The sequence below is a fragment of the Battus philenor genome, unplaced genomic scaffold (assembly GCF_028537555.1).
Source record: "Battus philenor isolate CCGP_79_NKW_IND1 unplaced genomic scaffold, ilBatPhil1.0.hap1 SCAF_4, whole genome shotgun sequence".
In the NCBI taxonomy this organism is placed as follows: Eukaryota; Metazoa; Arthropoda; class Insecta; order Lepidoptera; family Papilionidae; genus Battus; species Battus philenor.
Genome location: NW_027181704.1, coordinates 15,538,834 through 16,115,549, shown reverse-complemented (window position 1 = coordinate 16,115,549; position 576,716 = coordinate 15,538,834). Strand labels below are relative to the sequence as shown.

At 34.4% G+C, this 576,716-nt stretch overlaps 3 protein-coding genes across 4 annotated transcripts; 2 read left to right on the top strand and 1 right to left on the bottom strand.

The window, feature by feature from the left end:
* The first annotated feature begins 132,250 nt into the window (after positions 1-132,250).
* Positions 132,251-523,748, top strand: Ten-m (teneurin transmembrane protein Ten-m). The gene is made up of 19 exons (XM_068772043.1): positions 132,251-132,450; positions 208,324-208,368; positions 247,598-247,798; positions 404,705-404,743; positions 505,568-505,729; positions 506,539-506,835; positions 507,101-508,783; positions 509,107-509,384; positions 509,454-509,670; positions 509,865-510,269; positions 510,349-510,684; positions 510,897-511,104; positions 512,192-512,408; positions 514,938-515,114; positions 516,177-516,585; positions 516,846-517,098; positions 517,796-521,582; positions 522,343-522,714; positions 523,364-523,748. Exons 1-19 carry the CDS (start codon positions 132,417-132,419, stop codon positions 523,718-523,720), a joined length of 9,477 nt encoding a protein of 3,158 aa, XP_068628144.1. The 5' UTR covers positions 132,251-132,416; the 3' UTR covers positions 523,721-523,748.
* Positions 523,749-531,311: 7,563 nt separating this feature from the next.
* LOC137928733 (N-acetylgalactosaminyltransferase 6-like) lies at positions 531,312-548,793 on the bottom strand. The gene is made up of 13 exons (XM_068771685.1): positions 548,668-548,793; positions 547,600-547,798; positions 544,816-544,867; positions 544,393-544,704; positions 541,314-541,502; positions 541,030-541,207; positions 539,872-539,989; positions 538,067-538,177; positions 535,297-535,455; positions 534,365-534,427; positions 533,518-533,654; positions 531,994-532,105; positions 531,312-531,590 (listed from the first exon to the last, which is right to left on the bottom strand). Exons 2-13 carry the CDS (start codon positions 547,792-547,794, stop codon positions 531,399-531,401), a joined length of 1,818 nt encoding a protein of 605 aa, XP_068627786.1. The 5' UTR covers positions 547,795-547,798; positions 548,668-548,793; the 3' UTR covers positions 531,312-531,398.
* A 960-nt stretch (positions 548,794-549,753) lies between these two features.
* Positions 549,754-569,163, top strand: Cnx99A (Calnexin 99A). Of its 2 annotated transcripts, none has more exons than XM_068771694.1 (13): positions 549,754-549,883; positions 550,075-550,176; positions 553,717-553,884; positions 554,976-555,125; positions 558,733-558,941; positions 559,520-559,727; positions 560,140-560,260; positions 560,749-560,891; positions 562,002-562,118; positions 562,762-562,902; positions 565,316-565,438; positions 566,226-566,410; positions 567,634-569,163. In XM_068771694.1, the coding sequence occupies exons 1-13, from the start codon at positions 549,881-549,883 to the stop codon at positions 567,698-567,700; spliced, it is 1,737 nt and encodes a 578-aa protein (XP_068627795.1). In that variant the 5' UTR covers positions 549,754-549,880; the 3' UTR covers positions 567,701-569,163. The 2 variants fall into 2 exon arrangements, with proteins under 2 accessions (XP_068627795.1, XP_068627796.1); XM_068771695.1 differs by lacking the exon at positions 549,754-549,883 and adding an exon at positions 549,899-549,975.
* Positions 569,164-576,716: the final 7,553 nt, after the last annotated feature.

The following is a 576,716-nucleotide window of genomic DNA, read 5'->3' as shown; positions in this document are numbered from 1 at the left end:
ACAAATATATAGCCACTTCCGCACATGCAATCGTAGTCGAGCAATAAAGTGCACCGCCCGCCAGCCCGCTGATAAATGCGCGTGCGGCAAACTATGCGAATTACACAACTACCACCGTTAAATCACTCAACACGTGTTTCACCCCTCCACGGGGCATCCTCAGGAGTTATGTTACACCAATTAGTGCCAAACACAGAGTGAGCTCAGTCCTATTGTCTCATGTGAAGTTTTTGCTTTTAGTCGTTAAATACAGTTCCAATACCCCAATACGGTTAAAAAAAAAGACACGGGGGTATTATTATATTGGTCCTTTTCATACTTAGGATGGACTTCCGCAAAATAACGCCTGATTCCATGAAAGCGATAATGATTTACTGAATGTAGCACGACCCTTTTTATAGACCCGCTCTATAGACCCGTCCATATTTTCATGGTGCATCAACCGAGATGATAAAAAACCTCGGCGGCCTCCCAATCCGGTGAAATCGAGCCTAGGCTACTCCAGGATCACTCGAGCTTTCCTACCTTAAAAGCTGTTTTACAGTATGCACTTTTTGCGTCATACCAACTTAAACATGCGGAATCTGAAAATGTCATTTGGACAGTCATAAAATATACATACTACCAATTCGTATTTATACAAGTCAATGGTTTACATAACTGGTCTATTGTACCATGCCCCTCATCACCGAGCTCATCATAGGTCCACTTGCACATAGAGCAGGGTTGTCGCCACAACAGCCGAAGCGTTCAGACCTGACAAAACGAAAGTAAGAAATTTTTCCGAAACCGTATTATATTGAAATTTTCTTTTAATCTTTAAACCTATTATTAATGACATTGCTCTTTTAAAAACTAAGTCTGTCATATTTTATTATATTTTATATTATTTTGTTGGACTATATGCCGAATAAACATTCTTAACAAAACAATACATTCCATATAACTGATATCATCTTTAATAACAATATACAACCTAAATAGTTGGATCGTGGAAGTCACAGAGTAAATAAAATAAAATGCTTGTCTGATTCATTTATACTTAAGTTTGTAAGCCTGGATTTCTAGTAAGTAATATCATAAAGTTTGAATATATAGCTCGCAGAAATAACCTATAAAGTTAAAAGGAGGGTTCATTCTTTACGTTTTTCTCAATTGACGCCGCAGTATCTAGACCACGTGATAAGTCGTTTTTGATAGGTTCATACCTGTGTTGCCGCAACTATCAGCAGATCATTATCAAAGATTAATTATTACAACAGATGGGTAAAAAGGTATAGAGTAATAATATCGCAAATATTTATATCGATTTTGACAATTCAATTTATCTTGAATTTAATTAAATTAAGAAAAATTAAGTCAAAAATTTTAAAAGAAGAAAAAGTTAAAATAAAATGAATTAAAATTTGTGTTAAAGGAATATATCAGGAATAATAATTTATTATTAAAATAAACTAGATTATTAGTGTTAAATAAAAATGAAAAGAACAATAAAAAAAAACATAACATAAATAAACATAATAGTTAAAGTTCAATAAACAAATAGTCTGGTAAATTTCATGTAATAAAAGAACAAATATAGGGAATGGTTAAAAAATATTATTCAAAATAAATGGTTTAGTGAAAAATTATCCAAACTAAATATATATCACATAAAATTAAATAAGTAGAAAAAACAAAAATGTTAAAGTTAATAAGAAATAAAAAGATTTAAAAAAATATTTGTGGTAAAAAAACGACTCGAGTAAAAACATTTTAGCATTCATAAAAACGTGTTAAAATAAAAGTAATAAAATTGAAAGTAAATTATTATAAAAAAATGTTAAAATTCTTATCTAGTACAGTATTTTCCAATCTTTGTGCCATGTGCCTTTATAAAATCTTACGCTCCCCTATGTAACATACGTAATTTTATATTAAAGCGAAAGTTTAAATTATACTCATTTTTTATTATTTACTTTCGATTTTTCCCTGTATCAATTAAACTGCCCCCATATGAGGCGTGGGCCCACGTTGGGATACGCTGGTCTAGTGTATGGTGATTTCAATTAAAATTTTTCCAAATGTCATATCTGTCAAGGTCACATAATCTTTGACGTTCGCAACCCATTAACATGTTCAGCGGAAACGGTGAAGCTATATTAAATAGCGAGAGGCGATAGGCTCGAATATCGCTTACATGAATAAAGGCTAACTTAATAATAAACTTAATATTTTTACGAGACGGGTCGGCAGTAAAATGGCCAACGGCTTGACGTCTGTTGAACGATTTCGCTGAATTTCGCATTATGTTATAAGCAACATTTTTGTAGAATGATCTCGAACAAAAGAATTTACGATCCAATTTATAAAACTTAAGTGGAAAAAAGAGCTTTTATTTCTAAGAAAGTCTCTGTTTCATTAAAAATAGCAACTGTTAATTGATAATATTCATTGTTTAATAGACAAAGTGAATTGGCAGGAAAGAAGTCACATAGCACGTAAATCACGAACCGGCAAGCCCTGCCAACCTTGTTAAGATCGTTAGAAAAGGATGGATGCAGACCGCTTCCATCTGGTCTCATTGGAAAACTATTTGGCATACCTATGCCCAGCATTGGACATCTCATTGTTGAAATGTAACGTAAGCTTATCTTAAATAATTTGGTCCAAACATCTCGTACATACATCATCAGAACTGTCACTACACAACGAGCAACATGGTGATGTTTAGCCAGAAAAGCAGCACCAGAACCTACCGGGGCATGAGCACAACTACTTTAGTAGGAGCGCACTGGGTGAAAGATGACAGAAAAAAAAAGGAATGAATAAAATAAATATAACGTAACAATATAAATGTAAAAGAATGAAAGAAAATAAAAAAGATTGTAAATTAAAAAATAAAACTATATAGTGAAATAAATTATATAAACAAAGAAATTAAAACATAGTTTAACGTATTTATTAAGACAATTAATAAAGTGTTGCAAACACAAACAACTATTCCCCGTCGAAATGCCAATAACAGAGAAGGTCGACCGTCACAAAATGCGCACAGAACGGAGACAATAGAAAACATCGTCTCCCCAGCTAGACTGGAGCGTAAGACAATAAACATTCAGAATACAAAAATAAACTATGGAGCAGTCAGTTGACTAATAACACTATACTGAAGGGCCATTGATTCTTAAGTGGGGTCTAAAATGGAGGGGAGACAGTATGGGGTAGTTAAAACAAAGGCGGGCCTATATTGGAATAAATTATAGCTTGCATAGGGGCACTGCCTTTTTATAGTTCCATTTCGCTGTTATTTTAAAGGGGTTAAAAGGCATTATTTTGATCCAGTTTGTTTTAAAATTTGTTGCGTCAACATCCTAGTTTATTTGTTCTGGCACATTAATGTTCTTTTGTTTGTTATGATATTTAATTATTCCTGAATAATATTTAAAGTAAAGTAAATAATTCTTTTGATTTAAATTTGTAATATTTCAACGTATTTCAATTCGTTTTTAAGTCTTTATGAGATATAAATTTAATTTTAGTATTAACTATAAGCCAATTGATAAACAAATTTAATTTTTATCTGCGAATATATATTTTAAAAATAAGAAATAATATTATACTATTCTTATTGTATTTATACGTAACAATTTTTATGTCAAAATGATAATACTATATATATTTATAATGTGTTATGTGCACATTGATTTTAATAGAATAGCAACATTGCCGCACTATCTAATGACAACATGTATTACACAATAATATATTTAGAGAAAAAAAAAACAAAACTAAAATCGACTTTTTAAATATTAAGGTAAAAATAAAAATTGACGTGTAATCGATTGAAATATATTTCTATAAACTGATTCTTTGATACATAATATTTGATAATATATGTAATATTTTTTGTCATCATTACATCGATCAGATGTGTATTCTAATAATCGATATTTTGGTCATATAATACATACGAAATTTTTCTTTCACGATAAAATATTCCCAAATGAATGTCTACTTAAAATTTCAAATTAAAACTGCAATTCGAAATTAAAAAGGAATGGTCCAACGAGATTGCTCGTCCAGATGCAATACGACTAATATACGATGCATTATGCAGAACATCGCTGTCTCGGACGGCTTCCATTGTGACGCTTTGACCCGATTCCGTCGGACAGCATTTGTATCGTACGCTTTTCGGCCGAGTCTCAGTTTGAAACGAATCTGGACTGCTCGCAACTTTTACTTTGTTTCTACTGTTACATTAATGTTGATGCTTGGTATAGGTATCATCTAAAAATCATCACGACAACCAGTCATATGTAAGAAAAGGACCAATATTTAGCCACTTCCGCACATGTAGTGGTAGTCTTGCAATGAAATGCACCGCCTGCCAGCCCGCTGATAAATGCGTATACGGTAAACAATGCGAATCACACAACCGTCACCACCAAATTACTCAACACGTGTTTCACCCCTCCACGGGGCATCTTCAGGAGTTATGTTACACCGATTAGTGCCAAACACAGAGTCAAATTAAAATCAAAGTAAAAGAGCATTTCATTGCACGACCACCACTGCATTTGCGGAAGTGGCTAAATATTGGTCCTTTTCTTACTTAGGATGGACTTCCGCGAGGTAACGCCTGATTCCATTAAAACACACATTCATCAACTTCCCGCAAACTTACCTATGTCGATCCACCTAGTGAGGTGCCGTTACACTGCGTCTACTGATTTACTATCACGCCCACTGCCACTTCGACCACTACTTCGCAGACCTTGATTCTTCTACATATCTCTTCATTTCTGATTTGATTTTGCAGCTAAACTACGAGTATAGCTCTTTACGTTGCACCCAAGGTGACATCTTTTTTCTTTTCGGCCTATGGACGCCCACTGCAAGGCGTGGCCTCCCCCAAATCGCCTTGGTGACTGATCTTGCGCTGCCCACATTTAGCGACTTCTAGCGACCTTAACTATGTCGTCAGTTCCTCTAGTGGGAGAACTACCCACGCCTCGTCTACCTCCTCGTGGTCGCCACTCGAGAACCTTTCGGCCCCATCAGCCATCGATTAAATGACCACGGGCGAATAGTGATGAAAATTGTATCAACTTCAATAGTTATTAATTAGATTAAGTATGAAAAAGTTAGTTCAAGGAGAATAAGGAAACTACATAGCATGCAGAACAGATGGTAGCTGGATCCCTTAGACAGTGGAGACCAGAGGCCGACAAGCGCTGCGTAAGATATCATCCAATAAGGTAGACATGAGTTTGTCAAGGTAGTCGGAAGGCAGTCCTTTTTCTAATCTTCTTTCTGTGGCACTACAATCCTTTACAGATCTTGGTCTCCTCCGAGGTCCTCTTCTCTCTCTATCTCACTTTATTCTCCGTTGTTTTCCAAGATGTTTTATTTCTGATACTTCTGAGATCTTTCTCTATACATTCCAGCCAACTTTTCTTGGATCTTCTGCATTTTTTCAGCCTGCATTTTAACAGCCTGCCCATCTGAGCCTCTGTGACTTCAAGAACCTGATAATCGTTTTATTTTGTATCAAATCATTAATTCGTCTTTACAGGATTGACATCGCTATCTTCTCGTACTAGTCTGAAATTTGTTTAAAAGATTATTTTTCCAGGCGTTCTGGAGATATATGAAAGAGGCCTATGTCCAGTATTGCACGTCTTACGGCTGAATTTGATGTTGAAGATGATATTTCTATTGTGACAATACCATATATCATTCTTATAAATGAAACGTATCACATAAACGACAAGGTACTAACACCGGCCAGTCTCAACCATTGTGCGAAAGTAGATAACAAATACGTTGAGATATTATCTGTGCTTTACCAATGGCGGAACTTGCTCTAGATTTTAGCTAATTACTTCCCTATAGCAAACAAATGAAACTTTGTTTTGTGTAACTTCAATATTGTTGAATTCAAATTTTGCTACAGTTTCGATCGCTTTATTATATTCCTTTGATGCCTTAAAATATATATATATACAACTATATAATGTTGAAATCCGACCCGTATTTACTACTTTTGTATCAGCAGCGATAACATTATTACGCTTGCAAGTAAATATATAATTATCATAAATTTTCTTCTTCCAACAAGTTTCCTTAGGTTTTTCTTTAAACATTAATTGGTTTATTGACTCTCTACTGCCGAGAGGAAGTACATACCAAAGCAGAACGCTTGTGATGAATAATGTGATGAATGAAGTCAGATTAGTGCAAAGAACAAAAGCAGAAAAAGATTAATTGACGACCGTAGATTTCTTTTATAGTATAAGTCATGGAATTAAACACATGGAGTTAGGAAGTCGAAATGTTAAACATAAGTTAGTAATAGAGTAAAAATATCTATTTGTTAAAGTGTTTTAGATATAATCGGATATTACTAGGACATAATTATGGCGTCGTTAAAAATAAACAAGACAGTAATAATTTAAAAAAAGTAATCATAATGATTAGATAACTTGAATTTAGTTTTAAATAGTTTATAATTATATTATTGCTTAAGTTAGTAAATTGTTTAGGAGACTTAAAAACTGTAACTTGCATAAACGTGAGTAAAATAATTGTTTCGGATACATTAAACGTAAATATAAAAAGAAAGTTATCGATGCTAATATCTTTGGAATATAGATCCTAATAATAATAATAAAATAAAGTGAATATTACTCATGAAATAAAACTGAAACAATAGAAAATAAATTTTACTTCATGATCGTCAGTGTATGTTATGTCGTTTAAATCTGGAACACTCTTTAATGTAGGTAGTACAACTTATTTAATAGAACCCAAGCGATGTCGAGGCCGTCGTTTCACGTTCAACAATCTCATATGACTTAAACTTATGACGTTATCAACTAAAATTATACCACGAAATTACAGTATTTAACGTGAGAGCGATGTTTTCACTGGGTTTATTATTCTCATGTATATATCGCTTATAATGTAAATATAGGTCTACATGTTAAATCAAACTCTTATGAATATTCAAATTTAAGGTTTGATAACACTACGCAAATTTTGCTTAATGTTAGAGAAGCACCTTTTCTAATGGAACTCATATGAAAATGATTTCATACTTTACAATTAAAAGGATATTTTATTTATTTATAGATACATGTTACTAAATAGAATACAGATAAGCAATTCTATATTACTTAAGTAATATTACGATAAATATGAACGAGTTTGAATGTAATAAATAATTACCTATTTTATTAAATAACAAAAGTATAAAAATTATAATACAATTAGGTTACTTGACATTAGCGGCAATAATTAAACTTAACATTTGTATTTTTTTTACACTTTATAGGCGAAGCAATTAACTTCTGTTTCGCCTGATGTTAAGTGCTGATGAAGTCTAAGATGCCACAAGCTTGCCTAGAAGAAACCTTTTCACTCTTGTCTTGAATAAAATCAAGTTATAGTTGGCTGAAAAAGATGACGCCAGTATGTATGTATATGTAGTATGTTGTTCCACTCCTTGGCTTTTTGCACTATAAAAGTATCATCAAAACGCTTAGTTCTGGTGAAAAGAGTTTTAACCGTGTATGGATGTCGTGAATGCATATACGTATTGTCTGATGGAAGAAAGGAGATGGTGGAATTATTTTGGTTTATTTCCACTGCACACTGTCCAAAATGTAATGTGTAGAATACATATAAACTGTTTTATGGAATCAGGCGTTACCTTGCGGAAGTCCATCCTAAGTAAGAAAAGGACCATTATTTAGTTACCACTCTGTGTTTGGCACTAATCAGTGTAACATAACTCCTGAAGATGCCCCGTGGAGGGATGAAACACGTGGTGAGTGGTTTAACGGTGGCAGTTGTGTAATTCGCATTGTTTGCCGCATACGCATTTATCAACGGGCTGGCGGGCGGTGCACTTTGTTGCACGACTACCACTGCATGTGCGGAAGTGGCTAAATATTGGTCCTTTTCTTACATATAAACTGGTAACTTTCCGCCGATATTCAAAGTTTTGAATTTAGTCCAAAGCCTCTTTTTTTAGAAGAAGAACTGTCTTATGAGTTTTATCATAAAATCTAAATTATTTTAAGCAATTTTGAACGTAGTTAGATGGTGTAATTAACTGTATCAGATATTGCCAATCGTCTATTAATTAAACTATAAATCATACTTAGAACGTCAATCTGACAGACTAGCGCTTTTGCTTGATCGGATCGAGCCTCTCCGCTGAATCAGTACTAGCTGAAACTTCGTCCAACTTGCACATTGTGTACAACGATGTAATGTATCATGTTTCAAAGTTTGCTTTCAGAAATAGGACCCTATATTAAGATACTAAGGTGGTATCCGTATGTCGTTCCCGAGGGTGTACGCTTGGACCACAAGAGTAAAGTGTTTGCAACTGAAGCGTGATCCTCAAATGATTTATGATACCTCGTAGTCTTGACATTTACGAGTCGGCAGTAACACCGACTGGGCCTTTTAATTAACTGTGCAAACATATATGTATATGTATATGTAAAGATTGTAAATAGAGTCTGGCGCTTTAATATATTAATAGAAAAACTTTATATTTTAACTGTAATTATGTAGTATATAAGGAAAAATTTTTGAAGATCGAATAGTTTAATTAAATAAATAAGTTACTTTATAAACAAACCATGAAATGTTTACAAGTACAATTATTATATATGTGTGTATATATATATATGTATATATATTAGTTTAGGATACATTTAAATAGTTTCACAATAATATACAAAAGTACAATGGGCGGTCTTATCACACGAGACAATCTCTTATAGACAACCATATTATGAAAAAGGTATAAGTGCTAATAATGGGTATTTGACATGTAAAAAACATACATATTTTCAAAAAACGTACAAAAACATACATAAACGTACACACATAGACATACATATATATGTATATAAAATATATATTTATAGTGAATAAGGTATAATGCATATTATAAATATAATACAATAATAAATAAAACCTTCAAACTGATTTCGAAATTAATTAAATTTGACGATCAATAAGAGTTCTATTAAAAGTTCCTATGTTGAATATTTTATCATGTTATTTATTTCGAAAGTTAAAATAAAAAAAAAAGGTTACGTAACAAGTGTACTATATAATACTGGCTTTGGTCAACCAGGTACATTCGATTTTTAAATCCCGCAGTAATTTCAGATATGCCTCCCTGAAGAATCTCACGTAGGATCTACATTACGTTTTCGGGATGCCAAAAGGGAGGCCGAAAACTTTAAGGGTGATAAGAAAAATGTAAAATCACCTGAAATTTGTGGTCACGTCTTGTGAGAGGTATTTAATGATGATTGCATCGTATTTCGAAAGCCTATTTAGATTTACGGAGATGGTTTTCTCGTCATTATCGGCTTTTACTGAATCTATACTTTTCAGATAATTCTTACGATCGTTTAAAGAAATCTCGTTAGCGGTTTTAATCATATGACTATGAGATATTCAATTTTATTTTTCTTTTTTGTAAAAATTGAACAAGGGTCAACATCGAACATACAACCAACAAGCGGACGGTGGGAAGACGAAGGTTCTATTGGAAATTTATAGTGGAGGAATATGTCTATCAGTGGACATCCTTTTTGACGAAGAATTATTAACTATCAATTTGTGTTTAGATCAAATAAAAATAATAATAATATATTTCTATTTATTTGTACATTTGTAGATTTTGGGTCAGCGCTTATTTTACAGATATATTATGTTTTATTTCAATTATTTCAAAAATCTGATTACATCGGTATTTAAATTTTAACGGCTTTATTTTTATTGTACCGTGTTTTTTTTTGGGATAACAACTTTCTTATAAAATCTCATACGGCTTAAAATTCTTAAAGAGGTGAATATATATTACAACCTACAATAAAAAGCCTTTACACCTATTACCAATCGTATAAAGTTGATGCTCTGAAATATGTGAAATTAAAAAATTTCAGTGAAGATTCGAAAGTAAAAAAAAAGTTGGTGAGGAAAAAATAAAGAAATTTAGCATTCGTTTTGTAATTTGTACATTTTGACGGAACTGTCGCACGGTCAGTGTGCGCTCAATGGGGCGTACTAATAGACGTGCCCTATTAATTACGTCGGAAGAGAAAATTTCAAGGCAAGAAATCCTAGCTATCAGCGCTAATGCCAAATGAAATGGGTCCACTCGCTGGACCCGTGAATTAATTGTTGTATGTTGTTTGGCACAAGCTCTTTTATATTTATTACGTTGTATTTTATTAAATAATTATCTTTCTCAAAATTAAACTGTTTTATACGTGTGTTATCATTTTAGTCGTTGAAAGTCCATTGCAAACTGAAAGAACATAATCCAACTCGAATTGAAAGGCTTCGAGAAAATTCGAAATCTATTTTCGTCCAAAAAACAGCAATGTTTAAAGACGAAGGTTTTTGACTCATGTGTGTTGCCGGTGATGAAATACGGATCTGTAACGTGGTCGCTATGACGTACCTCGACCGTGTAACTGATGGCCATGGGGTCAGAAAGGTTCTCGAGCTGGATGGAGGCAGCGCAGAAACGGTCTTTGTCGCGATCTTTCGAGGAGGCTTTGCCTTGTAGTGGACGTCCATTGACTGAAAAGAAGTCCATTGCTGGGCATTGACCTCTCTAATTGATTTCCAAAAACACCAATTAAAAGTTACTTAGATCTCAATTAAGAAAAGGATCAATATAACTACTTCCGAAACACAGAGATTGACTCTGTGTTTGGCACTAATCGGTATAACATAACTCCTGAAGATGCCCCGAAGAGGGATGGTTTGCCGCATACGCATTTATCAGCGGGCTGGCGGGCGGTGCACTTTGTTGCACGACTACCACTGCATGTGCGGAAGTGGCTAAATATTGGTCCTTTTTTTACTTAGGATGGACTTCCGCAAGGTAACGCCTGATTCCATTAAATATTTAAAATATTAATTATATAAGATTGTGTTTCGGGAATTGAACTTTTGACCTAGGATCGCAAGTCTCAGTCCTCTAAATATTAAATAGTATTAAATAAATTTCCATGTAAATAATTATCTTATATTTCGTGGTAGATATTGTTTTAATAATATTAATCGCTTCGCTTATAGCTTGGACCACACGTCAAAAGTCGTCAGCAACATTTCGTACCAATCATAACTCTAACCTGTCTTATATTGCCAGGGCGTGTCGCTTTTATTTTGCACCACTGTAAATGCCCCTTTTGTGCGACAATAATAGTTTTCGAGCAAAACGGAGGAAATTTTACTGAGCGGTAACCAATTTTCTTTTATTAAATTTTAAATGTATTTATAACTTTGCTTATTATTTCTATTAAATAATTACTATACTATAATTGTATAAGTCCATTTTCGTTTGAAATTTTATCTGAACTATAATTACTTTGAATAGATATTTAATTAATCAAAAGAACTCTGTAACCTTTCAGTTTGTGTCACATTAAGTTATTTTCTACTTTTACTAACCTTTTTTCAACTTTACCGTGTTTCCTTTGTTGGGATACCGCCCTTCTTATACAGGATGATGATCTCATTTGCCTAAAATTGGAAATAATTCCAATCACCCGGTAGCACTGTGAAATATGTTACATGTTTGGACGAACAGATAGTAAACAATTATTAATTTTATTACGTAATAATCCGAATTTTGTACGTTTTTTCTTGGTATATTATCATGTTTTTACTTATTATTTTGGAAAGGGTGTACCATATTTACATACGAATTTACCCTTTTACAACTTTTAAATCTAATACCAATCACCCTGTGATAATATAATTATGTATTTTCATCTTTAACGTTACGAAACATTTTATTAATTTTAAGTGCTTTTTACCGCAATTTACAAAAAGACCTTATTCTTATTTTATCATGTTCGAATACTCACATAAATAAAAAATTATCCAGGGCAACTATTTTTTATAAAGTTATAATGAAATAGGCGTTGGTTTTCCATCTCACCTGATGGAAAGTGTAGATGAAGACGAAAGTGGTACACGCCCATCCAAAAGAAACCTATTCACACTACTCATAAAGCCTCCAGAGTTCAATTTATCAGGAAAAATAGACCCAGGCAGGTCGTTGCAAATCTTGGCTACTATCACCAAAAACAAGCTGTCAAACCGTTTAGTTCAACTTTTGGATATGTCAACAACGTATGGATGAAATTTTTGATTGCACCTAGTAGTCCTATAAAGAAATGGAGATGGCTAAATCTGTTCGAAGAGAGCCTTCGAGCACTATCCAAAGTGTATCCTATAAAAAACAGATAAGCGTGCAATTCGAAGAAGATTTATCAACTAAATTCCAGTGGTCATATAAATATTGTTAGTAATTAAATGATTTGTCACATCGGTAATTGAAGACGATTTCGCATACCGCGGTAATAGACACTTATATATTTAATGGCGTTACCTTGCGGAAGTCCATCGTAAGTAAGAAAAGGACCAATATTTAGCCACTTCCGCACATGCAGTGGTAGTCATGCAACAAATGTACCGCCCGCCGGCCCGCTGATAAATGCTGCATTTTAGGTGCATCTGCGGAAGTGGCTAAATATTGGTCCTTTTCTTACAATAGACACTTAAGTTGACCACAAATCGATTATCGTACTTACGCTATATGTCTAATATATAAAATTCTCGTGTCACGGTGTTCGAACTTGAACTCCTCCGAAACGGCTTGACCGATTTTTACCAAATTTTACATGCGTATTCAGTATGCCTGAGATTCGGTTACTATCTATTTTCCATACCCCTAAGTGATAAGGGTGGTCCACCCCTAAATTTTATTTTTATTTTTTAGACAATTTTTTTTGGTTTTTATTTTATTATGATACAGCATACAAAAATACATACAAACCTAAATTTCTCTACGATCAACCCTTATCTTACATTTGTTAATTAAAAACTTTATTTTTTTTTGCAAAACAACGTTTGCGGGATCAGCTAGTAAATATATAAAAACAACCTTCATATTAATATTTACCTTGAAACCGTAAATTCACTGCGTAACAAAACATAAACATTAAAATTCCAAGTAATGTACGCAGTTATTAAGTTTATAGTTGCGAAACATTAAATTAAACTCTTACATAAATGAAGCATACGCGGCTTTATCTGCGGTGGAACATATGATGTCATTCGTCACACTAGGCAAGTTTGGTGTCCATTGCGTGGTTTTGTTCAATTTATAATCTGAAACGTAAATTGTCTTTAGGAGAAAATTTTAAAGGCATTAATGTATTGACTATTGCCTCTAAATATATGTACGAAAATGTGAGTAAAATGGCATTACCAATTTTCTCAGAAAGTTTGAAATATGCAATAATAGTAACACAAGCAAAATCAAATTATATATCAACAGATATAGTTAATAGTATTTTGAATAAAGAACAGAAGAAAGATAAAATCATTAAACCGGTAGAAATAAGACAATTTAGACACAAAAGGAAAGGAAAATTTGTACTCTTATAAATGAAAATAAAGTATAGACAAATCTAACAAATATTGATACTATATAACAGTGTATATAAAAACTCCAAAGCTAGTTGATACTTGTTCAAGAAGCAACTTTGTGTAAAGGCGTTCTAAAATTAAAATCACTAAGGAGCCAATGTCACAGTATCTTAATGAAAAATGATTTTCTGAATCCACAAGATCTAAAAGTCAAAACCTATTGACTTAAAACTGATAAGTAAGTGCAAGAAATATTACATGTTATAAATTGTTATGAGAATTTCTCAATAAGCGAAATCCCTTTACAGCGTAAAGAATTATTTAAGTGATAATAAACCAAGTAGCAGCACAACACTGGTCATTGCTTCAATTTTTGAGGGAGTCCTGTGTTTTTCAATGAATACCTATAGACTGGAAGGAAAAAAAAGACGAAAGTTTAAGAAGTAATTTCCCTTTCTGCTGTGTTAAGATTATTGTAAAAGTGACCGCAAGTGAATAGTTGTAGCCCAGAGATAATGTAAAGTTCCCCATTCGATTCACAATACAATCACATATAATTTAAACTTTATGCCTTAATTATATATGATTCCCACTGCTTACTAACAAGTTTTCAGATGATGAACAGCTGCGTACCATAATACCACACTGCGATAGTCAACCCGTGTACATATCCTTGGAATAGGCCTATGTTTGACATTGAGCATCTATGGGTTCAAACGTGGATTGTAAAAAAGGCAAATGTAATAAAGTAAAATATTGTTTTAAAACGTGTTTTTGTAGATATAGATATGAAACAATGAAACAATGATGTCAACAATGCGATACAATGTCGTATAGATGATAAAACAACGTGTACACTATAAGCAACGCAGAACAATGTAATAGACAAAAAGAAAAATTGAAACGGAAAAACTGCGCTCGAAGATGTAACGGTAAATAGGCGATCTACTGTCCGATGACCTATTTGCGAACAATTGAACGTTGCTGAAAGATTTATAACCGCGCCGAGAAATGTTTGCGCGAACTGTACAATGCTTGTCTTTATTTGTTATTATCAAAGGACAGGTTTTTTTCTCTTCTCGAGTTAATAGAAACATTATATTTATACTAGAGCGATTTTGTAATCTTTAGAGTACGAGTTATTTTAATACCTCACTGCAATCTCTAATTATCCTGCCAAGCATGGCGATTTATTCAATAATTATTATTGCTTTTAGGTTTTAATGAAAAATCAAATGGGTATTGTAAAAGAAAATATAAAGATGGATATAAAATAAATATATATAAAAATATGTTGTAAAAATGTGGTGAATGATGTAAAGCGATGCATAGAAGATATATAAAAGGAATAAGAATAAAAGAAAATTTAAAGGAAGGTAGAAAATAGAATGCCGGAATTGTGACTCAGTGAAATCGAAGTCCATGTCCAAAACAGATAAGAGAACGAAAAGGTCCACAAAAACGAAAGCCATATAAAGAAAGCATGGTGATTATGGTATATCCCATAGACATGTTTGAGGGAGTCCTTTGTCTTACAGTGGGCGTCTATGGAGATGCTATTAGATATTTAAACATTAATTTATATTTTAATTTCAATTATTTGTAACGATTTATTTTGATGATGAGATGATGAAATTCATTACGTTGATGATGTACGGATCCGAGACTTGGTCACTTATGACACCTCATAAGATGGCTCAAGATCACCAGCAATGGTGATAGCTATGCTCGGAACTTCGCTGCGAGATCGAATCAAAAATGAGATCCGCAGAAGAACTGAGATCCCTAGCGTAGCTCGAAGAATTTCTTGTTTGAGGTGGCAGAGGGGGGAGCACATCGCTCGTGAAACCGATGGCCGTTGGGACTGAAACGTCCTCGTGACCATAAGTGGGTAGACGCGACGTGGGATGTCCCTACTAGGTAGACCTACGAGATAGTTAAAGTCGCTGAAGCCGCTGAATGTAGGCAGCGCAGAATCGATCATCGTGGCAATTTTTGAGGGAGGCCTTTCTGTGGGCATCTATGGGTTGAAAAAATGAATTACTGTGTAATTTTTACATAATTTTCATATTGAAACTTAGTAATATTTGAATAAAAAATTAACATAAACAAGTTATAAAGACATTTTAAAAAAGGTTTTTAATTCAATTTAAATATTACTATTCTTACTAAAGTCTTAACCCTCTCCACTCCAATGTCGAGTGTCACTCGACACTGATTTTGTTCCACAAGCTCCACTGTCGAGTGATACTCGACATGGTGTAATACTTCTTTTTGCAGAAAATTTTAAAACAGGAAAGATTTTTGTTACTAAAATGTTTGAATCACGAATTAATGAAACATATTCACATATTCTAGAATCGCAAGATATTATAATTCAATTAAATTTTATCGATGCTACATAACAGCCTTGGAGTGGAAAGGGTTAACAGAGATAGCGTTGCATCAGACGATCGTGCGTTTGATTTGCTCTTATTGAACACTTCCTCTGTAACATCTGGTCACCTACTTACAAATACCTCAACACTATATATATATGTATATAGTACATAATTTGGTTTACCTTATTTTTTGGTAATGTAAAATTATAGTTCGCCTTGGCATGTATATTTATTAACAGACTTCCATATATCAAAAAAATGTTGACTAATTTTTGAAAGACAGACACATCGCTGTCAAGACACTTTGGGTACGGCCAAACTGCCTTTATCGATGATAATTTAAAAGTAATTTAATCTTATTCACTGAAACGTAAACCAAGGTCACAGATGTAACCTGAAGGATTTGTTATTTGCGTCTCAATCTATAGGCAAGGCTTATGGCTTGCAGTAGCCGTCTGGCCGCTAGTGTTTTGTGTTTCTAGAGTGAAAACCACCGACAAGCGTAAGTACGACGTCCACTCCAAAAGTGGGAAGAATATGTCCAGCTGTGGGCATTCTTCGCCTGAAATGATAATAATCCGATTATTACAGATGTTAACATTTATTTCTACCATCAATAACTTCAACGTTACAAAGATATTTACAATTATTTCATTTATAATGATGCCTTTTAATAATCGGATGTTTCTTATAATTTACAACTCGGACACGCTGAAATATAAATGAATAAAATTTAAACATATATATATATATATAGTATAATATAAGCACATAATAATATGTATATATAAAGGTAATATGTAAATAAATATATGTAAAAAGCTTAAAGTGTAAAATAACAAATTAAAAACAAAAAAAAATCATTTCGATCAAATGTGTAATTAAATAATAAACTATTACTTAAAACATACAAGTAGTTAGATATCAACATAACACATCTAGTAATTCGTTCATATAAATTAGAAACGCTCACTTGACAAGTAATTTAAGATAAGAAGGCATTTTAACGTAAGGCAAAGATAAAATGTTATTTCAAGGATTACCATAAAAAAAAGGGAAAAGAAAGCATTTCGGTCGCGTCTGTACTACGCCGCTTAAGCTCTCGAATTCCACAAAACTGCCTTAAAAATACACCGGGCACGTCACGTGAGTGTTGTGGCTCCACTTGTCTCATGACATTAAACTTCTTTCACATAAATCAGGGCTACTTAATACACGATCCGTCAAATCTGAATCCATTTACACATGACGACATTTTAAAATAATATAACGTATTATTTTTATTATTTATATTTATGAAATAAATTTCTAGCCTTTACCAACTTAAAACATGAAATAAAGCATTATATTCGACTTTTTGATTTGCTTAGTCATTTTATAGACAAAGCATTTGAACTCGAAGCGATGACGAGGTTATATGCTTGCCTAGAAGAAACCTATTCTTATAGTTGGCTGGAAACAACGAGGCCTATTGTTCCGCTCCTAGGCTGTTCGCACTATAAAAATATATGCGAAACGCTTAATCCTGGTAGAATATATTTCAACCGTGTACGGAAGTGGTGAATCATTGCGTCATGTTGTCCCATGGAAGAAAGGTGATTTATTTGATGTAAGTCCGACGCAATTCTCCAAAATTTTTTAATAACTTTTAGCGATAATAAAGCATTAGAATAAATGACAACAACTATAAAACTAAAGAAATTTTTGAAACTGGTTAAAAAAAATAAGTCTACAAAATTTGTTATGGGTTTATTCTGTAATCAGAGCATATCGGAAAACATAGTAAATTTATTATAATGATGCCATTATAGAAAAGTTCAATGTAATTCAAGTTACTATCAAATTGGTATAATAAAACTTGAGAATAAATTACTTATTTTCATATAAGCGCGTATTAGGTAAGTTCTTAGCTTTATTATAAGTTTTACAATGATAATTATAAGAAATCTCACTATGATTGTATTTCAAATTTTGAATTAATTTTTTTTTTTGGAAATTGGATTTAATTACTCTGTGATTAGGCTCACAGATATTTGTGAATCATTAAAAAAACTCTGTTTTAGTTTATTGAGGGTTTATTTTTAAGTTAGAGCGCTTTTAGATCATTCCTAGACTTATTTTAAATTGAATAACGCTATTATGGGAGTTGAATTTGATTCAAGATTCAATCAAAATAAACTCTTTTTGCATTCTTCTTTTGAATAATGTTTATCGGCAGGAGTTAAAGAATAGAATTATTTTTATTTCAGTAGAAAATAAAAATGGAGATAATATAAGTTTTTTACTAAATTAATTATTGATTAAAATTAAAATAACTTACCCGTATCGTAGAGTGTAAAAGTCACAAGTAATCTGCGAACACATGTTTAAAGGAGAAATTGTTAAAAAAAAGGTAGAATGCAGGGATTTAGAATAAACCAAGGTGGTCCGTCAAAACACGTGTGACATACACTTGTAAATTTTATAGTTAGAGATTACATGAGAACATGTTAAACTTTATGACATATGTTTAATATTATTACAAGTGCTTACATTTGTACCTTTCTATACTGCCTTATTTACTTAATAGTAATGTTATTTAATCCATGTATTCAATTATAAAAAATTTAACTTATTCACGCAATATATTACGTATTAATATGTACACAGGGTGATAAGTTACGTCTATGTCTAATTTGCTTTCAATGGTTGTATGATTAACCCTATCTAAAATTCAATGATAACTGAAATAATAAATAATGTTATTATAATATAGTAAGAAAAAGTATTTTAAAACTTCGAATAATCACATTTTAAAAATAATCATTGTTTATCTGTACATGCAGGCTATGTGCAAGTATTTCAGTAGAAAAAAAAATAATGTAACACGTTACAGAGCGATTACTTTATACATGGTGATATTAAATTGGTGTGAAAGCTTTCAAGCTTTTCCCTTACAAACGAAACATACGTTTACCTCTTATTATTAAACCTATATCCAATCACCCTGTATAGACACAAAGGTGGAATTAAAAGTTTTCAAATTTATCTAAAATTAATTCAGATTCGATTCAGTGAAAGCCCTAAAAGGTTCAACGAACGCCTTTAAATTTAATTTTTCCTCTTAAAGAGAGCAATAACATTAACTTGAAGAAAATCCACAAAAGTTTTCCCTATAAAATTTTACAACACTTCCCTTAATGTTTTGTTTAGGCCTCGACTGTATCGCGACCCTCTTGAATTAGCGATGGTCACTTTCAGCTTATAAATGCGGAAAATTATCAATTATATATACAATCAAATAAATTTATACCTTATCACGTATAAATTAAAGTTCAAATATGTAAAACTTTATAAATACTCGTTTATAAATGATGCAAACGAAATTATTCTTTTCGTGTATTGAAATAAAACAGAGATTCTATTAAAGTAAGAAATGACAGCGTGTCCAAAGGATTGCAGGCGTTGTCCAAATTACGTCTGAAGTGACAGGCATTTGGCTTAGCGATTTCGTAAGGGAAACCCGAGTCCGGTTTAGGGAGCTTTTGTTTATTATTGTGAAAGCTCGGGTTTTGCACGAAGCGATTCCGCTTGGGGCTATAATTTTACATTGACTAACACTTCGCTCGAGGTATATTATTTCTATAAACTTCGCAGCTTTTTAATATCAGTTTTAAGATACAAGTAATTTTGAGTTAAAAATTAAAGTAGTATTTTTATAATATATACTTGATGTGTCACAATCAGGTTTACAGAGGATCGGCAGCAGCGTCTACTTCGTACCACAATACCACATTGTGATCACCAACCAGCATGCCAATTCTCCATATATATCTTTGAGGGAGGCTTATGCCATGTAGTGAGCATCAATGTGTTGAAGCGACACGTGAAAGAAATGGACGTAGGATTGGAGATTCGATTTCTTGAATGAAATAAAAAAAACACTAAGCACAGAGTTTCCCATAAATCAACGTCAAGCGAAAACTTTTAAAAAAATAAATGTCACGTATTTTTATATTTTTTATACTAAGTATATTTTATTGTTATGCTGGTTTATATAAAACACATGGAAGTTTAACTAAAATATAATAAACGTTTAAAGTAGTTAGAAATTTATGTCCTCTGAAATAAAAAAAGTAGTTCGACTCCACGGTTTTTTGTACAAAGTATTAATGGAACAAACGACTAATTTTTTTTTTTTGCCATGTAAACCGAGAAGGGTAGTTAATGACGAGAAAACAACAAAAAAACGTGGACATTTTTAGAAACCACTTATTATACTATATTTAGGTCTTAATCGGTACGTCATTTTTTATGACATTGTTTTTTCTTTTGCCGAGAATCTCTTGAGTAGTTGTGTATTTTGAACAAAAGGTTATTATTAGTTGTACCATTAACTACTGTTATAGTTCCAAAATTTATCGGCCATCGGTCGGACACCTTCCAATCAAAAAAATCAACCCTCAAAAGGTTCACTGCTGGAATCTCACATAGATTCCAATTCCAAAGATGTGCTGATTTCTTCTATATATTCTAAATTCTCATAAATATTATGGGGAAAGCCTATGCCCAGAAATGGGCGTCTATCGGCTGAATCGACTTGAAAGACACGGATTTAGGATTGGAGGTCCAATTTCTAGAATAAAATCACTCCACTCTAAGCACAGATATTCCCATAAATCAACGTGAACCGAAACATCTGGCAACAGAGCATGCAATGTCTAACACAAAAAAAATATAAAAAAAAATAAATGTTGAACTTTTTTTTAACAAGAAAGTCTAAATTTTCTTACAAAACAAAACTGTTTCAGAACGAAATTACGTTTATCGTTTTAAGAAAGGTTACATGGTGCCGTGAAAATTAAAAAAAAAGAAAAGTATTCTCTTGTAATTTAGAGTAACAATTAAAAAGAAAATTTCGTCTTGACGTTGATTTATGGGACACCTATATTTGAAAGGTTGTGGTGGAAAGTTCTCTCTCCAAGTGAAAGCGTATACCTATGATGTTAGTATATTATGGCTACATTAGCATCAGTTTCTATAGCTTAAAAACTAATGCTGCAAGCTTAACTGTGTTCCAGCTTAAAGAGCTCAGCATGTTAAGGTAATTAGGCTAAATTACAGGATTAGTGTAACGTACTAACTTGTATTTTAACTTAAATAAAAACACAGCTCGGTTGTATTTTGAACTAAATAATATTTTTGGTTTGTACCGTATTAGAATGAGACAGAATTTTATTTATCTAAACCTGTGATTCCCAAAGTGGTCTGCATGGACCCCTAAGGGTCTATGACAACCTGCAAGGGGTCTACGTCAGCGAAAAAAAAATTGGGGGTCCATGAAATCAAAATGGGGGTCCACGATAGTGGATCACAACACATACACTGATAGTACCTATTTACTTACATCATACTATCTTATAATATCAAAACATTTACATTATTTATAAAAGTACCTATGAAGTAAAAAAAATATTACATATGGTTATAAAATTGTGTAAGTTGTAGGATGTTGGTATTCCCTTTGTGGTCGCAATACATTTTAGACATACACTAAACTTGATACAGTTAGAAATTTACAGGAAATCAATATCAGGTAAGTAGGGGTTCTACCCAACACGGAAAAACATGGCAGGGTGTCTACGACACAAAAAAGTTTGGGGAACTCTGATCTAAACCAAATGTATCTCTCTCTGTCTCTCTATGGTCTACTTCTCCTATCATCGTGTCTTCTGGACGTTCAGATGCATTATTGATAAAGGATTGTCACTGCTCACTTACAAGTTTCCAGAGCTACGATACATCTTCTCAAAGATATCTTTGTGAGAAACCTATAACTTGCAGTGGGCGTTTATAAGTTGAAACTATTACTCAATGACAGTTCTAGAATTATAAATTCGAAATCTATAGATTACTATGTCCAGCAGTGGACGTTTTATGGCTATAATGATGATAATATTTAATAAATAACTAGAAAAAGTAATTGGTCAAAGTTAGCTGAAATTCCAAGGTGGATTGTATCGATGTTACAGTTTACACGAAAATTTAATAACATCAACGGAATGCTAAATACATCAATAGATAAGGTCGTCGACCAATTAACTCCAAGATATTCAAACTATAAATTGGTACAACCAATTTGCTAGTTATAAATTCAAAATGCATCCACCCGGAAAATTGTATTGGGTCCCCGTATCCAACCGTACATATCGGATAGGGGGTCGGGTACAAGGGCGGGCTTAGTTGGCTATCGCATTTGGTCGTTTTATGAAGGCCAGTTTAGGCTTTTGTCCGGTCCAGTGGCGCGCGATGGGTAATGCAGAATCCGCGCACTCTCATCTCGTCGGATCTCTCTCCGGTTGTGTAATGGACGGCGAATTAGTGCCGACTTTGCCAGTTCCGCGCGGCTCCTGTGACGTCACAGCTTAAACTGACAGCTTAGACGTCAACTTTGTAAAGTCAAAACATATCAGGCTACATAGCAAAAGCGAGCAGTGTATCTATACTTAAAAAGGTATGAAAGCGCTAAATATATCTTTGTAAAATCGTTTCTTTATTTCATATTTGTAATAAAATGCGGCGGACCAATAACTTCTCTCATTACAAAGTATGTAGGGATAGACAGTAAACAATAATTTCAATATATATCCGAAATGTGAAAAAGTTTTTTCTCAAAATAAAATTATTGGTCATTTCTGAAACCATTGATATTTTGATAGTGTGTATCATCATTGACAGCAAAAGAGTTTTTATAGCGATATCAAATCATTGAAAAATATATGGCAGAAAGGAGAAGAACTTTCTGACGGAAAAAATGTATGTAAATTGAGAGGTAATTTGAAAAATAATATATTTACACAAACCACAGTATACGTATATGATATTAATAGTTAATAAAAACCAAAAAAAGATAAATAAGGGTGTAATCAAACAAAAATTTCGTGTACCTTAAAGCAACATAATAAACGAGCTAATAATATTATTAAATCGATAAACAAATTGACCACCATGAAACATATTTCATTTATTTTTTATTTTTATAACAGGCCAGTAAATTATACTACGAAGTCTGTAATGGCAGCATGTATTATTATAATTTTCAATAACAATATAATACGGTACAATATAATAGTCGCGCACTATTGCTTCACAACAGACATCAACTTTGGAGTAGTACCGAACATAAGCAGCAATGAAAACAAAATTGTAATTGATTTTCATAGTCAACTTAACATTTGGAAACTTCAAACATAGGCATGTATGTCAGGTTTTTTATTCCACAATTAATGCGATTAAACTATAGTAACATTACTAAGTTACGTTCGTTGTATACTGTAGTATACAACCTGTTTTTATGCAGTGGATAGAATAAATATAAAGATAGATAATAATAGTTTTACGTTAAGAATTTACTAATATATATATATTTATATTAGTAAATTATATAATACTAAAAAGTATAATACTAAAAAGATTCAAAATCGCTTTCATCCCTTGAAGAAGTTATCTCGCATATACAGATGTATGATGATAATGTATTAATTTTCTGTCCTATTATCTTCGTAAACTATGTTCCAATTGGTTGAAATTTTACTCACTCCGCACAAATAATTGCACAAAAAATCGCACAAAAATTAACGCACTAAAAAGATTACATAATTCACAATTGAGTACAGTGATACGTACACAACACCTAGACAGCTGCAGATATAGTACCTCAGGTAATAAATACAACACTTAAGTAACTTCCCCTCCATACAAGTACAAAGTCTAAAAGAAACATTAAAGTAAAAATAAGTCGAACTAACCGCTGAAGCTTTCAACGCACTAATTATCATTTGCGGTGTTTTCACATTACTGTTATTGGGCTTTGTTCAAAATTAGAATCCGCTATTGCTAGCATGTGTTTAATGCTAGGGTTGGCGATTATTAAAAAAATATTTTTTCTTCTACTACTTATTACTTTGCTATCTGTTTTCTATTTCGTATTTAAGAAGATATTAAGTTTTTAATTTTCATCATATTCATATCTGCCGATAGAAACTGTATGTAGCAGCCCGATGTGATGTCAAGAAGCCTTCCAGCTTACGCATCTTTAAAAAGTTTTAGTTGACCACCGTCTGCGCACTGTCTTCTCAAAACTGCGGTATATATATAATATAAAAAGTGACTTCGTAAACTGGATAATAAATAATATAGCACGTACAAACAACGAAGATTTGGGCCCGAAAAGGTTTTTGAGTGACCACGAGGTAGACGCGGGTAGAGTCAATGACGGTAGCCGAAGGAAGTCACTGGATCCGGGTAAAGCAAGACTGGTCATTGCGACGATATTTGTGAGAGGCCTTTGACTTGCAGTGGAGGGTCTATGAGCTGAAATGACCTCCGTCTCAAGGGTACTCAAGAAGGTCAGGTCTCAACTTGGGCGGATATTATCCGGCTAAGATTATTAGTGCACAGAGGGAGTGGAGAGAGTTCATACATGCACTCACCTCGGAAATACAGCCTTTGCACAGCTCCGCTCTGTATGGCAATCACGAAAACTGACTAGGAGAGTTAAGTTCAAAATAATCCGGTCTAATGTGAAAACCGTATTGCTATATTGATGTGAGACGTGAAAGGTTACCAAAGATATCTCGCGTCGGCTCCAAGTCTTCGTTAACAACTGTCTTCGAAGCATTCTCGGTATACACCGGCCTGAGAAAGTCTCCAACGTAGATCTCTGGAAACGCTGCAGTGATATGCCGATCGACCAGCAGATCAAACGTCGCAAGTGGAAATGGATATGCTACACGCTCCGAAGGGATCCTGATCACACACCAAGGCAAGCTCTGGAATGGAATCCTCAAGGGGAGCATAGACGTGGCCGGCCAAAGCAAACCTGGCGATGGATGATCACTGCAGAAGTGAAGGCAGTTGGAATGACGCGGATCGAAATAAAGAGCGAGGCTCAAGACCGCTCGAGATGACGACATACTGTGAACGATCTCTGCCCCATCTTGGGGACATAGGAATAAATGATGATTTTGATGAACATTATTGTCACTTCAGCAAGCGTTAGCTCTGGTATGAAGTTAAATGAAACTTCATATACTCTTCTATCTAGAATGTGTTCGCTTTGAAATCACAATCTTATATAAAAAGACCACTTTTCTTCAATTTTTGGAATAAAGTTCGTATCAAGTAAAATTCTTTTAATAGCACGATATCTTAATTAAACTATTCATAGAAATTTTAGGCATGAGAGTCATTATGTAATTTTTGATTTTCGTTATAGTTTTAAATAAAATATTGAAATAAAAATGCTTTATTAAAATAAAGAACGTTTTAAGGGCATGTAATGAAATTAAAATTTTAATTAAAACTTTAATTAAAATCAATTTTTGTTGGTAAATATAATTTTTAATATACCATAACTATGGACCTGCTAAAAAATTAATTGAACGTTTAAGTTGAACAATTTCAAGATTGTAAATTAAAAAGCAAATTGTTTTAGGTTTTAATTTTTTAAGGCTTTACAATCGACCTTGTAGGTTCATTGGAAGGCCACTTCTATACAGTCCTTTTGAAAATCTTTGGAGAAGGCCTATGCCCAACAGTGGATCTCATACAACTGAAATTATGAAAATAATATAACACATTTTTTGAAATATAAAACACAGTGGCAATCAATATTCGTAGACAATGACGTACAGTACCCGGCGATTAATATTGCACATCGTCCTTTGGAAAGAGACAATCGGTTAATTTTATCGGTCAAAATTAGCCGATTGTCTCTTTCCAAAGGTCGATGTGCAATATCGATTGCCGGGTACTGTAACACCATTTTCGTGGGGTTTCGTCTTGCTTCTGTTCCTTAACTATTATACCTTGAAAAGCTGAGTAGAGTCAAAAAGAAATATAATATTACTTATTTACGTTAGCGACCAATAAGAGGTCTGTTAAAAGTTTCAATGTTGTATAAATGAATTTCACTTTTTAATTTTATTTTCCCCGTTCTTCATAAAATTAGTAATTATTAAGCAGGCAATTGCGTACACTTTTACTATAAACTTCTCTTGAAATGATTTTTAGTTATCATAAAATGAATGCTATTTGCATTTAAAAAATGTTTACTAGAATGATTCTTATAGCCACTTATTTTTATATATATATAAATATATATAAATATATATATATGAGATGAGATGCAACCGATCTTTGCGATTCTCCCTCTTGAAGCAAAAAAACTGCCCTTGTCGAAGTTTCCACATTCATATGACGACGAGAACCTGGCATTGTAATGGGGAATAATGCCGAAACGAAAAAAACACAGCTAAACAAAGTGTGATCAAAGTATAGCGCTCAAAGCAAGACTGAGAACACAAACGATTGAAAATTTAGGAAATGGATAAATTTAAGCACTTTACTTTTTTGTCTACCCACTTGAAATCAACAAAAAAGTTAACTTTTAAACCATCATTATGAACTAATAAACATGTGTGCTAGAAGTGGTAGTGCTTCATTTTGTCAATGATTAGTAAATGAGTTATTTATAAACACGATTAGAGACAAAGTGGCGGTGGGCCCTATTTTGTTTTGAGTAGTTTATATATATATATATAAATATATATATATATATATATATATATATATATATATATATATATATATATATATATATATATATATATATCCATTCACATCATTATTTTTTAAATTGTGGCAGTCATCAAATTTCACGTCAGGTTTTAATTTAAAATTTGAAAATTTTACTTATTTCACATAACCTATATTGATATGTCAACAACTATATATTACCAATTCATTAAAACAGCCTATAAAATCGCTTTAAATATCCCGGCATTGTTTAGAAGCGGGTACGTACGGGTTTTGTTAGATAAATAAACAAAATTCTACGCTAATTTATACAACTGTCACAGCTGTGATGTTTTAATAAAAACATACATATTTAGTTAACATTAAAATTTAGATATCATGAAAATATAGTTGCTTTAAAATACTGAATGTATAGCTTATTTGTGTAAATTGGTATCTTGTACACCCTCTCGAGAACTAAATTAGTTTCAGAAATAACATATAACGTAATGTCAATATAAGGCTTTATAAAGAGTTATTTTAAGGCTTTGTAAAGTCAGAAGTTATTGGCCTGTCGCTTTAAAATAGAGTTGAAAAATTCACGTAATAAAATATAAAATAACCTAAAAACTTTAAAGCCTTTTGCTAATAAATAATATATACACCGATTAGTGCCGAACTAGCACTCTGTGTTATCAGCGGGCTGGCGGGCGGTGCACTTTGTTGCACGACTACCACTGCATGTGGGGAAGTGGCTAAATATTGGTCCTTTTCTTACTTAGGATGGACTTCCGCAAAATAACACCTGATTCTATTAAATACATAACAAGACATTAAGGTCACAGGGAAGTCGCTGGATGTGGACACCGCAGAAGCAGTGATCGTGGCTCCTTGATGGAAGCCTATGTCTTGCAATGGGCTTTTAAATTCTTAAAATAAAAACTACAAGTACAATAAACAATCTTGTTAGGATTTTCGATAGATGCTATTTATTTGAAACTGAATAGAAATCTATGGAGTAAGCCAATGTGTTGCAATGAAAATCCTACAATATTTATACAGATGAAATACGAAATAATATTTCTATAAGTTTTCTTCGTTCATCTAACTGAAAATAATAATAACAAAAAGAAGACACTGAGCAAAATCTTAACATAATGATATATATATTGTCCATAAAAAGATATATATCAGATACATTAGTACGTGAGTACTAAGAATGTCGCATCCTAAACCGTTAGAGACTCCGAAATGTTTAATTTACTCCCCCTACCTTTTCGACATTACCCAAACGTACGTAGGTATTCTTGGCTACACCAATACCTCTCCACCTGTACCACTTACCACGTAACGTATGATGGGCATTGTGCATAATCACTTATTTAATTGCAACATTTATTTTGTTGATTAAAATACTTGTTAAGCTTTGTACAGTCAGCAGAAAAAGTTACAATTAATCCTTGATCTTGAAATTGTGTTAATATTAAAAAAAATCCGATTATTATTTAATTTGAATGAAAATCAAATATAAATGGACTTATATTAATAACTGGAATAATAACTAATAATAATTGATCGTTCGATTCTAGATCAAGTCAGCCAGACTTCAGCCATATCTGGAAGGAAACCAGAAAGTAAATGAGCTGGTTGTCGTAGAAAAAGTAGAAGGAAAGAAACTAATAGTGATATCACTAACACTGTAGGCGGACTCTATACAGGTAAAGATGTCACATCAAAAGCAGGTCAAATAGAACTCGATCAAGGCTTTCCAAGAAGAGCAATGAAAATAAATAAACAAAATGAATAATAATGATAGTTAACTGTAAAAAAAACATTTTTTTAAATCGTATTAAAAATTATATTTGTATTGAAATCTTTACAAAAGAGATTTAAACTTCGGATTGGAATATAGTACATATTAAATATGTTAACTGCGGACTCTAAAATACACCGTAATGCTATAAAATTATACACTACATAAAAGTTCATAAAACAAAACAAAATGTCTGTCTAAATGTTTGTTTCAATCGCTAACTACACATTAGCAATAAATTCTTTTAAATGGTACATTAAAAATACCGAACTTGTTTTCTAGCTTATATTTAAAGTTAATATATTACTTAATTTCAATCTACAACGTTGTACGGTTTCACAATACATTCCAGTATATCTATGAATTATCACGTATCAAATTTAAAAAAAGTTTATTATGCTAAAACTTATAAAATGTTTATGGATTTTGAAATGATAGTAAAATTAGGCAATCAATGTACTTTGCTAGCTATAACTTAGGTGTCTTCAAGTCAATAGCGAATAGGCTTCTTTAAGGCAAGCATGTAACTCTATAGACCTCAATCGCTTATCGCTTGGTCCTATTTTAAAGCTATGGAGAAGGCCTGTATCCTGGTGGAGAAGGTCCAGCAGAAGACATCAGTCGCTGAAATGTTGATGATGATCATTTATATATAAAAAATATGTATCACATTCACTTTTGTCTTCATTTATATAAAAAAAAAACATCTGTTAATATCATAGGTCAAATGCTTTAACTACTTGATTATTGAAATTGCAAAAGTGATCACAGAAAACCATTTTAATGCGTTTTAATTTCTCTCTCTTTTTCTCCCTCTCTCTCTCTCCATCTCTCTGGCTTTTTAAATTAAAATATGTAATTATAAGGCTACACAGTTTGATTTCAACTTCTATCGAAATAGACACATCTTGACGTACGCGAGCAACTAAAAATTATTTGAATAAATTACGTATTTAATGACACAATTTCAATGAATTTTCTTGTAATTGAACCACTTTTTTTATAAAGAACGTTGTTATATAATCAATCCGTTTAATAAAGGATTTTTTACTAAAAGTTGCCATAAATAGAGTACATTAATACAATATATAATTAAGTTACAATGAATTTATTTAGTATGCTGACGGTACACAGCTAAAGAAGAATGTACGGTTAGCAGAAAGCGTCGACAATTTAAGCGGTGCGCTCTACGCGAGACGCAAAGTTTATCGTCGCTCGTAACCATGAACCCCCTGGATCTAGCGACCAGTCTGCATGACCCGCCTCATCCCTCTCTTAATGCGAGGAATAAGGTTGCACCCGTAGGTTGACACGCAAACAAGGTGTCACGGTAACTGGTCGGATGATCGAGGAATTCGAGATATTAAGCTCTGGTAAGGCCGTTTGCATGACACCGTTAGTTGTAATGGCGGAGCAAAAGAAAATTTGTTTGACCTTGTTAACTTAAACGATTTAATTATTAAAACGAATGTTAAACACTTTAATATAAATTAAGAAATTTTAATACACGATTCATTATGAAGTCTATTTGTTAATTAACACTATATTAATATGTCATCATATTATTTTGATTCTTTTTCGTAAATTCTACACTCACTTACCTAATATTTATGGTAATTGAAAGGAATTTTTACGAGAGTATTTAAGATATTATGAACATCAGCCTTTAATATATGACTGTAAACATATTTAAGGGTCTCTCTTCAGCCATCGGACGCCTATTGCATGGCATAGGCTTCTCCCGAACATCGCCACGATGACAGGTCCTGCGCTTACCGCATCTAGCGACTTCCGGCAAACATAACTATGTCTTTGATTCACCTAATGAAAGGCCTGCCCACACCGCGGACACTACCACTACCATTTGAGACAAGCAATTCTTCGAGATAATCTAAGTCCTTCTGCGGATTTTATTTCCAATGCGATCTCGCAGCAAAACCCTCTCCATTGCTCTCTGGGTGACATCGATCCTTTTTATAAGTCCTGTCGTAAGTTACCACGTCTCAAATTTTAAGGCTCTTAAAAATAAAAGACATCTAAAAAACCTTTAAGTTTAACGGTTTTTTGATACCCATATTGTGGTGGTTGTGGAAAAATATGTACCTAGTCCGCCATATTGGAACGGCGTCGATCTTTAATTTTAAATTTTGACATAATCATCGTGTTTTACTAGTGTAGCCCTTTCATTTGATTCCCATATTAAGGGGGTTAAGGCCGCCATTTTGTATTGGCGGCCATCTTAGATTTATAATGTTATTGATTTTATTATATCGTATTGTCATCTAAATTAAATGTGTGTACCAAATTTCAGGTCAATCTGACAACGGGGAGGTGCTTAAATTTCAATTTCTAATTTTGATCCAAATAAATACCGTACGGGTCGAACTAAATAAAACCGTTTAAAAAGATTATGATGTATTTAGATACTTTCGACGTTTCAGTCATATTGCAGAGCAGATACCTCCTCCAAAGATATCTTAGGAGGCTATATACCATAATCGCCACGCTTGGCAGACGAGTTAGCGATCACAGTGTGGTATTATTGTACGCAGAGAACGCTGCTGTCCATCTTCTGGAAACTTATTTGTGTGCAGTGGCAATGGTATATATTTAATGCACAAAGTGTGATTTATAAGAATTTAACTCATAAATCCAACCGTCCACCAATATTTTAAATAAATAAAAAGATAGGACGTCAAAATCATTGAAAATATAACAGAAACACTGTTTGATATTGTTTTAATCTAATATATAAAATTCTCGTGTCACGGTGTTCGAACTTGAACTCCTCTGAAACGGCTTGACCGATTTTTACCAAATTTTATATTCGTATTTAGTAGGTCTGAGAATCGGCTACTATCTATTTTTCATACCCCTAAGTGATAAGGGTTGTTCACCCTTAAATTTTTTTTTTTATTTTTTTGACGAAATTTTTTGTTTTTTTTTATGATACAAAAATACATACAACCCTAAATTTTCACCCCTCTACGATCAACACTTATTTTTAAATTGAAAATTAAAAATTTTTTTTTGCATAACAACGTTTGCGGGATCAGCTAGTCGTATTATAAAAATGCAAGAAAGTCTAGCGGCTTTATTTTTCTTCCAAAAGAGAAGCGACGCTGTCGCAAGTATGGATCTGACTCATTTCCATTTCAAAAGCCAATAAACCCTCTACACACGGGACAGTAAGTGATAACTAACATATTTAATCAGTTATTAAAATATCCGTAGTGTCTTGTACAGCTATCGAGCGAGGGACGAGGTCTCTGTACAATTAGCAAGGAGTCCATAGACGCACGCCAAGGAACGGCCGCCCACGCGTCGACCGCCATAAATCAAAGTCATACGAGACCTTTTCAATTAATTCTCGCCCGCGGCACCAGAGATATTTGCATCTGAATATGTAATCGGCATAACCGCCCAATGTCACAGTGTAACATAATCAGCATCACAACTCTACGTTAAATCAAACCTATAATTTTTTTCTTTGCATCATAATTTTTTTTTTTGAAATTATGATACAAAGTCTATCTAGACGCCCACTGCATGGCAGTTTTTTGACTCCCATTTATGGGCCTGTCGTACATTCTCCCGTCTTGAGCTCACAGGAATAGTTTTGGCTTAATAATTTTCCACGTTCTTTATTTGCTCATAGCCGTCTCAATATCATTCACTCATTCCTCTTTTTTGTCATATCATCTCTCATTCCTAATCATTCCTTTAGCTTTCGTACATTGCCTCTTTACCATCACCATTCTTTCCAGACTGCTTCTTTTTTGACTGTTTTCTTTATTTATTTAACACTTTGCAATTCTCTTATTTCTTTTTTTTAACATATTTCTTCTTTTCGTGCAACTGAGATTGGTATTCAACTTGTAACTCGCCATTGCATGCACTGACACTCGCGATCTTACCGCGTTTACCTCGAAGTCTACTTTGTCTACTCTATCATAATTCCGAACGTCATAGAGTTCGTGTACGTGTACATTCAGAACTTCAGCATGGGATTTAAAATTAAATTATAAGGTAAATTAATTTAGTAAATGGAACAGCTGTCCAAATCTGTGGCACGAACCATTGTCGGTTCTTGGCTCGTAAAAAGGGTCAAGAATTGTTCGGTCGGCCTATTGTGCTATACCAGGCCCTGTTTGTCTTTACCGCGAATGTTCATATTTGATTTCAGGCAATGGTCGGAGTTTTAGGTACATAAATGACTTCTAAACGAAGATTTTCGCTTCTAATTTAGCCATTGTTGCCGTCCGTTTTTCTTTCCTTGTTTGTTTGTTTGCCTCTCTGTTTGTCCCTGTTGGTTTCTGTATTGCGTGGTTGACTTCGTTCCCGTATTGAGCAGTAAAACGACTAAATAAACTACTAAAAATTTTATAAGTCTCTTGTTTATTTTTGTTATTTTCGTATTATTAAACTAATAATATATTTTTTTTTTATTTCTTGATAAATGTTTATGTTAATACATAAAACATTTCTATGTAAAATCTAGGTAGAAATTTAATTAAATAAAGTCCGAATAGGCTATAGTATAAACATAATAAGAGTTTATTAAACACACCATTTGTATGACTTCACATTTTATTTAAAAAACATGCAGAATTATGAGCAATTTTCTTGTCTTCTGTATTCCATATCTGTGTGAGTATTTGTCTTTAATAATTTTGTGCTTTAGTAAAATCGTACACAGTTGCACACAATTGTTAATAAATTCCAAGGAATCCAGAGAAAGATATGCCACGAAAAAGGTATTATTTATCTTTATTAAACAATAATGGTTTCAATATACAAAATCCGTTGCTTTATTTAACAATAATTTGATTAAATTTGAGTTAACTTTTACAGTGAATTCATGCTTTTAAAGTCTGTAAGACCAATCTACCTCTAGTCTCCTCCCTTGTGATCCTGACCACGTCCGAAAGGTAGATCTTAAAATTCAAAAACATCTCCGGGAGCCTCTACTAGTTTCGGTAGATCAGGCTACATGTGACTAAGTCATGGATGGCATTACCAGTAAGGTAGCCAAGCACCTTCCAACTGATATCATCCAAGTTTAAGTCATCATATACAGCCATGACCAACGGATACTTTACCAAATAGTGGATGAGTGCTGAGGTGATAAGTTTCTTAAAGCATTTAATGGAATCAGGCGTAACCTCGCGGAAGTCCATCCTAAGTAAGAAAAGGACCAATATTTAGCCACTTCCGCACATGCAGTGGTAGTCGTGCAATGAAATGCACCGCCCGCCAGCCCGCTGATAAATGCGTATGCGGCAAACAATGCGAATCACACAACCGCCACCGCCAAATTACTTAACACGTGTTTCACCCCTCCACGGGGCATCTTCAGGAGTTATGTTACACCGATTAGTGCCAAACACAGAGTCTCTGTGGAAGGTAGAAGTAGCTAAATATTGGTCCTTTTCTTACTTTCTTAAAGCACCTTAAACCCGCAAATAAAAAAGACTTGGAAAAAACATGAAATCTGAGCTATTAATCGAACTAATTTACTTTTGATATGTCCAGTTATGGTAAACATATTTAATGTCCTGTATTATCGTGGTCCAAACAAACAACACATGCGTACAATTACCTTATTTGTATTATAAATATATTATTCAAATAGTTATTACGTGATCATTTCTGAATAGTGATAAGAATTCTCTACACGCGTACGGTTTAGATTCTGCGGTTAACTTTAACAAGCGCTGCGTAATATATTGCGATACTATGGTACCGTCGAATGGTTAATCTTTTAAAAGTTATAACTGTACAATCGCGTACAGTACAATAATAATATAAACTTTATAGAAAAAAAAACTAAATTATTACAGAGTAATCAATGATTTAATGTAATTAAAATTACAAAAGAGCTTTTGGAGCCAACACTTTTCACCAGTAAAGGTAATAAAGGTTGAACGTCTATTCGTAATGTGAACAGATGATTTGTTAAGGCTTGTGTAGGGCTGGACGCAAGGAGTGAACATCACACAACTTAAAATATGATGATGATGGATTAAAAATGATTTATGCACTATTGAACACTGAAAAAGTATCTTAATAGGCAGTGAGACCATATCTTTTTGGGAGACTTTTCCAAAGTGTTTTCGTACGCATACATTGCAATATAAAACTGTTTTAACGATCAATTACTTTTGTTTTAGGATACAAGCAGTAATCTTTAATTTTTATAGTTTTTTTTTTAAATTTCCGGAATTCTAATTCAAATTCCGAAATCGTGATGAATTTCCAGTATTTCGTTCCATTTTTCGCGATCGATGGTTGTTACGGGACGACTTGTTTTTTCTTTAAAATTTAATGCAAAATATTTTCTCCGGTTATCCATACTCGATGCCTTTATTGCGTTGCATATCTCTGCTGAGAGGGAGGCTGCATTGTTAAGCCTGTGATCCACCGGGCTCTATTCAATACCTCTCGTTATCTCTTGAAAATTGTTCAATAAAAACTATAAATACCTTCAAATACCTCTCCAATCCCCGTTACACAGTCGTTCGCTTGTAAATCGCCTGATCATGCAATTCTAGGGGCCGGTCTTACCTTTTCTTTAGGCCTCAGGCGGGAATTTACTACCTTACCTAGAACAAAGGAATCCATGGAGATGGCATATTTTACAATTGTTTCAATCATATTGATACGATCTTTCATTGGATCAATAATGTCATCTTTTCAATATAATAGCTGTGATTTGAAATCATACGTCATCGTTCTTCCTTGTAGCGATTTATTCTCATTAAACTTGTGACATCCTTAATTACGCACGGTTTTCATCAGTTTTTATAATAATGGAACATTTAATATAAATTCAACATTACATTTCTTATAACAGATCTATGAAAAAGCGTTAAAATTACAATATAATGATAATGTGACAATAAAATATTATTAAAAATGCATGAAATTTCTTTGATGTCAAGTGAGTGTGTGTATCTACCATTCATTCTACCTCCATAAAGGTGTCAGGCTTCAGAGGAACAGGAGGATTCTGCTGCACCGTAAACATTTTTTTATTATCAAAAATATAATTACATATTTGATAAACGCGAATATCATCTTTAGAAATTTTAGCATCTCTAACAAAAACCTGTAACATTTTTTACGAATAATTTACTAAATAATTAATTAATTAATTTATATAACACACTCATACTCTCTATCTCTTTTTTTCTCTCTGTGTGTGTCGCACACACATACACACTAAGACAGACATATAGCAAGCCTGTCAGCCATCAAGGCGGACAGACAGACAGCAGCCAGACAAATAGATACACGAACAAGCGCCCACGCACACACGCTAACGCACAGACACAGATACAACCATACACATAAACATGTGCGCTCCCTATACGCACACGCACGCGCTCACCAGAGGCACGCCGAACAGTGTGGGCGAACTGTGGTTGGATCCGGATCCCTCCTTGGCTCGCCTGTGGTCCACGCTGCCGTCCCAAGCCGCATACACATTACATCAACACAAACAATACACAGCCATACACGAGTAGAGCGCTTTGCTACGTGCGAAGGTTTTCATGCAACTGGTACAAACCCTGCCAGCTTTTTTAGTTTCTAAGTTTTTAAGTTCACGGACTCTTCCGCTCCGTGAACTTAGCTCTGATGAATCTGTGAAAGCCTTCGGGCTAACAGCAATAATATCAATAGAGAATAAATGACGCACGCGCGTGCATACACACACAAACACACTCAGAGAGAGAAAGGGACGGATGCCATTCAAAAGTACACATCTGTATGTATTGTGTACAATAAATACATTATTATTATTATAAATTCGTATTTAAATTTTTAACATTATTTCATTAATCAATAAATTTAACATGATAATTATTATTGTTATCTTAATTTGTCTTCATGTTACTAACGAACAATATCTAAGGCTTCCTAATCTGTCTAGACGCGTCAAGTTTCTTAAACTTCTACGTGTGAACTCAGTATATCGGGCTTAAAATTGATTTTTACTTTTTCTAATTACACATCAAACAACACTAAATTTTCGTTATGGAAACATAAGTAATTATTTAAAATCATAGCTACTGGCTACGTAAATATCTAAAACAAATATATACACACATATTGATATAAACATAAATAATATAACATCTAAACAGCTTGCTTGGCTACCTTATAATTTGTGTTTTAAAAATTTCGGACGTTAGTATCAAAATATTGCAATAGATGGCGTAAGTAACGGAGTAATAAATGTTCTAACACACAATGTTGAAATTTCAGCACACAATGCAACGAACATAGATTTTTTTATACATAATACTTCGCGGATTCAAAATCAGGATACTAATAATTACATGCAAAGGATTTACCATCATCGGATGCGATGATTTATCGGCAATGTATTCAGAATATTTGACAAAAACAACTCGTCTAATTGTAATCATTATTTGTATTTAATATACCACATCCATAATTCGTACATCCGTACCATCTCACAAGCGGACTGTTTCCCCGTGAGAAATACGCGAGCGGTAATGGCCGTCCGTGATTTCGGTATAGAGCGTCGGATAATTGCGAATTTCGCCCCCTCCATCCGCGCTCTTCTTGCGGGGCACGGAGGTTCCCCTCGCATGGTCTCTCGGACGAGACCGCAGTTTAACCGCGGATTAAATACGAGCTCTCTTTGTGACGTCTCAGAGGTCATTAAGCCAGATCTAATTCCAAGACATTCATTCGTATCTATTTAAAGTAATAAGGACTTATCTCTTCAGTGTGTAAGAATTCTGACTTTGTTTTATTATTGGATTGTAGGTGATTCTCAATATGATTATATGGCTTTTTCTTTGGATGTCTATCTATATCAATCTATCCTTGTTTATCAAAGTCATATCTGTTGTCATGCTACAATTGAACAAAACGATTTATACTCTGTAAAGACATTTTTAAATTTGAAGGATTGGCCACCGCTAATTTCATACATTTCTAAGTACATCTTACGTACGTTCTTCTAAATAAGAAAAGGACCAATATTTAGCTACTTCCGCACATGCAGTGGTAGTCATGTAACAAAGTGCACCGCCCGCTGATAAATGCGTATGCGGCAAACAATGCGAATTACACAACTGCCACCGTCAAATCACTAAACACGTGTTTCACCCCTCCACGGGGCATCTTCAGGAGTTGTGTTACACCGACTAGTGCCGAACACAGAGTGATCTCTCTTTTCTTACTTAGGATGGACTTCCGCAAGGTAATACTTGATTCCATCAAATACGTTCTTCTACTTCTGTTCAGTATTAACTTCTACTGCAGCCTTTACTATGCCTTCGGTCCACTTAATGGAGGGGGGAAGCAACTCAGGCCGCCTTTACCAACTCGTTGTCGCTATTGATGAAGCTTTTGCCACCGACTTTTAAAATTTTACCCTATTCTTATCGACAGACAAAACTATGTTAGATTTAGATTCCCAATTCATTAGGCGAGTCATTCTTAAATTTCAAACGTTGGTTAACTTTACAAACGAGTTCTTATAAAAGCAGTAGTATTTAATGGAATCAGGCGTTACCTTACGGAAGTCCATCCTAAGTAAGAAAAGGACCAATATTTAGCCACTTCCGCACGTGCAGTGGTAGTCATGCAATAAAGTGCACCGCCCGCCAGCCCACTGATGAAAAGCAGTAGTGTTTGAGTAGAAATACCTTCTTCCACAAGTGTTTATTAAATTCAGATGGTTTGTGTTAAATTTTCTGAAATAATTTAAACTTCTAGAAAGTTCTCTCTGTTGTTCAAAAGCAGATTACAATTGTTATTGTTTATTCTTCTTTAGATTCTAGATCTTAAATCTAAAATTGTTTTCGATAATACTAATTTAGATATTCTCATAACGTATCATTCTTATACACATTAATTACAACAAAATGGCAAGAATTAATAGAGAAATTGTCTTCAAGTTATGAAATGATTGATGATGTCGTCACGCTAATTTGAAAGAAAAATAGCTAAAATTAGCATCATATTGTGTGGAAATGAAATAGCTTTTTATTATTTTGTTTATTATCTTTTATACAAAGAGATAGCTTATATTGTTTTACTCATAAGTTAACCTTTACTCGTATCTTATATTGCATATAAAATGCGAGTAAATCTTTTGTAAATCCCTCATCATTAAAATTAGGGAGAAAGTAAAGTCGCTTTCTTAAGTTAAATTCACACTACATTTTTAACAAGTTTATATTTATAATCAACAATATATTTACCTTCGTTATCAACAACCTTTTGCTGTCTAATACACAAATTGTAATGCCGGAGCGGTAAAAACCAATCGGTTTTTCTGTAAAATATGTTGAAAGAAACTTCATTACTTTTCAAACCCCCTAATGCAATGATTTAGGTAAGTATTTTCAAGTGTAAATTCAAAGTCAGATGTGATTTTTAAAATCCGTTCTAGACTTTAATGATGGTCATTATTAATAAAAACTTAGTCGTCGAAATCGACTAAGTCGTGATCGATATGAATTATTTAAACCTGTTCTACCGTTTTAATGGTGACCATAATTCAATATCAACTACCAACTGCACTGTCAGTCGCAACAGAATTACGTCATGAACGCGCCTAATAAATCACATGTTTCACGTCAGCTGTTTATTTTCAATTACTGGACTCCAGTCGAAAACAATACCAGAACAGCTGTACGGTTGGCAGATTAGTGAATTATTGTCCTTATGCTGACTTTTGTTATTAAAAAAAAAACATGTTAAAATTCAATCTGCAAAATGAATAATGTGATTAATGGTCCAGGAACATTCATTTGTAAAGCGAATATTCGTTTTTTTTTTTAAATATAGTATTAGTTTTTAAATGTTCCCAAGTTGAGATGCTAGTTTTTCTAATAAAAGTTTTTGACTTATCTTCAACGTTGATGATAATTTGTGGAGTATAAACACCCTTTCCTACAAGCTATCTATATAGAAGGAGTCCCTAAACCTTACGTCATCCCACAAGACGCACAGACGAGCTTGTTGATGTCATCAGACAAGGTTTTTGTTGCTTCCAGAGGTTGATTGGAAATTTATTACGGAAATTCATGTCCAACAAGAGGGCTATCGATGAAGATTATAAGAAACTGCTAACGTAAAAAAATTTTAACCTATATAATTGATATTTTGTCTGATTGTTGTTTTGATTGAAAAGCCAACTTTTGTCAACAAAATATTATGGGAAACATATTGAATAAACTAAAAAATCTAATATATTCAGGCGTTAGTTTGCGGAAGTTCATCCTAAGTAAGAAAAGGTCTAATATATAGCTACTTCCACTATGCAGCAGTATTCGTGCAATAAAGTGCACCGCCCGCCAGCCCGCTGATAAATGCGCATGCGGCAAACAATGCGAAATACACAACTACCACCGTTAAATCACTCAATACGTGTTTCACCCCTCCACGGGGCATCCTCAGGAGTAATGTTACACCGATTAGTGCCTAACACCGAGTGCTGTTTGCCGCATGCGCATTTATCAACAGGCTGGCGGGCGATGCACTTTATTGTACGACTACTGCTACATAGCAGAAGAAATCTAAAAAATACCAATTAAATATATATATATATAGAAACGAAAAAAACCACTAAGTCAAGTTGTTTTATTATAATAATCTCAGTCCATCGTATTCGTAATTATTAATTGCCTTAGTGTAATAAAACTTTTAAATGTGGAGATTATAGAATCAACTGCGGTCCTTATAAATTGACTTAAGTAGACCCTCCGAGTCCTCTTTGGAGGCTTAGTGCGGCTTTTCTCATTTGCGTCCTAAGGCAATGCATTATGCAGTAGGTATGCCATGCCACCCACAAAATTAACATTTACCTGTTCGAGCCTCAATTATTGTGCCCATAATCGGAGTAACCCTTCAATGGGTATATCGTAAGAGTGTTCTTAAAATCTTACACACTGTCATTAATTTTTTTTTAAATATATCTAAAAGATATTAATTCTCTAGCTGTTTAGTAATAATTTAATATATACTCTTATCAGTTATATTGCATCTGTATAACCTGTATCAAAGATAGGCACAGGCGTCTCCCAAAGATATCTATTGAAGGGTATATCATAATCACCATGCTTGGCAGCCGGGTTGGCTATAAAGTGTTGTATTAGAGCAGCGGCAATCCTATATAATTATTGCAAAAAATGCGGATTATAATATTGCAAACCGGGAATCGAATTCGCGACCTACGATCGCGTCTTAGTACTCTACCACTGCCCCATTGTTTTTTTTTTTTTAAACTAAGAAAACTATATGCCTTACTTTTTCTATCTTATCTATTTTCTAGCTATCCACCTTTTCTATCATAATTTTAAAATGGCTCTTTATTTTGACGTACATTAGTACTTTGAATAATTGAATGAACCTTTAAAGACATTTAATCATTATATTTTAATTTTGAATATAGTGTAGATTTTAAATGTTATGGTCCTGGTATATAATCATCACCATAATTTCAGCTGTTGGACGACCACTGCTGGAGATAGAATTCCCCCAATAATTTCCATTGAGAACAGTAAGAAGCGATTTGCATCCAGTTCCTTCCGAAGACCTTGACAAGGTGATCAGTCTACCCTGTGGATGAAACGGTAGGGTCAGTTGTATATTCGTGATATCCAATCCAAAACCTTAAAGACCTAGCAGTCATCTGTATTATAAGCTTCCTATTGCCACTTCAACTTGTCCATCCACTGGGCTATTGAAGTTACTTTCGTTCATGTACAGATCTCATTCTTCCTTAAATAAAAGTTTATGAAATAAATGATAACCTTCAAACGGTTCTGCAAATGTACGCCCACTGCAAGTTATAGGCCTCCAAAAAACACCTTGATGTAAAGTCCGGACGTGACCTTTAATATGTCATTGGCTCACCTAATAGGCCTCCAATTAGGTGAACTACGTCGAGGCTAGCGGCTTGTGGTCGCCACTCCAGAACCTTTCGGCCCCAACGGCCACAGACTAAGCAATTCTTCGTACCACGTCGGTGATCTTGTTTCTTCTGTGGATCTCATCACTTCTGATGTGATCTCGTAGCTGAGCCCCGAATGAAGCTCTGTCTATTGCTCTCTTGCTGATCTTGACCCTTCTTGTAAGGCCTATATATAATTAAATCATATTAAGGATATTTTAGTTATATTCATTAAAAAGTGATCGTTACTCGTCATCCGCGGTGACCGTATGTCGCGGTAGAACGGCAGCGCTCCTGGACTTAAACCAAGTGGAGCGCACTTACAAATCAACGCAACTATTATAATAATATACCGCGTATCTCATTACGTGGCCTCTCGTCTTGGATAAACATATTATTTATCGACTTCTAGTAGCGGCTCAAACCTTTTACGATCCATTAAAAATGTACTCCCGTGTACTCTGATCGCTTGGCAGCTTACTATTATTTTAGCGCTAGTAAAGGCTATATTTATTTTAAAGGAAGTATATATTTTTTAATAAAATACATAATATGGTATGAGGAGATACATAGATGGACAAAAGAAACAGAGATAGCCCAGCAAATTTGCAAGTTGGATGAAGTCAACTAGTAATGTGCAGAACAGATGACCCCTGAGGCCAGGTCAGTAAAGCTGAATTCACGTCATTACGGAACAATCTTGGAAGTCATTGGAGGAGATCTATGTCCATCAGTAGACATTTTATGCGTAAGTGATGATGATGGTGCAGTCTCTGAGTAAAAGTCCTTACTCTTGGGAAGAATATCCCGAAAAAGAGAAACATCCCATCTGACTCACACCCAAGGTAAACAAGAAGTTACTAGTCTACGGTACAGAAGCAGGTTCAAGGACGCTCACCACCCATGAGGCTCAGGGTGTAAAGAGCGAGGCGGTCATCGCTATCCGAACAACAGACATCCTCGGACTGGATAAAAGTATCCATCATGCGGTGGTAGCGATATCACGTCACGCAAACTCTTACTTGTATTACACGGACGAGAATTAAGATGCGATCGCGAGATTAATCGATGACGCGAATACAGCAACCACCACACGAAATGAAATCTTAGAAACTAGACATTAAAATATAATAAGATAGATAGATACTTTTTTTAAATGCAAAATAAATGCAAATATAAGGCGTAAATATAATACAGAGGCACGAACGATAATGTATGTGGAACATAAATTTTAATTAAAAGTGATAATAATAATAGTTTGACATGTACTGAGTCAAAAAGCTTATATTCCTAAGAAGAAATTCTGATTGTAAGTGCTACAATAGCTAAAAAACGTAAAGAGAAGAATAAAGAAGATATTAAGGAAGGAGAGAAATTAGAGGCTGGGGTAATGCGTTGATAAATAGTTTTCTTTCTTCATCACCTATATTTATATGTCATAGCCTAGATGGTTTAGAACATAGTTCCCGCGAACTTTCTGATAGTAGATTAACAGCATAACACTATCTTCAGAGATCCCAACGCTCCAGAAGATCAAGCGTAAACACTTTTCTCTCTGCCTGAAGTACACTACGACTCTTGTAAAGTGACATTTTTAGTTACCTTAAAACCTCTTTTAACTACTTTCTCATCTAATAATAATTTGCCTACCTACTGACATGCCGGATACTTTCTTTCGTCTACGGATATCCTAGTCTCTTATTTCATAGAAATAACCTTACCACGCCTTTGTTTGACATCAAATGTCACATAGGTCAAGGATTGTAGATGTAAAAGTTTTAAATTGCTGAATATATGGTTCGTTTGCTATTAATTAATATGTGATACATATATATATAATCTCAGATAACATAAATAACGTAATATGCCAAAAGCGTTTTCAAAATTCGGAATACTATATATTAAATTTAATTATTGTTTACTATCTGTCCTTCAGACTTTGTACAGTAGTAATTAGCCAATGGAAATGCAATAGAAATAAAAAAAAATGATTTAACATATTTCAAATTAATCACTTTATACATGGCGATTTGAAATAGGTGCGCATCTGTTGCCAAACATCCTGTGTAACATATATATAGTTACAGTTTCGCTAAAGCATTATCTTATACTTTCGGATTTGATGTATAAATAAACTTAGCCAGAAAATCTTACTTGATTTACATCACCTCGTGGTATCGATGCTCGCGGTAAAATTGTGGATTATCTTTATTTATAGGTATCGTTGTATCGAGGATTTAGGTCGGAATTCGTACAATAGTTGTTTGAACACATTCAATCATTCGTTCCGTGACGTTTAGTACGAAGATTAACATAAACTTGACTGGATTATACTTCGTGTATGAATTTTTATAGTTCAGTATACTTATTGTTATGCTGTTACTATAAATAATTATACTTATTACACTCTTACTTAAGGTTCTGATCACGGACCAACACAGGGTGTAACTTATCTGTTGTCCACCCACAATAGGGTAGACAGTTGATGATGTGACTATAACACGATAGATACAAGCCTCTTTCGACCTGTCAGTAAATATATTATGCACCTATATATCTGGATAATATGAGAGCAAGCGGGGACGGGATACCTGGTGGCCAGAGCGAAGAATAATTTTTTCTTGCGTTCTTTATTACGTATGTAAAGTGAGTTGGTCATACAACTTCATCACTTGCTTTAACTTACTTACCTTATATATGCTGTGAGACGGTGTAGGCAGGACATATTGCAAATAGATCTCTACCCCAGGCTATACTGTCCTTATTGGTACAAGCTAACGGTTAGGAAATCATAATTAACAAAATAAATTTATATAAAATATAAACGTAAAATTGTAGCACTCTGGTAGGCGAAGGAATTGAGGCAATGTATTGAAAGAAAAAATAGATATTGTATAGCAAATTAGAAAAAAGATTAAAATAGTAGTCTAACAAGAGGTCCTAAAAACGGAACATAAAATGTCAACAATATAATAGGCAAAGAAAACGTCTCGTAAATCTAAGGCGGAGGCCTATGCCGTGCACGTTCTACAGTTGAAATGATAAAGATACATTAGGCAGATTTTCCCCCTTACAGCAGACGGGCAGAAGTGTTAATAGAGTTTCTTCCACTACTTTTTCTCCCGGTGCTACCATGTGTTGGGTTATTTTTTTTATATTACGATAATGGCAACCTAGGAACTGAGACGGAGATAGAGCCAAAAGAGAATAGAGTTTAAAAAGTTAGTTCTGTAAAAAGATTATAAAAGCAACTATAAAGGGTAATAAATTATAAGTACAAATAAAAGTAATAAAAAATTCAACCGGTGATAAAATTTAAAAATCATATAAAGTTAATCTGTGATATATCCAGTAAGAACTACAATAAGAAATAAATAATATTTAAGGTGAATGTAAAAAAAGGAGAAATAAAATATTAAAATGAATAAATGTAGATATAGAATCCAGAAGAAAAGATGATGAAAGTGAAGCTATGCATATAAAGAAAAGAATGAGAATGAATGAACGATAATATGAAGTAAAGAAAGGAGAACGAATGGTAGACATTAAGAAGTATGTAAGATGAGAATAAATATATAAACTTACCTGAAAAAATTATTATTGTAAAAATATACCTGCTCACACATGGTAAGGGACTACGAGAGACCTCAAAAACGGAGCCTTATCTGGTTGTCAAATTTCTAGTGACAGCCTAAGAAAAGGACTTTTTTTCCATGATATTCCATAAACAATTCGTCTAAGCGTTTAAAGATCTTGACGGCTTCCCATAGCTGGAGATAGGCCTTTCCCATAGATTTCTAATAGAACCAGTGGGTCTACCGACGATTTTCTTTTATAATTATGTATTTTTAAATCGAACACAGTTGTCTATAAAAGAGTTTATAATCTTGTAGACCATAGATAAAAATCTACCAACCTTATGTCAGAGGTTTATGTCCAACGATGGAAACGATGATAATGCTGATAGATCTAAGATCTCTATCGTACGAAATAAATGATCTATTGTTACTATTTTAAAGCCACACTTGGCTTGGTTTCTGTTGAAGTTGATACTGTTAGCCCTAAGGCTTTTACAGCTTCATCAGAATTGAGTTCACGGAGCGGAAGGATCGGTGAACTTCAAAATGAAACTGAAGCTGGACAGATTCAAGTTGTACGATGACGTTTACGGTGTCTTGATATTGTTAGCGCTACAGCCTTTAAATCATTTACTGAAAATATAGAAATAGAAGCATAAAAGAAAGCCGTTGTCACTCTTATATTAGAAGTGTTTCTTTCTATTTCAAAAAACTAATGTTAACTGACAACATGTATAACTCAAAGTACGGGCCGAGATTATGATTCTCTGTCGCATTGTATTAAAAACGCCATAACTGCTGCACGGGTGTTCAAAAGTCGACTCTATTTCAACGTAACAAAGTGAGATTTTGAATGTTTCACGTCGCTTTTTTATACCTTTCACGATTAATAACGTCTGTTGCTAGTGGCTACACATTTTTCTCATCTCCGATGCATATATTATAGGCCAAGAACACATTACCTGCTCATTGTAAATTTACAAATGTGTTATGGTTAAACAATATTAAAAGTATTATAAGTATTATTTATTTCTCCTTTGCACGTTGTTTTAATAATAAAGGATATACAGCGTGATTTTTTAAAGGTATAAATGTCTCAAAATCGTATGTCATTACTAGAAAAACACATTGAACATAGATATTCCTCTACGGCTTACTATATTCCAATGCTTTATGTTTTTAATTACATCGTTTTACTGTTATAAATTCAATCTCTTTGGATATTTGATATATTGCTATCGCTCACTCCATGAAGTCAACTGTCACTAAAATTACACATGGGAACACTTCTATTACCGTATCTGTGCTAATAATATAGCATTTAAACTTTTTCTAATTCATAATTTTTCCACTTTTGGAAACAGGAATCATTTTTTGGAAAATATTGAAGTATTTTGTGGAAAATAGTATGGTATAATTTCTGCTATTAGTTATTATTTCCGGTTAATGGAAATCTATAACTAACAAAGGACGTCAACCCACAATGTTAACAAATGCGTTTAGCAGATTTATTATGAAATCTACGAGGGAAGTCTATGTCCAAACGTGTCCTATCGCTGATAAATAACAATCAGGAAAACGTAAAATAAACTGAAATAAAAAAACAGTGTGTCAAATCAAAACAAGCAAGGAAAGCTAATAAAGAAACTTAAATAGCGTACAATTACATGGGTCAGAGTATTGAAAAATAAAGTTATCATTAAAACCCGCGTACTTATACGGCTTGCGAGATAACGTCCGACAATGGTTGCGGACCCCGCACGCGGTCGTGGGTCCACGCGTGGGCCGCTATCCCGCTCCGGGTTTTATCTATTGTATAATCACTTTGAACGGCCCAACGGCCCGTGATAACGATCTCAAATCCCCCGTAACTCCGCTAGCACATTATAATGAAATAACCTCAAGTTTTAAGGGTAAAAAATATACACGAATAATTTCATCACAGACCCTCCCTGCTGATTGCGAAATTTCAATCAAGATCGTAAATGGTACACAGGCAGCGACGACACCCCAAACGGCTTTTTTGGGAGTTGCAACAATCACCAACACAATCGATATTCGACACTAAAACCAACAACACCTAAGTTCAAAATCGAATGAAATTTTATAAATGTATCCCGCTGCATAGCTCTCGCTGTGTGCGTATGAACACAACTAAATGACGTAGATTTATTCGTTCGATACGAATTACAAGCGAGCGCTGGATTTATACGAGGAAGCGTTTTGCCGCCTAATTATATGGGGACAATAGCTCGTACAATTTCAATAATTACACGTTAATACTATAAAAACAGTACATGCTGTTTCACTGAAAACACACTGCTGATAAAAGAACAGGTGACAAACACAGTGTCCAGGTGTGTTTCACGGGCAAGACTCAAGATGCGATCGCAAGATTCGTCGATACGATACTGACGCACAACCTGAGGATACCAATATGGAATAGAGATTAGGGAGTGGTCGCACGATATGTCAAACAAACAGACAAGACACCAATGATTTATGAACCTAAGATTAATTTAGAAATAGTTTATGATACTATACATAGAAATATATGAAAAGTGTTTAAGTAAAAAAAAAATATTAGAGTGTAATTGTAAAAATGATCACATAAAACCCGTCTAAGTTTATTATGAGCAATTTTCAGATGAGAACACATTGGAGGCCTTGTAACATTAAGTTCAACGATGTAATTATAACAATTCCTACCTTTTTGGACTGTACTACCTTTTTGTACCTTACCCCACCTAAGGCTTTTATAAAGATTATGTAAGGTATATATTTTTTTATTAAAACAAAAGTGTTTAACTCGTATCTAGTCCATTTTCGAATTGCGTCCTTTAAAAATCAAACTACCCCCCAGTGGAGCGTAGGCCCAACGCTGGGAAACACTGCGTTATAGTGTAGCTCGATTAAAGACAAGTTTTATCAAATCGGACTTTTGTGGAAATGTTTTTTTTTTCACTATAAATATTCCAAAATATGATAAAAAATGAAATAGCAGTGATTTTTCTTTGTTTAAACACAGTGCACATAACTTTAGATGAATGAAGAACAAAATGTCAATTCAGTGCACAATTATAGGTAAGTTAAATTTATCTATCATTTCTATAAAATTTATTTTGAAATCACACTTTGTGCATTAATTGTTTAGGATTTTCACTACTCGCTAACAATTTTTCAGAAGATATGCAGCAGCGTTCTATGTATGCTAAAATACCGTACTGTTTTATGATACATCTCTCTATTAGATATCTTAAGATATATGGCTTAATGATGGCATTCAAGAGTTTTTAGCTGATCCAAACATATTTAACTTGGTTTGTTAACTTACATGATTAATATTATAATGTACAGGTGGAAATTGTTTAAATTCTAGATATATTTCTGGTAGGCTCCAATCATTAGATATTTAATGGAATCAGGCGTTACCTTGCGAAAGTACATCCTAAGTAAGAAAAGGACCAATATTTAGCCACTTCCGCACATGCAGTGGTAGTCGTGCAATAAAGTGAGAGTCCACATCACAGTCACAGAGACTCTGAGTTTGTTAATAATCGGTGTAACATAACTCCTGAAGATGCCCCGTGGAGGGGTGAAACACGTGTTAAGTAATTTGGCGGTGACGGTTCTGTGATTCGCATTGTTTGCCGCATACGCATTTATCAGCGGGCTGGCGGGCGGTGCACTTTATTGCACGACTACCACTGCATGTGTGGAAGTGGCTAAATATTAGTCCTTTTCTTACTTTCCATCATTAGATTAGCGTTTATAAGGAATGATAAAAACTTGAAATGTAGTCATTTGAGAATCAAATCTACTATGATTCTTTTATCGAAGGCTTAGACAACAAATTGTAAATTATAAATTTATTAATAAAAGAAAATGTATGGTGGTTACATATTAAATGACGTCTGTATGAGAACTAAAGGGGTCATACAACAACGAAACTTTAATACTTCTTGCAACTGTCTCCCCTGCGAATATATTTATTAAAATTATTATACGAAGGGTCAAAGAACACGTTTGCTGTACCAATTTTAACATACATTTCGGCACGTTATCATCATCTCTCCATTGCCAATTGACGAAACATCGAATACAGTCGAAATATATTCTTTCTACTTTTGAATTAATATTCAAAATCGCTGAATTATCAAATGTTACTCCTACAATTTCTGTCTCTGTTTCATCTGTATTAGATTTTGTATCATAAAAGTTTGAATATAAAGTTGCTAATTGCTTGTGATGAGAATAGAGTCATAAGCCATTTTGAATTAAAGTGATAAGAGGCACGCGTAAGCACGTGCCGCTTGCTCCCCGCTGATACGCAGTCCTCGTTACAAGGAGAACTGTACGATGCTGTAATTACACACAAATTAGAGAAGATTTATAGAGGGGTGGGAACACCTTGGCAACTGTGGAAGGTACTAATAACGCTTGGCCAGTTACGATATTGAGATTAATTTGTCGGTTTAATATAGTTGCGATGTAACAGGCTGGAGAGAGAGGGAGATTTTGTTATAAAAAAAAACTTACCACTGTTCGAATTTTAAATTTAAATTGAGCTTACGAAAATTTATGGCTTTATAAATAGATGAAATAATTCATGTAGCCTTTAAACTTAGCATTGGTACTCAAATCCTTTTTTTATAATTATCAGGATATTTATTCCACATACATTAGCGTCAATAATACCTTTGTTAAAACATTTACAATTAATATTTCTGAATATATTTTTGCTAAGTCTCTTGATCTATTTTAAAAACGCCTTCTATGTCCAGTTTTTTAAAATAACGTATCGTGCGATGCCTTCTTCATCCATACATATATTGCTATCCTCAGTTTTGGCACTTTATTATATCAGGTGAAGTTATAAATACCAACAGTCAGGTATTTGTCAGTGACAAAAACGAAAATACATCTACAGGATGTTTCGTTATAGATGTAAAATCTTTAAACACCTGATATAGATTATTTGATGTTAATTAATGTATCATAAACCCTATCCAAAATGGTATCAGTAATAAACAAAGTAATGATAAATTAAAAATTACGATTACAATTATACATATTAAATATGTTTCACTATCTATCCTTGCAAAATTTGTACTGCCAGAAGCTAATAACCAATCGCATTCCAGTTGCAAAAAAATGATTAATGTAACATATAGCCGTGTTATTTTTTACATAAACTTTTAAACAGTTGTTTTATTAATTTTTATTTAATCCAAAAAAAATAAAAAAAATATATCGCTTAACAATTACAATTGCGATCGTTATATTCTAAACAAGGATTTAATTAGTTCTAAACAATATAATTAAAGTTCTTTGTTATAAAATTTCCTATTGCCCACATTGTCTTAGGATAAGAAATCTGTAAAAATGTTGACGCATACAATTGTCGCCCGCGCCCGCTGTCGGCCCCCCAAGGAAATAAAAACTTATCAACGAACTTTTGCTCCCCGTTATCTTGGTTGCGAGTAAACACTTTTTTACGACCACCCACAGTTTTACCGCCGACTACCCTGTCTTATGCGGTTTGGAAACTATCAAACACTGAGTACAGTTGATACATTGCTTTCTCTTTGTCGAAAGTCATTTCGAAATTTTTATTTGATTCGAGGATAACTTGATTTGGTTTAAATTGTAAATTTAGATTTTACTTCATTTCATTTTGAAAAATCTAATATATAAAATTCTCGTGTCACGGTGTTCGAACTTGAACTCCTCTGAAACGGCTTGACTGATTTTTACCAAATTTAATATACGTATTCAGTAGGTCTGAGAATCGGCTACTATCTATTTTCTATACCCCTAAGTGATAAAGGTTGTTCACACTTAAAAATTTTTTTTTTATTTTTTAACGAAATTTTTTGTTTTTATTTTTTTATGATACAGCATACAAGAATACATACAACCATAAATTTTGACCCCTCTACGATCAACCCTTATTTTTTATTTGTAAATTAAAATATCAATTTTTTTTTTTGCAAAACAACGTTTGCGGTATCAGCTAGTAATGTTATAAATATCATTAAAACATCAAGTACTTTTGAACTTTAGCAAATCTCGAAGGCTTAGTCATCAGAAGTGACAGTAGGTACATCGCTAGTGCAACCAATAGGGTCGGAAGGTTGGTAGGTCACTCCACTAGACGTATCGCCGACGACAAAGTCAAGATCGCGGGAAGTCGCCTGATGCTGGCAGCGCAGAAACGGTCATTGTGCCAATCTTAGAGGAAAACCTATGCCTTGCAGTAGACGTCTTTAATTCGTTCATTTAATTCGTTCGACGTGGTCTGGAACCATCGTGATAGTACCACGAGGGTTTCGGGGGTAGCGTATCCACGCATACCCCGGGACGGGCTATCGAAAAATAGCACGGCGCGAGGGAAGACCGTGTGGCGATCCCTGACCGGGAGATATCGCAGTCCCCGTTTAGCATAGAGGGCGACCACCGGGGGGGATTTTAGTGGGTAGGATTCCCACACACCCCTGTCCTTCCCCCAGAGGCATCTTGAATACCGGAAGATTATCCCCACCGAAAAGAAAAAAAAAGAGACGTCTTTAAAAATTCAGAGAACTAGAAAATGTTATAAAACATGGAGATAATCATAGACTAAATATTGAAAAGTGGTAGCAAAATTCCCTGAATACAATCTTATATGATTCATACTTAATGAAATAGATATATATAATTCCTGCAGTTCATATATAAGTTTCCAGAATATGGGCAGTTGAATCCTCTGTGTACCATAAACAACACAGCGATCGCCAACTCGCCAGTCAAGCGTATCCATTATGGGTTATCAGCCATAGATATCTTTGGAAGAGGCCAGTGATTTACTTTAGGTGTTTATGGACTTAAAATGACTAATCATTGACTATATAAAAACAAATGTCATTGTAGCAGACAAGCTAAAAATTGTAGATAGAAATATTGTGCGGCAGATTAAAGAATCTAATTTTAAATCTGACTGGACATCGTTTATAAAGTCTTTAGTTTTGATATAAACCATTTCAATGTATATTAGGAACTGAACTTGCTGTGTTAATATGATGTCAATCTGAGATTATTTCTTGTCTCTATCTTTCCGATAGAATACTGTTTTTCTTGTGTAGGCTAGAGTTTTTAAGAATACCTAGAATATATTTACAAAGCCCCCACAACTTCATTAATTAAATCACGACAACGCTATTGATCAAGCAATGATTCAAACCAACCCGTTCCAGTTGCATGTTGAAAACACATTTACTTGAAATTATCCTGCAATGTGCTCCCAATCGAATTCCGATAAAAGCATTCACTCTTCCTGTAATACCATCTTATCATTTTTATATCCTTCGGCCACGTGATTCGAAAGTGATATTGGGGGGAAAGTCCTTACCTATACCAGAAACAAATAAATCTTTGAGGACATTGGTGCGACGCGCCTAGATTTACGGCCTCTTAGCGGAGTCAATTTGTTTTGGATTGCCTCTATAGGCGCAACAATCTTGAGTATTGAAGATAAATAAATATCTCTTGATGGCAAATTTTATCCAGCTATTTCTTCTATAAGATAAACAATATTTGAAGGTATTTCAACACCAACCTTCTCTATTCCTACGTTTCTTCAATTGTAGATGTTCTTCGAGTTTTCTTTTGGCCACTATCACTGCAACTTGCTAAGTCACTAAGCTTTGTTGATTTCTTTCTTTCATTATGGATCTACTTTTGTCTCTTTGTCGATTTTTGTTTCAATTTGGGGCGTTAAGGTACTGAGGTAAAGACCATAAAACAGCGAGTGCTGTAGACAGGCGACCTTGTTAAAGTCGCTTTTAACTGGTCCTGTTGGAAATATAAGGTCTGGGTCAAAAAGTGGACGTCTCACGGCTGAAATGATGTTTGTTGTTAAAGAAAATGAAATAACACTTGTAGAAATAATTTCTACATCACTCTTTCTTCTCATTAGTACTGTCAATATATTCAAAATGATTTCATAGCTTGGATGTTATTCAAAGCATTCAAATAAACCTTAATTTTTTCACTAAGAACTTTAATACAATTATAAATCCTCTCCACAAACCATCGTATCTAGTTTAAGAAGATTCTGTGATAATATTTTTACGTATTAAATTCTTTACATTCTCTTTAGTATTTTGTTAACCCTTACTTCGTCTAACCATAAATATAGATTTCTTTTCTTACATGCCTCATATGACAAGTTGCATAGATCATCGGAGATCTCGAACTTGACTATGTCTGCTCATTCTACTATATTTATGGAGTAATCTTTCACTTTGGTCGCCATCAGGTTATTGAATGAATTACCAGAACCAATAAGATGCGCTAAATCGCTGTCAGCATTAAAAAATATGATAAAAGAACACATCCTTGGCTTAAAATAGAATATTGTGTAGCATTTGCCAATTATTCGTATTTATGTAATACCTTATCTACGTGTATGTGTGTGTGTATGTGTGTATAATAATATATATTTTGGTATGTATGTACACCTTAAACTGCCCTCTCCTTCATGTCTATCATCTCCATCCAAAGGTTGTTTGGTAAAGATCGCCTCAAGCGATAAGGCCGCCCCATGAACCTCTAAAAAAATTCTTTCTATTTTTAAGGTATTATCTATGGTATACAATAAAGTGTAAAAGAAATAAAATGAATAGATTTTACATATTTTTTAATTGTTTTTAGAAAGGTTAGTGTCAATCTTCAAGCAGCTGGAAGCGAATAATCACAGATTACACTATTTACACCATGACTATGTGCAAACTTGCCATATCTACTTTGTACATTTTTTAAATGCTATTACCGTTATAAAGTATATAATTTCAGTGTCCGTAGAATTCGCCATTAGATGATTAGAGAAAATCTACGGGTCAAACACCACTCACAGACGCAACCGGTTACTTTTGTCTTTTTTCGTCACTCCATTTAAACTGTATATGTTTACATTGAGAGTGTAACTAATAAACTGTTCTTCTTTCTTTGTTTATTTCTATATTAAATAGATTGATAATTGTTAATAGTGATTTAAACTCTTATAATTGTCATCACCGTGGTAATATTTTCACTATTGACACTTCCTCATGTGCAGAATAATTTGTATGATATATTTACAATTCTGTCGGGATCTTTATTTAGTCAGGATTATGTATACATACATCATATGTCTTTTTGATTATTGATCCAAATTCGTGATGGTTTCTGACCTCGGAATGTATCTAGAAATTTTCTCACCTTTTATCAGCAATGGAATTGTGATGTTTTATCTGTATGGAATCCTTGGTCTATAATCAAATCAAATTTAATTTAATAATTTTCAAGTAGACAATTCAATTTAGTAAAATCCGATTCTCTATACCTTTATAACAAAAAAAGATTAATCCTCCCATCAATTAATTAACGAAACAGGGTGTCAAATCAATTCATTAGCGAAACCAGTGGTTTAATACTATCTAACAATCGATACGGGGGGCCGCTCTGTCTAGGTGTTCATTTAAGTCAAGATTGAACTGGAGATTAAACAGTGGATGGTTAGTCCCCTTTATAACGTGGACCAAGTGAACACAGTAGGCGATTGAAAATTCACAATTTCTTAAAATATCTTTTAAGTTGATTCTGTTAACCTTAGAGCTTTTACAGCTTTATCGGAACTGAGTTAACGAAAGGTTCCGTGAACATATCGAAGAATATAGGCCTGGGCAATCATACTCTAGTTTCAGAATGACGTTTGCCCGTAGCATCAGCTCTAGGTCTAGAGGTGAGTAGTGTCGTTATTGTGTTCGCGGCTTGCGGCAGCAGCGTGGGCTACTCGGCTAACCAAGGAGGGATCCGGAACCTCCCCCGGTTCGCCCACGCTGGTGCTTCTTGTGGTGTGGTGTGTAGCGTCTTGTCTTATTGTGTAGAACATCGTAAGACACGAGTGTGGAGTGCCGCGTGTGCAGTGGCTGCTATATTTTCTAGACAGTTTTTAATAGACAGTTTTTAGTACTTTTAAATAAAAAGTGACTTTGCAGTGATTCGATTTGTATCATATCTTTTTACATAAACTTATCTAATGATTTACAAATATGAAGAACTGTTATTTCCTTCTCACTTCACCACTGTTCACTTTACCAGAAGATTATATTTTTTTACGTTAGTAAAATAATTTACATTTCCTTACTCAACCCCCATTTCAGTCGGATAAGATAAAATAAATTCTCTATTGTTATTCTCTATCGTTAGGTAAAAATCTTTTCAACTATAACAAAATCTGAATGTACTGATATATATTATAGTTACAATAGATATCTTGAATCGTTTTGTTTCTCATATTTAAATCAAAAATTAAAAGTATATTGTTAAATAAATCTTATTATAGCATTCAATGGTTTTTAGTTGATGAAAATATATGGGACTTAGTTTGTTGACTCATATAACAAATTGTAGATCAACGTTCAGAGTCGGTGGTAGGTTACTGCTAATATCGTTATGCGTATTTGAATAAATATATTTAGAAATGAGATTTTTTATTGAAGCCTAGAGAGATGCATAGCCAATGTACATCATTATTATTCTTGTATTTAATTTTATTTTCATGAAAGTTGATCAGATTTTCATATATCGACTATATACCGTCGAGATATATTCTTTACCAAATTTTGATATAAGAGAGTTTATTGGTAAAACGCTGTCGCTTGTGACTTGGACCGATGATAGTATTGAGGGGAATTATTCCTCCTTATCGTCACTCGTTACTCGCCCCTAATAAAACCTTTCCCCTTCTAATCTTAAGGGTTGTTGCGATTCTCTAAAATTTAATAAGAGCATATTTAAAAAACGAAAACAATAAGACGGCAGTGACGTCACCCCGGCGCTGCTCGCTATTGTTTGTTTGCTTCTGAACTTGCTCGGTGCTCGCTAACTTGATTATGAGTTATTTTTAGTCTCACAATGAAAACTCGCTCGCTATTTCAAGTTTTCTTGTTTCGAAAAACACGACTATGTATACAGTGCGCTTTGTGGGGCGAAATGATATTTTTGTAACGTTTCCCGCTGAACTATTTTCTTATAAATACGTGACTTTGTCGCATACCGATGGCCAGATCGATGCTTTTGGAATTCACTATAAATTATTTTGCGAATTTAATAGCGAGAATATATTTGGTATCACATCACACACATCAGGTTTATTTCTAGTTAGTTTTCATTTATCACTAAGCATTATTTTTTCCTTATTACATTTATTATTATAGCCTTATTGTAAAAAAAAACTTTCGACCAAGTTTATAGTAGTTTGTAATTTTTCTCATATTTTTGTAAATTGATATAAGAACTCATTGTTATAAAAAAAATAATACATAGCAAGTGATTATTTGCCAGAATAAAGTCCAATGGGTTGTTCACGCTAATAGTATTTATCTACTGATGATTATATAACAATTTAAGCTATTAGTTCTCCTTCAATTAGAAAAGGCAGTTCGTACGTAACAGCATAATAGCTAAGTCATAGTTCAGTAACTTACACCTTAGTGTTCTTTCTTTGTAAGTAATATTATATTTATTTTGACGCTATGTGGATTTTTTTTTTCAAAAATCTTTTTTGAACTCCGAACATTACAGAATAAGAAAAGAAGGACAAAATGAGAAGACAAAAATGCCTGTGATTAATTCTGATAAAGGATATATGATGCGAATGTCATCATCAAATGTATCATCATCTGCTGCAGTTGTTAATGATGACAAAATATGTTGAATTTTACTCATTTTACTTCCTTTATAATTTTACGACAATACCTTTATAAGATGGGGCGACACTCTTTGTGTTTAGGAGAGACGTCCACTGTTAGATATAGGCCTTGTCCATAGATTCCTATAAGATAGTTTGGAAGGTTGCTTTATTGTGTTTGGAGAAGGTAATCTTTCTACATTGTTAGTGGACGTATGAGGTATGTTCACTATCACTTTAACTTACGAATCCGCTAGGCTGTATTAGTTACTTACCATATTGCAGTGGAACTTGCAAAGAGCTTTACTCACTTTACTGTATAAAAAGTTAGGATCAATTTGAACTTAAAAGTAACATTCATAACCTGTACTACTATCATATGAATGTGCTAGCATTAAGTTTATATACTTTAAGAGGGTCATACGAAAAATCTCTCACCATAAAAGTCTTCATACTCAATTCACGATTGGAAACCTATCCGTGCACAATGTGCCAACTTCGGTGCGCCGTATACTATCTCCGTCGTCGAATGTAATATATGACGTCATCGTTCACCATAAACCGACAAGTTAGAGCTAAGTTGAGGCAAGTTAATGAATAAATCAATAGATTCTGTTGCGGTGCCCCGGCGCGGTGCCGGAAAATTTTGCATCGCTCTCTACCCACATTAGGTGTTCCGTTTTCCGCCGAATCGGCGAATGGAAAAGTTTATTTATTACGCATTACCAATAAACGGATAATGTGAATTGTGCTATTAAATGTACGAGGTAATAAAGTTGTTTTATTTGCAGACTCAATATAGGTAAGCTTTTTTTTATTTTTCAACTAAAACTGACTAATCAAGTCATCACGTCATGCTTTTATAACGTTTTAAATGACTTTTTGTAAACTGATGCCGCGTTAGTGCAATGATAACTTTTTGAAAACAAATAAAGCTTCGAATGGTGTTCAGTATTTTGAAATACAAAATCATGTAAGTCATCTTTCTTATTTGAATATTTGTTTGCCATTTTAAATTAAAGTGCCTCATTAAGAAAGGAAGACGTAGTCAATTCGATAGAAATTGAACAATTCTATAACGCCATTATTCAACCAAAAGCAAAAGCTATAAGGTATCCACACGATTTAAAGAGCCCGCAACAAAGGCAGTCAAGATATATTTTTTGTGATCATTTTTACAAACATCCTTAGCGTAGTGATTAGTACAATTGATTCTCATGTTTCTTCTTATTACTTCAAAAATATTTACAATGATAGAGGTCTTATATATATGTGTGTGTTTGTTAAGCAACTCAAAGGTGCCAAGGGCCGAACCTCAATGCGATCAGTTGCTACATTACATTTACATAAAAAAGCTTTACCACTGGTAGGAAAATTCTAGTAACACTGATACTCTCAAAAGAAACCAAGTCAAAGAATGATCATGACTTGCATAATAATTATTGCTTAAATAATACTATCACTATAATTACATTATCAATTCTAGAACTTCCATTACTGACATTGTACCGGTTATTTAATGGAATCAGGCGTTACATTGCGGAAGTCCATCTTAAATAAGGTGTTTGGCACTAATCGGTGTAGCGGCTCCTGGGGGTGCCCCGTGGAGGGGTGGGGCACGTGTTGGGTGAGTTTGCGGTGGCGGTTGTGTGGTTGGCATTGTCTGTCGCATGCGCGTTTACGGGCGGGCTGGCGGGCGGTGCACTTTCATGCACGACAGCCGCTGCATGTGCGGAAGTGGCTGGATATTGGTCCTTTCTTATTGTACCGGTTGGCTGGCCAATGTGTGGTAAAACAGCAAATTCAGCAACCATATATAAATATATTTAAAACTAAATGAGTAGAGTCGTCTAATTTTGCACCGCAGAACGGTACTCCTCTGATGGTGATGGTAGGTAGCCGCAGGTCAGTATGGGGAGCTCCGATTGTGGACAGGATACGTTCGTAGTGAAGCTGCTGATTCTTCCTCAAAGACCGAAGGTTTCTATCTCTTGCTCTACTTCAGTATTATAAGCCAGATTCTATGACTAATCCTAAAACACCATAATTAAGTTTTCTAATGTTGTTACTTGTTCGCAAATGAGTCACCGCACGGCCAGTCACGACTGTCTGTCATAACGCATACGTAAGACAATACCAACCACACACGTACGATGTACAGTCATGAACAACAATGTTAAACGTGACATAGAAACGAATTCTTTTTTTTTTAAATTACCTATAGGATATAGTAAATCAATTCGTATGAACAACGGTATACATCTAGCCGGATGTGAATAAAATAAATAGAGAAAGTATTTACCATAAAAATATTATTACAAATCTATTTTGTCGTTATATCAGCTCATAGTATATATGGGAGGATATACCATTGAATGCAGTGTGGTATTATGGTACGCAAAGGTCTCTGCTGCCCATCCTCTGGAAACTTGTTTGTGAGCAGTGGCAATTGTATAAAATTAATAAACAAAGAGTAAATCTAATAAATAAAATTTTCATGTCACAATGTTAGTTACCGTACCGTACCGAACTCCTCCGAAACGGCTTGACCGATTTTTATCAAATTTTATATGCGTATTCAGTAGGTCTGAGAATCGGCTACTATCTATTTTTCATACCCCTAAGTGATAAGGGTGGTCCACCCCTAATTTTTTTTTATTTTTTAGACAATTTTTTTGTGTTTTTATTTTATTATGATGCAGCATACAAAAATACATACAACTCTGAATTTTCATACCTCTACAATCAACCCTTGTAGTTATTTGCTAATTAAAAACTTTAATTTTTTTTGCGAAACAACGTTTGCGGGATCAGGTAGTTATATATAAAACTATATCTCTAAATCGAACTAGGGGCCTATGATCACAATTCTCAAGTCTCTGCCGCTAGGCTACCTCTAAATAAAACAACAAATCTTTATAGTAAGTTTTTTGTAAATAATTTCGACTATAAAAAAATGTACAGTAAACATATGATTTTTACACTAAACACGTCAAGATCAGGGTGGTTACAATTATGTTAGGTTAACATTTATAATTAAGGGAAGTCGCTAGATTAGATATCCGCAATACCTGATCACTATGGCGATCTTTAATGAAAGCCTTCGCCTTGCAGTGGGCGTCTGAGGCCAGATATGAATAAAATCATTTGAAAAGACAATATTTATCGATCGCCAAAGTAATTCATTTAAAAAATTTAAATAATTTGATCACTCTGAAATGTCTTACATAATTTTTTTTCTGTTGGAATACGACAGTCCAATTACTTCTTGCAATAGTTTGTCGTGACTGTCAGTACGGCAAAAAAATATTTACTTAGAAATAAATGTTTTCGTAGTACGCTAGGGGAAGCTAATACAACAATTCTGTAACATCTCCTCACATTTAGCAAATGGGTGTGTGTTATTACTTTAGAAAAATAATAGCCTGGAATAAAACTCGAACGCAATGGCAGCAATAACATCACTGATAGGTCCAAAATTTACTAGGTAATTTTTGTAAAAATAAAAAGCAGTAATGTAAATAAAAATGAGTAAATACAGTGACACTAAAATTTACTTGTATAGTGCGTAGAACCAAGATGAGGGAAGGAAGGTGATATATAAACGATGGAAAGATATATATTACAAAGGACGAAAGGAAAACAGGATATAATTTGGAAATATGTAACGTCACTTTCACACGTGGCTAGAGAACGAGAGATCCTATAAATAGAAGCCTTAAAAAATACATAGTCAAGGTTGCAAGAAGCAAAGCAATTCTATATTTCAACCCATCCTGTATATATCCACAATAAGAATTCTACAACATCCTATATTTAATGGAATCAGGCGTTACCTCGCGGAAGTCCATCCTAAGTAAGAAAAGGACCAATATTTAGCCACTTCCGAACATGCAGTGGTAGTCGTGCAATGATTTCATTGAACGAGTGGCTAAATATTGGTCTTTTTCTTACTTAAAATCTTATATCTCAAAGCGTATATTACGTATCGAAATGTTCGCTTCTCAGAGACGATGACGTTTATACTGGAGACTCGATCGCGGGATCAAATGTTATCGTCCAATACCACTTGCCGACCTGTTGCTATTCCTGGCAATGAATCACGAAGACCAGACAATGCACTGTTTGGTACACGCGGCCATTGTCTTTGGATTTCATATTTACCTACACTTCAATGTATATCCTTTATTACAAAGAGGTTACATATCGATGCATACTAGTCAACTCTCTTTAGTTTTTTACTTCTGCCTATCTCTACATATCTACAGGGTGATTGGTTATTGTAATACATTTAAAGGAGTTAATATATTGCTCATTTATCATCTTATTCAATTTAATTTGTTTATATATTGCCTTTAATTTCTGGCAGTAAATAGTAAAGAATAATTAATTTTAATACAAGTAGTTACAGGAATTTCGTAAATACTTTTTTCGATTATTTTATCATCACGCTATTTATTACACCGATATTTATATTATTTTATTATTATTGATATCGGAAGTCGGTAATTAAATCATTTCATCTTGTTTTCCGACAAAAGCCTCCTTAATAGCTTTCCATTCCGTTCTTATACATGTTGGACCCGTAATTTTCTTATGTTATCCTTCAACTTTTTTATTTATCTATATCTAATTCATTTGCATTCCTGTCAATACCACCATGGTAACATTCTCGTGTAAATTAACGGAAAAGGCTTATAGTAAAAGAATCTATAGGAGTAATGTCGCTTATTTTGATTTCGTTTAGACTTATATATGATAAAGTGTATATGTATAAATTTGTATTAAACTTTATTAAAGGACATGTTGTTGTGGTGTTTCTTCCTGTTTCTTCTCCATAATAAAAAAATGAGAAGCAGAGTTGACGATCAATAAGAGTTCTGTTAAAAGTTCCAATGTTGAATAAATTGATTTTATATTTTTATGTAAGTATTGGTTTTATAAGAATAATTTGGTCTACTTGATTTAGACCTTTATTTTTGACTTCTTTTATCTCACTCGATTTCACACTAACATTCGTAGATTCCCATTGATTTACTATTTTTACAATTTTAGTTTACTAGCACTTTTTTGAATTTTTGTTGGTTAGCTTTCAAATTATGCAAATTATTCTGGTATATATTTTGAACTGCTATGTATTTGTATAAGAGGCCTTAAGAAACCACGGTTAGTCAGATAACCTTATTAAAGTCCCAACAGTGGTCTACAGCTGAAATGATGTTATAAATGATTTCTTTACAACCTTTCATCAATAAACCACCATTGTGTGATTCTTGTACAGTTTTAACTTGCATCTTCTGTTACAGGTAATCATTGTTCCATGTATTATTAGTAAGTATAAAAAAATATTTTATCTTTATATATATAGTTATCACCTAAACACGTTTACAGAATTTTAGCAAAATAAACTAAGACGAAATTTTTCTAACACTTTCTCAGCATTATTTGCACTTAAATAACCTTTCACATTGTAATAAGATTTTTTCAAAGAGTTTTAATATCGGGAAAACTGACATGAAGCTTTTAAAAATACTACTTATCCCATTTCTATTATATATGTATGTAATATTGTAACTGATTTTCAGTTCACAAGATTCATAACTTAAACGAAAAGTTGTAGGCTATATATTTGTCCAAGGAGGTGGTGTACTCCCTGAATAGGCATACTTACTTTGGAACGAATATCACGAAACAGAGAAACACCCTGTACCTAACTCACACCAAAGCTGATAAGCAAGTCCTCATTATCCAAGGCTACGGTACAGAGGCAGGTTCAAGGACGCTCACCATCCACGAGGCTCAGGGGGTAAGGAGCAAGGCGGTCATCGTTGTTCGTCAAATAACATACACCCACGGGTTGAATAACAGTGTATGCGGTAGCAATATGACGTCACACGAACTCGTGCGTGTATTGCACGGACGAGACTCAAGATTCGATCGCTAGATTCATCGATGTGGCGAATACGGCAACCGCACAGATACTGGCGCACAACCTGAGGATCGCCATATAGAGCAGACGAGGAAGTGATCACACGAATTGTAATTTTTAAAACTGAACATCAGAAGGCCGACGTTAACAATAAATAAGACATCAATGATTTAAAAAAATGTTCTAATAATTTGATTTCAATTTAATAGTTTAGGAGACATAATAAACACTGTAACATACAAAAATGTGAGAAAAGGACCAATATTTTGCCACTTCCGCACATGCAGTGGTAGTCGTGCAATGAAATGCACCGCCCGCCAGCCCGCTGATAAATGCGTATGCGGCAAATAATGCGAATCACACAACCGCCACCACCAAATTACTCAACACGTGTTTCACCCCTCCACGGGGCATCTTCAGGAGTTATGTTACACCGATTAGTGTCAAACACAGAGTCACTTGACTCTGCACTGACCACTGCATGTGCGGAAGTGGCAAAATATTGGTCCTTTTCTTACTTAGGATGGATTTCCGCGAGGTAACGCCTGATTCCATTAAATATACAAAAATGTGAGCGAATTCGGAACTCCTTAATGTAGTTGTAAAAACAAAGGTACAGACCCTAATGTCTGTGGTATATAAATTCAGAAAAAAAAAAGAAAAACACCTTACGTCGTCAATTGAGAAACTCCAACTAGATATACCAACAAGAAAAGAATTAATTCAGTAGCGATGGCGCAAGAAAGCATAGTTTTTTTGTTAAGCTAAACATAATTTCACAGACATTGTACATAAATCGGTTCATTGTCTTTTACGGCAGGACGTGCTCCGAACAAACGCGCGGACAAACAAAAACAATTTAAATGTTCGACACCGGACACCTCTGTGCCCCACGCGATGCATTAGATACGTCAAGCCGCATACAAAATGAAACAATATGGCATTTCTCAAAGTTACCACAAATTACTTTATTCATTATTTCGTCTCTGTATATCCGCAATCCGTTAATTGTTTAAAAAAAATTTAAGCTATACTACGTACAATTCAAAAGATTCAAATATACCAGTTAAACGTTTTAACTATTCCCAAATTAATATAAATATTTAAGGGTTAAATAAATACTATTTTTAACGTGAGGTTATATAAAAGATTACATTATTGTCATCGGTATAAAAAAAGTTTTGATTAATTTGATTCTAGAACGCGAATTTAATTTAAATTGCAATTGGTCACCCTATCGGAACAACATGAAGAAAAAGTTGGCATGAAAAATGTCATGAAGATGAAAATTTCGTAATTAGTATGAATTTGTAAAGTGACTGCAGCATAACAAAAAACATTATCCTATTGTCCACGCGTCCCACGTAAACACACATTGCGAGCTATCTCGACGCATTCTGTTACAGATCTCGGCACTCTCTTGTAACAACTTCATAGTTCATTTTGTCTTCAATACAAACTGGACAACGCCGGCGATAAGCACCCTTATTTCTTATGTAATTAGTTCGTAAATCACTTATCAAGATGTTTAAGTACGAATTGTTTGTAGTAATAAGGTCATTGATCACGGCTGACAGGTTGTTTAGTCCGACATCGACACAGTTTTTCATAATTGAAAATACCCCGCGACGCCATTACTGTCTTGTGTTTATGAATAGTGCATCTAAATTTAACATTAGTGTAAAATTATTTTCAAAACTATTATTAATACCATAATTATTTTTTTAATTAAATTATTTATACTTAACACACAGTTCTAATGCGATAGGCATTACATATCAGCTATTGAAGTATACTTCTAAGATAGGATACGAATACGGTAGGAATTTTCTTTTAATTCCCACGTTGAGATTAAGTAAAAGTAGCGGCCCAAGCCAAGGCTCCTTCTACTATAAAAGAGGCCTTATATTTAGGCGCCCTCTTCGCCCTGCCACCTCATACCTGCGCAATCTGAAAATGCCACTGGGCAGCAGTAAGAGTTTAAAAAAAAACTGGGATTCACATGCGTCTTGTGCTATTTAACAACACAGCCGAGAGAGACTTCTGGGTATAGTGTTTATTCGAATTATGGAAACACCTTTTCTTAACATATTATCATTACTTTATTTATTATTTCTATGACCATTGATTTTTGGATAAAGAATACTGTACGATCTAGAGCAAATGAGCTATAAATTAACCTTTTTAAACCTTTTACACCTATAACCAATCATTCTGTATACATAGATTTATGCAAATAATAAGGCACAATTGGATTGATTTCATATTCGACAACTCTAAACTGATCTAATATCACGATATCAAAAATATTAAGTTTCCTATTTGACTTTTTATATCCATTTTTGTGCAAATATACGTGTAAACTGTCTCGACTTGTTGACAGTGCATCCGTCCCTTCCTCTGATCTTATCACACCTATCTCCTATGTCATCGGATGGGGAAGAATTTGTTAGTTTTTCTCCTCAATGATATTTTTATATGAGCGAACAAGATAATCGCGTTATTCAAACTTGTATTGAAACGTCTTAAAACGTAGTCAAATCATTTCTAAGTAAAACACAACATCAAAAATCTATCTTTACTTCATATCTATCATGTCTATCTTTCTTCTTCTTCATATCTTATCATATCTTCATATCTATATTTTACTTCATCTTAATCCTTTTTATCATCATTCAAGGATGTCACAGATTTGTTTTAAATATCACACAACCTTAGATATTATCTCACAATGTTTCTTTGCACCATTCAAGAGCAGACACTATATACGGTGATCGCTTATAAGTGTAAAATCTTTAAAAGGGTGAATGTATAGCTAATTCGCTAAGTAAAGTAGACCATATTCAAAAATCAACGGTTTTAGAAATACTTGTTGTAATAATAATAAAGTAAGATAAACTTTTTCAAAATTTGCATTACTACCTATTTATAGAAACGTGCAGACTTTATATTGCCAGATATTTTGGCATGTCGTATTACAATAGAAAAAAATAAATTAATGTCACATATTTTAAAGTGATAACTTAAAACAGGGTAATCGTATACTTGGTATCGTAAAAATCTATTTCTAATCATCCTGTATAATTCACACGAAGTATGCATTAATCAGGGACTGAAATCGCTATTCTACACAAATGACCCAAGCAATTGTTTATTAAAACCTCATGACTAATTATTATTTATTGCAATGAACTTTGTTTATTTATGTAATAAATATTACAAGGTATTTTAATTAAATGACCCATCAAACCATTTCTTTAGTATTTATTTAACTAATTAGAACAAACCATAATTAGTCAAACACATTAGAATTTATAAGGCTATGCAATATAAACAGAATAAGACAAAACAACACAAGTCACAACATGTTTTTTATAGCTCCATTAACTATTTTCAAAACATTATTATCCGTACAAAATGATAAACCCTGTGAAGATTGACATAAGTCAAAAACAATTGAACGATGATCCCATGGAATACAATCTCTTTCATCAAAAGATAACAAATTATAGACCATATGTTTATAGATATAAAGTAACAAATCGTTTACTCATAAGTATAGAACCATTAATATAATTATCGAGATGCAAGATCGAGTAAAAATCGATAAAAAAATCGATAATGTTGTCGTGTATATCGATAGCGACGAGATATAAGAATACGAGACGCGATTTCGATGCGTCATCCGACAGACGAATTTGCATTCAATGGAACAATCTCAATTTCGTTGTACATGTTATACGTGGAAATGCGCACGTCTTTAATATTAATTATAAGTGATTTGTATATTAAGATTCAGTTATTACAATTGATGAGCGACAAAGGAAGAAGACTGTCTGGATATACATCCACATAATATACACATAGAATATTGTATAGTAAAAAGTTGTGTACATCATCACTTTAATATGAAACGATCAAATTTAAAAAGAATAATCATCAGATTGAGGTTCCATATATCTTCATCATCATATCAGCTGGTAAAGGTCCATTGCATACCCAAGCAGCATAAAGAAAGCCTTACCATGTTGTACCGGCACATATAATAAAGCCTCGTTCTTAGATGTACCATTGGGTTTACCAAAATCGCCACGTTGTCTGGCGGGTTGGCGATGGCAGAGTGGTAGTACAGTATGCAGAACACGCAGATGTTCATCCCCTGGAACACTGATCTCTCAGTAACCTCGTACGATACCGACGTAGCTCGGAGTATTGCCCGTCTGTAGTGGCAATGGGCAAAGTATATATGTATACTAGCTGATCCCGCAAACGTTGTTTTGCAAAAAAAATATTTTTAATTTTCAATTTAAAAATAAGGGTTGATCGTAGAGGGGTGAAAATTTAGGTTTGTATGTATTTTTGTATGCTGTATCATAATAAAATAAAAACAAAAAAAATTGTCTAAAAAATTAAAAATAAAATTTAGGGGTGGACCACCCTTATCACTTAGGGGTATGGAAAATAGATAGTGGCCGATTCTCAGACATTCTGAATACGCATGTAAAATTTGGTAAAAATCGGTCAAGCTGTTTCGGAGGAGTTCAAGTTCGAACACCGTGACTCGAGAATTTTATATATTAGATATATATATATATAATAAATGTAATGAAAGAAAGTTATTTAATTATAGCGCAATAACATTGTTAGATGTTCAACAACACATTTACGTAAAACAAATATGTATAAACTGTTATATTGATTTAGGATTTCCTAGACCCTTACTTAATTGCAAAGCCCTTGATATATCAAAACATTGGGTCAGGTGTGGATGTATGTCTTGGGTGGGTCTGTTTCCTTAGATAAGGGAGACAACTCTCACGTAGGTCCATTGTTATTTGATAAAAAATTATCAGTACTCGATGGCGCGAGAAAATTAATGTGGTGAACTATACATCTTTTGTTCTAATAGCTAGGGAGATGTTAGTAATATATCACAGAGTATTGGCTATGAATATAAACCTTAATAAATAAAAATTAATCTTTGTTTGTGTGTGACTCTGTGTTTTGCACTAATCGGTGTAACATAACTCCTGAAGATGCCCCGTGGAGGGTTGAAACACGTGTTGAGTGATTTGACGGTGATAGTTGTGTAGTTCGCATTGTTTGCCGCATACGCATTTATCAGCGGGCTGGCGGGCGGTGCACTTTGTTGCACGACTACCACTGCATGTGCGAAAGTGGCTAAATATTGGTCCTTTTCTTACTTTGGATGGACTTCCGCAAGGTAACGCCTGATTCCATTAAATATTTTACAATTTAATTAGATATTTTTTATTATTCCTTAAGAGAGGTTTCTATGAAGAGAAAAAAGTATCCGGTGAATATCTTAACAGTATCGGACGCAAACCCACGACGCAATGCCACGACTCTCGCGGAGATCGCGATTCTTCGCCGAACACGCTCATCAAAAGTTCTTCTTGGGAGTCCGAGCGAAGGATCCTGGTCCAAGAAATCGAGCTAAATCTTTGCCAATAGCAGTAACACCAGCAAACTAAAGTGTCGACAATTTAGACAGTAAATATGTAAAAAATATTGTATATTAATCACTTAGAAAAAAAACTGCAATAAAAAATGGAATAATCTTGAAATAATTATTAGTGATTTTTCTTCCATTCAAACCTAGATAGAGTTAGTTATATCACCTAATCCATAACTATAAAATATTTGACTGCAATCAAAATCAAAAAAAGGCTTGATATAATAGCATTATGTCAGCGAATAGGCACCTAAATTCTAAAATCTATTAAATTCATTCAGAGTGAGAAATATAATATTAATTATTTAAATCTTTATTCTTTATTTACATTAATTTAATAATAAAGTGATCACTCTGAAATATTTTTTATTTGTTTATTTCCGTAACTACAAGCCTATACGAATTTTATTTTGTTGTGGCGATTTTGTAATTTTTTTTTAATTCATACATGTGTAACTTATGTTACAATTCATTTCTTACTATCTATTGTGTGTTTATTATTCTTTTGCATGAATCTATATTTTTGGAATAATATAAACCATTAGGAATTTTCCGATATTCCAGTATGTTTAATGAAATATCTTCCACAAATTAAATGTCACATATGGTGCATTTAAAGTTCTGAATTATTTAGTGAACATACCGGAAATATAATCCTAACTGGTAACTTCGTGACTAGAACATTCTGTAGGTTTTAGTATCACCAAAAATATACAATGAATGTGAATTAAATGTAAAACTAGATATATTGTAACGTCAAAAATAAGTTGTAACTATAAATGTAACAACTCGATGCGTATTATTAAAGCTATCGCATATCGTTACAGATTCCAGTAAAACTGCGCAATGCGGTAGTGATTTAAACTATTGACAATTCAGTCTCTATTTCTTTGTATTTTAAAATTCAAAACATAAACCCTAATGAGATGAAAAGTGACTTTTCAAAGTTACTACAAATTCAAAGGTATTGTAAAATTAAACGCACGATACAGGTGGTTTAATCTTTAAAAGATTTAAATTTGAAAACATAGTTTTTTTTTATCTTTTGCGTTTGTTTACTCCATAACAACCTATCTTGTTTCTAAATATAAAATAAAAATAAAATGTTTTCTCTAGTTTTGTGCTTAATTCAGATTGAAATGATAATGATTACTTGATATGTGTTTCAACTTATTAGAATTAAACGCTACACGAACAGATATGTAATTCAGAAATAAGTTATAATTAGACATCTGCCGACCCCATATTATTTAACGGTATTAAAGTTTAGTTCAAATCAATTGAAATTCCACTGGCGTCCCGTCCCACGCGGTGGATATAAAAGTTTGACGTCTAAATTAACGGCCAGCACGCACGGAGCCGGGATTGTACGGACAAATCGATTATCGAATTACAAAAACAATACTCGAATCATTCGATCTTTCATATGAATTCATTTTATTAACATTGGATTACGTTTGTCTAGATGTGACATTAATGATTTAAAAATTAATTTTTTTACTGTAGAAATTCCTTTTCTTTTCAGACGCTAGACGATAGACGCCCACTGCTGGGCATAGCTCTCTCCCAAAGATCGTTTCGATGACCGGTTTTGCGCTGCCTACAACCTTAACTATATCGTATGTTCACCTAGTGGGAACCCACACCGCGTCCCCTGGTTCGTGGTCCCCACTCGGGGTCCTTTCGGCTCCAACGACCATCGGTTTCATGAGCGATGTGCTCCGCCCGTTCGCCACTTGAGACAATCTATGAGGATTTAAATTCTGATTCGATATCGCATAAAAACTGAAATAAAATATTCCGACATATTTCATAGTGATCATTTCATAGAAACTTTTTGCTAATATATAAACTATGTATTTACCTTTTTGTGGCTTATACATATATAACAAATAACCTTATAGTATATCAAAAAACTTTTCGGGCGTAATGGTTTATTAAAATGATGAAATATTTTTTCTTTCTTCATGTTCACAAAATAATATCATATAACATATTTGTTAATTTATTCATTTTATTATGTGCATATGATCCCAAGCTACCATTCCTAGCTTGAATAGCGGACCACCTACAATAGTTGCCACGATGACCAATCCTGCTCTGTCCACATTCAACGATTTCACGCAAACTTAAATATGTCTTCGATCACCTAATGCGTGGCGTTCCCATGCTGCATCTTCCGGCTCGTACCGAATCAGATTTATCTCCTCTATCTAAATACTCAAACTTAAAGCTATGAAGATTATGCGTTTGGAATCCTCTTAGTCCAAAGTGATCACTGTGAAATTCCGATGGTTTTTAGTGTGATCACTTTTATTATATAAGTACTTATATCAGTATCCTTATTTCAGCAACTGCGTAACAAAGGCTTTTACCAAGTCTACCAAGTACCTTAACAATTACCTTCCTTGTAGGTTGACATCCTGTGTTGTGCTTCCGTGGTGTCCATACCAGAACCAGAAGGCTTCACGTTATATAGTCACTTTCTACTTCACTGATATCGAATTTTTAATTCTTATCATAAAGAAGTTTGAACAAATTTATATTTCAATGACCAAAATGTAAAACTTCTTTGTATGAAAATCGTCTAAATATACCAACAGTCGTAAATCATTATCGTAAGCAAAGTAACAAATTAATAATTTCGTATTCTTAAAAATAGATGCCACATCCAGTGTATGGTGTTCCGAGAGGTAAACATTAGTGATCCGTGTTCCGTCAAATCTTATTAATATGCAGAGAGCATTTGGATTGATACTCCAAGCGTTTCAATGCTCGAAGTCTGTGAGTCGATATATCTGTCTTTGTTTTTTTATTTTATTTTTAAACACAATTAGTTGATATGTTAGTAGTCAATTAGTAGTGATAGTTCAGCGGTAGAGGACTAAAACTTGCAATCGTACGTCGCGACTTTGATTCCCGGGATACAATTCTGTATAATTCAAAATGTGCTTTAATTATAAAGGATTACCAATGTTCATAAGATTATGAAATAAATATTATATCTAATCTCTAATCTATATGTTTGATTGAACAGAAAACTTTTGTCAACAAAATATTATAGAAAACATAGTGGATAAACTAAAAAATCTAATAGATTCAGGCGTTACTTTCCGGAAATCCATCCTAAGTAAGAAAAGGACCAATATATAACTACTTCCGCTATGTAGCAGTAGTCGTGCAATAAAGTGCACCGATCGCCAGCCTGCTGATAAATGCGCGTGCGGCAAACAATGCGAATTACGCAACTACCACCGTTAATTCACTCCAGATTGAACAACTAAGACTAAATTTTTAATCGAAATATTTTAATTCTTTTATGTAAAAAAATTAACTGCTTTTTAAGCTGCACTAGTTCATATGTTACATTTGAAATAATGTAAAATATATCGATGTTTTGTAACAAAGAGAACAAATAAAGTATTAAATCCGAAAGTCATTAATGCATCTATAATGCTCGAAACGGGACGGTAACACATTAACCCACTTGATATGATAGAGGACGCTCATCGCGCAATCTATGACAAGTACACTCGAGTACATAAAAGCTTTATAGATAAAATATAAATTTTGTTGGAAAAAAAAATCGAACATTTTTATTGGACGAATTTTAAAATGTTTTCCAAAACTTTTTAGTTGTTTATTGCTTGGCTCAAGTTGATGCTGTTATCCCGGAGGCTTTTACAGCTTCATATGAGCTGAGTTACGGAACGTAACGTGAACTTAAAAAGGAAACAGAATCTGGACAGACGTATTCCAGTTGTATGATGATGTTCCCACGTAGTAAACCGCTCTACCAGAGTAGAGCTGTGTTGTGTTGATGTTGTGTATGCGGCTTGGGATAGCAGCGTGGACCACAGGAGTACCAAGGATCCAACCTCGGTTTGCCTATGCTGTTCGCGGTTAGGGAGCGAGCGGCCGCCCCCTTAGAACGAGTGTTATGGTGTAGTAGTGTTTTGTTATATTGTGAATGACACGATGTCCTGTGCGAAGTGTCGCAGGTGAAGTGGTCGCTGGAGCTATATGGATAGCGCTTGCAGTGTTGCAAGTATAAGCAGCTGGCGTGGTATGGTGCGTGTTCGGTGGAAATCCTGTGATAGTTTTTAGTTGAATGATTCAATATTGTTGACTTAATTTGTAGGCGATATCGGGATTCGCTTTCGAAGCGTTTAGACAAATATTATGTCGTCACTTATTTAACTGTGTTCACTCCGTATGTATTTAATATGGCCGTCTGATCTGCGCCTTAACCACCAGAAAACGTTGTACATAAATACATGTATATATAAGATGATTGATTATCAGAATCAAAATTTTAAAATCGTTTTATATTCAGCTCGTTTGTTAGCTTTTTCAGAGTTATTATGTCTATTTCTAAATACACCAATACCTCGCTTTGCGTTGTTTCATTTTGCTTTTTTTTTTCGAAGTTGCGTCGCTGCTTAATGAGTTCTAATTTTTACTGTGCGTCGTTAGATTTTCGAGGTTGCGTTGTTTTGGGTTCGAGTCTTTAATATTTTTTTATTATTTTCTTTTTTTTCTTAAAGATGGCAACACTTTTGTTTCTAATAGCGCCATGCCATCAAAACTCGGGGATACCCTTTCTAACTAAAATCAACCCAATTTTAATACAGTTTTATTTACACATTGTTTTGCTAAATAAGAATTTAGTTTCAATTAGTGTGTTGTGCTTTTTTAAAAGAGAATAATAAATTTATATAAATTTTTACGTGTTGTTTCTGGATACAAAAAAGGTAAATATTATTCCAATTTATTTATTGGCATTATTATATTATTTTTGTTTTTTAAATGTTTACTTTATTCATTTTTCTTTTTTAAAGAAAATACTAATTTTCGTGATTCAGGAACCCATTTTCGATCTTTACATGGTTTGCTATAGAAAATCTTAATTCACTTTGCGGTGTTTCAATTTGCGTTGTGTTTTTTTGGAATGTAACCACGACGCAAAATGAGGTATTGGTGTACTCTATAAAGTGATCACACTAAAATATGTTTGTTTTTAAAATTAGAATCTATATTCCACAGATATTAGCGTCCGTTACTTTGGATTTACAATAACATTTAATATTTTCGATTTTTTTATCACGTTTTTGCATGTAACGGCGTTTTCTAAGTCTCTTAAATTATTTAGTAACTTGAACCGGCAACTATTTAAAACTAAGTTGAAATCAACTAAGTTTAAATCCACTTATTATTTTAAAACACTACTACCTTCTTTGTTTTTAACGACGCCCTGACAATGACTAGTTTTTAAAATTACGTTTCGTGTGACCAGTTCCTTTTCCGTATTCCACTCTGAAATATGTTACTTTGTTTTAATTTTTATTGGAATGCCGCAGTCCAATAACTTCTGACTGTACAAATACTGTAGAGAAAGATAGTAAATAATAATTGATTTTAGTATGATGTATGTTATTTGTGAAAACATTAATTTTAAGCTGCACCATATATTAATTGACAGGAAATGAAGTATGAATAGGTTTACCCTTAAAAAAATTTATATCGAAAATAAATCACACTGTTTATTTTTTCTACCATTTATTGATATTTATAATAAGTATATACAGTGCATTATCGAAAAAAAGTAGTCAAAAAAATATTTACATAATGTACGAAATATCATACGAACACGACTGTACTTACTGTTGACCATCTATTATTATATCGATTCGTCCTACCATTATTCCCAGCAATTTAGCCGTACAAGTTTTGCGTAAGACTCGCGAGGTGATTGTAGCACGGACAATCGCGTACAGTGTTGCCAAACGTAAGACAAATCGCAAGATAGGTCCGACGACGACGCCACTTTTATATTAGAAAATAAATAAAGAAAAGAAAGTTTATAAATATTATTAATAAGTAAAAGTTTGAAACAAGTTACTCGTTACAAAGGACTTATTTATTTATTATTTACATTTTATATTTCCATTGGTTACTGCACGCAATCTCGATAACTTGGATAAAATTAGAATATAAATATAAAATTACAAACTAAAATACAAACGTACATATAAATTTTTGCCACAAGTTTTTAAATTCAAGTTAAACTTTATTAGCTTAGGTTAGGTTAGCATATGTTATACAGGATGTTTAATTATATATTTAAAGGCTATAAAAGGTGAATGTATAGCTCAATTGTTTTCAATTGATCGATATACCCTTTCTAAATATCGAAGATTTCGTAAATTTTAAATAACGTACTTTAGATGTACACTAGCGTGCATGCTACCCACTCTATGCGCGTATTTAGAGGCGCTGCATTTGAAAACACGATACAACACAGATATATTTTTCTAGCAAAATTGTTTAAAAAAAAATAAAAAAAATTGCGCGCAGTTCAACTTATTGGAAGATGAGTTCGTTTCTAACAAACTTCTGTCTTGAACACCAACGGCGAGTAGCGAGTACTTTTGGGGAATGCTACGGAAATTCACCACCTTATCCCATGATCCCCAATTCTCTATAGGACAAGTAGCACTTTGAAGTTCACTTGGGGAGCGTACTTAGTGTTTCCATTCAACGTTTCTGACCCGGGTAATACGGAAATGTAACATTCTGCCGGCTTGCCTATTTCCTTAGAAATATAAACCAGGTATCTTCAGGGTCAGAGTGACAGGTACTTCTGAGTCTGCGTGCTACATCTCTGACCACATCGTCGTCTTATAACAGTCGAGATAAAGATAAAGGCGGACTACTAAAAAATCTATTTAGAAGCTGTGGAACTTAGTAAAAATGTCAGAATGTTTTAAATTTTTGATCTATGGAATTTTCATCGGTATAGCACAAAAGCAATACTTACTATAATTATCGACTGGGTTTGTTGTTGAGCGTTGTCTTTATCTCTCAGTACTCTGTTTATGGTCAAAGACACAAAATTGTCATTTGTCAAACGAAACGACGAAGAATAGAAGTCACGATCGTAAATAGTTTCTTTTGGTTTCTCAACCCCATCGTTCCCAAGAGCAACGTTCATACATTACATGAAAACAATCCAAAACACGCAAGCAATAAATTATTCTGCTTCACTTCAGAATTTTATTCGTTCCTCTTATCAAAGGCCGTTGTACTGATCTACGTTTTTGTTTATCTAAAAACCAATAAATTTCACAATAACGACTCACATTCAACCCTCAAAACACCGCACGTATTTCCGTTTGCAAGCGACCCTTAATAGCTCTTTTCTACCCTCCACCACAAGCCGACTTTAAGACACTGTGCACAAAGACAAACTTTACAGTCAGTCATTGTTTCAGTATTTTCCTTAATTGTTTTTCCATGTACCCTTAACCGAGGGTCTGTTTAATCTGACTCCGGGTTAATTCAATCTTCATAAGTACTGCGACACATCCAGCTCGATAACAGACCTCGGAGGGTTAGACAATGCTAGGTTGACACTTGTCTGCGCCATCGGAGATATATGGACGTAATTAGGCGTTAAATCCGGTCTTGGAAGTTTCATGTTAATTGGATATGATGGCGCTTTATTTCAATCTTAAGTGAAATTTACTCACCATAAGAGTATCTGTTCTTTATAAATGATTATTTATATTTAGAATACAACGATTTATCTGAATATTTAATTAAATCAAGCGTTACCTCGCGGAAGTCCATCCTAAGTAAGAAAAGGACCAATATTTAGCCACTTCCAAGTGAGAGACCAGAGTCTCTGTGTTTGGCACTAATCTGTGTAGCATAACTCCTGAAGATGCCCCGTGGAGGGGTGAAACACGTGTTGAGTGATTTGACGGTGGCAGTTGTGTGATTCGCATTGTTTGCCGCATACGCATTTGTCAGCGGGCGGTGCATTTCATTGCACGAATACCACTGCATGTGCGGAAGTGGCTAAATATTGGTCCTTTTCTTACTGATTTATCTGAAATTACATTTCAGTAATCAACATCAATATTTGATCTACTGATGTCTACATCTACACGGCGCCTTCATAGATTTACAATAGTATCAGATGGAAGCGACCTTTTTAAATCGTTTATAGGCGAAGCATTTAACCCTTAATAACCTAGAGTTTCAATTAAGATACCAATCTTTTAAACCGAATGTTCACATTACTATTAGTTTTTTTTATAGGTTGGCTGTACGTATTTTACTGTTGTATAATATTCTTTGCAACGAAATTAAAAAAAAAATCTATTTTTCCCTTCATCTAAACCCTCAAGCAAACACAGTTTTATTAAAAAAATCACTTTCGTAAATCAGGCTACTAAGGGTTAAGCCTCTGTCACACCTGATATATCCCAGCCTAGTAGGAACCTATTCATTCATATCTTGAACACTACTAAGGTAGTAAAAGTAATGAAGTCTGTAAGGTGTTTCCACTTCTTGGCTTTTCGCACTATAAAATTAATAACGGAACACTTAGTGCGGATGTATGGGATTTCGACCTTGTATGTACAAGGTCGCTTTTCCACCTGATGAACGGAAGTCCTGCGGTTACTTGTTCAGTGTACTGTATGGCCCCTCTACTGCAATTTCAACTTGCCAATCCGCTTTCTACGCTAATTACTTTCGTTTATCTTCATTTAAATAATACTTACCAGGAATAAATACTTCTGCTAGAAAAATAAAGTTAACTAAAATTTCTTTACATAATTTTAACCAACTGTATAAATTGATCACTTTAAAATATATATCATTTTTTTCTATAACAATGTAATAATAGGACGATAATTTCAGGCCCTACAAAATCTACAGGAATAAACAGTAAGCAATAAATATTTAAAAATTTCGTCATCTGAATTTTGATTGATGCTTCTCTTTTCTCTTATATATCATAACGGTATTTATTATTTCTGAAACCATTTATTTTAACATTCTAGATCTATGCATTGACCTCTTTTACAGCTATAACAATCAGTGTGTATATATGGTTCAAAGACATGATTTTCTGCGCACGATTTATGATCCTTCTAATTATCCAACTTTCTTTAATATGGCCCAAATACCTTCAATCTCTTTATCTTAAATCGATGAGAAGGACTTTTGTTTGAAACAAATTTTCAACACATTTTTTTTAGCTTTTTCTTCTATCATCCTTTACAAGTTCTTTTACTACATCTTCTTTCATATTATACATTTTCTTGTATACTATTTTCTTTCATTCACTCTTTATTATTCAATCACCTATACTGTAAAGGATTCAAAGAAAAATGAATAAATTAGAGAAAGTCGCGAGGGTTAAAATAATTTCACAAAACATTAACACAAAAACAATTCGCATGAGTCATGCGGCCATTTATTCAATAGCTCACTTCGCTTATTTTACGACAAATGCAAACCGCCAAGATGTTATCGAAGCCCACCTAACTGGACAAACATGGCGGATCGATTTTGATATAATCACGGCCATTTCCCGTTAGTGCATGTTTACGATGGCATTGCACCAAAACTAAAGTTTTAAAAGACGTTGTAGCATCTGATTTATTTTTATTGTGGTAGAGTAATTATATCAATTTATTAGCAAATTAAACAAAGTTACTTTTGCTTCTGTAGTTCGCATGAAAATTTATTATCCTTTATAAGAAACTAGTTGATCCCGCAAACGTTGTTTTGCAAAAAAAATTAATATTTTAATTTACAAATAAAAAATAAGGGTTGATCGTAGAGGGGTGAAAATTTATGGTTGTATGTATTCTTGTATGCTGTATCATAAAAAAATAAAAACAAAAAATTTCGTTAAAAAAATAAAAAATTTTTTTTAAGTGTGAACAACCTTTATCACTTAGGGGTATAGAAAATAGATAGTAGCCGATTCTCAGACTTACTGAATACGCATATTAAATTTGGTAAAAATCAGTCAAGCCGTTTCAGAGGAGTTCAAGTTCGAACACCGTGACACGAGAATTTTATATATTAGATATTGCAGTAAATGTCTCATTTTTATATCGATGCGTGTGACTTTTGTATGACGGTTCGATTTTGAACACCGAGGAAATTTTCCACCGGGTACTTTGGTTATTTTTCTCGCGGTTCACGTTGTCCGTGGAATGAAATAAATTATTTGTACCCCCAACACCTTGTCGGAGGGAGGGCTCGGTAGATAGCGTCATTTTTATAAAAGTGTAATGCGGTTTACTTGTTGTGATTGCATTTCCTTCCAGACGGAGTTCGCGGTAACATTTCATTCCTGCTCTTCTGACAAGTGAGCCCGTTGGTCACAAGTTATTTATTTTACTTATACAACTTATTACGGCTTGTGAAATTTGTTTTCTTGAATAAAAAGAATTGCCTTGTACTTCGCTGTGATGATAAAGGAGTGTTATGAGCTGTGTATTCTTACGTGTGTTTTAAATGAAGACACATTACTATCATTGTAATATAACATTGCGATGGTTGCATTATATCTTTTACCTTTTACTGTTTATTCCAATTTTTCTTTTTGAGACTTGCCTTAGTACATAACCAGTAAATGTTGGTACATGCAGCATTATTTCTAGCGTGCCAATTATTTTCCGTATTTCAAGCTGTTATAAAACATGTGTATAAAATACTAAATGATCATCTGATTAAGCAGGTTGAAATAATGGATGCAACCTCGGCAGGACGCAAGGCGTCTACAAGGACCTGGTTGGAAAAGGCATGAATCTCTTCGGATGACCTTTCTTATAGATCTCCTTTTTGGGGACCTCCTGTTCTCCCCTACCATGCGTACATACATGTATGCCCCACACGTTACAATTCGTGTTAATATTTTTTGGCATATTATATTTTCCTTTCACTTTTACCTATAATCCTTCACAATCTCTTACATTCCAATTTCCTCTTGTCCTTCACAATCTCTATCTTTCTTCTCATTCAAATCCTCTCCCATGCCTTACCTTCCTCCCCTCGTCTTCGTTCCTTGAACACAGATTGCTACATTATTCATTTTTATTTCTTGTTTAATTGTATACCATTATAGCTATTTTATTATTTTTTTTATTTACCAAACCTGTTTTGACTTTACTCACGACTAGCTTGGAATCTTGCTCGACCCTTTTTGGCTTACTTCTCGGTCTTGTTCTTTTCATATATATATTGTACTACTTTTTTGGAGTATTCTAGAAATATAGGAGGGCATCTTTCACTGCCTATTAGGGGAGAGATGCTGTCTTCCTTAATCTTCTGCTCCATCTTGACCATGGGTTCGGAGCAGAGTTCTCCGAAGACAGGACAGCCAATGATGACAATGATGTTCCAGTAACCTTAAAATTCTGCGTGTCCACCTTCTTAGTGAATGTCTTTCTTTTCGCTTACCGTACCGTGGTATTTACTCCAGAACCTCAGGCCAGAAAGACCTAGCCACTATTTATTCATCGTATGCCTATGTGGACTAGCTCCAGCACTTCAACTTAACGATCCGATACACTATACCGGTTACTTAGAAGAGATCTATTAAATTCTGAACCTAAACTTTATGTTATAAACAATTTTCGAACGTAAATAAATTTTGTCAAATAATGTTTGGAATCACGATTTTTGGTAATTTGACCCTTCTGTTTTAAGCTAACCTAATTGTGTGAAAGCTAAACCGTTTGAAAATTCTAACCGAGGCTATATTAACTCTAGACCATCCGAACAACGCACTGCATGCGGTAATTAGGACTCGATTACGTAATGCTTTCGCAGGCCCGCGCTATAGGCCGCTGATTTTAGTGTTTAGGTTTCATTTAGAATCTAGTGTTTAGTGCAAATATTTTACGTTTCTTGTGGTTTACTTAGTTGTATGTCTTGAATAAAGTAATATAGGTTTAGTTAATAAAAAAAATATTACAATAGCTATAATTGTTTAAAAATAAAAATTACAATTAATAGTTAAACGGAAATAAAATTGAAAAAATTTGTAAAAAGTGTAATAAAATAGCAAACTGTGGTCTAGAAACGAAGATGAGGGAAGAAAGGTGATGCACGGAAGAAGATTTGAATGTGAAGAAAGAGATTGTGAAAGACAGAAAATAATAGTAACGCAAGAGATTACGAAGGATGAAAGGAGAAATTGAAATAAAAAAATAAAATTTAAAAATAACACATTGCAGGGTGGAACGAGAGATCCCCAAAATGCCCACCTTCCCCTCTATTAAAAAAACTATAGATAGACTTAAAATTATCATACAAGGTTCAATTTTTGCTTACCTATTTTATCTATTTTAAAAATACTCCTATACCCTATACCACTGTATGCACACACATAGATATTATATTTTGTTTTTATAAAGAAATGCTGTCTGTAACAAGCATATCACATACTTAAAATGACACTTTAAACACAGTTTTAAATGTTTAACTATCAGTTAATGTAATAAACATATGTATATTATCACTCCAATTTTTATAATGTTTTAATCATTAAAATTTAAAATTAAATAGATTGTACATAAAACATGTACAATCTATTTAATTTTAAACTAATATGTAAATTGTAATCATTTATTCGTATATTTTTATACACACAAACACTCACACACATGTGCACAACAAAGCTGCATATCACAGCGGCGCATTCCGCTGCATCTCATTATCATAGTCAAAACACCGCTGTTTAAATATTAACATGTGTGGTTTAATTCCATTACTGGAGGTACAGTCAGCGCCGAGCGTTTCGAGCTCTTTTCAATTTTAAATAATATCGAATGGTTATTTAAAACAACTATGTTAGTGATTGTATTGAAATTAGGTACGAAATTTCTTTATTTTATTATGATATTTAAAACAAAAGTATAGCGCATAGTTTTTAATAATAGTACGCAAAATAGATCGGTGCAGTATCATTAAGATTCTGAAGTGAAATCCACGGATCAATACGCACAGCGAAGGGCCTTCTTATTCACAATGTGGACACACGACCCTGTTAAAATCGTTGCTAGAAATGAGCCGTTTCCTGTAGGGAAAGCAGTACTAAAATAATGTCGAATCAAACGATTTTACAACGGGATCATCCCAATTAATCACTTGATTATTAAAAATATATTTGTCGAGCTTTGGATGGACTTTTAAGTATTGTTGGTGTAACACGACGAGCCAATGGCACAAAAGAGACAGAGCTGTCGCTTGATTCTATTTGATTGGAAGAAATGTTCATCTTCGATACGATGGAACAATTACTTGAGGTATCTATCCCGTCATCAAAAGTATCACCACCAGACATTAAAACACATCTACTTTTTAGATGCCTACTGCAAAGAACGCCACTCTCAAAGATCGTCATGATGATCGCTTTTGCGTCACAGCCTTAACTATGTCATCAGTTCACCTAAACGGAGGCTTGCCTTACTGAGTCTACAAGCTCGTGTTTGCTACTCTAGAACCTTCCAGCTCCAACAGCCAAGGGTTGCATAAACGATGTGCCTCACAACTTCAGATGAGCAATTCTTCGAGCGACGTGGCTAATCTTGGATCTTTTGCAAATCTTCTCGTTTCTGTTTCGATCTCGCAACAAAACTCCGATCAGCGCCCTCTCCATTTATCTCTGGATGACCTTGAGCCTTTTTATGAGGTCCAAACACATCTACTCATCACAAAAATAATTTATTGATATCAGAGATTAAAATTAGTTTCAATTTATTTTTTTATTTTTTTGTTTATCATGCAAAGCTCGATTTTCTCGGCGCGGACTGTACTAATTCGGGCCTTTGCCCCGTGACTCGGAACAATGTAGAGCAGTGTTTCGTAAATTTCGAATCGAAATTTGTCGACGGAGATGCTGTTTGCGTTCGCTTCGATCGTTTGGTTATTGCTAGCTTGTGTCGGAGCGAGATCTGACGACAAACAAGGATGGGTCTGCGTTCTAACACACAGTTACATTTTCCTTTTTTTTATCCTATTTTTTTTGAGTTCTATGTATATTAGATATATCGATATACCAAAATATAACTAGATAATCTATACAGGATGATCCTTTATAGTTAAAAAGTTACAAAAATATGAATATGTTATACATTCATCGTTTGCTGTAAATTAATATACGGTACACCCAATGCAAGAACCAAAGATTTCAGAAATAATAAATAACATTTTTATAATTAAAAATAGCGTTTTCAAATTTCGAATTACAACATATTAAAACTAATCATTATTTACTATTAATACCTGTAGACTTTGTATTGTCATAAGTTATTGGCCTATCGCATTTGAATACAAAAAATAAATTACTGTGACATATTTCATGGTAATCATTATATATAGGGTAGTTGAAAATAGGTGCAAAATCTTCTTAGCTTTTTGCTGACAAATGAACTACTTTCTCTTGTGTAAAGCTTCTTGTACATAATACTAGTTTCACCTTTTCAGCAGATAGATCCCACTGCAAGTAGAGTAGAAAGTAACAGATCATCAAAACAGTCAAAAAGATTTCTTTCAGATGTATTATATAAAAGAGAAACCTTTCAGCGTTCGCCAAAACACCTGGCTTTAATTCTTGGCATTTCATTACGAAAACCGATCAAATATAAAACAAACATACAAATATAATTTATAATATGTTTTATTATAGTTTTTTTATATTGAATTTACATATCTTTTTGTCATTCATAATATTACATAAAAATACATACATAGATTTTATATATCTATCCATAATAAATTTATTTTTTAATGTGACATACACAACTGGCGTACAAGACAAATGAATATATTAAACTTTATAAAAAGATGTGTTATTGTGGAATTACTTTCTGCTTCATCTCTACAAGTAACATATAATGTAACACCTTGCGAAGCAGAGTAGAGTCAAAAATAAAATAGATTAAAAAAATTATAAGTTGATGATCAATAAGAGTTCTGTTAAATGTTCTAATGTTGAATAAACAAACTTCACCTTGACAATGACGTCGTAAACGACATACCTACTACGTACTAGACATAGGCCGCTTTCAAACGACCTTATAGGAAATCAATGGAGTAGTCCCATGTCTTTATTAAAACCTCTATCGATTGAAACATAAATAAGTGTATATACATTAAACATTTCAATAAAATAAATTAGAATCAGTTTAATTTTGTTTTAAAGCATTAAGATTGGAACTTAAATATTACTACTGTGATCAAAAAGTAAAGTAAAATTGTCATTTAAAACTTGCTGGCATTGGAAGGCAGGTATTTTTTTCCTAATTTAGCAAGGATTGTCTACAACATTTGCAAAATTTTGGAATATGATTTGGATCAACCCAAACCATTTTAAAAGATGTTTTGTGTCTCAAATGGGTCAAGTCTATATTGGTCGATGTCATACTGCATTGGTTCTGCTCGACTTTTTTTGACAAAAACTCAACTCTATGTCATTCCGCAACCACTGTATTCCCCAAATTTGACTCCATGCGACTTCTAGATAACTAAAAAGGCTAATGAGGGGACACCGTTTTGACACTATTGAGAAGATAAAAACCGCATCGAAAATATTGAAGGTTCTTTTATTGACTCTGTGTTTGGCACTTATCGGTGTAACATAACTCCTGAAGATGCCCCGTGGAGGGGTGAAACACGAGTTGAGTGATTTGAAGGTGGCAGTTGTGTAGTTCGCATTGTTTGCCGCATGCGCATTTGTCAGCGGGCTGGCGGGCACTTTGTTGCACGACTACCACTGCATGTGCGGAAGTGGCTAAATATTGGTCCTTTTCTTACTTAGGATGGACTTTCGCAAGGTAACGCCTGATTCCATTAAATATCTTGAAGGCTGTACAGGAAAAATACTATTCCGATTGTATCAAGGGATGGAAAAAGTTTCAGTAAGAGTGCGTTATATCAGACGGGGATTACTTAGAAGGAGATGAAATTGATTTGAAAGAATGAATAAGCAATTTACATTTCATAAACAAATTCACTTTACCTTTTGTGCACAGTAATATATTGTTGTTATAGAATAATTTATTTGATGTAGACGTCTGGAAGTAATGAAGATCATTGTAATGTAATCATTGGATGACTATATCTTGCTCTGGACTCATATCGGCTTACATGATGATCAGATGCACGTAGATGATTTTCATCAATTGTTAAACAGCCGTATCTCTGCCTATACTATATTTGAAACTTAAATCCGTCATTAGCTGTAAATGTTTTTATGTTCTTGATTAATTTTAACGACACTCTTTCAATTTTGAGTCCTATAGGAATGTCTTTATTTTTGTGTTACATGAATGATGTTTGATATTACTTTGAAGGGGATAAAATTTATTTGGAAGAATAAAAATGAATTTATATTTTCTTAACGAATTCGCCATAATTTTATCACAGTATAATAATATATTAGTTTTGATCCACGAAAATAAAAACGACAAAAAATTCAAATTTAGCTTTCCTAAAATGTTATTCTTTAATTTTAAATACAAGGCTACTTTGAAAATACATGATCTTAATATAGCCTTTAATTTTGTCATAAACGACCGATCAAAACCATTGAACAATACAAAGTAATTTTTTAGATAGCATTATTAACATTATTAATCCAGTTGCCTCATATTACGTCCTTAAGTCGAAGAACAAGCCGTTCTACAGAAAGAGATTCAAGTTGATGTTTATATCACTATATATCCAATATAATGTGAATAAATGAATACATAGTAACCAAAATATATTGTGGACAAATACTTGGATGGACATAGTTCGAAAGAAGAAAGTTCATTTCTATCAAATTCAAATATCTGATTACCATTTTGCACATCGCGATATGTTTTTATATCTACAAATGTCAAACATTTATGGTGCCGATGTACCTTAAAGGTAACTTATTTTAATGTAAGTAATATTTCTCTGACAATAACACAACAAGTACCGTTACAAAACGATTACTGCGGTCTTTAAAAAGCGGTGTCCACACGTTCCGACACGATAATTACACACCCAACGTACCCGACAACGGACAACGGGCCTTAATAGGGTCAATTATATCACAATTTACACTCACACGGACCGTCTCACCTAATTCGATTTGATTGTCACCCCATTCTGACGTTTAAACAACGAATCCCGCAAACCGCGTTTTTAATGTAGCAACAAAGTTGAATTAATAAACGGATTGTACCGTTCTTTGTCATTAATGAACCGGCTCCATGCATTAATGAAGGCAATTATAATGACAGCGAAATCGATGTGCAGGGAGATGAATAATTAATTCACTTTACAGATGTCCTCATGACCGGCTCCGGCGGTGGCGACCTCTTTCCGCTTGTGTCATTACTTATTTAAATTGAAAACAAAGTAAGCAGATCCGAACTAAAAAAAGTCACTCTACCCACTATATTACGCGTATATCTTCTTAAAAAAGTAACTCCACCTAATTTTCTTATTTTGCTTTTATATTGAGTACAGTATAAATTATTAATGCGTACAATTATCGTCCTACTAGCTACAACATCACCGAACACTGCAACATATCAGAGTTTGTTACCTAGAGGCAAGAATCGCGTAATAATATTCATTTCTAGGGCTATCGTTACTTTTATTATTCACACACAAATCTCACTACCACACTTCTGATACCACTACTAATAGCATTACTAATTAAACTAAAAGCAATACTAATTAGCATCATTGCTACCATTACTATAATCACTGCTACTGTTACTATCATGTCAACTACCACTGCTATGAACAATCGTGCCATTTAAACTATTTCTCCTACTACCATGACTTTCGCCACCATGCCAAATACTTATCTACGATTGCTGCAAGTTTCATTGCTACTGCTATGTTAGTACCAAAATTGTCACTGCTATCTTCTACACTCCTGATATCATTACCGCTCTCGCTAGCCCTACCTACTATCACAACTATTACATCTGACCCCATTGTAACTATCAATATCACTAGTAACGCTACTGCTGCTACTACTACAACCATCGTCACTACTGTCATTTTAACCACTAATACTATCACCACCATTCCTATCACTGCCACTGCCACAACTAGTACTACTGCCATGACCACTTCCGTAATCATTAGCACTATCGCCACCCCTACCTACTACCATCACTGCTACATCTTATACCATTGTAACTATCAATACCACTAGTTTTGTTACAGTTGCTACTACAACCTTCGTCACCACTCTCACTTTAACTATCAATACCACCACCACTACTTTTATCAGTACCACTGCCACGGCTACTACAACTGCCAAGGCTAGTATTAACGCCACTGCTACTATCACCGTTATACTTGCTATTACTATGTATTAGGAGCAGTGGTAATCTAGTGGTAGGGGCTGAGATTTGCGATCTTACGTCGCGAGTTTGATTATTTAGGGTTACCACTACTCATAAAGAAGTTTCCAGAAAATGGGCAGCAGCGTCCTCTCATAACACAACATTCTGATCACCAACCCGCTGGCCAAGCTTGGCTTTTATAGTATATCTCCCTGTAGAAACCTTGGGGAAGGCCTATGCCTTCCAGTAAACATCTATGGGCTGAAATGAATATAAATAGTACGATTTTAAACCTTTTGTCGTCGAACCATAAGCTGAATTTAATCTAATATATAAAATTCTCGTGTCACGGTGTTCGAACTTGAACTCCTCCGAAACGGCTAGACCGATTTTTTCCAAATTTTACATGCGTATTTAGTATGTCTGAGAATCGGCTACTATCTATTTTCTATACCCCTAAGTGATAAGGGTGGTCCACCCCTAAATTTTATTTTTAATTTTTTAGACAATTTTTTTGGTTTTTATTTTATTATGATACAGCATATAAAAATACATACAAACCTAAATTTTCATCCCTCTATGATCAACCCTTATCTTACATTTGTTAATTAAAAACTAATTTTTTTTGAAAAACAACGTTTGCGGGATCAGCTAGTTATTTATAAATTTAAGTAAATGTGCGCATCGAGTTTTAAAAGGCAAAGAGCGTATGAGATAATACGTGAACTGATACGAATGAACGCTTGAGATGTTTTCGTTCGGGGATTTGAAAAATCACTTCCCATCATGTGTAACTACGACATTGAACCGTATTACATGCGTCATTACGCTCTGTTTCGATACGCTCGTCTAAATTGAGAGTTAAATCAATATTGACTTGCGTCAGTTTAAATTAACCTTTAACGTTAGGGAAATAGAGTTTAAATTTAATTGACTATTCATAGTATATTACTTGATGGACAAAATCAGGCTTAGTGTAAGTATTGAAAAATAATTTATCTTTAATTATATTGTTTATAATGACAGAATTGCTTTGTTATCAAGACTGCAATGATATGAAAATTATCTCTAACTATTGGCTAAGATAGAACGACGACGTGGTTAAAGTTTTTTTTTAAAAGACCCCCGCTATCATGGACCTCTTGTACCCCTAATTGATTTATGGGTCAGGAACTTTAATTTTCTTTTTATTAAGTTTTTCACAAATTATTTTATTTTTGCGCTCTTCTTCCATGCATCTCAAGATCTCTCATTGTTTTCTTCGCTTTCTACATTTCGTCTGTCTTACTCTTCCATTACATTTACCTTCTTTTCCAATACCTTTCATCCATAACCTCGTTACTTTGTTTTTACAATTTAGATTTTTATTTTATTTTATTTTCAGTCCTTACATTTTTTTCTTTTAACATTTGTTCCTGTTTATTATATGTGCAGCAATTTTCTTACAAAACGTCAGAAATTCAGGACGTGTCTCTTCTTCCCTGATAAGCGAGGCCATTAAGTCCTCGCTAATCTTAATACCTAACCGGCATTCGGAGTCCACACGGAGTCCTCCGAACACGGGACAGTGGGCTACAAGGTGGACCACGGTCTGGTCCATGCCCGAGGTTGTTAAGGTTGTCATAAGAATGCAGACCGCTGTCAATCTGGTCCTATATAAAATGGGGGTACTCGATGGGGCAGTCTTATGTCCAGTAGTGGTTAATTTCGGGTGAAATAATAGTCATGATGACGACAATTATATCTATAGAAAATTGTCCTATATCCAAGTTGTCAATGGAACTGATCCTTTTATCTAAAAAAAGGCTTTAGTGATATTGAATTTACGTAATTTTACTGACAGTATTAAGTGTACATATATGTAGATTCGGTAGGCCCCATTAGAAAGCTCAAGGTCACCCAGCGAAAAACGGAGAAGGTTATGCTTGGAGTATTGATGTGAGATCGAATAAAAAATCATGATATCCGCAGAAGAACCAAGATCACAGAGTTATCTTGAAGAATTGCTCAACAAAGGTAGCAGTGGGCTGGGCACATCGCTTGTGCGACCACGAGTCGGTAGACGCGGCGTGGATAGGCCCACCACTAGGTAGACCGACAGCAAAGTAGAAGTCGCTGGAAGTCGCTGGCTGGTCATTATGGCGTTGTCTGAGGGAGGAACGAAGAGAAAAAAAAAAGAAGATTAAGTGTATATTAGTGTTATGAAAACAGTCGTTCATATAAGTCTTGAATACGAATGTTCAAATGATAAGAATCCTTGGCAGTGATATCGACAGATTATTTTGATTTCATTCAGGCTTTATCTGATAAAGTATGTATGTATATAAATCTGTGTTAAAATTTATTAAATGAAACGTTATTGCAAAGCGAAGTAGAATCAAAAATAAAATAAATAAATATTGCCTATCAATAAGAGTTCTGTTAAAAATTCCAATAAACACATACATATATACAAAAATATTAATATATATAATTAGATATTACAAGGTAGTGTTTAATATCATACATAGATACCCAAAGAAAGGTGTATCTTATTTTTTTATAGATAAACCTTACGTTTATAACCATTTAAAATATATTATTATTATAGCATACGATGGTAAACAGTAGAAGATGTCGGAAGATGCTTATTTGTTTAACCAACGCAAGACAAGCTTATTTCAACGAACTGAAGGAGTTTACACATGCTTTTTTTGTATATATCGATGTCAGTGTTTTTCTTAACCGTCTGTGAATGACGCTCGACTTTTAATGATGTAATTGACAAATCAAATCAATTAATCCCAGAATAGATAATGCATGAGATTAATCTGAAAGTAGAAATTATCCACGCTCGGTACATTCGCGGGAATCGATTCCGGTATTCTGATTGAATAATAAATTCGGCTCGGAAGCGAATGCAAATTTTTATTCGCCGACATTTTTAAATATTTTCACCTGCGAAGCGCTACAGCGCCGTTATTTATCGCAGGTTAAGCGCTTAAATTAGATATATATCCTTTCGCTGTGTAATAATACGAAATATATTACTCGGCGGCCAGTTACTCTTTTGTATGCTAGGACTTCGTCGGAAATTTATTTTTAATTAACGCACTACGTTATTTCGTTCGCCCTTTACCTGTTTTAAAGAACGCTATACTAACGCGCTATTTCGCTTAAGCTATTTTTAATTCGTTTTGTTTTAACATCTTTTTTTATTTCGTTTTAGCATTCTCATTCCGATGTATTCGATGTTCTAGTGACTCAAATTGTCGATTATACTTCTCGCCTTTTCTTGTTAATGCATTAAACAATTATCTTTTTATCTATGTATACAAAGATTGATTATAAATATGACAGCATTAAACAAATGGTTACACTTATTTCCAATCACCCTGTTTTATACAGGGCATTCGAAATATTAGTAATCGCTTTGATATATGTTACAACTTTTTATATGAATGCGATTGGCCAATAACATATGTCAATACAAAGTCTACAAGGATGGATAGTAAACAATATTTATTTTAATATACAAACAATTGATTTTTTAATAGGGTGTACCACACATTATTTGAGCTTTAAGTTAAAACCTTTAAAGCTGTCACACCTACAACTAACCACCTTGTATAACTTTGCTCTTTTTTGTCTAAACAAAGATGACATTATAATAATAAAACTAATACATGATCTGGATCACGATGTGATACGAAAGCAAAATAAGCCGCGGACTCTTTGTTTGGCACTAATCGGTGTAACATTACCTGGAGATGCCCCGTGGAGGGGTGATACACGTGTTGAGTGATTTAACGGTGGTAGTTGTGTAATTCGCATTGTTTTCCGCATGCGCATTTATCAGCGGGCTGGCGGGCGGTGCACTTTATCGCACGACTACTTCTGCATGGCGGAAGTAGCTATATATTGGTCCTTTTCTTACCCCGTGGACATTCTTCTATCTTAAAATTAAAACCATACTCTACTATCTGCTATGCCAAGTTCTAGAGTTTATTTCTAACATCGTCAGAAGAGATGAACATAATCATTATCAAGTCAACTGAGAGATCCCCTACAAGGCATGAGCTCCCCCAAATACCACCATGATGATCAATCTTGCGTTACCCGCGTAGATCTATGTGCAGTTAAACTCTACATCTAGGAATACGAGTCAGCATCTAGAATAGAAAATAGAATGTTAATATGATTTAATAAGCTAGAATAAAAATCATAATTGATAAGACTAAGTATTTAATGGAAAGAAAAGGACCAATATATAGCTACTTCCGCCTTGCAGCAGTAGTCGTGCAATAAAGTGCACGGCCCGCCAGCCCGCTGATAAATGCGCATGCGGAAAACAATGCGAATCACACAACCGCCACCACCAAATCACTCACTGCTTTGAGCTAAATATTGGTCCTTTTCTTACTTGATAAGACTAAGTTAGATAAAGTTCAAAAACTGTAAGTAAAAATTATTGCTGAAAAAATTATTACACTAAGATTAAAAGGCTCTACATAAGAGATACGAAGTCGTCATTTAATTAAAAAGGTTTCAACAGGTTCGAGCATAACGAACGAGTTGTTATATATATATAATGCTGGCTATATTAACGCTGTTCACACAAACCTCTCGTATAATACAAGGCCGTTTTAGACTTGTAATAAGTCAATACAGAAGAATTTAAAATATTTTACAATAGCCGAACATTAAAATATCATTAAATAAATGAACTGTAAATTGCAATGAAATTGAAATATGTGCATAAAATTAATGTTTATATTATAACAATATATGAGTTGATTTAAATATATACAGATTAGGGCAATCAGAATTTAAAGGTATATGGAAATACATTATGACATGTTTCAATGAAAATAGTTATTTATATTCGTCATATCTCAACCATGCACAACCGATCGAATAATATTTAATTGAATACTTGGCTAATATCATATAAATGTGAACATTTTCGGCACAGGGGCATGACTTAAATATTTCACTTCTGGCGTTAAAATCAGAGAGGAGACAATAGCCTCCCTAATAGGCGAAAAAGAAACTAGGAAAGAATTCCTCGCTTGTTGCAAGAAAATAGTTAAAAACTTTATACCAAAAAATAAAAATCCAAATACACAATAAGAAATGTGATAAAATGTGATAAAATAAAACTCAAATGTGATAAAATGTAATAAAAAATGTAAATAAGAGAAATAAAGATAAATGTAACAAGTAATGAGGGAAGAATGAAAGGACACAGAGCAAAAGGGAAAGAAAGCAGAATTGTGGCATAAAAGAATAGAATGAAAGATTATGTGAAGAATGGAAGCAGAGAATGAAAATATAAAATTAAGTGAAAAATTAAATTGCCAAAAAAAGACTCTGTCCCACCTAAGATAGGGGTACGAGAGGGCCCCAATAGCGAGGGCCATAAAAAAAATGTTTCACTGAGTATTTGGTAAACTTTTTTATGTGGTTAAAGAAATTCACTCTTTATCACCGTAAAGTGTAAAGAGGTATCAAAGTTTAATTAATATCTATATATATATATATATGACATAAACATGAATGTAAAATATATTTAAAGGCTTCGAACCCAAAATATCCTTTTAATTAAAAATAATAACACACCAAAGGAATACGCGACATGGAGAAGAATTATTTTATATCGTCTACAGTGCTTAATTACATGAGAAACCTTTAAGTGGAGGCCGCGAACGCAGCCACTGAACCGCGAAGTGGAACTCAAATGGATTTAGCAAATACACGAGAATAACCTGCCTTGTATCAGTTGATCTTCAACGTATGTTACTTACGACCATTTTGAATGAAAACGCCCGCCCATAACAGATTTTAATTTATAAATCTCTTATATAATGAAGAGATATCTAAATAAATATCATCATTGACATTAGCCTTTTAAACCTAGAACATGCATTGGAACGAATTCAGGTGTTCTGAATACAGCGTCTTGCGAAGATCTTAACAAGTTCGTCTGTGTACCTCCTGAAGAACCTTGTGCTCTTAACGACTATAATATATTTTGGGGAATGCGCTTAAGAAGTTGTGAACTCCTTATTCCATCTCTTTCTTATAGTCTCTTGCTTATTACACGAGAATTGTGAGATATATAATCTTATATATTTCACATACACACTTTGTGCATTAATGACATAGGGTTGTCACTACTCACGAACAGGTTTCCAGGGAACACACATTTATGTATTTATATATATATATATATATATATATATATATATATATATATATATATATATATAAGTTATAATAAATAAACATAGTTTCTGTAAAGGGTTCTGTGTTAAGCGACTTGCCTTCGCCTCAATTGCCTTCTTTATCAGGTTTCTGCCACTCGCCGAACAAAAATGCCAACAGCTTTTGTAAGCGGTTAAAATAAAAAATACTTTATATTCTAATATTACACCTTACGTATTAGTAAATAAGACGTATTGATAATCAATTTCACTTTATTCAACATATAACTATTATATCTGTTTTAAACTATTGTCGGTCTACCTTCTTCAAACTATCATCATCATCTTGGTGAAGGTTATCTTGTGCGGATTTCATTATAATTTTATCTCACATCGAAATTGATAGCCCTTTCCATTGCTCCATGTGTGACCATGCACCTGCTTATAAAGCCCAAGTGACCACGTCTCGGATCCGTATGTCATCACTGGAAACACACTGCTCTAAGACCTTCATTTTAAGGCATTGTAGTATTTTGGAAATGTACTATTACTGAATTATTGATTTTAGGAAGCATTCCTTACTCCATTTATCTCACAGCAACCTTACGCCTTCTATATTTAATGGAATCAGGCGTTACCTCGCGGAAGTCCATCCTAAGCAAGAAAAGAACAATATTTAGCCACTTCCGCACATACAGTGGTAGTCGTGCAATGAAATGCACCGCCCGCCAGCCCGCTGATAAATGCGCCACCACGAAACCACTCAACACGTGTTTCACCTCCCACGGGGCATCTTCAGGAGTTATGTTACACCGATTAGTGCCAAACACAGAGTCAGTGTTTGACTAAATATTGTTCCTTTCTTGCTTACGCCTTCTAATAAAAAATAAATAAATAAATAAATTCGATAAATTTCTTCGCCTTAAGTTCCGATGCATCCCTGTGGGTCGAGCCCACGCCCACTCTTGTTCTAAAAACACAGCTTTTAATTAACGCGTTCCTAACTTCGGGACATTATTTTTGTATAACGCGCCCATCACAGTCAGTCAATACAGTTCACGCAACTTTATCCCTAACAGCTGTTGCAATAACGGTGTTAATAGCGAAGCAATTCACCAAAATAACACTTTAAACTTGTGCCGAATACTGTACGACACTTAATAAGTGTTGTTATGGGAAATTATTTTATACAATCGTGTTTTTGACTTTTGTCGTTTTCTTGTTTTTCAATTTCGTTTTGTTTCTTTACATTTTTAATCGACGTATTGCTATGTAGGTACGTACACGAATGTTTAATTTGTAAATATACACAATTTTTTTTTATTTTATTTCAATTTTCATTTTGTGTTTTAGAAAAAGGTTAACAATTCTGTTTTCAAATTATATGATATATGTGTGAGTAATGTTTTATATTACATAATAAATTATTCCAACTCATTACGAAAAAGGTTAGGTTAGGTTAGGTTAGAAAAATACGTACGTAAAAGATATACTTGCTTTTAATTCCTGTGTACAAGTTATATAGATAGAAATATATACAAACCCGAATGAATATAATGACTATCATCATCTAGTCATAGATCCCCTCTCCCTTTTGACGAAAGATCAACTACTTTTAAAGAATATAATTTAGGTCATTAAGTTTGTTTTAACATAAATACTTGTGCGCAAGGTTTAAATTAACAAAAAAAAATCATATTTTACACCTAATTTTAATAAAAATGTTTTTTTCACTTCTGATATTAATATGCTGTTGACTGTATTAGTTTTAAAATCGATAAGAATTTCCTTATAAGGTTGTGCTAACATTACAGATGTGGATCGACTTGTTAAACAAATATAGTTTTTATTACTACTGGTTTTAGTGTAAATATAGCCTACTCGTTAATGACTTCTATAGTTTTTATTAGGTTATTTATATATCGGAGCAGTGGTAATCCTGCGGTGGAATACTGAGATTGTAGGTCGCGGGTTCGGTTCCAAGGATAGAATCTTAAATAGTTCACAATTTATGGAAGTTTTTTTTTATTCGCGTTCCTCTATGGGAAGGACAAGGTCGTTTTTTGTCTTACTAATATTTTTTTTTTACTGTCCTTTTCATTTTCGTTCTCTACTATCATTCTTCAAATAATCTATCGTTCCATTCTTTCTTTCCATAATCTTTCTCTTACGTTCTAATTCTCATTCATACATTGCTTTTTTATTTCTCTATTTTAAAATTTTGTTTTCATTATTTCACATTTTTATTAATAGTATTATGCTTACTCTATTACACTGGTTTACTCGTTTATTTTAGTAATATGTTTAACTATTACATCTATGGAAGTTACTTTAAAGAATTCTGATCACATTTTAGTTAAACAATCTCTATAACACTCTAGATTCGAGCCACACGTTTAGTATTATCGGCGGAATGCGACCTACAACGAAACGTTTTACATTGAATGGACATTTTGCATCATCGAACAAAGGGAACGATGGTTGCGCGTGCGCAGGGCTCTTAATCAAAGTCGATTCTTTAAATCGATTTGTTTAAAAATCGAACGGCTACTGGAAACGAATACAAATGGTAATAGTTACCATCGTTATGCATTTTACAATATTTTATTTACTATTTACAATCTTTATAATTTGATTTTTTTTTCGATGGACATGAGACATGATGGAAGAAGGAGAAATAGACAAGCGTAATAACAGACAGAATAAGAAATGAAAGGATGAGATATGGAAGATAGCGGGTCCAACGTGCATAGGCATAGCATAAGTCAGATTTAAATGGAAAGCTTAGATAGATAGGGATAGATAGATAGACGCCCACTGCAAGACATAGTTCTCCCCCAAAGATATCTATTAGGGGATATAGTATAATCGCCACGATTAGCGGATAAATTGGCGATCGTAGTGTGGCATTATGGTAAGCAGAGAACGCTGCTGCCCATCCTCCAGACTGTATCTCGGGAATCAAACCCGCGACCTATGATCACAAGTCTCAGTCCTTTACCTGAGCCTGAGCCTGCGCTATCTTTGCTCGACCTTTACCAATAGGAATATCTCTTTCTCTGAATTAACGGTAAAAGTTTTCTATTATTATATGTGTAAAAAGACGAGTTATTTTAAAATTAAAAGAACTATGTTTTGTTGTTAAGAGAGAATTGGAAAATACTAAACAGTCATAGTTATTGAATTAACTAGGCTTGGAAAGTAGACTATAAAACTCTAGATATGAATGAAATTTTATCATAAATCATATTATTCATAGTTTTAATTTCTTTAATAATTTCACAAATAGTTGAAGTTTAAAGAAATGTATTGACAACAAACCAATATTTACAATAACAGTTATAAAGCAACAAAATTCCTTCATCGGTAAGACAGTAGTACAAACTACAACCTTTACTTATCTCAACTCTTTCTTTTTCAGGTAAGACTGAACGAGTAACTTTTACGGCTTTGCATGTACACGTAAGTGAAATTAACTTTACGATATCATTATAATTAAGTACAATTTAATTTGAATTTCTATTATATTCTTTTATACGAATTATATAACTAACTTGATTAGTTAAGAGAAATATTTAAATGAATTCAAAATACTATTGCTTTTAAATCGGCTAAAAAATCTATATAGTTTGACGGACGTAGAAATAAGACATATTGTCAAAGTTTATTTACATTTAACTAAAGGATATAGGTTGATCAGTGGTAGTCTAGAAGGACTAACGTAATTCACACTCTGTGCATGAATTATATAGGCTTGCTACTGTTCAAACAAGTTTCAAGAGGATAGGCTGCGTTCTCTGCGTAACATCATGCCACTCTGCGATCACTAACCGCCTGGTAAGTGTGACGATCATGATGTCTCCTCGCATACATTTCTTTGTGGAAGGCTGTACCTTGCACTTCTATCTACATATCTATCTATGTATCTCTATTTGTCTTCTATTTCTATACTATTTCTGGGGCCAAAATCTTCACGATAATACGTCTTACTCTGCCTACAGTCATCGATTTTCCAAGATTTTAATAATGTTGCTGGACTATTGGATGGAGGGCAAACCCTTGCGGCATCAACCAGGTCGTGGTGGACACTCGAGAACTTTCTACTTTCATTGCCGCGCGTATATGAGCAAAAAATTTTATATGTAAATAAAGGTTAAATAAGAAAATGACCAATATTTAGCCACTTCCGCACATGCAGTGGTAGTCGTGCAATAAAGTGCATCGCCCGCCAGCCCGCTGATAAATGCGTATGCGACAAACAATGCGAATCACACAATCGCCACCGCCAAATTACTCATGGCTAAATATTGGTCCTTTTTTTACTTAGGATTGACTTCCGCGAGGGAACACCTGATTCTATTAAATATAAGTTTAAAACAAAAAGTAAATAATGGATAAATAAATCCGTTTAAACATTTTTGGTTTTCGGTTGTCGAAATACATTTTCACAGGAGCGTCCGACCCGATCGATGTCTGGAAGTTTCCGCGCGAAGCATTCTTGTTGAGGAAACACAAACTAATTGCATTGGAAACTCATTAGGGAGCCGTGAATTGCTGATTCAAAATTCTATTTAGTTTCTTTCACATTTAAAACGAGGCCGGCATTAGTGGGGCCACGCTAAACGATCGCTGCCCGCCAGTTCACGGGAAATGGGAGTGTCTAATTTGCTGTTAGGCAAGACAGTGATTCCGCTTATATTTATTGTGGTAGCGTGCTAAAATACGTTGCCATTTTTTTTTCAATGATATACATTGCAATTGATTACAGATGTAAAAGCTTTAAAGAGCTAAATATTTTTTTTAAATAGCTTATTTGTTATCAGTACACCTTATCTAAAAAATAATTGTTTTATGAAATAATAAATAACATATAAATGGTACCGGAAAATCATGTAATTTTTGTCGATATATATAGAAAAACCGATTGATTTTTACCGCTCCGGCATTAATTTTGTATACTAGATGGAAAAAGGTTGATGACGAAGGTGAATATATTGTTGATTAGAAATAAAAACTTGTTAAAAATGTAGTCGTGTGAATGTAACTTAAAAAAGCGACATTGCTTTGCGGTCCCTCTGATATTAAGAAAAAGCAATTTCAAAATTCGAATCAACACATATTAAAACTAATAATTGTTTACTATCAGTTCCTGCACACTTTCCTGTCAGTATTTATTGACTTGTTGCATTTTTTACGAGATTTGTTTCATCGACCTAGATGCAGTATTCGAACTCCGATATAGTCTAAGTGAATGGTCTATACTTATAAACAAACACATGCTTATAAAACAAAAGCTGAAATCCAAGATAATCAGAAATTAAAAGAACTAAAGACGCTGAAAAAAATATTGCTTTTTATAGATTGTTTTAATAATTTAACAAATAATTAAATTAATTCAATTGGAGTGTCTGTTTGTAATATTGATATATCCGCTTTTTACTACACAAACATACACACACTCATATATATATATATATATATATATATATATATATATATATATATGAGTGTGTATATATATATATATATATATATATATATATATATATATATATACATAATAATTACAAAGACCACATTCACATTTTTAAATTTTTTTATCCGTCCGTCTGTCTGTTTGTTCCTGCTAATCTCTGAAATGGCTACACCAATTTTGAAGGTACTTATACTGGAAGGTAGCTAATGTAATAATGAGTAATTTAGGCTACATTTACAGTGGAAAAATTGTTGAACGAATAAATAAACTAAAACCATTTTAGTTTTGGTTTAATTCTACGTGAAATCGTGACCACAGATTGGCTAATAAAATCGACAAGTTTAATCTATTACGTTCTAATTATGAACTAATCAAATATATCATTATAAATACTCGTCGAACAATATGAAACGTTCCAGATAATGAAGTGTCGGCGTCGAACAAGGCGGTGTGATTAATTTCAAAACGTCTGATTTGTACTGCGTATAAATCAAGGGACCAATTTCTTAGAAAACGATACATTTAAACAATACATTATTAATGAAACTATTTGTTAGAAGTTTGAAATTTAATGAAGCTATAAAATTTGGAATTTATGTACTTGAATATTACTTAAAATATATATTTATCGATTTCTATACAATACAAATTTCTCTTTTATCTATCGAACGAAATTCCAGAAGTTGCTTAATAGACCAAAACATACCAATATATATTCCATAGAACCCTGTTCCCACTTTAAAGGTAAGGTTTATTAAATTAAAAAAAAAATAGAAAAATCACTTAAATGTACCAATTTATTTTTAATGCAGTGTTGTGAAAATGGTTTTAAGTATCTCTCTTGGCATGGAGACAACAGCACATTGTACCTTAGCAAAATACTAAGTTGAAATATAAACATTTGCTTTCAAAAATGGATCAGTTACTCAAAAATAATATTGGCAAAGGTCCAATATAATCAGAATTGATCTATATGTATATATTTATACAAATACAGGATTGATTGGTTATACGTGTAAATGCGATAAAGTGAAAATATAGCTTCGTTGGTTTAGCTCATAGACAATTGCAAGATAGAAGCCTCCCCAAAATATATATGGGGGGATATATCATAATCGCCACGATTTGCAGGCGATTTGGCGATTACTGTGTGGTATTATGGTACGCAAAGGATGCTGCTTCCCATTCTCTGGAAACTTGTTTGTGGGTAGAGAAAATTCTTAAAAATAGAATGACTAGTGTGAATTATATAAAATAATATCCCAGGAATAGAACACGCGACCAACAATTGCAGATATAATTCCTCTACCGAATAACTACATAATAAAGTTAATAAAAGCTATTAGAAGTTATTTATTTATTTATACTTTATTGTACACTATAGATAATAACTTTAAAAAAGATACAATAGACATAAAGGTTCAAAAGGCGGTCTAATAGCTCAAGGCGATCTCTATCAATCAAGTTATTTGTCAGTTGCATTTTCAAAATATAATATAACATATTTCAGAAAGATCACTTTATATAGAATGATTGTAAATTGACAAAAACTATTAATTGACATTTTAAAGTTTTTTTTTTAATCTGTAATCAATTACAGATAAATGAAAAAGATTTATAAAATTGTTTAATGTTGAGTTATATGATACAACATCGTGTTTAAAGGACCAAAAGACACGCGTCATAATAAACAGTTAGACCAAATTACAACTAAATCTTTTAAAAGATAAAAGCAACAATTGTCGAAGCAAGGGCGGCCATAAATCAAAATGAGAGATAGCTTGGTACAAGAATAGGTGCATTCATTTATTGTCTATCGGCGTCGAGCGTGTGGGTAGATCACGTCCAAACAGAAGTAATGGTTCGGAGATTCTTTTCCTTATTAAATGCAACGATAACTTTTCGTTCGACCGCAACACCGGCTACTTCATTATCGTCTCTAACATCTAGTACTTAACCTTTAAAACCTTTCATTTCAACTTCAAACATACGTAAAATTATTTTTGCATCCACAACATGTAAGATATTAATATTTCTAATATGAATTACATTTATCCCTATACTGTCCTTTGTTCTATAGTTATATATTCTTTTATAAAGACCAACGTTCGATTTTAAAATTTAAATCGACCAATGAAATGTTAATAACTTGAAATAATTGAGCTGTGATGTGTATGTGAAGGGTTAAAGTTAAAGAAAGTTATATAAACCATATATACAGTGTAATTAGTTATAAGAATAAAATATTTGAAGTGTTGAATCTAAACAGTGCAATACAGAAAATGTATATAGGAATTAATAATAATATAAATAAATTAAATATGTAAATACTAATATTGAAAATAAGAGAAATAACAGAACTGTTATATATAGTAGTTGGATGTAAAATTAACTAGAAAAAAAAAAGTAAATTAAAAAGCTCTCAAATATATAAATTGTATAAATAAACTAAACTGCAGTAACTGAGGATGGATCAAAGGATATTAGAGCGAAAGAGAATGAAGAACAGAATAATAGAGATTGTGAAGAATTGAAGAAGAGGATGAAAGTAATGAAAAGGAAGTGAAAAATTTAATACAGAAAGTAAATTCTTTTTCTCAACAAAATATAAAAATGGGCTGACATTTAAAATAACTATTCGAATTATAAATATTTATTATAACAGTTTAAAAATAATAGGATCTTAAATTAAATAGAGTTTTCTTTGTTAGTGTTCTTTCATTGTATCGATGAACTTAGAAGTATTAAAGGAATTTTATTGTTTATTATTATACACTCCGCAGTTGGATAATAAACGAAATGACGGACTAAAGTTAACACTTGCATGTTAATAAGGGTTGGGCGAAATACAGTTAGACGTTTCACAATCACAAGAATAACTAAACAATGTAGTAAGCCAACATTGATGTGGAGAGAAGATGCAGCATGCAGCTGAAAATATGATCGAAGCCTAGAATTATTTATTAAAAGTATTAGGGGGAGTGGAAAGTAATGTCACATCCTTAAGTTTAATTCACACGACTACATTTTTAACAAGTTTTTATTTCTTATCAACAATATATTCAACTTCGATATTAACCTTTTGTTATCTAGTATACAACGTCTCCCAATCGACCTGCGCAGAAACGTCATTACTTTCGAAACCTCCTAATACAACCTTAGATCCTAATAAAATCCTCGGAGGAAGCTGAATGAAAGTCACTTCCAACAGTTCCTATTTCTTTTTTGTTTCTTTACGGTCCTCGTTTTTGGGAACCTGAGAGGTTGCTTCCTTGCCATGGGAAAATTCTGTCATCATAGATTTACTTTTCACATTTTTTTTGTTATTTCCACTCTCTTCCTTTTTCCTTTTTGAGATCTTTCGTTCATTCCTTAGTTGTCTTTCTCATTCTCTTTCATCTATTACCATGCCTTGTTGTCTATCGAATATCGCATCTCTTCCTTCGCCTTCCCGACAAAATACTGTATCGATTCTTAACTTTATTTTTAATTTTCATTTTGACTTTTTTATATTTATTTATGTCTTCTTTTATATCCACTATTTTATTTTTCTTTACTATTACATTTCTTTATCTTTAATATTTATCTCTCTTCTGTTGACTACCGCCTTACTCCTTTTTATTGATGCTTCGATTATCCTCCTTCAGTACTCCAGAAAGTTCTTGTTATCTCTCTTGGTTAACTAGCAAGGCAAAGTTACTTTCCTCTATTCTTTTTTTAGCCGAAAACGGTCCTATTAAAAATATAGTGGGAGGTCCATGTCCTGCCCCGGAGTTCCTATGACTGAAATGATCAATAACATACAACTATACAGGGTGATTGGTTATAGGTAATAAAGATTTGAAAAGGCGAATATATATATGATTTCTTCTAAATTAATGAACAATTCAAAAACAAATTATTTACAAGATAATCAATAACGTATTTATAATAGAACGCAAAAAAGCGTTTTCAAAATTCTGATTACTACATATTAAAATAATTTTGCTACTGCCAGAATTTATTTGCATGTCGCATTTTAATTAAAAATATAATTCAATATCACTTACATCAGAGTGATCACTTTATACGCCGTGATTGCAAATAAATATGAGTACTTAAAAGCTTTATGCTGGCAAATGAGCTAATTATTATGTTTATATAAATGACATCGGTTTTAAAGTCGAAATACTGTCATATACCAAAACAAGAGATCATACCATCATTTTTAATTTTGTCATTCTTACAAAATGGATCATTTCGAAGACAGTGTGGAACGGTTAGAACTTGATTAATGTTCAAAGAACCACGGATGAGTAATATATCTCGATGCGTGGATCTATATAAAAAATTATGGTTTTAAAAAATGCGGTAGGCTTACATAGATGATTGATTGTAACGTAGTGTTAAATTGTACAAAATGTTAAAGTAAAAATTTATAAAAAATGATTTATCTCTTTAGTTTGCATGAACACGGTGAAACAGGCTGGAAACATTGATAAAGGATCTAAAACTAACAATTCAAAATTTTATTATCATTTGTAATTCAAAATCTTAAACTTTGATTGTAGCAAATAATTATGCTAATGAACCTAGTAAAAGAAAAAGTACAAACTTTAAGCAGAACTGATCGTCTTATGGTATATAGATTCTACTTCGCAATATAATCCTACACGTGCTGCAGACACTCACAACACTACAAGCGCTAACCACACAGCAACAGCGACCACTTCACCTGCGACACTCTGCACAGGACATCGCGTCATTCAGAATAGAATAAAACATTACTCACCACACCACAACAGGTGCTTTGTCGGCGGCCGCCCGCTGCGTAACCGCGAACAGCCTGGGCGAACCAAAGTTGGATCCGGATCCATCCTTGGCTCACATGTGTTCCTCGCTGCCATCCCAAGCCGCATACACAACATCAACACTACACAGCTCTACTCGAGTAGAGCGGTATACTACTAGCGAACGTCATCGTGCAACTGGAATACGTATGTCCAGATTCTGTTTTATTTTTAAGTTCACGGACCCTTCCGTTCCGTGAACTAAATTCCGATAAAGCTGTAAAAGTCCCCGGGCCAATAGCATTAACTTCAACCGAAACCTATCAATACAATCCATTCTTCTCTGCAACACGCTCTCCCTTGACATTAGGACGATCAGGAATAGTTGCGTCTTCAAAGTGGTTCCAAAGCTGTTACTTGACTAGCTGAATCATCAAGATATTTGGATTTTATTATTTATTATATTTATATAGTATATATAGACATTTTAAATATAATTATAGTAAGTTGTAGCCATTAATATATTTTTATATAGTGTTTTGTTATCTTAGTGATTATTTAACTCCTTCAATGATTTTTTTTTTACTTTATTTTTTATAATACTGTCTTGTTTCACCTTTCTTTATTAATTTATCTCTGTACTGTCTAAACGGTTAACTGGTAAAGAATGCCTTCGGCATTTAGTTCGCCACTATACATCAATTGTATAAGAAGTATTTTAAATAAATAAATAAAACGGTACGCATCTTCGAGGTCTTTTGTTTATCAACAATATCAACAAGTGTTGATATGTTACTTAATGTATAGAGCATTTGTCAGCAAAAATCTTAAAAGCTTTTATATAAAGTGATCATCCTGTAATATGATATATTTTTTTTTTTTCTGTAAGCACTATTTCTGAAACCATTGATTTTTGAATTCAGTTCTTTAAATCTTTTACACTTATTTTAAATCATCCTGTATAAAATGATCACTGTGAATTCTATTCTAATGCGATAAGTCAATAACTTTAGATAGTACAAATTCTGCAGGGACATAAAGAAAACAATTATTAATTTTATTTCGCAAATATTCGTATTTTGAAAATTATCTTTCTTTCTTTATTGATGTTTTACATTGATGTTTAGATAGAATGACAACAAATAATTGTTTAAAGCTTTTAAACCAATAATCAATCACCCTGTGAACGGTTTTTACTAGTACAGGTGTTAGAATTATGTTTTCCTATATCCTTGTTCATAAAGCGTGTCATACATTAAACCACCAGTATAAATCCTATATATTTATAACCAATCACCCTGTATAATCATTACATTAGTAGGTCTATACCTAGGCCCAGTCTCTAGTACAACCAATAAAGACTGTCTTCATTTTCCAATATCCAATTCCGTTGGAATACGGAACGCGAGAATGAAATTAAAATATAAAACAAAGTTCCCGTTGAGAAAATTGAAAAAAATCCCGTCTAGAAATGCTAATTTGCAAACTTACTACCCAAGTACCTACCATTAACAATACAAAAACAAGGAGCGAGCCCGGCTCCTCTATAAAAGTTGGAAACTAAAATTGGTCCTGGTGGAAAAATCGAGTGTTGATTTTAAATTTTTTTTTTGCCTTTAATCAAATAAATTGTTGAATGAAATTGTTTCGAACATTTTTACCGACACATAAATCAATGTACTTCAATTCGTAAATATGTACATTAAAGCACATAAAGATATACAGAATGCAAATAATATATCCATACTAAGATATATTGTGGATCGTGCTATTGTATATCTGAAATGATAAAATCCGCAGAAACCAAGCTCTGTCTGACGTAGAAGAGAATGAAGTATATCGCTGGTGCAACCGAAGGCTTTTATATATATTGACGTTAATAACACATAGGAGGTTTTTACAGCTTCGGAACTGAAGTTTCTACGAACGAAGGTAGATTACCAGCTTGTGAATGAACAGAGAGATGAAATCGATGAGTATTCGGCGGAGGAAGAAAGGAAACGTAATCTTCTTTCGATCGCCATAAAGGTAGGCTAACTGTATGCTGCGTGACTTTTTTTATGAGGCCTCCGCTATTGGGACCTCTCCTTCCACCCCCTTTTGTTGGGAACAGGGTTTTTATTTCTTAACAATTTTTCACATGAATTTTTTATTTTCGTTCTCGCCTTCCATAGTTCACAATATCTTTTTTTCTTCCTTCTATCATTCCATAATTCCATCTTGCTTTCTCAATCATTCCATTCCTTTCATCCATCCTCAAACACTTCAGTTGTATTTTCTATTGCAGTATCACAGCTTCATTTAGTTTATTTATTTTTCTCATGTTCATCAATTTTACATTTTTTATTTTAATTTCAATAAATCTATCTGATTAATATTATGCGTTACTTTTAGAGCATCGTACTCGTGTTTGAGTTGCAGTCATTGTGAGGTCTGCGTTTGCAGTGCAGAGTGACTAAAACCCTTGAATGGGATTAGTAACGGACGGAGGTTGAAAAGCTCTCGTGGTGGCCAAGAAACGGTAGACGCAGCATGAGTTGATCCTCACAAGGTAGACCGATGATATAGTCAAGGTGGCGAGAAATCACTAGATGCAGACAACGGAAGAACTGTCATCGTAGCGATCTTTGAAGTAAACCAATGCCTTGCAGTGGATGTCTCTCAGCTGACATGGTATCTGAACAAAAATATTCATTACTCAGAATAACTAACTTTTCGAAATTACAGAATCATAGAGCCGGTGATCATCTTATGAATAGACAACGGATTTTCCACCTGATTTTTTCTGTATCATCATCAGATCCATCACACAGATGGCTACAGTATTCTACACATAACCGAACTTATGCTAAATACAGACTCAGGAGTTGCCCTAGTGTAAATCACTGCCGAACCTTGCACAGAATACCCAACTTTTTGGCAGCTAGATACATCCAGTGTTAAGCAAAATGAAAACAAGTTAGAAAACCTTTTTTCTGCTCGACTAGTACCAAGTTAGGTCTGAATAAAATTTTAATTTATATCGTATAGACATTTTGACAGACATTTTCGCGCTAGGTGGACCGAAGACATAGTTGAGATCACGGGAAGTCGCTGAATGCAGGCAGCGGAAGACCAGATATCGTGGAGATCTTTGAGGGAGGCACATACCTTGTAGTGAGTGTTCATCGGCTTAAGTAAGAAGAATAGTCAAGTGTTTTACTATCACAAAAGGCATATGGTCTGTTACTTAACAATCCTCTTATTGGTGAAAATTATTTACAATAACTCTACAAGCCTTCACCAAGTGATACTAAGCTTATGGTAAGACAATACATTGAATACAAACTTCCAAAGACTCATTTCACACTCGCACAGGAACTATGACGTCAGCAAGTTATTCCACACCATTGCACACGTCTCTTTTAGCTATTGATGTAATAAAAATGCCTAAATCCCTTCCGAGACTTCACTTGAACTTTCAATGTTAAACCAAAATAGATCTTAAAGCAGTACATTTAAGAGCCATGAGAGTACCGACGCCAGCTCAGCTCGTCGTCCCCAACTAGCTGCGAACTAAAAGTCATTAAAATTATCGCCAAACTTGGTACCCCGCCTAAGTTAAAGAAGCCCCTGCTCAAACTGGCAGGAAGCTGTTTGACCCACTTTGTTTATCATTACTTAATATCTCCGTTGGAACAAAGATGGCGTGTCGTTTCACTGATAATGTATATTTATCGGGTAAATGTTCCGTAATTTTTGAGAGCACTGAAACGTGAGATACCGTAATATGATTCAAGCTTCGTCGTTCAATTTAGTTTTTTTTATCGATCGCTCTTAAATGTATTGGATGTCTATCTGGACACTTGATTCGAGTTTCCATGTCATATAAACTTGAATAACTTCTTAAATTTTTACGTATAATTTTCGGAACTTTTTACTTTTACATTTAAACACATACATAAGAAATGTGCAGATAAAAATCTATTTTCGAAAAAGAATAAAGATCACCGGCGTAGCTCGAAGAATTACTCGTCTAAAGTGGCAGTTGGTGTGGTGTTGGTGGCGTTGGGGCTGAAACGGTTCTCCAATAGCAATCATGAACCGGTAGATGTGCCTTTGGTAGGACCCCTCCCTATCGAATTATAAATGAGACCCAAAAGAAAAACCAAAGACCCTGACATAGGTTTGAGTAATTGCTGGTTTGTAGTGGCAGTGTGCCCCCCACGACGCTTCAAGCTGGTAGATGCGGCGTGGGTACGCCTCCCATTAGGTAGACCGACAGTATAGTTAAGGATACAGGATGTCTTGGATAAGGACAGCGCAGGACAGATCAGCATGGTGATCTTTGGGATACGCCTACATCTTGCAGTGGACGTCCATTAGCTGAAAAGAAGATGTTTTGTACTAGACATAACATTCTTCAACAGACACCTTCATACTCTATGTAGATAGTCCTCAAACGTATATGGTAAAGGGTAAAACATCGAACTACCTGCAAGAGTGTCTTGAAATACACATGTACAGAAAAAAAGGATAAGCTGTTTAAATAGGTAACTTCGCATTACTTCATCATCATCTAACCTTAATATGTTCACTGTTGAACATAAGCCTCTTCCTGGATTTCCAATACAGGTTAGAAACGACAAGTGTTTAGCGTCATTTGACCTTGTAAAAGTCATCTATTCACTTTGTGCGTCTGTCCACAGAAACTTGCCAACTGAACTATATAGTATTTAATGGAATCAGGCGTTATTTTGCAGAAGTCCATCCTAAGTAAGAAAGTAAGGAATGGGAAGGAAGTCCATCCTAAGTAGGAAAGGGCTCGCGGGCGGAGCACTTTGTTGCACGCGTGCCACTGCATGTGCGGAAGTGGCTAAATATTGGTCCTTTTCTTACGAACTATATAGTGTTATGTTTTATTTGTCTACGGATCTCCTTCCTGATTCGATCTCGTAGAGAAATCTGGAGCATAATCTCCATGGCTTTTTAAGGTACTAAGATAAATTAAGAAGAATATAGAGTTCTGAAGTAAGAGTTAGAGTGAGATGATGTTTACCTACTTTAGTGACTTCTATTTATGTTACCACCTAAATGTACAGTTTGTAAAATCTATTCAAAATCGAAGCAGAAGAAGCCTAGCGCTGAGACTTGCGATTGTAGGTCGCGAGTTCGATTCCTGAAATACAATCTTATGTAACTCACACTTTTTGCTTTAAGTATATAGGATTGCTACTGCACACAATCAAGTTTTCAGAGTATGGGCAGAAGCGTCCTTTGTATACTATAATACTACACTACGATCGCACACTCGCCTGCCAAGTGTGGCGATTATGGTATATCCCACAAAGATATCTTTAGAGAGGTCTCTATACCTTGCAGTTAAGATCTGAAGGCTGGCCCGACATTCGAAATTCAAATTCGTCAAAGTTCGTACATCAAAAAAAAATTAATCAAAATGTACTTAAGAATATACAAGCGACAGTGCAATTCCGCTTTCCCGTACAGCTTAGACTGTTTTTGTTAGCGAGACTCGTCTTACTTATCTTTTTTTTTTGACAAACATTGTCTGCGTAATCCTGACGTTTACTTGATTTAGTGGTCTCCTTGCCCGACATCTGAAAGTCTGTCTTGATCTAGATTTATATTCTAGTAATAAATAACAGTTGTGTAAATGCCTTGTTATTTTAAAAGCCGTTTCTTTTTTTTTCAGTTGTTTTTGTGTGTGAAACTAAGTTGTTTAAAAATGTTATAGGATTTGTTTAAAATTTTTGTTCAACGCCCACGGGCACTCCATAACTTTCAGCATTCTAATTTGACAGGTAATTCAAGTTATAAACTTAAAACACATCTCTATCAAGTTTTATTAGTATAATTATTTAATTAAAGTTTAAATAAATTTGAGAGTATGTTTTTGAAGAGCATGCATCAGAATTACACTAAATAGGGGATTATTTAGTGTAATTCTGACTCTTCATCTCCTTTCTTCCATCGAACAACAACACGTATCAATTCACGACACCCGTATACGGTTGAAATTCCTTCTACCTGCACTAAGCGGTATACTAATATTTTGAAAGTGCGAACAGCCAAGGAGTGGAACAGCCTACCTTCCAACTAGCTTATCTTGGAAGTCTTCAAGATTGAATAGGTATCGTCTATTTAATGGAATCAGGTGTTACCTTGCGGAAGTCCATGCTAAGTAAGAAAAGGACTAATATTTAGCCACTTCCGCACATGCAGTGGTAGTCGTGCAACAAAGTGTACCTCCCGCCAGCCCGCTGATAAATGCGTATGCGGCAAACAATGCGAATCACACAACCGCCACCACCAAATTAGACTAGATTTTTTGACTCTGTGTTTGGCACTAATCGGTGTAACATAACTCCTGAAGATGTAATTTGAGCGGACTGGCGGGCGGTACACTTTGTTGCACGACTACCACTGCATGTGCGGAAGTTTCTAAATATTGATCCTTTTCTTACTTAGGTATCATCTAGGCTAGCATGTGGCATCGTAGATCACGTCATTGCTTAACATCAGGCGAGACAGAGGTCAAATGTTTCATCAATACAATTCATGAAAGCTAAATATAGAGCTGTCATTCCCTAGCGAATTTTCTCCCTAGCCTATAGCTGCCACTCTTAGTAACAATTTAAAATGATTTAGAAGAAATATCATCATTGTACTGTCACCCATAGAATATCCACAGCTGGACCCAGACCCTTGTATATATTTCTAATAGTACCATTAAGAAGCGCCTTGCATCCAGTGTATTGCAACCAAGTCTTGGTCCAAGATCTCAACTGCTGAATCTTACCATCCAAGCGGCCACCTTCTCTACCCACTAAATGGCCTACCCAATGCCACTCCGACTTGCCAATTCAGCGGTTTATCGGTTGATTTCGTTCATGTACTCATTCCACTCGCATCATCTCTTATCTTCATCTCCATCTGCCGTTGAGTTTGCCAACCAGACTCAGAATAGAAGACGTTTCGGTTCAGTAACTGATCGCTGATAACACACATTTATCGTAGTATTTCGGCTTAAAGCACTGACGGATATTAGAAGAGAAAATGTAATAATTGAGATCAGTTTTGCTAAAGGCCATCTGTCATTGACACTATTCCGACTAACAAATCTTATATATAGATATTATATATACTTAAGACATACTTCATTGGTGTGGGTGTAGGAATATGTAATAAAGTTCCTTGATATATCTTAGATCTTCCGTTTCTTAGCTTCAAATCTAAAATTATATTATTATATTAATCTTATTATAGCATCGAAAAGTTTTTATTTAAAAATGTTTCCAACATGTTTTATTGACACATTCCCATGATTGACATTATAATTTAGGCGCAAAAAAAATAGTTAAATATTATTTAAAATAGCAACTGTTCAGTTTCTAGCTCTTAGCAGGTCAGCGTTCCGAGTCTGTGGTAGCTTTTTATTTATAATGTTAAAATAATCTACGATTCAAAAGAGTATGTTAATATCTACTTGAATGAAGATTTTTTTTTCGATGCAATTATTTTCAGAGCACCAAAAGAAGGTAGGTATATCGTCGCAGGGAAATATTTCCTTACGCTATGTATAAATAATGTAAAGCAAACTAAAAACAAAAAAGGAAGCCATTTAACAAAAGGCACCCGTTGGATATTTATTTACGTGAGTAAAGAGAAATCAGCACAAGACCCCAAACTTGCATTCGACGCCGGAGAATGTATATTCCTTGTACAGGACTAACTTTGTCTAAGTTCGAAGTTGCAACGAGCGTATAAATTGGGCGTTGATATGGTGTTCAGGAGGTAGCGGATAGCGGATCAGCGAATAAAATCAAATTTTGCTTTTATATTAAATTCAAATATTTGTGATTTTTAATTATTACTTACTCCGTTATTATTTTTCTGAATAATTTTTGTGAAATATTTGATTAGATTCGTTTTTGTTGTATTGACCGCCATCTTGTTTTATAATATGAAAACAATACGCTACATTTGTTAAAGTACTCGTATTAGTGTGTTTTGAAATATTTTTAATTAGTTACTGCTTTACTAGATGGAAATTATAAACGAATACATTTGGTGATACACGGACAAAACAAAGTATTATGATTGTAACACAAAATCATTTTCATCTCCATTAGCTGTATTCATCTTTGCTCCATCTGGTAATATGACAGGAAAACTTCTATAATCAGGATATACAGATGGTTTTTCAACTCGCTTGTACGGAATACACTCCAATGAAAAATAAATCATTGCACCATTATACAGATATTTTACTTTCAAATTAGTTTAGAGCGTTTCAAATTTCATTTTGACAACGTCTCCCGGTTCAAGACCTTCTCTTTCTTTTTCTTTTTCAGCCGATTGACGTCCACTTCAAGGTATAGGCAACCCACAAAGATCTCCATGATGACCAGATCCATGACCAGTCTTTCGTTGTTTGCATCCAGCGATTTCCCGTGACCCTTACTTGTCTTCGGTCTGCCTAGAGGGAGGACCACGCTGTGTATACCGGCTTGTGGTCTCGTTCTATTCTTTCTTTTGATAATCCTGAAAAGTGAAATAGAAAATATATCTAGAGTTTATCATAATTAAATTAAATATAGAAGTCTGTTCGTGATAGCTTTATCTAGAATAGGCCTTCAAGGCATTGATATTAGCAATTGAACTGTCACTCGTGACGTTAGCGTGGAATGTTCTAGACAAGGAAATCTGTTTTCACGATTGAAATGTCAGATATGAATCAATATTTCAAGAATTTAATTTGTTATCAATTTAATCTGCACTGGATTCTTCAAGAATCACTTTATTGATGTTAATATTGCTACTTGTGTTAACCCTTAATATTCTAGAGTTTCAATTTTGATATCAATCTCTTAAACCGAATGTTCACATTACTATTAATTTTTTTTATAGGTTGGCTGTACGGATTTTACTGTTGTATAATATTCTTTCCAACGAAATTAAAAAAAAATCTATTTTTCCCTTCATCTAGACCCCCAAGCAAACACAGTGATATTAAAAAAAATCACTTTCGTAAATCAGGCTACTAAAGGGTTGAGTGTATCTGATTGGATATAGTGATGATTAGTGATGGTAGGTGATTGAATTTACTTATAATTATTTATGTTATCCCAAGTTGTTTCTGGATGTGATATAATGATCAGTATCAAAGGACCTGACCGCTCGTTTACAACGTACAATAAAAATAAGACGATATAGCGTTCCGCTGGCTTGCGGCAGATGAACGCGGTCTTCCCGTATTCTACTTCCCTTCGAGAATTTTTCACATAGAGCGACTAACGTTGCTCTTTACAACCCTAATAAATATAAATTTTAACTTCAGCACTAGTGAATATAAATCACCGTTCATAAATAAAGCTTCGATGCTAGTGGCTTACGTTTTTGTTAGTCTATTGTTGGGCAAATTTGAATAATCCGCTCTAGTCGGTGAGATGAGTTATGGAATTGTTTTTATTTAACTCTTTATATCAAACGCCGGTGTTCTATCGCTTATTTAAAATGTAACATCACTTTTAACTCGGCTAATGTGTTATTTGTGTCATGTTGTGTTATGGTTACATTCAAAACAGTTGTTTTATTGTATTAACATTGTAATACTGCTAATAATAAATCTCCTTTAAGAAATATACTTTATACGTGATAATGGTCATTGTAAATCCATGCTTCTTCTTTCTTCTTTATAGAGAATTTATAAACCTTCTAAGATCGATAACTTGATTATTAAGAAAGAGAATTTACAATAATATTTGACATATAGTGCATGCGAAAATCCAACTGTCAGCACCTGAATTCAAACCGGCGTTTGAATTTTGATTTGAACGAAACTAAATTTATTTTAATAATAATGTATTGATTGTTATAGTGGCCAGTCTCGAGCGTTTTCACTCGAAGCTTAAGTTCTTATATGGACGATAATTTTTTTTTTTTACATAAAAGCTGTAAGGTTATAGATCAATGAGATTTCACAATAGCCCGCACCCCGGATCTGTTTGCGCGGACTTGTCTCAACTCGTTTTTATCGTGCCATAAAACACTGAACCACTAGCGTCGACTTTTATGGGTAGTCTTACGAACTATAAAATAGTGATCGCTCCAACAAAGATATCTTCTTTCTTACATCCGTACTGCGGTGTCGAAGATCGATTTATTTCGGTAACCAAGCACGGTGACGATTGCATTATTGCATTGACGATTGCACGTTCACTGCGGGCCCAATTTTGAAGAACTTTCAGCTGGTGCGGCTGAGGTCGAATCAGCCTCAAGCTGAACTTCCTAGTAGTGCGGTTGAGACCTTTTCTGCCTCATGTTCATCAATATTTTTTACAATGTTGAGTCAATGCTTCGCAGACATAAAGAAAGCTATATTTGTCTTTGTCATACCTCATACGGTTGAGTGTAAACAGCCGCCGCACTAGAGACAACACGAGTTTTACGCGCCGCACCAGTGCAAAGTCTACCATGAGGCTGAATCGGCCTCAAGCCGCAGTGAACGTGTTAAGTCAGAGTGAAATGCTTTTGAATTTTCAGCTACGTTTTTTTACTGGATTTTACAGATTAGTTTCTTCTTCTTTCCTGTAGGTGGATGCCCACTGGCATAGGCTTCTCTCAAAGATCGTAACGATGACCATTCCTGCTCTGCTCGCATCTAGCGACTTATCGCAAGTTTCGTGGTCGCCACTCGAGAACCATCCGACCCCAACTGCCATTTCAGACCAGCAATTACTCCAGCTATGTCAGTGATCTTAACTTTTCTGCGGATCTACTAACTTATTAAAAGTGTAGCTTTATTCCTATGTCCCCAAGATGGAGCAGAAGGCGTCCACAGTACGTCGCCATCCCGAGCGGTCTTGAGCCTTGCGAATTACTTCGCTCCACATCATTCCAACTGCTTTCACTTCTGCAGTGATCGTCCGCCGCCAGGTTTTCTTTGGACGGCTACGACTTCGCTTTCCTTGAGGATTCCATTCTAGGGCTTGCCTCGGTATGTGATCAGGGTTCCTTCGGAGCGTGTGGCCTATCCAGTTCCACATGCGGCGTTTGATCTGCTGGTCGATCAGCATCTCACCGCAGCGTTTCCAGAAGTCTACATTGGAGACTTTCTCACGATAAAATATACCGAGAATACGTCGAAGACAGTTGTTAACGAAGACTTGGAGCCGACGTGTGATATCTTTGGTAACTTTCCACGTCTCGCATCCATATAGCAACACGGTTTTCACATTGGACCGGAATATTTTGAGCTTAACTCTCCTAGTCAGCTTCCGTGATTGCCATACAGAACGGAGCCATGTGAAGGCTGCCTAAAATGTATAGCTTAGACCTTTTTAATTTTTTATTATATGATGGACGCTTTGTAAAGTAACCAATTACCTGGTTTGAATTGTCACTCAATAGATGATCCAATTTTTCTAGCACTAGACTTTCTATGTCGACTTTCTGTTGAAAGTGACCTAATATTTTTTATAAACATATATAAAAATTAAATGTCAAATGTGTTGATAAGAGCCCAACTCGAGATATGTTCAACCAATCCCGCTAATTCTTTTTATGTATTTTCGTGTAAGATTTATGTGGTAGGAAAATATATTATAAAACCGCGACGCGCGCCGAAAAATATTATGAAATATAATGGCAAACTGCGTCAAGTGACATGTGTTGTTGTTTTGTGAATTTGTATTAATTCTTTAGTGCTTGATGGAATATTGAATTAAAGACCATCTTATATTAATTTTGAATCAATGTCTAATATGTACAAATGAGTGACGAAAGTTATATGTAAGAATAATTTCATTCGCATGACAAATAATTTATTACGGCATTGGTGTATCTGAAGTTGTAGGCGGATGACTTTTAAAATAAACTGTCTCTCTTTCATCCAAGCGTTTTTATTTTTGTGCTCCAGCTCGCTAGGTGTTGTCTCTAACATTGCCTACCTAACCTGTTAAACTCTACTACAATTGCACAGCTATCTTTGAGTCGAATGTAGAAGTTATATATTCGTATGTTGACTGGAAATAGGTGTGAAGGGTTTAATATATAAATGACAATTAGCCAGCCAGGCTTTTTTTACACCTCTTTCTAATCATCATGACAAAAGTGATTACTCTGAAATATTTTACATTAATTTATTTTCTTCTATCAACTTCAGTACAAAAACTTCAGTCTTCAACTTCATACGTAGTAATTCTAATTTTGAAAACGCTTTTAATCTAATATATAAAATTCTCGTGTCACGGTGTTCGAACTTGAACTCCTCCGAAACGGCTTGACCGATTTTTACCAAATTTTACATGCGTATTCAGTATGTCTGAGAATCGGCTACTATCTATTTTCCATACCCCTAAGTGATAAGGGTGGTCAACCCCTAAATTTTATTTTTAATTTTTTAGACAATTTTTTTGGTTTTTATTTTATTATGATACAGCATACAAAAATGCACACAAACCTAAATTTTCACCTCTCTACGATCAACCCTTATCTTACATTTGTTAATTAAAAACTTTAATTTTTTTGCAAAACAACGTTTGCGGGATCAGCTAGTTATTATATAATTATTATGTAATTTATTATTACAGAAACTGTTTATTTTTGGACAGGGTCGAACAATACATCAATTGAAAATAAACAATATATTCACCCCTTTGAAGTTTTACACCGGTAAATATCACCCTGTATAAATATCGAAATATACGACTGTTTACAGCTGTTCTAATAAATACGAAATTCGTCGCTCACTTTCCATCTCGTTAAAGTCGTCCAATGCGTCGTTCAACGCTAATTTAAAAATTATCCGCTAATAAAGCACAGCGGGACCGGCCCCCAGTCACACCGAAACGTGCGAAAGATCCCATGTAGGAGCGCCGCGGGCAGCACGGGTCGGTGCGGTGCTTTTGAAGTCGCCGCGAGAAAACGGCCGGAGGAAGCCGGCTTAAGTGGCCGCATTTACACCGTACCGTAATATTTTTAACAAGCTAAAATTTATATTGAATTATAAGCGTTTTTATATTTATAATCAGTTTAACGTCTATAGTTATATAACAGTGAAAATATTGTCATAATGAATATCAATTAAAAACGTATTATTAAATGTGTTATTACATATTTCACATATGCTGCGTATATTTTTAAACACACACTACACGTTGTGTACTGTGTGTTTAAAAATATGTACTCACAAGCATTCATACACACATATTTATGTACATCGGGTTTTTTTGTTGATAAATAAGTCCAACGAGTAACCATTTAAAAAAAATTATTTCAATTACTTGTCCTCCATTGATTATCAACAGATCATTAAACCGGCAGCTCAGACAGAATTTACCCATGAAGCATTAGAAACCGTTAAAATATTTTTTTCGTTTTTAATCGAATTTAAGAAAATTCTTCGAGTCTCTTTTAATAGAGGAAGGGTATTCATTGAAGTTTTTTTATCAATTACTAGTCCACTTTGATCACCAACTCGCCTGTTGGAAAGCGACGATAAGGTAGAAGATGAAGCATATAGACTCAGTAACTACCTGATCTGTCTGACCTTGAAGGGCGGGCAGCTTGTTCCATATTTGAGTATATGGTCCAAACTCTTAGTAAACTTCCAAGGGATTGTCCATAAGAAATCGCCATTAGGGATTCAAATCGTCATTACATCTATTCAACATGATGTATTATACTCTTTCGTTTTTATTTTTAGCTGGCGTACACCGTTTCCAAGTGGCATTTGTAAATTTCAATTTAAAAAGACAGGTCGTTTAAAACACTTAGCCTAAAACCTTTTAAAGGGGAGAAGCACGAAAGCCTCGATTGAGCCTCGGCACGCCTACATACCACAGGTTGACCGAATTAAATACAATTACGAATTAAATATATAAATAAATTTCATTGCAATAATTGTACCTTTTTTCTATTCATTTTTTTATAGTTTGATATTAGATATTTTAAACTTTGTTCCTGTTATCGAGATGACTGATAATCGCTAGACAGTATGATTATATAATAATATTTATTTATTAAATCTTTAATTAAACTTAAATATTAAAAAATATGCATCTAGTTCGGTGTAATAGACGGCCACTGTACCTTCTATTTCCGTGCCTGTCATTCTGAGTGAGGCTCAAGGTGCAAGGTCTTGGGTTATGAAGAGTTTTTTTTTTTCTAATTAAGATCTGAGATTTGTGAGCTTTTGCGATGCATTCAGTATAAATGGAAGTTTCCTTTTGTTTCGTGCTAAGATGTGCCATAATAAGCTTTGACGGCCATTGTTTGTGTATAATTAGTTCTATCCAAACGATTATATCTCGACACGTATACTATATACTGTGTAATTTCATGTCAATGATTTGATTCACAACGAAACGATTATCACAGATGTGCAGGCAACAAATGAGTGACCAACACCAGGGCTGTTAACACCATCTCCTAGTGGACCCAAAATAAAAAAGACTCAGGGGAAGACCTAGAAAAAGGTGGCTAGAATGTTTAGAAGAAGATCTCAGAAGTATCGAAATGGAGTCATCTTGGCAAAGAACTAGCGAGATGGTAGAGTAAGAAGATGTAACTTTATGTGTATCTTAAATATACAGGATGATTAGTTATAGGTGTAAAAAGTTTAAAGCAGTAAATGTATAGTTCATTGGCTGTCGCATATCGTGTGGTACAGCTTGTCCAAAATGAATGGTTACAGAAACAATAAATACAATCATGATAATATTGTAACAAAAAGCGTTGTCAAAATTACTACAAATAATATTAATAATTGTTAACTAGCTGTTCCTGCAAAATGTATTGCCAGAAGTTATTTGCCTGCCATACTCCAATAGGATTATTATAAAAAGGTGTAAAATCTTTATGAATTTCTGCCAACAAATGGGCCATATATTCACCCCTTTAAACTTTTACAACAATAACTAACCATCTTATACATAAATAACAATATATATTTTATTTGGTGGCGCCATAACTTGAGAAAGATTTTATTTTTATCTTTTACCGTATACAGAATTCTATTATATATGTAAAAGGTTTTTCGCCCAAACGAAAATAAATTACGAATTTGAAATACAGAAAATATATTGACCATTGAAATTTTACGCATTAGACAGTTCGCTTTGAACTTTGCGTGTATGACGGTTGGTTTTGAACAACGCCTCTTAGAGACTTCGCTACGTAAGTCTCGCTTTTGACACTGCGCTGTGAACTTCGCGCATTTAGCAGTTCACTCTGAAGTTCGCGCATTTAACAGCTCGCATTGAAATACGCGCAAGGCTTGACCACTGCAAATTTAAATCAGACTCTTCTGAAATATGTTGAATGTAATAAGCTAATAACTTGTCACTATAATTCTGTCGGGGAAGCCTGTAGTTTTATAAAATTCGCTTCAAATTTAACTCAAGAGAACTTCTTAAAAACACAGTTAAAAATACACATATTTTAATGTTATTTCGTAGAAAACTTTTCAGCGGGCAAAAACTTAAATAAAAATGGAAACTAGCTAGTTGCGAGTGTAAGCTTTGTAAAACTGGTGTTTTAATTTCCATCTGTCGGAAATCACACTTATTTGTATCTTTTCTTCACCTCAATCGTTTGTTCATTACAAAAGCCGTGCATCTTAAAATACCTTGACGGAAGCGGTGATGAGCTGTTTCTATGCCATCCTATTCTCGGCTTTATTGAAACCTGTGGTAACAGGGAACCTACTTATTCGTTTGCCATGATCAGACACTCGGCTTAATAATTGTCTTTTAGGTTTTTTCTTATTTCTTACTAGTCGCTTCTCTTACGGCCAGTAATATTTACACAAAGATGAGTTGTCTACTATGACGTGATCTATTATAAATATTTTTGAATGAATATTTACATCCAATCGCTTTCTTTTTTTATCAGCTACACGTGTGGTTATTGTGGGAACTTTACTATTATTCTATTGACCTTCATTTCTCAATTATTAAGACTTTAAAGAGTAAGACTTATGTGAAGAGAAGATGTAACCAGCCAAACCCGTAGGATTAAGGGTTTCGATGGGTCGCCAGTTCGATTCCCTGGATACAAACTTATATAATTCACTCTTCGTGTATTAATTATATAGGATTTCCACTGCTCATAAACTAATTTCTAGAGGATTACCAGCAGCATCCTCTGCATACCATAATATCACACTGCAATCGCCAACCCGCCTGCCAAGCGTGACGATTATGGTATATCCCCCTATGTACAGTATATCATAGCAACCTTTAGGCAGAAACAACGAAAGAATAAGACGCGGTCCTACTCAAGATGAACAAGTCTAAGGGGGATTTGACTTATTATTGGTTAAGTGAGAATAAATTCGTTGGTACTAATATAATTTTAATAATAACTCTCTAATAGTTTTGATAATCTTGTTATATTCTATGCATAGCTTATCAATGTCTGGACAAGGCTACTGGCTTAACTAGAAGAAATGCTAGTTTGAAGTTCTTGAATTGAGCCGGTAGACTCAGATTGGATAGCCGATAGATTGGTGGACCGATGACAAATCCAAGGTTCGCGGGAAGTCGCAGGATGAAGATAATGCAAGACCAGATATGGTATCGATCTTTGGAAGAGGCATATGCGTTTCAGTTGGCATTTATCGCCTGACGTGATGACATGAATGACTTGACATATTCCAACGATCGAGTAATTAGAGAGACAACTGTATTTGTGTCTTGGCGCCATTTTTTAAGTTTTTTTTTAAACAAGGCGCTAATGTTGCTTTTCCTGAAACTCTTTTATAGGCAGAAAAACTCGGAGGCTTGACTTCTTAGCCCTTAAATGCATAATGATGTAAAATAGCAATATACCACTTAAACGTAAAATGAGTACTACACTTAATAGTAAATGCATAGTGTTGTATATCTGCAACATAAGTTTTTTTTTTAAAGTAAGTATTATAAAAATTATATACATTTTTTTCTAGTTTTCCCTGCATTTTAGTGTACTTATCTGTAAGATAAATATTTTTTTTAAAGTATAAATAAAAGTCATGCATTTAAGGATTAGATCACTTAGGCGGTTGCTCGATGATATGACCTGGACCACTGCCCCCGCCCCTCCAAAGGGAACCTAGATTTTAGTCCGTCACTTTATATTTACTCGTTTAATATTTATCGATAATTAGAAATTAACGATTAAGCAACATAATTTTAGAATAAATCATAAACCTTCTAATGGACACACAGTAACAGCAAAAACTCAAATACAGCCTTCAAAACGGGAACATTAAAAATGTTCCACTACTCACGTATTAACCCATCAAGAGCGTTCGTTAAAATTACGTATGCGTACGTAATAACACACTTTACAACTGAGACACGAGGCTGTGTTTTTGACTCTGTTTACATAATAGTACACCTTTTAGCTAAATAGGCACCCGCCCAACCTAATTGCGGGCCACGTGTTACCTTGTTTTTATTATGTTCATTATCAAATAATGATTGACGGGCGTTTTACTTTGTTGAAACAATCAATTAATACATCTTTTATTGAGTACATCAGTTGACTAACCTTATGGACTTTAATAAATGTAAGTTCAAACAGGATTCTCTTAGCCAAACATGTGACGTCGTCATCACATAGCATCAGACGAGACAACGGTCAAATGCTTTGCCAGTGGACGATAAAAAAACCTTTTTTTACCTGGTTACTTTTACAGATTCTGCGGAATAGAGAGAGTAAGGTGATAAACCTCGTTTTTTCTCCTTCTCCCATCGTATTCCTAATTATTGAGAACCGTGACCCCTTCTACAGATCACTTTCTCCTTGAAGAACACGCGCCATCGATTGCGACTTTCGGCTACGTGTATGGCATCGTAAATTTTACTGTCCACTGTTGGTTATGTGGTAACTCTAGATATCGTACATTTTCGTATGCCAGGTTTGGTGTGTGGCCAGGCGCTTGGCATCGCCCCGATTAAGTGTTCATCGTCACTAGTTTTGCGAATGGATCAGTGCAAGTAACCTATATATTCGATTATTGCCAGTTAGTCCTTTTGGATTTTACAGCTTCTCGGACTCAGGGATCGCGGTTCCGAAATCTGCGAAGAGCTAATTATTACCTTCCCGGTTTTTGGAGAAAGGTGTGATCCTTTCCTCCGAAGACATTTCAACTGAATAGATATTGGAGCTGGGAGAAACCGGGTGGAGTCGTCAATGCGTGCGGACGGACACGATGGCGGCGCGTTTTTAAATCGATTTGGTTGTTACAGGCTACAGGTTACAAGCCTCTTTCAGTGAGACCGTCGTGGTCCCAAAGGAGGCGGCCAAATGGGATCGGGAAACAATAGATCCCGCTCGGAGACGCGCCTCGCGCCAGCCCTCCGGTGAATGGTGTTCCCCTAACATAAACGGAGCCTTCGGAGTGGCGGGAGTTTATGGTGGAGGACCCTAAACTGTCAATAGCTTCGGCGACTCTGAAGTGGACGATGGTTTGACGTGATATCGAACCATCGTGATAGCACCATGAGGGTTTCGGGGGTAACGTTAACCATACGCGCATACCCTGGGACGGGCTATCTAAAATGGCACGGCACGAGGGAAGACCGCGTGGTGATCCCTGACCGGGAGATACTGCGGTCCGCGGTATAGCACAGATGGCGATTACCGAGGGGGTTTTGGTGGGTAGGAATCCCACATGCTCCTGTCCTCCCCCCAATGATGGGGCATCTTGAACGTCCGGAAGATTTATTCCCCCAAACCAAAGAAAAAGGCTATATGTTACAGGCAAGGCAAACCAGCGACTTCTTGCGATTTTGACTATGATGTCGACCCATCTAGAGAGGGAGGGGTCGTCTATCCACGCCAAGTCCACAGACTGTGGTCGCCACTTGAGAAATTTTCAGTCTCAACAGCCTTCGGTTTCATAATCTGCCCCGCCTACTATCTCACTGTTATCAGACAAGCAATTCTTTAAGATACATCGGTAATTTTGGTGTTCATAAATAAATAGTCAATATTACTTTAATAACAATACTCATTTAACGTACAAGCTTATGACTGACATTTTAACGATGGAACTTCACAGCCGGTAAATGGTATCGTAAAATATATTATCTGTAGCATAGACTTGATAAATATATCTATAGCAAATTGTCTCGTAATAACAAATGAGAAAACACTGAAGCTGCATTGATCCCGGGAACACTGAATTGTTATAACTGAGATAATGACTCTTTGTTCACTATTAATAAAACAGACTTCCGGAGATAAGTCCATGGATAGATATGCTCGGCAAATGGGCGAAGTTAGTTTTTTCTTTTAAATCTCTCTCATCTATAATAGTTCCTGTTTGACCCGGGGCGAGTTCTCGAATAGGTTAAAGAAAAGTTTTATATTCTATTTTAATAGCTAATAATGACAATAAAGCGTTCATTTAATTCTTAACTAAAGATATGATTAATTTAGTCAACATTGGAACGTTCAACAGAACTCTTATTGATCGTCCACTTATTATCTCATTTATAACTCTGCTCTGCTTCACAAGGTGTTATGGAAAAAGCAGGAAGAAACTTCACAACATAACAACTTTTAATAATGTTTAACAATACAGATTCATATATATATATATATGTGTGTGTGTATATATATATATATATATATATATATATACTTTATCAGAGATAGCCCGATTAAAATCAAAATAATCAAGCGACAAGCCAGAGATTCTTTTCACTTAATTATTCGATTATTGAATAATACACCTTTTTCGTCAATTTATATCTACAATAAAGATTTTGCGGAATTCTATTGAAACATCTCATTCTGTATATCACAAATGCATGAAACTTTGGTACAGCCAGTTTTTTACGATAGCTTTTAAATGCAATATTAACTATCACTATTTTTCGGATTTATTATATTTATTGTAAACGTACCAGATATTATCAAAAATGTATTTAATATTTGGGTAAAAACCTTTCTCAGAGTATGCAATGTTTCTTTTTCTTTAGCTCTGTCCAGACAACTATTGCCAGGGCATGTTACAATTTCATCTATCTATTTGGACTCTGATCGTCTTCGTCTGGTATCTCTTGGACTTTAATAACTACTTGTACTTAGTTATTTATTTTAAATATATAATTGACATTTGATTTGAATCTTAGATAAGCTATGCTCCGTGTTAAAGTATTTTCAATATATTTGATGATATATTAACACGTTTTTATTATCTGTTCCTTAATTAAAACTTTACAGATTACCGTTGGTGTCAGTATGGTGACCACTAATCGGCAAACACAGTGGACGTCCTTAAATTTAACTGTTTTTTGAACAGACACCCTAGTTAAGGTCGAAGACTCGACGTAAGCCGCCTTCAAACGGTCGTATATTAAATTTAATAGGATGATGATTGCAATGATGATGATATTTATGAAAAAACAAAGGTGAACAACAAATAATAATTGCATATTCTTTTTCGTTTCAGGTAATTTATTTGACGGACCGAAGATACGTTAATTACGTAAGTGAATTATAATAAAATTTAAACAGTGTAAAAACATCACGTCAACAAAAGTAAATAAAAATGTAACGCAACATTTAAACTAGAAGGTAAACGTATAGAATCAAAATAGATACACCTTACAACATTTTAAATATAGATACATATAGGTACATATATTTCAAAGCATATATATTATGCAAGATTTAATTTGTTTATGATTTGTACACGCGAGATATATATACAAAGTGAAAAATGCTTTTAAGTTTTTTGTTAAGTTAAGATATAATGTAAATTTTTTTTTAACATCTGTAGATTTAAACAATGAAGATAGTAAAAATGTAAATAAATTGAATTGTTGACACCTTTTTGGGAAAAGGTATACGTTAATATAATAAAATTCCTGAAGCATTTTTATAGTCATTTTTACATCTCTACCTTAATACGGCTGAGACCTTGTATAATACCCGGCGATGGATATTGCACATCGACCTTTGGAAAGAGACAATCGGCTAAATTCGGCTTTGTAGAACGTTATCTCTGTCGCACGCCTGTCAAAACGTCACATAGGTAGTGTGGGACAGATATATATAATAAAGTCTGTTAATGTATTAAAGATTATGAAGAAGACAAAACGTGGCTTGGATTAATAATATGGTTATGTGGGTATGGTCATGTAAAATTGTCATTAAAAGAGTAAATATCAACTTTCTTTCGCTTAGTTTTGTTTCTTCTTAACGTTGCGATTTTAGCTTTAGTATTTACATAAATACATGTTATATATATATATATATATATATATATATATATATATATATATATATAAATATATATATATATAAAGTCTTTTCGAAAGCGCTTAGCAAAGCCTATTCGAAAAAATAAATGTTTGCTTCAATGCTTCATTACCATATTATATATTTTAGCTATGAACGTAACTCGTATCACTATCGAAACAGTTAAAGGAAGTAGACATATATGGATTAAAGTCATAGCGGGTCCAAAGGCAACGATGCCCCAGATTAGCTGGCCAGGAGGAGCTCCAACATGGTTTTTTACTGTCCGGATCCCCTCATCAAACTACCAATGGTTAAGACCAGATCTCTAGTAGCGGAGCGACTCCTCCAGTGACTCCTACTCAACAAAGAGAGCAATGGACGAGCCATGAGGAGTGCCAACAAGCGAGAGAGGCAATGCCTACCTAAGCTGTTGGCTTTCTAACGCCCTGCTCCGGCTGTTGCGACCCCGACAGCGTTTGGTGGCAGGGAATTTATCCGTATGGTACTATACCGTCATGGTCTTTTTAACAAAAATCTATTTACATTATTCGTTACGGTCAGTTTTTTGTAGTGCGTGCCTGGAGGAGGACGAGACTGTTGCTCAGGTACGAATTCGGTGTACGGAAGTAGAAGTACCACCCTACAGGGCTATCTACCTCGGTGCCTCTCCGAGATCGCCAGCAGCATCATGATTTGCTGGGATTTCTCATGGAGTTGGATTGATTCAATTAAAACCAACCACGACGCAAAACGAGCGCTTTGCCGCTTAGTTGAATAAACCAGCACGCTAAGACAAGACGCCACAAAAATAAAGTTCAAATTATTATTAAGTTTTTGTTTACTTATTACTTCACAAACGTATTTTTTTTGTTTTCCTCACGGTCAACTGTCAAGTTGATGGAATATTTAGAAATATAGAATGAAAATATTGATACGATGCTAAGAATAAAATAAAGACTTGTGTTCGGGATCTTCGCCTTTATATAAGACACAAATATCCTGTAAACCACGTTGAGTCGGTTGATAGAAAACGATGTTTTATATACGTTTCCTAATTATGGAGGTAGAACAGACAGTATCGGGTTGTGTTCTGCAACTATCACGAATGCAGCTCACCCTATCGATTCTCCTAATTACTTTAGCATCGGGAGCGATTGTCCGCCCTGACGGAGCCGCTGGGGAATCGCCCTTCATTGCTCGAAATTGAGTTATTGTCAAGTTTATTGCGCTAATGTGTGGGGTTAGCGCTCTAAGCGGCACGACAAGTACGTTTGGGGAATACGCACGCTTACCATGTACTAAAGTATAGTTCCTAATGTACCTTGTGGTGCGCTAGTCAAACTTCGTAGGTGGATCTTCGGGGCTTGACTTTGGTCGAGTAATAATACGCAAGTCACTTGTAGGCTTACACATCTACTCATCAAACACGGGTGCTTTGGTTAATACTTAAACAGATACGAACGTAATGCCACCACTACGGCAGAGACCAGAATTCTACATATAACACGTTCACCGAATTTCCCACTTGTAAATCCATGCGAAGGATTCTGGTACAAAAAATCTGGAAAAATCTTACTCGTCCAAAACAGTAGCAGATGCACTGCTGAAAAATGCGTATCGCTAGCGCTGGTAGCTTTCTGAGAGAGTCTCACGAAGAAGGAACTCGCATAGTGGGATCGGAGAACGGCCGATATTTCTCGTTGAAGGTGCCGTGGTGCCGATGATCCCGTGGTGATCCCTTTATCCCGGACTTATCAACGTAATCTATGGTGAATGTGAGAAGTAGAAGGTCAGCGGTAAGGACAGAGACTTGCGATAGTAGGCATCGGATTCGATTCTCGGAACACAAACATATATAATTCACACTTTATGCTTTAAATATATATGACTAACACAGCTCACAAACAAATTTCCAAGAAATAGGCAACATCGTCCTCTGCGTACCATAATAACACTGCGATAGCCAACCTGCCTGTAAAGCGTGACAATTATGGTATATCCCCCCTTAGATATATTTGACTTTATAAGAAGGTCAGGGCTCAAGGTCACTCAGAGACCAATGGAGGGGGATATGCTCGAGATTTTCTGTGAGATTTTTTTTTAACCTCTCGTTCCCCTATCTCGTGTGGGACAGGGACTTTTTATTTCTAGGAATTTATTCATATTTTTTATTATTATCATTCTTCTCTTTCATATATCATATTATCTGTCGTACTGTTTCTTTCATTCTACAATTTTCTCAGTCTTTCTCTTTCGTTCCATTAGCCATACATCCATCCTCAACAACTACATTCTAGGTTTCCTTACTATTTTATTTTGCAACATTACATTTATTGTTCAAATATTTAACACATATCACATTGCTGTGAGATTGAATCAGAAATGAGATCTGCAAGAAAACCAAGACCACAGACGTAACCTCGAAGAATTACTCGTCTGGAATGGCAGTAGGAGGGGTATATCGCTCGTATAATGGTCGTAGGGTCGAAAGGTTCTCGTGGTTAGGCCCACCGTGGTGGACCGACATAGTTGAGGTTGCAGGAAGTAGCTGGATACAGGCAGTGCAGCACCGGTCGTGGCGATCTTTGTGGCAAACCTGTGCCTTACATTTGGTATCTACGTGCTGGTATAATGACGAACGTAATCTATAAATTGTGGTTAAACCAAATTGAAGCCACAATTCATAAACTAAACCTAACATATATAGAATATAAATCACTATAATAAACCATATCGCGGAATAGGCTGTTAAATGCTACGATGTCGCTGAAAATAACTTAATAACTTTTCTTATAACCGCTACTTATTATCAGGTTGTAATACATTATGTAGATAACTGGTAATGGAATTTCTACATCAAATATCTTTCGTAATATCTCACATGTTAGTATATTACATAAATAACTTGATGAAATATGAGTTATTATAACGAGATTTCGTACAATTATGTTATAACAGAGATATCTATTCGAGATCGCCGTTATATTCGTGCAATAACTACACTTTTCTTTTTAATCTTTACTCAAAAAATACTCCTTCGCATTCAAAGGCTCGGAGCTGTAACGTGACAAGTTGAGGGAATCATCACGATAGCTGGATTTTTAAAATATATATATGTATATATATAAGGTGTGCTTATGTAGTTTCTTTCCCAACCTTTTTGCTGTATGTGCGCATTTATCGGGCGGTGCACTTTGTTGCACGACTACCACTGCATGTGCGGAAGTGGCTAAATATTGATCCTTTTCTTACTTAAAAAAAAACGCTCCTATGGCCTTCATTATGCAGTATTATTACGCAGAATATATCAGTGCAAGAACCCCACTTGAACTGTGCAAATGTATTTGTCATTATTACTCGTTGATGACGTAATAATATTCTTTGTATGTAGTTATTAGATACTGTCGTGTAATTTTATGAAGGGGGATGACATACCCCTTTTGTGAATGTCCCCTTTGTATAAAAGAATAGAGAAGAGATTGATGGATTCCTTAAATAGGTTTTTAATATCGTCTAATTTTAAATTTTGTAGTTAATATTCTTTTTATGAACGGCTTTGCAGGTTAAATTTGGAACGAATACTTTTTTTGTCATGGACTTACATTTCCAGCTAGCCATTTGTCTATTAGTTTCATTAGGTTTGAAGGCTTCACAGATACTTAACCAGGACCTCTTTTTGGAAAGGAATTATGTAAAATGTGACGGATAATAGAAAGATCACAAAAAGATACGTATAAAGACAAAAGGTGATATAAGTAAGTGAAAAAATTATTTAGAAAAATATTGAACTTGTCCACCTATAGAGGAGGAACAAGAGGTCAAAAAACAGGGCAATTTAAAAAACTAAGCACAAGAGCTACCACAGGGATCCCAAAGTGGACCACCGCTTTATTTACCTCACTAATTTGAAAAACAGCTAGGATCTTAGGATGTTTAAACAGTCGTTCTATGTGATCGAACGCAAGGGTTCAAGAGAGGGGTTGTTGGCTTGAGCTCTCACTCAAGTCGCGTTCGTAATGTAGTTTAAGCTTGATAGGTTATTGTTGACGTTTTGGAAGAACTTTAAAAGCTAGCGTTAATATAACTTCGAAAAAAATGAAAGAAGAAACACCAGCAATGCTTATATCGTTAACAAGGGAATACCTGCTTCATTAGAGATTGCTCTATCTTTGTACGGTCATATACTTTTATGACCAATAGTATAATTTCTTGCCAAAGCAAAATGGATCTAATAGTTATGCATATAGAGGGCATAATAGAGAATGGTAGATTTAAAAGTTTTTATTCATAAATTGTCAACCGAATATCGATTGTTTTGTTATTGAATTAAAGTTTAAAATTCTGGGACATTTGTTTTGGAAAGCTCCACATCTGTTCAAAGGATTTTGTGATGTATTACTGTCGTTACGGTAGATTAAACTGCAAATCGTGATTAATATATAGGCTACGCTTCGTCGTCGATGTTTCCATTCGATAATTAACTTTTATCCTTCGTCGAGTGACATTTGTGGTCACCATGTTTTAGTTGAAGAGTAACCATGGATCATATGTTCCGGTAACCACATAGCCAGTTGAATTTGTCCAGAATTCCGTCTTGTATATGCACGAGCAATGCCTGGCATAGCAGTCGGTGCTGCGAATCCTGGTGGACGAGGTCAGACAAGACCTTTGCTTCCCCGCAGTTGTGTCGGAGATACTGAGTAAGTTATCGGCGTGGTGTTCCGTCTGGGTTGTCAGTTTTGAGAAGAGCCTATAAAAACTTTGTCGTATTTTAATGTAATCAACTTTACAAAAATCTCTAATACAGGTAGTACTAAGGATTAGTATGGCAACTGGATCCTTAAAGTTCCTTGTCACACAAATATAGTTCTCTTCTCTTTTCTCCTTCTTCTTTTCAGTCGATAGGCCAAATCCAATGCATAGGACTTTCCCTAACAACGCCACGAAGACTGGTTCGGCACTGCCCGAATCCAGATACTTACTGCGATCTTAACTGTCTTTGGTACAGCTGGGGGGAGGGGGGGTCCAACCACGCCTCTTCTACCGTTATGTGGTCATCACACGAGACCTTTTGGCGCCAACGAGCATCCACGTCGTCAACGGTCCACGAGCTATATGTCACTGCTACCACAGACGAGTAATTCTTCAAAATACGTGAGTTTATCTTGGTTCTTCTGCGGATCCCTTTATTTCTGATTCGATCTCGCAGAGAAACTCCAAGAATTATTATTAAATTCGACTGAGTACGCACCAATGCGTTATGCGTTAAAGCTATTCGAGTATCTAGCTCGGGAAGCAATAAATAGCAGATCATGGCACCGACACCCCAATACACGCTTAAATTCGAAATCACTTAACACTAAATATCACAGAAAGCGTCAACGAACGAACTAGCAGCGCTAAATATTCAGCTATTAGCGGCTATCCACTAAATAATGCCTTCGCAAATAAAACAGCGCGGATAACGCGCGAGTTATAGCGGCGTTAACACGCTAAGTGCTTAACGCTAACTACGGAGTTATGTTACAATTTAATCTGGAAACGTTTTAGCGCTCACGAGACGGGTACGAAACGCTTTCGTGTTTTGAACTCGAATATAATAATGAACATACCCATAGCTATTTCGGACACACACACACACATATATATATATATTTATGTATGTATATATACATATTTAGACACGTAATAACCTTACACTTGTAAAAAAAATTATAATATAAAACCTTTGATTAACTTTAAAACATGTAATAACACGTGTTATATGTCTATATATCCTAGTCGCGATTTCTTGGGTTGCCTTTTTTTAAGTTGAATCTATATTCAACAAACATTAGCGTCCGTACCTTGTTTTTTCAATTATATTTAATATTTACGCATTTTTTTACGATTTTACACGTTCTAGTGTTTAATTAAATCTCAATATATTTCCTAACTTAAATCGTGAACTATTTTAAAGTAAATTTAAAATCAACTATTTTTTAAAAACATTGGCGCTATGTTTGTTTTTAACAACACTCTAACAATGTCCAATTTTAAAATTACGTTTCGTGCGACTGTTTTCTCATTTCTACTTCATATTGCGATCTTCTGGTTGTACACCAGTATTTCGTTTATAAGTATATCTATCTAATGATCCTATAATCAATCAACCTGTATGAACTCTTGAAATTTAATCGTATTACAGCTATATCAAATAGTCAAATTGCAAAAACTAACCAAGCTTCACGGACCTTTGGCTGAGAGATACCGGAGCACATTTCCAACCCTTCAACAACGCGAAGTCTCCCTAATGTTTATTTATTAGATTATATTGCTCTGTTATGTTCTTAACACTGCAGTGGTATCCTTGCTACGCCATTGAGAGAGAAGTTACGTGATGGTGTTTCGTTTATTATAAAAATATACCTCCATCTTGGATGTGTTGGGACCATACTTGACTGCAGTCTTAAGTATGACCACATATTTATTTATTTATATTTGACGCTGAATCCTGGCCGGAAATCGGTCTTATTGAAAAATAAAAAAAAGAAATCGAAATTTAAATATTTCTTTAGTATTCTTAATCATGTGTTACGTGATATTTTTAATTAATTTTATATATATCATTATTGCTTATTAAATTTAAGGGGAAGGTTTTAGTCCAATAGTGAACGTTCATGTTAGACTAACAATTCGACTATCTAAAATACAATATCTCCGTAGGTATATAAAGATGTCTTAAAATCATCTACAATGATGACAAACTTGATTAAACTTATTAATAGATTTTTTTTCTCTTCATTAATAATTGTTATTTCATCCGCTGTTTTATTATGGTGTAACTTTTGAGTTTAACATTTTATTTCTATCTTTTCCAAAGATATTAAAAATGGTAGGGTCGTTACGTTCGTCGCTTTCTGTTTGATTTTTTGGTCTTATGTCAGCCCCGCATAATTATATGTATGTATATATATATATATATATATATATTGAAGTATCTCTACCATATAAGAGCTAAAACTCTTAAGAAAATATAATTGAATTTCTACAGTCATTAAACACGGCGCTATTTATTTTTACTTTATAATCTGTGGACATACACATGAACAGTTATCATCACTCACACACATGTAATAATATTTTAAAATATCGAAAGCGATAAATCAAAATCGAAAGGATCCTTTCGAATTCCATCACTATCTTCGGTGTAGGGTAGAACGTAAAACTCCGCGATGAGTGACAGCCGATAACACTGGCTGGTCACAAATAGCTTCGAATAACGCATTAACTTTTTTTTTAAAAGCGATAGCATAGCTTTCAACGAGTTGTTTAAAAATAATCGTATACTGTGACTCACTTCTGTTAATTGTTGGGCCCGTTTTGATAATTTTAAAAGAATTTACAAACGGCCGAGTAAAATTTACAATTGTGGGGCGTTTTTAGATTATATCTTTGGGTCAACATTATAATATTTGTTCATTTAACTTTTGTTATTTAACATTGCTAATAATTTATAGCACAATAGCGTTATGAATGCCATGAAAAGGCTATATAACTTGCTTATAATAGCTTTTATAAATGAATAACAAATAATTAAATCTTAGATATCAGTTTTCAAGTATTTTTAATACGTAATATACAATTTTAATAATTTGCACTATTATTACTATTGACTACCAAACATCTCGTCTTATTTTGGTAGGGATATTTTCCTCGGTGTTTAAAGAAGGTCTCTGACCAATGTGTACAGGGGATGCCAACCCATGATCATACTAAATAGAAGCTTTACTGAAGTTTCTTCCACTACATTCTCCCAGGGTTAACTCTTTCCGAAGTGGTTGTAGTGATATTAGCCAGGCATCAGGAAAGGTCCCCTTGTGCTAAGTTACACCATGAAGCGTTCACCGAAAGCGATAAATGCGCGTGCGGCAAACAATGCAAATTACACTACTACCACCGTTAATTCACTCTACACGTGTTCACCCCTCCACGGGGCATTCTCAGAAGATGTTACACCGACCAGTGCTAAACACCGAGTGAGGACTCACTTTTATCAGCGGGCTGGCGGGCGGTGTACTTTATTGCACGACTACTGCTGCTTAGCGGAAGTAGTTATATATTACCCCCTTTCTTAGTTAGTTTACACTGCTATTTTATGGTAGAAATAAACTATGTTGTAAAATAAATAAAAACTTTTTGGATTTTGTAAAAAAAAAGTGTAAATAAGGAAGTTTAGGCTTAAGTTACAAGTATTAACTTGCTCTTGACCGGAACGGGTGATATAAACATTCGGCCTTACAATGTGAGAAGTGCAAAAACCGGACGCAATCCGCGTGCAATATTATTAGCTGCAGCGCTTTCAGTCGAGACGCGTGGCGCCGCCGGCGTATCGATACGTCCGCTGCCCGCGCTTTAAAAACCCAACCCGTCCTGCAAGAAAAGGACGGGTAGGGAACACGTGGGAAGCAAATTCCGAACGCACGCATCCCTCCCCTCCCACACCACATCCCTTACCCCCTGCACCCCGAGCAGCGGTCCTAGCGCCGCGCGCACTCCAGTCGCGCGCCGACCGCCGAGACGGCAATACGGTTATATAAAACCTATGATAGTTTACTCGAGCATCCGCCCAGACGTTGTGCAGTGAGCGACGCCGTGATTCTGTTTTGAGTGTGAAAAAACGTTGTGCGTTTGTGAACGGGTGCCGTGAGTTGATTGAGTGCATTATGCGGTTGTACATTGCGTTATGAATGGTCTGGAACGGTGTTTCTTCGATCAACGTAAGTAAATTATATTAAAATACCAATATTTATTTTGACTTTCTCTAATTATTTCAATTTTGTATCACACCGCTGCAGTCTGTATTTCACTTTCATAGCATCCGAAAATTCATATTACTCTCTTACAAGAATAAACTGTTATTATAATTACGCTCACTTTACAAATTTGACTATGTTTATTTCAAGTTAACTTTAATAAGACTTGTTGAAATAACTTCGATGTTTTCAATTTATAAATAAATATATGCAGTTTTGGATAACGTAACTATGTATTTTATGTTTGTAATTAGTTAAATATATTATTTGATATTTAAAGTGTAGGCTAGAAAATAATTTCTAGCAGTTTTCATTAATAATAACATGTTAATAGCAACTGTATAGGGTTTTTGAAAAACAGAAGACGATTTGTTCGAAGTGGATTTGTGAATCGAACTAGAGTTCTAGTGATAATTACATGAGCAAACATGAAAACAAACAGAGGTCTGTTTTAAATCGGTGGCGTTAGCAACATTTGTGTCTATTTAAGATAAGCAAGACTTAATGAGCGGCCGAGCCGGAGACTCTGTTTATTTAGTTAAGATAACTGAAGCTAGGAATGAAGTGGTTAAATAAATTGATGGTGATTTGTTCAATTAAGACGAGTAACGGCCAGTCGTGTACAGTTAAGAGCTTAATACGATTTTCTACGTTAACCAGAGGCACATTGGAAGTTTACAATTCATACTAATACAATGTGTAAATCTATACTATAAAGTTATAAGTTAAAAATGTTTTAATATGTGGTACGTACGTTTAGGAATGGCTATGTTTAGTTAATTTAAAAGTCTCAATATAACTTTAATAAATATTACAAATATTACACAATGATACATTTAATTTTAAGTTATTTTTCGAAAATCTAATTCCATTAATTTATGCTTGAATTAGTATAATTTGCATCAATGTTAGTTAAAAATTCTATTTAGTTTTAAATTATCTATTTATGATGAAAGCACACTAGTTTGAATAGTGTTGGCTTAAAATTATTTGTTAGTGAATCGAAATGGATATCGCGGTTTAAAATGTAATGAAAATATGGTTACATAAATTTAAATTCTAGCTTTATTAGAGTGTTGGGAAATGTTGTACCACTGTTTTATAATGATAGTGTAATTAACATTATATTTACTATCTTAATCTAAAATATTTAGGAAGTATTTTTTATTGGAAGTTAATAACATATTTTTGAATCATTTCAAAGACATTCAGTCGTCATGTTTGTGTAAAAGTGTATAATTTTCTTCACATTCTAACCATTTAGAGGTCTTTTAAAACGAGCGTAATTAAAAACAAATCTTTTAATTTTTAATCTGTTGAAGATTTAAGTTATCAAATGGTTTTGAACTGTGAAAAGTATAAGAAATTTTCGTTGAAAACTTTGTTTTGTATTTTGCAATGTATTTTATATAAAAATTCAAAAATAAAAGCAATAAATTAAAAAAAAGTTTTAATCTGTCTGTTTAATACTGGCACACGACAATTTGATGATTTTTTTATACACCAGTGACGTAAGTGATTTGTTTTTCTGATTCTGGTACAAAAGTTTTTAAATTTAAAATGCGGTGTTATACCGCATTTGGTTTTTACTTTACACAAGTAGAATTACATAAGGGACTTATGATATGTTTATTTGGAACGAAACAATCCTTTTACATTTGTTTCTTAAGGAATATGACTTTATTTTTTTTTCTATTTAATATTTTTACACTGCTAACATATGAGCAACCATGTCAATTCAAATTGCATATAGGTTTCGTAACTTACAATGCGATTTCGTTGTAACTAAGTAATAAAGTCAGCCATTTTGCATCCTTCATAGATGTGCTTTTTTTTAAATTATTGTTTTTACTCGTTTAGCACATGCAGATGTTTTCGTGTAGTGATGTCTGTAGTAATACACAGGATGATTATTTATAAGTAAGTAATGTGTAAAGTAAAGTGATCACTCGAAAATATAAGCTGCCAGTGCCAGTGCTGCCAGTATAAGCTCTTCAGGGATATATTGTGAAAAATAAATCGTTTGAATAAGTAAGATAATTTGAATTTTGAAACGTTTTTTTTTCGTTATTGCGTAATTATAGTAATTATAAGTATAAAAAAACAAATGCGTAATTGTTTTTTGATATTAGTAACATAAATTTATTGATAGCAAATAAGCGATACTTTCAGCCCTGTTCACATCTGTTATACCAATAACAAAACACCCTGTATAACTAACAAAACAGTAAACAAGCAAATTGATCATTACACTTATTATATTAATAGTTATTCCGTTTTATTTGTTTGCTCACTCTTATAATTAGTAAATTATATTTTTTTCCTGTTATAGAATATTAATAGTATAATATTAATAGCGTATTAATACTGCTGACCGTTGGAGTGTGATCGATTGTTTTTTTTTTTAATTATTTAATAAAGTTAAATATATTTAAAAAAAAAAGTTAAATACTTTTAAGAAATTATGTTGATTTCTGAACGTATTAGTTGTGAATGTAATATCAAACATGTTACTACAGATATTTGACTTATATCGTCCATCAAAGTCAATCCGGGAAGACACGTACAGGACGTCCTAAAAGTCAACGTCAAGCGGATATCTGATGATAGACTAGATAATAGTGTAGTGGAAGATCTAGGATAGGTTAATAACCACGTTTAAAAGTTTAATTTAACAATAATTTTGAGTAGTTGTTTTAAATTATTTTCTAAAAATACTTCTAAAAATAAATTTACATGATACAGCTAAACTATCACATATTATATGTATTGTATGTACATATGTATGTTATTTGCTGTCAAGTACTGTACGGTAAACCTGAAATTCTTGTTTAATATTTGACCCGGCCGATACTTCACAAAGATCACTTTATACAGGGTGATTGGAAATAGGAATACATGTCTTTAAAGCTTAATTGCACATTAGTAGCTCAGGGGTTAAGGACTGATACTTACGATCGTAGACCATGGGTTCGATTCCTGACATATAATCTTATATCGCGTCCTCTGATATATAATACTACACTGGAATCGCCAACACATCTGCCAATTGTGGCGATTATGGTATATCCACGCATAGATGGTCTTAAAAGGGAGAGAAGAGGAAAAAAAATGCTTTTATTTCACTCTGTATAAATTGCAATGTTTAATGGAATCGGGCGTTATCTTGCGGAAGTCCATCCTAAGTAAGAAAAGGACCAATATTTAGCCACTTCCTCACACGCAGTGGTAGTCGTGCAACAAAGTGCACCGTCCGCCAGCCTGCTGTTAAATGCGTATGCGGCAAACAATGCGAGTCATATTGGACTCTGTGTTTGGCACTAATCGGTGTAACATAACTCCTGAAGATGCCCCGTGGGGGGGTGAAACACGTATTGAGTGATTTAGGGGTGGCAGTTGTGTAGTTCGCACTTACAAATTGCAATGTGTCTAAAAAAAAAATTAATGTAAAAATTAAATTCGTAACAGAGTTTCGAAAGTACATTCTCATTAGAAGTGACAAAGCGAAGGTTCTATGTGTAATTCATAACGCGGGACGGACTCTGTCGTGGAATAACGCCTTGTATGCAAATTTTAGATGCGTTCATGTGACGTCATCAAGCCAACATGCACCGAGGAAACAGCAATTATCAAGTTCTATCACCACTACTGTCTATTCGAGTTAAGAAGTAAATTACTTTATCATCGCTTTGAACAGAAGAACAGTTCTTATAACAAATTAAATTTTTAATCTATTGCATTTGAATTTAAAAAAAAAACTAGCTGATCCCGCAAACGTTGTTTTGCAAAAAAAAAATTAAAGTTTTTAATTAACAAATGTAAGATAAGGGTTGATCGTAGAGGGGTGAAAATTTAGGTTTGTATGTATTTTTGTATGCTGTATCATAATAAAATAAAAACCAAAATAATTATAAAATAAAATTTAGGGGTGGACCACCCTTATCACTTAGGGGTATGGAAAATAGATAGTAGCCGATTCTCAGACATACTGAATACGCATGTAAAATTTTGTAAAAATCGATCAAGCCGTTTCGGAGGAGTTCAAGTTCGAACACCGTGACACGAGAATGTTATATATTAGATGTTTTTAAGTGGGTGCTTTATTTAAAAAAAATTACAAGATTTCTTTTATATTATGGTGATATTTATACCTTTTCTAAATACCGTAATGTTTGAAGACGGTCTTTAAACAATGTGTGTTGCTGATGATGATATACGGATCCGATACGTGGTCACTTATGACGGGCGTCATAAAAAGGCCAGGAGAGTGTCGCTGCGAGATCGTATCAGAAATGAGATCCGCAGAACTATGATGATCATCGTAGCTCGAAGAATTGCTCTTATGAAGTGGCAAGTGGGAGGGGAACATCGCTTGTATAATCGATGGCTGTTGGAGTCGAAAGGTTTTCAAGTGGCACTGGGTGGACCGACTACTGAAGGTTCTAGTGAAGGTCGCAGACTGCGCAGGACCTGTGGCGGTCTTTGCGGGAGGCCTATATGCCATGCAGTGGGCGTCTTTTGGCTGAAAATAAGAAAAAGAAAATTAATTAGTAATGGAAAATACATGTCAATCATTATGACTAAAACCCACAGTCTTCTAATAATCTTTTACTAATCTGTACTTTGCACTGACTTTCTGACTGAAATCTGACTCTTCCCATTCTTCTCTCGTCCAAAGCGTTCTGCTTCGAAGGGATTCCTCTCGGTATTAAAGAGTCAGCAAAGCGATATACACCAATACCTCACTTTGCGACGTGGTTACGTTCCAAAAAAACGATTAGAAAGATTTTCTATAACAAACCATGTAAAGATCGAAGATAGGTTCCAGGGTTACGAAAATACAACTGTTTAAAAAGAAAATTAAACAAAGTAAACGTTTAAAAAACAAATTAGATATAACTCTGTCAATAAATAAATTGGAATAATATTTACCTCTTCTGTAACCAAAAACAACATGTAAAAATATATATAAATTTATTATCCTCTTTTAAAAAAAGCACAACACACTACATTATAACACACTACGTAATTGAAACTGAATTCCAAAATTAGCAAAACAAAGTGAAAATAAAACCGTATTCAAATTGCGTTGATTTTTAGCTAGAAAGGGAATCCCCGAGTTTTGATGGCATAGTAGGTAGATGTGTTGGTGTACTTAAAAAGAAGGTTCGAGACCTTTTGAAGGAAGAATTGTTATAACTACCTAATAACGTATTAATCTATATATATGTGTGTGTGTATGTGTATATAAATCTTCTTTCGTGGATAAATTACAAATTGTTTTACTTTATTTTAAGTTGTAACACACGTATTATCAGTTAAACCTCAGTTAGATAGAACACGGTAACATTGCATGTCATGTAACGGTTCGAGCCGAGTTTCCCGAGAGAGTCGTCCTTTTAAGTTACGTAAACAAAGTTGGTCGATGAATCCTAAATGCCAATAAGTAAACACTGTACGAACAAAAAAAATTCTACAAAATTACAAGTGAAATAAGAAAGTCGTGTTCACATTCACCAGTTGTAGTAGGCCCTAAACTAAAAGCTAACAAATGTAAGCATGTGTGATAATTTTATAACTCCTGATACTTATATATTAGTATGCCAGGTGTAATTATTGGTTCAACTCATGTGTATGTGCACGCAAGAAATGCGCCTCAAGAATTTCTAATGTCATATGTTTGTCTCATCGGATGTTAATACTGCCATTCAAATCTTTGGCAACATAAATGGAAAAGAATTTTAGCAAAATTGTAATTTTTCAAATTCAAATAATTTGTTAAATCTGGCGATATTCTTTATATCTTTATCAGATAGATGCCCACTGCATAACTCTCTGCGATATATATAAAGATATTAACAATAATTAAAATAGTACAGATGTGAGATAGTACAGATATCTGATCTCATGAACTATAGGAATTAAATTGTAGTTTTTAATAATAATCTTAAGATGCCTTAAATGACCACTGCAAGGCATAAGCTTTTCCCAAACATCACCAGAATGATCATTCTTGCTCTGCCCGGCTAGTGGCCTGCTTCTCCTGGTCTGTGGTCGCCACTCGAGAACTTTGAACCTCCAAAGGTGATCAGTTGCAAGAAGCGCTCCTCGCTCACTGCTCAGACAAGCAATCCTTGGATCTAGCTAAGTCGTTGATATTGGTTTTTCTTTTCCGAACATAGTTCTCTACATTACCCTCTGGGTGACCTTGAGGCTTGTGTAGCCTGACTTAAGCGAAGATATCTTGGATCCGTATCTAATTATTGGCAAAACACGTTTGGTCACACCTTCTTCTTCAGACGTGGTGGTATTTCTAAAGAGATGTTTCGTAGCCTTCCGTGTTCTATATAGTTTGTTGTCGTCGTCGTTGTTTTAGCCTTTAAACACTCACTGCAAGAGGGGCCGCCCTCAAGCATATCTAGGGGGCATATATCATAATCGCAACTTTTCACAGGCGGGTTTGTAAATTTGCGGTAATATGGCACTCAAAGGATGCTGATACCCATCTTCTGTAAACTTGTTAGAAACGGTAATATTCCTACAATTAATGCATTAAGTGTGCATTATATAACATTGTAACCCGGGAATCGACCTCGCGATATACGATCCCAAGTCTCACTCCTCTATCACTGGTCTACCAATGCATATTGTTTCTTATACTTACTTGTCCACCCAGGAGGTACATCCAGATAGAACAAGGATTTTTTGGTGGTGTTTAAGTTTTTTTTTTAATAGTCCTTTAACATATTAATTGACAATTCTTGTAACCCTTGCTACGTTCTAATTTCGAAATCCAAATAAACATGTATTCAAAACAATACATCGATACTTTAAAAAAAAAAGATCAACCTTTCGTCCGATTCAAATATTTTATCTGCCCCTTAACCCTTTCAGGACCATAAGGTTACGGTACCTTATTTAACCAATTTAGCTAGATGTAATGAATTAATAGGCATCCTAAAAACATAATTTACACTAAAAATTCAAAAAAGTTTTACATTTTTTTTGGAAATATATGGGACAAATATGTCCCTATGGTCGCTAAGGGTTACTTTCTACTTAAACATCTAAATTTTGGTTCACTTGTTGGTAAGTCTGTTTTGTTGTAAATAATGTACATTTGTTACTTAGTGTACTTTTTTTACTTGTTTATGAATAATATAAATATAATAGGGCAAGTTATTTGTGGTACTCGACGAAACAATTCCTGTTGTTAGATGATTGGTTAATGATTAGATGGATTGTTTTTTTTGAGACGTTGAAGGTTCAGGTGATTCTTGCCGTTGAAGAGTCGGCGTCTCTTCAACCTCGACATCAAATACCCCTTAGTCATCATCCTGTACTAGAAGTCTTTGGTCCTCGTCATCAAGCACTAAGTTATCTTCCTCATCGCTATTGTCACCCACAAAAATTTGAAGAATTTTATTTTTTCGAAGTTCAAAAACTTCACGTCCCTTACGAAACATATTCTGCGAAGAATATAAATAAGAAAATGATAGCATTTTGGTATATCACCAAGCCAAAAGTTAAGAAATTCCGTATAAAAAGTATCCCTTTACGCCGACAGGGACATCCGTGTCCCATAATCTTTATAACGATTTATCACAGAATACAACATAAAGACATTACTACTGAATATTTAGAATAACAATTTACTTACCAAGTAATGATAATTTGACACTGTAAAAACTTGAAAAACACTTTTACAATATTAATTATTTATTCCAAACAGCAGATCATTCACGCCAAAAGAACTCTAACGTTCCGGTGACGATAGACAATAAACGGTGTTAGTTATCATGTATTTCCAGTAAAAAATAATAAAAAGGTACTTTCCGAAATGTTAAAACAAAAAAAATAATTTACAATTGTTACGTAAATATTTTATTAATCCATGATTTTTGCTTGGGACACCGGCGTCCCCGTGGTCGTGAAAGGGTTAAAGAGCACTCAATTTTTTTTTTATACCTCGGACATCGATAGGGCTATAGTCAACAAATCATCCGGCGTTGTCCCAACACCTTCGTGCTGGCCAAACATAAATCACCATAGCAAATAATAGAGAAAAAAAGAAGTATATTTAAATAGTTCGGACCACCCGTACGATCGGGCCAAATTCGACCAAGGCACGCACGGCGTCATTTTGTTATGAAAAGACAGAGTTCCGCCCTCCCATAGTCAAATTTTTTAACTAATTTACATTTCAACTTGTACCTCTTTGTGGTTGAACATGTTCCATGAAAGCCATTCGTCTCAAACTGCAGCATCATTCCATTCCATTGTTACTCTGTTCTAAATGGAATTCATTTCTATCTATTACATTATCTGCTACCGGTAAAAATGTTTATTTTTATACAATTAAAAAACAACTTCACGAATAATTCAATTTCAATCTTAACTTCAAAGTTGTTGAGATTATTTTCGAATGTACACCTGAATTTAAACACTTTGATGTATTTAGCATCGGTTGTTGTATTCTACGTGACCGATTTGTTAAACATTGGCGTGAGGATATGGGTGTTTATAAAAAAAAAGAATTGCAAATGAGGCTTTAATAATTCCTCTGCCCGCATCCGTAGGGTAATGCTTTCGGACTGTGTTTTATTCAAGTATAAAATAGTTTAAATCGAAAGGTGTATATAGCATCCTGTATCCTGTTTGTATATGATTGTAATTTTAAAAGTTTTTAGGAGGGTGAATGTATAGCTCATTTGTTAGTAATATGCTACAAATCTTTTACATCTATTTCCAATCACAATGTTTAAAGTGATCACTCTGAAATATGATACGCTAATTTATTTTACCTACTGGAATGTGACAGGTCGATGACTTTTGGAGCTTTTTCTTACTATATTATTATTACGATAGTTATTTTTTTTAAGACCATTGATTTTTGAATATGGTGTATTGTACATTCGTAGCTGTTTTAGCCTATAAAAGCCTGCTGCAAGGCATAGACCTACCAGAGATAACCATTGGCACTTAGAAGGTGGATTGGTGATCACATGTGGTATTATGGTACGCAGAGGACGCTGCTGTCCATCTTGTGGAAAATTGTTTTTGAGTAGTGGATATTATAGATAAATAAGGCATTAAGTTTTAATTATATATGGTTGTATTACAGATCGAACCCGCGACCTTCGATCGCAAGTCTTAGTCCTCTACTACTGGGCTATCACCGCTCTAGGTATATATATATACATATATATATATATATATATATATATATATATATATATATATATATATATATATGTGTGTGTTTAAAAGCTTTCACTTCTGTAACTAATACACTATATATTGTACCTTAGTTTGATAATGTATTTTTAAAAACTAAGATATATATATACATATATATATACTCAAAAAAATTGTTAAATGTTGTATTCCATATTTTGTACTTGTTTAATCTCTTATAAAAATGTGACTTTGTTGTTTATTTGTGAAATAAATAAATAAGACAAGTACATGTTTTTTTTAATGTTATTTATTGTACACGCTTGGATACATTTAAATAGTTTCGCAATAAACAATAAAGTCACATTTTGGGCGGTCTTATCACACAAGGCAATCTCTTACAGACAACCGTAGTATTGTAGTAGAAGTATAAATAATGCTACTCATTATTTAACGTGTACAAAACATATATACAAACACACACACATATATATATATATATATATATATATATGTACATATTAATAATATAATGTCTATGTTACAGTTTAACTCAAAAATTTGATGTACAAACTTACATTTAACTAACAAAGTTTTTTCTATTTGATTTTAAACTCAACGTACGTCGAAACGAGTTTCATAAATTGTGTGTTGATCCATTGTTTCGCCGTTCTGCGCGTTTATTAATTAAAAATAGCGTCAAATGACAGTGGGTGGTCTGACGGAACAATGTTCTCGTACGACATATTAAACTTTGACTAACACTTGTAAAATTTTACGACTCTATTTCTTATAACTTTATTAGAATTCATATATATCTTCGTCTTATATTAAAAGTACATTAATATAATAGGCTTAATATTCAATAAACGAATATTTAAATGACAACAATATTCGGCTTGTAGCTTGATTATTTTGATTTCATTTAGGTCATATCTGATAAAGTGTATATGTAGAATTCTATGTTAAACTTTATTAAAAGATGTTTTGTTGTGGAGTATCATACTGCTTTTTCTCTACAACTATAAAACATAATATAAAACATAGTAAAGCAGAGAAGAGTTAAAAAATAAAATAGATTAAAAAATAAATAATAAGTTGACAATCAATAAGAGTTCTGTTAAAAATTTTAATGTTGAGTAACTAATTATATCTTTTGTTTATCTAAAATATATATGTGTATATATATTTAAAGATATTTTTTTGAAGCTTCCGTCTGTCAACTTTGTTAATTGATATATATATATATATATATATATATATATTTTGTAACACATAACAAATATATCGTGTTAATCAGTTTTTATTTAGTTTAATTAATTTCCTAAAATATTAAATACGTAACTGTTGCTTGATTAAAAAATATATACCGTAATATGTTTCTGTTCTAAGGGTTTCAACATTGTAAATAACATATATATATATATTTATATATATATATATATATATATATAGAAATTACGTGTTTGTCGCTAGATTATTTTAATATTAAATATGTCATTTTGAATGATAAAAAAACGGATATTTTGAGTTTCTTCCGTCTATTTTTCTCAGGTCTCTGGCTTTTATTTTGACTTTAAGAAATGTAACCCGTAAAATATCGAATAAAGATTTTTTAAATTTAAAAAACCGTTTCTTTGAATGTCTTCTACTTATATTAATCTACAGGATGATTGTTTATAGATATAAAAGCTTAAAAAGGACGAATATAGCATGTTTGCTGTGATTTATAGCATACTCGTAATAAAAAACGTAATGATAATATAGTAAAAAAAAATCGTTTTGAAAATTCGGATTACTATATTTTAAAATTAATTATGGTATACTATCTGTCTGTCTTGACTTTGTACTGCAAGAGAATGGTCTGTCGCATTCCAATAATAATAATAATGTAACATATTTCATAAATAGGTGAAAATTCTTTTAACCTTTTTGCTGAAAAATTACACCTCTAAACTTTTTACGCCTGAAACTATTTATTGTGTATATTTAATACATGTTATTATGATGAACGTATGTTAGTTATAAAGTCCTGAAAATCGAAGCCTCCCTGCGTAACATTAATTATGTTTTTACTATCGAAATGTTTGAGATATTTCAATCGACCATTCGTAAACAGAGTTTATGTTTAACTTTCCGAGTGACTGCAACGAAGCGGCACAGGCGTCTTAACTATTTCCTCCCCCCTAAAAATTTACGGTTAATTTAACAAGGGTTCATCACATGCTCAAGTTTCCGGGACGCAGCACCCACGTGTGGGAACTAATAACCCACTTCCAAGAAGCGCGATGTCATCGGGCGTCGACAAAAACATTCGCGTCCCAATTTTCGGGTGCGATTTTAGATCGACATGGACGAAGTTTAATATTAAAAATTAAGCCAGACATTGGATGTGATATAGTCACACAAATATGTGTGTGTATATATATATATATATGCTCTAAGTGAAACTAACTGAAAAAACTAAAAACTTTTTTTCACATTTTATTTACACTTAACTTAATTAAGTTACTTGAATTTTTATTTGCTTTTATATATACCTCGAAATAAAGCAATTCAATACAAATTTATCAATGTGAACTGTTTTTACGAAACCAAGTTTCAATATTATATCGCCGTATATTAAGGTTTTTCTTCATTTGCCTATGAATGTAATATACATACACACGCACTCACAAACACTCATACATATGTGTGTGTATGTGTGTATTTCTTTTACAAAAGCATTAAATAAAATGATTAAAATAAGAAAATCATCAATACGCCTTTTTTTACTAATAAAATGTCCAGATTGTGATACATTTAATATCTGGAAATTATTTGTCTATTGCTCAATGACAGGAAGGAATGTAGACGAGAGTTTTGACGAGTGGTTTATAGGTAACAAATTTTATGACGGGGCCTATAAAACTGTTACGTTTAAGTAAACGATCTGACTTAAAACGATATAAAAACACGACACTTGTGCACATCGTTCCGTGTTTTCGACACTCGTCGAGTTAAAACAAATTGTTTTTAAAACAAAAGGCTTTATGACTTTTTGTACATTTCATCGTAGTGTTCTTTAGTCATGTATATATTCACAGCAAAAAAATTGTTATGTATATATATATATATATATATATATATATATATATATATATATATATGTAATATATAAAATTCTCGTGTCACGGTGTTCGAACTTGAACTCCTCTGAAACGGCTTGGCTGATTTTTACCAAATTTAATATGCGTATTCAGTAGGTCTGAGAATCGGCTACTATCTATTTTCTATACCCCTAAGTGATAAAGGTTGTTCACACTTAAAATTTTTATTTTTTATTTTTTTAACGAATTTTTTTGTTTTTATTTTTTTATGATACAGCATACAAGAATACATACAACCATAAATTTTCACCCCTCTACGATCAACCCTTATTTTTTATTTGTAAATTAAAATATCATTTTTGCAAAACAACGTTTACGGGATCAGCTAGTATATATATATAAATATATATATTTATATATATATAAACATCGAACCAAGATAACGCAGCTCGAAGAATTGCTCGATAGAAGTGGTAGTGGGCGGGCACATCGCTCGTGCGCCGCCCACGACCACAAACTGGTAGACGCGGCGTGGGTAAGCCCTCCTAGGTAGACACATGTTAGTCAAGGTCACGTGAGTTAGCTGGATGCGAGCAACTCAAGACCTGTCATTGTGCCGAACTTTGGGGCAGACCTATCCCTTGTAGTGGACATATATGGCATGAGATGATGATAATCCATCGAAGAATGATCACTAGTTTTATTTACGATCTTTGATTTATACTTACAATTGTCAATTGCGAAGCGGTAAAGGACTTAGACATGCGATCGTAGGGATATCAGAGGGACCGGAAAGTAATGTCGCTTTCTTAAGTTAAATTCACACGACTACATTTTTCATAAGTTTTTATTTCTAATCAACAATATATTAACCATCGATATCATCAACCTTTTGCTATCTAGTATACAAATTCAATGCCGGAGCGATAAAAAGTAATTGTTTTTTTCTGTAAAATATCGACAGAAACGACATCACTTTCAGGTGCTCCTAATATTTCTATAGAATTGTCAGCGACTAACAAGTTTCTAGAGCATGGACAGCAGCGTTCTTCGCGTACCATAATACCACACTGATCGCGATTATGGTATATATATACCCTTATAAGTGTCTTTAAGGGAGGGCCTATGTACAGTGGGTTTCTATGAGCTGAAAAAAATTTTACACGGTATAAAATTACTATGTTTACAAACTACGAATGAATATATAGTCGAATAATTCTTTGATCAAATATCTTCAATCAAAAGGCTTTTGTTCCACACCATTACTAATTCAGGTTTAAATATAGTATTAATTATTTTTATTTAAGAATGATAGTTTATAATTACAAAGCTAAGAACGTAATTAAAACCTTCATATAATTATAGCACATATCAAATTATACCCTACAGTTTTGCTTACTTCGAAATTTACGATCCAACGTTGTTCAATAGAATTACGAACCAATGGAATGACGGAGGAATAGTTAGTTTTTTTTTTTATTCACTCCTCACTTGTTTCGTTAAATGGTAGTGACTTTTTACAATATAGGGTCAATAATGCATAGGTTTTATAATAATAATAATCTTACCAATTTTGTACAAGGCAACGGTACAGAAGTTCAAGAAGGCTCAGGGGCTAAAGTGAGAGGCAGACATCGTTGCGTGTGTGTAAAACTTGACGTCCCAGACCAAATGAGCAATGAAATTTTTTGGTACAAGTCGGTACTACAACGTACGAGAAATTTTTGGCAGCAAACATTTGAAGACGCGGTCATCGTTGTTCTACCAATAACAGATACAAAAGGGCTGTGTAACAGTGTTCATCACGCGGTGGTAGTGATATCACGTCACGTGAACTCGTGTGTGTATTACACGACTCCACATGCGATCGCAAGATTCATCGATGTGAATACGGCAACCTGGTGCACAACCTGAGGATGCCAATATGAAGTAGATGAGGAAGACGACACGAAATGTAACCTAAAAACTTGACATAGCTAGAGCGTCGTTAAGATAGATTAAGAGAATTGCTTTTTTATTTATACACTGTAACATACAATAACATTTAAAGGAATTGGGCGTTACCTCGCGGAAGTCCATCCTAAGTAAGAAAAGGACCAATATTTAGCCACTTCCGCACATGCAGTGGTAGTCGTGCAACAAAGTGCAACGCACGCCAGCCCGCTGATAAATGCACAGAGACTCTGTGTTTGGCACTAATCGGTGTAACACAACTCCTGAAGATGCCCCGTGGAGGGGTGAAACACGTGTTGAGTAATTTGGCGGTGGCGGTTGCATTGTTTGCCGCATACGCGTTTATCAGTGGACTGGCGGGTGGTGCACTTTATTGCACGACTACCACTGCATGTGCGGAAGTGGTTAAATATTGGTCCTTTTCTTACATACAATAACATACAAAAACGCAGAGAAAAATTTAAATAATAAACGAAAACCTTACCGATTGTTTGCTCAACTTCAATTCCTTTAGGTAAAAATATCTTAGGCTTTACTATATTTTCTTATTGTTAAGTATATATATCAACCTACCTTTATTTTTACTTTGTTCTTCTATTACTGAATGCTTGCTTTCGATACGAATTCATTTATATTTAACACGCTACCAACTTATTGAATATCCTAAAACGTATTGACAATAAGTTAATAAGGTCCTAATTAAATGTTCATAGCCTGCGGCGTAAATACCAATTGATTATTGTGCTACTGATCTGCAGCCGTACGGCGGACATGTGTCGGAACGAAATTGGGTTACATATTAATCATACTGTTAATGATAAAGGCTTATAATAACATCGAGTTTTGCGTGTGGGAAAGATTATTCGTGGAATGTATTCACATTGTGTAATATCCGTCATCATTATTATGTTAAATTTTGTTTTCGAATCTAATGTCTCATTTGGTGGTTCGGAAATAATTGCTTTGATATTATGATGCATTCGGGAAAACGTTTTTACCGCTAGTTGTGTATAAATCTTTGTTTTGTTATTCATCAGTGATGGTCTGGTGATTTGTCAACTAAGAAACTAAAGTTTTACACCTATTTTCAATCATCCGTCTAAAAAGAAGAATACAGGATTCTTCTTTTTAGACGGTGTTATTTAATTCGACCCGTACGGAATTCGTGTGGGTCAAAATTAGAAATTGAAATTTAAGCACCTTCCCGTTGTCAGATTGATCTGAAATTTGGTACACACATTTAATTTAGATGACAATACAATATAATAAAATCAAATAACATTATAAATCTAAGATGACAGCCGATAAAAAATGGCGGATTACATATTTTTCCTTAACCCCCTCAATATGGGTATAAAATGAAAGGGCTACACTAGTAAAAGACGATGATTATGTCAAAATTTAAAATTCAAGATGGACGCCGTTCCAATATGACGGACTAGGCACATATTTTCACAACCACCACAATATGGGTATCAAAAAACGTCTTAAAAGGTTTTTAAATGTATTTATATTTAAGCCGATGATCACCCACTTCAAGGTATATGCTTTTCGAAAGATCGCCACGATGATCGACCTAGATCTGCCCGAAGCCGATGACTTCCCGCCTGATGTTAATTATGCCGACGGTCCATCTAGTGGGGACTTACCCACGTCGAATCTACCTGCTAGATGTAGTCACTCTAGATCCTTTTAGCTCTTACGTCGGTAACTAGTCCTTCTACGGATCTTCTACTTCTGCTGAACTCTGAGCATAGCTGTCGGTATGCTCTATGGGTGGTCTATTGCTCTGGCTGACCTTTAGACTTCTTATAAAGTCTGTGAGTATCCAAGACACGTATCATTGGTTAAAGATCATCGTCTTCAGGCATTAGGTTACTTTAGTGTACTTTCTCTAATTAACTTAATAGAGTATACTGTAAAAGTCTATATACATGGTCACTTATTTGTCGGTATGATAAATTAAATTTATTGTCGCTTCAGCTTATGTCCTAAACCAGAAGATACTACGACACGAATACAGTTCGTCATTTGAGTTCTACATTGAAAAATATTTACTTCAGAATTTTATAAATAGTAAACCGTTTTCACTGGTTCACAATCTGATAACAATTCTATATGTTGTGAGAAATTCTTTGAGCACAATTCTTTTGGCTCTTGACAAACTTTGTATCAAAGCCGTTACACTCGTCTTTGGTAAAGATATAAATAAAAGGAATGAAAGGACAATCTTGTTGTACGAACAATGGTAAGTTTATCGTTTCGATCTACTCATAGTGCGCTTTGAGAAATACCGTAGAAAATTGTCAAGTACATTTTTTTGACATTTATCTTTAACAGATTTGTTTTAGAGAACCTCTAAAGATCTAGTCTGGACCTTCAAATTCTAAATAAATTTAAGTAAACATTTACATTCACTTTTGAATCTTCAACTATTTTTAACTTTATTAAAAGGTCAATGTAGTCAGTCGTGAATACACTACCACCAGCTCTGAATACCAACCAGAAACACAACAGTTTTTCTTTATAAACGATATTTAAGAATTTTCGATGTACATTATAATATCAATCATACAATTATGGTCAAATTAACAAAGTTCCACTCAGTTTGATGAACTAAAAACCTCTTAATAAATGATGGACTTTGACCTCCCTCATAGATTCTCAATAAGACCGGAAGAAATCGGCCTGTAACCAGAGCGGCTGGTAATTCGTGATCATCATTCCAGAATCTTAAGGCATTAAATGCCAACTTCTTTTCTGGGACCTGGAACTGCTGCCCAAACGTCATTTGCTGATTCTGCAGGTGCTAGGGGGAAGGTCACTGTGGGCGCGCAGCCTAAACTCTTTTCAAGGTGGCGAAGCTCAAGAACTCCCCGAGAAGCCTCGGCTCGACCCGAGCTTTTAGATCGCTTTAGCGGACGCTAGATGGTGACTAAACTCCTCCTCTGCCACATAATCCGCCGAGATATGAAGGATGATCGAATTGACTCTGTTCAATTGTAATTTCCTCTTAATCATCCTCTCCAATATCTTCTGTCGTAGGACATCCAGCGTTATGGATGGATCACTTTCTACACGGTGTCTTTAGATGTCCTATTAAATGTGAATGGATTAAAGAAATTTCCTATTAGATCCTGCAGAGTTTGTGCCGCCTGTGCAAAACGAAGCGAAGAAAATGACATAAAACAGAAAAATGTTTGACGCAAAATCACACTTAAAAAAGTACTAGAAACTTCGGTGTTATTTATTTTTAAATAAAATTTTATAATAATTGTTATAAAACAGTTTTTTTATACCCAAAATACATTTCGTACAAATTAAGTTATTGAGTAAAAATATTATCTTAATTATTATTTTATTGTACAATTTTTGAAAGTTTTATTAAAATTTCTTTATAAGTAACATTATCATGATTTTAGAATATACAAGATTACGGTCGCTTAAAAATACGCCTATGTGTATGTCTTACACATTTATTTGCGGTTTTTAATATGTTAATTAAAGATATAAAATCTAATTTTTGAACTCGACATTATGCCAGTCACTTTGTGAAGTTGATCAAGTCGTTCGTAAATCAAAAAAATATACTTATTTAACGAATACAGTGTAAATATGAAATAACATAATAAGGCACCGTTATCACCCATTTATAAACATAAAGTTTGTATCTCTTGTTAGGAACATGTGTGCCCAATGAATATATGAATAGAGTATGCCCATACTATTTTTCAATTTTCCGGGACAATAGACCGGTGAATGGATAACACCTATTAACATACCGGGAGGGTTTCGCGTGGGTGCGAGTTGATTGATTGGTTGGTACGCTGGTGAGACTTTAATAGTCCAAACATACGATCGTGTGAAGCTGTATTCTTCAATGAATCTATTAAGAATTTTTACGTTATCGACACTGGATTAGGAGTATTAAATTTTTTAAGTTAAACCAAAATAAAACACCGTATACATCTTTTAGAAAAGTCATCAAATCCAATTGTGTATACTTTGCTAGTAAAGGTTTTTAAAGGGTCAATGCATAGCTAATTTGTCAACAAACAAAGCTTCAAACCTTTTACAAGTACCTGTAGTAAACAATCATTATGTTTTATTTTTTTGTTTATTTATATCTGTGCCGGCGATTTGATCTGAGCGGAATTTAAAAAAAGAAATGTCTCATTTATTTAGAATTTTTCTAAAACAATAGCGCATAATCATTTTATACGTCCAAACATTTGTATTTATACTGTATACGTATTTACTACTAACTGTCTCTGCGACTTCGCGTGTAATTTGACTAAAATATTATTTACTTTTTTGTTGAAAATTTTTTTTAAAAAGATATCTAAGTTGCTCCTTATTACATCAGCTACCTGCCAATATAATTCATGTCAAAATCCGTCCAGCCATTACAGAGATACGCCGGAATAAACAGACAGACAAAAATTTTAAAAAATTATTTTTGTGTATGAACCGCATATGTATTCAAATGCATGGGGTAAAAAGTGATTCTGTTTGTATTACGAACATACAAACAAATTAATAAAAAAATTAATAGATTTATCAAACCATAGATTTTTGAAAAGAGTATCATTATGATGATCGTAATGACATACTTTTAATTTATAGCAATGAACACTACCTACCCGCAGATATTAAATTCAATCTATAATTGATTTCCTGTTAATGCCTTGAGGAAAACCGAAGACAGAATGGTATGAACAGCATACCATGGATTCCGACAAGGCGTTTTTAGATATGCACACATGTATTTATTGTCATAAAATTATTTAGTGAACGCAAAGAAATTTTGTTTCACATAGCGTACTTTAAACTTTGGTGTTGTAAAAGTCAGATGCTATTTAGATGTAAGTTATAAGAAATTAAAATTACATACATTTCGAAAACTAAACATATTTATTGAAAAGGAAATTTAAATTAAATTCGTTACAGTTTCTTGTTTAATATTTCACGCGGTGACAACTTCTAATATTAGCGAGAAATATATTCGGAAAACCCTCATTCTGTAACAGCGTCAGTGTAAATATATTAGTGAATCCGAAAAGATAAGTCGTCGATCTTTCCGCTTCGTTTCGTCGCGACACGATCGCTTTGATGGCGGGTGAGACGTTCATATTCGTGTACAAGAAAGAAATTGGGTTGAATGAATAAAAAATGACGGCGGCTGAATGGAGTGATCGGTCACGCGTGCGCTTGGGCCGGTGCGTTGAACCCGAACAAGAAACTCGTGCTGACAGCGCCATCTGTTGGCGAGCGGCGGAACGATAGCTCTTTGTTTATTTTGTAGTATTTCAATTATTTATTTATAAATTATTGAATACACCAATACCTTACTTTGCGTCGGTCATGTTCGAGAAAAACACGACACAAATTAAAACGCTGCAAAGTGAATTAAGGTTTTCTATAGCAAAACATGTAAAGATCGAAGATAGGTTCCAGGGTTACGAAAATACTACTTTTTAAAAAGAAAATTGAACAAGGTAAATATTTAAAAAACAAAAATTATATAACTCGATCAATAAATAAATTGGAAAATATAATAAAATATATACCACTTTTGTAACCAGAAACAACACGCTAAAATTTATATAAATTTATTATTTTTTTTAAACAAAAGCACAACACGCTACATTACAGCACACTACGTCATTGAAACTGAACTCCAAAATTAGAGAAACAAAGTGAAAATAAAACTGTATTAAAATTGCGTTCATTTTCAGTTTTGATGGCATGGTACAATTAAAAACAAAAGTGTGGCCATCTTTTGGAAAAAAAGAAAATTTCAAAAAAAAAATTAAAGACTCGAACTCAAAACAATGCAACCTCAAGAATCTAACGACGCATATAGAAAATTAGTACTAATTAAGCAGCGACGCAACTTCGAAAAAAACGCAAAAGGAAACGACGCAAAGCGAGGTATTGGCGTACATACTACTTTAAATTTATTGAATATAGTTAGGCAGTGTTACTCCAGTGAATATAGCTACCAAAACAAGACTGCTACTTACCTCCGTAGGCGTTGGTGAAGATTTTTTTATATCACCTCCGTTTTAGGAGACCTCACATTCTCTCCTACCATGGTAAAGCAGGGACTATTTATAATCTCTTTTTAATACCCTTATCCTTCTTTCTATCTTCTATTTATTTCTCTTTTTCCCTTTACAATATCTTGCATTCCTTTTTCTACCTTTCGTACATCACCTCTCTTCCATCGCCTTCTCTGCAGGATCCTAAGTTTACATCATCTTTTTTGTCTTTTACATTTATTTGTCTTTGTTCGGTTGCTTCACTTTAATATTAATATTATATAACATTTTATATTGGTATAGATTTATATTACCCAAAACTTTGAAGGATATATTTCATATTATATATCCGATATTTCTTAATTTCAACCTGTAAACTGGCTGGGAAGATCTAACTAAAGACATTTAGATCTAACCTATAGTCTGTGATGCTGTTCGTATGTTAAACGTTCAATGAATTATGTTCACTGTAAAAATCCATATAAAGCATTACGTTCGGCATTATATTACATTAAAAAAGATAAATAAATAAAATGTAAAGTTAGAACTCATACGACGGATTCAAGTCTTATGTCACATACCTCCGTCAAATCTTTGGCGAAGAAGCTATTTTGGTCTGATTAAATCTCCAAGCATAAGTACCACGTATATAGGACCTAAAATAGAGATCAAAAGAGAAAAGTCAATATTTTCGTTACTGCTTAGATGAAACCGTTACAGGTAAATATTACCAGCAAATACAGTCTCTGAATCGTTGAAGAATTCCGAATATACTTTTTGCTTACGGATTAATTCAGACATATACTTCGAGATTGTTTACACGTGTTCTCGCGATGAAACGGCCTACAGGAGTTTGTCATTTAAAATTACTTTCCTCTGTCAATAACGTTGGATTTATTAACGCAATTTGTCTGTACATTTCTTGACATCCATGTGAAATATAGGCGTGGCAACATACGGTATCTCTATTATATATTAATATACACGAGTCCATATATCATGAAAGAATTAATATCGTATGTTATAATTTGGTGTAGTATGCTCTGAGCTGAAAAATTTTTGTTTTAAAATTCGAATTAAAAAATTCTTCTTTTAACATTGGATTATATCTCAAGTTGATTATACCAAACGTTCGGATGCAGAACTATGTACTTTTTAAAATAATATAATTTTTCTTTGAATTATCCCGGAAGCGCACATTTTATTCCCAAGGTGTGTTCCCTTCTATGTAACTTTTATAACCTTTATGTGAAACTTTTCGAACATTTTTGAAAGTTTTCTGGACATTTTCTTGGATCCTATTGTAAACTCGCTAAAGTGTGTCTTGGGTAATTAAATATAACTATCAAATTTTTATAAATAAATCGTCAATTATATTCATAAGCCAAAACTCGAGATCGGGTCAACCGATTCGTGTATGTTTGAAATTTTTTATCCAAGAAACGATTTTTTTTGTCCGGTTCTACATTGTTGTCTCATTGACATTTACGGATTTCAGCTTGAGTAGGCAGAACTGCTCGAAGGCTCTTTTAGGAACCTTGGCTTGTGATCGATAACAAATTACGCATTCGTCAAGGCAATAGTAAAAAAAACTAAATTTTATAAAAAAAATTCACTAACCGTTTAACATTTGACGTGAACCAAATATTTAAAAAAAAATATTTTCCGTATGTAATAAACCAAAGAATATTCTGGATCATAAAGCATAACAATGAAAAAATGTTATTAATAAAGTCATGCAGTGAAAAGGAAAAAAAATAATAATCGTTATTTATTAAATAGATATGAAATCTTGAAATATCGATCTAGAAAGCGTTGAATCTAATCGCTTGGAACATCTCGAAGGAAACTGCACAGTGTAAAGATGACAATGGGATAAATTCCTACTCGATAGAGGAACTAGGATGGTGGGGTAATATCTTGAAGTTTCGTAGCGCATTCTCCAAAATGAATTCTGTGTAAAATTGACAGGCCCGCTACTCACCAGCGGTGTTCAAGTTCACTGAGAAGTATCTTGGAAACTAAGTTATTATTTATGATTATGGTTAGTTGATTTCGTATGTTGTATTACATACTATATATCTTATAATTACATTAATTAGAGTAAAAATATGAAAACACGGAGATTGCAAATAACAAAGTCAGAAAAAGAAAAAGTTTTTCTTAATTTTTCCTACTTTATGCGCTCGTATTGGTCAGTTCTGTTAAAGCTTTGTCGACCAAATATTTTGCGTATGCATAACAAATTTTAAAAATATATTTGCATAAACATTCAAAAATGTAACCAAACCCTTTGCGATACGGTTTGAAATTCTTTAACTGTTCAGTTAATTAAAATTTAGACGCGGTTCGTGTTTTTTTAATTATTTTCTCACTGCACTTTTGGTGGTGCCACCGGCGCTAACTAAACAGAATTATCGTCAAGTGCCTTCTATATTGACAGTCGTTCTGAACTCCTTTTTTCATATTACTTTATATTAACGCTTTTTAAAAGTAAAACTTCGCTCCATAGACTGATCAATGTTTATAAAGATATCGACAAGCTCATTTGCCATTCCTTAACTTTCACTAAGATTTTTCAAATTAAATGTCACTTTTCCAGTGGTTGTTGAAGCCTCTTCTTCAATGGGTTCTAAATTTAACATTTGAAAAACTTTTTAAGCCCATTTAAATGCATTTACAAAGTATATTAGGTTGGATGCGTTCTGAAATCCTTTTATTGTTATGTATGTAGTTATTAGATATGCGAATAGTTAAAACGCGAATAAAAGAAGAGAGTTTTTACTGTGTATTATTCCAGGAACCATTATTTTTTGTGATAGGTTGTATCATGCATTTTGACCCCTTAAACATTTTACATCTATAACCAAACAACCTGTACATAATACCAGAGTAATAAATTTATTTATCAATCGCATACTCTAACAGTGAGATAAAATATACTAATATATCTATTTACTTGTTTTTAAGTTTTATGTTTAAGTTACTAAAACCACGTTTCTAAGCACCTCGGCACCTGTGAAATTTTCATAATTAAGGAACTAAGCAACCACAAAGGGCGTTGGCTGACGTGCTTGGGACCTCTGCATTATATAAAAGCCTTAATTAGGACCCCAACTTAACGATTCTTACAGTGGCCACTCGCGATGTTATTTTTCACTTACATAGATGTTTATTATTTGTATGTAAAATTATATGTTACTATAAAAAAGAAGGAAAATATCGTATATATAACACCAGAATATATGATATACTAGAATCGATTAAAAGCTCCATCTTTCGGATAACTAGACAAAATCGTCCGTAGGGTTGGACTTTTAGATGAAGCTTCCTATACCGTGGTCTCCATTTCAAAACCTTACGATCGCAGCGGCCATTTTTTCTGCACTATATGACCTGCTCATTACGGCTTCAATTTGCCAATACATTGGACTAATCCAGTCACTTTCATTCACCTACATTTCTCCGCATTTTTGATATATAACATTTAATTGAATCAGGCGTTACCTTGCGGAAGTCCATCCTAAGTAAGAAAGGGACCAATATTTAGCCACTTCCGCACACGCAGTGGTAGTCGTGCAACAAAGTGCACGGCTCTGTGTATAACACTGATCGGTGTAACATAACTCCTGATGATGCCCCGTGGAGGAACACGTGTTGACTGATTTGGCGGTGGCGGTTATGTGATTCGCATTATTTGCCGCATACGCATTTATCAGCGGGCTGACGGGCGGTGCACTTTGTTGCACGACTACCACTGCATGTGCGGAAGTAGCTAAATATTGGTCTCTTGATTTATTTAGTTTATTTAATATACAATAAATAGTTTTTTTAACCTTTACGGGCGAAGCATTTGACCTCTATCTCGCCTAATCTTAAGTGATGACGAGATCTAAGATGCCTTGCCTAGAAGAAACCTATTCACTATAGTCTAGAAGACTCCTAAGTTACAATCGGAAACAACGACCCCGGAAAGTTGTTTAATTCCTTGACTGTTTGCACTATAAAAATAGAAGTGAAACGTTTAGTGCGGATGAAAGGAATATCAACCTTGTACGTACGTGAAACCGTGCGTCTTGTACAATGTAAGAAAGTAGATGGAGGAATTTTTTGGTGCAATTCCTTTGCACACTTTCTAAAATACAGCCTTTAGAACTATGCTCCAAGCTCTGAAGCTTAGCGCTCAACAAAACCTCGTTACCAATCACCCTCTTGGCTCGTCTCTATGGAGTCCAAATCTTCGAGCTGGTATTTCGCCAAGTCTATCCTATAGATGGCTTGAGTATGTCAGCAGTCATGTGTCGACATGATTGGACATGTGCTACATGTAGACTTCAAAGCTGTCCCCGGTGTAAAATACTGCAGTTAAATAAATTTGTAAAACTTGGAAACTTCGACCCGTCCGTTATTAGAATGATTCTTATGTGTTCTTAATTTTAAAAACAATATCTATTTATAAAGTACTTGTCAATGTTAATTCCCCTAATGACGTTGTCACGCAGAGTCCAAAAGTTAACAAGACGGATTACGTTAAGATGGGCTGTCCCCGTAATAAATAATACAAAAGGAAACTGACAACTGTTACAAAGGTGAAGTACTTCGTTATTTTTTTTTTGAACTTATTTTTAGGGCCTCTTGTCCCCCTGTCATGGGTGGACAGGGACAATATTTTTATAATAAATTAATCACAATAATAATTTTTATTTTCTTTCTTCTTTTTTAGTCTCAATATCTCCTACTAGTTGTTATTTTTTCCACCTTTCATACATCGCATCTCATCTTTCGTCATGCCTTCTGGACACTGTTATATTACAATTTTTATTTTATTTTTAACGCATTGCATTAACAGCCTTTGTAATTATATCTATATCTAATATTATCTATCACATTATTTTTTTTATTTTTATCACTTTAATCACAGTTTATATCATCCTCTATTACTTGACTTTTTTTGTTTTGTTACTCTTTGTAACTTTATTACCTTCTGGCAGTACTCCAGTAAGGTGTAGCATCTACCCTCTTTATTCATTGATTAGGCGACGCGTTATTCTATCTTTTCCTATAACTACTCACTTCTATATTATAAAATTAGAAGTATAGGGAGAAAAAGTGACGGAAGAAAAAATTTTCGTCCTACGCGAAATCTTCTTCAAGACTGCCTAAAAATATCTTATAGATACAGTAAATTATTAAGATGGTTGCTAAAGACACTTTAAGAGCCGAGAAACATATCATATATATAAATACTACAAAGTTTACAATACCTGAATTATACAGTGAAAGATTGATAGATAAGAAAAGGTAACAAAAATCAAATAAAATACCTTTTAAACGTGAGTTATTAATGTCTCCAAACAAATGTTCAATCCCATCTAATACATTGTTAGCATCTGTTATAATGGATTACATGTTGCTATAAGATTAAAGTACAACATTAAAAATATTAATGCGTTCCTAACATAACAAACTATTTGACTCTCCTAAAAATATTTTATTATGGTCACGGAAGTCATTCAAATATAGACGCATGTGAGCGGCTAGGCAGGTAAAAATATATCTTAACAGAGGAACTATGTTTAATGGAATCAGGCGTTACCTCGCGGAAGTCCATACTAAGTGGCATCGGGGCATCTTCAGGAGTTATGTTACACCGATTAGTGCCAAACACAGAGTCTGTGTGATGCCTCGTGGAGGGACGAAACACGTGTTGAGTGGTTTGGCGGTGGCGGTTGTGTGATTCGCATTGTTTGCCGCATACACATTTATCCGCGGGCTGGCGGGCGGTGCACTTTATTGCACGACTACAACTGCATGTGCGGAGGTGGCTAAATATTAGTCTTTTTCTTACAGAAGGAACTATGATCAAAATTTTTGTATGAAATCGTATCAGATGAGATCCGTATAGAAATCAAGATAATTGCCAAATTTAAATTGCAGTGAATGACCTTAATTAGGTCATCGGAAGGAGCTATATGGAGGCTGTTCTGTGGTACTCTGCAAGTATTACTTCTACCTTCACATGTCGGTAGAGATAGTCCTGGCTGGTTTTCAGATGCTGAAAAACTATTTTATCTCGTAAAGAAATATGAACAGAAAGAGTGGAGGCAGTTGAGGGAAAGTAACCTAGAAGCTGCTCAACAATTTCTGATTCTAAGAGATTATGTTAATCCTCATAACTCTAGTTTTATGATAAGTTGTGGCATATCAAATCAGTAGAACCTGTTGGAAACAGCCTGCATCTAGACTCTTTCAATGATGATTAAAATTAATTTGGCCTCGGAACTTGCCCCAAATTTAAGAAGACGTAAATTTTTGTATAATGGCATCAGAACGTAAGAGATCCCGTGTCCATTCTAAACTATTGACGATCGCCAGGTTTTGACGAGTAGGATCCAATATAATTCCAACCCAGAGTTGGATATGTGGTTTTAAAATTAGTTTTATATATGTAAAGAGAAATTAGTATAATTATAAACGAATTTACAATTCGCAGTAGTCTTTTCGAGTGTATTGCATCGGGCACGTCACATCCGGCGAGCGTCCCGGGGCCATGTCCGCCCGCGTTATCGCTGTCCCAGTTTTTCCGCGAACCATTTTCCGAGCGGGACGTTTTTTTCGCCGTCGCCAGGGCTGTATTTCCCTGGGAAATATTCGCGGGCGGGCGCCGGGGCTAGCGGCGATATGTCAACCGCCCTGACAAACAGCCGGCGGCTCGGGTATGTTTTTTCGCGCTCAAACATTGCGCCGCCAACTAAAACGGTAATTTTTATTCGGCTGCTTTTTTTTATCAAAACCTAGTACGGCCCTGAGTCGGGAATTTATGATATTAATGTTTTAATTTCGAAATACAATTCTTAACCGGTTTTTCGGAGCCGGCTTTTGTTGGCTTTGTTGGCGGACTGCATCTAGTAAGAGGAGCGACATGTTAAATTTTATAATGTGGTATATATGTTCACATACTATTACATACCCACAATACTTAGTGTGGGCTTGCACACTTCTACCGGCTCGTAATCTCCTATTTAATGGAATCAGGCGTTATTTTGCGGAAGTCCATCCTAAGTAAGATAAGGACCAATATTAAGCCACTTCCGCACATGCAGTGGTAGTCGTGCAACAAAGTGCACTGCCCGCCAGCCGCCAGGGTAGATTATTCTACCGGATACCGTTAGCGTCTATTTCTACCGCTAAGCTAAGTGTAAATATTTTTCTTCCGGTTCGAAAGGAAATGAGTTGTTTTTGTCTTACCGCTCCTAAAGGTTGGACCCGAGCCGCTTCGAACAGTATGCTAGTCGTAGATTTTTGTATGAAACACCAGGTCTATCGTTTTTCAATTTCGTCATTCATTTTGAATGCCATTTTTCGTACTGTCAAAAGTTATTGGGTCCACGTCCACTACAAGGTATATGCTTCTTTCACATATATCTATGTAAGCATATACAACAATCGCCACGCTTGGCAATGCGTAAAGTGTGAATTATATAAGGTTGCATCCCGGGAATCAAATCCGGAATCTATGATGTCTGTCCCTTACCACTGGATTACCACTGCTAATTACAAAACATACCTAATTAAACTTGCCAATGATAGCATGTTAATAGCATCGTTTAAATGTAAAATTAAAAAAAATAAACGGTGCTAACATGTTAAAAAGTATACTACGTATTTATTTGTGATTACAATTATGTGTTTTCTTTTGTTGTATTTCGTACGTCTTCTTTTGGTTTTTAGTGTCGTCAATTTTTGACAACTAAAAGTAATTGAATTTACTCTATGATTTGTATGATGAGAAATCAACCGTAACTATTTTTTCGAAAATAAAAAACACATTAATTAGTATATAACATAGTATATAACCGTTCCAGAGTTTTGCGATTTGAAACATATCCGGCTTTCCTTTTTCAATGCACATGTGTGTGTATATATATATCTATTGCATAGCATAGCAATTGATATAAAAAAATCACGACAAAATAACTACGGACTTAATCTTTGGTATGGTAGTATATATACTCGATCGCGTAGCATCTCTTGTTCAGGTGTACCTCACAAACAATATAAGGCAGAGTGACGTATCAAAATAAATTACTTACCAAAATTGCTAATAAAAGCATATAAATTTTAATAACTATTACGTCTTTAAAGTTCAAAGGATTTATAAGTACATCGTACAAATTGCTAGGTTTATAATTGGGTGCTATAAAACGGTAAGGTGATATGAATATTCGTGTAAACTATAACCACTAATGAAACGCCCGCGCATACAATTATCGACCTTACGTGCAAAGCGGTGACAGTAAAAATCTGCGTGAAAATCCGCATTCGGCTAAGGCGAGCTGTAACGAAATTCCCAAAGCACATGCATCGTAAATTTATGGCACACAGGAGGGTAAGTTGTGTACTTTAGTGCGGTAAGCTTATGTCACGAGCGACTAGCGGAACGACATAGCCATTGTATTATAACTGATTAGCAATTTAATCTAATATATAAAATTCTCGTGTCACGGTGTTCGAACTTGAACTCCTCCGAAACGGCTTGACCGATTATTACCAAATTTTACATGCGTATTCAGTATGTCTGAGAATCGGCCACTATCTATTTTCCATACCCCTAAGTGATAAGGGTGGTCCACCCCTAAATTTTATTTTTAATTTTTTAGGCAATTTTTTTGGTTTTTATTTTATTATGATACAGCATACAAAAATACATACAAACCTAAATTTTCACCCCTCTACGATCAACCCTTATTTTTTATTTGTTAATTAAAAACTTAATTTTTTTTTGCAAAACAACGTATGCCTGATCAGCTAGTTTGTCTATAAAAATGTTAATGGGTTTCTTTATTGCTGAACACGCTTTTTCTTTTTTCTGTTCGTTCGTTTTTTTATTTATTTTGTTTTTCTTTGTTCTGATGTTCATGATCACAAGAGTGATAGTCAAGTTTTTAAAAATTATATGTTTTTTCTTTGTTACCGATCATTTACATTTATACACATATGTTAATAGACTGTGTTATTATTTTATTGTAATGAAAGTAATTTCATAGAGATGGGTTGAATTCTATAGCCATTAAGGATTTCCTTTAAATACTTCTTTGATAAAAAGTGTATTTTAAGTTTCTATCTAATAGAAAAGATATATAAATATATATTAAAAATAGTATAGTCCATTCTAAGTAAGAAAAGGATTAATATATAGCTACTTCCGCTATGTAGCAGTAGTCGTGCATTTTTTTCTGCGATGTTACGTAATAGATTGTGATTTGAGCGAGTCCCCTGGTAAATTTGTAATAATGGAAAGGAGGAAACATCACTTGTGCACACTTGTGTGCACGACTACTGCTACATAGCGGAAGTAGCTATAAATTAATCCTTTTATTACTTAGCGATTTTATTTTTATAATAAATACTTTTCGTGTGTTATCTTAGATCACATCCAAAGTAAACAGCTGAAATATTTACAGAAGTAGTTATCGAAGGTTCTCGATTGAGTCATTCGGAGCGGGCGGATGCAGTCGCTGCCAGTTCGTAGCTCGGACCGCGCGGCTTTAATGTACACTGCAGCTCCATACAAACTGCCAGGGCTCGGTCGCTGCGATAGCGCACCAAACAAAACATGGACATATTCATTTTCAATACATGACACTATCTGACATTACGGACAATATTGTTCATAGATTTTGCGGCTAAGAGATAAACTGACTTATTTAACGCCATCAATTTGGTTACGCCGTTGGAACGTTCTAGATTTTGATGAATGCGATCGTTTTCGAAACACCCAAGATGAATTTGTGTACTTTGTTATTACAGAGCAATCTAACTTGTCAAATGTTTGGTACGGTACGGTGTATAATACTTTATTTATTGAGATAATCCTTTCGTTGTTGTAATTAAATATTTAGACGTTTATGTAAAAACATAACATGTTTTACATGTCATTTTTATGAGCTATAAAAAGATCTATCAGCTTAAAGGTTCTTAAGTGGACGTAAAGAGGAAAGCTCGGCTTCCAACTAAATCTCTGGGAATCGTACTTACTACAGTTGAAATGATATATAAATGGTCTAAATTCAACGTACAACTAGCTGGCAGCGAATAATCACATTTAACACTTTATAATAAAAAAAGAATGTACTTAAATTTGCTTTGTATATATTTTTCATTTCATCACTGCATGTATGTTTCAGTAAATGCGTCATTAGCTGATCGCTGAAATTCAGTGTTGTGATTTGATTTTTTATTATTATTATGGTCTATATGCCATAGACATTAGCTTCCATGCCTTTATTTTTACATTTACACTTCATTCGTACTCCATATTGCTATACTCAGATTAGGATTTCACCACATCGATGAATCTTGCGATTGTGAGCGTGCTAAAGAGGTCCGAAGTGAACAAACTGTTTCTAATAGCGTAGTAAAATAAAAGTTTTATAAAAAGGCTTTACATCTATAATGAGTAGCTATTTGGCACCTGGTTTTTATCATGTAAGATAGATTACAAATAATACATTATATTTCTAAATGTTTAATGGAATCAGGCGTTATTTTGCGGAAGTCCATCCTAAGTAAGAAAAGGACCAATATTTAGCCACTTCCACACGTGCAGTGGTAGTCGTGCAATGAAATGCACCGCCCGCCAGCCCGCTGATAAATGCGTATGCGACAACCGCCACCACCAAATTACTCAACACAGAGTCTGTCTGAGTCTGTCAGAGTCTGAGTTTGACTCTGTGTTTGGCACTAATCGGTGTAACATAACTCCTGAAGATGCCCCGTGGAGGGGTGAAACACGTGTTGAGTAGCGGGCGGTGCATTTCATTGCACGACTACCACAGCATGTGCGGAAGTGGCTAAATATTGGTACTTTTCTTACATTATATTTCTATCTACTCCTTTTGCTGGTGTTTACGAAATACTTTGCTAATCGTTTTGCGCATTGATAATTTTCCGTTATAGAAACTGTTGAATACACCATAGTTAGTATATTCGGTCTATTCATTGAATTGTTGACGATTGATAGATAGTTCGATGTTATACCTCCCTCCCTAACTTAACCACACGAGCAGTTACCGAAATATCATTCGGGCCAACTTCAAGTTTCACTAATTCCAAGTTAAGCCTTCGCTTATACCAGTATTAAACAGAGTTTAGTGTGATATTAACTTGAAAGATTAAATTTTGCTTCTGAAATTTAATACTTACGTGATCGAATTGTGTACTTAATTATGCAAATAAATAAAATTTGAGACGACATACGGCATTGAAGCCTGATCTTTTACTCTAGTCTTTCATTCAATCTTCGAGAGATAACACACAGTTAAAAAAGTAAACAATGTAAAAACTAAACAGATATGTATCCATTTAATGGAATCAGGCGTTACCTCGCGGAAGTCCATCCTAAGTAAGAAAAGGACCAATATTTAGCCACTTCCGCACAATGTTGAGTAATTTGGCGGTGGCGGTTGTGTGATTCGCATTGTTTGCCGCATGCGCATTTATCAGCGGGCTGGCGGGCGGTGCACTTTGTTGCACAACTACCACTGCATATGCGGAAGTGGCTAAATATTGGTCCTTTTCTTACTTAGATATGTATCCTGTAGGAGGCTTTTAATTTGGCCAATCTGATCTAAATAGGCATCATGTTCAATATAAGCAAGACTTGATTAAACCGAATAAAAAATAATTGTACAAGTAAAATTTTAGTGACTGTTTATTATATAAAAGGTTTTTACTACATACGTATATAAATATATACAGTACGTATTCCAAAATATATATTTTTTAATTTCTGTCTGTCTGCCTGTTCCGACTAGTCTCTGAAATGGCTGAACCGATTTTGTCGATACTTATACTGGTAGGTAGCTGATATCATAAGGAGTAACTAAGGCTTTGACTTTTATATCAGAAAAATACGTAAACGAAAATAAGAAGTGAATACTGTATATATTTTTTTTTTGTTAATTTCACGTAAAATTGCGGGCAGAGCTAGTTTTAAGTATGTGTCCAGTATTAATACGTTTTAATTAACAAAATAATTAACATTATGTAAGAACGTAAGTTAAAAAAGGAAAAATTGATTGAAACAGATTTCATCGCAATCATTGTTTTGGCTGTAGTATTTTCGTTGCTACTTGGCTTTCCCTATAGATTTCTAATAAGAGCTCCAATTCTAAATCAATAGCATCTACCGACGATCCTAACAAAGTTGTCTGTTTTCCTTATGATTCTTCTTTCAAGCCCATAGAAACCCACTACAAGGCAAAGAGATTCCTCAAAGATGGCCATGATGACCGATCTTGCGTTATCTGTAACTAGTGCCTTATCGTGGTCGAAGAACCTTTCGGCCAAAATAACCATCGGTTGCATGAGGGATTAACCCCGCCAACTGCCACTTAAGACAAGTGTGGTCAATCGTAATGATTCTAAGTGTACCATAATATTATTAAATAAATAAACCGAGGGTCTCTTTGCAGGCTCCAATTCAGGACCTGTAAATTCAAAAAAATAAAACGATCAATAAAATTGGAATTGAAATATTCAACTACCCACGTTCAATAATTTCCTCCGAACTATTCGCGGTCTGTAAACAAGATATAGCTAACGTTTCCTACAAAAAACCTTGACTTGACACCCGATTTCCTGCAGCGCAGCACGCGACCGTTGTACCCCGTCGTGACCTATATATGAATGCCGCATAACCTAACCGGTATGATTACAAGCTCGCGTCTATTGCTTGAATATTAAATCGCTTCCCCTATGACAGAAGTCTGAATGCACTCTCAAATATTCATCTACGATTCAATTTATTTCACCTATTTTAGTTATTTCAGCGATAACTAAAATTAAGTGTAAAAATATAGATATCAGGTAATAAATAAGATTAAATATGCAAAGAGTTTTATTGGAAAGAAATGAAATGTTGAATAAAAGTTACATACGGGTCAAATAAACTGTGATACTATTATAATCTGTGATTCAAGAATGAGAAAGGAAAGGAAGGCGATATGTTAATGAAGATATAAAAGAGAGTGAAAGAAATAGATTTTCAAGTACAGAAAGAAAGTTATATGAGAAATTGATAAGAAAAAGAATATTTACCCGATAAAGTCCCGGCACCAAATACGGCAACTAATAAAAAAAAGAAAAACTAAAATTGTGTTTATGTGAGGGTACTTTTGCATTAGATTATCAATGTAGGGTAGTTTTAAAATAAATGCTGGTGGACATCGCTTGTATAAGCGAACGTCAGTAGCACTAGCACGGTTAAACAAGTGTTACTCTATATAATTAAGGTATAGTCAATAGCTAAATTCTTAAATAGACACTAATCTTGTAAAAATATTAGTCAAGTGTTTCCCAGCGTGGGGCCTACGTTCCACAGAAAAATTGCATGTTAATCAACTTGAAAGTGCACTCGACACGAGTTTAACCCTTTCGATTTAATATAAGAAATATATTTTTACATAGATGGCACAAAAAATGTTGATAATTACTTTTAACTGTAAAACTAATGTCACTTCTACGGTTGGTTCTTACTTGATAATTTGGATGTTGGTAGTTTTTTTTCCATTTACTATCTGTTTCTATAGAATTTGTACTGAAATTATAAGCCGATATAATTCTAATAAAAATATGAATTAGTGTTTTTAGATAGGCGTTGGTGTAGAGTGTTATTTTGATAAGAATGCAGTATGTTAACTGTAAAGGTTAATGTAATAACTAAGTAAAAAGGTAATAAAGATTGCATCGACTTGGATTTGAAATTGTTACGAATTGAATTAGTAACGGGTGCCGTTGCGTGGTCCGCAAGGTGATATGTAATCACGCGTGAAGTCTCGTACGTACTGGGACCTGACCGGTCGGATTCGACGGCTATCCCGAAAGCGTGACTTCTGCCTCCCCACCTCCCGGAATGACGCGCGGCGTGGGGGTGTGGGCTATTGATCGACCCCACTTCGTACGCCGTCGGCACCGCCCGGCCGACTTCGTGTTCACTTGGGCCCACACTTGCGGCGATCTTCGCCGGTCAGCCGGTGCCAAGTTTTGGGTTGATTGGAACTTTAATTAGGACAAGGTTATTGGGCGCTTCGTTTGATTCTCACAGACTGCGCTACGAAAACGCTACAGACTCTCAATCCGGAAGTTGTAAGATCAAAGCCTGCACTTCATGTACTTGAATTTCGTTTTAGATTACTATTCATGTAATTGGTACTAGATCTTGTAAATTGTCGCATTCAAGCTTTCATTTTAGTATACTTTAAGTTTGCTTTATACAAGACCTATCTCTGTCTCATGATAATGTTACCGAAACTGCTATACCGCGCCTCAGACTAGAGGGGGCGAGGAGGGGGGGGGGGGGTAAAAAGGACAAGAGCGCCATCGCCGCGAGCGTTACCAGCAAACTGACCGAACGTAGCTCCCGGCTAATTTAGATGCAATAGAGTCGCTTCTAGATAAATATATTTTCGTCTTAGTGTCACCGTTTTAAAATAATCTTTCAGCGTGAAGCTAAAACTAAAAGAAGTGTATCGTGCATTATAATTTTAACCTTGGCTTGATCTTGGATCTATTGGCCGAAAACGTTTTAAAAGCATTAGTGTCTATTTTTGTATTTCATATATACAGACCTGACAATTTTAAATCTGTGCTCATAAATAAGTATGTAAATTCAGTATATTTAAAAAATTGACTGTTCAAGATGATTAAAAAGGTAAACAGTTTTACACCTGTTTCCTATCTCTCATTACAAAGTGATGATTCGAAAATATGTTAATTTCGTTTTCTTTCAGACTTTGTAATGCGACTGGTCAATAATTTCTGAAAGCACAAAATTTTCAGGAATAAATAGTAATTAATTTCATCTTAATATGTAGTAATGCAAATTTTAAATATGGTTATTACTATGTTATGATGATTTTTTTTATTTCTGTAACCATCGAGTTTTGGATGGGTGTATCGCGTATAAAATAAAAGTATTAAAGCAATATCTTCACCCCATTAAAGCCACCTATTCCAATCATATATATTTAGCTTCGTTAAATTCTTGAGCAGTGGTAGTCCAGCGAGTTCTGAGAATCGCGATCGTGGGTCGCGGGTTCTATTCCAAGTATACTGTATTGTATCATTCGTACTTTGTGCATTAATTGTATAGAATTGCCACTGTTCACAGACAAGTTTCCAGAAGATGGACATCAGTGTCTTCGGCGTACCATAATAATCTACTGGATTGCGACAACACACGCATACCAATGATCATTTTAGATAGAAGCGTTGCTGGAGTTTCTTCTAGAAGTAACAAGTGATCATATCGAAGTCCAGTCCAGTCTTTTTTTTCGGCGCCTGAGGTTCTATCCCTCCTTCTCGGCATTGTCATTCACATAGAGTGTCCGTCTAAGTGATTTAAACCTTTGTAGCAAAAGAAAATAAAAAAGGTGTTAATAAATAAATAAATTTGCCCGTAAAGTCCCTGTCCCACAAAAGATAGGGGGTACGAGAGGCCCCCAATAGCGGGGGCAAAAAAAAAACCTTTGTAGCCTTCCAATCCGGTTAAACTATGATAAAGCCAGAGCCGCAGAAGAAGCTCATGAGCTTCCTCTGCGCCCTGCCACCTCAAACCCGCAGTAAATGCCACTTGAGCAGCAGTGAAAGCCAAAAGGCAATTTGAAGGAGAACAGAGCTTTCATTGTTTGAATTAAACATGTGAATGCGTGCTAGTTAAAATTGTTCGTAGGAGTTTGACAATCGCCTGCTCACCCTGAGATAAGATACATTCGTGAACATATAAAAAAGTAGTCAATACGATCAAAACAGTTTGACGGAATGAATTTCGCCTATACCGGTTTTATGGGCCATACGACGTTTCCTTGGTGCGAAGGGAAATATTGAATATTTTGAGTTTACTCGGTGACACAATTTCCCGACCATCCACCAGTGTGTCTCATAAAACGGACGGGCGTATGACTCGGCATAAATTGGCAAGGTTCATTGTTTTAAATATAACAAAAAAAAAATTGCCCCGGAAATAAAAAGACGGCACCCTTTTACGGAATAAGCGGAACAAATGAACACACATTTTCAACGATGGTTTAAAACATTGTATAGACAAATCTTTTTTTTTTTCAGAATACAAATTCTCTGTCATTATGCCACTTAACAATGTACATTTGTACTTTGTATGTAATTAAATAAAACGCTATTGTGATAATTTGAAAAGAAATAAAATACGTACAACAAATCGTATTTTTGATCGAACTCATATATTATTTGTATGAGAGCATAAAATACCATGTTGTTAGTTAGACTTGTGTTAAAAATTATTTACTGTTTTAAATCTTGAATTAATACAGTCATTTCAAATTACAGGTAATTGTACATAAAATCCTCAACTAAAGATATTTTTTTGTTTGAAGTCAGTAAAATACCATTTTTATTGATCATCTTGCCACGTGTTCTTCAGTTTCAAAGCATTAGGCTGTCGGGTTGGAAATATTTTTGAGTCCACAACCAGCTGGTACGCAGCGAAGGTATACCCTTTATTAGGTGGACCGCTTCTGGATTCCGGAGGAGCGACCATAGCATTGGGCGTTTACCAGCCAGCATGATAATGATGATTTCTTGGTAATCAATATCACGTAGATAATTAATTACTTGTAAACAAAACTTTACCTCGATAAATTTAAGAATAAATACGTTAGGGACACACCAACGATACAATCTCCTTCAACTTATCATGATGGGAAAGGTCGCTGGTAAAAGGAAGGTTGGTAGGAGAAAGAAGTCGTAGCTTCGTAACATTAGAGAGTGGACCGGAATCGCCAGCGCTGCTGAGCTATTACGCAGAACTGAAAATAAGGAAGAGAGCAGGAAGCTGATAGCCAACCTCCACTAGTTGGAGAGGCACTTCAAGAAGAAGAAGACGTTAGGGACGTGAAGAGACTTGATGTTGTCGATTGATTTTAAGTATATAATCCTGGTCGAGAAAGACAAATTCAAAAACGTTTCACAAGCTTTTTCTTCCTTGTGTTACTTTTTATTAAATTATTCGGGTCAGCAACCAACTCGAAGTTATCATAACTAACCGGATAGAAGAAATTTTAAAAATGCTTCGGTTTCTTTCATTTATTTTGGTTCCTTTCACACTTCGCACGGTTCGCTACACAAACTACATTGATACGGAGCGTTTTCATTTCGCGAACACACCGGCGCGTACCGGTAAAAAACCGCCTGAAACCGGTACAAACCAACCGTAACCGGATCAAAACGCCCGAATCCGGATCTGGGTCAGAATACGCGGGCGCTCGTTTAATTGAAAAAGTTAAATCGGCCATTTTCGCGCGGAATCGTTTCGCGTTCTCCTCGTTTTGTTTCTACTGTGTTTTTTTTTTTATTTATTTTTTCATTTACCAATTTCCCCATACGTTCATGAATAGGGCAGTTTTTCGAACGGAATTTATGATGACATCTTAGTCAATTGAATGTACTAAATTTAAACACCTGTATAACATATATACACACGTAGTTTTTGGTGTGTTTGATTTTTTTGACTGAGTACGCAAGGCTTCGGTGAAGTAAATGTCGATAGAGAATTCCATGATTTATTTATTGTACTGCGGTATATGTTCGTAGAAAAACAGGGTTGTTAATCTTTTTGAAACATTTTTTTATAGTCTATCGTTAATGGTTTGATTGCCCCGTTCGAAATACTGGCCGGAAGTGGTTTAAGGTTTTAAATATTCTTTTTCGGATTAACATTGTAAAAAAAATGATATTGCTCCAGCCATACGGTGGAACTGAGACTTGCGATTATAAGTCGTGGGTTCGATTCCTTTTATACAATTTTATATAGTTAACACTTTTTGGATTAGTTACATAGGATTGCCACTGCTCACAAATAAGTTTCCAGAGGATGGGTAGCATCCCCTCTCTGCATACCATACCATACTGCGATGGTTAAGCCTGGTGATTACTGTAAATCCCCCCAATAATTTTGGTGGGGATGAAGATGGAGCGGAGAAAGCTAACCCACTTGAACTAAATCCACTATTTTGGAAACCTAGTTGGCATGAACATTATCGAGGTGTTGGATTTTAGATTTAATTCGACTTCTTTTAGTAAGTTAGATTTATGCGAATGTAACTCATGAAATAAAACTATTTTAAAACATTGTTTCATGTGTATAGTATCAAATAGTCATCAATTTCAATATATAAAATGTCTCAGTGCTTCTATTGACTTCGGAACCCAAAAATAATATAAACTAAAACTTAAAACTGGAAGATGTGAGAAATCCGCGGATTTAAAGGTGATTTTGAGAGCTTAAACTTTATCCGTAAAACGAGACATAATTTAAAAATCGAATAAAATCTCTTATTAATGATGTTCTAATGGCTCTTTAATTATCGAAATAGCTTATGTATAATGTACGGATTTATGGAATTGTAATTCTTATCGCATAGCTATAGGAGTGAATATTGTTTACAGTTTTAATTGGACAGTGCCGAAGTTTTACGATGACAGTTGTTTGTGTGCCAAGTAAACAACACATAAATTAACGCCGCGCGGACACGAACACAATACTGATAGATGAATTGACAAATGTAAACGGGAGTGTGGTGAAAAAAACTAGTTTCACGCAACGAAACGTCCGCCGGGTCCCGCTTTAAGCCGAAATCTGCAAAAACAAACAAGTCAATTCGTATGAATATATAAAAAAAATAATATCGCGTTAACGGTGAGAACATTTCGGCTCGGAACTATTTATATTTAGCTCTGCGAAATGTTTGTTTTCTGCTGTATAGCTATATATATATATATATATATATATATATATATATATATATATGTGTATATTTGTTTGTGTATTTAATACATCAAAAAAATAATTTTAATTAACCGCGTTTATTTTAAAATTTCATTGGACATACTTTTTAAATTTGTTACATGATAGCTTCAACACTTCTTTCTACGCCGAGGAACGCCCACTGCAAGGCCTGTGCTCCCCTCTTGGGCCACTACCAGAAGAACCTTTCCACCTCAACGGTCATCAGTTTCTCGATTGATATACCACGCCCACTGTCAATTAAAACGAGCAATTCTTCGAGCTACGTCATTGATATTAGTTCTTCTATGGATCTCCATATTTCTGTTTTCATTCTCGATCGTTTCATTCGTCATTCGATCTCGCTCTATTGCTCTCTCATTTAACTTGCCCATAGAAGAGTTGGTAATTTTATGAAAGAAGAAGGTGTTATACGCTTATCTATATTTGTGGTAACTTTATATACTTCTGTATTTTTCTTTTATTTACTAATTAGATCGATTTATAATGTTCATATTTTTAATCATTTAAACCTTCCATTGTTTTCCTTCATCCTCTCCTATAAATTTCCAGTTGAACCAGTTGGTATATAGCGTCTTCCAACCACGTTCACAAGGTGTTATGTTCAACTCGTGTTATTTATTTGATGTCTATGAAAGCGTTTTAAGTCATCCGTTCTTTTACCACGATCCGGATACGACACGACATCAACGTTATAGAATTAACTGTCGTTAACGTAATCCGTTGCATTTAACAGCGCTGTAAAACAGTCATTGGATCATATAACTGCTTGTTAGCAATCATCGGGCGATTCGGGGTCATGTTTGGGTGCGCAGTAGAGATAATGCTGCCTTTATTTTTTTTCATTAGATACGACGTTATGAGCTTTTAAGGCAACGTCGTCTGTGATAGTAGATTATGTTGTAAGCGCTGGACGTATCTCGGCAATAAAAACGTTATCTCTGCCTGTAAAAATTAATGGAAATTTAATCTCGCGCGGTCCGTGCTTCGACGGTATTCTATTTGTAAATGCTATGTGCATCTGTTGTTTATGTGCATTTACAATTTGTGCTGTTTCTTGATTAGTTTTAACAACTTTGATGCGGTGTTTTTGTGTTATCTTTTATTAAAAGCTTTCTTTTAATTATAGTAGACAAAGCGGGCGGCGGTTGCGTATGTTCGTAGTTGAATAAAGCTTTTCAACACGGCCGTGACGGTTTCGCTTTTGATGTTACTTTTGGTTTCATATTTGATCTGAAATTTCATTTAACAAGCGTAGCAAGATTGATCGTCTTAGGTAATTAGTGTGAGATAGTAAAAATGGAAGATATCAAGTTAACGGAGCGTGATGAATAAAAAAACTATACTAGACAAAAATAGAGATCCGCACGTTGAAAACTGACACCATAAGTTGTTGTATATTTAAATAATATTGTTATTAATAATAAAATCTTCCTAAATAATTTTAATTTTGCCATTTGAGATAGTGGAACAAAACATTATATGGGCATTTAATGGAATCAGGCGTTATTTTGGGAAAGTCCATCCTAAGTAAGAAAAGGACCAATATTTAGCCATTACGACTGCTTGTGCGGAAGTGGTTAAATATTGATCCTTGCCTTACTTAATATATGGGCCGCTAATCTAAAAACTTTTAAATAATCCGTGCCCGAAAATAACGTTGAGAAATTTGAGAAATGTCATTTTCAGCAACACACAACAAGTCGAATATACGAAATTTTTTATCAAGGTTAGAATAGTTCAAGTTACAATACAGACAGTTACGTACAGAGGCTTCGATTTCTGGCATACAATCTAATATATTATCAAAACTTTATGCATTAATTATATAGGATTGGCAATATTCGTCAACGAGTTTCCAGGGGATAGGTAGCGGTGTTTTTTATGTAACATAATACCACAATGCGATCACTAAGGCCTGCCAAGTGTGGCCATTATATTATATCTTTCGTAGATATCTTTGGAAGAAGCCTATGTATTACCGTGGGCGCCTTTGGGCGGAAACGACGAAGTTACAATAAGTTACATTTATACTATATAATGATGTTACATTTGAAGATTTATTTTCAGTGTTAACTGTCGACTGTCTGTTTGTTAATCGAAGACGGTGATGTTTTGAATTATTCAAATTGCGTTTGTTTAGATGATGTACCTTCTAATCGGAGCCGGGGAATGATTTCTCATCGAAAAGGGATTCCTGCGGGCCGGTAGACTTTCCCAAATGGATCGCACGGCCGCGGAATATTAAAGCGAGCTTACCATACAATTAAACTGCGGCCATCCAAGCCCCCATCTGATAACGGCGCCCCAGCCGAACTCGTACTTTTTTTTTATTATGATCATTTTATTAGAGTTCGGAAAGCACTCGAATGAGGCTCGTTAAAAGTCTCACAGGCTCCCAATGGTTCGAGTGGAATTCCGAGGGTCCATTTATTTGTTCCGTTCATTACTTTTACTTAATATTTAAATTTACTTTTTTTTTTTCATAAAACGCTCCGCTTTGAAAAAGTCCCGGTTTCTATTAAAAAATTTTCCAATAATCGACGCTTTGTTGAATAAGCAACTCGATTTGGGATAAAAGGAATTCATTGATTAAAACTTTGGCTCGACTATTTGGACTTTTTTTTTGCGCATCGATCCCTTGAGATGATAATACACTGTGAAGACACCACAAGGATTATAATTGGTCCATTCCAGTAATTTTGGGTAATCATTTGTAATACTTTTATAAAATTACTAGCTGATCCCGCAAACGTTGTTTTGCAAAAAAAATATATTTTTAATTTTCAATTTAAAAATAAGGGTTGATCGTAGAGGGGTGAAAATTTAGGGTTGTATGTATTTTTGTATGTTGTATCATAAAAAAATAAAAACAAAAAATTTCGTCAAAAAAATAAAAAAAAAATTTTAAGGGTGAACAACCCTTATCACTTAGGGATATGAAAAATAAATAGAAGCCGATTCTCAGACCTACTAAATACGCATATAAAATTTGGTAAAAATCGGTCAAGCCGTTTCAGAGGAGTTCAAGTTCGAACACCGTGACACGAGAATTTTATATATTAGATTGTTCTTAAATTACTACACTACTCGACACCGTCACTCTTTTGTGACAACTTCCAGTAAAAGGACTGAGAGTGGTGGGGTTGAAACAGCGTTTTGATTATTGAGTCGGGAGCTCGGTCACTCGTTCGATAACCATCGAAGTGATAAGTTGTCTAGTAGCAACTATGCTAGTGGTACTATAATAATAATAAAAGTGGAATAAAACTGGTATTGGATTTTTCTGATACATTATTCTGTAGGCTCTCCTTTCGATGGACCGAGGACACAGATAGAGTCGCGATAAGTCACTTGTTTGTTAATTTGTTGTGAGGAGAGTAAGACAGGTCACCATGGCGATCTATGGTCAGATGCCTTTGCCTTGCACTAGACATCTGATATCTGCTAGTGTCATTCTGTTTCCATTCTTTATCTAATAAATTTCAATTGACCATTCTCATCATTTATATACATGTTGTTCAATAAATCAAAAATCATGCCGTTATCGGATGGTAAAAAATCTAAATTGTTTCTATAATATGGTTGCGAATATTTACTTTTTTATTTTACGCCACTTTTAATAAGTTCTTTAAATTACAGACAAAAGTATAAACAGTTGAAACGACATATATTTAATATTGATTATGTTTTAATATAGTAAATATGACTTTTTTAATATTATAATTTATACTGACGGACCTCGTACAATTTTTTTTCTATAACAGCAGCATTACCTCGTCAAAATATGACCCATTGGATATAATGCTTTCAAAATTATTAAAATAAAAAAAAATCTTTTTTATATGAACAAATAAATACGTGGTCAAAGAATAATATTAACTTGATGTTATAAAATGTTTTAAAAATATACAAGTTTAAATTCAATTTTCATAAAGCATGCCTAGACCGCTAGATTCGCCCGAAGTGCATTCTCCCTTGAACGGAGACCACTTAACACAAAAAAGCTTATTAAAGGGTGGAATTAATAAAAGGCAGACAAGTGTGTTCTTGTGAACGTCACAGGCTGCTATTAAGTATCAAAATCAAGTTTTAAATAAACTAATAAAGCATGATATAAGTTTAACTTGAGTTAAAATATTTATCTACGTGATTGTACTTTAACATACTCGATATTTTTTTATAAATGTTAAAAATTTATATCTCTAATATATAAAATTTCTAAGTTACAATGTTAGTTACCGTACTCCTCCGAAACGGCTTGATCGATTTTTACCAAATTTTATATGCGTATTCAGTAGGTCTGATTTTCCATACCCCTAAGTGATAAGGGTGGTCCACCCTTAATTTATTTTTTAGACAAATTTTTTGGTTTTTATTTTATTATGATACAGCATACAAAAATACACACAACCCTCAATTTTCATCCCTCTACGATAAACCCTTATTTTTTATTTGTTAATTAAAAACTTTAATTTTTTTTTTGCAAAACGTTTGCTGGATCAACTAGTATGTATATATAACAATAGAAAGCAAAAAGATGATCACGAAAAATGTTACATTAATATTTTTTTTCTACTGTAATGCGTCTGCCCAATAACTTTTCCAAGAACAGATCATCGTTTCAACCCATAGGTGTCCATTGCAAGACTTAGGCCTGCGAGTTATCTATGGTGGAATATATCATAATCGCCACATCGATTGGCGATCGTAGAATGGTATTATGGTACGCAGAGGACGCTGCTGCCCATCCTTTGGAATATTTTTGTGAGCAATTCTTTATAAATAATGCACAAAGTGTGATTTATATAAGATTGAAACCCGGGCAACAAACCCGTGACCAACGATCGTAAGTCTCAGTTCTCTATCACTAGGTAAAACAAATTAGTTGATAGCAAACAAAACAAGGATAGACAATAAACAATAATTAGTTTTCATATGTAGTTAGTTGAATTAGGAAAATGATTTTTCTTTATATATTCATCACCATTATCATATCAACCTATAAACGTCTATTTCACGGCATAGGTCTTCCCGAAAATCACAACGACGATCGATCTTGTGATGTCTGCGTCTAGCGACTACTCGCTACCCTATGTCGTCGCTCAACCTAGACCAGAGTTCCCCAAACTTTTTTTGTGTCGTAGACCCTTTGCCTTTTTTCCGTGTTGGGTAGACCCCCTACTTACCTGATATTGATTTCCTTTAAATTTCTAATTGTAGTGAAGTTTAGTGTTAAAAACTTAAAGTAAAAACACATTTTAATTTACACATTTATTAATTGAATTTAAATTATAACTACTCAAAATAAAATGTTGTATCTGTTATGTAAAATATACGTATAACATTAAATAAACTATAAATAAAATAACATAAGCAATAAGTCAATATTTTTAGTGAGAAGGATGAACCTGATGCTTTAATAATAAATTATCAACATTTGGCGTCAATTTTGTAAGGGTTAATCTTAAATCTTTTCGGCTAATGATGTCCAGTCTGTTTCTTTTTTTCGTGAGGAGATTGGTAACAGCCCTGAACCCCCTTTCCACTATGTATGACGATGGAAAGGAAATTAATGTAAATGTTTTGATATTATAAGATAGTATGATGTAAGTTAATAGGTACTATCAGTGTATGTGTTGAGATCCACTATCGTGGACCCCCATATTTTTTCTCTGACGTAGACCCCTTGCAGGTTGTCATAGATTCCTAGGGGTCGATATAGACCACTTTGGGAATCACTGACCTAGACTTACTATACCGGGTTCCTAGTGTCTCGGGCTAAATCCAGTCTGGCCAAGCTGATCTAAATCAAGACAGACAAAACCGAATTTAAACCTAGTATTACTATATTGTCACCTTATTAATAATACCTCAAACCATATATTTGTTTATATATTGATAAATCTGCAAATCTATACATTCATCCCTTTAAGGCTTTTATATCTATAATCAATCACAGTGTATAAGAGATTACATCTATATACTGACTCATCATGATATATTTAAAACTATAAGGCTTACAAACTTATTTGTTTTGTATAAATATTCCTTTTGTTGAATATAAGTCCGCTAAGAAAGGATTTTACGAAATTATACTCGCAAGGATAGTTATGACGGAGTTCGTTAAAAATGCGTTTCATTCGACTATCGCTCCTATGAACGTATAAAACATAGCCTGAATATTTTCTGACATGTAAAAAATTACCAAAAATTTATTTTATGAAATTATTCCACAAAGGGTAGCGCTGGCTACGAACAGCTAGTATATTATACACGACCAATGAATATTGATTCTGAAATAAATATATTAATAAGCCACATATAATTGTGGTCTATAAGTTTAAATAATTATTCATTTTATTTAAAGAATTGGCGAAATTAATATTTCGTATGCAGTAATAATTGTTAAAGCCAAATGATACATACACGATAAATCTGACAAAATCAAGATATTAATTAGTTAAATTTGGCCATTTCGGTGAGGAACAGTAAAGCTTGCTTCTCACTCTTGTGGTATAGATCTAGTCTATATTCTAATATGAAAAAGCCAATAGAAATCTGTCATTTCAGATACGATCTTCAAGTTATAAATAAATTCAACCAGATACAAATGTCTGGAACAATAACCGCTGTGTGTGCATGAAGGCTGCCAACTGAAGGGGAGTTTGTAGCTTTTAACTAAAATATCAATTTCCCGTCCGCTGACCGCATAGACGTGTTCATTTATCAGAGAGCAAGCTCCGCTTAAATAAAACATGTTACGACCGCCGACTTACTTAGCGGTGCGCTTCTAGCTTTGGACTTTTCTATAAACTTAATTGACTCTCAACGATACGTTTTTATAAAGGTTATAACTTTAATTTTAACTTTATCCTGATTATCAACATATCAAACTATTGACATCTCCTGCAAGACATTGACCTACCCCAAATATTTTTTATAGAACCTCATTTTTAGGGACCTTTCGTGTTCCCCTGCCATGTGTTAATTTCTTTTTTAAATCTAGTTATTTTTATGCTCCTCTATTGTCCTTCTCGTTTTCTGCCACAAAGATATACATTATGATTTCTTTCGCTCTAGCTCGCACTTAGCAACTCACCGCGACCTTAACTAAGTCGTGGGTCCATCTAGTGGGTGAACTACTCACGCATTGACGGTCGTCGGTTTCATGAGACATATGCTTCACCAACTATCACTCCAGACGAGCAATTCATTTGTGACTTTTGTTTTTCTACAGATCTAATTTCAAATTAAATCTCACTGTGATCTGGATCACCGTGAGCCTTCTTATAGACCGCATCTAGGATGTAAAGGACTTCACTAGCAACATAGACTGGCCAAAGACTTCCGTCTTCAAACATCTTCAGTGATTGCAAATACATAAAATGTGATTCATAAATGCCTAACTTTACTCATTCAAATAAAGTTAAAATATCGTAGTTTTTGTATTTTCACAAAAACAAAGTTATTGTTAAAAAATCCAGTAAATGCGTAACATCTTGAATGAAAGTTGAAAGGACTCTATTTATATTGTCCCAGTACAAGGTCTTTATCTATTAGAGCTTTCTCCGTCGAAAACTATTTATTATTTCGTCCCCCTTGGCTTCTTCTCTTTTAATGAGAAATTGAGGGGGCGTTTCGTCTTTAGGTTAGTTTGTACAGTACCTGATTACTGATAATTTACTGATACAACTTACATTAATAGATCGGTGACATTTGATTTATATAGTGGTAGGTATATGTTTAAAGAAACTAGTTACTTTAATAATTCTATTTTTTTTTATTGTGCCGCGTTTATTATGTATAATGTCGGTAAAGCAGATTATGTTTAACCTTGACACTTCATAGATGGCGCTGTTATTAATGTTGTTATGATGGCGTCCATTGTGGTGACCGGTCGGTAAAGCAATTGGTATTTGAGATGTCAGAGTGATAATTTAAAATATCGCAAAATAAACTTTTTAAAGTAATCGAAAATTTAAATAATAATAATGTTTCTTATAAATGTTTCATAAAATATTTTGTCTTGCTAATGTAGATATATGCTTCAAATAAACAATAATGCGTTGTTCTGAAAACAGAGAAACGGCACAATACAGAATAGAGTTATTAAAGAAACTAGTTTCTTTACATACGAGTATGTATACTAAAATATGAGAATATTTTTAAGATGTCAAAATTTACAAACAGGCTGGAATAATGTGCCCATACGATATCTAATGACATCTAGACAAGCTTTGAATGACAGTATTTTGTACCGATGAGATTTTACAGATCTATACATAATGTCTTGACATTATGTTTTGCCGTGGAAGTGACTTGAATATTTTTTGCTTCTTGGTATATATATATATATATATATATATATATATACCAAGAATATATATATATATAATATATATATATGTATAAAGAAAGTCTGTCTTATTTTTTACGCAGAAGACGCTGCTGACCATCCTCTGAAAACTTGTTTGTGAGCAGAAGCAATCCTATATGATTAATGCACAAAGGTTGAATTTTCTATGATTTTATCTCTTGAATCGAACCCGTGACCTACGATATCAAGTCTCAGTCATTACCGTTGAGCTACCACTGCTCGCTTATTAAATTTATTACATTATAATTCAGACATGTTAATCAAAAGTTTTTTTTTATATAATCGTTAGACAGTTGCCTATAATAGAAGCCTTATGTGAATATATATCTATGTTTCACAGAACATATATTACATATAAAGATGTCATATAGTTTAGTGCAGTTGATGTCAAAAATACTAAAGACAGCTCACTCGCGAAGGTAAACCGACGAAACTTTAAGCTACGAACGCGCCGTGCAACTTGAGCTTAATTTAGCTAAAAAGCTCGCCGAACTATCGCTTTCACGTGAGAAGCTTATGTACTTACCTCGCTTTTTAAGCTAATTTTTGGCAACAGGTCGGATTGTAGACGAAGTTTAAATTCATTTAGTGGCGTTCGATGGCAGAGCCGGAGCTTGTTTGCACAGGTGACCTTTCGATACCAACCGACGTTAACGCTTTATGGAACGAACGGTTTACTTTGCGTTCCGTTAATTGTTTTTCATGAAAATATTACTTTGAAAGGCTAATTATTATATTAATTAATTACAAAATACATAGAGACCTTAAAATAGCTCGAATCTATTTATGTAACTCCGTATTACTCAAAGTTAAAAATGGAACTCATTATTTCAACTTTGGAACTTTTAACAGAACTCGTAACGATCGTCAACATATTTCTTTTAATCAATTATTTATTCTGCAATGTGTTTTAGTTGTAAAAGAAGAACAGGAAGTAAGTAAACAACACATAGTTTATAATTTACCTTTTTATTGGATATAGTGTTCATTTCACGTAATTAGTATATTTAGTTTTGGTTTCTGTATGTATACTTTATTTATGGTTTGTGGAATCGACTAGATGCTCTACTCTATTATTTTGTTTATATTTTCGGATACGGATCGAAAAAGGTTCTTATGGAATATGGATAAACTGTGGGGAAAATTGAAAACACAACATTTTTAATTGGCTTATACCAACCACAGATTAAATAAAAAAACCTGTCTCTGGATGATGAATATTGCCCACAAAACCAAAAAAAAATTCCGATTTAATTAATTATTTAATAATGTATTATAATGCAGCTAGTTTTAAATCAAATTCTGCAACTAAAAAAAGCCCGTCGATTAAAAGTCGCACACACACACACACACACACACATATATATATATATATATATATATATATATATTAGTAAAATCATGGTGTGTAGACCCACAAGCAAAATCGAAAGATTGCATCAAGTCAGATCGTGTCTCTTGAGTTATACGAAAATAAATTCTTTTTTCAAAAGATTTATTCTCTTTCCACGAACAAGACATCGACGTGTACACGCATTCATAACTCACCCTCGTCCACAATTGGGAAGGCATTCATCAAGAATACATTTAGATGGTGAAATTCCCATTTCCCGTATCTAACGTCGTAGTTTTGCGCATCCCGTGAAATTATACAAAAGGTCCCCATGACGTGGCATTGAAACGACTTCTGGGGTCAGTTGAAAAGAACCATCGCAGTATCAGCGGTTAATGAGGGGGCAGGGGCAGAAAGCAATCGGAAGTGTATTGCATTCAAAGCGAGGGCTCGCTCTATGTTATTTTAGTTCCGTTAGTGTAATGGACAATTCTTTTGATGCTATATACTTTCACTAAACCTGTTCCAGGGGATGTTTATAATAGAAATGCAATTGCACGAATTCAGAAAGGCAAAAGGGAGTTTGTCGTCGTGATTAGGAAATTCGGACCACGTATTGCATGGCTAGCTTTCTCATCATGAAAACCAATCATTTATGAAAGTACTTATAACATTTTACATTTTGGAACATGTATATTGATCGTCGTGTGTTTAAATAGAAGGTTTATCGTGATCATCATCACCACCGCCATCACTATATCCACTATCATCATTCTACACACCATCATCAATATCATCTCCATCACCACCGCCATCACCATCATCATAATCATTGTTTCAGCCATAGGAGGTCTACTGATAGACCTGCCTTACACAAAAGATATCCTATTAGATTTATTAGAAGCGTCCTGTATCCAGTATTATTCAATGACAAGATCATCTGTCCACCTAATATGTGGACGTCTTGCGCTGCGCTGCCGTTCTGTGGCCCCCACTCCAGATCTTTATAAGAAGAATGCAGTAGCACTATTTCCTAAAAAGTCATATGAAATACCAGATCCCTTATCACAGAGAGTAATGAGGCTTCCAAACGTAACTTGATTAGAGAAAAACCAACAAAGAATTTATTTGAGGTTTTTTTTTATCGTTGTCTTAATAGTTATTAAAGCATTATTAAGAGCAATTTAATTCCAAGCTGTAATATTACTTCATTTACCCATTGTTTTAACTTATACAACAGTTTAAGCGTTCCAAAGTGGGACATGAATAATTAAATAAATAGATGTAGTGGCAATGTATTTTTTACATTAAATAAAATATATTTTTCAATTCTAAACAAAGGTTATCTTTCAATACATCGTAAACGTTACGGAAATAAATTTAATAACTGGGATAAAACATTCGAATTTTATCAGCTTATATCTGAAGCGGTCAAATCTCCCGGCGCCCGCGTCCCGGCGTGGTAAATCACACACCTCGGCCCCCATGTATAATTCAGGAGGTCCAAAACGAGGGCCGCGTAATGCGGACAAACGCCAAAGATACGAGATAGTCCCGCGATGGCCGCGCCGACCAATTTTACGCGCCGCCGGCATCAAGCGCCCGATTCAATTTCGACAAAATTTGACCGAATTCGAGCGTGCGAGAATATTTCTATCGGCGGCCGGAGTCCTGCACGTTCGATTCTCTTTCATTACCTTGGTACTGCACCTGGAATAATGAAACAAAGGGAAAATATCTAATGATGGGTTAGCAATTCAAATTGAAAATATCTTTACTTAAAAATTTCTTCGTACAGGATCACTCTTATTTGGTATGATAATGTATCCGCTTTTAGGTTATTTCAATGTTAATAGTAAAAGTTGAATTTCTTTTGCCAGTTCTCAGATTGATAACATTCAAACAGGTGGTGGACTCAACTTGAAGTCAATAAGAGATGTAATCCAATCTCTCTGTGATAAAAAAGTAAAGTGAAATTATCTCTTAAAACTCCCGGGCATTAGAAAGGCAGGTATTTTTTCTAGGTTGGTAGGACTGTCTATAACATTTGTCTAGCGTCTGTTTGTCAAAATATTTATATTTCCGAATTACACTTTTCTTTGTTAAATGTCCAATTTTGTCAAACGCGTCACCTCGATTAGTAGCAAAATCGCTCCATTTTTTGGAAAAATAGCGTCAAATTTCGACTGATATCTTTCCGCAAATATGGTATTAGTCTGATTTTGCTCCATGCGACTTTTGACTATTCAAAAGGCCAATGCGAGGACGCTGTTTTGACAAGATTAAGAAGATAGAAACCGAATTGTAGAAGGTCTCGAAGGCAATTTCAGAAAAAGACTATTTCGACTGAAAAAAACTTTGAAGGGAATGAAATTGATTTGGAGGAATAAATAAAACAATTGCGTTTTATTAACAAATTTATCTTACTTTTTGATCACAGTATTATGAGTAATAAATTATATTTGAATTTTAAAAAAGAAACAGGTTTTATATACAACGGTTGTAAAACAAATTAGAAAGTATTATTGTATTTAATCTTAAGTAATAAATTTAAATAATATTACTTAAGCGACCCAAAATCGGATTTTGGTCTACGAACGTTTCTCAGCACTCTCCTTTATTACTTACAATAACAATTATTGTACAGCGCTTCCACTTTAATATTCATAGATTATGATTCATCGGAGCGGAGTGAAGTGCTATCAATAAACGACAAAAGTAATTGTGCCCGAGGCCGTGTTCAAAAGACGTCGAGTACATCTCATATTGAAATTAGTTTCGAAAAGATAGGGGGTGAGTTACGGGGTAAAGAAATCATCCAGATACGCCCCGCGAACTATACCGTCCCCCGTTTCAGGATCATTAATCATATGTCGCGGGCTATTAAAATGGGGTGGAGAATATAAACTGAGCTCTGTGCTCGGTGGAAATAAAAAAAAGTTGTTACCATAGGGTGGAATCTGTCATCGTTCTATTGATATGTCCATATTTCAAGAGACCCTTCCCATTGTAACATACGCTATGATCCTTTTGCTTCATCTCCGTTTCAACGTACGTATTTTAATCATGCGCAGAGACTAATCATAGACTTAATGGACTTTTACCTTCGTTAGCAACATCTCTGGTGATATATCCCTTTGATAGACGCATCTTTACTAATTTCCGTTTTTCCGTATTCTAACCATTTATGCATGCATATATATCACGAACTAAAATCCAAAACTTAGGCCTGCGTATGGAATATTAATTGACACCAAATCTTTAAATTAAAAGAATAATAATCTTTTAATTAAACCCAAAATTCATCGTGGTTCAATTATTTCATTATTGTTAATTATTATTCGTATACATTTACTGTCACCAATATGTACCAAAAAATTATATTAATATATTATTAAATATAGTTAGTAAAAAAAAGTATTTTAATAATCTTTATATGTATGTGATATTGAAGGTTCTTTAGGTTTCTTTGAGCATTTTAATATATGTAGCATGTCAGTGTCTTTGTTTATAACTACGCTAGTATGTTTATTCTTTGTCTGTATTTGTGTCTGTCTGTGTCTTAGTATTAATTTTTAGCAGTATCTGTGTTACAATCTATTTTCTCAACTGTCTTATGTATCCCTGTATTTTTGTGTGCCTTAGTTTATGTCTATGCTCGTGTGTTAGCTGCATTTGTGTCTGTCTGTTTGTCTATGTCTGTCTTCGTCTTTCTTTTTATCAATGTCTGTATTCTTATCCCCGTTTTCATCGATGTCTAGTTATGCATTCCTACCTTTTTTGTCTCTTAATCTGTATCTGTGTTCGTATGTTTGTTCGTGTCTGTATTTATGTCTGTTTCTTTATCTATATCTGTGTGTTCGTCTTTTTTATCAATATCTGTTTTCGATTATGTGTTGTCATCTATCTCTGTTTCGTATCTTTATCTTTTTGTGTTTCTTTGTTTGTGTCTCTGTCATTTTCTGTTTCTGCATCTATATCTATCCATATATCTGTATATATTTTTATCTGTGTACGTATATGTCTCTATTTGCCTTCGTGTAATTTTATAGAAACGTTAGCAATGACAAGGTTGTTAGGTTTGTTATTAAAACACTCAAGTTAAAGCGTGTCGCGTTGTCGGAGCTCAACCCTAAATTTCGTCGGGAGCATAACACAAATAAAGTTATGTTCTAACATGTAAAACATTATTTCATTTAGCTCACACTAATTACTTCGCACCTGTTTGTTGTACTTGTTTAAAATTTTAAAACCTAATTTAAAAATGTGTTTTTTTTCCTTTCACATTTTTACATGTTTTCACTTATCTCCTATGATATAAAGGATGTAATGAAAAATTCGCCAACATTCATATATATGCCAGGGTAGGTTATAGGCGTAAAAGTGATGATTTATAAATCACTTGTGAGCTAAAATATTTAAAGCCTTTACACCTATTATCAATCACCATGTATAATGTGATTACTCAATGTGTTACATTAATTTATTTTCTCAAGCGGAATCTAGGGATAGACAGTAAATAAATAATTTTAATATTTTGAGAACCGAATTTTCGAAACTCATTTTCTTCTTTTAATATCATTACGTTATGTATTACTTCTAAAACCATTGATTTTTAGATAGTGCATACCATACATTAGTTGAGCTATACCACTATATACATCAGTAACGTATATATATATATATATATATATATATATATATATATATATATATATATATATATATAAGCCTGTAGTACACACTAGGTAAACTGTCCAAAATTTACCAAATTACTTATGATGTCTTAGTTCATTTTTAGATCAAGCTGTACCAGAACCAAACCCTCAAACGTAAGATAAACCAAGAAGGTACATGGCTTGACGTTACAACTTTTACCTTTTTTTTTTAATAGCACGATTAATGTACACTGGAATAATATTTCCTGCCATGACTCAGGCAAACAATTGTTAATATTTTAATTTTTCTTTACTCTAAGTAATTCAATTCTTAGACCACTTTAATGTTAATAATAACTGTATTTTACCATTTATTTTAAGAATGACGTCATCAGAGTTTTCTATGACGTCATATATTTTGATTTTTCTTATTCGCGCTAATGGGTTTTTAGACGGTTAATTTCATAAAGTATTTATTATTATTAGCACAAAAATTTATTCACATGTCATGATTAAGGTGTTTTTTATACAGGAAAGTAGACGTTGATGAAATATTACCGGTAATAATCTCGAATGTTCCAATGTGCTCAGACGGAACAATGACGTCAGCAAGCCATTCTAATCATTGCTGAGCATTATAAAGGACGAAGTGAAACGCTTTGTCCTTATGCGAGCTGCGTCTACAAAAGGATCCTCGCAGCGTATATACGTCCTGCAATGAAATAACCTCGGATTAAGCCATGTTCCGGCGACCGGTTCGACATAAAGCCTCTTTAATTCCTTAAGTTTAAAAGAAGGCGATTAGAAATCTCTGGATTCATAAATACACATTTTCATTTACACAAAAACTCTATGAAAAAGTATGACAAATGTTACAAAATAACATAGATAATAACTAAAAAAAGAGACAATTTATATACAAATACAAGAGGTAGTCTTATCGCTCGTGGCGATCACATACAGACAACCTTTTTGATGGAGATGAGAAACATGGAGAGTAGGACAAAAGGTATACATACTATACACACATACACACATTTATATATATATATATATATATATATATATATATATATATATATATATATATATATATATATATATATAAATGCGTGTATGTATATATAAATAAATATATATATATATATATATATATATTTATTTATATATACATACACGTGTATGCGTATCATGCGTCGACTCTAGTTATGTCGCCTATTTACCTTCTGGATAGACAATCTCTGTTGCATTTGCTGGTTCGTAGTATCCACTTAAAACCTTAAAGCTTCATTTATTCATTAAGGACGGTGGAAGTAATACATGAATTAATTTCTCCAACTCCTTTCTTCTATCGGACATCAAGACGCACGGATTATGGCATCCATACAAGTTTAAAATCCCTTCAAACTGCACTAAGCGTTTTGCTACTTTTATTGTGCGGACAGCTAAGGTATGGAACATGCTACCGGCATCGTTGTTTGCAGGTTGATATGACTAGACAAGCATGTAGCATAGTAGACTTTGTCATAACTTAACATCAGGCTAGACAGATGACAAATGCTTTGCCTATAAACAATAAAACAAAAAATGTTTTACTCTTTACACAATAAAGTATAGTAACTTTTGTTAAAAGCTTCTTCCGGTGATTAAACTCTGATTATATTTCGTAATTAAAAAATTAAAGTAACCTTTTCGGGTTTAAAATTTTTATACCATTAATTTAAGTTTAATTTCCGTTGTGAACATTCATCGCATGCAAACTAAGCAAATTGTTTTGTAGTTTTAAATGCCTACAGAAAAACAGTAGAATATTTTACCTGTGTCGTGTTCCTACTAAATATAGCATAGGTCTTTAAGATATAAATAAATAGGTAATCGTTTTATTTATGTAACTGTTGCAATGTTACAGGCCAGTAACATTTGGCAGTATAAAATCTACAAGAACAGATAGTAAACATTAATTATATTTAATAAGCAGCAATTCGAATTTTAAAAACGGTGTTTTTACTATATTATCATTGTTTTTTTTATTTATGAAACCATATATTTTTAGATAGGGTCTACCATACTTTGATTAGCAGTAAATATATATTTATAATTAATAATTTTTATAAATGTATGCTACATATAAATATATAAATGAAGTTTTGATTCTATAGAGTAAGAATCTAGTAAGGAACTGGTTATTCCTTCGACGACAATTTTTTTAACTGGTATAAATGAATGGTATAAGGTGTAAGCTATAACCAATCATCCCGTATATCGTATTAGGTTTATAAGAAAAACCACTTTGTTTCTTTAATCGATATGGCTAGAAATAAAGACTACAAGTGCGTTTATTTCGCGTGTTTCTTATTTTTCAGTCGATCGACGCCCACTGAAAATCGTAGGCTTTCTCCAAAGATCAAAACGATGACTAATCTTATGTTGCTTAGAACCTAGTGAAGCCTTGTGTCTACTGACTAGTGGTCGCCCCTCGACAACCTTTCTTTTTTAATTTTTTTTTAAATAATTTTTCACGTGTTTATGAAAAAGGAGAAATAAGCGGTTGAAATATCGTGTTTTCAGTATTGTCACCGTTTACAACAATCAGCGGTAAGTCTGAGCTGATAAGGATCTCGGTAATTGGTCCGCCGCGTCCATAAAACCTCCGACACTTTTTTTTAAATCTTTATATTTCTTCCTGCGCCTCACGATTAGCCATCGTTTCGCCTTAGTCCCCCCACATTTCTAATGAAGCACTAATTTATTTAGGTCTTATAATATTCTACATCACGCAACTCCTGCGTCATACGAATGAATAAATATTTAACTCGTTCGCGTGTCGGGATTTAGTTTAATTATTTTTACCTGCGAGACCTCATTTCTATACGATAAGTTTTTAAGTGCGTCGATTGTTAAATGTTATTATTCTTTTTGCGTCATTGCCTGTATTATAATAATAAACATTACATACATTTTTTATTGGCATATATTTATACAAGCACCCGCAGTGGCAGTGGATTTTAAGTAAGAAAGGGACCAATATTTAGCCACCTCCGCACATGCAGTGGTAGTCGTGCAACGAAATGCACCGCCTGCCAGCCCGCTGACAAATGTGTATGCGGCAAACAATGCGAATCACACAGCCGCCACCACCAAACTACTCAACACGTGTTTCACCCCTCCACGGGGCATCTTCAGGAGTTATGTCACACCGACTAGTGCCAAACACAGAGTCAAGGCAGTGGATTTTGTCTTAATTATATTGCCACTCCTGTTCAGCCAATGACCGCCCACTGCAAGGCATATGTCTTCTCCAAAGGTCGCCATAATGACCCGCCTTGCGCTCGCCGAATCCAGCGACTTTTCGCGAACTTAATTATTTCCTTTGTCCACCTAGTGGGAGGAATACCCACGCTGCGTCTACCAGCTTGTGGTCGCCACTCAAGAACCCTTCGGCACCATCGCCCAACGGATACACGAGCGATTTGCTCCGCCTATTGCCACTTCAGGTTTTCAGTGATCACGTTCACAGATTATAGGTTTCTTTTATTAAAAAAAAAATTATAACTTTAATAAAATATATCTAATACGCAATTGATACACTTAAAATTAAAAATGATTTATTTCTATTGCCTTATATAAAGCTTTTTTGGCGGTTAAATTCTTGAACGTCTTAATACGGCAAAGTATGTTAGGCCCACACCACACAGGGGGACAATTAGAAAGTGGACTCGATCCGAATTTAACCCTTTTGTTTTGATATATATATATATATATATATATATATATATATATATATATATATATATATATATTTAGTCAAAATATGTGATTATAATTTTTTGTCTTAGTATTGTACCACCTCCAGCCCTTCTCTTTAAACATAGCTACCAATAAAAAGGTTGCATTAGAGAATTATATCGTGAATTTAGTATTCATATCGGTACTGATTTAATCAGAAACAAATTTAATTTAAAAACCCCAAAGAACCTTTTCTAGTCATAATTTAAAATGTAATTTTATGATATATTCATGTCTGAAAGCATATAGAATATTTCGGAGTTAATTTTATACGTTGTAAAGCTTCTGACTTATCGATTTAAAAGCTCAAACATCTTTTTATTTCTGCTGAAAACATTAGATAAGTTTACATAAAGAATGAACATGTGGTTTCAGAACGTTATAGATACTCGGGTATTATAAATGAAGCTTCCACGTACAGTGATGTATTTCCCGCGAGTTGTAAATGGTATACGGTCAAGGTTGACTTGAGTTTCGTCTCTCGCAAATCTCAAGTCGTTTATCTTTGGCTAACCTGGTAATGATGAAGTGAAGTCTGGAACGAACTTAACGTAAAGTGATTTTAAAGATAGATAACTTGTTATTTTCAACTTCAAATGGGTTCACAAGTTTTATCATTCCAAGGTACTTCAAACATAAAGTGATGGAATACAAAATTTTGTTAAATATATATTACTTATACACAAATAAAGTACCTCACTCCTGACCTCACTGACAAGCTGACAGTCGCTTCTGGACCCACAACAAGGTGTACTCTCAGGATTTCTCTACGAGATCGAACTACAAATTAGGAGATACGTAGACAAATGAATGTATAGGACATAGTCTGGTCAGCACTGAAAGTAGGCAGGTCACAAAAGCGTACAACAGACAGCCGCTATAGCCTTAAGGTTTTAGAGTGGAGACCACAAGATACAAGGTGAATAGACAACCTTTTTAAAGTTGCCGGGAGATGCTAGTTTCAAGCCGCTTCCAACCGACCTTATTATATTAGAGATCACTGGGTTGCTTCCTGCTGCTTCCTGAGGTTTATGCCCATCAGTGGACTTGTTATGGATGAAACGATAATGAATCACGATATTATTCTTATACGATTCGATTTTGATTTTTTACCGCATAGAGTATATATTGACGATCTTATAATTAAACGTAAATGCCCACTGTAAGGTATGGGCCACCCCCAAAGATATCTATGGGGGATATACCACAATCATCACGCTTGGTATGCGGGTTGATGAATACTCGTTTATGATTATTGCACAAAGTTTGAATTATATATAAGACTGTAATATGGGATTCGAATCCGCGACTTACGATCGTAAAGCCGTCAATCTTACCGCTGTGCTACCACTGCCCAACGCTGCCTTTATAAATATTAACAAAATATAATTGAGTAATATTAGAATCTCCACCGATAGCCGCACAATTGAGACGATGAACAAGAATCTATTTCGTAAACAAAACCGGTACATTGTTTTCAAGACTCTCCGTATTTTAATATAGCTTCTCAAAACCACCCTCAGGGTGGAAGGGTTGGGCGGATGATGGTTATTTATAAACCAATTAAAACCGCTGCAACCGCAAGATAACGTGTCGGACGAATCTAGAAGGGTTCTCGACATCGGATCTTGTCTTTTGAGGCGTTGATTAGTGTTGACCATTACTATTATTTTGGGATATAAACAATTGTATATTTTACTGTAATTGGTCATGTTAGCCCACTAGATATTAGTCCACTGCATGGCATATGGTTGCCCCAAAAATTGCCACTATGACCTGTTCTGCGCTGCCTGCATCCAGCAACTTCAGGAGACCTAAATTAAGTCTTCGGTCGTCCTAGTGGGATGCCCACCTACGTACATCTACTGCCTCATATAGTATATTGTTGGTAATTTATTATTAATCAATACATGGTTACAATAATTCAAATAGAGAATGCGATAAAGAAGCGAAAACAGCTGTTTTATTCAAGAAACTATTTGATTTAATTTGTTACCAATGTAAAACAACGTTAGCAGTCTTCGAGAGATTGGAAGAAGAGTAGCAATACACTGATCGTTTTTTAATATATGATAATACATAAAATACAAATTAAAATACAATGGTATAATCAATCCATACCAGCCATCAATGTATTGAATTTTGAATTGTGGAAGAGTGTGAAAAGGATTGTTAATTTATAACACTTACTATCTGATAACTAGTTTTTCTTGATGATTTTCTGCTAATTTTCTTATACATATAATAAAAGACGAAACGTTATAGCATTACATAATTAAAGCCTTTATGCCTCGAGGCATTCTATTCCAGTCAAAACCTTGAAAGGTAGAGACAAATAACGTGTTAAAATTTACCTTTCAAATAATACTACAAATGATTCAACAATAGCATACTAGCTGAATACGTACAAATCCCGTATGGAACATATATTCGCAACCCGCAGATGTTTATTTGGAGATTGTGTGTTGTGTTAGTGGCTTATATGCATGTACGATACAGATTAAACATAAAGCATTATCTTCAAAAAAAGAAGCTTTTGCGAAATATTGGAATACTGAAAAGCATATGCAAATGGATATTACTAAAAATATGAAGTGGGTAATGCAATTGTAAAAGTCTCAAGCCGTATAACTCTTTCGCGAAGTTAGCCGGAATCTACCTTGTAATGTGGGCTTATGTGTAGATCCCTGTTTTAAGATTTATCACAGCCAAATAAATTACTAACAATTATCCTAACTTATATTTTTAATTAATATATCAGTAAAATCTCTAAATATGTAACACAAATGAGAAATTTCAACATCAGCTTACCGCCATGCAGTAGCATCACTTCAGATAAGGATTGCGGTAAGAAAAGGGTTAAATGAAACGACAAATATAATCCTGCAACTTCTGAGCTAGCAGTATATTGCCGCGCGCTAACATTTGACTTCGGGTAGTCGCATGTAACAGCACTAATCAGTGTTCTGTCAGGACTCACAACCCCGGCATTGCTCGGACACTGTCTTATAAGTTTATTAGCTCGCGGATTTCGGATCCGCGAGCCCTGAGTCCGATGAAGCTGTAAAAGCCAAAACGGCTAACAGCGCCCAGCAACATTAGAATATAGCCAGTCTGTCAGGACTAGACCACATACCACTTCATTTCTAAAGACGGATCCTTTCAATCGTTTAGTATTCCTCTTTGTCATCCCAAGTCGCACACACACATGAACAGTCAGAAGTGGCTAAATGTTGATCTTTTTCATAATAAAATTAATAATAAACACTCTTTTGTCAAAGAATTGATGAATACGTCAGAAATCTGTCGTTATCGGAGCCCAAAACTCGACCCTGTCGGACTCGTAAAGCCGTCGATTAGCACAAAGGCTCGGGAGTAAAAAATATCGCAGGCCCACATCTGCCGGTCATCGGTCATGCGGAGATGATTAAGAGGAAGCATTCGTAAGGGTGAACGGGATTAATGGACCGATTACAATCTGACCGAGCGATCCCGTGAAGCTCGAATTTGTGGCGAACATTAGGGTTATCGGAATGCTTATTTGTTTAGACTCCCAAAATGAATTCGGAATTAACAATCAAAAACATTTTGTGCGTAAATTAATAAACTATTCCCGCTGTGTTATTTGTAATTACATTTTTTATATTTGCGTTCGTAATAATGAAAATATTTAACAATTTATACACAGTATGATAGAGGAAAACTTTTATTACACTATTCTTTTATAAAAGATATCTGGTTTTAGTTCACGAAGCTATAAAGAGGTGAATGAATGACTCATTTTTAGTAAAAACCTTTATATTTTTACACCTATTTCCAATCAAGTCGAAGTTTTTTTATTACTTTGTTATCATAACAATGTTCATTATTTACATAACCATTGATTTTTAGATAAGGTGTACCATATCTACAGCAAATGAACTATACATTTAATAGCTTTGATGATTCCTTACATCTATAACAATGTGTCATTCGTCTTCGTCATTTCAGCAAGCGCCCTCTGCAAGACTTAAGTCCTCTCCAAAGGTATATAAAAGTGGATATTCCACAATCGCCACACAAGACTAGAGATCGTGGTGTGATATTACGTTACCCCAAAGACACTGCTGCCCATCCTGTGTAAACTCTTTTAAGAGCACAGTGTGAGTTATATAAGTGAAGGTTGTATATCCGGAGAATCGAACCCGCGTCCTATGATCGGAAGCCTTAGGCCTCTACCGGCTGGTGTACGACTGCTCCAACTGCTAGGATATCAACTTAGATAAGAAGTAAAATCTAAGTTAATTTGTTTATAAAAGCCTCAATATTGGGTTAAAAAGTGTCGTTTTAAATAAAGAATGTTAGATTATTATAAATATAATAACTTTACTAGATGTGAAAGCACAACTATCTGTTTGTTTAAATAGATTTCTAAAAAGATGTATTATTTATACTTTACACACCTCTAAGATGAAGGTTTTTAGTATTAATATTGTACATTATTATTTATATTTAAATTCTAATTATTTTGAGAAACAGATAGGTTTACTAGTTTTATTGAAAATAAATAAATTAAGAGCTTAAAGCGCTTCTGAATTACAATTCATAAAGTCCCGCACGCTAGACAGACTATCTATAATCTTGTAGCCGTCGCCTACGGCGTAGCGACGTAGCTTACACGCATTTAGTGCTACGATTTTCGCATTTGCCCCGGAGCTATTGCGTGTTCAAGTCTACAGGGGGACCGGCGCTTTAGCTGATGTTTTATAGATAAATGATATTTATATAGCCCGGGGCGGTTTTCTCTCTTTTGACACGTATATAGATAGCTTTAGTACGAAAATTATTATTTCTTTTACTTGAATTAAAGGTACTCAATAAAACGTCTGTTTGTCTAGTATATTAGACTGTGTTAGAATTGTAAGAAACGATTTCTAGAAGGTACTAAACATTTTTTATACGTAGAAAGGTTCTCGACTAAGTGATCCGACGACATAATCTAGCTCGCAGGATGTCGCTGGATTTTTGTAGAAGGGGCCTACACTTCGTAGCGGGCAGTCTATCGGCAGACGTAATGATGATGATAATAATGATATACGTTTTATATGATGAGAAGAAAAGTATCAGGTGGAAAAGGTCAGTCCGTTTGGGATATTGTGGACTACAGCCCTTATCTTCTCGTTAAATAAATTTGAAATACTCTGTGGTGTACTTTCTATCTCTATGATTACAGATATTTATTAAACAAAATATATCAAAGTTTTTAAAAAAATTATCACAACAAATTTTGTCAAAATATTTACACAAACTTTAGCGTTAATCGAATGTTCAGATTATTTTTTAGTTTTCTCTTTAAAATAAATTTGCTACTATATTAATCACACTAGTATTGACGTTGATTTATGGGACACTCTTTGTATGAGTCAACTCCGGAGCTCTTTATATGTTGGACGATCTATGCAGATCTTCGTCTTGTATAGTCTTAGATATTAAGAAAAATTAAATTATTACTAAAAATTATTTAAACGAATAACGAGTTCGTGTCAATAACACTTGCATATAGATTGCGTCATCGAATTAACGCCGCTAACAATTCAATTTGAATGAATTACGTTCGAATTTTGAATTCGATTAAAAATAAACGGTCGATTGTTAACAATCCGCGTTTCGACACAATCGCTGAATGGGACCGTGAATAAATTAAAATTACATTCGTTCATTAAACCCAATCAAACGGCGAGCGGGTGACGCCGCGGGACGCGCGGGCAGGGGGGGTTGCATGTAACTAGGCGTCGCAAACACGGATAGAGTATAAACAAACAAAGGCAGATTGACAAACGTTTCCCGATCCCTCTGTATGCTCTAGAATTACGCCTTCCTTTGCGGTACTGTTCTACTATCAATTGGTCTTTCGTAAAGACCTCAAGAGGTCAAAGTATTCATCATTATTATTTCAGACATAGGTTATCCATTGTTGAATAGGCCTCCACCATAGATTTCCAATAGGACCTCTGTATATATATATATATACCTTTCTTTGTCGCACACATCTAATAAATACAGAGTTTCTACAAATAAAATTCAGTTTGTCCTGAGCACTCGTGTGTTACTTTTCACTCCAAGGTACAAGTCTCCTAAAAATATTAATGAGGAGGTCCTATAACGAACGAAAGAAACCGATAGCCTAAAGCACACGCATGTCGAAGTGGTCGAGGTGGCAGTGGGCACGCCATATCTCAGTACACGGTGGACGTCCACCTACAACTAGAACCGATGACTTTGTTATGGTAAATAAATCTAAATATTTTGCAACTTCAAAATGAAACAAAATACTCCGATAAATAAAGAGACTATAAAACCTAAGACTATAAATATAAGACTGTAAAATCTGATCTAGTTTTTTTTTTAATTTTTCACGTAACTCGAGGATACAATGTTTAACTCGTATATATAATAACATTTTTAAGTAAGTACAAATATCGATCGTGTTGTTTTTATATCATCATTTTATATAGCACGACCACTATTGGACTAAGGTATCCTATATATATTTCCAACAGGACAATTTTGAAACTCCAATATCACTTAAGTAAAAACATTAACTCTTTCATAATGCAATTTCCTTTTCGATCACGAGAGGGCGAAAAATTTTAAAGCAACCGTTACATCGAGTATTTACGAGCAATAAAAGTTTTATAGTGGCCAATCTTAAACAAGTGATGCGGGTGCGATGCATGGGTACTCACGAGTGCCTTTTTGCTTTTTATTTTATTATAAACAGCCTATTATTCAACCTTTAACTCCAGTTAGCCAAAACTTATAGATCTAAGTTCATTATCAAGGAAGTCTAACGAAGGTAGCGAGAAATTAAAGCCTACATACCTGACAGGAAACTTCAGACTTTTCGCCTGGCTGAAAAAGAATATATACTTTGGGTTTCGAAACCACCAATTAAATACAGATATATAACCAATAATGTAAACCTTTAATGGAATCAGGCGTTACTTAGTGCAAACTGTCTTTTGACTCTGTGTTTGGAAATAATCGGTGTAACATAACTCCTGAAGATGCCCCGTGGAGGGGTGAAACACGTGTTGAGTGGTTTAACGGTGGCAGTTGTGTTATTCGCATTGTTTGCCGCATGCGCATTTATCAGCGGACTGACGGGCGGTGCAGTTTGTTGCACGACTACTGCATGTGCGGAATTCATTCTGGTGGAATGATATTTAAAAAAATGATTTTATGTACACCACTTACGACGGACCTCATAAAAAGTCTCAAGGTCACCCTGAAAGTAATGGAGAATTCTATGCTCGGAGTTTCGCTGCGAGATTAAATCAGAAATAAGATGAATAACTAAGATCACGTAGCTCGAAGAATTGCTCGTTTGGATTGTCAGTGGATAGGATACATCGCTCGTGCAACTGCTGGCTGTTGGAGCTCAAAGATTCTCTAGTGGCGACCACGAGCTGACAGCATAGTTAACGTCGCGGGAAGACCTAGACAATTGTTTTAATTGCGATGAATTGACAAAAAATGTACATTTTTTTCTATATTTATGTTTTTTTTTCTTAAATACCCCCTTTAATGCACCAGTCTCTGGTGTACCCGTAACAGCCCTAAAAATTATTAAATCAAAAAAAGGCTTTTAACATCAGCGCTGTTGTACAGGCTAAGCTATACTGCAGTAAATTGCTGAGTAAGGTTTCACATTGTTGGTATTCTTACCTATATAATATACGTATTAACAACGTATGGCCTTCGAAATGGAATATATATATATATATATATATATATATATATATATATATATATATATATATAATCGTTCATGACTGCTTACAATAGGACGTTTGGAAGTAGCTTGCATCATCTATCAACCTATATTTAGACATCTTACGGTATGCTTGCCGATCTGTGTGATTCAGAATCTGTCACTTCAACTTGCTCATCCGCGAGGCTGTGTTCCGTTCTGTGTTCTGTGTTCCGTTTCCGTATATATATATAACGAACTAACACATGTCACACATACAAGGTTCGTAGGGTAGTTGTAGATTTTTTTGTAGCTAAGTGAGAGAGTAAGTGCAGATTTATAGCCGGTATAAAACTTACAGTCTCACGGTTTACGTTCTCTTAATGCGCTGTTCAGTGCATTTCGTACTTTTGCCCGGACAATGTGAATTGCATTGATTTAGAGCCAAAGCGTCGAGTGTGTTATTGCAATGTTTCTAATGTCATAAAGTTAATTATTCTCTTGTTGCTCTAATAGACTTAATATTGTCAAATTATTCTACTAAAAGTGTATTTTTTATTTAGTACTTTAATCTTTTTATAATAAACAACGGTTATAAAAAAACACACTGTTATAATGCTAGTGGGTTTACTACACTGTAAAAATAAATAATAAAAAAAAATCGGCAGAAATCATGAATTATATCCGCACCGCCGAAACGAACTGAAATAAAACGTCTACGGAATTAAGTTCCCTGTTATATATTATACAAAAAGTGTTTCAATAAATAAATCATATAGCCTTTTGTGACATTAATAAGATTATTAAAATTATAGAGTCTAAAATGACAAATATTGAGTAAGAATATATAAACTTTGGGTTTCGAAATCACCAATTAAATACAGATATATCACCAACAGTAAATCTACTCTTAACTTCCATTATCTTTTAAAATATCTACATATAAACATTCCGGTTGTATGATATTTAAAAAAATAATTTGTGTTTGAAATGGTCGTACGAAACGTAATCATGTAAACTGGACATTGTTAGGGCCTCGTTAAAATAGGTTAAGACAGTCAAAAACAAATTTGAATATATCAGCACGTACGGTATTGTTTGTGGAATATAGATCCTTATATAAAAATGATAAAGATATACGAAAATAGTAATTAGTCTTTGTAAGCTGTAAAGCCTTCAAAAAGTGTGTAAGTTAAAAATTTCTTTAATTAGTCGCTAGAACGCGTCGCCTACCTTTGAAGTGTTCCAAAAACCGTAAAGTCGTACCCATTTACGAGTTGCTACGATTTCTGGTATCACCCATACACAATTCGTTATTTTCGAGAAATCAAGCGCGATAACGAGCATTTGTGTTCATGCAATTTTCAACTTTCTCACACTAGACTTAAGAGCTATAGGAAGAAGCGTTTGTTGGTCCGACATTGTTGAAACTGTAATGATGGGTATACTTCTGTAGACAATAGAACCGAATACCCTATGCTCATTTAAACGTAATAAAGCTGACGTCATATATAATTAAAATAAATCATAATATACTCAAATATAAAGAAGAATTTTCTTTAATTAAGACTCGTGTGGAATATGACATGTTATAAAATAAAAAGATTATACAATACACACAGATATGATCCTCTCTAGGCAAAACATTAGACCTCTGTCTTGTTTAATCTTAAGCGACGATAAAGCCTACTATGGTACATGCATGCCTAGAAGAAACCGTTTCAATATTGTCTTGAAGACTGCTCATTTATAATTGGAAATAAACACGCCGGTTGTTCCACTACTTGGCTGTTTTCACTATAAAAGTGTAAGCAAAACTCTTAGTGCAGGTGGAAGGAATTTATTATGCTGACCGTGGGACTTTTGAATAGAAGATATCTGTATTTACCTAAAATTAAACCTGTGCATGTGTGTTACTGCTTTAGTTTTAAAAAAAATATTTAAATAATTTTTAGTGTCACATTGATTGCTTGCATAAAATTTTGTTGTACTTAAACATTGCCGTGTGAATATTATATATGTCCTGATTCAGCAGAATTTAATGAAAGAGCCTATTCAACGGAGCCGTTAATGGCCCACTACCTTATTTCTATTCCGCGCTTACTAATAGCTTCGACCTCCTCCCGATTGGCGTATTAGAGGCTTTTCAAACTCGATCCCTTCCCCGGCACTCCGCGCACTCGCTCGGCTTTTGATAGTTAATTAAACGTCAGCAGGGAAATATTCGCGTCATTAGGAAAAGTCGAGACGCTGCAGTCGTGGCCGGAAGCGCCGTCGCCGCTCCCCAACCCCCCTCACTTCCGGTCGCCCGGGACCTACTGTGCGTTCTCGATGTGTTGCGTAACAAGTTGAAAGTGTGTCTCATTAAAATTATTGTTGGGTACGCGTTTTAATGCTCGTTTAGTTAACTTCGCGATTAAGCTCCTTTTATTAGAATTTAAATCGCTTTAAAGCTCTTCTCTTCTTCAATCTAAGTCCTATTAAAATCACTTATATATTTCATATATAAAATTAATACTTATGTTAATTCTATTTACTGTCACTGTACTGTTTGTGCCTGTCAATTTAAAGCACTTCTATTCTTCAATCTAAGTCTTATTAAAATCACTTAATATGTCATATATAAAATTACCACTTATATTGACTCTATTCATTGTCATATAAACCATTTTTATTTTTATCATCAAAATCTGAAATAAACCAGTTCCAACCGGTCTCATTAGATTTCTATGAAAGCGACCTATTTCTATCATTAGACGTAATGACTGAAATTAATTACTGTTAATATTTTAACATTACGATAGAATAATTTAATTTAAAACATACTGAACGTATAAACGTGTATGTTTATACATTAGGAGTGCAGACAAGATATCGTAGACAGGAATATGGTTGCCACTGGTTGTCAGGGCAGTAGCTTTCTCTGCGTACCATAATGCCACATTGCGATCTCCAACACGCCTGCCAGGAGTAGAGATTATAGTATATCCCCCCCATAGATATCTTTGGGGGAGGCCTGTACCTTGCAGTGGACATCTATGGTGTAAATGATGCAGTAAAATATTTATTATTTAATATTATTATGAACATTAGATCACTATAGTGAATACACGTGTTTAATTTTGATAAAACAAATGCTTATGTATATGTTACGAAATATCTGTGAATTAGTAATCAAATGAGATTGACGAAACTAAAAATATTTTAAGTTCTTTCTAAACACTCAATACTTACGTATTAATATAGCAAATTATAAACACTTTAATAATAGCTATAACATTTTAACTTCATTATTTATTTCGAGCGCAATTTTGTATTTGATACTAAACAAGGCTTAAATTAATTAGAAGTAAATTACTTAGATAAGTTAAAAAAAGAAGCTATAACATTATGTTAAATTCAATATATTCGACTAAAAGATGGCACGTATATATAATTACGACTTTGAAATAAAAATACACATAAAACAATAATAAGAGATAGAGTTAACTAATTTGATAAAGTAAGTAGAAAATTGAGAAAGAAAACAATGTTGTGGTAGTACAATGTTTCTCCCGTTTTAGGGTAGTGGTGTATTAATACTAAATAAACAAATGCATAACTACACGATAAGAAAGATTAAAATACTTGGCAATAAATGATATATATCTAATATATAAAACTCTCGTGTCACAGTGTTCGAACTTGAACTCCTCCGAAACGGCTTGACTGATTTTTACCAAATTTTATATTCGTAATCAGTAGGTCTGAGAATCGGCTACTATCTATTTTCCATACCCCAAGTGATAAGGGTTGTTCACCCTAGAAATTTATTTTTTATTTTTTGACAAAATTTTTTGTTTTTATTTTTTTATGATATAGCATACAAAAATACATACAAATCTAAATTTTCACCTCTTTACAATCAACCCTTATTTTTTATTTGTAAATTAAAATATCAATTTTTTTTGCAAAACAACGTTTGCGGGATCAGCTAGTATATATATATATATATATATATATATATATATATATATATATATATAAATATATATATATATATATATATATATATATATATTTATATATATGATACATCTTTTCGATATCACGTCTGTATTTAAGACGTTAAAATTTATTTAGTGATATATAAACTCGTGCGGAACTCGGAGCCAGAGAGGGTTTAAGTATGGAGATCACGTACAGGAAATCGCGTCTTATACTTCCACCCAGAAACTGTATAATTGACTTTGTTAATGTCGAGTGAAGACACTAGATGAAACTCGTCGTTTCAGCCCATAGACGCCTGTTGTACAGTATAGGCCTTCACCAAAAGATATCTATGTAAGATATACCATAATCACAAGGCTTGGTAGGTTTCGAGATAGCATCGTCCTCTGCTACTCTCTCTAAACGTAAGAAAAGGACTAATATTTAGCCACTTCCGCACATGCAGTGGTAGTCGTGCAATAAAGTGCACCGCCCGCCAGCCCGCTGATAAATGCGTATGCGGCAAACAATGCGAATCACACAACCGCCACCGCCAAATTACTCAACACCTGATTGAGAGCTTTGGCAATCCTATGTAATTAATGCACAAAATGTGTTTTATATATATATATATATATATATATATATATATATATATATATATATATATATATATATATATATATATAATTCGACGATATATAGACTATACCGGAAATCGAACCCGCGATCTTATATCGCAAGTCTCATTTAATAATCGATTTAAATGTGATTAAGTTTTGATGCCGTATGCATGGATGCTTTCAAACAGTTCTGTTAAAATTATAGGGTCAGTCTATATCGGCTAAAATGACATAGTAATCGCCTAAACGATTTTGATACTAAATAAATCGATTTTAAAAACAATGTAATCTACATTCGAGTTATCATAGTAGAGCAAAGGCGATGCCTTCGCGTGAGAAGCAGTAAATATTTCTCTTCAATTTGAATTCGCCACATCGTAATATCGTCGATGCGTCTGCGAGCTTTTGCTCATCAAGACAATAAAAGCACATCCTTACTATGAAATTGTGATAATTATTTTGCTACTAATATAAATAATAATAAACCTTGCTTGTTTTCATACATAAATACAATGAAAATATTTTTTTTAATACTGCAACAAATAATTGATTCAAATAAAAAAAAAAATAGTGTATAAAACGACTTGGGAATGAATCTAACTGGTGTATTAAAGATATTTATGAAAGTAGACCAGAGTTCCCCAAACTTTTTTGTGTGGTAGACCCCCTACTTGCCTGATATTGATTTCCTGTAAATTTCTAACTGTAGTTTCGTAAGGTAAGTTCTACTGAAGTTTAGTCTTAAAAACTTAAAGTAAAAACACATATTAATTTATACATTTATTAATTGAATTTAAATTAAAACTACTCAAAATAAAATGTTGTATCTGTTATATAAAATATACGTAACATTAAATAAACTATAAATAAAATAACATAAAATATATACTTCATAGGTACTTTTATAAATAATGTAAATGTATTGATATTATAAGATAGTATGATGTAAGTAAATAGGTACTATCAGTGTATGTGTTGAGATCCACTATCGTGGACCCCTATTTTCATTTCATGGGCCCCCAATTTTTTTTCTCTGACGTAGAACTCTTGCAGATTGTCATAGACCCTTAGGGATCGATATAAACCACTTTGGGAATCACTGAAGTCCGGCACCGGTAGAGTACAGAGACTTGCGATAGCAGGTAGCGGATTCGATTCTGCTGATACAATCATAAATAATTCACACTTTATTCATTAATTGTATATGATTACCACTGCTCACAAACAGGTTTCTAGATGATAGACAGCAGCGTCCTCTGCGTACCATAATAGTGTGATCGCCAATCCACCTGCTAAGTTTGGCGATTATGGTATATCTCCCATTGATATCCTTAGGGCAGACTAATGCCTTAGCGTGTGTAGATCTCCTATCTATATCTAATATATAAAATTCTCGTGTCACGGTGTTCGAACTTGAACTCCTCCGAAACGGCTCGACCGATTTTTACCAAATTTTATATACGTATTCAGTATCTCTGAGAATCGGCTACTATCTATTTTTCATACCCCTAAGTGATAAGGGTTGTTCACCCTTAAAATTTTTTCCTTAATTTTTTGACGAATTTTTTTGTTTTTATTTCTCTATGATACAACATACAAAAATACATACAACCCTAAATTTTACCCCTCTATGATAAACCCTTATTTTTTATTTGTGAATTAAAAACTTTAATTTTTTTTGCAAAACCACGTTTGCGGGATCAGCTAGGTATTCATATAAATTGAAAAATGTCATTACAGGGCAGAACTCAATTTACTTCTATTTCCTATCAAATTGTACTATTTGGAAAATTTTCACCACGTGCTTGCCAGTGTATAATATGCAGGATGATTGGTTACAGGTCTAAAATCAATAAAGGAGTGATTATATAGCTCATTAATCAGCAAAAAGTTTTAAATATTTTACATCTATTTCCGACCACACTGTGTAAACACTCTGAGATGTGTAACATTGTTTTTTTTTTTCTATTGAAGTACGACAGAATTTTTTTTTTTCAAGCTGTACTAAATCTATACTTATTCTCTGTTGATATAGGAGCTGTTAGGCCGAAGGCTTTTACAGCTTCATCTGAACTGAGTTCACCGAACGGTAGGGTCCGTGAACCAACCGGTAGGGTCCGTGAACCGGTAGGTACAGATAGTAACCAATAATTAATTTAAATATATTTTATTTCGAATTTTTAAACGATTTTTTAATTATATTATCATTATATTATTTATGATCTATAAGATAATTGATTGAAAGTAAATGAGCTATTCACTCTTTTAAAGCCTTTTTTCACTTATATAACAGGTTAGATAACATCAGCGCAGCGAAGGTTAAAAATAGATAAGTTGGTATTGATACCAATATTGATATTGTAGATAAGATAATTAGATTTATCGATCATTTTAAATTAATATGAAATACTTATAAAATTCTGAACGTGTTCCGAGATTATGATCCAACAACATAATGATTAGGAGGCACTTCAGTTATCAATGCGCCCGTATATTCGACATCCTATACCCCACGCGGTTCCATCCGGACACTAGAAGGTTCCCATCCTTTATTGTTAAAAAATTTAATTTTAGCAAGCAGTTGCTTTACTTCTTGGTGTTCATTTTTTTATTTTAATATATCCGTTATTAGAGGACCTCTCGTATTCAAGTCTTATTTTTGGTGCGGGGATATATTTAACAAATTTTTTTTTGTCGGAAAACTTTCCTATTTTTACTCTCTATCTCCCTCATATTTTCTATAATTCACACGGAATTTATTTACATTCACGCATCGCCTTTCATACTTCACTACCTTACTAGTAATTTTAATTATTAAAATTTCCAATTGACTATTTTTATTTCCATCGATTTTTCTATTTTGTATAACTTTACTGTAATAAATTTCTCATTTTATCTATAAAAAATTCTTTTCAATATTATATATAACTCAATATATGAAAATGTCTTCCCTTTCCTTGGTATTGTTACCTTTGCACCAAAACCGCAAGAAAGTGTTGCGGTTCCCTTCATCTTCCAAAAGAGAAGCGATGCTCGGTGTGTATTCTGATTTATTTTCAACCGTTGAAAATTATCTTCGCTTACATTTATATGCTATGTATTTTTAATAGGGTCGTAAGAGACCACAGTCAACCAGCAATCGCATCAGTTTCAACGAGGATGGACGACCTGGTTAAAACCGCCAAAATTTTGTTAGAAATCTATGCAAGATGCCTACGTATGAAAATATGATTGTATACTTTACAACTTTAGTAAGTACTTTATAAGTTAGGCAATCAACTACTAACGCCATCTATCGGCATCGCCTTAAGTTACAATCCCAAATGTCGTCTTAGTTCGTTGCAAATTGTATCAACTTCCCACGTATTTATAATTTTTGTACATAATCATATTTAAGCACAAACCTGATATCAGACATCCAGTGTATCATTATTTATGTAAATGTTATAAAGTATATTTTGAATCATATAATGATTTTTTATAACATAAATAACAACATTTATATCATCACATAAGCCGTAGGACGTTTATTACTAGACATATAGCCTTAATCATAGGTTTCCAATAAGACCGTTTGGTAGCGGCTTTAATAATATCAATCGACCTTGTGTCTCTATCAACCCTTGCCGCAAAGTTTTACTTTCGAATGTTCCACATTTTGTTATTGACTCAAGTGAACGGAAAACGTAAAACAAATACTTATATGTAGAATTGTTAGTCATTCGCGTTCAACTAAATCTTTAAGAAAGTTCATATGCCGAACAAATAGTCCAGAGACATTATAAAGGTTCTCCCTTGACCTCTTTACGAGTTTTTAGAAGGTCCTGGCTCTAATATGCGTACGTGCTGGCGGCCGCAATGGCCACGGTAAAGAGTAGGCCCCCCTTCTCCCCCGCCCCCGCGCCCCCTCCTCAAAAATATAAAGGGCCAAAATTAAATTCCGTACGCTCCATAAAGTATAGAATTACGTCATTACTCGCAAAGAGAATTTTCGCTTTTTACGTGTTCATACCAGTCGCTTTTTTTTGTGTGTGCAGCGAGTCGTTTGACTTTATTCTTTGTTTTAAATATATTCGTTTTTTAAATTATTAACGTATTTCATGCCAGTAATTGTGGATTTGCGTAATAACTGATTGGTTTAATATTCTGTTTTTTTATAAACCAGTAATTGCTTAGGCGATCTTTGGGGGAAGTCTATGTCATACAGTGGGCGTCTATCGGCTTAAAGAAGAAGTTGAAGTGCTTAGATAGCGTAAAATAGAAGGTCGTTGGGGCCATAAAGTTCCGCAGTGGAGGTTAATGGCCGACAAGTGCAATGTATGATGTCCACAGACGACAGATAATTTTGTTAACGTTGTCAAAAGGCGTTGGATGCTAGCAGCTACCAACTGGTCTTATTAAGAATAACTTAAAGCCTATACTGGTTTTCAACCTTTTTAATTTGGTCCTTTTGAATGTCATTTACTTTGCCCTTGCGTTAAGATAAAATAAACGAAATTAGCCCCTTTGAGCACCAATATAAAAGCTAATACAGAAGGTAAGATGTCGAAATTGCCACACTTGACCTGGAAAACGTCGTTTCATTTGATCAAACATTCTACGAGAGCCGATATACGTAAGACGCCATTGTTCCGTTTTAAAGTTTGAGATCTAATGTTGCGTGACGGCGGAGCGGGAATTTTGATAATCCGCGCCACGCGAATCTCGACCTTAAGCCACAAGTAATTCAACTTAATTCAATGGCACGTGACGAGCGAACGGAAATTTGATTGTATCGCACGATTACGCCATTATATACCTTACACCCAATAGTTAAGGATACAATTAGATGAACGCAAATAACACATGTTCGCGCGGGGAATTCGTGAGATTATAATAGGTCATTGTGGATGCACCCGATGCGGTTAAACAATTTGTTACTTTATTTTGTATGTAGTTAGGTTAAGTTTTGCGCGTTTGGTAAAGTTTTCTGAGGACGTCGCCGCGGCATATGCTTTAACTTCCTAACATTTTCATTTAATGGTTGAGCCGTTGTCTAAAATTACCCTGTTGTGTCGCGCGCTGTCACGAGTACTACGATCTATGCATCTCTGAACGTTTCATTATCTAATATTCTCGTGATTTTACGATGAATCTCCGTCTATCAGATATAACAGTCTCTTTATCACAGAAAACCCCTTTTTATCCCTTCCATTCGTACTAGAACTTTCCATAAAAATCTAAATTCAAATAACCCTTCCACCGTAATTCGCCTACCTATCTACCTAACCTGTTAGTCGAATTTGTAAAACATTTAATAATCTAACCTGTTTCGTGACTATATAATTAAATCAGAAAGACGTGGAGTTGGGACATTCAATTAAATTAGCAGTGGATGAGATACATAGATCAAAGAATAGCCGCTGGGGCCACGAAATTCGCGACAAGAGTAGAGTAAGACGTTCACTAACCAGGTGAACAAATGACTTCGCTAAGGTAGACGGAAGACGATGCAGGTCGCTTGCAACTTGTCCTATTTGATATATTGAGTAGAAAGCCTATCTCCAGCAGTGATTGTCAGCAGTTAAACAGATAAAACTTATTATTGATATACTTTTTAATAATTTTCTCGTGTAAATTGTAACTTTTTTTCGTCTTACATACAGATTTAGTGTAGAAGCTTTTAAGGATGATCTTATAGCTCACTTTTCAACATAATGTTTCACAACGATGCCTATTTTTAATCACCTACATAATATAACTTCTGGCCATAAAGTCAAGAACAATAATTATTTTTAATAAATAATATTTTTAAATTTTGATATACGTATTACATTATTTATTAAAGATAAAATTCGTTTATTGAACATTAAAAATAACAGAACTCTTATTGATCGCCGATTCGATCGATCTATTTATTTTTTAATCTATTTTATTTTTAACTATACTCTGCTTCACAAGGTAACATAGTTATGTAGAAGAAGCAGGAAGAAACTCCACGACACGACAACACACCGTATAAGATTCTTCAAATATAAATATGTGTGTTTAACATTCATTTATATATATATTATTATTCATTCATATATATATATATATATATATATATATATATATAGCCTAGCACGTTACCAGTGAGGACATTTATATCGTTATCTTATGCGGTGAAATAGACCGATCATCTGCTATCCAAGACGTTCTTTATTCAAATGTTTACTTCGTTTCTCTTCTATTCCCTCTCACTTTAGTAAGTTATTTGTTTTTCTTTTCCAGGTGAGTCGCAACACAATGGGGATGGCAGTGGCTACAGTTATATAAGTGAGTACAGACATTGTACCAATTGTATCTATTTGAGAAATACGGACGAGGAAGTGTTCGTACCTGTAGTTCTTATTTATGTTACATGGAAATGGTTGACTTAGTTGAAATATTTTACAATTAACAATGACCAGATACCGTGAAATAGTTGTATATATGTATGCGAGGCTTCCACTGCTACTAGCTTCGCTACCTCATCTTACACTAGGTGCCTTATTTGGGCTACCGTGTAGTGGAAACCCGGTCCTTAATTAAAAAAATTAACATAAAATGACCTGAAAGATACGTATTATTGTTCGGTATTAAAGTACTTGTTTAACAATGTATATGATTTGATTTGCCGATTATGGTATTTCCCCCTATAAATATGTCTAGGAGAGGCCTATTAACCTATTGGCTTGGACCCCATGCCTACTAACGCAACGTTACATATCCATCCACAAGGTTGACAAACTTTTTGAAGTAGTCTGGAAATTGGTTATATTGGAAATCGATTGAGACGGCCTGAAATTAATATAAAAATTTGTTGTCTTCCTATTTTCAGCCGATGGGCGCCCACTGCAAGGCATTAGGTCTCTCCTAAATGGCCCAGCGCTTTCCGCATTTAGCGACCCTATGCCTTTTTTATATATTGTCTCACAATTATTTCGCGTATATATATGTAGTAGACATAAAACACACATTTTATTTCGAATTTGAAGCGGTTTCTATCTGTATATTTACCTACCCGATTTTAACTAATTGTTAAAGTTGTTCAACGTTGCCTGGCACGTGTTCAGTGGTGACATATGGTTGTTCACGTCTTCCAAAAAGCACGTAGAGTGTCGCTTTGTATATACAATGCTTTAGTAAACATTGTTCTATGCGTTGATAAAAAAATATTCAATATTTTTGAATATTGCTTCAACTAGTCGTTTAATTTGGTTGCATTTAGTGAGACGAAAGAAGGCGTGATGTATAAGAGATATCTGATCTCGTGTGCGTCTTGTCAAATCATTTTTAATACAGAAAAGAAAAATCTACGAGTAACTATTTTTTTATCATTTATACGAAGTATTTGACCTCTGTTTCGCCTGATCTTAAGCGATGAGGCCTAAGATAGTACATGCTTGCCTAAAAACCCTAAAACCCTTGTCTTGAAATCTCCAAAGTTATAATTGTCTGGATAATGAAGCCAGTAGGCTGTTCCAGTCCTTCCTGTAATGGGTCTTTATTTACATTGTAATTCTCTTAATATCTTTTACAATCCTTCAATCGCCTTCATCGCCTCACTTCCTTCACCTTATCTTCAGAGTTCTACAATTTCGCGTTTATTGTTATATATATAGATATATGTATATATATATATATATATATAAATATATATATATATATATATATGTATTATATCATAGTTATTCGAAAAACTATATATAATAGGAGGCGAGTAACACTTCTGCGTAGGAATAACACAGCATTACATTACTTCCACCTTTAAAGATATTCCTTTCAAACAGAATTTCGCTCTAGTTTGATTATGCCGACGTAAAAACTTGTCCCGTTGAAGATTTTCCAAGTTTACCGCGCGGTCCGCTAACTCGATTAATAAACTTCTGTTACGTCGTCCTTCTTAAACCATTGGCTACATTGATAAAACTGTATTCAATGTCCTTTATAGGAGTCTTTCATTAATTTTTATACAGTACAAACTTTATCGGTAGGGCGTAATTATTAAATTTTAGTTATTTTTTTTATTAAGTCACCTAAAATCCTCTGCCGTTAAATAAGAGAAATGTTTTATAAGATAAATTATTTTATTGTATGCTCTCAAACGTGCTTCCAGAGAATGGGCAGCGTCTAACATACCATACCACACTGCATTGTCAATATGCCTGCCAAGCATCACTTCATAGATATATTTGAGGTAGGCCTAAGGTTTGCAGTGGGGTCTATAGGCGGAAATGAAGGTATCGACGTTCATACTGGTCTCCATATAGCGTCTTCCGAAGATCTTAACAATGTTGTCACGTTCTACGTCGTGATTGCCGCACGCTAACGAACATATGTCGTGGTTGCTACGCGGCATGTCCACCACTACATGATTTGTCTTTACAATTATTGTTACATTAAGTAAGTATTTAAACTTTACAAATGTATACAAATAAAAGAACTAAATTAGAATTACAGTACGTGATGTCTCCCGCGAGTAATTTCAGCGAAAGTCTGAAATAAATTCGGTCCCGATTTTCAACGCAGCGTTCAAGGGTAAATTTAACAAAGCGGTCTCTGGTGACCCTAAGTTTAAGCGACTACTTTGATGGAAGAGGTAAAGATAGGAAATAGGTTTATAAAACTCAGGTGTTCTTCGTGTCGTATAACACTTTACTTACGAAGTCATATATACATATATGTATATATCTCGATTTCAGCCGGAAATGAGCCTCCACATAGATTTCCTATAAGAGCAGTCAGAAGCAGCCAGCATCCAGATTTATTCCATTAGAACAGCCGAAAGTATTAATCCCCCAGCGAAGTAAAAAGAACGATAGGCACTTTAAAGAAAGAAAGAAGAAAATTTTAAGTAAAAAAAATAAATTAAAAAATTATTAAATTTGAAAATGTAAAGTCCCTGTTTGAAAAATCTCTCAAACTCTATCATAGAGGTAGCGAGAGGCGCCTCAAAAAGGCCATTATAAGCATAAAAAATAATCCCAGCGATCTACGCTTCTGTGCGCTATTGTGCTGATCCGTTGCGCCATTTTATTCAACAACGAATTTCTAAGCATATATATATATATATATATGACGCTTATTGATGTTTCCTTTCGCTTTTTGCTTTTGCAATGTTATATATTTCATAAAAGGTGTCAATTTTCTTATTTATCTATTTATAAATGTTATTTTTCACTTTGGAAGAAATAATTTTATTGTATGATCCAGTGATGACTATTATTATTCATGATGTCTTCAACTGATCTCACATAGATTGAATTTCGAAATAGAAACGGGGGTTGGTAGGTCAGCAGACAATAATCATGTTTTGCGATCTTAACGCGAATGGACTATAGTCTTTTTGAAGTCCACTTTCATGTAATTCCTAACCAATACACAATAGTTTCATTGTAGGCATGAAAGAAAATAAAATATCTATATTTGTAACGTATTCAATATTGTTATCGCAACAATGGAACGACAACAGAAATGAAGTCTGAAAGTTTTTCATTAAAATAGACCCGTCGACTCGTCATTAAAATGTTATGTAATAAATTGAAAGAAAACAATCAAAAAGAGTAAAACCACATCGGACAGCGTTAAAGTTACGGTGGGCGACATTCGCGACAGCCGAAGAAAACTGACCCGTAACGCAAACCAGCGCCAACTGCACCGACGACTCGCCCGGTTCGCATTTTCAATTCCTTTCACGTCTCGACCTGTCCGCATTGCTTCCTACTTTATCTCACTTACTGAAACTTATACAGTGCGTCCCTTTCGCAGCTGCATTCGATTGCGGAGCCGATTTTCAGGTCTCAGCGAAGCGGGCATTTGTTTCCTCGCATAGAAAACTTCTGATTTTATATGCGACGTATGGAGCGAGATGTTTTTGTTATTTTTTACCCGGTCGTGTTCAATATTGATACAGTGTTGAAATATGCATTCTGATATATGAAAATATTGTATCTATACTTACATTGTTCATCTATACTTTACAATTGTTGCTAAATAGCTGAATGAATATGATTATATGACTCAATCTGAAATCAAAGATGTGAAATTTACATTTGGAAACTGCATTAATAAATTAATATATAAAAAGGGGGAAAATAATTCTGAAATAATAATAAGCTTTATTTAATTCCATACAATATTACAATTAATTTTTAATTATTTATTAAGTGCACGTATAGTTCCTGTTCGACTGAAAGCAGGTTGCCACGTGTCTTTGTCAAGTCAATTTTTTCCCGCGCTTGCTTGGATACATCTGCCCATCTGGCTTTTGGTACTCTTGGTCTGGTACCTCTTGACCTAGACCACTTTATTAACTATTAAATTTTTTAATAGAATCAGGCATTACCTTGCGGAAGTCCATCCTAAGTAAGAAAAGGACCAATGTTTAGTCACTTCCGCACATGCAGTCAGACCGCTGATAAATGCGTATGCGGCAAACAATACGAATCACACAACTGCCACCGCCAAATCACTCAACACGTGTTTCACCCCTCTGAGAGGCATCTTCAGGAGTTATGTCACACCGATTAGTGCCAAACACAAAGTAGACTATTAAAATGAAAAGTGACCAAATATTTTAAATGAATATTGGAATAAAAATTCTCCAAATCTCTCTCACTTCCCAAAATTCTCCAAATAGCTCTCATGTTTGAAGCAAAGTACTTTATAATACAATTACTAAAACTTTGTACCTATTCGAATAGTAATAATAATTAACCTATAGACGACTAGAATGAATCAGTCCATCTTTGTGGACCTCGGGAAATAGATCAAGGAGAAAGTATTAAGGCAAGTAATATTGCCTCCCCAGTGGACGACGAAGAACATAGCCCATATTCCTAAGGTTGTGCAGAACAATAGAACAGAATTTAATACGTAGTAATTAGACTTAGTTACGTAAGGTAGAGTCGAGTAAAACCTTAATACTGTGTTATAAATAAAAACTGATAAAAAATTTGCTATTAATGTAGGTGCTGTTACTAAGAAGAACAAAATAAAAACAAGATATAGAAGCAGGTCTTAAACCAGTAACTAAGTCTTGGGAACACTGGTGATGAATGTTAGAGGAAGTCTGAAAGAAGTGCTAAGAATGTAAACAGTGACAGATATTGTGAAGAACAAAAGTTGATGTACAAAATTAAATATGAAAGCACGAAAGAAGAAAATAATATTAAAATCAAAACTAAATAAAACATTTACCCACGTAAACAAAGTCTGTATACCACATGAAAGGGTGAAGGTCCTCAAAAACCGTAAACTTAATTTTAAGATGATGATTGTAGATGATTGTAATGACCCTATACGAGATGAAGAAGCTAAGCTAACGAAGCTACTTTGCAAACTACTAACAGATCAACCATTGTTACTAGATAAGACAAGCAAAGTTCAAGTGAATGTCAAGCTTTCGCTCGCAGATGTAGGGGTGAACGAAAGATCCATATACAGAATTAATTATATAAACTAGAAAAATATAATGTAAATGAAATTTATCAAATGAGGTATAAAGATTTGTTTTCTTTTTATTCCAGTTGTACACCCTCCAAGAAAGGAGATGTTCTGACGGTGAAGGTATATCTAACATTACCACTTTACCCACCGCTTTCACTCCAACTAAAACGCACTTTTAGCAGATGTAAAGTTTTGCACACACTATTTACTAAATTGTTTTTATATCCTATATGCAATTGGTTTTGCTAATATAGTGTGAAATGAGCCTAATTTTAACATATGTATTTATTACTTATTGCAGTTATATAAATATATCTATGTATTAACAAATAATTCTCATTTTTTATTCTAGTGGTAATGCGACAAAATCCTAACGTTGTAAAAATTTTGTATGTAATTATTATCTAAAATAGCACGATGGTATTCTGCTTTTAGATGCTGTAATATGATAATTATTTGTTTCATAACACCTTAAAAATAAGTATATAAATATATGTGTATGTATATATATATATATATATATATATATATATATATATATATATATATATATATATAATTATAATCATAGTTAAGTATTTTTATTTTTTGCGCGCCTATCTATGGTCCGCAAATCGATCTTTTGTATAGTCTACTGTTTGTTTGCGTTAATAATTCGTAAAGCCATCATTGTCTGCGGGCCTATTCACGACGCATAACTATTCAAACAGGTGTTTTGTAGTCTAATATATGATTCGTGGCCCATGACTGATCAAATTATTTTGCTCTTCGAGTTAATGTTGAAGGTAATCATCACTGTCCGCAGACCTGGCCACGCCCAAATATTTTTGCTCTCATGCTGTCTTTTCTTCGTTAAAAATGTCCTGAATTAACATTGTCCGCCGAGCTAGCAACGCCCCGTAACTTGTCGTGTGTCGTGTCTTGTATTTTTTGGATAGTTTACTGTTAATCACAATCTGCTCGCATACTTACTACCCGTAACCAATCAAATTATTGTTATGTTTAATCAATTGTTCGATCGCGTTAAGATTTCACTACATTTTTAACGTGAATGGACTATAGTGATTAAGACCACGGCTAAAAATCGAATGTTTCTAGTTTGATTCCCGGCAATTATAAGTTGTGACGGGCTTACAAACGGTATTTGAATCAAAGTGCTGCCTACAAAATGAACAGTAAAAGTTGGTGATTAATGTATATTTAATCGCTTGTGAATATTGAGTTTAAATATGCATTCGAAGTACAAAATGTTTTACATTTGCAAACAGAATAAACTAGAAAAAAGAACGAACTGTATCGAAAGCAGGGTTTAATTAAATAAAAAAAAGCCATTGTTACAAATAGTATGGATAGAAAACTATTTTCGTACGTGAGAGAATGTAACTGCGGAAGCGAATGCCTCGGTAAAGTATAGACGGTAGTAATTATTCCATTTTTCGTTTTCGCCTCACGGAGCGGACGCAAGGCTCGGAGGTAGCGCCTTTAAAAAATATGGTGCCTCATAACTCGCCAGCACGAAAAAAAGCCGGTAATTTAATGCGACCCCTAAAATAATATGTAAAAATACGCGGCCGGGATGGGCCATTCGCCGCGTTTCGGACAATTTCGGTCAATTTCGACCCGTTTCTGCCATTAAGGGGCCCATCTACCGTGCCGTTATCTTGCGAACGAAAATAAATCGTGATATTATTCCAGCGCGCGAAATATTATATTCCATATCTAATCAGTGGGCCGGGAAATATTGAGGCGATATGTGAATCATGTTTATGCTTTACGGCTTCGATCCAGAAGGTATAGTTATTAGGCTCCCATATTTCATACGCGGGTGGATCCGGGAAATTTTCTCACGTATATTTCTGACCTGTGACTCCTACTAAATTTGTTGTATTATAATTTACTATGGAGCTTTGCGGGATTGAATAAGTGATGAGAATTGCTTATCTGAAATGGCAGTAGGCAGGACATATCACTAATGCAACCTGCTGCCTCTGGAGCTGGAAGGTTCTCGAGTGGTGATAATGAGGTAGACACAGCGAGGGTTGGTAGCCCACTAGGTGGACAGACATAATCAAGGATGCAGGAAGTCGCTGGATGCGTACGGTGCAAGATTGATCATCGTGGCGATTTTTGGAAGAAGAGAAACGTTGTAAAGACCGTCTATCGGCTGACATGATAAATACAAATATTTTTAACAAAAGTACCAATATATAGTGCTACTTCCGCACATGCAGTGGTAGTCAGCCCGCTTATAAATGCGCATGCGGCAAACAATGCGAATTACTCAACTATCACTGCTAAATAACTCAACACGTGTTTCACCCCACCACGGGGCATCTTCAGGAATAATGTTACACTGATTAGTGCCAAACACAAAGTGCTCTAATCTAAATTTAAAAAGACTACGACTGCATGTGCGAAAGTAGCTATATATTAATCCTTTTCTTACTTAAAATGGACTTCCGCAAAGTAACGCCTGATTCCAACAAATATTTTTGGCATGTATTTCAATAGTTAACTTCTACAAGAAAAACAATTTTGATCTTACCTTATGTGTACACTATTGCCCTGTGCATATCCAAGTGGGTACATTTTTCTGGAACATCAAACTGTTTACCACCGACAGCCTGTGTCATATGAATGGTTTAGTGTGTAAAACTAGCGGTATGGCGTTAAAATAGTAACTATTTTATATAGTTTTAGCCAATTTTTTTTATCGTTTAAAGCGAAGACGAGGTCTACGATGGTACATTATTATCTAGAAGAAACCTATTTACTTCTCTTTTGAAGACTCCTAAGTTATATTTGGCTGCAAACAATGATGGCGGTAGGTTGTTCTGCACATCGGCTGTTTGTACTATAAAAGTATTAGCAAAACTCTTAGTGCAGGAAGGAGATGTGAGGAATTATTTGGTGTAATTCCAAAGCACGCTCTCCAAAATACAGTTTATAAAACAGTTTTTCAGCCTTTTTTTGGTTCTTCTCGATAGGATCAAGATTATTTGGCAGTGGTCAATGTATAAATATGTATTTAAACATACGTCATATATTCGAAAGGATTTCGTGTCATTGTTTACATTGTTATGAATAGTTTGAAATTAAACTGTCCAGTTAATGAGAAGCTGGATGATTTCAACGTCTCTCTAAATCCCGTTAAGGCTTCCATTACCGACGTCGTCTGAGAAAGGCTTTTAAATTTCAAAAGCTCCTCACGAAACTCAAAGCACTCGACAAGCCGTCCGCGGTGGCCTCGCCCGAACATTTTAATCAAGAAATCTTTGTCGCTTGCTTAATCAAAGCAGAAACTTAAACAGTCGGCCACGTCAGAGCCTGACACTCGAAGCTTCGGCGTCTGTTCGGTGGGTGCCTGCAAAGTGAAGCCAAATATTATTTATCCACAAACTAATTCATTAAATATACATTACAAAGATTCTCTTGTTTCATTAAAAATAATAATTAATAGACTTTATATATGTAAAAGCCTTAAATGTGTGGATGATCAGTTCATTTGTGAGTTTTTATTTGTTTCAGCTTTTAGCTTTTTCCACTTACTGTTCTCTTAGGACATAACAGTCCATGTACGTATTAGGTCTGTATTTGATTTTGGACAGAAGAATCTATATCGTTTGCGTTATTCTCAATTATAATTTTAATTCAAAAATCATGTGATTTTTCGCGCATATATACAGGATGATTAATTACAGTTTTAAAAGCTTTTAAGTTGTGAATGTATATCTCATTTGCTGCCAATTAATGTATGGTACATACTGCCGAAAAACATTAGATATGATAAGTAAGAAAAACCGTTTTCGTAATTCTGATTATTACTTATAAAATGAAGTATTATTAACTATATGACCTGTAGACTTTGTACAGATAAAAAATAATTAACTTGTCGCATTACAATAGTTTTAAAGTGGCCACTCTATACATGATGATGTAGGTAAATACACATTGGAAATAGGTGTAAATTCTATAAAATATTTTATAGCTTTAATCAATCATTCTGTATATTAGTTAATAAATTAGGTATAAAATTTACAAACTAATATATATACCACAACAAAGGCGATACGAAATCCCCACCTCTAAGATTTAAGGCTAAATTATTACGCAGCCTTACCGTACGGTATTTATTGTTAGTCGAACATATTTCCACTTCAACTGAAAGGAATTTCGATCTACTCATACATCCTGTTAATTAAGCTTCACCCAATTACAAGGGCTTTCTGTTTAAATATTGAAACTATACTACAAGTGATGGTGTTCGTGTATCGATTTTTGTACGAATACATGCGGGGATATAGGATCGATTCTGCCGTGTTCCGTATACGGACAGGCGGTTACATTGCGTCTGGCTGCGGTTTTAGACCATTTTAGGCTTTATTTGATGACCGAATTTAACAATTAGGTAATAATTTTACGGAGGGAATTTTGTATTATGCTAACCACAATGTTGGCTATTTCTGTAGTGCAATAGTAACAAGAAATAAATAAATATTTCACGCTTGGAGAGTATTTAATTACATTAACACCTTACTCACTTTAATTGTACCAATTGAAGAAAATTAGCCAAGTTCTTAAAGAAGAAAAAATAACTAAAAAATTAATTATACACCCGAATTACACTGTTTTACATTTTAATCATACATTCATTCGTTGAAAACATACATACATGTGGAAAAATTTAAAAATCTAACTTATATTATTAATTCAACAAAAGATACAATTTGTAATTGGTAAAGATTCAGCATATAGACAAATTGTCTGACGTTGTAGTTGCCCAAATGGCATTTCTAGATTCCGCGAGATTATCTTCTCTTTAGAATTATGAATAGGGTTTGAGTTTCATTGTAAAGAATACATTAAAACTGCACTCAAATTGTGATATTTATTGTTACAAAAAAGTTCAAAAGTAGCTTAAGAAATGTTTAAATTAGCGTATAGTGATAATATGGTGACTTTGAAGACTTTACAAGTGGTATGAGCTATTTCAAAAGTGGGAATGAATATGGTTGAGAATGGGCCAAGGTCAGGACCTCCTTCAATAGATGAAAACGTGCAAAAAGTAACGAAAAGTATTTAATGAAATCAGGCGTTATATTGCGGAAGTACATCCTAAGTAAGAAAAGGACCAATATTTAGCCACTTCCGCACATGCAGCGGTAGTCGTGCAACAAAGTGCACCGCCCCCCAGCTCGCTGATAAATGCGAATGCCTAGCTAAACAGGCGCGTTTATACATCAAATTAACCAAATTACATCGGGTGGCAGCTCAAAACGTTTGGTTTAACCAACAACGCAAGCGGTTACGCATTTATCAGCGGGCTGGAGCGCGGTGCACTTTGTTGCACGACTACCACTGCATGTGTGGAAGTGGCTAAATGTTGGCCCTTTTCTTACTTAAGTAACAAAAAGGTTCCATCAATCAGGTGATGACGATTCGAGAGCTTTCTACAAAGTTTGCAAGCTGTACTTCTCAAACGATTACTGGTACTTCCTGAAAATAAAATGCCTGCTGAAAAAAACCGTTTCAACAGAATTCTGGACATTGAAAGAGCTACAAGCTACACCTGAAGAGTCTTCCGAAAGAAGCATTTCAGAAGTGCTTCCAATAGTGTTAGTTCCAATAACTTTGACATAAGTGAAACGCTAGCCAAGGAAAATTATTTCGAAGAAGATTAATTTAAATTTGATGTAAAGTTCATATTTTTTTGTAATAAAACTAGTGATCATATTGTTTGATCATGCATTGTACATAAAAAAGAAATCTTAGTTCATTTGTTCTTCAAGTTACATAATTAAGTAAAATATAATGCGCGTAATTTAAAATTACACTAAGTTCCTTTCAAATGATATATAGTAACCAACATCCAGTTTTTGGTTCACTAATCCAATGCAATCAAAGCAACTGGGTCGTGTTATACCGACGGCGGAGTCCGATGCCTTTTTTCTCATTAGAGCCGCGTCCCCGACTCGGAGCCGATAGTGGACATGTTCCCACGATCATTTAACCGAATTAAAGCCCAAATTAGAATCGTTTAGTGTTCGATTTCTTTCTCCTTTAGGGCTTCAAATAGCTTCTCTTTTGTTTGAGACGTGTGTTTTTTAGGAGATTAGGGGTAACGACCCGTGCAATGGCCGCCATTTATTCTAGCTTATTTAAGCCTATTGTTCAGTCTATTTGGTAACGAAAAATTATAAAAGATCATCTCGAATGAAGGAAGAAAATTCTTACTATGGAACGCTACAGTAATATTACCCTATACCATATAGACACCCACTTCAAGGCCTAGGCCTCCCTCAAAGATATATATGATGGGATATACGGTAACAGCCGCATTTGACAGACTGTGGCATGGTAGGCAGAAGATACTGCTGCTCATCATCTGGAAACTTGTTTGTGAGTAGTGGCAATACTATATAATTAATAAACAAAGCATAAATATTACACACACACACACACATATATATATATATATATATATGTTATAAGTTAATACATGTCTAAGTAAAACCGTTACGTGGACTGTCGATATGAAAACTTCTTTATATTTATACAAATACTATACAAGCAATTGCAGTAATATTGTAGTAATACGTTTCTTACTTTAAATGTGTTGCTAGCTGTTTCGTAGTTCAAAACGCGTATCAGCGTCTTTTAGGCAATCGCTGAAAATTTCAAGTTTTCTGCATCAAGTTTCCGTACCCCTAAACTTTTAGCTGAGAGCAGAGATTTATTTTAACATTTATTATTTACAAATTGTTAAAGAAAATGCCTTCCGAAGCCGACGGCGGCAAAACGGACTTTCATTGAAGGCTTTAAGGCTCAATAACTTGTGTCGCCGAGATCACAGTTCGCCTATATAATACCGGTAGGCAACCCTCTGAAAATTGAAGGCTTTGACTTCAGGCGACAATCGCCTCTATTTATAGTAAGTTTTAACCACCAATATCGCGTGACGCAACCTTTCGCCCAAGATAATCTTGTTCAGGAGTCATTTTTGACCAATTTCCCTCGGTATTGAAAAATGTTTTATAGAGACTGACGTCACAAAGTCGCCTGCTACCTTTGTACGGAGCGTTTCGCTCGCTTTAGTTCTGTTTTCTATTCGATGCCGGGGTTGTTGCCATTACTCGCTGGCAGCAACCCGACAATGTTGAGTTGAAAATTTATGCAAGCAACTTTCACCTTTATACACAATTACCCGGGCTCCGTGAGTTCTTGTGAGAAATTTTCCCAGCGAAATTAATTATAATAAATATCAAGATAAACACCTGAACCTCTGGACCGTCTGAAATGTTCAATGGTCTGAGTAGAACCGTTAAATTATTTCATAACTTAATATTTTTATTCGCGTACACGAAAATTCTTTTTTTTTTTGAAATCGTATCTTTTTTATGGTATATTGCACACATAACTATGCAGTAGTTTGCGTGTTGAATCCTTGGCAAGCATTTTATATAAATTATATAAAGCTATTTCTAATAAACAGACTACATTACTTTAAAATTCTTGAACTAAAAGCGATGGAACTCCGCTCACATGGTCGACAAACAACCTTTTTAATGTCGTCCGAATTTCTAAATCTTTTTTGGACGTCGCATAAAACTAAATACCTACATTTACACTGGTGTACTTTGTAAATCTTAATAAAATTAGGGTCCTCTATAAAAACAATAAGATTTCAAATGTCCTTGATCGCTTTTCTCAGTGATCAATAAATTGCAACATATTAATTTATCAAAAATTATGGTCAGCGTACGGGTACATCCACAGTCTAACAATTTCCTCCTGTCCCTTCGACTACCATTGCATGTGTGGAAGTGGCTAAATATTGGTCTTTTCCTTTAGGATGGACTTCAGCAAGGTAACGCCTGATTCCATTAAATATAAAAGATTTGTATCATTAACGAAGATAAATGCGCCGGCATTTATAATTTTAGATTAAATTATTCTTCTTAAAAATCAAAACATTTCAAACAGCACAATTGGTCCGCAAACGATTTCGAAATCGGAATACGAAAAGGGCAGGTATAAATTTAAAACGGTACAGTCGACTGAAAAACGTCCCGTTAAACTGGAGAATTGATTCGATCGTTGTAGTAATTAATGAACAATTAAGTAGTTATCGCTTTAACTGTACTCTCTCATTCATTTGCTGACTATTTTTGCACTTTTTTTCTCTGCCCGCCGGCGGGGTGAGGCGAATCCACAATTTGTGTACGCAATGCAGGCATTGTGAATTGTGAAACTGCGAACTTTTTATTGCAACGGAATAATGTACTTTTGACTACGACGCTTTTAACTGTAAGGTATAATTGTGGACCTTATAAACTTTTTATTGAAATAGAGCTATTATCATTATTTCAAATGTAAGATGACCACTGCATGATATAGACCTGAACGATATAATATTAACGATATATCGTAATGATAAGATTTAATATTCTTTATTGTAGACGGTAGAAAACATACACGAGCTGTCTTATTACACGAGGAAATTTCTTACAGACAACCATACTATTGAAACAGTAGTAGTATAAACAATAGGTTGTTAACGTGTTATATATTAACAAGTTCATCTGTCTGCCTTGTCAGTGGACATCTTCGCGCTACTAGGCCTCAACAGATGTCTGTTCTGTTATTATATAGCCTTCCTACTCTCACTTCAATTTGCCAATACGTTAAGCTACGTCATTTATTTTAGTTCGTATAAGCATGTCCTCATTCGACCTGTAGATAAATCCCTAGTTCTGTTCAGGCTTGAGGTGGATAACCGCGTAATACAGTCTTCACCATCACCTCTACGTATCCCCCATCATTTCTAATGAAGGAAGGAAAGAGATGGAATGTTAATAAGTGCTATAAACCACGACGACTGCTAGGCATTGCGGCAATCGGTAAAAAAAGCGACGCGTAAATCCAGCGCGCGTTCTAAATACGTCATCGCGACAATAAAGATGGCGGCGGGCGTAATTTCGAATTTGGAACCTCGCGCCCGAAATAAGAAGTCGGGTAATACAGCCGGAATGGGTCCCCAGCCGGCAGTAACGGCGCGGGCGTGGGGCGAAGCGTATTCTGGCATTTTGATAAGGACCACCTCCCTACGCCTTGTTGCCTTCGCACTAGATTAAGAATTTGCACCTGTGCTTTACGGTATTTTCTTTATTTAACCCAACAACTAGTCTTTGTACTAATGCTATTTATTTTTAGCTATGATTCGAAATGAACACATTCTTACTAACCTAGTGGGCGTTTACTAAATCTAACATATAAAATTCTCGTGTCACGGTGTTCGAACTTGAACTCCTCCGAAACGGCTTGACCGATTTTTACCAAATTTTACATGCGTGTTCAGTATGTCTGAGAATCGGCTACTATCTATTTTTCATACCCCTAAGTGATAAGGGTGGTTCACCCCTAAATTTTATTTTTAATTTTTTAGACAATTTTTTTGGTTTTTATTTTATTGTGATACAGCATACAAAAATACATACAAACCTAAATTTTCACCCCTCTACGATCAACCCTTATCTTACATTTGTTAATTAAAAACTCTAATTTTTTTTGCAAAACAACGTTTGCGGGATCAGCTAGTATGCTATAAATGAATATCCAGAAATACTCGCTGTAATTATTGACATTAATAAAAAAATATATTAATTGTTTTGGTATACCATACAATATTTTAGAGATCTATTATAATGACGATACGTAACAGAACATTTATTGTGTAAGCATATTAAAGTTTTGATTTAACTTTTAATGAAGCACAAGCATTCGTATAATGGGGACCTCGGTTCTTTTGAACGTAAAGTCTTTACTAAAAGGTATATAAGTGAGAGCCACTCGAAACTCCCGGCTCTGTGACTTCAAACATCGGGCAACACTAAAATATGGCCCAAGTCAAAGTGCTCGTTATGAATGAAGCCGTCTCGTAATTTATACACACTTAAAACGCACAATGCATACAGACGCCATTGTGAACGATGGACTAAAGTCAACCACACATGCTCTTCTATTTCCGAACTGATAAAATTAGTGATGTGATTCGTTAAATTTCATTTAAATAACGAACGCTTTATTTCGAACGTTTAAAATTTTAAAAAAAATTTCTGTACATTTGTTTAATGAACATTGTTGAGCTGTTAATTATGTAAAACGGCATTTAAATTCGTTACGTATATGTAGAAACGTTTTATGTTGTCATGTTTGCTAAATGATGTAATAATTTATTGCGGCAACACTGCGGTCGGCTATTATTGTGTTCTGTTGCTAATTAAATCATTATTTTATTATTACACCAGCACGATGTATGATTGTGTGTGAAAAAATCATGTACGTAGACTTTTTTAAAAAAAAAACTTGCAATGTTAGATACAAAAGATTTAACAGAATCGTTACCTCGCGGAAGTCCATCCTAACTAAGAAAGGGACTAATATATAGCTACTTCCGCTATGCAGCAGTAGTCGTTCAATGAAGTACACTACCCGAGTTAACTCGGTGTTTGGCACTGGTCGGTCTAATATCTCCTGAGGATGCCCTGTGGAGGGGTGAAACACGTGTAGAGTAGATTAACGGTGGTAGTTGTGTTTCGCATTGTTTGCCGCACGCGCATTTATCAGCGGCCTGGCGGGCGGTGCACTTTATTACACGACTACTGCTGCATAGCGGAAGTAGCTATATATTAGTCCCTTTCTTAGTATTTATAAGACCATGGCACGTAATGAAATATATTTCGACTTTATTATGTATATCTGGCTGGTTTTGATGACGTTAAATATTTTATATTTAAAATAAAAGAAAAAATAATCCGCCATATTGCAAATTGTTACATTTGGCGTTCTTTTGTTTCTTTTTATCTTGGACTCTGTACCTTCAGTCTTCCACCAGCTCTTCAGAGTTTTTGAGGCAGTGTGGGCGACGGCGAATTGTCTCTACCCACAAAATCAAGCGACAATCAATACTACAACATAAAAGCTAGCGTATGATATCAATAGGCCTTAAAAAAATTAGAGAGATTAATGAAAAAGCTAATAGCGATATAGCATGTATTGATTCGTAAAAGCTATTATATTAACGCTACAACATCGCGCCCAAAAGCCATCACTAGAAAGTAGAAACGGAGACATAAAGATAAGTTTTCGTCCGTATCCCAATCCTCGACGGTTTATTGTTTAAAGCGAGACAAAAGTTTTTTAAGTACGCTTTTAGACGCTCCACGCACGCGCTCGATTCCGTATTTACGACTAAACGAAGATTGAAGACGACTGAAGACTCGACGCTAACTTCTCAAAGACTTTAATCGTAACTGTTTCCTTGAATTTCTCTTTTTTTTTTAATCATTATCATTAATTATGCCTTGAGCCCGATCTTAAGTTTCATTTTATTTAATATTCTTTATTGTACACGATAAGATACGTTTAATAAATTTTACAATAACATACAGAAAAGTACAATGGGCGGTCTTATCACACAAGGCAATCTCTTACAGACAACCATAGTAAGGAAAAGATAAAAGTACTTATAAATGGTAGTTCACGTGTACAAAAAAATACATAGACATACATAAACATACACACATACGTATATAACATATATACTTATAATAAAAAAGGTTTAATACATATTATAAATATACTAAAATAATAAATAAAAACATCTAACAGAGTTCTCAGATTTTACTGAATTATTAAAATTCAAAATATTACCTATAAATACTGCGGTATCGAATCATAAATGAGAAGATACGGAAAAGAATCAAAATCACCCATGTAGAAAGAAGAATCGCTTTGGGTTGTTGGGGCTGAAAGTTTCAGGAGTTGCCACCACGAACGGTAGACGCGTGAGTAGGACCCCGGACTAGCGGATGCAGGTAGTGCAGGACGGAAGCTGATCTTCGGGAAAGCCTATACCTTACAGTGGACGTCCATCGGCTGAAAAGAAAGAAAAAGACATTTACACAACCTTCTGAACTGTCAATAATGTCAATATTATAAGCAGTAAGCTATCACCACCTCCAAATGCTGATCTGCTGAGAATAGCCGATTAGAAACTCAACAATTGCTCTTTTAAAAAAAATTAAGTATTTGTCATGTGTACATTATAATATCAATCACGTAAATGAATCAACAAACTAAGTACATTTCGATCAACCAAAAACTTTTGAAAGCTTTAATTGGATTTATATAATAACATACATTTAATTTTAGATATAAAACGATAGTAAAAGAAAGTCTAAGACATATTGAGGAGTTTTGAATGTATGTGTACACTTTAAACGATTTGTTATTCTTTTCAAGGCGTACTCAGGACGTTACGTGTTTATTTTTATCTCTTATATCTATATTGTGTTCATATCTATTTTTAATTCAATTAATAAAATGTTTTCGTATAAACAATATGTTACTATAACCTATTCATTTCAAAAGTCGTTGCGTCTTTCTATTTTGAATATATAGAGATATCTCTTATTCTAAATCGATGACGAAAGGAAAATTTTCACGCGACGCATGCGAAATACAGAATGACTCTTAAATGAAAACTGTTTTATAACTGCGTATTTAGTAAAAATAAATGTTGTACTTTCGCATTGAACTTATTCGAATTTGAAATAGTTTTTTTTTTAAATTTATTTTTCAACTTCACAACTCAATTACTAAAACTCATGTAAGTGTCATCGTCGTACGAATTGATTATTTAAATAAACCTTCGCAAACAAAAACTCACTAAATGACAAACCAATCTTGAACTGTTAATGCATTCTTTTAAGGGGGCAATTCGAAAGTGGAGTCGATACGAGTTTAACTATTTCGCTTTGATATTAAATATATATATGTTACATAATGGCGTAAGAAATTTAAATAGCCTAAGGTACGGCACGACACATGAAACTGAAAAATACTTATTTAGATTGCTTTTGTCTAACTATCAATAGGATTTTGTAGTTCATGAAAAAGAAGAGAAAAACCAATGTTAAATTCGACAGCCTACGTTCTTTCTGCCCGTAGTATCACACTGCAAAGCGAAGGCCTCTCTCAAAGATATCTATGGAGTGATGGTATATGGTATACCACGCTTGGAAGACGAGTTGGCGATCGCAGTGTTGTATTATGGTATGCAGAAGACACGGCTGCACATCCTCTGTGAACTTTTTTGTAAGCTAAAACAATTATTTATAATAAAAAGCACAAAATGTGAGTTATATATAAGATTGTATCTCCCGAATCGAACCCGCGATCTTTGAGCCAAAAACTATTTCTCTCGTACATATATAATAGCATTAGGTATATCTCTTTGCAACATGAATTATCATTTCTTTGCGTCTTTATAACAATTCCTTTCATTCGTAACAAACCAGCCATCGGCTCCCACTGGAACTGTGTCAATACAGTTCAAATATAAATTTCGGAAACTAAAAATATGAGATCGCCTCTAAAATATCCACCCGGGCCGCCTACATCTCACCTATCCAACTTACAAAGACCTACCGCAACAGCTTCACATCTAAACATTCGTCTGTGTACAGAGCTCTATGTAAATTGGACGTTAGCGATCCCTCTATTTTTATTATTCTTTATCAGCGCTTCATCGCGCCACCAACGCTGCTTACCCCCTTGCACGAAGCGGCGTTATGATATTGACACTTACTCGCGTTTCACTATAAGAATTCGTGCGACGTAAATTACTGCATTTTATGTGTACACAGTACATCGGATGACATTTAGGACCCCCTATCTTAAATCTCGGGTGTATAATGGAATAAGAAGAATGCTATAGGGTAGTAAATACTATAAAATTATTTTGATTTTTTATTAATAAAATTTAAAATCATCGTTACGTATATCATTTAACAAATGCTACATATAAAAACAATAATTAGAGGCAATTCCGTTCAGAGAACTCATGTCAGATGAAACAAATCCTTAGTGCTAACGGCATTAATTCGAAACAGTACATGGAATAATAAGAATAAAAGCTTTCAAGGTCACCCAGAGATCAATGGAGAGGGCTATGCTCGAAGTGTCGCTGCGAAATCAAATCAATGAGGAGATCCGCAGAAGAACCAGGATCACCGACATACCTAGAATAATTATTCGTCTGAAGAGGCTGTTGAGGCCGGAAGGTTCTTGGTAGACGCGGCGTGTTTATCCCCTCAGTTTAGTAGGCGTCCATCGGCTGAAAAGAAAAAGGACGAAAGATATCAAGGTAATCGGTAGAACCTTAGAGCACATTAAAGTAGTGTTTAATTTACATAATGAATCATAATTAAAATAGATAGGTTATCAATTGACTGCAATGTGTGTCGTAGGATAATTACATGTCCTTTGACATTATATATTATGTAATATTAACATTAGAATGTTCACACTGAATACAGCCTACAAGAGAAGACTACATGAAGTATTAAATATAAATTTTGATTTCTAACTCAATATAGATACTTTATACCGACTAACCGTTTAATAAGCATTTGTCAAATAGATATTAAAGTGTTAGTTATGGCAATCGCTGCAAGGTGAAACCGATTGAATGTGGACAGCCGGAACAGAGCGGCCGCTACTTCCCCGCCCCGTTCTCCGCTTGCCAACCTAAGGCGCGGTACATCGCTTTCGGTAGAACTTATAACTTATAATTAACTCAGACAAACTAGAGAAGCTCATAGATATCACCATCTAGGCGTCGTTAGCAAACCTTAGATTGTCCACAATTATCTGCCAGAGTTCTCGCGACATGGTTATGTAGTCTAATTAAGTGATCACTGCCACTTCATACGTACAATTCTTTGAGCTACACCGTTGATTGTTCTTGCGGATCTAATAATTTCTGAATATATCTTCAAGCTCCGACCATGACCATCTTCAGTGCTTTCTGGGTTACCTTGAACCTTATAAGTCATGTCGGAAGAGACCGCGTCTCTGATATATCTGTGCACACAGATACCTTCGTCTTCAGATATGTGTGGGGTGTATGTTTGTTTCTATCTAATATATAAAATTCTCGTGTCACGGTGTTCTAACTTGAACTCCTCCGAAACGGCTTGACCGATTATTACCAAATTTTACATGCGTATTCAGAATGTCTGAGAATCGGCAACTATCTATTTTCCATACCCCTAAGTGATAAGGGTGGTCCATCCCTAAATTTTATTTTTAATTTTTTAGACAATTTTTTTTTGGTTTTTATTTTATTATGATACGGCATACAAAAATACATACAAACCTACATTTTCACCCCTCTACGATCAACCCTTATCTTACATTTGTTAATTAAAAACTTTAATTTTTTTTGCAAAACAACATTTGCGGGATCAGTTAGTATTATATAAAATTGGTCGACGTAATCTCGGGACATTGATATTACCGTTAATACATGTTATCTATATGTCTATATCATGTACAAGCCGTCACATCGCAGCCGAGTATAACCAGTTAATGCGAATAATCGTTTATGCCTCGTTGATTTTATTTCTAATTATTTAGCAAATTCGGTTGGCGCGGAACATAGCGAACGCGGACTGCGGCGTATTTTGGACGGGACATAATTCGGTAATGCTGCCCGGACCGCATCCGATAATTAATTGACCTTATCTGACCTCACAATTACTTCAATTATTTACCTCCGTCCCACAGTCGGTGCGCCGTTCGATAGCTTCGCCTTTAATTTGAATTATTGGTGTAACATTCGATCGGAGCTCGTCCTGTATAATTGCGACAATGTATTAAGCTATTGTTTAGTTTTCCAATTTATATACAGGGTGATTGATTATAAGTGTACCTTTTCTATCTAATAATATAATTGAATTAATTATTGTTACTGCGCGAAGTTATTAGCTATTAACCCTTTCCACTCCAATGTCGAGTGTCACTCGACACTGATTTTGTTCCACAAGCTCAACTGTCGAGTGATACTCGACATGGTGTAATACTTCTTTTTGCGGAAAATTTTAAAACAGGATTGATTCTTGTTACTAAAATGTTTGAATCACGAATGAATGAAACATATTCTAGAATCGCAAGATACTATAATTCAATTAAATTTTATCGATGCTACATAACAGCCTTGGAGTGGAAAGGGTCAATTAATATAACACATTTCATAGTGATCTGGTGCACTTTATTGCACGGTTACTGCTACATAGCGGAAGTAGGTCTATATTAGTCCTTTTCTTACTTGTTAGTAAGCATTAGCTATCTCATGTAATTACCGTACAAAGTGTGAATTATATAAGATCGTAACCCCGGGATCGAACCCACGACCTACAGTTGAGCTGCCACTGGTAGCACATATAAAATATTGTGTAAATAACTTTTATTTACACATTTATGTCATAAGTCATTGCCGTTAAATACAAATTGATTCGATTTTAAAAATAATTACCACTGCTCTATGTGCACAATTACAAAATTAATAATTACTTTTAATCTGTGGCAGAAAAGAAATACATATATATTTAATCATAAATAGAGTTTTTAAGTCAAAATTTCAATTAACATCGATGTGTGTAAAAATAGAATTTCTGTAAAGATAAATTGTTCTACCACCCATTTAAACTTCCGATTCTCATCAGTACGATGTTCTTTATAAAGAAGACAAAACGTTTTAAAAGATATACTTTATTCGCTCTAAATAATTTGTCTCTTCGTAATTAAAGTCAATCATTTGTTTTTCCCCCAAAGTAACATTCATTTATCGTGTATACGTGTAAACAGTGTACCGCGTATATCGGGACCCCCTGACTTACTTATTTTCTCCACTTTGCGAGGCACAAGCTTATAATTAAGTAAATTAGATTTCGTTTGAGTTAATTGAATCGTTATTCAAATTTAGGGCATCAAGTTTCAAGTGAGACGACAGTAGAAATGTTCCCTTGATTTAATTTGAGTTATAAGAATGACAGAGAGATGTTGCAAGTCTCATTAAGAATTGAGTACGGTATTGTTGTGCATGGTTTTAAAAAAGGTATTATATGCAATTGCATTTAGTTGATTAGTTTGCAAATCAGAAGATTGATCAGTTATGTACAATTCAAAAATATTAGGGAGACCGGAAAGTTATGCCGTTTCCGTTCACATATTTTACAGAAAAACCGATTGATTTTTACCGTTCCGTCATTGATTTGTATACTAGATGACACAAAGTTGTTGATAACGAAGGTGAATATGTTGTTGACTAGAAATAGAAACTTGTTGAAAGTGTAGTCGTGTGAATTTAACTTTACGCGACGTTACTTTCTGGTCCTCCTAATATATTATCTAAATAAATTCAATTGATAGTGTTGGAATACTTCTTCATTCTCTTGTTTTTACTTCGCGACTTTGTTGCCAAAAATTCGACTCGTATTGTTCCGCAACCACCTTTCTTGACAGATTTGACTCCATGCAATTTTTAGCTATTTAGCAAACTCAAATCGCTTGAATAAATAAAAACCGAAGGCCTTGAAGACTAAACAGGAATAAGATTATTCCGACTGTTTCAATGGCTGGAAAGTGTTGGCTAAAGTTCGTTTTATCGGAGTGGGATTCCTTGTAGGTGAAGAAATTGATCAGAAAAAATATATAAGAATTTAAAATTTTTTTACAAATTCATCTTATATTTTGATCAGTGTCACATTACAAATTTTTACCAATTACAAAGAGAGAGAGAACAAAAAGAATTTATTGAGATATGAAGAAATCTGAAGAACCAAGTTCACGGACATAGCTTGGTGGACCGTCGGCATAGTCAAGGCTTCAAGAAGTCGCTGGGTGCGGGCAGTGCAAGACTGGTTATTCTGGTGATCAGATGATGGTTTGATGATGGTTTTTAATTTTTGAAGGTGTTAGCACCAGCTGTCAATTATTATTATTTCTGTCATTGATGTCCGATAGCGTCAATATGAAATACATTTTTACTGAAGTAATAATGTAAAATAAAAGATCGTATACAAAGAGAATTGAGGGCAAGGAATACAATCAACCTAACTTGACCTGTTTTCTAAACATGCTTGAAACGATTCTATCGTATGTTCAAAATCTTGTTAAACATATCAACGAAATCGACTTCTCAACGGTGCTCCATGTGGCTCTAAAACCTCTCACTTTGATGTTAGATCATTAGAAACGTAAACAACTAACGTCTAATTAACAGAACGTAAGCGGGTTAAGTTTTAGGTTAGTTTTGGTTGATACGATGGAATTGTTAACTTCGCTATCGAAGGTGATGTTATTGTTTTCACAGAAATTAAATAAAATTGTTCACGTAAAAGAAAGATATGAGTGCGAAGTAGTGTTGAAGGAACGGGTGGAAAGTGGCATCATCGCCTCACCAATGACAGATAAAGAACGCTGTCGCAAATTGCAAGATTATTGCAGGAAAGTTGACAAGGAGATTATGAATAAAAATAAAGATTGGAATAAAAAATATAAAGTCGGGTTTGTTAAGAAAAAAAGAGTTAGATAAAAAATAGTAAAGCCAAAGATATCAAAGAATGTGGCGAAGGAAAAGAAGCAATGCGTGTAAGAATCTTGAATGAAAGGAAGAGAATAAAAGAGTATATAGCAGTAGAAATTGTGAAGTAATAGAGAGGTGAACGAAATTAAAAATTAAAAAAAAGACTAATATATAGCTAGTTCCGCTATACAGCAGTAGTCGTGCAATAAAGTGCACCGCCTGTCAGGCCGCTAATAAATGCGCGTGCGGCAAACAATGCGAAACACAACTACCACCGTTAATCTACTGTACACGTGTTTCACCCCTCCACGGGGCATCCTCAGGAGATGATAGAACTATTGACCGAGTCTACACTCGGTGCTTGGCCCTGGTCGGTGGAAGTAGCTATATATTAGTCTCTTTCTTAGTTAAGGTGGACTTCCGCGAGGTAACGCCTGAATCTATTAGAAATTAAAAATGTATGTTTATATTGAATATTTATTAACAGACAGTGAAAAGTGTTTTGAAAATTTCAAGGTGTTAACCAAATAGAATTTAGTCAGCAATATCTATTCTCTTTAACAAAAGCCTCTTCAGGTCATTGGGTGTAGAATAAATCATGCTTTACTATTTTCCAGGAACTATAGGTGTTGTAACTGCTGAATTTATGTTATTTGGTAGGCTTCGCAAATTTCAAAGTGATCGAAGATATGTTATAGATACATATAAGATTTAGTATGAGAAAAGCGTATGAGATAAAAGCCTCGCTCATTACGTTAATTGTTAATGTAAAATTTTAAAGAAAAATTGGATGACGTATTCTTTGATCTTCACAATTTGTAGCATTCGTTTGTATATCCAATTAATCCAATTAAAGTCAGCGGTCGAAAATACCCCATAGAGCGGTAAATTAAAACTTCATCGACCCTTGGGGATAAATCTTAGAGGTCCGAGTCTGTAACGTTGGTCCTCTAGCAGAGTAGCAGGCAATCGCACTCCCCTTGTGGCAAAACGTCACTCACTGTAGCCCGTTTGACGCCATATGTGTTCATATTGCTGGCATAATGGCGTTAATGCAAAATTACTTCAAATAAATCTAAATTTTATTCCAACTCGATAAGGTCTATTTTAAAACGAGCGGAGCTACAAGGGGTCGCTGCATCAGTATGGGGTAAAGTCCCAAAGGCGACGTACGGCCCGGCACTCATCATTTCCCCATTGTCTCGTTAGACAAAAATCAAAAACAAACACACGCTGTTGGGATTTTTGGATCTAAGTCCGAATGATTCGAAATCATTGTGCTGATCGACTGAGCTGTTTGCTCGGCGCGTTTGGCAGATTGTACCTCGGGGATTAAACCTTTGTATTATGTTTGTCGAAAGCTATTACATCGTCATAAAGACAACTGTCTATACATGGACAAGTGGTTGCTGTTTATTCGAAGATAAATTATCGATATCATATATTGTTTCTTCTTCTCCTTCAAAGATCGTTACGATGGCCAGTGCTACGCTGCCCGCATCTAACCTCTTTCCGCGACCTTAACTTATATACATATACTTAAGTATAAAAGTGATGTTAAAGTAAGAACCAAGGTCACCATCTGAATTGCTTGTGTGAAATAGCAGCAGGCGGAGCACATTGCTAGTGAGACCCTTGGCCGTTGTGGACGAAAGTTTCTTGATTGGCGACCATGAACCGCGGCGTGACCAGGTCCCCCACCGGACTGGCGAGTTAGTTAAAGTCGCCGGAAGTCACTGGATACGGGCAGAGTAAAACCAGGGATCGCAATATTTGGAGGAGGCCTATACCAAGCAGTGGGCAATCCATCAACTGAAAATAAGAATAACTTCTCAAATAACTACAGTAAATTCATAAATATCCAATCATCGTAACGTTTATTTAAATTTCCTTATTTATGATATTCGTTCAACTATAGTAAACTACCGGTGGCCGTATGAATTATTCAGCAGCGGTTAAATTATTGAATTATGTATAAATTATTGTTCAGGCTACGTCCCCTGAAACATAATATTCTAATGTACAGGTAAATGTTTTAATTGACCTCAGTTTTCAATCGGTTTCTATTCAATATTATATCATTGTTATACATTACTGTGCTGTGTTCTCAATGCCTTACATATGCAGCAATGGACTTTAAATCCTCCGACCTTCAGCGTCTATCCTAAGTTCTTCGATCTTCTGAAAAAAGTACTCTTTCATAGTTTCTCTTTTTAATCATATGCTCTTGGTAGTACAATTTAAAACATACAGTCGTCCAATACTATTCTCCTATCGAAGCCTTTCACTCCCACAGATCTGTGTTTTTATGAGATTCCGAACTTGTTCCGTCCATCGCAAAGCTTGACGTCTAATATATCTTGATCCATTCACTTTACTATGGACTACAACTGTCTCTGTGACTCCCGTCTTTTTCCCGTATAATATCGTAACGGTATAACAAATTTCTTATTCTTTGATTTACGAGAAGCGTTCCTTGATCTAGAAATTCTGGAAAATAGACTTTATTGCGACGCTTAGTCTATGTTATAGACAATATTGTTCTTCAACGCACATCTAAATCATTTTCATTATCTGATTTCAAAAGCAACGATGCGTTTCCTTTCTCTCTTATAGTGTCTACTTTTCTGCGCAACACTGGAAGCATTAAGGTGAATTTTTGTTGCTTTAGTAATGTTGCAACCTACATCTTCGTTTCATACGCGGTCTCTAATCCAAGATATTACTTCTGACATTTTACGACAAATGTGACCGGCCAGATAATTTGCAGCTTCTAAAATATTTAGTTCCGGATTATTTGCTTGAGAAAAACGCCGAACACAGCAATCTCCATAGCTCATTCTCATTCAATATTTGCATGCTTTGAATTACTGGTGATTTCTCTGTCCTATGGATAAATGTAATTCTTTCAAAGATTGCGTCTCCGCGGGGGCTGTGTGTACGTGAGCACAATACAGAGGGATGCTGTTGTCTACGGCCTCGCTTTTACGTCTATCATTTATCTCGACGAAACGCGAGTCAGCATTTGACAACTACAGTTCATGCCGAATAAATTTTGGGTGAAATCGCGCGAGCAAGATTGAGTTACGACTGTGGACGGGCCCTTTCGACTCGGCTATTTCGTTTGCGCTGGATAGATTTATCGGTCCGCGTAATTTTTACTGCCTCCATTTTCCGGATATTCTTACAAAAACTTTGCCTATAAACATGTTTGTCGCGCGAGGATTTTTATATGGATTGATAATCAATTTTTGCTAATATGTGCCGTGAATGTCGAGATGAGAACGTAATAAACTACGGTATTAATAAAAATTCTCAGCTTATCCTTACCACGCTGCGAGTTCGTAAGATGTGGCAGCCGTTTTCAAACTCAGCCCTTTTTATTAATGTCTGGATGGAACGTTTTAATTTTAATAAAACTGAACATCGGCACGCCCGACCTATTTGTCAACCTTCTTTACTTTTGCCAGCACAAAATCATACACTCCGCGTAACTACAGGCCCTTCCCTATCTGACGTACGCAATCGAAAACGTACTTTTTTATTATACGCCGTAAGAGATAAATTCGATTGTTAATTCGTCGCACGGGGTGGTATAAAATGCGAAATCCTTAAAGGCCACCGAGTAGGATTTAAGCTTTTCTTCTAAAGTAATAAAGGCGTGTTTTATTTGCACGCCGACAGATTATGTTTGGGATTTGGGTGGCGGAACACGTAGGTACGCCATCGCTCATGTGACAAATTTCTACGTTTGCTTCAACGCGGGGCACCGTGTTTCGAATATTAGATCTCAAGCAGGTATTGTAAATTCTTATTGATTTACACGTATTTGTAAAAGGTTATCCATAAAATACAAATCTGCAGTACTCTGATCATGTAATAGCCAAGACATACCATTTTTACTTAATAATGCAGGGTAACATCCAGGGAGTCAGAAATCAAGGCAATAAATGCACGGTTGAAAAACTTCAGAACTTGGTTCAAATACCAGGGTACTGTTCAGACTTGCAGGATCTAAAACTTTGATAGCCCTACCGAGAGCTATCTTCCGGTTAGACAAGGCACTATGAAAAAATATAAAAGATGAAATATCTAATTTGATCAATATAAAAGGATACATCTGAGTTGAGATATTTTTTTTCAGTCACCTGATAAGCAGTGACAGGCTGGGTCCCAGGAGGCAGCATTTTGCCGGTTCGTTTATGCGAATCCAAATTGTAGTTCCTTTCTTCTTGGATGCTAAGATCCGCCAGTACGTGCGTGAGCCGGTTCGCGTTTACTCGGCGAATGTTTTCGCGGATTATTTTCGGGGGTTACTCCTTACTTCGCCGACGTGATTTCGCTACGAAAGCGACTTGCCAATTGTATATTTATGAGTTCACTATTTTGTCGAATTGTATTCCGTTGTAATTCGATTTTGTTGTAACCGGATTTCGTTTTAGCATATTGTCAGATGTGGATTTGGAAAGATTTCGGATTCTTATTTATTGTTTTATTTCGAATATTTATTAGATTAATTTAAATCTATATTCTCATTTTCGAAGTTATTTCTACTCATGTTCGTAACCATTACATATAACGTCACTAAATGGTTCATCTCTATTGTCTAGAAGATCTATCGTCATCATCTTTGTATCGTCTTCGACTATTTCTGACTTCAGACTTCAGTTTCTCTTGTCATGTGTCTCATTGGAATGTTGTAAGAAACAACAAAATAAACTTTTGTATCTTTCCCATAACAATCTTCTCCCAGGTTTGGTGTTGTTCGTTGCTATCCAACTTTATCAAATTTTTCCAGTTTGGTTATATGACATATTGTACCTACACCATAACCTGATGACACTAGTTTTCTTATGCAAGAAAAGCAGGTCAGCTTTCCATGGGAACTTAGCTGTATGTAGTGTCTTCTCACCAGGTAATTAAATACGTTATTAGCTTTTCATAGCAACATAGCTCAGATGTTATATGTTAAAGCTAAGCTACTGAATGTCTATAAATTAAGTCTTGTTCCTTAAACGATAGTTTCTGTGCTGTGTATACGATAACCAGCGTGGTTACTCTTCCGCTTATTGTCATATAATTATAGGTGTTTACCAAAAAACAAAAAGTAATAACCCATTCGATAGAATCTAGAGTCAAAACACCTGGATAATTATAATGTTTATCTTAAAATAAAGACCGAATTCACGACAGAATATCAGATTGTTCTAAAATTCATTCCATACCCGTAAAATCACTTAAAAATCTCGGGAGAGACAATTCACTATTTTTTTCTCTTTAATTTTATTTATTCTCTTTTTTTGTTCATAATCTCAGTCCTACACTTCTCTGTTTTTCTTCTCAATACCTCACATTACTCTGGCTTATTTCTTCTGGCTCCTTTGCTCCTAAAATATCATAGTACAATTACATTCTTGTCTTTGGTTATATACCTCCTATTCGTCTACCTTATTACATTCTTACCTAATTTTCATTATTTTCTAGTTATAATATAATATCTATATTAACATTTTATGAATATATGATCCTACTCAACCATTGTATGTTTTTTTTTATTTCTCTATATTACAATCTGTACAATTTCTGCTGAATTTTAGAAAAGAACGGCGAAGTTTTACGTCGTATATTCATGTTAAACGTGTAGTAAGCAGGTTAGCAAGATACAGAAGAGAAACAAAGGTTATAGTGAATTAAGATTTTTCAAGGCACGAGCTACGTAAAGAGCCGCATAGCTGCAATGCGGAGCTCCGCGCCGTCATAATAAGAGGCCTGCAGAGTGCAGCGTATACAGGATGTATCGTATGTCGAAATATTATTTGAAAACACCATTTATATTTTACCATGATATTATTAGTCCGATGGTACACGTGTACATTGTAATTGTTTACGTGTAAATTTACGTGTTTTTAGTATTTTATTGGTAAAAAAACACCTGTTCGTATATTAAAGGATAATTAAATATTTTTATATTTATATAATAGGTTAAGTATGATAATTTAAATTGAAACTATAATGTTAATAAAAATGATGGAAAACTCAATAAATTTTAATAGAGAAATTTAAAAACATTTAAAAATATCAAAGTTATACACCATTTATATTTAACAATGATATTATTGGTCCGATTATCGTCCACGTGTACATCATTGTTCACGTGTACATTTACATGTTTTTATTATTTTATTGGTAAAAAAAAACATCTGTTCGTATATTAAAGAATACTTCAATATTTTTATATTTATATATATAATACATTAAGTATGATGATGTATGACTGAATAATTTTTACTAAAAGTTATATATGCAATGCATAGTTATAAATGTAGTAAAAAATATACGTTTAACGAAACATTACAAGGCTATTTATTTATTTGATTAATATTATGACTTTATAAATTAATAGCTATGGTCAGCTATAGTTATTATGGGAATTAAATGACGATCCTTGTAAATATATGTATATAATTATATAAAACATACGTTTAATCTAAAGTTATGCAACTTTAAAGATTTGTTGCTGTCTCACTCTTGCAAAAAACGTTGTACAGTACCCGGCGATAAATATTGCACATCGACTTTTAGAAAGAGACAATGTGCTAATTTCGGTTTCGTAGAGCGTTATCTCTGTCGCACGAAATACAACGACTGACAAAACGTCACATAGGTAGTGTGGGAGAGAGATATTGCTCTTCGAAGCCAAAATTAACCGATTGTCTCTTTCCAAATATCGATGTGCAATATTTATTGCCGGTTGCTAGAATAGCGTACGTTTTTTGTAGTAGTAATAATTCAATTTACCAAATAGTACATACTTTGCTTTAATAAGCAGGTGTAATTATAAAATAAATGGTTAAAGTACACTTAAATTTGATTTTGTGTAGAGTACAGAGGCTGCCTAGATGAAAACGCACAAAAACGTGCTAAAAATTCATGAGTCATTTAAAAAATAATTTTCACGAGATAATTAAAAAGTATATTTATGCGCTGAATAAAATACCTATTAAAAATGGAAAACAATACGGACAGTCGGCATCAAGTATAGATAAAAAAAATTTTGTCTATATTAGAACACGCTGTATGTCAATGAGAATAGAATAATCGCGGGTGAAACGTGTAACGATTTTAGAATCGCAAAGTCAATGTATTTAAGTAATTTACATCATACAATGTTATTATATACATTGGAATTGACCGGTCAACTTTATCTTCGCGGATATCCTGTAATATGGCGATATGGCGCTATCGTCCGTAGAGGAAACAGTGTGTGTTTTTATTTATGTTAGTCCCCACTGCCCACGCGTGGTGTATTCTAGAATATCCAGTTTCAGGTCGCGAATTTATTTCATCACGATCACAGAGGTCGGACGTTGTTTTGTCAAATAAGTTACTCCTTTACTGTTAAGTGTGAACTTAAAATTGAGCTTGTGAACTGTGAACTTTTTGGATTGATATACATATATACACAGGTTTGTATTAATCTTTTTATCCACTAGTTATATATGTAAAACCTTCTACGGATATGAATTCATGACTAATTTCTCAACAAAAGTCTTCAAAAGCTATTACATATATTTTCAATTATCATATATAAAGTGAACACTCTGAACTATATTACATTATTATTTTATTGTAATGCTACTAGTCATTACTTTTAGCTGTACGAAATCATCTAGAACAGTGATTCCCAAAGTGGTCTATATCGATCCCTAGGGGTCTATGACAACCTGCAAGGTGTCTACGTCAGCGCAAAAAAATTCTCAACACATACACTGATATTATATATCCTATTGTACCTATTTACTTACATCATACTGTCTTATAATATCAAAACATTTACATTATTTATTAAAGTACCTGTGAAGTAAAAAATTATTAATATGTTACGTATATTTTACATAACAGATACAAAATTTTATTATGAGTAGTTTTAATTTAAATTCAATTAATAAATGTATAAATTAACATGTGTTTTTACTTTAAGTTTTTAACACTAAACTTCACTACGGTTAGAAATTTACAGGAAATCAATATCAGGTAAATAGGGGGTCTACCCAAAACGGAAAAACATGGCAAGGGGTCTACGACACAAAAAAGTTTGGGGAACTCTGATCTAGAACATGTAGTAACTAATTATTAATTTTAAACTTTCTTTTTCTTGCTATACAACCATTACGTTATTTATTTATAAAATCCTTTATTTTTAATAGTGGGTACTATATTTTAATTGACAGAAAATTTATCATACATTACACATATACGCAATAGACCTGTTTAAATCCTTCTTGCCGGTGGTCACGACATATTTACATTGACCACATATACGAACTCCCTTATAATGGCTTCCTTCAACTTAAAGATAAATAGATAACTCTAGACTAGTTTTGTTTTATTTAATAGATGATGAACCAAGATTTTAATTTACAACTAGCTTTTTGTGTTTACTCAATGCACATAACACTTTTTATATGTTTTATGGAGTTAGATCTTTTTTTAGCATAACTAAATTCAATTTACATTGCGCACTTGTAATACATTAATACGGGTAGATGTACGTAATGATCCGTGTGCTGAAATCTTCTTTTTAATGGTTTTAGGTACATGATATTACTTTCAATTGTTAAATTTAACAGCTAGTGATATATATTTAAATTTATTGTGTCTTGTATAGAAACATACAAGCTTTGTTTTAACTGTTTTTCAATTAATTTTGAATACATTTCATAAATAATTCAACAGAAAATTATTTCGGAGTATTTTTTTTTTAAATTATTTATTTATTTTGATCCGGACTGTCACTGCTGCCCAAATGACATTATTAAGACTCAACAACTTTGATGTAGCAGCGCGCAGAGGTCATCCCGCCTAAGACCTCTTTTAAATTATCGACTAATAGCTTTTATTTACATTTGTAGTCTTCATTAAGTTGTTATCAATTTACACTATCATCATCGCCATTTCATCATCAAAACATCCACTGATGAGGGTAGAACTTCCTCATAGATTTCCAAGTTGAATGTGGCCTCTGCATACAGCGTCTTCTACCATTCTTTGGTCGTCAAGTTCGTCTATCCAACTTCTGGTCTCCACTCCAAAATCTATTGTTTCTGAAGATGTTAATGCTATTAGCTCTAAGGCTTTTACAGCTTCGTCGGTACTGAGTTCACGGAGCGTAAGGGTCTGTGAACTAGATTCGCTCCAGAATCTTAAAGCCCCATCATATTCTGCGCGAAATGTCAAACGATAGCGCGAGGCAATCGACTATTTACGCCATCTATCGGCTCCATCTGAGATTAAAGTTTGTGTTGCGCCGGTTTCGGCGCCATAGTGAAGTATTGTTTTCTCACCTAACGATGAAAGAAAACATGAAGAAGTATTCAGTATATACTAGATACACTTTATTTGAATTAAAATCCGTGCTTCGGAAGGACTAGTAACATTACGTTAAAAATAACCAGAACTTTGAAGATAAAATTTGTATATTAGATATAAGGAAATAGATTATCATTTTACCAGTATCCGATGACCTTCATAAAGCCGAAAGGCCTGCCTAATATGAGACCATTAAGCGAGATTATCAGAAAGTAACCGAGCGAGCTTTGGCGGGCGCTCTTGTAAACTTTTTAATTTAAAACCGACCTCTCCGGAGGCCCAACTCAAAGGACTCGAAGTAAACAGAATTAGTCTTCACTGCACCTCATTACCGGACTTCGTAATTCTGAGTACAGATTGCGTGTGCGATATATATTTTTTTTCAGCCAAGCAACCTTAAGTTCTGTATTACATCCATTCGAAATGCCGCTGAAAAGGGGCTAAAGTCGAGAAGAAAACTTAAAGCAAACTTCACTTTAAAGTTTAAGTTAAATAGTTAGATTGAACCTTCTTACCTTTATTTTAGAGATGTAAATTTAAATACTTCCTTTGCTAATAGTTTTGTAATTGCGTCGTTTGTGGTGTTCTTTTTTTAAATTGATTCTATTATTTATAATGATCCAAATTATTACAACAAAACGTGGCGGTTTAAATGACCCATTTTTAAATTTCGCATTAAAAATGCAAAAAAATGCGTTTGTAGAAGAAATAGTCGATATACTATTAAGTTTAAAATTAATTAATTTAATTTTTATTTCCTACCCAACTATTTCGTCAATTATATTAGGTCGGATCATTTTACCCTCTACGGTAGAAATAGATACCCAAATAGGTACTTGATAAGTGTTTTTTTCTCTCTCTTGTACAATGTCGTCATGGGTTCACAGAGACAGTTTTGCTAGTAAGTGTTGGCATGATTAGTCTTCATCGTAGTAAAAAGGCAGTATTTTTTTATCGTTTATAGGCGTAACGTTTGACCTCTGTCTCGTCTGATGGCAAGCGATGACGATGTCTACGGTTGTACATGCTTGCCTAGACGAAACCTATTTACTCTTGTCTTGGAAACTTCTAAGTTGTACTAAGCAATCACAGTATTCTTTCATTTATTTATGCATGTTACTATCCAAATGTAATCACTAGAGTACACCATGAGATGTGTTTCATATGAACCAATTTGTATGGTACTAGAATCAAATCGAGTTCTTTCAAAGCTATGGTTTCAAATGCATCCTGATTTCAGAAGAGCTCTCAACAAGCCAAATAGAATTTAATGTATGTATGAAGTGCAATGTAATGGGCCAATAACTTCTGGTATTATAGACAGATAGTAAAACATGATTAATGTAGATGTATATGTAGATGTCCAAATTTTGAAAACGATTTTTCTTACTATATAATCAATACGTTATTATTTCTAAAACCGTGGATATGTTGTATCATAAACTTACTGGCAGGATATTAGATATATATCCACACCTCTAAAAGCTCTAATCTTTTAGACCTTTAACCAACAAGTGAAAAATTGTATTTAAGTTAGTGTATTTAAAATGTATCAAGTATAAACTGCGTAACAATGCTAAGGTATATCAAATCAATAGAATTAGTCTAATAACTACGAAACTTATTCAAAGCTATAATTAAGGATGCAGACGGGGAAACCCTTCACAAAGGAGATCCAAACAAAAAAGACAATGAGCTCGTTAGAGGAAAATTTTTACCAACCCTCTCTCCCCCCAGCCAGCGGACTCAGCTCGGAGACGTTCGGATAAAGAATGCTAATTGTAAATAGATTGCATAAAGTCGAGTGGAAGAAAAAAAAATTTCGCGGCGTACAAATATAAAATTCTTTTTTTTTCTAATAAAATTATCAGTTTTCCTCTCGTTTCAAATTTAATTTTCAATCCTTTATACTCTGTGTAAAATGAATTCCGCTCGTAAAAGTTACTTTCAGATTATTTCATTCTGTACTTTCAGTTTTCAAAGGTTCATTGAAAAACGGGCGCGGTTAATGAATGAAATGAGTCTACTTAAATGCTTTACCATATTTCAGAAATTTGTGTTTACGTTTCAAATACTCACCGGCTCGCTTCAAGGAAATTGAGATCGCTTTGGTCTGTGAGTGCATTTCATTAAAACAGCTGAAGTAACATTCATGAAATTTCATAATAATTAATTATTTCAACTCTATGTGTTTTAAATAAAATAAAACTTGCTTTATAAATTACATGAATATTTATTCAATCTAAAATGTTTTTTTTTTACTGGACTTATAGTGGTAAATAAAAGTTTTCTCTATTTTATTATTACTTATTATTTCACAACTATTTGCGACTCAGGTTTTGGTACAATATACAAAAGAAAAGAATTAGACTCTGAAGTAAATCACAAAGGGTTCGAGCAAGATCTCAAACAAGTCATAAGTAAAGTCAATATACGTTTGGTAAACAAGAAAAGATAATAAAATCGTACTGTGATAATGTAGCAAACTGTGGTCTAGGAACGAAAAAGGGAAGTAACGTGATGCACGGGAAACGATTTGAATCTGAAGAAAATTGTAATGTAAGAGATTTTGAAGAATGAAAGGAGAAAGTAAAATAAAAGAATAAAATCAAAGTCTTTACCCGAGTTGTAACGTCCCTGCTTTACACATGGCTTGTTGGAACTTTAAAAAAAGGTCTATTTACTGTTAGTAATTACAACACCTTACGACGCACTAATGCTATCACCGCTATCAACATTATTACAGACATAGGACATGAACAAATGGACATAGTCATTGGTGTTCTGCATGCAACGTCTTCCGAGGATTTTAACGAAGTTGTCTGTCCACATTATGGGTGGACGTTCTTCGCTGTGCTGACAGCCAGTCCAACAATCCGGAACCTTATGACACCAGCAGCCATTTTTGACAGGCATGGACGGCTGCCCACTTTTAAAAGAACTTGAGTTCCGCTATGTCTGTCACGATTATTGGTCTCCGAATCTCCTCATGTCTGATTCCATTCCTTATGGAAATCCCTTATCAATTATGCCGTGTGTGACTAGAAAATAAATTCTTTTCGAACTAATATAAAATAATATTTCCATTATAAATTCCTTTTATCACACAGGAAAGGTATTTAGATGTATCCGCCATTAAATGTATTTCAGTATCTAATAACCTTGACTCGAAAATCGCTACGAAAAAAAATAGAATAAATTTAAATTTAACATATGTTATTTACTTTTCCAAATAAATCCCATCTCGCGCTCTCAAAGGGACCTTACAATCATTCCCTTTAAGTACATTTACGAAAGTAAAAATCTCGAAATAAATATAAATGAAATCTTCAGTCAACGCAAAGTCAACAGTATTTCATTTAAATCAGAGATCTTTTTGATGAGTAGTACAACTTTTAGTATTTATTTATTTTTCGAACGAAAGCCTGTACTACTTAATAAAGGAATTCATACTTCAAAGCGACGTACGTTGATTACAGGTAACTGAAGGCTTCAGTCACATCGCCCTCTTATTTTTCTTGTCGTACCCTCTTCTCAGAATAAGATAAGTTTTTTAGGTATTTTAGTTCTTCATTGTTAAGTCCATTTATTTGTATAAATACTCAAGAATCTAATATAAGAGAAGCTAAAGTGTTATACCTAAGACCATTTTCTTAGAACAAGACTTTCATGTTTTTATTTATACTTCTGTAACTATATTTTAAAATTAATAGTTAAAAGTAATAAGATTATTTAGCCTTTTCTTTGTTTAAAAATTTTATATAATGAAAGTAGCCTATGTTACTCCTTATTACATCGGCTACCTGCCAATATGTCTTGTCAAAATCCGTCCATCTATTACAGAGATTAGCTGGAACAAACAGACTGATATACAAAATATACATATACTATTATGCATATAGTTAAATATCGGTTATTTTATTATTACAAACAAACACTCCAAAATAATTTATTTAAATATATAAAATTGATCATTTAAAAGCTTTTTAATTTTCCCAATTTATTAGTATAAATTGGAGTTGTTTGGAAGAAATGGCCTCGTGTGAAAGACTACCTATTGGCGACTGAATGGGTCATTTAAAACATCTTCAATTTTTATACTTTTTGTATAGACAGTATGTGTCGGGATGCAGTTTTGTTTGTTCGTCTGTTCTGTCAATCTATTTTTCTGTTAGTTTACTGTCACCTGGTTTTGTAAAATTATATTTAAATCACCAACATCATTTGTATTTATTTAATCTGTTTATACAGTCCACACGCTCGCCAACATTTTTGGTTCTTCGAGCCGTGTCTGAACGTTACATGTACACCGCCCATTGTACTTTTTTTACTTTACTATTATTATGCAACTATGTATATATTTTCTAGCGTGTACAATATTTAAAAGTATAATCGAAAAATCTTTCAAATAAGAAATCTATTCTTTTTAAACATGTTTTACGAAGTATGCCGTATTATTTTTCTATAATCAAATTAGGTTATCTTGTCAAATTCTATCGCTTGTCTTAATTTCCTTGAATATTATTCCCGTCGTATTCCCCGTCATATTCCGAAGCTTTATTACTGCTAACAGCGTCCACGTTACCTATTTATATTCCCTTTTGTGGCTTCCCCGCTTTTCATATTTGTTTTGATCACGGCTCTCCGATATCTTTCAGGTAAATAAGTAATACATGGAATTATTTTTTCGGTGGAATTATTAAATTTTTCCGCTTTTATGCGGATTCGCCTTTTGTTATCTATTATTATTGCCTTGTTACTCCTCTTCCGTTTACATGTTATCGTCTTATTTCTATATTATCTTCCTTTTGTATAAATTTCAATTTTATTATAACGGCTATAAATATGTCGTAATAATTAAAAATTGCTATTTATTTTACAGACTCAGTTTATTTATGCTAACTTGTTTTATTTGTTTTAATTTCTATACTCATAGACATTTTTACTAGGGCTGACAATACCGAAATTAAATCTTAATACCGGTATTTGATATTTGAAAAATCGGGTATCGTAAAATATCGGTATTAAAACCGGTATTATTAATAAAAAAAATTACTCGTTATATTTTTACTTACCTCAGTTGCTATATTGACTTGTTAGCAAATAACGTATGATATCCTTTAATTTATAATTTTAATATAATTCTATGTCTATCACATGACATTCCTATCAAAAAACCACAACAAAGAAATGTAGTTTCTTTAAACATATATGAAATAAATTTCTTTCACACTTACTGTATTTTTGTAAATGCCTTTTTTTTAAAACATTATCTAGTGAATATTGGTGCATGTTGTGTAATAATTAAATCATGTTTTAATTAAAATAAATTTAGTTTTTACACCAATGTTATTTGCCTAACTCCTTTAACACAGTTGTTTGTTGCCCAGAAATAAATAAAATAAAAAACAAAATGCAAAATCTTCGTTTTATCTTGATTATAAAACAAAATTCTTCATAAAACCTCAACAGACACAACAGGTTTCAAAGCAAAGTAGAAAATTTAACGTAGCATTTTTAAATTATCAAATTTCAATACCTAAAAGTGGATATATCAGAGTTTGGAATATTATATCGAATGATTTCAAAGCTGACCACATTATAAACCGCAAACCAGTCGTCGCTCGCTACAAAGACTTATACGAATGACGAAACCTTAGCACTGCTGTCGAAGGGTAGATTATATATACTCTATTCATAATGCCTACAGTTATATCCTATTTTTATTAATATGCATAAATCTATTTAAGTTTTACCCACTCAAGTTTTATTGGTATAAATCCTAGGTACATTTTCACTATTTATGTACTTAAAATTGAATGTTACACCGACTAGAAACTCAGACTTTATCGGAATTATTTAATATCATAACTAGTTAAAAACAGTGGAGTAACACATTGCCCAACATAGGGTTGGACAAAAATCCAAAAAATGTGTATTAACAATTAGCACTGGGACCGTCTTGTGAATTATGTTTCTTACTCTCTTGAAGAAAAACTTTAGTCCATGCAAAAGAAACGAAGACTTATATATAGTTTATTATATGTACAAATCGTAGAGCAAAATGTTTCTAAAACTTAACACATGATGGCGTTCAGTACGCTGCAACTTTGAACGTCACCGATAGATGGCGCTGAATAATGAACATAATCTTGCTTGTGAATATTATTTTATGTTTTACTATGTCAAGCATTCTTCATTGTAATCTAATTTTTATTAATATATAAGTAGAAGTATGTGAACATAGTTTTTGACCGCGTGCTGTTGTTGCAGGCCTGGGCCGACTGCAGCCGTACGGCTCGGGCAGCGGTTCGAGCAGCGGCAGCGGGCGGCGCAGGACGCGCGCCCGCGGCCTGTCCGAGTCGCCCACCGTTCCGACAACACCCACCTCCGCCTCCGACAACGCGTCCGACGCCACCCTCACGGACTCTGAGCTGCCGCTCGCCAGGGACTCCACTCTGCTCGTCCAAAACGGTAAGTCACTATAATTAGCACCACCTTTTAAGTCTATATGTCCACTACAACGCCTAGGCCTCACGACAAGATCACACCATGACCGGTCTTCGTTAAATATTCAGCAGCTTCTCAGTGCATTGACTATGTCTGTGGTCTACCTAGTGATTTACCCACGCCGCATCTATCGGTTCATGTTCACCGCTCGAGAGCCTTTTGGCTCCAACGGGGGTCAGTTGCACAAACGATGTGCCAACTGCCATTTCAACCGAGCAACTTTTTACCCAATAAATCTCTATAAATACAAAGCGTTTATCTTTGTTGGAAAAATTATCGACCATGTTGAAATAGCTACCTGAAATTTTCTGCTCGTTTCTTTAGCGCTTTGTATCACACGAACACTTCCATAAACGTCTGCATGCACCTTCGATGTCGCTACCATCTGTTTCCAAGTGGAATTTCCTAATAACATGTAAGATATGGTACTTATTGGATACCTGTGCAATTAAAAGAGGCAACGGATTCACACTACACACAGAACACTAAGAAAGCGAGTACACATAAGCACAACCCTTTCTTAGACCCCTGCGTGGTTCATCGGTTCCGTCAATAACTATAATTTGATCGCGGAGGATATATTGAGAGGTAGTACATTTAAATCTATCAAGAATTTTGTAATAATTTTTAACTACAAATAACATTTTTAAATTTCAAGTTAAGTTATTGTTTGATCTTAATCATTTAGTCAGGATATGCTTTCTGATATTGTTAACCTATTTATATATTTAGATGATCCTGCTATCGATGCTATTGCTTCTTTACTGTAAAACTTGTGTTGTCATTAGTTAAGTATTTTGTTTATTTCGTCTTCGAGGGACTTCATGAATCATCTCTTTTAAGATTTATAAAGAAAGGGATCTATATAGGAGATCTATTGAGGAACATATATGTTCGGTAAATTCATCATCAGCATTGCAAAGTAAAATCTTCTAACATGAAAAATGCAGTAACCTAATTCAACCTAGGTGAGTTATAAACATAAGTACATGTATAATATATGTCTCAAATTGTACAAGGAAATATAAAAGTTGTTTCCTAACAAACTTCCTTTACATCGCATCTCGTATATTCGCGTGTTCCAGCCTTGAGTGTTGGGTCCCTTTGTAAAATATAAAAGAATTTCGCGGAACATAACATAACAGTTTCGTTTCCATCCTAACACGTCAAACTCTATTTGCCTTTCATCGGAATTGTCTTTACATTGCTTTTGTTTCAGTTGATACCTTTGTAACGTCACGCTGGTGTTTTGATTCGATTTCTATTATTTATTTCAGTACAAAAAAATATCTTGTAATTGTTTTTAATGGATTAAAAATTTAAAAGACTTTTAATTCATTATTCAATACTATACAACTATACTATTTGCCTAGAAAGATGACTCGTGGGAAGACGCTTTTATTTAGCCTTTATAGAAATCAATAGGGGCCTATCCCGTAGTGATTCTATGATTTTAATATTGTCTGTTGCTATGTGCATTATTCTATTACAATTTATTTAATACCTGATAACCTTCGCAAGTTGAACGCCAACTCTATTTATGCTTAACGAAATTAATGTTTTTTTTTTTGTAAATTTTAATTTTATCATATTTTATATTCAAAACATATTAAAAATATAATTAGTGAACTAAATTATATTTGTAAAACAGGCGGCTGATATTCTATTTTAAAAACTTTTACCTTGTACCATTTAAAGTTTTATATGTACTAGAAGTTTAATTTTGGCCTCAAGGTTTTTTTAATTTTTTTATGCAATTTTACGAAATTTGAGACAATAAGATATTCTACTGTGATAGTGTCGATTTTGAGTTGGACGTATCAGAATGTATCTATACGTATTCCTGTCATTTGCTGTCTAATCTCACGGCAAGCGTTGGCACACTATGCCGTTTCAATCGGGAATGTGTGACATTTCCTGTACCCCCTAGTTTTAGTGCCAGTTCTTAGAAGTGTGTTAACATTTTCATCTGGTTATTTTTACTATGTCCAGTGGTTTTTATGTACCTCATATATAAAACTGGTTGCTCACATATTTGGGTATATTCAACATGACCCACAGTGTTTTAGTCCGAAATCTCTCCAATATATCAATATCGCTGTTTCAAGTTCTCTCCCAAAGCTGGGTACCGTATGTTGCTAATAGTCAACTTGATTATAATAGTTGGTACAAAAAGTGACACCTTCAACTTCCACGGACATCTTACTTGACAGACGTCCATCTGCGTGGAATTAAACATAAAATTTATTAAGTTTGTAATAATTAAGTTGTAAAAAAAAATCTGAAATAAAAGTAGCCTTAGTTACTCCTTATTACATCAGCTACCTACCAGTATATCGTCAAAATCGATTAAACCATTTTAAAGATTAACCGGAATAAACAGACAGATATACAAAAATTAAAAACGATATATTTTTAATGCTTGTAGTAACAAGCAGATACTCAAATTTTATTTATTTATATATATGTATATTTCTAATATAGTTTATAAAGCCATGTGTATATTTACATTCATCAATCATGATTAACGTAATTAAAATTGTTATCAGTACAAAAAATAATCTCAGCAAAAATGAAATTACGTAAGAGTATTTTTTTATCGGTCGCACTCCGTGAAAATTGAATGGAAAATCCAGAGAGTCCCGCTTTTAATTTTCCCAGCGATGGAATCTATAATCGCACAAGATTTCATTGAATGCAATTAAATTGGAATCCTCGGCGGGGTGCGCTGATCGAATGTATAAGTGGTGATGCATTTTCTTTAAGATATGCAATCCCATGTGGGGCGGATCGCGGAGCGTGTGCCGAATAGAATTCATGAATACGCTGAAATAGCAGATACGAAATGAGACGGCAAATACTCTGTATTCATATTGACAAATACTCTTGCATCGAAAATGTAAAGAGGCACGTGTCATTAAAATCAACTTATATATATATATATATATATATATATATATATATAAGTTGATATATATATATATATATATATATATATATATATATATATCCTTAATACTATTCAAATTGATTGGTTGTATGCATAAAAACTTTAAAGGTATGAATGTATACTTTATCCAAAGTTTTAAGAAATATTAAATACAATATATATAGATATGCATATATTTATCTAAGTACTTTTGTATATATATGTGTATAGTAATGTATGTATTTATATATATGTATAATTAAACCTTAAACTGCCTTAAACTGCCTTCTCCTTTATGTCTCTCATACAAAGGTTGTCTGGTATAGATGAGACGATAATACTGCCTCTTGGACATTTATATAAATTGTTTATTATTATTATTTATTATCTATAGTGTGCAATAAAGTGTATATAAATAAGCAATAAAATAAATAACTTAATGATAACATAGTATGAATAAGCGTTAAAAAAAATAATTATTGTTTACTATCTGTCCTTGCGGACTTATTGTCAGAAGCTATTGTTATGTCGCATTCCAAAGTCGTTCAGCTTAAACACTGATTAGAAATAGATGTAAAATCTTTAAAGTTTTGTCCAGCTAAATAGGCTGTATATGTGTAGAACTTTATACAATTTTGATGCTTAAAAATAATAAAGATTAGAATTCTGCTTAAATAAACGATGAAGAAATAGACATAGAATTTTTTTCTTAACAAAGCTTTCGATCATTTAAGTTTTCTATAAGATCAATTAAAAATATAAGTTAAACAATAACTCTAATCAGGAGTAGCTCAAGGGTAGAAGACAGACTTGCATTCGTAAGTCATGAATTCGATTTCCGGGAAATAATCTTATATAATTTTCACTTTGGGTATTAATTATGTAGGATTTCCATTTCTCACGAACATGTTTCCAGAGGATTGGTAACAGCGTTCTCTGCGTACCATAATACCACACTTTACTCGCCAACCCGCCTGCCAAGCGTGACGAAAAAGAGATATTCCCCCATAGATACGAAACGTTATTAAGTTATTTTAACATATCTATATTGTAAGAATGCAGTTCTTCTCGCAAATCTTTAGTATTGCTTTTTTTTAATTTATTACAAATCATCGTCGTGATACAACGAATTTTCAACTTTATAATAAGTAGAATGCATATATATATATATATATATATATATATATGAGGTTTTTACCAACTACGGTCTCATCACGATATCTCTAGAACCATAAGGCATAGTGTCTTAAAATTTGGTATGAATTATCCTTTCATAGAGTAGAAGTCATCTAAGATTTTATTTTACAAAATTCCACCCACAAGTGGGATGGCGAGGGTATCCATTTAGAATCATACGAAGGCTTGTTATATTCATAAATGTGTTTAAAGAATTGAAACTATTTATATGAAATAGCAGTTTTAATATATTTAAAAACTCTTTTAATGAAATTAATAAACTAGCGAGGTACGGTTAGTTAATCCTTAAAAGTGTTTATTCAAAGTAGAAACGTCGATAGCAATTTGTTTCGGGTTCCGTAGATTAATTGTAACTTGTTATACAAATGTTCCGGTGCGGACATTACCGAGCCGGCCGCATGTTTTCGATGTTACAGTCGCTTCGGAAACTTCTCTCGCCGTATTTCAGGGCCCCGTGTTTGTTTGCGTGTAGTTTTTGGACTCCGGTTTGAACTATCGTTGCTTTTATATGTCGTTTAGCTCAACCTCCGGTCCGACCTTTTGTTTGCGTAATTTATTTTGTCGATGTTTTAGTACGACCGCGTGTTTTCGGTATAATTCGTCCGGCCATAATTAAAGTGGTGTTTAATCTTTAATTCTGAGGCCTTTTCGAGGTGGCTTCGAATTATTCTACTTCCTTTTGTGTGGCGCCTTCATTAATTTAAGTGTTTTCGTCTTTACATCCTTCTCATGACGGATATGTATATTTGCTTTTTTGGATACTTGCATATATCATCATTAGCGGTTTTCTATTGCTATGTTGAACCATATTGAACTCTGTGTTTGGCACTAATCGGTGTAACATAACACCTGAAGATGTCCCGTGGAGGGGTGAAACACGTGTTGAGTGATTTGGCGGTGGCGGTTGTGTGATTCGCATTGTATGCCGCATACGTGTTTATCAGCGGGCTGGCGGGCGGTGCATTTGTTGCACGACTACCACTGCATGTGCGGAGGTGGCTAAATAACCAATATTTCTCCTTTTCTTACTATTGCTATATGTAGTATACACACGGTAATTGATTGTCGGTAAAAAACCTTTGAAGTGTATTGTAAAAACTATCAACAGAAATCTTTAAAACTATAATCTTGTTTGAAATCCTCCTATTGATCAGCCCGAAACATTACATTAATTGACTTTTTCAGTTGTATTTGAATAGGCTAATAACCTCAGTTCAAAATCTTCAGGAATAGATAGTAAACTATTATTAATTTTAATCCTAATTTTGAAAACAGATTTTTTTTAATTTCTTTACTATTTCTGAAACCGTGTATTATTGGATACGATACCTTAATTGACAGCAAATTAGTTAAACATTCACCCAATTAAAGTTTCTTTCACCAATCATCACACGAGATTTTTTCAGTTAGTTGATATTGCTATATTTTAACTTCTAAAATTATAACTTTAATAAATATTTATTAAGTTAATTAACTGTTACGTTTTAAATTTGGAATTTGTTATTTCGTGTTAACGTAACGAAGTCAATATTTGAACTTTAATTGCTAGCCGCTTGCTGTTCTTTTTAACTGATGAATGCTCACTGCAAGGCGTGTCCGCCGAAGATCGTCACGATGATCCGTCCTGCGCTTCCCGCATTCAACCACTTCCTGCGACCTTAAACATATCGACTGTTCATTGCTTGCCATTATTGGTAGTTTAAAAAGAGAGTCCGGGGATAATATTCGATGGATATAGATTTAAGAAAGTTATCGTCCCTCACTTCGTTTACAGTTATATGTTCGGGAGAGTGAATGTTATTTAAAGGAATACGGAAATCTCCTCGGAGTATCTCTAATTGATAACGAAGCCACTAACATAAATCGGAATGACCCCAAATATTTCACACTTTAATGGCTACCATTCTCAAATGGATTCTAATTTTATAAACAAAACTCTCATATCACAGATCGGCCGGGATGCCGTCGTAAACGAGCGACAAGTCGTAAAATGGATGCCGGGCGGCGAACGTGTTAAACAATTTGATATGCGGTAAAAGCGACGTTTTTATAACGCGATATTTCGGTAGGCATACAAGTGTCGCGTTTAATTGCCGCCCATTAAACGCGTGTTTGTGACGCCGTCGAACGATAGACGGATTCGAATGCTTTCCTTTTTAACGAATAAACTCTTCATTAGCCGTCCTTGTTTGCGACGCACGATGGAGAGGGACGACGCGAGTCGCCGACGCGCGGCCGGATATTCGTTCAGGACTACGGCTTCGCTGCGTTAATTTTTTACGAATGTTTGTCTAATGAATGAATGTCTCTTTAAATTACCATGTGTTCATGTATGCCCCCGTCCGCATGCCGAGTGTCTAAACGGTCTCTTTTTTTTAATTATTTTCTTTGTTGAATAAACTTTGTTATAACGAGCTTACACGGAGCTAAATATAAATGAAAGACAGTGTTACAGGAATAGACATGAAATTTAACTATTGTTTTAATTAACACGATAAAGAAATTAAATTATAATCATTCCGCGAATCCTTACGGTAACTTAGGTATATGCTATGAAAATTTGTTATCTGGTAAACAATCCTGTAGGCCGTATTGGAAACATTTAATTATGGAGGCAATATTCCTGTATTTTAATATAACAGCGAAGCTAAAATGGCGCTGGTTATTGTTAGTGTAACTGAAAGAAAAAGCACGACAGGCCATGGAAACATAGACTTGTAGGCATATTTAATCAATTGTCCCAGATCATTTGAAGGCAGATGAAGGGACAAGTTCGATCTTTTTATCTAAAAGACTTTCACTATTATATTTTTCTTTATATTTCTGCTTATTACTGTATATATGTAAACATTTTATTTTGTCTTTTATTTTCGTTAATTTGTATTATTTCGGAAGGTTTCGGCTGCAGCCTCTAATTCATTTGAAATAAACGGAAACAATTTTTTAAATAAAATTACGCAAAACATTATTGCACTACCATAAACGAAATTCAAAACTCATACAAATTAATCGACGGGAAATCCTAAAAACAAATTCAATAAACTAATATTTAAATGATTGCAAACCTAAATATTTTGATTTCACTTATGCTACATAAGTGTGTATGTATAAATCTGTTTAAACTTTTTTTGAAGATGTGTTGTTGTGGAGTTTCTTCCTGCTTCTTCTCCACAAGTATAACATCTTGTGAAGAGTAAAATCAAAAATAAAATGGATTAATAGAATAAATAAATAATAAGTTCACGATCTAAAGGAGTTATGTTAAAAGTTCCAATGTTGAATAAACAAAATTTTATATTTATATATGTTTTAAATACTATGTATATACATATTTATTTATGTCGGATTTTGGACCCGTTTCATATTTTGACCGCCTATTACATTTGTCAATAAATATATCCATTTCATGGTTGTCTGTTTTATGAATATTTATGCTTATTAAAGTTTTGAATAAATAAAAAGAGGATAGGTTAGCTATAAACATAAAAATGGCTTTTGCTACTTTGTAGTATTTTACCATTTACCGTTCCAATACACGAACTCTCCTCCACAAGTAAAATTTATAATAACCAAGTGTTCATGAGAACGAACACGTCATTACGCAGACAGTTACTCATGTCGACTACTGTTTTGCACCCTCAAATTGAGGAATAAGGGCTTCCGCATTCATCCATCAGGGGAATCCCGTAAAAATTCGCGGTGAAAGCGCACCCTTAATCCCCGAGACGAATATCTCAAAGTTGCGGACAGAGCGGAATAATCGAGGTAGAGAAAAAAAAATGTATAATTCGTCACTTAATCCTAGACGCCGCGGGGTCCGGATGTTACAAATATCTTACATTATCCACGAATCCTCGACTGATGCCATGCTACTGTATACGCCATCTTGAAATGCTTGCTGATATTTTATGTTTAATGTGGGTAAGCGGAAAATCTGTCTGATTAAGTTTGAATCATATACGTTAGTTCATCATTATTTGAGCCGATAGATGCTCACCAAAAAGCAAAGATCACTCCCAAAGATGACCACGAAATTGGTTTTGCGCGATCTTGACTATGTCGACGGTACATCAAGGGTAGGGATAGCATAATATAACCTCCCACCAGCGATATCACGTCACACGAACTCATGCGTATATTACACGGACGAGACTCAAGATGTGATCACAAGATTCATCGATGTGGCGGAATACTTACGTACAACCTGAGGATGTCAATATGGAGTAAAAATAAGGAAGTGGTCACACGAAACGTAATTTTAATAACTCGTCGTTGTTAAAGTTTCGTTATAATAGACCAAGAGACTTACTAAACAATTTAATATGCAAAAAAGTGAGAAACAAATTAGAAATATTAAGCGTAAATGTACACTTATGTTAACAGATTAAGCGGTACAGATATAAATTAATGAAGGTAGGTGAAACAGGTCAAAACAAGTCACTAAGATAAAAATCACCTTATGTTAATATATAATTACTATTACTTGATATAATTTTATAAAAATATAACTATAAATATATTTCAATATAGACATAAATTATTCATATATATATAATAAATTAAAAAATCCAATTATCGTGATGATTCCGTCAGCTTGTCAAACAACAGCTTTGGAACCTTCACTTTGAATGCAACGATCTCTGATCATCATAATGTTGAGGTCAAATATTTTCGAAATCCTCTTGCATTATACGTTTATTACGTATTGCATAAACGATGTTTACTAAGCACCTTCTAAAGTACTACCCACAAATTCGTCTAGTTTGTAAATGCCTATAAAGTAACCATGTAGACCTTAGATAGTCTGGTGTGTATCTAAATAGTATAATAATCATACTAAATTTAGCGTAAAATTTACATGGAAATGTACTGGGTAAGTTGTTTGGCCGTAGCACCGCGCGCCACTTTGAAACGTATCCCGGCTTCCTATTTTTGTCATTGGCTTTGCGAGCCGCCTTAAGCACAAAGCAGTCGGGATCCAGCTTAGTTTGCTCGAAAGCACAAAAGAGACTCGCATCAGGCGCATTCGATAGACCTGAAAATGTTCAAGCCCTTTGAGGCAGCAATCCTTTAATACTAATTGAATCATAATTCCGAATAGGGAGTTTCTTTTTATGTAAATCTTTCGGACTCGACGCACAAAGGCACCGAGAAATTGGAACGTAAGTAATCTTGAAATTTTGAAAGTCTGCGGACGAAGGAGTTTTGTGTAAACGGAATTAAAATTTATTACATCTTCTACCTTTTTTATGTTGCAATTTGTTTGATTATTTATTGTGGATAATGAATTTCTTTGTATTCATATAATTCTTTTTATCACGAGAAAAATTATTGACATCACATAAAGTATAGTTCATTTGCGTTAAAAATGCATCAATAAACGTCAAGTTTGCCGTCCAAATCAAACAACCAATCATATTATTCCTATTAGTTGTCGTGATAAACTGTTTTCCGCTTGATTGATTACGCATAGGTGGCTTGCGTTAAAAATGTAGTAATGATTCGCTTCTTTCGCTCTTAACGCAGAAGGCGAAACTATCGCTTTCCTCTTGGACGATGACGAGTGTCGCTAACCATTTCTATAGTATTGCAGAGACGAGAAAAAGAGGTGTAAGACCATAGTAATGTAATAATAGAACTGAATTTAAGTTAAAACATAAACTAATCAAATAACACAGTGAAGATTAAGAGATAAAAACTAAAATACAGAAAATAAGTAAATATGATCAGAAAACTGTGATAATAATACTAGAATACAAACTGTAATATTTTGGGAAAGAGTAGAGAGATGAAAGGCTATGGGTAAAAGCGTAACAAGAATGCCAAAACAGTAGAAGATTTTATGACGGATGACAGTAAAGAAAGAGAACGAAAGATACTGTGAAAGTAGAAAGAGTAAAAAAGAGAGCGATGAAAAAAATATTGTACCTAAATGTAAAGTCCCTGTTTCAACGACAGGCTCCCAAAAAACGGACTTTATACCGTGGCGTATATACTTAACCGAAGGTTACGTATTGCAATGCTAATAACAATTCCATGTACATCACAAACATATTATATCAAGACATCTGTCGTTCTGTCTTCATGTCGTATATTCCCTGTAGTTTGCAACAGCTTCGTCGCCGTGAAATGATAAAACAATTTAAGGTCACAGGCGGCTATAAATCTCGCAGACAATTTCGTAAATTTTTCCATCTCCCAGATTTACACGGTGGCGTCCATAGCTCGAAAGAAAATCGCACCTACAATCCTATTATCGATCCCTATTCCAGGACAATTTTCGCTCGGCGCGAGCAATTTTCAAACTTAAATGAAAATAACTGCGACAGTGTCGGTGAAGTGGCCCCGTCGCTCCATGTGCCGCCTTGATAAATATTATGTAGCTGCCGACGCTACGCTCCGTGCTTCTAGAAACTTCCAAAGTTCTAGAAAATTCTTTCTAATACACTTCTTTATTTAAACGAAACGAGACAACTAAATTATAAACAATTGCCACGCAGAATAAACTGATAAATAAACACCTTTTTTAAATTAAATGTAATTAAAAGTCTTACATTTTTTTCAAAAAAATATAGCTATTTTTTTATAGCTATTTATTTAAAGAAGAAAAAAACAATGGTAATCAACTGACTTGTCTCATTACAAATATACGACACTTTTTTTAAAAATAACCTAATAACCTAGTTCAGACTATTAGTATGCAATGATAAAATAACCTAATGAAGAAAAAAAAATTATAATAATTTGTATACGATATTAAATTATCTTCCTTTTTGTCCAATTAATGTCTAAAAATATACTATATGTTTATTTTGAAATTAAATACTCCCTCTCATAATAGAGTCAATACAAATTCTTACGTACACAATTATCTTCAGAGGTTATAACACTAGCCTTCACAATTTCAGCTTTTCTATCTTTGACATATCGACATATATGAACATACTGTTGAGGGTTAAATATATGCGGTTATATCGAGTTAAATGAACACTTAAAAATGCAAGACATTGGGATATACTATACTACTATGTTTATTATATCTGTTTAAAATTAAAATAAAAGCGTAATGATCTATTTATCGTAAAAAAGTTGTTTTATCGACACGCCATAGATCATCACTAGTGGCTGTCAGAGCCAGCTAGTGAGTCAAGCGGCCCCTTCTAGCGACGTTCTTGGCATCTTATCGATAGCTTGTTTCGTAACGTCACGTCACTCGCACGCCTGGTCCAATACGAAACGCTTTTTATTTTCTTTTATTTTATCGATTTTCCGTTATGATACCGTAAGAAAGACCGGCACCTTTCGTTATTTATCAATGTTTAAAATAACGCTTGGAAAAACAGTTTTATAGCACTCTGTGTTTTGCACTAATCGGTGTAACGTAACTCCTGAAGATGCCCAGTGAAGGGGTGAAACACGTGTTGAGTGATTTAACGGTGGCAGTTGTGTAATTCGCATTGTTTGCCGCATAGGCATTTATCAGCGGGCTGGTGGGCGGTCACTTTGTTGCACGACTACCACTGCATGTGCGGAAGTGGCTAAATATTGGTCCTTTTCTTAAACAGTTTTATTTTGAAATGTCATTTTTAATTACTCCTCTTACAAATCTGTACCTAAAGTCTATGATGATCAATGCAACCAGTAACACTAAACGTGGTCTCTCGCATAAAACCTCATTGGCACACAATTTTTTTGATACGGTCTGACCAGAAAACCAATCTCGGTTAGCAGAGAGAACAGAAGACGAGAACATCGCCGTACTGGTAAATAAAGAGAATTGTCTAGACCTTTTTGGAGTTCTGCAAAAAGGTAATAGAGAATAACAATAAAAAAATTATACATAAATAAAAAAACATAATGAAGATAATAAGCGAGTGTGTTAAAATCGCTGTCATAATAGAAAATATGTACTATGAAAATATGTAACACGTGGTGCAAAAGTAATGTCAAATGCCATTGGGCTTTAATATAGAGAATTAGTTATCAAAAAGCGATGTTAGTGCTTATTTAAAGAAATTTCAATAATTTGTTTTAACGCAGTAGATTTCGTCGCCGTACTCCATGAGGATCTTTTGAGGCTTTTTAAAATCTCGCGTTTACTACAAAACTCCGCCCCTTAGAAGCCTTAAAAGCTAACATTGAAGAAGATATCGCGAATTCAGAGCCTGACGTTTTTCAAATTAATGTCATCAATCTTACACTTCCAAATAAAATGTTTGCAACAACTGAGGTATTTTTTTAATTTACAACAAAATGGCTGCCAGTTCAAATTATGACATTACTTATGCCCCACATATCAGATTTATTATACATTTTTAGTCGGCTGTACAAATTTTAGGTTAAATTATTTTTTGAATTATAATAACTCGCTTCAACTCGAATGTGAATCCGATTTTAATTATACGATTTTATCATTAAGTTTTCGACTAATTATGCATTGAAAACAAAAGAGAATCTTTTTGAATCATTAACGAGTGAAAAATCTATAATTTTATTAATTATAATTTACTTATAATAAAAATACATTCATTTCATTTAAAATAAATGAGATATGAAGAGAGAAAACCGCGCAAATACGATACGTAATATTAATTCCGTAAACCATTAAAAATGGCATTGTTCGAATCTCGGCCGAAATTACTTGGTCCGGTTTAAAATACGACATTTTTCGGGGTATCAATTTTTTTTCATTTATATGGAAAAGTATAATACTTTGATATAATTTCAAACATATTTCACTATTCTTTTAATGAAGTAAAACCTATTTTAATAAGTGTTTTTTTTTTTTAATTTTATGAATTCGACATTCGAACAATTTGTAACACTCAATGGTCAGGATGTGACGTGTTGGATGTTTTCGTATTAATAAAATATTTCTCTCATTCCTTTTTACTTATTTTAAAAGTTGTATTAACTTTTCTGTGAATAATCAATTTAAATTTTAATAAAAAACTAATAATGCAGATAGTTTTACAGCACAGAAGCAGACTCCTTACTATGAGAATGTCTAAGTACATGGATTTTCTAGTTGGATACTGGAAAAACTCAACGATTGTTCTTGCTATTTATTTATTGATATTACTAATGCAAGCCGAGATGATAAACGTATTTTAAAGGCGAATTACAAAAAGATGAAATTTAAAAATAATGGCCTTCAAGTTCCAACCTGACCACGAGAAATATGTATTCATTTATAAACAGAATGATTAGATAGGTAAAAAAACTTTAAAAGTATGAATGAATACCTCATTTTCTATTTTTAAATTCGAAATTTTTATTTCAAACTCCCGGATATTAGGAAGGCAGGCATTTTTATTCCTTGGTTCATAGAACTGTTCATAGAACATTAGCTAAGCGTATGTTTGTCAAAACTTGAAGTATGATTTAACACAGTGCAATCAATTAAACGATGTTTTCTGTCTTAAACCCGTCAAGCCTCAATTGATGACGAAACAGCCAAATTTTTTTTAAATGCGTCAAAAACATACTCATATCTTTCCACAACCACCGTATTAGCCTGATTTGACTCCGTGCTACTTCTAGCTATCCAGTAAACTCAAAAGACCTGCTCAAGGGCGCTGTTTTGACGCGATTGAGTAGATCCGTAAACCGGATCGAAGAAGATATTTAAGGCTTTACCGGAAAAAAAGACTATTCGAACTGTTTAAGGACTAGAAGAATCGTTAGCAAAAGTGCATTTAATCAGGTGAATTTGATTTGGAATAATAAATAAAGAATTTACATTTAATATACAAATACACATTACTTTTTAACCATTAAATGCATATTATTGCCAATTGCCGGTTTTTCAATTAAATATCACACTTACGAAAATACGTGAAAGTATCGATAATCCGCTTATACATTAACTAACACAAAGATATATTCTTTAACGCATATAGCGTTTATGTTTGGAAAAAGACAATTAAGGTGAGAAAAACTTAATGTTGATAATTAGGGATAGTATATGCATTTAAGGGTTAACTTACTATATATACACGCTGTATTAAAGCCAATGGTGTCAGAAATAATAAATAACATAATGATAACATAGTAACAAAAGAGTTTTCAAAATAAAATATATGTTTATACATAACCAAACTCCCTGTATACAGGTGAAAAAATAAATCATATACGCTAACCATGTTTTTAACATTTCATCATATTATGTTATGATCACCTCAAACTAGTGGCATTGTTTTATATTAAATTTTTCTTTAACCAACTAGATGACTAAACGCCACAATATTTATGAGCTTTGGTTAATACATTTATAATTTAGTCTAATAGACGATAGTCATGAATCTAATTGTATTAATAATAAACGCCCTGAAATATGTACAACATAATTAATTATCAATGTTGTTTTAGTAATTCGATGTAATAAAGGAAAATGGTCTAACCAAGTTATAATCCTCTTGAAATGTTTTTTTTTAACATAAATAGTTGTAAATATATTAGAAATGATGGAGCGATGGTAGCCCAGCGGTAGAGAATTGAGACTCGCGATAGAAGGTAGGTTTCGATACCCTGGTGCATTAATTATATATAATTACAACTGCTGACAAAGAAGTTTCCAGAAGATGGGCTGCAGAATCATCTGCGTACCATAATACCACACTAGGGTCACCAATCTACCTGCCAAGCGGTAATTATCGTATAACCCTTTATAGATATCTTAATATATCTAAAAGTGTATATGTATAATTTTGTATTGTTAGACTTTATTAAAAGATGTGCCTGTAAAGTAAAAAATAAACAAAAAATAAGTTGACGATAAATAAGAGTTCTATTAAAAGTTCTAATGTTAAATAAATTATTTTATCTTTATTTTTATGTCGCCTGATCATTGACAATTTAACTGACTAACTAGGTCTCTCTCTAGGTCTCCAAAAAAAAAACAGCATTTATGACGTGCCGTGGAGTTATCCAATAATTGGTCAAACTTGGTCATACAAGAAGCAAATCCTATTACAGTTTGAATGATTTTATTAGTGTAAAGGATGTTTTGAAGTGGGATATATCATCATTATTTCAGCCGTACGACATTCTAATGTTGCCGCATAAATAAAATAAAAGACATAATAAAAGACAATGTTCAGCAGCAGCGAATGCTGACTGCTGAACATTGTCTTTTATTAATCATTTACATTATTCCTCCATGTCATTTATAGAACTATTGTTTCATGATATCTCTGTTAATCTAAACTGTTCTTTTAACTTGTTAAATGCACATACACATGTCTCTTAAAACACTTTCTATCAATGGTGACCCGGACACAGGCGTACAGCAAGCGGCAACATTAATTCATAGAAACGCAACGGGACAAGATTTTTATCCGTTTAGATGAAAACGTCGCCGTATTCATAAAAGCGAGCGCCTCGGTTCTCGTGCAAAATTCATTCGTAACATCTTTTTAAGGACCCCCGTACATTTTCCTCGAGGTCAAACTCCGCAATAAGTTACGACAACATAATGTAACAGATTCAAGCCGCGACGCCGCAAAAGGGAAGAGGAATTTTCGAGGAAAATACGCAATTCTTTGCCGCGTAAGAAATCTCCTTGTCAACTGTGAATTAATATTTGCCGCTTCAATGATCATTATACGGTGTTGGAGTAGTCTGCGAGGGTCCGTAGCGCAAATGTAGATTTGTACTGTTGCCACAAATGGCGCACTCCCGTTCTCTTGCCTCGCGGAGGGAGAGGAAAGTTTTTGAGTGTTATGTATTGCTCAAGTCCAACTGGTGAGATGAGAATGAATTAGTTGTCATTTGTTCGAGTATTACAGTACGAATTAATCTTTTAAAACAACTATACAACTTTGCTTATAAGATAAAGTTTCCTAACGATCAAATTGAAAAAAATATATATATATACAAAATTGAAAAACGAGAGCAATAACAAAAAAATGATCCTTTTGGAAATCTCTGAGGAAGAATAATCCACTAGCACTACGAGTGAAATGACGACGATAATTCATGTAAATTCATAGCCACATATGTTAAAAGCTAGGATATTAACAAATATAACAGAGAGGAAATATTAAAAACAACAGTTTTCTCTTTCTATTGATACCGCATTATAAATTAATTCCAAAACCCCAAAAAATATTTTTATAATTTATTGACACAATAAATATACGTGTATAATAGTTTACGAAATTATCGTATTTATAAAGGTAAAAATTGTAAATAAAATATATCGATGTATACAGTGATCACTCTATTAAATCATTTGTTTGGTTTCTTGTGGTCCAATATGAGAGACTAAATATTGATGGAACAAAGTCGGGATAATTTGCTTGTATTAACAATGAACTGCTAGTAACATGTTATTCAATGTTTCAAGAAAATATTCTTTAAAAACTACTTTAAATGAACTGAAGACAGTGTATTTGTATGTGTATTCTGTATCGTGGCTGTGTAGTCATTTTTTGTTCAAACTCTCTTTCATATGAATGGAATGAACTTTTAAATGAATGTGATACTTCAATACGAATATAGGACAGTTAGTTGTTTTGTATGTGTTTACACTGTGGTTGTTTACAAAGTAAAAAAATAATTGTTGTAAAAGCCTTTTTTTTTACAAAGTTCCTTAATAATAAAAGCTTTTATACCTAACTTTATTATAAAGACCTATTCAGTTAATTTTAGTCTTAAAATATTTATGAAATTTTAGGTTAGGTTTAAACGGTGAGACACAACTAAAAATTGTTAGCAAAAACATAAACAAATACTTAGAGATTATCCTTATATTTATATATACTTTATTTTTATACACGTCAGCAATAATAAGAAGGAAATGGTTATTTGAGGGTAATTTTAGAATTCATGCAGGATTAGCAGTGACACAGAGTTAGAGAACTGAGATGCAATCATAAGTCCCAGAATACAATCTTATATAATTCACACTTTGTGCATTAATTATATAGGATCGCTACCGCTCACGAACTAGTTTCCAGAGGAGAGGCAGCAGCGTCCTTTACGTACCATAATACCGCACTGAGATCGCCAAACCGCCTGCCAAACGTTGTGATTATGGCATGTCTTCCATAGAATCGGAGGCCTATGTCTAACCAGGGGCTTCTACAAGCTGAAATTAATTTTGTAATTTTTTTTTATTGAGTGTGAAAAAATCTATGACTAGTGTCGATATTTAGTTTCTTATATACGCGTAATGGAAAGCGCTGGTTTTTATTTACGTGAAGGGTCTATGAAGTGACTATGTGATATGTTACGCCGTAAGCTGCTAGTGACATTAGGCTTTGCACAGCTTCTTCAAACTCTGGCAGATTGAATTCTAGTTACAAAGATGACGTTCACACGAAGAACTTTACCCGTGTAGGTGTATAGTGTGGTTATTGAATTGTAGTGTAGTTTAGCGAAGCGAAGACGTTATGACACTACTAGCGGATTATACAGCCTTTGAGTTTACACTTAGCCTCCTCAAACACATCGAAACTAAAAATAAAAAAAAAATGTCACTGTCCAAAAATACTACCTTTTGTTATAATGTATATTGTTTACTTGATTCAATGGTTTAATGATTATCAAGCAGTATTATCACCAAAACGAGGGTATGTTGAAAATCGAATTCAGCCCCAAAAACGAACGCCGCTGCAAAATTCTTTAAAAGAAGTTGTTAGCGAAAATACGCGGTAATGCCCCGCCTGCGCGACCGCGATAAGGCGCGGGGATCGGTTGCTAAACCCCAACCAGCAGCCGATGCTCCGTCCTTGTGATAAGATAATAGCGGCTTGCTGAACGGAGCTCTAGTTCTGTACAATAAAAATAAGTTACAAATTTATATACGCAACAATTCTTATAGAACCAAACAGTCAGGCAAGTTCTGCAAAAACTGGACAATTTTAAGCTATACATAATTCAACAGCCTTTCGAAAACCAATCGTTCTCTTTTCGGTATTGCTGGAGTTACTTCCGTCAATTCTTTCAGCGCTTACGCTTTCCGAAGTGATGGTAATATAAACCAGGTAATAGCTTCTGACCAAGTTGAGGTTCAGCTCTCTCAGGAGCCCTTGAGATGGAATACTAAACAGGTATTATCGAACAGGTACAGTCCAAGTCGAGGTCACCTCGCGAGGATCCTTGAATCTAGTCACTCCATGGAGCGTCCACCGATCTAAGAGGCTGGTGAATTGTAGCATGTAGCGGCAGCATCGAGATCTCCTGAGGAACTCCCGAAGTTTATTACCTTAAAAGAGGTGTTAGGTTAAGCTTCCTCAGCGCTTTGCCGCCTGGTACCTGCAGACTTTGCAATTTCCATTTCGGCAGCAGAGAAATTTTCAGTTCACACATTTTTTCACAATTACAAAATCGCTATATTTACATCTCATTCAATAAATCGATTATTGTTATATTTTAAATTAATTTATTTTTGCATTTGAAACCGACATAGGAAATATTTAGTATGCAAGCAATTTACAATTCGTAAATCTTCATTTACATGCGCACAAACAATCCGTGCATTAACGGACGTGAAACATGTATATGTTTGTGAGCTACCGTCAATGGAACACATAAATTACAATATAACGTTTTAACATAACTGATATTTATTTGATATATATATATATATATATATATACACTTTGGAGAAGAGGTAGGGTGCACAAAAAGGTAGTTTTCTCTCCAGATGGTGGTTTTTGTGACATAATGAAAAGTACTTGAACGTAGACTGATGATGACATAGCAATTTTAAAGTTATTGCTTCTCTCGACTATAAAAGATGTGGTAGGAAAGCATTGGTGTCGATTCAGGTTATGGACGAAATAATCATTCGGGTGATGAATATAGTGCTATTGAAAAATACAGAAAGTAAAGGAAGACTGATGATGCTAAATTAATTTTGAAATTAAAGCTTGCTCCATGATGTAGGAGAGTATTGAAATAGAAGCAGAATGTAAAAGAAGGTAGTTCTCCCTTTAGATGGTGATAATGGTAGTATTAAGAAAGGCAATGGGTAAATGTAGGTTTGTGATGATTATGCATTCTTTGTCATAACTTTTATGAACTATTGAAATCGCTTCAGCTTATGACTTGTACTGGAACTGTATAAATACTTGCGACCCGTAAACGAAATACCTAAAGATTGCCGCTCGCGTCGGCGTTTCAAAGGAAACGTGTATTGATGAGTTTAATTAAGTATTTTCGCTGGTCCCGCGAACTCGCTCTCGGGACCCGCGCCGAAGGTCTGGAACAGCCACCATTTCAATTACTCGCTTATTATGTTTCTTATTGGTTTTGCTAAAGCACTACATCTTAACACGAACTTTCTTATACTTTTTTCTTATAACGCTAAATAATGGCGCTATACGAATATGAAGCTTGTCAGAATTTTATCTTGTTTTATAAATTCATTATCCTGTATAATATTAGTAAAATGAGGCAACTCATAGTTTAATCTATGACTTACCGAGCAGAAATCAATCATTGGTATGAATATAAATTTAATTAAAATCACTTGATATCTTTTGCCCAAAAGGTAAAACGACAACCACAAAATAAAATCAATAGGGTAAGCTAAATTAAATTCATTGTTAATGTTTTATTTTTGCAGTAGACTTACTCTTGTCAAAATGATGACCATTATTTAATATTATATTAATAAGTATGTATAAGTTTTGTTTCAGCTTTCTTGTGTATGGTGTCCTGTTTTGGGTGAAGGCCTGCCTTTCTTACTATTTCAATGTCATCAGCCAACTGGCTATTTAGTAATAGCTCTCAGATCTGCAAGCCCTAAGGTTTAAGGAGCTAAAAAAATTCTGACAGCTTTCAACATTGAATATTCCACGAAAGAGCTTCACCTAATAAGGGTTTCCAAAAATTATGTCAACTTGCTTTAAATGGTACATTAATTGTACCAAATTATTGCAGGTCCACCGGCCGAGTGCGGTTTGTTTTTTATACTCCAATTCAGGCAACGTTGTCTGTGTCTGACTTTTATTGCGATCCACTCCATGCCCTTGAAAAGCACTCACGTGTCGTCTCTTATTTGAGGTGGGTTTTGCAAAAATATACCATCAAATATCCCAGTGGTTGATAACTAGGATTTGAGAATTCAGGTGGTTCGATTATCGGCTGGTATGATCATGGTACAGTATGTTTTTAAACACAAAAATAAAAAAAACGATCAACAATTCATACTAAACCTGCGTTCTAGGCTACTGTCCACATATTCACCCTTCGAAATAAAATTTAAAAATTTTCTTACCAGAACTTCAGAGAGAGGTTGAATCAATTCCAACGTTGAATCAGAAAGGTTTATTAAGAAGTAAAAACATGTAATAGAAATATGGATAGGAATGAATAAACTTACTGTGATACCAAAGAATGTGGCGAAGGAAGAGAGACGATGTGTGTAAGAAATGAAAATAAAAGAGGGAGAACGAAAGAAAATGAGATCAACGAAAGAAGATGTTATAACATAAATTTTGAATAAAGAGAGAATAGAACACAAATAAAAAATCGTCATGAAAATATCATTATAAAATAGGCCATTAGAAATCAGATAGATCTAGACTTCTATTCTAGGATTTAGACTTCTAAGATCCAATAGTTGTCACAATAGTTCGCACTCTGCTTATATTGCGAATCCAATGAAGATTGACAGATCATATACCTTTTGTGCATTGTGTGAGTTTCTTCATTGTTAACTTGTTCATTATCATCATTGCTTAAGTTATCAATATGACAGGTCGGAAACAGTCTGAATTCAACGTCTTTCGACGACTTATACAAGCCTGTAAGTATATGTCCTATGCTGCAATTTTCAAAATTATAATCTATATTCAAGAAGGCTTTACTTGCGCTTTAGAAGTCGATTATTTTAACACTATAAGTAATAAGCTACTATCGACTGGGAACGCTGATTTGACGAGAAGAGCCGACTTTCAAAAGAGTAACAATACGTCGTCCTCAGCGGCGAGTCTAACAGGGGAATCCCACGCAAGAGCGTGCTACAATATTTCTCGCATTGTGATTGGCTGCCGGTTCTCAATACTTGAATATTGTTATAATAGTTTTAAGAATTGATGTAAATATGAGCTAAGTTTTATCAATGTACACACTTCTACTTTGACATTCGTGTTGTCCAAAACACCTACCGACTCTAGGAAGAATCCCACATCCTTTTAAATAAAATTTAACTTTTTATCTTCATGACTCAACAAACCAAGTTCAACACTATTCCATCTTTATTTTCGATTTACCTTGCATATAATCTATATCTTGCAAAATTAAACACATATCATCTGTCGAACACGTGTCCATTGTGTATTTTTTTTTTCAATTCGTGCTAAACCGAAATTGATTTTCGAAAATAGTAAATCTACACCTTCGCTTACAATACGGTCCCCTTTTCCTTCTCAACATTGTCGACTCATCTAAAATACATCATTACCGCTAGAGATGTGACAATAGTTTATTTTTAAATCAAGCCAGGATTATACTCTACTTCAAGTTAATTATTAAGCTATTGAATCCGTTTTATGTAAATATATGTTAATGGGTCTTCGTCATTAATATGTCAGCTGATAGGCACCCACTAGGCATAGGCCTCCAGCAAAGATCATAAAGTTGTCTGGTTCCTATCTGCCTGCATCCAGCGAACTAAATTTTTTTAATCTTATATTTTACGACGTTTGTGATATATTAGGGAGATCCGAAAGTAATGTCACTTTCTTAGTTAAATTCACACGACTACATTTTAATAAGTTTTTATTTCCAATCAACAATATATTCATCTTCGTTATCAACAACCTTTTGCTATCTAATATACAAAACCAATGCCGGAGCGGTAAAAATCAATCGGTTTTTCTGTAAAATATATCGACAGGAACAACATTACTTACCGGTCCCCCTATATAATCTATGTATTTATATATTATGTATAATTATGACACGTATGTATATATTATCTGTATTCAGATTGTCACGTTGACATTTGACGAACACTAAAAAAAATTTATCTAAAAAAATTGGCTGTTTTATTTGACAGCTAATATTCGACAAAATTAAAAAAAAAACCATTATCGACATGGTCTATCGATATTATTCAGGCGCATCACTACAACTGTCGTATACAATGCTCCCTCGTGTCAAGAGAATTCTGTTTGTGACAAAACATTAGCGGCCAGTCGCGCAATCGGTGGTAGATTCAATTTGACAGACGACGAGATGTTTTACTTTATGAATCGGGCACGTATCAACCGCAGAACTTGATTTTAATTTTATTTGTAAAATGCTGTTAGCAATAGTATCGATAAAATATATGCGGACAAGGAATTATGACAATACATAGTCTATATACATATAATAGATTATGAACGTGTACTTATAATCTTTTTAATATGTACATGTTAAAAATTTTGTTATATACAAACATTTTTACCAATATTCCCTTACTCGGATGGCAGTATTAAATATTAGTGACACCGGAAAGTAATATCGCTTTCTTAAATTACATTCACACGACTACATTTTTAATAAGTTTTTTATTTCTAATCAACAATATAATCACCTTCGTCATCAACCTGTTGCCATACATACAAATATATGTATACAAAAATGTATACAAAATTTAAATATCTGAACGGTAAAAATCTATCGAGTTTTCTGTAAAATATGTCGACTGAAACGACATTACTTTCGGACATCCTAATATAAATAGGTACACAACGTAAGCACTAAAAACAAAGAATTACAAGAAATGCCTTTCTCTATAAAATCTTTAATTGTAGTATTATAGCAGTGTTTTTTTTTTTTGAAATTACGGCCGTTGAAGCCCAAAGATTGTTGAGTGGCGAGCAAGAGCCTGTAAGTGGCTGGGAGGTGGGCAGTGTAAGAGCGTTCAATATGGCGATATTTATGTGAAACCGAACCATGCAGGTGGATGAGTATTGACCGAGTACAAAAAGTTTTGTGTAGAGAAATATACATACATACATATATATATATATATATATATATATATATATATATGTATATATAATGTTATACGAAATTCCTGTCAACATTTAATGGAATCAGGCGTTATTTTGCAGAAGTCCATCCTAAATAAGAAAGTCACGTGACCTCCTACCTACCACTCACGTGGTAGTAGGGGGCAGTTGGCATATAAATAACAAAACGGCGACGGACTGAGCTCTTTTAGTCCGTGGACCACTGTTTCCACGGGCTCAATTTCGATGAAGCTGTACAAAGCCTAGTCCGGCTAGCAGCACAGCATCAATTACGACAAATAGCAAAAATAAGACTGAACTCACTCTGTGTTTGGCACTAATCGGTGTAACATAACTCCTCAAGATGCCCCGTGGAGGGGTAAAACACGTATTGAGTGATTTAACGGTGGTAGTTGTGTAATTCGCATTGTTTGCCGCATGCGCATTTATCAGCGGACTGGCTGGCTTCTTGCACGACTACCACTGCTTGTGCAGAAGTGGCTAAATATTGGTCATTTTCTTACTTCTGTCAACATGAAATATACTTATTTTTCTGCTACCGTGCGTATTTAAAATAAATAAATAAAGCATATGTTGGTTTTAATTTATGTAACATAGTCACGAGCGTCTTTACCGCGCAAACTAATTTTCTTCGTCAAAAATTACATCGAAACCCGTTCCAACAACATACAGATTTGTCATTCCGTTGACAGTATTAAGGCCAAAAGGGCTGACGCAAGGCGCGAAGGGGCCCAGAAATCCTTTTTGCAGTAATAACGGCATTGTACGACACGTCAATGCGTACCTGATCCAGCCGTTATCCCATACAAATCTTTACTTACCCCGTGTAAACACACCTCCGGGCGTCAAGGTACGCGAGCGCCCGTCTCGACTCTATGATTGAACGCTCCACACCTGAATGCCTTTAATCTATACAAATAAAAAAAACCTCGACTGTCTGTATGTAATATTAAAATAACCGATTTTTACTATACGCATAGGCTTATATAAGTTAAATACACAATATACATATATATTGATCTATTGGTGTCAACTCTCAGTGTCATTATCGAACTTAAATAAGTCGTGGCCGGTTCTGCGATGCCAGCTTCTAGCGGCTCCATAATATTTCAGCTCCACCTGCCATCGGTTGCAAGAGATTTGTGCCTGGTCCACTTCCATTTCAGACGCGCAATTCATCGACACCACGTCTGTTACTTGATTCTTCTGCGGATTAACAAAAGTCTGAACCCGTTTCTTCTTCTTTTTTCATCCGATGGACGGAAAGGCATAGCCTTGCCTCTAAGATTTTTTTTTCATACGGTCCTCGCTATTAGGGACCTCTGATTCCCCTATCTCGTGTAGGCCAGGGACTTTTTATTTATAATAATTTATTCATATAATTTTTTTATTATTATCACTCTCCTCTTTCATGTATCATGTTATCTGTCGTACTGTTTCTTTCGTTCAACAGTTTTCCCAGTCTTTCTATTTCATTCCATCAGCCATACATCCATCCTCAACCACTACATTCTATTTCCTTAGTATTTTATTTTACAAGATTACATCCCTCTAAGATTGCCACGATCTCCTGCGACCATCTACTAAACCATCAACTATATCGTCAGTCCTAGTGGGGGGTGTACACCGCGTCTACTAGCTCGTGGTCGCCACTGGAGAATCTTTGACCTCCCAACAGCTATCAGCTGCATGCGCGATATGCCCCACTGCTCACTTGAGACAAGCAATTCATCGACCCACGTCTGTTACTTTGATTATTCTGCGGATCGACATAAGTGATAACCTATTTATTACTTCAAAATTATACACATCACTAAATAATTGATATTAAAAAAAACACTGTTTCCATTAAGCTATTATATATAATATTCTACATTGTAGCAATTGATATTGTATTTACATATAACTATATAATATTCAATAATGCGTTATCGAAAAGTTCACCCCCCCATAACCGACTTACGTCAGAAATGACGAGAATTTCCATTCAATATACATCGTCGACATCAGAATAATCTCAAATTAGATGCGAGGTAACGAGTGCCTTCCGCTGCGGTTTGTAATGGGGTTTCTACGGGAGAAAAAAACCAATTTCGTTTGTAAAATATCGAAATATCCGAATAGAGGATTATCTTTTCAGCGAGCCATGTATAGGAGAATCAGTTTTTGTATTATGTACCAATACGTACAATCAAAATTTTCTACTAATATTTAATCTCTTTCTGTTGACTTATTATGTCGAATGATAATAATTGTAATCTACATATGAAAGTTAGTTATGGTTCATTAATGTAAAATATAGTGAAGCAATTTCTTTTCGCTGGCAAATGAACATAACATATACACATTAAAGCCTTTACATCTAAAACCACATGTGTTGAAGTATATATACGTAGCCCAAGTCGGGGTCTCCCCGTGGGGTCCTTGAGCCCTACTAGGCAGTAGGACATAAGTTACTACTTAATGAAGCATTAGCTGAAATTGTAAGACCTCGTCGGTCATCCAACTCGGAGAAGTAGTAACATGTAGCTGTCCTGATCGAGTCTACCCAGGGAGCCTTTATGTTCACGGACCCTTACGCTCCGATGAAGCTGTAAAAGCTCCCGGGCTAACAGCATCAACTGAAACTAAGCATGCCAGGGAGCCCTCAGTCAAACACAGTCAAAAAATATTTAATGGAATCAGGCGTTACCTTGCGGAAGTCCATCCTAAGTAAGATAACAGAGACTCTGTGTTTGGCACTAATCGGTGTAACATAACTCCTGAAGATGCCCCGTGAAGGGATGAAACACGTGTTGATGACGGTGGCAGTTGTGTAATTCGCATTGTTTGCTGCTTACGCATTTATCAACGGGCTGGCGGGCGGTGCACTTTGTTGCACGACTACCACTGCATGTGCAGAAGTGGTTAATATTGGCCCTTTTCTTACATTCAAAAAAATCTAGTGAACTTTCCAATCATTATTTAAAATAAGAATAAGAGCTGATAAAATGTTTACTATATTTAATATCGTATCGATAGAAGGTCTATTCAATTTGTCTTATCCTATAGATAAATAAAAACGATAAAGAGTCGAAGCACTTAAAATCGTAACATTCCCGAACAAAGGAAAAACGTTAGGCAAAATCGTTAATAAAATAAGCAATAAAAATAAAATTGGAGCACACCGTTTTACAGAAGTCGCCGTAAACACTTCGTTCATAACGAAATTCCGCTGAGACGGAGCCGTGAAGTAGTTCTGTATTTTAAGTAAGCCCACTTTTATACTTCGATACTCGAGTCTATATTCAACTTGAACCAAATGACATACATTATTTTAAAATTTATACATTTATTAAATTATTTTCTCATCTTTTGATTATTAAAATCTAAATTTGGTAGATGTTTAAATTATCTATCTTTTTATTACTCTAGTAGCAGTAGGAAAATTTACAAATATTTTTTTCTTCTCCCTCGTTTATGTAATTTCTAATGTTCTAACTGTTAACTTTTATAAAATACTTACCCTTTATGAAAATTATTAAAGGACCTTTAATTGACTTTTCTTCGTTCCAAAAATATATCTTTTTAATGAAATTATGGACCTCTCTTAGCTTAATTTCTAATTTTTCTAATTTTAACAAGATTATAACACGGCAAATGTTGAAATAGCAAATTATGGACGATTAATTCGAACCTGAAATAATTGTATAGTAAATGTATATATATATATATGTATAAAATTAAGTTACTACCAGTGTCATAACCATAACGCTAGATAAAGTTGGAGGGTCAGAAAAAAGACAATTGACGAATAACATCAGGTTAAATAAATCTAACAGACTACCAGAGAGATCAAATTTTATACCAATACGTTGTTACCATCCGATAATATGTAGCAGAAACATGGGGCACCACTAAAGAAGACTTTAATAAACTGAGAGAAGCAAAGGGTAGGTGTTACTTTTTATGCACAGAAACTAGCTAGAGGCACAGAAAGCAAACTCACAGATAACGACCTTAAAGTTGCAAGACTCGAAAAGGAACGAGCCGCTGACATAGTCAGAAACTTCCTAGTGCAAGTTCCTGTTAGAATGGAGATCCATGATCTCTCTATGATGAGAAAAGTCAACAAACAAGGCCACAAATGTAAAGAAGGGATCGTATAAATACCAGCAAATCGACCATTACTGAGCAAAACCAGGCGAAAATCGAAAGATAGGATAGGCTGTAAAAAGAATATGAACTTATGTTTAGACATACACATGTATTTATATTAATTGGTACTGAAATATCTGCCGGTGACCAAATAACAAAGTCGCATTCGTTTTTCTAATTGATCCAAAGCAATTTATATTGAAATTAAAACTTTTATCAAAACAAACAGAGAAATATATGTCAGTAAGTACACCGGCGGTGGCGTCGGCCTCTATTGTAATGCGGAACTGGAGCGTAGTCTATTTTTGATTGATGCCCGTACCGCTAGCGCTATAGGTTTTAAGAGCTTAATAACAAACGGGGCACGCGGCATTATAGCTCTCATACTCGCTTATCATACAAAACGGGCAACTCTTTTTATTTGTAATTTCCTTTTCGCCGAATGATTATTTTTGATTGTACAATGTTTATCATTATTTTTGGCACAATTTACTGTTCAATAATTACGCGTTACCTTGCGGAAGTCCATCCTAAGTAAGAAAAGGACCAATATTTAGCCACTTCCGCACATGCACTGGTAGTCGTGCAACAAAGTGCACCGTTTTTAGCACTAATCGGTGTAACATAACTCCAGAAGATGCCCCGTGGAGGGGTGAAACACGTGTTGAGTGATTTGACAGTGGCAGTTGTGTAATTCGCATTGTTTGCCGCATACGCATTTGTCAGCGGGCTGGCGGGTGGTGCACTTTGTTGCACGACTACCACTGCATGTGCGGAAGTGGCTAAATATTGCTCCTTTTCTTATTTATTAGTTACATCAACGTCTTACGTCGCAATCCACCGCCATCTTGTTTCTTGTCTTGCTCTATCATTATGCCTGTCTCATCATATCAGCCAATCGATGCCAACTGCAAGGCATAGACTTTCCTCAATGGTAGCAACATTATAATGTCTGTCTAAAATAATTAGGTTAAATATAACTATATCTTTTATTTTCAAATAGTCGAATCTTTAGATCTTTCCGTCAACATTTATAAACTGTCTTTCATTTAAATAATTTAAAATATTGCAAAATATATTTTTTGAACCAAAATCTATACAAATAAATAAAATTATAGTGTCTGTTTGTTATATTAAAAGAAACGCATGTTACGACATCCATATTAATATATATACAAATGGTATGGTACATATATCAAAATCATTTTTTAAATTTTCGTCTGTCTGTTTGTTCCGGCCAATCTCTGAAATTGCAAGTCCGATTTTGAAGGGACTTGTACTGGTATGTAGCCGATATATTAAGGAATAAATTAGGCTAGACTTTTATTATAGAAAATTTTTAACGAAAAAGAAAAACTAGTAATGTATTTTTTTTGCTAAATTTCACGAGGATGGAGCAGCGGAAACAGCTAGTTTTAATGTATTTGTTTCAGTTTCACTTGGAAAGGTATAAGGTACCTTATTATACCTACTTATTTATCATAGATTTAAAGTTTTCATAGAAGTATTTTTGTTTTGTTTCGATTTACCTGCCCTTGTTTACGTGATTATTAATTGTGACAAAGATTCGATTAGAAGTAGATGTTTTTTGTAAACGTCGATACCGTTCAGAAAAATATCTCAAGGAAACCATTTACTAGTATCGACATGATTTTGGAGGTGGATTATTGCCCCTATTTATTGAGATGAAGTTTGTCCCAACAACGGAAACATTACATGACTTAAACCAACAACAACAACATATATTTATTAGCATTACATGTCATCGGGTACGTGAGTAAACTACTGAACAAATGGATATTCCGATCGACTGCTTTATCTGTCGCCGCGTCAGAACTTCTGCGTTAATACAATCCGCATCGCTCCATAAATATTTATCACCACTGCTGCGGCATTAAATTTCAAAAATTCATTTGTTATCTGTATACAAAAGGCGATCGTTCCATTTTTAAATAGGCCGACGTGATGTACTTTAGTACGTACTGCCAACAAATCGCGACGTTGCGTTCATATCGGCATGCACTTCCTCAACGCGCTATTGGCTTCTCTTTTTAAATTACATTTTAATGTGTTCTGTTAAACATATGCATTATATTGTTGTGATTAATGAAAGTTATCTTTTGTTTCTTTCGATCTTTTGCTGGCGTTTTAAAATACTCCATTACTTGTAAATCAATATTTGAGTATAGCGTATAAGGTTTTCAAATCAAACTTTTCGCCTTCTTTGTTTTGTCATCTAACATTCTCTTTTTGTTTCTATGTAATTCAGTTTTATCTTTTCTGGGAACTACTCGACATGTTTGCTTTGATACTTCTTTATTTATCGTAACTAACACAGTTTTTATTTGATTTATGCTTTTTCTGTGCATCCTCTACTTTAATATAAATATGGTCAATCGTCAATTCAGACCATGCCCTTCTTTTTTTTTCTATTTGTGAGCATTTCTTCAGGTTTTTAGTTTCCACCATTAAAGATCTGTTTTCGATTCAGTGAGATGTTCTTCCAAGGTCTAATTTCACTTTCTTTTCACATACACTTTCACAAGTGTATGAACATTGACTTATCTCGATCAATGGTAATAATTTCCTAAAACGCGTGCTGTATAAATTGTCGATGTGAACACGCTTTAAGTTAGACTAAGCGAATTCGCTCACGTAGGCACGTAGGCTATAACACAGGGTCCGATTTAGAGCCCTGACGACGTCTGCCTAAGAGAGGTAAATAAATTGAATACATTTTCCCGACGATCGTAAACTTGTCGCGGATACCTCTCTGAATACAGTTAAATCTTTTACTACGTTCGGATTGATTTGAATCGAGTATTGGATTTGTATCTATCGGCGGTTGTGTTTCATTTCTATTTGCAATTATAACATCTTATCTATGTATTTCTACATCTTTTTTTTTTCGGTTGGGGAAATCTTCTGGTATTCAAGATGCCCTGCCTCTGGGGGGAGGACAGGGGTTTGTGGGATTCCTACCCACTAACCCCCCCCCCCCCCGGTGGTCGCCCTCTGCGCTAAACGGGGGACCGCGGTATCTCCCGGTCAGGGATCGCCACGCGGTCTTCCCTCGCGCCGTGCTATTTTTCGATAGCCCGTCCCGGGGTATGCGTGGATACGCTACCCCCGAAACCCTCGTGGTGCTATCACGATGGTTCGGGACTACGTCGAACCATCGTCCGCCTCAGATGTATTTCTACATCTGTTTTGACTCATCACGATTTCTCTGCAATCATAAAGTTTATAGACTTGAAATTTGATAGGAATATTCTTTTCGCCAACTATACGTGTAATATAATGTCACTCGCAAAAAGTTTGTGGAGTAATTTTTAAAAAAGGCATATATTCAAACAATAGCTCTTATAGGTGTGACAATTAAAAACCTAGAAACATATTAGAAGATTGTCTATTGTGTCCTATTACCGAATGCTTGTAAGATACCAGTCCAACTGGTATATAACTGTGGAAACCTTCTTCATTTTTTTAAAAATCTTTTCAGCCCATAGATGCCCACTGCAAGGCATACATCTACCTTAAAGATATCTATGAAGGGATATACCATAATCACCATGCTTGACAGACGGGTCGGTGATCAGTGTGATAGTATGGTACGCAAACTTGTTTGTAGGTAGTGGCAATGCCATATTAATGCACGAAGTGTGAATTATATAAGATTGAATCTTAGAAATCGAACCCTCGACCTGTGATTGCAAGACTCAAGACTCAAGCCAAATGTTTTTTTTTCTTCCCAAAAAACCTTATACAACAGTTAAACTATACCAAAAAATATGTCTTTTGTAAAATATACAAATAATATTATGCCGACCGCTTTCAAGCGACGACCTTTTACCTTTGTCAATTTCGAAATTTGGCAACACTCGCCTTGATATTCAAAATCATGCTCGCTTGAGAAGTTACCGGCGCGTTTCCGCAAAATATTAAATATTAAAAGAACACTCTTCGGCTTCTTTTGTGTATTCGGATTTAGTAATATCGAAGTATCGTGAATATGCCAATACGTTGTAACTTTTTTTTAAAAATGATTTCTCCATACACGCGGTAATCCCCTAAAACTGAGCACAAAGTGAAAGAAAAAACAAAGCGGTACATTTGACCCGAATTTCTGAGTACATCTCATTTTACGTTTTTTTTCCTTAACCAAAGTGCCGTGTTTCGAGCCCGTGTGTCACACTGAAATGTGAAGCCTTATTAAAATGTGCGGTCACGGAGCGAACCCTTCGAATTTTACAGTGGTTTTCAATCTAGTAATGTTACAGCCGGAGCTTTTGGTAATGCAAATGCATTTTTGTATGCTTTTATATACAAAGGAAACGAATGTACACTGAGTGTTATATCAAAAGCTATAGCAAAAGTTCTTTAAGGTTTCACTGCGTTTAGCAGGCAACAGTAGAGTGGAAAAACCGCTCAATTCATATAAAGTGAACGCCATTAAGGTGTACCGCATTATAAACACTTGAACAAAACATTTCAATAGACAATCCGCCCTCGACGAAAATTACGCTGACGAGAACCACGGTAGGCGATTACATGAGGCTATAAAAACAAACCCCTTCCTACCTACATTGAAAATGTAACTTTAGCAATACAGATATAAAGTTCATTTTACTAAAAGTCACGCTAATAGCCCGTTAGCAGGTGAACGCGGCGTCTTTCGGCTTATGTTGTGGAAATATAAAGTTTTTCCCAATAAATAATGCAGTATAGAGCTGGTGGGAGCATCTCCCTATCCACACCTCGCTTACACCGAAGGGCCTGCGGTAAACGGACCGATAAATCAAATTTAGAATTTCACGTCAACGAGATTATTTCGTCGACGAGATATTCTAAACTTATATTTAGTATTTCATCGTGTATTCGCTCGATATTTACGTTTATTTATGTTCATATCCTGATATAACGGAGCAAAATTATATCTCGGTTTATTTAAAAAATATATTTTCAAATATAGAATGTTAAAAAATTATATCGATTCTTAATAATAAATTCGAATTCATTTTTAAGAATCGGTATAGCAGAAGTAGCTATTTATTAGTCCTGTTCTGTGTTGAATCAATGGTGGACGCCTATGTGTAGCAGTAGACGTCTAAAAGTAGTAGAAGTAGACGGCTAAAATTTTGATAAAAATTAGAATCAATTTATGATTGAAATAAACCCTGCGGTTCAATCACAAGATCGTCAGTTACGTAATAAAATGTAACAAAACCGAATAAAAAGGCTGAATTAAGCATAAATAATTAGAAAAATTAAGATTTATTTAATAAAAATGAAATATTGGAGGAATTTAATTAATAATAGCAATAATAATAATTGAAAATGTAAATAATGAAAATTCTCTAAGAAATATGTGCAGTGTGGTAATGGATATATAATTGAAATAAAAATGAATGCTGTGAGAAAAAAAAGAAAATATGATGTTTGAAAAAGAGAGCGTGAAAATAAAAATGTAAAATGTAAATAAATATAATAATAGCCGTTTCCCAGCAATAAGAAAGAGAAACGAAAGATCCCCAATAGCAGGGGCCATAAAAAAAGCGATCCAAATGTTGGAAACACGTGATTTAAACTAACCATGATTTATGTTAAAATTGATCTATCTTAATTCGCTAAACCTTGGAAGTCTCTATTGGTACAGGAAGGTTCTATAGTTTACTTTTCCAAACAGTGAAAGTGATCCTCAAAAGTAGTAGCGATGGGAAACATAACGTCATCAGTTTTAAGTTGTCACGTAGCGATAAATCAATTCTCAGCGGGACCGGTTCCACCGCAAACCGTCACGTGTATGCCGGCTAATCGACGTTTAAACCAGTTTACATAAAATAATTTCACGCGCCAACCGTTACCCCAACGAGCTATTCGAGCAAACGTAAACATTGAATACGAAATAATTTATTTAATTTGAATTCATTATCATCGTCAAATATTAATACGAAAAGTTGGCAGAGCGGTTTATCTATAAATATTAAAGTGTAAAATGTTTGTCGGTATCAACTTTACGTTTAAATGTGTGAATGTGGTCAATATGTTGCCTATCAATAGGTTTTAGCAGTGATGCTTTCTAGAAAAATCAATAGATGGCGCTGACACACCCTTATGCTACGTTTTGGTGATCAAATATATATTTATCATAGATTATAATTATGATGAATATTCATACGCTATTTTTATATATATGTAGATTACACATGAAGAATTAAGTTAAAGGTACAATTTAGTAAAGTATTTTTTTTAATTTGTAAATGATTAATCTAGAATACGTATCCCAACTATGTATACCAAGCTCGATAAAAAAACACAACAAAATTATTTAACAAACCGTTCAAGGGCATTTAGTTAGAGAATTAAAATCCAATTTTTATTCGGCACCAGTATTGAAGCCTTTTCAGTCTTTATATTTATCTTTTAATAAAAAATCTTTAAAATGCGCATTACAAAAATCTCGATTTTTCTTTTTAAATTAGTAGTGATTCAGTAGGAATAGATTTTATTTTTTTTATTTCAACCCCGTTCGGACTGGTTTTGTGTGAGCTGATATATTATTTACAATAACGTTTTTACATAATTTTGTTATTTCCACGCTTCTCTTTTGTTCTTCTTAAGATCATACATTAATTCCTGTATTGCCTTTCCCATTCTCTTTTATTCTTTTAGATACATTATTACCTTTTATACAATTCCTCGTTCCTGCGCCTTCCAGGATACTGTAAAAATTCTAAAATTTAATTTTACAATTCATTTACTTATATTTTTTGTATTTTATTTTGTATCTATAATTTTATTATACATTTCTATATATCTCTCTTGTCTCTTTTTTAAGTGAAAACGCCTCCATGGTCATATATTTGGTGCCAAGCAGTTATGATGATGGAGGCCGTTGCAAGGGTTTTCTCTGTTCTCAGTTCTAGACACTCACTAAGGGATTCAGGTTCAACTCTGTTTGGATCCTCACTTGATTCGTTCTGAAGGCGGGCAACTCTGAATCTTGACTCATTCGTTCTATTCTGGTCTTTATAATTCACCATGGTCAAATGTTCAGTGCAAAGCAGTCATGATGATGGAGGCCGTTGCAAGGGTTTTCTCTGTTCTCTGTTCTAGGCATTCCGCACTTATGGATTCAGGTTCAATCTCTGGATCCTCACTTGATTCGTTGTGAAGGCGGGCAACTCTAAATCTTGGCTCATTCATTCTATTCTGGTCTTTATAATGATTGCGGTGTAAGAAATAAATTCGTCACCAAATTAAGTTTACGACATATTATGCAACTTCACAGTTTTGGGTCAGTCGTTCGTCGTCGGGTTAGCTAACAGGAAACCGGCAATTTGCGCCCCATTTGTTTTGTCTACGACATAATTAACCTAATAACAAGTCAATTCGGACACAATTAGAGCTCGAGTGGAACGGTGACAATGATTTATTGAATTTTTTAAAAGGATAAAACGAATAAATACGTAAAATCCGGAACCATTGATTTCCACCAAAGTTTGCGTGCGAGGGTACGCGTAAAAAAGTCGAGCGCTCGTGTTTATTTTACGAACGGGATACCTAATGCAACTGGGGCACAGTCCGGCGTGAATAAATGAGGAGCCCGCAAACCCGTTAGCCCGTGTAAACACCGGCTGCTCTCGGATGCACGGAGTTTGTCTAAACTTGCGCCGTGCTCGAAATTTCGATGCGGTTACACTGTGGACCGACAGACGTCACGGCACTGTGGCGTAGTTGGAAAACGGATGTGACGTTAAGAGATTGGACGCTTTGAGGTGTAGTCACATGCGCTTTTTAAAATTTTCACTACGTTTATTGTGTACTACTTGCAATGGACATAAATCCATGATACTGTTGCAGTGAAGAACAAAATACATGGATGAGATTTCATACTATACTTAGTGGATACTCTTAATATGTCACTCTCGACCCCGCTTTTGTTAGCAAGCTAAAATAATGATGCGGTTACACGTGACTACATTTAATTACACTATTTAAAATTCATTATTATCTGATTCACTTCAATTCCGGTCAATCTTTCTGTTTCTTTCACCGATGATTAATTTTTCATTTAGCATTTCAATGTGCGTTTGTTTTTAATCATACGTCACTTATTACATTTTTCAATCGTAGGATAAATAGATATCAGTCTATAAAAGAAGTCAGTCAGTATTAGAAGAAATATCAACAGCTTCCATTCAAGCGACAGATGTATAACACTATTCTGTGTGCGTGTAAACGCATCCTTATCTTGTTATAACTAACCATTAAGATAAATGTAGCGTTTTCGTGTATTGATACCGTCCGGCGAATACAGTACAGACTGTCATAAAACTGTGTACCATTTTTTCAAACAGTTCAAACTTTAAACTTGTATATTAGCTTAGCTGTACAGATTGTCAAGAAACGTATTTGTGATAACTTCTGTTAATATTTGGATTAAGATGCTAACAATCTATTTTCGTTATTGACCGCCTTTTTGATTGACAATTGATTTAGCTAACCTCCTGGAGGGCATAGGCCTTTTTCAAAGTTCGCCACCATGACCAGTCTTACGCTGCCCGTATTCAGTGAGTAGGAGGGTGAGAGGATATTCTCGTCTCATCTATCGCCTCGTGGTCACCACATGAAAATCTTTTAGCTCCTACTGCCAATTGAATTGAAGAAAACATCTTAAACTTTTTTTTTGTTTGACTACTCAATGTTTATCTCGTTCTTCATGTCATCCTAAACAATTCTTTAAATAAAGTTTTTTTTTTAATTTTCTTTTATATTTACAGCACTAAAATATGTAATTTAAAAATGAAAATTCACTTTAATTACAAAACATTATTTTAAGTTAGCGTGTTCGCTTCGCTTCGCGTGCTTATTATGCTCTCTGTACATTTAAAGTCTCAACTCAGATAACGTTTATGAGTATGACGTCAATATAAGGAAAGGCTTTATGCATGAAATGGCTGAGGATTAGTGAAACGTTTGTTTCAATGCAAATTAAACATAGCCTCATTAAAATGTTGGTTTTACTTACTACGAAAATGATATTTCGGTTCTATTTCTGGATGCTATTTTTTTATTTAGTACTATGTTAGGTATTCTGTATGATCCATCTTTAAAACATACTGTATACAAGAGTTTGATTGCTCTAGGCTCTAAAGTCTAGACCATAAAATTGTATCCCGGGATTAAAACTCACGACCTATGATCGCAAGTCTCAGTTCTCTTCCGCTGAGCAACAACTGCTGAATTTTATAACTTACCACGAATTATCATTATTAATTTTCTATCTCTTATTGTTTCAGGTACGTTAAGCTGTTCTATCTTTATATGCATTGTTGATTCAAAGGTAATGCTTCCAAATTGTTAATTTACGATTGGTATATTCTTGTAATATTAATATATTGTAATAGATGAAACTTAATTTTTACTTAAACTTATTTCCCGCTTCCACGAATCATAATGTTGTATTGTTTTATTATATAAAATCATTACAATCATTGATAAACGTAAGTTTAAAATTAACAGTACATTAGTTCGTAATGCGTAATTCCCTGAGAAGAATTAACAAAAAACTAATTTGGGTTAGTATTACTTTTGTTTAATAACAACAATTCAATTACGAATATCTTTACCGTGAACATATTTTGACCTAATATGCCTTTAGCAGACCTATTTTAAATTTCTTTAATTTAAAAAGAGAACAATTTATCGTATCGTCTAATAGTTTGTTACATGACCGTGTACATTGAACTTACACATATATAAGATCATATTAACTTGAATTATTATTCTTGTTACTTATAGCATATACTTTTTTTACAAAGTTCTCCATAGAGCCAATATGTGTGCTATCACATTGATGGTCATTTTGGCTAGACATAGCCTCGTGGAAATTGATCACATCCCAGTTACAACGATGATGTTTGTGAGTAAAGTGTAGTGTATGTTTACGAAGCGAGAACTACACAGCCTTCGGGATCGACGCGGGTCGACCCCGTTCGCTGTCACTTGAACGGAGGCTCGATGGGAGATGAGTATCATTGCTTAGAATCAATCTTCTAGTAGCTCTATGGATTGCGTTAAATTCCATTTTTCATTAATTGCCATCACGACATCTATGAATTTTAAGGAGTCTCCATGTATTTTCTGTTCTTACATATTAAATACCCGGTAACTAACTCATTACAAGATGAACCAGCAGTACATTTTTGAACTCTTAAGTACACTCAACGCAAATGAATCCATCTCTTTCGTTTATTCTTGATGATATCGCGTCTGCCACTCGACTTATCGATCGTACGAATCTTTTAGATGGCAAAAGTTAAACGTACGCCGAGGCGGTACACGCTCAATTACAGGGAATCGAATGCCGACGGAACGTAATTTTCCACGTTTACGTTATAAACGAATCCTTCCGCGATCTCATATCGGAAGGCTTGTATTGCAGTGGAAGCGATGCGATAAAATTTTATTCTATAACGATCTTTTTTTATATTCTTAATTAGTCAAGCTACCCTTTTATCATTAATGTATACACACATATATAATTTTATAAATATCATTCAATAATAACACTATATAACAAAAAACCTTAACACAGAACATATCAAGTTCCAAAATTCCGAACTAGATGGCGCTAGCAGTATTTTACATCGCGCTATCGTTTTACCGGGGTCGGTATGTAACAACAAAAAATATTGATTCGCTCAAACAGGTGACATAGAAGCATATAACGGTCCGAAACTCTTAGGAACCCTCGAGCTACTCTTCCTTTATATAGGTCTAATGCTTAAATTCCCTCTGCGCTTCGAACCCGTGAAAACTGCCAGTGTCACTTGCATGTGTCCGGTAAAAAATGTTTTTTCTTTATCGACATTAGCTGTCTTACAGGTTGATTTTAACTGTATCCTCTATGATCGATGCCAGTGCATAATGACCTTTATAGGGTTGGACGCAAGGGAAGAAGGAGTAGTTTCTACAAACTGCTAGAATAAAATATAATCTCACTTCTTACAACTCATAATGATAAGCAAATCACTTGATCCCGTCCTCGTCTTTTAATTTCGAATAAAAAATATAATGCTATAAGCTATACAATATAAACAATGTATTTTGTGGTGCAGTGTTCGTAAGGATATCTGAATAAATATGATATGTGGACGCCCAACGCCGGAAGTCTAACTTGACTATAGTTGTTACAAAACTTTAAAAACTCGGAAACATAAAATGTACACCAAAAAGGAATCTATTAAAAAGCATTTTAGAAATCAATAGGTATGCGAAAGGTTGAACTATTTAAGTGTTTATAAAATGTAATTATCAACAACGAACTCTCCACTAAGTTTTATTAAAAATATCTTCAGGTAATAAGTTCACTCTTTCTTGATTCTCTTATTCGTTTAAGTTTTTAAATAGTTTGTTATTAAGTACATTATATAGCATTATTAGTACCTAAAGGCCTGTCTATCTGACGAGGCAGTTATTATCATTGACGTCTCTCTTTATTCTTTTCTCCCATTTCTTCCTTCTTATCACCTTCTTCTATATCAGTTCGTAGCTAGTACATGTGAAAATGCACTTCGCTCCTCGAACCCACATGTGCCTCCGATAGTACTGACTTTATTCACTCCTTCACAATGCCAGTGTATTATACTCTGGAACCCGTTCCTCCGCTACATTAGGATGATCAGGATTCGCTGCACATTCAAAGCGAAGGTTCGAAAGTTGTTGCTTGATAAGCTGTGAGATTCTGAGAAAATATTTTATTATTTATATTTATATAAATAGTATACGAACTTGGATCTGTCGATAGAGAACTAAGATTTGTAATTTTTTTATGGCCCCCGCTATTGGGAGCCTCTCGTACCCCCTATCTAGTTTGGGACAGGGACTTTATTTACACATAATTTTTTCAGTTTTATCTTTATTCGACACTCACTTTCATACTTCTCAATTTTTTTTATTCTTTCCTTTTATCCTTCACAATATCTTGCAATTTTTGTTCTTTCATTCCTTCTTGCTTTCATCGCCTTTCTTTCCTCATCTTTTTTACTCTTAGGTGGCTAGGAACATTTTATTTTCCAATCTTTATCTTTATTTTTTGATATCACATATATATGATTATTTATATTATATGTTTTTTTATCTTATTTATATTTATATAGTTCATCTAACTTCATTAAATTATCTCTAAACTGCACTAACAGTTAACTGGTAGAAAATTCTTTCGGCATTAATTTCGCTGTTATATATATACATAGTATAAAACGAATGTTTAAACAAATAAATAAATAGTACGTTACGAGTTGAAATCATAAATAAATTGGTATATTTTGATATACGGAGTTTTGACTCCGGCAATAACATCGCAACGCAAACGTGTGCGTTCACAAAATTAGATTCTAAGAACTCTGATTAAAATTTGAATACGGTCTCTTATATCAAAACTCATCTGCCTATAAAGCGGGAGTCATTCGTACGTCGTTCCAAATCAATCCTTTGTCAGTCTCCTTTATTTGCTCCGTTCATTCTTTTTGTCCTTCGCATTATACGAAGATGCGATATTTCAATTTTATTACGAATTCCTTTATACTATTTTTTTTACTGAAATATTCTTGCGTATTGAACTAAAATTTTGAACGAAGTAGTTTGATTTCAATTATTACATATTTTCAGTAATCTAATTTTCAATATTTTCGTCTTACTTATATTTATATGAATCTTGAAAGTCAATAAAAGAATCTATTGTAATTTAATACAAGTCTTAACAGAAACTAGCAGCATGCCTATAGGTTAAGTAATGCGAGTTAAGATCTGAGGTAGCTGGTTCGATTTGCAGCTAAATACACACTGAGTAAATTAAAATATATTAAAGAGATGTCGTATTTCAAAAAGTGTTTGACATCCACTGAGCGATATAGTATCATTGGAACTTCGGTACGTATATTCTTTCTGAATAGCTAACAATATCATCAAATAACAGGTGGCGCAAAAGTAATGTCATAATATGGACATTCCTTTATCTTTACAAACGGTGCTAAATGTCACCGTGCATTAACATTTATAATGTAGATATAGTTATGATATTTTTCAAAAATGTCATCAATGTTACACTTTCAAATAAACATTTTTGAACAACAAGGCTTTTTTTTTTTCAATTGATAACAAAATGGCTGCCGTTTCAAGTTATGTCATTACTTTTGCGCCACATGTTGCAACATGATTGAATATTCAATATAATAAGGCGTGAATGTATATATTTTGATTTTTGGATGCAATATACTTATACGTATATGTATCCACATTGTATAAAAAATCAATAGTTTCAAAAATAATTAAAAACGTAAAGATAATACAGTAAGATAATGTGTTTTCAAAATTCAGACTTCTATATTCTAAAATTATTTAGTGTATACTATATCTGCAGATTTTGTTGTTTCATAATATATTTGCCTGTCGCATTTCAATACACAAAATTAATTAATGTAACATACTCCATAGTGATATCTTATATCTTAAATCTTAAAAGCTTTAAAAATTTTTGTTTTTAAATAAACTACACATTAAACACTTTAAAGCTTTACCTATAAATATCCATTCTGTATCCCAACTGTTTTAATTGCAACGTAAACATAAAAAAATGAAAGCAAAACGACCGAGAATCTGTTGTTATTTCTCGTTAATGAGTAAAACTTTGAAATATCGACTCACGGTCGGCTTCAGCGCCGTCTGAAAGTGATTAGCCTGCCCTGAGGGATGGAGAAGCGATGGGGTAATTGATGGTAGAAAAATTGCATTTTGATTTTAAACTACGCCACTGCGTTCAAAAACTTATTGTCACGACTTGAGTTAGGGATAGGGACATGCAGAATAACCAATAATACGCCTTTTAATGTTCTAAAGTTCAGGCGACCAATTAAAGCGATTCTGTCCACAGCAGCACTTATACACAACAACGCATTCTCCACAAGTGTCCACTGTCTAACATAGTTCTGGAAGCGATTCTGTCCACAGCAGCACTTATACACAACAACGCATTCTACACAAGTGTCCACTGTCTAACATAGTTCTGGCAGCAATTCTGTCCACAGCAGCACTTATACACAACAACGCATTCTCCACAAGTGTCCACTGTCTAACATAGTTCTAGCAGAGATTCTGTTCACAGCAGCACTTATACACAACAACGCATTCTCCACAAGTGTCCAATGTCTAACATAGTTCTAGCAGAGATTCTGTTCACAGCAGCACTTATACACAACAACGCATTCTCCACAAGTGTCCAATGTCTAACATAGTTCTAGCAGAGATTCTGTTCACAGCAGCACTTATACACAACAACGCATTCTCCACAAGTGTCCAATGTCTAACATAGTTCTAGCAGAGATTCTGTTCACAGCAGCACTTATACACAACAACGCATTCTCCACAAGTGTCCACTGTCTAACATAGTTCTGGCAGCAATTCTGTCCACAGCAGCACTTATACACAACAACGCATTCTCCACAAGTGTCCACTGTCTAACATAGTTCTAGCAGAGATTCTGTTCACAGCAGCACTTATACACAACAACGCATTCTCCACAAGTGTCCAATGTCTAACATAGTTCTAGCAGAGATTCTGTTCACAGCAGCACTTATACACAACAACGCATTCTCCACAAGTGTCCAATGTCTAACATAGTTCTAGCAGAGATTCTGTTCACAGCAGCACTTATACACAACAACGCATTCTCCACAAGTGTCCAATGTCTAACATAGTTCTAGCAGAGATTCTGTTCACAGCAGCACTTATACACAACAACGCATTCTCCACAAGTGTCCACTGTATAACATAGTTCTGGCAGCGATTCTGTCTACAGCAGCACTAATACACAACAACGCATTCTCCACAAGTGTCCACTGTCTAACATAGTTCTGACAGCGATTCTGTCCACAGCAGCACTTATACACAATAATGCATTCTCCACAAGTGTCCACTGTCTAACATAGTTCTGACAGCGATTCTGTCCACAGCAGCACTTATACACAACAACGCATTCTCCACAAGTGTCCACTCTCGAACATAGTTCTGACAGGGATTCTGCCTACTAACAGCAGCTCTTTCTCTATGGTTCCCCCTATCATGAGTCTTCTTGTTCTTCTCTTCTCTTCACGGTGTAGACTCACTAATAACGCCCCCAGTATCTGCTTTTATAGTCGTCAATAATATTGAATCAGGCATTCTAGTATTTAGAATTGATAATTGAAACTTTTAAATATTTATTTAAGTTTCAATTCAATTCAATATTGACATTTTCTTGCAAGCAGTGGTATACGATCTCTGCAATCTTTACAAAACTACTTGGAAAATTGTTCTATTGGATTATAGTCATACATACTTATTGAACATTTTTTAAACATTTTGTATGTGACAGCTATGTTGACGTTACCTGCCTTAGTAAAAATATGATATATATTTAGATTAAGTAGCGATTAAAAAAAAACATTGTATTCCATAATGAAAATTTAAAATTTAAACTTAATAAATCCGGAATAACTTAGTTCGCAGTCGAGTCAGAATCACGTGGAACAGCGTCATGCTGTCTTTCGAGTGGAAATTTTCCTTAACAAGGGACCGCTGAAAAAAAAAATTCCATTCTAGTTTTAATTACTAACTCGACGGACAGGGCTCGCTGCCGGGGGACTGACCGGAGCTTTTTAATTTTACCCTGTAATTAGATTTTTCTAGAAAACGACCGCGGTCGGGGGAGGATTTCCGTAAACGGTCCGCAATGACCCCGTACCTCGTCTGACTTAAACACCTACATATATACTCTCATATTTCTATACCGATAATATTTGCTACGATCGTTAAAAATCGGTGAATATAGATCGGTCTTGTTACAAATCTATAGGAGAGGCATATTGCCAGCAATTAAAACTGACGAATTACAGCTGAAAAGATAAATAAATATAATATATAGCAAGCCTTCACTCAATTAAGATTATCAACCTACTCGAAAGGATTTTTTGGGAATATTAAATCTGTGTCCTTTGTGCATGTTAATTAGCATCCGTGTGTTTATTACAATAACGGTTAATATTTACCATTTTCATATTTTTTGTTCTTTTTTTACGTGTTTACTATGTTTAATAAACCATGTTATTTTAGTATCTTCTTTCCTAACTTAAATCTTAAACTGTTTCGAACTTATTTTTGGTGCTTTTATATTTTTAGTTTCAATAGTTTTTTATTTGAATTCGAGGCGACTTGTTTTTTTTTTTTTCTAGAACATTTCCATTTTTTATGTTATCATTACGTTATTCATTATTTCTGAAAACAATGATTTATGGATAAGGTGTGTATCTAAAACATTTACACTTATCAGTTTAAACCTATTTCGTAACCTTCGAAAACAAGGTAATATATAGCTGTTGAATATCCTCTGAATTTTGAACGTACGTAAAAATAATTTGAACAACCCGGAAGCGTAAGGTGCCTCGTTAAGATGGACTCGCTCGTAATTTTGGGTTAGATGGGTCGCGACTGACGTCAAAACGGTGCAGATAGAAGCGTTGCATAAAAATCTATTGAGCGGAAGATAACGACGTGTTTAAATTACATCCCCCTGATCCCGCGTCACCGGTCAAATGGTCCGAAGTGATTTGTTACTGTAACATTCGGTTTTAATTTGGAACATGGTACAGTCGACGACGAAACTAATATTGACGAACTATCAATACTTAATGAGACGATCCCAGGAGTAATAATTTGACTTGTCTTAACTACATTGTTATATGTCTAAAATTCGTACATAAATTATTATCTGCATGGTGGCAGTAGTGGTAGTTTTGCTGGGCATTTAACTCAGTTATAAACGACTGAGATTTGTGATCCTAGGTCGCCAGTTCGATTCCCGATATGCAAACCCAATAAATTATTACTTCGTGTATAAGATTGTCGCTGTTCACAAACAGGTATTCCAGAGGATGGGCAGCAACGTCCTCTTTGTACCATAACACCATACTGCCAACTCGCATGGCAAGCGTGGCGATTATGGTATATCCCCCCCACCCCCGAAGGTCTTTAGGGGAGGCCTAGAACTTACAGTGGGCATCTGGGCTCACTTTTAAGACGAATATCTTTCACGTTCGACGTGTGTGCATGACGTGTTGAATTGTGTTTACTATATGCCTTATAAGTATTGTCAAGTTCATTCTGATGGTTATGGAAGGCTTTACTAGGAGTTTCGCTGTAAATAAGATACGCAGATGAATTAACGTCACCAACGAGATTGAATCAGTAATGAGAATTGCTTGTCTAAAATGGCAGTGAACGAGATACATCGCTAGTGTATTTAATGGCCGTTTCGGATGAAATGTTCTCTAGTGAGCCTTCCAAGATCGCGAGACAGGTCATTGTGGCGATCTCTAAAGTAGGCTTTTATCTTGCAATTAGTTTGAAGCTGACATGTTGATAGGAAATCAATGAAATGTGTATATTATTAACTAACCATGGTAAACCAGCGATAGAGAACTGAGAGTTGCGATTGTATGATCGCGTGTTCGATTTTCGTAATACAATTTTAAATAAAGCACTTTGTTTATTAATTATATTAGATTGTCACTGCTCATAAATAAATTTCCAGAAGATGGACAGTCATCTGCCTACCATAATACTACACTTTGATCGCCAAACCTATCTATGAATAAAAATAAATTGATAAAAATAATAAATAATAACTCTACTAGTATCCCTAGTTGTTCTGATGTAATTCTCGTCCGTCGAGTAGTTACAGGAGCAAGGCTGGCACGGCCAATCAATATAGTGGCTGCAATTATGCTAATGCAGCCCACGGCTACGGTGCGGCCCGAGATGCAATTGGAAATGTAAACGAACCTCTTTCAGTTCATGATAGCCTCGTAATGGCTGTTGATGTTGTTTAGTTGCAGCTAAGAGCGCGGTCGAACAAATTATACAGTTGCGGACCCGGCGCCGCTCCCCGGGGAACACCGCGCTTATATAAAGATTGATTTGTAGACGTGTTAATAATAATAAACAAGATACCGCACCGTCTCTGTCTTGTTATTCGCTTTAGACGTATGCAATTATCATATAATTTGAGTCTGTTATTCATTTTGACGGCTTCATTGCAAGTTTCATTAACAACCAAACAAGCAAAAAATAGATATACTCAAGCGATTGCTATATTTAAAATTCATATTTTAATACATAGTAGTTTATATAAATAATTCAATTCGTAACTTATAAACAACTTCGTGAAGTTTAAATTAAAGTTAAATTACTTTGTTGTAATATGATTTTTTGTTAAATTATTTATAGATACACTTGCATGTTGTTGTAAACATTATACTATAATTTAATACATAAACACGATATATGTCGTTGTAAATATGATTGTTTTGACCTCAGTTATAAACAAAGCTCTGCAATAAGCCGCCATTGCAGAATAATAAGCAAGCGGAGAGAGATATAACATGTATTTCTTAGAGATATATTCGGTGAGTAAGTTGTCTAGAAGATAATGTAAAAATCCGAAGTCCTGTTCGAGAAAAACCGTTGCACACCAGTGTTCTAGCCCAGACTCATGGGGTCCCAAAATCGACTCATAGGGAATCGATCTCCATTACAAATAGAGTCCCAAAATTTGGTTTCAATAAATTCAACACAAACATTGTAAAATAGCAATAGTGTTTTTTTTAATATAGTTTTTAAAAAATAAATCTTCGAATGATAAAACTTGACATTGATGCAAGTAGCTTCCAATAGGTTCTTTTGAAAATCTTTGGTAGACGTGTCCCACAGATGAGATCTTAAGACTAAATTTATGGCGATGATTTAGTTTCATACGTTCGGTCGTCGATCGTTTATCTAGAGTTAAATATTTGACACATGATAAATAAAAGAAAGAGAAATAAATACGTAACGCCTACATGTCGTTTTTAAAAAAGTTAATAAATTCTTCAACGATCAAACTTTCACATGATATCTTATACCTTCCTTTTTAGATAAAAGTGTTTAGTAAATCGAAACGGCTCTTTTAGCAGACCATAATTGCTAGCCGGTGGTAGGTATTTGTGTTAAAATATTTGACCATTCAAAAACGTGCTTATGCCTACTTGAATAAAGATATTAGAACTTTAATTAGAATTTAAAGTAATCACTAAAATTACACACTAAATAAAGGCTATATATAAATTAAAGTCATAATATTTTGGAAAAATCAAAAATTCTTCTCAACCCCTATAAATGGAAATTTCGAATTGTAAAACCCCGCATTTGGCAGACCGTGAACCACAAACAGGATGCCCCTTTTGCAATATAAGGATTGAAAGTTATTTGCCATTCAGAAATGTCGCTATTATGCAATGACATTCGTTACCCAACCCTCTAGAGGTGACGTGTTTAGAATTAGTTTTCTCTTTATCTTTTATAGGCGAAGCATTTGACCTTTGTCTCGTCTGATGTTAGGCGATGACGAGGTCTACGATGGTATATGCTTGTTTAGAACATATCTATTCACTCATGTCTTGGAGAATCCAAAAGTTATAGGTAGCTGGAAACGACGCCGGTAGGCTGTTCAAGTCCTTGGCTTTTTGGTTTTCCTGGATACGGACAGCGCAAGACAATCCGACTAAAAAGTAGAAGAAGAAGATTGCAATAAACAGACTCCATCAACTAAAAAGTAGAAGAAGAAGATTGCAATAAACAGACTCCATCGACTAAAAAGTAGAAGAAGAAGATTGCAATAAACAGACTCCATCGACTAAAAAGTAGAAGAAGAAGATTGCAATTAACAGAGTTAATAATAGTGTTTCTTAAAAAAGAGCATACATTTTAAATTGTGTACTATTAAAAGTAAAATCATACTAGATGTGATCTAGGCTGCGCGTTGTTTAAAAATCAACTTCTACTAATTTTCTCGCTTATACTAAATTATTAACTATCACAAACTCGTTTATGAGATGCATTTATGAAAAATTTTTTAAATTTTGCCTTACGGTGTGTTGACGGTAAATAAATGGCTAAACCGACTCAAGAGTGACGGTCACGACTACAAGAATCACGAATCGTATGGATTGTTAGCAAGTTCGAAATTACCACACATTATTACAACATGTCTGATATGATAACATAATTGAAGATTTTTTTGTTACTCGTTTTTTTACAGTTATAATAAACATTGGTGTATTTATCCCAACAACATGTATATAGTACATGATGATTGATTATGGATGTAAAAAATCAAGGGTTTCAGAAATAATGAATGACGTAATAATGTAGTAAGAAAAGGCGTTTTCGAAATTCAGATTACTGTACAATAAAAGTAATTGTTGTTTACTATGTGTAGATTTTGTACTGCCATACGCAATTGACCAGTTGTATTCCAATAAAAAAAATGATGTAACATATTTCAAAGTAAACTTTTTATTCAGGTTGTTCGAAAATATTTTAGCGGTCAATATGGTCTGAATAGTGATTAATTTTATTTATTTATTATGAATTATTTTATAGTTTAAATAAATGAAAATACATACAAATATTAACATGGCTATATAAAGTAAACGTGATATTAAATAAAGTTACAAATCGTTGCAACTGTGAAAATAGAATTTCTTACATTCCGTGGTTACGGCACGAGAAAGATTGATTTCACAATTTGAAGGGGAAAATTAAGGTTTCACTGCAATATTTTAAATTTATTTGCTTTTACCATGCAAATTATGAAATAGAGATGGGGAGGAATTTTATTTCGTTTCCCTTTAATCGAATAGGGGAATCCATTGTTGCTTCCGTGGGGCCAAGTCTGTTTGCTTTTTAATGTTTGAAGACTTACGAGCGAAGCAATCTCTAATGTTTATCGACCTCAAGCCGCTTCGCGCTTAATTTACAAATTGGGATTGATTCCGGCCTCACTTTCATAAGGTTTTACTTAACCTTATACTGTATTAATAACATAAGGTATTTGATAAAAGACAAAAATAATTTACGTTTATTCGACAGAACTCTGAACTTTTTATCTATTTATTTTTAATCTATTTTATTTTTGACTCTACTCTGCTTCGCAAGGTGTTACATTATACTTGTAGAGATGAAGCAGGAAGTAACTCCACAACAACACATGCAGCTAGTGATATTTTACCAAAAACAAAATATAACAGGTATTAGTTCCAACCACTATTACCTAGTTACCGAAAAAAATTTAGGTTAATTAATTAACCAAATTTACGAATTTTAACTCCCTTTTTTGTCACGTTAACTTCAATTAATAGAGTTACATGTACGTCGATCACCAACAAACTCTTGAAAGCTATGATAAGATTTGTTTAGTAATATATTTTAAATTTAATGTTAAAATCTAAGAAAAGGGAGGTTATAGATATAGATAGAAATATATTGTTATATTGTACATCCGTGCAGTCAGACCCATGAAAGATCTATTAACTTTTGTAAGACTAAATTTAAGCGTTTCGCATCTATTTATAATTCTTGTATATATATATATATATATATATACTAGAGTTTAAATAATATGTTTTTAAAAATATACAGAATAACACAGTTAAATTTCACATGATGTAAAATTTTATTTGATTTCTCACGATTTCGCTACAAAGTTCATAGTATCATATACATTAACAATACGGGACAATATCCTCCGAACCGGGGCCCCGATACTGGAGATAATAAACAGAACCGGCAAAAACTAATCTAACTCAAACAATCGTAAAGATAACTGGAGTCCCTCCGGTGGGAGTTGGACTGTTTAGCCTCTTTTATAACTCTGTCGAAGTGAGCGTAATAATTCCTTCTGTTGTATATTCGTTCAATGTTTCATTGGTACGACAAGATGCTATTTTTTTAAGGCTTTCGGTTGCTAGAATAAAATGAATATGCCAGAAGATAATAGGCAAAGCGTTAAAATCTAACAAAACGCAGTAATAGTCGAGAAAGAAAGAGAGGTAACAAAACGTGATAATCAAATTTAGTGACCTAAGTCAAAATAATGACAGTAAAATAAGCAGTTATAATGTATCAAAGTTCAAATAAGTAATGTACAAATAAATTGAAATTTTTTTAAGTAGCAGTCAAAAGGAATGGTGAAGGAAGAGGCGAGATATGAAAGGTGGAATTAATAGTAATCAAAGATAATGTAACGGAAAAAGAAGAACACGTGAGAGATATTAAAATGATCATTAGAATAGTGTATGTGGAGTAAATAAATTAGAAAAAAAATGTCCCTGAAAAAATGAAAGGGCCCTGAAAATGAAGTTCATTAAAAAAGGTGCGATACATTTCTGCTCGTACGTAACCCTGTACCGTTGTCAATTAAAAATTAACCGATTAGTTTAATTGTTCGTTCAAATTTTGTTATATTTTTTATACTGAATATTATTTTTTGAATATTATATTTATTTATATTAAACAATATAATTATGTTTTAATTTATGCCCTGAGGATCGTTCAGTCAACACTTTTGTTAGTCATTTCACGTCTTATTTGATAGCAACAAAAATTAAATCCAGCTTCTTCATCGTATTCTTTTCAGCCGTTGGACGCCCGTCGCTTCTCCATAATGACATCCTATCTAATTCTCACCGAACACATAGAGATGAAATGATAGTATATATTAATAAATACATATAAATAGCTTAAGAAAATAATTAGTGTAATATAAATAAGAATTAATACATAGATATATTAGACAGTAAGCAAATGTAACTAAGAAGCTTAAATGTAACAGAGCCGACGGAGGGGCGTTTTAGTCAGTAAGGTTCTGACACTGCCTGGGCCGTCCATTCCCAGGTGTCCTATGCAGGATTTCTTCCGTCTAGAAATCTTAAATAGAAATAAAAGCTCTGACTATGTTAGAGAAACCCTATAATAAAAACTATTAAGAAAAACCTGAAATGATGATAATGGTGCCAATACACAGATTCTAAAATAGTATCTGCTGATATAATTCAAAATGTTTAAATACTGTTACTGGGTTAATATTATATATAGAGATGATAAGAATTTTAATTTAGAAGTCACTCTTGTGTTGACTCATCAACTTTTTTGATTTAGTTTCGCTGTAATTCAATTGTTAGTTAACTGGCGTGTTAACAGTAATCAAACTGGGATTAATTTTCATGACTTATCTAAATATTAATAAATACTGTTATTATATCGAACCTAAAGTTTCTGGTGGTGATCTCAAGCCAGTAGACGTGGCGTGGGTAAACACTCTACTAGATGGATCGATGATTAAGATAGTGGTAAATATCTGGATGTGTGCATTTCAAGATTTATGAAGATCCAATGTATTGGTTGAATGTAAAAAACGAAATAGAAAACCCTTTGAGACAGAGTAAAGTATAGGAAAATGCAACAGATGGAACAAAAACTAGGAAGGAATAATCTGTTAGAACAACACCAGTGATTATAAATACTATCGTAAGTAAGAAAAGGACCAATATTTAGCCACTTCCGCACATACAGTGGTAGTGCAATGAAATGCACCGCCCGCCAGCCCGCTGATAAATGCGCATGCGGCAAACAATGCGAATCACACATTGTTTTGACTCTGTGTTGGCACTAATCGGTGTAACATAGCTCCTGAAGATGTCCCGTGGAGGGGTGAAACACGTGTTGAGTGATTTGGTGGTGGCGGTGTGTGTGCGGAAGTGGCTAAATATTGGTCCTTTTCTTACTTAGGATGGACTTCCGCGAAGTAACGCCTGATTCCATTAAATAATATCGATTTCGTATATATAGCTGGTTTTAGGATCTAGATAAATTAGATCATAGATTTAGCGTTTTTTACCAATTGTATAACAAAAGAACTAATGGGAAATGGTTACATAGATACAATCGCATTGCAAGCAAGCCGAGGTCCGCGCATGCCGCGGACAATGAGTGAACTTGACCCAACGCTATCGATCCGTTGATCACCTGCTTTGAATCTTTCACAAAAGTGACCTCAACACAATGACTGTGGACTTCGTTCACTTTACAATTATTTTGATTTTTATTGTTGCTTCTATCTAGTTAGATACCTTCTGTGATTCTTGTCTTTCTAAATATTACAACTTATTCTTTGGTCTTGTTTTAGTACTGCTTCTTCTCTATGTAATATTATTGCAGCGGAGAATTCGTGAGATGCAAGAGGTAGCAACTCTGAAAGGTTACTCTTCTTATCTGACCATCGCAGTCAGGCGAACTCAGAATCTTACGCCATTTACCCTGGTCAAGTCTCTCTATAAGGTTGTTTGCCATTTGCATGACCGAACGTTTGCATATATAACTTTTATAACTCTCATCTATTTTTGCCTCGTTAAGGCGATTCTGTGTACATAACTCGTGGTCTGTTTTGGAAAGTAAAGTAATAGTTTCTATATTATTAATGCCAAAAAAATTTGCCTGAATTTTGGACTGAGAGAACTTACTACTTACTTCTGTTCAGACGAATTTCTTTTAATATTATTTTTCTCTCGTTTTCCCTGCTTTGTGTGGGCCAGAGTTGTTCTACTCGTTCTTAATTTTTTTTTTATCTTTCTCCTTTCTTTCATTCATTTCTTTCTAATCTTCTATCACTCATTACCGTTTTTCCCTCATCTACATCCTTGGTAAATTTTGGTTTCTTACAGTTTCTTCTATGCTATTATCGTTAATAATATGTATTTTTTAAAATTTATATATTTATTTAACTAGCATTTTTTTTTGTTCGGACGATTGTAAAAGAATATCTAATTTATTTATGTATCTATCGTCTCACTTGTATCCGGGCTTTGCGATTAAGGAAAAATATTACCTGCATTTTCGAACAACATTATATTCCAAAGACGTTCCAGGTCAATCCGCAATGGGACCGTATGATGGACAATGTCCCGATTCTGTCCTTAGAGATGGTTACCCTACATTATACTAATTTGTTTAGGGGAAACGCCAAAACTGAGGTCGAATATTGACTTAATGAAGAGTTTTATGTATACGTACGTACACATTTTGCACATTCAAATATAAATAAACATTCATTTCTTTATGTGTTTAGTGGTAGCGCATCGGTAGAGGAATGAGACTTACGATCATAGGTTACAGGTTCGAATCTAATACAATTCACACTTTGTGAATTATAGGACTGCTTACAAACCAGTTTCTAGAGGATGGCCATAGCGTCCTCTGCATACCATAATACCACACTGCGATTACCGAGCGGGGTGATAATGGTATATCCCTCCAATAGATATCTTTGGCTGAAACGAGGACATATTTCACTTTTTTACAATTAAAATACATAATCTCGTGTAGTTATTATTAAACTTCAAACTATACATATTTACAAATAAATAAAATATGATTGTCTGTTTGTAATATTAATTTAACGCGTTTTATAAAATGCACATGAATATATATAAATAATACAAAGAATTACAAATATAAAAATTACATTTATTATTTTTGTCTGTATGTTCCAGCTAATTTCTACACTAATTTAACACTGGTAGATAGCCTATATAGGCTATATTATATAATAAGAAGTAACTTAATCTACATTTATTTTTAAAAAATTGTTAAACTCAATGACAAACTAAATAAATAAAATATTTTTTTCATTAAATTACTCGCAGACGAAGACACGGTAATTACTAATATAAAATATAATCGGATTTATTTCAAAATGTAATATTTATTGTGTAAATTTTGCAAAGTCTATGTCTTTAGCGGTCGTCAAAAACAACACGGACACTCCCGCCTCCAGTCGTGACGAGGCATCGTGATGTTACCGGTAATTTGTGGTGCATTACCGTCTATGCACCACGAGAGGTCGAGTATGCCGATTCCCGGTAATGACCCTCGATTTGGAAAGTGTACTGTTAACCTCTGTTAAGAATTTCGCATTTCATTGCCGCTTGGATTCCGTTATCTTTGATTTTCGTAAACGAGTACTTCAATGTATATGTGTCTTAAATAAAATGTAGTAATACTATTTTTACTTATTACAAGATAGTACGGGGGTTTTAAATGACAATTTCACCTTGCATTTTGATCCATACAACATAATAGGAGTAACGAAAAGTAATGTCGCTTTCTAAAGTTAAATTCACACGACTACATTTTTACAACTTTTTATTTCTTATCAACAATAAAACCTTCGTTATCGACAACCTTTTGCTATCTAGGATACAAATTTTAAATACCAGAGCGGTGAAAATTAATCGGTTTTTCTTTAAAATATGTCAACAAAAACGACATTAATTTCCGGTCCTCCTAATATTTAAGTTTAGGACTCGCCTTCTAGAACATTCCTTTAAGATATCTGTTAGAGGTATTTTACAGCATATTTAAAAAAAATCAATTGAATAAATAGATGATTATCTACTTAGTCTATTACTTATTACATTAATAACTTAAGGCTCTTCCATCGACGCATGAAATGGACTTGGATCATCTGATAAACAGGATTACGTTAGGGTAACCATATTGTTGAACAGGTCTTTTCCTTATTTTCTGTTAATAGGGTGTTCATTAATTTAGATATTCATGTACTAGCCTTTAGTTTGAAGTAATGTCTCAAAAACTTCCTTTGCTTACGTATATAACTTAAGTTATTTATGTTTTTATTCATTTTACTCTCTTTTACTATGTTAAAAAAATTAGTTGTCTTTATTGTGTATAAAATCGTTATGTATATGCCAATGTTTAAAATAAAAGCACCTATCACCACGGCATTCAAATTTAGTTTTAAACAGCATCAATTAACCATTTGTCGAGACATTTATTTGTTAGAGTTTACTAATATGCAATAATCTGACACATTGATGATTATTTTCAATTTCGTGTACTACAATAATATGTGCTTATAAATAATTTGATTAATATAAAGATTAATATCGAAAATTATCGCCAAATAAAAGGTAAAATTAATTCACTCAATTTTTAAAAGTAAAAAGGCAGACAATACGTCTCATATCTTATATTATATTTGTCAGATTTTATGAACAGGCTTTTAATAACTGTGACAAAAGTAGCAAAAATCTGTTTGAGTAGGAACCCGTGACTTACCATCTCATGTCGCCATTTTAACCACTGAACCAGCACTGCCCATTCGACAGATATAAATTGCGCAGGAACCTCGCGAACGTTTACTTACACGGCAACGAGTTTCCTTAGCATTCATAAGCAAATGTAACACCTCGTCATCTCCCCAACCCCTGCGCGAAAATTACATCTTCATAGAGGGTCTTGGGGTTACTTATAAACCGAATTTCCATATAAAGAGTGCGCAATTAGCCCCGAACCTCCTCCCTCTGAAGCAAAGCGCTAGGCGAGCGTATTCTCGCCGTCCCCTTTTTCCACACTCGAAACGAATAACAAATGGTTCCCACCTGCGATTTCCCTGCGAAATTCCTGGGCGTAACAATAAAGCCTTTATGCTAAGGTGATGGTGATGTAATAAAATTCTAAGTCGTTTTCCTTAGCACAGACCCTTCCAATGTTGGATAATAATTATTGCATGCTATTTCTCATCCTGATCCTTTCGCGAATTAAATTGTTTAAATCTAGTTTAGGATCATGTAATTTCATCGTTTTATTCTTGTCTACATTTAACAATCTATCATACATTAATTTGATTGCTTATATCACGTTATAACTTCTATTAAGGCTGTTTAAATGTATCTAACATGACAAGATCCGTATATTTAGAAATTAAAAAATTGACATTTAATTTTGAGATCAATAATCAAACGGTAATAAAATTTACTAAGCTAACCAAGGAATTTACAAATAAACTCTTGTGGGTTTACAGTATTTTTAGGATTCTCACTGCCTAAATGGCTTTTGCAGATTCCGGCGCCTATCCTAACACTTCTTATAAGGTAGCAAAACCCGAAAGCTCCTGGAGAAGCTTCGGTTGCGGCCTCTATGTACTATTTCACGGGATTGGAAGGCAGCCGGACTTTTAGATCGGTTCATCTGAAGCTCCATGAAGTGACTAAGTTGCTAAGTTCAGTGAAATATAATAACTTTTTAATATTATATATGTATACATATATACATGTATATATGTATGTATGTACACCCTAAACTGCCCTCTCCTTCATGTCTCTCATCTCCATTCAAAGGTGTTTGGCAGAGATGGCCTCGAGCGATAACACCGCCTCTTCATTTTAGTCCTTATCTATGGTGTAATATATATATATATATATATATATATTATAAAGTGTAAATAAATAAATGATGTTATAAAGATAAAATGAAAATATAAATAAATATTTCATATCCCATGACTACTTGAGAGCTCATCCATTCACAGTAATTATTACACACGAACAACAAAACAAGCCTTACAATTCCGCTAAGACGTATTGTGATGGATAGTGTTTTAGTACCGGAGAAATGCGAGTTGAAATTAGAAACAGTTTAATTAACTGGTAGCTTTTTATATATATGTTTATTCCTAATAAGCAATGCATTTTGGTTTACAATGGTATATCCTTGGCTAGATGAAACCTATTGACTCTTGTCTTGAATATTTAATGGAATCAGGCGTTACCTCGCGGAAGTCCATCCTAAGTAAGAAAAGGACCAATATTTAGCCACTTCCGCACACGCATCACTCTGTGTTTGGCACTAATCGGAGTAACGGTTGTGTGATTCGTATTGTTTGCCGCATACGCATTTATCAGCGGCCTGGCGGGCGGTACACTTTATTGCACGACTACCACTGCATGTGCGGAAGTGGCTAAATATTGGTCCTTATCTTGTCTTGAAGACTCCAAAGTTGTAATTGTTTGAAAACAATGACGCTGATACGTTGTTCTAGTCCTAGGCTATTCGCACTATACAATATTAGCAAAACAATTCGTAAAAAACAAGAGAAGACCGGAATACGAGAGATGCCCCATTTCCTCAATCGATAGCTCATGCTTGGCACGCTTGATGAATAGCTTGGAGATATAGAGAAGCAACAACGGCATCCACAACGAGACGCTGTGTCAGCTTACCACATACTCTAGAAAATTCACCAGGATTCATGTCTGGTTCAGATGTTCACGGGAAACGGGGGATTCTCTTAGTACCTGCATAGGTTTAAGCTCGAGGAGAGTCTTTTGTGCATCTGTGGCCCCAAAGTGGACCAGACCGTGGTGCATCTTTTCGCAGGCTTTCCTGTATTTGGAAGGCTCCGTCTTGATTTCGAGGTCACAATCGGTAGGAATGTTTATGTGATATTGACAAAAATGAAAGGAAAATGGTAAGTAAATTTAAAATATTTACATAAATTTACGGTACGGATGTCGTGAATCTGTGCATATTGTTGTCTGATGGATGTGGCATGTCCACTGTTGGAGGTTGGCCTAAGAATTCCAATAAAACAGACTAGTTGCGATTTGTATATTGAGTAAGGTATATTATTTACTGTAAACTAAATGCCCAACCCTTATCGATCCAGTTCAGTAACATTCCACCGCACAGATATTGACGTACAACCTGATGATGACAATATGGAGTAAGGATGAATGAGGAAGTGGTCGCACGAAACGTAATGCCTAAAACTAGGCGTGTTGAGGCGTTCTGAACAAGCTATCCAATAAAACACCACTACATAATTAAAAAAAAAACTAAAATAAAATTTAAAATCACAAAAAAAATGTTTAAGTTTAATTGTTTTAGACTAAAGTAACTTAGCGCAGTAAATACGATGACATCAAGGAAATATCAAATGTGATTGTAAAAACAAAGATATAGGCCAGTGTCCTAGTGGTATATAGTTGCAAAATAAAAAAAGTTAAAAATTTTAAATTTAGTATGTATCTCCCAATATGTATGAATATGAAATACTCGCTTTTTAGCCTAATTTATCTTCGCGGCGACGACTAGTCCGCGCTTAGATATCCATCGCGAAAAATTCACGAGTTTGTTTATTTAACTTTATTACCATTCCATGAATGTTTCAAATTGCTTTTTTTTTCTCTCTCTCTCGGACGCTCATTCGTGAAACTTTTTATTGTACGGTGAAAAAAAAAAGGAAAGTTTCGCTTCAACTTTTTTCTATCGCGCCCGGGGTTTTAATTGAGTGGAAATATTTTATTTAAGTTACACCGGGTTATTTTTTTTTAAAGTTTACTTTTAAAGTGTGATGTAGATGCTCAAGGTCATCCAAGGAGATCGAATTACAAATGACGAGATCCGCAGAAGAACAAAGGTAACCGACGTAGCTCGAAGCAAAGCCCGTTTCAAGTGGCAGTAGGAGAGGGGCATCGTTCTTGCGACCGATGACCGTTGGGGCCGAAAGGTTCTCGACCACGAACCGGTAGACCTGGCATATAGAGACCCCGACTAGGTAGACGTACGTCAAAGTTAAGTTCGTATAAAGTCGCTGAATGCAGGCAACGAAATACCAGACATGTTGACGATTTTTGGGGGAGATCTATGCCAAGTAGTGGGCGTCCATCGGCTGAAAAGTAGAAGTTAGATTACTCCCTTGTGACTTGCATATACATCTTGATAATTCTAGAAACACACAAAAAACACTTACTTGTATAAGGTTTTTTAACTAAAATATTTAATAAGTTTTAATAAGAAAGTACACGAAAATCAAAATAAAAATTCGAATTACAATTGTCAACATTAGGTAAACAGAAAATAGTCGGAAATAGCGTGTAACGGCAGGTAACGTACTTGAACAACATAGCGTACAAGGTACTCCAAAAAGGGTACAACAAGGTACGTACACAGTCGCAATTGTAAGGGTTTTCGACTAACCGTCGATCCGTAACGCCAAAGGCCGTGCCCGAGACGTGTACAGAGAAATTTGCATCACAATTCCGTTGTCGCGAGCGCCTGTGAGCTCACGTCGAAATCTTAGTTCAACTCCAACAAATTAGGCAAACAACGTAATCCGTGTGACGAACGCAGACGCCATGTTTGTCCGCCATATTCGGGCGCCATGTTGAACGCGATGCGCGATAATTAGATAATTGCATGAGACCCTTCCCGTTTGCGCATCAAACTCTGCCCGAATGTTTGCGCGTGCCGATTGGGGCGGACTCGGGTATACCTGTTTTGTTGCCTTAATTGCATTTCAATGAATTTTGTTTGGCGTATTGACACTACCGTACGATCGTGTTCGATCAGCTTCGTTATCAACATACAAATTATATATTTCTAGCTTCTGAACATATGTTATATACATTCATTATGTCAACACATTTGCCTCCACTTAAGAAATATTAGTGGGACCGGTAATTAATGTCACTTTCTGAAGTTAAATTCACACGACTACATCTTTAACAAGTTTTTATTTCTAATCAGCAATATATTCACCTTCGTTATCAGCAACCTCTTACCATCTAGTATACAAATTTTCAATGCCGGTGCAGTAAAAATCATTCGTTTTTCTGTATATGTCGACAGAAACGAGATTACTTTCCGTTCCACCTAATACAAGAAATCATCATCAACTCATAACGCCTTGATTTAGTCGAGAAAGATAACAAATTCTTTACAGCTCTGAGTGTACGCATATATAAAAAGTTTTAAAATATATTTCAGACCTTTCTTTTCTTGGTTCTAAATTTAAAAATAAAAAATTTAATATTAAATAAATCCTATTATAGCATTACGAAATATATTTAAAATTTCATTTCACTTATTGGCTTTCCTCAGAAAATCAGCGGTCCAAGCCGGTGGTAGTTTACTTCTTATAATGTTAAAATAATTAACAACTCTGTGCGTGTGAATGTACATCAAAATAATATGCTTTGAATTTAAATGTTTCGACTATCGGTTTTGCTGCTTGTTTGTCTTAGTTACCTCCATACTAAATGCATAAAAGACAGCACACCTCGGGAATAATGCGTTCTATAACAAGCTATTTCGATGTTTTTTAAATGACATTTTATATCACTGATTAAAAATTGCCCAATTGAATGTCTTTCGCCTGATTATTTCAGGCATTTTACATTTGACATGAAAAAAAAATTGTAAATAGTTATCGATCGTACGATGAAAGAAGTTTTTAATATAAAATGTTTTAATTATACCCATTGTTTGTTTCAGGTAAGCCTATATAGATATCATCGCAATATGGATAATGGAGGTAAATTATACTTACAAATTATTTATACCATTCATTTAAAATTCGAACAATTTTAAAAGAATGACGAACTGTCTTCAACCCAATTGAGTGTCACCTAAAGTAAGGTGAAGACAAAGGGTGTTTTAAGTAATTTTTAAGTTCCTATAAAAATGTCACATTATATAGATACACATTAACATTACAAAAACGGTATGTATAAAAAACACTTCCGAGTTACGTGAAAAAAAATACATATAAAAAGGACAACCGTGCTATAATAATGTTTAAGAGGACGTATGGTATTATCGTATAGTATTTATAAAAAAAAATCGGCGTCAAAAAAAACTAGAAATTTATGGTTTATTGTCAGGTTTTTCTCTATACAATCAACATTATAAACCTTGCAGTTCCATGGGATAAAATTTCGACAAATAATACTATGTATCAATATATATGTATATAATATAAATGTGTTAACTTTTCAAACGTTTCTACCATATTCTATTTGAAATTATAATTTTTGTTACGTTGTAACTATTAAATAATAAAGTAATGGATAAGAAAAAAATATCCCTTATTGATCATCAACTTTTTTATTCTATTCTATTTTCGACTCTGCCATGCTTCGCAAGGTGTTATGATTGTGGAGAAGTAGGTGGAAACACAACAGTATTTCAGTACTTCAGGAAAACATGGCAACACTTTATAATTCATCGAGATGGTCGCTAATTACAATTGATATTTAAGTCAGTCCAAAAAGCTTGAGTTGCTTTCAAATAGTTACTATTAATTTAATTTTAATTATTAATCAATGTTGTATTAACTATTAATTGTATATAAATAAACGGCGATCAAAAACAATTTCACAACAAAAAAAAATTACGTAATAATTTTATTTTTAAAAATATATTTCGACGATTAAATATGATGATCGAACAGCTTTCATTGGAAACTCGGGGTAGCTATTAAGACCATTTATGACGCGGCAATATTTTTATAAGAACAGGTCGCGGCCCTTCGCCCTTACTCGCGAACGGAAGTGGCGAGCTGGTTAGGTGAAATTTATAACCCGCGGGGGTCGGACTTGGGGGTGTGTGGGTAATGCCGTAGGTGGGTGAGTTACAGTGCGATTGTTGAATCCGTCTGTTTTTAATTCGACCCGTAAACGCTTTTTATAATGCGTCGTCATCAATCCTACTAACTTTCTAATACGAATATACAAAAATAAACTTCTTTCCTTTATTATCATCTTTTATTTTGTTATGCTCATAAGTATATTATCGATTAAAATTCACAAATACATTATTATATTTGATACAAATATGCTAAGTAATCAATGTGAGTATAAGGAATTCGTGTATCGAATAGGACGCAATGTTGAAGAAGTAAATATATTTATACAAGTGTTTACAGCAATGAAAAGCATAAGAACCCTAAAATTAGGATACGTTCATACTAGTGGAATCAATAACGCTAGTTTAAAAAGTTAATACTAAGGGTGTGTACACTAATTTAAATAATAAGGCTTAAACGGGAATATATAGGAAACAACTGAAGGTGCAAACCACTTTAAACATCGAATAAAAAATAATAAAAGCCAAGGCCATGGGCATATATTTGGTGCAGTGAATTAGAAGAAATGTAAAGGCGTATATACATACTCGTTAAAATAATAATGCTACTTATAAATGTAAAAACCAAGGGTGTTTATACACTTGTAGAGTCAATAATGGTAGTTTAAAAGGTAAAAACTAATGATATGTGTACACTAATTGAAATAACAAGGATTAAACTGGAATGAAAGAGAAAACCTTTAGGTGCACATTGTTTAAAACAGCGATACTAGTTGAAAATATCGCTATAATTAAAAATTTTGGTTGAAAATCCAAATTAGTTAAAAACTAAAGTCGTGACCATATTTACAGTGCAGTTAGTTAAAAGGTAAAATGTAAGGGCCTATATATGTACTCGTTTAAATAATAGTGCCATTTAAAACTGTTAAAACGAAGGGTGTATTCATGCTAGGAGATTCAATAGTGATAGTTTAAAAGATAAGAATTAAGGGCATGTGCACACTGTTTAAAGTGAGGTGGGTACACATAAGCGGAGATATAAAGGCTAGTTTATAAGATATGAAATAAGAGCGTGTATACACTATTTTAAGTATAAATGTTAGTTTAAAGGATCAAAACTAAGGGCGTATACATTCTAGTTGAAGCGATAATGCTGTTTTAAATCGTGTACACATTATTTCAATCCACATTTAAAAAATACATTGTAATAAGGGTGCGTTCACTTAGTCAAGATGCCAAGGGTGGCTATTTTTGTAGTAAAAATGCCAGATAGGTGTTAACTAAGTGCGTATACACACTAGTAACAATACTTGAAGGGTACAAACTAAGGGTGGATACACTCTAGTTGAAACCCGCTAGACGATGGGTCACGGAGATAAAAGGTCTCGATAGAGCACATGCGGCGCGAGCGTGGCTCCGCATTGTTAGCCGCCCCGACCGGAAGTGCTTTGTGCGCGTGGATTTGGGGATAGCGCGGGCTTCGGGCTCGCTTCAAACGTACAGTTGTCTGAATAAGAGCTTGTTAAGTTATATGCATTCGGAATAACCAGCGCTTTAGAAAGGAATAGACATGGCGATTTTAATCGGTTTTGTTTAGTTCAACCCGTACGGAATTTGTTTATTTGTTTCGATCAAAATTAGAAATTGAAATTTAAGCACATTCCCGTTGTCAGATTGATCTGAAATTTGGTACACACATTTAATTTAGACGACAATACAATGTAATAAAATCAATAACATTATAAATCTAAAGTGGCCGCCGATACAAAATGGCGGATTACGTATTTTTCCTTAACCCCCTCAATATGGGTATCAAATGAAAGGGCTACACTAGTAAAACACGATGATTATGTCAAAATTTAAAATTCAAGATGGACGCCGTTCCAATATGGCGGCTAAGGTACATATTTTTCCACAACCACCACAATATGGGTATCAAAAAAGCGTTTAACTTAAAAGTTTTTTAAATGTATTTATTATTTATTTATACGTTTCGTTTTTGTTTATACGGCGATGTGTTAAAATTGAAATTGTACAGTATGATCGGATATGTCTGGGTCCAGAAAGTTCTCCAGTGACAACCACGAACTGGTAAACCCGACATTGGGAGGTCTCCCACTAGATGTACCGACGTCATAGTTAGTTTTTTTTATGGCCCTCGTTATTGGGAGCCTCTCGTACCCCCTATCTGGTGTGGGACGGACTTTTTATTTACATTTATTAACTTTTTCACAGACATTTTTTTTATTTTCTCTCTCTTCTTTCATACTTCATATTATCTTTCATTCATTTCTTTCTTTCCACAATTCCACTGTCTTTCCCTTTCGCTCTGTATCGCCTTTCATTCGTTCCTCATTACTTTTACATTTTCTTATATTCTATATCACATTTTTTACTTACATTGTATTATTATTCTATATCACTTTATTACTTTTCTCGTCATAGTTAGTTGGTGTAGTAAAGTGAAGTTGCATCTAGCAGCGCAAGAAAGGTCATAGTGACGATGTTTAGGAGGGGCCTATAGCTTGGAAAGGGAGTCCATCGACTGAATAGAATAAGTATTATTAAAATTCAATGAATTTAGTAATAATAATAGTAATTATGTTAAAATAGTAAGAAAAAGCGTATTCGAAATTCAAATTAATACCTAATAAAATTAATTACAGTTTACTATCTGTCGCATTTCAAGAGAAAAAAAATGTAAATGTTTTTTCTTCCTCGAAAGAAATAAAGGGTAATGATTTAACCAACAAACACTTTGTTTATAAAACAATGAATATTTGGAAACATCGTTCAACTTAAGGAGTTTACAATTACGAAAATCATTCCCAATTATGAATAACGAAATCGTCATATTTTTCCCTCCACGCTTGGTAGACGGATTGAGGAATGACAAAAAAACGGATGAGCAAAATGTGAATTATATAAGATTGTATTCCGGAAATCGAAGCTGCGACCTATGATCGCAAGTATCAGTACTCTACCACTGGGCTACCACATCTTATTCTTCTTCTTTTCTCCGCTCACTGCCACTTCAGACGAGTAATTATTCGAGGTGCGTCGGTGATCTTGGTTCTTTTGCAGATCTCTTCATTTCTGATCTCTCTCTCTCTCTTTCTTTCTCTTTCTTCATTTCTGATTTCTGATCACGCAACGAAACTCCGAGCTTAACACTCTTCATTGCTCTCTGGGTTACCACTACTTAATACATACATACATTTATGTATATATATAAAGAGATGTGTGTGTGTGTCTCTCTCTGTCTCTGTGTGTCTGTGTGTGTTTGTGTGAGTGTGGGGGTGAAGTGTATATTACATAATAATTACCACAATGTCTAAATGTAAAATTATAATTATTTATATGATTATATATATGCTATCGGCTGCGCATAAACTTCTGCCTATACACTTTAATACTGTTAACATTAACCGGCGTGGTTTTTAACTTGAACGGGAGTCCATTGGACATGAACGCGAAACCAAGTTACCATATATAGACAGAGTTCAATGTACCGTGTAAAAAGCTCTGTGTAAGCTGTTTATGGCTCCAAGAAAAGCTTGATACTCCGTTACATGTCGGAGCTTTTTATATTAAAGACTGTTCCGCTTTTATTGCCAACTATCATTATAATTTTAAGCACAGGACGTTCACCGTTGGACTTAGGCGTCCACTATATAATTCAAATGAGATCGATTTCAATTCTATTTGTATTAAGACTCTTTATTCCGACGAATTTAATAAAGTCGCTTACATAATGCATGAATATATTTTACGTTTTAAATGGTTTTTGGTTTATTTAGTTTCGAATTTATTATTTACGCATCCATCCCATCCTGCCATAAAAACAGTGAGATATTCTACTTTTTTAATATTTATTTATTTAAACACTACACTATATGAGCTTATAAAGTATTTCAAAAAAATTCATCGCATCACGCTGAATCCTTCGCCAAGGCCTTGTTATGGAGGTTGGAGAATACCATTAAAAATTATTCTATTATTTATTCATTTAAATACTGCATTTATTTGAGCATACAAATTATAAAAAAATGATAATCCATATAACTAAGTGTGTGTTAGAAATAAAATAATCAAAAAAAAAATTTCACCTACGTTGACCGCGAAAACTGAACTTTTTTTTAAGTGAACATGATATTATTCCGTAATAGTATTATTTTTAACAATTTAGATTAATTATTACAATTTACATTGTGTTATAAAATAGTACTTACAAAACTGTGATATCTGTAATTTCTATGGAAATTACAAATAAGCTGGTAACTTTTTATGACAGTGTAGACGCAACCTTACCACGTAGCTACAAGTACAACGTTATCCGCGAAAAATAACTAGCAATTATAGCTTTGCTTAGTTTTTAATTACCTCGTAACGACTAACGGGTGGCTTCCCGGAATTAATGCCCCGGGGGAGCGCATTCGATCCCGGACTCGCGGCGAAATTGTCTTTCGAATTTATATGTTAATCCGGAAGATGAGGGAAGTCTGTTTATTACAATCTTCAAGTGGGAATACTCGACGGAATTAAACATTCCATTTTGAATTTAGACAGGAGACGTAATCGCGCGGAGTCGAACTGTATAATATACGTACGATGCGAGAATCCACGAACAAAAAAATACTTTTATATTTACGTATTTTAGTGACAAATAAAACTTTATTAATCTATTAAAATACTGTTGAATAAATATCTCATAGTATACTAGATAGGTAATTGTCTATTACAACTGTATATAGAAGATGTATTTACGAAGTTATCATTCACGTAATTATTTATAAAAATACGCAGTTTATTTTCGTCTACATATTAAATTTACTTATGTTTTATTATAACTAATTATACAATTATAACTAGAATCAAATTGATCTCTCCTATGAAAGTTTCAAGTTTAAACCACAAGTGTTACATATGCACATTTATCTGAGAAGTTCCAAATACAAACTGTATATGTTCTTTGATTATTTTCACGATATACTTAATACAGTAGTAGAATAATTAATCGATCAAGGAAAGGCACCGATCTTTCCTAAAGATCACAACGGCTGGTCTAACACTGACCATAGAGGTCAATCCACCTGGTGGAGGGTTACCCACGCCGCAAATTATCACTTTACAATCCTACACACTGTTATAGGATTTTATACAAGTATAAGTTTAGTTATTAAATTTGTTACACGTTAATTCAGAGATATTACAGAGTTTTTTTTTATATTGATGGCCCCCGCTATTGGGGGCCTCTCGTAACCCTATCTTTGGTGGGACAGGGACTTCACGGGCAATTTATTTTTTCACATAATTATTTATTATTTCCATACTCTCCTTTCGTTCTTCACATATTCTTTCATGCCACTTTTCTGCTATCTTTCCCTTTTACTCTGTGACCTTTCATTCCTCCCTCACTACATGTTACATTCTATCTTTATTTCTTTTCGTCTACATTTTTATCACATTTTGAGTTACATTTTATCACATTTTTTCTTAATGTCCATTTAAAATTTTTCTAATTTTCTTTAATTTTAATTTTTTTGTATCACTTTTTTAATTATTTCCTTGCAGTATGAGAGGAATTCTTCCCTAGTATCCTTTCCGCCTATCAGGGAGGCTAGATATTACAGAGTGTAGTGTATTGTATTTTTTGTAGTAGCCCAACGGTAGAGCACTGAGACTTGCGAACGAATCTTATGTAATTCACACTGGGCATTAATTATATAGGATTGGCACAGCTCAAAAATGAGTTTCCAAAGGATCGGCAGCAGCGTCCTCGTACGTGGTGATTGTGGTTTACCTCCTGTAGATATCTTTGGTGGAATCTCATGTCTTGCAATGGATGTCTATGGGCTGAAACGAAGACGACGTATGTATACAGTACGCAGTTGTCCAAATAAAGTGTTACCAATTGTAGGGAGCGTAGTGTAGTGCAATGTTCTAGAGCCTTCTTTATGTACATCGATATTTTTCTTACATTTATTGATATATACGTAGACCATAACATCGTTTTTTTTATATATATAATACATAACTACTATACTAGTACTACTAAATGTTTAAATCCAGTTTTTTTACCATCACAGCATTTCATCCATCTAATCAACAAGGAATTACTAAATAAATCTTCGATTCGATTCGCTAAGAGTCCGTATATCCCATGCACGTGCACGTTTATTGTGTTCAGATGTTCGTTAATCAAAGAAAATATAAGACGAAAATAAATTTCCTCTAAAAGCTAACAGAACAGTGCCCCGAGATCTCTGACAGATCGAGTTTACCTGCGACATACCTCTGTTTGCGCAGTAGCTCCCCTCCCACGTGCCCGCCTCACCCCCTCAGCTGCCCCGACCTTTACCCGGCACAATCGGCGATTTTATGAGGAATCCAATATCTTTTGTAACTCTGTTTTCGCTTCATATACCGAGTATAGAGACGGAAGAATTCAACTTATACGATCGCATATCACAAAGTTTCTTTTCTTAATTAATTTGTTGAATAAACCAAACGATACGAAGATATTAATCAAGTTATTTTATTGAGATATTTACCATTATCTTCATCACAAAATATCTGATTGATTAGTTGTTCTTCATATCGAACATTTTATTAAAAAAAACATTGAGAAACTATTATGCCATTGCCTTTTTGAAATTTTCTGCAACAACATCTTTATGTTTATATAATCTTCTTTCAGTATTATCTGTCAATGTTATGATGTAGTGTTTTGTTAAGCACTAACATTTATTATAAGACCTTTTAAACATAAAATTTATTACTATGTAAAATGAATATCTTTAGCGATCTATTTAAAGTAATTATCAATATTTTAATTTTAACCACTTCAATTTGGAGTCATATCTAAATATATCAATAGATATATCACCTTCATCATGCCATGAAAGGCTTCATCCGCAAATTTCCAATAACACCGTTAGGAAGCATTTTGTTTTGACGTCAAGTTTAACAGCTGGGGACAAGTGTTTTGATTTACTTTGTCATTTGTATAAAAAGAGTAGTATTTTGACAATTTTATTTTTGTTTCAATTTTTATTACACGTAACATCGTGAATTACAAAAACATGAAAAGAATTATTCGATTCGATCAAGTCTTTATCTAGTTTTATAGTTAGTAACATACATACAGGTTATTTTTTATTTATATAGATATTATAGTTAACATATATGTAGTCATTGCGCTTATTTATTCCATAATTTATAATATTGAGAAGTTACTTCTTATATAACTTAAGGCGATAAATATTTATTTACGTAAATAAATGTATAAATAATTTATTAGTTTGTTTTTTAAACTTGTATTTAATTCTTTATACATACCACATTTTATTCACCACTCAAGGTTGATTGATTGATAATTTCTGTCATATAGTACTACTGTATGCATAAGGTATGAATTGAGCAGTGATAGCCTAGGTTCGATTCTCGGCATACAACCTTTAATTTACAATTTGTGCAATAATTATACGAGATTGCGTTAATATGGGCAGCAGCATCTTCTCCGTACCATAATACCACACTGCTATCGCCAACCAGCCTGTCAAGCAAGTATGGCGATTATGGTTTATACATATATCTTTTGAATAGGCCCATGAGACAATGTCATTTTTTTTATTTACCAATATGTGTTTGGTCTTAATGAAAATGACGAAATATATAATGCACCTTACTATTAGAAATCTAATTAAAAGTATTTATGTTTACAATAGTTAAAAATGTTTTAGTCTTTCCACCTCTAGTTTAGTACAGAACAATTCCATATGCAACAAACTTGTTAAGGCCATTAGAAGACTGGATAAACTGGATGCAGAGCTTTTCTAACGGGTCCTGATGGAAAGATGGAGGCTTAAATACGCCAGATAACTTCCTATAGATTATCATGATTTATTTATTTATGTAATCTTTTTTATGTCAATATATTGTAAAAAGAAATAAAATAAAAGTAAAAACTTAAAGAGGAAAATACAGAAGTCGGTCTTATTACTCGAGCCTCCATCTGTTCTATGTACTGCCACCTTAAACTGTCGATCTGGTGGGTTATAGTGGTAACTTTAGTTAGTCTTCGAATCTACTCGTTTTTGATTCTATCTTTTATCGTTCAATCCAAAGTTATTCAAAGTTAGGCTATCCAGAAAACAGAAAAGACGGTAAAATTAATATATTTTTTATTGCGTTTCCTAAAGTAGTCGATTACGCACATATATATAACTATACTAATCGCATAATATATACATATATATATATATATATATAAATATATATATATATATACACGTTTCAGCTTCATAAGTAATCATTGTAAATTTCAATTGAAACAATTGCATTTAAGTTCAGTCGATATTTCAGTTAGTAACAATAATTTTGCTTAAATATATGATTCGAACGTTAGACGCGTGATGAGAATATAAAGTTCGAAGCCTAAACAACTCCCGACATAAATTTGTCACAACTGACAAATATATCTTATTACGAATCTCCATCCCGTCTCCGGGAGGGGAGCAAACACAATATCTCCGATTAGGACAGAGAGCTCCGACGTTCTCGGGCTGGGTAAACATGGAACCACGCGATTCAGTTGCGGACTCTACCGTCTACGGATGCGGGACAAACAAACCGACTCGCTTCTTGCTTCTTATTACTTTAGTATCTTTTTATCTCTTTATTTGTCCATCCTTAAATGTGTCTTTGCTTGTTCTTAACAAAGATCGCTGAGAGAGATTCATTTGGAAATTTTTACTGAAGTTTTACTTGATCGATACGTTCGTCGTGCCTTGGATGCGGGTCGGTTTCAACCGGTCTTATAAAACTCTTTGGGAGGGTGGTCTATGTCCACTAGTGGACACCAGCGATAAATAACTTACAATACGTATTGACTCCCAAGTTTATTTTAGAATACACTTATCTCCAAAAATTAAAAATAATAGTTATTTATTAAACTAGATACGTAAAAATACACTGTACTGTAACAAATTTACATGTTAAAAACATTTAAATACATTGTTTTCTTATCGTAATGATCTATACAAATAAATAAAATTCGAGTGTCTGATTGTAATATTAAAATAACTGTAATTTACTTCATGTATGTGTGAATATGTACGGTTCGTTTACCAAAATAATATATTATTATTTCTGTCTGTCTGTCTGTCTGTTTATGTCGAATAATCTCTGAAATGGTTGGGTCGATTTTGATGGGACTTATACTGGCAGGTAGCTGATGTAATATGAAATAACTTAGGCTGCTTTTATATTAGAAAAATTCTTAAACTTAAGAAAAAAGTAGTGAAGTTAAAATAATAATTTTTTCGTTAAAGTCCACGAGAACCAACTCGCGGATATAGGTAGTTACATAAGATTTTTTTGAATTTTCTTTTAAGTGTCAATCAAAGGTATAAAACTGGAATCTAATTATGAAATTTTGGTTTCATATTTTGTTAATAGGTAAAGATGTTTTTAAATTTTATCTTAAGGAACGTTTCCGGCAATTTATCTAATATATAAAATTCTCGTGTCACGGTGTTCGAACTTGAACTCCTCTGAAACAGCTTGACCGATTTTTACCAAATTTTATATGCGTATTTAGTAGGTCTGAGAATCGGCTACTATCTATTTTTCATACCCCTAAGTGATAAAGGTTGTTCACCCTTAAAAATTTTTTTTATTTTTTTTTTAAGAAATTATTTGTTTTTATTTTTTTATGATACAACATACAAAAATACATACAACCCTAAATTTTCACCCCTCTACGATCAACCCTTATTTTTAAATTGAAAATTAAAAATATTTTTTTTGCAAAACAACGTTTGCGGGATCAGCTAGTTTTTTTATAAAAGTTACTCTCATTATTTATTACGTATTTCTTTATGATTGAATAAAAAAAATCCGAATACTGGTAGATTTTTTTGATTGGCATTGCTAAAACTGATAGGGGGAGTTTAGAAAAATCCCACGGAGTCGTAAAAATCGACAGAGATCCGGTTCGAAGGATCATCCGGTATATCGCAGTACCTTATCGCGATTTAACGAAGGCATCGGCTGCGTTCGACAGCATCGAGAGGGGTCAACGGGGGGTCGGAAGGTCCCCAAGGAGAAGGAGATAAAAGAGGGGGGGGGAGGTTGACGTCTTGCGTCCGACGCACAGCCGTGCCTCTAACGAGACACTCGCTTCCGTGAAAACGGCTGTAAAATGTTCCAGCTTGATTTGTGTCTTTTAAAACAAGTTCAAACGAATTCACCAACATAACTCGCTTTGATCAATATCACTGGTATATTATAATTAAATATTAAATTGAATATTAAATAAAACCATTTATTTTTAATAAATACGCTCAAGTGTTCAGTAAAATATTCCTGCGGCATTGCGGTAAATAATTGAATCATTATTTTTTTTTTCTCTTTACAAAACACAATAAAAACAACAAACATTTCTACGGAGATAAAATGAAATTAAACGAATAAGTCATTTTGATAAAAATCTTTCGGCGCAGAGAAGCGCCCACAAATGTTATCTGAGGTTAATTTGCAAAACAAAAGCAGTTCCACGCTGTGACCGGAGAAGAAAAGCAATACAAACTTTTGCCTCTGAATAAAAACAACGAAATCACAATGCCTAATCCGTTTCTTAAAGTGAGCATAACTGAGGAACCACTTATAACTCACGACACGACATTCGTCCGACGTTATGTCGTTGCGATATCGTTACCGCTTACGATTAATCTCCTCTTTATATACGTATAAATAGACATGTATAAATAAATATAAGATTGGAAAAATAAATTAAATACACAGTATGATACGTTATAGGTTTATAAGCGATAAACAAGAATATATAGCTTACTTGTCAGCATAAAGCCCCGATGCTTTTAAATCTATATCTAATCATAAACAAATACGACAAGCAAATAACTGCCAGTGCAAAGTCTTCAGGGACATATAGTAAAAAATAATTATTACTACAATAATTCGAATTTTAAAACTCTTATTCTTATTACATTAAGCTTCCAGCAAATGAGGTCAACATTCGCATCCTTAAAGCTTTCACTTCATTAATTCATCACCCTGTATTTATACCATTTTAGTACACTATACGAGTTTTCATTTTCTCCGTGTAAAGATTCAGTGATTTGTATCTAAATGTAACAGAACGTGACATTGAAAATCTGAGTACATGTGGTATGAAAGTCACATAATTGCGATACCGTCAAATGATTGACACAACTCGATCATAATGCCTACAATAATACATTCTACTTCTTTCTTTTTAACTGCTGGACGCCCACTGCAAAGCAGAAGACTCCAATAGAGATTATCACGATGACTTGTCCTGTGCTGCCCGTGTCTAGTGATTTCTCGCGACCTTTACTATATCTTCGGTGAAGCACGAGAGAAACCCCCCCCCCCTCCCGCTGCCACTTCAGACGAATAATACTTCGAGACACGTCGTTGACATTGGTTCTTCGGATCTCGCAGCGAAACTCATAACCCTTTCTATTACTCTCTTTGACTACATTATATGTACTTTGTTATCATAAAACTGTTCTTGTATATACTAATTAAAAATATATAAAAGTAAGGTCCATCAATATATACTACGGTTTCATTCGCATAAAACAGTAACATAAAAACGTCTGGCCTATCTACCGAGCATTCATAATAGTTCATCCCGACCATAAAAGAGCTGAAATCTCTGAACATGAAAGGACGTCCTCGTCCCGTGAACACTGCAAGGACGCGGGATTATCCTCGGAGGCCGAAATAAAATTAAAGAAAAGTTGCGAAAAGAAAGAAAAAAACTTGAGGAGCTACAATGGGCGGGCTCCGCGACAAAACACATTGCCGGGATTAAAGTCGAAGAAAGTTTCCATCTCCGCTTTAAATAAACAGTCGGCGGCGACGTTTCTTATGAACGCTGTAATGGATTATAAAAACCTGTTATTTAACATGTAATCGTATCTACTCGTATATATTCGTTATAAATATAGTAAAATTAACATACCTTATATATTTATCTATTTATCATCACTAGCTATAAGATGTCCACTACTGAACATAAGCCTCTTCCATAGATTTCCAATAGTACCCTTTGTAAGCTACCTGTATATATTCTTCCGTCTTTTTACATATACATAAGAATATTGAAAAAATATCAAGTAAATAGCGAATGTTAAAAAATTAGGTCGAGGAATAAAAATAGTTTCATCAGCACTACCACCGTTATGTCCCCGCACTACTTCTCCACGTACACCACCACCATTTCTGCCACCAATTCCACTACCATATCTAACACCATGTTGGGCTAATGCTAACCTACGTAACTTATTTGACTGAACTATATATTTTTCATACGTTGCTTGTGAATTGAAACGTGATTGTATTACAATACACTACCGTATATAAACAACGATGTCTCTTTATTATTATGTAATAAATTTGAGAACTTAAACAATTTTTTTTAAAAGTTATGTAGTATTTTAAATTATTTGTAACTTAAGTAACTATTCTGAAAATTATTACAGATGAAAACTGATTTGAATATAACCTTCATTGGACTGAAATAATTCATAAACTGCCTTGATAATAGATTTATGTTAGTAGTAGTAGTAGTACTTTTAACAATAGGTTAGTTTAAATAGTGAACTGTAAAGATAAAAGACATTTTCAAAACCTCCTGTATACACCACGAGTAGAACAAGATCTATATCTGCCTTGTAAGAATAAGCTTGCTTTGTTGACAATCACGCCTTTATCCAGCCTAACCAATTCAACCGGAACAAGGCTTTCAGATTTTATTTCTTGAATTACTCGAGCCGACTATAGTTTGAAAGGTCATTGGGTCAATCGGCATGTGTTTAACTTATCCAAATATTTTTAAACATTGTTTAATTCCATTTGTATTATCAGGATAAGCTCTTTATAAACAATAATATCCCAGCATGGATGCAAGGAAACCGTAACTTTTTTTTAATTTAGACATAGGATCATGTAATTCTAAGTAAACACTGTCGTATATATTGTAAACTTTCAATTAAAGTTACAAATTAAATTGTAAATTAATACGGAAAACTTATGCTGGTTATATATAATCATTGCACAATAAATTATATACGTAGTCATAAATATAAGTTTACTTATAATGAAAAAAAACATCATACGCACAGTGATATTTTTTTGCATATATTTTTTACATTTAAATTATTTATAAAGTTTATTTGAACTGCAAGTAAATATACAACAATACTGATTACATATTGACTAACTCTTCTAAATACACAAACATTTGCTTTGGTTGTCCTGTGGTTAAGGATTGAGAATTGAGATCATATATCACGGGTCCTATTTTCGGAATGAAATTTCATATAAGCTACACTATGCAATAATTATATAAGATTGCTTCACAAGCCAGTTTCCAGAGGTAGGCAACAGTGTCCTCTGCATACCATAATACTACACTGCAATGGCCAACCCGCCTGCCAAGAAAGGCGATTATGATATATCTCTCCAAAAATATCTTTTGGGGAGGCCTATACCTTGCAGAAGGCTTTATGGGCTAAATGACGACGATGGTGATGAACACAAAAGTATCCTGAGTATTACTTACTTTCCTATTTCATATCGTAACTTGACGATGTTTTCACCAATTACATTTTATCACCTGTGTATACTCGTATAGACGAATAGAGAAATATATAATCCATACTTTCGCATATTTACTTGCAATTCAAATAATGTTTGTTATAAAAATATAAAAAAAAATTTCATTAAAATAATTATTTGTACTTGAATTTCAAAAGTTTTTCGTATTGATTAAAAACTTAATTTAATGCTTAGAATATATATTGAAGGTTTAGCATAATTCTTTACAGTGAAAACTTTTTAATTCGCTATGTTTATATGAAGCAATGTCTAAATAAAAAGTACAACGAAGCTTAAACTGCTCATCAAAAATGTCGTCGATTCGCGCAAATCAAAAAAGTTGGTTCAGTAACCGCTTTTAAACATCGAATTCCACTCCCGAGTTATACTTTCCATTTATCTTCTTCCGAAGCTTCGCTGTTTGTACGGGCCAAAGTTCTGATACTAGGTGAAAGAATTTTACTTAAAAAAAAAGGGAGCGGATCAAATTGCTTTCGGCATACAATGGTTCTGTTACAGTATCTTATGGAGTTTAACCGAGTTCCTAACATACTTAATTTTTTTTTAGTATATGTATGTCATCTGTGGAATAAAATTATAAATCCTAAAGATTCGAAGTTTTCGCTGATTATAAACATCATTGTCGCACTAATAATGTATAGTTACTGAAGTTATTTTCTCTCTTAGACGAGTAACTAAAGAATATGTTATCGCAGGCACTACGATCAGGATGTGTCAATCATTTAACAGTACGACAATTGACTTCCGGTGTAGCCTTAAAGGTTTTAGGTAATAGACTAAATCAATCAATATTTCACCAAGGTCAAACTAAATAACACAAGTACTCATTTTCAATGTTACATTTGGATACATGTTACAAGTCACTGAATCTTTACCCGAAGAAAAAGTAAACTTGTAAAGAGGTTCAACATAAATAAATGGTGATTCGTTATAGTTGTAAAAAATGTAAAGAGTCGAATTTATAGCTCATTTGAAGTCAAATAATGAAATAAATTATATATGATAATATATGAAGTAAGAGGCATATATCCCTGCCGATAGGGGTTGAACGAGAGGTACCCGAAAAAAACAGGTCCTATTACAAATCTAAGGAGGATATCTATGTCCAGCAGTATTCATTTTATTATCCACAGATTATAATTTAAAAATTACCATACATATACATCTTAAGTAGAATAGAGCAGACATACTATGACTGAAATAATTTTGATGACGTTTATTTATGTAAATTAGCTTGTAACCAACCAATTTTCTTTAGTAAATTGCCAGTAAATTTATTTAAAAAAAATCTTTAACATTTCCCTAGCACTCCGACATAAGCACCGCCTTTCCCGTCCGAAATAAAAACAAGAAACGCAACAAACTTCGAGCCCCCGACACCCATTAATTCGGAATCGAAAAAAAATTCGGAAGAGCGTGTTCTTTTAAAAAAAATTGTGAAAGCCTTCCGCCATTTATATACTTTAAGAGAAATCGTCTAACATTTCGTACGAATGTGGAAACTGGCATTAATAAAACGGAAAAATAATTTAGCTTTATACGTCCCACGATGTATAGCAGAATATTTCTGTGAATCACTAGATCCAACGTTCAACTTGCTTCGTCCTGAGATCAATAAAAACTAGTTTAAACTAAATAAATGAGTTTAATGGTTTTCCACATACTCATTAACACCTTTGTAACCAGTTTAAAAAGACCCACGAGGCGTTCAAAAATGTATACATCGGCCTTTATTATTTTCATGTTCCCGTACCATGTAATACGGAACTCTTTTAATTGAAGCGTGCAGTTTTACCGGACGCGTAGGTGAAGTTATAATTAACGGGTGTCCAATTTAGCCCCGAGATAATTTAGGGTTTGACAGCGTTTAGAAATGCCCCGGGCAAAAGTGACCCGGCGAGCGGAGGGTTAACCCGGCGAGCGATGTGAAACGTGTACACACATGTAAACTATTATCGACAACATTGTTTATTACAGCAATTTTAAAACTAAAATGTTAACTGTTTTAATATTTTTAGATTACATTAATAGAACGTTATTGTGGCGTGGATATCCTCCTCCCACTCCGGCTCCCCCCTTCTAGGTACACAGAGTTCCCTGGATGTCAGTGAATACGAAGTGCGCAAGACAATCGTGGCGATTTTCGGGAGAATTCTTATAGTTGGCGTTTAATCGCTGATGCGATTGTATGTATAATTATATTATAGGTTATAGATGTAAAAAATTAAAAAGGTTCTCATAATGTTTTTTTTATTATTTATAAAACCATTGGTATTTGGATAGGGTATAGCATACAATATTAGACAGCAAATGAGGTATACATTCACACTTTTAGCTCTTACATCTGTAGAATACTCTGTATCATCTTCATGTCAGCAGATATATTCCCACTACAAGCGATAGGTCTTCTTTAACACCTGTATTATAAACTGACCGAAAACAATTTTTTAAACCTCAGACGAATCATCAAATATTTGTAAAAATCCTCTAGCACGAACCTTTAACCAATTCTAGGTTCGGGCCTCTCGGGCAACTTTAAGACGGAATGCTAAACAGGTATTATTGACGAGTAACAGCCCTTGTAGGGGTCCTGACACGTGTACCGCTGCGTCTTATCACACCATGAAGCGTTCACCGAAGCGATGTGTTAGGCAAAGCGCTTTTAGCGACCTACCTCCTCGCACACGGAATTTGCAAATGACATTTGAGCAGTAGAGCAAGTCAAATAAAAAAAGAACTAAACAAGGAATTCTTGTTGAACTTTATTGCAGGTTTCAAAAGCAGTGAGTTCTGTACATTGCTCGGTGTCATTGCAACCAGTTAAAACACACTCCAACAGATTACCTCAGTCGAATTGAGTAACGCCATTAAAACTGTTAATTTAGAGCGTAAAGTTGGTGAAGCTAGTTGGTACCGCAAACAGTGTTTTGCCACTCAAGACGCAACATAAACACGGAGAATTATTATTTTCATATTCCATCAGCGAACTTCGTACAAACTCGCTTCGAACATTTGTACAAATGTTTACAAGCCGTTGTAATTCTGTTTATCCGAATGCTAAATGACTTTGGGGGATTAATCTGAACCGAAAATAATGGAAAAGGCTACCCTTTGGCAGGTAAGCGGCTAACGTTATTTGCTATTTACCTTTCTAACTTTGTTTTAAACTTCAAATAAGTAAATTATGAATTGTTTACTCAAATCTGACAGCTCGATGAGTGGAATATTTTATAAAACGGACGCGTTATTCGTAGATCATCAGATATAAAGCTGTTTGCCGATATCTTCAATATCATCATATATTAATAAATACATTTAAAAAAAGTTTTAAGTTTAACGGTTTTTTGATACCCATATTATAGTGGTTGTGGAAAAATATGTACCTAGTCCGCCATATTGGAACGGCGTCCATCTTGAATTTTAAATTTTGACATAATCATCGTGTTTTACTAGTGTAGCACTTTCATTTGATACCCATATTGAGGAAAAATACGTAATCCGCAATTTTGTATCGGCGGCCATCTTAAATTTATAATGTTATTGATTTTATTATATTGTATTGTCATCTAAATTTAATGTGAGTACCAAATTTCAAATCAATCTGACAATGGGAAGGTGCTTAAATTTCAATTTCTAATTTTGATCCAAATAAATTCCGTACGGGTCGAACTAAATAAAACCGTTTAAAAATGTATTATTTTTGAGACAAATCCACAACACAATCACAAGCGTACACAGGGTGATTTCCTTCGTTTTTTGCATCAGCATGCATCTTTCAACGAATTTAACAAGCTCATCTTTCAACCTTCTTGAAGGTTCTACAACGTGCTTGCCGATTCGTGGTCTCGGCACATACGATAATATATGATTGAAATTAAAAAAAAATGATCACTCCCGCTTAAAGCTATCCAACGGAGCCACACATCTTACGTCAGGTTGCCTGCACCTAAATCCTTTATCGCAAGTAATCGCTCTCAAGTTGAAAGCGCTTTTAAAAATAACAAAGTGACGTTGTTATGTTCACGCTTGAGAATTTATAAACCGAAAAGTTTACGTTGACTCGGATACCGTCTAATGCATAATGTATCGCGATGGAAGTTTACAGTTTCGTAAGCGCTCTTGTACTTTGTCGCGTGTTGCTTATGATTCGCTGATTTATTTACATCAGCTGAGTTCGCTGAAAATATTGCATTCTCTATTCTTACACAACGATGCCCAAGCGCATCGCGGAACGTCCAGATTCATCTACACAGGCGAGATTGTCCAATTCGTCAATAAACCCTGTATTAAGATTGCTTTTATATGATCCTATTGGAAATCTATAAAGAAAACCTGTAGGACGTCTTATAGCTGAAATGGCGATGATGATATTAGAAAGCCGTGTTCACATTGACCAGTGAAAGCGAAGTTAACTGTAGTAAAAAGCTAATATGTCCAATATTTTTGTAGCTCTGTTATATGAAGATTAATAGATAACATATATCTTCTATCTAACATATATGCCGCATAATAGAATCAAGTTGATGATAGTAACTTTGAAAGTCTTTAAAAAAATCTCTGCAAATTAATTTGGCAAATAAACTCTTAAGGAGTTATGTGAATCGAATTAAAAACTATATCTTTGCAAGCTGCCAGATAAACAGTGTATATTTCTATTTTTAAAACCTAAAGACATTTACATTTTAATTTTCAATGTCTATAAATTACAGATTTGACTAAAGACATACAACAAAAAAATACATTTTATTATTTTACGATTATAAACTAGTACAAGATTACATTAAGTTTAACTTATGTTGTGATTTACAATATATCATTAATAAACATTTTTAAATCTAATATATAAAATTCTCGTATCACGCGTCTCGTGTTTTTTTTTTATTTTTTTGACGAAATTTTTTGTTTTTATTTTTTTATGATACAGCATACAAGAATACATACAACCATAAATTTTCACCCCTCTACGATCAACCCTTATTTTTATTTGTAAATTAAAATATCATTTTTTTTTTGCAAAACAACGTTTGCGGGATCAGCTAGTATTAATATAAACGTATAAAAGAAAGTATAACATCTATGGTTATTGCGGGTTCAATTCCCGGGTCTTATATAACTCACATTCAGTGCTTTAATATATAGGATTACAACTGCTTGTAAATATTTTTTAGAGGATGGGCAGCAGCGTGCCATAATACTGCGATAGTGTATCCCTCCATAGATATCTTTGAGACAAGTGCCAGTGACCGTCTGAAGGCTGATACGTAATGCAACAAAAATAGAGGAAAATAAATGTAATACTCTGTATAACTTGTTATTTCCACTTCGCTTGTGAATATATCTACTGTATATAAATGACCCCAAGGTAGTCGGACCCTTGTATGTGCCCATTTCAATTGTTAATGAAACAGTGTGATAAGAAAGTAGAAGGTTTTAGTGTGGGGTCGCTAATTGTGTGGAAGCCATCAAAATAATTTTCAAAGCCTGTGAACAGCGCTCATCAATGTTTAGTGCCCATAGTTTGAATGTTTGGTCGTATGTTGTTTGTAAAATTAGTGCGTTTTATATTATCTCTGAATTGTTTCGTTTTATTAATCCTTTGTTTAACCGTTTTTATTGTTATAATATCTACTTTGTGGGTTTTACAGTTAAGTAGATATGTTTTTGTTAATGCTCTGTCTATGTGTCTGTATAATAAAATCCGAAATATTTTTTATTTAAGATTGGTTATAAATGTAAAAGCTTCAAATAGATAAATCAATCAAACCCTGAAATATAATATAATATATAAGTAACTTAATAAGAAAAAAAAAATTTAATTTGGATTTAACTCAATAAAAACTTACCATTACCATCTATCCATGCAAACATTGTACTTCAAGTTACTGGCCATTCGCATTCCGATAGAAATAGAAATAAACAATGTAATATATTTCAAATGAAAATTATAAAATAGCATTGTCCAGGAGAAATCACAATGGATGAGAGGCAATGTATAATATATGACAAGGAATGGAATGGAAAGAAAGAGAATGTGATGGAAGAATGAAGAAGTAACCTAGTATTGAGATAGATAAAAGAAGAGCGAAAGAATAAGATGATTACGTGTATAAATTATTAAAAAATACGTATGTTCCTAAATATTTAATGGAATCAGTCGTTACCTCGCGGAAGTCCATCCTAAGTAAGAAAAGGACGAATATTTAGCCACTTCCGCCCATGCAGTGGTAGTCGTGCAATGAAATGCACCGCCCGCCAGCCCGCTGATAAATGTCAAACACAGAGTTGGCACTAATCGGTGTAACATAACTCCTGAAGATGCCCCGTGGAGGGGTGAAACACGTGTTGAGTGGTTTGGTGGTGGCGGTTGTGTAATTCACATTGTTTGCCGCATACGCATTTATCAGCGGGCTGGCGGGCGGTGCATTTCATTGCACGACTACCACTGCATGTGCGGAAGTGGCTAAATATTGGTCCTTTTCTTACGTATGTTCCTGTTTACGCATGATAAGGGAAGATACTAAAGCCTCTAAAAACGGGACCATAAAAACATATTTCAGAGTCATAATTTTCTTAAACGTATAATATTTTAAAATTAAACTTATCAATATCAAATCACCTTATACTTATTAATATTCCTTCACACAGCAAGAGACATCTTGTCTAATCTTGTCTGCAAATATCACGCATTAAAAGAAAAGAGCCTTCAAGCTGTTATAGGTACACGGTGGTCATTTCTACACCCGATAAGTTTTCTAAATATGATCAAACGGAATTTGAGATTTTATAACGGCACTCACCTATTTATCTATATTTAATTAGGTTTCTCGTTTAAATGAGTGCTCGGCAAAGCTCAAAACACGCCATTAAATAAATTAAAAAGCATTCCATTTATTTCAAATTCCTCATCAAACTAATTAGCATTTATTAATTGGGTCACAAAACGCAGGGAGTCCCGCTCGACTATTGCAGCCTCGGCGTTGCAAATCACAGCTAGCAATTAGGCAATGCCCTAACTGTAAACCACGGCTTCCAGTAGAAGCGAAGCGAAAAAAATATAACGCTCCGACTTAAATAAATTATATACCACGGTCTTGCAAATTAAAAGGAATATTAGCTGCGCTTGTTGTGTGAGTATGGCTTTAACACATCTCTATACACTGAGCATGCTTGTCAAAGTATATCCGGGGAGAGAACCCGGCCATATATCGCGTGCCATTCCCTTTGCGGCCTGACTTCCAAGTTGGTGTGTTACATCTACTTGGGACGTGTGGTACAAGTTATAAACTATTTGAGATTTGTTATAAAAATCCTGATCTTTAAACCGTTTTAAATCGCCAATCTGAAAAACGCTTGGCTCTTAGACAAGTATTAGTAATAAATTTAAATCATTTTTCAAAAGGTTTTAATACTAATTTAAATGAATGATACATATCTAATACATTCGAGACTTTTTACATATATAAAACAAAAGTGGTAATATAGGATTGACTATATCGCTAACTTTGTCATATTTCGTACTATTATAAGTTATTAGCTTATCGTAGTTCAAAATAAAAAAAAATGAAAATTATTTTTTAAAAATTTAAAAATAAAATCGGTTAGTTTATCTACAGATATGCATGTGTGTAAAATGTGTTTTTTAACCTAATTTTTAATAAGTTTACTTAAAAACCTTGTTTTTCTATAAACTTAAAAATGATCGAATACCTAAATAAAGTTTTTTAATAAGTGTAATTTTTAATAAGTTTACTTAAATACCTTGTTTTTCTATAAACTTAAAAATGATCGAATACCTAAATAAAGTTTTTTAATAAGTGTAATTTTTAATAAGTTTACTTAAATACCTTGTTTTTCTATAAACTTAAAAATGATCGAATACCTAAATAAAGTTTTTTTTTTAGTATAGGTATAGTATGCGTATGATTATTAACATGGTCCCTTTGAACTCGCAATGGAATTGGCAGTAAATTTAGAACCTCCTCACAAACATTTACAGAGGTGGTTTTCAAAAGAAGTCACCCTTGTACGCCATTAATTACCTCCCATGTCTCGTCTCACGCCGATGCCTAAAGCAGGGGTTCCACGGGACATCTTGCGGTGCGGCCCTCCTGATTTATCTGACCAAAGCCGCCCGCAAACTAGGCACCTCTGTATTTATTGCCACAATAACCCTATTAATTCCAACGGACTTTGAAGTCGGGACAGTCCTGAGCGGGTCGTTCCGAATGCGCACCACGGTACCGCTTTACGGTGTCCACGATGTAAAGGAATTATTGTGGTACGGACCAACGTAGTTTTATTGCGGGCAATCGAGTGCAGTTAATATTTGGTACGGGTACGCGATTATTGTCGCTTCGTGTGAAATAACAATGTAGCAGTGCCGTTTATTATGCCAGAGGAATTTTGGTGTGGTGAATAAATTTACTTTTATATTTCGTACGTTTTATATGTACATTCTAAACTAGTAACGCTTGAATTTCATCTTCAAAAGTTAACAAATCTGTTATCAAATAGTGTTAACAAAATTATCATGTAATAAATTCGAGATACATATTAAGCATAGGCATTACTCTATTTCACAATTTCTGCTAAATAAAGGTGATTGAAAATTAATTGTTCTAATTTTAAAGAATTTTTTTTGTTATACAATCATCGAAAAAACAATGAAACCCCACTAAGTTTCTTTCTTAATTCTTCTAAGTAAATGGCGCGTTATGGACTAACTTAAACTTAATTTTAAGCTGACAATTTTAGACGATTTTAATGATTTTATACAACAATGCTGTTTTGACTTGACTTTACTTAAAATTCTTCATGGGTCTAAACGTAAACATTTAAAATTCCACAAGATATCTTAGACCTCTCTGTTTGTTAGTTTTAGATCAAAAATTAAATGTATTTAATTACATACTCGTATATCTTGTTATAGCATTAAAGAGAATTTAGTTGATCGAAATATATGAAACTAGGTTGATATTTTAATGTATACATCAAACCTTATTAAATTTCTTGAGTTTCTGGCCGTCTCTTCTCAGCAGATCAGCGTTCAGAGCCAGTGGTAGCTTGCTTATTATAATGTTAAAATAACTGATGATTAAAAAGAGCGTGCAAATGCGTACTTGAAAAAAAGATATTTTGGATTTTAATATACCTGTTGATTTTAAGATACAAACTCATCTAGATAAAGATAAAAGGTATAACATAAAATTCATTTATTCAACATTGGAACTTTTAACAGAACTCTTATTGAATGTCATCATATTATTTTTTTTAATCTATTTTATTTTTGACTCTACTCTGTTTCGTAAGGTGTTATAATTGTGGAGAAGAAGCAGGAAGAAATTGCACAACAACACATCTTTTAATAAAGTATAACACATATTTATACATATACACTTTATCAGATTATAGCCTGAATAAAATCAAAATAATGAGGTGACATCACTGTAAAAATTCGAAATATTTAAATATCCGTTTATTGAATTATAAGGTTTCTTCGTTAATTTATTTTCAATATGCGTTATAAATTTTGTAAATGGTAGTCTTATGATGTTTTGAGACATTTTTTTAAAAAAAAACTGTTTCTGTTTATTACAATTAATTTGTAGTTTTTTGGATATAAAAACTTTTTCACGGTGCCTTGTAAATACACAATGGACGTACCCTATTTTTTCGAATTTATTATGATATAATTATTGTAAACGTACAAAATATTGTCATAAATATCTTGTGTATTTCTCAAGGAAATTCAAGGCTTGAGACTAAACTAATATATATAAGGGTATAAGACTGTCCACGCGGGCTTAGTGCATATTAGCAAACATGTTTTAGGATTTGGGTGCGAAAAATCGTGAAACCATATTATTGATCTACGATCTTATTCAAACATCTGTTATGTTTTAGAAGAATTTCACGCCTTTAGCATTAGCCTATTCATATATAAGGCACTTCTAGAATGTCCCAAAAACCACTGCACCTGCGGCACTCCGTACAGGACATCGGGCTATAAACAACAGAATCAAACGCTGCTCAACACACCACAACACTCGTTTTAAGGAGCGGCCGCACACTCCCTAACAGTAGTAACATACGAATCCCTTCTTGGCTCGCCTATGGTCCACGCTGTCGTCCCAAGCCGCCCATACACAACACAAACACTACACAGCTCTACTCGGGTAGAGCGCTTTACTACGTGCGAAAGTCTTCATGCAATTGGTACGCGCCCGTCCAGCTTTATTTAAGTTTTTAAGTTCACGGAACGGAAGGATCAGCACCGATGAAGATGTAAAAACCCTCGCGCTTACAGCAACTACATCAACAGAGAATAAGTAAGTAGTCTAGAATATTACAGAGAAGCTCGTTCCAAATTCAAATTAAAAAATATTTAACTCGTTTACCATTTTTTTAAAAGCTTATTGCGACTGGTAACAAATTATTATTATTGTGGATTTGTGTATGAAATAAGTCATTTAAAATCAAAGGTCCAAATTCGCTTCGGAATGCACACAGAACCGTTAAACCATTAATCAAACAAAATCAGCTCAAGGTCGCACCCAAATGTCCGATTAGGTCGAGTTATTTATTAGCATGTCGGCCATTTCGCCCGGGTCCTGGATTCAATTTCATTCAAGCCTAATGCGACGCCGTCACGCGAACGTGCTCTTCTGATGACGTCATTAACACCGAATTTACAGTGCCATGCACACTAATAAATGTTACTAATTCTTTCCTTTAAGGACTTTAAAGGACACTTTTGAATAGTGATAATATAGCGACATGAATTATTGAAGTAATTTGTATTTTTAAATAATTTTCTTTCTTTCGTATTTTAGACGGGTCACCCAAAAGGTTGTTACTTAGTTGGTAGAGGATACCATTTGAATATGAGGCCTTAAAACCTTTACACGTACTACACTATTAAAATTCGTACAGCAAAATTTTTACCAAATAAATAAATAAATAAAGCACATGCGTAATAGCTTTAAAGGGGGCGAATGTTTAGCTCATTTGTCAGCAAGCAGCTTTGTGTGGTGATCGATTTAAAATATGTTACCAATATCTGATATCTTCTAGCAGTATCCTTCCACTGCGAAACACCGGCCTCCCTAACCTTCCCGTATGGACAGATTTATTTAGTAATTATTTTTGAATAGTGTGTACCATACATAAACAGAAAATTAACTATTTATTAAACGGTTTTATTTAGTTCGACCCGTACGGAATTTGTTCATTTGGGTCAAAATTAGAAATTGAAATTTAAGCACCTTCCCGTTGTCAGATTGATCTGAAATTTGGTACAAACATTTAATTTAGATGACAATACAATATAATAATATCAATAACATTATAAGTCTAAGATGGCCGCCGATACAAAATGGCGTATTACATATTTTTCCTTAACCCCCTCAATATGGGTATCAAATTAAAGGGCTACATTAGTAAAACATGATGATTATGTCAAAATTTAAAATTCTAGATGGACGCCGTTCCAATATGGCGGACTAGGTACATATTTTTCCACAACCACCACAATATGGGTATCAAAAAACCGTTTAACTTAAAAGGTTTTTCAAATGTATTTATTAACACTGTTAAAGATCATCCTGTACATGTTAACAAGTTTTTGGGTATAATAAAGTCACAAATCGACGCAAGAACATATCGTTGTAATGAAATCAAGTGTAACTAACCGACCGGCCCGGGGGCGGGCGGCCGCCCATTGTTTTAGGTCAACGCGCCCCGCATGCCACTAGGTCAGGATGATAACATTTATACTCACCCGTCCACACCCGATATCTGACTTCGTATGGAAATTACATTTCACTACATTGCCTCTTTACTATAGCAAGTTTAATCATTTATCATTACAAAAGCGCAATGTATTATAAAATTGGTTATGTTCGCAAATAACAGCGGAACCATTGAAAATTAATTGACATAAGGTCTAAAATAAACAGGTATTGAAGTCTCTCGTTGGAACCGCGGTGTGAGTAGGCCGCCCACTAAGTCTACCGACGACATAATTTAGATGGTGGGCCTTTACTTTTCAGTCGGCATCCACGTTTGATCCATCCTGTATATGACATATGGGTAAAGAAGTTTTTCAATGTTTAAGTATTAGTTATACATACATTAAATACAGTGCAGGAAAACAAAACAAACCTTCGGGCAGGTTGGTAGGTTTTATCTCCATATTTGAGCCGTAGATAAATGATACGGATTTTCATCAACTTGATAAAGCAAAAAGAGTGTTCGAGATTTTTAAAAAGCATAAAATTTATTGAACAGACAGTTGTTGAACATCGTAAAATTTAGATCATTTTTCGGTAACATGAAATAACTTTTAACGTAAATCGAATACGAAACAATCACACGATAAGTCGATCGATGGACGGGGGTAGAAGAGGCCCTAATCTGCACTCGCAACCTGTTATTAAGAAGACATTGAGTAGGAGAAACAAACAGGGCTGAAAGGGTGCAAACTTTCATTTCGAGGCTTTAATTCAACCTTTGCTTATCGCCTTTATTGCTTTCGTAATAAAGACTTAAGTGTCGTTACAGCTCGCGTTTTCCAACAACGCCGGCTTTAATCAGTCGGTTATTGCGGTTGTGACACGGCGAAGCACTGTGTCGCTGCGTGCCCGCCGACGGAGGAGGTCCGACAGGATATTGCGAAGCCGCAACGTCAGAGGCATCCGTGTTTAGTCGAAAGCTAAATGAGAAATACTAGGATAACAGCGTAGCCTTTTTGCTTTTGACTGCGACGCCCGCATTCGAAAATTGTCGCTTCCAGCGCGTTCAGCGCTTTACGCGAGTTTTTGTTAGTCCGGGGAGCGGCTCGTAATTCCTGGCGGGATGATGCCTCTGTTATTGTGCGGCGCGCTATTGTGTCCTCCTCATTTGTTATCTTTTTATAAAAAAAAAATAATCTTTATGACCAAAAATCGAAATCATTACATACTGTCGCACTATTTTTCATACACTATACCAATGACTAATCTAAGATGGCCGCCGATACAAAATGGCGTATTAAATATTTTTCCTTAACCCGCTCAATATGGGTATCAAATGAAAGGGCTACACTAGTAAAACACGATGATTATGTCAAAATTTAAAATTCAAGATCGACGCCGTTCCAATATAGCGGACTTGGTACATATTTTTCCACAACCACCACAATATGGGTATCAAAAAACCGTTTAATTATCCTTACAGTACGAATGACAGAAGTTATCAACTTGTTGAAATTAAGTACAAAATAAAACAATAATTTTAAAGTAACCACTTTATTTACTGATTAATTATTTTAAAAATGTACAATAAATATTTACTAAATCAAGTTTCATATTTGGTACACGACACGACTTTAATAATAATTCACTTTTAATTTTTTTATATCTTAACACGTCTTCTATTTTCTTAAACGTCAAATATGTATCTAACAGCAAGGAATAATTGTTTCACTTTATATTGCCGTGTAAATAAAAATATAACTATGTTGGTGTCTTAACGAAAACTATGAAATGTTAGATTAGTTGAATTAGTTGAGCCGTTCATTCTGGAAACGTATTTAGAGGTTTAAATTTTGTTGTTTTATGTTTGCAATATTGAATGTATCATATTTTTATCTAATTATATAAGGACCTCTGAGTAAAGATACTTTAATTATGATTGTTATAATTAACTTTTCCTTACCGCAGTTCCGCCGAAGTGATGCTATTGAACTAGGCGTGTGCGCCGCGAAATGTGCACATTGCATGGCGGTAGGCTGATGTTAGAATTTTCTCATTTCTATTACATGTTTGAAGGTTTTACTTGTATATCAATTAAAAATAGGAATCGGGATAATTCTTAGTAATTTATTTGGCTGTGATAAATCTTAAAACAGGGATACACATAAGCACACATTACAAGGTGCATGCCAACTCCGGCGCTGATAACGAAAGAGTTAACAATCATTTTTTAAAACTGTATGAAAAATTAAAAAATCGACCCAAAAAATGTAAAACATATCTGCCTAATATTTTTAATTGAATTATATTTTGTCAAATAAAATATTCCGTGAATTTGTTTTGAATACGCTGTATTTCAGTAGAAATTTAAAAAGGTTCGTGGCAAACTGACTGACACATAAAAATCAATGTTGCCAATATTTTAAATGTTAGAGATATCAAATTTCAGTATTGCTATAAATTACTTATATATATATATATATATATATATATATATATATATATATATATATATATATATATATATATATATATATATATAAGTAAATGTCTTATGTGATAACGCATGTAAAATATAGGTATGTATAAAATAGATGTAAAATGAAGCTACTTTTTTTCAATTATATACTAATCCATAACTAATATAGCCTTTAAGTAAATTTCGTTACTAAGATACTTGTATTCTTTGGGACTCACTAGATTCTGAAGTAAAATTTAACATTATTAATATTATTATTATAGGTAATGAAGGAAATTTTACAAATAAATTTCAACAAAGTACACCCGATCACAACAATCCATTAACAATTATTATCCAGAGATATGTACTTTGCGAGCGAAACTTCGGTCCGCTTTAGTACGTAAGTCCTAACTCGCGTAAATCACGGCGAACGTAAGAGGCAATAGGTGCACAACGGAGTCGTCAAAACTTGCGCTGATACCTATCTACCCTTATCGGGCCCCCGCGTGCGCCATTACAACAATTTATATACACATGTTGTTTACAATTTACTTTAATGTGAATTCGCAACGCTGATTAATCTTGCGCCCCTTACGATGTTTGTTAAAGTCAGTGATACATCGCTGCGATGAGATTCAAAATTTATTTGTAACTTTTTAAATAACTTAATGGAGAGAGTACGAGGGAAGAAGAACCAAGATCACAGAAGTAGCTCGAAGAATTGCTCGTCTGAGATGGTGTTGGTAGACCCCACTAGATGGACGACTTAGGTAAAGTCGCGATAGGTCGCAGGGTACGGGCAACACAGGATCTGTCATCGTGGCGATCTATAAAGGTGGTTTGTAGTGGGCGTTCATCGGCTGAAAAGAAGAAATAATAAATAACGTCTTAGTAAGTGTAGTGTACTGCCACCTTAAAAAAAATTTAAGTAATTGCAATTTATTTATTTATATCGTAAAATAATAAAAATGGCAAAAATAAAAATTAATGATTTTGTAACGCGTAAAATGCGAGAAATTTAGAGAAGGATGGGAGGTGATGTATGAATGGAATGTAAAAAAAGCCGAGAACGTGAAAGAAATTATGAAGGACACAAAAAGAAAGAGCGGAAGATAAAGATGGATAAGAGAGGGAGAACGCGAAATAAACAAAGAACTTAAAATTTTATGTAGAAATACACGTTCCTGTCATAGTAAAAGAGATAGGGGAACGATGCTATACGATAACAATTTAACAAGAAGTTAGAAATGGAATTGAGATGCGGCTGAATTTGATGCGGTATTTACAAAAGCCAGACACAGCCCGTGCGTCCCTGCCCTAAAAGCAAGCGAACACTGTTTGCTCAAGTTATCCCCTCTCGTCCTGATTAGCGGGCGAGCGACGCCGGGGCAAACACGCTAGTCCCCCGCGCGTAATCTATACAATACTTTTCGCGTGAGCCAAAGATTAATGTCTCAACATTTTGCTCCAGTTCGCCTGCGATGTGCGCGTAAGTCACAAGCGGAAAGCGTTTTTCTTTTTTTTTAAACTTGGTTTATCTTGCAAACCTGAACCGTCTCCAATTATTTCCATTTTTTTACATTTATTATTACATAATATAAGATTTACTTACTTCGTAATATACATAATTGTTGTAGATGTGAAAGCTTTAAAATTTGGAATTAATATTTAATATTGTTTGCTAATCTGTGCAGACTTTATACTGCCAAAAGTAATCTGCCTATCCCATTTCATTTGTTAAAAAATGTTATATATTCCGGAGTTGTTTAAACAGGATGATTGTAAATAGGCGACAAAGCTTTTTGTTTAAAAATTAACTGTATATTCACTTCTTTAATGCCTTTAGACCAGTAACTAATCATTCTATATAATATAGTGTAGTTTCTGATCTTAAATATACTTGTATGTACAATAAAGATACTGTAATCGAAAGCATTTTGAGTTTTTCAAAGTAGAAGACTTGCACCGCTAATCGCTTTTCACTTAGACCACGCACCAACACCAAGAGACGTTAGCGAAATTAATTGTTGCGTTCATGTCGCTCGCACACCCTACGATTTTGCTTTGAAAAATCATCACATCTTTGTACATGAACTGTAAGATTTATGGCTCCTTGACTACTTGCGTGATGTTACGATCTTATACCGGAATTTTAGAACTATATTTTCATCGCTTCCGCCCCTTCAAATTTAAATTTCGAACTTAATATAACATTTAATAATACTAGTATATTTAACCATACATACAATATGACAAAAGTAAACCTATTCATTTCCTTAATATATCTTTTAAATTATCTTTAATTTTTTTTTTCATTAGAATTTTTTGTACGGCTTAAGTTTCGTACGACATCCACCATAGATATTAAAATGAACTTGAAACGTTTGGAACAAAATATACCGCGATTTTGGCTAAAAGAGTTCCAATAGGATTTTTTATCCTATCGACCGTCTGATCTATGCATGATCTGCTTCCAATTAACCTTACTATCTCGCATGACCATGTCGGTACTCCTTCCACAACGAATCTCTTTGATCAGTTAGATGTTTTAATGCTTCCTTGTTCACATTTGTCAGCTCGATAAATGTGGTCGTATATAACCGCGATATTATCAATTAATATTTAATTTCATTTCAAGAGAATCTCCACTTAATTGTAAATATACCTTTTTATTCAAATAATCCTTAACTGCCCTCTCCTTCATGTCTCTCGTCTCCATCCAAAGGTTGTCTGGTAGAGATCGCCTCGAGCGATAAGATTACAAAAAAGTATAAATAAATAAAAGAAAATAATTGAAAATGATATTGGTTCTTCGAGTTGAGGAATACAAATGTGAATTTTATCGTTTTCATTTCGACCGCGGAACACTTTTGTACCTGGCACAGACGGACTTCGGAGGGTCGGCAATAAAGAAGATTAAAACTATAGAGGACGCATTACGGAGGTCCGGGGGTCCAGTATATCAAGTACAATTATACCCGGGCCCCGCGCACACATGACCTGAAAGTTCAGCACTTCATTACGGAGCTATCGGTAACCCAATTTGGTCGGCGGCGAAAGTGAAGCTCATAATTTTTCGACGGCGACCGTCTGATGTTGGGCCATTAAACGAGTAAGCTCTCCGCTTTTATATATAGGTTAAATTTGAAATATGTGGAAGACCTTTAAATGGGTAAACGTATTACTCATTTGCTGTATGATTTATCGTTCACTTTCAAAATATCAATTGTTTCTGAAATAATATATGGCGTAAAAATAATATTCTAACTATAAGCGTTGAAAATCCATATCCATATTTATTATCTCTTCCTGCTATAATTTTGTTGGTCTTAATTTGGCTTTAACATTTCAATAGAAAAAAAATCATGTAACATATAGTTTTTACTTATTAACATACTTTTGCTTACTTCTGAATTAAATCTACATTTAATTAATTTAAGGTCCGATAATGGGATGTGTACTTCAAGGGTGCCGTCATAAATAATGCTGTTAAAAAATAACTTTAAAAGGTTTTAGTTAAAGTCAATTAAAAGAAACTAATTTTTAAGTAGTTGTGAATATATATGATCTTCGCATAAAAGTAAATTTTATGTTTAATACATTTGAAACTAATAATTACAATTTCTTGTACATAACTAAATTTAATTATCTATTATAATTTATTCTAAAAATAAAAAAATAATAAATCCATTTTTTTAAATTATCAGTTACCATAGGTACTTAGGGATTATGGTATGCTAATTGAAATAAAGGATTTTTGAATAAAAATTTGGTTGGTCGGCAAATCGCTGCCAACGTGAACATATGGCCTCACACTTAAAACCCCCATTGTGCATTCAGATCTAGATTTATTTAAATGGGCGGACCTTTGATTGCGAGCTTACTTTATGGCACCGTTTAAGTTTGCGGCCACCGCATGCCGTAACTGCTAGGTGGTAAGGTTCAAATTTCCGTGGCTAGCGATTAGAGGCGATACGCTTTTAACCCCTTCTTTAATAAAGAGGATGAAAGGTTTTGAATGATTGTTTCTTTTTTAACGCCGTACGCCTCAGACGCGTTTGATATGATAATTCCTTTAATAGGATGAGTGTCGCGAGCGTGCTCGCATATATTGAATACTTTATGTCGCTTCCGAAACTAACCGCATTAGCGTCCCGCGCTCCCGAATTAAAACACAGTCCATTAAAACATTTCAAAGAAAGTGGACTCGCTTGGAAGTTATTATGCGCGTTCTTTATTATTTCTTTAGTAATTTATTATACTGCTAATAATTTTTACATATAATTACGTACTTATTCATGTCCTACGTAACATCTTATTCTTCCCTCCCGTATATATATATATATATATATATATATATATATATATATATGTGTGTATATATATATACATATATATATATATATATATGTATATATATATATACACACATATATATATATATATATGAGCAGTGCTAGGTAGTTTCTCTGCAAGATCGAATCGTAAATGAGAAGATCTGTGGCAGAACCAATATCACCGACGTAACACAAAGAATTGCTTGTCTTAGGAGGCAGTGAACCGATGGCTATTAGGGCTGAAAGGTTTTCAAATAGCAACCACGGTAGGCCTTCCACCAGGAGGCCGATATAATGGCGCAGGACTGGTCATGGTCACGATCTTTGTGGTAGACCCATGCCTTGCAGTAGCCGTCCATTTAGTGAAAAGAAAAATAAGAAATTTTTAAATGTATTTATGCATAGACTGCCAGATTCAGAATTTTGATTTTTTTGACAAAAACGGTGATGAACATTTGTGTTTATTTTAAAACAGTACAACTGGAGTTACTCATATTATGTAGTACAAAGAAAGACAAAAAAAAATCTTAAATTTATTTATATATATATATATATATATATATATATTCAATAATAAAGACCAGAAATAATCACCAGTTTATGATTATGAACTTACGTGTTAACCTTATAAAGATGTTTACAAAGGGACGAGACACTTGGCGCGTCGGTTATAAATTACAGCTCAAACATCGCGGTTGTAACTAAGCACACTCACCGCAAGGTTGCTCTGTTAACATGCATCTATATTCAAACATAAACAGGATAATGAAGCTCTTAATATATAACTATATCAACAAAAAGAAAATCAATGTACAAATTTTCGCTATATATACATCCATATATTTTATCGCATCTTACAGTATTTATAAAATATCATTTGAAGGTTACACTAAGAAGTTCTTATTGATAATAAAAAAATAATAAAATATATAATAAGGGCTCTAAATGTACATCGTCCTCATAGGCCTTCACCATAGATATATATGGCGAGATATAACATAATTACCACGCTTGGTAGGCGGGTTAGCGATTGCAGTGTGATGTGGAATGGAACCTTCTGTCCATTCTTTGGAAACCTATTTGAAAGCAGTGACAATACCATATAATTAATGCTTAAGTGTTAATTACATAAGAATATTTACTGGTAATCAAACAATGCTCACAACTAACTATTCTTTGATATATTTTTAAATATGATATTTATTTGATGTCTAACTTTCCATCAAAAGCCAAAAACTGGCAACTACTTTGCTATTGTGCTATTAAAAATTTACTTAAACCTCATTATGTAAGTTTTAATTACATGTTTTATTTTCAAATTGTTCTAAAATTAAAAAGTACTAAAAATGCGTACTGCGTACTTAAAATGTATAAGATGTATGATCTTTAGTTCAGAACTTATTTATAAATTTCTTTATATATGGAAATATCATAAATTACGTCAAAATTTAAACTTGAGAGGATATTTACTAAAGGAATAAACAGGTAGTCTGACGAATGTCATGTTTATATTTTTTTTTTTTAAAAAAAGGGGAATAATTATTTCTTTCTTTTTTTGTCACTGTCACTGTTTTATGTCTCATTTAGGCTTAGATTTCTAAACTTTCGCACAGAGAAGGCAATGTATTAATAAATAAAGCATATCAAAGCATTAGTTAATAAAGTAAACATAACAGAATTATAAATAATCCGCAAAAGCAAACAGAAGAAATCGTACAGATAAAAGAGAAGCGACTTTCTTAATTGTTTTAACAATCGTACAGCGACTAAACGTAAAGGAGCTCATAGAAATTCGAGTCATACATCAGGCACAAACAAAAACAGACCGCGGACGAGAAAAAAAATAAGAAAATTAAAAAAAAACAACACTCGTCGGAACTCATTGGCCAAATTAGGGGGCGACCCTAAAAAATAAACACAGAGAGAGAGACCGGTTTAATTGTAAATTGAATTAAATTCGACTGAAATCAACTTCTGTAAGCGTAATTTCGGCGGTCGCTAATGACGCGCGGCTTGGGCGGGGAACCCCCAAAAGTCGGGCAGGTTTTTGATTAACCGAAAAAAAAGAAAAAAAAATTACGAACGTAATTAATGGAGGTGTGTTGCGCGAACGCTTTTTTGTTTTCGCTGAAAGAGTATGACTCGGGCCTTTCTGTACCGCGAAATTTGATTAAGACTTCGACTTGGAATAATGAGCGCGGAAACCGGATTTGGGTCAGAAGGGAAAATTTTTTCTCTTTTTTTTATTACACTTAGTGATTTGAATAGAAAATTACTATCATAGGTGTTAATTCTCGATTTAACACACAATAACTACACCTAATTATCATCTAAAATAATAATTACATCTATAACAAAACATTTCGTATGTAATCCAGAGGTAAGAATTTTACTTGCCAACACTATTTTTCAAATCATGTTACACTTTCGGTAAATTTAAACCAGAATACTAACGAGATAAGGTTAATATGGTTACACAACGTCGCCAGCCCGGCCATGCAATTTCCAATTCAGTTCACCCACGAAATCGAATCCGTGGAAATTTTCACGTCGAACAAATAATTAAAAGAGAAAATTCGCATAAGAAAGAAGTGTTAATCAAGCACTAACGACCTACCGCGGGGTATCCTCCGATATCTTGCGTAATTTCACCTCCGAAAGTTTGACTATATTAAAGCGATCCTGTGGAATTGAAGAAATTTCGCCCGCCATCTTAATAAGCGCGCCCGATAGCATTCGGGATATCAGCGAACTGTTTGGATCGTTTTACTTCTTAATGAAATTTTTGGACCCGCCGACTCTACTATCTCTCACTGCTGCATTACCGCCGCATAAGTCCATCTCACTTTACAAAAGGTGCAGTTTTATGTTAAATTTATTCATAACACTAATTTATCCACGCCGGGTAATGGGAATGGGGATGATATTTTCGTGTATTATTATTAGCGCGCTCAGCAAACGCTGCTAATGCTGAATTATGCTGAATAGCAGTCTTTAAAAGCGAAATGCTATAACACAATGCTGTTTCTTAAATGAGATCATGCTAACTGCTTTTAAAATTCGATTACAGCATTATGATTTGTTATTTTAAACACGCTTTTGTCTGAATATAAAAAAAAACATATTTTGTTTTATAATTCACTGTTCTTTATTTAAACGTTTATTTTTTTAATATAACAAATAGGTGGTATACGTCGCTAGTGTGACAGACGATCGTTAAGGCCGTAAAATTCTCTAGTGGAGACACATAAAGAGGATCGAGGAAATAGTCAGGGATGCTGGAAATTTCTTGATGTGGACAGTGCAAGATTTGTCATCGTGGCAATGTTTAGAGGAGGCTTATTTAAATATTGAATTAGGTTTATAACGTTCACATTTTTATAGTGATTATTTTCTATGATTTCCAAGAAGAGATCACTCTACGAATAACCGTCTATTCATTATCATTGTCATCATTGAAGCCATAGGATAGATTTCCAATAGGACTAGTTAAAAGCAGCCTACTTCAGCTGAAAGATATTGTGACAGACCAGGTCGCCTGTCTACCTCGTGAACAGATATACACTCCGCTTGCTGGTTGGTTGTCTGTACTATATAATGTTAAGGAGTCAGTAGCGATCTATTTACTTAATGGAAATAAATATTTTTTTAATGTCTTCCGTTTTGCGGGGGCCTCTCTTCCCCCCTTATTTGTGAGGGGCAGGGAAGTTATAATTTCAAGATTATTATTTTTTTCATATATATATATATATATATATATATATATATATATATGTGTGTGTGTGTTTATTACTATTTCTCCTTCGTTTTTCTACAATTTCTTTTTGATTCATTCATCGCGATCTGATATTATTTAACACATCACCTTTTTCATCATCTACCGTCATCATTTCTGGTAACATTTAGTTAAAATTACATCATCCTTTTATTTTGTTTACTTTTTTTAATAATTTACATCTTTATTTGTACTTTCACTTTTATTTCTTTATTTAATTACATCGATTGTTATTTTGATTCTTTATCTTGTTTTGTGTTTCTCGTAGTCGGATTTAAACTTACCCTTTATTATTAACCCTTTATTGACCTTTTATTCCTATTGTTTACAAAACCTATGAACAGAAATAAATAGTTAAAAGCATTTTAGTGTTGAACCTTTTTGAATTGAACCAATGACTGACCACTTGTGGTTTTATATAAAGTGAACTAACAATGGTGGTCGCTTAAAGCCTTTCCAACTCAATGACAAATGTGAAACGTAACCCACGGAGCGGAGTTCGCGTGCACAACAACGAAACATTTAAAAATTCTTATCTGTCCGACTCAAAGAGTTGTCTTCCACGACTCGCCAAGTCGTTGAAGGCGCAGACCATTATATTATAACGCTGCGGTAAACGCCCAAAGCGCGAACACTTTTGTAAATTATCCGAGAAAGTATGCGAGAGCCCGAAGAATCTTTCGCAGGCAGTCGTCTATGAATGTATAATGATCACTGCACCTCACTTTGCGACTGGATTCAAAGCGCTTTTGTTCCTCAGTGTACATTTCGTGTGGTTGCTTGTAATTCTACGGCATCACATTGTTTTTCACCTCTTTCATATTATTTAACCTCGCCTATTCACAGACTTCACATGAACGTAATAGTGAAATAAAAACAAAAAATAAACCTTCACTTCGACCAACTTTTACTTCTTTATTACTTTTAAATAATGATACAGGACGAAAGGGGTAAAAGAATAACTTATTTGTCAATACAAAATATTTACATCTATTTCCACCCTATATAAAGTTATCATAATAAAACCATTGTGTTGCGACATTCCAAAATCTTCTAACCATACATTCTATAGTTATAAACTATTAATAATTTTAAATCTGTAACTCATTTGTGATAAACGGATTCAGAGTTTTATAAATAAAATGCAGCAAAACATTATTGGACTACCATGAACAAAATTCAAAAGACGTATTACAAATAAATTGACGAAAAAACATAAAAAATAAACGAACATTTAAATGATTAGAATCCTTGGCAGTGATGTCGCCTATTTCATTTAGGCTATATTTGATAAAGTGTATGTGTAAATCTGTATTGTAACACTTTACTAAAAGATGTGTTTGTTGCGGAGATTCTCTTTGCTTTTTTTCCACAACTATAACACCTTACAAAGCAGAGTAGAGTCAAAAATTAATTAACCATAAGTTGAGGGTCAATAAGAGTTCTGCTGAAAGTTTCAACGTTCACTAAACGAATTTTATCTTTATTATTTATTAATATGTAATTATAATCATTTAAAAACACTATTTCTTACTACATTATTTATTAATTCTGATGAAAATATCTACACATTCGCCTTTTAAAACTTTACCTATCTTTATGCATGTAAATAATAATACGTTATTATTGACAAATATATCACCACAGGGACATCTACAGTATGCCACGTGATTTCCTTAAGTACTTTAAAAAAAACTTAACTTTTTTTTGTATTAAAATAGTCGTATACAAGATGTGAAAGTTATACATAGGTATTATACAAGGTAACTATGCTATAAAGGCACCATCACTGTCTACGAAGGAAACTGTCATTATAAACGACCTTAAAGTTGTACGAAGTTTACATCAAAGCGATAACTTTGTCATAGATCTGTTATTAATTTCGTTCGAAAGATTCCGTGTAATGAATACTACGTTCGTAATAAACTTTTTTTTTATTAACATCTGTTTTTCAATTGAATTAAATTCATGTTTCACTGTGACCCACTGTATATCGTTCGTAGCTTAGTTCAGTTCACTTTCCGAATTTAACTCGTATAGGCTGCGTTCAAGTAGCATTCAAAATAACGCAATGCCTAAAAACCTAGGCCTTTGACCAGTGTGTTCTAATGACGTGTCCGAAACGTGGTCGCTTACAGTAGACCATGTAAGGCCCAATGTTACTAAGAGAGCAATGAAGGGAGTTATTCACGGAGTTTCTATGCAAGATTGAATCAGATATGAGGAGATCTACAGAAGAAAAAGGTCACTAGTGTTGCTCGAAGAATTACAAGATACAATGACAGCGGATAAATAAATCCATACTTGAAGTTATTACACTTCATGATTGAAGCCACGACCCCCATTGGGGAGACGACTCAAGGAGTAGCAGGCCAGGTAATTAAATTAACTCCTTAGACTCTATTACGAAACTGTCATCGGCGGTTTAATAAAAAAATAACTTATCTAGAAGCACACAATCATAAAACAAAAGCTTACATAAGCCTGAAAATCCACGCACAGTACAGGGTGGTCCGATATAAATCTAGCATTATTTTAAAACAAGAACGTTTTAATGGCTTTATTTCCTCAATAAACATTCCCGGGACATAATTATAAATTCAGCGCCGGCCACTTGCTGTCGTGACAGAGTGTGATAACGCCCTAGGTGATACTGTGTGGACTTACACTCGGAGGCTTTTGCGCTAACTTGAGCTTTATGAAGTCAGTACGCCTTTGGGCAAACAAAGGTGTTTTAAGTCCATTTGTATTTTGATTTAAATGTTCTCTTTTTAAAAGCTTTCGTTTAAGCTTATCGTTATATATTTTTTTAATTTATTAACAAAATACGATGTTGTATTGTAAGAAGTAATTAGGTTAATTACTGGTTGTAGAGGTTTTTGTGTAAGAGGCTTTGAATACCATCGTTGTTTCTTATTTTATATAGCAATATTTTTTTTTATTTAAGGTGTGTCAAAGTGTAAAGGGTGCATGGGAATAGTTCTATAAACTTAAAGGTAACTTTATTATAACTTCTATAACATTAATAAATAGTTCTTTCTAAGAAAACGATTCGTGTAAGGATTATTATGAATCTGTGAAGTTTACACAGAGTGGTTCTCCAGTTGTTGGCGTTCGGATAACTTCGGAACCTCTCGTTCAACACAATGCCTGAAGACGAAGGTCTTTGACCAGCGTCTGCTTATGCCGTGTCCGAGATGTGGTCGTTTACAGTAGGTACTGTAAGGCTCAAAGTTACTAAGAGAGGAACGAATCAAAGAGATCAAATCAGAAATGACATCTGCAAATGAATCGAGATCACCGATGTAACTTGAAGAATTGCTCTTCTAAAGTGGCAGTCAGCAGAGTCGTTCGTGCACAAGGTGGAAGATGCGGCACAGGCAATCCAATAGGCTGAACGACAACATAGTTAAGATCGAGATAAAGTCGATCAATGCAGGCAACGCAAGACCGGTTATCCTGGCGTTCTTTGGTGGAGACCTATTCCTTGTAGTGTAGTAGTACCAAAAATAGTGCAATAAACAGTATAATTTAAGTAGATAATTATAAAGAAAATAGGTGTTAAAATTTTGAACAAAAAATGTAATGTTGCAGAATAGAATAGTAAGGAAACCTAGAATGTAGTGGTTGAGGATGGATGTATGGCTAATGGAATGAAAGAGAAAGACTGGTAAAATTGTAAAATGAAAGAAACAGTACGACAGATAAGATGATACATGAAAGAGAAGAATGATTATAATAAAAAATATGAATAAATTACTAGAAATAAAAAGTCCCTGTCCCACACGAGATAGGGGAACGAGAGGTCCCCAACAGCGGGGACCATAAAAAAAAATTCCTTGTAGTGGTAAGAGTCCATCGGCTGAAAGAAAGAAGAAGAAACAAAAATTGCTAATCAAAGTGAAAAAGTGTGAGAAAATTCACTGTATTGCACAATTTTCCCTAGTCCGTTATCCCACGCATTATTTGTGGGCAGACAATACTGAGAACAGTTAACTTGAACCGATCTAAACAAAATAAAACGCATTTAAATATTACATAAGTACACACCGCTGTCACAGGACGAAGTTCCTGAATGATTTGCGAACAGATGAGTCTCGTTAAAATTCGGAACACCTGATCTGAAAGTCCTCGAGGAGGGGAGAGACGAAAGATTTTGAAGAGTATTTAACGCAAATTGGCTTGGCTTGCTCGAACTGTATAAAATGAGCTCAAATTGGGACATCAAAGTTCGTCTCCGGTTACGAGTGGTCCGTGAATAGATTACTTGCGTGCTTTTAATTTTTTATTACAATTTTAAAAATCTATGACGTCAGTAATATATATTTATAAAAGTGACTGTGTGTTTGTATGTCTGTATTCGATAGATTCAAAAACCATATATACAATCGTCGTGAAAATTAGACATATTGTTAGTTATATCTACCCTAAGGTTTTTGTACAAAAAAAATTGGCTTTTTTGTTCAGATTTTTAATCATATGCATAACATACAACGCGTAAACGGATATACCTAGTTTCTTGTAAAAGTTAAATAACACATTATGGAAAGTTAAACTTAAGTTATTGTTGGTTTGTCAAAGAAATATTTTTAACTGTTGTTTTTTACTATTGCTTTTCGATTTATATTTGACAACTATCTGAATTTTGAATTGACTATTTTTACGTAATACATATTGTGACGTCTTAGATTTATATTACACATATTTTTAGCATTATTTTTAGTGTCAATCTTTAATTGATTGTTGTATTGTAGTGATCACGTGAATCAGCAGCAATCAAATTAAAGATTTAATCGATGATTGAACATTACATCAATTAAATAACATGACTACTGCACTCAAAATTGCCAAGCTATAAAGAAAAAGCTCATTTACCGCCAGAATAATAACTTAGCAGTTATAACTTTAACATGAAAATAAACTTGAAATCGCTGGTAGTTTTTCTCCTTTTTCCTGATGCGGGCACGATATTCCTAGTTGTAATTGTTAACAAGGAAAAACCGCCACACATCCGCGCCTATAACCCGCTTAATCCGCGAACGCCCCGGGCGCGGCACGTGCTCCGCTCGCGCGTGTGTGGTGCGAAATCCAGCGATTTTTAATTTCGCATTTTTCCTACGAATTTAATTATTTCTTTATTTGCACAATAAATAGAAAGCTACACATAACGATGACATTGCTTCACGATTTAGATTTTGTTTAATCCAAATAATATAAGTAATGTCGCATATGTACGTAAAGATCTGATCAAATTTATTAAACACTTTACTATACAGGAAATATAACACAATTATGGTTAGTTTAATATGTCCACAAAACATTTCAAAACCATAAGAAGATATAAAAGCTTCTACCGTATTTTTCCCCCCGGAACACATGCTATATGACATAACTGTACGTATCTAATGTTACATACATATTTTTTGAAGATAATCTAATTCTGCAGAGAGAAATATCTAGCAGTTATTATTTTGTTAATGTATATTAAAATGTTTTAATTTAAAAAATATCTTAATTGTTATGTTTTATTAAAAAAAAAACTATTTATTTTATTCATGTAAAAATATAAGAATTTATAATGTAAGAAAATAATTTTATCGACCCATAATTTTTTAAATAGTTTTGATACTCGTGTAGACAGGTAGTTTTATTTTCAAATAAAATTAAATAAGTTATATTTATAAGACACGTTGTAGCTTCGTAGATGATAATTTAGGATATCGTACCAAATAATCAAAAGGTCGGCTTAAAATGAAACAAAATGTAAAAAATTCGAGGTGATAAAAATTTTACAGATTCCAGAAGGACCACCAATATTCTTGTTAACTGAATTTAAAAACTAACAAAGCATCGAGCAAAGTAAGATGTATGAAGTAAATATTTTAATTAATCGAAAAATCGCTCCGCTTGTGCGCCCGCTAGTATTGTCGGCACGCCGCGCTCCGACCACGTACCGGGCATGTATTCGCGGCGCGTGGATCGCTAACGAGCTGCAATTCCATTACAAAATTAGTAGACGTCTTTGCTGTGCGATGCTTCATGTCTTCATGTCTCCGACTTGTTTCATTTAACGTTTCGATGTAGCTTTTAACTTGGTTTGTACCGTTTGAAACTGTTCTCGGTGGGACTTACATTGTTTGCTTGTAACAATTTTAAATGACAAGAAGTTTTAAATAATAAACTTCATGATATTGATATTCGCCTTAATACTTGATTTCTTCGTCTCCATCTCCAAGACACTTCACTTACATTGAACGTAATCAAAACAGTTAAATTGAAATTCCTTATCATCTGAACGGTCAATATAAAGTTACCAGCTTTTCTAAACTTTAGCTCTGTTTAAGCTCATAGAAGCCCACTGTAACCTCATAGGCGCATAGGCCTCCCCCGAATGTTTCTATGGGGGGATATGATAATTATTACGAGCAACATTTCGAACCAAATAAATGAATAATAGACTCATGCTCGATGGAAAATTTATTTAAAACTATAACATACGATAATAATGCGTACTCGATAGATGGATCAATGGATTCAAAATAATACATCTGTATTATAAAAAGCGAATGTTCCCCGCGGAGGGTTCCCCGGAAAGGATAAACACGTTAAAGGGTGCCGGTCTCTGTCGCCAATCTACAAAGAAAACACTTAACAATGTGGGGACGTGTATCGAAATTTCCCTTCTGCAGACGGTGGTAGGATGCTCTTCAAGGTCTAGGAAGACGGAAACACACTTTTTATATATAATTATTTTTTTTAGAGTACATATTACACGCACACAGAGTGGTTTTAGAGAGAACAAAATGTCGGTAAAACAGTACTACGTATATGAGGCTTAATGACTAGCGCCATCTAGTAGATTTTTAGAGAAAATATGTTAAAACAGTTCCATGTAAACACTTTATAAACAGTAAATCGCTTTAGATACATTTAGCCCAGAGTTCCCCAAACTTTTTTGTGTTGGGTAGACCTCCTACTTACCTGATATTGATTTCCTGTAAATTTCTAACTGTAGTGAAGTTTAGTGTTAAAAACTTAAAGTAAAAACACATGCTAATTTATACATTTATTAATTGAATTTAAATTAAAACTAATCAAAATAAAATGTTGTATCTGTTATGTAAAATATACGTAACATTTAATAAGCATAAAATAAACTGTAAATAAAATAACATAAGCAATATTTTTAGTGAGAAGGATGAACCTGAGGCTTTAATAATAAATTATCAACATTTAGCGTCAATTTTTTAAGGATTAATCTTAAATCTCCTCGGCTAATGATGTTCAGTCTTTTTCTTTTTTCTTCATAGGTACTTTTATAAATAATATAAATGTTTTGATATTATAAGATAGTATGATGTAAGCAAATAGGTACTATCAGTGTATGTGTTGAGATCCACTATCGTGGACCCCCATTTTCATTTCAAGGACCCTCAAATTTTTTTTGCTGACGTAGACCGCTTGCAGGTTGTCATAGACCCCTAGAGGTCGATATAACCCACTTTGGGAATCACTGATTTAGTCGCTGTGAACCCAATAACTGTATAATATATATGTATATATAAGAACATAGTAATTGAAGCAATAACAGACAAGCGAACTAAAGCGGACAGGAACTTATCGCGGGTTGCGGAATAATTCACCCGACACACTCTTATATAATTCACACTTATTAATTAGGATTGCCACTGCTCACAAACAAGTTTCCAGAGAACGTGCAGCAGCGTCCTCTGATTCCCGAAACACTCTGATATATAATTAGCACTTTGTGCTTTAATTATATAAGACTACCACTGCTCTAACAAGTTTTTAATGGAATCAGGCGTTACCTCGCGGAAGTCCATCCTAAGTAAGAAAAGGACCAATATTTAGTCACTTCCGCACATGCAGTGGTAGTCGTGCAATGAAATGCACCGCCCGCCAGCCCGCTGATAAATGCGTATGCGGCAAACAACTCTTCTTCTTCTAGCTCTAACAAGTTTTAGGAAGATGGTTGCAGCATCCTTTGCGTACCATAATACCACACCACGATCTCCAACTCGCCAGGCGTAGTGACTATGGTATATCACTCTATTGACATCTTCGGGTAAGAGGCCTATGCTTGCTGTAAACTGAAACGACAAGACGAGTAATTTTAATTATTTGAGGTTTATGCGCAGTTCTACTACTTACAAACAAGATCGTAAATAATTCCAGAAAAATTCCATAACTGTCAAAGCTGCTGCTTCTGTATATATCGCATAGCCATCACTAATTCGCCTGCCAAGCGTGGATTATTATCCCCCTGTAGATATCTTTGGGGGAGGTATATGTTAGGCAATAGGCGTCTAGTTTGAAAGGATATCTGTAAAGATCATTTATCAGCGGGCTGGCGGGCGGGTGCACTTTGTTGCACGACTACCACTGCATGTGCGGAACTGGCTTAATATTGGTCCTTTTCTTACTTATATCTATAAAGATCACTCTGTGCAAAAACTTTTTACTGTTTAGTTTTTTGCCTACTGTTTGTAAAAAGTCTATTTAGTTAAATATTCTCGAAGTCAAGTATTTTTTACCTATTTTTGTATATATATGCTGAATGTAGACAGCTTGCGCCTGTTCCTATTAAAATCCATGGGGAATGAATGTCCTGATGGACGTTCTAATGATGGTGATAGCTCAAGTTGAGATCAGTATGGCATGTAAGCAATCAGGTGAGGTAAACCTTTCGGAATAAAAATTATTCATTTACACTATCGCATCAGCTGATTTAAAATGAATTAAATGTAAAGCTATCGGATATTCTCCCACCGTCATTCACGAGCGCGGAATGGCCGCACATAACGAATGCAAATTAATACCGCGTCCAATGACTACTAATTGAGTTTTAATTAAGCAATAAATTAATTTATCAAAAATTCATCAATAAGAAACACTGTACAGGCGTCGCGTCGGCGTGTTGCGTGAGAGTTAATTTTGTTAGTTTCCATTTGCGAAATATTTTAAATGGTTTCAGTTTGAGTCTTGTTGCCAATACGTAGTTATGGTGCGATATATATATATATATATATATATATATATATATATATATATATATATATATACGTTTTTATGTAAACTAGATCCAACCTACACTAACAAAGATGAAAGTGCGTCGTAGCAGATTTGTGTAAGGATGACAGCTAGAACCTTATGGAAACTTTATGGCAACAGGGGACCTTGTATGATCATCAGAAGACGCTGTATGCCGCTTCCAACCGGACCCATAAAAATATACGAGGGAAATGTATCTCCAGCAGTGATGGTGATGATGATAATTGAGTATTGATTGCTATAACATACAAATACATACATTAATTTAATCTATACGGTAAATAAATCAAAATAAATATATAGGGCATATTATACATTTAACATTAAACAGTGGTAATCCTATGTAATTAATGCACAAAGTGTGAATAATAAGACAGTATCTTGGAAATTGAATCTGCGATCTACGATCGCAAGTTACAGTCCATCTACCGTTGGGCTACTAATGCCATAAGTTACATACTTATGGCATAAAAAGGTTAACTTTAATGTAACTAGGTTACTCAAGTTCGTGTAATATTAATAAAGCTTAATAAATAAACCTTACAAGAACGTCTTTTTGCGTATATATATATATATATATATATATATATATAAATATATATATATATATATATATATATATATATATATATATAACATAATTATGTATGTTATTGGAAAGAAAAGAATACCCGATAAAAGTTCAATATATCGAGTGCTTGCACACTTAGTATAAGCAACATAAAAATACTCGTAGCCTTTCAGTTTAACTTATATTTTTCTATCTCAATAAAATTCCCATACGCCGACTGATGGAATGTAAACAGCGCAGTGTGCGTCGCGCCTTATAAAAACAGTGGACCCCAGAACCCAAGAAGGCGTTCGGCGACAAACTTGAACGGTAAAAAGCAAGCTGCAAGGTACCCCATGTGTTGTTAGCAAATGTTTGCACGAGCACCTGTATCGCTTCATTGACACCCAATTTACATACACTTTACTCTGCCACTTACGTTAAGTACAACAAAAAAGGGGACTGGCCCCACCTTAACAAACAATGCCTGTAAATAAATTTATAAGCAACTTAGTTATCAAGCTTTTAACATGTATCTAAGTATTTACTTATTTATTCTACATATATTCACACATCAGTAGTAAAACAAAATATGTTTATTTACTTTAGTTTTATTTAATATCATAGTGGGATTCATTCTAAGTCCGGCAGGTCTTAACAACAACACGAAGTCCCATCAAGCATAGCCTATATTTACACGGATTCAAAACTATGATAAGGAAGAAAAGGACCAATATTTAGCTACTTCCGCACATGCAGTGGTAGTCGTGCAACAAAGTGCACCGCCCGCCAGCACGCTGATAAATGTCAGACAGACAGAATCACTCTGTGTTATGCACTTTTTAAATATTGGACCTTTTCTTACTTAGGATGGACTTCCGCAAAATAATGCCTGATTCCATTGAACATTCAAAACTATGATAACAATATTCAACCAATAAAATCATCAGCTAATTACAAGTCGAGAATTATTGTAGAGCGCCCTCTTTCGACTGATGTATATAAACAATTATATTTTGGGGAATTACCCTTTTCGATGCGACGCTGATGATGACGTAGTTTAGCTCATATATCATCATCATATCAGCTGATAGACGTCCACTGCTTGGCTTAGGACTCCCCAATGATTCCTAGTCTTAATCGGCAGTGAGTACGACACATCGTTGGTACAACAAACAGCTATTGGTGTCGAAAGGTTTACGAGTGGCCATCACCAGCCTGTAGACGTCTCATTGATCACTCACCAGGTGAACTGATAAAGGCAGGGTTGGAAGTCGCTGGATGCGGACAGAGCAAGATCGGTGATGGTGACAATACCACTAAATACTATACCACAAAATTAAATATATTTGCCTACTGATATCTATGACTGTGTACTCCTAGTTGTGCTAGCTTATATCTACATGTTATTAAATTAATATAAAATAAAAATACTACCAACGACTCTCTATGTATTAGGGAGACTGGAAAGTAATATCGCTTTCTTAAGTTAAATTCACACGAATACATTTTTAACAAGTTTTTATTTATAATCAACAAAATATTCACCTTCGTTATCAACAACCTTTTGCCATCTAGTATACAATGCCGGAGCGGTAACAAATCAATCAAGGTTTTTCTGTAAAATATATCGACAGAAACGACATTACTTATGCCTTTATAATTATAAAACATGACATGAACAAAACATATCAAATTAAATATAGAATAACAGAAGTATTTTTTCCAGTACAACATATTCGAATATGTAATAATGTAAATATTATTTTCTTTTCAGGTAAGATCATTTTTGGGCCTTTTTAAGTGGATTCGAGTGTCAACAAAAGGTTATCTGGTAACGTATTGAGTTATTTTTAAAATTATTCAACTGTGAATATACAATTATCACACGTATCTACACAGATCATCTTAGCGTTGGTGAAGGTTCTTCCGCAAATTCTTCCCGTAGCAACCAATCGAGAAGAAGTCGTGTTAAATGTATATTAAGTGAAAACTTAATGTTTTGTGCAGGCTCAGTGCAGGTAGACAATCTAATGTTGCATGTGATGTAACAACCAGAGCCAAGCGCCCTAGGTACCTTCGACTATAAATCTTAGGTTATATGTTAAAAACAATAAGGCGACTGTGTAGGTCCAGTCTACAGTTACATATCGCTTATTATTCCAAAAAAATATTGTAAGCAAAAGCATAAGTAAAGGCACCATGAAAAAATGGTTGCACTAAAGTTTCTACTGCAAAAAGTCTCTAATTATTTTGTAATAAACTGAATCAGATTTTTTATTAAAATAGCTCATAATATTATTGAAATACTTTACAAAATTTAAAACGCATATTAAAAATTGACTAAAAAGCTTCTTATTCAAAAAAGCAATATATAAATTATTAGAATTCTTAGCAGTGAAGTCACCTGTTTATTTTGATTTCATTAAGGCTATATCATATAAAGTTTGTATGTATAAATCTGTTTTGTTAAACTTTATTAAAAGATGTGTTGTCGTGGAGTTTGTTACTGCTTCTACACAACCATAACACCTTGCAAAGGAGAGGAGATTAGAATCAAAAATAAAAAAGAATAAAAAATTAAATAATAAGTTGACAATAATAGTATTGTTAAAAGTTCCAATGTTGATTAAACACCTTCAATGAGCTATGATTTAAAAATATCTAAGAGACCACCGTCTACGCCAAGTATAATGAAGCCAATCCTACGTGTAATGCTCTACGAGAATTTAAACGTAATATATTGTCGTACGAATATTTCACGTGTGAATTATCTCAACCAATATTTCCGGGGTCGAGTATAGGGAGGCTGTTAATGACTGAAGGTTAAGGCTTAAATCGCTGTTATTAACTGCGGAGTTAGACTTTAGATTGCTAGGGTCACCATTAAATATATTGATTTAAATTCAAACCTCTAGTGACGAAATTTATTATTATAGAACAGAGGTGTTAATGTAATATATAATATGGGAGCTAAAGAATCTGGTTGCGATAAGTTTTATGGAAAATAAATATTTATAGGTAGTCGATAGATATAGTATAACACTGGCATCAAAACGTAAGGTGAATTTATTTATAAATTCAAATTCTTTATTTACTCTTCCAAATCAATTTAACACCCATCAAAGTAATCCCTGTCCGATAAAACGCAACGCTTTTTCCAGTTCACGAAATAATTGGAAATCTTTTTTCAGTATAGCCTTCAAGACCATCAATTATACTGTTTTACCAACTATTATCGATACATATGATGATCTATATGTATATATATATATATATATACATATACACCATATACCATACACATATATATACACACGTATATATATATATATATATATATATATATATATATATATATGTGTATATATATATATATATATATAAAGTCCGATTCCGATAACTAAATAATGTAATCGCGTTGTTATGTTGATCAAGAAACCAATAAACTTTCTTCATAAATACATCGTAACTTTTGAATTCGGCTTATAATTTTGAGTATAATCAAGTTGATATTGGGTTCGTACAAGCGTTTAAACCTCGAAGGCTTTTGCTTGGTTCGGGTTCCGATTATGTCTCGGAACAAATTCCAGTAGCGTAGTGATTGGGCGCGGTAGTGGCCCAAGTTTTCAACTCAATCAATCCTTTTAATATTTGCACAAATCTGACGTAATTACGTTAAATTGTTTTCGTCTCAACTTTAATAAGCACCGCCGAGTTAATCTGACCGGGAGAGAGATTATTTTTTATTTCAATACTTTTGCTTAATTAAAAATGTTTTCATTTAATAACTGTTTCGCAATTTTAATTCGTAGACTTAATTGATCGTTATTATAATTCATTACAAATCTTCGCTTCGTTAAACAACTTTGGCATTTAAAAGATCGAGATTTTGTTTGCAATTTAGATACATTTATTTATTTAAAATCACATCATTGCATATTTTTTAATAACTACTAATGATACACACGGTTGAATTTTAACTAATGATATTTTTTTGATTAAGGTATAGATTCTTTTTTATGACTGCTTTTAAATAAAATTTATTAATTTTACATTGTAACTTTGAACAGAAAACTTGTTAATTGTCAACTTATTATCTATTTATTCTTTAAATCTTTTTTATTATTGACTATGCTTCGCAATGTGGTATAGTTGTGGAGAAGAAGCAGAAAGAAACTCCACAACAACACATGTTGAAAAAATTTATCACAGAATAATATATATTAGAGGGATCGGAAATTAATAACGTTTTCCTAAATTAAATTCACACGGCAACATTTTTAACAACTTTTTATTTCTAATCAACAATATTTTCACCTACTTTATAAGCAACCTTTTGTCATTTAATATACAAATCTTCAATGCCTGAGCTGTAAAAATCGATCAGTTTTTCTGTAAAATATGTCGACGGAAACGACGTTACTTTCCAGTCCCACTAATACATACTTCATCAAATATAGCTTAAATGGAATAAAAATAATCAGAGAAAACATTGCTAAGGATTCCTATCATATGAATATTTGTTTAGTTATTTATAAAGGGCCGTATCTTTAGATCAACGCATGGTCTAAAGCCAAATACATCACAAATGTTATGACATTTCTAGAAGTACAATATATCTACTCTCAACAAATACCTTAAACTTTTTTATCCTTTATTGGCGAAGCATTGCGATGACAAGTTCTACGATGCTATTATACATGCTTGTCTATAAGAAACTTTTTCTCTCATCTTGAAGACCTCCAAAGTTATAATTGTCCGGAAACAATATAGATTAACGATAGATTGTTCGAATCCTCGACTGTTTGAACTATAAAAGTATTAGCAAAACGCTTAGTGCAGGTGGAAGGTATTTTAAAATACATAGGCCCTTTTTATGTGAAAGACGGGGCTATGAGAGAATTTTGTCCTGTGTAGAGTGAATGACTCAAAATCAAGAGGTCGACCAGATTTGTGATGGTTCTTAATGGTTGCGTGTCATCATCATGTCGTTGGAATGAAGCCTACTGCAAAGCATTTGGCTCTCCAAAGATTGATTGATATGACGACCGGCCTTGCGTTTTCTGCAACAAGAAACTATGTCGTCGGTCCACTTAGTGGAGGTCCACCTACGCCGCGTCTTTTCGCCCAGAGCCTATCGATGCGTGCATCCAAACTAAGTAAAATGATTCGCTATTATACTTGATGTTGTAATCCAAAGGCCTGCTATAACATATACATGTTTAGCAAAAATTAATCTGTCAATGAATCGGTAAACTTAAAGCCGTTTCACACGAAATCAACTGTTACGCAGTCCCGAAGCTGTAAAACAAAATCCATAAACGCAGCGGTCCCGCCGCGTGTACGTCCCGTCGGTTATTAACGGGCTGCGTATTAATCCGCCAATTAAAACTTTGGCTATGCGAAAACGTTTTCCAAACAACTTGTCGGCCAACCTAATGCCGGGTACGGTTCTTTACAATTCGACAGGCCTACCTTTGGTTTTAATATAACATTGATTACGATTCGCCGGCTTTCATTCAAATTTCTAAACGTAATTACGTAGGCAAATTTGCGAGTGTAAAATACACAAATATTAGGTTATGTACAATTCTTTTATTATCAAATTAAACTGTTAACTTTTGTGTTGGTTTAGTACAGATCTTATTGAATTATTTGTTTAATGGAATCAGGCGTTACCTCGCGGAAGTCCATCCTAAGTAAGAAAAGGACCAATATTTAGCCACTTTCGCACATACAGTGGTAGTCGTACAATGAAATGCGTATGCGGCAAACAATGCGAATCACACAACCGCCACCACCAAATTATTCAACACGTGTTTCACCCCTCCACGAGGCATCTTCAGGAGTTATGTTACACCGATTAGTGCCGAACACAGAGTCAAACACTTTGGGCATTAAGTTCTCTCCTTTCCTATATTTTTCTGTTGATCATCAGTTTTTCTTTCTACTGTCAAAAGTATCGAAGCACTTGTTTAAGGCAGAAGGAAAAGTGTTTGATTATTATTGCGCCCTCCGGTTAAAGTAAAATCTAGTCTTATAATTAAACATCTCATTCATGCCAGAACGCTCCGTATTAATGGTCACTACGCCCATAACTTAAAGTTAAATCAATGTTCTACGTTCAAATTAAAATTCGAACTCTGGTTCGAATTCGGAAGCCATCAGCGAATTCCATTCTCCTTGTGTCAAAACTGTACATAGTACACGATTGTAAATAGTTTTGCGCGCCATGAGGAACAAATCGCTGGTTTCTGACCATACTAAAACTTAGTTTAAAAATGTTTCGAGAGGGTAGCTCGCGATCGAATAACTTAAAACTCGCAATTCCCTCGCAGGTCCGCTTTACAGAAAATAAAAACTGGAACGGATTCTTTCGCGGCACTGAGAAGCCGTATCCTGAAAGGCAGCCTCAACATTTTTCAACGACTCGACTCCGCGTCGTCATTTGCTAAAACATCCCCCGCGTAGGCCTATGCCGTAGACCTACGGTGCGATAGACAGGGCGTGTAACCGAGTGAATGCAAGCGATCGCAGCCACCCTATTTTTAATTGGGAACCTTTAATTAAAACCTCTCAAACGCTACGTTCACAAATATAAAGACCTTTCTTGAACTTGTATGTGTTTAGACGTTTATTTCTCGTCTCAATTACACGTACCTTAAACTAATTAATATTTTTTTAAAATATTAAAAGTACCATTTATTTATCTCAAATATCGCTTATTAATATATTCATAATTGTAAAAAGTGGTAAAATTAACATTGAAAATATCGATCGTCTTTATTTACAGGTTATTCTGAAAAGACTTATCGTAACGTACTGTGCAGTCAATGTATAAATAGATATTTAAATGTTCGCTATATAAATGTTTTGATTCTTCAAAGGTGCTTAGCAAAGCCTACTCGACAAAATAAATATTTGTTTATTTACTTAAATACAAAATATCGGTTAATAAGTTTTATATTAAGAAGGGTCTTATTAGAGATTACACATGTGCTGATACATACTGTTCTGATATTATAATCTTAGATATACCAGTGCACTGTCATTATTTTTATTATCGTCTATTATCAACGATAAGTGACAAGTTAGAAAAAGTGTATCTGTTTAGTGGATCTAAAACCCATAAACGCTGTTACTGTTACAAAGTTTGATTAAAAAAAGGTTTAACCTAAACATGAAACTGTCGTCTCGTTTCTTTATATTTTTGTAAGTTAAAAGAAATATCATTTGTGATCATATATCAAAATGTCATAAGTACATAGTAACAAATATTTACATGATTTGAAAATAATTGTAATTTTTAATATTTGCTTGCAAATGCAGTAAAGTAACATTAGAGTTACTTATTTAGGAATATATGAAATTATTTTAAAATGTGCCACTCTATATATTTTTACTCTACGCGCTGGAAGTGATGAATGCACTAAGTTAGTCCATGTCAAGACGCGGGCACGAAAAAAAAGAATCGCGAACGTCGTAGCACCGGAAATAGCGTAGCGCCCGCCCTCCGGCGCGATTGGCAGTTGGGACGTAGAATTCGCGCTCGTAGCTCTCGTAGCGCTTGTAGCGTCACACGCACTCCGCGGAAATTCTTGCATTTTCCCAACACGTTTTCACATTTATTTCCCTATCATAAACCGGCGACGTACTACGCGGAAATATTTTGTGATATTTTTGCGAGTCGTAAAACGGAATGAGGTTTTAGGGCGTGAGCTATCTGGCCCGCTGTGACCTGACTATCGCTCCAACAATTGGCATCGACCCACGGAAACGCGGGTATGAAAACTTGCCAAAACACTAATTATATGCTAAATATCTAATACCATATAATTTGTGGAAGTTGTATAAGTTAAAAATATATACACTTAATTTAGAATAAGTAAAAAGCTCAAAGTCGCTCAACCAGTCTTTTAGAGGCAATCGGGATTTCATTACGAGATTGAACTAGAAATGTAGAGATCCGTAAACAAACGAAGGTAACCAATGTAGAGATCCAATCTAGAGTGGAATAGGTTCTTGGGTCACCACCACGAGCTAGTAGACGCGGCGTGGGTATACCACCCACTAGGTGGACCAATGATGATATTAAGGTCACGGGAAGACGCTGGATGAATTTAGGGAAGGCCTAAAAGAAGAAGAAAAAAATCTAGAACAAGGCTCCGGCGGCTATCAAATCTACAGTCTACCCATCGCCACTTGCCAATTCGTACTTTCGTTCGTCTACTGATATTCTCAGTCCTGGATGTAGTATGGCTTCAACCGTTCGCAGTGTACATCTAGGGGCAAGACCTTTTATCCAGTAGTGAATGTCCTGAAGCTGAAATGCGATGGTATGGATGGCTACGATGACATTTTCTGAAAAAAAAATATACGTAATATAAAAATAATATCCCACCTACAGTTAAATCAATGTCATGGGTATAGACAATAAAATACTCAAAAAGTGGGCAATATTCATTTAACGGCGTGTCATGAGTACGGATTAGGAACGGAGCGATAAATAAACAGGCGCCTTAAAAGTTTTACGTTCGTCTCTACATCGTCACATCTGGCGATATAAATCCGAAATGACAATTGTGTACGACATAAAATTGGATCGGTGGGCTCTGGGCAATCCGAGTGCCTTATTTACGAGGGCTCACTTTAAGGCCCGGTAGGGTTTTCACTGCGATGGCATCATAAAAGACCAAATAACCTCGGTAAACGGTTAACGCGCCGTTTTCGATGCGTTATTAGTTAAAGTCGATTCGGAATCGATTTTGTCGAAGTTGACGCATTAAAGGCAATGTTTTATAGAACACATCGATGTTTACGATCGATGTAAAAGTAATAGGTTGTGTAGCTTGATGACATGTCCTTGTTGCATTTACACTTTTAAAGTCTTACAAAGTTTGCTCTCCTTTTACAGTATAATATAATAATAACTATTGAATGTACAATTAATATACATATTAGATATAACCTACTCATATAGCCCGTACGTCTCACGTGTCCTACAATGATTTTTGTAGGTTTAACTTTACGCAATCCATTTTTAATTATGTTTTTCATGCTAGTACTATCTATCGGTCTACTTTTATATAACTGTGTGAGCTATACTTGGTAGATAAGGCGCTCTCGACCCCCCCTTATGGTCTCATTTCGTACAAACCGATACTTAGCTGACCGTACAGGTCGCAAAAAAAAATATTCTAACCATATTTCAAGTCTTCAAGTTTTATTATTCCTGAGATATCGTGATGAATTACTACAATGGCGAAAATCTCTTATATAGAGTAGTTGGTTAAAGGTGTGAAGGCTTTAAAGGAGTGAACGTATAGCTCATTTATTATTCATTAATGGTTTCAGAAATAATAAATAACGTAATGATAATATAGTAATAATAAGTGTTGTCAAAATTAATATTACTACATATTAAAATTATTTATTGTTTACTATCTGTCGCTGAAGATTTTAAACTGCCCGCAGTTATTGGGCAGCCGCATTTTCAATAAAGTTTCACAATGGTTAGTAAGCTTTTTGGTAACAAATGAGCTATGTTTAATTTCATTTGTTTATACATATAACCAATGAAGTATATGGATGTATTTTTGGTCTAGCCATTTGATAATGCCATACAAAAACTGTGTACTCTTCTTGGTAGAGGCAAGAGAGATCATATGGAGTATAGATATCTTTTATTAGGCTTGTAGTCCGCTTTTCCGGCTCAGTGTGAACTAGTAGAACTTGCGTAAGAAAAGGACCAATATTTAGCCACTTCCGCACATGCAGTAGTAGTCGTGCAAAATATTGAAGTGGCTAAATATTGGTCCTTTTCTTACTTTGGATGGAAAGTCCATCCTAAGCAAGGTAACGCCTGTTTCCATTAAATAGTAGAACTTGTCTTACATATTTCTTCTTCAGTTTGTAAATATGAGATATATATCATTAAAAGTGTACCGTGTGTAGCATGTCAGAAGAGACTATATAAAGAATTGTGGGTCTTTTTATAATTACTTTTAGTATCCATATTCAATAGACATTACCGTGCCATTGTTTTTACATTTACGTTTAATAATTCCGAAATTTTTTTGCTCAAGTTTTTGTATTTTACAGCGTTTACTAAGTTGTAAGTACTTGTGCGGTAGTTGCCGTATTTTCCACATCGATGAATCTTGCAGAGAATTAAAACAAAAGGTCTTTATTGTCGATTTTTAACACGGCAATGAGTGATTGGTGGTGTGGGCAAGTTCGGTTACTGTTTATCATGTGAAATTGTTCAATGTATTTCGCGCTGGAAATTTTGCGGTTGTCAGTTTAATGGGCTTTAGTATACGCGCCGGGAGACAAGCGTCATGCTAATATGTTACTATCGTTGTGTAATAATTAAATGAATTAAAAAACGACTACTTTTTTAATCTTATATTTACATTTTTTTATTGTTTCTACGCAAAATATTCGACCTCTATCTCACGTGATATTAATCGATGACGAGATCTACGATGGTAGATCCTTGCGTAGATACCTATTCACTATTGACTTAGATTTCTAAGATATAGCTGGATGGAAACAACGACTCCGGTAGGTTGTTTCATTCCTTAACTTAGTATGGGTACCATATTGTCATAGACATAACTTCTCAACGTTCTGTGGATTCACCATGCTGCTGCCGGGTCCAAAGCGAGAAAATAGAAGGACCAATCACGGTGTTCAGGGCTGACGCCACATGTAGCAACGTTAAAAAGGTCTCTTCGCACTGCATTGACGTTCACCTTCTGTCTCACAAATGATATGATATTTGTTCTTGATATTCCTAACTACAACAAAATGGAGATATTACGGAGTTTTACTTTTTGCCCTCACACCTCTATCGTTAAAAAAAAATCTCTATGAATTTGGACTGTGTCTTAGTACCATTTACTAAGGTGACTTAGTTGTGTGATATATACATGTACACATATATATATATGTATATATAAAGGCCGGGAAGCCATTGTCTTACAGCGGGTGTCTGTAGGCTGAAACAAAGACGATGACTTTTGCAAGTGATTATTAAATTTGGATAGTTTTAATAGTTTTGGGAAAAATAGCAGTGGGAACATCTTTATAAAAGCAGTCGTCACTATCAAGAAGACACTGTTCAACAAGTGCTGTGAGGTGCGTGCTGCTGTATCGGTATACAGTTAAGAAGAAATATATTCAGTGTACGTAATAGTCAAGAGTTTAGTCTATAGTGTCTTACAATATAAACATCTTTGAATTTTCAAATCGTTTCAGCGAAAGTATCATTGTAAAGCTTGTAGCGAAATAATCACAGCTGTCAAAATGCTTTCGCTTATCTGTCAATCCATCGGTCTACGCATGCGCAGAATGTAAGGACGCGCGGCGTACGATTTGTAGGCGGTTGTCAAAACCACATCTCACGCCGAAAAATATAAAAATGGCGAACGGCGTCAAATGACATATGTGTTGTTGTTTGTGAATTTGTATTCAATCTTTAGTGCTGTGATGGAATATGGAATTAAAGACTATCTTATATCAATTTTGAATCAATGTTTAATATTTACACATGAGTGATGAAAGTTTTATATGAAAATTATTTTATTTGTAAGACAAATAATTTATTACGGCGTTGGTGTATCTGAAGTTGTAGGCGGACGACCTTTAAAATAAACTGTGTCTATTTTACATAAGAACGTTTTAATTTTTGCGCTCCAGCTCGTTAGGTGATATCTCCAACATTGCCTACCTAACCTGTTAAACTCAACCACAAGCTAGTAAACAACAAACATGAATAACAAAAAAAAACTAATACCGAAATCCGGGGAAACTCCCGCCTTACGAATTGAATTGCAAATGGCCGCGATGACGATTTATGCGAAACTTTAAGTATCCGCCAAACTTCGAACCGCCCCGCAGGTGTAGAAACAAAAACCGTATTTTACGGTCATAATACCGGTATAGCAAGGAGGACCGGATTTGCATGGACGGTATCCGTGACTATGTCAACCGGACGAGGTGGCTGCATGAATTATGCAAGCCCCGAGCCACTTACCCCGCGCATTAACATATTTATTAATAAAATAAATATCACGACGAACGAAGCTATCGCCACGCCGCCGGTGAATACCGCGCTACTTTGCGGATTGTAGTGAATTGTTAACTGTAACGCCGTAATGTATGGCATGCATTAAATAAATTGAATTACGGCTGCGGGTACGGCGATGTTCATTTGTCTAATATGTACAAAATTATAAGGCAAATATCGCAGCGCTCGCTTTGAAATCATATCGTCAGGTATTCTTAATTGCGACAGGTACCGCGCCAGTTATGTTAAAGATTTTAAATTATAAAATACGGAAATGAGTACAATTTACTTGATTTTTTTGCTTCTTAGTCGAAATCGATTGAGGTTATATGCATTATACCTTTAAAGGAGTCAATGTATAGATTTTTTACTGACAATTAATATACGGTACACCCTATTCAGAAATCTATGGTTAAAAATATAATAATAAACGTAGTGATGTTATAAAATTCAAATAATTACGTATTAAAATTAATTATTGTGTAATATCGGTTCGTTCAAGATTTTTACAGTTTAGATATCATTTGCCACCCGCATTCCAATATGTTTCAGAGTTATCACTTATACAGAATGATTTTAAATGCGTGTCAAAGATTTAAAGTATTTTACAAATAAATAAGCTTTATATTTACCTCCTTTAAAGCTTTCATGATATTATTAATATATATGTATGTATGTATATACATGAACTCTAATTTTTCAGAGGGAATGTTGAATAATTTTCATTTTAAAACCATTTATTTTATTAATTTATTATGTTTATTTATATTATGCAGAGCTTTATACTAGAGTTTGCTCTTAATGCAGTTCGTTATTAATTAGTCAGTGATCCAGTGAATATAACGAAACATTTTTAATCTTTAAGTAATGGACTTCTGAGTCGACAGCTTCCGACATTACTTCCTGGATTCTCACGTCACAATGTTTTTTGTTAAGATGTTCGAAGCATCTTAACTACTTGTAGCGTAAATTTTAACGATATTACATGTAATTTAGTAATCTTACGTAACTCGAAGAATTTATTGTCTGAAGTGGCAGCGATCGGGGTAGATTGCTGGTGCAACCGTTGGAGCTGAAAGTTTGTCTAGTGGCGACCACCAGCTCATAGATGCGGCGTGTGAACGTCCAGCCATTTCAGAGATTATCTTGCACAGACTGACAAAAAAAATTAAAAAATTATAACATATTCATATGTATGAAGTAAAAAGAGGATATTTTAATATTACAAACAGACGCTACAGTATTATTTATTTGTATAGATTGTATCCCGGGAATCGAATCTGTGACTTACGATCACAAGTGTGGATTACCATTGATGGATGGCTGAAATGTTGATGATAAAATCTTTGTAACGCAGTTTCTCACTGAATTTCAGAATGCGTAAGATATTTCAGGTGGAACATTTCACTTTAACCCTTAATAGCCTAGAGTTTCAATTTTGATACCAATCTTTTAAACCGAATGTTCACATTACTATTAGTTTTTTTATTGGTTGGCTGTACGAATTTTACTGTTGTATAATATTCTTTCCAACGAAATAAAAAAAAAATCTATTTTTCCCTTCATTTAGACCCTCAAGCAAACACAGTAATATTTTAAAAAAATCACTTTCGTTAATCAGGCTATTAAGGATAAATATTTTTTTAATGTGTATGTGTGTCTGTAATTCATTTAATAACGTATGTAATTTACGATTAAGAATCTTTAATTAATATTTTAAACAACCTTTAGTTTAATTTACATGTAATAACATAGATTATTCCACATTTAATGTATGCACATCAAGCACCTTGATTTTTTTTTTTCATTTATTGAATATAAATCCAGCACGAACATATCCGGTTTTTTTATTAGAGCTAAAAACATACTATATTTTATTGTAGTAGAGTGCCAATAAAAAATAAATAATTGGTACAAATATAAAAGACTAACTTTATATACACTTCACGATTCCTTAGTCTTATTTATAGATTTTTCCAAATAAAGCATCTTCTTCCACAGGGGGGGAATTGAAGACATAGGAAACATTTACGATAAGTGAGGGATGAGGATATTCCGCGGGTCTCCCTACCATGCGATCCTAGCCCCTCAGGGGTCTATAAATTATGGTCAAGCGGGGAGCCGACGCTACGTTTTTTAGCGTCCGATTCGATTGCGATCCACGTATTTAATTTAGCTATTTAATAAATTTACTATCTGTACGGCCTCTCCCTCGAGCGCGTTTGCAGCGCGGACCGTAACTAGGGGGATTTATGGTGATTGTTATCGTTAAATGGCTGAGTATTTTTGTTTATACGCATCGTTGCGGAGTTTAGCCGGGTGTAACACCGCATTGCTGTAGCAAAGCGGTAATGTACGTTGAAATAATAATAAGACGACTTGACGACATAATCTCTCGTAATTCCATATGTAATAAAAACTTACCTCTACGATATAACAGTTTCCTTTCAACTCTGCTTATAAATAAATAAAAAAAGTTGAACTGGGGAAGATTTTATATTTGGAATCTCTAAATAGCATTACATTGTTACAATATAATTGGAATAAACTTAAAATCAACGGAGTCCAACGTTCAATTTCTTCCTGTGTGATAAAATAAAAATTAATTTTAATATTTTATTACCTATACATGTATTTATAAGATTTTACCTATGTTCTGACTCATCACGACGTCTCTGGAACCATAATGCTTAGAGAAATATAATTTGATACTGCTATTCCTCATACTATGTTGAAGTCAGCTATGAACGGATTTTATGAAATTCTAACAATAAGAGCTAGGGGACGGATTTCATTGTTGTATACAAATATATCAAATTAAAGTGTTTGCTATATGCTTATGAATATATTAGGTATATTTGTGTGTTTTTTCCGGCATCTCTGAAATGGCTGGACCGATTTCACCGGGATTATACATATACATAAAATATATATATATTATACTGGCAGCTAGCTGATGTAATAAGGACTAACTTAGGTTACTTTTATAAAAAAAAAAATACTTTTTTTTGTTCAATTCTCCTCAGCAGTTTTTAAAAAGTTAGGTAAAATGTTTTTGGATTCATTAAAATTATTATATTAATATATTAAGAATGGATCTTATAGAATAATAGTCATAAAAGGCTGTTATGGGCACGGAAAACCTGCAAGGGGTAGTATAATATCATAATTTCAGTTCTGTGACCTCTATTGCCGGACATAAACCTCCGCCATAGATTAGAATCCACCACCTAGCAAATTTCTGAAGACCTTAACAAAGTGATGTTTCAACTCACTGGTCAACTTTCCACATTGACATCTTAAGGCACTGACGGATTATGAATCAGAAGACGTTTCGTATTTTTTCCCTAAAATGAGCTCATTGCCGCTCAGTTGCGGAAACCAGCCCGTTGAGACAAGACAAGACAAGAAGAAACGTTTCGTATTTTCCCGAACATTCTAATAAATATTTTTTGAGTAATATATAAAATTGTTAAATATCTAATTATATAACAGCAATTTGAGACAAGGAGACACCTGTCATCGAAATGTTTCTGTCCGAGTCGGTGCAACGTATAGACGCCCGGACGCTCGGACCGTCTCGAGTCCTGAATAATGCATGGACACCCCGCGCATCGGACCGGTACCGGCGCACGCTGATTAATCATGGACAACCTATTTAGTCATTCAGTTGCTCGACTCCGAGGTGAGAATTCAGTATATGTACGTCTAGCTGCGTGTAACACATTACTATTGTGAGTGGCATTCGATGTTTTATTATAATCTTCCCTTTTATATCTAAATTGTGATAAAAAGCAGCTTTTAAAAGCCATAAAGTGATGAATAATAACCTCATTTGCTGTCATATATTTCGTTATACCTGTCAAAAAATCTATGGTTTCAAAAATAATAAATGACGTAAATCGTAATAACATTTTCGAAATTCAAATTTGTTTACTGTCTTTCGCTGCAGATTTTATACTGCCAAAAATAATAGCTAATGGTCTATTAGAAAAAAATCCATTAGAAGCTATACATTCACCCCGTCAAAGCTTTTACATCTATAACTTTAAAAGTAATCTATATAAAAATCCATTTCTACATACACGGCCGTAGTTCAACGTAACTTCACGTATTTCACAGCGACGGACGTAACATAAAAAAAACAATTGAGCCAGCTCGAAGCACTTCATCAGCTGCCCGTCCCTAACTTTAAGATCGTGTAAGCTTCAAAACTTCGCGAGCAGGCATCGAATACTCTTTCATTTATTACGCATAAGGTCTAACTTTAAATAAAGCATTAAGGAACTCGGGACAGAACAAATCTGTTTCTTTTTTAACACAGAAAGTCGAGCGCAGGTGTACGGTCCAAGCTACAAATGGAAGCGGAAACAATAAAATTTATTTTCTTTAAATAGTACATCTAGTTGAAACAATATTACCTATTTTTTCATTTTGAGAGTTCAGTCTAGAATAGAGTTCCATTTGGAATATAAAATTGCATATATATATATATATATATATATATATATATATATATATATATATATATATATATATATATATAACGTAGTGCTGAATGACTTATTCCAACGATGATAACGATCGTATCATCATCATCATCAATTTAGCCACGTAACGTCCACTGCTGGACATAGGATTCCCCTAAACATTGGAAATGCACACACAGGATGTCTTCCGAGGATCTAAACAAGGTCGTCTGTCCACTTTGGGAGTTTCATGCTGGGCCTGTCGGCCTGTGGTCCGATCCAGAGTCATATGTCAACAGCGGTTACCTATTGCCTATTGACACTTTCTTGCCGTATTTATGGTGTACTAATTCTTAAATACTTAATATCCCTATTATTGAATAATTACATTTAATACTATTAGATAGTTTTCTATTTCATAGTAAATCTCATTCCTATTTGAAAATATTTTGCTAACAATCACATTTAAAAAGGCTTCCATAGAACCTTAAGAAACAAATCATGCTGTGGTTGTAGGCTTATCATGTAGATCAGTTACATGGCGATTTTCAATTTATTAGAACATGTCACGTGTTTTAAATTGCTTATATATAGTAGTAATAGTTTAATAGCTATGAGTAAAAAAATATTTTCTTCTTCCAACAATAAGAGAGACATGTATGTTGATAGCTACGCACAATAGGGCGACTTTATTTAGCACCATAGATTAAATCAAACGTTTTTAATTTATACTGCTTAATTTACAAAATGTGGGTGTTTATTCCTGATTACTTTCCAATCGTATAAATTTGAATTAATTAATATATCTCTAAATGTGTTTTAAAATAAAAGTCAGCTTCTTCATCAAGGAGCAGTGTGGTGGTTAACGACCTAAGTTCCTTGGTTTTATACTTAGAAAGTAGGTACAATAAATTATATGCGGGCAGTGCAAGGCCGGTCATCGTGAAAATCTTTTGTGAAGTCCTAATGCCTTGAGCTGGTCGCGTATCGGCTAATATGAAGACAAATAAAAACACATCGTCATAAATTTAAATACATTCTTTGGATTTCTCACCCACCAAATCTTACTTCACCAACATAGTGAATTACGGCCTTTACCATCTCTCAGAGGAGGCTCCTGTCACAGAAGTGAAAATATTACACAGCTATAATACTAGATAAAAACACAAAACCAAAAAAAAAAGCTGAAATGTTACCAAAAGTTTAGTCGTGAGTACACAGTTCTGTTTATATTTAAATTTTTTTTTAAATACCCGCTACCGCTTATGAGTTTTACCGTCGCCGCAGCCGATTTCCTTCGTTATTTTTCTTTCGCCCGCACGCCCCAGTCCCAAAAGCTGGTTCGTTGCGCGAATTTTCTTAAACTTAGATTAGAAAGCTCGCAAATAGTTCGCACGTGATTCGAGAACCGAACGTCGGACTCCGCAAATGTTTCGAAAAGTTTCAAATTTCCCTCTAATGCCTTGAATCGAAATGATAAAATTTTTGTAGGAAATTTACTGTAACACGAATTATATTTTTATCGTTCATTGATTGGTTATAGGTGTAAAAGTATTGAACAGTAAATATATAGCTTCTTTGTTTTCAAATAAAGTATGTGATTCACCTGATCCAAACATCTATGGTTTCAGAAATAATAAATAAAGCAATGATGACAGTTTACTATTTGTCCCGGCAAACTTTGTACTGGCAAGAATTATATTCCTACATTCGAATAGAAAATAAATTAAACCTATTACAGAGTAAAACCATATACAGGACTATTGGAAATAGCTGTACAAGCTTTAGATATTTATACTGAAAAATCAGGTATTGATTCATCCCTTCAAAACTTTTACACCTATAACCAATCATCCTGTAGGTAGGACCTGATTCGTGGCAATGTTTTTTAAAGAACAAGACAATCGACGTTCACTTTATAGATGTTAGATTAAATATTTTTATTATGATAATAAAGTTAAACCATTTTGAAATTTTTTTTCTGTTAATTTAAATTAAGAATCGCTTTTGAGGAGTTGTAAACTCTAATCAATGCCCATTTTATTTTAGATCTGCAACATGGTACAAAAGTTCGTGATATTGTTATAACATTTAGTTTTTTTAATAATAAAATATAACATTTTTTTGGTTTTAGTTTGTAATTTCACCGCAATATAGCTACACAAAGGAACCACTATTAGTGAAAATGTATTAAAAATTATTTTTCTCGATGTTTCTGGAAACAAGAGACTTGAAATTTAGCGAGAATATTTTCGCCAAGTAGTGGTCAACTACGAATGGATTTGCAAAGCTGGCCGGTATATAATAATTACTTTTACATCTTACTTGTAAAAAGCCTTATATTAATTCTTTAACCGTGTTCCGGTCTAATATTGTCGTAAAATTTTGTTAACTTATTTTGCTGTATCACTGCAGTACCGTTTGTTTTACAGCAGAAACTTTTATATTTAAGAAACGTCGAAACTTCCGACATTTCCACATGCCAGAAATTTGCCAGTTTTTCCTCCCCTCACACAGTCAGTCCCCTTTCTATTTTCACAGCGGAACTTTTATAATTCGATGCCGTCGCATTTCGCCAAGTGCCCGTTCGTTAAGACACCTTTGTCGATCTGCTTGCGTTTCGAAGGTAAATATTCTAGGATCCAACGCGATTGTCCTTAATTATGTGTATTGTAAGTGGTACGGTGTGAGTGGGGAAAAATTTCGTTTTTATTGACGCTATTCGTGGATTACGTACGGTTATTTTAGCGTATTCTACTTAAAGTGAATTTATATAATTTTCAGATTACATATTGTCAATTCATTCGATGTTTAAAATTTTATTTATGTGTGAATATTGCTTATGGTTAACACCATACGTCGTGTTTACGAAATTGATAACATTTTTTATAAAAAATTACTTAACTTAGGTCTTTCAACAGTTACTCAATGTACTCTAGCTATATCATTTTGTACCTGATTGTAATAATAACGAACTATTGTTTTGTGGCAAATTTAAACAGTGTAGAACATTGACGTTCTCTATCAAAATGTATGTTCTGAAATAGACTGTAAAATTACCAAAAATAAGCTGTTAACATTGATGAAAATAGCCTGCGTCTAGGCCGTTTTCAACAGGTTCTATTGCAAATCTTTAGACGATGGTATATCTAGCAGAGGGCGTCCATGACACAGTTGAAATGAGAATGTTCCAAGTTGCAATTCAAATTAAAAAAATATTTCATACAAAAACTTCCTTATGCACAAAATTATTAACATCAACAATAAATGAAAAAAAAAACTTAATTATCATTGTTCTGTACTTGGAAACCGTTCCATCTAATTAGTACGTATTTTTTCAACAATTAAAACAATTCACTGAAATAAAAATCACCAAATTGTTCCAATTAAAAAGTTTAAAAATAGATCCTTGTAACTCGAAAGCAGTGGCCGGGAGAATAAAACTGCGGGAGGCGGTCCGTGGCACAGTTGCAGAAATCACAAAGCAGCGCATTCAGTAATTGCACCCGCTACGAAGCTGGCCCACTTCCACAAAAGGCCATAATGCGTTCGCGAAATTCCACGGCCAGTGATGCGGCCGAAGCGACTTGTCGGTGTCGATAAACTGTCTTTTTAAACTAAGTTTACAATTAACATGTTAAGCAATTATTTAAATTATGTGGTTTGGCAGTGGTAGCTCAGCGGTAGAATACTTAGACTTACGATTGCAGGTTCAATGCTCGGTAAACAGTCCTATATATTCACACTTTGTGCATTAATTTCATAGGATGATCCCTGCTTATAAACAATTTTCCAGAAGATGGGCAGCGGCGTGTTTTTGGTACCTATAATACCACTGCGATCACCAACTCCACCTCCCAAGCGCAGCGATTACGATGTATTGACGATTTTTTTTAAATTGCTTGAATAGTTAGTATCAGCACTTAACAATAATTATTTTAGATGTTTGTTAGTTACAGATATGGGTAAAAGATTTACTAATAAAAATGCATTCAATAATAGTCATGTTAAATGTTCCAATTTCGAATAAATGAGGTTTATATTTATCTAATTAGAATGATTTCACGTTTCTAGTTTAACTGTAAAAAAAGATTGGAAAGTCTAAATAAAAGACAAAGAACCGTTACTCAAAGTGATTATTACAATAAACTACTTAATAATTTTTAATTAACTACGAAATAATCACAATAAAATGCGAAATAATTTTCAAAATACTACGAAATAATTTCCAATAAACTACAAACGACTAGACTAGTGCCGTTACGTTTGGAGTATTTTTTAGTTTTACTAACACTTCTAACAACACTTCGCACTACAACATTTAACACAAAAAAAGTTATGTACAGTTAAAGCTTTGTTATTATTTTGTATGATGTTCCCAATATCCTACGTGTTGGATATTGAAATAATTCGAATAAAAAATAATTTTCAAAATAGTCGTATGCATCTCGCGGGCCGCAGATTGACCTCCCCTGACATAATGGCAACTTGGTTCCGAGGCCGTCACAAGCGGTCAAGCTGCGCCGTCGAAGTTTTTCAAGCGAGCTGTGCAACTTGGAAATCCAATTGTGAATTCGTAATGCGAAAGGTTCGCGGCGCAGTTGCCCGGTCACTTAAACGTACATACAGGATGGGACAGTCGCATTCCACTTGAACCCGAATTTTATGTTCATCTCAGTTTGACAGACTGTAATATGAACACTGAATCTAGAAGCTACTATCTACTTCTTTCAATTTTAATGCATTTTTGCATCACTGCTATTGTATCTTTCGGCGACCATACAGTGCAGTTGTTGGTTAGTATACAAGCTATTTCTCCCGCTAATAAGAGCCGCCAAATCTTTTGACGGAACGTAATGAAGAATCTTTCTATGAATTATACGCAGATGCTTCATCTAATTGTCATACATACCATGCAGTATAATACAAGATGTTTCTCTCGCTTATAAAAAACCGCCGAATCTTTTGTTGAAAAAAATATTTAATTCTAAAAAAAACTATGACGGAAATTAACGAAGAATCTTTCTATGAATTATACGCAAATGCTTTATATGATTGTCAGAATGATTATGAATCAAATTGTGGCAACTGTGAAAATGATACTGCATCAGAAGAGAGCTACTCTGATATAAGGCAAGAAATATTATAGCATCAAATAATAACGATTTGAAAAAAGAGTGGAACGAACATGATATTACACCGAACTTACAGAAATATTTAAATATTGCTGTTGCAACTGTTGAAATTCGTGATGTTCCTACTATAAGTGAGTAGCGGCTTTGTTTTTTAATAGTGGTGTTTTTGATTTAGTCGTTATGTAGATCGATTTGTACCATTCTCAAATGAGGTACATAAAATTGAGTGAGTGAGAGTTGCAAAAACGGAATCCTGTCGGTGGCAGACGGATACGACATTGATTAAATAATATATATTTTTTATTTATTTCCTTTTTATCATATGTTAGCTGAATAATAAAAAAGTATAAAGAGCTATCGTATTACAAAATATTTCTTCCAGACGCATTTTATATCAGAATTTTATAAATGTGTACATTGAATATTGTTGAATTTCAGTTCAATGCTACGCAGTAAACCGGTCGCAACGAAGGGCCATTTTAAGCCTCCGTCATCCGAATACAGCCTTCAAGTTGTCATGTACCGGTTATAATGAAACGGAGAAGATAATAGAAGAGAAAAAAAGAAAGAAAATATCTGTACAACTATTGTATCAGTTTAATTAAGTGTTTATTTATCTAAATCTACTTCATATTAAATACGTTTAACTAAATTCGCTAAAGAATATGAGATAGTAATAAATGTAATGAAATAATCCGGCGAAATCTCCATGAAGATATTTCAAGTGGAACGTGAATAAAATTCGCTTGAGACGCCATCTCTGTTCGAGTAAATAAAACAAAAACCAATTTAACCCCATTGTATTAATAAGTCGGTATGAGACGACGTCGCTGATTAAATTCGGTCCGCCACATCGTTATGTTCCATTATTCAAGAATCTAATAACTGTTGTTAGCGACTGTACCGTAGCCGTCACTTTTGTTACGAACCTTTGTTAAGCATCGACACAATATTAAGATAGATAAAGCCGTCTCACGCAATATTAACTTGCCTTCGTCACGAACACTTTCGGTTCCGATGAATTTAGAGATCTCTCGCCCTAGTCACGTGTCAGCAAATATACGACAATTTATTTCATAGTTCATGTTGCATAGTTGATATTTCAATATACACATTAACTATTATTGAATTTAATTTAAAAAGAGCAACTGTTGAATTTCTGTCCGAACCAGATAAAACATTGATGTAAACAGCAATAGTAGCTCAGCGGTAGAGGACTGAGACTTGCGATAGTAAGTCGCGGGATCGATTCCCGATATACAAACGAATTTAATTCACACTTTATAGGATAACAAATACTCGCAAACTAGTTTACAGAGGATAATATCACACTGCGATCGCAAACCCGGCTGCGAGGTGTTGCAATTATGGTATATTCCCATAATATCTTTCTTTATGTTCCCCCTTTTGGGGGTGTTTCATTCACCCTATTTTGTGTGAGATAGGAACTTTACAAAATCAAGTAAGAAAGAGACTAATATACAACTACTTCCACTATGCAGCAGTAGTCGTGCAATGAAGTGCACCGCCCGCTGATAAATACGCGTGCGGCAAACAATGCGAAATACAACTACCGCCGTTAATCAACTCTACACATGTTTCACCCCTCCACAGAGTATCCTCAGATGTAATGGTACACCGACCAGTGCCAGACACCGAGTGGAAGTAGCTATATATATTCGTCCTTTTCTAACTTACGATGGACTTCCACAACGTAACGCCTGAATCTATTATATATTTACAATATCAGGGTAAACATTTTTTTCATATTTGTGTATTTATTTACCTTTCTCTTTCTTCACTTTCCTTACATCCTTTACATTTTTCTTCATTCATCGCTTTCTGATCTTGTTTCACATATCATATTTTCCCCTTAGCTATTGGGATTCCTACCCACCAAAACCTCGTCCGTGATCGCCCTCTTCGCGCTTTAGGGGATTGCAGTATCTTCCAGTCAGGGATTACCACGCGATCTTCTCTCGTGCTTTGCTATCATGAATACCCTTTCTGAAGAAGTAGTAGGCACTGCTTTGCACTCTCCTTTTATGGGCTGAAACTATGACGAAACAAATTGTAAATAGCTTTTTTTGGAAGATCCTTACATGATTAAACTTGCAAGTATACTGCATTAGTCTTCTACGTGTCTTTGTATAATAAATTAGTGCTCCCCAACCAGTGTGCCGTAGGTCGGATACAAGTGTGCCGCGGTAAATATTAATAAATATTTCCCAATTATTCATTATACATTTTTGTATTTGAGACATGTCGATATGCCGCGAAATTCTAGAAAAGATTTTAGTGTGTCGTAGACGAAAAAAGTTTGCGGAGCACTGTAATAAAGAATAGGAAATAAAAAAGGGCAGTTCGAAATGCTCACAAACGAGCGCATAGAGAACGGAAATCCAGTCAGTAATCGCCAATCATTTCGCAAATAGATCCCGTCGAGTATTTGACTACCGCTAATAAATTTTATAACACGGCAATTGTCCACCGCAAAATGTCATTTGAATTAGGGCTGCGATACACCGGAGCGGATTTAATTGGTAAACTAATTTCTCAATAATTGTTGGTTTGTTATCTATTACTAAATGGCTTTCTATGGGCATGATATGGTTTTTTTATATAACCAACGTCTATGGCACAAGATATACAGATCTGCCACTAGGAAAATATTAAAAAATATTATTTTATATAGAAAAAATAATTCTATCCAAGAATACTAAACTGATGTTAATGCGTGAAAAAATGTTGTTGATGCTAACTCAGAAAGTTAATTATTGTTGAGCACTCTTTGTAAAGAGCTACTGTTGAGTTTCTCGCCAGCTCTTCTCAACAGAAGTGCCTTCTAAGCCGGTGGTAGCTTCCTGTAGGAACAACAATTCCGAAATTTTATGTTGATTGACGATCGAAAGCGCTTGTACTACCCTATTTGAATAAAGAATATTTTCATCTTGGTTTTTGATGTTTCGGGTGTTTTGCCACGGGTTAAACTGATTTGTTAGACATACATTTTTCATAATTATTTTGATGTACCTTACGTGCCCATATCTTTAGTAATTTAAGGCTTTCAAAGGACAAACAGTAGCAGTTGACACATCTTAATTATTCGATATAAAAATTAATGATAGTTTCAAATGGCTGATATTCTTTTGCCGATAGGACTTTTTAGAATGATTTTATATAATTATTATACAATCCCATATATTATTTTTGTCAAAAGATAACAATGAGGTATGTACCAAAATCGTGTCGCTTGGCAGGCAAGTTGTCGATAGAAGTGTCATATATTGGTACGCAGAGTACACTGCTGTTTATCCAATGGGACTATCCCGGGAATCGAACATGTGATCTATGACCGCAAGTCTTAGTGTTAATATTACGAAGTAGCCATTTCTATGAAACACCTTTTATATTACTAACGTATTCGTTGACAAGCGATGATGTCCTTCAAATAATGCTACAAATGACATTGCCATCAGTGTTTGCCAAAATAAATAATGCTTGTATTCACCCATACCGCTTTTACGAAAGGGAATCTTCTGCCAAATTTCGTCTACGAAATCCCAACTTAATTAACTTGACACGACGCTGCCAAATGACGTTATTTCTTCTAGCGCTTGTTATTTGCTTCTGTCAACTGATTGAATGAATACTTGAATACAAATTGCATACTTTACATGCATAGTATTCAAGAGCGTAAACATGCGAGCTTGTCGTATTCATGCGGCGTGGTCCGCAACTTGTACAGCGCGGAAATCTATTCAACCGCGCTCCACGCATTTATAGAGAGGACGCATCCAGCACGCTTTCATTCTACTCATATTATATCTATGTGCTATTTTCATTTATTTCATGAAACGACATAACGAACAACATCTTTACATAATAGACAGTAAATCATCATCATCACCATCATCTTAACCACTACACGCAGTTGGTAAGGCCTTCTCCATAGATCGCCACAACGACCGATCACGCGCTACCCGCTTCCTGCGACATCTAGTGAGAAAACTTTTATTATATTTTAGTGAATAAAAATGGTTTCGTAATATTATGAAAAGAAAGGAAACCTTTAACATTCTTATTGTTTACAATGTCGCTATATAAAATGTGGACTGTAGAAGAGAGACAACAATAGAGACAGGTGAAACAAAATCATTGATTCAGATTTACACTAAACTGGGACACTATCTCGACTATCCTTTTCTTTTATATTTTATTTTGAGGATAATTTATGTGATTTATATTATTAATAATTATCCAACGGAAACCATAATAAATATCTCCCTTCAGGGAATAATCTTTATAATTCGTTATTCAAAATTCGAATAGCATTTTGTAGTTTTATTTCGCTTATTACCGATAAATTTGATAACATTTTGCTTGTGATGTTACTACAAAGTATGTTAAATATTTACATATGGGTAATTCACGATATATATAGAATTAATTGCACATGGTAAATGTATGCACATTAAAATTTCACGGTCAATTTCAGATCTGCCACGGAAAATATATAAAACAAAGTATATTATTCTATCCAAGAATACTATACGTTAATGTGTGAAAAAAATGTTGTTTATGCAACTCTGAAAGTTAATTTTTATCGCGCACTCTTTATGGAACTATATTTGTAAAGAGCAACTGTTGAGTTTCTCGCCGGCACTTCTTAGCAGAAATGTCTTCCGAGCCGGTGGTAGCCTATTGTAGGGAAATGGCGATATTTAATGTTTAAAATTCTTGTATGTGAAAAAAAATTGAGCGCTCTAGTGTGACATTAGCTTAAAAGGACATTAAAGATTCCATAAACAATGTCCGCGTTCAGAAATAGCACGGCAGCAGGTAAATAGAGTTGGCCGTTGTATCATAAGTCGATACAGTAGCTTGCCCATTCAATAATGCAGCAGCGGATCGATGGCTTACAATGCGAACTGCGGGTCCGAACTATTCATTGTAATGCATTTTATTTAATAGATAATTAATAAGACGATTTTCAATTATGTTAACCTTTTTATTTATTAAATAATAATAACTAATTACATCATGACACATATCGAAAGACCAGCGTAATATTTACTCATGGTGTATGTCTTACCTGCGCCAATGTCAATATAATACACGAAATCGCGTAGCATTAACGCAACAATTGTATTAAAAACTGTTTGTCCCAAAGTTTCGACTGTAAGAAGTTGGATTTTATCTTTTTTAATTTGGACTTTAATATATACATCACAATAGTATCATCTACAGGTCGTTTCATTCCTGATTGAATCTCATATAGTAATTCTGATGATAACCCATATATTAACAGCAGCCTAGCATCAGTGAAATAATGCAGATATATCAACATCGAGCGGCATTAAACCGGTTAACTTCAAAAACGGACTTAATTATGCGGAAGCAACGAAGCGAGCCACCCAGACAATTAGTGGATTGTCCATTGTTCAATTTGACTTATTAGCAGCGCGGCCGACGCATCGTAATTGGAATTATCGGATGCTGCGTCGGACCCTCGCCTCCGAGTGCCTTGTAATCTCTTCCCGTAATCGAATAATGCTTTCAGAACAATGCCTATGTTCACCTGAACGGGATTCTGGTTTGACATTGTGCTCGGTATGTACACGGCTTCGCTCGATTGTGGGTCGCGTTCGGAACGCTTTATGTATATCATTGTCTACATAATTATTTCCATTGACCATTTCTACATAAGGCCGAAGGAAAATGTCTCAATACTAAACATAATAGAAATCTTTAATGGAATCAGGCGTTACCTCACGGAAGTCCATCCTAAGTAAGAAAAGGCCCACTATTTAGCCACTTCACTTCACTTTAGACTCTGTGTTTGGCACTAATCGGTGAAACATAACTCCTGAAGATGCCCCGTGGAGAGGCGAAACACGTGTTGAGTGATTTGACAGTGGCGTTTGTGTAATTCGCATTGTTTGCCGCATACGCATTTATCAGCGGGCTGGCGGGCGGTGCACTTTGTTGCACGACTACTACTGCATGTGCGGAAGTGGCTAAATATTGGTACTTTTCTTACATAATAGAAATCGTTTCTTACACTTCTTCTATGTGTGTATTTATTCACCATTTGTCCACTGTTGAGGATAAACAACCTTAAGATCGCAGGCCACTTCAAACGTATTGATAATTTATAAATGAGTTATGTGTCTAGCAGTGAATGCTCTGCGAATGAAACGACGGTCACCATCGGGAAAGTTCCTCAGTAAGTTTAATGTAAAAGGTGGTCATTTGTCGAACGGTTTGCCCTTGAACCTATTTCCATTACCAGAGCCAAATCTATTTAGACTTTAAAAGGTTTTTAAAGTTAAATTCTTTCAGTATTATAATTGTATTTTTCTTTTTAAGTCTGTCTAGCGGACAGATGATCACTGCGAGGAACTTGTCACGGCCTTAGCGGCGTATGTCAGCTCCTGACCCCCACACGACAATCTTTTAACTAAGACCGTCAGAGCACGCAATTCTGTGAGCTACGTACACATATTCCTACATATCGCAGAGCAGAGAATATTCTTTTAGTTTAAATAAAAACTTATTTTTATTTGTACGCCATAAAAGCACTATTACAATTGGATACGGACTCGGTACAGAGGACGATGCGCCAGCGGTTTTAAATTTAAAAACGGTTTACATGTGTTGCTGCCGTACGCAACTGCGCGGCGCTTTGTCAATACAGCGCGCAAGCTAGCCGCATTTCTCTCATTATAAAAATAACCGTATAGGCGTGAAACAGTTGCCGGCCGGGGGGGAAAACGGAACTATTTTTTTTTGTTTTCCATTCCATTTTTAAATACGCATTCGATATCCACTGTATTCTTTCCACTGTTATTTTTCCTTTTCCAGTTTTAAGTGTTTATCGTATATTTTTTTTTTACGTTTACATCGAACGCTACGGGGTGTTTCCTTTGGTGTTGTTTTGTAGTTGTTATTGAATTTTTGTTTTCTATGAAAAATATTTTGAAATAGTTTTTTTTTTTTTTTATAAAACGTTTTTTCACACGATATAAACAAGGCTTTTATATTTAAGGTAGTTACAAATATTCATTTTTTTCACTAAAATATTTGGTTATATAAGTTAATGTTTGGTTTTGGAAAGATGTAAATACAGAAGCACCGACGGCATGAAAAAGAGAAATCTCAAGAGAACGTTACGCTATTTGTCTAACAGAAGTTATACAGGATGATTACTTTGAGGAGTAAAAACTTTAAAGGTACCTGTAGCTTATTTGGTAATAAAAAACTCTAAAGATTGTTACATATATTTCCAATCACCTTATGAAAAGTGGTCACTTGAAAATATGTTATATTAATTTATTTTTTCTTTTGTAATATGATAGACCAAATTACTTCTGGCAGTACAAAATCTGCAGCGACAGATGGTAAAGAAAAAATATTTTAATACGTAGCAATTCGATATTTGAAAACTCTTTTTACACATTATGTTATTTATTTATGAAACTATTGATACTTGGATATAACATACATTGGCCCCTATATAGCTCTTACCCTAAACATCCTGTATAAACTGTATAAATATTCTAAGCGTGTTTGTAACGTTTCACTTTTTAAAAACACTATTTGAGTCTATTTTTCTCTGTTAATTAATTTGCCAAAAGAAACAAACATCAAGTACCAGGGCGGCATAGAAATGAAGAGCCAACTCAAAACCGAGAACAGCTGGAGTGAGCGCCAGGCGTGCTAATTACAGCCGACCGCGCAGGATACACGGTGCCTCTTAATTCCTCGTTTTAAATAACAAAAGGTTATTACCTGAGGTTCCTGGGCGCCTGGTACCGGCCGGCGCGCCCTTACCGCCGCCGTAATGGCTTTGCTTCGATTGATATGAAAAATGTACCTCCCTTACCTATCACTCCACGTCAGCTGTACAAGATAAAAGCAATCACTTGGGCGTATCGATTCGCTTTGTGATTTGATTATTCGATATTTCAAATTTCGTTGCGATAATTAATTAAAACATTTCAAATTTGAAATATTTTTATATATAATATACACGCGCTTTTCATCGTCGATTATTTAAACATTATAAGCAATAAGATAACACCGTTTGGAACGCTGATCTACTGAGTAGAGCCGACCTGAAACTCAACACATGATTTTTTTAGAATAAAATTTAACAATTATTGATGTTCCCGTTATAATATAGGTATTGTAAATGAGTCAATTAACCAAATTCACACGTTTCGAACAACTAAAAAGTCTTGATTGCTATAATAATTATTATTTAATAATATAATTTTAATTTTAAAACTGAAAAAAGAAAGGTCTAAAATATCTCGTTGAACTTATTTAAGTACCTATGTGTACGGAAAAATAATTGTGATGCACAAAATCATTTGCCCGTGACCACAGTTACCTGTATAATTTAATTATATATTAATCTTAATTTATCTACATAAATAAAATTAGATTGTATGTTTATAATATTAAAATAACCGCTTTTTACTATATACATATGAATATATATATACAGTATTTATATCAAAATTACTTTTAAAAAAAATTGTGTGTCTGTCTGTTTGTTTCGGCTAGTCTATAAAGTGGCTATACCGATTTTGACGAGACTTATACCGGCATAAAGCTAATCTGATAAGGTATAACTTAGGCTACTTACAAATTACTACAGCGAACTTAATTCAGAATATATTCTCTAACTGGTAACCAATTAGGTGGTACAGGAATAAATTAATGAACGCACGTGAAATAAATATATATGATGAAAGAGACAAAAAACGACCTGAGGTTGCTAAAAGATAATATTAAATGTTATATGCTTATGTTAAATCCTTCTAAAACCTTCCCGTTCCGCATAGCAACGTGTTTTTTAAATTAAAAAATTCACGTTCCTCACACAAAAGGTTGCAACTTGTTAACGCGCGTTTCGCCGCCCAAAAAAAAAAAAACGCAACCAAAACTTAAAAACCTCATTTCGTAATTTTGCGGTTCACTGTTACATTGTTGTGAAATGGGACAATGCCGTAGAGAATTTAACATGAAATTGTTATTTTAGGTTAAACTAATGGGTTGGTATGACAACTTGTAATTGTTCTTGAGTTCAACCAATCACGATGGTTTCTTGATTAGAACCCATTATACTTGTAAATGCATTTTTAAAATTCAAAAACAGAATTTTTCCTTTTATTTTCCGAATTGTTTCCAGTTATTCGCGTTAACATTTTTACACCACAAGTTTATTTTATACCTGCATGTAAACTGCTTTTCAAGATATATATTTTCATATATATATATATATCTTGTATAATAGTGTGAGTGTTTATATATCTGTAGACACATATATTAAAGTTCCACAAGATATCTTAGACCTTCCTTTTCTTAGTTTTAAATTTCAAATTAAAAGTATAGTTATAGCATTAAAAACTGTTTAAATGATCGAAACGTGTTCAACTTGGTTTGTTGATTCAATTACTTATTTCTATAATAATGTATACATGAAAAATTGTTACATGTCATTTAAAATAGCAACTGTTCAGTTTCTGGCCGGATCTTAACAGATCAATAATGTTAAAATGTTAGACGATTCAAAAGCGCATTTAAATGTGTTTGAATAAATATATTTTGAATTTTTAATGTATTTGTGGAAAAAAAAACAGATTTTATTAATTATTATTGTAGTGTTTGCCATTTTAATTCACGCTAAATAAATACCGACACCATATAAACATAAGAATGTAGTCCGATCTTAATTAGTTATAATATTTCACTGTCTGTATATTTATTACACCATCTTTGGAGTTGTACATTATTTTTGGAAGCACATAGATAAAATATAAAAAATTTATTGCGTATTTAAGTGTAAAAGTATTAATATAATTGTTTGTAATTGACATTCATATATTTTAAAGAAAAGAATTGAAATGTCTAATAACGTCATTTCCTGTGGAAGCGGAAAACGAAGGCTCACTCGCGTCGGAGGGTATGTCAACGCGTTTTACGAATAAATGAATCGAATGATCAATATAAATAATGGAATGACAATGGACCCTTTTAAATTCCGAAAATACAGACGGCCCCATGTGGCAATGACTCGGCGCAAATGCCTGTCATTTTGCGTAAGCATAGCACTTAATAGTCCGCCATTTTGATTTGTAGAAGTTTCTAGTCTATATGTTTGTTTAAAATCATTTACTACGTTCCATTACAAGGCATAGAACTCTATTATCGACACGCTTAGCAGGCGGTTTGGCGATCGCAATATCTAATATATAAAATTCTCGTGTCACGGTGTTCGAACTTGAACTCCTCCGAAACGGCTTGACCGATTTTTACCAAATTTTACCAAATTTTACATGCGTATTCAGTATGTCTGAGAATCGGCTACTATCTATTTTCCATACCCCTAAGTGATAAGCATACAAAAATACATACAAACCAAAATCTTCACCCCTCTACGATCAACCCTTACAACATTTGTTAATTAAAAACTTTAATTTTTTTTGCAAAACAACGTTTGCGGGATCAGCTAGTATACTATATATGGTACGGAGTACGGCGGAGGACACTGCTAACCATCTTCTAGAAACTCGTTTTGTGAGCAGAAATCCCATGTATTAATGTACAAAGTTTAAATTATTTAAAACTGACCCAAGATCGCAAGGTTTAGTCGTCTACCGCTTGGCTAACATTACATTTACTATCGTTACGAATTATTTAATTTTCAATTATATATAAATAATATGAAATAAGCTTTATCTATAACAATGCTATGCTATTTTATAGAAAATGCGTTACTTGAAACAAAGTCATCTATTTTTTATTTATTTATTCAATATTCTTAATTGTACACGATAAGATACATAATATACAGAAAAGTACAATGGGCGGTCTTATCACTCAAGGCAATCTCTTACAGACAACCATAGTAAGGGAAAGATAATAGTACTTATAAAGGGTAGTTCACGTGTACAAAAAAAATACATATTCACAAACAAATGAACATAAATATACATAAACACACAAAGACATACATACTTAAACATACATATAATAAAAAAGGTTTAATACATATTATAAATATAATACAATAATAAATAAAAACATCAAACTGATTTGGATCGTACTTGCCTCGGATAAAATAAATAATATATTATATATATTAATTATATAATAAGATAAAGTAATATATATTATATGTGGTATATACTAGATAATACAGTCGTCAATTCAAACCAAATTGTCATTTTGAGAAATTTCAAGTTCTTTGAATCAATACATTCCCTTGATATATAAATTTAAAACCAATTTTATATTTTAATGTCTAATAAAATAATACAATTTTTTATTAGACATTACTCTCCCGAACCATTGAATAGAGCCTACTTTCGAAATAACCAACAATGCCTTCAACAATGAGAACCGTTCCCGAAACCCCGGCATGTTAATGGAAGTTCATTGACAAGCATTTTTTTCCATTTATCTTTTCGCGCCCTTAATTTAAGTTTTTCCCTCGATGAAGAAGAGCAAGTCAGTGTACGACGTGTCAGACAAGTGAACGTCTGTACAGTAGGCACAATAAGTTTGGATACAATTGAGTGTGGACGGCGATCGAATGCGCCTCTGTGCGTGCAGGTGTACTCAGATAGGGCTGTCACATTAAACATCGATAAATCTGATTTGTTTTTTTCATCGCACACTTTGAATCTTCGTGAGATTCATTAATATATATGTATTTATTTCATATAATGTTGACAGTTAAATGTAAATTTTGTGAAAGATATAATATTTTAAAATATGGTAATCGGGATGCAGGGATTGAATTTTAAAGTCTTTCGGGTGGCACAAATATTTATTTAAAAAAAGAACTCCTAACCCAAACTGCGCACACTCCATCGTCGTTCAACCGTCGTCTGTCCCCCTTCCTCTTTTACCCCTCTCGCTTGCACTATCTTACCTTCCTATTCACGCATGCTATTACGCTCCATTCCACATAAATATATTTGTCTAATGTGTAAATAAGAAAACTTGGTACATTTCATGTGTAAATGAACACTTTTAGAGACATACTTCATCTTTTCAGCCGATGCACACTGACTGCAAGGCATCACTACCACTACTGTATGTATGTAATGTCCGTAATTAAATGAGAAAATATCAACTGACAGATGTCAACATACTTTTTCCCGTAAGCATTACATCTAGGTCAACGACTTCACATTCTTCTGTCTCTATCCATCACATATAAACTAAGAAGTACCGCTAGCAAATAAAATTACAATTAATGAAATAAACATACTCGTCTCATGTGATATTCATGTCGATATCGATAAATCAATGACGCGTACAGCACTACGCGTGCTAAGCGCGAATGGGGGTAGGCTTTGTGCAAATTCTGCGGATGGAACCCAACGAACGAGCTGATACATTAGCATGTCAAACGCGCGGCGTGCCGTGGGGCGGTTCTAGTGAATTTTTAACGATCCTTACTTGTCCACTATTGACATCCGATGCATACGCTTTTATAAAATCATTTGTTAGTTACATTCATGTAATTATTCCTACAAGCTGACTGTATCGATGTAAAATCTTTTAACACAGTACACTCTATCCAGAGCAGAGGTAGCACCGCGGTAGAGAACTGAGACTTACCATCATAAATTGCTAAAAATATAATACTCACACTATGCATTAATTATGTAGAGTTGCTATATCTAAGTAAGAAAAGGACCAATATTTACACAAAGTCTTTGTGTTTGGCACTAATCAGTGTAACATAACTCCTGAAGATGCCCCTTGGAGGGGTGAAACACGTGTTGAGTAATTTGGCGTTGGCGGTTGTGTGATTCGCATTGTTTGACGCATACGCATTTATTGGCGGGCTGGCGGGTGGTGCATTTCATTGCACGACTGCCACTGCATGTGCGGAGTTGGCTAAATATTGGTCCTTTTCTTACTTAGGATGGACTTCCGCGAGGTAACGCCTGATTCTATTAAATGTTGCCATATCTCACAAACAAGTTTGCAAAGTATGTACTGCAGCTTTCTCTGCGTACCATTATACCAGACTACGATTATCAACCTGCCAAGCGTTGTGATTATGGAATATCCCCCACAGATATCTCTGGGTGAGCCCTATCTCTTGTGGGCGTCTATAAGCTGAAATAATAACGATGCCTTATCCAAAAATCGGTGATAAAAGAAATAATATAAAACATAACGATAGTATAGTAACGAAGAATGCTTTTAAAATTCGGATTACTACATATTAAAATTTTAATTGTATACCATTTATACCTGCTATACATATATACTGCTAGAAGTTACAGGCCTGTTGAAATCAAAAAAAAAATTATTGTAACATATTTCAGAGTGTTCACTTTATACAGGATGATCGGAAATAGGTGCAAAATTTTAAAATAAAAAAAAATATTGACGGAAAAAGCTTATTTCATTAATCAATAGACAAATATTCAAATGATAAGAAATCTTAGCAGTGATGCCGCCTGATTATGTGTGTATGTAAATCTTTATATATCTGTGTTATACTTTATTAAAATATATCTCGTTGTGGACTTTCTTCCTCCTTCTTCTCTAAAGGAGAGTCAAATATAAAATAGATTGTGAAAAAAAAATGGTAACGAGTTGACGATTAATAAAAGTTCTGTTAAAAGTTCCAATGTTGAATAAAAGTAATTTATCTTTATCTTTTTAAAAAGTTTTCTTTGTTTAGGGAATCGAATCCACTACCTTCTTTGGCATAAACAGTAATTTATACACCGAAGCGAAATATTAACACGAAGGAAATTCGCTGCCTTTTCTCCGTAGTAAATCCAATATTTATTTCGTACGCAAATTTAAACACGGCATAGCGTCTCATCTTACTATTAATTCCAATGAAATTCAGCAATAATTACACCTTCAAAGGTAAGCAAGACTCGCACCGTGAAGAAAACCATTACGAGATGTCCGAACGAAAAACAATTCAATTGCCCCCGCTTTAGGGTACAATTTTGATTGTACATGTCCGAAGTTAGATAGAGCTTAGGCGGGGATGAGCGGATTTGAAAAAGGAACGCCGTGGTGGCGTAGCGCTTCGCCCCTCCGCCTTGCGAGACATATTTTAATATCGCGAACAGGGTAATCCGGATTAAATTTAAGTTGTACCCCGCAAGAGGGTCGCTGATTCAAAAGAACGAACGTGGGCGATGTCTTGGAAGACCTCTGTGGTATTTCGTGTAATGCTCCAACGGTTAGGACACTAACGACCTCTTACATACCTCTGCAGGCTCCCTAAGTACACGTGCACTTAAAAATAGTAACCACGAGTATTAACCCTTAATAGCCTGATTTACGAAAGTGATTTTTTAATTATTACTGTGTTTGCTTGAGGGTCTAGATGAAGGGAAAAATAGATTTTTTTTTAATTTCTTTGAATTAATATAGGTTAGTGTGTTCTAAATGCAAAAGCTATATATAGGTATACTTACAGCTTATTTGTCGCCAAAAAGCTTTATAGCTTTTACTCCTAATCGCTTTGATAAAGTAATCACTAAAACTATCCTATATATAAAATAGCAATTAAATGTGCTAGTGGAATGCTATATTATTTAAACGCTTTAACAATGCGATATATAACTTTTTAATAATTCCTACAGTGCTAATCAGGCAATGGAATTTTCCATAGTTAAGCTTCGTCATAAGAACTAACGGCTTAATATCGAGTAAGATTCTCTGGACTCCCTCCGAGGAGGTTTTATAAGTCCTCATTACTCTGCAAATATCTAATTTAACCTACCTCGCCTCGGTTACCATGAAAAATCCAAGAAAAACTGCTTTCCTCCGCGTTTTACTTTTAAATTAGTTTCAAAACGTAAGCACGAGCGATTACATTCAACGTGAACAGGCTATATTAAATTTCTAACTATTATTCATAAAAACTGAATATGAAAGTTTTCTTATAGTTGATAGAAAAATATACATACGAAGCAGATTATTATACGAGGGGTAAAACTCATTATTCGAATGCACATAAATGTTTTGTCAATACAAATATGTACATTAGATACTAAGGCTTTTAATTTATTGTAAGTACCTAATAAAAATAATACACAAATCACCAAAAAATGTAAAAAAACATACAATAGAAGATTGATTATTCAAAATTGAACCAATATTTCCCGATCTGCGATACGCTGCCGCTTGTGACTCGCGCCAAGCGAGCACCGGTGATTAACGCGGCCTGGAGTCCCGTGCTCATATTCGAGGGTCTTAAGATTTGTTAATTACAGGCAACATTAAAATTAACTGCCGTCGGCGCCTTAATAAAAAACCTACCTCCGACCGGCGGAAAATTCAAAAGAAAAGCCCAATTGAATTCCGTCCCATTGAATCTTTTCATTTCGGAAATTTGTTGGGGCGTTCATTTTCATGAGAAAATTCACGAATTATTTCAATCAAACATTTTTTACTGCCAAATACTGTACAGCTGATATTAAAAAATGAAATATCTTAATGAGGTTAAGTTAGATTAAACGGAGTGAGGTTATATTCCTTGATCAGCAGTTAGAGATGCTCAAAGAGTAATCTCTACTTTAGAACCTTAAGGCTATGGCGCTCTGTGTAAAATTACCAACCCCGCGACCAAGACCGCGTGCAATTTAACAAAAAAAATAGCTAATTTAGTTTTTTATCACTTTTGTTTTAATGATTTGAGCCAGACATGAATATCATAATTTACATAAATTATTATGGCTGACATAAGAATAACTTGAAACGCCATAATTTGTTCGATTTTTCGTTTCAATTCAAATCAGAATGAACTGTCACGGTAATATATGATATACATTGGAATGACAGTAACGCCACCTATCAAAAATTGGTCATACCAACTTAAAAACCTTCGTGGTCTCATGTACAATAACTTTGCCAAAGATCATCGTATGATCAAATGTACAGTTTAAAATTCTATAGAGGACATACAGACTATTATATATATAGATGTAAATATCGATTTAAATTACTTTGTCCATTCAGTAATATTCAATAACAGTCGCAACGTGTCATCCTAATAAAGTGTATGTAATTGAAAAGTATTTCTGGGAATTTCTATAACATACTTTTTCTCCGTATCGCTCAACCTATTCCATTTCCTAGTAATAAAGTAAAATATTAAATATAAAAAGTAACCATGCTCATAAACTGTCAATGTAAAATGGCGGGAACCTTTGACAGCTCTTTTTTTTTTAAATTCGATTCCCGTCAGACGTCATTTGTGTTTGGAAATAGAATATGTTCGATAAAGAAATCGCTCCGCGGCGGGTGGACGTCTCACTTAACCTCGCGTTATCAGAGCCTAATGTAAGGCAGGGCCACACCAGCGACAGAGATAAATTGCCGCAAACGGCTCTCACTTAAGTGTACACTCGGTTTAAACAGCCCGCCGTGCTTCGGGGAAGTGTGCTGTTGGTTTTTATTTAGCCTTTTGCCTTCTCTATTTATGGCGTTAAATTTAATTTTTCCTGATCCTTTTTGGCGCACTCGGTCGACTTTTATATCGGTTTATTTATAAAGAAAACTAAATAAATTTAAATATGGAATAATTTTTTAGATATTGCTATCTCTCTCTCACTAGAGGTCGTATAACTCCCTCGTGTTTCTACCGCAAAACAGTTTAAACTTTACTGTATTATGGTTATTCAAGAGCGAAATAACTTTTTACTTACATTCAATATGATTATATATTTTTAACCGATCCATTTGGAAATTTATGGAAGATATATATATATGTCTAGCTGTGGACATCTTAGTGGTAAAATGATGCTTTAGAAATTTATCAAAATCAATATTTAGTTAAACAAGGTTTATTTATTATAGTAAAAATTAACCTTGCAATATGCTTTACATATGTAATTTTTTTTTGTTTTTGAAGAAGTGGTCTCTTCGGTTGCAAGGGGGCACATATAATGTTCAGTAATGAATTTGAATTTTAATCGAACAATGTTATGCGATTCAAGAATTTGTTACTGTATTTTTCAACATAGACATAGAAAAGGAATCAAAGCATGAAGAAGTACAAAATAAAATTAGTGTCTTTGAAAAATGAAAGTGTGTGTTTTACTTTGTTTTTTTTAGTCGATGTCGGCACCAAAGTCGATCCTTATACGGCATTACAAGAATACGTTCCTTCGGTCATTAATTAGGTTTTAAAGTACATTATAAGTCGTTGTCGAGTGGTAACTTTCAATACAAGGCCTTTATTCGTTCCATTTTCAAAAGGAATTGTTATTATATTTAGAAATATATTTATTTGTTGTATTATCATACGCAGTGGACCCTGCTACCCAAACATACCCTGGAAACTTGTTTGAGCAGTGGCAATCCTATATAATTAATTAACAAAATATAAGATTGTATGTCGGAAATCAAACCAGCGACCTGCAATCACAAGTCATAATCCTCTAACCACTGAGCTCAATCTCCAATTATTATAAGGCTATCAGTTTGTATAACACTACTGCAAGAGAGTTATGAATAGTAGACATAATCTTTTTACTTTCATATTAATTCAAAGCAAAAACACCGCGAACAACCATGAATCCAAGTGTACAAAGGCTGCGTATAAAAAAAAGATTTCAACACACCGCCCGTCAGGCTTTGGCGAAGCGAAATAAACAACAGATATCAGCCATTATGTTGTGAAATACGCAGAGTTGTCCGAGCTTATTTGGTGTCGTACGCCGTCCGACTATTAAAGGAAGGCTGCTTCGATCCTTTTAAGGCTATGTGCCACAATTGTCGGAGATTCGCATTAAAATTGAATTGTACAATGTGTACACTGTCCGGTTTCGAGATAGCAAACCTACAAAGGACCATTAGTGTGGCTGAAAGGCAAGGCGCCATTGCAACGTACATCATGAATTATTTCTATTAATAAAAACGACATCATAAGGTCATTGAACTGAATTATTTTCTTTTAATCTTGACGTATTGAAGGCTATATTTACTGATACCGTACTGTGCGTGTTTTACTATTTATTCGGCCTTATATACGGACCTGAAACCTGTATGGCAAGGATTCTGGAGTTTCGAAAAATTGACGTCTTGGTGATGTGGTGCTAGAGATGAATGCTCAGAATCCCAAAACCAACTTTTCGATCCCTAAAGAACTTAACGTTAAAGAAATTTTATCGTCGACTGAGAGCTTAAATACTTATATCCACTCATCTGGTGTAGTATAATTTTATAAATAAATAATTAACCCGGTTGGACTGCGTAATGACAGGTGGCGCAAAAGTAAAGTCATAACGTGAAAGTGCTTTAATTTTTATGTATGGCACCAAATGTCACTGTTTTATGATGTAGATATATAGAGAATTAGTTGTCAGGAGCGACAGAGCTATACACAAGTTAAGAATGTGCAATTATGGCTATTGCTTATTTGACAAATTTTCAACCTGTTGTTTCAACGTAGCATGTATTTTGATGCTATGCGCCATGAGCTCTAACAAATCAAGCGTTTGGTCGACCGCCTCGTGCGAATTGGGTCCACTAAACATGTCATCATCTCGCCATGACGAACCACACTGTACAAACCTTGAAAGATAACATTGAAGAAGATATCGCCAATTCGAAGTCAGTTATTGTGCGATCAACAATTCTTAATGCCGTAAAGCGAATGCATCTGCTCGGAAGGTGACCACATGAGCGATGTTTTTTTCTTTAAATAATTTAAATAATCTTACACTTCCAAATAAACATTTTTAAATAACAGTGCTTTACTTTTTTTAATTTATAACAAAATAGCTGCCGGGTCAAATTATGACATTACTTTTGCACCACCTATTAGATTTTCTTTTCACAGTTTATTTATAAAGTAATGTTTTCTTTGAAGTGATGATTAGTCATGCAAGAACAAATACGGATGAAATCTGATTAGAACTGGATCGGTTATATGTTATTCAGTAAGATGACAATCTCTGAAACCAATATCCTGTTTGGACGTGATGGTCGTCTTTTTTCAAGGGGGAGGGTATGCGATGCAAATATCCTTTCGCCCCTTGTCGTAAATCATCCCTGTGACGGCACGTTAAGTTTCTATCAAGTTTGTGATCCGAGTTTAACTGGAACGAAGGAGAAGCGGCCTCTAACAATACGTCACTTCCGGTTCGCGAAAATATCCGATATGCCATCTATTCTTAGGTCCTTGAAGGCATTTGTTTAAGTTAAATTGTCTAAGTTGAACTATCATAGCAAAATCACGATATTAATTTTATTAAACTTGTTTTTCTTTACACGTAACATAAAAAATAAACACATTAAGTTACATTTCATAAAGGCGGTCATCGTCGATGCGTACGCGGGTACAGTACGAGACACTTATAATATGTCTAATAGATTCAGGCATTACTTTGCGGAAGTCCATCCTAAGTAAGAAAAGGATTAATATATAGCTAGTGCTGCGCTGCCTGTAAAGCAAAATCACTTGCCTTGTGGTCTAACTTAGCTTACTTAACTTTAACTTAACTTTAGCATTTCATTGCACGACTACTGCTACATAGCGGAAGTAGCTATATATTAGTCCTTTTCTTACTTATAATATGATAAATATATAATGTACCACAAACATCATCATGCAATACAGTAGGCGCGCACTGTAAGGCTTATATCTCCACGATGACCGGTCTTTCGTTCCCATGTAACGACTCCCGGAATACAAACCTACAATAACTTATAAAAACATATATATATATATGTCGTCGTTTAAATCTATAGACATTCACTGTATGGCATAGGCCTCCCCAAACATGTCTATTATATGTTATCGATTATTTTTATATAATTAATTATTCGTTTAATTACCAAACTTTTATCTCTTCTTCTTTTAGACACGTGCGAACTTAATCCAAGTTGATAATATGTTCATGCTATATTGTTAGTTTTACATATTTTATTCGTATTGGAATGACACTTGCGATCGTAGACATGCAGGATCGATGCTCATGATATAATATCATATAATTCGCATTTTATGTATTAATTATATAGGATTGCTACTGCTCTTAAAGAAATATCTAGATGATGGACAGCAGCGTCTTCTGCGTACCATAATGCCACACTGCGATCACCAACCCACGATCACCAAATCACGAGTGGTGATTATGGTATATCTCCCCATAGATATCTTTAAAGGATCTATTTCTTGTGGTGTGCAGATACAATTTGTGGTATTTTAAATGTAACAGATGTGGAACTCTTTTGTTTAAATTACAGATATAGGTGTTGCTAGGAATGTGAAGAAATAAAGCCTCATATTTGCAATCGACTACAAATCCGACTTGACCTTTGTATCGAATATTTCTAAAATTTTAACTACATCATAATGTACACGAAATAACTTAGATAATTGTCTGTGTTATTTGATAAATTCAACTTAATAGAGGTACAAGCGTTTATAAATGAAGTAATAAAAATAAACATTGACACACTGACATAATTAAAATCCGCTTTATAATTATCAGAAATCTCCTTTTAAACACACAAAGCGGCGTATGGTGATTCACGCAAACCTGTATTCGAGTAAATTACTCAACTTTTTGTCTCGACGCCCTTGCGTAAGATGTATCGTCAATTACTTGATCTTTCGTAACGCCTTCGTATATTACACCCGGTTTTACATCGATAATCTTACAAATTAAAATGTTAATCTACTCACATAATTATATATTAGACATTCCTACCGTATATTATCGTAAAGTTGCAATAAATTATATTTTGTTATTAAATATTATGGCATTATTTACTTTAGTATATTTTTATTTATAGAAGTAGTATTCATATTTTTAATTAATCTAACTGATGTTGAAGAATATTAAGAAATATTTAAATAAGACTAAATTCGTATTTTATTAGAAAAACGTGTGCAAATGCTTTGCTTATAAATATGCGTTTGGAATAGGTTTGTAATGTTTTTAATTTAATTATTAATTCAGTCTTCAAATATGAAATTAAAATTTCTATTATATATATATTAAAAAAATGCTGTGCGACCTTTTGTCCGTCGGTAAAAAGTCACTACAGTAATTTATCTGTCTACATACCTTTCGATATTGAACATAACGTTCACAAATTCTTTTACATATAATTAAATAATAATAACCATAAAATCAAATTATTCTTCTCATTACACTAATAACAAATATATATTTATACTAATTAAGACAAAAGTAGGCGGCATAAGTTGAACTGATCGGCTATTTGAATTTAAGTTTGAATCCGGTATTAACAATCGTAAGCCGCTGTCGACAACCACTGAGCCATCACAGTCCAGATACCACCATGAGTTTAATGGCAAGCCCTACGTGGAAACACAAGTTGAGTAGGATGCGAACGATACAAATGACAAAGGGACCGCCTCCGGTCGTGACGTAGTGCTTCCGGCAGCCACGTGTGCCGGATCACGACGAAAGATCACGACGCAGACTGTCGTCGTATCGTCTATCGTCATCATTTAGTCGCAAGCGCATCACTACACTACTCTTTGTTATATACATGTCTAATTAATATGACTATAGTGGAATAAAATGCTAGTATATGTTAAAAACAAAAAAAAAACTGACGTTTCAGGGCGAAAACGCAAAGACGAAAACCTTGTACTGACAAGAATTATTGGCCTGTCGCATTGCAGATAGCAGAAAAATAAAATAATGATTGGATATAAAATATACATTCACCGCTTTAAAGCCGTTATATTTATAACCAATCATCCTGTACATGATATTTCGAATGATATTAAACCCATTGCAGAATAAAGTTAAGCTGCAAACACACCGGAGCGAGCAAACAAGAAAATAACGAACTTATAGTGACACAAAACCCTAAGGGTGTATTCGCGCGGGCACGCGGAAAATTTACTTTGCAAATAATAAAGGAAAATATACCATACCATTGCCGGCCGGGTGGGGGGCGACCGTTTATTATTTCATTGTGCGCGCTCGATGGACGTTTCCTTTAATATCCAAGGGCGCGAACGTTGGCAGAAAAACATTTTTTTTTCGTCGAATTGTATTTTTATTATATAGCGTTAGGACATCGATGGCTCCGGATAAGATTATTTTGGTTTACTTCTTCCTAAAATAACAGAAGGCAGAATGTATTTAATTTCTATACTGTTTATTGAATTTTACGCTACACCAGCTAAAGAACGCCCACTGCTGGAATCAACACTCCTTGCTAGATTTCCAATAGAACCAGTTAGAAGCGGACTCCACCCAATGCTTTTCAACCACATTATCAAGGCTCTTTGACCTTATAAGTGATTCTAACGTACCTCTATACCTTAATATCTGGTAAATTTAATATGATGATATTAATACAGTGTTATGTACTAGTTTTATTTCAGGTTTGCACCAATGATGCACTCAAAATATGAACTATATCAGAATTTCTTAAACTTTCTACTAGATAGCAATAACGATATATATATATATCAATCAATCGATAGATACAATCAACGACTATTAACGATAGAAGAAATATTTTTAAATATGTATCAGCAATACTCGTAATACGATAATATAAAAAACTGATATTTTTTATCAGAATATATCTAAATATATAAAAATTATAAGAAATTACAATAATACAGATAAAAAAGTAAGCGATGGTAACTCAGTGGTTAGGACTGAGACTTGCGATCATAAGTCGCTGGTTCGATACGATTGTCACTCACTGCTCACAAACAAGATTCCAGAGGATGAATATCAGCGTCCTCCACGCACTGTAATACCCCATTGCGATCGCGAACCCGCCTGCTAAGCGTGGCGTGACCCCTTGCCATGTTTTTCCGTGTTAGGTAGACCCCCTACTTACCTGATATTGATCTCCTGTAAATTTCTAACTGTAGTGAAGTTTAGTGTTGAAAACTTAAAGTAAAAACACATGTTTATTTATACATATATTAATTGAATTTAAATTAAAACTACTCAAAATAAATTTTTGTATCCGTTATATAAAATATACGTAACATTAAATAAACATAATTTTTTACTTCATAGGTACTTTTATAAATAATGTAAATATTTTGATATTATAAGATAGTATGATGTGTAGTATTATAAGAAAGTGTATGTGTTGAGACCCAATATCGTGGACCCCCATTTTCATTTCATGGACCCCCAATTATTTTTTTTCGCAAAACCCTTGCAGGTTGTCATAGACCCCTAGGGGTTAATATAGACCACATTGGGAATCACTGGTCTAAACCGATGACGACGAAACTCATACAAATATTTTATAGCTTTTTGTTTCACTTTAGTATCCGATCATTTTAATTTTCGTTTATCTTATTATCCACTTTCATATATATATATATATATATATATATATATATATATATATATATATATATATTTGCTGTGGATACTTGCTTGGGCAGTTTTGCTGCCCCAGGTGTTCACAGAAGTTAGGTTAAGAAATGCAGATATATACGTTGACCTAGTTTTTAGTTTACCTATTAATATTCTACGTAACTAGACTGCTGCTTGTTATAATAACAAAAAAAAAAACACAAAATTCTTATCCGTAAATTCGCGTTTCAGAAAGCGTGCTATATTTACTGCTATAACGCAATAATAAAAGCTAATTAAACACTTTAAAATATTATTGCCGCCTGCAAAGAAATCCCTTCGCTCCGACAAATTATATTATATCATTATTAAATTCGCGTGCTCATCCGCCGTACAAAGGAATTACAAGGTTTTTCGCTGACAGAAAAAACACGCCAATTAGGGATTTTCATTACAATTATGTGATTGTTTTTTGTGGGAAACGCGACGGAGATCAAGAAGCGCGGAGAGGGCTCATTAAAAAACCACTTTCGGTAACATTCATTGAAACGCATTTTGTAAGCAAACTGAAATATATATCCTCACGTCGTCATCGTTACAGTCTATAGACGCCAGACTTATTCTCTGCTTATGTAGTTGCTGTAAGCCTGAAGGCTTTTACAGCTTCATTGGAGGTAACTTCACGAAGCGGAAGGGTCCGTGAACTTAAAAACTAAAGAAGCTAGTTGGGCGCCCCAATTGCATAGACGTTTACACGTACCAAAGCGCTCTACCAATGTAGAGCTGTGTTTTGTTTGTGATAGTGTTGTGTATGGTTTGGGACGACAGCGTGGATCACAGGCTAGCCAAAAAGGGATCCCGATCCATTCCTCGGTTCGTCCACGCTGTTCGCGAGTGTTGTGGAGTGATGAGTAGCGCTTGGTTCTTTTGTATGCAACCCGGTGTCCTGTACGGAGTGTCCGAGTTGCAGTGAGACGCTGGAGATATCTATGGAGAGATATACAATAATCACCACGCTTAGCAGGCGGGTTGGCAAACGTGGCCAGGTATTATGGAACGTCAATGACGCATGTTCTGGAAACTTGTCTGTATGCAGTGGTAATCCAATTTATTTAATAAACATAATGTGAATTATCGAACCTTCGACCAACGACTGCAAATCTCAGTTCTAACCACTAGGCTGCTATTGCTCGTGGTCACTATTTTAAAAGAAATCCTCCAGCGGTTTTGTTATCAAAATATATTATGTAAGAAAAGGACCAATATTTAGCCACTTCCGCACATGCACGGGTATTCGTGCAACAAAGTCCAAACACAGAGTCACGCCAGCTCGCTGAAAACACAGAGCGCTAGTTTGGCGCTAATCGGTGTAACATAACTCCTGAAGATGCCCCGTGAAGGGTTAGTTGTGTAATTCGTATTGTTTGCCACATGCGCATTTATCAGCGTGCTGGCGGGCGGGACACTTTGTTGCACGACTACCACTGCATGTGCGGAAGTGGCTAAATATTGGTCCTTTTCTTGTTCAGGATGGACTTCCGCAAGGTAACGCCTGATTCCATTAAATAAAAAATATTATATTACTTTCATTAGAGTTTAAACAAGTTTAAAGAATGTAAGTGTTACATAAACTGCGGCTCCTTTAAATAAACTTATACTACAATAAAACTTACATATTTGTCTGAGTTGCTCCCGGCAATTAAATATGGCATTTCATAACACCTTTATCTCTGGGCGTGTTGCAGTAAATTCGATCGTAAATTAAGGTAATATAAAGTTGAAATTACAAGTCTAGACGTTGACCTTTGCAAAGAGCTTCTTGGTCATATAAAAAAGTTATTTACTTTATAAGTGAAATAAAAAAAATATGTTCAGGAGACTTTTAAAGCATTTAATTCCATTTAAGATTATTTATTTACTTACCATTTTTTGTAAAGGCTGACTTAATGTCTTTAGGCATTCTCTATCACTCAACCAAGGGTGGCGCCGAAATAATTAGTAAATGGTGGCCAAATGTTACAAAAGAGTTATTTTGGTTATACAAATATTTAAATAGAAATATATTATATATTAATATAAGTAGAACATACTCTTATAAAAATACATTTAATATGTTTTACAAAAAAGTGTATCCTTAATATATATATATATATTTATGTATGTTATAATGAGACCCTGACAAGCTAGGCTCATTCAGTGAAGACATATTGTGATAGTGTTTATTTTTTTAGATAATAAAAAATAGTCGACTCTGACTTTTTTTGGAAATCGAATTTGCCAACCAGTAGATTCTTCTCAATTATTATTTATTTAAACCTTTTCAAACTTCTTTTAGAAGTCAACATATTAAATAAAATTAATAAAAACAATTATCCGACATTTATAGTTTATTATTTTGAGATGTTAACTGTTTCATATTATATATCTGTTTCAATAATTAGATAGAATTGAGAATGTGTCGAATAACATAAAGACGAGTGAAAGATATTGAGGAGAATAAAAGATAAGCATGAAAATAAAATATTAATAAAAAAATATTTTCCCTGTCCTTCCACAATAGAGTGGAAACACGGGAAATTAAGTTTAATTTGATTTTTTCTTTTCCTTATAATTGTCGCTGTTCACTCACACAGGTCAAACTAAAATAACATTATCATTTTAGCTGTAAGACGGTCTCTACTAAACAGATGCACACCCTTCCGTAGGACTAATTGGAAGCGGCCTACATACTTAACCTGCTTACTTACTTAAGTTGCGCTCACCGGTCCGGAATTTTTTCTTAGAATCAAAAGCCTCGTGGTCATCTTTTCTTGACCCTATCCGCCCGCCCACTGTTACTTCAACTCGTATATAAATAAATATCCTCATTCCTGATTTAATATCGATAAAAAAATTACGCGGTAATTATAAGTTAAAGACCTTTTTTTGCAGTAATTTTCAAAGTGGATAAACTGCAAACATAGTGAACATTTACGTCATTTAAATTTCATAATTAAAATGAATATTCGTAATTCGAAGTGGATAAAATAGAACAAATACAAAAGTACACTCAGGCGAAAAATACGTGGGAACGCAAACGCTTCGGTACACTCGTCTCCGAATGCACCGCGTGACCCGGTGACCCTTAGTTTATATACGAAAATTGGTCGGTCTGTCCGGACGAGTGGGCCGTTTAGCACCTCGGCCGGGCGGCGTCGAGAGACGTTGGAAATTTGATTGGAACTGTACCGAGGCGGTCGTTAGCGCTGTCACTCGTACACCGAAGTGAGCAAAGTACGAACCGAACCATATATGGGGTTTTATTTGCACCGCCGCATGCGAGTGTACCGAATTATTTCACGGAACGATTCATTCGTTCACCTCACTTATTTGTATGAAGACAAATTTGTTAACACATGATTCGTACAATAATGCAGGGCGATTGGTTTACATGTCAAAGACCTTATATAAAGGCATCGATTTGATACTCTATTGGAATGTGACAGTAACTTCTAGTAATTCGATTTCGAGATTGTAGCTTCTGGTGATCTTGTCTTGACATATATAAATGACACCTGACGGACACTGCAAGGCATAAAACTCCTCCCAAAAATCGACTCAATGACCGGTCTTTCCCTGCCCGTATTCGGGGATTCCCCGCAACTTTAAACATCAGGGGGATCGGAAAGTAATGTCGCTTTCTTAAATTAAATTCACACGACTACATTTTAAAAAAAATCATTTCTTATCAACAATATATTCACTTTCGTTATCAATAACCTTTTGACATCTAGTATACAAACTTTCAATGATAGAGCGATAATAATCCATTGGTTTTTCTGTAAAATATGTCGACAGAAACGACATTACTTTCCGGTATCCCTTATCAAAGGTTGACCGAATATATGGTCCACCTAGATACAGATAATAAACAATAACTAATTTTTTTATATGGAAATCTGAATTTTAAAAATGCTTTTTCTTAATACATTATCATTACGTTTTTTATTATTTCTAAAACTATGATTTTGGACAGGATGCACACTACAATAATCGAAAGCAAAAGAGATACATATTCAACCTTTTATAGCTTTTATTCCTATAACCAATCAACCTGTATAAAACAAGTAAACAAATATATTGTGTCAATATGTTGTGATCCTATCAAAGGATAATAAAATGAAAATAATTAATATTAAAACTATTCAAATGGTAAATAAATTGTCAATTAAAAATATTGTGTAAATACATTCCACACGATGTTTCGGAATGTTAAATTCATGTGAAATATATGGAACATATTTATTCAAGTTAATTATTTAATGTATTACTAATAAAATGATTTAGTTATAACATACAAATTTACAAATTGAAATCGTGTTATTTATACAATATGACTTAAAAGAGACAAGTGTATATCCAAAAATCTATGGTTTCAGATTTAAATAATCTAATACATAAAATGCGTTTTGAAAATAAATATTAAAATTAATTATTGTTTATTATCTATCCTTGCTGACTTTGCGCTATCAGAAGTTATTTTCCTTACGTATTGTATATTTCAAAAACATCACACAATCTACAGTGCTTATCAATTAGGCATTTATTATTAATTCATCCTATATCAAACTGTATAAAAGAAGGAAAAGTTTTTTAAGTAAAAACCCATGATGAAAGGGTGACCCCCAATTAAGAAATAAATTAACTAATAAATTTATTGTGGTTATCTTTGTCACGTTTTGAATCATTTAAAGGCAGTTGTCGAGGTTGTGCTTCGGAGCCTTCGTGTGATCGCCAGGGGAGCATAATTAAGGCGGTCTGAGCTTTAATTAACACCTGCCAGTTAGGAAACCCGCAATTCAAGTGTGACGTCACAGCCTTGTCATACTATATCTATAGGGTGATTCGTGATATGTAACACCCTATATAAAAATCAATTGTTTCAGAAATAATAAATAATAATGACGAAATTGTAATAAATTTTGTTTACAAAATTCTGAGTTATTTATATAGATAATAATTATTAATTACTCTCTATTGTTGCAGACTTTGTACTTGGAAGTAGAAACGACCTAAAAGGGCATTATAAGGACATTTCGCCTGCTTACTAAGTTTTTATCCTTTTTTTCTAAGACACTTGGCAACTTATGCCAAGTTGATATGATAATTTTATGTTTAATTAGATTGGTATAATATAATTAAGATATACATATATATATATATATATGTGTGTATGTGTGTCCTGGACTTGTCACTCATTTTTTGTGAAATAAAATGGAAAGAAAATCCAATAATCATTTACAATAAGAAATACAGGAACAAATGGTGACAAAATGTTTTTTAATGCCCCGTTTTAGGGCCTCCCGTCTTACCCTTCTTATTTTGAATGAAACTTTTATAGTGAAATTTTTTTTTTAATTTGATTTCATTATTTCTCCTCTATATATATATATATATATATATATATATATATATATATATATATTTAGGAAAGACCTCTGCTTGCAGTGGGCGTCTGTGAGCTAAAGCGACGACCATGAAAGTAACAAAGTACTATTTTTATGTATACACAACTTATCTATGATAATATTTGCACTAAAACTTCGTAAATCGCTGCAGAGTAACGACATATATTACATATATTACCCATGTGGTACATCATCGACTTGCTTCTAATAAAGATAAAACCTGTGCATAATTATTGCGGGCAGTATATTTCTCGAGATTTCAATCACTACAAGTCCAACTTAGTTGAACCTACAACTTTCATCGTGGTTAAAAGAGTTTGTACTTATGGCGCTGGAATATATATACTTTAGGCATTCGGTATTTCGTAGTAATTTTTTTTTCTATTTTATATTTTAAAATATTTTTTCTATCTTTTCAGGCATGCTGAGGTCCACTTTCGACCGGCCTGACCACGAACGTGAGTATTCAATATTTAAAAAAACGGCACTACCTCCTGGTATTAAATATAATATATTTACGAAGGCCTTTGTTACTCCATATAGTAACCTTATAGTTCTTATTCTACTCGATTGCATTTGTTTTTATGGCTTCCATTTTTGGGGACCTCTTGTCCACTCTTGCCGCGTGTTAAGGCAAGGGCGTTACAATCTCAGGATATATTAATTTCAGATATATCTTTTATTTGCAGTTTTCTTCCCAAGGTCTTTTATACGTTTTCTTTCTTATCATCTTTAATAATATCTTCCGTTCCTTTGGCATTTTTTTCTCTCTTTTTTTTTAAATATCACAGTTTATCTGCCACTATATATTTTTATTATAGTTATATTTTTATTTATCACAGAACTTCTTTTATTTTTTGTATTTTTACATTTGCAATATATATATATGGCCCCATTTTTGAGGGCCTATCATTCCCATATCTCAGTCTGCAACAGGAACTTGGCTAACTATTTTTTTCAGTATTTTTTTCTTTTTTTTTCTTCCATCCTTCACATAATCTCACATAACTTCTTCCTTCCTTTACAACATCTTTCACTCTATAACTTCTATTTACGCCACATATCTCACGACATTGCTAATTTATTTTTAATTATTTATATTTTTATTTCTATTATTACATTTGTTTGTTTCAACTGTAAAAATTGATTTTCTTAGTACTATATCTCAGATAAATATCACTATTACCCGACCTTGGATTTTCTTAATAGTTAGGACTTTCTTTATGACCATCTCGCAGTATTCTAAAAATCTGTGGCGAAATCCTGCACCCCTATCAGGGAAGCGATGCTGCCATTCCTAGCTGCTCCCTTTCTAGCTGGATCTCTATATCTTTTCAGATAACACTATTGCAATATTATCGCATGGAGAGATCAACTGATTGTTGAAAGTTTTGTTGTTCGAGTCTTGTTGAGTCTATAAACAAAAACCGACAACACAGTTGTTGCTTGAACAGCGAAATTATCTTTGCGATGTCGATAAATCTGACGTCATTCTTTAAAAAACGCTTCAGCTATTTTTCTAATATATTCAATATTCTCTTCCGTTTCACCGAAAAACCATACATCTCTGACAGAACCAAAAAAATAAAATATTTAACGGTCCGTGTTTAACACAATACGTCTAGTTCCTTTCGCCGTTCAGTTATTTGTCAAATAAATCAACCGAACTATTCCTATGTCAATGCTGAATCGAAAAAAAAATACAGCTTAATAACTGACAACCGCATGCGTTCGTGTATCCTATAAACTATTTTTAAACGATAACTGATTGGTTAAAAGAAAATGTATGGTTGATAATATTTTTGACTTTAAATCATTTGTTTATGTAACCTCACTTATTATTCTGCTATGAATAAAAAATGTTGATATTGAACAATTGACTACATGACCAACAAATCCATCATACGCGATCACAAAATCAAAATGGCCGCCTTCAAAGATTGACACAATGACCAGTCTTGCACTGCTCTCATCTAGGGACTTTCCTCCCCAACGGCCATCACTTTAACAAGCAATTCTCCTAACTACATCGGTGACCTTAGTTCTTTTGTGTATCTATGCATTTTTAAATGTAAAGTTATAATTTGATCCATCTTATAATTTGCTTACAACCTGCATTTTCTTCTTATAGAAGAGGCCAGTTGTGCATATACGTATATTCCAAAGTTTATATGTTTCATTGCTCGTTTTCAACCGTCCTTTTTTATTAGAGAAAAAGTAATAGTATGTTGCCAAAAAATAACCTTAACAAAAGAAATATAAAGCCTTTGATAAATTATTAATCTGTGAACTTGAACTTCGATTCCGAAAAAAAGATTGAGAGTAATTTCTGACAGTGATAAAGGATAATAAAACACCTTTGGTTTTATAAAAAAACAGTGTTTCCGTAATATATTAAATATTTTAACTTGACAATGCATTTTATTTTTATTTCTGTGTACACCAAAAAATATTAAAATAAAACACAACTGTTAAATAGAAAAATTATGCATTTTCTGCAAGTTTTAAGATTTACACGTTTTTCTCAGGAACGTATCTACCGTGTAAATCGGGAGATAGGTGTATATATATAATAAATTTATTACTATTTACCTAATTAACTGTAATAATCTGTAGTATGCTTTCATCTCAGTTGTGTCGTAATTTATTACGTGAACAGAGTATATACAACTTTGCGTATACGCCTGGAAGCGGGGGACAAGTCGCGCAAGTTGGTTCCAATAGGCGATGCTTACCGAATTGTGTTCAAGGAGTTGTTCTCCCGCTTGATAGAGAGTTGGTGATTATCAAAGCGAGTCGCTCGTCTGAGGCGCGCCGCAGTTACGGATGCCGGCGCGTCTAATTTCGGAACTAGCTATAACTGTTTACAGGGGAATACCCGTCGCGAGCAAGCAACGCAAGTTCTGAATTTTCGCGGAATAATTAGTTTGATGCGTTTATCTATTATACTTCAGGTTCAACTTGCTCTAGGTTCTATTTATACTTGTTAATGTCAATATTGTACGATATTTTTTTTAAACACTCTTTCTTCCATCTTATTGTCGTAACAGGGACTTACACCACCCTACTTTCACTTTCCTCTCTCATACTTCACAATTCGTCATACAACATTCACCCACATTACATTTACACACTTCCTGTTACAAGGTTTTTTTTTTGTTTAATTACCTGCAACAAAAACTGGAAGAAAATGTGGCGACTCTACTCGTCTTCCAAAAGGAAAGGTATGATGTCGCAAGCATTGCTCCCATTTCCACTTCGCTATCACTCTAAGCCCTCCATATTTAAGACAACAAGTAAATGCGTGCACCACGGTCTGACCCACAGCTGAGTAACAGATGCACGAAGGAGTCCCTTGAACTTAATCCTATACAGGCACTCTAAGAATCCTACAGGTACTATAAGAATCCTACAGGTAGGTTCTCTAAGAATTCTTCAGGTAGGTACTTTAAGAATCCTACAGGTACTCTAAGAATCTTACAGGTAGGTACTCTAAGAATCCTATACACCTACTACAAGGCATAAACCTCAACCAAAGATCGCCATGAACATCCTTGCACTACCCGTATCCAATGACTTCTCGTTGTGTACTGTACTCTTACTGTAACAATGTGTAATTGCAAAGAGAAAGACAACTATCTTTCGGACGCTCTCAAAGACGGAGGCCCTTAAAAAAACTGGAGGAATCCAACGCAATTGCAAGTTGCGCGATATAAATGTAAATGAAACAAATGTCATATCTCTATTATATGTACGTAATGTAAGTTTTAAAATTCACTTAATATATTCAAATAATAACCATAAAGATAAGGGTACGTTGCGATAAATTTATTAATAAATATAGTTTACTCTACACTAAAAATAGTATTAAAAAACGAGAACATTCGAATCCGCGTGTTCAGAACGGAAGCAAAAAGACAAATACACACACACGGACAAAGTTCGTCGAGGCGTTCAGCCGTCAAATCTCTCAGGTACTGCGGAAATTAATTCATAACGCGTTTAGTTGTGGAATATTTAATATTCCCATACCACCCGCAAATACATTGTGAACGATTTAGTATATTCCATTTTCAGTATAACAGTTGACAACTTTATTATAAATAATTATTAAATATTATTATTTCTTTATAATTCAGCGACAGTAGTCCAGTGGTAGACTGAGATTTACTATCGTAGACTGTAGGTTCGAATCCCGGGATACAATGTTATACGATTCATTCTTTGTGCATTTATCATATGGGATTGCCATAACAGCGTCCTCTGCGTATACCACACTACTTTTGCCAACCTACCAGCCAAGTGTGGCAATTATAGTATATTCTCCTATAGATATCTTTGAGTGAGGCTTATGGCTTCTGTGGGAGTAATAATTCATCATATTGCTAATGGTTACGAATTCTAGAACCTTCTTGACTTTTAACAAAACATAATGAAAAACGATATAAAAATTTCAGAACATATGAAATAAAATCAGTTGAAATAAATCCCGTTAGTTTTTTTTACGAATACAACAGAAATGCACATAAGTTTTTCAAGCTTTTATTCAACATAAAACAATCGATTTTTCAGCTCGACTTTCAATGAATTGATTTTTTAAATCTGATCGCTTGTGACGTGTATAGGAGAAAAAAAAAACACAAAAGATAAGTGCTTTATTGTCTTTCTAAATAAAATCATTCAGTCTGATAGAGCTGAATTTTTTTATTCTAACATTTTCCGAATTGCTGAATGCGCAGTATCCGCCGTTTGCTTTCCTTTCAGTTTGTTTTTTTTTTTAAATCCGTTGTTACATATTTGACAGCAACGGGATTATACAGAAATAACTAAGTCTTGTATTATTATCCAGTTAGTAGGTAGGTAGGTAGGTTCTTTGACGGAAGTAATTAAATCTAAAAAGTAAGACTAGACTTTATCTAAATTAGACTTAATACTGTGATAAAGAAATGGTGTGATTTTTCCATATTAATTTCATCGTCTTCAAAGTAATCCGCGTACGATAAAACGCAACAGTTTTTCCAGTCGTAAAAACAGTCGAAATAGTGTTTTCACGCTATAGCCTTCAAGACGTTCTAATCGGTTTTTATCACCTACATCGTGTCAAAACTGCATAGCAGCATTGGCCTTTTGAGTTCCTTTAATAGCCGGAAGTCGCACGAAGCCAAATCAGGTAAATGCGGTGGTAAAGTCAAAGGTATTCGCTGGATTAGATCAGTAGAGACCAATGTCTTGCAGTGGGTGTCCATCGGCTGAAAATAAGATGTACAGTAATACCTCGCCTTACGCGACCCCGTTATACGCGGTTTCACTATAACGCGAATTGCAAATTTCGCGCCCAAATGCCTCGAATTACGCGAAAGAGTGCGTATAAATATAATGTAGTCATCAACTTCTCTATGGTGTCTTGACCATCTGTCAAACAATTAAAAACAGTGTTAAGTGTATTTTACAAGAACGTAAACAAAACGTTACCCAAAAGACAATAGATCTATTTTTCCGTAAAAAATAAGAGTATGTGTTGCACAAAGTGTTCCTAGAATTAAAGTGATTGATTAAAATGATTTGTATTTTTTTGTAATAATTTTTGACTATGTTTAAATATAAACCTCGTTATACGCGAATTTCAGTTAACGCGATTTTTTTGGAACGTATCCCTCGCGTAAAGCGGGGTATTACTGTATTAGACGAGTTTCGTGACTATTAGAAGTGTTATACCATTTTCTTCTGTTCTTCTCTTGTTATTAATTTCATATTTACATTCTTCTTTCTTCTTTTCCCAATGCTAAATTTACTAACACGCCTCTCTATATATATGCTCATATTGTGGTCTTCAAAACACTACGTTACTATCTAACAGATGTCCAAATTATACCGATATCATTTTTTGCCAACTCCAAACATTCAATGATTAATAGCTTTCAAATGACCGGCGGATACTGAATTATATTTGTTTAGGCACCCCGCAGACTAGATTCAACAAGTGTTCGGATATCTTACGAATATTTGTTATTATTTTTAATAATTACTTTTTTACTAAAATGTAATTGTTGTAACATTGTAACGCTTAAAAGGATAGAACAAGACAGTACTACGGATTATGAAACAAAAACTCGGCATGCTCGTCAACATGAAATAGAACAACTTAGTATTCTTTTAAAGTTTCTAAGTATAGCGCCTTTGAAAGAGAAATTAAGTTTAGAAAGCGAACTTTTTATATATTACACGTTTTCCCTCAAATATACAAAATATGCTTAAGTTTATCTTATATAGAAACTAGCTGATCCCGCAAACGTTGTTTTGCAAAAAAAATTAAAGTTTTTAATTAACAAATGTAAGATAAGGGTTGATCGTAGAAGGGTGAAAATTTAGGTTTGTATGTATTTTTGTATGCTGTATCATAATAAAATAAAAACCAAAAAAAATGTCTAAAAAATTAAAAGTAAAATTTAGGGGTGGACCACCCTTATCACTTAGGGATATGGAAAATAGATAGTAGCCGATTCTCAGACATACTGAATACGTATGTAAAATTTGGTAAAAATCGGTCAAGCCGATTCGGAGGAGTTCAAGTTCGAACACCGTGACACGAGAATTTTATATATTAGATAAGAGGTATTCTATTTAAATTATGAATAGTGGTATCCCAGTGGTAGGGAGCTAAGACTTGTGATCGCAAGTAGCGGGTTTAATATGACATAATTCACACTTTATACATACAACACAATGTATAAAGTATATGTATATACATATACTTTATACATTAATTATATAGGATTACCACTGCTGCGCTAATCGGCCTGCTAAGTGATTATGGTATATATACTAAGTAAGAAAAAGACCAATATTTAGCCACTTCCGCACATGCAGTGGTAATCGTGCAACAAAGTGCACCGCTCGCCAGCCCGCTGATAAATGCGTATGCGGCAAACAATGCGAATTACACAACCGCCACCGCTGAATTACTCAACACATGTTTCACCGAGTATATATATATATATATATAACTCTTTATATACTATATCTCTGGGAGAAGCTTTTGACTTATTTTTAAAAATACAAAATATATTACATTTTCAAGGTATATTAAACACATATTTACATCATATCATTGCAAAATATATTTTTGAGATACGATTTTTTTGACATTCACCTATTCAAAGATTTTTCAAACCATTTATTTCATTTTTCTTACATATTTACCTTTATACGTCATAAATATAATCAATATCACACATTAAGTAAGCAGTACTATCAGAAATTTTGTTAACTGTATCATTTTAATGCATTTATTCCTAGTCGTCTTTGCAACCCATAGATGCTCATAGACGCCCATAGACGCCCATTGCAAGTTAAAGGTCTCACTTAAATATATATGGGAAATATACTGCGATGATCGCTACTGCCCATCTTTTTTCAACTTGTTTATGAGTATTGGCAATTTTCTATAATTAATGCACTGAGTGAATTATATCGGAATGTGTCCCTTTAATCGAACCCGTGACATAAGATCACAAGTCTGTCTTCTACCGCTGGACTATCATGTGCATCTCCTTCAAGTGTTCTTTTATCAATAAATAAAATAGTAGTGTTGGATGAAAATGAGATCATGAGAGTTCAAAAGTGTTCGCAAACTAGCAGTGTAAGTTTAACTTTAAACATTACCAATATAAATTCTCATTCGATGCTAGCTAACATTGTCCCAACGAACGTAGAAAGACACTCAACGTTGATGACTACCTTCGTTTAACGAAGAACGTTGTCGTTACACCGGAAGTGGAACGATTTAACAGGAAAATCCTTATCTGCAGGACGATTGGGTTGGTGTAACAGCTTTAAAAGGGTAAATCCATATCTCATTTGCTGTAAACCAATACACATAAAAATTTAACAGTTTTAGAAATATATCATGTAATAAAAAAGCCCTTTCAAAATTCGAATTACAACAAAATAAAATTAATTTTTTACTGTCTGTCCCCGCAGACTTTGTGTACAAAATTGTTTGGCCCGTCGCATTACAATAGAGAAAATAAAATATAAATACTTACCTACATATTTTGTAAAGCCAAACTTATTGCTTTTAGATATTTTCTACCAGTCTAAGGTAAATAAAGATAAAATTAATTTTTCAAGTTTGGGACTTTTAACAGAACTCCTAGTGATTTTCAACTTATTTCTTTTAAAATATTATATTTCTGACTCTACTCTGCTTCGCATGGTGTTATAGTTGTGAAGAATAAACAGATAGAAACTCCACAATAACTTATGTTTTAATAAAGTTTAATGCAGATTTATACATAAACACTTTATTAAATATAGTCTAAATGTAATCAAAATAATCAAGCGACATCACTACGTAAGGATTCATATAATTTAAATGTTAGTTATTTGAATGAGATTGAATAAGAAGCTTTTTCAATTCAATTTAAATATGCGTTTCAAATAATTTGTGTGGCATTTTATTAAATCGTCTGATTCCGTTTCCAATAGTGCAGAGATAATTAATTGGCAAGCGACCAAATAATATAAGTAGCGGTAATAAAAAAAATATATTACAAACTTATACCTAAATAGTAGGAGATTATATATAAATACACATATAGAATATACATTATACAGAGCGATTGTAATGAAGTGAAAAAGTTAGAATTTGCTGATAAATGAGCTATTACAAATACCAATCATCCTGTATAAAGATCACGTATACACAGAAGAGTCGAAGTGAATTTGCATTATTTTTTTTTATCGTCGAGTTTTGTGACACTTGACGTTCGAGATATTCTTTGTAGGGACAAGACAATGGGCGATGAGATGGCGTCCCGGGAGGAGGATCCGAAGGAATATTTTCTACTAGCTAACGGCGTTTAAGAAACATTATTTTGTTATTCACGTCGTTTCGGCATTATCCGGATGTAAACAATGGCTCGCGGTCCTTTTATGAATTTGTAAGGAGCTTTTTGAAATTATTACAACATTCGATAATAGGGGTGAAGTAGATTTTTCATTTCTTTTATCTAAGGTAAAATGTTTTATAAAAATATTGCATTATCATGCTTTATTTACCTTAACCATTATTAATATAACAAATTTTCTTATGAGTACAATAAAGAAACTTAAAACAAATTGTTTCTAATACTCTATTAAGTATATATATGAGAAAGTCATCACAAAACATAATATGAAAAAGTTTGTCGTATATTTCCTAGATCTCTGTCACTACTTTCCAAGTGGCATTTGCAGATTCCGTGGGTTTAAAGTGGCATGGAGCAGACGGCATTTAGCGTCATCGTACATACGCCTCCCCTAAGGATATCTATGGGGATATACTGTGATCGCCACGCTTGGCGGTCGGGTTGTCTATCGCATTGTGGTGTTACGGTATGCAGAGGCAAGAGCAAGCCTATATAATTAATGCACAAAATATGAATTATATAAGATTGTATCCCGGGAAACGTACCCGCAACCTTCAATCACAAGTCTCAGTCCTCACAGGGCTACGAAAAAAAATCATCACAATCTGTAATAAGTCTGTGTAAATATTGTAGGTTTAACTGGATTTGTTTTATCATTTAAATAGTGTACTTTTCAATCTATAAAGATAAAAGCGTACGTATAAAATTTCCCCTCTTTGTTGGAGCGTCCACTGCCAACAGGGGCAGTCAAAATGTAGCAGCATTCCGCCGTATAGCTACGCATTTTCCATTGTAATGTCACTTAGCATTTTCCAGTTCGCTTTACGCTCGGCTGCGGCGGCGTATTTCAGCGCTTTTAGCTGTAGGATATTACAACGATCGTCTAAGGGGCCATTTCCACGGGAGCGACGTATATTTTGAGTTTATTCTGTATCCGATATCTGCAGCGGTTCCTAATCGACGTCGGTGCGGCTATTGGCGCCCGCTGCAGAGCTTCCGCTGAGGTGTGGCGCAACCTTAATCTTCCAACCTAATCTGCCGAGAGCTTTGGGTATTATGCGCTCTTTACGAATATTAAACTCGCATTTTTGAATTTGAGTTAGATGACTTGACTGAGTTTACTTTGCCGTTCAAAGATTTGCCTCACTTTTATTCTTTTTACTTTTTATACAGGGTGATAGTCAATATAAAAGCTTACAAGAGGTGAATTTTTGTCCCATTTGTCCGCATTTTACAAAAGCAAACTGACAGTAAACTGACCACTTTTATATAATTTTATTTCAATGCTACAGCCTTTTAACTTCTCCAGTATTATCTCCAGGGAACGACAATAAGCGTTAATTATTTTTATTAAATTTTACTATAGATGTAAACTACCATATAATAATTCTAACTTACATTAATTATGTATATTTTTATATGAAAGTAACTTTAACTTAGACGATGGTCACCCACTAGATGGAGGTGGCGAAAAAACATAAGGGCGATCTTTGGGAGGCCACTGCCTGATGTGGTGATGAATATAAACTAATAGCTGTTGGAGTTTTTAATAAAAAAGAAGACATAAAAAAATGTGATGAAAAATCTTGTAAGTTTATTTCGCTCGTAGAGTTTGTCGCGGGTCCGCGCCCGGCTCTCGGCGTAACTTCATTCCGAAACTTGGATAAAACAATATTATCGTTCGAGTTCCTCCCGTCGTAAATACGTACAATTAAAAACACAACTCCGCTACGAAGTTCCCGGTGCTTTCGACGCTCAATTTTGGGCCTGTCCTTAATAAATGAAATTAGAAACATTTAAATATTTTATCATTCGACTTATCCTACGCTGCGATATCTTGTAGAGGCAGACTTGGACGCTGAACATTCATTTGTTATTTATATAAAAGTTTAGTTATACACACGAACTTCATTTGAAAATAAATTAATTAATAATTAATAGGTAGGTAGTAGCAGAAAGGTGGTTAGGCCCCACCCTCCATGCATGGATAAAGGACATACTGAAGGTTGTGGGAAGTCAAAGGATGCGAGCAGCGCAGGAGCAGGCATCGTGGCGATCTTTGGGGGAGGCCTTTACTTTACAATGGGCATTCATGGGCTTAAAAGTAGAAAAAGAAGAGAAACAATAAGGCTCTGAAGTGATAATCACAGTCCCACAAGAGCAACTCCGTTTGAGGTGGATACAAAACCTTGTAGAGCTCATAAGACGCTATAAGGCCAGATCCCATGATCCTATGTACTTCCTATGGTTAAAATGATGATTTAAAAAAATTAATTAAATGATCTGGCTATTATTCAATTCATTTTTTTAAATCGAAGCCTCATTCTATTCATTAAGTAAACATATTATCATTTAAAATAATTATACGTGAAAAATTACATGTAAAAATATATATTCTGTAGCTTCTATATTATAGTGAAAAAATTGCTTTACCAAAGTCACGACTACAAAATCTCTAATACGATTGTAATTGAATCGTATATTTTAATTAAATTTCGCAATTCATTATTAGATTACAATTTAAAAAATTCAAAACGCATTTTAAAAGTTAATTGACGAAACGGCTTATTTTTCAATAAACAAATATTTTAATGACAAGAACCTCGGCAGTGATGTCGCTAGATTATTTTGATTTCATTTAGGCCATATCTGATATAGTGTTTATGTATATATATTGTTAAACTTTATTATATGATTAGTTTTTGTGGACTTTGTTTCTGCTTCGTGTCCACAACTATAACAACACAGCGAAACACAGTAAAGTCTTAAAAAAAATAAGTTGACGATCAGTAAAAGTTTTGTGAAAATCTCCAATATTGAATAAATGAATTTTATCTTTATCTTACGGTATTATACTTAGATTCATGTAGCATTTAGAAAACTATTCATAACAGTAAACCATTTAGTTTTATATCGCCGATAAAAGAAAAAAAATGACCCAGAAACGCAAAGGTTAGAATTTAATATCGTGTGTGAACACGTGAAGGTAGTAATTTTTTTTGACGTTACAGGAAATACCAAGGGGTTGCTTCAGTATTATTATTTCTTTCATTGTCCAAAACCTTCATTTAGGTAATGGCTTTGGGCGAGCTACGTTTCCGTGGGGTTACGGTAAAGCCTCCCTGAAAGCTATCCGTGGATTACTTGTGTTTTAAATTATAACTTAGTAGAATATATTTATGTATGTATATATGTATGTATGTGTGTGTGTGTTTGTGGTAAAGCTTAAAGGTATATTTACTCGTATTTCCACCACTATTATTACCACTATTTATAAAGTGATCACCTTGAAATATTTTTTTTTTTAGAAATAAAACCGCCAAATAATTCATAGGCCAAAATCTGCAGCGACAGATTGTACACAATAATTAAATGTTACATATAGTAATGTATAGTAAAAAAAATACATTAATTAACAGGAAATAAGCTATATTCACTCCTTTAAAGCTTTTACATATATATCAAATCATTCTGTATGATAATATAATAAAGCCTTGAATAAAGTTTTAAAATTGAAATAATTACAAAATATTTTTCCCTGTTCGAAAGTTTAAATTTTAAATAAATTAACAGGGTTACTTTTCATCACGGAAAAATAGAGAAGATGCGAAATAGTTTCTGAGTACAGTCGCCGACAGAAGCTGTATGCGAAAAATAAAAAAAAATTCGTTGTTCATAAAATTGAAACAACGCTCGCTGAACACAATAACCTAACTTTGTACGGTTTGCTAATTTTAACGTTGGCCTATTACGTTTTATAGCTTCACATCCAAGGTACCTCCGTCCCGTTCTGACGTGAAGCTAATTTAGCTGCCATCTCTCTCGCGTCCAAATATACTACCGTCTCGACACTAAACGTAAGAATATTATACAAAGTTTTTATTGTTACTGAAAAACTGCTTCGAAAGACACGGCGTAGAGTTCCGCAGAACGATATTTTAATACCAGAATTTGATTTCATCTTCTTTATCTATTTAATACTTTTATACAACTAATTTTATCTATTAAAATAATATTTGACAATAATTCAATATTAAAAAAAAATTATAATTAAAACATATGTATGTACTATACTGTCGAAACTTGTAATTACTTGCATTGATTAGTTATAAAGATCACTCCAGTAGGGCGGCTTTCACGTCTAAAACCAAATATCCCGTGTATATCACAGTGTATGGTAGAATAAAAATATATTTCACATTTGTAATAATTTAATACTTATATGTATTTGTATATATATATAAAAATTAATATAAAAATGTGTGTTAAACTTTTCTTCACTATACACACCGTTAAATTATTCTCTCAGAAGAGATAAATATAAAAACAAATGCTTATAACATTTCTATTGCAACTAACATTGAATTATATATATATTTATATATATTAATATATACATATATATTTGATAAATAAATTAAAGGTAGGTAAAAATAGGTAATTTCAATAATTGATTTCATTAAGCCTTTAATTTATTTATCTCATATATATATATATATATGTTATAAGCATTTGTTTTTATATTTATCTCTTCTGAGATAGTAATTTAACGGCGTGTACAGTGAAGAAAAGTTTAACACACATTTTATATTTATTTTTCGTAAAAGCTCCTGTATACGTATCTCCAAAATGCACGGCCGACGTTTTTATACGAACTAAAAACCGAAAGCTTTTTACGCGACGCAGTTTCCTTTATTACGTGAGCCCCGGTTAATTGTTTCAATTAACTAAGTAAGGCAGTAAAACTTTTTGCCATGCACCACTCTTTTGGGCAGTTATTTTTACGGGACTCCCGCTTAGAGCCGGCCGTTTGAATTCTTCTTGAAACTTTATTGTTCCATATTTGAAATTTCAAAGTTTCTTAATGGTACACCTCTAGATTGCCCAGCGAGTTTTATATCCTTACCAACGATTATTAAATTTTTCTTTTTATGCAAATTTAATTTTTCTACGTCTGCGATAGTACATCCTTGCCTAGAAAAAGCCTATTCACTCTTGAAAATATCTTTATTCAAGTAAACATTTGCACGCCCTTTTAAATCGTCAATAATTTTTAATATAATAATAGGGTCTGTGTAGTAAATTCACAAGTCCGTCTTGGAGGACAAAAGGCTTTTTTAAACTTTTTCACTTATCTCGAATCATCTTAAAAGTGAAACACCCTGAAATATGTCACATTATTTTTATTTTCATATTCGACATGACATAATGACTGATACATTTAGTAAAGATTTATTTATTTTAATATTTAAATATCAAAATTTTGTTAACGAATTTTCTTACTTTACCATTAAGCTATTTATTATTTATGAAACCATTAATATTTATGACGATGCCATTTATTTTTAGATAGGTCCAAACATTTCATATTTTAAATACCGCTATATAGTTACAGCTATTACAAATCATGATAAATATTAGTACTATTATTGTTTTTATTACTTCCTGTATAACAGCTCATGTTGCTCGACATTAAGAAGTCGAGTTCTTATAGATATAATACAAGGCGTCGTTTCTCGTCCGCAGAGACCTGTGTTCGTGCAAATGTACCTATTTATGCGTCTAGACTACTGAAAAAGGTGTTTATCGTTTAAAAAACTTTTGCAGTAACAAAAGATTATTTACAGCGAGCGATGTATCCCGTAGTGTCTATAATTCTACAGGAAAAGGTTTTATATTTCTAATGTTTTCTTTAATATTGGAACTATTTTTTTTACTAATTATAACTAGTTAATGGTCTACTATAATTAAGCTTTTTCTTCAAGGACCTAAAATTACTTCATGAATTATAAAGGTAATGTTAGATTTTATTTCATGACGTATTTATGAATAAATGGTCACTAGGTTCTTATAGTTCTGGTGCTGTGATCACAGTCCAGGCATATCGAAGGTTGTTCACCTTTCATACCAACAGAAGATACAGAATTCGGGTCGCTTTTAACCGATACTTACGGAAATTTCTGGAGCAGGTCTATTTCCAGCTGTAGACGTATTTCTGCTTAAATAATCATGGCATACAATTATACATAATTATAATCTTTTTATATAAGCCTATTAATGACATAAAAGTATAAAATATCCATAGCGGATGAAAAAAAAGGTATTTATATGTCATTTATTTAATGAAATGCTCTTCACAAAATGTGATACTGAACGATATCCCCACAGACGCGATACCGGTCGTAGGCAATCGTTTAGTACCTTCAAAGCCTTCATTGTGGTCGCATACCGAGAATATCCTTTTGTTCCGTACCCAGTTGTCCGTATAATTTTTCTTTGTAAGCCAACGCGCCTCGCCTCGGTTTCTTGGAAAGTTTCCGTAATTAATAAGTTACGTTTAACGTCATTACGTCGAAACTACGCGGACTAATTAAAGGTTTTCGATTATATTACGTTACGTTGTCATTTAACACCGGAAGTGAGCTAAAAACTATTATACCCGTACTAAGAAACCTTAATACATTTCTATCAACTAAAAGCTCTTGTATGCTATAATAAGATTTAAAACTAAGAAAGATAACGAACCTTTAAGATACGTTGAAACTATATTACATATGCATATACTAAAACCTTTGAAGCAGTTTATCATGAGCTTTTATGTTTTTTTGCTAGTTAGAACATTGTTTTCGAAACTTTTTTGTATCATGGTCCACCTTAGCATGTCTAAAATTGTTTTGCTCCTACCCAGCGTAACTTACATATTTTCAGTATTAAAAACTAGAAATAAACCTACAGATCATAGATAGTATGAAATTATTAAATCAACGAGTTTTACTACAGTTTTGATGGACACTTATTTATATAATTAATTTAATTATATATTTTATATAAAAAATTATAATATTTTACATTCAAATTTTTTTTTCGTTATTGTTGTTTTGTATATGCCGTGAAATAAGTTACTATGTATAAATCATTTTAAACTTAAAATAATCGAACAAATTTTATCTCATATATTTAGTAAACAAATCCCTTTCAATTGTTACAATATCACTTGGTATAATTTTTTTCTTGTCATCCAGTGGCTGCGGGTAGTCGAATCAATAATTGGGGTGGGATTTCCTCCCCATCGTGAGACCCCCCTCCTCCCTATTCTAACTCCCAGAACATCTCAAGCTGATGACTAAAAACTTTTCCACTAATTAAGTGACAGTTAAGCATCCAAAACTAACAAACGCCGGCATTTCAGTGTAACTACTTCAATTATCTAATACTTTGTATTTATCAAAGGCAAAGTGGGTGTTAATTAAAAATGTTCTAATGTAATTTATAGGATAACGTTTATGACTTTGTGAATGCCTATTTAAGTATAAACTTAGAAAGCGGTAAAACATCGTCTCTAGAAGCAAATCTTAAGAAACCTTTTTAAATTGTAGCTTTAAAAACTATACGATGCAGTTTTTAGGTAATACATTTGTAGTTTTCATTTTAAATTAGAATTTCTCGAACACCTTTCCAAAACATCATGCCTATATCTAGACATTAAAAAATATTTGTAGAGAATTAAACACATTTTCTAAATAAACTCCCTCATAATTTCCGCTTCTAAATAAATGAATTATAATCTTCAATCAAAAAATAGTAAAAAACGTCTTATTGCATTACAAAAGAATTTTACAATTTGATATTTAAATGTACTTATGTACTATTATAAAGACGCTTGTAAAACGTGTCCGCAAAAAAATTGTTTGTAGTGAACTGATTTTTCAGTTACAGGATACCATTATAGGTTCGATTTTATTCTAGTTTCTAATAACCTTTCGTTGACCAAGAGTTCAACATGGCGCCTGTCTGTCAGAAACTATTTTTTTAAATCCTAAATGAAATATGATTGTTTACGGTCCTGTGGTATCCAGTATGTCCAGAGCAAGCGATTTTAAACTGTATTTTAATGTAATTCTATATAATATAACCTACTTCGTTTTGGGCAGATCTGGCCTGCAGGCACCGGGGCGTTGCGACCAGATATATCCATAGGCAATTGACAGGTCAAGTTGTGGTTTTTACACATTCTTCTCATTACGTAAACAAGTGATAACTGTAAATATCCCAAAGTTAAGACGAGTAAATAAATCAAACTGAATACAGTTCTAGTACCAAGGTAAGATGATTGACTCCATACGCTCTGGCGGTTCAAAAGACAACTATGTACCACCGAGGGATAGTTATTTATATTTAACAACAATACTTACAAATATACATCTGCCGTCACAATTAATCTTTAACGCAGTATCGTCAACATGTATATTTATAAATAAATATATAGACAATAAATATGTGGACATACATTTATTATTACAGACATGGAATGATAAATCAATTAACTTATGCTGTCGCATATAATTCTCTCTTGTAATTCAACATCCACTTTTAAACACTTTTAATATTATAAGCAGTAAGCTACCACCGGCTTGTAATACTGATCTGTTGAGAAAAGCCGCTCAAACACTCAAAAGTTAGTTAACAAACTATCAGAAAATAACAAGTAACGCGTTATTTCACAGTATTGTTTCTCAATAAAATGACTACAAAGTATATTTTAATATATTAAATATGTAATTTACTACAGCGCCTACAAATATAATAACAGCAATCTTGCTTTAATGTTCCTTTGCTGCAAATAATACACTGCAATGTTTTTAAAGGACACCGAAAAGGTATAATAGATTATATATAGTGATAATGACAATACATATTAATGCTTGTGGTGCAAAACTTTTTAAATCTTATATCAATATATCTGTATTAAATTATCATTTACTTGAAATCCAATACTAACCTGGCATCTTTGATTAAAATACGAAAATTAAAGATCTAATTTAAATTACAAAAATTCTTTATTCAAATACGCTTTGTGGGTTCATATACAGCGATGTTCATATATACTTCGAAAATAAGATTATTGTTATTAAGAGATACCTGTAAAGAGATAGAGATTAGATTATATATATATATATATATATATATATAAAATCTTCAGGTATTTACGAATATATATTCGTAAATAATAATAGTACATATACTTGGTTCGCATTTTCATATATGTCGTACTAGTGGTCCTAGATGTATGATAAATGATTCCAAGACTAATGAAACCTACTGTTGTAAAAAGTGTCGAAATGAGATCTGTTAAAAAAAAATCGTACGTACGGCAACTTGATGTCGTTTTCCACATAAGTCTTCTTTTTCGTCATTCTTTCAGTGGTGTACTTTATTAAAGATGCCAGAAAAGACGAGATAGAAACTAGCAATAGAATAAACTTTTACTTTAATAGCGTTCTTCAGTTTTAAGCTATGAGCTTTTTAATCTAGCTATGATTTCAAAAAAAAACCCTTAAATGAAGTTAAAAAAGAATAATTCAAGTACGTTCTACGAAAAAAAGTTTTTAACACACGACATTCCAAATTCGAAAACGTAAAGGAAAAAACATTTAAATTGTTGTCGTGTCGTGTGCAGAAGTCGTCAATTCAGTTCGGAGGCAGTCGAACGAATGTTTCGAACGAAATGAATTTGCCATTTAAGCACCAATTGAGGGCTCGTCGGGCGTCAGATAGCGAAATTCGCAACTCAATCGCAATTATTTTCCGCTTGCAAGAAAACTTGGTGCGAACGTTAATTGTGGGCTAGGTGGGCGACGCGGTCATTTACACCCGACGACACGGTATCAGGTGACAATTTTTACTTAAACGTTAATTACATGGAATATACACGCCATTTAAAATCGATTTGTATTACATGTATTACATGTATTTACATGTATTATTATAAGGTATGTATATTTTTTTAAAAAAAATCGAGAATACTATTTTAATTTAATTACATTATGAATGAGGTTTGGCAAGTTAAAGTAAGCAGGTCATATAGCGAGCAGAATAGATAGGTAGTGGTACCATCTGGAAGGAAGACCACATATTTAAATGACAAGGAATCCGTGGCAATGATGTCATTTAGGCTTTATCTGAAAATGTGTATACGAGTAAATTTATATTGTTAAGCCCTTTTAAAACATGTGTTGTAATAGAGTTACTACCAGCTTCTTCTCTACAGTTATAATGTAACACCTTGCGAAGCAGATTAAAGTTAAAAATAAAAAAGATTAAAAAATAAGTAGAAGATCCATGAGAATTCTGGTTAAAATTTCAATGTTGTATAAATGAATTTTATCTACAGATCGGCAAGATGCGTTCAACAGACAGAAGACTAGACGCAAACCGCTTCTAACCAGTTTTTTCGGAAATCCATGGGGATACGTCCCTTATGTCTATGTCCAACAGTGGACGTCTTAATGCTAAAATGATACTTATAATATTAAACCTTTACAATACACTATTAGTCGCAAGATGCAAGCAAACGTTAGTTTAAAACTCACAGAAATTATTAACATTGCGATATATGCTTCCTCTTCTTTTTAAGCTTCCTCCAATTTAAATTCAATAAAGCCTTCTTCATTTCTCTCTACTCTCTTTGTTTTAGAAGTAAGAATTCAATTGCTACCACACTCAACACATGGTTTAGAAAATAAATCATATGAAACCCACAAATGCTCTGAAACGATTCATTGATGATAATTATAATATGCGACAATTAATAACAATGTCAAGTGTCGTAGAATGTAAAGTGCCTCACAACGGAAGAACAGTAGGTGCGAGGTCATTAGCAATCTCCCCGCGCCCAGGCGACGGGGGCAAATTGTAGCAATTACAACGTATAGTTGTTTTGTTACCCCTGTCCACCCTCTCTGCTAACAGCGCCGTAATTTCAGGGACAAGGTCGTTAATGAGATGTCATTTTTTTTAAGATGATTCCGTCCTGTAACACTGTAACAAATTTACGAGAACCGATTTACGGATACAGATGTTTTTATTCCTTATATAAATTAAACACAATATAAATAGCATAACCCGGTAATTTCTATTGTCAGAATATGCCGAAATACCCTCACGTAAATATCTAATACCAAAATTTGATCTAAATAAAGATCCTCTGTCTACCTTGTGTTTGGACGTCCTATTCTTAGCATGCCCCAAACCACATAGCACACAGAATTGAACAGAGCCGAGGTTTTAGTGGAGAAATACCTTGTTAAGGTCGTATAGGCCTTTTTTTTTGTTTCGGTGGGGGAAATCTTCCGGTATTCAAGATGCCCTGCCTGGAGGACAGGGGTATGTGGGATTCCTACCCACTAAACCCCCCCCCCCCGGTGGTCGCCCTCTGCACTAAACGGGGATACGCTACCCCTGAAACCCTCGTGGTGCTATCACGATGATTCGAAACCACGTCGAACCATCGTCCGCCTCAGAGTCGCCGAAGCTAGTGGGAGTTTAGGGCCCCCACCCTAAACTGACTCAAGGTCGTATAGGCCTCTTCCAAGCGAACATATTGTAAATTCATGTGAAAGGCCTTTATCTAGGAACGAACTTCTTCTACTTCTTTTCAACCGATGGACGCTCACTGCAAGCCATATGCCTTCTCCAGAAATCGCCACGACAACTAGTCCTGCGCTGCCAGCATCCAGCGACTTCCTGTGACCTTAAATATGTCGTCAGTCCACCAGTGGGGGATTTACCCACACCGGCTCTATCGCCTTATGATCGCCACTTGTCCCGCCCACCGCCACTACGTCATTGTGCTTGGTTCTCATGTGGATATTCTGTAAAGGCCTCTGGGTGACCTGTAGCCTTACGGTTGAAATGATTGTATACTGAAGTGTGGAGAATGAATGAAGGCAGTTTCTAATTTTCCTACCACAGATGTAATCAAAAAGTATAAATAAAAATGTGTAATATCCCTTAAGTAGCTGATATACCAAACGCGTGTCGTACGAAGCACCTTCCACAAATTACACAGCCGGAGCGAAGTAAAATCGTACAAAAGAAACCGGCTCACAGATGGCGCCACGTGAAATATTAACTAAATTTAAAAAGAGCGAATTTTCGAACGCCCGGGGTGTAATGGACCGTGAGAAATTTACTATTGCGATCTCGCGGCGGGAATCGACCGGTGTGAAATAACGTGCGTGTTCCCGGCACTCACCTGCGGGCTATGAGGTCCTGGTATTACTGTAATTTACTTGCATAATGTTGAATATCTCATATCGATTACTTTGTAATAAACACAGGTGTTTTATTACACTATCTGGTATTACTCAGTATTATTTATGTGGGTAGTTTTATATTTATTTACATGCGAGATCGAATCGGCAACTGAGAGGTCCGGGAGAGATCAATTAAATCGTATTATTGAAACACTTGACCTTGTCAAAGTCGCCCGAATATAACATTCGTAGGCCACTTCCATCAATTCCTTATTGAAATCTTTTGAGCAGGCTTATGTCCTGTAGTGAATGTCTTTTAGCCAAACTATTATGATGATGAATACTCGCCGAAATATTGGTGGGATTAGAAATTTGTCGTGATTACCTTACGCGGTACAGCGGTTCCGGTTGGACTATACCATATTCACAAATACATATATTGTCGTGTCTTTGGTATAGCTCATCGTGCACTGTTTAAAAACATTTCTAAGTTGCCTGATATATAAGCCGATCCAATTGAAAATCTATGGGAAAAGTCTGTGTCTAGCCATAAACGACTTTCGACTGTAATTATGATGACGATATAAACAAATATTTAAATGTATTAATACAAAATAGTCTGTTACATAGTAATAACTCTTTATAAAGCTATTGTCACTTCCACAGTCGAGTTCGTAGCGTGGGAAATTGGAATTTAGCGTACGCGGGGTCCGCGAGTACAAATCATGATTCATTTCGGCGAATATTCCATTAAGTCTGTGATCAACACAGAGACCGGCATGTCCGCGTAGGCGCCGGAATAATTAACTACATAACGTGCTACACAACGCTACGATAACTGCTACGAATCGCTTGGCATGCCCCCAGCTCCCGGTACGCGGTTATCGTGCATTTTAAAAAAACGGAAATATCTTTAAGCTGTTACGATTTATGCATATTGCTTTTACACTTGATTTATAATTATAATGTTCGAATTTATTTTTTAATTTTTTGTAAATATTTATACATTTTAATATTCAATTAGGATCACCCATCTTTCTTATTTTCAGCCAATAGATGCCCACTACAAAACATAGGCTTTCTCGAAAACCGGTTTGGCGCTGCCCGCGCAACCACCTTTAAATTATGTCATCGGTTCGCCTAGTTCGGGGCCTATTCACACCGCCTCTACCGGTTCGTGGTTCGATAATTATATAAGGTTGTACCCCGGGAATCGAGCCTGCGACCTAAGATCGCAAGTCTCAGTTCCCTACCGCTAGGCAGTGCGGTGTCAATTAAAGTCTTGTCAAGTATTCTGTGCAAAACGTTCAAAGCTATCGCCGTTAATGATTCAAAGTAAAAAGTTTAGTAAATCAATGAATGGATGCGTTTCATGATTAGAATAAGTCAAACGCAATTACTTGTCATCAAAAATTTAAGTTGCGGTGTTCTACGACGATAGTAAATATAAGCGCCCGATACAATCTTTAAATTGGACATTTTAATCTTTTAATTAATGGTTTTAGATTATTCGATGCATTCACAAGGCCATTGACCGCGTTAACCCGGGTCAATGAACCCTTAAAGGCAGGTCGCCGCTTTGCGGTGGCTTTGCTTCGCAATTACTCGGTACGAGGTAATTAATCAATACGTCTATGAAATCTTGAAGTAATCTTGGATTACTACAATTAGTTAATAAAAATCTCAAGCGCATCGACAAACAGGTTGATTGGTTTTGGGTGTAAAATCTTGAAAGGGGTGAATGTAAAAAAATCATTGGTGTCATATATGTTAAATAAAGTAATTAACAAAATAAAAAAGTGTTTTTAATATTATAATTATAATAGTATAAAATTATTGTTTAATATCTGTATTTATAGACTGTACTGCCAGAAGCTATTTACCCGTCACGTTCTAATAAAAAAAAACAAACGAATGCAACATATAATGTGAAGTTTTTTTTTCTCTTCCTCATTTTCGTATCAACAGGCAAACGCAACGTCGGACATACACTCATAGTGTATAAATACAAATTTTGAATGATTCTGTATCTTACTTATTCTGTACATTCAATCGATCTTATTGGAAATCTAAGTGAGGCTTATTTCCAGCGTTGGACGTCCTATAACTTAATGATGATGGCTTCTCTCATTGATGAGGAGTGATTGTCTAATTTGGGATCAACACCAACATGAATCTTATTTGTTATTGTCAATTGGCAAATGGATTAGGTCTGTCTGTCTTTACAGAGCTTTATAGTAAAAAAAAATTACTAATTCTATATTAAATCTCTGTTAGTTCATCTACTGAGCTTTCATACCATTTAATTAACCTTTACCGCTGCGCTTTTTACGTAGCTCGCTACGCCGTAGAATGTAACGTTATCGTAGCATTGGCGTAGCTCGGGTATTCATACCTTTGCACCTTAGAACCGCTTTAGAGCTAACTTTACCGTGTAAGTTAGACACGATGTAGTTTTACGATGATGTTCCAGATGTATCGTAAAATGAGTTCGTAAAAGAAAATGTTATTTTATTACAGTGATTCCTTTGCAGTCCAGTGAAGCAAAATTTTACTGTTATTATGCTTATACTAAGAAAATAAATACGTAACTTCTTAACATACATGCCACGGTGCTCGGGTAGGATCGGCGTAATAAAGAGGCTTTCTTGTAATTCACTAGTGATCACTTTCACTGATCTATTTAACTCTTCGTTTTACTTAACCGAATTTTAAATTATCCAGAATTATTTATAAACTTAATAATCGATAAGTATAGTGGTAATAATGGGCGGTAGATTGATTATAAATATATTTAATAAACACGAATTAATTTTTAAACGATAACGTCTGTATTTGTTGAAAAGATTCTTTTCGAATACAGCCTTAGCTAATTATTAAAATTAAACTCGAGTGGTAGTACAGAACTGCAAAAGCATAAAACATTCAGGCTCTCGCAGACTGCTTCCACTGCAGATCCGAGTGACTCCCTCAAAGGCGCTGAAATTATGAAAATACGGCGATTAAAACAACCCTGTTATATAATAAATTCAAGTGAATTTCACTAAGTCAGTACTTGTCTTATATACGTAGCTTTTTAATTTAAAAACACTCGAACATACAGACAAATATTTTTTTTTTTACTTTACAATCAGAAGAAGAATCTCCGTAGACAAAGGAAAGTTACTAAGACAGCCTAACTATTTACCAAGTTGAAGTTAAGTAAACTACATCGCGGAAACAGAGGTCACACGGGTTATGGCTCTATGGACAAGCGCAACGCAGAAGGTCCATCCACAAAAACAGACGACCGCGTTTAGGCCTTCGAAAAATGACGGACGCCGCTTCCCGCCCGTTCCATTAGAAATTTATAAAGGTAACTCATTCCCAACAGTGGACGTGCCGCGGATGGTATGATAATAATAAACCGATTGTATTAAAAGTTTAGTTGTATACTTAAATTAGAACAGTGTTTTATCGTCATCTTGTTACTAAATGTATTACCTATTTATAAATCTCCTTATTCCAGAAGCATATTCATATATTACCACTCTTATTCAAATTACTAATAAACAAACCGAGCTACAAAAAAAAATTGTACTGTTTTCGTGCCAGAAAGTTACCGAAACGCGTATTGCATTCTAAAATAATCACTACTTATGTTATTACTTACAAAAACTTAAGTACATGTTACTTTTACTGAATATAGAGCCTTTATTGTGCTTAACTACAACGCTCCGAGCCGAGAGCAGCGGTTTACAATGTAACACAACATCCCGCTTATAACATAAATTAGCAGATATGCTAAATTTATCGGAATACACTTGATTTTTAACGCATCAACAATAAACATGTAACGCGGCGCGATATTAAACCTTACCGCGCGGTAATAAAGACCATGGCAACACTTTTTCCGCGCAACGAATGACACTGGGTGACTGGAGTGAGCGCATAATTACCGCCGCCATACTTTACTACGTCATCTAATTATTTGCATAATGGGCTAAGCGAACACTTTTAAAGTTTCGCTTCTTTAGGGCGACAGCTGAGCGAAAACATACAGCGTGTCAATTTCTTTATAAAGATACTAGCTGATCCCGCAAACGTTGTTTTGCAAAAATAAATTAATATTTTAATTTACAAATAAAAAATAAGGGTTGATCGTAGAGGGGTGAAAATTTATGGTTGTATGTATTCTTGTATGCTGTATCATAAAAAAATAAAAACAAAAAATTTCGTTAAAAATTAAAAAAATTTGTGTGAACAACCTTTATCACTTAGGGGTATAGAAAATAGATAGTAGCCGATTCTCAGACCTACTGAATACGCATATTAAATTTGGTAAAAATCAGTCAAGCCGTTTCAGAGGAGTTCAAGTTCGAACACCGTGACACGAGAATTTTATATATTAGATACATATCTAACACAAACTGAGGAGATTCAGTAAGATTTACTATTTAAGTATTACATTGCTTGTTGGATATTAGCCTCCTTCATAGATCTGTCGGCATTTAGAGGCTTTTAATAACCTTAACAATGTCGTCTGTACTCCTTTTATGTAGCTTTTAGTATTGTAAAATAAAAACGTAAAATTTAGTATTTTTGGTGAATTATGATTGCTTATTTTATCTTTTTTATTTAATATTGTTTATTGTACACGCTAGGAAAAATTTAAATAGGTTCATAATAATAAACAAAAGTACAATGGGCGGTCTTATCACACAAGGCAATCTTACAGATAACCATAGTATTGAAAAAATAGAAGTACAAATATTGGATAGTGAATGTGATGTCAAAATATACTTATTTATAAACATACATATATGCGTTTGTATATATATGTACATTATAAGCCGAATAAGAGAAAGACGTATTGAAGATAGTACAAAAGATGAGAATTAAAATATTAATTAAAACATTTATTAAGATAAATAATGTTCCTGTGTACCATGGGTATACGACAGGCGCCCAATGACAGGAACCAAAATAAATCTGTCTATCCACTGTCACTTTATCTTGCTGCACTACGTCGGTTTCTTTTGGTCGTCTACGAATATAATAATATAGTAATACCGGCTTAAAAATATAAAAGTAAATATTTCGCATTGCTTAAACGTCTATGTTATTGTACAGTGAACCTACTAATCACTAATGATTTTCACATAACAAATTTTATTACGCATATATATACAAATCACGTACTATTTAATAGTCTATGTTCATGTCTGCGTTTTAAATTTTGGTTTTATATTGTAAATTTGTTAAAAGTATCTATAATTCTTGTTTACAACGGTAAATGAAAAACAAACACAAATTAAAACGAACGAATGATGAATTTTAAAAGACGGAAGATTTTCCTAAATCCCAATTGTCTTGATTCAGACGGCCACGTCTATCTTGAGTGTAAACTCTACAATTGTTTCCTCAATCGGCGCTGGCGCTCCCGGCCGGCTACGTGTGCTGAGTGCCGATGCCCGACTGGGCCCCGCTACGACGACCCTTATTTGGACGACAACCAAATTCGAAAATGGAATTCTGTCTACCTTAAACAGATAAGGAATTGATTGCTTTCTATACGGATTTAGTCTTTTTTTCCCATTTAAACTCGCAATCTTTTTATCGAACATAATATTACTATTTTAGGTAAGATTTTCTTCTTGCTTTATATTATGGGGCACGGAAAGTAATGTCGCTTTCTTAATTTAAATTCACACGACTAAATTCTAACATGTTTTTATTTCTAATCAATGATATATTCACTTTCATTAACAACAATCTTTTGACATCTATTATACAAATTTTCAATACCGGAGCGGTAAAAGTCAATTTGTTTTGCCGTAAAATATGTCGACAGAAAAGATATTACTATCCGTACTATTTCGTATCACTCTATATATACAATATATATTTTACCTAGTGGTACTACATATGTATCTATTGTATCACATTCTTAATTACGTAAAAATTATATGCAAAACCCACAGATTTCATCAAAATTAGGTATAACGATTGTTTTAGTTTTGTGCACTAAAGACATGACGGTTCGTTCAAAATAGTTTACATGGAAGTATTCGAACCTGTTACTTTAAATCGTGTATCGTGGCTATTAACAACTGCACTATACTTCTAATAGTGTCTATAATAATTACAATTCTATAAATAGGCCTTCTACTAGATGAACATCGTGCCGTTCTTTGGAGAAGGCCTATTCCTTACATTGGACGTGTAATTGCTAATAAAGAAGTTATAATTTATTTACGTTTCAGTATGATGTAAGGTCTAAAAATATGTTACCAAATGTTGCGAACTGAAAACCACTGTCTCGAATAATGTCAATACGAAACTGTAACATAATTTGTTTAACAAAAGTTTGTAACACATCGATGTGACACTTCATTATGTGTGTCAAGGAGTGGAGGTTCCAAAAATATCAAATGAGAATTAGAAAGAAACACGGATCAAAATGTTAATAATATATCCGTTTATACGAATGAAACGGAATCTTTAACAAATCCAATTAACCGGTAACCGCTCCGTACGATTATCCGTCGAGCTCGCACACCGAATTTCCATCCGGATAACCCGGTTAAAAATACAGAAATGCAAGTGGAAAGCCGTATCGACGCGGGGCCACGTCTTGGCTTCGGCCGCTTGCCAAAACTTGTCCCGGTCACGTGCCCTTGCATAACCGGGTACGGCGGTAATTTTAAGAAGTATATTGGTTTAGTTTTTATCCGGTCGATGTTGCCAGAACTGCAGAATTAACTCCTCCCCGCCACCGCAGTGTTTCGTTGCAGATCAAATAATATATATTTAACCGGTTTACTAACAATGGGATTGTTTGATTCGCGGAAGCACACGTTGTTTGCGGATTTCAAGTTAAATAATGTTTAACTTGAAAGTGATAGTCCTTTACTAGCTGTTCATCGGACTTTGTACTGTTATTATAGCTAAATAAATAAATAATGTACACCTCAGGATATTTATCATTCTTATATACAGGTTGATTGGTCATTTGGATACACGGTACTATCGCTCTCGCTCGTATTTGTCATATAAATCCTTTCGTATTGTTTATTTTAATCAATCTTATTAATGGGACAAGATTTTTTTTTTCATTTACTTTTTTTATTTTCACCCTCTCTCTGTCATCCTTCACAAATTCTTTCACTCTCGCGGTATAATTTGGCGTAGTATTTATACTTCATATTTTATTCTTCGTCACACTTTCCGCAATTTTACGGGCAAAGTGATTTAAAGACCTATTTTGAGACAACCTATATTGAATGCATCAAGCCAATAACTTCTGACAGTACAAACGTTGCAGAAATAGCTTGTAAACAATAATAAAGTTTTGCACTTAATAATCCTAATTTTGAAAATGCTTTTTTTATTGTACAAACTTTATATTTATATGATTTCTTTTACATATATAATAAATTAATTAATAATAAATGAGCTATACCAATGACTCTCTTTATATGTGTATACATTTATAATTTACGTAGGTTTGTTTATTCAAATGATCGCGTGAAAGTAATTTTATTCCTTCTTCAATTGTCTTTTTATGACTCAATAAAAGAGTAAAACGAATGTAACTATCGCGTGAATCTATGAGTAGAATTCTTTTTCAATTCAGCGCGCCGAGGGCGCCCTAGAAACCTATTGAGCCTTACGTGTGTCCCTGTGAAGAAGGCCTTTGCGAATTTACCTACCGGAGGCAGAAACAAAGCGGTTCTTATTCGATTTAGCGACTAGCGAACTGGATCTTCTTTGATGTGACAAATCAAAGGCAGCGATCCGACTGTAATACACTTAGCTGGGACATTTCAGCCTCCCCAACCCCTCCGGGCGGGACCCCAGCCGATCCGGGATGCACTCGCATCGCCTGGACTCAATAAGATTTTCATTAAGCGTTGAAAAGTTTTTAATGAATCGGGATTTTATACCGAACCCTTTGCCCCCCACTAAAACGTTCGATTATCACTCGATGTTGTCTTAAAATCGAATTACACGCGCACCTTAGTATTCACGGAACAATAATAACGAAACGAAAACGGGTATCAGACGAGAGATGCGTTGTAGTATACGAGTAATAGATATATGTCTATATACATTGTACATAAACTTCACAATGAAAATCTTTTGAATTTTACATTACTCGTGAAGTTTTTTTAGTATAAATAGAAAATTCAATACGAAATTTCATCAAAAATAACCTTCGCAAACATTTTAATTTGCGCTTAAAAGCGAAAAGTTTTACGTAATGCCTTTATATTTATAGAGCGAGAAGTTAAATAAGTGATGTTAAGTTACAAATTAAATTTCGCAACCTGTAGAACTTTGAGGAGGCCGTGACTTACGGAATAGCAAGGATATCGATAAAAGCACCCTCTCGGACGAGGACAATACACCACTCGACGCCTGGGCGCAAATCTATTTGCATATTAATAAGGATAACACACGCCGACCCAAATATACAACAGACAGGGTACAGGAAGTGAACGGCTTAAATTTAACAATTTATTTATTTTCCATGTTAAAATCACTGGACTTGACTGCAACTTATTTTTGAGTTTGATTTTAGAATTGTAAAAATACCCAAATTCTTACAAAATTGTTCCTTATTATATATCAACGCCATAGTACGGGTTAAATTAAAGTTATACAACCTTTTTTCATGCCATGCCCTACTATAACCTTTCTAAAATCCTTACGCCCCCTATGTAACATTCACAAATTTTATGTTAAAGTGAAAAGGAAACTCTTCTAGTTCACTTTTGAATTGCCTGTGAAGCGTGGTCTTCACGTTGGGAACACTGGGTTAAACTGTACTCCAGTACCTGAGTAAGTGTTCAATGTCCTCTTAAAAAAACTTACCTGTACTAATTTTAAGCTAAGCCGAAAACAATTTTTTTTCCTTTGTTTCGTATAATTTTTGTGTATTCAACTACTAGTTAAACCTTCGGTAAAATTTGAACATATCATTTATAAAGACTGTAGTGATCTCACTACCACTAGTCACTTTATTTAAATTGTTATTTGTCAAAATTTTTATTTACATTTATTTTAATAAAAAAGATTTTATTTACATAAACCTAAACACCTAAATTAATTTCAATTGTATCTACTTATAATTGTATATATGTATTCAATAAATAAATATTCTAGGGTCAAACTGACATTGTACGCAACATTTATTTTAGCAGTCTAGCTGCGACATATGCTTGCCGGCCGGCTATGTAGGTCACGGCCCGCCGCGCCCGCGCAACCCCCGCTCACGCAGTGCAGCGGCTGCGCCGGCGCGGAATCCAGTCCCGGTACGATTGTGACGCGGAGCGCATGTCAGTTTGCCCCTCAACTTTGTACGCAAAAATACGTTGGTTTTAGTATAAGTTTTCCCATTCTGCCCTCGCACCTTCTATTATTCAAAAAAGCTTGCTACGTACCCACGCACGCACGCTTTAGTGGTGACCACCTTTGGAACAAAATGGCGAATGAGGAGAACAAGAACAAAGGATCGGATGAACACGTGCTGAATCGCGTCGCGGTAAAAGTACCGCCGTTCTACGCGGCAAAGCCAAAACTGTGGTTTGCGACGTTGGAGAGCCAGTTTGTTTTAGCTAACATAACGTCCGATGTAACAAAGTATCATCATGCAGTCTCACAGCTGGAACCGCAGTATGCGGAAATCGTCGAAGATATTGTTGAGGGCCCGGCCGCGACGAATAAATACGAAACACTGAAAAATGAACTAATCAAGCGGTTGTCTGCGTCTCGGGAGCGACAGGTACAGCAATTGCTTCACCATGAAGAGCTAGGTGACAGCAAGCCATCACAGTTCCTGCGTCGGTTAAAGAGCCTGGCCGGTTCTGGTGTACCGGATGATCTGCTCAGAACCCTCTGGGCCAGTCGTCTGCCTAGCAGTGTGCAGCCCATCATCGCGTCTCAGGCCAAAATGACGCTGGATGAAGTCGCCGAGCTCGCAGATCAGGTACTAGATGCGGTGTCACCGACCTCTCAGGTCGCAGGAATTTCGGGCACGTCTTCAGGTGGATCTAGTGAGATAGCCGCATTGACCCGACAAATACAAGCATTGACGGAAAAAGTCGACCGTATGTCGCGGTCAAAGTCAAAAAATCGGAATTTCTCAAAACGTCGAGGTCGTTCATCAGCATCATCCACTAGGTCTCACTCAAACTATAGAAAGTTCCCAATCTGTTGGTACCATAGCAAGTTCGCGGACTCAGCAAATAAGTGTGTCAAGCCCTGCGATTTTACGGGAAACGCAAAAGGCAGTCGGTGATGGCGGCCGACGACTGCTCGACTACCGGTCGCCTATTCGTCACGGATAAACGAACTAAACTACAGTTACTAGTCGATACAGGAAGTGACTTGTGTGTGTTTCCCCGTAAATATTTAAAACAATATCGCTCAAAAACAAATTTTGAGTTGTGTGCTGCGAATGGCTCAATTATTCACACTTACGGTTTTTACAACTTAGTGCTTAATCTAGGCTTGCGCCGTGACTTTTCGTGGAATTTTATTGTAGCTGACGTTACGAGGGCGATAATAGGCGTTGATTTCCTTTCACACTACAATATTATAGTAGATGTACGAAACCAGCGACTCATCGACGGCGTCACAACGCTCGCGACTGTAGCGTCACTCGCGAATACTAACGAGAGTATTTCTTCGGTGAAGGTGGTATCTGGTCACTCGGTGTATCACGACATACTTGCCAAATTCCCTGAAGTCACTCGCCCACACGGCGTTCATCGCACACTGACTCACAACACAGTTCACCACATCCGCACTACACCTGGGCCACCGGTCTCTTGCACACCACGCAGGCTTGCGCCTGATAAATTTAAGATTGCCAAGTCGGAGTTTGAGGCGATGTTGCAGAACGGTACCTGCCGTCCTTCGAAGTCTGCATGGGCTTCACCCCTCCACCTAGCCCCCAAGAAGGACAACGGGTGGCGTCCTTGTGGGGATTACCGCATGCTGAATGCCCGAACTGTACCCGACAGGTACCCTATCAAACACATACACGACTTTTCCCATTGTTTGTCAGGTTGCACAATCTTTTCTACCATTGACCTGGTAAAAGCCTACAACCAGATCCCCGTGCATCCGGATGACATCGCGAAGACAGCCATCACGACGCCGTTCGGTCTGTACGAATTTCCTTATATGACGTTCGGACTTCGTAATGCCGGACAGACGTTTCAGCGCTTCGTCGATGAGATGCTACGGGGCCTGGATTTCACCTACGCTTACCTAGACGATTTTCTTGTATTTTCTAGGGACCAGAAGACGCACGAAGATCACTTGCGACAACTTTTCGCTAGGCTGAAGCAGTACGGCATGGTCGTCAATACGGCCAAATGTGTGTTTGGCGCGCCAGAAGTCACTTTTTTGGGCTATCGCATTTCAGGTAAAGGTACCACACCGCTGCCGGCGAAGGTTGAGGCGATCAAGGTTTTCCCTGTCCCTAAAACAGTGAAAGAACTTCGTAGGTTCCTCGGGATGGTAAACTTTTACCGCAGGTTCATCCCAAGTGCAGCTTCACAACAAGCTCCTCTCAACGCGCTTCTCACAGGATCAGTGAAAGGCTCACATCCTGTTGATATCACTGGACAGTCGCTCGAGGCTTTTGAGACATGTAAAGAAGGCCTATGTCAGGCCGCCTTGCTGGCTCATCCCAGCTGTGACGCTAGATTAGCGCTTGTCACCGACGCGTCCGATAAGGCTATTGGCGCCGTCTTGCAGCAGCAGTCGAGGAACTATAGGTCGTGGGAGCCACTAGCATTTTTCTCTCGTGGGCTGAGTTCTTCTCAGCAAAAATACTCGCCCTACGACCGAGAGCTGCTCGCCGTATATGAAAGTATAAAATACTTTCGCCACATGCTCGAGGCCCGAGTCTTCACGGTCTATACAGACCATAAGCCGCTGATTTACGCTTTTCACAATAGGAAAGAAAACTGCTCGCCCAGACAGTTCCGGCACCTGGATCTGATCGCGCAGTTTACCACCGATATACAGCACATATCCGGTAAAGACAATGTGGTGGCCGATACCCTCTCGCGAGTTGCAGAAATTTCCCAGCCAGTAGATCCGGAGCAGCTGGCAGTCGCTCAGCACTCCGATCCAGAGCTCACTCAATTCGCAGAAGGCTCCACGTCACTGTGCCTGAAAAAACTTAAGGTTCCAGGCTGCCACACGGAGCTGTTCTGCGACGTCAGTACCAACGTGGTACGGCCCTTCGTCCCCAAGATGCTACGGAGACGGGTATTTGAGAGCCTTCATTCTCTCAGTCACCCCGGGGCTAATGCAACAGCCAAACTAGTCTCCGAGCGTTACGTGTGGCCAGAGGTAAAAAAAGATTGCAGGAGCTGGGTGCGAACGTGTTTAGCGTGTCAGCGTTCGAAAATTACACGCCACACAAGCGCTCCCGTTGGCACCTTCAAACTTCCTGCAGCTCGTTTCAAGTTCGTCCATATCGACCTGGTAGGACCATTGCCTCTGTCACAAGGTTTTAGGTATTGTCTCACCGCCATCGACCGCTTTACGCGTTGGCCTGAGGCAATTCCATTGGCAGATATTTCAGCCGAGACAGTGGCACGAGCCCTACTCAGTGGCTGGATATCCCGATTTGGTTGTCCTGCTGACATAGTTACCGATCGTGGCAGGCAGTTTGAATCCGCGTTATTTAAGAATCTTTCACGCATTTCTGGATTCAACCACCGCCGCACCACAGCCTATCATCCGGCCTGCAATGGTCTCGTGGAAAGATTCCATCGACAGTTGAAGTCTGCCATAGTCTGTCACGGTGATGGGAATTGGGTAGAATCTCTCCCGCTTGTTTTGTTGGGTGTTCGAAGTGCCTACAAGGAAGACCTGCACGCTACCTCTGCCGAGCTAGTATATGGCGAACCACTACGCCTGCCAGGTGAATTTTTTGACTCAAAGGCAGACTATACCCTAGACTTGATGGAGTTTACGTCAAGACTACGGAGTATAATTCAGAGCTTGAAGCCTTCACCTGCAGCTCGCCATAGTGGTACGCGTCCGACGTTCGTTTTTAAGGAGTTAGCCACTTGCAGTCACGTATTCTTGCGTGACTGTACTGTCGGCGGTACCTTAAAACCCGCGTATACCGGACCGTACGAGGTGCTTCAGCGTGACGATAAAGTTTTCGCTATCCTGGTCAATGGTAAAAAAGTCACAGTATCGGTAGACCGAGTTAAGCCCGCTTACATACTACGTGACACAGACACCACTCCATGCACACCTACTAAACACACAACACACACAGCAACACATTCAACTAATTCCACTCTTACAACACAGACACAATCACATGACACACGCAAACAGGATACAAAAACACATGTGACACGCTCAGGAAACCAGAGCTCACCAGATCCTGAGAAAAATACTCACACTACGCGATCTGGACGAAAAGTAAGGTTTCCTAACTATTATCGCCCTTGACGGTCTCAAGGGGGGGCTGATGTAGTGATCTCACTACCACTAGTCACTTTATTTAAATTGTTATTTGTCAAAATTTTTATTTACATTTATTTTAATAAAAAAGATTTTATTTACATAAACCTAAACACCTAAATTAATTTCAATTGTATCTACTTATAATTGTATATATGTATTCAATAAATAAATATTCTAGGGTCAAACTGACATTGTACGCAACATTTATTTTAGCAGTCTAGCTGCGACATATGCTTGCCGGCCGGCTATGTAGGTCACGGCCCGCCGCGCCCGCGCAACCCCCGCTCACGCAGTGCAGCGGCTGCGCCGGCGCGGAATCCAGTCCCGGTACGATTGTGACGCGGAGCGCATGTCAGTTTGCCCCTCAACTTTGTACGCAAAAATACGTTGGTTTTAGTATAAGTTTTCCCATTCTGCCCTCGCACCTTCTATTATTCAAAAAAGCTTGCTACGTACCCACGCACGCTTTAAGACTATGTGATATGTAATATATAAGTGAAAGGTCCTTCTATCTGGGAAACCCATCTATCTGATTAAGGTGGTCGGAAGATCCTCTCCTATGTCCTGCATCGCATGATGATGATATTTCATCGTTAAGATCGTTATAACAGGTTATTATAATTTAAATTTATATCTTATTATTAACAAATTTTATGTAAGCCAAATTTTTAACATAAAAAATTGACTTTCAAAATTTTGTAAATAACTCATTTACAATTGTAAATTGTTGTTGTCATTAAAAAAATTGTTGTTGTCGTTAAAAAAATATATCATAATTATAATTTCCGCTGTAAGACGTCTAATACTGCACCTAAAACCCCAGGCTGTCGCGCTGTTACGCGATCTGTGCCGATCTTCGGCGATGTACTTCGCTTCGGTTTTTAATAACGAACGTGATTCGGACGTGATCGGAGCAATGTGTAGAGGCTAACGTCTCGTAGCAGGCGCTACGAGGCCACCCATCTTTCCAGTGATCAAAATTTTTCATGTCATCACCACTATCCAACCATATCATATTTCATGTATAACTTATGTGTCCATATTTCTCGCAATAACTTAATATGGAGCGGGTAAAGAAAAGAATCGATAGTACGGAAATTACTTGTAAGTAGGCGAGCAAATAGGGCCGACCTGATAAGCGTTGGCTTTCCTCGCGCCACGCGAAGTGATTGATGCCTTCATTCGGCCTCCAGCTCAGGGCTGTCACCGATCGCTATTGAAATATCTATGATATTTTATCCGTCGTAAGCGACCCTGATTGGTTTTAAACTGTATGCTTTTGCTATCAAATAAATTAATTTGTCATATAGAAAATATTTTAATACTATATCGTAAAGAGCCATTTGTTATAAACGTCTTATGTTGAATCCACATAAATTTAAAATTATTCATTGATATAACTTAATTCTCTATTTAAAATTGTGCCGAACATATCACTTACTCCCACTTCTACATGCGAAAAACATATAAGTATATATATATATATATATATATATATATATATATATATATATATATACATAAACATATATGTTTGGAAAGAATTCCATTAAATTTGAGAAATGATGTTTATTCTCTCACATTAAAAGTAAATTGACGTAAAAGGCTTTCTATTCAATAAACGAATATTTAAATGACAAGAATCCTTAGCAGCGATGTAGCCTGATTGTTTTGATTTTACTTAAGCTATATCTAATAGCGTATATGTATAATTCTGTATTGTTAAATTTTATTAAAATATGTGTTGTTGTGGAGTTTCTTCCTGGTCATTCTCCACGACTACAACACCTTACAAAGTAAGAGTGAAAAATAAAATAGATTAAAAATAAATAATTAATATGTTTACGATCAATAAGAGTTCTGTTTAAAAGTTTAAATATTGAATTATAAATTTTATCTTTATCAAGGCTTAGGTTTTACTACTCAAAGCATAATGACACCGTATCAAAAGGACATGCAAATTGTGCACCCATTTGTATCCCTTTCAACTGTACTGTCCGGCGACTGTTCGCAGACGATTCCTTTTAGTTGATAGATCTTTGTTTACTATGTCACTTACCTACTGATAATGTTATCTGTTAGGCACAAACGACTAACATAGATGTATTTCCACATCCATATATATACAACGTAAAAGCTATAAGTTGAATAATACCGTTACTTGTGAACTAACTTTGGTTTACTTAGTAATAACTTAAATAATTCAGTAAGAATTACTGGCATATATTGCCAACCAAACACCGTCTTCAAACAAAAATATTTAAAGACATTTCAGTGTACTTGTTATGTGATAATCAAGTTTCAGAAGTGGTGATTGTCGACCATATCCTCGTGGAATGTTTCCGAACCGAAGCATTGAGGAAATTTATCATCATCATCAGAAACATCTATGTTATTATTTAAATTAATAAAATAAAAATATTCCTTAGTTTTTCATATTACGTTTTGTTTTGATATGCTTTGTTATGGTTCTATGAGGATGCCATAATAAAATTAAACCCTCGATAATAAAGATTGAGAAAAGCTTTAAAAATAATTTCTATAACTTTTTTGTATACATAAAGCTCTTAGATTACAGCGTGTTTAGAACCTTCAGAATTAAGTAATTTAACTTGAAGGATACCATTATATAAACTAAATTAAATTCTACTTTCTAAAATATTTGGCTCTGGCATTATTTTGAAAACTGTACCAAATTGTAAATAAAGGAACGTTACGTTTACTTACGTCACACCGTGAAAACGCTGTGAAACGGTTGTATTTTTTATAATTAAATTACATTTTTTTTATTTCCCATGTTTTGTACTGGCAACCCTTCGTCTACAAAATGGCGGCACACCGCTGGAACGTTTTAAAATGCAAATAAAAGTCCGCGTACGTTGAACGACCGTTAGCCGGCGTTTTTTTGAGTGTGGACAATATTTTAAATGGCGTTTCGTATACCGCACAACTAATATACATATTGGGCGGCCCGGAATCTGGGTTGAAATGTTTTTCGAAACTTTTTCCATTTTTGTACGTTAATTCTATCCTTGTTATATTTTATAATCGCTTTTAGTAACCTAAGCAGTACGACCACTCGTATATATATTTTTTAGACATAAACCGCAGTCCCATATCATCATCCGAACAAAGTCGTACAACACAAAACAAACAGCACAGTTTTAAACTCAAGAACCTATTCGAGCACATGTCACCATATGTGGACCAGAGCAGCGCACCTAGTAACCGACTATCCCGTGTTTTGAGGCTTTAAGGATTGGGCCTTTCACGTTTGCACAAAATAGAAGAAACGAACTTCGCCTAATTGGTGAACAGAAAGGAAAACCGCCAGATATTTCTAAATTATTACCGATAAGTTATTGGGAAAATAATCAAAAATAGTAAACACAATAATTGTACAAAAAGAAAAGGAGGTTAATTGTAAATTATGACAAAGAAATTATGTTATAAAAATGTGATATAGATATAAAATATAAATAATAAAATAAAAATAGGTAATTAAAGAATTTTAAAATCTTTAACAAGTATAGAAAACTTATTAAATGTCTAATAAAAAGTCCGTTCAGAAGGAATATTGAAGGTAAAGAGGCGATCTATGAAAGGTAAAGGAATTAATTGAAATGAGAAATAATGCGAGAGAAAGAAGAAAAATGAGTGAGAAATATTAAGATTGTTACAAGAAGATAAAAGAACGTGGAACAATTACTAAGCCAAAATTAAAATTGTCCCTGTGTACACAAGACGGAAGAATGTACAAGAGGACTAAAAATAGGGGTAAAAAATCCTATAAGTGTGAAATATTTTAATTAATAATTAAGTTTAGGACTCAATTATTCTTACCACTACGTATTATATAATCAAAGAAAAACCAAAATGCTTTTTATATCGGTACGCGTTCAAAACTCACGTAGATCTTCCTAGCAGCTTAGCTAAAAACTAATATTATTATGTAAATTTATTTCCTTAATAATTTCTTGTTTAATTATGTGAACTGAAGTGTTAACTCAGGTGACTTAATTTAGTTCACCAAAAACTATTTAGTAATACAGAATTATAAAGAAATCAGATATCCGTAGCAGACAACGTGCAACGCCTTCGGGAGGGAGTCCGATCGTCTGAGGGCAGGGGGCGTTCAACCCGCTATAGGCCTTCAACGGATATCTAACGTGCCACGGTTAATGCACTGCCCCCTGTCCGATACTAGCCAGCCATCCAAGCTTTGCTTGCGGATTTTCAAAAGCTTACTCGTATATATTGATTTTATTAAACCTATATGTTTATCTAAAATAAAAAAATTTGAGACTAGAAACACTTTTGTAATTACCTTCATGATTCTCTTATACTTTGTTGGCGGTACTACATAGAAAAATTTTTTTTCCCTGCAATGCATAGGCCTTACACGTAGATATCTATGTATCTATCTTCTTATATACCATAATCGTTTAGTACAGAGTCACTCTCTAGTAGACTCTGTGTTTGGCACTAATCGGTGTAACATAACTCGTGAAGATGCCCCGTAGAGGGTTATAACACGTGTTGAGTAATTTGGCGGTGACGGTTGTGTGATTCGCATCGTTTGCCGCATACGCATTTATCAGCGGGCTGGCGGACGGTGCACTTTGTTGCACGACTACCACTGCATGTGCGGAAGTGGCTAAATATTGGCCCTTTTCTTACTTAGGATGGACTTCCGCAAGGTAACGCCTGAATCCATTAAATATTTAAGATCACAATAGTATTATGGTACGCAGAGAACGCTGCTGACCATCCTCTGGAAACTTGTTAGTGAGCAGTGACAATTTCATATTATTAATGTATGTTATCACAAAGTGTGAATTATTTAAAATGGTACCCGAACCGATGGAGTCGAATCCGCGACCTATTATTGCAAATCTCAGTCCTCTACCACTGGGCTATCATAGCACAAACTGCTGCTTGTCAGAATTTAAAATTATTTAACATCGTCTTTGATACTTCGCTATAAACTTAAGGCGTTTGATAGTATTTTAGTTTAACAGTTACAACTGTTGTTAAGTCATCGAAAGAACGTGAATTTAGTCCGCTTCCAACAGGTACTATTAAATGGAGGAAGATGTTCAACAGCGGACGTCATACACCTCAAATGAAGATGCATATGTCAGTATTTATCGTTCACAAAATTAATTTTATATATTACATTTCATCGATTACCAAGTAATTGCAATAGGCCAGTATTTTTGAGCAGTACAAAGTCTGTTGTTTTTTTATACATACACACTAAAATATGTAGAATTAAGGTTTTTAAGGCTCGATTCGGCCTTCGTTCTCACTATTTCAGCTGTAAAATGTTCTTGGAATGTAACTTTTGATAGTACAAAGCTTTCACTTAGATATGGCTTTGAAATTTTTTTTAAATCAAAGGGATCGTCCATCATTAGAAAGTCATTGTAATTTGACATAAGCAGTATTTTTTTCTTCGTAACCTTAATTACGAAACGACGCGAAATCCGTATTTCGATTATAGTTAAAATAATTCGCTGTAATTATTGCAAACAATACCCAACCGTAACGCCGCCTATCAAAACGAACGATGAAACAATGAAACGAGACCACGTTAATAAGGCCGCATTTCCACTGAACGATCTCACAATAGGAAACGTAACAAACAAAAGTGCTTAGATAATTCAAGAGGCGGTTCCCGTTTCACAACAATTTCCTCGAAACTATTTCTTTATTCTCTTATTAATAACATCGCCCGCCCGCACTTCAAAGCCGCGCTGAATCCGACATTAATTATTTAGTATTACACTCCTGGACTACCTTCCAACGTTAGAACCAATATTGGATCCAATGTTAGACGCTATCTACGCTATTGCGAAGAAGCCTCCTATCTCGGAGAAATCTAAATTCAAAGTATAATATAAAGATATTTTTAATTTAGATATCTCTCTCTAAATGACTCGAGAAATTAACACGCACTTTTAAATTGTTTATTATTTTTAACAATATAAAGAACAACCATTAACATCCATTGCTGAAAGGAGAAGAACCGGCCCGAAAATGAACAGTAACTATTTTAAAATAAACATTTAACAATGTTTAATATTTATACCCATATATGAATGCGAGACGTGAAAGGTCACTAAAGTTATCTCGCATCGGTTCCAAGTCTTCGTTAACAACTGTCTCCGACGTATTCTCGTTATATACTGGCCTGAGAAAGTCTCCAACTTAGATCTCTGGAAACGCTGCAGTGAGACCGGAACTGGTGGAACTGGATCGGCCACACGCTCCGAAGGGACCCTGATCACATACCGAGGCAAGCCCTGGAATTAAATCCTCAAGGAAAGCGTAGACGTAGCCGCCCAAAGCAAACCTGGCGGCGGACGATCACTGCAGAAGTGAAGGCAGTTGAAATGACGTGAAGCGAAGTAAAGCACGAGGCTCAAGACCGCACGGGATGGCGACGTACTGTGGACGCCCTCTGCGCCATCTTGGGGATATAATATTAAATAAAATGTATAGACACTCTATAATACAATAATGCATATTAATTTTTTTAATTTTAATATACGCAGCACAGAAAAAGGTTATTATTTTACAATAAATATGTAAATGCATTGCATCGCACTAATAATGTATTTAACTATTGCGCATTACATGTAAAAGGTTGCGCAAACAAATTCTGAAATATAAACGTTAATATAAAAACAAAGGCATGGACGCTTACATCTGTGAAATATACATCCTAATAATAATAAAGACTATTGCGCATTTTAACTTAGACCATAGTTATTCTTATTGCTTTGTGAAGGGAAAATAATTCATTAAGACCTGGCAACTACGGGGGGGAGTCGAGCTTTTCAATATGACGATAGCTGGTTCAACGATACATGGCGTGCGTTATAAATGTCAAATCATATACAAATTGATTTGATTTTTTTATAAAAGAGGTGTTGGATTTGTTTTTTTTTTTTTTTTTTTTCTATAAAAAGTGCAGGGGTGGCCATACTCCTTGAGAGTTGGAGCCATTGTTCGAAATTTGAAATTTTTTTCCGCAATTTAAAACTCGCAAAAGAATTTTTTTTTTAAATTGTTTAAACAAAAGTATAAAATGTGTATTGAAGTTAGATATAATAGCACGCGTTTATGCAAGCACTCCTAATAATACATGAAATGCCGGTTAGTTAATTATATTCAGTGTTTAAATTCGCTAATTTTATAGTGGAATAATGATAATAATTATTCACACCAGTAGTTTGTTTCGATTTTCCAGGAATGATATAGATTATATAAATTTAAATATTGAAATAATTCGACAGTCAATCGGAGCCAAAATAATCGTTCAAAGAGCCGCATGTAACTCGCGAGTTTCACCACCCCTAGTATAATTCATAATAGGTAGGTGAATTTCGTTTTTACATCCCTAAAGTAAACTTCTTCTTCGTGAGGAGCGTACCGCTTCTTCCATGAATATACAGTACATAAACTACTACTACTACTACTCCGCTGGCTCAGTAACCCAAAGTGGGTCTTGGCCTCCGAAGCGAGAGACTTCCACTTTCCTCTATCTTGCGTCATCATCTGCCATTGATTGACATTCAATTCGCGCAAGTCTGCCTCAACGCGATCGATCCAGCGATACCTGGGTCTACCCACTGGTCTTCGACCCCTAGGTTTTTCCAGGTACGCTACCTTCACGCTCCGATCCGATCCTGTTCACTCCAAGTAACCAAGCCAGGGATTCGTTGAGCTTTATATTAGCCAATGATATTTGGCTGTGCTACTAAAGTTTCAATTTCGGCATTCTTTCGGAGCCTCCAAGATCCGTCTTGATTTCTCGCTGGTCTCAAGATCTTCCGCATGATTACAATACATAAAAGCAAAACAAAAGTACTAAATTGAAAAGCAATCCAACATTTGATCACATATTCACCGCAAACGCCAAAAGTCCGCAGCCAAAGCGTTTTCCAACTACCCACGTTGAAGCGGTCGCCTCATCCGCTCGGCTGGCTTCCGCCGCGACTTCAAATTAAACTATTGCTTGTTACACGAAATAAGAGATTATTTCCCGTTGCGTTTAACTATGCTGTTCTCGGCATCCACTTTATAGTGCAATCTACCTAGAATAGTTTCAGGGTGTTTTATACCTACATATATATGCATAATAGCCCCTATAGTGTTTTCATAACACAGATATATTAGCTATAATGTTGTTAATTACAAATAACCTTCCAATAAAACACATTATTAGAAAAAAAATATTTGCAACGAACTGCGTAAAAATGTTTACGCAAGTTCACGAGAAAATTACGGTTTTTAGTGCATAAATATTCATCTACACTCAATAATTACTTACATTCATACAGATAATTGGTTATAGGTACAAAAGTTTAGATTTACAACTTAGAAAATCAATCTATTTAAAAAAATAACGTGATAACATAAAAAAATGTTTTCCAAAAGTCAAACCATAACATTTTAAAATTAATCATTGTTAATGTCCATAAAAACTGTACTTTAAGCATTTCTTTGCCTATCGTATTCCAATATAAAAATTAACATATTTCCGAGTACACACTTTATACAGGTTCATTAAACAGAGGTATAAAGTTTTGAAGCTTTTACACCTGATTTTTCTCAGCTGTTGGTAATATTTCACATCTTTATCTATTTAAAACTTTCATCTATTGATCCGTTATATATATACATATACAGTAATACCCCGCTTTACGCGACCCCGTTATACGCGGTTTCACTATAACGCGAATTGCAAATTTCGCGCTCAAATGCCTCGAATTACGCGAAAGAGTGCATATAAATATAATGTAGTCATCAACTTCTCTATGGTGTCTTGACCATCTGTCAAACAATTAAAAACAGTATTGGGCGTTATGAACGTATTTTACAAGAACGTAAACAAAACGTTACCCAAATGACAATAGATGTGTTTTTCCGTAAAAAATAAGAGTATGTGTCGCATAAAGTGTTCCTAGAATTAAAGTGATGTATTATAATGATTTGTATTTTTTTGTAATAATTTTTGACTATGTTTAATCATAAACCTCGTTATACGCGAATTTCAGTTAACGCGATTTTTTTTGGAACGTATCCCTCGCGTAAAGCGGGGTATTACTGTACACACATACATATATATGCTGTATCTTGTAAAAGATACTTCAGCAAGTTCATCACCCAAGTATCTCCTTCTACACAATTGTATAAAGAGGTGAGATTTAAAAAAAAACTCCTGCGGTGAACAGCAATTACTCCCGTGCGAAAACCGAGCCCACGGCGCCCGCCGCACTGCGTCAAACTAAAAATTTCACAGTTATATTTAAACTGCATTCCTCTTGGTGCCTGATGACGTTTACGTCACATAACACACAGCTTAAAATATGTTTATAATTATATGTTATATGTAAATCGTTAAATAATATAACGTAATTTGAAGTGAGATTACAAGAGATAAAAACAATATCCTGTCCACCTTGTTATGATCAACTGGAAACGCACGCAAGCCACTTCCATCCGAATTTATTATAAATCTATCGAGGAGGTCTATAAGTCCAGCTGTGGGTGGGCGTAGGTGATGAATTAGTCTAGTGATTAGATGACTTATGATTGTCAAAAAAAATCGATAGGTTATCTTTGTAATCAAAGATATAAAATTTGATTAGGATCATTATTTAATTAAAAGCTTTTGTACAAATATATAAGTCTACGTTGCCGAAAGTTTATATTATAATCACGTTTCTTTCATATTGTAAATCTCTTTTCAAATAAAAATTGATATACTTAAAGGTAGATTAATCAACAATCTCTAAGGCATTTATTTGAGCAGTAATAGCCCAGGGATCGTAGGTCTCTGTGTATATATTACATACTATATATACATATATATATATATATATATATATATATATAATAAACATGCATATTTATGTTGTCCTTTCGTTTATCTTCAACACTATTTTATTCGTCGCATAATATGTGTGTATATATATATAAATATATACAAACATATATGTGGGTAATATTGTATATATGTATTTCTTGTACCTACCTATTATTTATATTTCCACCTCTTCCGTACTATGTTTGTCTGTAAGAGATTGCCGTGTGCAATAAGATCGCCCATTGTACCTTTTCATTTATTATTATGAAACTATTTAATTATATCCTAGTGTGTACAATAAAGAATATTATATATATGAAATCAAAATAAATAATTCAAACTTTATGCATTAATTATATATGATTGCCGTGGCAAACAAAAGTTTCCAAATGATGACCAGGATCGTCCTCTGCGTACCATAATACCACACTGCGATCGCCAACCAGTCTGCCTAGCGTGTCGATAATGGTATATCCCCTATAGATATCTGTGCTTTGCAGTGGATTGTAAAGATGACAAAAGTAACAAAGTTTCTATTTCAGAATATACATAACTAATCAAAGAAAATATTTGCTCTGAAACTTCTAAAATCGCTACAAAATAACAATAAATGTTATTTAGTTTTCTAATTTCTATAACACTACGTCCACAAATAGATTTGGGTTTGATAAAATGAATGAACAATCACCGGGCGACACTGCGAAGTAATAATAAATCGACAATAAGGCTTAAATTCCCGTTTCAATTATCGTCAGCGTTGGCTGGTGTCCGCCGAGACCGAGCTAGCCAATTGCAAGCGACATGAACCTCTAGCGACTTAGCGCTTAGCTTCGAAACACTAATTCATTTTCTTCGTCTGGAAATAGCAAACGGATGTTCTTACGATTGCCTTTTATTTACTCTTTCAATAAAGAATATATTTTTATTTAATCACAAAGTCAAAATGCTTAAAGCCTTTTTATAGCAATATTAGATGTCCTGATAGGCTTTGTACTGACTAGGTTTTTGGCCTATCGCATTCGAGTATAGAAAAACAAATTGATATATGTATTAGGGGAAACGGAAAGTAGTGTCGTTTTTATCCACATGTTTTACAGAAAAACCGATTGATTTTTACGGCTCCGGCATTGAAAATTTTTATACTAGATGGCAAAAGGTTGTTGATAACGAAGCTGAATGTATTGTTTATTAGAAATAAAAACTTGTAAAAATGTTAGTCGTGTGAATTTAACTTAAGAAACTGACTTTACTTTCCGGTCCCCCTAATATAATTTCAACAGCTGTTTAATTCCCATATATATATATATATATAGATATTATACGTATCTATTTAAGTTTTTAATATTGCGTACTTTAAACTCACTATTATTATTGTAATAAAAATTATAAAACACTACAGCTTCGCTTACCATTGTTCTGAATTTAAATCTCATTCGAAAAATGATTTACATCTAATCAATACGTAAAGAGTTCTTGGAGCCTTTTGGCTCTATCTATTTGAATTATTGGGCCATAACTACTTGGCTATAAAAGGGCAATGAGTTAAACGTAACATAGGCTTATGATATACCTGTAGTGTTGTCCTGTATTTTGTGCGCTAAGAACGGATTGCTAATTCCTGTTGCAACAAGGGGTCAAAGCAAGGAATATCGCAAAACTTATGGTCAACGAGAAGAGTCGTCTAGAAAGGTCTAGAGTACTACAGAATGGTCATAGGAGACATCAGTAAAAGGAAGAAGTAGGCAAAAAAGTGTATAAAACTAGTAAAATAGTCCCTTTGTACCCAAGACGGGCAGTATGAAAGGCTCCCAAGACGAAGGCAATTTATATATAAAAATATACCAGTAGTTACTTACTACCTTCTATTACATGTCGGTGCTGTTAAGATTTCGGAGGATGATCCACGGGTTAAAAATTTAAATTTCTCCCGCTACTAGTATTGCTCATTATTGTACGCCACTTTGAAGTTACGTGGCGCGTGTGCTTTACGTGTACATTGTACCTTCTCCCCTTCTGGTGGCGTTGGGGGGAGCAGTCCTTGTTGCTTTCAATTTGGGTGCTTTTGTAGCTCTTGGTTTTAAAAACTTAGAAAGGGACTAATATATAGCTACTTCCGCTATGCAGCAGTAGTCGTGCAATGAAGTTTATATTAGTCCCTTTCTTAGTTAAGATGGACTTCTGCAAGGTAACGCCTGAATCTATTAGATGCTTGGTTTTAAAGTTTTTTTTTCTCTGTGGCGGCCCTCTTGTATGAACTTACCAGAAGTTATTGTAATAACTAAATTATATGCACATATATGATAAAAAAAAACATTAAACGTAACTGCAGTTAACGATAATTTGAATCCAAAAACATATATAAAAACAACGTCGAACCAAATCAACTCTTACAATGTAGCTCTTGATTAAAAATAAGCTAAAAATAACTGTAAACAAAGTGAAAAAAAGCTCAAACAGCTTGAAGCGCTAATCCGCAAACGTTAGTCTGATGAATCCGCCTCACAGACTCAAAACGAGGCAAAGCGGTACAGGACAATGAGACGCAATACCTACCTACAGCTGCCTTATTATACGTAATTACTGGCGCAGTTCTCTGTCGCAAAAGGCTGTCTATGTGGGTAGACAGCGTCGATCTCTCTCCATACAAAATAGTACTTAGACACTTTTATTTTTCGACTTAAAAACTATATTTATTTATATTCTTTTTTTATATTTTAAATAATTATACTTTATACATAACGATGAAAATTTTAATATTGGTTTATTCAATATAAATATATTTATATATATATATATATATATATATATATATATTCGTAATGTAATGGGTAGAGTAGAGTAGAGTAATAGGTTTCGCCACTTCATTCATATACAATAAAGATATTAATAAATCGCACAGATAAGATGACCGCTGCAGCCTTAAGGTTCTATTAGAGACGACGGACTGGCAATCGCAGCGTAGGAAGTCTACTTAGAAAATGGAAAAACAACTTTATTAAATTGTCAGAAGGCGCTGGGTCCAGGCGTTTTTGAACAAGTTTCTTATTACAAATTTACAAGTGAAGCCTATAGTATAGTGGACGTAAACATTAATTATTCACTACATACATAACAGATTTTTAGTTTTTATTGAGTATTTTTTAAGTACGCCTTGGAGATTGCAAAAAGTAGGAAAAATTTTCAAAGTAAGCGCTGTTTTGGTGTCTAAAGTCGTGAGCCAGATGTTTTTTATACGCGCGATCACTTTTCTCTTCAATCTTTTTTCAATCAGTTTATTTTGATTTGATATAGTCTGATCTATCTGCATTGTTGTATATATCAATTTTTGTTATTGTGTCAGTTATAAAGGAACATATAACAGAAGCATTATTTATCCGTGTTAGAGTAATTTTTTATGTACTTCTAGTGTATCTGAATAGATAAATAATATGATAAAAATATTTATAATTGGTGCAAAATATACAGTCTCTGGAAGTACAATATTCATCTGTTATAGACACAACATGGCCTGTCTACTGCACCTGCAACTCAATTACTTTGATTAGTCAAAGAACCACTTCATTCCTAACCCTATCTCCTAAATAAATCCAAAGCATATCCCTCTTCGTGGCTCGTTGAGATTAAGGAACCTAATTATTAACTTAAAGTTCCTAAGTGGGAGGTCTCTTTTCAATACTCCAATTCACCAACATTACAACAGATTACATCAAGTCTACAATAATATAGAACCTCATTATACGTACCTGTATATCGCGGAGTAATTTACATTTGTAGAAGGATTAAGAAATCTTCTCCTTCCACTATTTTAGCACCCTGATTGCCAATGTCTGTGCGCGAAGGTTTTGTACAAACATATTACTGGTATTAGCGGGGTTGAAGGTTATGGTTTCCTGTGTTTGTTTAATACATATGCGCCCTGTGACCGTCCAGAGTTCGCTATTTATTTATTTATTTTTGTTATTAACTCGTGTTTTTTATCATCGGCCAGTATTTTAAGTACATCTCAATTTAGAAAAAATTTAAATCAGAAATATTGTCGTTTCAGGTTAAACACGCTCACTGTAAGACATAGGACTCCCTTAAAAATATCCATGGTGGGGATACACCGTAATCACCATGCTTGGCGTGTTTGCGGCTGCAGTAAAGTATTATCCTTCCATCCTTAGCAGACTTGTTCAACAAAAATTGTGAATTATATAAGATTATATAATGGTAATAGAACCTGCAACGTATGATCGGTCTTTGCGTCTATCGCTGAGCAACCACTGCTCATTAGAAATGTATAAATCAATAATTCATTAAGACGATAAAAGTTATTCAAGTTATTAGACTTGAATGTTTTATCTAACTTCATTTATTTGAATTATAAATTTGTGATAGTATTTTAGTTTCATTTTTGCGCCGGATATAGAAGAGTTAGCCGCTTCTATTACCGGATACGTCGGCAACATCTCGCTATATTCATGTCTAGAGCGTCTAGACTTTACACAATATCCGTACAAGTATAATCCGCTCCAAATGAATTGTTATATTAAACTGTCAGTTTGTTATTATTATTATTGTTTTGGTCTGTCCTATATGATACCACCGAGGTCTATATTGTGGCCACATTCCGCAGAAAACCAGATAACTTTGACAAACAATTGGTTGTAGGGAAGATAGTCGTTAAAAACTAAGTGTAGATTTTATCAGTTCAAATAAACTTTATTGAGCTCTGGTAGCCCAGTGGTAAAGACTGAGACTTGCGGGTCGCGGATTCATATTTTGTACAATAATTACATCGGATTGCCACTGCTCAAAAATTTCCAGAGTATGGGCAACAGCGTCCTCTGTGTACCACATCACATTACAATCGGCAACCCACCTGGCTAATCGTGATGATTATCATTATATATATCCTCCATAGAGGGGGAGGCCTACACCAACCAGTTGGCGTCTATGGTTTGAAACTACTACGATGTAACTTCAAAGCTTTTTTACCAAAAAAATCTGTAGAATCGATTAATATAACGGTTAGCAAATGTTAGACTGCTGGTTGTAGGAAAATCGACAATGAAACTACGAGGGACCTATCAGCTAGTCTTATCTAGTCAGTAATTGTATTATCTACTGTCAAGAAGATAGAAGAGGATAGGATAAGATGGATACAGCATTTAGAAATAAAGATTCGATAAAGTATGTTTTAATAAGAGCCTGCTGAACACAACAATTAGCAAACGCGTCTCTATTATCAATATCTTTGTAAAGCAAGCGTTTGCGCTACGGCGTAGCTGCGGCGTAGCTATGGCGTAGCTATGGCGTAGTGAGGTACCGGGCCCGGCGCGTCGCGGTCGGTGGCGAAATGAGTAAAGTTTACGCCATCATTATTGGCGCGGCTGACAAAGGGCGGCCACCTTTGTCAACGCGCAATTACCCCGCCGCGGAGAACAGATAAATATTACCGCCTCGATTGTCTGCTGTAGCGCTTTGAAAATCTAAAATTGTTATCAAAGAATGACGCAGTTGCTACGGAGTTAAATTTCTTTGGGACTGTTAAAGTTGTTCGTAGCGGCGTAGCGGTACCGTAGCTCGTTATGTAGAACTTATATTAAGGATTTATTTACTGAAATATTTCGCTACTGTGTAGTACTGTATAATCAACATTATTTCAGCCGTAAAATGTCCTCTGGTAAACATAGGCCTCCGTCGTAAATTTCATATAGGACCTGTATTAACCGACCCGCATTTTTTGTCTTCCGACAAAGTTAACAAAGACGTCTGTCTACCTCGTAGACGTTCTAAGCTACGCATGGCAATACATAGTCTTCACTCTAGAACTGTAAGGCTCCACGTTGATCTTATTTATAATTTCATTTCAAGGCTTCTTGAGCAAGTGTGACTGTGTTTGCCAATGAAGCCTAGCCTATATACAGTTTGGATATACTATGGTTGCTTCTTAACATTATGTATTTGGTAGACACTCACTGCAGGACATAGGCCTATCTCAAAGGTCACCACGACGACTGGACTTTAGCTGCCCGTATACATTTACTCCCCGCGATCTTATGTCGTCGGTTTACTTAAGTTCGTCTACCGTACAAATATTTGTATCGCAAATTAACGTATTTATCTATTAAGTACAAGTAAATAACCATTAATCGAGAATCCACTCGCTTTTTCGTAATTACATCATTATAACTGTAGATAAACTTAGACGTATAGCTGACGGTAGTTCGGTGCGCCGCCGCCTGTACTTAGTAATACGGCATTTTAATTACGAACTCGTCTCCCAACTTAACGCTTCGAAGTCGGGACGCCAGACACTTAGAGCGACTGTCTGTAATTTCGTTGCCGACGGTCGTCCGCCTACAATTTTCGCTGGCTGCCGCAAATTGTGCATCTTTGACCGCGTCCGAGGCAGAGGCGGAAATGACCGAGGTCGCTTCGTTAGAGGTCGGATTGGGGCCATTGTAGTCGGACAATGGCCGATGACGCGACGTAATTGCGCCTAAATAGTAGCAGTTAAAGCGCGGAGCTCCGCTTGATTTTAATTGCGCCGGCGTAGCGGTTCGCATGCACTTTAATTTTTTAATCGACTTCGCCGAGCACTCGGGTTAATGGATTCGTAGCATTGTTTCTGTAACGACGCCGTCGTCCGTGATCAAGTGCGCGGCTCGGCCGCTTCGGAGCGCTTTTTTATCACAATCCGATAACGAGCACATCCCTAATTGAATTTGTACAAGAATCGCGAACAAGGACTCAAATAGAAACGGCCGACAATACCTGCCTCTTGTTTATTTTTATAAGAGACGTACACATTGTTCTTTTACATCAGTAAATGAATAACGAGTACAAAACCACTCTTACAATTTTCCACTTATACACATACAACTTACATATACAATATACATGATTAAGAGAAAGTATTTTCAAAATACGTATTACTAAATGTTCAAATTAACTATTGTTTACTGTAAGTGCCTGCAGACTGTGTACTGCAATAAGTTATTGGCCTTCATATAAGTTAAGTGACATTCCAAAGTGATCACTTTATACACGTTGATTGAAAATAGGTGCAAGAGCTTTAAAGTTCTGACACCGTGTATATTTCATAGTTATGTATATAACATATATAAGTTTAAATTTAACAACAAATATTGTATTTTTCTAATAATAAAATCAAATCTGACTTAGATCGATACATAAAAAATTCATTATAAACCGCATAAATATATAGCATTTCTCGTAACACTATTTATTGTGACATTGCAAAAATTTGTCAATTCTGAAACTTTGTTTTATAGTTCACGGGTGCCTTTTGAATTTCTTTGTGTATTTTTTATCAGTTCAAATTGTTTCTAGCATTCGTTTTTTGATTTTAAATTTCGAATGTGTTTTTTTTAACGCGCCGCCAACGCAATGGAATATCCGCCACACGGCCAACGCATATTGTACTCGTTTTGAACGCAGTCTGTATATAGACTATTAAAAATGCATTTCATATTTCATATTTGTATTACCTAAATCTATTCTATTTATTTTTACTTTTAATCAATATAAAACAGTTCATTATTGAATCTTATTTGTAATAAATGTAAAAATATAACATATAAATGTAATAATTATATTTCGTTGGTCTTCTATTCACTGGAAACTTAAGAGAATCATGATTTTAGCGTTGAAACCACTACAACCATAGTCTGCTTGCGTTAAAAAATAGTGACTCATCGTTATCACTTAACTTAGCCACGCCTTTTGACTAATTTAATCTTAATAAATTAGATAGTCTGTTACAATTTGTACACGGCATGTTAGCGACGACGATCCACTATTATCTTAACGCGAATGACCTATAGGTTCATATTTATAAAGCTTTTGTATATTTATATGCAGATTATACAGGGGTGGGTATAAAATTACATTTTTTATTATTTCAACTTGGAAACATATCTAATATTCTCAATCACCACTAAATAGGTCATCACTTGTTCCAAAAATTGATGAATTAGCTTACTACGTTGTTCAGGTATTATGAAATATTATGGAATGTCATATTTAGTATTTTTTACGTGTTTTCATACTTAATTCTCAATTTTGGTCATAAATATGTCACTTTATTTACGGTATTTTTACAGACTGTGGTCAAACTTAAGTCGACTTACTTAACATCAATTTAATGATGCTTTAACTCAGGGATGAGTAACATGCGGCCCGTTAAACATGTTTATGTGACCCACCAACCTTCTCTAAAATTGAATTATTTCAGCTACTTTCTCCCATCAATGTATTATTTTATAAATAATTAGTTCAAGAACACTTAATTGGAAGCGATTGACAAATGTACTTTTATCAGAAAACATCGAAGCTCTGAGAAATATCCGCCTTTGACGGAAAATGATGTCCCTGTTAGAAATATGAAAGCTTTCAAAAATATTTTCCACCATGAAATTAATTAAATGACCTCATCAATTCCGGATAATATTAATCAGCTTGTATCGAAAATATATTGCCAAATTTCTTATTAAAAATTACAAGTCATTTGGTTTTTCTGCTCTTTTCCCGACTGTTCTTACTCTGTATTAAAATTTATTTAATAAATCGTTATTTTTTAAGTTAAAAAACAATTAAAAATTCAAGTTCGCACGTTAATTGAAAAAGTTGATAACCCCTGCTTTAATTAATTATGATGTAACACATGATTCTCTTATTGCTCTTACAGTCAACTTCAGATCAGCTTGGCTAGATTGATGTATCACATCTTATACCAGGCAAAAGTCTTCTTGTTTTTTTTTTAATTCTATCTTTTTTGTATCTGGCGCCATCAGAGTGTCAGTTGCCAGTAATATGGGTATTCGCTAGACCACATCTACATCTATAGATCTAATTATATAATAGTTGCATCTTGTACTGTGCTAGATAATGATCTGTTACGTTTTAACTGTAAGTAGTTTACTGGACTAAATCAATGTACGTGGCGTATGAACGTAAATGTATTGTGTAGATAATGTATTATGAATTCCTGCTTAGTGCGGTCACCCTATTCATTTAGTAACTATGTAATTTGAAAATAAAAAAGGCGTAATAAATGTTGATGAATAATTTTCACCAAATTCAAAGAGGTCGTCAATAGAGGCTGATAGATTTAATCGTCTAAACTCGTCCGCAGCGACGCAGGGGTTAAAAAAAAAATAACTCGAGACAGTTTCCAACAAAGCCACAATTTCACGCGCGCGTTGGCGCAGCCCGCGAGTGTTAGAATTTAATAGAACTTCAAAAGGGCTGCTGATTCCGCCACAATTCTATCAGCTTAGCGCGATATCCCGGCATTACGCGTATCAAATGCGGTTATCGCCGACCTCCCGCGTGTGGGGCGCACAAAGGGAAGCGAGGGGCGCCACTGCAACCCCCGACTCCATTTAAAAAAATTCCAATTCTGCACTACACTGCGCCTTTACTACCTTTAATGCGGCGAGAGCTTCGCTCGCAGCGCGTAATGTAGAATGTTTAATACGAAAAGTCAATTTCAGATACGCCAACATAATATATGAACCGGGAAACGTTCGCCTGTCGACTGTATTGAGTTCTTAAACGATACTTGTCGTAATGTTATATAAGGAGCCTGCATTTTTCATCCGGGGAAGGCAATCTACTGCGCCGCCTACGCCTTCGCTTAGAGTAAACTCCGGGAGCACACTCGAGTGGCTCGCACCTCGCACGTTGCGCTGCGTTCATTTTGTTTAAAACTCATTATGACCATCTTGGACCACGGCCTGTTATACTATATATTCTTAAACTTAACAAGGATCAAAATATTAATTTTAAATCATTCAAAACGCTACCGGATTGCTTGTATCATCTTTTTTCTATTATATATACGATCCAGTGGTGTTTGCATAATAAACAAAGCCATGATCAGTTCGAAATAAAAATATTTTGATTTCCGGATAAAGTTTACAACACACAATTTATATTCCAAAAGTTTGCATGAACATGTTTTTTAAGTAAACATAGTGTTTCTATTAAACGCGCGTAATTGTAAGTTACAAATTAACATTAATACGTGTCTACTTAAAAATGATGCACGGACTCAAAAACTGCAGTCTCTCTTGTCCTCTGTCAATTTGGATATACTTCCGCTTTCCGCTACCCATCATTCCCCCCACTGTACTCCTTCCCTTCTAGATCTTATGATCACTTCCTCCCTAGATAAAATTGCTATCCATGGCCAGTTTCCTGCCCCCTTTTCGTACCATGATCTTGTCTACCTTTCTTTTAAAACTCGTACTCCCAAACCTAAACCCAACTTTCGACTCTTGCGTAATTTCAGTGGTATCAATCTGGAGGCTTTGAGACGTGATGCAGTCCATATTGATTGGAGTGTTGTTATTGATGCCGACCGCATTGACGTGAAGGTTCAAGAATTTCAGAGGCTCATTTTCCAGCTCTATGATGCTCATGCCCCAATCAAGAAAATTAGATTAAGACATGCACCTGCGCCTTGGATCACGCAGGATATTAGGGATGCGATGTTAAAACGGGACAGCGCCAAGCGTCGCTACAATAAATGTTCTTCAGACATAAACCTCGGTCGCTACAAGTATTGGAGAAACTTCTGCAGTCGTCTGTGTAGGGATGCGAGAAGACGCCATATACATAATTCCATCGTTGGCTCTAGCCCAGCAAAAACTTGGTCATTTCTGAGGTCACTAGGCATCGGTAAGACTTCAAATTCCTTTAGTGGCTCTGTGGATTTGAATGCACTAAATGTCCACTTTTCCTCGGTGCCTGTGACCTTAGATGCCAGTGTTAAAGCTCGCACATTGGGGCATCTCAATGACCAGCCACGCCCTCTTTGCTCGTCTTTTCAATTAACTACTGTTGCGGAGGAGGACGTTAAGAAGCATATTCTCGCTATCACTTCTACAGCCGTGGGCAATGATGATATATCCTCCCGCATGATCTCTCTCCTACTTCCACAACTCTTACCCATTCTCTGTCACATCTTTAATTACTCCTTAGTAAATAGTTGTTTTCCATCAGCCTGGAAGCGTGCAAATATTATTCCTCTTCCAAAAGTCTCCAATCCTACGTCCTTTTCCAATTTTCGTCCCATATCTTTATTGCCTTACCTTTCCAAAGTCCTCGAACACATTGTCCACAATCAGCTGTCTTCTTATCTTACATCAAATAGTCTACTTTCTCCCTTCCAGTCAGGTTTCCGGTCAGGTCACAGTACTGTGACAGCGCTGCTAAAGGTCACAGATGATATACGTCTTGCAATGGAGGACAAGTCTCTGACGATATTAACACTACTCGACTTTAGCAGCGCTTTCAATTCTGTAGACTTTGATGTCCTTCTCGCTATTCTTCGCTCTCTTAACGTCTCTCCTCTTGCTTTGGCGTGGTTTGAGTCTTACCTTCGTGGTCGTTCTCAGCGGATCCACTCTGATGATGTCTCCTCAGACTGGTGCGATCTCGGTGCGGGTGTGCCGCAGGGTGGTGTACTGTCACCACTCCTGTTTTCCGTTTTTATAAACACAGTCACCACTGTAATTTTGTCTAACTTCCATATTTATGCAGACGACTTGCAGATCTATCGGCATTTCAAAATCTCTGATCTTGATGATGCTATTGCTCTTATCAATGCCGATCTGGAGCGGATCTCTACTTGGGCTAAGTCATTCGGACTAGTAGTAAACCCGAAAAAGTCACAGGCTTTGCTTATTGGGAGCGCATATATGTATAAGCGTCTTGGCGCCGTCACTGCTATCCGTCCATTGCTTTACGATGGCATTATTATACCTTTTAGCAAATCTGCAAAGAATCTAGGGGTCATCATCGATTCCAATTTGTCTTGGCTCCCGCACGTCAATGAGGTCAGCAAAAAATTACATTTTTCACTTCACTCGCTCAAATGCCTCCAGAACTTTTTACCTCTGAAAACCAAGATCTCCCTCGTACAGACTCTCCTTTTCCCCATTCTTGACTACGCTGACGCGTGCTACCTGGATGCCACTGAGAAGCTTCTAAACAAACTAGAGCGTCTCCAAAATGTATGTATTAGATTTATTTTCGGTTTACGTAAGTACGATCATATTTCCCAGTTCCGATCGCAACTCAAGTGGCTTCCAATTCGTCACCGCAGGAACGCTCATGTTCTTTCTACTCTCTATAACATCCTATACAATCCCTCTGCTCCTTCTTATCTCCGTAACCTCTTCCACTTCTCCCGGGCCCAGGACAAACCTTGTCGTACGAACGTAAGGACGACACTGGCCATCCCCGCCCATCACTCTGATTTCTTTTCCTATTCCTTCACTGTCCATGCTGCAAGATTATGGAACGCTCTCCCCTACGAAGTACGTGATTGTCCATCATTACCTGTATTTAAAAAGCGAGTCAAAGAGCACTATTTATCGCTAGTTGTCTAGTATATATAATATTTTTAGTTATATATGTTATATATGTATTTATGCTTATATTATGTATATATATTATTTATTATGCTTATTTATGTAAGTTTATAATATGTAAGTATACATTTATGTTCATGTTAAGTATATAATTATGGTCAAAAGTCGTATCTATTGTAAATATTTCAATTTAATTATTGTGCACGTTGTGTCTGCCTTACTTTTTATGAATCTCCTTCCGTAGGCCTACTGGAAGAAATTTCTGGTTAGAAATAAGTAGTGCCTGTTGTGTCAGTTATATTTGTATTGTTACTTTAGTGTTTTTATTGTGTACAATAAACTGTTAAATAAATAAAATAAATAAATAAATAACATTGCAAATTATGAAATATTTATTTATTTCTATTTCATTTTTCATATTGAATCGTGTGAACATGAAAACAATCGCTTAAGGAACTAGAATCAAATTGTCATATTAACATTTTATTGAGTATTCTCGGAGAAATACTCGTGGATTTTGCATCCACGTAGTAGACCACATAGTACGTCAAAGTTTCTAGAAAGACCTTCTAGAAACTTCTAGAAAGATCCTTGGTAGCAGAGAGATCGGTAATAATGTAAATATGATGCAAGAAAGAGAAGGAGGAGAAACAAAATGACCACTCCATAAATTACATTCATGCCATAGATAATACCCCAAAGAGTATTGAGTCCATTGCTTTTCACTGTCGTTTTACATGCTTAGAAATTAAACAGACTATTTTTACTTCTGGTATTCTTAAAATATGTAAATGTAAAATATGTTTTTCCACTGGGATAATGGAACACGATTCAAATTCATAGATATCACATTTCGATTTTAGGTTATAAAATATTTTGCTTTATTTGTAGTGTTTTATCTCTCTTATCGGGAATCGATTCTCTGCCACCAACAATTTCAAGTCACCGCTTCAACAAGACTGCCTCTGGTGATATCATTTAGTATTCGTTAAATATTCTTACATCATTATTATCACCGTATGTCAGCCGATAGACGTCCACTACAAGGCACAGACATCTACGATTTAGTTCTTTTTTTTCCTCTTGCTTTGTGTGGAAGTAAAGTGGTAAAATGAGTTTTTAAACGTTTATTCTACGTTGTCTTTCGTCCTTCACATTATCTTCTATTCATTCCTTTTACGCTTCACATAATCTGTTATTTTTCGCTTACAGATCTTTCTTGCATCTTCTCCTTTATTACCTACATTCTTTAAACAAATTTCCCAGAGGTTGTTATGATGACTGGTCATACAGTGATCATATTCAACGACTACCCACGATCTTTACTATGTCATCAATCCACCTAGTATGAGGTGGAACATTGGAGCAGCTTCAATGGTTGTGTGAACAATGTACCTCGCTCCTTGCCAATTCAGAAGAGCAGTTCTTGATTCTTCTGCGAATTGTTCCATTTCTGAAAACATCTCTCATTTTTAAATTTTAATTTTCGTAAGGTATCCACTATGTGATCTCTGCTATTTAATGTTAATCATGTTACGAGTTAATTAAATTAGGAAAGCGTAAAGCGAATGTGTTATTGCGTACTAATGAAGGGACAACGTTAAAAAGCTCGCGGACCCACCTCATAATTACACCCCGAAGAATTTAAAATCCATAGAGATCAAGGCGAGCATTAAATCGGATCATGTTAGGTAGACCTTCGTAATAAGTTTACGTCACTTCAATTGTAATCCGTTGGGACTCAGTCAGACAGCGGTTGTCCGGTGCTTAAGGCTGTGATAGCTATGAAACACTTCACTTGGAGGTTCAAATCTTGATAGTTACATATTTTTATCTAAATATGTATAATAATAATACTATTATGAGCTGTTTATTTAAGTTACCCGTCAGGGGAGGACTGTCTCTTTTTACAAATAGGCACACTAGTCGTATCTATTATACTATTATTATCGCAATAATAGTCGTAACATCATGATACTAACATAACAACAATTCTAGTCGTATCACCATGATATATGTGGCACCGCCATGATATTAGTTTTATCACAGGTTGTAGCTACGTGATACAAATACAACTTCAATTCTGTGTTATACCACTGTGATACTGATACAGCAGTATACGTTTTACCATCGTCATACAAGTCACACAACCATGAAACTAGTTATATCACTGTGATACTGATTGTTTCACTTCGGCATAAATCACTCCACCGTGATCCTGGTTGTAGTTCCGTGATACAAACACAACTTCAATTCTGTTTATACCACTGTGATACTGATACAGCAATATACGTTGTACCTTCGTCATACAAGTTACACCACCATGACACTAGTTCCACATAAATCATTCCACCGTGATCCTGGTTGTAGCTCCGTGATACAAATATAACTTCAATTCTGTTTATACCACCGTCATACAAATCGTGCTACGCGATATACGTTGTAGTCGCGATACATTTCGCGCCACTGTGATACAAGATACAAATACCTCTATCGTACTAGTACAATCACAAGGTAGTACTCGTTGAGTCTGTATTTCTATCAAAAGACATACGATCTCAACTCAATGAGGGTAAACTGAAATATTTTGTTCTACAAATTTTTTAAGAAAAAAAAATTTAGTAAGAGTCGTTAGGAATGTCGTCATATCGTGTCGTGACCTTTAAAGTGCTTAACAGAAAAAACACAAGCAGAACTCTGGGAGGTCACGAGCGTTCGTCTCACAAATATTGATCGATAGCTCTCCGCTCGAGCCGCGACTGTCCAAACAGCGGAGCTCGGCCCGGTAATCGAGCCGCGGGCCCGGGTCGACTTACGCTGACGAAGTGCTTCCTCGAGTGCCAGTACAAACATGCCAGTTTCAACTTTGTATTCATGGGAAAAATTTACTAAACCATTTTCGTATACACGTATGCTGTAAAGGGTGATATATATAACTCATTTCACAACAGAAACCTTTGATGATTACACATCCAATCATCCTGTATAAAAATCACTATGAAATATTTAATATCAATTTATTATATCTTTTCGAATGTGCCAGATCAATTACTTACTACAATAGTACAAAGTCTTCAGGAACTGATCGAACCAAAAAATCATTTTAATGTATAACTATCCAAAATTAAAAAAAAAAAAACGTTTGTTGTTAATAATTATTGCTACGTTATTTGACATTTGTGAAACCCTTGATTTTTTGGAAAAGGTGTTGGCGTTTTATCCCAAAGCCGGACACTTCCAGGCATAGGCCTCCCCAAAAGATATCTATGGTGGAATACCATAATCACCACGCATGGTAATTGGGTTAGCGATCGCAGTGTGGTATTATGGTATGCAAAAAAACGCTGCTGCCTATACTCTGGAAACTTCTTTCTTACCTTGTTGTTGCAATTCTAAATAATTAATACACAAAGTGTGAGTAATTTTAAATTGTATTACGAGGAATCGAACCCGCGACTTACAAAACTGGGTTACCACGGCTTGTGGAATAAGGTCCATGCGTCGATTGAGAGCAGAGGATCTTTACATTCACTTCTTTAAAGCTTTTACACTTGTAATGTATCCTGTATAAGATTTTTTTTTCTTTTCTTCCCTATGGAAAATCGTGACTTCCTTCTCCGTTTAATAAACATTGTATACCTATAAGTTTTTTCATCAACCCCTATTATTTTCATTTATCTGTTTAGAATATATATATATAGCTTCAACATAAATACACCCCGGTCTCGGGACAGATGGCTAGGCTGTCTTAAATCCAATCAGCGACGGGGTCGGACGGTGATTGCTGACGATGGTCTATTACATCGCGACCTCACTTTCAACCGTTTAGGAAAGCCACACAATCGCTTACTGCATGATAATAGGCAATATTTCCTAAGATACATGTAATATTTGTAATAATATCTTTATATATACAAGTTACATTGGTGTCGTCTTTTATTTAGTTCTTTTTTATATTTATGTTCAAATTTATGTGTACATTCTAAAATGATATAGAAATGTAATTAAGTAAATATTGATTCATTTAATTATATTTGTATATATCAATGTGTGTATATATATGTATATTTTATAAATATAATAAACTAAATACGAAATGACACCAATATATCTTATTTTAAGATATATATATATATATATGAATGTGTGTGTCTGTGTATATGTGCACACACAAAAGCAAAGCATTTGACCTCTGTCTTGCTTCATGTTACGTGATGATTCTCTCCTTTAATTAATAATTCAAATTTTCTTGCTAAATATTTTCCGGTCTTGTTGGAATTCTCTAAGTGAGACCTGGGCCTAGCAGTGGACGTTCTGTGGCTGAAATTATTATAAAACAAGTACATTTATAATATACCTAACAGTAAAAGTTTTTAAATCTCCTAGACGAAAAATAATTTCTACATTAAACTATGAAATATAATATGGTCACCCTAACACAGGAATTGTATTTAATTATTTTCACCGTCGTTACGATGAAAGCATACTCAATTTCAAGTAATAAGTCATTACTTAGTCAACCTATCTCAAAAAACAAGTTCGTCGTCTCATTATTTATTTTAAACCTGAAACCTTTTTTATTATTTTTTTTTTAATTTGACGCGCCCGTTGATCAAAGAGGCCCTTACACCTGTCTAGCCTCTTTCAATTGAATTAGTATTTACATTTTAATATGAAAAAATTATTTTCATCTTTATTCAAAGGGTTAAATTATCAGATAAAGCCTCGGTCCTTTGGGCGGGCAATTTCGTTCTTTCATAAAATACGTAAGGAAGGAATCTTTGAATTTATATTCTTACATATCCTTTTTATTACTTATACTTAGATATATTCAATGTACATAACAAAAAAAAATCATTTTTTTTAAATATAATATAACTTGATTATGAATAGCTCTGAATTAAAGACGTGTGACGTGTATAATGTATGTGAACCATCGTTTTTTTTTTTTGGACCGGACTGTCACTGCTGCCCAAAAGGCATTTGGCAGATTACGTGTTTGAAGTGGCAGAGCCCAGAGTTCCACTAGCCTCAAACTTCTTTTATTGTAGTGAAGCTGGAGGACACCTGGGAGAGCTTCAGCTCGGGCTGATACATACTACTATTTCATCGAATTTGAATGACGCTCTTACATTGCTTCACGAACTTGAATAATCCACTTGCACTGTCACTTGTCGATACCCACTTAGCATTCCGATATACAAAACGCCCGAGAGGACCGGACCTCAGCTTGGTCGGTTGCTATTTCTTGGCATATATCATTACAACCTCTTCGGAAAGCGTTCGTGAGAAAAAGTGGCGAATGTAACTCCAGCAACGCTTCCATCTAGTAGGAAGAACAATCGTTGTCACGTATTCTAAGTCAAAGAATGACATTATAGGTAAGCTCAATTAGATTATAGTTTCCTATCCAACTAATCTCTTTTGGCGACTATCATCATCACCATGACAGCTGATAGATGCTCAAGGCAAAAAGATCTCCTCGATATCCAGTCCTATGCTGCCGTCCTCTCGCAACTTATATAGTTTAAATTGGTAAACTTAGTGGAGGGCTATTCACGTCGCATTTACCGATTTATGGTCGCAACTCAATAACCTTACGGCCACAACGCCCATCAGTTGCACGAGCAATGTGCCCTGATCATTGCTACATCAGTTGAACATTCTTAGAGCAACGTCGGCAATCTTCTTCGAAATTCCTCTAGCTCCGAACATAACCCTCTCCTTTACTATCGCTCTCTTTCTTTCAATTGATACTGTACGCTATTCAAATGTAAAATTATACGAATAAATAAACACAACTACAAATAAAAATGACAATAATATATCGTTGTGAATTCATAAAGAATTCGACACAATCGGTCAACCCGAGACCCAGGCTTCAGTGAAAAATTACACAGGAAAATGTATTTCATATTTATATGGGTGATCATAAAGCATCACCCACTGCGGAGACATTCCCGACCCGCGGCTCAGATAGTAGGGTGACCACGCATTATCAGTTGTCAGTTGGATATAATTTATTTGACGGCGTTAATAGGATTACGGGCCAAATGCGAGGGCCAGTCTGATATTTTCAATAGTCTCATGCCTTACCGCATGTCTATTGATTTAGCACTCCCAATATTTGCGCTACCAATACCGCTTTAACTTTGTTTTCACAAATGCCCAGTTTTCTAGAACCTGAATTAGTCAATTTAAATATGATTATCGTTAAGTCATCGCATTCACTTGGTACGAGCAGTGGTTGTGGTCTGAGACTTGCGATCATAGGTCTCGAGTTCAATCCTCGGGATAGGATCTTTTATAAATTCAGGTGCCACTGCCCATAAACAAGTTTCCAAAGGATGAGCAGCAGTGTCCTTTGTGTACCATAATACCACACTGCGATCGCCAACACGCCTGCCAAGCGTGGCGATAATGGGATATCCCCCAAAGATATCTTTGGAGCGACCTATGCCCATATAGTGGACGTCTATAGCCTGGACATTCACCTGTTATAACATATCTCTTTTTACGCTTTATGTTTTACACTAATATGTTGCTGAATTTTTCGTAGCACTTCTTACGTACTAAAAAAAAAAGATTACGACTGGCTTAACAAAAACATTTACTAGCTACAACTCTCTTTAATCCAACGAAAAAATATGTTTTCTTACTTATGATACAGCAATATCTGATAAAATCTTTAAACTTTCATCAAATAAACCTGTATTTTGCGGACCATTTCAGCTTCCTGGATTGTCTTTAATAAAGTTTCTGCTGTTAAATTGTCAATTTAGTTACTTCATAAAAACCTTGTCATATTTCATTGTCAGGATCACAATGTTCCATGTCTTTCGGCTTTTTAGTCTCATTTCGATAAATCAAAGGCAAATTAAAACAGTATTTTTAATGTATTTTATTCGTCTTTTACCACTAGCCAGTGTTCATTATTGTATCTCCTGTGTATTATTACTCTAATACATTACTTGAAATGATACGATCAAACGCGTATCTGTCATAAGCGATACAAAATAACCGATGTGAATCAGAAAAATCGAGGCGCTCGGATGAAATTTGCTAATGATTTTTCCGGGAAGGCCTCTCCCGGGGGTGAACACGAATTTTCCGGTCGGTTCTGTATTAAAAATTTTCAATTTAATCCACATTGCGGCGATTATGAGTTAGATCTTTGTATAGCCGCCGGATTAAGCGTAGCACCCGCGTAGCACCCCGTAGCACCTCCGCCTGTGCTACGGCTTCAGCTTTCGGATTAAGTTATGATTTATTTTACGCATGGGGTAGGCGTAGCGTTGGCACTGATTGTTTCAATGAAAGACACTATTTCATTTCTTTTATTAAAATCTTTCTACATTATTTATACGTAAAAGCTGTAGTTCAAATATATGTCAAAAAAATATTCTTGTCGTAACGTATATAAGTAATCATTGTAAACGATTAAAAATGATGCATCTGAGTAAATGAACAAAACTGTAAACTCAAAATTATAGTAACATATCGCCTTATGTCATCTGTATATTTCAAAATACAAATTCAATTCAAAATTATTTTACCAAAGCTATTTTGTTTAATATGAAATCATCAATATGCCTTTATACCCAGTACAATTAAATAGTAGAGAAGACATTCCCTTACTATATTACATAATACCATTCATATTCAAATATTCTGATGAAAATATGCAAAAATAAATACCTGAACAAAATAGAACCTGCAAACATAAAGTCACATTAAATTCATCACCATTTCAACCCTATCACGTTTGCTGTTGGACATAGGCCTCAAAGATTTTCAATTGGACAGTTTGTCCAAACACTGAGTGAAAATGTAGCGAGGAAGCTGAAAACCAACCACAAGTCCGTGAACAGGTTGTTTTAAAGTTCTAAGTTATATAGGTTACATTTCACAATTCATTTCATCTCTGCCAGAATTAACTATATTGAATGTAACAGACACAACGTACATGGCAGGTTCTATTTCGCAATTCGCTTAAATTTAGCTCCCTGTCTGCAGAGATTTCGATCGCATACCGAAAATAACTTAGCTAATATGCATACAGGTGTTCGGAATAGTCCACCACGTCATGTGGTTTCGAAAAGGAAGGTACGCAAAATAGTCGACACAATATTAATGTTTTATTATTAACGTTTCAGATTTAAGAGAGTCTTTTAAAGAGGCTTGCATCCAGTGCCTTCCGAGGACTATGTCCAACTTGTAGATCGATATCCTGCCACTTTAAATTGCCAGTTTGCTGAGTTTTTTAGATTACTTTTTTACAACACCCATTTAGTCTTTGAGACGGAATACTACGCAGGTATTATCGGCGAGTTACAGCCTTATCCGAAGTCCCTTCGCGAGGTGCGTCCACTGATAGATTGATTGAAACCAACTCATAAGTTGGTTTCAATCCATATTATAACATATTATCCGTAAAAAAAAAACATCTGATCGTGTACAAGAGAAAGAATGCTCGAATCCATCACCAGCACTTGAAAGCATGTGTCACAACACGTTCCTGGAGAAAGATCAAGCCTCCGATACGTTTCATTTAAGGGGGACCACCGCAAAGACACTGATCGGCCATGTTCGCTTGGTATCAACCCCGCTAACTGACGCACCGTTTGAAGCAAACAACGGAAGGTGTTCAAAAACGTTAAAGAAGGATCAGCTATTTCAAAAAAAAACTTATCTTTTTTAAACCCCTAACCATGGCTTCTTGACTAACTTTGAACTTGCCTACGGGGCCAAAATATAAGAGTGAAAGAGAAAGAGATTCTCCCAAATCGTATTACATACCGCTCGACAATTACTAGACACATGAGGTATACTAATTTTTGTTAGATGTAAGTCTCTTGTGTCTGTAAATAATATCCGATATAACATCCGTATCCGACCACGTATATACGTATAGAACGTTTTCGGATAAACAAAATCCCGGCCGCTGCATCAGCACGTCAACTTGTCTTGATGGATGACGTCATTAATCGCGTGACGTAATCGGCGCAAAATGGCCGCCACTGATAGCTACGCTGCGTCATCTGTTTATCCCGAATATCGAGTTGACATCCATAATATTGTGTATGCTTTAAAATCTGTTTTTATAAACTATAAATTGAAATATAATTTATAACAAATTTCTTTTCAATTTGTGCTTTTGTTAAGGTTCTTTACGTAAGTTATCATACGTTTGCTGAAAATCAAAACGAATAATACGTATATCCAAAACACCACTCTTACAATATACGGACAGAAAACTTATTTTCATAAGTAAACATCGTTTATATATTACCGGGGGTGCCCCGCCGGCTTAGCGTGGCCTGCGCTTCCTTTTATAGGAGTACTTTCATTAAATCTATTGTTAAAAAATTTTAACATTATCAAATAATAATCTGTTTTATACCACCTACAAGAAAGCGTCCTCAACAACATTGTGTGTGGAATTTAGTAAAATTCAAAATCTTAGCTCACTTTAACTCGGCGAAAGGATTAGCGAAAGGCTTTAAAAATATATATATTATATTTTAAAATATCATGGTACACATACATATATATATATATATATATGTGTGTGTGTGTGTGTGTGTATAACCCTAATAGATCTAATTACAATAGTAAATAAAGTGATCATTTTGAAAGATGTTTTTTATTTTTTTTTCTTATGGAATACGTTAGGAATAAATGATACAGAGTTGATAATACAGTACGAAACCAGTGTAAAGGATGAATGGTTAAAAGTGTAAAAGATTTAAAAATTTATAGTCTAATATATCTCTATAAGTGTTTAGTCTATCGCATTCTAAATGAAAATTTGTCATGTGACATATTACAGCGTGACCACTTTATACAGGTTGATTTTAAATAGGTATAAAAACTTAAAAGATTTTATACATTCACTTCTTAAATTTTAAAACATATAGACATTCATCTTGTTTTTGTTTAAACAAAACATTATGCGTATTTACGTAGATTTTAAAATTCATTTATCATAAGAGGGTTGGACTTCCATTCTAAATCGTTTCTTCACCTCCGCTGGACCTTGCTATTAATAAACGCAAAGCGTCTGCCTAACAAGTGACAAGGATTTCAATGCGGTACACTAGCGGCCCACGTAATAAATGGATTTCGGAATCGAACCCGAAAAAAACGGGACGCGCTACATCAATCCTTAACGCGCGTGCATCAAATATGTACACTAGGCCACGGACGGACGGATAAGGTCACAGACACACTAGACCTTTGCTTAAATTATCATTATTTTCCATTACATAATGTTAAGTAATTGTTTAATTATTTTAAATAATGATAAGTGGAAAACACTTTGTGTATTATTTGATAAACTTATTATTTTTTATTTAATTTTTTTATTCCTAGCGTCTCAAGGTAATAAAGATGACCGAAGTTGGTAGCAGCTAAATATCATTAAGTTGATATTAAATAAGTTATCATTAATGAGTCCATGCTTTAGCTGCAACAAATACCGGAACTGTATTATATATACCATATATAGTTCTGGTATATATATATACCATCTATACCAGAACTATAATTCTAACTAATTCGTAATGATAATCTTTTAATGATAAATTATTTTAAATCATGATGAGTAACAAACACTCATCTCAAACGTGTATAGTTTTTCTTGTTCTGTTTTACTTTTCCTTCATAAGGAAAGTCAATTCATAGGAAATAAAATCAAATTGGCTTCCCCTATAATGGCGTTCTTCGATTTAAAGCCACGTTGCTGTATCAGGAAACAGAGAGTTATTATAATTAAACATATTTGTAAAATGAATTAGTAATTACATATGAAATAATATAGTGCATTTTCAATTAATAAACGGATTCAAATTTTTACAATTGACAAAATTGAAAACACATATTAACATTATATCACACATCACATTTAGTAAATTGATGGAAAAGGCTTATTTTTCAATAATCGAACATTTAAATGACGAGAATCCTTCTCAAAGATGTGACTTGATTATTTTGATTTCATTTAGCCTACATCTGATAAAGTATATGTATAAATATGTATTCTTCAGCTTTATTAAAAGATGTGTTATTGTGTGAAGAAGCAGGAAGAAACTCTACTTCTTCCTGCTTCATGTGTTCATCATGTGTTCTTCATGTTCAATTATGACACCTTGCGAAGCAGAGTCAAAAACAAAATAGATTAAAAATAAATAAATAGTAAGTTAGCAATCAATAATTCTGTTAATCGTTCCAATGTTGAATAAATTAATTTTATCTTATATATTTTTTATCATTTACTTGAAGATCATTTTGTTAGTATTATATATAAAAATGAAATTAGTTTTTAAAGGATTTTATACCTTAGTTATTTTTTTTTAATCCCCGACTTAGCGCTTTGTAACTCGATCACGGGTAACTGAGGTGTTCAATGATTTATTCAAGATACACTCAAATTTAAATATTATTATTTTTGTTTATCTACTCAGAATTACCGTGGACCAATGTAAGTTATTGTTTAATAAGCAATTTTGAATATGTTCGCGTAATATTCAGTCACATCGCTGCGGTGTGTCGCAGGCATAAACCAACACGTTACAGATATAACGCTCATAAAAAACCGGCGGTCCGGTAAAATATGGAGAACGGATAGGGTTGGACAAGCTCGCCCTGGACTTTTATTTCCTCCTTGAAAATGTCAGTACATATTTTAATAGAAAACATGTTATAACACACAGACTCCTTGATTAATTTTATATATTGTTAATTATGATTCAAATAATAATTAAGTTACCATGGTAATTTGTAATAACTTGCCACTAATATAAACCTCCATTTAACTTCGCTAGACTAACTTACACTTATAATAATTTATTATGATACTAGCTGTGTGTCGAAAGAAATATGTTACACAAATAGTCAATTCATTTTACAATTTTTTTACTGAATTTTTTTATTTCGAAAAAAATGTGGTAGTTCGTGTAACTTTCCTATGGTTAGGACACAACAGACCTCTTAGAGACCTCTCGATATATGTTTCTTAAAGGTTCACAAAATTAAATGAAGCACTTAAAAAGACACGGAGATTTGATATAAATAAAGCAAATCGAGCTACGTACTTAATACGATGCATTTAAAAAAATTTAGTTTTATCTCTCTTTTTCAACAATAATTAAATAAAATATATGTGTACAATAATGATACTATAAACTAGCTGTGTCACGTGACTTCTTCCGCGTGTTTATTTCATTATATGAGCCATATGAATGCGTGAATTTCGTAATTTACATAAATTCTTATGTCACCCACAACTCGAAACTTTATCATTCTTTTGTTGTTTTCGTTTCAATTCACATTCGTAACACAGTGGCACCATCTGTCTGAAATTGATCATACCAACTTAGAAACCTTCGTAAATTCATGCAAAACAACTTTCCTAAATATCGTCACGTGATCAAATGTATAGTTTACCATTCTATAAAGGACATACAAACTCTTATTTAAAACAGAAACTGTTAAATTCGTCGCTGATCATCACGTCATTCGATAGTTTCTTTCTACAAGGGATAAGCTTTCTTTAAAGGTGATCGCATTGACAGGCCTTGTATTATCCGCGTCCAGGGACTCCCCGCGACCGTGCCTGTATCTTCCATCTGCCTAGTATACTGGTAGAACCTTACGGCCCTTTTAATATAGTAAGTAGAAGTAAGAAAACTAGTAATAATTTTTATTGCATTGTAAACGTAAGAAAAATATAGATAGGAATTTACAAAAATATAGAAATAAGCAATATCATATAAGCATAGACTAAGCAAATATATTGTTAATAGCATAAGAGATAACTAGTGTTGTACAGATAAGAATAACTGTTATATAAGGGTAAAATAACAATAGATATATAAGATAGTAAGGAAATATATAACTTAAAGAAATTTATTTGTAACAGAGCCGATGGAGGGGGGTTTTAGTCAGTAAGAGTCTGACACTGTCTGGGCCCCCCATTCCCAGGCGTCCTATTGAGGATTTCCCCCCACCATCTAGAAATTGTAATTTAGAAATATAGGCTACGTTAGTGACTTCTGTTTTTATAATCCTCTTACCCTTTAATAATGTTTATAAAAATTACAATTTAAAAGTAAGTACAAATGGCTATATGAATAAAATAATTTTGAATGTGAATGTTGCCAATTTAAAAATTGCGATAATTCTCCGATTCCCCGGAGAAAAATTGAATAACTCGCAGCGAGCCGCGGCATCGGCCAAATTATAAAGCAAAATCCACAATGACATAGAAGCGCAGCCATACATAAACCTTTTTGGATATTGCCAGAGGGAAATACAGAAATATTTTCCTTTTTTAACAAAAGTTAATGAAAAGCAAACATGTTTCGGTGCATGGCGTGCGTTGATTCCTCGTTAACGATTCTAATAGAATTTAATTTGTTATTTAACAATAAACGCTTGTTAAATATATTTATTCATTTATATTCAATGATAACTGCAAGTAACTATACGTAGCAATGGTTTTGTTAAACAAAGAAAAAAAATTATAATACTTAAAAAGGCACTTTCACTTTGAATAGGCCAACCAAGAAATAGACAAGGTTAGGAAATAGTAACAATAGCGGGAAAAAGAATATGGGAAAAAGGCTAAGAAGAAGCGAAAGCAGACTTGGCTAAATCTTAGAGAACAATCTTTGATATACAGGATGATCGACATGTGTAAAAAGCTTTAAAAAGGTGAATATTTAGCTGATTTGGCATAAAAAACACCTACCTACACCTGTAGCGAAACATCCAGTATACGTACATTCATAACTCAAATTAAACAACATGTTGAAATAACTAGTACATTAAGATGTATGAATCAACCCTATCCACTTCGTGGACAGAATGAACTATTGCCTAAAGAAATGGATTCGGGGTCATCGTACTATGTCATCTCAAATGTCGGGGGACATCCTGTCGGCGATCAACGCGCTACGGATAGATGTGACTGCCCTCTACCCGCGCCCGATCGACTCCTTCGACCCTTTCCTATTTGTAATTTTTAAAACTGGCTCTATCATATCTGGAATCGTATTATTCATATGTTCGCCATATCAACCAACATCTAATAACTTAGCACTAATATATATAAAACTATTTAAAACTCAACAAAAAAAGGAGAAAATATTGATTGTAATTAACATTGATTGTAATTGGAACAAAGTTACAGACACTAATGTCTGTTAAATATGCACTTATAAAAACAACCTCTACGAAGCGATTTAATTACGGTATGTAAAGTATACAATACAATACAATAAGCCTTAACATACAAATGTTACAGTAAGTTAATAATGTTATGCCAGACACCGAGTGTTAGATTTGATTTTTAGTCTTCACAGGCTATCCATGATCCCTCCATGACTCACAATCACGCACTTTTCCTATCCTTTTTTTCTTAAAAATATTTAGGGGAGGCCTATGTCCAGCTGTGGGCGTCATTTGGCCGAAATGATGATGATAGAAGTACACTTTTACTCCTTCAAAATATGTTCTTATCAGAGCTAAAACGAAAAATGTTGACTGCCTGAATTTCATCATCTTTTCATCCATTAAACGTCCACTACTGGGCATAGACCTTCCCTGTAGATTTTCTATAGAATCGGTAGGATTTACATAAGGCTTTTTTTATATTTTACTTGAACCTCACGGAAGTAATCAATAAGTAATTCAGAGAAATATTCCTTGTTAAAACAATTGCTTGTCAATTATGAATATGATAGTTAAAAGGATATGAAATAAAATTCTTTAGTTTTAGTTCAATAAATACAAAATATACCAAAAATACATTGAGCTGAAAATGCACTTAATGTAATTAATAGGCCCCCTGTCACATGTGGTTACAGACCCTCGTGTGGTTAGTTGCGATTGATCAGCCCTTAGATTTAATTACACACTTCGTTTATACAGGGTGCTCTTTTGGGTGATTTATGTTTACTGTGCTTATCCTATATTACTACAATTTAAACGACTTCTAAATATTTATATATACGCCGAAATTACAATGCATTTTATAACGCTTCCACCAACTAACAATGTCCTTATTGATAATACCACAATATTTTGTTTTATCTACATTATTTTCTTCTGTGAATCATTTACGTATGTAAACGTTAGAGGATTGTGATATGATGTAAACTAGAATTCTTATCATCACAACATCAAAACCAACCGATTTCATACGCGTCCAAATCTAAATAAAGCCTACAAACAACTTTTTTTTTGTTATTACCTTCACAGATAACTGATTATTGATTTATGAAATGTTTATAATATATATTTTCATACATTATACTTCAACGGTAATGCGTCCACTGGAAGTTTACTCAAAGAACCAGGTAGAAGCTATTTACATCCGACGACTTATATAACGTCGTGAGTGCAGCTTGTTAGAGCGTATGCTTTACGCTTGAAGTTCCGCATTACAAAGCCTTAAAATTCCCGGGACCATTTGGACCATCTATATCTATTGCATAATACATATTGATCTGTGCGTACGTCGTGCATAACGTCAGCAAAGATAACCATTGTATATCAAATTACCTTCTTTAATCTGTATAAGTTATCTCTTCAACGCGTGCGAGGGTCGCTAGGTGGCGCTAGTGTACGTTAGAAATAAATCAAAACGGCGCCCGTTTTATCGGAGATCTTCGCGAACGTAACTCGAGTAGCAAACAATAGTGATGTACCCGATTCTATGAACTATATTTTAGTAGTTACATTTATTTCATATATAAACTACTCAATAAAAAATAGGGCCCACCGCAACTTTATCTCTAATCGTGTTTATAAATAACTCATATACTAATCATTGACAAAATGAAGCCCTACCACTTCTAGCACACATGTTTATTAGTTCATAATGATGTTTTAAAAGTTAACTTTTTTGTTGATTTCAAGTGGGTAGACAAAAAAGTAAAGTGCTTAAATTTATCCATTTCTTAAATTTTCAATCGTTTGTATTCTCAGTCATGCTTTAAGTATAGATATTTAAATATAGATATTATTATGAAAATGAGTCATATAATGAATTGGCATGTTGAACCGGCAGCTGAGGGTTCAAGAGTGGATTCTCATATGAACCACAAGGTGGACAGATAACATTGTTCAGGTCCTCGGAAGACACTGGATGCAGGCCTCTTCCAACCATTGGAAATTTCAAGACGGTGCGTAGCATTTCCAAAACTCCGATTACTACATATACAAATTAATTATTGATAATTATCTATCCCTGCAAACTTTGTATTGCCAGATATTATTGGTACTCCGCATTCTAAAAGAGTTTCAGAATGAACACTTTATACAGGATGCTCGAAGATGCGTGTAAAATCTTTTAAAGCCTTCGTGCTTTAGTTTTGACAATCACAATTGTTCTTTTTTTTGCATGACACAATGTTTACTTTACAAGAGCGGAATAAACGAAGTCCTTTTTTTAAACTATTTATATATCATTTAGTTTTGTACAACACTCTAGCATTGTCTTTTTTTTTAAATTACAGTTTATGCGACTATTTCCGATTTTCGTTTCGTTCTTACTCCAGATTACCTTCTGGTTTTACGCCAGTATCTGTGCGGTGGTTGCCAATTTCGCCACATCAATTAATCTTGCCATGACTTGGTTCTCATCCTTGTAATATACGCATGAGTTCATGTGATATGATATCACTACCACCGCATGATGGACACTGTCATATAGCCTGATGATGTCTATTGTTCGTCAATCAAGGCTTCAAAGATTATTGATGTAAAATGAATTACACATTCATCCTTTTAAAGCTACAAGTAAGGTGCTAAAAAACCTACGGATTATATTAATGAATAAAAAATAGAAAATATATTAGTTAAAATTATACTTTTAGCGTATATATATAAAGCAATAAAAATACGGTTTTTTTTGTAGAATAATTACATCACTAGTCGAGAGTCGCCTCTCGAGGAAAAAATACGGGTTCCGTTAATGCATTGTGCTATATCTATTTGGGTACAAAGGGCCGGAGCACACTTGACCCGGTACGCATTCGTCCCAGCCCGCCCGGGGGTTTTGGGGCGGCGAACTTTCCACGGATATCTTCGTATTCGAGAGAAATCAGTCAGGGATTCTTAACTCTAGTTGGAGATAAAACATGCATTCTATTTTCGTAAAGGATTTCTTGATCGCTTAACAACCCGTGTATGCTTCAAAGCTAGGTTATTAAAGTTTATTTGTAACTTATATTGTAATATTTATTCGATAAAATATTCTTTATACAGATATTTCGAAAAAAAATAACACTTTAACCGATATATTTTTTCAGTCGTCTTTTCATTTCTGAAGGTCGTGTCCGTCTTAAAACGTCTTATGTACATCACATAAAAGGTGTTTGGTATAACTTTGAATGCTTTACGAAATCGATGAAGTATTTTCAATACTGTTTTACCCTGTGTTTTTATCAGGGAACTATTGATTTGACTTAATCAGGCCAGTGAGTATGTCACTGGTTTTTTTACCGCGTACTTTCTTTACAATCAGAAGCTTATCTAACCTTTTTATACTTTATTATATACGATTATAAATAACTAACTCTTTTTATAATTTAACTGTTACTGTTAAATTCTATTTGATATTGCCTCATTTGGGCCTCTATAACCAATAAAAAACGAGGCTCAGGGGCTAAACGCTGAGGTCATCGTTGTCCGTTGAACAAGAGACACCCTCGAGCTGGATAACAGTGCCCATCATCCGGTGGCAACGATATCACGTCACACGAACTCGTGCGTGCATTACAAGGACGAGACGATGCAATATTCATCGATGTGACAACCTCAGGTTGTGCGCCAGTATTCGGCGTGGCAATATGGTGTAGGGATAAGGAAGTGGTCGCACGAAACGTGATTTGAAAAACTGGATTTCGCTAGGGCGACGATAAAATATATTAAGAGACTATGACACTATAACAAATGAGAAAAAAATAGGAAATATTAAACTTAAATACAAAGGTACAGATGCTAATGTCTGCGGAATATAGATTATTATAATAATAAATAGCTTAAGCTATATATATCGAAATCTATTACACTTTATGTTTATAAATAAAAGAGATGTTACGTCTAAGGAAGGTACTGAGTATATCGCAGTTCATAAGAAATATTTACTTAACCAAGTTTAAAATTATCTTACCTATGCTGCTTTATAAGACAGTTTTAATATCTAAATTCAATCAACCTGTATATTGCGTTCACAAAAATATTTATTAAATTAATGTAAGATTCGTTACTGTATTTTAAACTAAGCCATTGCATTGCTTTGTTGACTACACTGAATGAAATCTGTGGTTGACGTCGCCATTTTTGTTTTTTTTTTTTTTAATGGTGGTACGTCAAATCCAAAGATTTACCCATTTCGATTTCGATTATATCTCAATATATTATTTTTATGTTTTATCGATTTAAAAGAATAATATTATAACATAATGCATAATTCAATGTTTGACATTAATATCAATATCGAATAATCACCGAATAAACCGACAACCGAACGTTCAGCTGTCAGCGTTGTGTCAATTTCCGGCAGCCATTTTGTTTTCGAATGCAGACAGAAGTAGGGTGTAACTCGATCCGTTTAGGGGCGAAATAAAACTTGCAGATTTATTTTATTGTTGATAAGATTGTCCGGAATTAAGTGGCCGACAACCTTTATATATTATAAATAATGTTTAATGTTACATCGCCTAGCTTTTTTTAAAAAAAAACTTTTTTGTTGAAGTTTTACCTTATGCTTTGTTTTCACTGCTGGAAACCTTTAGTCGACGTTTTTATTAAGAACAATGTGTTAGGTACGTCATTTATAACTCTGAACGGTTAAACCAAATATTTGTTTTGTGTTTTTATATTTATCTTCGTCTAAAATGCGATAATAAATACTAAACTATGATGTTCATCAATCAAAAAATGACATTCAACAATCATTAATAAAAACAGTCAAAATACGATAACAGTCAAATTACGCAGCCATGATCTATGTTCGCAATAATGACCAAAGTCAATGCAACCTTGAATAAGTCTTTAAAATCAAAATTTCAAATTTGCTTATCCATTGAATATTACGGAGTTCTAAGCCTTGCGTTTTGAGCAGTAGCCAAACGGTACAGGAAGGAGACCTGCTATCGTAGGTTGCGGGTTCAATTCCCAGAATACTATCTTGTAAAAGTTATATTTTGTGGATTAATTGTATAGGATTTTTACTGGTCATAAACAAGATTTCAAAGTACGGGCAGCAGCTTGCTCTACGTACCATAATACCACACTGCGATCGCCAACCCCAGCGTGGCGATTAGAGTGATTAGATATATCCCACACAGTATGTTTTGGGTGGACCTATACCTTGTAAAATCGGCTGGTGATGATAATGATTGACTGTTATGTGGAACGAAGTTAACCATATCTTTTGATCACTTATGTGAGGTAACGACGTAGACACATTTTATATAAACATCTAATCTATGGCGGATAGACAAGTTGTTTTTCACGCACCCGGCACTGTGAAGGGACTTGTCTATTGCGCGGGAATGAACCACTCAGCCGGCGTCGAATGCCACTCAAAACTCAAGATGGCGGCCGTGCAACGCATTGACAAATGCGCATCGCGCTAGTTTTTCCGAGAATTATTTTAAAAATATTTTTTTTTATTTCACGGCGTGTCAATAGGCGTCAATGCTGACAGGATTCAGTTTGACAGTTCATTTCAATGGGTAAACATCGTAAAATGTAACAAAAAAAAATAAAAAAGTAAATCGCGCGACTCGACAAATTGACTTTTAGTAGATAAATTATGGCCAATAAAAGACTCAGGAACATCGGGGAACACTTTGTAATGATCGTAAAAAAATTTAACACTCTCCTTACTGATTTATGTTTTTATATTTTTGATACAACAGGTGCCATTAGATAATTGACGTAGAGTCATAAAGCAGAGTTATCTGTTTTTTTTATAGACCAACTTTCAAAATTTATCCGGATTCCCTGCAACTACGTTTATGCGACATCCAAACGCGATAGGAAACATGAAAAGTATTAGGGAAACCGGAAAGTAATGTCGTTTCTATCTCTGGCATTGATTTTGTATACTAGATAGCAAAAGGTGGTTGATAACGAAAATGAATGTATTGTTGATTAGAAACAAAAACTTGTTAAAAATGTAGTCGTGTGAATTTAACTTTAGAAAGAGAGACATTACTTTCCGGTCCCTCTAATAGATCTTCTTAGGATTTTTTTCTCTAGAATCAACCACGAGCCTATAGGCGCGGCGTAGACAGGCTCTCTTTTAGGTACTAACGATCTTTTTATGCAGTCATTGATTTTGTAATACTTAAATTAATTGTAAATTGTAAAATTAATTTAGCTTACTGTAAAAATGTATTAATTTTGTCAAATTTATCTATGTAAGTGAATGTGGACGTCCAACGTACCGCAATGTGTGAAGAAGAAGGTATTTGACCAGTGCGTGTTGTCGGTGATGACACAGATCCAAGACGTGGTCACTTAGGACGGGACTCATAAGAAGGGCCGAGGTCACCCAAAGAGCAATGGAGGGGTATGCTATGAGGAGATCCACAAAAGGACCAAGGGGCACCAAGAGCGGGGCACATCGCTTGTACAATCGATGGCCGTTGGAGCAGAAAGGTTTTCAAGTGGCGACCACGCTGGTAGACGCGGCCTCCCATAGATGGACTGACGTCATAATTAAGGTCGCTGTATGTTGGGTCATCGTGGCGGCCTTTGGGTCTGTGCCTTGCAGTGGGCGTTCATCGACTGAAAAGAATAAAGTGAGCACCAAAATAAACAAATATGTATATGGCGCAATATTTAAAAAAAATTGTACTTTTTGACTAACAAATAATGTATACATATATATATATATATATATATATATATATATATATATAGTCACGATCTCAAAACATTGTTGGTTGCTAGGAACCGAAGACCGGTCATATTGTCGAACTATGGATGATGAACCTGCTTTACAGTGGGCGTCTATCTGCTGAAATAATGATGGTGAATGTTTTTATCAATGATACCAATCGTGGAAAGGATATAAAATATTTATTTTAAAAAATTCAAGTGCATTTATTCGCGTGTATTCTGAAGTCCAATTGGCAGCGCGCTTTATGTATACAGCAATTCATTAAACAATCAATTTTAATATATTCAACCGAAGCCGTCGGGTCGTTAGCGCGATCGTTTGCCCGCGTATTGATTACCCGATCCGTTTACTTTCAATCCGCTGGGATTATTACGGATAGTTGTCCGCGTAAGAAACGTCTGTCAAGAGAGTAATTTGGATATATGCGAGCCCCCTCGAGATGATAGGGTGACCATTCATCCTTGACGGAAAGCATTTTTATCAAAAGTAATTTTTTATATTTGTTGCCATAGTTCGTCAATCGCTTAGTAATTTTTTGTATTATTCATATAATTCATTTGTAGCTCATATGTTAGCAAAAAGATTTTGCATCTAAATCTTGTCACCTTATAACATTAATTTATCTTTACTAGCAGAATTCTGCAAGCTAATAAGTTTTTTTTTTCAATGTTAAAAACACTTTCTGCTTGTTGTCTTATCACGTTATTTATTATTTCTAAAACTATTTATTTTATATAAGTTATACTATTGACAGCAAATGAATCTAACCATCGCCCTTTTAATGCCTTCACAGCCAATACAAAGTTTATACAGTGTATGCGACATTATAATCATACGTAATTTTCTTCAAGAGGAAAGAAAATAAAAGTTTTAAGTAAAAGGACTTTTAAATGTCCGGTGATATCTTGTATCATGGTGAAACTAGATGTAATCGCGTAAGCCCAGTAACCCGTGAGGCTGGGGCCGAGGGCGGTGATCAATCTCCATCAGACGTCGGGCGGCCGCAAAAAACCTATGGAAATATGACCTGCCGGCCCGGCACCCTCGGGCCTATGGACCTGTGAATATTTGGGACATTATAACACCGGATCATATGTTATTGTCAAATGTTGCTTTAAGCGAGAGGACACAAGACGAGTTAAAAAAAATTTCATATTTATTCATATTAATTTTCATCATTTATCAAGACGAGAAAATCCCGGAGGCAAAAAATTTCATAGAAAATAAAATAAAATTGAACTCCCCCTATAACAACAGGTTCGAAAGTTTAAATCACACACCGATAAACACTGCCTAGGACATCCATGTGGCCTATAGATGAACTCAATATTATTTTAGTCAAATATTCACGGGGCACGGGGGATTACCAGAATGCAGAGGTTTAAGCTCAAATGGGAGTTCCCCGTGCATCTGTGACCCAGAGGTGGACAACACCGTGGTGCATGCGATCACTTACTGTCTCGTGTACGGAGGGATGAGCATTAATTACAGGAACATCGCTTCCCTTTTAAAAGACGAGAAGAGACGACAATTATCACGATTTAGTCTCAAAGTCGTCAGGGACGTTATAAAATCAAAGAAAACCGAATAATAAGACTAAATTGTTTCATAAAAAAAACTTAGAAAATATATTGTGTAAAATTATATTAAAAAAGAAATATTAAAGAAAAATATATGCAAGTCCTAATTATAATGCGAATTGTAAATAATTAAAATCTCTAATAGGATGGGAGGGGACGTGTAAATGAAATGTAAATGAATGCTGTGAGAATGAGAGAAAATGCGAAAGATGAAAGAAGAGAAAAATAGAGAATTTGTGAAAGATGAACGATAAAGCGTGAAAATAAAAATTTTAAATGAAAAAACTATTGATAGTAATATAATAAAAAGCCCTGTCGCTAACATGAGATGGTGGAACGAGAGATACCCTATAACGGAAGCCATTAAAAGTTTTATTCTTGTTTCTATGCAATTAGGCTCTTTTACTATTCTTCTTTATGCACTTTTAAAGCCTTATCTGAGTAAGAATGTACCCTTTTCCTCTCCTCTCCATGCCCGATGTCCTGGATCAACCTTTGTTATATTTAAAGGCCCTCTATCTCTCTGCCATCTGTCTACTACAGCGGTCAGTCAAGAATTTAAGGACACACGATGGTTAAACGGTTTTAATGGATCTCTCTTCATCAACATCATCATCATATTAGCTGACAGGCACGACATATGGGCCTCATCCAATAATCGTCCGTGACTTATAGACACCTTCACTGTGTCGTAGATCCATCTAATAGGAAGCCTACGTCGCTTCTTCCAGCTTGTGTTCACTACTCAACAACCTTTCAATCCCAACGCCCATCCGTAACATGCGCGATCTCTTTTATATTTATATAATTATAAGTGTTCAACTATAATATATTTTAATAGATCCTTTTTTAAACACCGGTTGTAATTAAATCTAGTAATATTTTTAGTAGCAGCAGTCGAATATAAACCCAAGCATCTGAACCAGGACTGCTTGAAGTAATGTCACTTACACATAGAATATCCCTTTTTACATCTCACTTAAACAAGATTCAAAAAGAGAGTCTTAAACACAAATACATATATAACGCATTCGCATTTATAACACGTTTTTGTTTGGTGGTGTGCTATGAATATGTATCTACCCTACAAAAATCAATTTACAACAATTACGCGATTTTACATCTCAGTCACGCCGACGTATACGAACAAAAAATAAAACAATATTCACAGAGTGAAGCACTCGCAAATCTAACAGCGTAAACATTTGACAGCCAATTAAAATAACAGATTAAAAACGTTTCGAAAATTTACAAAGGACTCCCTTTGTCTGTGCCCAGTGTAGCGATATTATGAAGCGCTCCGTAACATTTCTGTCGCGGTAGATCGATGTACATTGTCAACTCGGCCTGACAACCATTATTACAAAGAAATTAGACGGAAAATTGACGAAACTCCGATCCGATACTTCAACTGTTTATTCACGGGAGAAGGGATCGACGCTAAAGAGAGATTTTGACAAAATTTGATTAAACTTAAGCCGTATTCACGATGGCGGTCGCTGAAACTGTAAATAGGCGCTGTTGTCCCACACAGAATATCATAAATTCTAATATTAAATATAACATTTGTTAAAAAAATAATTTACCACTCCGAAATCGTCACAAAAACTTTCGAACATTCATGTTTATATATTTAATATATCGCTTAAACTTCATGACGTCATTCATTTATAATTTTCACGAAACTTACAGCTTGAATAAATAATAATAAAAAGAACATTAGAAAGTCGTTTAATAGTTTTAGAACATAAAAATATCGTGAAGTCATGATGTCGGTTTATTATATATGCAATTTTTTTACAATATATTCTTTAAATTCTATCAACTTTGACTTCCTGATCATGATAAGAAAAAAAAACAAAATTAGTGACAATGTATTAAAATGACTACTTAGTTCACATTATATATATGAAATTATTATCTATTTTACAAAACAAAAAATTATTAAAAATAACTAATTTTTACCTTTTTTTGTCAGAAAGTAGTAACAAATATATCAAATTTATAAGTGAAATAAATAATACACATTTTCGTTTATAGTTAATTATACATTATAACGCAATACGGCGATAATACAGTTATTAAAAAATGTAATTAATCATAATTATAAGATTAACCAAGAAAGAAAAATACGGACTTTTTTGCAATAATATACGATCTAAAGGTCCAACCACACTCGTTCCAAGTCATATTTACATCGCCTCGCTTGGCAGGCCAGTTGGCGATCACAGTGTGATATTATAATACGCAGAGGACGTTGCTGTCTCTACCGCTAGGGTAACTGCTCAACAGTTACTTACATATATAATTTAAATAAAAAAAAGTTGTTAGCCTGTTAGAAAATCTTATAACATTAGCCAAGGATACTTTTAGTTAAAGCTAAAAAATTACATCAATAGATCTCGTAAGCAGTACACTACACGTACATGCGACAAACACGCGTGAGACAGACGCAGGTGTGAAGAGGCACTTATCGTGTAAACGTCGAGCGAATCCCGTATTCAGGGCGATTTACAACTCAACGTGACGGATACGTGACGATTCTATGAATTAATTTGTAGGAGCGGGAGCTGAATGCAAATCGTGGCACGCTAACCGGGCGCCATCCAGCACGTAATCGCTTGCCGTAAATTCACACCGATTTAACCTTAACGTAATTCTGTTATAGGCGTATCGAGCAGACGCCGTCTGTCGGATAGCTAATGTCATTATGATCGCCGGTTCGATTCTCTACGGGCGATTCCCAGTTTTAGCAAGTGATACGATACACTTGTATGGCAATCACGAAAACTGACTAACAGAGTTAAGCTCAAAATATTCCGGTCCAATGTGAAAGCTGTGTTGCTATATGGATGCGAGACGTGGAATGTTACCAAGGATATCACGCGACAGTTCCAAGTCTTTGTTAACAATTGTCTTCAACGTATTATTAGTATGTCCTGGCCTGAGATAGTCTCCAACGTAGATCTCTGGAAACGCTGCGGTGAGTTGCCACAAGTGGAACTGGATAGGCCACGCGCTCCAAAGGGACCCTGATCACATACCGAGGAAAGCTATAGAATGAATCCTAAATGAAAGCGAAGAAGTGGTTGCTCAAAGCAAACCTTGCGGCGGACGATCACTAGAGAAGTGAAGGCAGTTGAAAAGACGTGGAGCAAAGTGAAGAAAAACGACATACTGTGGACCCCTAAGTCCGTTCTTAGGGACATAGGAATAAATGACTATACACTTGTACGCGTTTAGTGGGCTGGTAAGAGGTGAGTTGCTCAGGGTCGGTGGTCACAAATCACGTCGGGGTCATCATACGCGCTTAGCGGGTTGAAGTTATTAATCACCCGAGCACATTGGAAAAGAACATGATAGTTCGATATGCTATTTTCACATGTGTATAAAGAACCCATCGCTGATGGCGTCCGAATTCAAATCGGCTTTCTAATTTTAATTCAAATTTCCACTTCTTGCTATTCAGCTCAAAAGCCCAATGCAGGGATGTCGTTTTGACACGATTGAGGAGATAGGAACCAAATCAAAGGTCTTGAAGGCTATTCCAAAAAAAGACTATCTCAATTGTTTTGAGGTCTGTAAAAAGCGTTGGCAAAAGTGAGTATTTATCGAACGGGGATTACTTTGAAAGAGATGAAACTGATTTGGAGGAATAACGAAAAGATTCACGATTAATAATCAAATTCGCTTTACTTTTTGATCAAAGTTGTATAATAAATAGAGACATAATTTAAGATAGTTAACTTTAGATTACTTGATATATATTCAAGTTGAAAACAAGGCTTGATATACCTATACCATCTGTCAGTATAAAGAGCCTTCTATCTACTTAATTTGCCTCGATAATATCTCCGTAAGAGTTCTGTTTGTTCCGATTCCTTGTAATTAATACGCGAGATAACGTTAATTGAAGGAAAAGTCGAATTCGGACCACTTGGCGCAGGTCGAATCAAGCCCTCGATAAAGAAAGCATTGAATCATGAAATGTATATACTTAAGGTTTTCAAATGTACTTAGATATATATTATTCAAAAATGTTTTAATTTTTGAATAAATTTGTCACAATTTTTTATGCTTAATAGTGACGATGTGATATACAGGATGATTGGTTATAGGTTAAAAAACTTTATGATATATCAGTCTTCGTCATCTACGTTTCAGCCCATAGACACCCACTGTAAGGCATCGCCTTTCCTCAAATATATATATGTGGGAATATACCATAATCGCCATGTTTGGCAGAAGAGTTGGCGATCGCTCTATGGTATTATAGTACGCAGATGACTATACTGCTCATCTTCTGGAAACTCATTTGTGAGCAGTGGCAATCTTATATAATTATTGCACAAAGTGTGAATCATATATGAATGTATCCCGGGAATCGAACCCATGACCCGTCTACCATTGCTCATATATATGTCAATTTTCAGCAAAAATTTTTAAAGTTTTGACCCTGTATAAAATTGTTTCTCTAAAATATCTTATATTAATTTTTAATCGGAATGCGACTGGACAATAATTTCTTAAATAATTAATTTTAATGTTAATTAGAATTTAGTAAACAATTTTCACTCATTACGTTATTTAACCATTGATTTGTTGATAGAGTATATCGTAAATAAAGTGAAAGAAAAGAAATTATACATTTTTTGACTAATCACCCTGAATAAATCTGTAAGAAAAAGTAACTTTGAAGACATTTTTTTAAATGGTTGTTAATTACATTATATGTTTATATTCAAAATAAAAGAGGCTTTCAATGTACTTATAAGGGGAGAGAAAAGCCTTTTCGATTACTATCATTTGCAATCTGCCAGTTAAATTTCCTCCCACCCCGGAGCTTTGATGGAATTCTTTAAATAAAGAGGGCGCTTATGTGCTCTTTTCTTATACCACCCGATTTGCACCTTAATATCGGAAAGAATTTGCCAATTTCCACACCCCATCGGGAACCCCACGACACGTATGTGTCTTTGTCTCTCGCAGCAGGGCTGCCAACGTTTATCAAATTTTTTTACATTTGATTTTTATTTTAAACTCTTATCGGACGCCACGTTCCGTTCGCTTAATTCTCACTTTTAATAAATATGAAAAAAAAAGTTTTTTTTTCATTATTCATTTCAATTTAACAATTTTCTTAAAAAAAAATATTTTCTGAAAAAGTAATATATTTATTTACATGTATTTAAAGTGTAGTATTTTTGAAACAATCTCCAACATGAGGGAATGGTTTTCTTTTTAAACGGTTTTATTTAGTTCGACCTGTACGGTTTTTGTTTGGGTCAAAATTAGAAATTGAAATTTAAACACCTTCCCGTTGTCAGATTGACCTGAAATTTGGTACACACATTTAATTTAGATGACAATACAATATTATTATAATTAATAACATTATAAATCTAAGATGGCCGCCGATAAAAAATGACGAATTACATATTTTTCTTTAACCCCCTCAATATGGGTACCAAATGAAAGGGCTACACTAGTAAAACACGATGCTTATGTCAAAATTTAAAATTCAAGATGGACGCCGTTCCAATATGGCGAACTAGGTGCATATTTTTCCGGAACCACCACAATATGGGTATCAAAAAACCGTTTAACTTAAAAGTTTTTTTAATGTATTTATTCACGTTTCACAATAGCATAGTGTTGTTTTCCTTCCTCCAGGCTACATACGATTAGAACATACTAAGTAGTCATTATATTTTCCTGTACCATCAGGTTGCAAGATATGTAGTTTCCCATCAAATCTCTCCTCATTATCTGATGTTGAAGATACTATTAAAATTAATGAATTTAATTTTTTACACACTAAAAAATTTATTGATATGCTGCATAAGGTAAATGCTTTGTTGATAATGATAAACTGAAAAGACAGTCGTATGCGCATTCAATAGGCAGCAAGTTTCATCATGATCCAACTGGTTACCTCACACGTGCCATACGACTGCTGTAGAGAACTACCGTTGTCACGACAGAGGTGACTTGCGACAGATAAGGTTTAATACTACAAGTTGTTCAGCTGTAAGTGTAAAAATTGTAACGTCCAACACAAATTCAAAATATCTTTATTGAAATAGGCATTTAAATATGCTTTTGAATCGTCGATTATTTTTACATATAAGTAACAAGTTACCTGGTCGGAACGCCGATCTGTTGAGAAGAGTCTGCCAGAAACTCAACAATTGGTCTTTTAAATAAAATTTAACAATTTTTCACATGTTCATTATCATATCAATCATGTAAATGAGTCAATAATCCAAGTTCCATACATTTAGATTAACTAAAAACTCTTCTATACTATGATAAGATTCATTTAATAATATATTTGATTTTAGATTTAAAACTAAGAAACGGAAGGTCTAATATACATAGTGGAATTTTTATGCGCGTACATTCAGATTCATGTACGATATATTGCACATTTGTAACATAATATTTTAAAGTTATTTTTACACCTATTTACAATCAGCCTGTATAATGTGTACTTCATTTTAGACTTGATGGCTTGAGATTATACCTTATTTTGAACTTCATTTTAGCGAAGTATACCTTACTTGTACCTTATGCCTTAAGTATGTCATCGGTTCACTTATTTCGCCGCGTCTACCGCCTCGTGGTTGCGACTCGAAAATCTTTCGACTTCAACGATAGAAAGTGATCACTTTAAATATTTAATGGAATCAGGCGTTACCTCGCGGAAGTCCATCCTTAGTAAGACCTCCTTAGTAAGGACCAATATTTAGCCATTTTAGGCACCGATTAGTGCCAATGCCACCGATTAGTGTTTGACTCTGTGTTTGGCACTAATCAGTGTAACATAACTCCTGAAGATGCCCCGTGGAAGGGTGAAACACGTGTTGAGTAGTTTGGCGGTGGCGGTTGTGTGATTCGTATAGTTTGGCGCATACGCATTTATCAGCGGGCTGGCGGGCGGTGCATTTTATTGCACGACTACCACTACATGTGCGGAAGTGGCTAAATATTATTCCTTTACTCACTTTAAATATATTACAATAATTTATTTTTATCCATTTGAACACATATAGAAAATAATTTAAATATGTGTCCGTTGATATTTCCGATTTTATGAATTATTTATAAATAATTAATTACAACCAAATTGTGACAAAATATAAGTCGGATTATTTTGATACATTATAAACATCACGTAAAACGTACAGACCACCTGCAACGCATTGAAATCATTGCTCGTTGAATATTACCGTAGCGGTCTATTTGCGACGCCATAATAAACAACGCTAAATGCGGTCTGAATCATTATTTTTTGATGTCAACCTCATTATAACATGATTTACGGTTCGCTTAATTAATGTGGTATCAAATAAATTATTTGTTTTAACATTTGCTTTAGTGAAAGTCACGTTTAAATCTTTCGCTGATATTCAATTTTGTTCAAGGCAGGTTCCATGGACTATTAAAATTATTTCATCCATTTTAATCAACTTGGAGACAAGTTGTTTCAAGTGATTACTTAAAGGCAAATATAGTTCGGGGCTGCATCAATCATTAAATCATTTAATTTTTTTAATATTTAACTTCCTAACATTGTAAATCAATAATTGAAATGTAAGTAACTATACTATTTGCTATGCATATTTCTTTTAAATTTAACCATATAATTTTCTTAATATATATTTATATTTATTTAATCTATATATTTTACATAATAAACTTTCAAAGTATCGTTGTCAGTTAATCAACTATATAATTTGTATTTTAAGGAAATACTACAACTCGTACTGTTTTGAATGCCCGCAGAAATTGTATAAAACAAAATAAATTAACATTTTAAATTGGTACTAAACAGTGTTTAGTACTAGAAAAAGGCTCTCCTATAACAGTGCAATGTTATAAAAAAATTGTAATGTAAAATTATAAAATTGTAATAATAAACGTAGTATTAAAATTCATTATCACCTTTTCAGCTGAAAGTCGTCTGACAGGCTTTTCCCATACAGCCTCAATTAAACCACTGTCCTTTTGGATGGAACTTATTAAAAAATAATTAAAATATATTTAAGAAAAAGGAATTTAACAAAAAAATATTTAATTTATTTAAATTTTTTCTTCTGGTTTAAGAATTTTTCTAAAAGAAAAGTAGCCAAAGTTATTCCTAATTACAGTGTCCAGCTATTTCAGAAATTAGCCGGAACAAACACACAGACAGATGGACAAAAATTTATAAAAATGTAATTTTGGTAAATGTAACGTTATAATCTTATGCATGTAGTAAAAAGCTGTTATATCATTATAAACAGGCGTTACAATTTTATTTATTTTGTATAGATTATTTATTACGCAAGTGGCAACCCTGACAAATTTCCCGCCACGAGATCCATCCGGAAATCAGTCACAGGCGTAACTGCATTCTACTTCCGACAGCTAATTTTGGCGGCCATTTTACGTGTAACTCTAGCATCCATCACGTCGCCGCGCCGCAATCTACTATCGAAAGATTCAATGAATGATAACGGCCATAATAAATACCAAGTCGCACCCTGGATAGCCGCAATTAATTTAATGGATTTGGACAAAGAAATATGTACAGTGAGTTAGTGAGATTAACTGTTGACTTCGAGTCGTTCTCGGAAATTTTGGGCGCGTTCCCTTAAATAACCATTAATGAGACTTCCATCGAACAAGACGTTGTTAAAATACTCATCGCCATCAACCAATACACTGACAATTATAATTGAGTATATCACCAAAATACAGTATGATCTTTTATAGATGTAAAAGCTTTAAATGAGTAATAATACAGCTTGCTTCTTGTAAATACAGTTAACTACTACAGTAATGTTTTGGTACGGCATACAGTAAAAATCTTTTGACACGATTGAAGTCTCAGTTAAATTCTTGGTTAAAGTGTAATCTTATAAAGGGTGATTGATTATAAATGTAAAAGCTTAAAGGTGAATCTATAGATATAAACATGTTACGTGAATTTTTTTTTAATTTCGTCAGGGCAATAACTTCTGGCAGTACAAAAACAGAAGATAGTAAACAATGCTTGATTTTAATATGTAATCCGAATTTAGAAAACGCTTTTTCTTACTCTTTTCACATTATGTTTTTTCTCTTTCTTCTTCTTCTTTTCAGCCAATGAACGCCCGCTGCCTTAACTCACCGCGTTTACTGGTTCTTGGTTGCTACTCTAGAACCTTTCAGCCCCAAAGTCCAATCGGTTTTACGAGCGACGTAATCCTCTCACTGCCACTTCAGACAATATTATATATATTTAAAATCATTGATATTTCGATACAGTTTACCACACATTAATTAACACCGATTGAACTAGACAATCAGTAATTAAAAAAAAATTAACACGTATAAACAATTACTTTTTATAATTTTCAAAAACCGCATGAAAAACCCGACAAACAATATTTTAAAATGTAATATAAATTTACCGCCTAAATTATATTTCGCGCCGAGTGACGTTAGCGTTTTTTTTTTAAAAAAAAAAGAACGTTAGAAATTGGGCACTGAAAATTGCTTTCATTCTGCCACGTGTACAAAGGCTTTCGCTTGGGTAGCTCGAGTAGGTTGCGATGCTTTATTTTTTCACTGGCAAACACTAATGAAGGGAGACGGGCGGGTTTTCTAACGAGCTGGGTTGCACTTTACACTTATCATCGGCTCTTTAATCTCTGTTCGTTTATTTTGTAGCGGATCATGGAAGCGGATTATACGTAGTATCGACACAGTTCCATATATAAATTTATTTCATTTCATTCAATTTGTAATTAGAACGTTTAAGTGTCCATCTTGTTGATTTGTTTAAATAACCAATTTTCCTATTAAAATTGTTCAACGTTTTGAACCCACTGATTTCTTGTGATATAGATTATATAACTATTTATAATCTATGTAACAAGTTGCATGTAACATACGTCACAAATACGTAGTTTAAATATCGAATGCCGGCGATATAATCATACGTAAATTCAGCAATGAACACTGCTCTCACGATTAATTCGGCGACCATTACCCCAGCGCTACTTCCGCTTATTCATAAGCCTGCATTTAGGTTGCGTACACACTAGAGTGGACAGCAAGGTATATTGGGTTTTATAATTATAGTTTAAATACGAATAAAAGTTGTTATATATAATATATAAGGCACAATATCTAAGGAAATGCACTGAATTCTTATTACTATTATCTTTCTAGAATACTCCAAAACATTTTGGCGTTTTTGCTGACTAGCGAGACGAAGTTATATTTCTCTATTCTTTCCTTCAGCCGAAACTGGCAATCTATTCGTACCGCGCCACATCTGGTGTGCACTACGGTCTGGTCCACGCCTAGGTCACAGGTGTGGTGCAATCCAACCTCTGAAGGTCCTCGGAGAATCCTTCGTGCCCCAAAATGTGTCAATGATGCCGGCATATATAACATAATACTTTTTATAAATAACGTCTATCTCTTCTAGATATTATTAAATTTAATAGTGTACTTATATGTTTTTTTTATTTACATGGTCCTCCTTTTTGGGTCCTCTTGTTCCTCCCTGCTATATGACAGCGACATGAAGTCGGGTAAATATTTTTTTCCATTTGACGCAGTTATTTTACCTTCTCATTTCATCCTTCACGATCTACTGTATATTTCTTCACATTTAAATCGTCTCCCATACAGTATCTTTCTTCAATGTTAGGCTCTACTAGATGGACCTACGAGATAGTTAGTCGCTGGGAAGTCGATGTATATGGGCAACAAAAACCGGTCTTCGTAGCGATCTTTAGCGGCGGCATATCCAGTGTAGTTGGCATCTATGGGCTGATATGACAATGATAATGAACAATATGTTGTAACGTAAATATTCGTTCCGCCGCAGTGTGTCATCAGCTTTACTTCATCCGCATTATAAATATGATACTCACGTAGAGCTTACAGTTCATCGGCCACGAACACAAGCGCAATCGAAACGCAATATGTGGATCAAATCGATGGAGTTCGCATTGCAAAACATACGCCGAATGTAACTGTTTCCATGCATTCGGCTTAACATCATCCTTTCCATATTTGGAATAGTTTCATATACAATAACTTCGTTAGTATATTTAACGATCATTTACAGGCAAAATCATCGATACACGTTGAGAACAATGTGAGAAGATCGCAATATGATTATAAATAGAATCAAAGAGTTGCAATAGTTCCAAATGCACTCTAAACTGGGAAGAACCCACAACAAATTCAAATCGATTTTTAATGGTCACTTTTACAATATGATTTATATATTAGTGGAACAATTCATTCCCAGCTTTATTATAATTTTAAAAAAATTATATAAATGTGGAACGAAAATAAAATAATTTTTAAGATAAAACTAAATAAATACTTTTTATTAAAAACTTCGTAAACGCACCATATTTGTCACTTTCTGACGTTTAACTGTCAAGTCGATGTAATGTTACGAGAAATATAGAGTAAAAAGATCGTTACTACGCTAAAAATAAAATAAAGAGTTGTGTTCGGAACCGCCGCTTTTATTTTTTGATATGTAGGTTTTTTAAGATAATGAGGCTTGCGATTAAATTGCTCTGTATTAAAAAAAAGACGTCCATGTTTTTTGTGAACTTTAAAGATGTTATAATAGGGTTATGAATTTGATTTCGGTTTTTATCAAGTTGGTCTCATGTGGCATTTTTCTAATGACGCACACATGTATATTGTGTATGATCCTAAATGAATACCATTATTATATTTTCAAGTATGGGACGCCCACATGGGGACATAGGCCTCTTTCAGATATTTTTAATAGTACTAGCCAATAATATGGATAAATAAATATTCTAAAGTTGCTGAAGCATGATTGAATTTATTTTCTTTGAAGAGATTATTTTACCTGCAAAGTTTTTTTAAGTATTTACATGTAAGATGCCGTTCGAGATGTTTCATGTCTAGACACATAAATCAATATATATGCTTACTTAAATTCTGTCTGTTTCGTATACTCGAGTACGGGCGAAGGTTAGAGGGAATTTTAAATTATAATTCGAAATTTAAATTCTGGAGTCGCATACGCGAGAGTTGTACGCGTAGGCTATGCTAATATTCGACTGTCCGTTCTAGACGCTCGATTAACATAACTGGCCATAAAAAGTCCACCGTCTGCAGTCCATATCTCGCATCGCCGCAACATAAATTTGCCCGGGTCGCGTGCCTTACCGACTTAGGCCGCATCGACTTCTTATCGTACCCGGAAACCTCTAGATCGCTCGACGACTCCTTCAAAAATATACCCTAAAACCTACCCCATAACGTTTTAATTTCATTGTCGCTTGTGATCTATAAATAGAAAATACAAGCTAATTTAAACTCCATCAAGAACAGCAAAAGGTCGAAATCGGTTTACGTGGTATACTGAAAGAAACAACTAATACGGTAACGTTGCCAGTATGTCGACATAAATAAAGCTGAGTGTCCTTTAACGAACTAGACGTTGACATTACAACACTAATACAAAACGTTAAAACTGAAACGGACTCTATTTGAAAGGTGTTTAAATTGAAAATCGTCTGATAAGGAGCCCGGGTGGTAAATGAAGGCTCGCATTTAGCGGTCTTGGTGGTAGTGATATGGGTGGACTTCCTTTGTCTAGTAATCTTATCGGCGTGGCAAGCGGTCGCTTCGTGACATGATACATTGCTCGCTACATAGATTTATATTCACAGTTAATTGTGTGTTTATTCATTGTACACCGCGCAAAGCGGAAACATCGAATATTAACTTCCTTGATTGCTGCGATGCTAAGAGCAATTAGTTGTAATTTACTTCGGTGCCGAATCGTCTGTAATTATTTTAAAAGCGTTTTATTCCACGGTTTGTTCTTCAGGAGGATTTCATTGGTGACTTGAAAATACTTTTTCATTGTTTATTATGATTATTTTTATTCGCAAATGTTCGAAAAGCTCAATTTGATTGTCTACTACGACTTTAAAAAAAGCTACGCCCACAACAAATTTAGGTTTTCTGAATTTTTATGATCACTTTTACGTTGTTTTTCATTTCATTCATAGGACATCGACTCCTAGACATTACCTTCTTCCTTAGATTTGTCCAAAAACAGGCAGCCTGCATGCAACATGTTCCGATTGTTCACTGTAGGACTGTCGTCCCCATCAAAGCCTTGAAGTTCGTTGTCTCAACTCTAGAACCTTAAGGTTCCGACGGTCATTCGTTCTACGCGTTATTGGCGTACCTACTGCCCTTCAACTTACTAATCCGCTGGACTACATCGGTTTCCTTTGTTCGTCTACCGATCACCTACACCTAATCTTCTTATGTTTGCAATAATAATCTTTACATATAAAGAGTAATAAAAGTTTCCACAATCGGTTATGATAGAGCCGTATCTACTTTCCTTTTCTCTCATTGTTAATTATTAATTTAAAAAGTAGAGCTTTTTATAATCTTATGAAAAAACTTATTAGCAATGTTATTATTATCACTTATTAGCAAAACACAGACTGGCTTTCAAATATTGCATTCCCCCTCACCACCACCACCACTAAGTGATTCGACGGTATACTTCATGGTTGCACAGACTTATTAAGACCAGGGGCCACGCGGGCAAATCATGAACCGATGGCGGGCCGGCCGCCAGAAGTATAGGTAATTAAATTTTTTTGGTTTTATTCTGGAATAGAGTTCAATATTTTTCGAATGTACGAGAGTATTATTTTTGCTGTCGGCGGGCCACCAGTATTCGACCGGCGGGCCGCGATCTGTGCATCCGTGGTATAGTTAGTCTCTAGATGCGGACAACGAAAGACCTGTCACCTTAGCGATCTTTGGGGTAGGCATATGCCTTACAGTAAGCGTCCATTGGCTGAAAAGAAATGGAAGAATGTAACATGAAATTTATTTTTTAAATTCGACTGATCGCGACGTATTAAAAATAATTTTCGTTTACATATCTGTCCCTGTACACTTTGTACTGTCGGAAGTTACTGGTCTGTCGTATTGCTATAGAAAAAAATTAACATATTTTAAAGCGATCACTTAAAAGCTTATATAACCAATTATACTATATGTAAGATATATATATTATAATAGAATTAACGAAAGAAATTTACGCAAGGCCGACGATAATTTCCTAGTGGATCGGAGAGCGAATATTATCGAAAAATTTGGAGGACATTAAAGGAATTCCTTGCGGGACGGCGCCTTATCTTCACCAGCGAGTGAAATGGGTCCGCATAATGATAATGACATTACGAATTTTAATCGAAGGCCTTCCAAACCGGAGTCCCGCTTATCTGTTAATGCCCAGCGGTGATTGATGAGGTGTCTGTATTCAAATACACGCTCATTGAGACCGAGTCAAAAAAGCTTTTGATTATTTGCCCAAGGTGAATTGGATCAACGTTACGCCGCTGTCAATGTACCTCGAACAGCTTTGTATGGCTCCTTATATACAACTGAACTCAAAGGAAAATTTTGTTTAAAGATATCTCGTGAATACATCTTTCATAATTCAACTAAAAACGATACCATCAAAAGTAGTTACTTTTGAACTAGAAATAAAACCAATCATTCCCTGAACTCCATAGAATTTATGACTTATTTCTTTGATTCGTGGAACTGTGTTCGTTTCTATTAGGGGTACAAAAAAGTAATGTCGCTTTACCAAGTTAAATTCGCACGACTAAATTCTAACAACTTTTTATTTATAATCAACAATATATTCACCTTCGTCATCAACCTGTTGCCATCTAGTATAAAAATTTTCAATACCAGTGCGGTGAAAATCGACATTACTTTCCGAACCTCCTATTACAATAAACTTTCTAGAAAATCTATACATATGAAATGATGTTCTTATAAAAATTAATATAAAAATCTCATCATTTTAATGACCGTGTATAATAAAGCTACTTTGGCTATGTCCAAGTCCTGTATCTTTTATGGATCAAGCATTTTCAAAAGTGCGTTTATTCGGACGGGCATTACTTTGAAAGGTATAAAATTGATTTGGAAGAATTTACATTTTATTTAAAAAAATCACCTTTCATTTTATTACAGAATACTAATTCAAAGTCTTTTATTCTAACGTATCTTGCATTTTATATTTTTATTAAATTCACTTTTTCTCTGCTCATTTCCTGCAGTTCCTCTCAAGAAGGTTCCACAAAGTACATACTTTATAGCAATCATTATCCAATAAAGAAAGGCTGTACGATCTGCCGTTCCTGAGACTTGCTTTGAAAAAAAAAACAAAGAGCTCCCCCGTCCCAGAGGTTCACAATTGGAAACTCAAAGCGCGCCATTTTCGATGATCGAAAAGTTTCCATAATGGATTCATCCACGACTCGATTGTTCCGGGATGAATGGGCAATAATTAAAATGGAGTCACAAGGAGGGACCAAGTTTCGGATTGTTCTAGATTGTTCGCGAACTATAAATCGTCGCTGCTCCATGTAAATATTGTTCCAGAATCGACGACGAAGTTCGGTGCTAAATTTAAAATCGACAATCGTGTGAGTCTAATATCATCGCGCTTCCGTTGCGTTATTAATTCAAATGGCTTTTACATTCACGCATGAAATGATATTAACGTTGTTTTGATTCCCGAACCTTTATAATTTATCAATATTATCTGTCAGAATCATATATCATACAGATAAAACATTAATTGAATTTATATTCCTGATACATATTCCGGTAATATCACCTTCACTTACAATTATCGATAATTAATTACCTAACAAAATTAACAATGATTTTAAACTAAATAATTACAAATTAAATTTATTTATAACACCGAAGTAATTTCAAAATGGCAAAACCAAAATTAAAATTACATTTGTGTGTCTATACAAATGGAAAATCTTGTTATGACTTATTGAGGTATCAAAGATTTAACTAATTTTAATAAATACAGGGTGATTCTATATTTAAAAGGGTGAATATAGCTCATTTGTCAGTAAAAAGCTTATAGGCACCTCTTTCCAACTATCGCTGTATAAGGTATCAATGTGAAGTTATATTATTTTTTTTTTGTATTAGAATGAAACAGGTTATTAATATCTGACAATATAAATTCTACAGGGGCATATAGTAAAGAATAATTTATTTTAGTATCTATATTCTATTCATCTGAATTTTGATAACTATTTATCTGAATTCACAAAACATTTTTTTTTAATATTATCATTACTTTATTATTTCTGCGTCAATTTATTTTTAAATGATTTCTGTATGACGACGAATAAGTTACAATACATACCCCAATTTAAAGTTTTTATAGCAATAACCAATCATCCTATGTAATGATCATTGCACTCTTTATTTAAAAAAATAACCTTCTAGAATATATCTAGCGGGTCATATGTCAATCTCCAAGAACTAAGCATTACAGACTGTTATCACGAATAATGACGCAGTTAGTTTAAAAAAATTAGATCGAATAAAAAAAGTAAAAAAGAAATTATAGTTTTGTATTATAATTATGTTATACAAGTTATTCGAAGTTACGTAGTAATCACGTCTAAGTTATTTCGAACAATATATCAAAGAAGCTACAAAGAACGTTTCAACCGCAAAATTCTTTACCTTAAAACATTGGAAGCTTCGTACTCGGTACATTAATCTCCCAAACGTTCGCCCCGAAAATTTTTACTGCTCCACCGACAGGACAGAATCCCGGCAGCGAAGGAATACTTACACGCACCTGATGAAGATAAATTAACGCTTGTACATCCATTAAAAAGGGGGTACGCGCGAAATTGCCGCTCAAACATGTTCCCGTAACGAGATTTAGATTGGACGGAGCGAATGTAGTCCTCATCTCCTTCGGTCCCGTATATCAAAGTCGCGAATGAAACATACGGTAAAATGATATATGTTTTGACAGCACTAAATCCGGCAACGTCTACCAATATCTACCTCGCAGGTAGACGCGGTCGTTATTTATGATACGCAACCTCACCTGTTTTTCACTAAAGAAAACACTGAACATAATTTATTTATAAAACATTATGTATGAAATGCACAGTTAATATATGACTAATTTATCACTCGACAATTAGTCTGAAACAAGAAAATTTATATTTATTGTATAATTATACTTGAAATGTTCTGATATTTAATATAATAATTAGCACAGATTATATAAAACTATTATAAAATAGATAATAAATCGTGTAGCTCGAAAGATGATTTATGGGGACGCAAACAGATTTTTTTCTATAGAATAGAAATCTATAGGCATTTTTCTGATATATCCGTAGTAATTTGAATTTTCAAAATACTTCAGAATATAAGCAAACCATGTAAAGATCGAAAATAGGTTTCAGGGTAACGAAAATACAACTTTTTAAAAAGAAAATTGAAAAGAGTAAACATTTAAAAAACAAAAATAACATAACTCTGCCAATAAATAAATTTGAAAAATATTTACCTCTTTTATAACCAGAAACAACACGTTAAAATTTATATATATTTATTATACTCTTTTAAAAAAAAGCACAATACACTACGTAATTGAAACTGAACTCCAAAATTATCAAAACAAAGTGAAAAGAATACTGTATTAAAATTGATTTTTAGTTAGAAAGGGAATCCCCGAGTTTTGATGGCATGGCGCAGTTAGAAACAAAAGTGTTACCATCTTTTGGAAGAAAAAAAATTAAAAAAAAATGTACTCGAACTCGAACCTAAAACAACGCAACGTCGAAAATCTAACGACGCTTATAGAAAATTAGTACTAATTAAGCAGCGACGCAACTTCGAAAAAAACAAAACGACGCAAAGCGAGTTATTGGTGTATATATAAAGAAATCGACGTTGCCTTCCGTCTACCGTCGTTTCTGCATTAACTTTATTAAAAGAGTAATATAAACGTAACTCGGCGCTAGACTTGCATTTTGCAAAGCGAGGCTCTTTATTACATCCGCCTGTTCGGAAAGTTCCAATAAGAAATCACGTTCGATAGGATAACCCGCCCGCAAATGAGCCGAAATACTCCCTTTATCTTCGAATAAAGTTTCGCTTCACTCGCGCCTCATGACTTGAAACGTAAAAGCTGATGGACTGAAAAAACTGAAAAACCGATATGTTTCAATCACTACCGACGTCATAAATTCACTAGGCTACTCTTTCTGGACATAGGCTATGTACTCTTGACTTCAAAAGTACGGTATTTTTTAAACATACTTCTATTAGTGTACTACAGAAACTTCTCAAAATTTCTTCTTACAATTATAAGTTCTTCAACGTGTATTAGTACCAAGTTCTATCAAAGAAGCTGATAGAAGAAGTAATTCTTGACATACCCTCCTAATACATTACGGTACACATTACTAGTAGCAGTAATGACATAATCATAGATGAAGTATATCATATTTTGTTTTCTATAAATGTTGTTATAACTATTATCATGAGTCCACTGCTCGATTTAGAGACTTCCAATAAGAGTGGTTGGAAGCTCCATCAAGCGTGTTGCGAAGACCTTATAAAGTCTTCTGTTGTTTTGTTTGTTGTTTTGTCGACCGTTCTTCGCTGCACTGATCTGTGTGTGTTCTTCACCTCAGAAGCTTAAAGCCTATGGTTTATATGGCCTCCCGCTGCCACCTCCACTTGCCAGTAAAATAAAAACTGAAGTGAAATAAGTTAATCCGTTGCGAAACGAAACGAAGCGAATGCACCGTCCGGAACGAGCTACAAATCCCAAGGCGTCGCTGTAAATCGCGTGCCCCTTTTTAAAGTTGATACGATTCGGTTAACGAGTGTCGAATTCTCTGCCGGCTTCCCCGCGGCAGACGCATCGCCCCGGAGCTGGCCCCAGTAATTACCAGCCATTACAGACAAAGGACACGATTCGCCCGATTACCATAATTCCCACTGCCGAGCGCGAGATATAAATGAGGCGTTTTGTAACGGGACACGACTGACGCGCGTATTAATGGCTACGTTTGTCCTATTAAATTAAGCGTGAGAGACGATTTGGTTTTTTATCGGCGATTAGTAGTTTGGATCATTTATAGTGATCAATTCTGTCCATCTAGAGATGTGGTCTAGGAACGAATATGAGAAAAGGAAGATAATACACGGGAGGCGAAATAAATGTAATATAATATAGAGATTGTGAAAGATGAAAAGAGTAGGTGAAAGAAAAGGATAAAGGAAAAAAAACTTTACCCTAATTGTAACATCTCTGCTTGACACAGCAGGGGGGAACGAGATGTCCCTAAAAACAAAGGCCATAACAAAGAAAAATACTAGAGAATAACACACTAAACTTGAATTGAACAGACTTTTTCGAAATTTCTAAGTGATCGCTTTCATGTATCCAATAAAAAACGGATTGGTAAATTCAGTTTATTATGTACTTGAACTGTTTCGTTTTGTTGAGTATTCAAAACAAATGCGAAATACGGATACTAATAATGTCATAGTTCTCTATCTGAAGTAATTACTATGTCATTAATCTATTTATTTATACGCGTTTATTAAGTACAATAAAGTGATATTATTTACACTGTGACGTCTTGTTGAACTATAATAGACTCTTGAAGACAATTTAAAAACAACTATCAAAAGTGTATTCATATTTTGAATTGTATTTTAAATAAACATGTTTTTATTGAATTATAAAATGAGTTGTGCTAGCGTAGCGATATACATATGTGACTAGCGTAATTCGATTCCCGACATACAATCTCATATAATTCACACTTTGTGTATTAATATAGGATTGCCACTGCTCACAAAGAAGTTTCTAGAAGATTGACAGCAGGGTCTTCTGCGTACCATAATACCACATGCAATCGTCAACTCACCTTCAAATCGTTGCGATTATGATATATATCCACAGATATCTTCAGTGGAAGCCTGTTTTGCAGTGTTTAAATGTATAGATTTTTAGAGAAGTTGAAACGAAAAACATTCTAGAGAATATTGGCACATCAGTAAAATGGGCGAAGTAACATGAACAAAATGTTTTATGATTGAAATAACTGATTTGGTGGTATGAAATTGTACTTTGGCGGCAAAAATAGTTACATGTTGTATTGTATTTATATTTCAAATGACAGATAAAACATCGAAGTTCTATCTGACTAGACGAGTATGAAGTCTCCGACAATTATCTGTATTCAGCGTGGTAAAGTTAAACTCATCAATCTCTAATTACTGGAGCAGTCGTCAAAGGCGGCGGGAGCGTTCGGGCGTTGTTAGGCCGAAGCCCCGCGTTTTCTTTTCGTTTCACTAAAAAAAAAACACAAGAACCCTTTTACAATTAATTGAGCTTTCTTGCGGTTACATTGCTCGCTACAATAAATTAATTAACGCTCGAAGGAATCCTTAAAATTTGTCGGGGATGAAAAGTTGGCATGGGGCGTGTGGGGGGGTAAGATAGGGGAGATAATACTTCGATTTTCCATTAGCTTGTATTAGCGATGGGTGCGGCCACGCCCCAGCTCGAACGGCGGCTTCGGATCTAATATTTTTATTAACTAAGCATCGAAATATGCGATCTTTGATCCATTTTCGTCGACCGAAATTTGTTTGAGAATCAACGAGAACGTTCAGTTATAATTGAATTTGTGTTACATTTCCGTGACTGCTTTAATTATAAAGTCTTAATGTCAATTTGGTCATTAAAATGTTTTTATATAGAACGATTGGTTATTTGTGTCCACAAAATTTTTTAAGTTTTTACGTATATTTCCTATGAACCTGTATAATCACTCTGAAATATGTTACATTTATTTATTTATTCTTTAACGCGACACAGCCAATAACTTTTTGCTGTACAGAGTTTGTAGAGACAGATAATAATAAAAAAATACCTAATCTTAGTGATTCAAATTTTGAAAAAGCATTTTCTTTCTTATTATTACGTTATTTAGTATTTCTGGAACTAAATGAATCTGGACACTAAATGAATTATATATTAACTGCTACACCTATAACTTATCATTCTATATATTACTTTCTTATTCTTCCCTTAAGATGTTATCTCAATCATCATTTGTCACTTTATGTGGCTTAAGAGAAAGTAAGATTTACTATTATTTACCATATTTATAATAAAAAAACTTATTAAAGAACTATTACTCGATTCGCTTTAGAACAGTATATAACACATTTAATAAAACACGTTTATAAATCAATGTATTTTTTAAATAAAATTAAAACATACATAAAAGTTAACGTTTCTTCTGTAAATATAAATTTATAATTCAACCTAAAGTTTCAAGATACAATTTTCAAACTACCCACAGAGTCTATCGAAAGATTTCAAGTTTTATAAGTCCTAATAATAAGCACTCGGACTTCGTTTGCATAAAAATACTCCCGTTGAAAAACATTTAATCAGAAACTTCGTTTTTAATTGAAGAATAAATTTTAAATCATCGTTCATAGACTATTAATAATTCGCGAACAATTTTGAAGCAATTTTACAAATTAAAACCAATTTAACTTAAATCGAGTGCTGCTATTATAAAAGTACCGAATTCTCGGCTTTTCACTCATATACACTGGAATTGAAAATCGACGTTTCATTACTTTTTTATAATAAAAGCAAAAGATTCATTTAGAATTAAAACCTATTGTAATGCAATGAGTCATCATTGTCTACTGAAAGTTGAACTGGTCACTGTGAATTCTTTTTTTGAATTTGGATCAATTTAATTGGAAGGTTTGTCCTTTTCAATCGGGTTTCTCTGCGGGAATGAGAAGATCGGTAGACGAACAGCAGTAACCAACATAGTCCAGTGGATTAGCAAGTGGCAGTGACGGACCACTTAATGCACAGAACAGATAACCGCTGGGCCTTAATTTCTAGAGTGGAGACCATGTAACGATAAGCCCAGCGCACGGCATCCGCTAACAAAGTAGACAGACGAACTTATTTAAGAGTAAAGCACTGGATGTAAGCCGTTTCCAATAGGTCTTACTTGAAATCTATGATAATTGAAAATGATTGCGAACACATTTGTAATCGTATAGTAGTTTTATATATGTATTCTAGTCCTGAAATTTATTTGTAAATCATGGTGTCTCTATCCTTCTGCAGGCTGTCTTCTAGAGGGCGCGCGGCCCCCACCTGATGTGCCGCCGCGCAACCCCACCATGTCCCGTCTGAACGGCCGCATCACCGGCAACCCGGCGGACTTGGCCGACTTCGAACCCTCGTGTCTCGTTCGTACGCCTTCTGGAAACTTCTACGTGCCTTCGGGTAAGAGAAACACAAAAGCAAGCCAACATATTCTATCCTCTTACAGCGCAATGGCAAAAATACATTAACATCATGAAATACAAGATATGCAAATAGAGCAAAGTTCTCTTTAAATTTATACCAAAAAAGTAGACACTTTCAAAAAAAAGCCAACCTATTCTAACCACAGTTAAAACCTTCAATAGATTCATTTATTTATAAAAGCACACTACGAACCGATGAATTAAAATAGTACCATTATGCGGTATAATAATTTTGTATTAAAATTTTGACGCATTTATTTAAGTCGAGTACAACATTCACAATAACGATATATGTTAATGCTAGCTAATACACTGCCGGCTTAGTCAAGAACAAAATAAGTAATCGGATCAATAGAGCTAACGTTCTTTGAAATTTACACACTTCTATACATTTATATTCGCTATGCGGTTAATAACCAACCATGGACCTATTTGTTCTTTCTTGATATCAAGGATAATAAAGCAAGGAATGATCGAGATGGTGTATTAATATTACATATATACAAAAACTACTTACAATCGTGTACTATTTACAATTTTGACTCAAATATTATGGCAACAACAATCTCGCTGCTGGAATCCAAATTCATATCAGATTAAATCGAATTAAAATTCGAACGCGCAAGAATAATTAAACAAAGAAACATTGTGTAGTGGCCAGTTTACCAGTAACTTGAAAAAAAAGAGATTTGAGTATTTAGGAAGGTAAAAAGAAGCTAATTTAAATTTAAGGTGAAACTAAAAGAACCAATTCATAATAATAAAATATAAAATAATACGTTACAGGTGATATTCAAAAGAATCCGTCTATGGACTACAAGTCGAACTCATCGTGCAGTAGTCCGGGCAAGCAGGAGAAGAGTACGTTGGAAAGGATGGACAGAAGTGACCGGCACCCGGCGTTCGGGGCGCCCGTGCCCGTCTTGCCCGTGAGGAATAACCTCAGGGCCGCGCATTTCACGCCGGCCGCCTCCCGGTTTCATTTCAGGAAGGGTCTCTCGTCTAGATGCTCTTGGAAATGTACTGCTATAGTATTCATAGTGTTGTTCGTTTTACTCTTAGCTATTGCCTCTTACATGTCAGGTGAGGAATCATTTAGATATTCTTTACTTTATTAGTGAGACTTCATGTGTAATTTAGTACCCTTTTACTAACTAATAGTGACAGTGAGTAAGACATCCACAGCTGGATATAGATTTCTAATATGTCTGATATTCTGCCTCCAGCATTTTCCAACTATCTTAAGAAAGTTGTCCGGTCACTTAAGCAACCGCAATGTTAATATAGTCTTATATATGTCTTAGGCTTTAGTTTATCAATAATAAACAATTTGTGTCATTGTTCACAGCTTCCTATTTCGTCAACTGGTCGTACCAGAACTCCAAAGCATGTACAGTCATAGTTGGCGAGTCAACAGAGATTTTCCCAGCGTCGAAAGCAACGACGCTGGAGTCGAACAATAAATCTCTGTCTAAACCACAACAAAGTTCGACGTCCGCCGGCTCAGGTAAAGAAGATTCTCATGTGCGCCCTCGTAGAAGTGTAGATGGGCATGCTTTGTCTTCTGTTTCTTCCACGGATTCTTCCGCTGCTGTAGATATGCATGAGCTAGACACTACTTCTTCTTTAGCCACTATTAGCTTGGAGCATGGAGAAAGGTCCGTAGTGGATACAACTATCATTCCCATAAAGGATCACGAGGAACCTGCCTATGCTTCGGTGTCCAGCAGTGTTGGTTTGTCTGCTAACAATGGTGATCTAACAATTATTAATGTTAATAACACTACGCTTAATACTTCGCATAGCAATGATTCTACACTAGAATCATCTTCCAAAACTGAAGCAAATTTAAATACAAGTACAGAATCAAAGAGCTTGTTAAATAAAAATAGCATAAAACTTGAACAACCACCTGATGAAAGTAAAATTTACGAAAAAAAAATTAAATCCGATATTGCATACGATCCCAGTTCAATGCAAAGTGATTCATTTCCATCTTTATACTCATACGGTGTTCAAAAACTACAATATTTAAAGCTATTGACTCAGCTGAACGAAATTAATGAAGAATTACATATATATTCAAACGACACGGCCGAAGTGGACACTAAACTCGAAAAGTACCATTACGAAAGTGAGCGCAGTGCTCCGGTACATATCTTAACTACAGTCGCTCCTAAAATATTAACATCGGAACAGCAAACAGCAACAGACGCTTCAATAACCGTTAAGCCCACAATTGTGGAAACGATACCTCCTTTCACTACAAACGTAACCACTGCACAAACCGAGCATGTTGTGACAACACCTAATGTGTTATCCACTAACAATGTTTTAAATACAAGCACAACTGAACCGACAACTATACCTAATGAACCATATACCGTTAATGTGGCTGCTGAATCAAAAACTCCGGAAGTAATGCCTAACGCCAAACATGTTTTGATTAACCTTACCATTTCCGCCGATGATCCTGAAAATTCATCTTATAAGCCTTTATATTCGTTAGCAGTGACTGTTCCAACAATGGTAGACACGAATGAAATTCCCACTATTAAAATCACACCCTTGGACTTGGAACCTACGATGTCGTCAAGTTTCAACAAACCAGTTGCGGTTCAAAGTATGACTAAAGCTAACACAGATGTGAATGAGAACAACAATTGGGGAGGTAGTTGCGAATGTTCTTGTCCCGTGTGCGTTGGCAATTCAGATGATTTCTACGAAGATGAAACAGAAAAAAGTACTACCTTATCCTGGGAAAATACAGAAGCAAGTACTATTCCAAGCACAGCTGCTGAGAGTAATGAATACTCCATTAGTTCGGAGGATTCTAATGAAACGCAAACGTCTGACATTAACGTCGAAACGACCACAGAACTGGATGCCGTGCAGTCGTCGACTGTCACTGAAATGACCACAGATGCAAATATTACAAATTTGACAACTGAACCGGATATAACTACCACGACTGAATCACCAAAGTGTGTATGTCCGAAAATTGAACCTCCACCCATCCTTATTTTGGAAGGTGAGGTCTTTATGCCCGAATTCGAACACGATAACCTACTAACGACCACTCGCATCATCAAAATCGAATTCCTAATCTATAATAATAACCATGCACTTAACTAACACGCATGTCCTTGGGTGAAAGTTAGGATTACAAATTACCTTAGTGCTTATTTACAATTTGCATGCGCTTAAACTTGTACTTAGTAAAAACGTAGCATAGTTTAGTTAAGCACACTATCTTCACATTAGAATGGCAAATTTCATATCCATTAAACAATATGCACGTATTATTAAAGAAATCAATTTTTGAAATATTTATTCGAATTCTATCGTTTATAGGTGCTCGAACATTTCCGATGCAGTCCTTCCCACCGGACGGTACTACATTCAAACAAATTACTTTAGGTGAAAAATTATCAAAACAAATCCCTCCATATAGTTATTGGAACATGCAATTCTATCAGTCAGAAGCATCGTATGTTAAATTCGACTATCTGATACCTCGAGGTGCATCTATAGGAGTATACGCAAGGAGAAACGCTTTGCCCACTCATACTCAGTACCATTTTCTGGAAGTTTTAAGTGGATTTAAAGCAAGGACTACTCGTTCGTCCCACGTAAGTGTTTTTAAAAATATTTCTTACAGTGATTACATAAATTACGCTTTAATTTCAAATATTTTACAGCCATCCGTAAAGAAAGAAGTAACGCATTATATGGAGCAAGGTCATTGGTTCCTTTCTCTGTACAACGACGACGGTGATCCTCAGGAGATTTCATTCATTGCTGTTGTCGCTGAAGACATGACTCATAACTGTCCCAACGGATGTTCAGGAAAAGGCGAATGTCTGATGGGTCATTGTCAATGTCAACCCGGTTTTGGAGGTGATGATTGTAACGAAAGTAAGTTGAATATAAAATACCTATAAACAATCATTTTTAATAAATTACATCCTACTAATCAACAAACGGTGAAGGAAAACATTGTATAAGATTTCGAAATTAGTGACATAGACTACGACCATGTAATTAAATACGTTCATCTTAAAGAAAGCTGGGCCCCGGCCCAGGTTAACAACTATTACTTTTCTTTATAGGTGTATGTCCAGTACTCTGCAGTCAACGAGGAGAGTACATCAATGGAGAATGTCAATGCAATCCCGGCTGGAAGGGCAAGGAATGTTCTTTGCGTCACGACGAATGCGAGGTCCCGGACTGCAACGGCCACGGTCACTGCGTGAACGGAAAGTGCTCTTGCGTTCGAGGGTACAAGGGCAAATTTTGCGAAGACGTCGACTGTCCACATCCTACTTGTTCTGGACACGGCTTTTGTATCGACGGCGCTTGTGTTTGCAAGAAAGGGTGGAAGGGCATAGATTGTGCGACAATGGATAAAGACGCATTGCAGTGTTTGCCAGATTGCTCCGGTCATGGTAACTTCGACGTCGACACTCAGACCTGCACTTGTCACGCGCGATGGTCTGGTGATGACTGTTCAAAAGGTTAGTCGTTGATCCTGATAAACACATTGTACTGTATTTCTAATAATTTTCTTATATCATTTTCATACTGTATTTACAGAAGTGTGCGATCTCGACTGTGGCCCGCATGGAAGGTGCGTCGGTGAGTCTTGCATTTGCGATCAAGGTTGGACTGGAGAATACTGTACGTCGAAGCTCTGTGACGCTCGCTGCAGCGATCACGGTCAATGCAAGAATGGAACCTGCCTCTGCGTTTCCGGTTGGAATGGCCGTCATTGTACTCTGGAAGGATGTCCTAGGGGCTGCGCTGGTCACGGCCAGTGCAGGGTGGCCAATGATGGGCATTGGGAATGCAAGTGTTTTGACGGCTGGGATGGACCAGACTGCACTACGCTTAAGGAGCAAATTTGCGACGACTCAAAGGACAATGACAAAGGTGAAAATCTGTTCAATTAAAAAAAAACACATTCATTTTAGATTGATCATATGACTGTACGTTTTATTATAAATTTTTAATTCTTATTTAAACGGTAATGGAAACAAAATTTTTAGTGTATTTGTTAAAGGAAGAAACATATAAACTAATGTACTAATTTTACTATGTTTGTAATATAATGTGTATATAAGTTTCTATCTTTATTAAAACAGATGGTCTAGTGGACTGTGAAGATCCAGAATGCTGTCAAAATCCTACCTGTAAAGGTAGTCAATTGTGCGTGTCTTCCCCCAAACCGACGGACATCCTTCTCAGGAAACAACCGCCAGCTATCACCGCTTCCTTCTTCGAAAGAATGAAGTTTCTCATCGACGAAGGTAGTCTTCAAAACTACGCCAAACAGGAGACATTTAACGAAAGGTAAGAATATATATGTTCGATGTTACCCGTGAATCAGCAAAGGATCATTTGGCATGTTTATGAATGAAAATATACAAATCGAAAATTGATTCTTGAAATGCCAAATGGTTCTTTATCGTCAGGTGCTTGAATACACAGATGTGACAGGAGATATCTATTATATAAGATACGCAATGTTGTGCCCCAGTCAATCCCAATGTTTTATTTATGAGAATATGTTTCACCGTTTCTTTTCTTGTCCTTACACATGTAACAATAAAAATTAATTTTGTGTTCATCGTATTGTATCGGAGTCTTTTGTAAATTTAACGTTCTCTTCAAAGGTTACTATATTGGCACTTGCATGATCATGGATTTGTTTACCGGAATCTAGCTGGTCACATCGCTGCTACTAATGTATTTTAATTTCCTTCTTCCTGATTAACAATGTATCTAATGGTACTCATTCTTGTCATTTCTCGTCTTTCCGCTGCGCAGTATGTTTTGGAACCACTTCAACACGAGGTAAGATATAGAGTGACTTAGGTAGGATTGTGTGTGTTCAATTATATATATCACCTTTTATATTCACACGTATATTGTATTCTGTATCGAGTTTATTGGCGTATATATGATATATTGTGTGTGCATGAATATGTATTTGTATAGATACCTAAAAACGTGTCCTGTGAGTTTTGTGTTATGCTTTTTATTTAATAATATTTATTATATTTTCACTTTGACGAGTATTTAGTACGGTAGAATACGTTTAACGAAGTCACCTCTATACAATCTTAGAAGACTACATTTGAATCTTGAATCACTCATTTGAAAATAGATATAGTGTTTTAAATACAAGAAGATCCCAGTAGTGGCAGATTTGACAAAATTATTCAAGAATTAGAATCCTTTATCACATAAATTAGTAAAGTTAACACATGTAAATGTTGAGTCTTAATAGAAACCTTTCCAAAGCCCTAGTAATGTAAGCAAACGATCTTATCAACTCCCAGTTTGTTCCATCTTTAGATATTGAGCACAGTTTTACTACCAGAAATCATATAGTGTTTTGTCCTCAAATTGTGACCTTTAATCAATGATTTTCCAGTCGATCAGCAGTTATCAGGGGTAGAGTTGTGACGTCATTGGGATCAGGCTTAGTAGGCGTCAGGGTATCCACTTCTACTCCATTGGAAGGGTTCACTCTGACCCGGGAAGACGGTTGGTTCGATTTGCTGGTGAACGGTGGTGGAGCAGTCACATTGCACTTCGGACGGGCGCCATTCAAGAGATCAACACAAGTTGTCTTCGTGCCTTGGAACGAGGTACGTTATCGAAAACATATATATGGTGATTAGTTACAGATGTTAAAGCTTTAAAGGGTCTACCCCAATTCAAAAGTAGATGATTTCAAAAACAGTAGACGTTTTAAATATACGAATTACTACATATTAAAATTAATTATTGTTTACTATCACCCTGCAAATTTTGTACTGCCAGAAGTGTAACATTTTTCAGAATTATCACATTTTACAGGATGATTGGTAATATGTCCTTTATACTATAATCAATCAACCTGCATGAGGTAGTTATCGTTTTTGTTATTAAATTCTCTTGTTGTTAATAATTCACAACGTTCTATTATTTACGAAATATTAACGTTCGTAATATATTTAATTTCGCCTTTACAAAAGCAACGTCCTAAGTGAACCGTAAATTTTTAATTAATTGTGTTTAAGTTGCGCCGAAGTTCGTCCGTTTCATTAGGGATTATTATAAGCTCGAAAGAATTTAGAACGAATAAAGCACTCGAACAGTTGCTTATCCGATCTCAGAAGGCCGTCGACGTTAATAACTCCGACAACTTCACTCAAAGTCCGTATGAAGCAATTTAATATATTTTTTTACCCACGCCCGAAACATGCGAGGCGGCTATCAAAGAGGCATTAGGATTTTTCAAGTCTTAATTTAACTTGAAACTTTATAAAGTTGTCTAATTCTTTTGTGAAATTTCTCCATACAAAATGCCAAATAAGATTATACCGTTACTTTGTGATGAAGATCAAAAAGTAAGGTAGGTATATCATTTAAAACTCCCGGGCATTAGGAAGGTCGGTAATTTGTTTTTTCCTTGGTTGGTAAACTGTCTATAACATTTACCAAGCGTCTGTTTATTAAAAGTTGATTTATCATTTAATTCAACCCAGACCATTTTGAAGTATGATTTACGTCTCAAACTCGTCAAGTCTCGATTGATTGTTGTCATACTGCATTGGTTCTTCGCGATATTTGCCAAAAACTCGATTGATATCGTACCTCTGTATTTGCCTGATTTGGCTCCGTGAGACTTCTGTCCATTGAGCAAATTTAAAACACCATTGGGGGGACATCGTTTTGACACGGTTGTGGAGATAAAAACCAAATCGCAAATTTTGAAGGCTATATCGGAAAAGAGACTATTTCGAATGTTTCGAGGACTGGAAAAAGCGTTGGCAGAACTGCGTTTTACGCGACGAAGAATACTTTAAAGGAGATAAAATTGATTTAGAATAATAAATAAATAATTTACCTTACTTTTTGATCATATTATTAATTACGGATAAAAATATCTTCGGTTACTTTTTACACCTTTACTATTACGAATTGTTTATAAATATTTGAAGTACGTACAGATATTGTTACTGGCCTAGATATATTGAGAGGATTTGAACCGTCCCTTGTTATATACAAGTAATCATAAAAACATTCTCTAGTGGCGACCACTAGCCGGTAGACGCAGCGTGTATAGGGTCCCCACTAGGTGGACCGACGGCATAGTTGAAGTCGTGGGAAGTCGTTGGAAGTCGCTGGAAGACGCTGAAAGTCGCTGAAAGTCGCTGGATGGGTGCAGCGCAGGATCAGTTATCGTTGCGATCATAAAAAATAGTTGAATTTGTTCTAGGCTCTTGTAGGATTAGGCGTCTTGTAGGCGGTTGAAACTACCAATTTTTTACATGACTCTTTCCAAAAACTCCCAGCCAAGACCTATTACGATAATTTTTAAGCGTTACCAATAAATCTAGACTGTTATATGTTCTGAAGTCACGCTTTTAAAACTGCACTGATACGTTTTTAAATTGATGTATCAAATATAAAAACTGTCCGAGTATGTTGCGAGGTCTGAAGTTAAGGGATAGCATTATAGGGAAGTTCAAGCGGATTGAAGTTTATATCAAATTGGTATCTTCCTGCATTCTCTGCGATATGTTGACAAGAGTGACCTCTGTAATAAACTTATATGGATCATAATATATATTAACATTGTCTCAGGAGACAGTTATTGTAATATTATGGTAATCATAATGTTTCAAACTCTCTCTCCACATCTTTTTGATATATTGCCAAAATATTGTATAGGAGATGATAAGTAGAAATGAAACGTAGGACGGGTAATAGAACAAGATAACAAATTGTTAATTAGAATAAAGAAAATATAGAAATAATATAACAAGTGTAAGAGTCCTGAAATAAAAAATCAAAATTGAAACTGTACTGTGATATAACAAAAGGGTGAGGCGAATAAAGAGAGGCGAGGTGTGAATGGAATATAAATAAATGGTAAGAGAATGGAAGAAAATGTGTAGAATGTAAGAAAAGTAATAGAGATTGTGAAAGTGATTAGAAAATACAAACTGGAATAAATATTTAAAATAATAGAATCCCTGTCCTGAATGTGACAGAGGGCACGGAAGGTTCCTAAAATTATCTTAATTTTTAATTGTTGTTTTCACCATAATCATTGTATAAGGTTTAAATAATTGCACGTGTATATTATATCCATGACTACTTCAAAACATTTGATGTTTCATCACCAGGTTGTTATAATCGACGAGGTGGTTATGACGACTTCAGACGAGAAGGGAGGTATGGGCCCGCCCCAAGCATGCCTTGCACATGACTACGATGCCATGAAGCCAGTCGTGCTTGCAACCTGGAAGCACGGCTTCCAAGGAGCATGTCCCGACAAAAGCGCTATCTTGGCTGAATCTCAGGTAACTTTACTATTCAAATTTTACAACATTTATTTAAATATTCTCTAAATTCTCATTCATTCAACTTAAAATTGTACTTCGGATATTGTTTTTTATTTTTAATCAACTTGCGACAGTTTTTATTGACAAAAGATGGCGCTCGACCCATTCGATAGAAAAAAAATCAACTAATGATCACTTTATTTATTTATTAAATGTAAAACGAATTAATCAACGTTGTTAAGCATAAATATTGACCGGTGTAGCCTGTAAACGTAAATATAAATTTGTAGCACGTAACTGTCAAACGCACGATGTTCAGTACGAACTGTCAAATGCACAAAGCTTCATTAGTCATAGTATAAGGAAACTTATAAAAAAGGCAAACAACATAAATATAAATCCTTGCGAATGTCGGCAGTATAAACGATATATAATAAGGATATACATTTGTTAATTTTAATATAAATATTAATATACCTTAATGAACAATAAATAGGAAACCGTTCAGGTGACACGAGGAGATTTCAAAGTTACACCTATCGTTCCGAATTTCCCGCGATTTCACAATCAAAACTACCCAACTAACAAACTATCGTATATGCCATAAATAAAAAAATCATTTATTAAAATTACGTCCACTCAGTTGACAATGAACTTTGTCAAGGTCATCGATAGACGCTGGATGTATACCGCTTTCAACCGGTTCTATTGGAAATCTTTTGGGGAGGTCTATGTCCAGCTGAGGACGTGTTATGGCTAAAATAGTAAAAAGGTTGATGATAGTTACCCTCTTCAAAACTCATGTCTTTTTAATACATAGTATAAATTGTCTTAAATATCTACTCGTACTGTGTTGTCATTATAAAATAATCTGCCGTTGAATTGTTACTAAAACAATTTTAAATAAAGTATCCATGACGAATTATTCCCTCTAAATTATTTTTTTTTTTATTTATTCCAAAGTCAATTTAATAACTTCGCCAATTACAAAGTAGAAGTCATTCCCAGTTTTAATCAAAAATTGAGAATTTAAATTGAACACAATTAGAAATAAATAACCAAAATTCTTTTTGTACCCAGGTCGTACAAGAAAGCCTGCAGATCCCAGGCACCGGGCTCAACCTGGTATACCACAGCTCCAGAGCAGCTGGTTACCTGTCCACGATCCAGCTGCAGTTAACACCCGAGAAAGTCCCTCCGACCTTAGCCCTTATTCATTTGAGGATCACCATAGAAGGAATACTCTTCGAGAAAACTTTTGAAGCTGACCCAGTGATCAAGTTTACTTACCCCTGGAATAGACTGAATGTGTATAGACAGAGAGTGTACGGAGTTACCACGGCGCTGGTGAAAGTTGGGTACCAGTACAGCGACTGCAAGGATATCATATGGAACGTTCAGACAACCAAACTTAGCGGACACGATATGAGTATATCTGATGTCGGTGGTTGGAACTTGGACATTCATCACCGATATAACTTCCATGAAGGTGAGTGCTGATGAACATATACCTAAATTTTTTATTAAGCTACCTGAGATCTTCGTCCATCATCTAGAAGAGACCATTTTTTGGAAAAAAAAATCCTGTTCGAATTTGACGCCTGTTTCCTAATTTTATTCAAATTTTGAATTATACGAAAAATTCTATCTCAGATTACATTTCAAAATAACAACTCGTCTTTTGTAATTTTGATTGGAAGACGTACTGTTTTATATGATATTTTACTAATACAAGTCACTAATTCGCAGGTATATTGCAAAAAGGAGACGGTACTAACATATATCTGAAGCACAAGCCACGGCTTATCATCACGACCCTTGGAGATGGAAGACAACGGGCACTGGAGTGTGGCAGCGCGTGTGCAGGACCTGCCTCCCGACAACGACTCCTGGCGCCTGTCGCGCTGGCCGCTGCTCCCGATGGCTCACTTTACGTAGGAGACTTCAACTTGGTCAGGAAGATCAACACTGATGGCACCGTCAGGACCATCGTCAAACTTAAGTAAGCTTAATTTTATCCATAGCAATACGTGTTAGCAAACTCAGGTCTCGCTTTAATGTTATACAGGGAAATTGCTGAATTGACCCGAGGCTCCAGAAAAAGACTAAAAACGATATCTCCGAGGGCCTTTTAGTAGTTTGCAATTGTACACAGCTACGTCTTTTCCCCAGGGGTCAAGGCATCTTTCAAAAATTGAATTAGAGTCTGTTATGGAATACTATAGTTAGTAAACCAAAACAAGAAGAAAGTGTGCAGTATTTCCTCCGTGTATGGTCAGGTATGACCATACACGGAGGAAACAGACATGGAAGAAAGAAACTGTTACGTTAATATTTTAAATATATTTAGAAATATCTTCATCTTTGTCATTAAGCCGTAGGAAGTCCACAGATTTCCAATAAGACCAGTTGCACGCAACTTGCGTCTCGCATCTGTATATGGCGTACACGCTTACTGTTCCGTGGTCTCCTCTCTAGAACCTCCAGCGACCATCTATTCTGCGTGCTATGCAGCCTGCCGACTGCCACTTCAATTTGCAATCTAATATGATATATATTATTTCTAAATCTTCGTTGAGCTATATAGCTGGATAAGCTATTTTGAGTGTGCCAATAAAGCCAGAAGTGAAACACCACGCTTCAGTGTGTAAGTCATCCTTTATAAATAAAGATTAAATTAATATTTTTAATTTTTTCAGCGCAACTCGAGTTTCCTATCGATACCACATGGCCCTGTCGCCTCTGGATGGTACGCTCTATATCTCTGACCCCGAATCCCATCAAATTATTAAAGTCCGCGACACGAACGACTACAGCGACCCACAGCACAACTGGGAAACAGTCGTGGGCTCGGGAGAGAGATGTCTGCCGGGTGACGAAGCTCACTGCGGCGACGGCGCTTTGGCCAGAGACGCAAAGCTGGCTTATCCCAAAGGAGTAGCTGTCTCTATAGACAACGTTTTATACTTCGCCGATGGCACCAACATTCGGATGGTTGACAGAGACGGCATCATCACGACGGTCATCGGTAACCATATGCACAGGGCCCATTGGAAGCCGATTCCTTGCGAAGGCACACTAAGCGTTGAAGAGGTCCACTTGCGCTGGCCAACAGAACTGGCAATCAACCCTCTGGACAACAGTCTTCACATTATCGACGACCACATGATCTTACAAATGGCGCCAGACGGTAGAGTTAAAGTTATCGCTGGAAGACCTCTCCATTGTCCTTCTCCTTTGACAGGATACGATATGGAACTGGCCACCTACGCTACACTAGTCATGCCTCAGAGCATTGCGTTTGGTGCAGCTGGAGACTTATACGTCGCAGAGAGCGACTCGCAAAGAATAAACCGAGTTCGGCTCATAACCACCGACGGAAAGATCACGTTGTACGCCGGAGCCGAGTCCAAATGTAACTGTCTGGAACGTGGCTGCGACTGTTTCGAAGCCGATCACTTCCTCGCCTCTAATTCCAAATTCAATACCATCTCAGCGGTGATCGTGAGTCCGGACGGTATCGTGCACATCGCCGACCAAGCAAACTACAGAATACGTTCTGTAATGGCGAGCATTCCTGACGCCAGCGGAGCGCGAGAATACGAGATATATTCACCAGACACACAAGAAGTATATATCTTCAACAGATTCGGTCAGCATATTATGACCAAAAATATACTTACTGGTGAAAACAACTACGTGTTCACATACACAGTGAACACTAGTAACGGAAAACTAAGCACAGTGACCGACGCAGCAGGAAACAAAGTATTCCTCTTACGGGATTATTCCAGCCTGGTCAACTCCATAGAGAATACTAAGGGTCAGAAATGTAGGCTTAAGATGTCTCGGATGAAAATGCTGCAAGAGTTGAGAACCCCAGATAACTTTAACGTCACCTTTGACTACCATGGAACGACTGGTTTGCTAAAAGCCAAGTACGATAGTACAGGAAGAAGCTACATTTATAAATACGATGAATTTGGACGGCTCACGTCAGCCGTGACGCCAACTGGAAGGATCATCAATCTGACTTTCGATCTTAGTCTCAAAGGCGCGACTGTTTTAGTGAGCGAGAACAACAGAAAACCAATATCGATTCTCATAAAAGGCTCATCAGTGAACACAAAACGAGGGGAAGCCGAAAAGAAAATGATCATATCGACGGATGGCAGCATTTCTTCCAGTTTGCCTTGGGGTCACGTCATATCAACAGACACAGTGCCATACACGATCCTGTCAGAGATCGACCCAATACTCGGAGAAAGCTACCCGGTCCCGGCTAAACAGAGAACAGAAGTTGGCGGCGATTTAGCCAACCGGTTCGAATGGCGGTACTTCTTGAGAAGACTGCAATCCAACAAAGGCAAAGGCAACAAGGCAGTTGCACAGATCGGTAGAAAATTACGTGTGAACGGTGAAAATCTTCTAACGCTAGAATACGATAGAGACAGTTCCACAGTGGCCGTGTTCATGGACGATAAAGTGGAACTTCTTAATGTAACATACGACAGAACAGCAAGACCAGTCAAATGGGGACCCAGGAGCGGAATCTTCGCTGAAGTGGAACTAGACTATGATAGATTTAATAGGCTGACCAGTTGGCGGTGGGGCGATCTGAATGAAACCTACGGATACGACAGGGCCGGTAGACTTCACGAAATCCGTTATGGTGATGGATCTTCGCTGGCTTACTCATTCCGAGACATGTTCACCAGCCTACCACTGAAAGTGACCACACCGCGGGGAAGCGACTATCTTCTAGACTACGACGATTCTGGCGCTCTACAGAACTTGACAACGCCAAGAGGTCACATCCATACATTTGCTTTGATGACATCTTTGGGATACTTCAAATATCAATACTTCTCGCCTATGAACCGACATCCGTACGAAATCTTATACAATGACGATGGACACATCCTGGCAAAGATCTTCCCACACCAATCGGGTAAGATACTCTACGTCTACGACAGCACTGGCAAACTGGAGACAATTCTTGCCGGTGCCTCCGCTATTCGATATGTGTACCATGAAAACACTCACCTCGTGAAGAACGTTGAAATCACCGATCCCGATTACGAGCTGAAACAAGACTATAAATACCACGCGGGTATACTTAAAGACGAAAAGATGAAATTCAACTCGAAGAGCGGCCTTAACAATGCACACTTCAAATACCAGTACGACGGAAACGCTCGCCTTTCCATGATCGACGCCAACATCAACAGTAAGGAAATGCCGCAACTGAAAGTAAAGTACAGTCAGAACCTCGGAATGCTGGAGGCTGTAAGCGATTTAAGAATATACAGAAACACTTTCAATCGCTCTGTCATGCAAGACACCAGCAAACAGTACTTCACGATAACGGACTACGACGACCATGGAAGAATTAAAACTGTCCTAATGAACATAAAGTCCTTCGACGTGTTCCGATTGGAACTCGAGTACGACGCGAGGAACAGAATCAAAACGAAGAAGCTGATGATAGGCGACACTTCTTCTAACGAGCGAATAAGTTACAACTACGACGGTCATCTCATGGAGGTGGTCGGATCTGAAGACGACTGGAAGTATGTATACGATGAAAATGGTAATGTGATTGGAGTCATCGAGCATGGAGAGAAACGCTACCTGGGTTACGACATCGGAGACAGAGTAGTACAGTATGGTGACCTTGAGTTCAACAGCTATGACGGCCGCGGCTTCGTGATCAGACGCGGGGAGCAGAAGTACCGCTACAACTCTAGAGGCCAGTTCGTCCACGCCTTCGAAAGAGACAAGTTCCAAATGTGGTACTACTACGACGACAGGAACCGACTTGTGGCGTGGAAGGACGACAAGAACAACATCACACAGTTCTTCTACACGAACCCACAAACCCCAAATCTGATCACACACATGCATTACCCTAAGGCAGAAAAAACCGTGAGATTCCTCTACGACCAGAGAGATTTCCTTACGTGCATTGAGACGGAAGACCAGCGTTTCTACGTAGCAACAGACCACAATGGATCACCTCTTGTAGTATTCGATGTAAATGGTGAAATCGTGAAAGAGTTGAAACGAAGTCCATTTGGGAAAATTGTCAAAGACACAAATCCAGGTTTCTACGTCCCCGTTGACTTCCACGGCGGTATACTCGATTATAACACGAACCTAGTTTACCTGGATAATAGATTGTACGATCCGGTTGTGGGACAGTGGATGACGCCCAGCTGGGAACATCTCGCTACCAAGCTAAGCCTACCCACGGATATCTTCATCTATAGATTTAAGAACAACGATCCTATAAATAAGAATCAAAACGTGCCTTATATGACGAACTTGGCTAGTTGGCTCCAGCTTTTCGGCTACGATCTCACCAAGATGATGGGTTCCAAGTACATCACTGACATGGTCTTCCAACCAATGTCGTCAGTGACCGCACCCCAGTTGGCACCTGACTTTGGTGTGATGTCTGGACTTCAATGCATCATTGAAAAGGTACATATTAACCTCTAACATTAACTAAATTATACATTTACCACTACTTTTCTGGCTTCTTGGATCAATTGGATCTTGGTCTTCGGCTTGAAATTGTTCCAATTTGGCCTATCCTTCACCTCTGGCCAAGTTGTAACTTCGAGGTTCACCAGGCAGGGGCTGCTTTTTTAAATCATATCTAGGTCTATCTATGACCCCATTTCGATGGAACCAAATGACCCTTTTTGTCATGTATAAAACGAGCGAATTTCTTATATAGTATTAAAGTTCTTAATGAATGAAAAATCAGAAAAATAATTGATTACTAAACTATATTTCATGATTTTTATGAATATTTTCCTGTGGTTTACCGTATCTCTTGATTGATTAAATTTGAAAATATTCTCTGTTAATACTTCAACTATTGATGTTTCTAGTGAATAATAATTAATGAAGTTGTGACTAAGACTTAAATTTTCGCCAATTTATAACAGCTTGGCTGGACTGCAGCCTTATATTACCTCATGACACTAAGACCCTAATAGAGTGCACTATTTTTAAATTGATGTCAAACGTTTTCATGCAATTTTTCCATTTTGTCTCACCATGAAAACCTTCTTCGTGTCTTAACGCAAGTATAAAAAAGTTGCCGAATTGGTCCCGCTGTTTTCGAGTTTGGCACTGAGCAGCACGTTTAATAATTCATTTTTAATTACATATATGATGATGTAAATTCATTTTGAAAGACTCATTTCAATAAACTGATATGATTTTTTTTCAGGTGAATGATAAATTATCTGACATAGACTTCGTGCCCACGCCGTTGCTCAAAATGGAGCCCATCACGAGGAACCTTCTCCCAAGAGTTTCGTACAAGAGGGGAGTTTTCGGCGAAGGAGTGCTGATATCCCGGGTGGACGGCAAAGCCTTCATCAGTGTGGCGGACGGAGCGAACAGCGTTGTGGAAGACGTCATAACGACTGTGTTCAACAACTCCTACTTCCTCGACGTTCACTTCAGTATCCACGACCAGGACGTGTTCTACTTCGTGAAGGACAACACCTTGAAGATCCGCGACGACATGGAGGAATTACGCCGGCTATCGGGCAAGTTCAACGTGTCGCAGGACGAGACCAACGACCAAGGATCAGAGGTACAGTATATACTTACATAAGAAAATATCAAATGACAACAACTGTATAATTGTTTGGGAGAAATCGTGTTTTGTAATAAGACCGCCCATTTTAATTTTTTGTTTGTGTGTGTCAGCATTTTGATTGTGTGATTTCTAATATTTTTATTGATGTACAATAAAGATAATAAAAGAGCATATAAACAAATAAATATATGATATAATTAGAATTGTAAGTAATGAAGCTAAATTTTACTTGTATGTATACATTAAACAAGGAACAACATTTAAACTTTGATAATTTTGTTTAATCAATATTTATATTTAATTTCCACATTGTGACACCTCTTGACTGGCTAATGGCTGTAATTGTCAATTGATTATTAAATAGACAGATAGATGTTGCCAGTAAAATTAAATATCGTCTACCAAATTAAAACCTTTAAATCTGATTGGTCCACATAGATGTAAATACATTATATTAGTATCATAGTTTATTTTTATTGAAAATGTATTTACGTTTTTAAACTACTGTACATCGATATATTACTTTAGCAGCACCTGGTAACAACAAACTTTCATATATTATTCAAATCCTCAGAGAAAGCCATTCTTCTTCATTAATATACATAAAAACAATTAAAATAAAGGTTGACGAATAAATTTCCAGGTTCGCGTCCACGCGGTGGGCAAGGGTTCTGTGCAAGCAGTTATAGTCCTGCGTTACGGAGTCGACCCGGCGCAAGAGAGGATCAAGCTGTTGAAGCACGCGCACAAACGCGCCGCGGCGCGCGCTTGGGAGAGGGAGAAGGCACTGGTAGCCGCCGGCTGGGAGGGCAGAGGATCCTGGACCGAGGAGGAGAAAGAAGAGCTCATCTCGCATGGCGTCGTTGACGGGTGGGCTGCGAAGGACGTTCACTCCGTGTCCAAGTTCCCACAGCTGGCGGACGACCCCGCCAACATCGTGTTCGTCCGCGACGGCAGAAGGAAACGCAGAAAGAGTGGCCGTGCGCGCCATCGCTCGTGATTTTTCTTAACGTGCCATAATACGCCATGTTGGAATGGACATGTTCCAATGGACGTCCATTTTGTTTTCGCATCGGACGCCATGTTCGGATACTAGCTTAAAGTTTAGTTCTTTTGCTGAAAGTGTTCCGTTATCTCGATTAGGACGCTCTCTAAAGCGAGTTTTTGGGTAGAAAATTCTTCTCTAGAAAGCGAGTTCTTGTGATTATGGTGTAGACATTTCATGGATGGTGGTAAAGCCATCATTTGAGAAAGAGAGACGGATAGCTTTCGGTTCGTTCCCGAGCGAAACTTTTTGTAAGTTACACCAAGTAGAGTGTAGGATCCCATATATTTCTTTTGGCCGTTTGTTTGCTTTACGTACTTAGGTTATGAGTTATATTTATATTTTATTTTTTTTATTCCTTTACGGAAATAATTTCCACGAATCTCAGGTAATAACTCACAGGGTAACGGAGTCGTGAAAAAAAATAACATAATAACTGAGCATAAATATTTAAAATCAAAATACTCAAGCGTATGCACAATTTACAATGAACTTTTTGATATTTTATTTTAATTTTTATTTCATAATAATTTTAACCTGTATACACTCGTCGCTTTTTTCGCAAATCATGTATTCCTATTGTATGTTAGCCAAATATTTCGTTCTAACCATACATATAAGTAATATTTGTAAATAGCGTTTAATTCTTGTAATTATTCATTTAACAACTGTATACCTAAGTCCTTTTATTACTTCGCAATACTATAACTATTTAAGCAATAATTTTATATTTTACTATTAATGCTTATCTCCATGATGACCCTTGTTAGTAGTTATATGGAAATATTCCAGATAAAATATCTCAAATCACAGTTTGAGTGTTTTAAATGTCTATCAAATGTAGAAAAGTACAATAAATTTGTTTGTGTATTAACATAAGCTTTGTTACATATTATGGAATTATTTACTCCATTACTACAGACAAAATCTGAGGGCCTATGAAATATGTTGGCAATAATTTATTTTATATTTACATCACAATATTTATTATTTTATTAGCTATTTAAATGATTTTTTTTAAAATGAATTAATATAGAAGGTACCTTGTGACACCAAATAAAATATACCTATGGGCCTAAGAATACAAATTATTGAAAGCAATATATTATTTTAAATTATATCCAATTTATTTTAAATGATTTTATATTACTTTTTAATGAAATACTAATATTTAAGATTATCATTCTTCACTATAGGTCTACTCCATAAAATCATTTCCTTAAAAAGAATCTCCTCAAATGCATCTCCTAATAGTAAATTAATTTAATTAATATAATAGAGAATGTTGATACGTACGCAATGCATGTGTTGTGCAATAACAAACAGTAGGGTCTACAGTAAAACTTTAGGGTCATACTTCTTGCTGACTTATGTTAGAATGCATAATTTCTTAGAGACTGATGCTATAATACTCTTTATTTCCGTGTATTTTTTAGCTGTGGTCATTGCGTCAAATTTTTCCCTCTTAAAAAGTTTCGCCTGTCAAAGTAGTTTTTGGCGGGTTATTTTTCTAAAATGGCCTCCAATAGTTATTTAGTCGCTTCCGTGTAGAATTTTAGACATGACTACTCTCCTGATAGAATCTATCTAGTTTAGACACGCATTGGCCTCAGTTGACGATAATTTTAAGATTATATACCGCGTGCGTCTTCTTAGCCGTAAGTCAGTAAGAAGCTAAAATAATGTAATTAAATAAAAGTAGATTTATAGTTTATGTCCATAAATGTGTCTCATTTAAATTGTGGTGTCTATTTCGTGTTAGAATACTAATTTAAAAGCTAGTTGACTGAATGGTCGAGATGGGCGTCGATATTTTTTACAAAAAGATATAATTAACATGGAAGGGAGTGAAATGTGAACTGCAGTCCCCGGGATCGCAGTTAGCCCCTCGCGATGGTGATATTTTTGCAAAATGTGACTAAACAAAGCAATACATTGTAATGTAATACGTCTTATCGTTTTTTTAATAACTATAAGGTGTATTTTAATTTATATTAATAATACAATTATATATATTATATCTATTGTGAATGTAGTTATTCGTTTCGCGGTGATATTTAGTAGAGCGTATCTTTTTTATGATGTATAAAGAATTCTAATTTGTAAATAGGTACTTAAAATTGTATTGTGTAAAAAATATTGTACATATCTGTACGCTTGGATTATTTATAACGTATCGTTCGTAAGGTTTTAGATTACGGAACGTACCGCGCTAGAGGCCGGGCAGGAACTCATCTCTGGAGTTGGCAACCGCTTCACACAACACTCTCCTAGTTACATTAACATTCAGATATCCTCTTCCGCTTAACTTTCGGTATCGCGTTGAACGGATTCATTTATTTAGGTGTGTACTGTCACGGTTGTCAAACAAATAGCGGGAACTGTCAAAGTGTACCATCAACAAACTTACCATAGACAATTTAAGCTTCTAGATATATTAGACGGCTTCACAGACGCGGTGTGGGACACGTCGTTGATAAGGTAGATCTGAATTTCTCGTGCTGAATCTTACGTTTAATTTGTATTGTAGATACGATACGTAGATTCCGGAGTACGTGCAGACCGCGTCCCCCGGGCGCGGACGGTGTGAGCTGTTGCGAGCGTGTCTGAGTGCTATGTGAAAGGCGACGTAAGCGTGTACAATAATAAATATAGAAAGTATTCTAATGGAATATGTAATAAAAAACATTAAAACTAAGAAAATCTTTTATTTCTCTTCCCTTTGTTCTACAAAATATTATTAAAAATCATTATGGAGTAATGATATTATTATAATCTGTATGATTATGTTTTTAAATTGACACTGCTAGCCTTTGCAGAACTATTACATCAACGATGGTCTCGGGGAATCCCCGAACTAATAAAATAAGCTTTAAATACAATTTGAACTTTTTACAGACTTACAAATCTTACGAGATGCGTCATATTTCTTCTCGCGTTCCTATAAAGCCAGTCTAGTTTTAAGTTAAAGGAGTGAAATGACAAAAAAAGTTTTGTGGACTTTTCTCAGATCTGAAACCTTTATAACTTTAAAGTATGCCATTATAGAGAAGATCAATCTGGTTCCAGTTTGTATTAAATTGGACTCTTCTGGTGTTCTTCAAATATGGACAAGTGGTTAATAATATTAATAAATATAAACTAAACTAAACTACCAATAGACTTAGTAGAGATGTTCTCTATCATAATACAGAAAAAAAAGGTCACTATCGTAGCTCAAAGAACTGCTCATCTGAAGTGGCACATGGCTTGTGCAACCGATAGGGCCGAAAGGTTCACAAGTGGCGACCAGGAGCAAACAGACGCGGCGTGGATAGGCCACCCACTAAGTTGACCGAAGACTAATAGGGCTGCTCAAAGTCGCTGGACCGGGCAAGATGGTGATCTTTGGAGGGAGGCCTATACCTTGCAGTGGAGGGTTAAAAAATGTGAGGCAAACCAAATTTTCACCGTAATATCGAGGGTAACGAAATAAAAATTCTCTGTAAATATAATTTATTAAGTGCTTGCATATAATTAGTGATATGTTTAGCAATATATACGTCGACCGAATAGCTCAACAATATATACATCAATAAAAAATCATGTGAAAAATTAAATTGCAAATAAAGTCCCTGTCCCACCATAAACAGGGGTACGAGAGGCCCCCAATAGCGGGGGTCATAAATAAAAAAAATATATATATATATACATCACCCATCTATACAGGGTGTTTAATTATTGGTGTAAAAACTTGAATGGAGTGAATGTATAACCTCTTTGTTAGCAAAAAGATTTTAAACTTATTTATAATGACTCTGTATAATATGATCACTCTGAAACTCTCTTAATATTTGACAGTTATAACTTCTAACAGTACAAAGTCTACAGACAGAATAGATGATAGACAATTATTAATTTCAATATGTTATCCGAAATGTAAAAACGCTTTTTTAGACTATATTATTATTACGCTATTATTTTTGAAACTATTAAGAGCTAAATAAATACACATATACCCCTTTAAAGTTTTTACACCTGTAACTAATAACCTATATATTGCATTAATGTGATTTCACACTATAATAACAAAAAATATCTTAGGGATCATTCATTTTTATTACTGAATCTTACATTTCATGTTAACTCAATATTAACTGTAAAAAATGTTACAATATTAAAAAAATAAATCTATTTAAAAATTTCTACATCAAAGAATATGTATTTAGTTACATATTATAAATATAAAAAACTTTATTAATCTGTGCAAAATGGCATAGACATCGACTAAATTTTATTTAGAAAAAAATTTACAACAGCTTACTATTATTTTAACATGAAGTTCTATTTAAAATACAGATTAACTACAAGTTTTTATTTAAAAAAAAAACTACCAATTCATTCACAGTCCAAGTAATTTTTTATTTTTTTATTAGACGGATTTTTAAAAAAAAACATCCTCAAAGCTTTAGCCACTTATTACATTATTTCAATAACAATGCTACTTGATAATTTCCACTTAGATGTACTTAATTCACTTATGATCTCAATTTTGAACCACATTCAAATTTTGGAATACAAGAACTATCCTCAAAACGCGTTATAAAAATACAACGTTATAGAAGGTATAACTATCAACCAAAATTCCACTTTTAGAACTGGACAAGTACATACTTATTTCGAAAATAAAACTTTAAAACATAAATATGGAAATATTTAAATGCAATGTTAATAATCAATTACCAGTAATTCTTTAATCAAACTTTAATGAAATAATTATTAAAAACAATGTATAAATTTGTAAATTTACAAGAATATAATTAAAAAGAAACATTTATTTACACTAGTAGCATTCATCTTTTTTTTACAGACAGAAGTCCACTTCATGGCATAAGTTTCCCTCAAATATCCCAACTATTTAGGTCGGTCCACCTAGTGGGAAGTCGACGTGTACCGCGTCCACCAGCTCATGGTCCATCGTTTGCATGAGCGGTGTGCCTAACCATCTGCCACTTCATACGAGCAATTCCTTGATCTACATCAGTAACCTTGGTTCTTCTTTGGATCTTCTTATTTATGATTAGATCTCACAAGGATACTCCGAGCATACTAGTAACATTAAATTTTGAACATGGCAATTTGTTTTTAATTTTTACATCCAATATTAACAAATTTCATTCTATCGTAAAAAGTTCTTTGATATAAAATATTATAGTGCAATTGTTATGAGTTAATTCAATACGTTTTTATGGCAGTTAGGCCTTCTTTATTAGAAAAATTGAAGAAATTTACTAAATAACTTTCGTTTCCCTCTCTAAAAATCTCCGGTAATCTATTATTAATAAAGTTGATTTATCTGCACAGACAATTAAAAAAATCATATATATAGAATTTTTTTTTTGAAATTATTTATTCTATGTATAACACTTTTAACCGTTTTCATTTAGATGCTTATAACTTTTTTATATTATATTGTGAATATTTCATAATTTTTAGGTGTATATTATACATTTCGTTTAAATAAGACAACTCAAAAAATAACTCTTACGAATTATCAGTTTTAATTTTTGGTAAAACTATATAAAAATATATTACACAGAAAAAAAAGGCGTGAAAAACACTAGTTTTATCAAAAGTAGCAAATAGGCCAATATTAGGAAAGTTTTTTTTTACAAATTAAGGCAAAATACGCGAGATCATATATAGGCATCATAGGCATCTGTTTATAATATATATAACTTGAATTTTTATAAATTTCCTAATACTTTGTAGTACATTCTTATGAAAAAAATATCAAATCATATGAAACAACAACAACTACTGAATTTTTACAAATTTGACATTTCATTGCGAGCTTCGCGCATTCGACAGTTCACTGCACATTTATAGCAGCTGTAACGGTCAATATTTAAAAATAGAAAAAATATTTATTTCAAATATATACATTTATCAAGTGATCACTTCCTATTACGACAGTCTATCGGGACAGCTAGACTTTAATTATAAATGTTGCCACGTACCAATGACTATTATACATGGCAACTTATTTAACAGATGGTCAACGTATTTCGTATACAGGCGTCCCTCGTATAACACGGTACTTGTAAAACACGGTTTCGATATTACACGGTACAAGAATTGAGATTAGTATAACACGGTTTCGATATTACACGGTAAAACACGGTTTTGAAATACATAACACGATTTTGAAAAATATGCATTGGAAATTTGAATTTTTTTCCGTTCAATAAGGGGAATACCCCAAATTTATTGCTACAAAAAAATATCTCATTTCGTTTTGAGAAGTGAAAGTACATATGCGTTTCGTCCTTTGTAAATGAAGTTGATAAAGTTTTAGCTTGCTTTGTTTTTAACATTTTAGAAAGTAAAGTAAAAAGTGATAAAAAGTACATAGTAAAAAAGCCTTCTTTTGCAAGTTTATAAGTGCATAATAATTTTAATTTGAGGTATGTAAAAATGAAGTTGTAACGTTTATTGTAAATCTTATTGTGGACCCTAAATTTAGATAATGTCTGACAAGATCAAGAAGCAAAAATTTAAACGAAAATTTATTTCACTCGAAGAAAAAATTGGAATTTTAGATCGTATAAAAAGCGCAGAAAAACCTACATCGATTGCAAAATCATTAAATTTAAACGAAGCTACTATTCGAACATTTTTATTAATTATAATTATTAGTCTTTGAATATATTTTTTGTTGTATTTTTTCATTTTTGTATTTTATCATAAAATTGAATTTCATTTATTTTTCTTAATAAAAACTTGAAGGTAACTTCCTTTTTCATTTATGTAGTATTTGGAACGAAATTTCAGCTATCATAAAATTTTACACCATAAGATTTGGTTTCGATATAACACGGTACACATTGCCTTTATTTATATTATTTCAAGGTTTCGTATAACAAGGTTTCGATATAACTCAAGACAAGGTCTCGATACTACACGGTATACCTTGTTTCGAATAACACGGTTTCGATATAGCACGGTACGAATTAACCGTGTTATACGAGGGACGCCTGTATATAAAAATAAAAAAATAAACTTAATCTTAAAATTTTGTCTTTTTTTCTTTCTAATCTTTCGATTTAATTTAATTTTACACCATCATACATTCATCAATTCTATAAAGCATAATATGCCTTTGTCTAAAGTTCTTAAGATGCCTTTCAACTTTGCGCGTTTAAGTTAGTTGTGAACTTCGCACGTTTGATGGTTCGCTGTGAACTTCGCGCGTTTGATAGTTTGCTGTGAACTTCGCGCGTTTGATGTTTTTCGCTGTAAACTTCATGCTTTTGACGACTCGCAGTAAACTTTGCGCGTTTGACAGTTAGTTGTGAACTTCTTGCGTTTGACGGTTCGCTATGAAATTCGCGAATTTGGGAGTTCGCTTTAAGTATCAAATTGATTAATCATATCCAAAACCGAACAAAGTGTGTTAGGTTTAATTGTAATTAATTTTGCTTGTTTATTAAACTGGTTACTTATATTCCACTTCAAGCACTACCTACATTTTGATTTGTAATTGTTTTCATTAATTTAAAAAAGAATTATTATCCCAGCTCAAGGAAACGAAATATTTCAAAAGACACCTAAATAACTCTTACATCGATGTCTCAGTTTAAACTTAACTCTGTTAATATTCCTCTATAGGACCTGTGACCCTTAAGAGCGTCTTGTCCCACCGCGACATAGCTTCCGCGTGCACGTTGTCCACATCCCAGCGCTGGGACTCCGCACCGCTGCAGCGGTTGATGAACACTCGTCGCGTTGCCTTCTCCCAGTCCAAGCAGTTTTCATTGCCGCCATGCTTTAACTGCTTCGTACTCTGTTCACACGTACAGATTAAAAATTTATTTTATGTCATGATCACAGACCCCAAATCGCAAAAAATACAATTTTGTGTTTAAAAATGTATGCAAATCACTTTGGAGTTATTCATGTCACTTTTGATGAATATAGAAATCATTAAAACCGGATCGCATTAAATATGTGACGTGCACATACAAATATATAATAAATATAATTATTGTCATGCAATCTTTATTATTTAACTTAAACAAAGCAATATTTCCTCAATCATCCCAAACGAACAACCTTATAGACGTAAGTAGGTGGAAGATGGTGATAGATTATTTCCTTAAGCAGTGACCACCATGGATTTGAATATGCTATACTTATTTGTGTGTGCGTGAAAACGTGCGTTAATGTGTGTATGCGTGTATACTTACCATATCATACCTCCAGAGCTGGTTGCCGCCGCCCAGGTGGCAAGAATACAGGATGATGGGGCTCTCAGGAGTCGAATCAGGAACGTCCCAGCACATGTTACGATCTTTGGACCTGAAGGTATGTAACGTGGTAATAAATTAATAAAAAAATACATTGAATAAATTCCGTCTACTTTTAACTCATCCTATTGTTTAAAACTGCTGGGATACGCGCAGCCATTTTGCTTGCGCATGCGCAGCCATCGGACATTACTGCCAGAAACTTTCCAGACACACCTTTACCGCTGTGCCTTATGCTTAGTCATATTCATATAACTTGAGTGTTTATTTCTTTAAATCTCGATTAATTTTTAATAAGTGTTACTGTGGTTAAAATTTTTTGTTAGTCCTAAAACCCCATTGAGATTTAAAATACGGGCTTGCACGTACTTCTTTGTGCCTCTGCGCATTACAGGCTCATCCAGCACCATCTTCTACAGTGTACCACTCTAGTGTTCAGTACGAATCAGTGTACCACTTGCCCATCGTTGGACCAAAGACTGAGGGAAGTACAACACCGGAGCTGAAACAGGCTGCATTTCCTCCCCGACCTAAACCGTCTAGCACTCTCAAATAATGTATTTGACGACTTTGCCTCTCATCACAAGTAAAATATTTAACCCTTTCTTTACCGCAGTCCGTTACGCCGAAATGACGCTACTGAACCGGACATGTGCGCCGCGAAGCATGCACATTGCATGGCGGTAGGCTGATGTTCGAATTTTCTCATTTGTGTTACATTTTTAAATATTTTACTGGTATATAAATTAAAAATAGAAGTTAGGATAATTCCTAGTGATTTATTTGCCCAAATCAAAAAGGTTGCCGGCTAACTTAGGCGCTGGTAACGGAAGGGTTAAATCAAAAACAACATACCAATTGGTTCCAAGCGCGCAATGATCTGAGACGACGCCACAACAAACTCAGTCGAGAGAGAATATTTTTCAACATAAAAGAATTTTAAAAACTTTGCTTTAATGAACTTAATCATTACGCATGATAATTCGAGACATCACATAGCAGTTTATTTTAAAACGATACATAGTTCACCACGAAAGTTACTGAACCAGGTTAGAACGAAAAAAAATATTCAAACCCATTAATCTAATGTATGGATTTGAAAAGAATTTAAACACCAATAAAGGTTTTGCATAGCATAAGAAATAGGGCACATCTTTGTGGTTGGCACTATCCAAATATGCCAACCTTTGTTTATGGCATTATCCAAACGTCCATACGTTTGTATATGGCTATATCCAAATATGCATTCCTTTATAGATGACACTTTTCAAATATACATACCTTTATAGATGACACTTTTCAAATATACGTCTTTACAGGTGACACTTTTAATATATGCAAAACTTTATAGATATGACTTTTCAAATATGCATATCTTTATAGATGACACTTTTCAAATATGCATATCAATCAATAGGTGACACTTAAAATATGCATGTCTTCATGGAAGGCACTACAGCTGACCTGATATCCTTGTGCCAGGAGAGTAGGAATCGCTGCTCGGAGGCTGCGGACTGTGCACAGGCGCGTAGCTCAAGCGAAGCACCTTGCTCCCCTCGCCGCATATCCGCACACAACTGCCCGTGGGTAGCCGGACGTATCTGTAACACGGTATTCCTTTATTATCGGTTTACTAAACATTTATATATATATATATATATATATATATATATATATATATATATATATATATATGATGAAATGTGGTCACTGGTTTATTTGTATTGATGATATTATAAAAGTTACCACAAAAATTACCATATATAAAAATAACAATGTACCAATTTTTTTTTTAAAATTTTCGTCTGTGTTTGTTCCGGCTAATCTCTGAAATGACTGGAGCGATTTCGACGGGACTTATACCAGAAGGTGGCTGATGTAATAAGGAGTAACCTAGGCTAGTTTCTATTCGGAAAATTCTTAAACGAAAAGAAACTCAATAAACTGAATAATATTATGTTATATTACACGCGGACGAAGTAGCGGGCACAGGCAGTGTTGATATAAAATTAATCGATTATCTGAATTTTTATTTTTCTGAAACGTGTGATATGTCAAGTAATTTTCTTTTATTTTATTTTTCAATAACCACAAGGCGATACCTCAGAAATATATGGCGACACTCTTTGTCTCCCATAAGAGAGGCCACTATTAACCCAAGTATATATGTTTAGTGTAATATATGTTTATATGTAATATATAGTATATACATTTATTTATGTAAACTTATCAGTATAATATATACTCAGGTAATATATGCCTGCGATACTACTCCTATAGTTTAATATTCATTTCTATATATGTTACTCACTCTCCCTTCAGCGAATGGTTCAGGTTCAACTGGAGGGTACTTCGCTGTTAAATCGAATGCTATCTGAAAAAAAATTATTGAAATTAATAATTATGACGTAGTAATATATTGTTTATTTGTGAACAGAGATAATGTTTATACAATCTAATCCCAAGCAAGATTATTAGGAATAGAGATTAACAAGACACTCTATCTCAATTCGAAATGTACATCACCACTCTCTAACCTAGTTTGCTAATTATACTGTACCCAAAGTGTACTGTACTCATACCAATTGGTACAGTACACCTGTCCCGTGTACTTGTTACCTTTCCTTCCATATTTTACACCCAAACTTAACCACGTTACAGTATAACAGGTACAGTATTGGACCACAGTTTTCTTTGTAACAAATATTTTTTTTTATAATAAACAGAATCCTATTTTTTTTTAAATTTTCGCAACCCATTATTGTGCTACTATTTACAAAATTCAAAACACGTATTAAAAGTAAACTGAAGGAAAAGATTTACTATTCAATGTACGAATATATAAATGGCCAGAATCCTTGGAAATTATGTAGCTTGATTAATTTGATTTAATCTAGGCTATATCTGATAAAGTGTATATGTATAAATCTGTGCTAAACTTTATTAAAATATGTGTTGTTGTGGAGTTTCTTCCTGCTTCTTCTCCACAACTATAACACCTGGCAAAGCAGAGTAGAGTCAAATATAAAATATATTATAAAAATTAATAGATATATTGATAAATAAGAATTTTATTTAAAGTTCCAATGTTGAATAAACGAGTTTTATCTTTTTTTAATTTATTGAGAATATTGGAGCACAAATAAGACTTTATTATTAACTAAACTTGTTAAATATTGGAAACTGGAAGCTTATTCCCTGCAGTGGACATCTTACGGCTATGATAATACGCACTGCTCGTACCTGCGTCATGAACCAGCGGAATGACTTGCAGCGAAGGTCGACACGGAGTTGCTTCTGTGCGGATATATCCCCGGTGTCCACCTGCAGGTAGTGGGGGCGGCGCTTGTACAGGTACTGCGCGTATTCGTCCATCCATACTTCGGCTACACGCCTGTAGTTCTAGTTTTTTTTTTAAATATACACAATTGTTTCAAAATTTGAACACCCTCTAGCAGTGGCGTAGCTAGGGTGTGGCGAGCGGGGCGGCCGCACCAGGCACCACAAGCAGGGGGGGCACCAAAGTTGAAAATAATTTTTTTTAATTATTTTTTTTGAATGATGAATAATGAAATGTTAAAAGAAAAATGAAAACCATAATTTAAAGTAAATAACATAAAAAGAATATCGATAGTTACTAATTTTGCGCAAAAAAAAGTTGTTAAATAATATGAACATTAAAAAAAAAGTAAACGGTTACAAATATATAATACACAGTGTTTCATTCGCAAAACACATAAAGTGTTTTTTAAAAGGGCCCTAAATGACAAAATAATAAATTATTACATTATTGCAAGATTATTTAATGATAAATAGATCAAATAATCTTGCAATAATGTCACTAGAACATGAACTAGTCGACACTATTGATTTTGAAAATGTGATTAATGACTTTGCAGGCCAAAAAGCGAAGAATGTTCGTTTTTAAATTTTCCCAATACATTTTATTAATTTTGTATATATCTATTATTATTTTGAACCAAAAAACATGTATATTAACTATATTCTGTTCTGAATTTTGAAATTATTGAGACTCTTTAGCGGGGGGGGGGGGGGCACTAATCCCCAATCTGCCCCAGGCCCCAAATACCATAGCTACGCCACTGCCCTCTAGTTAACAAACGTCAAACAAATCTTAGATTCTCTCAAAAACTATTTAGAATTCAAATTCACTGATTTCAAGACTCTACCAACTCTACCGTATATATGAAAAGTTATTTGATAACTATGTGACTTTTTAAATTTCCTACTTAATAACTTTAAATGCTACCCTACATTCGTCAACCTGTAGATAGTCTTATATTAATATGATATTATTGAATGGAATCAGGCGTTACCTTGCGGAAGTCCATCCTAAGTAAGAAAAGGACCAATATTTAGCCACTTCCGCACATGCAGTGGTAGTCGTGCAACAAAGTGCACCGCCCGCCAGCCCGCTGATAAATGTGTATGGAGCAAACAATGCGAATCACACAACTGCACCGTTAAATCACTCAACACGTATTTCACCTCTCTACGGGGCATCTTCAGGAGTTATGTTACACCGATTAGTGCCAAACACAGAGTCAAAGTCACTCAAATACTTGTTGTGAAAGTGGCTAAATATTGGTCCTTTTCTTACTTATGACATTATTATTTGACACACATTTAAGTTATTAATATAATAAATTAACATAAAATTTTCACATATTTATATAACATATATAAAGTAATTATACTGTCGGTTTGAGTGATGCGTCATTTAGTTTAGAGTTTAACAGCCATTAAAATCACAACCTTCTTAATTAACCAAAATTGAAAAAAAAAATTCAGGCAAAAAAATCCACAATTGAAATCAAGGATCGTCTTTATAGATACTATGATAAATACACCATATGCTAACATATCTTAACCATTGATATTGAATTGATTTATCGAGTTCCGTTGATATCGGTCCATTGACTGGTCTTGTTTTACAGTTTTTATCATATTTTACATTCAAACATACAATGCGATTAAAATAAGAATAGGACGGGCTCTCGGCTAACTTCACTCATATAATTACGGTCAGCATTAAATATATAAAATAAAAATATAATAATAATTGTTTTTGTTGATTGTTTAATTTGTTCTACAATGAGCAAAAGAGGTGTTTTACATCGGCGAGCTCGAGAGATTATCAGCAATGTTGATGAGTACTTCGAGGAAGAGAAAAAACGTGCCATTATGTTGTTGGACCAGTTAAAACAAGCAAGAATTGTACCAGGGCCAGATGGCAATATTCATATATCGCGTGATGTATTTGGAAGTTTCATTAAGCATTTGGAAACTGCTTCGAAGGTAACCGAGCGAGTGACTTTAGCCACTAGTATTATTTTTTAACATTGCTTTTTTTGCACACTATACCGAGTTCCCGTTGTGACGTCACAACATGGCGCTAGGCCGGTCCTATTCTTATTTTAATCGCATTGTACATTCCCTTTCGCGATTTACACTATGTAATCGGTACCCCTAGTGGGCGACCTGACCACCCCCAACCGGCTCGTGATCGACCCTTGACTTTCGTTCTGCAAATCTCATTTCTGATTCGATCTCGCAGCTATGGCGGACAGTCCCACTACGTCGGACTGTCCTGTCCGCGGCGGCAACATGCGCGCCCTAGGGCATTAACGATGTGACGTAAGCCAGCGGCCCGGATCCCCGGTCGCTCGGCGCGCGCGTCTCGGCGCATACGCAAGCACGCCGCAATAAACTCTCGCTCCGACGCGCCTACCTTTGTATAGTGGTAGTGTGAACAATAAATTTGTATTTTCTCAATTGCATCCGTTTATTTCATTTCACCACCACATTGGCGCGTTGTCCAGTGGGACTGTCCGCCATACAGCGTAGCTCCGAACATAACCTTCTCCTTTGCCCTCTGGGTGACATAGAACCTACTTATAAGGGCTATCATAAGCGAGCACGTTTCTGATCCATACATCATTAACAAAGACCTCAGTTTTGGACTAGATCTAAAAAATAGAGTAGGTCTTACCCGAGCGACGAAGTCTCCGTGCCCAGGGTTGGGAAATGGCGCGAACTTGCGGTAAATGTGACCGACACGTGAACAAGGCGCGTCCAGCATGCGCCCGCCACACTGCCAAATCTGCGGAAATAATAACTTGTAATAAAAAATCTCTGTCTGTAGTATTCGCATGTGGCTGGTTTTGATAACAAAAACATTACATTTAGCAGTTCAAAATCAAATTAGTAAAATTTGAATTCGTACTGTTTATCATTTCTTTTCTTTTTTCTGTGCATTAATCTAATATATAAAATTCTCGTGTTCACTGTGTTCGAACTTGAACTCCTCTGAAACGGCTTGACCGATTTTTACCAAATTTTATATGCGTATTTAGTAGGTCTGAGAATCGGCAACTATTTATTTTTCATACCCCTAAGTGATAAGGGTTGTTCACCCTTAAAATTTTTTTTTTATTTTTTTGACGAAATTTTTTGTTTTTATTTTTTTATGATACAACATACAAAAATAAATACAACCCTAAATTTTCACCCCCCTACGATCAACCCTTATTTTTAAATTGAAAATTAAAAATATTTTTTTTGCAAAACAACGTTTGCGGGTTATATATATATACATATATTTATATATAGGGGGATAAAAAAACAATGGACACACAATATTTAGCTGCCGCTCGATTTACACTCCTATTTATAAATGTTTGTATATTGATACAAATATGTTTTTTTAATTTAAATTTATGAAAAAGGTTTTAAATGCGAACTATTAATGGCAACAAAGTGCAGAAACGTCACTTGGTTGTCAACGTCACTTTCGATTGTAAAATGTCAATTTTCTAAAACTACTGCGGTTGGCGTGAGACGTGCTTTGGAAAATAAATCATAGTTTATTTAATAGCCAAAAGGCAAATACGGTTGTTGCGGAACGATATGAGTCGATTTTTTGGCAAAAAAACGTCGGGAAGAACCAATGCAGTATGACAACGACCAATTTGAGACACAAAACATGCTTTAAAATAGTTTTGGCAGAGCTAAACGATATTCCAACTCTTGACGAACACTACAGACAGATACTACAGACATTCCTATCAATATAGGAAAAAAAATACATGACTTCCTAATGCCCAGGAGTTTTAAATGACAATTTCACCTTTTTTATTACAGTGGTAAAAATTGCATACTATTCATTTACTTATTGAATGGCAATTTTAACAATAATTGACTATCACTCGATTCCAGATTTACGTTGATTAATGGGACAGCTTGTAAACAAGGTGTAGCACTATATAAAACGTGGCCTAGGGACGAGGTCTAGTCAGTCAACTATCTCTACCTCTATACTATAGTTAAATGTAAATGTTGTTTAAAAACATATGTCTTTATTCCTTCATATATATTATTATATTTGATCATGTTTTATTCATCAAATAATCCTTTCTGTATTGGTAGACCAACGGTAGAGGACTGAGATTTGCGATCGTACGTCGCGAGTTTGATTCCTGGGATACAGTGTTATATAAATTCACACTTTGTGCATTATTTATATAAGATTGTCACTGTTCACAGACAAATTTCCAAAGGATGGGCAACAGTGTCTTCTGCGTACCATAATACCAGACTGCGATGGGCGATTACTATATGTAGGGGAAGCCCCTTTGGGAGAGACTTATGCCTTGCAGTGGACGTATATCGGCTAAAAAGAGAAAAAGAGAGTTTTCGTCCCTTTCATCCATATACCATACAGCGTACAACGATATATCATATACACCCCCCCCCCCCATGTAGGTGTATATCTAAAGAAAGAAGAATCAATCATACCTTAAAACTGAGCTCATACTGCTCTCCGCCCCAGATATCCAATCCTGGGTCATACCCGCCCAGCTCCCAGAAGAACTTACTCGAAATCGCGAACAAGCCACCTGCCATCACCGGGCTCCTGGAATCCACAATGACCATCAAGTTTATATTTATATAAACTCTTTCAATGCAGTGCAAAGTTCCTCTCACGAGGAAACCAGTGTGTCGTCATCATCATATGTCTATAAACTCCTACTACAAGACATGGGCCTCCTTCAGATTAGATCACCATGATGATGTAATACAAAAATTGTTTCGATATCACCATTACCTGCTAAATAATGCTTTTAAAACAATTACTTTTTTTATAAGACAATTTTTGCCTACTTCAAGACATGGGCTTCCCTCAAAGATCACCTTGATGAATACTCTTACGCTGTCCAAATCCAGCGACATTTCGCAACCTTAACTATGTCCAACTAGTGGGAGATCTATCCGTGACGTCACTAGAACCTTTCGACCTGAACGGCCATCGGTTGAACGAGCGATATGCCCAGCCCACTGTCAGTCTAAACGAGCAATGTTTTGAGCTTCATCAGTGATTTTAGTTCTCCTGAGGATCTCATTTCTTATTGGATCTCTTAGCGAAACTCAGAGCATAACTGTTTCTGTAGAGTTTCTTTCTGCACCTTCACCACATATGTCATTTTGCGAAGCAGTTATTTAATGACAGTTTTCTTAAGAGTTCCTAATTAATTTTATGCTTTATCTTTAACCCTTAATAACCTAGAGTTTCAATTTCGATACCAATCTTTTAAACCGAATGTTCCCATTACTATTAGTTTTTTTTTTTTATAGGTTGGCTGTACGTATTTTGCTGTTGTGTAATATTCTTTCCAACGAAATTTAGCAACATATTAAGCAAACACAGTAATATTTTAAAAAAATCACTTTCGTAAATCAGGCTACTAAGGGTTAACTTTCCATTGCTGTCTGTAACTTTGAGCTTTGTTATAACGCCTATCGTAACTACGTCTCGGATACGTATGTCATCACCAAAAACACACTCTGGTCAAAGACCATCATCTTTAACACCATCTAACAATTGACTAATACTGTCGCGTATATAACGGATCTGCAGTGGAAATTTATAGTAAAAATAAAATGTATGTAACTCACTGGAAGGGTTCAGGCATATTGGCTTCATCGCTGGGCAGAACCGGCAGCCGTTTGTAGAAGAGCTCCCAATCAAAGGCACCCCTTGCTCCTTCATCCTGTGCACGATACTCGAAGGTGTCGTATGCTATCACGTCGATATATGGACACACGACCGTTCGGTAGTCCAAGGCGATTGGCTCTGAGAAACAGTAACGTAAACCATCAAAGAAGAAATAAATGAAACGTGGTTTGGAAATGACCACATTAAAAATACTCTTATTGAACCACATTTACCAGTATTATACCTAGCAAGGGTGGCAGCCAGTTCACGGTCGCCTCCGTGTGGGAGTCCAGGAATAGCAGCACGTCGGCCGTAGCGGCCCTGGCGCCGGCTAAACGCGCCGCAATCAGCCCGCTCCGCTGCGCCAGCCGAAGGACTTTCACCTTTGGCAGGTGCTCCGACAGATACTCATCTAACTTCTGCTTCAGGAAATCTATGACAAAACTATCATCTGTTACCTGGTCTACATTCGAGCAGCGGTAGTATACAAACAAGCTTCCAGAGGATGAGCAATAGAGTGCATACCATAACACCACGAGATAGTCAACCTACTCAGGTTGGCTGGGTGGCGTGGCGGTTTTACAAAAAAGAATAGGACAGATAATAAAAAATAATTAATTTTAATAAATAAATTTAGAAAATGCTTTTTTTACTATTATCATTACATTATTTCTTAAACTGTTGTATTTTGGATAGGCTGTACCGTATATAGATTTACAGAAAATGAGCTAGATATTCTCTCTTCATTCATTCATTCATTCACTTCTATACCTATAAACGATCCCCCCTTTATACTAATATGACCTAAACTTATCCTTCCACTACCAATAATTAGTAGGTAATTATTCACACGAGCACCTGTTCAAACTGTTCGCTCAGCGCAATATGTTCATATAATATGTATTTGCACTTAAATGACAAAGAACAAACAGAATCCACTGATGTTCAAAGTCACCTACAGTTATATTAAACTATTTGAACCATTACAAACACTTTCATCTGGAATTATTGATAGTCATAAGGTGATGATGAATGTTTTTTGCTTCTTCGTCATAAGGAATTAACTTTACTCCAGACGTTACGAGTCTCAGTAAGAAAAGGACCAATATTGAGCCACTTCCGCACACGCAGTGGTTAGTACCAAACACAGAGTCAAGGCTCTAATCGGTGTAACATAACTCCTGAAGATGCCCAGATGAAGTGATATGACGGTGGCAGTTGTGTAATTCGCATTGTTTGCCGCATGTTTGTTGCACGACTACCACTGCATGTGCGGAAGTGGATAAATATTGGTCCTTTTCTTACTTAGAATGAACTTCCGCAAGGTAACGCCTGATTCCATTAAATAGTTACGAGTCTCATCCTCCTACTAGTAATAGAAAACAATTTTTTTGATACGAATTAAATATTCCTGTACAGGACAGAATTGCTTGTCTAGAGTGGCAGTGGGCGTTGGGAACGAAAGGTTCACGAGTGGCGACCTCGAGCCTGTAGACGAGGCTTGGTTAGGATCCATGACGACATAGTTCAGATCACTGGAATTAGCGTGATACGGGGAACTTGAGATTGGTCTTCCTGGCGATCTTTGGGGGTCTTTGCCTTGTAGTGGGCGTCTATAGGGTGATGATGACGATGATGATGATGACAATACAACATCGATTGTTTTACTTATTAATTAATAAACCCACGTTATGACTTCATGAAGATAATGCCAACAGTCGTCGTTTCAACCCATAGACGCCTACTGCAAGGTATTGGCCTCCCAATAGATGGGGGGGGGGGGAAATAGTACGCAGAAGACGCTGCAGCCCATCTTCTTTAATCTCCTTTGTAAGCTATACATGTTCTTAGAGATCTCCCTGTAATATCTCTTCATCGCATTAATTCCTAGTTTATATAGTTGCCCAAATCTCAATGTATTTGTTTATTTCAGCTATGTAGTATAAGTGTAGAACAAGCGTCTTTACATCCCATAGAAGTCCACTGCTAGGTATAGACCCACAAAATATATCTAAAGTGGAATATACCATAATCGCCACGCTTGGCTTGTGGGTTGGCGATCGCGTTGTGTTATTACGAATTACAGAAGACAGTGCTGCCCATCTTCTATAAACTTGTTTATGAGCAATGACAATCCTTTATAAATAATGCACAAATTGTGAATTATATAACATTGTATCGCGCACTGCTCAAAGCCAATAATAACTCCAACTACTCCAATCTCTAGTAACGTACTATTATTTAGCAACAGTTATTGTTTACAATCGAGTGTAGATAATGAATTTTTCATAGATTAAAAACATACAAGATCCGCTTTAGTTCTAATACATAGTATAAATTATATCACATAATTTAAATTGGATTTCTTTTATTTATTTAACACTTCTTATACAATTGATTTAAATATATAACGGCGAATTTAATACTGTTAACCGTTCATGCAATGCAGATATAAATTACTGAAGGTAGATAAAACAAGTTACTATCATAAAAGACAAACAAAAATCAAATATAAAAAGAATATAATCAATAACATGGAAAAAACAACCTATATAAATATACCAATGGCAAATGACCAAAAGGAAAAGCGCAACAAAGTTCGCTTTGAACTTCGCGCGTTTGACAGTTGGCAATAAACATCGTGTGTGTGACAGTTCGCAATGAATTTCGTGTGTTAGAAAGATCCCAATGAACTTCACTCGCTTGACAGTTGCTGCGCTGTAGATTTATAATGTTCGACAGCTGCTTCGGTCAGTATTTATAGATCACAATATTAATTTATGTATTTATTTATTTCAAATTCAATCTGCCATGAACGCATATATGACAAATTTCCACCTATATACTGCCTCATCACGATATCTCTGGAAGCGCAAGATTTACAGACTTGATATTTGGTAGGAATCATGTTTTTATGGAGTAAAGGTCTGCTTATAAAAGATTTTACCAAACTCATACCTTAAGAAGGTTGAGATGCTACGCACATGTTACATAACTGTTAAAGTTATTTTATTAGAATCCGAGAAGCCAATGACTTCTGGCAGTTCAGTCTGCAAGGACAGATGCTAACCGATAATTAATCTTAATATTTAGTTATTTTGAAAACGCTTTTTCTCCCTTTATTTATTATTTTCTAAATAAAATATTGCATCAATTGACAAATAAACTATATATTCAACAATTTAAAGCTTTTACATCCATAAACAATCATCCTGTATATTTTAGAATGTTTATAGTACATATATACATAGTGCTCTATTCGCGAGAAATATGTCTACAGGGTTCACTAAACCTGGAAAAGGTGGTTATATATAAAGACTCACCTTTCGTACTGGCATCGTCGACAAGAAAGACCTCTTTTATAAGAAATTCCGGTGACCTGTTGAGGACACTGTACGCAGTTCTTAGCAATGTACTCCAGTGCTCATTGTGGAAGGGAACCACCACGCTGACAGTCGGCAGCGACTCTATATACCGTCTATTTTTGCAACCCGGATGCCTGATATCAGGGAGGGAGCGGTTCAGAGGGATCTTGTCACTTAGTGCTCCGTTGAAGCCGTTAACGGAGTACAGTTTCTCCTCCAACGATGCCTCTGATGAGGGCAGCTTCGCAGGAAGACCTTGCTCTCCTATACCTGGATATACAAGAGGTATATAGATATCACAAATTAAAAAGCTACCAGTAGATATAAAAAAAATTTCTTTAATTTTGCTGCAATATGTCTGATGGGACATAAAAATATTACCTTTTCGTTTTCTCTCATACTCGATTTGTTTGTAATTGTGCCAGTCGATTTTCTAGAAATATAAAATACAGTATGATTAATTATGTGTATTTTATTGATTTAAAGTATAAATGTATCATCATATCAGCCAATTGACACCCACTGTAAAAACATAGGCCTCCGCAAAGGATTATCACAATGACCGGTCCTGTCAATTAATATATAGTACACTATGTCCAAAAATAAAGTGTCAGAAATGACAATATACTAAGAGAAAGTGTTTCAAAAGTTCGGATTATTACATATGAAAATTTATTATTGTTTACTATTATACTGGCAGACTTTGTATTAGCAGAAGTTAACCAGTCACATTCCAATAGAGTTTCAGAATTATCACTTTATATGTAATGATGGGAATATAAAATACATTCACCCATTTAAATCTTTTACAGGTGATCAATCATCTTATATTCCATTACGACCAAAACTTTAATATGAATCTTGAATCATTGGTTAATAACAAAGAGATAAAAATGCGTTCACATCAACATCCAAAATGTCACTCCACATCTATCGTATGCACGTATCGGACGCGTTCTTGTGGTCTTTTGATGAACTCTTTACTACTTGACTAGTTTTGTATTCAAAAAATTTGGATGTATACAATTTGTTATAGCCTATAAAGATACACATTTTAAAACAAATTTATAAAGGATAAAGTAATCACTCAAATTTTTATTAAACATACTATAGTTGTCTGTAAGAGATTGCCTTGTGTGATAAGACCTTCCATTGTACTTTTTTGTATATTATTACGAAACTATTTATATGTATCCAAGAGTGTACAATAAGAATTATAAGTACAGCAGATGACTTACTGGAGGCCAATGAAGAAGCTAAGTGAAAGATAACTTGTATTTCTTAGACTTCAGTGTAGTGAGGAAGCTGTCTGGAAGATTATGTTACATCTGACAACCTGTCTGACCACAACTTAAGAGACGTGGGCTGATGATTTCTGACAACCTGTCTGACCACAACTTAAGAGACATGGCCTGATGATTTCTTTAATGCTAACTTAGGATACCGGAGAAGGAAAAATCATTCTCTTACAAATAGAGTCCAAAAATTGGCTTTTAACAAGTTTAACATATATATTGTAAAATAATAATGGTATTTAATAGTCTTTTTTTTAAAAAAAAATTTGAATAATGAACCTGCTAGATAGCTGACAATAGTTAATTTTAATATACTAGTAATTTGAATTTATAAAACAATTTTTTTTACCTAAGTATAACTAGCGCCAATGATTTTTGCATAGTGTATTAGCGAGACCGGAAAGTAATGTCACTTTCTTAAGTAAAATTCACACGATTACACCTTTAACAAGTTTTTATTTCCAATCAACAATACATTCACCTTCGTTATCAACCACCTTTTGGCATCTAGTGTACAAAGTCTTCCAAGTATGTAATGAGCTGAGAAACATTACTTTCCGGTCCCCCTAATACTATACATTAATTCACAAAAATACTTTTATTTATATACATTTACATTTATATACATTAAAGGGGTGACCCTTTAAAGTTTTTTTTCCTAAAACGAATCACCATTTATTAGACAACAATTTCATTGTAATAATAATCTAACAGTATTTCCAACCCTTTTAGTGCCATGCCGCACTTTAGTCTTTCTAAAATTCTTACACCCCCTATGTAACATACATACTTTTTAAATTATGGCGAATGGATTAAACTCGTGTCGAGTCCACTTTCGAATTGCCCACCTTAACAATTAAATTGCCCCCTTGTGGAACTAGGCCTCAGGTTGAGAGACACTGACCAATATCCATACTCTATATGTTACATTTTTTTTTAAATATGATTACCCAGACAAAATACCACAATCATAGTTGATTATCATATTAGATGATAAGCCGGTGTTTGTACAATTGCCGACAGAACCCATAACTTTAACAGGAATTGTTAAAATACTGATAACAGTTACTTGATAACTAAGTTATCTAACGAGTTACATGCAGTCCATGTAGACTAATTAACAATATACAGGTTGATCCGTTAAAGGTATAAAATCTCTAAAGAGTGATCCCTCTGAAACTCTAGTAATACAACAGGCCAATAACTTCTGGCAGTACAAAGTCAACAGAGACAGTATATGCTATGCTTCTATCCAATTTAAACTTTATACAGCTTCATCAAAATTAGGCCCTAGAAAAAGATGCCCAATAGAGGTCCGTAAGCTGGGTTAAAAAATAAATATTTCAATTTACACAAAAACTTTTGTTTAATCAAAAATAAACTGTCAAGGATATTAATGTGACAATCGAGCATTGAACACATGATATACAACCATAGGTAACCATCCTCAACCAATGGACTGCTCACATATTGACCTTATTACCATAGCCTATGACAACTATTTCAAACTAATTGAATCAACTATGGGTGAGATCTATATTGGTGGACATTTTATCACACAAAATAACTTTATTCTCCCTGAAGCTTATCTTATTAACACTAATTCAAATAAGACTGGATTTTAAGTAAAGCAAGTCCTCGTAAATGACTTTTATATTATGGATATTTATTGCAATTACACACAGGGTGCAATTTTACTCATATTTGCCAGTAATAATACTAATAATATATTTCTCAGGAAAACATGGTGTCTATTAAAGAACTGTTTGCTTATAAGCAAACTCCCCATTACAACTTTTTTCAAGTTAAACCTATTTTAACAATCATGTTAAAAATTAGAATACTCTTAATCTGATAATCTTAATTTTACCTTTAGGCTTTTGGGAACAAAATAGTTCTTTTCGTGTTCTTCATTCTTCAAGGCTTCTTTCAAAGGCAACCATTTACTTCCACTGCTTACATCATTAAAAGTCTTCACTATATACAGTAGTATAACTAATATGGTTATAGTAAGAAGATTCCGTAGTCTCAGAAGCCTAAGAAAATATCGCCGCATCACAAGCATGTAGCTGCAAGAACGATACCAATGCTAGTAAAACTACAAATCTTCACTCATTTTAGTGATAGTCTACTATTTTTAGTGAATTTTGATTGGAGGAGCTATTTCTCATGATCCTGTGAGTGCAAGACCTTAGTTATATTATAAGCTGAAAATTTCTTAGAGCATGCTGACATGTTGTAATGTCAGACAATAAGGCTTGCATTACGGTGACTTTGGCAAGTAACAGAAACTAAAGATCTGGAGGGGTTGGAACTGTTTACAAGAGCTCCTTGTCCAGGTATATAGATGTCAAAGTTGTACCATACCCTCCTCTATCCTTATAATATGGCCATTGTTGAGACTCTTCCCAAATAATTCCCAAAGTTTTGAATTAAAGGAAAACAATAGGGTGGTTTGAGTATATGATTACTTGAAAAGATTATATTAGGAAAATTAGTTATAAAATATACGAAATTTGTTTATTAAGGGTTAAAAAGAAGAAATTTTTAATATTGTTCCATTTTATTTTTTTCATGTTTTATACATTTTGTTAATACATAAACTATAATTTCTAAAAAAAATAAAAAAATAATATTGAACTTAAAATATTTTTTTTATTTATTTTTAATTAAAAAGAAATTATTTAGAATTTTTTTAAATTTCATTGAAACACATCGCCGAAACAATTTTCGTGATAAAAAAATTAATATAAATTTAAGCGACGATCACTGATAAGAAAAAGATTAAACTTTAGATAATTCCTTGCAAGTTACGAATTAACCGTTTCATAAGTTATTTATTCCACTGATAATAAAAACCGTTTTTATATTTACTTACGTTGCAATCATTTGTAATTTAAAAGGTAACATATTATTAAATTTAATGGGAAGTACATACCAATTAAAGCCGCTGAATTATAAAATACTCAGAAAATTAGTAATGATTGATAATAAAATATAAATTTATATTATTGATACTATTTTGGGATCTTTTGTAGTTTTAAAACATGAACAAAGTTCTTGTTTGTTTTCCATCAATACCACAATACTTACTACTAACTACAATGACACACACTGACTGATAGCACTGACAACTGTTTAATGACAATTGCTTTTGTAAATCCTCAAACATATTATTAATATTTGGAATGAAATAATTGTAATTTGAAGCAAAACTTATAAGGAATAACAAAATTATTATAAATTTTTTTAAAACTTATACATCAATGGAAAAAGCTATTTTTATTTTATGAATACGTCAAAATGAAATTTAGATTTATTAAGCTTACTAATACTTTTTACGTGCTACTAATTGTAGATTTCTAGTGATAAAATTTTATTTATTTTTTAGTAAAACCGTTTAATCTAAGGTTTGATAAATATCTGTAAAAGTCTATTAAAGATATGTCGTGCCTGAAATGACTTTATTTCTATCAACTCTTTTCAATCTACGACACATCCTAATCAATTGGAATAAATTAGATAATAGTGAATATATTAGAAACAGACGAAGAAAATTTTGTAATTAGTTGATTTTTGAATAATTATCCTGAAGTATATTATGATATTTTCATTTGCGACATTTTAATAAAAAAACACTTTTAAGGAGAATTATTGTTTTTATGACACCCAAATTAATTATTATATCTAAATGAATTTGTTATATGTATATTATTTTATTCTAATTTTGGAAATGTTGTCCAGAACATGCATGTTCTGCAACTTATCTACTTAGATGTTAACTAAAATTCTAGAAAGTAAATAATCCATTTACTTAAAATGATACAATAATTAAACATTTTATTAATAATATTAATTTTAATAGAGTTTAATACTTGACAAATGCTTCCCCTTTGATCGCATTATTTAATAGCTTTTTCGAGTATTTGAGAACCTGACAACCAGTGACAACTGTTTGTTTGTGATTGGTCAGTTATATAGGAAGAACCAATAAGAACTCATCGCAGACTAAACATACAAGTCTCTTACGAATTCAGCGTTTCCGCAGCACATTGGCCATCGCTTTACAGTTTTCGCTTGTCACTCTCATTGGCTTTTCACACAATAAATATATTTATGAATTGATTGAAATATTACGAATTATTAAGAGCATGGTGAGAATGTAATCTAAATATTTAATGAGTGTTGATTATTTTTCATTGAGGATATCCTTTTTCCGGCGACTTGGCCGCAACTAATAACCGTGGTCTTTTGTTTTAATTAAATTAAAGCTTTTATACGATTTGAATAGCTTCTCATCGCGACCCTTTTTACAATATTTATATCGAATTTTCAATTGTTCTAGATGGCTCTATTTCGTCGGAAGGTATATTTGTGTTGCCTATTGGTGCTTTTCGGGGGTGCGTTCGTGAGATCCGAAAACGACGACGATGGAGTAATTGTTGAGGTTAGTTCCGGCGTTTTAATGACCTAAATAATGCTAACGTGTACTTACGTTTGTCGTTAAAAGAAAATTAAAATTATCTCATGTACAAATACATAATATAAATAATTAACTGGCGTATTTACATACGACAATAATTATTAAGTAGTTAATATATCGATATTTACAATTTTGTTTTAAGCTGATATTCGTACAGAAAACGATTGCATGATGTAGTTAATTCAGCCAATTAGTCAAAATGTCCTCACTGACCCTTACAATGCTAACATATGGTGTATATTAAGACTAAGTCCTATAACATCATGCTATTTACATCATTAATATATTAAATGGAATAGTTAAATAGTAAGCTCAAACATGCTCTAAATACCTGATTGTGAAAGTGAATTAACAAAAAACACTTTCTTTTGTTAACTGAAAGTACAGTTTGATATTTCTCTTTGAAACTTAATATTCCATAATTTTATAACAATACATAATGTACCTAAGATTGATAAACAAAGACTGAAACGGTCAAAGAAGAGAACAGAACATTGCTAAGTCTAAAATTATCTAATAAACCATGACGGTTGGCTACCTAACTCCTTACATCAGCAAATTATATCAAATACCAGAAGAGGGATAATATCCAAGAGCTGCATAAAAGGATGTAGCTCTTTATGATTAGGGTGTGGTTTTACAGGAAATCACTGCTTATCTCACATATGTCATTACCAATATTCTAATTTCAATAATAATTATTAGTAATTTAGTAATAGTTTAAGTAAGTATCCCTTCAGTTATCTGGTCTCTTATTATTTCTCTATGTAAGCCATACATTCCCAACATGGGTGCCAGAGCTTTCATGGTAGCCAGTCTAATGGTAAATTGAGATTGCATTAAAAATACATTTATATTTATTAAAAAACATTTTATGTAAACATTCAATACACTTATTTTCTTATTATGACTTAAATAAATATCAAAGCAGTAGGGAATTTATTATTTGTACTTTATAAAAGTATATGAAGCAACTTCTGTGATAAAAAAGTAAGGTGTAATTGTTATTTAAAACTCCTTTAGGCAGTTACGGCATTAGGCAGGTAAATTTTTTCCCTAGATTGGCAGGACTGTCTATAACAATTGCCAAATGTCTGTTTGTCAAACATTGGAATATCATTTCACTCAGCCCAAACCACTTTAAAGGATGTTTTATTTCTCATACACCTAGTCTTGATTTGTCATTGTCATACTGTATTGGTTTTATGGGACTTTTTTATTGATATAATTCTGCAACTACCGTATTTGGCTCTGTGCAAATTATAGTTATTCAGTAAACTCAAAAGGCCAATGCGGGGATGCCATTTTGACATGATTGAGGAGACGAAAACTAAATCAAATAAACTCGAATGCTATAGTGGAAAAAGAGATTTTCCAACTGGAAAAAGTGTGTTACATCAGACAGGGATTACTTAGAAGGGGATGAAATAGATTTGGAAGAACAAATAAAGAATTTGCATTGTATAAACAAAATCACCTTGCTTTTTGATCACAGTATTACACAAAATTAATTTTTTTTTGGACATAATAAATTACTGTAAATATATATTATTTATCTGTATATTATATCTTGAGACTGTTACTATGTGACAATTGATATACATTCTTGTTTCTATTTAGCTATCTAACTATGGCAATCAGATAAGAGTAATTCATATTATTTCAAATGTTTTATCTGCCTATCTGTCTTAATCTTTGCACACTAGTAGACTGCTGTGTAGTTGTTGCTTTATTCATTAACAATTTGTTTAACACATTCCATGCCATGTGGAACATGTATGACCCTCACTGCACTTTTCGTTTAGGTAATTTGCAGTTCTCATAGAAAAACAAAGGATTCATAAAAAATGAATTGTTGGGTTGAATATAGATAACTTCACATCACATATAGGTTTGCAGTATTGAAAAGTGTGAAGCATACATCTTAAATGACTTTTTTAATTTTTAAAGTGTGGGTTGTACATGCCCCACATGGCTTGAATGGGAAACCTTTAAAAATTGCCACAGCATGGAACATGTTAACACAAAATGTGTTATATTATCACATCTTTAATTTCACATCAGACATGTATGTGTTAAAACAACTTGTAGATCATAATATAGAGAAAATGGGGCTATTATATCAATATCTTGACTTTTAGATGTGATTGTAAAGGGCGTCTAGATTGTCATATTTATAATAAAAAATTCCAAGCAAATTAATCATATATTTGTAACTAGCAAGTTGAGAAATTGTTCACTGAAACTTTGAATTTTACTCAAATAGATGGCAAATACTTAAATCTTAACCAAAAGATAGCCAATGTTACAAATATGCATATTTATTACATGTTACATGTTTAATTTTGACAGGCATTCTATTTTAAAAATATGTCAACACCATAGAAACAAACTTCTTATAAATTGCGAGTTTTGCTGCATGACATTAAAGACCAGCCTAGCGGTCTCAATGTAGGCTAGAAATAAAAAGACATTGAGTGCAGACCTGACCAAGGAATCCATACATAGTCTGTCTCTCTTTGTATATGCTTTTGTTAACACTCCACTAGCAAATGTTGAACATCTTCAATTACCCCAGAAACCTCGCAATTGGGAGATACCCAAACATGGCCAATGAGAAATATATAGAACTAGGCATGTCACCAAACTATTAACCACATAGCAGTGAGCATTGCATGGTCTTATACCATATTCCCTTGTCACTCGATCTAAAATCAAAATATTCCTGCCAATTTTTATAAATTTTTTATACATTCATGTATTTGTAGATAAACAAATGTAGATTATAAACAGCTAAATATTAAGGGGTCGGAGAGTTATGTCGCTTTTTTAAGTTAAATTCTCATAACTATATTTTTAAAAGTTTTTATTTCTATTCAACAATATATTCGCCATCTAGTATACAAATTTTCAATGCCAGAGCGGTAAAATTCAATTGGTTTTATGTAAAATATATTGACAGAAATGACATAGCTTTCAACCTAATATATACATTGTTCTCAATTATTCTTATTAAATTGTACATGCAAATAATTTATCCAATGCATTGATTTATTTGAAGTATTTATAGACTTTTTAGTTTGAATATGGTTGTATATTATTTTATTACTGAACAAAATAAGGTATAATTTTATTTACTTGGTAATATTACACACAAAGTACACTTTTGCATGTAGTTTAATATTTTTTTATTCAAGTAACATATATATAGTAATTGTTATGGTTTAGCTGGTAATCAAATATTTACACTTATGTAGTAGAGTTTGACCTCAAAAGAGGTTTCACTTAAAGACTCCTTTGAATCTAATTTCTTAATGGGTTTAAATAAGCACACATTATGCTTCAATGATAAAAAAGAACTTGATGTGAGCTCTTATCAGATCAAGGCGCATTTAGAACCTTTGTACCATTAAGTATCTTACGTTGAACAATGTCATGAGCTTTTCTACCATTTTTCTCATCACCTACGTAAGTGATCATTAATATGTATCTAATCTTGTATAGAACGTTGAACAAGAGGAACAGTACCACAGTCCGCAGTTATCATCGAAGAGTGTATACCTTGCTGAACATTTTGATGATGAGGCAGCATTCAAGAAGAAGTGGATCAAGTCCGAGACCAAGAAACAAGGCGTTGATGAAAACATTGCCAAGTATGATGGCAAATGGGAGGTTGGTTTTACACAATATTTTCTATTATGTTTATTTATTAATTAAACATATAAAATATAGGATTTTATTCAATTTTAACAGAAAGAACTCTTATTAATCATCAAACCATTATTTATTTATTTTTAATCTGTTTCATTTTTTAACTCTACTTTGTTTTGTATGGTGTTATAGTGAAACTCTACAACACGTCTTTTAACAAAGTTTAACAATACATTTATACAGATACACTTTATCACATACAGCCTTAACGAAATCTAATTCAAGCGACATCATTGCTCTTTAGGTATCCTTGGGACTTATAATGTATATGGAAGAAAAATTGTTAACACTCCTTTTGAATAATTACATCCTCACAAGTGTGTGATTGGTAAACCCTACATCTGAATCATATATCTTACTAGCCTTAGAGGCCTTTATAATTTCAATGGATTGTTGAAGGCAAAGACAAGTATGTTGTACTATCATATATATGCTTCTTTTAACATAGTTCATTACATACAAATATTTTTTAATTTATACATATACATACAAAATAGAGATGTATGAAATTGTCTTTTAAACCGCATTTGACTCTGGATACTCACAATACAGGCTTGCTGGTGGCTTTTTGTCAATGACGATGTCTTCTTGTTTTTTATCGACTTTTCAACAATTCATTGGTTTTAAAATGATATTCGTAGTTTTTGGTCATATTTTAGTACGAATTTTTGACTTAGTCATTTTAAATTGACTTGTATAAGTGGTCTCATATAACATATAGAGCAGTATAAGAAAATAATTTAGATAATTTTTTTGGAAATCTATACATTTACTATTATTGTATGTACTTATAACTATAAAAATGTATTCCAAATCTAGGATTATAATTTAAAAAGAATATTGAATTAATTTCTATTTCATTTGTGTATGTAGTAGCTCGAGTCAAGGTTACCATGGGAGCCATTGAGTTTTATCTTAAAGGTCTTAGACTAGGCACCTTTTATGCCCTGCCACCTCGACTGTGAAAAATCTGCATATGCCACTTGGGCAACAGAGAGCGACCGGACTTTTTTGATAACATATTTGCTAATGATATACACTACTTGTTGTAGATTCAAGCACCTTCCAGGCGCATCCTAAAGGAAGATTTAGGATTAGTTTTAACAACAGAAGCCAAACACGCCGCCATTGCCGCTCTGTTGGATAAGCCATTTGAATTTAAGGATAAGCCGCTAATGGTCCAATATGAAGTTACAATGCAGGTAATGTTTTATTTAGTATTTATTTTTTTATACTTATATATTAAACCTAGGGTATCTGCTATATATATAACGACATGAAACGATCAGACTGAGTTTAGTCAGACTTTTTTCATAGATATCTAATAAGACCAGGTGGAATCGACCTGGATCCCACATTCTTAGACCATCTTAACAAGGCAAGGTACTCTTTGTGGGTGGAAGTCACTCATAGTGCTGGTTTTCCGAGATAATAAATTCTTTAATCCCCAATAATTTTAACATAATTAGTAAGCCCGGAATAGTGTTTTGCTGGGAAGAACCGGCCAGAAACTCAATAGAAATGAATAGTTATAAAACTTATTTTTAATCTTAATTTCAATTTTTTTATGCGTTTCTATGGACTGAATTTCCACTGTATAATAATTTCAATTTTTTAGTAACAAAAATTTTTCATTTTTCATGCGTTTTTAAACTTGTGCAACATATCTCCAATTGACCATAAGTCGCATGTATTTTTAAACGACTTTTTTTCACGCATTTCTAAGGAACGCATCTACCGTGTAAAAAAAGAATTAGTGTATTTGCGATTCTTATCTGTGAATAATAATAATTTTATGTTCAAAGTATTGTAATAAATTAGATATTACCATATACAAGAATATGCATGTATAGTATTATTTTTCATGATTTTTTAGACGGACACGATTAACAATATTTTAGAGGATTAAAATATTATTAGTGCCGCCATCTTTTGATAGAAATGTAAAATTAACAAAGATGGCGTGACAAGAAATAAAATTCCAAATTTGAAATAGTGTTATGTCAAACAATCGATATATTTAGCAAAACAAGGCGGCGTTCGGGTGTAAATATAATCCACGTTTATCGATGTTTCACACGTGCATCACTAATAGGATTATTGAAACGACACGCTTGTTTCAGGGCGGTCGGAATGCGTCATCTTTTATTGGATTTTACTCATGTCTCAATCCTACTGGCCGTCAACGAGTTTCTTTCTAATCTTTACGCTAAATGAGCTTCTGGAATACTTACAATAAGACTTCTTGCATTCTTCTTACGGATTAAGTATTTGAATGTTACAATGTTACTTGGAATGTTTCCTGTAATAATTTTAACCCTTTAGCTGCCGAGTGCCTAAAAATGAATAACTCTCTCAGCCAATCCATGATAGGGACAAAATTTATGTTTTTGGTTATGTGATAAAATATCCGCACAGGAAGCGTATGCAGCAGTCGCGTTGGTAACCAACAAATTAATGGCCATGATCATGCAATTATTGATACGATAGTTTAAAACAAATGTACGCTGTTCGCCGAAAGAAAGCGTCTATAGCCGAGCGCAAGAAGGCGCTGTTCGCTGAGAAAAAAATATCTATAGTCGAGCGTCAGAAAGCGCTGTTTGTTGAGAAAAAGTGTCTGTAGTCGAGCCCCAAGCTGCGGTTCGCTGAGAAAAAGTGTCTGTAGTCAAGTGCCAAAAGGCGCTGTTGGTAGCGAAAGAGTTAAAATCATCTCACAATTAGTAGGACATCGATCAGAAACAACTCGACCTATTCCAATTACAGATCTTAAATTAACTTAAAAATTATTTATTTTCTTCTTGCATTATAATCATTTATATTGAATACAAAAAATCTATCTACATATATATATAAATATATATATATATATATATATATATATATATATATATATATACATACAATACCCGATGATAAATATTGCAAGCACATCGGCCTTTGGAAAGAGACAATCGGTCGTTTCGGCTTCGTAGAGCGTTATCTCTGTCGCACGACTGACGAAACGTCACATAGGTAGTGTGGGACAGAGATGATGCTCAACGAAGCCGAAATTAGCCGACTGTCTCTTTCATTTATACATAAACATATAAACGGGTCAATAAACTTGGCACTGGTTGGACAGGGCAAATCATAAAATTGATGCATTACTCTAAATGTGTTGTTGAAGACAAAGCAAGATATGCTGCAAGTCATTCTGGCCGGAATCCAGTTTCCCTAAAATATTCCGACATTGTCTTTAAATACGCCACGTTTGCGTCATGTTTCATTGTTTATTTTAATGTTCCAATGCATGTACTGGAAACATCTTGGAATACTACTACTTAGTAAAAACTGACATTTTTGTTTTTACTACATGAATTCATGAATTGACTGTGTTTACGAGTATTTACTCCACGGGTTAAGCAGGTGTGTTTGTAGAAAAAGGTGTTTGACTTTGGAATGAGAATAGATAGGAGTCGTCAAAAAACAGTTCCGTATGTAAAGATCACAGAGCGAAAAACAGATGGCCGCTGGGAAATTAAGTTTCTTGAGTAGAGACCAAGACGTTAAAGACAAGAAACATATATATCTTTGCAAAAGATATAATCACTATCTACCTCGTATGTGTTTCAATTATATATTTCTACTTAAGAATCATTTTCACATTTCCGTGATGAGTTACGGCTCGTTCAGGGTTAGAGAGAAAGAGATTGGCTTATATAGCAATTTACACGTAAAAGAGAGACGGATAGCTATTGCACATTTGTATTAAAAATGTAAACTATGGATTTTCGGAACAGCATCCCACGCGCGGGCGTTTAGCTTTTGAACCTAAAAGAAAGTTTATTATTATGTATTTATTTAGGTTGACAGTCCTAAGCCGGTCAAGTATGAAGGAAAACCATTGACTTGGCTTGGGTTTGTTCCGCCTTACTGAAGTCTGTGCTAAAAGAGCCAAAGACATAAAGGACATATTTTTAGTGTTAGCCACCTTATTCTCTCTCTGAGCCGTACTGAGCTAAATGAGTATAAAGATATAAAAGAGTGATATGTATCTCAAGATCGAAATAATATAAATCACTCTTTTCTTGTCAGGGATACTTTTTGCCCATCTCTACAAGACGTACAGACCAGGTGGACAGCTAACCTTTCAACTGGCCTTAAAAGGAGTGATCAGAAAAAAACACAATTAAATTTGTAAACTTACAAAACGTGAATATACGTTTTTTAAGAACGTAAGTGCCAAAGTAATGAGATTTGTCGATAAAATTTATGTAAAGAAACTAGTTTCTTTAATAATTCTATTTTGTATCTCGTCGCGCTTATTTAATGTCGGTAAAACAGTGTGTGTTTAACCTTGACACTTTCTAGATGGCGCTGTTATCCATTGCGGTCGCCAGTCGGTAAAGCAGTTGGTATTCGAGACGTCATAGTGATAATTTAAAATATTGCAAAATAAACTTCTAAAAGGAATCTACAAATTCAATAATAACTTTAAATATCAGAACAACGCATTATTGTTTTTTTTTTTTGAAGAATATACCTACATATTAAAGAGAAATTGTCTTATATTTATAATTAAAAAGGTGTTACAAAGATTGCGGACACAGCACTGGACAGAAAGGGAATATATTATCTGTCATATTTATATGTATATGAGATATACATCTATGTACTAACTCGTCGCCATATATCTGGAAAGAGAAAGACAGATGTCTTTCTCATCAAGTCTTGCAGCGGGCGTCTATCGACTGAAAAGAATACCGTGCTTTATGAGGCATTCTTCAGTAACATGTCAAGAAATTGATAAAAATTATTTGTGTTGTACAGGAGGGTCAGAACTGCGGTGGAGCGTACATCAAGCTGCTCTCCCGCGGCACCAACACCAAGGCTGACCTCCGCAAGTTTCACGACCAGACCGCCTACACCATCATGTTCGGGCCAGACAAGTGTGGAAACGACAACAAGCTGCACTTCATCTTCCGCCACCAGAACCCAAAGAACGGCACCATCGAGGAGAAGCACAGCAAGAAGCCAAGGTATCTTCATCATCATTGCAGCTCTAAAACTTAATATACACTTGTAATTTATAACATACTGTATATTGTAACCAGCTTGGCAGGCATTGTAACATTAAATATTTACTTTATGATTATTATTAAATTAAATATCCTAATAAGTTCACAGTTACAGTAGTCAAACTCAATGAAATATTTTTTTTTGTAAATTTTGGTTCCACTGCTACAATAATAAAATTATAGTATTATGTATTTGCGTTAAAAGCATCAACATTGCCAAATAAAATAAAGAAGAGAGTGAGAAACTTTATTTTATTTTAAAGTAGTTGTGTAAATGACGTCCAATGCTTGGCATAGATTTCCTATAAGACCTGTTGGAAGACTGACAAGGCTGTCCACATTTTGCATGGACGTCTTACGCTGCGTTTGTAGGTCTGTGTTCTCAAATCTAGAAATTTGAGGACCCAACAGCCTTGTGGCCTTCCTCTGAATCTCCTCGATTCTAATTCCATCCCTTGGAGAAGTTCCGAAAATAGCAATGCATGATTTTATCTTGTATCTAAATTACACTTAATACCAATATAACTATATGCTTGCAGTCAACGCCTGGACGATATCTACAAGGATAAGGAGCCCCATCTATATACACTGATTGTACGCCCGGACAACACCTTCAGTGTTCTCGTGGACAACAAGGAAGTGAATGCTGGTTCCCTCCTAGAGGACTTCACTCCGCCCGTCAACCCGCCGGAGGAGATCGATGACCCCGATGACAAGAAACCCGATGATTGGGACGAGAGGGAGAAGGTAGGTGGGAGACTTAATAAAACAAGCAAAAAACGTTTTTGGATAAAAAAAATTCTAAATTAAAAACACTACATTTTCATTTTTCAAAACATCACCGTATCATCCGGGAATGAAAATTGTTTCTGATATGTATCAATTGAAAGTAAATAAAAGTGATTTATTTATTCTAGGGAAACAATGATAAAATAGAAGTTTACAGTAAATATAAATACCTAGAGATTGCATGTTTTTTGTTTATAATATAAAATTTTTGCTTTTATTCGACTTCAAAAACTGCTAATTTATTTCCATGACTGATCATAGCTCTCTAATTTGACATCTCATACTTGCGGTTCTCATAGAGATAATTACGTGATGAGTAAAATATCTTGATGATGAAAGTAAATAACTTTAGTAATTTGTTTGTCAAAAGATCGTCGACCCTAGCGCCACGAAGCCGGACGATTGGGATGAAGAGGCGCCTGCGCAGATCGTGGACCCCAACGCTGTCAAACCCGACGGCTGGCTGGACAATGAACCCGAAATGATTCCAGGTAAGATATCGGAAATTCTAGTATCTAAAATATTTAATGAATACCAACTGTAAAAGGGACATCTGGAACATAAAAACTTCTTGATTTCAAAACTCAAGGACTTGAAAGATAGACTAACATCAAACCATCTGTTCTTTAATATCTCATGTGCGTCTAGTCAATTGCATTCTCATGTATCTCAGGCAGTGATTAATTGTAAACTAAACAATGTAAATATGATAAATTAATAATAATAGTAATTAATAATAAGGTGACCATGAGCCGGTAGAGATACGGTTTGGGTAGACATCCCTTTAGGTAGACTGGCAATATAATCAAGGTCAGGGTAAGTTGATAAGATTGAAGGCAGTGCAAAACCGGTCATCGCGACAATCATTGGGGGAGGCCTATGCTTTGATATAAACGTTTATCGGCTCATATAATGATAGTCATGTATCACTAGCATAGTAAAAGTAAAAACATGTTCATAAATTACTAAAACATTTCAGATCCTGAAGCGAAGAAGCCAGAGGACTGGGACGAGGACATGGATGGTGAATGGGAGGCCCCTCTTATTGACAACCCTGCCTGTGCCACTGCTCCAGGCTGCGGGACCTGGAGTCCTCCGCTCATACCCAATCCCAACTACAAGGTGTGCAAGATTCTTACTCAAGGGCAGCAATTATATGCTTCTTTTAGAGTTTATTTGAACCCATTTATTGTGACAATAACTATACAGCTAAAGTTACAAATAGTTATAATAGAACAACAAAATTGGACCAAATGTACCGCTGTGATCAAAAATAAGGTGAAATCGTCATTTAAAACACCCGAGCATTAGGAAGGCAGATGATTTTCTTGCTAGGTTGCTAAGACTATCTATATCATTTGCCAAGTATCTGTTAAAAGCTAGAATATCATTTAGCTCAGCCCGAAACATTTTGTTTTTTTGTTGCTATAACGCGTCGTCTTGATTGGAAGTCTGAGAAATTCGTTTGATATCATCTCGTAACCAGCGCCGCCTGATTTGGCTCCGTACGACTTCTGGCTATTAAATATTATTATGATATAGATAAACTCGGGCTAATGCAGGGACGCCGATTGACGTTTTGACGAGGTAAAAACCGAATTATAGAAATAGATAGACAGGACTGGAAAAGTTTGTTTTATCGGACTGGGATTTGAATTAACTTTGAAGAGGATGAAATTAATGTGAAAGAATAAAGAATTAACATTTTGTAAACAAATTAAGCCTTACTTTTTAATAAAAGGATTAAGTTTAGTTGGCACTGCCAATGCACTCCTATACTCGATAAGCATATTGGCACGCACAGACATAATGTATACATTGTAAGAATCAAAGATAAAACATACTATAAATCAATATCAAATTAAAAAAATGTATCAAACAAGTAGGCCTTATTATTATGGATAAGACAAAGCCATGCTTACTTAAATAGTTGTCCGAGGTAAGTTCGAAGGTGGACATGATTACATATGTGGGAAAAATAATCCAACTTGGTATATCCAATTTTAGGAAAGAGATCACTTACCAAATTTAATTCCATCCAAAAAATGTAGGGAGTACTTTAATCAATGCACATTGAAACACGGCGGTACTTTAATAAAGTTTTCTTAGACTTTTTTCTTATACCGTCTACACCTCATAAACACAAAACAATTTTACAACACGGTATTGTCTAAATATCTATATATAGCCATATATATTTTTTTACTTACTTAATATAATCTTTTTTTTTAGGGCGTGTGGCGCGCACCGTTGATACCGAACCCCAACTACCGCGGCAAGTGGAGCCCGCGCCGGATCCCCAACCCGCACTTCTTCCGCGACGAGAACCCCTTCAAGATGACTCCGATCGTACGTATATCGGTTTTATTCCTTGATGAAATGAGAAATACCCGCTTAATCAAACCACCCATTTGGCACTTCGTAATGGTCTTTGCGCATTTGACAGTTCGCTTTGAACTTCGTGTTTGACAGTTCGCATTGATCTGCGCGCGTGTGACAGTTCATAGTGAACTTTGCAAGTGTGACAGTTCGCTTTGAATTTCACACGTTTGACAGTTCGCGCGCTGCAAATTTTTTGTATTTATATAAAATTGAAAGTATTCACTGATTGCAAAATTAATTCTATTTATTTTATATTTAGTTAATAAGTAAATTGATCACTGAGAAATATATTACGATAGTATAACTTTTCTTTTGGAATGAGACGGGCTAGTGATTTTTGGTAGTATAAAATCCGTCGGGACGGCTAGTAATTTATAAATTGTTTTTGATTTAGCTGTTAAAATAATATCTACTAAAATACAAAAAAATTCCTACCGAAATTTTTATAGAACAAACTACAGTAGCTTTAAAATGATGAAAAAAATTACCGTTTGATTACTATGACGATAATCAATGGCTGCAATTTATAATCTGACTACCAACTCTTTAAACAAAGACGTCAACATATTTGTATGTATGTAGTCTAAGTTTGCATGTATTTGTATGACAGCACGCTGTGGGTTTCGAACTGTGGTCCATGTCGCCGATGCTGCTGTTCGACAACCTGATCGTGACAGATGATGCTTCGGTTCTTGAAGACTGGACGCGTCAGACGTATACCATCAAACGCGCCAAGATCTCCAGCGATTCCGTGAGTACTTGAGAGATAAATTTACCTACATTTCAATTAAATAATTACAACACTAGATTAAATTTTAATAAAAGGCAACCTCAATATGTGCTGTTATGTAAACAAAAAAAAAATTAAAAAAAATAGATGGACAATGAATCTATTTTACATACCTTAATATATTAATTTATAATTTTTTTGCTACTAATTACTATTATACTGGTGGGTAACATCTTGAAGTGACAAACTGATTCGTTGCTATTTACCGTCATATAATAATAATTGACAAACGAGATGTAACACATTACTATTTATTTGTCAACCCCAGTGTTTTTCAACGTAGGGCCTACGCTGTACGGTAGGGCAATTCAAAAGTAGACTCGACACGAGTTAAATTATTTCGCTTTAATATAAGAATTATGTATATGAGGATCGTAAGAATTTTAAAAAGGCTAAGGTAGGAATATCAAAAAAAAAGTTAAAATATCGATCTACCTTCAATCAACTTTACAACAATTATCTGATATGTGTCTACCTTATTTTAATTATTTAATTAACAGCCCAGTGGTAGCGAGCCAGACTTAAGATAATAGGTTTGATTCCCGGAATACAATCTTACATAATTCACACTGTGCATTAATTATTTAGAATTGCAACTGGTCACAAATACGTTTTCAGAGTTTGGGTAGCAGCTTCTTCTGTGTACAATAATCCACACTGCAATAGCTTACCCCCTTGCCAAGTATGGCGATTAGGATATATCTCCCATAGATAACTTTGGGGAAGCTTGTACCTTGCAGTATTGTCTGATACAACAACGAGATATGCACTGAAGTTATTACTTTAAACAAGTTTGTTATATAGCAAACACAATAATACATAGATATTAGCAAGTTGAAGGGGCAGTAGATAAGCTCACATAGCGAACCAAGATAGATAAGACACTGAATGTAGGTAACTTCAAATAAATCTTATTTTCAATCTATAAGGGGATCTATGTTCAGTAGTGTTTATACTATGGTTGAAATGTATAAAACACACACACACTCAAATATAGAGATTACTCCTTGTTTGGGGCAACAGCTGTGAAAAATATTTTATAATTATTAGTTAAATAATTTTACTTGTACACAGTACAGCTTGTTTGTTTAATTTTTACAATTATCCTGTTTTAATGTCAGTTTGTTAGTATTGTGTGCAATAAATGTATTATTATTATTATCGTTAAATAATGGTGATGATGACCCCCTTTATGTGTGAGATTGTAAACAAAATCTTATATAATCAAGATGTACACATTAACTAAATGATGGTACTAACCGTCAGCAAACACTATGGGGCAAGCTGCTTCGCGCAACCAACTATAAGCCGGGCATGTGGGCCGTGTACGCGGTGTACTGCGCTATACCCGTGTCTATCTACATCGCCTACCTCGTCCGTCGGGCTAGAGAGGTGCCCACGCGTGTTGCCCAACCCGTGCTAAATACTATTTGCAGTTCTTGTGCTCGGATACAAAAGTTTCTTGCTAAACCCTATATATTTATATAAATCCACCAGCGACAGTTGCTATTAAAATAATATAACAATGAAACAAAATATTGAGCTATACATATAGTATATGTTATATATTGTATACTTAATTCCTGAGTTGGTGTGTTATTCATTATCTATATTTATAAAAAGAAATCCTTATTTCCATCGGTTAAGACATAACTTTAGAACTACACTGATTTTCGTCATCTTAAATTTCTGAATGTACTACTTCTTAATTAGATTTATATATATGTATATACCGGGGGTGGTCAAGCTCTTTGATAGTTTAAGCCATTTTTTGAAATATGATATCTTTCGCGAGCCCCATTGAATACGCATTTAAATCACGCAAAAGAATGTTTTATTTACAAAAATCATATTAATTGAAATTATTTAAACAAAAGTACAAAATATTTGTATTGAAGTTAGATATAATGGCACAAATACATATATAATAGCACTCGTAATAATACTTAAGTTGCCGGTTAATTAATAATGATCGGTGTATGGATTTCGCTAATTTGATGGTGTAATAATAATAATAATTACTCCTGACATAGGTAATACAAATTTAAATATTGAAATAATTTGGCAATCAATTGGAGCCAAAAATAATCGTTCAAAGAGCCGCAGTTTGGCCACCCCTGATATTTATTTTTGTAATGTATGCTAGTTTTTAGACCACCTACAAGATGAACGACCCCTTTATAAAGTCATTGGAAGCCTCTGAATGAAGGTCCAATCGAGGTTTTTGAAAACTGGAGGAAGCCAATATCTAGTGAAGTCCTTTAGCTGAAATGATAATGGTGCTAGTTTTTCAGTGTGATACAGTAGTAATCATAGCTGATTGTATAAATTGCCAGTAGTAGTGTGCCAGTGGTTGTAGGCTAGTGGTTTATAGGACAGCCTGGTGGAGCGACTGGTGCGGTCTGTGGTGAGCAGGCCTTGGCTAACAACAATCGGAGTTACTGTGATCCTCACGCTGGTAGCCGCTCTTTGTTACTTCTGCTGCGGACAGTCAGCTGTGAGTATTGACAATTATAATTACTAAATCAATCGGAGTGGTAAGTGCACAGACCTAATTATGTCTTAACATTTAATTGAAGAAATAAATAAGTTATATCCTATCTGTGTAATGGCTCTGAATTATCATGGAATAAGTTTAAAGTCCAAAGCGAGTAGTAATAAAACACTGTGTAAAGTTTTTTTTAAATGTGTTCATGTAGGTATTTTCACATTTCTGTATCATCATGTTACACTTCAAAATGGTTAATATTACCACACAAAAGTTAAAATGAACCTGAAAAATTAAGTCTTAAAAAAATTGAATTTTTGATAATAACAAAATTTAGATAAATAAATATTAGATAAATAAATTAAAATAAATGTCGAAAATTAAAACAAATAATTTGTTTATTGTTACAATGGTTTATCATTCTGAAATATCTATAATCGGTTTCAAAGTACTTTAAATGTGATAGTCACATATACTCACACACCTCGTGACACTGGTCACAATAAGCAATTCAATTCCTTTTTAATTGCGATACATTGATAATTGTATACCGTTCTCGGGGCTGACGGTCTGGGTAGCATGTTTAAGGAGGCCTCCTGCATTCGTTCGCTCGCCGACCTGACTCCTTTGTCTACTTAGCAAAGTTTAAATTATTCTCTTATTTTCTAATTTTCAATAAAATTTATATAAACAATTGAAATAAAAGTGATATTTAATAGTTTCTCAATGAATGTATACTGCTTGGGCAGAGCAGTAAATTTTTGAACCAACTAATTAATTTAAAAATATCATACAGGAGGAGGAACCTGATGTAGAGTACAAAAAGACTGACGCGGTGGTGGAGGACGACCCGCAAGAATTGCACGAGGAGGTCGCTACTGGAGGCGCGGAGGGCGGAGAGAAAGTACCGAAGTCCGGCAAGGCGAACCTTGAGGGCCCAGAGACGCCGCACGAGTCTGAACCAGAACCAGAACTCCCAGAGTAATCTATTTATTTATTTTGTCACTATTAGTGAAGCAATCATTCAAGACGAAGGGTCCGGAGATGGAGAATCCAAATTATTGTCATACAAAAGTGCAACAATGCTCTTTTCAAAGAGCAACCAACCAATCTCTTTCAAATCCCATTTCGCTCATGGACAGTCTAGTGCAGTGTTTCCCAACGTAGGGCCCACGCCCCACAAAGGGGTAATTAGATTTTTTAGGGGGGCAATTCGAAAATGGAATCAATATGAGTTTAAGCCTTTGGCTTTGAGCCATTTAAATGCAATGCCAGATGTCAAGTTTAAAGTAAAAAGCAAATTCTTAATTAAATATAAATGTATACAAATAAATTTCACATGCTGGGCATAAGAATTTAAAAAAAAAAAACTAAGGTGGGGTATGGTATAAAAAAGGTTGGGAAACACAGGTCTAGTGTCTTCACCTCGGAAAATAGTAATATGTCACTGTCAAATAAAGTGAGACTCCATATATCAGTATTAGATCCGTCATAATGTACGTGAGTCCGTACTTTTAACATTGATGCAGAAAATGTCTGACTTCTGATATGTTATGCCATGAAATTTCAGTGATGGAGACATAAATTGAATTTACATATGTTTTCGTACTAGAACGGCGCTAAAATATTTATAGAATAGTTAAAACTAAAACACATTGTTGCTAGAATAAAAGAAATTATTAATGTAAAAGATTTTTAAGTTATAATAAAGCCAAGTAATGAATGTCTCTAAATACTGTATCTATGTAAAGTGGATGAGAAAATAAACAAAGGTAATCACAGGTTAATTTTCGTTGAAGAATGTCTGATTGAGAATGAACAGAAAGAGAATAAAATAACGTAATTCTAATATATCCAATGGATTCAGGCGTTATTTTGCGGAAGTCCATCCTAAGTAAGAAAAGGACCAATGTATAGCTACTTCCGCCATGCAGCAGTAGCCGTGCAATGAAGTGCACAGCCCGCTGATAAATGCGCATGCGGCAAACAATGCGAATTACACAACTACCACCTTTAAATCACTCAACAGGTGTTTCACCTCCCTCCACGGGGCATCCTCAGGATTATTGTTATGCTGATTAGTGCTATATATTGGTCCTTTTCTTACTTAATTCTAAGATAATTATTATATGAATTAATAAATATGAAATGCTGTTTTTACAAAAAAAAAGCTGCTAATATCAATCTATTATTTTTGTTTACAGAAAAGCCCCAGTGGACACAGAGGGCGCTGGCGACGGCCACAGGAAACGAAAACCGCGCAAGGAGTAAATCCAACCTTTGTCCACTTTGCAGTTTATCTGCGTCGCTCTATTCATCTCCCTCCCACGCTCATTTTCTCTCGCGGGCCGACTGCAATAATCATTATTGTCAACTACCCTCATTTAGGAATACACTACATAAAGCATTATATAATCTATGGGAATGTAAGGTAATCTTAAAAATGTATTTAGATATAAACATTTTAACTTTTATATACCTTATAGTGATATAATTATTGAGTAATATAAAATTTACAGATAATAATCTTCATACAATCATTAATGACTTTAAAAATATTTTGTGGAGTTTTGATTAGAATACCAAATATATCATCATAATAATTAGTTTTATAATGAATTCTCGTCTAGATCAATAGAGTCCTTGTATTGCAAAAAAAAAACTTATATATTTATAATATCGATAAATAGTCAGCACACCACTACAAACGACGTATTTATTTAGTGAGTGCGAGCGAGAGGTTGATAGTCAGACTTCTCACGCGAGAATGGGCCGTAGTGAGGACACTATTGATGTTGATGTTTTAATATATTTTTTCTCAAAAAAATGGGGGGGGTTTGAGTTTGGTTACTAAACATTGATGAGTAGATTTATGTTCTACGATTATATTTATTTAAGATTTAATGTTTATATGTGACCGCAGGAGTGAATAATTTTATTTAACAAAGCATTGAAAAATAGTCTTGTGTTGATTATAAGAAACTTAGTTATATTTAAAACTATTTTTAATATTTCGTTCACCATATGAATTGAATTTTCGGCACTATATGTTAAAAATTGCTATAATTTATTTTCTATGAACTACCTATATGTCTATCTATCTTTTTCTCTTCCACCAAAGAAGCAAATTTGATGTTTTCGTTTATAAATGTATTATTATTTAGTTTTCGAACAAAGAACGAGCTGGATGAATTGTTTTAATTTTTTAATAATAAGTTGTAATTTAGTTTGGTAGCGGATGTAAGATATTACTATATGTTCTAACTATAGGGGTGACTTGTGTTGCTTTTAGTCGTTCCACTAGCAAATAACACGTGATTTAATTTTTATCCCCTCTCTACCGTCCTTATTTTTCTTCCCCAGTCTATCTCTCATCATTTGATGATGCATAATATTTCATATTGGTTAAACATGCTTGTATTAAATTATTTTAATTTTATTATACATTATGGGCAAACAGTATTCAACTTGAATAACATATACATATATATATATAATTAAATTTACTTGTTTGTCCATTTGACAAGCACCATAGACAATGTTTCCATAATGTAATCTTTCATTCTTCAGTGAAATACTTCGATCTCCGGGTATCCTGAATCTTTATATGTATATCTGTAGGTAGCTAATTGTCTCGGCGTTTGTCTGTTGGTGTGGATGATTTTGTGTGTGATAGAAACAGGTCAGCGGACTGGCATTTATGTTTATGATTAAATAAAATATTTATAGGTGGTTGTTTTTATTTTATTTTATATATCAATTGGTTTACCTTAAAGAGTAATAACTGGATAATTAGCTATTGATCAAGGCGTTTTCTGTGATTGTGCAAACAGAATTATTTTCTAAATAAAAATATTTCAGTTATAGGACATCCACTGCTGGGCCTGGACATAGGTCTTCGTAATAGATTTCAAAAATAAAAAATATATCCATGTAACATATTTCAGTTATTTAAAGGGTGAATGTAAAGCTATTTTGTTAGCAAAAAGCTTTAAAGCTTATCACCTGAATACAAGGATTTTTGATGATGAAACTTGAATATATCTAAATCTAATGAATTTTATAACTAATATCATTAGAAAATCCTCAAAATTACAGAGGATGAAAAAGATAGTTCTAAATTATTAAGATTTTTATTTTTGTAGATTATTGAGAACAGTTCCCAAGAATTTTTTTAGATGGCGCCACTAGTCGATTAAATCGCGCCATCCTGATTTCCTGACCAATGGTTATAGGTGTTTGAGGTTTTCAATTAATAAATTTTCTAGTTCACGGACTTTTCCGCTCAGTTCCGACGAAGCTGTAAAAGCCTAATGGCTAACAGCATTAACATCAACAGAGAAAAAGCAAAAAAAAATTGTAAGTCTGTTTAAAATTCTTTTCACCTATAAAGCGACAAAGATGGCCGTCTTGGTTTTTATTAGGACACGCAAGGATGTGTACTACATTCTAGTATTTGTTTTGGAAAAAGTTTCAAAACGAACACCACATCAGTACACTAATAACGATGAACCGAGTATTTGACTAAAATGGGTTGAAGGATTTTTCAATCATTCATTTATTTAAAAAAAAACTGCTAAAAAGCTGTTGCTTTATTTAAGAATACCACCTTAGAAAATGCTTGCTTCTTACTATGGTATAGATATATTGAGTGATAAACACAACATTCATATATTGATAAATAAATGTTGTGTTTATCACTCAATTTTTGTTATTTCAATATCTCGTATTGTATGTATTAAAAATGACATGCATATAACCTTAGCAGTATTTAGTATTAGCCTAAACCTGTCGTTCCGAAAGGATTCGTATCGTAACATGGGTACGGTTTGTGATGATTGCTACGTATGTTCTTATATTATTAAAAATATCCAATGGAAAAAAATATATATAAACGGTTTAGAATACAGCTGCCACGCTCAATCTACAATTTAAAAATAATATATTCATATTTTTTAAATGACTTGACTTTAACGGTTTCAAGGATTACAAATAAAGCCGTAAAAATCACATTAAGCTGCATACACACTAGAGCGTTTGTATTATCTAATATATAAAATTTCCATGTCACAATTTTAGTTACCGTACTCCTCCGAAACGGTTTGACCGATTTTTACCAAATTTTATATACGTATTCAGTAGTTCTGAGAATCGGCTAATATCTATTTTCCATACCCCTAAGTGATGAGGGTGGTCCACCCCTAATTTTTATTTTTTAGACAAATTTTTTGTTTTTTATTTTATTATGATACAGCATACATTAACTGAAGTAATAGTGACTTTTTGCCACGAAAAGGTAATACCAATAATTATTTTAGAAACCTATGATTAATTGTTGGGTTTGACTGTATCCTACCTTTGGCCACCGTTATATTTTTTTCACACCGTCATACCTCTACTGTTAAGTGGCAGTGCCTTTTTATACTAAAGGCTTAATTTGATTTTTGTTTACATTATTACTTATTCCATATCTTATTTCACTAATTTGACCTGTTCTTGGCTCTTGCTATAATTCATGTAAATTGTTCACCATTACTTTATTTTTAATTACTCAAATACTCAAGATTCATCATCTTAGTTTTAAAAAGTCCACTGCTGGACATAGACTCCTCCCATAGATTGTCCATAAGACAGATTAGAAGCAGCTTTCATTCAATGTCTTCCTACTTAGTGGGTGTACGGCCTTATCTATGCTTGCTTGATATTCAATTCTGTCATATATAAATTTCGCTCATTTTGTTTACGGTGGTTAAAAAGAAAATGACATATCTTTAGTTGAATATTTTTACTAGCTACAACAAAGTAATAAATACCTTGAAAAGATACTAAACAAGCGACAAAAATAGAAATGTGACACGAAACAAACAGTTTTTTCGTAGTTAAATAACCAACCGTCTTCAACTCGTTAGTTTTAAAGCTCATTACTTCTTTATTTGAAAAATAGACGCCAAGCACACTGGACGCATTTTGTGGCTTTAGAAATTTGGACAAAATCCACATTCCGGATTACTACAAATGGCTAATAAATATTATTCTTTGGTAGCAAGTAGATGTGGTTATCATGGAATAGGAATAACAAAAAAGGGAACATTTTTTAAAAAATTTAATTATATTGAGAATGGCCAACGAGTTTTTAATATCGATTTTCAGGATAATCGATACGTCAACGGGAACAATAGCTGTCAACTTAAAAACATAATTTACGAAATTCTATTTTCAAATTACGGAATTCCAGAAGCATATTTAATAGAAAATGTGTTAAAAAGGTGAAATGAAAAGGTGAAAATGTGTATCGAATAGGAATAACGCTAAAAGAGCGGACATTTTTTCTAAAGTTTAAAAACCGATTTATTTTGCGAATAGCCAACGGATTTTTATTATCGATTTCGAAAAAAATCGAAATGTCAACGGGAACAATAGCTGTCAGCTGTCATCTTAAAAATATTTTATGTTAAATTTCAAAAGCATATAACATATGCATTACACAATGTATAAAAAGATTAAATACGAAAATAATATGCTAAGTTTGACGATTATATGTTGACAGGTTAAAATGCAATCCATATATAACTTCAATAGATTATACCTCAATAGACTACACATAAAAACGATTTAAATTTATCACACAATACAGAATTGTTACTGTGGAGTTTGTCATACATGTCTAAAACTACTAATGTCGATTGCGTTAATAATGTGCGATGCCATTTAACCTTGAGCCGGAAATGGTGGCGCACTGTGAACAGGAAAATAAACTTTAAAATAGTTATGCGTCGCTTTATTAAGATTGTAATATTAATATATTAAAAGTACGAATCATCTATTGCAATCTTTCAATTTTTATGGTAAGTTTCGGTTGACTAGTAGAGAATGTCTATAAAACATTGATCGATTTAATGTGTGTAAAAAGTGTAAATAAATAGAACGATATATTGTAATTAATAATGGTTCTTCTTCGATCTTTTTACAACTACACATCTGTTTAAAACAAAAATATTCAACACGAGGCTCTTTGAACATGCTTATGCGCCTCGCCTAGCATGTCTCAATTTTATTTAATCGACTTTCTCTCATCAATGTACTATAATATTTTTTTTTATAATAGCGGTACATAGCCAATTTTCAAAAATATGAGACTTATTTTTAAAAAGGTTATACGAGAATATATTTCTTAGTCTATTGTTTAACTTATCTAGGGTCGATTTGGGGACTCTGTGAGTCTGAGCTAGTTCTCTGGTGAATAGCGATTCTCCCGAAGTCTAACCCAGAACTGATGCTATGACCATCCCATGTCCATGTCCCTCACGTTCTTGAGTTTCTTGAAAGGGACGTCTCTCGAAGTTCGTTAAGCAGAGGCGGCTATATATATATATATAATACAGGCTAAGTTCTATCAATATAGACTTGCCTGCGTTCAAGCGAGAGTGTTCAGGAGATGTCGGTGTCCCTCCCGATCACCGAGTATACCTGCCTCGCTAACTTACACTACTTACATACACTTCGAACACAACATCTACAGGGGTATAGTCCCTCTTCATATAGCGTCATCGTTGTAACTGGAATAAAATGTGCTAGAGTAAAGTTTTTAGCTCATGGATCTTTATCCCGTGAGTTCAATTTTCATGAAGCTGCACAAAGTGAAAGGTGGCTAGCAGCTTAACATCATATACAACATATAGTAGTCAACATATACATATCTACCTCGTGTTGACATTACCTCCAAGACCTATCGGCATCAGGAAGTATCCCACAATATTATTGCCACAGTTCACATGTCATAATTTACACAAGTCTTTTAGTTCAACTAAGATTTAAAATCTCTCTTTGCTCCTAACGTAATATCTTTCTTTCTACTTCTAAACATTTATATTTGGTATGAATTATCGGTAGATTTTAAAAACAATCTTTACATTAATCATATTACCTGCACGTGTATACGGATTATATATAATAATTCAGTAGAAAAACTGACAGTGTTTTGAAAACATACGCAATAACACAGTGATGAGATAGTTATAAGCACAGCTGATGGCTTGTTGTAGATTAACACGCAAGCTAAGCAAGATATCGTATCTATTTCTTAGACTTCTTTTAACTGAAAGCTGTCTGGAAATCTGCAAATATCCGATGTCCTCTCCAAGAAAAACAACTGAAAGAAATAAGGTCTAAGCCAGGATTTCTTAAACTATGGGTCGCGACCCCAAATGGGGTCACGTAGCAAAATTATGGGGTCGAGAGATTTTAATATCAATTATTTATATATACCATTAGATAACATTACAAGAATAGCGGAATACAGTGGACTTGCAATGTCTAGACACGCGCATTTGTTGAAGGTTTTAAACCTAATATGAATACAATTATATAATTTTTTTGCAATTTTTTAATTTTAGATTTTTGTATGTTTCAAAACGAATTCTAATACTATATTTTTTCATATGTATATGGATATTGTTACCTAATAAATAAATCATCAAAAAATATTAATTTATTTTTCTTTTATATTTGTATGGGGTCGTGAAGAAACTCGCGATCATAAATGGGGTCGTGAATGACAAAAGTTTAAGAAGTCCTGGTCTAAGCTTATTTTTTCCCCCGGCGATGCGTGCACTCGCCCGCATTCAATCGAAGGCGGTCAGAAGAGATCCGTGTCGCTTCCGAACGCCGAATAATCCTCGCTACGCACTACTTACACTGCTTATACTACACTAAAGTCGCAACACTACACGGGTACAGTCCCGCTCTGTACAAATGTCATAGTTGTAACAGAAATACAATCCGCCAGAGTAAATTTTTTAGTTGCACAAATCCAAAATGGCGCTAGCAGCAAATATGTATTTCAAACAGAAACAATGTGTGGACTTGTACTTATAACCTACAAGACTATGTCATAGAAGAGGTCATAGAAATAATCCCACAATTATTTTTCCAAACTCCGAAAATATAAGTTGTATAATCTATTAGTTAAAAATTTTATAGCTACGATTTAAAATAATGGCCTTGACAATACTAGAAGAAATAGTAAATTAATCTTTATTTAATTCGTGAAACAGTCTCAATCTTAATGAGTTAGTTTTTTATAAAAAGAGGTATCATATAAATTAGGTTTCAAATATCTTCGTGGAATGTGAACCGAATAAATCTCGATTTTATTTTAATTGTATACAAGAGATGATTCATATTTAAATAAATCTAAAATGAGTTTTATTTATTTAATTAAGCATGACAGCCCTCATGACAAATTATTACAGATTATTTAGCAATAGAATAAATATAACCTCACCTTTTTACAATTGTGATTTGCATATATTTAACAATTTTTATTTTAACTACCGCTTAGCGTATATAAACACCGTTACAAATACCTGCTTTACGTTACAAAAATTAACATTTAAATGAAAGAATGTTCAGGCACTACCACATTTGTTATGCCATCGTTTTGTTTTCTCCGACTCTTTTGTTTATGCTATGTGCACATACAAAAGTTAACACAAACAATATATATGTATTGTATATTTAGATTCATTTTTTAACTATTATAATGTTATATTTAGATTACTTGATTTTTTTTGTAATGCAGAGATAATAACAAAAATGCAACTTTCATTGGTTAGTAATTTTTAAACACACTTGTTGATACTTTTACTTTAATTTATTGTTCCTGTTTTTTTGGCGAGCGTGTGGACTGTATAAACGGATTAAATAAATTCAAATGATGGTGGTAAAATAAATATAATTTCACAAAACTAGGTACATCAAAGAGTAATAATAGACACACAAAAGCACATGAAGGACGCTTAGCGCCACAAATTGTCAAATATAAAAAGCTTTCAGGCCTATACACAATCACATTGTATACTGTAATAAATTCGCCAAAATAAATGCCAAATTTATCTCATTGGTTAATTAATAAGTGGTAAAAATTAGTTTACACGAATACAAAATGTCTTCCTACAATTAGACAGGCATTTTCTTGGGCTCAGGTTGATTGTTTTTAATTTTTAGCGTGTTTTCGGACTGATCTATATTCAATGAATTATTGAGGCATGTATTGGAGGTTGAATTAAAAATTAACATCATGAAACATAGAAATAGTGATTAAATAAATAATTATTATTTTACGATCCTTAAATACTGACAATTTAGATTATAAATAAAGTAAACTGTATCATTGACTAATTTAAAAAAAAATGTTACATTTTAAAAAAAAGTAGTCATATGAACGCACCTTTCGATCATCTATCTCTTTCTCTTGTTAAAATAAGTGATTTTGAAAGAACGATACATTACGTCTTTGTACCGAAAATAGTTATAACAATATATGAGGTAAATAATTAAAAATAGGATATTCTAGATGTGAAAGCAGGCACTCTTTGTTTTGTATTAAAAACTACGAAGCTAAGATTAGTTTTCATATCAGGAATATTCAAAGATGACTGTTTGACGACTGTTTATCAAAAGAGGACACAAAAATATTATTATTTATTCATAAAACGTATTGAGTTCGTCACTTAAATTAAACAGATTACAAACGTCGAAATAGAATCATTCGTATTCCGTCTAAATTCTAAATCAAAATAACCAGAATTTACTGTCTCCAGCACTAAATTTATATTTTAAATAAAAACAATTTTTTTATTGTTATTAATTACAATTTAAAACTGTCCATCGAGTAATCTGCTTTCTTTATTTCTTTGATGATAAAAACTGTGTCTGTTTACAACCAAGACGGACTTCATTTACAAACACCATGCGTTTCATAAAATGTAGGACAGTTCATATGGTAAAAATATTAAAATAAAAACATTATTTAGTTACTAACATTAAATACTTTTTCGTAGTCTAGACAACTATCTTCTTTCTTTAAATGGAAGAGAACCTCACTCGTTATTATTTTTTTTAAGTTTGTAAGCTAAGAAAATGTCTTTTTTCACTTACTTCTATTAAGAACTCTATACAAATAAATAAAATAGGATTGTAAAATAACCGTAATATTAAAATAACCGCTTATTACTACATGCGTATTAATATGTATTTATATACGGAACATATACTAAAATTAAATTTTTTTCAGAACAAAAATAGTCTTAAAAGAAAAAAAAGCAATTTTTATGTTAAATTCTACATGGGTGAAGTCGCGGGTACAACTAGCATGATTATTAAATACACATATACACATACTTGTACAATATGCCAGTAATTTCTTTTTTGATTAATTGTATAAATATTATATTTACTTTGTCATATTTTATACCTTTTTTATCTCGACCTTTAAACGCAAGTTTTT

Coding starts and splice junctions, on each gene's coding strand:
- LOC137928733 (XM_068771685.1), bottom strand. CDS start 547,794: ATGCTTGTGATGCGGCGATATTTTCTTAGGCTTCTGAGACTACGGAAT. Junction 541,208..541,313: donor CTGGCTGCCACCCTTGCTAG/GTATAATACTGG, acceptor ACTGTTTCTCAG/AGCCAATCGCCTTGGACTAC. Junction 531,591..531,993: donor AGCTCTGGAGGTATGATATG/GTAAGTATACAC, acceptor ACGTGTGAACAG/AGTACGAAGCAGTTAAAGCA.
- Ten-m (XM_068772043.1), top strand. CDS start 132,417: ATGAATGGTCTGGAACGGTGTTTCTTCGATCAAC. Junction 521,583..522,342: donor TTCAATGCATCATTGAAAAG/GTACATATTAAC, acceptor ATTTTTTTTCAG/GTGAATGATAAATTATCTGA. Junction 522,715..523,363: donor CCAACGACCAAGGATCAGAG/GTACAGTATATA, acceptor ATAAATTTCCAG/GTTCGCGTCCACGCGGTGGG.
- Cnx99A (XM_068771694.1), top strand. Junction 550,177..553,716: donor ACGATGGAGTAATTGTTGAG/GTTAGTTCCGGC, acceptor AATCTTGTATAG/AACGTTGAACAAGAGGAACA. Junction 553,885..554,975: donor AGTATGATGGCAAATGGGAG/GTTGGTTTTACA, acceptor TACTTGTTGTAG/ATTCAAGCACCTTCCAGGCG.